The sequence below is a fragment of the Chrysemys picta genome, chromosome 1 (genome assembly GCF_011386835.1).
Source record: "Chrysemys picta bellii isolate R12L10 chromosome 1, ASM1138683v2, whole genome shotgun sequence".
Taxonomy (NCBI): Eukaryota; Metazoa; Chordata; order Testudines; family Emydidae; genus Chrysemys; species Chrysemys picta.
The window spans coordinates 113,805,943-114,356,068 of NC_088791.1; the positions used below are offsets into that span (position 1 = coordinate 113,805,943).

Below are 550,126 nucleotides of genomic sequence, written 5' to 3' on the forward strand. Positions count from 1 at the left end.
CCTGTTTGAATCCATTATTATCCTCTGCCCGTGGGGGAGAATTGAACCCACTGGACTAGCAATCATACAGTGGATAGCATCACCACTTTGTGTGGTGTTAGGCACCCACCTGATTCATTCTCACAAGAAGCAGTTTAACTGCCTAAGGTGCTGGACATCAAGAGAGCAGTTCCTATTTGTCAATCACTAGCAGAGACTGGTGCCTATTTCAGAGAGAGGGGCGGGGCTTAGCAGACATCTCTCAAACAACATCTCCCATTGGTTAGATTAAAGGGCTCCCCACCTAGCGGGATGGCTTTTGTGAATCGCATTCGTAGCTGTTCATTTCTCCCCATTCATTGCACAGGAGTCCAGGCACTTCACTCAGGCTTTGTGAATTGCAGTGTGCTCCTGTGATTTTCTAGGTGCCCAAAAGTTAAGTGTTGCAATACTGAAATACCTTTCTGAATACAGGTCAGTCTCAGCAAGCCACAACCTGGTCTCTCCTTCCAGCAGCAGAAATGGAAAGAGACCCAAATGGTAGTTTGCCCCATTGCCCCCACTCTGGAAGTTGCACTGGAAGGTGTGTGTGGGGAGGGGCGGGGGAGGAGAGAGAGAGAGAGAGAGATCTTGTAGCCCCTAATGCCCGCCCATGATTTGAGGACTTCAGTAACTCAGCGAGAGGTTAGGGGTCTATTACAGGAGTGAGTGGGTGAAGTTCTGTGGCCTGCAATGTGCAGGAGATCAGACTAGATGATCATGATGGTCCCTTCTAGGTCCTAGGTCCAGCTCTAGGTTCTACATCAGGGGTCGGCAACGTTCGGCACGCGGCTCGCCAGGGTAAGCACCCTGGCGGGCCGGGCCAGTTTTATTTACCTGCTGACGCGGCAGGTTCGGCCGATCGCGGCCCCCACTGGCTGCGGTTCGCCGTCCCGGCCCAATGGGGGCGGTGAGAAGCCGTGGCCAGCACATCGCTCGCCCGCGCCGCTTCCCGCCGCCCTCATTGGGCCAGGACAGCGAACCGCGGCCAGTGGGGGCCGCGATCAGCTGAATCTGCCGTGTCAGCAGATAAATAAAACTGGCCCGGCCCGCCAGGGTGCTTACCCTGGCGAGCCGCGTGCCGAACGTTGCCGACCCCGTTCTACATTATAAGCTCAGCATGCCAGGCAAAAACAATTGTCCCTTTCTCAATCATTGGAAGGACACAGTATTCCCACCTCCATTGCTGGTATGTTCACTAGAGAAGAGCCACTCCAAACAGGAGAGAATCCAAGATGTCTTTTATTCTTCCCTGTGCATGCCCTTTATACCCATCCCACATGAACATGTGAATTAGGAAACAACTCAAGGATGAAATGTACCATGTCTTGAATTGCTTTATCCCACAGAGTCAGAAAGGAGTGAGGTGTTTGATCTTCCTACAACACCCTGGGTTCACTGAATCGGCCCCATGACCTTGATCTTCCTGCCAGAGCCATACCTTACTGACGACAAAGAGGTCCTCTCGTTTCACAACCCCTTCTTTGATTTTCTGCTGGATCCCATCCCCTACTTCATTCTCATTCTGGTACACGTAGGCACAGTCAAAGTGGCGGTATCCAATGTCAATGGCAGCCTTCACTGCATCCTTTACTTTCCCTGGTGGAGACTAATCAAAATAATAAATTAAAAAAAACCACAGACACTCTAAAATATCCCTTTTCCCAGGTGGCTAGAGGCTCAGAAACCCCAATAAACTTTATTTCTTCTATGGTGTTCACCTTTCAGGCATCTGGGCACCTTGCAATCAAAACAAAAAATGTCTCTCTGTGGTTGTCTAGTAACTTATTATCTGACTTAATGACAGCATCCAATAATGCATCTAGCAATCCATCCTGCATCTTACATGGATCGTTTAGCAAAACAAAGCTGTCTCACACCATGACCCTACTCTGGATAGCTGTCAAGAAGCTATTTCTATGTGAGAGGGCTCTTTAACAACACCCCCTTCAAGTGGTGCTAAGAAAAAAAGCTATACTGGGAACTAGCTGTCAAGGCTTATTCCCCACTCTGGCACTTCAAGTGCAGAAGGTGGGGGGCTGCAAGGATTTAAAAATTAAAACTGACCACTCCAGGCTTGTATTAAACTCCCAGGGTTACAGCTTTTCTCTGACTTTGGATGGTTAGATGCTGCCACCACCCAAGTGCAAAAAACCCTTTTGGAACCCAGGAAGGCGAACTTGGGAATTCCTTCCTGTGGGGTACCCTCAAGTCCTTTCACCCCCCCACCCCCAGGGAAGAGCTTAGAAAGAAAACAAAAGGAAATCAGCTGTTGCCACCAGTTAATTAAACAACACACGCACAAACCTCTTAGGGATACAAAAATTCAATCCTGTTCTTAAAAAAGGTACATTTTATTAAAAACAAAAAGAAAATACATCTGGAACTTAGGCTTTTTGCTAGGTTTAAAAAAAAAAACAATTACAAGGATTAAGTATCAAGATAGCTTCTTGAGGTCCAGCTTAAAGGTTACAAGCAACACAAAAGCACCTGGGGTTAGCACAGAGGAGTCCACAAGCCATAAAGAAATAAAAGAGAGAAACCTAATCACGTCTTCCTAGACATTTCCTGATCTACTTACATATCTGGGGTTTCAAATGAGTAGTTTCTAGGTATGATCTGATGAGTTTACATACCTGGCCCAAAGCTTTTTACAGTATAGTTCCAGCCCTGTCTCCTCTCTCCGGAGAGCAGACAGACAAAGGGGAAGTTTTTTCCCCAATTTTAAAAAGTTCTAGCCTTCCCATTGGCTCTTTTGGCCACTCCCTTCCTTTTACCTATGGACTTTAACCCTTTACAGGTAAAGAAAGTAGAGGACAGCTACTAACTGGGATTTTATAGCTAACTGGCTGGCTGGGTGTCCATAAAAGGGAGCTCTCCCCCATCTTCACTTATCACACTAGCAGAAGAAGCATCCCATCTGAGCCTATGAGAGGCAGTGTGGTGCATTGGGAAAGGCAAGGGACAGAGTCAGATGACCTAAGTTCTGTGTGATGCTGGGCAGATGACTTGACCTCTCTGTCCCTCAGTTTCCTCATCTGTAAAGTGAGGATACTAATAACCACCTTCTTTGTAAAAGCTTTTCAGCTCAACGGACAAGAAGCGCTATAGAAGAGCTACGTATTAATGATCACAAAGGGAAGCATCCCACAAGAGAGGAGGCTGGGGAGATGCAGAAGTGTCCCGATCACTAAAAGAGTGCAATCACCACTCTGAAAAGAGAATAGGGAGCCAGAAGTAATATGGCAGATACACAGACTGCTGAGGGGAGGACGATTTCTAATGTTACGTAAAGCATGGTCAAAAAAAAAAAAAAAAAAAAAGAAAAAAAAAAAAAAAGAGGGCTTTTCCAGCAAGGATTCTTAGAGCTAGCCTCCGCACCTCAGAATGCGCTCATCTCACAGTACAGCAGGGGAGTCACTTAGGTACCAATGACCAGTCCTACTGTCTTGAACCCCGGCGCTTTGGGCATGCAGAGGAGATTGGTCTTCTCAGGGGAAGCATTAAGCATTTTCCTGCCAACCATGGGAAGTGATCTGAACTGTTGCAAACCAGGAACTTGCCACAGTACCAGAGCTGCTGCTCTGTCCCTCAGGGCACATGACTAGACAACAAGATGTAGACCAGTCTACTGACTGACATCTATGAACCAATATTAGATTTCGGAGTCTGCAGTGTGTATTAGACAAAAGAATTAGAAGGAGAACATTTTGCTCAAGCAAAAAAAAAAAAAAAAAAAATCAGCGCCTGCATTTTCAGGTATTGCATAAATCCCGCTGTTGCTGCTGCTTGCTATTTGATTTTGTTCCAATTCTGCTGGTCAAAAATTGCTTGAAATACCAAGTTTGCCTAAAACACTTGCTTGATGCTCTCAAACACTGGATTTCAGCTTATGCTATGGTATTTCCAGCACTTGGGGCCTGCATAAGGTAAGTTCTCTGTGCAGGAGCAGTATGTGATCCTCAGCCTGTAAAAGGCCAGTGGGAAAGACGTGGGGAGAAAGAGACATAAGGAAATTATTTATATGAACACACAGTGCATAGGTGCTGACTTCTGCTCCCCCCAGTGGGTGCTCGACCCCCCTTCTGCCCCTGCCCCAAAGTCCCCACCCCAACTGCGCCCCCTCCCTGCCCCTATTCCGACTCCTTCCCCAAATCCCTGCCCCAGCTCTGCCTCCTCCCCTGAGCACGCCATGTTCCCGCTCCTCCCCCTCCCTCCCAGCACAGGGCTGGAAGCGGGGAGGTAGGCGGAGAAGTGGGGACTCAGCGCGCTCAGGGGAGGAAGCGGTGGGGCGGGGGGAGGAGAGCTTGGCTGCCAGTGGGTGCAGAGCACCCACTAATTTTTCCCCGTGGGTGCTCCAGCCCTGGAGCACCTACGGAGTCGGCGCCTATGACAGAGTGGCCACTATGACATATTGTTCAGCAAGTCACCTATTCTATTCCACTATAGCATGCTGTTCGAAATAGCATTTTACAGGATCGTATGAGACACTGTCAGCTTTGTGGGACCACATAATGCAGAGCTCTGTCATAAGGCATACTTACAATGGCATACACTTTGAAGTTGCAAGTCAGGTTGGAGTTTGGGCTATGAACCCCCCTTCCTAGGCTTCAGAGCCCAGGCTCTAGCCAGTGCTTCTATATCGTGATGCCAACTTTTCCCAACCCAGCGCTAAACATTTCCCAAATCTGGTGAAAAATTCCCAGATAAAGTTTTTTTTACAGTGCTTCTATATCCTGGGAATTTTCCCCAAACCTGGGAATTTGTGCATAAAATGTTTTGAATGAACATTCCCAATTTGCCAAATTGAAACATTTTACGCACAAATTCCCAGGTTTGGGGAAATTTCCCAGGATATAGAAGTACTGCCTCTAGCCTGAGCTGCAACTTCAAAGCGTTAGCCCTGCTACCCCAAGTCAGTCAACCAACCCAGGCTGGCAGGCTCACTACCGCAGGGGATGTAGACACACCTTACTTTACAGATACCAAACAGATTAAAATTTTGGATCACCACCCTGCATTAACTTAGTATTGGGATCAGCATATCAAGCAATGGATAGCAAAACCATTGCACAAAGCTGACATAGAAAAGTGCTTTTAAAAAATGTAAAAATAGCTCTGTTTACCTATAAATCTGTTTGGAACATATACTGATTTCACAGACAGAAACCATGAGTAAGTTTAATGACATTTTAACAAGATCCACTGTCACAAATTTGCCCTATCTCGAATAATAACTGCAATACTGCTTTGCGCTTCAGTAGGACTTTCCAAGAGAGGATGGATGCTCTTTATGAGCATTAATCCTCTCAACACCCTTGTGAAAATAGGTCAGTAATATCCGTTTTACAGACAAAAAAGCAAGGCATGAACATTTTCCTCAAAGTCACACCCAAGTCTGAAGTCAGAATTAGGAACAGAACCCAGAAATCTAAACTCCTGGCTGTATTAACTAAAATTATAACTCTTTCAGTCCCATCCCCCCGCGACTGTATGTGTTACTATTATGAATCACCAGTCACATGCTGTACAAAATACAGACAGTCCCTGCCCTGAGTTTTCTAGAATCTACCCTTGTATGTTATTTCACTTTTAAAGTGATACGGCCAAACTTCATGAGACTTGAGGTGATATTCTTTCAAAAACCAAGTAATAAAAAAATCTAAGGCCAATAGAAAACTTTTGAAAGAAAAGGCTAATAAAAACAGCTGTTTTGAAACAAAAAGGATTCTCTTACAGTGTCTGAAACCCAAACATTGCAGAAGAGCCTAAAAGTGAAACTGACTTCTTTCGTTTTTAATCAGTTTTCATCCAACCAGAGAGAAGTGGTAAACGGAAACTTGGGCAGTGACAAGAAAACTGGGTTTTTAAAATGCAATTTTTTAAACAGGGGAAATTAACAGTAAGAGAGCCAAAGAAATTAGGCCAGAATACACTATTTTTAAATTGACAGTGCCTCTTTAAATAGGCCAATTTCCTAGTCAAATTTTGGAGTGCAAGAAGCCTTTACACTCCTTCCTCTCCCCCTGAAAAGATGCATGAATTACACAAGAGGCACCATGTGCCCAACAACTTTTAATAGCTACTCTCAGACGCAGCAAAGGCTGGGTATGGAAGCGTGACACACAGCGACACAGTATATGTGTTACATAACGGCCAACAGCTATTCAGGGGGTGAGTACACTGAGCGCATACAGACACCCCCCCCCCCTCCACAGCCGCATCCCAGGCCTTGCAGACGCATCAGGGGACAGGACGCTTTCCATGGCGGGGGCGGCGGCAAATCTTGCCAGCAAGAAAATCAAACCGTTTGCAAAGGAACTACCCAGTGCTCAGGAAGGGCCGGGGGCTGCCTGCCCTGTAACAAGAAGCCAAGCCGAGGCCGGCAGTTTGGGGCACACACTTTGCAAAGGGAGGACCAGATAGAAACAGATCAGCAGTTCTAGAGGCAGAGAGGAGGGACGGATGCAGTGCACCCGAGCGCAGGCGCTTGGTACCATGCCCTAAATCCCACTTTCTGCAATTACTGTACCTTCCAGGTGCCAAGCCCCAGGATGGGTATCTTTGCCTTAGTGTTCAGCTCCAGGTAGGTCCCCATGACTCCAGCTCTTCGGTCCTTCCTGGATCGCGGCCCTAGAGGGAGAAAAAAAAAAAGCAGCCACCCTCTTTATAGAGACTGGCCCCGCCCCAGCAGCTGGTCTCTGAGTAGCGGCTGCGGCGGGCGGGGAGAGCAGGGATTGGGAAGAGCTCCGGGAGGGGGAACGCGGTGCAGAGCAGCCGAGCCTACCGTCGTTGAACTGTGCACGGCTCAGTGCACGCTGGCCTGGGCAGGCTGGGGGCATGTCTCTCCTTGCAGCATTAGCTGCAGGTGCTGCACAGACCTTGCCTAAGTTGCCTGCAGCCTCCCCACTGTTGCATGGTCCAGCTCTCCTGTTGGAGTTTTCTGCAAAGAGCGACACAGAGTAGCTTGCAGATTCCTCCCTCCCCCAGTTCACTCAAACCTCAAGGGCAGGCAGTGCGGGATATTTTCTGCTGAGGACAGAGAGCTTTCAGGGACCTGCAAAGGCCAGACGGTGTGTGACTCCAGCTTTCCATTTTGGAAGGCACAGAGAGAAGTGTGTGTAGCCATCTACAAAAAAGTTGGGTGGGATCAGGACTGAGCATGCACCAATCCCGCGGCAACATTGAGGGCAGGCAGCATCAACACGGGGGGCGGGGGTCTAATCCCTTGAATCTCCGTCCCACTAGCCCTATACAGATAAAATAAAAATGAAGTGGAAACTGGAATGTGACCCATCATTCATGTTCTGCACTAGGGGAGGGAGTGAGGGAGGTCTGCTCATGGCTAGCTAAGGTCTCCTTATCTCCCATTCATTACTCCTCTGAGACCTACATTTTCAGAAGGGCCCTCTCATTTTAGGAAACTCAATTTTGGGGGACCCAGTTATAGGAATCTCAGATTTTCAAATTAAGGCCCCAAATTAGGGGCCACTTTTGAAAATTTGAGTCTGGCAGAGGCAGTGGCTAGCTTGCTGCTCCTTCACTCGCTATTTTTGTGCTGTCCGGTTGCAATGGCAATGAAATGTAGCTGGTGCTTCTGAAATTACCTTGCTCTGGATTGAATTTTATCTTTTTAAAATTTGTAACAAATCCATGGCCACCTAGAATTCCTTAGTTGTTACTGTGCTGAACAGCTTGGTCAGTCAGAACTTCAAGGCAACAGACTGCAAGAGGAGGTGATCAGGCCACTAATATTTTCTGGGCAGCGTGAAAGGTCATTGCCCAGGCTGATTGAACCCACCAGTCCAACTCGGGTGTCCAATGCTATAAACGTTTCAATGCAGCTCACAAACCTGTTCTGTACTGGAGGGATCCCACACCTGACCAGCAGCCTGACACAATCTGTCCCTTTCTTTTCATCTTGCCTCATTACCACAGCCCTAATGTGACTCTTTCATAGTAGCGAGTAGTATAGTTGACTAAGGAAAGTGTGCAGGGATGGCAGGTTTGCATAATTTTTGGTGGTGTCCAGAATGGGTCCAAGTCCCATCTCCCCCCCCACACACACACACTTGCCTAAGGCACTGGGAGGGAGTTTGATTGCGGGAGGGGTGCAGGCTCTGGGAGGGAGTTTGGGTGTGGGAGGGGTGTGGGCTCTTGGAGGAAGTTTGGTTCCTGGGAGCGGGCTCTGGGTTGGGGCAGGGGATTGGGGTGCAGGAGGGCATGTGGGATGCAGGCTCTGGGAGGGAGTTTGGGTGCAGGAGGGGGTTTGGGCTCTGGGAGGGAGTTTAGGTGCAGAAGGGGTGAGGGGTCGGGCTCTGGGAGGGAGTTTGGGTGTGGGGTGCGGGCTCTGGGCTGGGGCAGGGGTTTGGGTACAGGAGAAGGTGCGGGGTTCGGGCTCTGGGTGGGAGTTTGGGTTTGTGGTTGTGGGCTCTGGGATGGGGCAGGGGGTTTGGGTGCAGGAGAGGGTGAGGGGTGTGGCGCTTATCTTGGACGGCTCCCAAAAGTGACCCGCATACCCCTCTGGCAGTGGCTTCTAGGCGGGGAGGCTGGGGGATCTCCACATGCCACTGCCTGCAGGCACTGCCCCCACAGCTCCCATTGGCTGCAGTTCCCAGCCAATGGGAATGGTGGAATTGGCACTCAGGATGGGGGCAGCGTGCGGAGATCACCCTCCTTCCCGGGGCCACAGGGATGTGCTGGCCGCTTCTGGGAGTGGCGTGGAGCAAGGGCGGTCAGGAAGCCACCTTAGCCCCACTGCACTGCTGGTGGTGATGGCCCCCGGGCCCTTTTAAATCACTCGGGGGCGGCAGGCGGGACTCGGAGACACTCTGGGGGAGGCGCATGGGGGCAGTAGGCGGGGCCAGGGGAGAGACCCAGCCCCAACATTGGTGGAGCTGGGTCCCCATGGCCCTGAATATTCCTGGAGCATGGACACCAGGGTCCCATCTTACTCACCGCCCCTGAAAGTGTGGGATCTGGAGTGGGAGGTTGAGAGGGGAGATGTCCATGAAAATAATCTATAATTTAAAGCGAGGCCCACAATATGATTTTTTGAAATATGTGCACACAGTTCTGCAAGAGTCACTTTAAGAAAAAAATGTGAGATTCTTTAATAGCACTAAGCACTGGCCTTGCTCTGCTCCCAGTGAAGTGAATGTTGACATAGGAGCAGAGTTTGGTCTACTCTGAATGCCTTCCAAAATCCTACTCAAGGGCCTGCTTCACCACTGCATTATTCCCTGTTTTTGCTGTTGTGATGCCATTCATTTTAATGGAGTTACACTGGTATTAAACTGGAGTGATGCAATGGTGAATCCGGCCCTAAGACTGCTATAGCCTTCCACATCCATCCTCACATACACTTATTTTCTCACTCATTGAATGCCAAGTTAGTGCAAGTTACACTTCTCTACCACTTAGACCTTATTTTTGACCATTTTACACCTGGCACATTCAGTTTACATGACAGTTGAATTTGGCTCCTTTTTAATGTAGTCATAAACTGAAAGGCACAGCCCAGTTATGCAAACAAAGATAATAACTTTTGTTCCACTCTCAGACTCATGCAATTCTGTTTGTGCTTGAAATTAACCATTTAAAAATCAAGCAGGTAATCACCAATGTCAAGTTTCATTTGCAATGTTTTAATAACCTTCAGAAACTTTCCAGAGGATTTCATTTCTTATCAAAATGCTGACTCACTCTGTGTCATTTTTTTTCATGTTTGTACTGTGCTTTGACCATGTAAAGCAAAGTGCTAAGTATTATTTATATGTGGCTAAATGTTGAAAGATTTTGAGCACCTGCAATTCACTATCAGCATGTGTCAGGGCTGTATCTCCACTTTGAACTTTAGGGTACAAATGTAGGGGCCTGCATGAAAACTTCTAAGCTTAACTACCAGCTTAGCTCTGGTCCGCTGCCACCATCCCCAGAATTCCCATGCCTGGGAAGCCTTGAGAAACCTTCACCAACTCCCTGGTGAATACAGATCCAAACCCCTTGGATCTTAAAACAAGGAGAAATTAAACATCCCCCCTCCTTCCTCCCACCAACTCCTGGTGAATACAGATCCAACCCCCTTGGATCTAAAACAAGGAGAAATTAACCATTCCCCTCCTTCCTCCCACCAACTCCTGGTGAATCAAGATCCAAACCCCTTGGATCTTAAAACAAGGAAAAATCAATCAGGTTCTTAAAAAGAAGGCTTTTAATTAAAGAAAAAGGTAAAAATCATCTCTGTAAAATCAGTATGGAAATTAACCTTACAGGGTAATCAAACTTAAAGAGCTCAGAGGACTCCCCTCTAGTCTTAGGTTCAAAGTACAGCAAACAAAGATAAACAGTCTAGTAAAAGGTACATTTACAAGTTGAGAAAACAAAGGAAAACTAACATGCCTTGCCTGGCTATTTACTTACAAGTTTGAAATAGGAGAGACTTGTTTAGAAAGATGTGGAGAACCTGGATTGATGTCTGGTCCCTCTCAGTCCCGAGAGCGAACGCCCTCCCAAACAAAGAACACAAACAAAAGCCTTCCCCCCCCCCCCCCCCCCCCAAGATTTGAAAGTATCTTGTCCCCTTATTGGTCCTTTAGGTCAGATGCCAGCCAGGTTACCTGAGCTTCTTAACCCTTTACAGGGAAAAGGATTTTGGAGTCTCTGGCCAGGAGGGATTTTATAGTACTGTACACAGGACAGCTGTTACCCTTCCCTTTATAGTTATGACAGCATGTCTTGAAATTCAGCCCATATCTCATCACCCTTTCATCCAAAGGTCCCATAGTACTTCACAAATTAGGGACCCAACCTTGCACCTTTGAAGTCATTGGGAGCTATGCCATTGACTTCAAATACTTGAAATACTGTTATGGCAAGAGCCACTCTACGGCACACATTGTCTTCCAAGTTCATTTTCTTAATACATGAGTAAGTGTCCTTTTCTTAGTAAGTGTCCTTTTTCTTTTGAGAAGTGCTGTACTGCAGGATTGTCACAGTGTTTCTCTGTGTGGGAACTACTGTAGGCCACAGGAGAGCTTTTCTCTGCCTAAATCTCTCTAAGTAGAGTTCGTTCTTGAGGAAAAGTTGCTCCCCAGGAACGGGGCTTTGGTATTTGGGCTGCGATGCCTGAAAAAGGAGTTAGCTTGTGTGTCATTTGTGACCACTTTTGTTTAAGGACATATATAGAGAGTAAAATAAAAAAGTTGCACTAACACTACACCCAGACTCTATGTCCTCCAGTGGGAATCTGGTCTGCAAAGCCCAGACATCTGCTACTGCTTTGTAGAGGGGTGACAACATATGCAAAAAAAACACTATAGAATAGTTTAGGGCAGGAATTAAGAAGACTTCTGTACGTACTGAAACTTGGAGGCAGACTATGGTTATCCAAACTGGAATTTGCCCAAGTTGCTAGGATTAATCTCTCAGGCGAAATGTGCCATGGAAAAGTCAGTGCCTACACACGGGGCCTGTTCCAGCTCCCAGAAAAGTCAATAGGAGCAGGATCTGTCCCCTGGGGCTTAATCATGCACCACTGAATTCAATGGGAGTTTTGTCATTGACTTCAGTGGATGCCAACATCAGACCCAAGGTGAGGATCTTGGCTTTTCTGTATAAACTGAGAGACTAAGTCTGGCCTCTCCATAAGCAAAGTATCTCTTAACGCCATCCCCAGTGTTGGGAGCAAACCATATTTAGGCCTGACAGAAGCCTGCAGTGGATCTTAAAAGTCTGTTTTGATAATATTTAATAGCTTAAGCATAAATAGAATTGTGTATGTGTAAGAAATTGCAGATTAATCATGTTTGTGAGACCAAGAAAAGAGAAAGTAACTAAAAGGGTAGAAAAGACCCATCTGAACTAACACTAAACCTGTACCGACAGGGGAAGATAGTTAACATAGAAATGAGAGACTAATACATAGGTATAAGAAAAGGTAACAAAAAGCTATATATAAGTTTGTGTAACAAAGGGAGATGGAAGCTGTATTGTCTGGTGCTGGAGGTGACTGTGAGGAGATCATCCTAATGAGCTTCCCTCTTGTAAGTAATTGATTACTACTTGCTGAGTGTTTTGCCTTAATAATCATAGAATATCAGGGTTGGAAGGGACCTCAGGAGGTTATCTAGTCCAACCCCCTGCTCAAAGCAGAACCTAATCCCAATTAAATCATCCCAGCCAGGGTGTTGACATCACTAGGCCTCACCCTAGGTAACTTGGGAGGGTGGAAGGCCACTAAGTGTCAATGAAGCCTTCCTGCACTAGGCCTAAGTGAACCAAACTCTATCCTTCCATGTTTAAACTCTAATCAACCTCAAAAGCCAGGTGCAATTGGAATATGTAAGCAACCAGTTATCTGTGTGCAACCCCCTGCTCAAGCGGTAATAATGAGGCCTGCATGTTTCTGGCTGAAGGGAAAAAGGACAAGATAACGGTTTAAAGAAATTACTAACAAGCTAGGCTTATAGCTGCCAAGAATGATTTAACTGCTTAAATGTAATCGTTATTTGCTTAGTAACTATTACTAGGGATGGGAGGGGTAGAGGGAGGAATGGGGGGAGAAAGGGAGGGCTAGAGGGGAAAGGGGGGGGTGAGGCTTAACTGCCAAATGTTTAAAAGAAGAAAAACTGTTCCTGTTAGTGTGCTTGATTTGAGACTTGCCAGTCTCCTAGCACCGCTTTGGGATCCCAAATAAACTTTGTTTGCTTCTCCACCTGTTGGGATCCACTAGGCATAGCTACCAGGTAACTCGGGAGAGTGGAAAGCCAAGGTGTCGATGAAACTCTTTTGCTCTGGGCCTATCTGTGAACCACAGTGACTCCATCTTGGGAACTCTCACCTACTTCTATGCTAACTGCTTACATGCTCTGAAGTAGGCTGAAGCAGAAATGTATTGGTCAGCGTTTCTAGCAGATGGCTGCAGTTTCACTCACACTAGCAGAAATAATAGAGATAAGGAGGGAACAGAGAGAAATAGTTAGTTTGCAGCCGCTTTTCCATATATCCCCAAGGTATTTAGTGCAAAGGGTCAAGGGATGTACCTTGTTCTCCCTTCAAAATGATAAATGTATCCGCAACAGATGTCTCTTGTATCCCCTTCCCCAAAATAATATGTATTCTGTGTAACCTGTTATCTATAGGTCAGCATAATGACGTAAAAAGGATGAGAACTAAGTTGTTTGTTACTGGTTATAAAAAGGGCCTATGTTGCCCATGTAAGGTGTGTCTCTTCTGGCATAAGTCGAGGAGCATCCTCTCAGCTGACTGACAAATAAAGGACCTGGTACCCGTCTTCTTGTCTCTCCGTGCCTCCTTGGTGTAATTAGGTAAGCTCCGGGGGGAAACGGGCCCTATTTGGCCAACACACCTGGTGTGTTTATTGATGCGAAGCACACCGGGCAATGAACCCGCTGTTGCTTTGCCTCGGGCACTCTGTGCTGGCAACAAGGGCTTTGTCAAGCCTGACCTTAAAAACCTCTAAGGAAGGTTTCCCTTGGTAACCCACCTCCCTTGGTAACCCATTCCAGTGCTTCACCACCCTCCTAGTGAAAAAGTTTTTCCTAATATCCAATCTAAACCTCCCCCACTGCAACTTGAGACCATTACTCCTTGTTCTGTCATCTGCTACCACTGAGAACTGTCTAGATCCATCCTCTTTGGAACCCCCTTTCAGGTAGTTGAAAGCAGCTATCAAATCGCCCCTCATTCTTCTTTTCTGCAGACTAAACAATCCCAGTTTCCTCAGCCTTTCCCCATAACTCGTGCTCCAGCCCCCTAATCATTTTTGTTGCCCTCCGCTGGACTCTTTCCAATTTTTCCACATCCTTCTTGTAGTGTGGGGCCCAAAACTGGACACAGTACTCCAGGTGAGGCCTCACCAATGTCAAATAGAGGGGAACGATCACGTCCCTCAATCTGCTGGCAATGCCCCTACTTATACAGCCCAAAATGCCGTTAGCCTTCTTGGCAACAAGGGCACACTGTTGACTCATATCCAGCTTCTCATCCACGGTAACCCCTGGGTCCTTTTCTGCAGAACTGCTGCCTAGCCACTCAGTCCCTAGTCTGTAACAGTAAATGGGATTCTTCCGTCCTAAGTGCAGGACTCTGCACTTGTCCTTGTTGAACCTCATCAGGTTTCTTTTGGCCCAATCCTTTAATTTTTCTAGGTCCCTCTGTATCCTATCCCTACCCTCCAGCGTATCTACCACTCCTCCCAGTTTAGTGTCATCTGCAAACTAGCTGAGAGTGCAGTCCACACCATCCTCCAGATGATTAATGAAGATATGGAACAAAACCGGCCCCAGGACCGACCCTTGGGGCACTCCGCTTGAAACCGGCTGCCAACTAGACATGGAGCCGTTGATCACTACCCGTTGAGCCCGACGATCTAGCCAGCTTTCTATCCACCTTATAGTCCATTCATCAAGCCCATACTTCTTTAACTTGCTGGCAAGAATACTGTGGGAGACCGTATCAAAAGCTTTGCTAAAGTCAAGGAATAACACATCCACTGCTTTCCCATCATCCACAGACCCAGTTATCTCCTCATAGAAGGCAATTAGGTTAGTCAGGCATGACTTGCCCTTGATGAATCCATGCTGACTGTTCCTGATCACTTTCCTCTCCTCTAAGTGCTTCAGAATTGATTCCTTGAGGATCTGCTCCATGATTTTTCCAGGGACTGAGGTGAGGCTGACTGGTCTGTAGTTCCCTGGATCCTCCTTCTTCCCTTTTTTAAAGATGGGCACTACATTAGCCTTTTTCCAGTCGTCCGGGACCTCCCCCAATTGCCATGAGTTTTCAAAGATAATGGCCAATGGCTCTGCAATCACATCCGCCAACTTCTTTAGCACCCTCGGATGCAGCGCATCCAGCCCCATGGACTTGTGCTCGTCCAGTTTTTCTAAATAGTCCTGAACCACTTCTTTCTCCACAGAGGGCTAGTCACCTTCTCCCCATACTGTGCTGCCCAGTGCAGCAGTCTGGGAGCTGACCTTGTTCGTGAAGACAGAGGCAAAAAAATCATTGAGTACATTAGCTTTTTCCACATCCTCGGTCACTAGGTTGCCTCCCTCATTCAGTAAGGGGCCCACACTTTCCTTGACTTTCTTCTTGTTGCTAACATACCTGAAGAAACCCTTCTTGTTACTCTTAACATCTCTTGCTAGCTGCAACGCCAAGTGTGATTTGGCCTTCCTGATTTCACTCCTGCATGCCTGAACAATATTTTTATACTCCTCCCTGGTCATTTGTCCAATCTTCCACTTCTTGTAAGCTTCTTTTTTGCGTTTAAGATCAGCAAGGATTTCACTGTTAAGCCAAGCTGGTCGCCTGCCATATTTACTGTTCTTTCTACACATCGGGATGGTTTGTTCCTGCAACTTCAATAAGGATTCTTTAAAATACAGCCAGCTCTCCTGGACTCCTTTCCCCCTCATGTTATTCTCCCAGGGGATCCTGCCCATCAGTTCCCTGAGGGAGTCAAAGTCTGCTTTTCTGAAGTGCAGGGTCCATATTCTGCTGCTCTCCTTTCTTCCTTGTGTCAGGATCCTGAACTTGACCATCTCATGGTCACTGCCTCCCAGGTTCCCATCCACTTTTGCTTCCTCTACTAATTCTTCCCGGTTTGTGAGCAGCAGGTCTAGAAGAGCTCTGCCCCTAGTTGGTTCCTCCAGCACTTGCACCAGGAAATTGTCCCCTACACTTTCCAAAAACTTCCTGGATTGTCTGTGCACCGCTGTATTGCTCTCCCAGCAGATATCAGGGTGATTAAAGTTTCCCATGAGAACCAGGGCCTGCGATCTAATAACTTGTGCTAGTTGCTGGAAGAAAGCATCGTCCACTTCATCCCCCTGGTCTGGTGGTCTATAGCAGACTCCCACCATGACATCACCCTTGTTGCTCACAGTTCTAAACTTAATCCAGAGACTCTCAGGTTTTTCTGCAGGTTCATACCGGAGCTCTGAGCAGTCATACTCCTCTCTTACATACAATGCAACTCCCCCACCTTTTCTGCCCTGCCTGTCCTTCCTGAACAGTTTATATCCATCCATGACAGTACTCCAGTCATGTGAGTTATCCCACCAAGTCTCTGTTATTCCAATGACATCATAGTTCCTTGACTGTGCCAGGACTTCCAGTTCTCCCTGCTTGTTTCCCAGGCTTCTTGCATTTGTGTATAGGCACTTAAGATAACTTGCTGATCGTCCTGCTTTCTCAGTCTGAGACAGGAATCCTCCCCTCTTGCACTCTCCTGCTCGTGCTTCCTCCCGGTATCCCATTTCCCCACTTACCTCAGGGCTTTGGTCTCCTTCCCCCGGTGAACCTAGTTTAAAGCCTTCCTCACTAGGTTAGCCAGCCTGCTTGCGAAGATGTTCTTCCCTCTCTTCGTTAGGTGGAGCCCATCTCTGCCTAGCACTCCTCCTTCTTAGAACACCATCCCATGGTCGAAGAATCCAAAGCCTTCTCTCCGACACCACCTGCGTAGCCATTTGATGACTAATAAATATTTGTTAGATCCATCTTTTGGGTAAGTGAATCTCAATCCAATACCAGAGTATTTTTGAGTAGTAAAGAGAGAGGAATGGCACATATTGAAGCACTTCCTGCAGCACCTGTGTGTTAGTTACATGTATGCATGGCAAATTTTAATTAAATTTAGGTTACACCATTTTAAAATTAGAAGATCACAATTAAAAAAAATCTGTATGTTCTTCTGTGTTGTTTTAAATCCCAAACTGGACTTGCTTTTAGCCATCATTGAGGGCTGTTAACTTGGACCATCTTCAAACACCTGCCTCTTAAACTGACAATGAGATCCATCATTCAAAGTAAGGAATGAAACATGCATATTTTATTATTTACAGTGTGTTCAAATCATCTAAAGTACACCTATTTTCAACAAAAATATGACCATGGATACGATGTAATAAACACTGTAAAATGATTCCCTTTTCACACACCATTGTAAAAAACCAGAACGACCACAGAATCCACATTTCACTGAATTATTACGTTATGTAAACTTAGCCAGCAGCCGCTTAGAGAGGTTTTACTGCTTATTCATTCTCTCTGAATTCATTCATCTACAAATACTTAATTGTACATAAGATTATGCAGTCTTCTCTTAGTGTCTCTCCTCTGCCCAAATACCTGCCCTCTTTGCAGTTGCATATTCTGCCCCTGCTTGTCATGGAGATGCACTGGGAGCAAACAAGCTATTTACATTTTTGTTTTAGTTTTCATCCTCCCATTGTGTCATTGCCACCAGATATTTCCTCTACATCTCCCAATGGCAGCTTTCCATGGCATCCCTTAGACAGCTGTATAACTCTAGGGATTCACCTCCAGCCAGTCTTTCTCTCTTTCAGGGCTGATTCACTGCCCACTATAGTCAATGGAAGGAGTCCCATTGATTCAATGAGCACTGGATGTTGTGTTCACCCCCACACCAGGCAGAGCAGGTTAAATTAGGTTAATTAACCTCATAGGCTGCCCCTGGGGGAGAGCCAAGGCTTGAAAGGCTGATTGATGATGAAGTCCAGCTAAGAAGGAACAGGTGGGGCTGGAGGTGTATTTGAGGCTATGGTGTTAAGTAGTCTGCAGTTACTCTCTGGGAAGAGTGAGTTTGAGCTGGTACTCCCAGAGAGGGGTGCCAGAAGCTGTAGGAAGGAGTCCCAGGAAAGAGTAACAGAGTCTGAGGGAAAGCAGACCATAGTTGCTAGCCATATGGTTCCTGGACTGGAACCCAGAATAGAGGGCAGGCCTGGGTTCCCCTACCAGCCACTCGGGGAAGTGCTGTAGACTGGGCAGTGGAGCAGAAGACTGCCTGGGACAGTTGTCTGATAGGACCTTGATGCCTCAGAAGGGGAGGACTAGCCAGAGGGCCAATTCCTTAAGAGAGAGTATGTTGGGTCACAGAGAGAGAGGTGGCAGGGCGTGCGAATGAGTGACTGAACGGGGTGCCAGACCTGGAAGGAACTAATCCCAAGAGCTGCCAGGAAGACATGCCCTAGGGGGAGAGGAGCCTGTGACAGTTGGATTGGGCACTCAATCCACGCTACTAAACAAACTGTTAGAGATAAAGTTCGTAAACTGTCAGTGCAATGGGTCACAATACACATTCCTCCTTCCTAGTCCAAGCACCTTCTCAGTCCCTCCCACCTAAATCAAGAAACATCCACACTGGGCATTCCCCTGCCCAACATCCCCTTGCTCGTTCAGGCAGACACCCTCCCAATTCTTCCCCACACTGCAGGACGTCTGTCACCACAAGTGCTGGCCCTGGGTGCCAACAGGTATTCTTGGTGAATGGTTCTGGGTGCAGGCGAGCACTAGTGTTGAGGGTCATGGCTGTGGGTGTCTGTAAGTGCTCCTGGGTAGGAGGAGGTGGATGGTGGTTCTGGGACTCAGAAACTTTTGCAATTTCTTTCTGATCATTGCTTCAGGACCAGTGCTTGCAAAAGTCTGAAGACAAAGGCATTTGTACTAGTCCTGCCAAAGAGTTTCTCTGCCTTGGTAAGTCATCAAATATTGGACCTTCAAACATGAATTTCAACACACTTATTAGATCAGCATGTTTTAGTGTTTTGATTGTTGAATGTCAATTCTGGAAAGTGTACATATTTTTACAAAACTTACAGAAAAGTTAGAATTTGTCCCCTGCTTGAGATTCTCTTTCAGCAAAGTCTGAGAGCTCATTTGAGTTCTAAGTTGCTGCTGCTTCTGTCATAAACAGATCCTAGCTTCACTGGACCCTTACAGATTCATTAAAATGTGGAAATAAGTGGAACTCACTATCTTTTTTTCTTCCAAGTCCACTTCACTTCAATTCATTGGGCAGCTACACATTTTCTTAATTATGGACACAGGAACTGCTTTTAATGTCAACAGGACTCAATCTTAATACATTTAAGTGACACCTGCACTTTAATGTCAGGTCATCCTTATTATCATCTTGCTTTCCCCATGAACTGAAGTAAATAGTTTCATGATCTGCAAAAACCAAAGATGAATGCCATTAATGCCAATAATGCATTGATTCTAGGTCTAACCAGGTTTCCCCATTGAGTAACGGGGGACGTTAACTACCGACGCATCTGTTGGAAAAGTAATACAGCAAAACGGGCGTAGCCACAGGTGGGCCTGGGTGGGCCATGGCTCACCCACTTAGCATCCAGGCCCACCCAAATCTGAGCAGGGGACACCTGGCAGCCTGCATCCTTCCATCCCCGCCGATGACTTTCAATTCACCTGCAGGTGGGTGGGGTGGGAGCAGCATGGAGCCCTCCCAGCAGGCAGCGGCACAGTACAGCGGGAGGGGCCAAGTGTCCTGGCTGGAGGAGGAACCCGTCTGTCCCTCTCTCTCTCTCTCTCTTTCTCTCCCCCGCTCGCTGGTGCACTCCGCTCGCCTGGGCTGCTCCACAGCTCTCCCTGGGACTGCAGTCATTGTGTCACTGCCCCCCCTTACCGTAGGGGGAGCCACCAAGTAAGTGGCACCGAAAGTTCGATACTATCCACTCTCACCCTGCAAAACGGTCGGTGCTGCAATGTAATTTGAGATGTAGATTTCTCCTTGTAGGTTCCCAAAGTTTGCAAAATATCAATAAAAAGTGGCTGGTTTTTGTTTTGGGTGGTGGTGGGTTAATTTGCCTCCCCCCATACAGCAGCACATGGCAAAGGGAAGCCTTGGACACACACGTGCCTGGCCTATTCCTACCCGCCCCCTTCCCTGCTTCCATACTCACCTCTGCCTGGCTCCCTTCCCTTCCCCTGGCCGCTAGCCCCCTACCTACAGGCCAGTGCCATAGGTAGGAGTGGAAATTTGGATGGTAGGCACAGCCTGTCATTGCCCGCCCACCTGAAAGTCAGGGCTCACCCAAATTTCAAGTCCTAGTTATGCCACTGCAGCAAAACATAACATTTCTAATAAGTTCTTGGAGTGTATTAGGAATAGGGTGACCAGATAGCAAGTATGAAAAATCAGGACAGGGCATTGGGGGGTAATAGGAGCCTATATCAGAAAAAGACCCAAAAATCGGGACTGTCCCTATAAAATTGGGACATCTGGTCACCCTAATTAGGAATAACTTTTTGTTGCAGAAAGTGCAGGAAGTAATCAGAGGGACAGCCATTTTAGACTTGATTCTGTCCAACAGGGAGGAATTGCCAGTGAATCTAAAGGTGGAAAGCAACTTGGGTGAAAGTGACCATGAAATGACAAATTTCATTATTTCTAAGGAAAGGGAGGAGTGAGAGCAGTAGAATAAGGACAATACTGTGACAGTGTACCCCATAAGGCTTTATGGGGAGGGGGTGCTTATAAATGTATGTATGACATAACTGGAATATGTTTTGTGCTGCCTGTGCCATGTAACATATCTCCGTAAGGGTTGTGATCTACTATATCTATTCATCCTATTTGTACGTATATATCATTTTCTACTCGAGCTTAAGAATATGGGCTGTATGCTTGCCTGATTTCTAAGTAAGCTTTGTGAGGCATTTGGTCAGCTTCTTTAGGAAGGAATTTGCCAGGTTAAGTACCTGATCAGGAGACACTTAGGGAACAATGCATCTTGGAATGCTCCAATCCACATGAGAAGTCTTCCTGGAGACATGCAAGATGCCATGTGGACAATGCAAAGACTGAGTCATGCAGGGGCATGTGACTTGCCCAGGTGACTCCAAAACTCCATCTTGGAGCTGGGCTTTGGAGAGGAGGGAGGTCTCCACCCACAAGAGAGAGTCTACTTAAACCTGTGGGAGACCCCTCCATTTGGTCTTCAGCTGGCTAAAGAAGGAGCCTCTCCACCCCCCCCAGGATACTTGAAGGAGACTGAAACAAAGGACAGTAACTACAGGGGGTGTGAGTGATTGCTGGACCCAGGCTAAAAGGAGATTAGCCTGTAAAAGGGAGCATTCTGGAACTGGTGAGGAAATTATCTGTATTCAGTTTGTTTAGGCATAGATCTGCGCATTTTGTTTTATTTTGCTTGTGACTTACTTTGTTCTGTCTGTTACTACTTTGAACCACTTAAATCCTACTGTCTGTATTTAATAAAATCACTTTCTATTTAGTAATTTACTCAGAGTATGTATTAATACCTGGGGGAGCAAACAACTGTGCATATCTCTCTATCAGTGTTATAGAGGGCGAACAATTTATGAGTTTGCCCTGCATAAGCTTTATGCAGGGCAAAACGGATTTATTTGGGTTTAGACCCCATTGGGAGTTGGGCATCTGAGTGCTAAAGACAAGCGCACTACTGCGAGCTGTTTTCAGGTAAACTTGCAGCTTTGGGACAAGTGATTCAGACCCTGGGTCTGTGTCTGGAGCCAGACAGGAGTGTCTGGCTCAGCAAGACAGGGTGCTGGAGTCCTGAGCTGGCAGGGAAAACAGAAGCAGGGGTAGTCTTTGCACATCGGGTGGCAGCTCCCAAGGGGGTTTCTGTGATCCAACCCGTCACAGTGGCGTAGTCGGCAGGATCTGTGCACAGTTGATTGCTTTGAGATACTGGTAGTGATTTTAAGTGAGTTTTAAGTGTGGTGGCTGGAGAACAGACAAAGTGGTTACTGGTTTGTTATTTTCTGTTTGCTTATTTCGGGCAAGGGAAGTAGGGACAGAAAAGGAAGCTCTCTGTTAACTAAGAATCCCCTGAGCTGAGTGCATCTCAGTTTCAGTGAACTGCAGAGGGGTTGTGGCCCAGCACAAGAAAGCAGGACAATGAGTACTAGTGATCTCAGTTCCAGTGAACTGCAGAGTGGTTGTAGCCCAGCACGAGAAAGCAGGACAATGAGTACCAGTGACGCTGCTATTAAACTAAAGCTGGCCAGGTTGGAAGCAAAAGAGAGAGAAAGTGAACATAAGAGACGGCTGGAACTAAGACAATTAGAAATTAGTGCCATGGAGGCAGAACATGCAAGGGAAGAGGCTGCCCACAAGAGAGCTATGGAGGTCGAGGCAGCGAGGGCGGAGGCAGAGGCAGCGAGGGCGGCAGCAAGAGTGGAGGCAGAGGCAGCGAGGGCGGCAGCAAGAGTGGAGGCAGAGGCAGCGAGAGAGGCAGCGAGAGCGGAGGCAGAGGCAGCTGCCCACGAGAGGGCTATGGAGGCCCAGAGGGAGGCCCGGAAACATGAACTGGCTGTTATGGAGTCAAAGAGACGAAACCCTCCCCCTGCTGGCTCCACTTCCCCAAAAATCCACAAATGGGAGCGGCTATGTCCACAGTATGACGAGTCCAGCGATATCGCCGAATATTTCATCACCTTTGAGAGACTGTGCACCCTCCATGCCATCCCTGAAGATCAGAAGATGACCACATTGATAGCAAAATTGACTGGCAGAGCTCTGGACATATTCAATAAGATGCCTATTGATGATGCTTCAAACTATGGTAAATTTAAGGAACTGGTTTTGAAACAGTTTCAGGTTACACCTGAAACCTACAGGGTTAAATTCAGGAGCCTTAAGAGGGGATCTGGATTAAGTAATGTGGCTTATGCCAATGAAATGAGAGATTTGGTAGATAAATGGGTGCGGGGGAGAGGCATTACCAGCTTTGAAGGGATGTGTGATCTAGTTACTCAGGAACATTTCCTGAATATGTGCAGTGATGAGGTAAAACAGTATTTGTGGGACAAAAAGGTAAATGCAGTGGGTGAACTAGCTGAGTATGCTGACTCTTATGAACAAGCCCAAGCTGCAATCAAACACAAACCACTGGCAGAAGGGTATAAGGTTGGGGGAAAGCAGAATCACCGTTTTACCCCTGGGTCTGGGAAAAAAGAGGCTGGGCGGTCACCTCCCCATTCCCCTGGTACTCGACCCAAATTTCCTGTGCAAGCAGAGGAGCCCAAGAGGTGCTATCATTGTAAGTCCACTGAGCACCTGAGGAATAAGTGTCCCTTACTGAGTGAAGCTGCGGCTTCTCAGAGCCAGGCTGTGGCCTCTTTCCACACAGGGTTTGTAAAGCTTGCTTCCACGCAACCCAGCAATGAGCATATGCATGCTGTTAAATTGAATGGTCAGATGCTTCTTGGATTAAGGGACACGGGTGCTGAGATTTCTGTGGTCAGGAGGGACCTAATCCAGGAGAAGGATCTGTTGCCAGGTAAAATGGCAGAATTAGAGCTGGTAGGGGGTTACAAAGTCCTTGCACCTTTAGCTAAAGTACACATGCAAACTCGGGATTTGCAGGCTGAGCTGACTGTTGCAACGGTGGCAAACAATTTTGCACCGTTTCTACTGGGGAATGATTTCTTTAGTGTGGCAGAATCTGTCCCAGGGTTGGTTAGCAGTGAGAAGGAATCTTGTGCTAAAAGCCCCAGAGGGGGGGGTGAAGTCACACGGACTGCTGGGGGAATAGGAGAGTGTCTCTTAGGTTCCTCTGCAGCAGTAAAGGATGCAGCTTCGGGGGCAGGGCTGGTTGTGGCCAATTCCTGTAGCCCTGGGGCTCAAGGGAAGTTCCAGAGGGAGGAGCTGGATGAAGCCAGCTCCTGTCCCGTAATCATCTCCCCTGGGGAGGGGGATGTACCACCTTGTAGCAAGGAGGCCACCACAGCTGCTGACTGCCAGGAAGTTGCAGGTCAGCAGGGGGCTGGGCCTGCCCTGGGGTGCACAGAGGCGTGTGTCCCAAAGGTGGAAGTTGGGGTCCTGGGGACCGCTGTGGTGGGAACAGGCCCCAAGGACTCTATAGCTGAGTGCCAGCCCAACCCGAGTGGAAGGGGAGGGATTTTGCTGGCCAGCGAGAGGTCTGTCATAGCTGGTAGCTGTGAGTCCACAGCTGGGGCAGGATCACCTTCCCTTTCAGGGGACACAAGAGTGTCGGACCCAGAGGGGAGATCAAAGAGGGAAGCCCAGATGGAAGGTCAGGGGGGGCCAGAGAGTCCACTCACCTTTTGTGGGGAGGGGCTTTCCCAGGAGGAGGGTGAAAAGTCTGCATTCGAAATGCCAGCCCCCTCTCCTGTGGATCAGGTTTTAAGGGAAACCTGGGGGTCAGGTCTCCAGGATGAGGGGGTCTATCCAACTGACCCATTGGAAACAGAAAGTGGGGTGCCCAAAGGGGTCCAGAGCACTCCAGGGAAAGCTGCTGTTCTTGCTACACTTGCAAGAGATAAAACTCTCTCTCCAAGACAGGGGGGGGGAAATCTCTTCATGGGAGGAACTTCACAAGGGAGTGGGGCCCAGCCCAGAGAAACTCCAGAGGGAGGGGCCGAGGACAAGTATGGTTGTAGTACACCCTTTCCTGGCCAAAGACCCAAGCACATGCCCGAACTAGAAGTCTTCCCCAAAGAGGCAGAGGAATCTGCATCAGAGGGTCTACCAGAGGGCACAGAGAACTGGGAAAATGCAATGGGTGCTAAACAAGTCAAATTGAGTGAACGAAGCCTGTCCACTGTAGATTTGCTGTTAACCTTGTGTCTTTTGCTAATTCACCTATGGGATAAAACAAAAGAATTCACACTAGTGGTAAACCCTTTAAAGATGTGGAACATATTTGATTTGTGGAATAAGCTGTTATACATGCTGGGGATGGTGACAGGACAGCCCCACCAGCGTGTTACTTTACAGCCCATACCTGTAAAAAGCAGCAAAAGCATAACAGGCCTATGCTGCTGTGTAGAAGGGGAAACTGAGGCACACCGCCTCATGGCATTGGTGGCTAAATGCCAAGATACCTCCACGTTACTGAGTATTGCTGCCTGCATTCTGTTAGCAATACTACATCCCTACCTGTTTGCAAGCATCTGGGGACCAGGGACCCCAAAACGGGCTAGAACCTCCAGGAGTGACACCATATGGTTTCAAGGTACTGAAAGGAAGTGTGACCAGAAACAAACAGAAATTTTACAGGTACTGCCTCCGCCATGGACAGTGTCCAAGTCTCTGGCAGTAAGTTCAGGGGGAGGGTGTGACAGTGTACCCCATAAGGCTTTATGGGGAGGGGGTGCTTATAAATGTATGTATGACATAACTGGAATATGTTTTGTGCTGCCTGTGCCATGTAACATATCTCCGTAAGGGTTGTGATCTACTATATCTATTCATCCTATTTGTACGTATATATCATTTTCTACTCGAGCTTAAGAATATGGGCTGTATGCTTGCCTGATTTCTAAGTAAGCTTTGTGAGGCATTTGGTCAGCTTCTTTAGGAAGGAATTTGCCAGGTTAAGTACCTGATCAGGAGACACTTAGGGAACAATGCATCTTGGAATGCTCCAATCCACATGAGAAGTCTTCCTGGAGACATGCAAGATGCCATGTGGACAATGCAAAGACTGAGTCATGCAGGGGCATGTGACTTGCCCAGGTGACTCCAAAACTCCATCTTGGAGCTGGGCTTTGGAGAGGAGGGAGGTCTCCACCCACAAGAGAGAGTCTACTTAAACCTGTGGGAGACCCCTCCATTTGGTCTTCAGCTGGCTAAAGAAGGAGCCTCTCCACCCCCCCCAGGATACTTGAAGGAGACTGAAACAAAGGACAGTAACTACAGGGGGTGTGAGTGATTGCTGGACCCAGGCTAAAAGGAGATTAGCCTGTAAAAGGGAGCATTCTGGAACTGGTGAGGAAATTATCTGTATTCAGTTTGTTTAGGCATAGATCTGCGCATTTTGTTTTATTTTGCTTGTGACTTACTTTGTTCTGTCTGTTACTACTTTGAACCACTTAAATCCTACTGTCTGTATTTAATAAAATCACTTTCTATTTAGTAATTTACTCAGAGTATGTATTAATACCTGGGGGAGCAAACAACTGTGCATATCTCTCTATCAGTGTTATAGAGGGCGAACAATTTATGAGTTTGCCCTGCATAAGCTTTATGCAGGGCAAAACGGATTTATTTGGGTTTAGACCCCATTGGGAGTTGGGCATCTGAGTGCTAAAGACAAGCGCACTACTGCGAGCTGTTTTCAGGTAAACTTGCAGCTTTGGGACAAGTGATTCAGACCCTGGGTCTGTGTCTGGAGCCAGACAGGAGTGTCTGGCTCAGCAAGACAGGGTGCTGGAGTCCTGAGCTGGCAGGGAAAACAGAAGCAGGGGTAGTCTTTGCACATCGGGTGGCAGCTCCCAAGGGGGTTTCTGTGATCCAACCCGTCACAAATACAGTTTAAAAAAAAAACCACCCCAGACTTTATCAAGGTTATAGAACTGGTAGGCAAGGTCCCATGGGAACACAATCTAAGAGAAAGGAGTGCAGGAGAGCTGGCAGTTTCTCAAGGAGACAGTTTTAAGGGCACAACAGCAAACTATCCCAACACAAAGGAAAGATAGGAAGCATAATAAGAAGCCAATATGGCTCCATCAGGAGCTTTTTAATGATCTGGAGATCCAAAAAGAATCTTACAGAAAGTGGAAACATAGACAAATTGCTAAGGAGGAGTATAAAAGAATAGCACAAGCGTGTAGGAACAAAATCAGAAAGGCTAACTCACAAAATGAGTTACACGTAGCAAGAGGCATAAAAAGCAATAAGAAGAGATTCTTTAAATACATTAGAAGCAAGAGAAAGAAGAATGACAGTGTTCGTCCTCTGTTTAGTGGGGAAGGAGACCTAATGACTGTCTGATGGTATCAAGAAACTGAGATGTTTAATGCCTATTTTGCTTCAGTCTTCACTAAAAAGGTTAATGGTGACCAGATACTCAACACAGTTAATATTAACAACAAGTGGGAAGGAACACAAGCCAAAATAGGGAAAGAATAGGTGAAAGAATATTTAGATGTATTCAAATTGGCTGGGCCTGAGGAAATTAATCCTATGGTACTTAAGGAACTAGCTGAAGCAATCTCAAAACTGTTAGCAATTATCTTTGAGAGCTACCGAGGGATGGATGAAGTCCCAGAAGACTGGAAAAGGGCAATGTTTAAAAAGAGGAACAAAAAGGACCTGGGGAATTATAGACCAGTCAGTCTAACTTTGATACCTAGAAATATATTGGAACAAATTAAACAATCAGTTTGTTTGTATGCACTTGGAGGATAATTGGGTTATAAGGAATAGCCAGCATGGATTTGTCAAGAAGAAAAATCATGCCAAGCCAACCTAATTTCCTTCTTTGACAGGGTTACTGGCCTAGTGTGTAATTTTAGTCCCAGATGACATTCTCATAAGCAAGCTGGGGAAATGTGGTCTAGATGAAATTACTATGAGGTGGGTGCACAACTGGTTGAAAGACCGTATTCAAAGCATAAAGAAGAACAGGAGTACTTGTGGCACCTTAGAGACTAACAAATTTATTAGAGCATAAGCTTTCGTGGACTACAGCCCACTTCTTTGGATGCGTCCACGAAAGCTTATGCTCTAATAAATTTGTTAGTCTCTAAGGTGCCACAAGTACTCCTGTTCTTCTTTTTGCGGATACCGACTAACACGGCTGCTACTCTGAAACCATTCAAAGCATAGTTATTAATGGTTTGCTATTAAGCTGGGAGGGTTTATTTAGAGGGGCCCCACAGGAATCAGTCCTGAGCCCAGTACTATTCAATATTTTCATTAATTAGTTGGACAATGGACTGTAGAGTATGCCTATAAATTTTGCAGATGGCACCAAACTGGGAGCGGTTGCAAGCACTTTGGAGGACAGGATTATAATTCAAAATGGGGAACAACTGGCTAGGTAGTTGTACAGCTGAAAAGGATCTGGGGTTATAGTGGGTCACAAATTGAACGAGTGAACACCGTGATGCAGCTGTGAAAAAGGCTAATATCATTCTGGGGTGTATTAATAGGAGTGTTGTATGTAAGACATGGGAGGTAATTGGCACATTCTACTAGGCACTCGTGCAGCCTCACCTGGAGTACTGTGTCCAAGTCTAGGCTCCACACTGTAGGAAAGATGTGGACAAACTGGAGTGTCCAGAGGAGACAACTAAAATGATAAAAGGGTTAGAAAACCTGACCTATGACAAAAGATTAAAAAACTGGGCATTGTTAGTGTAGAGAAGAGAAGACCGAGGGGGAACTTGATAAGTCTTCAAATGTGTTAAAGGCTGTTATAAAGAGGATATTGACCAATTGTTCTCCATGGCCACTGAGGGTCGGAGAAGAAGTAATGGGCTTAATCTGCAGCAGGGGAGATTTAGGTTTGATATTAGGAAAATGTTTCTAACTATAAGGGTGGTTAAGCTCTGGAATAGGCTTCCAAGGGAGGTTGTGGAATTCCATCACTGGGAGTTTGTAAGAACAGGTTGGACAAACACCCGTCAGGGATGCTCTAGGGTTACTTGGTCCTGCCACAGCAAAAGGGCTGGACATGATGATCTCTCAATGGCCCTTCCAGCCTGACATTTCTGATTTTTGGAACAGCAACTGCTAAAGTCAAGTCAGATTTGCAGCAGAGTCTAAAAGGCAGGATTTGGACATCAGAATGATGTGACTTTAAGGTCCAATATCTTGCTAATCACTAGGGCTAGAAAGATGAGATTCCTTTGTTAGAGAAAAGTCATCCTTCCTCTTTCCTTTTCCTGTGTGGAGCCTCACATTGCTGTTGGTGATAGCCTCAAGCAGTCTTTGTGCTCCCTGAGCATAAGAACAGGGATAACATCTGCCTACAGAGCAGGGCTGTGTAGAGGCTGAAAGGCAGGCTGTCTCCTTACACCCTCACATGAGGATAAATGCAATCTGGCCCTTTTGTTTTGCTTCCAATTTTTCAATGTTTTCCTCTGCAGCCTGCTCATTCTCTCACATCACCATTCACAGAACAAAGTGACCTTTCCATTATGAGTTTTCTCTTAGGAAAGATATCTCCATCTTTTTAAAAGGGCTTCCTTTTCATGCAGAAAATCTGGGAGTTTGATTTCACACTTTCTAGAGTGAAAAATCCCCCTGCTCCCTGAGAACAAACTGTCTATCAGCCACTTGTCTGTCAGCAAGGACTAGCTGTGCTTGTTATTCAACTGGTCCTTGGACCAAGAAAAATTACTGTTTACGTAACTGGCTCAAATCCAGACAACTTGTGAGGAAAAGTTGGTAACATCATCAACCACTAACATACATAAATTGTGTCCTTCAGAAAAGCTCCAAGGTTCTTTTACGATGTAGTACAAGACGGATGAGGAGCAATGTTCATGTAGCTGTTGAATGTTAAAGTCACTTTGAAAGGTGACTGTAAAAGTGGTGTCATGGGGTTCCATGTTTGTCTCAGTGACTCCAGATTAAACAATTATAATACACACTGAAGTACTGGCAGTTTGGTCTCTGAGTATACCTGGATTTTAAAATGATCAAACTGGTAATACAGTAGGAAACTTCCCAGCTACTAAAATCTGCTAGGCCAGATGAAGTTATAGGGGAAAAAATACATAGATTAAAAGGCAACATGATCACAGTCTTATCACCTACAACAATGGGGAGAAGACATCTGATACTAGAAGACTCTTTAGTCTAGCAGACAAAGGCATAACAAGATCCAGGGGCTGGAAGTTGGAATCTGTAAAGTTCACACTGGAAATAAGTACATTTTTAACTGGAAGTGTAGGTAATCAAAACTTACCAAGGGATGTGGTGGATTCTCCATCACTTAAAGTCTTTAAATCAGAACTGGATGACTTTCAAAAAGAGATCTAGTAATTGAACTAGAGCCTGGTGGGCTAAGTTCAGCAATAGACAGCGTGAAATCTCTGGCCTGCAGTATGCAGGAGGACAGACTTAGAGACGTGTCTACACTAGGAGCACTTTTGGTATTAGAATACTGGTATACTACCAGCAAAGCACTCCTAGTGTGGATGCAGCTATAACAGCAAAGCGGTACTTCATATCAGGAGCGTAAAACCACCCTCCATGAGCAAAACAAGCTATACTGATAAAACCACAGCTTTCCTGGTATAATCTGCATCTCCACTAGAGATTTCTACTGGCATAGCTATGTCAGTCAGGAATCTCACCTCTTAACATCTCTGATTGACATAGCTATGCTGGCAGAAGTCTGTAGTGTAGACATAGTCTAGATCAGGGGTCGGCAACGTTCGGCACGCGGCTCGCCAGGGTAAACACCCTGGCGGGCCGGGCCAGTTTATTTACCTGCTGACGCGGCAGGTTCGGCCGATCGTGGCCCCCACTGGTCGCGGTTCGCCGTCCCGGGCCAATGGGGGCGGCGAGAAGCGCGGCCAGCACATCGCTCGCCCGCGCTGCTTCTCGCTGCCCCCATTGGCCCGGGACGGCAAACCACGGCCAGTGGGGGCCGCGATTGGCCGAACCTGCCGCGTCAGCAGGTAAATAAACTGGCCCGGCCCGCCAGGGTGCTTACCCTGGCGAGCCGCGTGCCGAACGTTGCTGACCCCTGGTCTAGATGATCACAATGGTTAGGTCTAAATATCAAGTCTATGATAACAGTAAACTGAATTTTAATCCATGATGCAGGCCTCCAGTTCCCTCTTCTTTAGAATCTGATGAACAAAGGACTGACTAGATATCCTATGCCAGATACAGAATCTAAAATTTTGCTCCTAACTCCATCAGAAAACGTTGGCATCTCTGCACAGAGGAAGGGTAATCTGGATAAACGCCAGTGTGAACAAACATCAGTGTCTCAGATCCGCTTTACTCCTGGGGGTATTCTGCTCCACTCCACAATGCAGAATTTTGCAGAAATTAACTTTGTGCGTGCAGAATTTCCTTTCCCCTACAGAAATGGGCTGCAGTGCTGCTGGCTGCCCCTAGGGGCTGCTGAATTCGGCAGAGCCCGGCTTGCACATAGAAGACACTGCCAGGGGGAGGGAGCTAGAGGGTTCCTGGCAGCTGCAGTTCCTGCACGCCTTGAGGGAAGGAGACAGCGGTGCGCAGGAAACTCCATGCAAACCTGGGACCAAGCATCAGGCTGTTTCTCCCTCTGGATCCCTGGGCTCTGGGGGGGAGGCGGACAGGTGTCTGGGCTCTGGGAGGAGAGGGGTGCAGGTATCTGGGGTAGGGGTCCCTGCGGCTAGGCTCTGGGGGGAAGGGAATGCGGGTATCTGGGCCAGCGGGGCCCTGCAACTGCTCTGGCGGGAGGGGGTTTGGGTGTATTGGCTGGGTGGGGCACTGTGGCTGGGCTCTGGGGGGAGGGATTGTGTGTGTCTGGCCCCTCGGCTGAGCTCTGGGTGGGGGTGGGAAGAGGGCAGAGAAACAGAAACTGGGTTGTCATAGGGGTTTCTTTAACTCTCTACTCCTGTGGGAATTTTTCTGTGTGTCTGTATTATTGCAGGTATACTTGCTGACAGGCATTTTGAAATATATTAGCAAAATAATTGAAACTGGTATGATTATGTAGTGTTATTTTGACAAATAAAATTTGCAGAATTTTGCAGAATTGTAAAATATTGTGTGCAGAATTTTTAATTTTTTGGCGCAGAATGGCCCCAGGAGTAGTGCTTGCAGCAGAGTTGTTTACTGCAAAGATTTCACAAGCTGTAAAGCCCATCTTGAGGAGGCTGGGGACCAGCAGGTATTGCTTGGCAGAGATTAATGTAAATTGGGAGCCTCTGATATGGTCCCCATTATTTCTTAGGCTAACACTTCTCAAAGACACAATTCTCCACTTCTAGCCATTTCACTCTCTGCCTCTTGCCACCATGAGGAAGAAGGTTCCGCTTTACAATCAGTGGCAAGATTTTGCAGAAAAACCTACATTTTTATGGACTAAGGGCCAGATTTACAAAGGTATTTAAGCATCTAAAGATGCAGCTAGGCACCTAGAGGTATTTCCAAAAGCAGCATAAGCACCTAACTCCTATGGAGGCTAGGCACTTAACTCATGTAGGCATATTTGTAAATCCCCCCAGATGTTTATCTGCAGCTTTAGGTGTCTAAATACTTTTGTAAATCTGGCCCTAAAATCCTGAATCAGCAAAGCACTTGATCAGATGCTTAACTTCGTTGTCCCATTGACTTCAAGTTAAGCACATGCTTAAATGCTTTGCTTCATCACGGCCTACAGGCCAACTATGGGTCTCATCAAAACTAATGAGAGTTTTGCCATTGACTTTAATGGGACTAGGCTTTGATCCTAAATCCAATACAAAAGCAAAACTGTTTATTTTAAAAACAAAGTGACGTCAGTGTAGTTAACTCTCGCTGGATGTACAGACGCAAAGCACGTAAATACAAAGAAATGCATTGTTAAGGACATCATAAGTCTTGCATTGCTCACACAACAAATAGTTCTCTTATGTATAAAGAAATGCATATGTGATCAAAGCACAACAAACCTAACTCTGACCATGGATTGTTGAGGGTTTTATGTATTGTTTTTGCTATCTTGATTTCAGTAGCTAAATATTTTCTTTTCAGTGATACTGTTAAAAGAGAACTGATGGCAGAAAAGTACTTATGAAAAGTACTTATACTTGCTGTTCTTTGAGGAGAGCACTCTATTTATTTTAATAGAAAGATTGTATAACATTATAGATTTTTCGGAAAACTTGTCCTTGGGGTGGTTATATTCCTGGCCAGCCCCCAGAGTGGAGGAAACAAAGGAAGCAAGATATAGGACTGATGCCCAGGGCCGGCTCTAGGCACCAGCAAAGCAAGCAGGTGCTTGGGGCGGCAAATTTGCAGGGGCGCAAGAATCCAGCTTATGAGAGCTGAGAACCAACAGGGAACCCTGGGAGCTGTAGTTCCTTGGTTAGCTCCCTGCCTATAGAGCCAGCCCTGGAGCAGGGAAAGAACTACATTTCCCAGCATTCCGTCAGCTGCAATTAACAGGAAAGGGAGGGGGAAGGAGTGTAGAACTGAAACTTTATGCTGCAGCTTGCTGTAAATGGTAGGGACAGAGCCAGCTCTAGGTTTTTTGCCGCCCCCCCACCCCAGCCCTGGGCTCCCCCTGCACCCCTATGTTGCCCCAGCCCTGGACTCTCACCCGCCCACACCCCCTGCTGCCCCAGCTCTGGCCCCCACCCGCACCCCCTGCCACCCCAGCCCTGGGCTCTCCTGCCACCCACACCTCCTGCCGCCCCAGCCCTGGGCTCTTCTCCCCCCCTGCACCCGCACTCCCTGTTGCCCCAGCTCTGGCCCCCACCTGCACCTCCTGCCACCCCAGCCCTGGGCTCTTCCCCTTCCCCCCCCCGCATCTCCTGCCACCCCAGCCCTGGGCTCTTCTCCCCCACCCGCATTTCCTGCCACCCCAGCCCTGGGCTCTTCTCCCCCACCTGCACCTCCTGCCACCCCAGCCTTGGGCTCTTCCCCCCCACCCGCATCTCCTGCCACCCCAGCCCTGGGCTCTCCCCCAAAGAAAGAATTGGGTGGACTAAATGGACATTGCACCTCTCTATCTGAAGCCTAGCAAGGCAGGTACGTGGATCCCACTAGAATTTAAAATGAAAAGTAAGGGAGGAGAGGCTCTACTAGACTGGTTTCAGAGTAGCAGCTGTGTTAGTCTGTATCCGCAAAAAGAAGCACAGGAGTACTTGTGGCACCTTAGAGACTAACAAATTTATTAGAGCATAAGCTTTCGTGGACTACAGCCCACTCCTTCGGATATGCACTTTAATAAATTTGTTAGTCTCTAAGGTGCCACAAGTACTCCTGTTCTTCTTTCTACTAGACTGGGCAGTTTTAGATACAGTACCAGGCACGTAGGAGGATTTACCCTTCTGAGCCATGGAAACAGAAATTGACTTTTCTTTTCCAGATTTAGCTAATATTCAGAAAGGGAATCTAGCACCTGCCTTCCAGATTTGAACACCCTCAAAATTCAGGAGTGCTCAAGCTCAATTCGGGCAGCTGTTACTTCATTGCTCCCAAATCAAATATACTGATCCACTGTAACTTGCTGTAGGAAAAAGTAGAATAAATTGAGCAAGAAATGCTTCCCAGTGGTTATTAGGACTGGAATTGCTATTTTCAACAGCCATTGCCTTTTTTATTATTATTATTATTATTATTTAAGTTTTAGTTTTATTTGTTTAAAAGGAAGACAGAGATATTGAATTGGCAAATTCCCCATAAAACAAAGAATGGAACAAAAGAATAATAAAGGCACTTCAACTTTTCCTCATTTATGTAGGACAGTCTTATAATATGCATCCAGATATTCTTCAATCACACAAGCTGAAAATTGTTCCACTTTACTGCAGTTCTGTACCTATATGGGAACCAATCCTGTCTGTGTTCTGTGCACATCCAAAATTCCTGCCGAATGACCCGCCCTGGGAGCGAGTTACCAGTGACCCAGGGCTGGGGCGGCAGGAGGGTGCAGTGGGGGGGGGAGGCAGCCAACATTTTTTTTGCTTAGGGCAGCAAAAAACCTAGAGCCGTCCCTGCTGATGCCAAAATGGAGGAGGTAAAACGAGTCTGAGTTAATGATCTTATGATAAAAGTTGACTTTTGAGCATTATCATTTTAAAATGCAACATTATCATATAATCAGGTTTGGGGGTCGATTCTCCATTACCCTGCCCCTTTGTCATTTTTCTCCAGTTCAAAGTTAGTTCATAATGGGTGTAAAATGCTGTCAGATATGAATGGCAGCATTTTACCCCAGCGTGTTGCTCACTGCATGCAATCCTCAGATCTGGCCCAGTTGGTGCAAATCCCAGGGAAGAGGGACAGAGATGGTTGAAGCAATCACCATTCTCCCCCCAATCCTGGGACCAGCTGAGCTGCTCTAATTTGGGCTGGGCTGCAATGACCCCAAGGGGCTAGTCCAGCAGCAGGGAATTGCCAGAGTGTAGTAGTGCTTTGGCTGTGCTCAACTACCCTGGCTGAAGTGGTGTTCTCTATCCTTGGTGCCATACTGGGGTGGTAGCAGAGAGCTGTTGTGCTGGCTGTACACTACCCAGGGATTCTGCCATACCAAAGGATAGGGTAGGGTGACCAGATGTCCCGATTTTATAGGGACAGTCCCGATTTTTGGGTCTTTTTCTTATATAGGCTCCTATTACCCCCCACCTCCTGTCCCGATTTTTCACACTTGCTGTCTGGTCACCCTATCCTATGCCTAGGCCTAGGATAGGGTGACCAGACAGCAAGTGTGAAAAATCAGGATGGGGGGGGGCGGGGGGTAATAGGTGCCTATATAAGACAAAGCCCCAAATATCTGGACCGTCCCTATAAAATCAGGACATCTGGTCACCCTACCAAAGGAATCCTCCAGTGGCAGGCTAAACCCACTGTGAGGCTATTCCGTCTGATGGACCAGTTCAACCCAGCTGCATGGGAGTGAGGAGCTGGCTCTCTTTTCACAGGTGAAAGTGACTTCGTGTAGTGAGAAGAATCCGTTCCATAATTCTGAGGCTCTTATAGACTATTTCCACTTTGTGCAGATAGCACCATCTTCCTGCTGATGGTACTGCCTGACCTCTAGTGGCAGTAGAGGCAAGTTACTGAATGATTTTGCTAACATGAAATAAATACAGTATGCCCCGTAAGCAATTATTAGGTGTGACCTGGAAATATGTTTTTTCAAAGAGGCTAATGTGTATTAGGTTTGAACAATGGAAATGAATACATTTTTGAAAGATCTGAAACAGAAGACAAAATAAAATGCAAGAAACCATTGTTAAATTCTGATGGATTATTTTTGTTTATTTCAGATAAATCTGAGTTTACAAAAGTATAAACCAAGTCTGTGTTTCAAACATCTACAACATTGTTTTCAGGGTACTGTGTGGTGTGTAATGTATTTTTTCATCAGATTTGGTTGCAAATATTGTATGATATTCTGATGGGCACTGCCCCCGTCCCTCTGGTGGAAAGACTAATGAGCATTCCTGCACTCAGTCAGCACCAATTAAGAGCACTTGCAGAAGATTCTCCACCTGGAGAAGGAGAACATAAAGGATGAGACTAGCCACAGAGCAGAAGGGTACAAGAGAATTTTTCTAGGAACAGGGGAGCTGATAGTGAGCTCCAGTAACAAGGGGAGCTCAGCCTGAGGCAGTTGCTAACCTTTTCCTTCAACTGCCCCCCCATCTGAGGCAGGCAGATGCTACTTTGCTTGGCATGAGCAAAAACCCTGGAGGGCTGCTTCCAGCCAGTGACCTATGGCGTTTCCTGAGAAGAACCATCAGGGGCTAGAGACTGTATACTGGGCTCTAAAAAGGCCCAGGACTGGGCAGAACAGTATAGTTGCACTGGGAACAGTGCAGTTGTCCAGGAGTGAGGCTCCTGTAGGGAACCTGGGGCAAGACACTCAAAGACACTATGGTTTGAGCCCAAGCTGAGATTTGGCTGACTACAGATATTAGCACATAAGAAGTGCAAGATGCATTTTAGATGTACTCGACATTTTAGTGGGTTAAACAATCTTTGCTTACTAAGTTTTCTCCCTAGAATTACCCTGGTTCACTGACTAACAATGAAGGTCTGTTGGTATCTGAATTCATCTCCCGTACACGGCTCCCATCACTGTTGTGTCTGGACTAAATCTGGCCAAAATTTTCCCATCAGAATTTTGTGTTTATTTTTAAATGGAAAATAGCTTTTCGATTAAACAGATAATTTTGAAAAATCTGCTTTCATCTACAATTTCTGGGTTTTTGATAAAAATTTGGAAACATTAAAATGAAATTTGATTCAAGTGAAATGTTAGTTTACATCGATTTTTCATGGAGAAAAAATAATTTCTCAACCAGATCTAATCTAGACACATCAAGTATTTAAAAAGATATAACTGTCTGTCCCAGCCCGTAGTGTGCTTTTCTGTGAGTTTGAAGCACTTATTGACAATAGTGATGCTGGAACAATTTGTATAGTTGGGGTGCTGAGAGCCATTGAACCAAAGTGAACACCCTGTATATGATTTAAAGGACTTCAAGCCAGAGGGTGCTGCCATACCCCCAGAATCCCTGCACCTGTGATTGAGAGGGCTAAGTTAAAAAATGGGGGGTTTATTTAGTTCTGAAAGTAGTTGGGCCCATGGTCATTATCTCCTCCAGGAATGAGTTCCACAGTTTAGGTCCATCTGCTGAGAAAGTTCTGTCTCCTATAGTCACAAAGCCTCCCCAGTTTCACTGTGCTAATGGAACATAGCTAGTATGGAAGCTCATGATAGATGGTCATCTCATGGGCTAATCCCATGGAAGGCTTTGAATAGTAAGACAGATCTTGTACTGTACTCTGCATTCAATGAGAGCAGAGCACTGTAATGATGTGTTCATGCTGATAGTGTTGCTAAACAGATGGGCTGATGTGTTTGGTATCAGAAGCCTTTTTTGGGAGTGTAGTTTCATTTCTAAATATAAATTGCAACAATCAACATTAGAGGTTGCTACATGTATCACTGTGGCCAGGAATGTATCCGATAAGATGAGGTATGATCTTCAGCCCGTTGCTGATGGAAGTGGGGCTTTTGTTTTGTTGCTGCTGTTTCTCCTTTTTGAGTATTCTGTAGCCTTGAAGTTCCGTAAGCCCCCAAAGGCTGCAGAGAGCAATTTCCTAGTTCAGGTAAGGCAGTGGAATACATTTCTAGAACCCCCTGTGCAGAGGCGCTGGAACAGTTTGTATAGTGGGGGTGCTCAGAGCCATTGAACCAAACTGTAAACCCTGTATATAATGGAAACCACTTCAAGTCAGAGGGGTGCGGCATGGAGCCTGAAACATGCCAAACAAACGATCATCAGATTCATCAGGATTCCATTGTGGTATACTATAGTAGTAGTGCTGTAATGTTAGACTATTTTTAAAGCACTTTCATGTTGTCATCCTCGTTGCTGTTATTTAGAAACAGACTTAGTTAAATTGGTGCAACTCTTTTGTGTAGACAATTGTTTCAGCTTGAGTGTTTTATACTGATTTAGCTTAAGTCTATTCCTTACATATTTATGCTAACGCTATATAAGGCACCCTTAAACCAAAACAGGAGTCCCACACAAAGGGGTTGCAACAATTTAATGACATCAGTTTCTAAACATATGTTGTCATATTAGTTCCACTTTCTTGTGCAGAGATGGCATGCGATTAGTTGCTGGAAGAGGGAAGCAAGGCAGGATCTATCAGGCCTTTGATCAGTCCAGAAACAAACATTCTGAACATAAACCAGAGAGCTGGGCAAATAGGGGAGTCTCATGATCACTTAACATCTTCATTTAATGTCTCCTGGCCAAGCACTGTGAGCAAAACAGGTCCTGCAGAACTGGCATGTGTGCATCAAATGCCTTATCCTGTTTCTTAATTGCTTCTGTGGAAGGGTAGGCTAGATACCAAGGTGATATGACAATGTAAATTGAAATGCAGCAATAACATCTGGCCAACCCTGCAAACTGCCTTGGACTGTAAATGGAAAGTGTGTTCATCCCAGATGTATATTCATGCACAGCGCAGGTCTAATGGTGTGCACACAACATAACAGAAATTTTCTGTTGCGTGTGCTCAGCTGCAGTTTTCCAAGGCTCATCACTCTATGAAAAACAAACTGACGTCTTTCACACCAAAGCAAAGACTCTTGTCCTCAGTGAAGAATATTTTCATGCCCAGATTCATTCTGTTCTTAGAAGCTTCTTTACAAAGGGGAAAAAAGATTTTCACTCTTATTGAACACAAAAATGTTAAATATTTTGCTCAATCTTAAAAAATAATCTGGGTCATAGGCTCACATGAAAAGTATCAGCCCAAAAGGTGAATGTTTGAGAAGTTATGCAAACAGATGGTTATAATGGAAGCTGTTTTTCAGCCTTAAGTATAATATACAGTAACCAAGGGTCTGCTGTAAAACTAGAGGGAACAGTTGGCACCGGCATGCATAGGAATCCGCATTTTAGTGTGTGGATATGTAACTATTTGCCACTTTGTGGTGATGCCTCTTGTTGTATCATCTTCAGTAGACTTTATATGGCCGAGGAAGAAGTCCCAGATTTCTGTGAATTGTCTAGCTTATCCTGTGGGGTGGCATTTAGATATTGGTGAGATTTCTCACTCATGTAGCCATTGTGCATGCAAGGGTGTGTCTTTCCCATGTCTGATTACAGGTTGGCATACAAGCATTGGCACCATCTCCCATTTCTCCAGAGGGTCTGAAACATAAGGATCCTCAGTGAGACAGGATAGGCTACATTTTATTGGTATCTCCCTAAGAAAACTTTTAGGTCCTCATTTACACTACAATACAGTAGCTCATCTCCCAGAAATGAATTGTTTAAAATCTGATTATGGGATTTCTGCAAATAGACTCATAGACTTTAAGGTCAGAAGGGACCATTATGATCATCTAGTCTGACCTCCCGCATGATGCAGGCCACAAAGCCGTCCCAACCCTTTCCCTTGACTCTGCTATTGAAGTCCCCAAATCCTGTGGTTTAGAGACTTCAATTAGCAGAGAATCCTCCAGCTAGCGATCCCTGCCCCATGCTGCGGAGGAAGGCGAAAAACCTCCAGGGCCTCTGCCAACCTACCCTGGAGGAAAATTCCTTCCCGACCCCAAATATGGCGATCAGTAGAACCCTGAGCATGTAGGCAAGATTCTCCAGCCAGACCCTCATTGGTCATTGATACTATTTACCAGCGATGGCACGCTGTTCATTTGACTAAAATCATGTCATCCCATTAAACCATTCCCTCCATAAACTTATCTAGCTTAATCTTAAAACCAGACAGGTCCTTCGCCCCCACCGTTTCCCTCGGAAGGCTGTTCCAATATTTCACCCCTCTGACGGTCAGAAACCTTCGTCTAATTTCAAGCCTAAACTTCCCCATGGCCAGTTTATATCCATTCGTTCTCGTGTCCACATTAGTACTGAGCTGAAATAATTCCTCTCCCTCCCTGGTATTTATTCCTCTGATATATTTAAAGAGAGCAATCATATCCCCCCTCAGCCTTTGTTTGGTTAGGCTAAACAACCCGAGCTCCTCAAGTCTCCTTTCATACGACAGGTTTTCCATTCCTCTGATCATCCTAGTGGCCCTTCTCTGAACCCGTTCCAGTTTGAGTTCATCTTTTTTAAACATGGGAGACCAGAACTGCACACACTACTCCAATTGAGGTCTCACCAGTGCCTTGTACTACGGAAGCAGCACCTCCTTATCCCTACTAGATATACCTCGCCTAATGCATCCCAAGACCGCATTGGCTTTTTTCACCGCCACGTAACATTGTCGACTCATAGTCATCCTGCGGTCTACCAGGACTCCGAGGTCTTTCTCCTCCTCTGTTACTTCTAACTGATGCGTCCCCAGCTTGTAACTAAAATTGTTGTTAGTCATCCCTAAATGCATCACCTTACACTTTTCACTATTAAATTTCATCCTATTTCTGTTACTCCAATTTACAAGGTCATTCAAGTCTCCCTGCAGAATATCCCGATCCTCCTCCGAATTAGCAATACCTCCCAACTTTGTGTCATCCGCAAACTTTATCAGCCCACTCCTACAATTGGTTCCAAGGTCAGTAATAAATAGATTAAATAAAATCGGTCCCAAAACCGAACCTTGAGGAACTCCACTGGTGACCTCCCTCCAACCTGACAGTTCACCTATCAATACGACCCGCTGCAGTCTCCCCATTAACCAGTTCCTTATCCACCTCTGGATTTTCATATCGATCCCCATCTTTTCTAATTTAACCAATAATTGCTCGTGCGGTACAGTATCAAACGCTTTACTGAAATCAAGGTATATTAGGTCCACCGCATTTCCCTTATCTAATAAGTCTGTTACTTTCTCAAAGAAGGAGATCAGATTGATTTGGCACGATCTGCCTTTGGTAAAACCATGTTGTAATTTGTCTTATTTTCTTATTAATGGCAAAGCCATACTGGACAGATTTTGCCATCAGACAGATCCATTGGGTTGATCTCAAGTCAACGTCTTATCTGGTGTATCCTGGGGTGAGTGACTTGTGACTGGGAATCTATAGGATTCTCTCACACTTGAGCTAAGTGTTAATAACCGTAATAGTTAGCGTTTATGACACTTATGAAGTTACAACAGTATAAAACTAGTGTGAGGAGGATCAGGCCTGCTGTGTTTAACATACCAGTTCTAACAGGTACAAAAGCATGGGCATATGCAATACACAGTAATCAGCCCCTTGATGTCTACTTGGGTTTCTCAAATCAGGCTGTCTCTACTACAGGGGTTGTGTCAGAGCACTGTCATAGAAAAACTCATTGACATGCAAGGTCAACTTCTGTGCTTTTGACCACATTCAGGGGAAAATATTGTAATAAATCCATGGACAGTACTATACGTACTTGCCAGAAAGTTCATATTTAACCCAGTTTCCACTTTTTGTCGTAATATTAAAGTAATCAAACTTTTAAATAACCCTCCCCATAATGGATCACTATTTTGTGGTGGAGAGAGATGAGTGCAGACAAGCCCCTATTTTGTCCTTTGTGGGTTCCCCATCTGCCACCCCCGTAATCAAATTTCACTGGAGTTCTCTTTTCTGTCTTTGTTTTTGTTTGCCCAGATTCTAGCATTAGAGCACAGCAAAAATATATCAGTACTATCCAGTCTGTTTTTTACAGACTTATCATGACTAGACTCAACACTATCCCCTCCCTTTCTTTGCTCAGAGAAGCCCTTTAAGCTTATCAAGCCTCTGACAGTCTTTTACTGACGTCTGGATGTTTTTCAGAGAAAAAAAGTTGTCAAAAACAACTGAAATAAATTCACTCTCAGTGTTGTGGCACTGGAAATATAGAAATGCAAAACAACAAATGTAAAAAAAAAAAAGTTAACACCTCTGACCCTTCAAAATGGTTCCATTTCTGGTTCAAAAAAATGGGCAACAATTTGGTCTTGGTGGTGAATGTTGGTTTTCCTGAATTAGTTCACTTTTCCATAGTGTTGGACTACAGTATCGCTTATTTTATATTGACTGTCTTGCAGTTGCTTTGGAATCTAATATCTAAGCATATGATTCAGGAAAGCATTTAAGCACATGCTTAAATCTCATTGAGGTCAACGCTTAAAATTCAGCTTGTGTCTAAATGCTTTCTGGAATGAGGGTCTTATTCCACACACACATCACCCTACTATCTGAATCCATGTTATCTGCATTATATAAAGGCATTTATTTGTCATGGCTCCAGTTCTGCATTCTTTCACCACACTGGCAACTTTGTGCACAAGGAATGTAAGTTTTGCCCCATGTGTCTATTTTTTGCCTGGGGTATGCAGAAATGTAATCCTTTTCAAGTTAAGGTTTCAGATGAATACTGTGATACAGCAGGGCCAGAGGGCAGCAGGAGAGTGATCTTATTGGGTGCTGGGAAGTGGGCGGGCACAAGCCCCAGGATCAGAGCCTTATTCCCTGTAGACTAAGGAGAGGTTACTACAGGTTAATTAGAACACCTGGAGCCAGTAAAGGCCCTGCCCAAGACCGAATGAAAACCCCTGCTTCAGTCAGACAGGAGGAGGGAAGGAGAACTGATCATGGTTTGGAGATGTACTGGTGTTGACCAGAGGATTAGAGTACCAAGGGAAGGGAAACCCTGTCCAAGGAGGACAGAGGAACTCCCCCAGCATAGAGGACTGAGAGAAACCCTGCTCAAGGGGAAAGAGGGTAAGAAGCCTGTGAAACTGAAAGTGCTGGGACCAGAGTAGGGGGCAATCCTGGGGCCCTTTGCCTCTCTCTCCCCCACCAGGGCACTTATGAAGCCCAAGAATAGGGGCAGGGCGGTGCCCTGACCCACCACACCAAGGAAAAGCATGGGACCTACCACAATAGCACTGGCCATTTACCACAATGTGTTGCGATGTCTTGGATATTTTCTGGGGGACTTTTTCACAGCAGAATGAAGTTTCCATGGTAACTTTAGAACTACCTCTCTCTCACCAATAGAAGTTGGCCCAATAAAAGATATTACCTTGCCCACCTTGTTTCTCTAATATCCTGGTACGGACACAGCATACTTGTCCAAGTTTTACAAATATATGCTCTGAAATCTGCCTTGGTAAATATTAAGGATGTTTTAAATAAATCAGAAAATCCCTAGTCTCATGTTTAAATGGTAATAACAATTTAGCTAGATTCCCATTTATTTGAAAATTTCTTTTGGAAGCTCTCAGACTTGAAATGTCTCAACTGCATTAACTATGGTTTTAAAAATGATCAGATTTTTTTTTAAATCAAAGTTTAACTTTAGTTAAACTGATGCCTTGTGCCAAAATGTCTTTATACTGCCTGAAAAAAAAAATACCAGTGGCATGCATAAAATAGGCTGAAGGATGACCTCCTTCCATGGATGCATGATGCAATGAATTTGTATTATATTTATAGGAATAATTGTGAAACTAGAACTAGATTTTAACGTTTGGATTCAGGAACATACCTGATGTAAGATATATGGGTGTTTCTGGGGCTTTGCTGTTATAATCAATAAGACCATTAGTCTCATATTGCACAGACAAATTCTGCTCTTAGTTAGGTTGATGTAAATCTGGAAATATTCCATTGAAATCAGTGGAATTCCCAATTGTTTACACCAGATTAATTGAAGGAAGAATTTAGCCAGCGGTGGGTAGAATCCTAGCGTTACTCAAATCAGTGGGAGTTTTGCCATTGACTTCAACAGGGACAGGGTTTCACCCTGTGTGTATTGTTTAGACATTAGCTCAAATGGCAGAATCAGCATCTGGATCAAGACTATTAATCCCCTGAAGTTCAGAGTTGCAAGAACCTGGGGTTTGAGGTAAGCCCCAGAGATGGGGGCTCACCTCTGAAATTCAATTCCAGATTTGGGTTCAGATTCTAACATGTACATGCAAATATCAATGGTGATTGGATGTGGCGTCTCACTGAACATATCTATTTATTGCTTAGTCTACTGTTTGGTAGAGGAGATGATGCAATGAAATTTATATTGTTGCCTACAAATATTAGAGCTGCAATCCTGCTAACAAATGCAGGGCTGGTTTGACAGTTTACTCATGCACTTTTTGTTTTGTTTCAACTGAGATTGACCTGATTTTAACCTCACACTTAGATGAATTTTTAAAAAGCAGTTGTCACAAGGTGCTGCACTCACTGCTGGTGCACCTCCTACTGGCTGCATGTAGGGATTAGCTCTGCCAGGCCACTGCCCCTTCCTGTGGTTGCACTCCATCACTCTGACTTTGAGTTTCAGGACTCAACTCTTCCTGCTTTGTGGCTTGGCCCTCTGGCCAGGTCACTGTACTTTTCCCCTTCCGGGGTGTGTGCGCATCTATGCCCTGGTCTACACTACAAGTTAAGATCGAATTTAGCAGCGTTAGATCGATTTAGCCCTGCAGCCGTCCACATGACGAAGCCATTTTTATCGACTTAAAAGGCTCTTAAAATTGATTTCTGTACTCCTCCCCGACGAGGGGATTAGCACTGAAATCGACCCTGCTGGGTCGAATTTGGGGTAGTGTGGACGCAATTCGACGGTATTGGCCTCTGGGAGCCATCCCAGAGTGCTCCCTTGTGACCGCTCTGGACAGCGCTCTCAACTCAGATGCACTGGCCAGGTAGACAGGAAAAGCCCCGTGAACTTTTGAATTTAATTTCCTGTTTGGCCACCGTGGCGAGCTGATCAGCACAGGTGACCATGGAGTTCCAGAATCGCAAAAGAGCTCCAGCATGGACCGAACGGGAGGTAATGGATCTGATCGCTGTACGGGGAGAGGAATCTGTGCTATCAGAACTCCGTTCTAAAAGGCTAAATGATTAAGCGCAGCCAGACACTAGGGTGGTTAGAAGAGTGCAGCAGGGCACGCTGCGCATCAGAGAAGCTTTGAAAACCAGTTTCATGACTGGCCAGGTTATGGTGTGACAGTTCTGTTTGTTTCTCCTTGATTGGAAAAAAAAAATGGAGATATCCCATCTCCTAGAACTGGAAGGGACCTTGAAAGGTCATCGAGTCCAGCCCCCTGCCTTCACTAGCAGGACCAAGTTCTAGCAACCCACCCCTTGGTTCACTCTACTTCCCTGTAAGCCAACCACCCTCTCCTTAAAGAAGGGAATGACCTGGAGTCACTCCCATTTATGTCCAGGCACCCCTGACTGATCTCACCGAGGCCAGCCAGGAGGAACCAGAAGACAGCAGCAGATGGTACAATACAGCTGCTAACCATCTTTGCTAACTTGCAAAGGCAAGGAGCTGCTGCTGTGTAGCACTGCAGTACCGTGTCTGCCAGCAGCACCTAGGAGACGTATGGTGACGGTGAGCTGAGCGGGCTCCATGCTTGCCGTGCTATGCCGTCTGCACGGGTAACCCAGGAAAAAAGGTGAGAAACGATTTTTTGCTGTTGCTTTCATGGGGGAGGAGGGCCTGATGACATGTACCCAGAACCACCCGGGACAATGTTTTTGCCCCATCAGGCATTGGGAGCTCAACCCAGAATTCCAATGGGTGGCGGAGATTGCGGGAACTGTGGGATAGCTACCCACAGTGCAACGCTCCGAAAGTCTACGCTAGCCTCGGTACTGTGGATGCACTCCACCGACTTAATGGTCTTAAGTGGGGAGACACACAATCGTCTGTATCAAATCGATTTCTAAAAAATCGACATATTAAATCGACCTAATTTCGTAGAGTAGACATACCCTCTGTCTCTCAGGACCCACGGTCCCAGGCAGCTATCCTCTCACTGTGCCTTAATGGTGCAGCTTCCCCAGTGGCTGCTAGGGGAACCCAGGTCTGTCCTCTACACTGGGTTCCAGCCCAGGGACCCTACAGGTAGCAGTCAAGGTTGTCATAGTCCTATCCCTTACTGCTGTATCCCTGGGCTGCTTCCTATTTTACCCTGCCAGTGACTGAGCCTGCCTCTCTCTGCAGCCTTCTTCTACTCTCAGCCAGTGGGCTTTATACTGGCCCCTATTCCTTTCCAGGTATGCTTCCTCTTTAATTAACCTTCATTACTCCCTGGCTCCTCCTCCAGGTGAAGCCAAGGTGGCTAATGGGTTCACCTAGCCACTTTAACCCCTTCAGGGCTTATGTGGGCTGAGCACCCCATCCCAATCTGGCATGTTTTATTACCTTCTGAATGGATTTATTGTATTGTTTTGTTTGAGGCATAAAGCAAGTCTGTTAAAGTTGTTGACACCACATTTGTTATCGTTCTTTTATTACACCAGCATGATCAGAGTCCCACTGTGCTAGGCACTCTGCAAACGCGGACTGAAATATGGTCCCTGTCCTGAAGAGCATACCCTCTAACTAATGCAAGACAATGGGAAAGCTGGTGGTGTGCGGAGACCACTGCCTAGCTTGCTGACCAGTATTGTCTGACTAGTAGCTGTGAGCCTGTGCTGTCACAATTTGTGCAATTTGTAAAGTGTTGTGTGAGTAGTTTCAAAGAACTGTGGCAGTTGAGCCTGTAATTCACCAGCTGTGCAGTCTCCCTCATACAGTGTCATTGGCTGTAGCATGCAAATGAGCTGTAGAGTGAGGGTGCAATTACTTGCATTACCTCTGATATCACAATGGTCTAGGACTCTTGGCTTGGCATAGGTACATGCCTTGCTGCTGCATTGGTGTCATTTGTAAAGTCAAAATGGCTGAGAACTTAAAAATTGGACAGTAATAGAGTGCAAGGCCCAGTGATGATTGAACCTGGTGATATTCTGAACAAAAAGAGCCTCAGCCATGCTTGTAGTTGCTCCCATCGTTTCATGCTGACTCAACAGATGTTCTAGGCTTCAGAGTGACACACAGAGTGACAAACCTGAAATCTTATAATATAAATTGTTTCCTTATACTCCTCCCTATCTGTCAGTATCCATCCATCCAATATTGAGATTATAAGCCCCCCAGGGCAGGGACTGTCTTTTTGTTCTGTTTGTACAGTGCCTATCACAATGGGGTCTTGGTCCATGACCAGGGTTCCTTAGTGCTATGGTAATAAAATAGTTAATAATTAATTAAATTTAATATTTGGATGTAACAAACAATCAGAAGAACTGAGGCAGATCCTGGTGCTATGACAATATACTCCAGCTGAGGATCTGTGCCCACAGAAAGGTCAGCTGTGTGCTCAGCTGGATGAGTGGGTCTGGAAGAAGACGGGGATGTTTTAGTCTAGTTTGGGAACAGCGTTCTGGAAGAAAATCATGAAGGTGCTTGTGAGAAAAATGAACAAATGGGTGATTTAGGCTGGTATCACTAGCGGGGCAGAGCGGTGATGTAATAAGATACAAGAGTGCATAAATAGGGAGGTGCAAAGGTGTGCAGGGACTTAAAGGTAAGGGCAAGAAACTTGTATTGGATGTGGGAGAGAAGGGGGAACCAGTGGAAGGGGATAAGATCAGAATGATGGGGCATGGAGATGATCTTAGCCACTAGTATTTTCAGTGGAGGTGAGGGAAGTGAAGGGGGTGTCAGGAAGTCTGGATAATAGGTGATTATAGTAACAAGGAGGAGATGACATTGGCTTGGTTGAGAGTTTTAGCAGTGTGGGCAGAGAGAAACGGCTGGGTCTTAAAGATGTTGAGGGAAAATTGCCAAATGTGGGACACTGTTTGGATGTGCAGTCCAGCAAGAGATGGAGTCAAAGGACTTGTCTACACAGTGAGTTGGGGCGCAGCAAGCTAGGGTGTGAATCTACAGTGCACCAGCTTGTCATGCAGCAATGTCCTGTGTGGACACTGCGACAGAGCAGTGAAAGTTCCAGAGTGCGGCTGGCTTACTACTACTTGAAAACTTTGAATGCCAAGCCATATTCCAGGACTTTCAGTGCACTGCACCAATGTCCACACAGGATGTTACTGCATGGAAAGTAACTGCAGATTCACACTCTGGCACGCAACACAGTACGGTGCTGTGTAGACAAGCCTGAAGAGAATGCCTTGGTCACAGGTCTGAGTGACAGGGAGGATGGGAGTGTTTAACTGTGCCTGAGGAAAGAGGGAGATGTGGAGGATTTGGGAGTGAAGACCAGGAGTTGGTGGCAAAAAAATCCAAGCGATGTCAGAATGAGATGCACCCAGAGGCAGGATTTGGGCAAAGAAAGCCCCTTTTAAAATTGGAAACTCTGTAATGATGACTGTTCATGTGTCAAAAATAGTTTGGTATCTAGGTACAGTGCGTTCCAAAAATAACTGAGAAAATATCAAGGGGGTAGAAATTAGTCAGCAGAGAATGATGAATATTTTGACAAATGTGAACAATATACAACTTATTCTACTATTTTCCTCCTAATTTTATTTCCTTCTATTTCTACTCTTCTTCATTCTTCTCTTACTACTCTTATTTATAATATGATTGCATCGGTATCTGCATGAAACATGATCTGATGAGAAAAGGACTTTCCTAAATCATTTGTACCCTAAAAATTCCAAGTGAGAGAAGCTGTTATGTCCTGGAAAGGTTCCAGTTTGAAGACCTGGGGGCGGAACAGTCTAGCTGTTCTGAGAGATAATGGCCACCAACTGAGTGAAACTGGGTGGAGCAAGAGTAACGAATGGCAATACGGGCCAGATCCTTGTGCAGGTAAAACTCAAATTGAAGTATATTGAAGTATTTTTATTATGTTAATGAAATTATCTGGTAAAAAGGCTGGTAATATGCAGTGATAACAGTTATATTTAATGGCTGTGTAGGTCCTGGCTAATGGCATGAGTTGATGTCTAATTAGTTTAGATTATGACTGTATATGGCATATAATGGTTGCTTTCAATTGTTTATGTAGTCAATGGTGGCAGTATATCCCATACAGTGTATAAACACAACCTCTTGTGTATATATCCAGCCTCTAGTGTATTTCTTCTTGCAAAGTGAACTGAGCAACTTGAAAGGTGCACTGCCATATTAAAAATCAAAGTGCTAATATGTATGTGCACCACTGTCCTCTCTGAGATGGATTCAGAACTGCTTGGCTTTTGTCATAGGCCCTATCCTTTGTCAGAGGCCCTATCCTTCTCCATGGTTAATGGAGATTCAAGTGGGGTAGCTGAAGAGGTGTATGGAGAATGCACATCTTACTACCTCCAGTTGCATGGAAATTAGTCAGAAAAGGTACAACAGCAGCAAGCTTTATTATGCTTTCCCAGCAGCTCCCACTCTTGGAACCAGCCAAACAAGGGGGTGTACTGGGTACGATGGCTTCATTGGGGCCAAGGGGGTAAGGGATTGCTGGAGGCCAGAGTTGGTGCTGAGGCACAGGGACTCCAGGCAGATGGCCCCCATCTCCCATGGATTTGTACAGATGCCCTGGCATTTGCCAGATTTGGGGATGGGGCCCCAATGTCTTTTCCAAGGAAAGGTTTGTATAAAACCCTACTTGTGATGTGAAAATATGGAGGTGATCTCAGTGAAGGATTCTAGTGGAGGTTTCCTCCCCCTGATTTGTGTCTTGTGCATTTTTGCACAGGATGGGATGATTGGGACCCAGGACCTGGATCTGTTCTCTTTCTATCACTTCTCTGCTCATACTCATAGATATTTCATTGGCATACATTCCTCGCTATCTTTAACTGGCAGTAGGACATGTGTTAACGCTTTGATACAGCAGAGGGATCTGTCTGAGCAAACTTGGGTTCCCCATAGAGCCCCACTGCCAGGCCCAAGGTTCAGCCCGTGTGGGACTGACTGAAATCGGGGCCTAGATATGTGCATAAATGGGTCTGCTCACCACGCCTACATTCTGTTGCTTTTATTTGGGAGGTGTAATATCATTTTTTTTTTAAACCTCCTTATTGCAGTTATGGGATGTAAATCATACTCATCAGCATCCAGATGCAAGGAGGGAAGAGGCTGGTGTTGATTTGCATTCATTGGGTTGTTTCCTGGAAGGGTTATGATTTGTTTTCTCCTTTCAGGTTGTTTGTTTGTTTATTGCAAGGTAAGGTTTGATTGTGCCATTTAGACATAACCCTGCATTAGGGGCTGTGCAAAGTAGCCCTGCCCCACTGGCAGTACTGGAAACATTCTCTCCAAGAGAGACAGAATGCCTCCCAGAGCTCCCCCGTGTACAGTGGGAATGAACACACTGCAGTGCCCCTTTAGGAGGTGTACGATGCTCCCCATCTCAAGGAGGCTGGCCAACTCCACTGGCTGGCATGAAAGAGGAGGGTGGGGTTATGGCGCTGCCTCTCTGGAATGCTGTGCACCCCCAGGGAGTAGTTAGGGGATGATTCATGTGTTTCCCTGAGACTGCATTTCTGCCCTGTCCTTAGGCAGACTACCCAAAATGGGGAGATGCTCTTTACTCCCCTCCCTCCCCCGGCTGCACAGACACAGACACAGTGGGGGATCTAGCCCTTAAAAATGTCAAAAATAAACCCATCTTTTCTTCTGAGCCCACATTAGTCCCCATACTCCCTTTATTTGGCTGGCCCCAGATCTTTTTCTGCAGCTTCTTGCCCTGCTTTGACCATTAGGAATCTGAATTTTGTCTTTTTCAGTTTCACATATTTTTATTTAGCCTGGGACAAATCCAGTGTCACTTTTATCTCTCTTGTGCCTCTATGTCCTTAGTTTACAACAGGCACAGCCAACCTACAGCTCTTGAGGCTTTAAAATGTGGCCATTGAAAGGCTTCTGTCTTAAGAAGAAAATGTGCATTTGATTCCAAATGGAAAATGTGTCCTGCGGGTTTTAATGGGCAGTGTTTGAATCAGGCCTACTATTGCTATGGAGACGAAGATGGTGCCTCCTTCCTCCTGACAGCCTCCCAGCGTCGCTGCTGTTCCTTCCTTGCTCCAGCTGCTCCATTTGTTTGTTTGTTTGATTCTGAATCAACAGAGCCTCATGGATACGAACGTAGCTAAGATGGTGTAACTGGTAACATTCCAAACCACTGTTGCCAATTCTGGAGATTTTGGTCTCTGTTGGAGCCAGTCTCCCATGACAAGAAGATCCGGCCCTCAAGCAAATGTGAGCTCTGCTTCGGGAAATCTCCCCCTATTCCGCTGCCTTCCCCAATTCCTAGCATGAGCTTCCTGGGCAAGAACAGCCAACTAGAGATGCTGCAGGAAGCCCTCAGATAGGGTTACCATACGTCCTCTTTTTCCCGTACATGTCCGGCTTTTCGGCAGTCAAACCCCCATCCGGAGGGAATTGCCAAAAAGCTGAACATGTCCGGGAAAATGGCGGCTCTGCTCCTCCCCTGACTCTTCGGCTCTGTTTAAGAGCCGGGCTGCCCGAGTGCTACCGGCTTCGGGCAGCCCCCGTGCCTCTGGACCCTGCGCCGCCGGAGCCTGGGAGGGGAAGTGCCCGGCTGGGGGCGCAGGGTCCGGAGGCATGGGGGCTGCCCGAAGCCCGAGCGCTACCGGCTTCACGGTTTGCCGGGCAGCCCCCAGACCCTGCGCCCCCGGCTGGGCGCTTCCCCTCCCGGGCTCCAGCTGCGCTGGGGAAGTGCCGGCCGGGGGCGCAGGGTCTGGGGGCTGCCCAGCAAACCGTGAAGCCGGTAGCGCTCGGGCAGCCCTTTCCGCGTGGCTGGGAGTGGGAGGGAGGAGGGGGCAGAGTTAGGGTGGGGAAGGGGTGGAGTTGGGGCGGGGCTAGGGGTGGGGAAATGGGCGGGGTCAGGGCCTGTGGAGGGTCCTCTTTTTTTTATTTATTAGATATGGTAACCCTACCCTCAGAGCTTTCACTCTGTCCTTGTTCCCCTGGGCAGGGGCCTGTGTGTTTGTGTGGAGAGAGTACCCAATACATTCTCACAGCAGGAGAGGAAGATTGCAAAAAAGATCCCAGCAGCTCAGGGTATTTGGCTCCATTTCCCCATCTCCTGTGAAAAATGGGTAGGTCTCCTCCCTCCCTCTAAAATCCATCCCTGCAACTCCAGCCCTGGGGTGGGTTGGGATAATCCCTGGAGCTGTAGGAGGGGCAGAGGTAGGGACAGATGTGGGGTGCACAATTAATTACTAGTCTGAGGGGCACAGAATGACTTTGAATTTTGGGGTTTGGGGGAAGCTGGAAGCTTAGGGTTACCATATTTTGTGCCTCCTAATGGAGGACACTCCCCGGGGCCCCGGCCCCGCCCACGCCCCCCGCCCCAACTCCGCCCCCTCCCAAAGTCTCCGCCCCCTCCCCTGCTTCCCGCGAACATTTAATTCGCGGGAAGCCTGAAGCAGGTAAGGGGGGTGTGTGGGGGGGAGGAGGCGCGGCCCAGGCTGGCCCCCCAGCGGCTCCAGCCTGGGTCGGCTCGGGCCCTGGGGTGCCGGCCCCAGCCGACCACCCCCGGCGGCCCGGCGCACCCCCCGGCTCCCCAACCCCGCGGGCCCGGCTCCCGGCTCCCCGACCCCGGCCCGGCTCCCCGACCCCGCGGGCCCGGCCCGGCTCCCCGACCCCGCGGGCCCGGCCCGGCTCCCCGACCCCGCGGGCCCGGCCCGGCCCCCCGACCCCGGGCCCGCGGGCCCGGCTCCCGGCTCCCCAACCCCGCGGGTCCAGCCCGGCTCCCCGACCCCGGCCCGGCTCCCCGACCCCGCGGGCCCGGCTCCCGGCCCCGCGGGCCCGGACCGGCTCCCCGACCCCGGCTCCCGGCCCCGCGGGCCCGGACCCTGGCCCCGGCCCCGCGCCCGGCCCGGACACCGGCACCGCGACCCTGGCCCGGACCCCGGCCCGGCACTATGCCCCCGGCCCCGCGACCCCGGCCCCAGACAAAGAGGCCCCGGCCGAGCCTCCCGATTTTCCCGGACATGCCCGGCTTTTGGGGATTTCCCCCCGGACGGGGATTTGAGCCCCCAAAAGCCGGACATGTCCGGGAAAATCTGGACGTATGGTAACCCTATGGAAGCTTGACATCATCAAACAGCATTTCATACAAACCCATTGTTTGTTGATTTTAGCTGGGGCTTCTGCAGCAGGGGCCATGTGAGAGAGATGTTAAAACTCTGACTGCCTCACACACATTAGGAGTGGGCTGCGGTGGGGGTTCAAAAACCAAAAGACAGACCAGAAAACACAATATCATTTTGGGGCCAATCTCATGCATTTGGGGGTGTCTGACTCATGGCTTTTGAACTCTTGGGATTGGCAATACTGAAGATTCAACTGGAAATGAACAAATTGGTGGGTGGGTGGAGGGATAAACAACTCCAAAAGTCATATTAAGAGGCTAATAAGGCAAGACAAGTTTTGTATTGGGGCTATAGGATAAATAGTTAAAATATTCAGTGTGGCCTCCTCGTCCTTTTGAAATAATATTTTGGCGCTCAGGCCAAAACCACTGGTCTACGTAATGTCTGTAATTTATTGATGCTATGCCCTTCTTTGCCCTCTGCTTTTGTGTGTCAGGCGCTTACTTCTAGGAGGATATTTTTTTGCTGCTGATCCTTCCTTTCTCTTTAGTAGGGGTGTCTGTGTGTTTTTAAACCTGTGACTTGTTGCCAATATTTTACCAAGGATTCCCCACAAAAATCCCCCCCCCCTTTTGCCTGTGATAAACCCCTTGTACTGGGTAAGTATGCTTGCAGGGAGGAGAGGGTAAGAAACTGGGAAATCTTACTTGAGCTTCCTCTGTAAGCAAAAGCTCTTTCTCCTAACCAAGGAAGGAGGCAACACAAAGAGATGTGATTTTTGCATTTGGTTCTTGAAAAATATGGGGAGCGTACTGTGCTGAATCTGTTTACTTTCACACGTTGCAGGTGGGTGTATAGACACCTTGGCAGGGGCCTTGGAGCGAGCGACCCTCATCTTGGAAAGAGTTTGGAAAGTTCCTGATTCCTGGTGCAATTTGGCATATTCCAAAAGCAAACAATGTGTTTTACAGAAATTGCTTTTGTGCCAGCCCGAGGGACAGGATGTGGCAGGCAGCTGGTGTACGCGCGTCCAGAGAGAGGGGGTGGCAATGGTTCCATCACAGAGTGGGCAATCACCCCAACTCCCCACGTCACACGAGAGCAGAGCTTTCACAATGGGATCCCAGAGCTCCCGCCAGCAGCACGTCCCAGAAAACAAAACCCTGCTTGATCCCATAGCAGCCAGTAAACCAAATCCGATTGGCTTTCGATTACGTTTATCTGGTCCACCAGCCAATCAAACTCTCTTTCTCCCACAGCATCACAGAAATTAGAGCCGGAAAAGACCGATTAGGTCACCTAGTCCAGCCCTAGGCCCGGCTCTGATAGGGAGCGGCCCGGCTATTTAATGAGTGACAGCTCAATACCCCGCTCACACGGGAGCTCTCTAGGAGCCGGTTTGAACCTGTTAGCGTGTGAGGCTGCCGGAAGGCGCTGCATTGATATTGCTGGGTGGTTTAACTCTTCGCTGTCTGCCAGGTAAAATTGTTTTGATTGGGGGAAGATTTAATTAACAGCTAGAGAGGGATTGCATTGGTGAACCCAGAGGGGTGAACTGCTCATGCAGAGGAGGGATCTGCTGGCACAGTCGAGGCTGGTGCAAATGCAACGTCCCCCCCCCCCCCCCCCAATCCAGCTCCGCCAATGCACCTCCGTATTCCTGGGCTCTTCGTGGTCCGAGCGGCTTGCCCCGAGCCGGCTCCCCATGCGGCATGCAGGCGAAGCGTGTGCTGGTGACGCCAGCCTGCGGGGAGGGAGGATGGCTTGTAGGTTCTCTCGACTTGTGATGTGAGTCAGGATTTGAGGCCGGCTATACGGTGGCTCACTGAACAGAAGTGGTAATTCTTAGCGCTACTGATCTCTCTCTCTCTAGCCGCATGAAAGCCACTTAGGACAACTTAATTTCCTTCAGGGCTGTTACTACCCTGTTTGTTTGTTTTTTACAAATCAGAAATGTGAGCTGTGTAATGCAAATGATGGGGCAGGGGGATTGGTGCTTGGAAAATAGCATTTTAAAAAAGTTACTAAATGAGCAATCTCTGAGGTGCTGTTCAGTAACGCCTTTATGAGTGGGGAGTGTTTTCACAAGAAACAGATCTGCCATTCAGAACTTGATTTTTTTCAGAGGTGCTCAGAGCCATAATGTCATCTGGTCAGAGTGGGAGCTGCAGGTGCTCAGCACCTCTGAAAATCGGGCCTCGAGACAGCATTGTGTTCAAGGCTGTGCCAGTCTAAGATGTTGCCATGTACAATAGTTACCTTTTGCTTCATTGTGAGGCACAGCCAAATATGCTGTTCTACAGTAGGCCTGATCCTGCTGTCCTTATGAAGGCTAAAATCCTTTGACTTCAGTGGGACTGGTGTGTGCGTCAGGTCTGCAGGTATGAGGCCAATGGGTGCAGTCTGGGGAATAAACAAAAGTTATCAGTACAAATATTGGGGGGAGGAATACGTGTAAGGGCTATCTGAGAATGAAACCTGAGCATTTTACAATGAGAACATTCTTAACTAATCAAAGTGATGTTGAAAATAGGCTGAAAAGGTGGAGTGGGATGTGAAACCATCTATGAATACTTGAAAGGTGCAATATCCAAAGAGGAAAGAATCTATTTGGTGTGGCACTATAGGGTATCAATAGCTGGACATTATGAAGGGGAGAATTTTGAGTAGACATCAGGAATAATTTTATCAGACTGAGATCCGTTATTGGGGAATATTCTCCTAGGGAAAGTGGTGGAAGCCCTATGACTTGTCACTTAAAATTTAACTGAACAAAGCACTGGCCCTGTGGGCAGGCAAAGGATAACATTTTCAAAAGTGTCAAAGTCCTAGTTTCAAAAGTGACTTAAGCACGTAGGCACCTTGTAAATCTCATTCTAAGGGGTTAGGTAGGTTTGGACACCTAACTCACTTACGCTGAAATTTTCAAAGGTGCATGAGTGAGTTGTATGCCCAAATCCACCTAACTCCTTTGATTTGGAATTTACAAGGTGCCTAACTGCCTAAATCACTTTTGAAAGTAGGATTTAAGCTCCCTTTGTTGCTTAGGTACATTTGTTAAATCATCCAAGGTAACATTTTTCAAGTCTTCCCTTCCTCCCCCTCCCCATCTCTGACTTTTGACTGTCAATCCTTAAGCTTTCAAATTCAGCTACTTTTAAAAAATATTTTAATTCTGATAAAAGATCATCCAGTTAACTGACTCTGAAAAGTGCATAACTTCACTTGTGACAAAATGGTAGTGTTGTGTATTTAGATACTAAATCTACCTATGTGCTTACAGAAATACAGAACCGATCTGAAAATATTGGAAAAGTCCACTGTGGCTTAATAGAGACTGCGTTATTTTGTGTTGGTATCTGTTCATAGGAAGTAATGCAGTGGCCTTTTAAAATAAGGGAGTAAGGAGAGAGCACAGTTTTGGAAAGCTTAAAAATGCAGTTTAATGTTATTTGTTTCAAATAGAGGGCCTGATTCACCTTGGTCCTTCACCTTGTGTGTCTAAAATGGTACCAAATCAGAATGGCAACCCTGATGAACCCATTTGACTCAAATGTGTTCAAATCTCTGCAGTGGGAGAACTGTGCAAAATGCATGTTTGCCTGTTATGTAGGCAAAATCCTGTATTTGTTCATGTAATCCAGATAACTGCAGGTGCAGAATACTTCCTGAGCAAGCACAATTACCTGACTTTATCTAACCAGTGCAGAGTTTTGTCTCCACCACTGATGAGTATGAGTACTCTGCAATGCACAAACGGTTAACTTTTAGTCTCTTTATAGCATCTGGGATATTTTGCATGTGAGTGGTTTCTAAATAAACAGCATGTAGCTGGGCACAGAGGCAGCTGATCTTTTCTCCACTTTGTCATTTCCCCAATCTCCTTCCCTACAGGTGACGTTGCCTACTTCACCCAGGGAGACAGGGTCAGTGTCTCCCAGAGAAGAAGCCAATCAGTAACTTCCATCTGTCTGAACCCACATGTAAGGATGTCGGGGATCTTGCTTTAGAGAGCTAGAGTCCTCAATTTCTTGCTCAGCCCCAGGAGGTGGGGTTCAGAGGCTTGGTTTTTGGTTCCTCTTTCTCCTTCACTTCCCATATAGGGGATTCTTCTAATTATGAATTGTTGTTTGTTCCTCTGTTATTGTGTCTCTACATTCTATCCCTTTCTATTCTTGCTGCTATAACTTTGCTTCATTCCATGGTCGCTTCTGCTCTCTAGTACTGTAACCTCCTGCTCCTGCTCTGCACCTCTTTCCTGCATCCCCCTCCAGGCTACAGCTACATGACTCCCAAGATCATATTTATTTTCACTGCTCCGGCCACATCACTTCTCTTCTCAGATCTTTCACTAGCTTCTGTTCTTCAGCACTAAGTTCAAGCTTCTCAGATCTGATTCCCCACTCTTGTCACAGCTGTTTTAGTCCAGTGTAACTCCCTTGGCTTCACTGTGTGTAGCCGAGTGGAACAACAAACCTCTCATCCGTAAGATACAGATCCATCCTTATGTCTACACCCTAATATAATTCTCCTCCTGACCCCAATTGCTGCTTAAACTCCTCCACATCTCCTAATGAGCCTCTTCTCCCCTTGCGCTGGGCTTTGTGCCGTCTACCATGCTGCCCTCTTCACTTGGGACAGGGCTCCACATGTATCCAACCCATTTCTTCAATGAAGTCTTTCTACATTGGCAATATCCCCTTTATTGTTATTGTTTCCTACCTGTATCCTATTCGTCTGTAAGCTCTTCAAGACAGAGACTGTGCTGCCTAAACAAGTCTCTGGAGAGGTGGGGTTAGTGGCTTCTTGGAATATCTGGGAGGCCAGCAGATTTCTCTCTTCTGAAGTGCTCGATCTGTGTCATGCTCAGCTGGGAGGTGATTCCCAACCCAGGCTGACAGATTCACACTAGCTCAGCTCAAGCAAGCATGCTAAAATAGGAGTGTGGATGTTGCGGCACTGGTGAAGGCTTGGGCTAATTACCAAAACTCAGATCCAGGAGATAGTGTGGGACTGAACTTAGGTAGCTAGCCTGACTGTAACATCCACAGTGCTATTCTCAGCACACTGTCTCAAGCGGAGCTAGTGTGAGTCTCTGCCTGGTCTGGGAGGCACGTGCCCAGCTGCCATGTAGACGTACCCAAAGAGGCAGGGTTGGTGGCTCACTTTGTTGACAGCATTGGCATGACTATCTGTCGGTGTAGTTCCTTCCTGTGGCAAGACTCTAACTGCCTTTTCTTTTCCTGCAGATAGCTTCATACTGAGGCCATGATGTTCTTTTGACAGCAGCTCAAGTCTCTGTGCCTGGGGGTTTGTGCCAGTGGAATGCATTTGCAATACTTCAGGTGAGGACAATTACTTCTATATGTCACTCTAGTTTTTTAGCTAATTATTTCAGTATTGTGCTGATATTTAAGGAAACCTATTTCTGCCCCTCCCCTCTAAATATAATTACGAGAATAGTGGTCCAAATCTTGTATATAATTGTACTGAAGTCCATAGTTATGCCCAAGACGAATTTATCTCTGGGTGGGTCCTTTTTTCCTCTATCCCTAGGTGACTTGTGTTGGGCTCCCGTGATGCCCAGCTCAGAACTTATGTGAGAGGGTGCAACTTTCTTGCCTTTCTGGTCACATCAGGTCTGAATTTGGACTTGTAAATCAGTTGATCAGTTCCTGTAGATGATACAATCCTTTGATCTCGACAATAAACGTTCAGTATCTAGACAATGAACCTTCTTTATAAACTGTGGGCCCTTTATGAGGTTATAGTGCTATAGGAACTTGCATGCTATTTTGTTGTGGGCAGCATATTTTTAAAGCCTCCGTGGGAGGAGACCACTGAAAGGGAAGCACTTTTTTTTTTTTTTTTTTTTCCTCTTTCCTCCAGAGGGAGAAATGCTTTGTGACATTTTTTTCTTAGAACCCTGGGCTCTCAAAGAGATGGCTTAATACTGTAAGCATCTTGCTTGCAATTTATGGAGTCACAAGCTTCAATCCCATCAGGGTTGACTTGAACTTCCTGTAGTACAAACCTGATTTCTATGAATTATGGGTGTGTGTGGAGTAGGACACGTGTTGATGAGATTCAGAACTAAGTAGTCTCCATGGAGAATCAGGAGAAAAGATCTGTGGCCCTTTTCTGTAAGAGCAGCTGTTTTACTCTGTGGCCTTCATCTTTGTTTTCCCCTCCCACTTGTCCACCTGGTTTCCATTCTTTGTTGAAGAGGTCTGCATTTTTTTTCCCCTGTAAAATGCTTTGGGACCCTGTGGCAGCCTGCCTGGAGCCGAATGGCCTATGCCATGAGCTTGGCATCAGATAGTGGGTTACTACTGAGGAGCACCTCTCCTGTGGCAGCCTCACCAGCACCCTCCCTGAGAGGGAGCAGGCAAGCCGCCTTCACTGGCTTGTTGGCTCTCAATTGGTCAGTGTCTCCTTCTGGCTCTTCTAGGCCCCCACAGCAACTAGTTTTGTTGGTAGCCCAGCCTGTGTGGGTTTTCCTTGAGCTGAGGTGTCTGGATCCTGATGTCTTCAGCCGGGTGCAGAGAGAGTCTGATAGACCCCATCGCAGATGCTTTGTAAACATAAGGTAAAATTGTAAGATCTTTAGGACAGGGACTTTCTTGTTCTGTTTGTACAGCACCTAGCACAGTGAGGTCCTGATCTATGACTGGGGCTTGTAGCTGCTATAGCAATACAAATAGTAACCAAACCGAAATGTATAGCTGGAAGAAGTGCTTCATGGTACCATTGTGTTATGTCTGTACACTTTGTTCCATGGTGATGGTTGAGAATTCTAGCACACCGTTCAGTGTTTTGATGCTGCGGACTACAACAGTGTGATCACACTGATTCCATTCGATAATTTAGCCCCTCTGAATAGCTGCTGAAGACCTAGTCTGCAAAGCTGATGTGTTTTGTGCTGTTCAGAAGGCAGTGGAATGCATGGTCCCTGGCCCACACCATTCATAATGTAAGACCAAAAATGGCTGGAGACTTTTGGGGTTCCCAGCTTGAGAGACTTAAGGGCTGAGCCCCCAAAATTCCAGTCAGTGTTCATGGAAGTTGCAGATGTTCAGCACCTCTGAAAATCAGGTCCCAGGTATCTCAAGCTGGGCACCCAGAAAATCTGTGGCCACTCTGGAAAATGTTAGCCTAACAGCCCAATCCATCTCCCACTGAAGATAATAGACTCCTGTTGATGAGGCAAACAGATAAACAAAAAGAAAATGTGCTGTGCTTTGATAGCTTTCCTCTGGATATTGTTGTTAAAAATCAATAACCCCAAATTTGCCCAGTGCTGTACAAGAAATGAAAGGGCTATGGTCCCTGCATGAACATCTTGCAGTCTAATCCATGGACACAAAGGAAATGAGATTCTCTTGGAAATCAAGAGGAAGGAATAACCAGTGTGTCTTCCGTGGGATCTATCTATCTATCTATCTATCTATCTATCTATCTATGCTCACTAGTTATGTGCATCCTAGAATGGCCTTAATAAGGCATTCAACTGCCGAGAATGTGGCTGGATGAGTGGGATGGGGAGGGTGTTTCATGTGTAAGGGGAGTTGTGGACAAAGTTACAGGAATGGGAAGAGAGTGAACATAGACAGGCATAATGGTCAGAATGAAGGTTGTCTGGGGAACTGTGACGAAACACGATTAGATCTGTAGACCAAGGTTGCACTATATAAGGACTTGAGGGAAGTCTGTATGTTAGATCTGACATGCAATCTCTGCTGCTTTAATTAATGTAACAGCATGACCTAAGTGGGCTAAAAATTACAAGTTGGGTGGAAGAAGTGAACTCTAAGGGAAGGTGGTGGTCACTTGTTATGTAGCGGGGAGGAAAGGAATGCAAAGGCTAGCAATCGGCACAGAGGACACCCAAGAACTTCCTTCAGTGGACACAACACTTAAAGTACATACAACTTAATTTTACTTTACTCTCTAGTGACATACTCATTTCATATCTCTTGTCTAGATGGATCAACATTAAATACTAGACTATAAGCTGAGTGAAGCCAGAATCAAAATGAATAAGTGCAAACTTGTTCTGTTAAGACACGGGGAAGGAGCCTGGAACAAAGAAAACCGCTTTTGCAGCTGGGTGGATCAGAAGCTGAGCAGCGATGGGATAAAGGAAGCTCGGAACTGTGGGAAACACCTCAAAGCACTAGGTTTTCAGTTTGACCATGTGTTTACATCCATCCTAAGCCGTTCTATTCAGACTGCTTGGCTGGTGTTAGAAGAGATGGGGCAAGAATGGGTTCCCACCCAAAGTTCGTGGCGTCTGAATGAACGCCACTACGGTGCACTGATAGGTCTCAACAGAGCCGAAATGGCACTGAACCATGGTGAAGAGCAAGTGAAAATATGGAGAAGAAGCTATGATGTTACTCCACCTCCCATAACTGAATCTCATCCTTACTACAAAGAGATCTATAATGATCGCAGATACAAATGCTGTGATGTGTCGCAGGACAAACTCCCAAAGGCTGAAAGCTTAAAAGAAGTTCTGGAGAGACTCCTTCCCTATTGGAATGAAAAGATAGCACCAGAACTGAAAAGCGGCAAAATGGTCCTCATATCTGCTCATGGAAACAGCACTAGGGCACTGCTCAAGCATCTGGAAGGTAAAGATCTTCACAATCTTTCTGCTTTAGTAGTAACAGTAACCAGGCTTCTGTTTGTTTAAAAAGTTGTCTTGTATGCTGATCCAACCCTTTTTTTGCATTTGATACATAGAGCCAGTTTTGCCACTCTTGCAGCAGTACACTGACTTAAATGGCAAGCAGCATTTGATCCCATAAGATCGTTCCATAAAACAATGTAAGAGCTTTAATATCTGGTGTCAAAGGACAAAATAATAGATTGGTCTCTTGAACAAAAATCAGATGGGAGGAAGGCAGTGTCACACAATTAGTCTGCTTTTTCTTCATCTTTTAAGAGATTAGATTTACACCAGTGTAAAAAAGAGGAGAGTAACCAATCCAGCTTTGGTAGAGTTAATAGACGCCAATGTGACCAAGATCAGAATCTGGCCCTGTTTCGTTTTGTTTTTCCACGCTGTCACCTATTTTACTGTGATGATTGATACAGATTTTATACTCTGTTTTTCCACTCACCATATCATTAAAGTGCCTGGCTATAAGTGTGTGAGGGGAATAATTATCTGTTACTGTAATGTAGATCTTCTTTTAAGAGTAATTGCATGCGAAACATCACTGATAAGTCACGGTTGTATTGACATACTGTGTCAGGTAGATGCTTGTTAAAACATTCATCTATACATATACTATCCTTTCACAGTGACTATACATCTACTATCCTTTATATTGACTGCTTTATCTTTTGAGACTACAGCTGAATATACCTTGATTTAAGCCAAGAGGCTTTGAACGGAAGTAAGTACTAACAGATTTTCCTTTCTCCGGTTAAGACAGGTAAAATAACACATAGTTGATCATTTCAGAGAAACTTTCAGCAAAAGACTTTCCTAAAGAGGTTTCACTGATTCCTTTAAAAAGATCTTTGAAACACAGCTGCTTCTAAATCCAGGCCAAGTAGTTCCTTGGACATGAACATTGCCCTCATTATGGTTAATTACAACAAAGCTTGAAAGGCTCAGGCTTGCTAACCACATTCCTCCCCCCCACCCCCCCCAAAAAAAAAAAAAAAACCCTGCTCTGGAGCCGCAGACTTTCCTGGCTGACAGGGCTTTGATTGTGTGTGTTCGGTGGTAGGAATGGATTTAAGCAGGATGTGTTGAAATGCCTGAAAGATCTGTCATGATTTCCATGGAAGATGGTTTTTAAAAAACAAAAACAACCAAGCAGTTCTGCTGAAAACAATATTTCCCACAGATTGGGGGACACACACACACACACACCCCTCTTCTCCCCCTTCCTCCATGCATTTGGAGGTGAAACAAACTCCTGCACAGAGCAATGATTAGTGTTTACGTGATGCATAGTTCCTCAGCACAGGAGTGAATTTCACCCAAACTAAACTGTTTAAAAGCTCGCATTCCTACAGCATCAACTCTTCAATAACTACTTCAGGCCCAATTTCATCCTCCGTGTAATTCTCCTGAAGTCAGTGACAGATAAATATGGTTCTGTGGTTTGTGTGATCCTGCCCATTAATGCAAAGTGGGATAGAAAATTGTCCTCCCTAGGAGCATGTGCTCTTTGTGCCCTGTTCAGATAATTTGTGATGGTGGTAGATGCCTTTAGAACTACTTAAGGGAAATTTCCCGATGCTCAGAGTGCAGCTAGGTGTCCAGCTCCCATTGAATGTCAATAAGTCTTGGGTGTCCAACTTCTATCTATGCTTTTGAAAATCTTCCCCTTAAGTTCTTCTTTCCCTCTCTGTTTTGTGTTTGCTGGTTGAAGCCTCTTGCAGCACCCTGGCTGCCTGTAACTGTATATCTACATTGTGGTTTTGAGAGAAGTGATCTGGTCATGCCGCATGTCCTTTTAATTAATTTCGATTTTTAAGGGCCAGATATGGTGAGTTAAGATTTAGTAGCACTACAGCAGTCTGACGTCAAAGGCTGGATTCCCTTCATTGCTTAAGTGTGAAGCTGGGGTGCACACAGACAATCCCCTTAAATACTTCCACAAAGGAACCTGCTGCATTTTTTTCTGGTAACTGGGTCTTCAGACTTTGAGGACCTTCTATAAGAGCCCCCACCATGGAAACGCTCCCAGGTGTAGTGCTTACTACTGTGAGTGGTCTTACAGTATAATTTCAAGGGGACAATTTGCAGAGGGATTTGTGGAAAAGAGACTGCAGCCCCAGGCTGTTAGCTTTGCCGTGCAAGCCTTACATAAGGAACCTTCTACATCCCTTCCCAGCCAACACTCTTTCCTCCCTGTGGGCCCACTAAGTGCTCCTTCTGGATACAGGTACTGCAGGAGCAACTGAGTTTCCCTTCCATGTGGATGAGAGGGGAGAGCTACATATGCTTCTGGGAGGCATTGTTCTCTGCTTTGCTCCCCCACTGAAATGCAGCCTCCTCTGGGGTAAAACCCAGTCGCTGTTTAACAGTACTGTGCAATCGTCAGGACAGGCAATGTAGAAAAAAATACTGTATCCTGTTGAAACTGCAGGCATACACAAAGCGAGCTGGGTTGCCCACTATCAGACTGGGCCAGGAAAATCAAGCTCTTGGGCTGGGCTGTCATCAGGAGAGGACAGTGACTTACCAGAGTCTGAAGTAGTGCTTCTCAATTGGCAGGCAGGGAGCGTAGCACCTCCCTTTGTTTTCTTCCATGCTCCGGCCATGATGCTGATGGGGCTGAAATGTACATGCAGGAAGGGCACATGTGCAGGGAATGATCTGTGTGTGAACCCTGGCGTGACAGAGTGCTGGAGACTAACAAGTGAGCCAGTCCTCTGATCACTTAAAGTACACAGCAAAGAAAAACCCAGGGCTGGCCCATGCCAGCCAACTCAGGCTTACAGGGACTGTTTCTTGCTGTGTAGACTTCCAGGCTCAGGCTTGAGCCTGGGCTCTAGGACTTAGAATAGAATATCAGGGTTGGAAGGGACCTCAGGAGGTCATCTAGTCCAACCCCCTGCTCAAAGGGGGACCAATCACCAGACAGACTTTTGCCCCAGATACCTAAGTGGCCCTTCTCAAGGATTGAACTCACAACCCTGAGTTTAGCAGGCCAATGCTCAAACCACTGAGCTATGTGACTTGGCAGAGTGGGAGGGTCCCAGAACTTGGGCTTTAGACTTCTGGGCTCAGGCTACACAGCAATGGCAATGGCCTCGCCGCGTGAGCACCAGGAGCCTGAATTTGCTGGCATGGGCTAGCGATGCGTTTTTCTTTGCTGTGTAGATGTACCCCTAGGCACCATACGTTTCTCTGGAGAAGGCTGATTGGGGAATGTGATTAATTAGCTGATCAGTCTGGGGACTGATGAACCAATTAACCTTCAGCTGAGTGGGAGGTAGAGGGAAATGACTGGGTTAGGAGAGCTCAGTATGCTCTGAGATCCCAAGGGAAGCGATCTGTTTCTCCACCTCTGTGGGAAAGGGTGAAAAACCACTGAAAATACTTTCCTGCACAAGATGTATTCAGGTTGGTGAGACAATAAATAATGTGAAGGTGCTATGCACTGGAGAGTCTGAGTGGCTTCTGGGCATCAGAGGGTGAGGACAGAGCATGCCCTCTTAAACCTGTTGGCAATAAGTCTCATGGATTTATTTTTCTGGGATCTCTTTTGTTCCTGAAATCCTGGGCTTGGCAATATTGCTAGATGCTAGCTGTAGATTGCTATGTTGGGCTGTGTCAATGCTCTGGGCCCCTCCCTAGCTAGCTTATAATTAATATCATTGTTGGTCAATGGCAGATTGAGACTGCTTAAAGTTTGGCCTGCAGGAGAAAATTTTAGAAGCAGAATATAGTTTCCTTAAACAGGATTTTGCCAGGACATCGGCTTAACACCCCACCATGTGCTGGTACTATGATGGGTTCTTTGACCACCATATGTGGTCAAGACATCAATGTCACAATCCATCTGAAAGGTAGCACTGCCATCCCAGCACACTGATGGGTCATGTCTTCCCTCAGAGCCTATACAAAAACAAATCTTATGGGTGACGGGAGTGAGACCTATTTCTAATACTCCTGGGGGGATTCTGCGCCACTGCACGTGCACAGAATTTATGTCTCCTGCATATTTCTTTGCTTCCCTGCAGAAAAATGACTTTCTGACAGGGAAGCCACAAGAGTGGTCATGCGACCCTCCCCAGCAGTATGTTTCAGGTACCCAGGGTAGCTGGCAGAGAGGTAAATCACTGTGGGGCAGGGGGCGGGACTGGGGAAGACCTGGCTGGTGGCTCCTACGCTGTGCTGGTCTCAGCTGCTAGTCCCAGCTGGGCTGGAGAGGGTGGGACTTCCTCTTCCCCTGCATGGCATGTGGGGCTGTGTCAGACCCATGCCCAGATTTCTCCCCCAGCTCTAGGAGGAGCAAACTCTCCTTCTTCCCTCCCAGCCCCCCCGCTTCCTGCCCCCCATTGCTCCTCAGCTGCAGGGGGAGGGATCCCTGTAGAGGGAGTTGCTCCCCCATCCGCCCAACTCACATGCATTCAGACCCCCTCATACCCAGACAATCCTGCCAAGCCTTACTCTCCTCACTGCACCCAGAGCCCCCCCGACAAGCCCCACTCTCCCAGCCCCCCCGCTTCCTGCCCCCCATTGCTCCTCAGCTGCAGGGGGAGGGATCCCTGTAGGGGGAGTTGCTCCCCCATCCGCCCAACCCACATGCATTCAGACCCCCTCATACCCAGACTATCCTGCCATGCCTTACTCTCCTCACTGCACCCAGAGCCCCCCCCCGACAAGCCCCACTCCCCCAGCATCTGGATCCCCCTGCAAAATCCCATTACAGTTGCACCCAGAACCCCCCAACAAGCCCCTCTGCACCCAGATCCCCCAGGGAGCCACCTGTACCCAGATTGCCCCACACAACCTTCTCACCCCACACCTGGATCCCTCCACACTTGTTTCCAGTCTTGCTGAGCCTGCCTGCTCATACCTGATGCACCTGGCACAGAGGGTCAGGACCATGGGGTGTTTCTGGGGCAGGCCCAGTCCTTGCGCTGGGTCAGGGTTGGGTGCAGCCTCACCGCTGAGTCTGTGTCCCAGGAGTGTGGGGAAAGCTGCACAGTGATCTCCCACCTCTGTGTGGCCAGTGGCCTTTGCTCCCCAATGCCGTGCTGGAGCCTCCACATTTTTTTGACAAATACAATTTGCAGAATGTTAAAATATTTTATGCAGAATTTTTAATTTTTTGGCACGGAATGCCCTCATGAGTGTTCTATGTAACTTGCGACATTAATGTAAATAGGTCCTTCATTTTGCCTCCTCGGTTTCACTAAAGCAATCTGAGTACCATAAAGATTAGTAGCCAGATTCTGCTATTATACCTATGTAAATCCAGACTTTTTAATGGAGTTCTCTGTGTAATTAGGATCCAAATCTGGCCCTCTACATACTGCCAACAGGAATAATACATTGGAGCCTCATTTAATAATCTAAACATCCTTGGCCAAATTCTGCACTAGCCATTAATGGGGTTGCAACTGTGTGCAAGCTGTCACGGAATTTGATTAGTACTGTGCAAAATTCTGTACAGTATGTCTGAAGAATCATGTCCTGAAGATGCAGTTTGGGTGCAAGCACTGCTTAATTGGGGCAGATATTTGGTGTGGTTTTTATGTTTTGTTTTGCGGTGACCATAGAGATGGAAGGAAAGGAAAAGCTTGTAAACAGTAAGACAATGACCTCATAGGGGTTCTGAAATACGTAGGTTGCTTATTAAAAGCAGATGAGACAAGCTGGACTGACTCTTGAAAATGAGTCACGTTAGAAAGCCAATGCAATCAGATGCCCATCTACAATGTTTTCCTAAGCAGAAATGTTTCAGAGCAGTAATTTGTATGGGTTACCCATTAAACAAAAGTTAGTGAAACTCCTGTTCCAATAGTGATTTCTGCTTATCCAGCAAGTGCTGTGTCCTTGTTCCCTTGCAGGGGGAATCCTCGGATGCCCCAATTAGGCAACCTTGTGTTGTCAGAGTGATGTAAAAGGTCTGGACCAGAGGCTGGAATCTGGCTCCACGTGTGTCCTTAAGCCTGAAGATGTCATGTACTGCAAGGGGGTAAAGATCTTTTATAGCAACAAACTTCAAACAAAGATTGTAGAAGGATAACAGCATAAGAAACCTTTGACACTTGTTCAGTCCGGTGGGTTTCAGTGGATCAAATTTGGCAGCATAAATAAATGTGCTTGGAAATTAGTTCTGATCCAACAGTAATAACTTATTAGACCTTCTCTTTACAAAGTAGGGATCACTTACTTCACCTGCTCCTGAAATGGGTGCTGAAATGGTGCCATCACTGAGGTGGAATGTGGTACCTGTTTAACAGCGTACAAAAACATCACACAACACTATGGGATAGGAAGTAGAGAACAGAATGGCCACTTGAAACTTCAGGAGGAATTTTAGGTAGACAGAATGCAATTATCTAGGTTGGACTCTCCCCAAGACACAAGTGCTGTGCTGTAGGATTGCAAGTAGGGATGTAAATACCATTTAAAAAGTTAACAGTTTAAGCAATAAAATATTTTTTAAATAGTTAACCGATTAAAGGGCCAGCTGGAGCTGCTCGGGCCAGCTGGCGTGGGGGTTAACTGGTAAGACTAATGCTTACTGGTTAACATTTTACATCCCTACTTTGCAAGTGACCATGAGTAGGCAAAATCTTACTCTTAAGACTCCTGAAAGACCACATCGCCAGTAACACTGTACCCACTAACACTGTGCTGGGACACTGGCTTGGTATTAACTCTGAGGAATGAGTCCTACCTACTGAATCATAAGTATTTCCTGCCGCACCTGGGTATTCTTGGAGGGTCAGTGTTCAACTACTGACCTTATCTTACCCTGCTTAGAGTGGGAGAGAGGATGGATCTCAACATGGACTGAATGGATGCAGAAGTGCAGTAAAAGGTCACTTGGCTTGTGTTACGGTGTGTGAAGTAACTGGATAGCAGCTTTAGCTGACACTTATGCTAGTCAGAGTGGCATGTTTCCAGTGTCTTGATTTCTGTTCAATGTCTTAGCCAGGCTGGCATCTGGAAGTGCTCTTGGATTTTTATCTGTGCAGTTTTCAGCATGCAACTGAAATGGGTGCCCAATGTGCTTAATAAATATCTTATTCTGAGTAAAAGGTTCCCATGTGCAAATACACTCATTGTGGTAAAAGTAACCAAGCAGGTGTGAAGCGCCTCTCTTGGACTTCTTCCTTCCCTCCTCAACCTTCACCTCTCATCTTTGGCTGTGATCTTGTCAGGTGGCAGCATAATCTAAACAGTCTGGGTTTTTCTTAGGCTGTGGAGTAGATGTAGCTTCTGTCGGCAAAACTTGTGTCCTTTCAGGGGCATGAATATTCCACCCACCTGAGCGTTGCAAGTTACACCCACATAAGCGCTTGTGTGCACAGGGAGAGCTGCTCCTGCTGACATAGCTTCTGCTGCTCGCTGGAGGTGGGCTTTTTATGTTGATGAGTGCTCCTATCAGCCTAGTGTGTCTTCACTAGATGCACTGTAGTTGTATCAGTACTGAATCATGGCTGAATTTTAGAGGGGGGGGGGGCACAGCAATTCCTCACTTGTATAAAGCCAAATTCGCCATGTCTGTAAGGAAGCCAGTTAATCTGTACATGTTTACATCGGGGTGAATTTGGTTTATAGATTATAAAGTTCTTAAGGATCTTTTAGGGTGAGTGCCATGTGAATTTTTGAAATCCATTAGCATTACAAACACAAAACCTTTGAATACAAGACACCATGTCCTACAGCCTTTATTTAAATGAAGAATACAGCAGCCCAGAGTTTCTGCATGGGAATTCTAAAAGTTTATTGATTTGAAGAGTATTCTCGCGGAATATGGTAGTCTCTTTGAGGTTCTTGGAGCTGTTGGTTAGAATTCTTCTGTTCTCAGCCAGTGTCTTACTGTCTTACAGACTGACTTTGATCAGTTATAGGATAGTGAGTAAAGCTGTCAGAAACTTTGGTGCTTGCATTTTGCAAGGGTTTATATGAACATCTCTCCAGCTGCATACGTCCTCCTGAATTTTGGGGTTGAAACCCAAATCTGTCATTTGCAACAATAGTCTTGCTTCAGTTCACACTGAAACCACAAACTTGGAGTATATCAGGGCAAAATTATAAAATGAATGAGATTTGCTCATGAGATCTGTGAACTTTACTTTTTGTTTAGCGATTTTTGTATTAAAGGAGCATACAGTTGTGGAGCGCTATAAGTATCCTGTTAGGATTAATCTGCCATCCTGTTCCCATGGGCAAAGGAATTTTATTGTTTAACTGCTCTGAAAGAAACAATGGAGAGCTTTAAATGAAGCTAAACCTTCCTTATTAAAGCAACTGATAGTTCAAGTTGTGATCAGTGTTTTTCCTGCATTCATGATAACAGTGCTCCTTTGAATGTCTTGACTGTTTTATATCAGGGGTAGGCAACCTATGGCATGCGTGCCAAAGGTGGTACGCGAGCTGATTTTCAGTGGCACTCACACTGCCCAGGTCCTGGCCACCAGTCCAGGGTGCTCTGCATTTTAATTTAATTTTAAATGAAGCTTCTTAAACATTTTAAAAACCATATTTACTTTACATACAACAATAGTTTAGTTATATATTAGAAACTTATAGAAAGAGACCTTCTAAAAACGTTCAAATGTATTACTGGCACGTGAAACCTTAAATTAGAGTGAATAAATGAAGACTCGGCACACCACTTTTGAAAGGTTGCCGACCCCTGGTTTATATGTTGGTGATTGCCTTCCACCTAATGTGAAAATCATTTGTCAATTTACCCCTTTGCTCTGTGAGAACGGTCTGTTTTCTTAGCTGCTCACCTGTACTTTGCCTCTTGTCCCTTTGTCCATTTGGCATGTTAGTCTGTTTAGAAAGTTGGTTGTGTTTATTTTCTGAACTTGTATTACTTCAGGCTACCTAGTTTTCCAATTACAATCTGCCTCCATAATCCTCTTTCCTAAAGGGGAACCAAGAGATTATCAACAACTTACTCTCGTGCACAGATTTTTGTTGGGAGAAAACGTATGTGTAGACATGGGGCAACATTTTCACAAGCACGTACATGATTACTTAATCATATAGGAACCAAAGTATATGTCTACACTTGGAGCTGGAAGTGCAAATTTCCAGCTCTAAAAATAGCGTAAAACAACTAGTCCCTCCAACTGCTCACCCAGCTGTGGCTGCACTCTGTCTTTCAATGCACTAGCTCGAGCAGAGCTAGCATGGGTATGTCTCCTGGAGCTGGAATTTACACCTTCCAGCCCAAGAGTGTAGACACCAAAATCACTCTGATGCTTTTGAAAATTTTACCCATTATGTAGAAACAACCTGCAATGACTCTCTGGCTACATTTAAATCCTGGTTTTCAGCTGTCTGTTTGGTGTGTGCGGGCCGGTGTGTGTTTTGGGAAGAAGGCCTGATTGAGGTTTTTTCTGGTGATTTATGTGACCAGTACAATACAGCTTTATTGTGTAGTCTGTCTCATAGAATCTCTATCCCCAAAATGCATTAGAATTAAAAACAGGTGGACTTCAATAAAAGTAGGAGAGAGAAATGGCCATCTTTTGTAGAGTCAACAAGGTGGAAAGAGGGAAAACTGCTCCCAGATGGCAGCAGCTGCAGAAAAGACTTGTTACAGGTTGTCTGTGGCAGTCAGCACAAACACATGGAGACCGAAATAAGGCTCCCTTTACTCTAGCAATTTTCTCACTGTTGATCTGGCAGCAGTGGGAGCAGTAATGTCGGGAGGGCACAAGTGTTCTTACTACCATGTTGTCTAGGTCTGCCACAAAAGTCTGCGCCTGGCCTACACTAAAATTTTAGGATGACCCAGCTACAGTGCTCAGGGTCTGAAATCCTCACTCCTGATGGATGTAGTTAAGCTGACCTAACCCCAGGTATAGACAACACTAGGTCGACAGAAGAATTCTTCCGTAGGCCTAGCTACTGCCTCTCAGGGAGGTGGATTACCTTTGCTGATGGGAGAACCCCTTCCCTTGGTGTCGGTAGTTTCTACACCAAAGCACTGCAGTGGCGCTGGTGCAGCTATGCTGCTGTAGCGTGTCAAGAGTAGATGAGCCTTGGTACTGGTAGCAGTGTGGTGGAGCTGTATCAGTGCTAGGCCAAGGGTATGTCTACAGCTGCATTGCTATCACACTTCACTGTAGATACAAGCAGTGCCTACTGGAGAGGTTCTCCCATCAGCGTAGATAATCTACCTCCCTGAGAGGCGGGAGCTGAGTCGATGGAAGAATTTTTCTGTCAGCCTAGTGCTGTCTGGGGTGGGGTGGGGGGGCGGGGTGGTTGGGTCGGCTTAATTCCGTCGCTCGGGGTGTGGATTTTTCACAGCCCTGGGAGATGTATCTATGCCAGTGTAAGTTCCCAGTGTAGATCCGCCCCTAATAGCAGGAGAATTAAGTCTGTCTTTCTAGACTCTAGCTGGAGCATTCAGGGTTTTAAAAACAAGGGTGGTGGTGGTGGTGGTGGGGTAATCTTGAATAGTCCCTTCAAAGGGACTGACAAATTGGTTGTGTATCAGAGGTTGTTTCATACTGCAGTCGTGCCTTTGGGCACCAATTAAGGATCAGCGCCCTGCCCTGCTATGCACTGTGCAGACATGCCGTGGAAGGCAGGGGAGAGGGACGTCCCTGCCCAAAAGAGCCACCTTCGAGAAAGATGTGTGTTCTGCAGGGAGATTTTTCTTCCCTGCCTCACTTACGTGGCCCAAAGGGAGAAGAAACTGATTTCATTTCCATTGCTGGGAATTCCCCCGTTGACATCCTGTTCAGGTCAGCCAAAACTGCGAACCACCATGTTACTGCTCTGCCTCAGTATGAGTGAGCTTAGCAGCAGGAAAGCTATGTATCAGCTCCCCGATGCACCAGCTTGTCTGCCTTGCCCAGCAAATTCTTCAGGATGCTGCCAGTCCATACCTTGCCTTGCCGGTAACAATCAGTGAACCCCAGCTCCCAAGTTCCCCAGAGATGTCTCTCTGCAGTGTCCAGTCCCTCTCCCTGTACACTCCCTGTATTTGCTGCCTCCAAAGAGGGCCCATCAGCCTGTCAGGTGAGCTGGAGACATACATTGAAGTGAAGTGCAACAGCACTGTGAGAGGGCTTTGTAAGAAAACAAGAATAAGTTTATTAACAAAGAATATAGGTTTCAGTGATTTCAAATAAGACTGAAAGAGAGGAAAGGTTACAAACAACAAAATATGATTTCTAGTGACTTAAAGCTTACTTCAGCAAGTTACAGTCTTTGTTTAAGTAGGTTTCTCACTATAGTCAGCCCCCTAGAGAGTTCAGTCCCTTTGAGTGAAGGTTCCACCTTTCTCACATTTCAAGAACTCTGGCTCCTTGTGTCTCTCAGGTGATGGATGCCAAAATGGCTTTCTGTTCCTGCTTATATTTCCCAACAGCCATTGTCTCTGTTTCAAGAGGCAGGCAGGCTTCCTGGAGGTACAGCATCCCCAGGGCTGGCACCAGGCAACCAAGCACATGCTTGGGGCGGCACCTGGTAAGGGGCGGCCAATCTTGGGTGGTGGGGGGCAGCGCGGTGCTCGGGGCGGGCGGGCGGGGTTCCGGCGGCGCGGCGCTTGGCGGGCCAGCGCGCTTTTTTTTTTTTTTTTTTGCTTGGGGCAGCAAAAAAGTTAGAGCCGGCCCTGAGCATCCCCTGTTGTGATCGTTAGTGGGAAATCTCTCCTGCAGTTGCTAGTTTTGATGGTTTTGTTTACCTTCTGTGTAAGTGTACTTCCATTGTTTCTGGCCTCACCTTGCTCCGTTTCCACTGGAGATGCAGGCAAAACATTTCTTTGCCTAGGACAGGCTGGACTTATGCACTGTGTGCTGAACACACTTTAGGAACATAGTTCCAGCACATCTCTATAATTCCTTATACACCACCTGCACATAAATCGCACAATAATATTCATGCCCAGCTTCTTACCAGTTTGCATATGACATCCTACACAATGTGTCCAGCCTGATGTGAGTTAGGGTATGGTGTGCGCTTTGTCAGTTGGCATTAAGGAGCTCTCTGGGTCCCAGAAGTGAAGTTCCCAGTGTGCATCTAGCTGGTTCCCATGCCACCCCTCCATGTCGTGTTCCAGCTCCATTGAGAGTCTCCTAGGGACAGTTGCCAGCTCTCATAGGTTAGCGCTAACCTGCACTGGGGCTAGGGTTGAGCCAGGCAGATAATCAAGAAGCCATAACGGTACCTGCACCTCAACTCCTTGCTTAGCTGAACAGATTGCTGCTGCAGCAGAGAATGTGGACCAACGTCTTTGGAGATACTTGGGGGCAATCTTAAAGCAGGAGATTGTCTTGTGCTGGGTTTAACTGTGTGGCATTTTTTGTTCTCTCTTTTTGCAGGCATCTCCGATGAGGATATAGTTAATGTTACCCTCCCTACTGGCGTGCCTGTGCTCCTTGAACTCGATGAGAATCTGCGCCCTCTTAGCCGTCACCAGTTTCTAGGTGATCAAGAGGCTATCCAAGCTGCCATCAGAAAAGTGGAAGATCAAGGGAAAGTCAAACCTGTTGAGAAGAAATAATGCTTCCGGATGCTGCCCCCACTCGTGTGTGTGTGTGTGTGTGGTAATAAGTAGTGCTTTGTGAGTGTTAAGTTGCACTTCGTAAGTTTATTAATTTTTAAATATTAGGAGTGCTAGTGATGCGTTAGGTTAGTACACCAGCCTTTCACCTTTGGAGACTAGAGTTCAAATCCCAGTGTGGGTTACAGGTGAAAAGGAGGTGGCTGATTTCATCTGAAGCAGTAGGAAGGACAACATAAAATTGCTATAGTCTGCCACAAATCTTTGCCCAACAAAGGCCCAAGCCAGCAGTATGGTAGGGTATATTACAGGTCAGGATTAAGAAGTATTGACAGAGCTCTGTGAAAAGCTTGCACTGCAGAACACTTGGCTCCCAATAACATTTGAAGTCCCTCACTTTCACAAGCACTAAACGCTCCCAGTTTGCAAAAAGTATTTGGTAGTAAAGTGCCAGTTAGATTGTTCTTTACTGGAAGACCTCTTAAGAAGCCTGCCCGTGGCACTAGCATATACATTACAGGCAGTTCTCTGGTCGTCTTATTGCAGTGACACTGCTGTGCTTGAGAATGCACTTTTGCTAGCAGCTCTTTTTTGAAGCACAAAAAAGTATCTTGTGGCTTGACTCTTCCAAGGCTAGTTCTTGCTCCAGAAAAAGTGCAATCCTACTATCCACACAATGGAGTGGGGTGTGCTTGGAAGAACACCCCACTCCATTGTTCCCCCTTTGCCTTACTTTCAAAAACAGTTTTTATGGGCTAAATTCTGCTAGGTTGCACCAGTGATAGGTGAAGGATGGCCCAGTGGTTGGGGCACTGGCCTGGGACGAGGGAAGCCCAGGTTCAACTCCCTCCTCTGCCACAGACTTTTTTTGTGTGTGACCTTGGACAAGTCACTTAGCCTCTCTGGGTACATTGACACAGCCCACAGCAGCGAGCTTCTGGGTCAACAGACAGCCTCATGGGGCTCATGCTAGTGCTCTAAAAATAGCTCTGTAGACAGCACTTGGACGGGGTGGCTTGGGCTCTGAAGCCTTGGGAGAGGGGTTAGAGTACTAGTGTGAGCCCCGCTAGATTGAGTCTGTCGACCCAGGCTGGGAAGCTTGCTTCTGCAGGCTGTGTAAACGTACCCATAGTGCCTCAGTTCCTATCTGTGAAATGGGGCTCCCAGAGGTGACGGGCACCCTGTGATAAAACCACCCATTGAAATGACACTCCTGCAGTCAGATTGTTCATGGGATATGTACACATGCATGCAAACCTAGTGGAATTTCACTGTTGTAACTTAGCAGACGTTAGCCCTCAAAACACAGAACACAAAGAGGTTAGTGCATGAATAGAACTTCAGACTTGTCATGGATTTAGCCCTTAATTAGAACAGTAACCTGGATAGGTTTCAAGCACTTAACAGAATCTACAGGCTTGATCCAACTCCCATTAAAGTCACTGATAACACTGACTTGACTTGAATAGGGCCTGATCCAAACCTTTGAAATTCCCCACTTCCACCACTCTGTGGTGCTCCAGATAAGGGCTAGAGAGTGGTCTCCACTGAACTCTACAAACATTTTTCAAGCGAGATTACCACGGTGTTTCCCAAATTAACTCCTTGCAAGAGCAATACTGAAGAGATTGTAATGGTGAGTAGTGTATGTATGTGCAGTGCCACTCCAGGACATAAATACAGCTGTTTCATCATGTGATGTAAACAGTAGAGAACATTAATATTTACTTCAGAGTTCGTTCCTGTGAACCTCTTATCACAACTACCTACTGCAGTCTGTGGTGTCTTAATTTCCTTTTTAAAAACAAAAACCAAAAAACCTCAACTTTGTGGTTGGTTTTTTTTGTTTTGTTTTTTTTCAGGTACTCTTGTCAGGAAATTCCACGATATGAGGCTTTACTCTTGTTTCTCTTGCACTGGTGTAAAACTGCTGTAGCTTAAATCTGAATCCATCCCAGTAACTGAACTCTTTCAATGGTCCCAATTTTGCCCTCTGATGCACAGAGCTCCCACTGACTTCAATGGAAATTGCATGTGCCTGTTTGAAGGCAGAATTTGGCCCTTTGTATATTCAGTGCAGCCAAGCTATGACTGCCAAGGGAACAACTGTGAATTCCCTGAGTGCAGTGCCTGTAAAAAATCTCACATGTAGCTGTTTGCAGTGAGTGGCTTGTTTAATTGGATTTTTATAGGTTCAAGAAAATGACCGCCTCCTGGCGAGTCAAGCAGCCTTGCACTTCTTTAGCGCTCTGACTTTCAGAGTGTAGTAGTAGCTTGTGTCACTAAAGCATGCTGATTGTAACAGACCTATTGCTGGGTATCTTTCCTTGACGTGAATGGCATTTGGACTCCTAGGTTTTTTTTATTTGTTTATATTGCACTAGCAAAAGGGGGCTGGTGGCAGTCTCTCCTGTTTTTAAGATAGTTTCTCTTTCTTAAATACAAAGTCACAGTTTACTTTAATCCTCAAATGTATTGTGCACTAGATGAGAATCTCTATGCAATCCCCTATACTTGTGACATTGATAAGCAACCTACAGCCTGGTGTATGGTGGTTTTTTTTTTTTTTTTTTTTTTTTTTGTATATATTATTCATCTGTATATGGTGTTTGAGTCAAATGATCTCCTCCTCCACAGTAGCATCAATACGGTGGCTGCCAATCAGTGAATGTTCACTTTCCAGAGCCATACTGAAGAGCCTCATCGTTAACGTGGATTACTCTTTGGTGTGACAACTGACACTAGCACTGGTAAAGACGTTCATGAAGCAGCACTACCACAGACTTCAGCAGGAGTGGAGTCCCTCCTCTGTATGGTTTGAGATGTACTTAAATGCCTGAACATGGTGTGGGGGGAGTGAAAAGAAATGTAGGTAATCTAGTATTTTTTTGTAGAGAATAATTAGTATAGTTTTGCAACTAAGGCTACCAGCACCACATGCTGCTCTCTGCTATATACATGCAACTCCCATTGACCACACTGGGATTCATGGACATGTAGCTGAGGCCAGAGCATGGCTCTCGGCTGTTTACCATATTGCAATGCCAAAGCAGTGCAACATAGGAATTTTTGGGAACTTGAGATGCTGCAGCTATAGTGTAACGCTCAGAATGCTGATAAATAAGCCAAACTGCACAGGTGTTTCACATAACACACACGCAGGGCTAGATATCAGTGTCTCATGCTCTCACGCAGAAGGGAAAGGAGCACTGATCTTAGGAACACCTGACCTTTAAGTAGACAGGTTGGAGGGAAAGTGCTGAGTAAATGTTCAGAAGCCCTAGGTTCAGCAACCAGCAGAGTGGGGCAGATCAAAAATGGTTTCAAATGGAACTGGTTTTTTGCAATGCTCTGGTAGTGCAGCAGGAAGTTGGACTGCAGTTGTTTGGGCTGAGACTCTATTCGATGACAAAGCAGCTCACCAAGGTTCAGTACTCATGCTCTTCTCCCTGCACTGGCAATGCTGCAACAGACCGAGACCTTGATCATCTCCTGGGGGCTATAAAATGCAGAATTGGAGGCCCAAGCCAGGAGTTTGAGCACTTACCAGCACTGGTCTCTTGGCATCACTTGTAACTATATTACTGACACACAATGAGGTGGGGAGGGGAGGTATACTTGAGGACAGAAGCCAGCATTCATGGGGAAGGGGGCCTGATCTACAGGCTCTGTTGCCTTACAGCAAAGGGATGGATGAGAAGCAGGCTGGTGACCCTTCTCAGTCCATGATTAGAAGATGCATTTGCCCTTGATCTTGAGTGAGCTTCAGAGCTCTGGAAATAATACAGCATTTCCACAGCTGGCGACATAGGCATGGTTGGTTTGCTTATGTGTTTGAAATGTGTGGTTTGTTGTGTGATCCTGTTGAGAACACTTAAATATTTACTTGTAGAGCTGGCAAGTTCTTTAAAATTCAATAAACCACCTGAAATGCAACTTTAAGATGGTTTGTCTTCATCTTTTTTCCTTATTTGTCTATTCTTCCCATAGATCTGAAAACTATGGGTTTTCGCAAGTTGACTTTGGCTATGTCTACACTAGCACTTTTGTCGGTGTAACTTGCGTCGCTCAGGGGTGTGAAAAAACCACCTTCCTGAGTGATGCAAGTTTCACCGACAGACACGCTGGTGTGGACAGTGCTATGCTGGTGGGAGATGCTCTCTCCCCAACATAGCTACTGCCGCTCGTTGGGGGTGGTTTAATTTTGATGGGAGAACTCTCCTGTTGGCATAGTGCGGCTACATTGGAAATCTTATGCCAGCATAGCTGCATTGGTACAGCTGTAGCACTGCAAGGCCTCTCGCATAGACCTGGCCTTCATCATCACCATAGCCTAGCACTTTCAGTTTAAGGATGCCAAAGTGCTTATCAAACTATCATTACATTTCAGTGATGTGTGATGAGCCACTTCTGGGGTAAAATATGGCTGGCGTTTAAACAGTGGAATGTCTCTTCTTAAATGAGAGGAAGTTGGGGTGAGGGAGGGGTGTGTATCCATTTCAAACTCTAGGGGAATTTAGATAACTAGAACTTGTGCCTAGTGTTGCCATTTTTTGTGATTTCTAGTCTCACAATACCTAAAGCTTTGGCTGCTGGAGACAACTTCCCCCAAATACTCTTTACCCCAAGCAGAGTGCCCCCTCCCTCCCCAAATTGGAGAAGTGTCCAACTCCATGGGGTCTGCTCGACACATGGCTGTTGCTATTGATTTTACGTGGATGGCACTCGCATACCATGGTGAAGGGTGGCTGCATAAAACTCTAAGGTAGAAAACCCAGAAGGCAAAGAAAAGCCTCAAAATGTGTGATCTTTAAACAAAACAGCACAAACCCTCATGATTTTTAAGCCAATCCTGTAATTTTGGGAGGCCTGACTGTGATGTTTTGAGGATCACCCAGACCACGGAGGCGTTCTGAAGCTGTCTGCCCATAACCTTGAGGGACTTTATGCTGTGCTGCTTTGGTTCCGTTCCCTGACACCAGTAGCCTGCCCACGAGCACAATGTCTCACTCAGGCTTCAACCACCACGGTTACGCCACAGGGTGACACCAACCACCCTTCCATTCCTAGGCTCCCTAAATCCATGCTCCTTGAGTTCTTAGGCTGAGCATCTGGTACTTCTCTCCCTTTTGTTTGTCAGCCCCAGAGGTGTGAAACCTGGCCCTCGCCCCCACTTACCAGTTCACTCTGGCACACCTACTCAACACAGTTTGCACAACAGACCTGCTTGGGATGAAAATAAATGTAATACAAAAATCAGATTCAAAGATGAAATAGTAAAGGAGAGCACACGTATACAAGTTACACAGCCAAATAAACAAAGGTGTGACCTCAGGCTTTACGCTTCCATAGTAGATGATGATCGATTTTTCCCCCCCCCCCCCCCAATTAACTAATGGTCCATCATAGTCTTTTCCTGGACTGCACAATCAATAGGTACTTGTTGCTTTTGTGTAAACTGGCTTGGGAGGGGTTCTTCCCTACTGTGATGTGTCGTTAAAATTGTACAGATTGAGCATAGTTTTTTTTTTTTTATATATATATATATATATACATAGAATCAGAGAACTGGAAAGGACCTCAAGAGGTCATCCAGTCCCCTGCCCTCATGGCAGGACTAAGTATTCTCTAGACTAGACATAGATTCATAACCACAGTCCATATACCTATTCATGATGACTTAAGAAGATTACAAGCTTTCATAAAAGAACTTGATATATAGGTTTATAGTACAGTAGGAATGTCTGTAAATGGTGGATTCTCTGTGACTTTGTCTTTAAACCATGATTTGAGGACTTCAGTAACTCAGCCAGAGGTTAGAGGTCTATTACAGGAGTGTGTGGGGTAGGGGTGGGTGGAGTGGGAGGTTCTGTGGCCTGCAACATGCAGGAGGTCAGACTAAATGATGGTCCCTTCTGACCTTAAAGTCTAGGAGTCTATAATCCAGTATGCAATCAGCTGGGTTAACTGCTCATTGTCTGTTCTCCCCTTGGGGGTATCTGGACCGATTGTCCTGCTGAGTCATGGATTTTTTTTGTCCAGTTAGGGTTGGCCATGCCACTAGCCAAGTGAAAAGTGCCCTGGGACTTCAGGAGTACAGGTGCTCAAAAACTCTATAGAACTCTGCCGAAAGCTGGCACCACCAGCAGTGATCCTTAGCCAATGCACAGCATGGCACTAATTCGGACTTAGAGGGAAGAGCACCTCCTGGGGCATCAACAACATCATTTCCTGTATTACTTAGAATGAAAGAACATCTGAGCGCTGGCTTGGCCTGACCCTGCCCAGTTTTAGATCTAAAAGGTTACAGAGCAAGGGCAACTGACTTCAGCCACTCTTAACAAGGGCTTGAAAAAATCAATTCAGTGGGGTGTCTAGGAGTGTCTTTAAATGAAAGCTAGCCCTCATAGCTGTGAAGGTAACTTCCAAATGCAAACGGAGTACAATCCAATTAGTGCTGCCTTCCTAAAGCGGCAGTCAGAATGCTGCAGTGCTGCTGCTGCTGCTCAAAGCTACCCTAAGATGCAGCAAAATGAAAACTGACCAGAGTCTTGACAGTCTTCGGTACTGGTTTCTTCCCCCATATCCATCCACACTCAGTTTCCTCTGACAGCAACAAGAACAGGAGTACTTGTGGCACCTTAGAGACTAACAAATTTATTAGAGCATAAGCTTTCGTGGACTACAGCCCACTTCTTCGGATGCATATAGAGTGGAATAAATATTGAGGAGATATATACACACACACATATATATATATCTCCTCAATATTTATTCCACTCTATATGCATCCGAAGAAGTGGGCTGTAGTCCACGAAAGCTTATGCTCTAATAAATTTGTTAGTCTCTAAGGTGCCACAAGTACTCCTGTTCTTTTTGCGGATACAGACTAACATGGCTGCTACTCTGAAATCTGACAGCCATGTAACTGACAAACATCAGGACATGCAGTGGTGGGGTAGCCATGTTGGGTGCAGGATATTAGAGACAAAGGCAGGTGAGATAATATCTTTTATTGGACCGATTTTTTGTTGGTGAGAGAGAGACAAGCTTTCCTACTTACACGGAGCTTTTTGGGTCTGGGAAACACTCAGGGTGTCACAGCTAAATACAAGGTGGGACAGATTGTTTAGCATAAGTAGTTAACACATTTCAAGAGACCATTCACGGTGAAGTGGCCAGTAAACACTTCTCCTATCATAGGGGGGAAAGGAGAGAGAGGGAGAGGAAAAAAAATCTGGGGAGGGGATTTAGTGGGTTATAGATTGTTGTAGTAAACCATAAATCTAGTGCCTCTCTTCAGTCCATGATTTTTAGTGTCAAGCAAAGTTATGAATTTAAGCTCCCAGGTTCATTGTTTGAAAGTGTGCAGGTGTCCTTTGAGGATGAGGACTGACAGGTCATATATAGAGTGTTTGCTTTGGGAAGTGTTCCTCCACAGGTGACAGGGTGTTTTTATCTTATATCATTTTTCTGTGATGGTTCATTTGTTCCATGGTTTCACACACACAGTTATTATTGGGTCATCTAGTGCCCTGGATGAGGTACACCACATATGTAGGACCCATGGAACTTGAAAGATGTGTTTGTGTGTGTGGTGTTGATCTTTGTAGCAGTGGAGACAGGTCTGCAGGTTTTGCATCTGTTGTTCTGGCAGGGTCTAGTGCCACTTTGAATTGGTGTGTCCTGCTCTGTGAGGAGCTGTCTGATGATGATGAGGTTGGGGGGTTGTTTGACTGCAGAGGTGTTAACTGTTCACTTCATCTTGCCTCTCTAAGCATCAGGCCAGTTTAGCTGTTGCTTGTGAAAGTTCTGAGCAACAGCAGAGAGAGGCACTGGGGAGGGGGATTCAAATGGAGGCTCCGGAAAGGCTGGGATAGTGGAAACTGCCCCCCTGAAACAGGCAGAAAGCTGAGGGATGAGAATGCAGGCTGCTCCCCAAATCATAGCTGCCAGGAGGCCCTGGGGTGGGAGAGGCAGAACAGAGACAGGGCTGCGTAGAGGGGCTTCAAATTTTCCCATCAGCTTCCAGCTATGTGTTGGATAAGATGGAGCCCTGAGCAGGGTCCACGGAGCCCTGTACCCTTCTCTATTCCTCTAAGATGTTCTAACTTACATATTGCTGGAAAAGCCCCTAGGGGCTATAGGCACCATCCAAGAAGAGCAGATGTCAGCAGTGGCCTGGCCATGCCCCCTTCTCCCTGGCCATGACCCCATGCTGGGGCTGTTGGGCGCTTTGTGATACAGCCATTATGCACCCATACACTGTCTAGGAATATTCCCTGGCTAACTTATTCTGCTAGAGAACTGTAGGGGGGCTATAGACTAATGGCATATAAAACCCCACAGGAACAGCCAGAGGGTATCTGTAACAGGATGGCTAATCCCATAAACTGGAAAGCCTGGGGCTAAGCCTGCCCTGATTATAGGATGAGCCACACCTGGGTTGAATCAGGTGCTCCCAGGATAAAAAGAGCAGGAAGGTGTGGTGATAGTGGTAAGCATAGGAAACTGTAGTTGCTGCAGGGGGGGGGGGGGGGTAAGAAGGTGTCTGCAGGGCCCTGAGTCAGCGGGGGGGAAAGCTGAAGAAGCATGAGAAAGCTCTGGCAGGGAAGCCTGGGAGAGGCCCTGTGAAAGCTGGGGAGAGACTAAAAGCCAGCTGGGATGAAGATTGTGTAAGTTGGTGGTGGTTTGGGTTACATCAGGAGAGAAATACTGAACTGCTTGTGTCCTAGAGGGCGAGTATGCATTGGAGGACTAAATAAGTGGGACCCTATATGGTGGCTGTCTGAACCACCTTTAACTGTGAGGCTTTTAAAGGGCTGAGGAGGGGGAAACAGGCAGCGTGCTACAGAGTGATCTCTGGCCCAAAGGTGTGCTTAGGAGGTAGCCACTATGTTCTAGTATCTCAAAGGAGAGTGCACTGCTCTGAGACAGCCTGCAGGTCACTGAGGGTATGTCTATTCTGCAATTGCAATGTTGAGTCTCAAAGCCTTGGCCAATTGACTTGGGCTTGTGGAGCTAAAAATAGCAGCATAGACATTCCCACTCAGCCTGGAGCCCAGGCTCTGAGAGTGGGAATGTCTATGCTGCTATTTTTAGCCCTTCAGCCCTGCAAGCCTGAGTCAGTTGCCCTGGGCTCTGAGACTCAGTGCTGTAGTTGTTTGTTGCAGTATAGACATTGCCACAGTGACCCATGCCTTACAGCATATTTACATGGGAATGGTGGAAGTCTCCTGGCCTGTCCCAGATGGAAATAGGCACTGGATGCTGCAGCTGCTCTATGAGAATAAAAAGAGCCACAGTAGATCCAAGCCACTCCCTGGCATGTGCTTTGTGATAACAAAGATGCTATTGCCCCCTCCCCACCACTCACCATACTCAATCACTCTCCCCAGAGCCATCCTGCCCATCACTTCAGCTGAGCTTGAGCCATTTATTTCCCCACCTCTCTGGCACCGGGAGAAAACAAACTGCTGTCCGGAGGATCAGATGCCACTTCTCGGGAAGCAGCATGAGCCCTAGTGAGTGCAAACCTCTAGGTTTAAATTGTTCTGTGGGGTACCAATCACACTGCCCAGCAGTGCTTTAGTGCTACCTCCAGTCACAGGAGCAAGCAGAACAGCAGGGAAATGACTTAATCGTGTTTGTTACGGTAGTGCCTAAAGACCAGCCAAGCATGGGGCTCCATTGTGCTAGGGGCTGTGCGGATACAGAGTAGCGCACACGCCCTGCCTGGAAAAGTTTACAATCTAAATAGACAATGCTAAGATTCCTACTCCTATTTGAGCTAAAATGGATGTGCTTTTGTGTTAATAAAATAAAGGCTATTAATTTAAAATGGTAGTTCTCAAACTGTGGGTTGGGACCCCAACTGAGTCACGAGCCCTTTTTAATAGGGTTGCAAGGGTTGGTGTTAGATTTGCTGAGGCCCAGGCCTGGGCCAAAACTGAAGCCTGAGGGCTTCAGCTCTGTGTGTGGGGCTCAGGTTACAGGCCCCCTACATGGGGCTGAAGCCTTTTGGCTTTGGTCCCTCCGCCCAGGGGACAGGGCTTGGGTTTTGGCTTTACCCCTACATGGCGGCAGGTCTCCGGCTTTGGTCCCCTCCTGGGGTCGTGTAGCAATTTTTGTTGTCAGAAGGGGGTTGTGGTGCAATGAAGTTTGAGAACCCCTGATTTCCATCCTCTGCCACTGCTGGATAACCTTATTGAACAGCCTTGTATTTATATGCATGAGATCACTATGTAAAATGGAAAGCAGTTAAAAAAGTATGCTTGCCTGACAGATGTTTGTCATGCTCCAACAGCTTTTATGGTGCCCCTTAAGCAGCACTGTAGTTAAGGTTCAGATGCCACTGCTATTCTAATTTGTGGTTCTCTCTGCCCCACTGCATGCTCTTCAGGTTGCAGCATCTGTGCTGGGGGGAGGAGTGGGTAAGCTATGTGGAAGATTTAGCACATAATCTCTAAAAATACTGTGACCACTGTTACCGGAACTGATACTGTGGTTCAGTATTTGGTTCTGGAACTTTACAACCACATTGCCTTGCAGAAATGCAACTGAACAACAGGTGGAGCAAAAGCATTACGATTAGTTCACTCAGCAAACTAAAGGCATAATTTTACACTCTTCTGTGTATGCTGGAAGAGGAAGTTACGTTCCAGTCCCCTCTGCCCCAAAGGAACTGTTTGTGTTCTGGTAGGTAACAGTGCTCTGTAATGTCACAAGTCACATGAAGGTGACTTAAATTCTGAGGTTGAATAAATGGATTTGTAAGAAAGACCTAAATAATTACCACACCGCATGTAGCCAAATGTACCACCAACTTCACAAGTCAAAACCAGATAAATATTACAGAAGCAATATCTTTGTACCATTTCCTGGAAGGCTGGATGGTTTGAAATTAAGTTTATCCATGGTCAACAGTCAAGGCAGGGTCCCATACCTGCTTTTATCTGAGTGTGAGTGGGTGGAATTATATAAAACTGCAGGTGTTGTGGGGCAGCCTTGGAGTGTGAGCCCAGCAGCAGATGATTCATTTGATCCTGTTGAAGGCAAACATAACTCGGCATTTTGCAGGAAGCATTCACAGGAGCAGGCTTTGATCTGCTACTATAGTTGTTACAGGCAGTGGTATAAGGGAGGGATTGAGGTCTAGTGGTTTGAGAGAAGACTGGGAGTCAGGAGAGCTGGCTGTATAATACTAACAGGATTTGGGGGCTGGGTCATGTACTCCTGTATCAGATACAGCTATTGAGCTTGCTTGTGTACACCAGATGTCATAAGATCCTTTAATTCTCTAGCTGCAGGTGTGGCTGACATTTGTTTAAATAAGATTTTTACACACATTGCCACCTAGTGGCTGATCAGTATATCACAGTTTAGCATTCCATTACCGGGGGTGGGAGGTGGGATTGTTTAAGCTAGAGCTGGGGAACAGGTGCTGAGAAGCATTCAGGTTAGAAGAAGACATATATCAATGATACCCAACTAACTCTGCTTTTTGTAGGAAAGGATGGGACAAAATACTTGTTGCACTGGAGGAGGGACTGCACAGATAGAGGGGTGTGTATAACTGATGTTTGGGTACCTATCCAGAGACATTTGGGGCCTAACTTTCAGAGACACTAAGCACCTACAGCTCCAACTGAAGTCAGTGGGAGCTGCAGGTACTCAGCACCTCTGAAAATTAGGTCCAATACATCTCAGGTTGGGCACTTCAAAAATGAGGCACCATCTAATGCGTGTGTGGTGGTTTTTGTATTTTGGCTTCTAGGGACTTGTCCAAGATGTGTGTGAGCCTCTAGCAGATGTTGGTGGAAACAGAACTAAGGAAATCTGATTCCCACTCCTCTGCTGTAAATGCAAAATAATATTGTCTCTGATTAAATATACCCATCTGAAATGTTCTGCTTATTAGTGTGGTGTGAATCTCATGAGTTTCAGTTCCTAGGGTTTTCAGTAAACTTCTTGATGAGTTTCAGTGCATGTGCATGAGAGGAACACTTTTCAGGTGTATGCAAGAAGAGAAATTCCAGCTGTAGTGAAATGTATTAGTCTGCTGTTTGTTAGAATAACCGTTAACACTGAACTTATGTCAGAAAACTACAAAGACACAAACTCTGTCTTATGGAGACTGTGACACTAGACCAAAGCCTTAGGAGAATCTTTCACATGGAGACTTGCCACTTCCTTCTGATCCTGGAAATTTCATATCCAGTGATTCCTATGTCACATGATTAGCTCTGGCTCAAATGATTTCACCACCTGGAAGCCAGGAATGTTCTCCATCTTCCATGAAGCTATAAATCCATCCCACAGGCAACTGGTACAGAGGCTGCTTAAGACCTAAGAGAGAGACAAAGTAAATATCAATGACAAACCAGGCACATACACAGATTTAGTAACAACAATATAATATAAGGTCACGGGTTTGCTGTTTTACCTTCTATGACCTCAGTGTGGCCTGCTCTTATCAAGGAAAGTGGATTTTGTGTTGCCAATCCCTCCCTGCATTTCATCTTGAGATTATCAAAATGGCCAATTGATATCAGATTTGGCCTAATATGGTGCTAATGACATCGGCTTGTACAGGGGATGAGTTATAGCTGTCTCTAATGCAGTATACAATGTCAAAATCTGAGGCATTTAAACACCAGAGTGAGTAGCATGATAAATACCAAAATGGATAGATAATATAGTCTATGACTTCATACTGGGTAAGATTCCAGCTTTCACTCTGATTTTCTTGTTTATGCCACTGAGTTTGATAGTATTGAATTTCTTATACCAAAGCTCTCTGCTTAAAGTGCAACTTAAGTTACAAGTGCAGCACTTCTGTTTTGTTGGTTTTTCTTAGCTTGTTGGAGTTCTGTGCTGATCAACTAAAATAATAAGGAACAGGTGCTGATGGCAAAGTTTGCATTTTTGGCTGAAAAGAACATACAAATTATACATACTTGCATTCTAAATGGGCATTGTTTCTGTTTAATATACTATACTATGTTCTGCGGAACTGAAATTTCATGCAAATCAGTCAGGCAAGTTTCTCTCTCCATAAACAATGTCAGAATCAATAATTCTGACGGGTTTGACCCTCAAATTACTAAGAAAGGAAATGCATTTTTTTTAATTAGGGATTTCCCACAATGAATTAGCTGGAATGTATGCTTTATTGAAATGCTCTCCTAGGACATAGTCTTCTGTGACTTCTTTATAGATCTTCCAAGCTGCTCTGTATACAGCAGCTCTTCTGGCATGAATGGCCAGATTTTTCAAAGAAACTTCTCACCAATGAGAGGAAGGATGCTGTAGTAGTTAGGATACTTGCTTGGGAGATGTGGGTTTAATTTCCTGCTCCATCACTCATGTCCTATGTGACCCTGGGCAAATGACAAAGGGGATTTAAGCAACCTGCCACCTACTGGAATTAACAATCTTGAGTTAGGTGCCCAGGCTCCCTATCCAATGGATGGGGAGAGTTAAATGCCTACAAAAGGATTTACAGACGCCAGTACATTGATGCTGGGAGCTATCTAAACTAGCCAATAGGAAATGTTGGAGAGGGGTGTGGCCAAAGCCCTGTCCCTCAAAAGGAGTTAGGCACTAGCTGGAGGAAAACAACTCTCCCACTCAGCAGTCACAGCTGTGAACCCTCTGCTGAAGTTAGGTGCTTAAGTGTGTCCATCCCATACAACCCTTAACCCAGAAGTTAGAGCACTCACCCAGGATGTGGGAGACCTGGGTTCAAATCCTCACACTGCCTGCTATAGAGCAGGGAGTAGAAGTTGGGTCTCTTCACCTCCCAGGAGAGTGCCCTACCCACTGTGATGGCATATTCTGGAGTAATGCTCAGGCAAATCTCTCATGTTGGAGCTGTTTCATTGTGTATAAATACTTAAATATTCATTGGGCCAGCCAGAGAGAGTTAGACTGACACGGTAGCCCTGTGGCTCGCATTTTATCACATCTCCCCCTCCTTAATTCCAGTCAAAGTAGAAACTGAAAACATTCAAGATCATTTAAATTGGGAGTTTGCATAAAAAAAATGTTTGTATCCAAACTTCCAAAAGCTTCAAGTACTCTCTGCCAGGTATCCCAAGTATGAAGAAATACTCAGCTACCGCTTTAACTTTCTATAACTGCACCTACTTCCCTTCAGGTTGTTCATGTGTCTCTATCTTTCCTCCCACCCCCATCTATTTTGAGAATATTTTTACGTGAATTTTTTTCCTTTTTGACGTCAGAGGTACTCTTGGAGGCATCTTATCTAGGTATGGTATATGAAAAGCAGTTTTTCAGACTGCGGAAAACAGAAATGTGTTATGGCTCTATTTAAATATACTGGGTATATATGTCACAAAATATAATAAAACAATATTTAGGTTTTATGCAACACTAAATAAACTGCAGCAATATTGTTCAAATCAACATTAATATATACTAGGGCTGTCAAGTGATAAAAAAAATTAATAGCTATTAAAGATTAATTGTGTGACTAACTGCGCTATTAAACAATAATATACCATTTAAATATTTTTGGATGTTTTCTACATTTTCAAATATATTGATTTCAGTTACAACACAGAATACAAAGTGTAGAGTGCTCACTTTATATTTTTGATTACAAATATTTGCACTGTAAAAAAACAAAAGAAATAGTATATTTCAAATCACCTAATACAAGTACTGTAGTGCAATCTCTATCATGAAAGTTGAACTTAAAAGTGTAGAATTATGTATATTAAAAAAAAAACCTGCCCTCAAAAACAAAACAATGTAAAACTTTGGAGCCTACAAGTCCACTCAGTCCTATGTCTTGTTCAGCCAATCGTTCAGACAAACACGTTTGTTTACATTTGCCGGAGATAATGCTGCCTGCTTCTTGTTTACAATGTCATCTGAAAGTGAGAACAGGTGTTCGCATGGCACTGTTGTAGCTGGTGTTGCAAGATATTTACATGTCAGATGCGCTAAAGATTCATATGTCCCTTGATGCTTCAACCATCATTCCAGAGGACATGCGTCCATGCTGATGATGGGTTTGGCTTGATAACGATCCAAAGCCGTGTGGACTGACACATGTTCATTTTCATCATCTGAGTCAGATGCCACCAGCAGAAGGTTGATTTTCTTTGTTGGTGGTTTGGGGTCTGTAGTTTCCACATCAGAGTGTTGCTCTTTTAAGACTTCTGAAAGCATGCTCCACATCTCATCCCTCTCAGATTTGTGAAGGCACTTCTTCAGATTCTCAAATCTTGGGTCGAGTGCTGTAGCTATCTTTCGAAATTTCACATTGGTATCTTGTTTGCATTTGTCAAATTTGCAGTGAAAATGTTCTTAAAATGAACAACATGTGCTAGGTCATCATCCGACTATGATGCTATAACATGAAATATATGGGAGAATGTGGGTAAAACAGCAGGAGACATACAATTCTCCCCCAAGGAGCTCAGTCACAAATTTAATTAACGCATTGTTTTTAACGAGAGTCATCAGCATGGAAGCATGTCCTCTGGAATTTTGGCTGAAGCATGAAGAGGCGTATGAATCTTTAGCACTTCTGGCATGCAAAAATCTTGCAACGCCAGCTACAACAGTGCCATGCGAACACCTGTTCTCACTTTCAGATGACATTGTAAACAAGAAGCAGGCAGCATTATCTCGGCAAATGTAAACAAACTTGTTTGTCTGAGCGATTGTCTGAACAAGACATAAGACTGAGTGGACTTGTAGGCTCCAAAGTTTTACATTGTTTTGTTTTTGAGGGCAGGTTTTTTTTTTTTAAATAAAAGTGTAGAATTATACATAAGTTCAACTTTCATGATAGAGATTGCACTACAGTACTTGTATTAGGTGATTTGAAATATACTATTTGTTTTTTACAGAGCAAATATTTGTAATCAGAAATAAAAAGTGAGCACGGTACACTTTGTATTCTGTTTGTAATTGAAATCTATATTTGAAAATGTAGAAAAAAATCTAAAAATATTTAATTTCAATGGATATTGTATTGTTTAACAGTGTGTTTAACACTATTAATTTTTTTGAGTTAATTGCGTGAGTTAATTGCAATTAATCAATAGCCCTAATATATACCCTTCTATTTTGGAGAAAAGTTTGTCGTGAGAATCAAAAATTGTAATGAAAACTTGTTTCAGATTAGTTTAAAACAACTCCAAAATAGATAGATTTGGCTCCAATTTCTAAATGGTATATTTCTGCAACAGGAAACAGAATAGGGACTCGTCTACAATTTCCCTTTTTTAAAATAAAAGGTAAATATTCAGAAAGTCATCTCCAATTTGTAAGAAGTGCACGCACACAATACACATGAAAAAGAGCTGTAATTTTTTTGGGGGGTCCCCCCTCCCAGGTGCGCTTTTTTTGAATATAGGAACAAGTAATGATGCTTTGAAAAGAGACTTGCCACAGTACAAACCCAAAGTAGTACAGCTGGACCATATTTGAGCAAATTATGCTCTCAGTACAACCGATCCTTTGCTCTTTTTTGCAACCCAAGTACAGAGTAAATAAGTATCAGTTGAAGGCACTATAAAGTAGTGAAGTCACATTTACATGCTGGACTGGTGCCATGCCTACAAGGGGCTAACACACGTTTTGTGATTGGTCAACTCAAAAACCATTTCCTTGTGTGCAGTGAGAAGGAGCTTTCTAATTATCTTCACCTCTGGGTTAGATTAAGAGGGCAGAAACTGCACCATATAAGGGTCTAAAAGATGACAACTCTTCTGGACTACAGCAGAAACAAGTTGTTTGCTAGTCCCCATTAAACAATGTGCTCATTTATCAAACAATGCTTGGCTTCAATTATTTTTAAATCAATAACTAACATGTTTATAATAAGAGATAAACATGTGATTTGTTAATTATTTCTAAAAATAAGCAATGAGATGTTGGCATTATGTACAAATTTACTTAGAAACATTTTATCTGTTTTTTCTATGAGAGAATTCACTTGCAGGGTAAGAAAATTTTAATATTATAATGATATCACAGACCCAAAAGGAGGAACATAAAGCAGCTGTAGAAACTCTCCACATGCAGTGGAAACTGAACAGTACAGCATGTGTACAGAAAAAGGTATAGAAGCTGCAGAATACAGTATAGGTTAACAAGGTTTAGGTGAGGAACACAGTTCTCAGAGCAGAACTTCAGAGGGAGAAAATACAAGTGTAAATCATAAGGGTCCATTATAAATGCAATTTTCTCTCTCTGAAATGTCCACATTTCAGAAGGCAATGAAGGCAAATTTTGGTCCATAAGACAATAGTCCTTATCAATCGCTTTGAAATATTCCAAGAGCTCATGGCAGCTTTGAAGTTTTAAGAGGTGAGAGACATGGAAAAATAGAGGCTACAAATGATCATTTTAATAAGCTGATTATGTAAAGAACAGTGAATGAGAGAATTACTGGCAACAAAGTATGACACAGGAAAAGTAGTAATTTCAACATTAACCTTAATTACATAATAGATAGGACAACCTGGAACCTATCTTTGGGGATAAATAAATGGTCCTCCTTTTATAAGGATGTAACACTAAAGAGTTTCAAAATGGTAAGATAAAAGGTTTGTTTAAATGTAATGAATTACCTCACCCACAATTTATACTATTAGTTAATTGTGATGGGTTGGATCACAGAAACCCCCTTGGGAACTGCCAACTGATGTGCCAAGACTACTTCTGCCCCTGCTTTCCCTACCAGCTTGGGACTCCAGCACCCTGTCTTGCTGAGCCAGACATGCCAGTCTGCTCCAGCACAGACCCACAGTCTGAACCATGTGCCCCAAAGCTGCAGACTTAACTGAAAACAACGTACAGAAGTGTTCCTGTCTTTAACACTCAGATGCCCAACTCCCAATGGGGTCTAAACTCCAAATAAATCCATTTTACCCTCTATAAAGCTTAGACAGGGTAAACTGATAAATTGTTCACCCTCTATAACACAGATATAGAGAGATGCACAGCTGTTTGTCTCCCCCCCCCCAAGGTATTAATACATACTTTGGGTTAATTAATAAGTAAAAAGTGATTTTATTAAATACAGAATGTAGGATTTAAGTGGTTCCAAGTAGTGACAGACAGAACAAAGTGAATTACCAAGCAAAATAAAATAGAACACGCAAGTCTATGTCTAAGAAAACTGAATACAGATAAAAACCTCACCCAGTAAGCTTCCTTTTACAGACTACTAATCTAGTCTGGGTCCAGCAATCACTCACACCCCCTGTAGTTACTGTCCTTTGTTCCAGTTTCTTTCAGGTATCCTTGAGGATGGAGAGGCTTTAGCCAGCTGAAGACCAAATGGAGGGATCTGCCAGGGGTTTAAGTAGACTTTCTCTTGTGGGGGGCAACCCCCTCCTCTCTCCTATGCAAAATCCAGCTCCAAGATGAAGTTTTGGAGTCACATGGGCAAGTCACACGTCCATGCATGACTGAGTTTTTTTACCAGCCAAGCCACATTTCTGGGAAAGCTCCGATGTGGATTGGTATCTTTGAGTTCATTATTGGCTTAAGTGGTTCTTGATAAGGCACTTAATTTGCACATTCCTTTTTCAAGAAACTGACCAAATGCTTTACTAAGGCTACTTAGAAATCAAGCAAGCTTACAGCCAATATTCTGAACTTCAAGTACAAAAATGATACATGCATACAAAGGGGAGGATATTACATAGATATGTTACATGGCATATGTAACATAAAACATATTCCAGTTATATCATATATACATTCATAAGCATATTCCTAAGATGCCTTATGAGGTATACCGTCACAGTAATATCTTTGAGAGACAAGCTTTCAAGCTACACAGAGTTTTTCTTCAGGTCTCCGTATAGCTTGGAAAATTTGTCTCTCTTACCAACAGAAGTTGGTCCAATCAAAGATATTACATGTACATGTCTCTCACCTCTTCAAACATGACTGGATTATTATAAAAATGTACATAAGAAATTATGGTGTGCACAGGAAAAATATGGTGTCACGAATTACTTTTTTTCAGTATGTTATTAAAAGGGAAACACACAACCTCCAATAATTCAATTTATTCAGAAACAAAATACGGTCTGAATAAAATCAGTGGTCTTGTTGTTTTACAAGTTATTTCAATTCTAACAGCAGCCTCTCTTAAAATTTTCTTGTAACCAATGTTGGCAGAGCGACAGTGTGAAGTTGACATCTATCTTTGGAATTTCTTCTGCCCTGTTAAATTTCATAATAAAAAGAATATCTTCCTTAAATCCCCAAACAGATTATAGTTTTTGATCTCTCTCCTGTTAAATTATTCATGGTTTAGAAGTCCTTAGATCACCACCTATTCAAAGGGCATCTATTTTCTCCCTTATGATTTCATGGCATCACAGTTACAAAACATGTCAGGCATCTTTTATATCTCCCTGTTGTTCAACCCCCGCCCCCCCCAGCATAAAAACATACAAACACCAAATACACACTAGAACTAATTCTTTACACATACTCATTAGGGGATGAAATTTGGCTACAGGTCTCAGCTCCTCAAAGGTATTTAGGCACTAGTTCTGTTCTATAAGATGTCCCTTATTTAAATAAAAAATTGCCTGTCCCTTATTACTGTAAATCTATATGGCTGTGTTTTATCTGGTATCCCCTCCTCTACCCACTCCTTCCCCTTTTGCAGGTACCTCTACACATCTTGAAGGATGAAGCAGCCGGACTTCATTTGCTGCTTCATTCCTTGAAGTTCTTAGTGGTCACCCTGTCCACCTAGGAGGCAGGGTTATAGGGGATGCAGCCAACCAGGAGGGCCCTTCCTACAGCTGATGGAGCCTGGGCTGAGTCAACCATGGGATTTGGCTGCGAAGGGCTGGAGCGCCTGCCCAGTAGGAAGGAGCAAAGGCCAGCTGGGCAGGTTTCTGGGTCCTGGTGTCAGATGGTGAATTTCACATACAGTGATGAACAATTTCCTAAGATCAACCAGAGTTAATAAGTTGTACATAAATTCCCCAAATTGTCACAGATTCCAAAAAAGGGATACCGTGGAGCCAAATCTATATTCTGACCAGTTTTGTGACGTATTTATTAGGGCTGTCAATTAATCGCAGTTAACTCACACCATTAACTCAAAAACGTTAATCGCACTTATTACAATAGAATACCAATTGAAACTCATTAAATATTTTTGGATGTTTTTCTACATTTTCAATATTGATTTCAATTACAACACAGAATACAAAGTGCACAGTGCTCACTTTATATTTTTTTATTACAAGTATGTGCACAGTAAAAATAAACAAAAGAACTAGTATTTTTCAATTCCTCATACAAGAACTGAAGTGCGAACTCTTTATTGTGAAAGTGTAACTTACAAATGCAGGGTTTTTTTTGGGGGGGGGTATAGCTGCACTCAAAAAAAATACTGTGTAAAACTTTAGAGCCTACAAGTCCACTCAGTCCTACTTATTCTGCCAATTGCTAAGACAAACAAGATTGTTTACATTGACAGGAGATACTGCTGCCTTCTTCTTCTTTACAACATCACCTGAAAGTGAGAACAGGCATTTGCATGGCACTTTTGTAGCCAGCATTGCAAGGTATTTACGTGCCAGATTTGCTGAATATTCGTATGCCCCTTCATGCTTTGGTCACATTTCAGAGGACATGCTTCCATGCTGATGATGCTTGTTAAAAAAATAATGCGTCAGTTAAATTTGACTGTACTCCTTTGGGGGGGGGTGGACGGGGGGAGAGAATTGTATGTCTACTGCTCTGTTTTACCTGCATTCTGCCATATATGCAATGTTATAGCAGATTCGGATAATGATGCATCACATGTTCATTTTAAGAACACTTTCACAGCAGATTTGACAAAACACAAAGACGGTACTGATGTGAAATTTCTAAAAATAGCTACGGCATTCGACCCAAGGTTTAAGAATGTGCAGTGCCTTCCAAAATCTGAGAGGGATGAGGTGCGGAGCATGTTTTCAGAAGTCTTAAAAGAGCAACACTCTTATGTGGAAACTACAGACCCGAACCACCAAAAAAGAAAATCAACATTCTGCTGGTGGCATCTGACTCAGATGATGAAAATGAACATGTGCCAGTCTGCATTGCTTTGGATCATTATCAAGCAGAACCCATGATCAGCATGGAAGCATGTCCTCTGGAATGGTGGTTGAAGCATGAAGGGACATATGAATTTTTAGCGCATCTGGCACATAAGTATCTTGCAATGCCAGCTACAACAGTGCCATGCAAATGCCTGTTCTCACTTTCAGGTGACGTTGTAAACAAGAGGCAGGCAGCATTATCTCCTGCAAATTGTAACCAACCTTGTTTGTTTGAGTGATTGGCTGACCAAGAAGTAGGACTGAGTGGACTTGTAGGCTCTAAAGTTTTACACTGTTTTGTTTTTGAATGCAGGTTTTTTTTGTACATAATTCTACATTTGTAAGTTCAACTTTCATGATAAAGAGATTGCACTACAGTAGTTATATGAGGTGAATTGAAAAATACATTTTTTGTTTTTTACAGTGCAAATATTTGTAATAAAAATAAATATAAAGCGAGCACTGTACACTTTGTGTTCTGTGTTGTAATTGAAATCAGTAATTTGAAAATGTAGAAAACATGCAAAAATATTTAAATAAATGGTATTCTATTGTTTAATAGGGATTAATTTTTTTTAATCGCTTGACAGCCCTAATATTTATGCTTAAAAATAGATGTCAATGGTATTAAAAAAAGTATAACAATGTAGAGTTCTTCAAAACTATAAACTCTATAGTATCAGAGGGGTAGCTGTGTTAGTCTGGATCTGTAAAAAGTGACAGAGAGTCCTGTGGCACCTTATAGACTAACAGAAGTATGGAGCATAAGCTTTCATGGGTGAATACCCGCTTTGTCTGACGCATGTGAAAACTCTATAGTTCAGGTTCTCGTTTTCAAAAGAATTAGAACATAATTTTTATTTTGTGAAACTGAAAACCCTGACTCATCCTTAACTGTGGTCTTGCTGCTGATCCAACATTCATAGCCAACCTCTAATCTAAAAATGTATGTGCCAAGTTCAGAGCCAGTATTAACAGGTGCTCCTTCCATGTAAGTCTCCAGGCCAAATTCAGCAGCCATATAAGTGGCAGTGTAAAATACACACCAAGTACAAGTAGACCAGTGAGCTGGTTTACATGGCAGAGTAGTGCAACTTGCACCAATCTGGCATGCAGGATGTGCTAACAAGTGTAACTTAGCGTGCACTAAGGGAGTTGAAGACAGAAAAACAGCTAACAGAAGCTTTTACAGATAAAGCAAACTCCCCTTACAGCACTTTATCTTCCACCCTCCTGTTTGCTTTTCCAGCTACTCCTACCTTCCCATCTGCACTCATAAAGCTCAAATCCAAGGGCCTGATTTTGACTTCACTGCAAATTTATTTAATCAGAAACAGGGCCGGTTCCAGCATTTCTGCCGCCCCAAGCGCGGGAAAAAAAAAAAAAAAGCCGCGATCGCAATTGCGATCGGTGGCGGCAATTGGAAAAAAAAAAAAGCCGTGATCGGTGGCGGCAGTTCAGCGGCAGATCCTTCACTCCTGGAGGGAGTGAAGGACCTGCCACCCCCGAATTGCCGCAGGTGACGCCCCTCTCCCTTGGCCGCCCCAAGCACCTGCTTGTTAAGCTGGTGCCTGGAGCCGGCCCTGGTCAGAAGTTACTTGGACTTGCTTTGTCATAAATGAGATCAAGTCTATCCTGAAGTGTTTTATGCACATGGGACAACTTTAGTCTGAACATGATATGCTAGATTTTACAAAGCATTTCTATTAAAAAGCTAATAATTCAGTAGAGCAGAAACTGAATCGAATAGGTAAGAAATTAAAAACATACCTGAGCCTTCCTGTTTGTTTTCCAGCAGAGAAGTATTATCTATAACCCCTTTACTGAATATTATGCTGTGAATATCAGATTCCTTGGGATTTTTTTAGAGCCTAGGTTCCCAGCTACAGCCCTTATTACTTTAGCTTATTCTTTCCACAGACACTTCCTGGAAAAAGCCTATCAGGCAAAACTTTGATACTGAGTAACCCCTCCTCCTTTTCCGTCTCAATTTTAATGTCTTCATTTTGTTTTTCTGGTACTCCTGTAAAATAATTTATCACAAATAGCAGTAAATGGGCACTTGGCACACGACACAGTTCCCATAGTTTAGGGTAGAAATACTTTAGCAGCAGAACCAATTGAATTGTAATGGGGAAATGCTACATGTTGCTGTCGCACATAGATTTGATCCATGCTGTGTAATGAATTATTTTCATAGCCCTGTCCTGCCAAGGTGCTCAGGTCTCTAATCATGGTGAGACTTGACGGTGCTTAGTTAATTGTGTCACACAAACTGCCATGCTTTGAGTAAATGTCATTTGATAATACTTTCAGGATCCAAGGAGAAGGTCTCAAGAACAAAGATGAGCCAATTTTGGTTAATCTAGAGAGAAAGTCATTTACAGAAATATTTTTGGAGGTGTATTAAATATGTCTCTGCTCTCTATGGGTTTTATATGGACATTCTATACTTCAGTTTTACGGAGCTTTGCAATTGGGGGTTTATGTTGGTATCCCAATGCCAAGATTTAAAAAAAACAGGTGCCTAAAACTAGGCTCAAATGGCCTGATTTTTCAAGGGTTGAGCACACTGACCTCTGTAGGAGCTGCTGGAAGCTCATGGGTTATAAAAATCAGGCCGCTTAATTAGGCATCCAAATGTGGATGCTGTGCTCCACAGAGACACTCAGAGGTGGAAGGAGTGGGGGCTGGTAAGAGGTTCCATTATTATGCAGCTCCTGTGGCCAACAGCCAAATCCTAATGGATATTACACTTCCACTGACGTCCAAACAGGTTCTGGATGAGTAAGAAATACAGGATTCAGCACTTGGATGCTGTGATGGGGTGTCCGTCCCACACAAGTCCAGAGTGAGTTAATATGCCAATTAACCTTATATGCTGCACTTGGAGAGAACTAGGGATTGATAGGGTCTAATGGCAGATAAAACCCCGAGAGGGGTGGAGAGGAGAAGCTGGGATAGAGCTAGGAAGCAAGACTGGTAGGGGGCCGTAGGGAGGAGGTCTGCAGTCACTTCCTAGTGCAGGGGTGGGCAAACTGTGGCCCAGGGGTCGTATCTGGCCCTTCAGACATTTTAATCCGTCCCTAAAGCTCCAGCCAGGGAGCAGGGTCTGGGGCTTGCCCCGCTCCGCGCATGCTGGGGCTCCGTGTGGCTCCCAGAAGCAGCGGCATGTGCCCCCTTTGCCTTCTATGCATAGGGGCAGCCAGGGGGCTCCGCACATTGCCCCTGTAGTTCCCATTGGCCAGCAACCGCAGCCAATGGGAGCTGCAGGGGCAGTGCCTGTGGACGGGGCAGTGTGCAGAGTTGCCTGGCCACGCCTCCGCATAGGAGCCAGTGGGAGGACATGCCACTGCTTCTGGGAGCTGCTTGAGGTAAGCGCTGCCTGGAGCCTACACCTCTGACCCCTTCCTATGCCCCCGCCCCAGCCCTGATCCCTCTCCTGCCCTCGGTCCCAGCCTGGGGCATCCTCTTGCACCCCCAGTCCCTTATCCCTAACCCCACCCCAGAATCCGCACCCCCAGCTGAAGCTCTCAACACCTCCTGCACCTCAACCCCCAATTTCGTGAGCGTTCATGGCCTGCCATACTATGTCCATACCCAGATGTGGCCCTCAAGCCAAAATGTTTGCCCACCCCTGCCCTAGAGGGAAAGGGAGTTGGCTAGGGACAAGAAGGAAGCCTAGAGGAAGAGGAGGGAATTTGATAAGAGGGGTGAAATATCCATGGAGAGTGGAGGAAGCTCTGTGGGCAAGCCCAGACGTAGGCAGGGAGATAGAGAGGTGGGGTAGGAAAGAGCCCAGGGAAACGGCACCAGGGTCTGAGACTGAGTAGACCTACATTGCTAGTTCTAGTGTCCCTGGGCTGGAACCTGGAGTGGCCAACTCATGTTCCCCTACCAGCCACAAGGAAAGTGGTGCTGGACCTAGATTTGGAACAAAAGACTGCCTGAGATGGTATATGATCAGCTTGTCTCATGTGATGGTTTTTTTTGGTTACCCTGAAAGGGGAAGACTATAGAGTGACCTAGCTGCAGGGCAACGTCACTAAGGGGGTGCATCCTGAGTCATCAGGGGGTAGGTGGGGCCTCAGCCTGAGCAACTGACACAAGGGGGTGCCAGATGGGATGAGATCTAATTCTTAGACCCAGCCACAAGGAGGCACGCCTGTGGTAAGGTGGGGCCCCTTCACATATACCCTCTTGTATTTTTTGTCTTGTCTGTATCAGGTTATCTGGGGGCCCAATTCTGCTGTGGCTGAAGTAAATGGCAGAATTGCCACTGAGGTCAGAGGAACAGGCTTGGGCCCTTCCTGTACATTTTACAGCCTGCACTAGTGAATTAGCACCTTCTAAAAATGTAACCTTCGCCCATTAACAAATTGTTTTACAAAGAGATGAGCAGTTAAAGGGAGGAGTTGTGGATGGACAAATGAATGAGAACTGGACACTATGGGGCATAAATGAAATAATTTAAAATTCTGTCCTGTAATCTGAGTCCAGTAATGGTGCAATGAGTAATAAACTGGAGGTTTCCAGTGTGCAGCACCTGTTTCTACCCTAATCCTTTCTCTGTTTCAACTAGTTTTGTACACTTATTTAATACTGACATTTTGAAGAAAATGAAGATTATTTCAATGTTAAAACAAGGTAATTCACTGCACAGAAATATCAGTTAAGATACCCACTGCAATGTTTTACACCTGTGTTATAGTGTTATCACATGCTGACAATCTGAAGCAATTGCATATGCAAAATGCTATGCACATATCATACAAATTAACTACTGTGCTTTACTATAGATGAACATATACTTTTGTATGGCTGCATAGCTGTTGTGTGATTGGTTATTGAGATGCTAGTGTGGTATATACAACAGAATGGGGTGGGGATCTTAACTCTGCTTTCCAGGTTATTCAAATCTCTGTCTTAATGGTGCAGTAATTTAGGCCCTGCTCTTGCAATGAGCTCCATTGAGACAGCCCTTCTGCAACTTTGTGTAATGCTCTGGCACCAAGTACTGTTTTTTTGTTTTGTTTTGCATTGCATGATTATTTGTAGCCAACAATCCTTTCCCTGATTGCTTAATCTGGGCTAGGATTTGGACGGACCCTTTGTGGTAACAATGCAACAAGCAGCGTTCCAAGTCTGTAAACCAGAGAGAGAAGGATCTACCCCAGCAGCCAGCCACCATAAAGAATTCCTCCCGTGTGTAGTGCACGGGTGTCCTGCCTTGCCTTGATCACAAGGCATATTACATAAGAAGCAAATCAATCAGTGGGATTAAGGCTCAGCAGACTTTACTGGTGATTTACATGGCATCTAGTAGAAACGCATTACAGGTGACCACAGACATTTCTTCAAGGTAACTGCTTAAGAATTCAGTTAAACAGAACTAGCAAGACCACTTGCACTAGCCCCATCTGATAACTTCCAGCACAGCTGTATGCCTCAGGATTATTTTAGCAAAAGTCTTCGTAACATTATCGGATTCGTGAGTCACCAGTTGATGCTGTTGCAGATAGTTGTACAAGTTTTGTTGAACTGGACATGTAGGTAGTTTAGATCTGGAGAAATGTTTTAATGGTGATGCAGTCTTTTCGCGTATTCCCAGTAATTTTTTTTTCTCTGAGTGAGACTCTCTGACTAAAAACTGTTACTTAGTTGCAGAGCTGCTGCCTACATGTAATATACATGCAAGCAAACAAAAAAAGATGGTGTCATCCACTGAGACTTACCTCTAACTTTAACTGCTGTAAAGTAGGAGAAATGCAAGTGAGAGGAGAGTCAGGTTCTTAGTTTTTTCTCATCAAAGTCATATGCTTTACCAAACATTTTCCCACCTAGAGAAATCTCAAGCAGATCCTCCTAGAGTTGGGATCAGTGAAAAGGTAATCTCTCTTGTTCTCTCTCCAAAGCGAGATATTTTCTAGAATGATTGGTACAAAAACTGAAATCCAAATGACTGAAAAAAACCCTCAGAATCCATGTAATTATCTTCCAGAAAATGCACACATGAATTTCTGATTAAAGGGCAACAAGCCCAAAGGAAATTCTCAGGACAGACACATTTTAGTTTGAATTTGAAAATGTAACAGGAAATTAAAATAAGATGAAAAGTTCTATGACCAATACCCATGAAGAATCATTTGACCAGTGTCTAGATCGCAGCTGTACAACAAAACTAAGCAAACCACCAAGAAATATCTATTTGTTATGCTTTTATGTGGGGGTGTCATATTTCCCAAGCTCAAACCACTTTAAGTAAATAAAGCTGACTACAGGAAATGAGTGCATTATGATTTTCATTGATGTACTTGTAACTGTAAAATATATGCACTTTGTCAGCATTTAAAACATTGCCTTTTCTTTGCAGTCAATCTAACAGGATACATCTGACAAAGGGTCCAATCCTGCTCCCAATGAAGCCAATAGCAAAACTCCTATTTTATATTAAGAGCAGGCTCTGTGGTTACTGGTGATTGAATAGCTCCAGATATATTTGAGTTGATGCAAGAGATTTTAATCACAAAGGTCAGTCTTGACAGCATCTTAATTCTGCTCCCTTATGTGTCTTCACTCTTTACCCCTTACTGACATTGGTGCCGTGGGACTACTTCTTGTGAGTAACTGCTGAATAAAAGGTTCACAATCCAGGCCTATAATAATTTTACTAGTTTTGATCCTGCTGACCCTCTGTGTGCTGAACTCTCCTTGAGAATGTACTATAATATATTCTCATCTGCACAGTAATACAAAATGGTGTACATGTGAGTCCATAACTATAGAAAAAAGTGCAACGCAAAGAAAAACCACTACTTACTTCAATGTATTTACAGATGCTTGTTGGAAGAGCTGTAGTGCAAATAATACAATTCCAGATTTACAATATTTAATGCTTTATTATCAGAATATTTCCAGTTACCCAGCTGCTGTGGAAAACCCTCATTCTGAATATATTGTTCTCAGGGCATTAATATTAGTCTTACTATTGCATTAGGACAAGTAGTTTTGCATAAAATTGAACATTCCCCTCTCTCCCCCCCTCAAAAAACAACCACCATCCAGTCCATCATTAGCTGAATCTCTAAAGGATATGTTTTCCCCCCGTAGGCTGAGAACAAGCATGAGAAATTTCAACACAATTGTAATGCTTGTTTTTGTTTTGGAAAGGCATCAATTATAGGACTTTAGTCTAGAAGTGCCATCTCAGCCATTACTGTAACAACCAACCATTTCCCCTCCCCTTGTGCCTTCCTGCCCCAGTTAGGGTCAGCGGAGAAGCTTTGCTGAAACCCTACCAATGTAAAAGAGGGAGGCAGCTGGCAAGGTCTCCACTTTGGAATTTGCTCCCCGTATGCCACCCCCCCCCTTGAACCTCAATTAGTCTATTTTATTGGCCTTCGGGGCAGGCTCAGAGGCCCATTTGTCTTCCCTAGCTGCAATGGAATGAGAGTGGAGCTCTTACAGGTCTATACATTTTGCTTTTTGCTGCTGGCTTATTATTGATGGTTGTGGATATGTTTGAAGGGGATTTAGAATCATAGAATATCAGGGTTGGAAGGGACCTCAAGAGGTCATCTAGTCCAACCCCCTGCTCAAAGCAGGACCAATTCCCAACTAAATCATCCCAGCCAGGGCTTTGTCAAGCCGGGCCTTAAAAACCTCCAAGGAAGGAGACTCCACCACCTCCCTAGGTAATGCATTCCCGTGTTTCACCACCCTCCTAGTGAAATAGTTTTTCCTAATATCCAACCTGGACCTCCCCCACTGCAACTTGAGACCATTGCTCCTTGTTCTGTCATCTGCCACCACTGAGAACAGCCGAGCTCCATCCTCTTTGGAACCCCCCTTCAGGTAGTTGAAGGCTGCTATCAAATCCCCCCTCATTCTTCTCTTCTGGAGACTAAACAATCCCAGTTCCCTCAGCCTCTCCTCATAAGTCATGTGCTCCAGACCCCTAATCATTTTTGTTGCCCTCCGTTGGACTCTTTCCAATTTTTCCACATCCTTCTTGTAGTGTGGGCCCCAAAACTGGACACAGTATTCCAGATGAGGCCTCACCAATGTCGAATAAAGGGGAATGATCACGTTCCTCGATCTGCTGGCAATGCCCCTACTTATACAGCCCAAAATGCCGTTAGCCTTCTTGGCAACAAGAGCACACTGTTGACTCATATCCAGCTTCTCGTCCACTGTGACCCCTAGGTCCTTTTCTGCAGAACTGCTACCTAGCCATTCGGTCCCTAGTCTGTAGCAGTGCATGGGATTCTTCCGTCCTAAGTGCAGGACTCTGCACTTGTCCTTGTTGAACCTCATCAGGTTTTTTTTTGGCCCAATCCTCTAATTTGTCTAGGTCCCTCTGTATCCGATCCCTACCCTCTAGAGTATCTACCACGCCTCCTAGTTTAGTGTCATCTGCAAACTTGCTGAGAGTGCAGTTCACACCATCCTCCAGATCATTAATAAAGATATTAAACAAAACCGGCCCCAGGACCGACCCTTGGGGCACTCCACTTGAAACCGGCTGCCAACTAGACATGGAGCCATTGATCACTACCCATTGAGCCCGACGATCTCGCCAGCTTTCTATCCACCTTACAGTCCATTCATCCAGCCCATACTTCTTTAACTGGCGGCAAGAATACTGTGGGAGACCGTATCAAAAGCTTTGCTAAAGTCAAGGAATAACACATCCACTGCTTTCCCCTCATCCACAGAGCCAGTTATCTCATCATAGAAGGCAATTAGGTTAGTCAGGCACGACTTCCCCTTCGTGAATCCATGCTGACTATTCCTGATCACTTTCCTCTCCCCTAAATGTTTCATAATTGATTCCTTGAGGACCTGCTCCATGATTTTTCCAGGGACTGAGGTGAGGCTGACTGGCCTGTAGTTCCCCGGATCCTCCTCCTTCCCTTTTTTAAAGATGAGCACTACATTAGCCTTTTTCCAGTCATCTGGGACCTCCCCCGATCGCCATGCGTTTTCAAAAATAATGGCTAATGGCTCTGCAATCTCACCTGCCAACTCCTTTAGCACCCTCGGCTGCAGCGCATCCGGCCCCATGGACTTGTGCACGTCCAGTTTTTCTAAATAGTCCCGAACCACTTCTTTCTCCACAGAGGGTTGGTCACCTTCTCCCCATGCTGTACTGCCCAGTGCAGCAATCTGGGAGCTGACCTTGTTCGTGAAGACAGAGGCAAAAAAATCATTGAGTACATTAGCTTTTTCCACATCCTCGGTCACTAGGTTGCCTCCCTCATTCAGTAAGGGGCCCACACTTTCCTTGATTTTCTTCTTGTTGCTAACATACCTGAAGAAACCCTTCTTGTTACTCTTAACATCTCTTGCTAACTGCAACTCCAAGTGTGATTTGGCCTTCCTGATTTCACTCCTGCATGCCTGAGCAATATTTTTATACTCCTCCCTGGTCATTTGTCCATTCTTCCACTTCTTGTAAGCTTCTTTTTTGCGTTTAAGATCAGCAAGGATTTCACTGTTTAGCCAAGCTGGTTGCCTGCCATATTTACTATTCTTTCTACACATCGGGATGGTTTGTTCCTGCAACCGCAATAAGGATTCTTTAAAATACAGCCAGCTCTCCTGGACCCCTTTGCCCTTCATGTTATACTCCCAGGGGATCCTGCTCATCTGTTCCCTGAGGGAGTCAAAGTCTGCTTTTCTGAAGTCCAGGGTCCGTATTCTGCTGCTCTCCTTTCTTCCTTGTGTCAGGATCCTGAACTCGACCATCTCATGGTCACTGCCTCCCAGGTTCCCATCCACTTTTGCTTCCTCTACTGATTCTTCCCTGTTTGTGAGCAGCAGGTCAAGAAAATCTCTGCCCCTAGTTGGTTCCTCCAGCACTTGCACCAGGAAATTGTCCCCTACACTTTCCAAAAACTTCCTGGATTGTCTGTGCACCGCTGTATTGCTCTCCCAGCAGATATCAGGGTGATTAAAGTCACCCATGAGAACCAGGGCCTGCGATCTAGCAACTTCGGCTAGTTGCCAGAAGAAAGCCTCGTCCACCTCATCCCCCTGGTCTGGAGGTCTATAGCAGACTCCAACCATGACATCACCCTTGCTACAGGGTTGTGTATATCTCAGGGTTATGTATTGAAGAATTGTCAAGGTGTGCCTAGAGTAAGACTTATGGGTTCCCCCCCGTACATCTAAATAAATACAAAAATAAACTGAACAAACCAGTTATTTCATAAGTGCATCCTGCCAGGATGCAATAAAATATTCTACAGCCTGATGTGGCCAACATGGTTTGGCATTCAAGGGTCTCCTGAAAAGCACTAAGGTTGGATCCTCAAAGGTATTGAGGCTCCTAACTGCCATTTAATGAGAGCTGGGACAAAGCACCCTCACATCCATCCACTGAGCACATCCTACAGCTGTGCCCTAAATAAAGTATTATCCTTATTTGTGAGGCTGGGATTTCAACAAAAAATTAATTGGAAATGTCTCTAGGTGCATGCTGTAGAGTTATCTACTGAGCTAGAAGAGAATCTAGTCATGGTCCTGTCTGTGGTCTCTGAACTGCAGGCGGCTGCAGGAAGAGCAAGCCTGTTCCCCAGCCTTCTTTGTATCTTGGAAATCTCCCATTTAAATACTCAACAAGCCCAGGTCTGCTTAGACCTATAAAAATCTGAGGACAGCAGGTATATTTCAAACAAATAGTGTATACAATCTATTGCCTGGGGCTGGTGAACTTCCCCTCCTCTCCAAAGCGTTTTAGCGGGAAACTGATTTTCATTGAAAGAATATTTTCAGAGGGGGAGGGAGGGAAATCAATCACTTTTCCATTGGCTTTCAATTTCTTTTCAAACTTTTTTTGGTAAAATTACTTATTTTCAAAAAATGAAAATCCATATTGAAAGTGGTTTTCAAAAACTGAATTTTTCAGTTTTGTCAAAAAAATTTTTTTTCCAGGAAATTTAGACAAAGGGGAAAACACATAAAAACAGCCATACTGAATCAGACCAAAGGTCCATCCAGCCCAGTATCCTGTCTTCCGACAGTGGCCAATGCCAGGTGTCCCAGAGGGAATGAACAGAGCAGGTAATCATCAAGTGATCCATCCCCTGTTGTCCATTCCCAGCTTCTGGCAAACAGAGGCTAGGGATACCATCCCTGCCCATCCTGGCTAATAGTCATTGATGGACCTATCCTCCATGAATTTATCTAGTTCTTTTTTGAACACTGTTATAGTCTTGGCCTTCACAAAATCCTCTGGCAAGGAGTTTCACAGGTTGACTGTGTGGAAAAAATACTTCCTTTTGTTTATTTTAAAGCTGCTGCCTATTAATTTCATTTGGTGGCCCCTAGTTCTTGTGTTGTGAGAAGGAGTAAATAACACTTCCTTATTTACTTTCTCCATACCAGTCATGATTTTATAGACTTCTATCTATCCCCCTCTTTGTTGTTTCTTTTCCAAGCTGAAAAGTCCCAAGCTTATTAATCTCTCCTCATACGGCAGCCATTCCATACCTCTAATTTTTGTTGCCCTTTTCTGAAACTTTTCCAAGTCCAATAGATCTTTTTTGAGACGGGGCAATGACATCTGCACACGGTATTCAAAATGTGGGCATACCAGGGATTTATATAGAGGCAATATGATATTTTCTGTTTTATTATCTATCTCTTTCTTAATGATTCCCAACACACTGTTCACTTTTTTGATTGCCGCTGCACATTGAGTGGATGTTTTCAGAGAACTATCCACAATGTCTCCAAGATCTTTCTTGAGTGGTAACAGCTAATTTAGACCCCATTATTTTATATGTATAGTTGGGATTAAGTTTTCCAATGTGCATTACTTTGCAACACTGAATTTCATCTGCCATTTTGTTGCCCAGTCACCCAGTTTTGAGTGATCCTTTTGTAGCTCTTCGCAGTCTGCTTGGGACTTAAATATCTTGAGTAGTTTTGTATCATCTGCAAATTTTGCCATCTCACTGTTTACCCCTTTTTCTAGATCATTTATGAATACATTGAATAGGACTGGTCCCAGTACAGACCCCTGGGGGACACCACTATTTACCTCTCTCCATTCTGAAAACTGACCATTTATTCCTAACCTTTGTTTCCTATCTTTTAACCAGTTACCAATCCATGAGGGGGACCTTCACTCTTATATCATGACTGCTTACTTTTGCAACTTTCCCTGGATCTTAATTTATTCATCCTAGGATGTACTTACACATCTGCTTCTCCATTATATAAATTTGTCAAGCTACTTTGGTAAATGTCATTCCTTAACTTTTCCATTTGTCATCTGCTAGGTAGAAAGTCGTCGTTGCAGGAAAATGTTGCTGAATATCATACATGGTGAATGCCAAAGTTAAAGTTTTTATGGCGCACATAAATGTCGTGTGAGACTCTCTTCCCACAAGGAATGTTTGCACTGAATTGTCTTTTCTTTCCTGAAAAGTACAGTGTATAAAGTGTTGTGATGGGATCCACAGGGTACAACCTGGAACTGGGGTACCGCTGTGCCCCTGAACTCTCCAGCCTGGGCTGCCTCACAATGCTTTGCTAGTGACAAGCAGCAAATCCTTCCAGGAGCCATTATCACTCAGCACAACAGCATGCAGAGCCCCACACCTAGCTAGATTGCATGAATGCTCCCTGAGCCACTCACGAATCACACAGGAAAAAGCACCAGCAAATCTCCCAAGCCTCCAGCCTTGCACCTCAGAACTGTACCTTCTTGCTCTGGTCAGAAGCCTGACCAGTATACGTTTATTACCCAGTCCACCCTTCCCTCGATGTGGAGAGGACACATGCTAGCTTTTGTAAACTGAGCTGAGATTTCCCAGGCACTTTAAGCAAAACATGCCATTTTAGGTAAAATATAGAACAGATTTATTAACTATAGAAAGATAGATTTCTTTGGTAACTACCATTTAAAAATAAAAAGGTAATTGCACAGTCTAAATCTTAAACCTTATTAGACTAGGCAGTATTTAGATCAAGCAGTTTTTCTCATCCCACTAGATGTTGCAGATAAGTTATAGTTCTTAATACACAGGCTTCCCCTTTAAGCCTGGGACCAATCTCATCAGTTCAAGTCTTTGTCTTCCCAGTGTTCTTGTTGCTTCCAGCATAGGTGGGGGAGGAGAAAGGGGACAGTGGCATCATGCTTTTGCCTATTTTATATCTTTAGTCCATGTGCTTGTCTCTGCTGCTGCCTGATTGGGTACTTCCGGTTCCAAATGAGGTGTGTGGTTGGCTGGTCAGTTTGTAACTCTGGTGTTCGTAACTCTGAGGTTCTACTGTAAAGCCCTCAAAGGTTAGGAAATATCATAAGTATGGTTGCCTTTGTAACTTTAATTGGGCCCCCTTGTGAATGTGTGTATGATAATATCTTTAATTACATATTATTTTCCCCCCACAAACACACAAACAACCCCTCCTCCCCCCCGCCTATTAGTAGTACAAGGAGAATGATATTGAAACTGGCAAATAATGTGGATGAACAAACGGCACTAAGTTACTCCTCCTTTGATGCTGCCAATGTGGGGACAGTAAAAATATATCTGAAAGTTCCAAAAACATGCTTGAAAGCTAGCAGGGTATAATTAATGCATATTCACCCTAATGTTGCTATGGACAGAAGAGGGTAAGTGACCCCCAACGCAATCTGAACAGCTGTTCTTGCTGCATTTAAGAATTTATATTAATCTTTTGGAGTGGGGAATGTTATAGTCACAGGGCCTACTTCTTTGTGCTCTGACTAGCAACAAACACATGAGAAATGTGGGCAAACAACAAAGCCAGGCACTGGTATTGACAACTGCAGCTGCCAGACAGCCCGCAGGGATGTTCACCTCCCAATCGGTAATCTGTATATTGAGGAATCCTTTGGGTTCTCAAATTCTTCCATGTAGTATCTTATGTGCATCACTGTCTCAAAAATCAATGTCTAAACGCTATCCCATTCTTCTCAGCACTTCTGGTGTCATCTCCAAAAGCAGTAACACAGCAGCCCAGACCCTTAAATGTTTACCTTATGACAGATACTGCATCTTGTAGACCAACAAATCTACAGAGTATTCCTTGAGCTGTAATCATGTCCTTCAAATATTGAGGGGAGGAGAGGTTTAAAACACTACAAGGCATTGCTGCTGTTTTGGGAGCTGACAGAGCAGCCAGAGTGATATATTTTGAAGAGGTATTTTTTCATTTTAACATAACAGAAAAAACAGTTGTAAACAGTTACTTTAGGACCCAGAGTTCAAACTCTGAAATGTTTATAAAATACTAGAGCATTTGGGGTTGAATGGAATCTTTCTTCATGTTACCTCACCCTGGGGGATGCTCAGGAACAAGTTATTCAATGACTGAAAAACAGTGTCTTCATACACATAATCCAAAGATGCCTACACATATTCCCTTCAAATGATCGACCAAAAAAAAAAAAAAAAAAAGCAACACCCACACATCTGGGCTACAACAGCATAACATGTTTCAGCCCCAAAAGAATGTTCTGAGAAAGGTGAGAATTATAGCAAGCGAATGGGGTAAAGAATGGATGTGCCATTTTAGTATTCACTACTGCTAAGCCCTGTGTTTGGGGGGACAAAAGCCAAGAGAAACATTGTTTCGAAGGGATGCTTTAAACTTTCAAGCAGTCACAGCATTCCTAAGACATGTGGACCTGCTAGGATTTCTTCTGAATTTTAAACTGTTTAAAAATACAAATATTGGCTGGAGAATACTCCCTAGTTTTGTTCTAATTTTCAAGTGTTGCTCAGGATACTAACTTGTTGCTTTGAAGCTACTGGAATGAGTCAGACACAAGAATGGGCACTGGCCATATTTTTCATAGGCCTGCAAATGAACTTTATTCCCAGTTCTGAGAATCATTTTACAGTCCTTTGGCACATTATCTGTAATCTGGATACCCTCACTCCACTGTAGTTAGTAAATTATTGCTCATCCTGACTTAGTCTTGGCTTTAGACCATTTCTGGAGAAAAGTCACACCATTTATTAATTTGACCTATGCAAACATGAGAATTAACCAGGAAGTATCTAAGTTTGATTTCGTTGGAAGAGTAAGAATGACAGAGATTTCAGTTTACAGCTGTTCATTGATATTTATTTTCAATTCTTTTTTAAAGACTACAGGGTTTTTCTAATGAACTTTCCCACAAAAATCTATTTTTGTTTCTGGTTGGGTGGATTTACTTGTTGTGCGAAGCAAAGCAGGGGGAGGGGAAAGTAATTTGGTTTGAATGCTTTAACTGTATCTGTTACAACCCATCTCTTCTGTTAGTTAAACAGCCAAAAATGTGTTCCTCCTTTATAAAAGAGGGAACAGAAGGGCACCAGATCACAGCTCTTTAATGCAATAAAACCTTCACAGAGGCCAGTATGAGGAACTCCATCCTGCTCTGCTGGAAGACTGAGCAGAGAGCCAGACTGCTAGCATTGATCACTCAGGGCCTGATTAAATACCCACTGAAATCCATGGGAGTCTGAGATTTTGACTTGCCCACAGTCTTACGTGGGAAATCTGTGGCCAGGATGAGAATAAATACAATTTACAGTTCCTGCTTCTCCATCCTGTCTCTTAAACCTCAGAGACAACCTCCCTCCCACTGCTAGCCTGCTCTTATATTTGACTTGCACCATATTTATTCTTTTTATTTTGTCTTTGCCTTTGCAAGACTTTCAGTAAAAACCATACCTGAAAATAAGAACAAAATACCATGACATCCTCACTGGGGCCACTTGTGCGAACAAAGGGAGACGGATTTGGTTTTATGGGCCTGATTCTATGTTCATGGAAGTCAATGGGACTCTTTCCAGTGATTTCAGTAGCCTGTGAAAAGTCAGATTCATAAAAGTTATTAGCCCCCGAACTCCCATTGACTTTAATGGGAGTTAGGACCTAAGTATCTTTGAGTCCCCCACCCTAGGTGTGTTTGGGCCTGATCCTACAACAATGGCAGGAGTAAAGATGACTTGAGTGTGTAAGAGTTTCACCCTTACCTGGCACTCATGGCAGCTGTGTAGTAGTATTGTGAGTGTCAGTGTTTATCATCCCTTCCCTCAGTTCTCCTGGAGGTTGCCCTACTCTTCTCTAGAAGTGATTTTTGTCTCTTCTATTGAAGCAGAAACAATCCCAACATCTCTGCTACCAGTGGACCTTCTTCCCCGTTGAATGTCCAAGAATCCCTGCTGGTCTCCCCTTTCTCCCTGGCACCAGTAGCCATATGTGAACAGTCTGGCTGCAGTGCAACATAGCACTGTTTGCTCTACGTATGAACGTGGTTTATTATGGAGTGGTGACAAGTTGGTGTGCATATTTAAGCCAGATGTGATGGCTATATAACATAACAGGGACACTTGACTGTAGCGTAAGTGAGTGCCATTTTCTTTGGGTAAAAATGTCCTAATTTTATTTGACACCTCCTGTTATTACTTCTGAGGTTGGCTAAGCTCGTGTCTGTGTGTTCTGAAAATGTATGCCGGCAAGACATGTGCCTTGTTGACCAATGGGATTGGATGGTTTTTAAATGAAAATATTTTTCTACTTACTTGATCAGTCAGAATTTATCTTGCAAAACTGTTAATTTTACTTGAATTTCGTGGGTTGGAAGCACTGGTGATGTAAAGCTGTTTCCATGGATGACTACACCCCTATCCGTGTATGTTTTTCTGCTGTCAGCAAAGATAAGCCGGGTTGGTGGGCATATTCCTTCTAATTTTTTACATCCATATGCAGAATGAATTTTATGTGCACCAATATGGAGGTGATGTGTGGTGGAGGTGCGGGGGAGCTGAGGGCTGGGGTGGGGCTGGGGATGAAGGGTTTAGGGTGCAGGCTGCCCAGGGGCTGTGGCAGGGAGAGAGGACTTCCCTCCCCACCTCCAGCCTTCTCTTGCTGCAGCAGCTCAGGCGGGACTGGGCCGGGCCAGGCCAAGGGAAGAGAAGCCTCTCCTGGGCCGCGGCAGTTCCACCGGGCCTGGGTTGGGCTGGGCTCCTCTCCCCGGCAGCTCTGGCGTGTCAGGCCTGGCCTTAGGGTTGCCAGCTTTCTACTCGCATAAAACTGAACACCTTTGCCCTGCCCCTTCTCTGAGGCCCCGCCCCCATTCATTCCATCCCCCCGTCCCTCTGTCACTTGCTTTCCCCACCCTCCCTCACTTGCTCATTTTCACTGGGCTGGCGCCGGGGGCTGAGGTGCGGAAGGCGGTGAGGGCTGGGGTTGTGGGGCCAGAAATGAGGAGTTCAGAGTGTGGCAGGGAGCTCTGGGCTGGGTCAAGGGGTTGGGGTGTGTGAGGGCTCTGGCTGGGAATGAAGACTCTGGGGTGGGGCTGGGAATGAGGGGTTTGGGGCTCAGGAGGGTGCTCTGGGCTGGGACTGAGGGGCTCAGAGGGCAGGAGGGGGTCAGGAGTGCAGGTTCCGGCTGGTGCTTACCTCAAGCAGTTCCCATAAGCAGCAATATGTTCCCCCTCTGGCTCCTACATGGACGCACAGCCAGAGGGCTCTGCGCACTGCCTCGTCCGCAGGCGCTGCCCCTGCAGTTCCCATTGGCTGCGGTTCCTGGCCAATGGGAGCTGTGTGGGTGGCGCTTGAGGTGATGGCAGCATGCGGCGCCCCCTGGCTGCTCCTACACATGTGAGCCAGAGGGGGGACATGCTGGCTGCTTTCCAGGAGCCATGCAGAGCGGAGGCTAGCAGGAAGCCTACCAGCCCAGCTGTGCTGCGCCGCCGCCAACCAGACAGTCAATGGACCAGTCGGCGGTGCTGACCGGAGCTGCCAGGATCCCTTTTTGACCGGGTGTTCTGGTAGAAAACCAGACACCTGGTAACCTTACCTGGGCTGGGCCGGCCCGGGGGAGGGGCTCCTCTCCCCAGCAGCTCCAGCGGGCTGGGCTTGGGCAGGGAATTTAGTTGGTGGGGAGCCCCCAGAAACTTTTCACTTGGTATTCTGCAGGCTTCCTGCCACCCCTCTCCTGGCCAGCTGCCCCATGCGGGCACTCACTGTAGCTCTTGGAACGGTCACTGAGCAAGTCCCAGGCAAAGCAGCGGGAACACGGGCTGCAGGGAGTAGGGTAAGGGTGGGAAGTAGGGTGAGGGTGGGAAGACCCGCAAGGGGCAAGAGCTTGCCCCATGAGTAGCAACACTGTCTGCCCCAGTGGCACTGTCCACTCAGGTTTGGCCCCGGCGGAGCATGATAGGGTCAAAATTGAGTTAGTGGTGGAGTGACTTGGTGCATGGGTGTCACAGAGCTGCTCAGGTTTGGATGAAGGAGCTGCAGGGCCCAACCTGAGTAAGCAGTGGCGTGGCCAGCGCTGCTTCTCCTCACCGCTGCCACTGGGAGGGCCCAACACTGATGACTTTGGTGCCCCTACCAATGGTATGCACCGTGCATAATGTGTGCGCGGCTGCAGGCACCACTGAGGGCTGCGTCAGTTCAGTGGGGGAGCTTGGGAACATTTTGAGTGCTCCAGGAAATATCATTCCAGTGTATGGGAGTCAGGACTGACCATGTACCAGGGGTGGTGAGGTGCTGCTTTTCAGGTAAGATGTAAAACAGAGGTCTTGACTGCGTCTGCTCAGCAAAGATTTGTAGTAGCAGGGATGTTCAGACCAGTGTCCTGGTCTGGTCAAATTCAGGTGGTTGGATTCTGCCTACACACATTCCCCTTGCAGTTTCAGACTGGATATACTATTCTTCTTGCTCTGTTCTAAATGAGCATGTATGCATGCTGGTACACTCCATCTTTGAGGTGGCTGTATTGCACTGGCGGGGAACACAATCCTTATGTACCTCACAGAGGAGTTGTGAAGATTATTCATTAATGTTTGTAAAGAGCTTTGAGATCCTCAGTTGAAAGTGTGATAGAAGTGAGAATTATTATTCTTTATTTGTTAGAAAGAAGCATCATTACTGCCTAATTCTGCCTCTTGTCTCAGCTGTGTACACCTGCAGGCTCCAGGAGGGAGTTTGGGTGCCGAAGGTGGTTTTGAGCTGGGGCAGGGGATTGGGGTGTGGGGTGCAGGCTCTGGGAGGGCGTTTGGGTGTGGGAGGGGTTTTTGAGCTGAGGTGGGGGTTGGGGTGCAGGAGGAGGCACGGGGTGCAGACTCCAGGAGAGAGTTTGGGTATGGGAGGGGGCTCAGGACTGGGGCAGAGGGTTGGGGTGTGGGAGAGGGTGCAGGAGGGGTTTCTGACCTGGAGCAGGGTGTGGGGGTGTGGGAAGGGGTTTGGGGTGCGGACTTCGGCCAGGCTGCGCTTACCTGAGATGGCTCCCGGAAGCAGCTGGCATGTCCGGCTCCTAGGGGCAGGAGGTGAATAGGTGGCTCTGTGTGCTCCCACACTTGCAGGTGCCACTCCCGTGGTTTCCATTGGCAAGGCAGGTGCTGACAGCTTGACTGCCTCAGGTGGCCTCTTGCCCATGTCCCTGGCTTACTCTAGAACTCAAGTAGTTACTTGTCCCGGTCTCAGTGTTTCTGCTTCCATTTCTATAAACTTCCATGATACTGTAATCCATATGCACCATCTTAAAATAAATAAATAAATAAAACAACCCCAAAAAAACCCCAATGACCTCTAAGTTTGCATCTATGACTCATTGTGGGCAAAATCAGTTGCAGGTGCAAATGATAGAATGTGGACATGAAGCTACCTGATACGTGTTAGTGGAGGCAAAATTAGAGATCACTTTGAAAATTGGGTCTGCCATTGAAGTCACTGAGAGTTCTGTATGCAAAATTTTAGAAGAAAGAATGTAGAAAACACAGGAGGGAAAGAGTAAGGGGTGAATTAGCACATCACTTTTCTATAGTTTCTAACTGTCATTTGGGGAAATGGTAATAAGGATTGGAAGGCAAAACAGAGGGGAGTTTACCACCCACTTTTTTTTTCCCAATGGAAATCTGGTAGCTGAATCAATTGAAGATAAGGGAATGGAATGAATAAATGGTTACAGTCTGAAAAATATGGAAGAAAATAATCCTATAAAATGTCCTGCCATGTGAGTCTGCCGTTCAGTCCAAGGAGTTGATGGGAACCCATGTGAATAATAGACTCATTATTTATGCTTGTTTTTCTGTGGCAAGAGCTTTAATCCTTGCCTTATAGCACAGACAGAAGTCACGGATGTCATGATTGTGTTAAATGAAATGGGTAAACAATAGATCTGGAGTGATAACTACTTTTGGTAGACTGAAAGCTGTCCTGAAAACTCTTGGCATTGAGTCCATCTGTTTGCCCGCTAGAGATAACCAGGCATTTCCTGAACAGAATGCAACCAAACCCTTTTAGCAATGCATGGGAAAGCCTGAGTGAACTGAAGAAATTCAAGTGGCTTATGGACACAAGTAATGAAAAAGACAAATTGCAAGGAAGGGGTAATGTGTTTTTGCAAAATTCCTTCTGTGGGGAAAAGCAAGATGTTGAAGTGTAGCGACAGCTACAGAACAACTTTACAGAAGTTAGGGGGCTTGTAAGAAGTGTACGGGAGAGCATGTAACTTTGCAAAAGAAAGAGTCTGTCAGGATATTTGAAAATGTGTGATCATTTTTGTGAGCTGAAATGGACTAGTGTCCCTCTCTGCCACTTACTTTAAAAAACTGACTCTTTGACGGTCTCAATGTGGGGGTTCGCCACGCCCCTTGAAATACTTAATTTCTAACCCTAACCAGAGGGGGCTGGGTTCTAAAATGGACGTTAGACCAGAACGTGTTCTCCTCACACCCACTCAGCTCTGTTGGCTCGTGTCTTGAGCATTTTTGACTGGGAATGGGAGTACAGAAATAACTTATGAGAAGCTGTCTGTGTGGGATTTTCAGCCCGAATGGAAGTTGAAAATATCAGAAGTCTTATTAGGGAGAACTAGGTAGTGAGATAGGTGCCAAATCCTGTCAAGATCTGCTGAGCATCTTCCAAGCCTACTGTAATCAAAGGGAGTCTCAGATGCTCAGCACCCTTCAGGATGTGGGGTGATTGCATTGAACAAATTGACATGTGGGTTAACATCCCTACTCTTTTTATATATACACCTCTACCCCGATATAACATGAATTCGGATATAACTCGGTAAAGCAGCGGGGAGCCCCGGCCCTTTAAAGCGCTGCCCAAGCCCCATTGCTTTACTGCGTTATATCTGAATTCGTGTGGAGTCCCGGGCCCTTTAAATCCCCGACTGAGCCCTGCTGCCGGAGCCCCGGTGGTTATTTAAAGGGCCCGGGGCTCCCCGCAGCAGCTGGAGCACTGAGCCCTTTAAAACTCCGGCAGCCGGGCTCGGGCGGTGATTTAAAGGGCCAGAGGCTCCGGCCACTGCGAGGAGCCCTGGGCCCTTTAAAGCACCGCCCGAGCACCGCTGCTGGAGCCCCGGCGGTGATTTAAAGGGCCCGGGGCTCCCCACACCAGCTGGAGCACCGGGCCCTTTAAATCACTGCCGGGGAAGCCGATCCAGTCCGGCAAGGCGTACCGGCTCTTGCCAGTACACTGTACCGTACCGTACCCGATATAACGCGATCTCACCTATAAGGCGGTGAGATTTTTTGGCTCCCGAGGACTGCATTATATCGGGGTAGAGGTGTATAAAAAAAAACGTTCAGTAGGATCTTTAAAAATCACAAGCTCTGTCTTACAGCTGTGCAAAAGACAGCAACACGGTGCCCTGTAGCATACTGTAATCCTTCTGACTCACAAGACAGGATGCTATCTGATGAATCACCAGCACTACATCTTCCAGCACCTGGGTTTCCCACCCCAGTACTGATCAATCCTCCCCATACTTAGCTTGTGAGCTTTGATGGGATCAGATGCAGCCAGCAGGGGAGTTTCCAAGGGAGTAGCAGTAGCTGGAGCTACAGACTCTGTGGTTGGTGGTGGGTGCATTTGGTCCATCTGTGGGTTGTTTGTTTGACTGCCTTGTATGCAGTCTCTGTAGCTGGGCTGTGGGCCCCTGAGTAAGCTTTGATCAGTGCCTTGCTAAAGGCTCCAAAGCTCTAGCCCTTGGAGTGTTGATCAGCCCAGCTGTTTGAAATCTTTCGTTAATTGCTCCCTGGTGGGGAGCGGAGGGGGGCAGAGCTGAGCTATGCAGAGAAGACTTGATATAAAAAGTCATGTGGTAGGTGAACTTGAGAGCCGCGAATAGAGCAGCTAACAGGTATTTTGGAGGCATGAGAGGCTTTTCTTTTAGGTTCAGCACTACGTGGGAGATCAAGATGGCTGGCGATTGTACAGTGGTGGTGACCTGCAATGGATGTGCCCCATTGTCTATCCTTCCTGAAGACACAGGGATTTCCTGTGCATAAAGTGCAAACTGGTGGTTGGAGGAAAAGATTCTTGGATTGGAGGGGCAAGTTGAAAGCAACCAAGAATCAGAGAAGCTGAGCTGTTCCTAGACAACCAGATTTGGGAAACACCAGTACCTCAGGTTCAAGGAAGAATGGAGCTGGCCACAAAGGAATCGGTAAGAGAGAAAGTTATAGAGGAGGACTGACCGTTTGTAACCACCAGAGAAAAGAGATCACAGTGGCATGCTACACCATTGGAGACAGATGAAGATAGACAAACTGTGTGTGGCTACCAGACAGAAGAGAAGCAGAAGGAACTCCACAGCTAAAAGTTTCAAACTGATACCAAGTCTTCACTATGAAAGATCCCTTGCACCCACTGACTCTTGAAAGGGAACGGAGAGATATACAGGACCATGTGTGGATGGCTTGTAGGAAAGTTGACCTTACCCACAAAGAGTTCTCCAATTGTCCAAGGAAGAAGGACTCTCCTTGTTGGAGATTCAATACTCAGAAGAATTGAAAGAGCCTGCTGCAGTGGACAGGCAGATAACAGGGCATTGTTCTGCCTTCCTGGAGCCAAACACAAGACGTCACACTGAGATTTGATAGGCTTCTGAAGTCTATGAGCAGGGATCTATTGGTGATGGTTCATATTGGCACTAATGATACTGTGTCGTGAAGTATCTTGCAGACAGTAGATGGCAGGGAACTTGGAAGTGTGCTTTAACATTCTTCTTCAGCAATCTTCTCTGAGGTCCTTCTTGTCCCACAAGCAAAGGAAGATAAATGGCAGAAGGTTCTGGAAGTGAATCACTGGTTAGTAAGGGCAGAAGGCTTCGGTTTTGTGGAACATTGGTCCACCTTCATTGGGGAAAGAGGGCTCTATAGTTTGGATGGCCTCCACCTCATTAGAAGGGGGACCAATCTCCTTGGGGACAGGCTGGCTGGAGTGTTCATGAGGGGGTTAAACTAATAGCAAAAGGGGATAGTAAAAAGAGGAAGATGTGAGCACTCAGCACAAAATCAAGATGTTGAGAAGAAAATTAATCAAGGAACTGCAAGACATGAAGAGAAAAAAATCCCCTAATGCTAGGAGCCTGGTAACAAACAAGAGGAATTGGAATTGCTCATTTATGAGCCTAAATTCAATCTAGTTTGTATTACTGAAACTTGGTAGGATCATTCACACAATTGGAATGTTAAAATCAATGGTTACAACCTATTTAGGAAAGATCAAGTAGGCAAAGGGGGGGAGGGGGTGGCACTCTGTCAAAAATGGCATTACCTGTTTGAGTCACTGATAATTTACAAGACAATAATCTTGAATGCTTATGGATCAATGTCCTAACAGGTGAAGTGCTACAGATCACCAAATCACACTAGGGGACAGGATGACTGCTTCCTTATACAGCAGTGTTTCTCAAACTGGGGTTGCCTCTTGTGTAGAGAAAGCCCCTGGCGGGCTGGGCCGGTTTGTTTACCTGCCCCGTCCGCAGGTCCGGCTGATCACAGCTCCCACTGGCTGCAGGCCAATGGGGCTGCTGGAAGCAGCGGCCAGTAAGTCCCTCGGCCCGCACCACTTCCAGCAGCTCCCATTGGCCTGGAGCGGCGAACTGCGGCCAGTGGGAGCTGTGATTGGCCGGACCTGCAGACGGGGCAGGTAAACAAACCAGCCCGGCCCACCAGGGGCTTTCCCTACTTGAGTGGCGACCCCAGTTTGAGAAACATTGTATACAGCTATCTACAATTTGTAGGGGGAAAAACTGTGACCAGTGGGGATTTCAATGACATATGCCAGAGATCTCATGCTGCCAATACTAAAACATCCTTGGACTTTCTAAACATTATAGATGACAATTTTCTAACTCAAAAAGTATTGCAGCCAACATAGGGGAATTAGACCTTGTCCAACAGATAAAGAGGAACTGATCACAGAATTGAAAGTTAATACTAGTTTAGTTACAAGTGATTATGACTTGATGACATTTATAATGTGCAAGCAAAATAAAGTCCAGACCAGTTTTTTATGTATAAAAAAATCACCTGTCTCACTTGGTGCCTTAATAGGGCCAGTTTCACAAAGCTGAAAATAATTGAGCCAAATCAACTGTGACAAAACTTAATTAGAAAAATGTGAACGATAATTGGAAATAATTTAAGAACACCTTACTAGATGCCCAAAAAGCCACAATTGAGGAAGAAGGCTGTGCTACTTAAAAAACCAACCTGGTTTAAAGTGGAAGTGAAAACAGCTGTAAAATAAATATATATTAAAAAATGGAAGAAAGAGGAAGCTGATAGTAATGAATATAAATCAGAAGTTAGGAATTGTAGAAAATTGATAAGAGAAGCCAAGGGATACAAGGAGAAATCTATGGCCAGCAGAGTTAAGGACAATAAGAAGGATCACAACCCAACATGATATAGCTGTAGGTAAATGATCTTCCACTGAAAACTAGTAGTAGGCACTGCCCAGTATATTAAAAAGTAACACAGGTATTTGGATTTTCACTTTATTATCTTAAAACAGGGGTTCTCAACCTTTTTTATTTTTGAGCCCCCCTGCCTGCCCATCTGCTATAAAGACTCCATGGCCTGCTTTTGCCACAACAACTGGTTTTCTGCATATCCAGTAGATTAAAACCCAGGGCCAGCATTAGGGGGTAGCAAGCATGGCAATTGCCTGGGGTGCCATGCCACAGAGGGCCCCGCAAACCTAAGTTGCTTGGGTATGGCTTCAGCCCCAGTCCCTAGTGCATCTAATGCCAGCCCTGCTCTCTGATTTATTTTGGCAGACCACAGGGAACCCCAGATCCCTGGTTGAGAACCACTGTCCTAAAACACCCACTATTTTATTGTAGTACAATGGGAGAAAAATAAATGACCTTGTCCAATGGGGACAACAACCAGTTTACATAGTTGAACTTCAGATGCCATAACATTTTCAAAAATACGCAGGTTTTTTTCCATATCTTATTTCTTAGTAGCATGAAACTTCAGTTAATTTTGTTTATTCTGTATACAGCTGGTAAGAGACTGAACTTCATTTCTTGGGTTCAGCCACATGACAAAGGGCCCAGGGTTACAAAAGATTTTACCAGTATTCTGTAGCAGAGGTTAGACTCTGGTGACTGCTGATATAGTGATGAGCACCACAGATATATGCATATCAAATAAAGAAATCAAGCTTAGCTGAAAGGCCAAGAAGAAGCAAAACTTAAAGGTGATAGACTGTTATAGATACACAAAAACACTTTATTTAAAGTGTAGTGTCCTTTTGCTTATTGAGGAAATCATGAGCTAATATGGGAGGCACTTGGCTATTTAGGCTCAGAACATACTAGAGACAATAATACTTCTGGCTTTTTGTGTGTTGATTCCAAAGTATCAAGCCTTATTATATATATTTTTTTAAATTGGAGTGTCTTCCATTTCAGTATCAGAGGGGTAGCCGTGTTAGTCTGGATCTGTAACAAGCGACAAAGAGTCCTGTGGCACCTTATAGACTAACAGATGTATTGGAGCATAAGCTTTCGTGGATACCCACTTCGTCAGACGCATGTTCGCTTCCATTTCAGTGCCATTCTGGTATTTGAGAACCATCTGAAAGTACAAATAGCAATGGTAAATAAGTCATTTTTTTCCCCTTCAGTTTTTAACCAGACTTGGATTAAGTTTTGAATTATTTGTTGTTCTTAACCACTAATATTTTCCAGATCCACTCTACTGGTGAGTGTGGTGGTAACTAAGTCTTAATTTTTATTGGAAGGAAGCTACAGTGCTCTCTTTCGGCTTTCTTTATTTGCTTGCTTTTACTCTTTTATTTTTAACCATATTTTGTATTGCATTTGTTGTTGTTTTTTAAATTGATAGTCTTCTCATATTTTGTGGCATTGATTCTTGGAAGTGGATTTAAAAGCTGGGATTGAGCAACCTATGAAATTTCTGCAGCAGCAGCACACTTTTTCTTGAAAGTCACTGTTATGCTCTCAGTCCTACATTTGTCAGACTTTTCTTTAACCGCTGTGAAGAATCCACACCCATATGTGTTCATTAGCTGTCTGAGAGAGAGAAAGGAAGATATTGTCAATTTCCATTGCAAGCTTCAGCCCTGATTTCCCCATGGAGCTCTGGTCCAGAATTTGTCCATTGAGATGACTTGAGATGCAAGTCACTCAAAGCATTGATTCCATCTTATTGAAGCCTCTCTCCTCTCAGTCATAATGAACTAACTATGTGAGGGGGAGAAAAATCTGTTTAATACATGCTTCCTTGGGCATGATTTCACTTTCAAGTCAAAGTGCAGAAGAAATGGTTCCTCCTTCTCTCCTCAAAAGTGGAATTTCCCCCTTGAGGCCCAGCATGGGCAAAATGCTGCTATGGATCAGTGACAACTTTTCTATGCATAAAAACTCAGGATGTTAAGTCCAATATCTTGCATCTCCTCAGGGTGCTAGAGACAGGGTCTGTATGCTATTTGGGAAGGGAGATTTCCAGCTTCCCAGTGGGACTCAGCACTCACTTCTGGAAGGTACAAAGAAAATGGATTTTAAAGCCATGATGATTATGTTTAGAAAATGTTATGGATCATTTTAGGGGATGGGCTTCCACAGCAGGGAGAGGGAGGGAGTCACAGGCCCCGGCCCGGCTCTCAGCCCTGGGCAGAGAGCGAGCAGCAGGAGTCTGTCCTTGTCAGACAGACACACAGACACCGCCAGTGAGCTGGGGGGTTATGGAGGCAGACAGACACAAGGACACAGCTGGGGGTTGTGGGGACAGACAGACACAGCCAGGGGTTATGGGGGCAGACAGACACAAGGACACAGCCGGGGGTTGTGGGGACAGACAGTCACACAGACGCAGCTGGGGAGGGCGGGGGTGGGGGGTTGTGGGGACAGACAGATGGAGCCGTGGGTGGGGGAAAGGAGCAGCGATGGGCACCCTGGGGCTGGCATAAAATACACAGGACAGAGGGGCCTTCCTGAGGGAACTATAGCAACAGCCCCCGCAGAACAGACCCGGGCTGCGGCTGGCTCCATCCATCACTCCCCCTGCCCCACAGAGACCCACACAACCCTCTGCGCTCCCCGAGTGACCCCCCAATGACCCTGTGCCCCTGTCACCCCTCTCCAGAGAGCCCCCCCTTTGTGCCAGACAACTCCCCTCCCTCACTGCCTCCCCTGCTCCAAAGTTCCCTACAATCTCCCCCTTTGCCTTCCGCTCCCCTCCCTCCAGCCCAACCCATTCCATTGGCCGGGAGGCTCCCAGTCTATTGGCCAGCATGGCCAATGGGAGCTGCACCTGAGGCAGGGTGCCTGCTCTCAGATGCAGACCTGCCTCGCTGTATGTCCACAGCATGGGGACGGGGAGCCACAGGTGAGCAAGCCCCTGTCATCATCATCACAGGCCCAGCAATTCTCTGGATATTTAATTTCACTGAGGCAAGTAATTCAGTCTACTCTTCCTTTCCAGAAAGTTTGTGGCTTTTCCTGTAAGAAAACTTACAATTTCTTTGCCAAGAAGTTCATTTATATTTTTTTCACTTGAGAAGTACAGTATATTTTCTGGTTGTTCATAAGCTCATTTATTTTGTTAACTCAGTTTCATAGACAATTTTAAAAGTCACTTGAATTGTACCTGTTTTTTTCCATTGGTCCAAAAACACATGGAAGATGTGCAGATTTTTATTTCTGTGGGCCAAACCACCCTGTATAGAAATGTAAATGTTGGAGCCAGAAAAGCTCTGCAAGGTTAAGGGTCCTTTCAGGAAATTGTCCTCAAGTCATTCATTCTTCTGGGCATTCCATTCTATTGTTCCTTCCTATAGTGATAGTGATCAGTGTTTCCACCCACAGGGGAGAGGCAGAAGACTGATCAACTCTACAGTGACTCTGCCTCTACCATTGTTCTCTGTCTGCTCCCTCGACCTGCCCCTTTGGTCATTACTCAAGGTACCAAATGTGTTTAAATGATATAAGTGCCTTGTAAAATCCCAAAGCAAGCCCATTTTCATTTCTCATATAATCTCATATACAGTATATACACATTTTTCATTCATTATATGAGTTGAATTTATTATTAGCTAGATTACTGTTTTTTGTTTTTCAGTGTGGCAAAATGTGTGCAATTTTATGGGTTAAATGATTGAATGACATAATATCCACCTGCCCCCATTGTCCGTCACTAAGTCCAGTAATTTTGTCAAGTGTTCGTCGCATAACATGGTGGTGCCTACCCCTACCTTGTGCTTCAGGGGATCACGGGGTCCAGGGCTGCCTGGGGAGTTAGCGGGGGGTCTGGCGCTGGCAGCAGCGAGTGACCTGGCCCCAGCCCACTCCGCTCCACCTCACCGGCTCCCGACATTGCTCAGGAACAGGGGCTTCAGGGAAGAAGTGGAGTGGGGGCGGGGTGGGAAGAGGCGGGGCGGAGCAGGGTTGCTCGCTGTTGTCGCGCCAGGCACCCCGCTAACCCCCCAGGCCACCCTGGACCCCACGTCCCCCTGAAGCGTGGGGCCCCCCCAAAGTGCAGGGCCTGGGGCAGTTGCTCCGGTCCATCCTATGGATGGGATGGATCCACTTGGGCACCACCAAAAATTATACAAACCTGCCGCCCATGCTACTGCATTTGTCTGTGGGTGTGTTTTCACCATAGGGAAGCAAAGAATACTTGATTTGTGGCTAAGAGAACTAGGAGCACTTTGACTGATGGACGTCACAGAAGCCTCCTGTTATTCATATGCTCAGGGCGTGCAGTGCCAGTGCAACCCATTAGGCGACCTAGGCAGTCGCCTAGGGCACTGCAATTTGGGGGGTGGCGACCGCGGCGGTATTTCCGTGGCGGGACCTTCCACCACCTCTGTGGGTGGGCGGCATTTCGGGGTGGGACCTTCTGCAGCCTAGGGCGGCGGAAAAGCTGGCGGCGCTCCTGAGGGCGTGTATGACACAAGTAACTTCATACAAAAGACAAATAAACAGGAGTCCTTCTCCTGCCTTATTTCCCTCCTCCCTCCCCAACTGGCCTTGTCTTCCTGCTTCCTCTCTCTCTCTCTCTGCAGTGGTGCCAGACTTCCTTCACTGACCCCACATGACTATTTCTTAAGTTCAAATGGCACAGACCTTTTTAGTCTTGGTTCTGGGAATACTGCAAATCCCAAATTAATTGTGTAGGGCAACCCTGGAAATGTTTTCAGCAAAGCACTGTAGAAACCTACACAAGTCATTTTAGTAGTCATAACATTGCAATTTCATAGTCCGACGCTGTGTCTTGTGACCTCTCAGGGTTAGAAACAAGGGCCCTATACCATTATGAAGAGGAGATTCACAACTTTCCAGTGGGGATGAAGATCTCATTCCTAGCTCTGATGGCTCTAAATATAAGAGCTGGTCAAAAAATCATAATGAAACTATTTTTCATTTTTTGTCAGTTTTTGAAACTTTCCTTTGTGCATGCACAGGTTCCTCCTCCCCTCCTGCCACAATATTTTTATGTGATAAATAGTGGGACTGTGCAATATATTGTATTCATCTTGCATCTTTGACTACCTTACCTGGGAACTAATCCATCTGAGCTGGGACTATTTCTAAAACTCCTAACCTACAAGCAGTTTAAAAAAACAGCAGCCACCATTTAAAAGGGACCCACTTCTTCCAATACACCCAGTCTGCCACAAATGTTTCTGATCTCATCTCTGCTGCAAAACTTATATATGAAATGTGTGTGGGTCCCCAGCAGGGGGAGTTAGTTTATCCCTTTTTTAAAAAATAAATTGGAGCTGTGTGCAATAAGCAAGCCATTCTCCAAAACTTCTGTCAATTTGTCATTTTCAAGTGAATTATACTTTGACTATTTTCATCTGCCTTCTGATTACACAGGGTCAATGTCAATCCCTGCTTGCCAGTGCCCTGGATAAAAACCGTTGGGTGAAGAGAAGAATTGTCCCATTTCCTTTCAAAATGTGAAGCGAGAACTTTTTCCAATATGTTGGGCCCTAGGAAGGGTGGCAGAGTACAACTGCCCAGAGAATACTGACACTACAGTTGCCTGGCATAAAGTAGGTGTCATATTCAGGGTATTTTTTGATTATTAAATGAATATACAAGGGAGTACAGCAGCAATTCTACTTCTTAACCACACTTAGAGGGGTTTAAGTTATTAATGCCAAATATAATAAAAATGTATTCTAATCTTGGTCATGTTTCTGGTTCTCATTTGCTGTCATCTCATATTTCTCTGCCTCTTTCTCTTTCCCATTCCTTTGTTTATATTATGATTCTTGTGTCTCTCTGTCTCCAGACTTCCTTAGGCCCCCTCCTTTCCTAAGTTTTCCTTTACTCTTTCTGTCCTCTAGTTTCATTTTATTTTTTCTCTTCTGTATTTCTTCAATTTCTGTCACTCTATCACTTCAGGGCTTTTTTTAGGGGGGGTAGGAGGGGTGGGGAACCTTTGCTGCTTTTAATCTGCTTCAGTTGCCTCTTTTCTCCTTCTCTTATCTCAAAGCCCTCTGAATTCAGAGGGTTTTTTGATGGACTTCAGTGTGTTTGGATCACTCCTATAGTTCCTACTATCTTGCCTCTGGCTTTCTGCATAACAACAGAAACACTTGTAACACATACTTCTTTGTGGTAAAGAGGAAGCTACACAACACCCTGTTGTCCCCAGATGCAGTCAAGCACAGGCACATGAGTATAGCATTTGCGCATCTCCTGAAAACCAGGTGCTCAAATAATCCATGCTAGTGCTGCATGCTCCTACTTCTACCATGTACTCTAAAGTATGCTGCAGAGCAGAAGTGATCTCCAGAGCATTTGGAGGGGGAAGATATGGGTATTAAAAAGAGAAATGTTGGTGAAAACAAATCTATGCACATTACAGCACAATAGAAGCCCAAATCCTTCCTTTTATTTCCAAAAAAAGATAATTTGATACATTTTTTTGAATTTTTTCATAAGTTGATTGTAAAGTGTGTGTGGGGAGGGGGAATGGAAAAAATCTAACAATTTGTAGGAAATATTGTTTATTTTGGCAGAACTTGGGAAATGTCTTCCCTTGTTTTTGTTGTGATCACGTTTTATCCATCTAATAGCAGCCTACGCTAGCATTGTACCATGTCCTTTCATCATGACAGATTCCCCAGGCATGTTTCAGACCATATATAGGGATCGTTTACCTACCTCTTGGGTGGAAGGCAGAGGCAGCATGCCATCTAACAGTGCCAACAAACACTTTAAGAGAGGATGTGAAGAATAACTTTTCCTGTTGAAACTACAATGGATATTTAAAGCCAGTTACAGGAACATAAATAAGTGTGTTGCACCTGTAAGAAAAAAGGTTGATGTATTTTTTTTGTACTTGGATTACTGCAAAATACTTTTCTGTTAAATCTAGTCATGTTTCTCTTTGAACAGTTACAGTCACCTGAAAAGAGATAACTGACCAGACCGAATACAGTGTGTCTGTTTCACATTCACTGGCATTTTCTGGCTGCTTGGCCCCACTCCTGTAAAGGAAACCAGCCACCACAGCATGCCAGTAAATCTGGCCCAATATGGTGGTTTTCCTGAAGTTACAGAAATAAACATAGGGGTGAATAGTTCTAAGTGTGGTACATATTTGCATCGTTTCATTAGCAATAAATGATGCAGCAAGCAGGCACAGTTCTAGGAGTCTTTACTGAGCATGCTGAGAGGCCTGAGTTTGCTATCAACATACGCTGCTGCATTTCATAGAAATGTAGGGCTGGAAGGGACTTTGAGAGGTCAGCCAGTCCAGCTCCCTATGCTGAGGCAGGACCTAGTATACCTAGACCTTCCCTGACAGGTGTTTGACTAACCTGTTCTTACAAACCTACAAGGATGGAGATTCCACAACCTCCCTTGGAAGCCTCTTCCACTGTTTAACTATCCTTACAGATAGTTTTTTCCTAATCTCTAACATAAATCTCCCTTGCTGCAGATTTAGATGACTACGTCTTATCCTATCTTTAGTGGATCAATTGTTTACCATCCTTTTTATAACAACCCTTAACATATTTAAAGACTGTTATCAGGTCACCCCACAGTCTTATTTTCTCAAGAAAAATCATGCCCAGCTTTTTTAACCTCCCCTCATAGGTCAGGATTTTTTTTTTAACCCCTTTTATTATTTTTGTTGCTCTCCTCTGGAGTCTCTACAGTTTGTGCACATTATTATTATTAAAGGGATGTCCAGAACAGAACACAGTATGCCAGTTGAGGTCTACCCAGTGTCGAGTAAAGCAGGACATTTACCTCCCGTGTCTTACATACAACACTCCCGTTAATACGCCTGTCATGGAGTTCAGGGTGCAATCCAGACCAGTGAGGGGTTGTCATCGCTTGTATTATAAACCTGAGTGGCTCCCTGCCTGGGGTGTGCATACAGCCTGCAGCTGCCATGCACTTTGTGTTGTGTATGCTGTCCTGCTCCGATTCAACCACTTTGAATCCAACAGCCTGCCAGCAGTTGGCACAGACACACACTTGCTTACTAGACGTGTCAGCAGGTAACCCCAACACACCTCCAGTCCTGAATTTTCCCAAACCCATGTGCTCTGCCATGTCCAGCTCTCCCCTGCTCTGGTCAGAGAAATAGGAAGATCCGTTTGCTCCTTTAAAGAGACAAAACGCACTAGCTTGCCACATTAGCTGGAGTTAACACTTTAATTCAAACATAGCACTGTTGGTTTAATTTAAAAGTAAAACAAGTTTATTAACAAACGAAGATAGGATTTTAAGGGAGAAAGTTAGAAATGGTTACAAGCAAATAAAATAAAAGTGTAAAACTTAATCTAGCAAGGATCAAGCTTTGTTCTCGATGGCTTTTCTCACCTACAGCCTTCCAGCAAGAGTGTGGCTGAATCCACCAGGTCAGGACCTCCTCCAGAAGCCTAAAAATGCTGATTTCTTTGTCGTCTTAGGTGAAAGAGAGATCTTGGAATTTTCTGCCCCCTTTCTTTTGAAATGGATTCTTCCAAAGGCTACCCCTAAAAGTCAAGTTCATTCAAGCTGGTGGTGAAGGAAGCTCCTTGCTTTTCCCCACTTCTGGTATTTGCTAAAATGCAAATTCTTCAGTTTTCTACAATCTCCTGTCCCTGCTGTCTTGATTACTGTTTATTGCTTATAATGTAAATTGAGGTAAATCCACATTCCTTTGTTTAGGACACACCTGTTTGCTAACTCCCCTGGACATGCCTGATTTAAACATGCTTTACTCATAATTTCATCATATATCCATAATTCTTAATACACATTGCATGCATACATCACGCAGGAATATTAATGATCAGTGATTTATTACTTTTCAAATGATACCTCACAAGTTGTATTCGGTACAAAAAATATTACAATAATATGTAGGGTATGAATACCTGGATGCTGTGGGTCACAATACCCCAGAATTATTTTAGCCTTTTTTCACAACTGCCTCCCATTGTTGACTCATATTCAAATTGTAATCCATTAACCCCCCCTCCCCCAAATTTTTTCAGCACTCTAGCAATGTATCCCCCATTTTGTAGTTGTGCATTTGATATTTTTTCTTCCTAAGTGTAGTACTTTAATGGAGGGTCTACCTCTACACAAGACAGAGTAGGTTAAATTAAGTCAATTTACCTTGTATGCTGAACCTGGAAGAGATCCAGGGCTTAATAAAACCTGGAGGAACTTCATCTTCCATTACAAAGGAGCAGGTTAGGCCTGTATGAAGGGATGAAGCCGAAAACAGAAGGGGGCTTCAGGAGAAGTAGTCTGCAGTCATTCTCTGGGAGAAAGGAGGTTTGTTTAGGGCTACAGAGTCTGGCAAGAAGTATATGGTCTGTATTACACACACTTTTTAATTCGGAAGATGCTGTGTGTTTTGTTTTATTTTTAGTCTAGTGCAGTAGTTCTCAACCTTTCCAGACTACTGTACCCCCTTCAGGAATCTGATTTGTCTTGGGTACCCCCAGATTTCACTATAGGTCCTGTAACTAAAGGTGCTGGGGGTGCTGCAGCACCCACTGGCTTGAAGTGGTTTCCATCATATACAGGGTTTATAGTTTGGTTCAATGGCTCCCAGCACCCCCACTATGCAAATTGTTTCCGCACTCCTGGATTTCACCTCACTTAAAAAAACTACTTGCTTACAAAATCAGACATCAAAATACAAGTGTCACAGCACACTATTACTGAAAAATTGCTTACTTTCTCATTTTTTACCATATAATTATAAATGAAGTACAATATTTATATTCCAACTGCTTTTCAGTGTATAGTATATAGAGCAGCATAACCAAGCCATTGTCTGTATGAAATGTCAGTTTGTACTGACTTTGCTAGTGCTCTTTATGTAGCCTATTGTAAAACTAGGCAAATATCTAGATGAGTTGCTGTACCCCGTGGAAGACCTCTGTGGACCCCCAGGGGTACCTGTATCCCTTTTTGAGAACCACTGGCCTAGTGGTGGCAGTGATCTGCAGTGATATGTGGAAGATGTGAACTTGACTGTAGCTGTTGTTACTTTACTACATATTGTTGTAAGCTCCTTGTGGTAGGTACTCTGTCTTTGATCTGTGTTTTGTACGGCACCTAGCACAATGGGGTCCTGGTCCAGGACTGGGGAACTTGGGTGCTACTGCAAGACAAACAAAATAATAATGATAACATTAAAAATCACTATCCTGTAACTAGAGGGTCACGAACTGCTGAAAGTTAACACATAATTAGCTTATCCTCCACACACATTAAATGAGAATTGAACCAGCACTACCTCACACAGAAATGTCAAATGTTTCCTAAGGAGCTCTCGCAGGATGGGATAAATACAGTATATTGAAAAATGCAAGAGAAACAAGATCTCTTCAGTATTTATATTGCTGCAGTTTAAAAGCAAAATCTGCCCCCTTCTGCATGATATGTTGCCATTTCAAAGCTGTGCATTAGTGTTTCCATTCAATGGATCGAAAATCTATTCAGCAGCATTACAGCATGGGGGCAAAAAAACCCCATTGTTCTCAGAATGAAATATATGTGTTTGCTCGTTGTATGTAGGAAACATAACATTTATGGCACATCAGATAGATGCATGTGTCAGCTTTGTCACGTAAGGATTTTTTTGTTCAGTTAGGGTTGCCTTTTAACTCCTAATATCTGAAGCCACCGCTCTTCTTAGCCCATTTGTTAGAAAGAAGAGCAACAAGCTTTGAACAAAACAAGAGAGAACATAGCAGAACTAAGAAAAATACTTTTGTCAGAACAGAGACATGTTTAAAAAAATGCTGACCATCCAAAACATATTGGAAAAACCTAATTAAAGAAAGAAAGTAACGGGTGTTCATGTCCAGTTCTGCTGCTTTAAAATGACACGGGGAATAGTAGCAGTAGCTCGGCAATAGTATTTTAGGTCAGGTCTTGTCATTAGGGAGCAGCTGAAACACAAGCTAAACTACACGATGGGACCAAAATGTAGTGTGGTGCACTGGAGCATAGGTAAAGCAAACTGTCATTAAGTCTCAGTGCAGCCGTTTGCTTTATGGGGTTGGCGGTGAATTTACCTTTTAAAAAGTACAAACTGTAGCATTCAGTGCTGCTGTGGGGGATTTTTCTTCTTGTCTTTGGCATCTGAGGCAGTAAAGAGCTTAAGGGTTAAACCCAGCTCATTAGTAGTCTGATCCAAAGTCACTGGGAGTCTTTTCATGCCCTACCTCCAGTGTGTACTTGCATGACACTGAGCAGGAAATGACTCTTCAGTTTTTCTGTGATGTGTGTATCTCTCGTTTTGTTGCGTGCTAGGTATGTACTGTGTACTCCTGCCTGCTAGGAGGCAGGGCTGTGAGAGGGATGCAAGGGGGTGGATTTTGCTTCCTCTCTCATGAAGAGTTTACATTTGTTCCATCTTTGTTTCCTTTAATCTAAATTATTTCCTCTACAATGAGATACATGTTTTTGCTTGTATGTAGGAAACATAACATTTATAGCCCATGGATAGATGCATGTGTCAACTTTGTCACGTAAGGATTTTTTTGTTCAGTTAGGGTTGCCTTTTAACTCCTAATATCTGAAGCCACCGCTCTTCTTAGCCCATTTGTTAGAAAAAAGAGCAACAAGCTTTGAATAAAACAAGCTGGCTTCCTTTTTTTGTCGGTAACCAGGAGATCTTGCCCTCTTTAGAGCTTCCAAAACAGCTAGTGGCTGAACATGCGACTGCATGGAAATATTACTACAAGTAGAAATCCTTTTTGACATATAAGAAAATGGTTTCCTCAGATTTGCTGATCTTCGCATTGGGAGGAGAACAGAAACCTCTGGGAGCATGTCAGCTGCAATTGCCCAACAAGACTTATGTGCCACGTGCTAAATTTACACACAGTAAGAGACAGTTGCTAAGCCAAGGAGCTTATAATCTAAATAGAAAACTCAGCAAAGGGAGGGAGAAAAGAAAGATGCACTTCCCCATTTTCCGGATGGGGAACTGAGGCAGAGAGCAGGTGTAAATGAATTCTGCAGGGGTGCACAGAAGTCTATGCTGTAGCAGAACTGGGAGTACAGCCCAGATCGCCAAAGGCCCATCACAGCGTGCTTAACTATAACACTGTCCTTCCTATTTTTGCTGTTAACCCAGGTTTAGTAATTTTTCAAGTAGCTTTCATACAGGAGGAGAGCTATTGAACTCTCAGTCCAGTCCCTATTAGCCAGTGCAAGCTGAGGAGCAGCCAGTGAAAATGTACATAGACAAATGCATGGCCTGGGTCCGGTTCTGATCTCAGTTATTTCTGGATTTACACCAGAGAGACCAGAATTTGGGCCCCTTCTGTATTGGGAATTATAAAATGGTTATTTTAATCACATGACTAGAGTTTTAGATAAACATTCAGGAAGTAACCAAGGCATGTCCCCCCAAGTAAAGTGAATCACACACACCATTTAAGGTAAATAAAAGGGGAACAGCTTTATTCCAGCTAGAGGCTCATCGAAAAAGTGTTCCAGCCTTTGGCTTGCAGGCACCAGGAGTGGGGAATTTAGGCTTGCAAGGCTCCTCCACACACACTAATTCCCTTGCAAAAAATTATGCAGCTTCAATCCTTTACCATAATCTGCCTGGCAATGTGCTACCCTGATGGATCCTTGCAGTGTGTATGTACATATGATTTTTAAGGTAGATCCTTCCTTTCCCCCCACCCCCTTACGCTCCAGCTCAGTAAAGCACTGAGACACATGCTTAGACTTAAGTGCATCCTTAATGTTATCCCTATTCAGCATAGTGCTTATGCATGTGTTTGTGTCCTGCTAAATCCGAGTTTTAATGAACATACCAGACTTTTCTTTATTATATGTACTATTGAATTAAAAATATTTTTTACAAAGTATGCCAGGTGATTTATCATGATACCCGAGCCATGGTGCTGATCCTGTCAACCCACTAGAGTTAGTGGAGGGAAACTTTGCTTTATCCTGCTAACTAATGTGCTTTCATCCCAGACCCCTGTCATTTCATTCCTTCCTCTTGTACTGCCTGATAAGCCCCTGCCATCTCTATTGTCCTAGCGCTGGCTCTTAACATTATGTTCTGGGGGAGAGGATGGGGACATCTCAAGCATGAGAGAGTTCTGGCAATCAGAAAATGGATTTTAAATCTTTTAGTGTCAAAGCTATTTCTGAACACATGCAAATCACTGGCTGTGGAACTCTTTGCCAGAAGATGTTGTGAAGGCCAAGACTATAACAGGGTTCAATAAAGAACTAGATAAGTTCATGGAGGATAGGTCCATCAATGGCTATTAGCCAGGAGGGGCAGGAATGGTGTCCCTAGCCTCTGTTTGCCAGAAGCTGGGAATGGGCGACAGGATTGGATCACTTGATGATTGCCTGTTCTGTACATTCCCTCTGGGGCACCTAGCATTGGCCACTATTGGAAGACAGGATACTGAGCTAGATGGACCTTTGGTCTCACCCAGTATGACCGTTCTTACGTTCTGATCTCACATGGTCTGTTCACACCAGGTCCCAGTTGTGCAAACAATTAAATTAATCATGCAACTAGCCACTCAACTTATGTACTTTTTTGCAGAGTCAGGGTGTGACTCTATAGCAGGGGTCAGCAAGTGGTGTGCCGAGTCTTCATTTATTCACTCTAATTTAAGGTTTCGCGTGCCAGTAATACATTTTAACGTTTTTAGAAGGTCTCTTTCTATAAGTCTGTAATATATAACTAAACTATTGTTGTATGTAAGTAAATAAGGTTTTTAAAATGTTTAAGAAGCTTCATTTAAAATTAAATTAAAATGCAGAGCCCCTCGGACCAGTGGCCAGGACCCGGGCAGTGTGAGTGCCACTGAAAATCAGCTCACGTACCACCTTTGGCACGCATGCCATAGGTTGCCTACCCCTGCTCTATAGGTTGGCACCAGAGCCTGTACTTCCAAGTGTATTCATACAAAGAGCCAAGCATAGTCTGCTGAAAGAAGCTGTAGAACTGTCAGAACTCTGAGTCCTGGTCTGAGCTGCCAACACTCCGTCCTCATTGCAGTCACAGGTTTGATATTCATGTGGCTCCAAATCCACAACGAAGATGAAGTATCTTTTTTTTTTTTTTTTAAGTTCTGTCTCTTTGTTATTTAGAGTGGCTCTGCTCTAGCTAAGGCTGGTTTCTGCTCTCTGTAAACCAGGAGTTACTTCACTGAATTCCAAAGAATTACACTGATGTAAAACTGGTGCAAATGAGAGCAGAACTGGTCCCATGAGAGCAGAGCTGAGGGTAGCTTGGTGGTGTCACTCTGTAGAGGTTTGAGTGAATATTTTCTTCAATGCTGATTCCCATGCGTTGTACTTCAACTCTCCAAATTCCCAGGGAAAGTCTGTTAAAAGTGCCAGGTCAAGTGTTCAAGCCAGGAGAAGCCATGGGTTTTTCAGGGGTTTAGGAGTGCGGTGTTAGATAGCTACCACACGGTCACCATGAGGTGATGGCATTTCAATGCCGGATGAACTGACTGCTTAGAGCTAGACTGGCAACTTGCACTGTGCCAGGAGAAAGAGAAAGTGCAGGGCCCGAATTGCAATAGATAGTGTCACAATTTGGGCCCGGTTTCCCATTCCTAATCCCTTCTGCTATGTTGTCCACCCCATCCCCACTCCTACCCACCTGCTTCCTGCCCGCCTACTCAGGAAGAAGAGTGGCGGCCCCCTGGCACCTGTTTTCCCCTGTGTTGGGGCTTGCAATAGGGGTGGCTAACATAAAGAGTTTCCTCATGCCCCTGTACTCTCCTGTGTTGTTGCATAGTCTGGTTCGTGATTGAACCTTTAGCAGTGTGCATCTTTGGTATCCTTTTGAGATAAAAGGTGCTGCATAAATGTTACACATCACTACTGTTGTTGTTACTGCACTTGAATTTGTTTCTAAGCAGCAGTATTTATATTGGAATTATTAAGGGACTGACTTGTCTAAGAGGGATTTTTCCTCTGAAAATACATACTGTATTGCTATCACTACCACATGTACAGCTACACTGCAGCTAGTGTAGTCTGTTTCTCACTAAGTGCATTGGTGAGCAGCGTTTAGACAAAGGGGGAAAAAAGTACTGGCAACAAAGACATGACTTATCATTTGCAACTCTAAAAAGAAGCCTGCAGCTATACGGATCTGGAAATAATATAAACTTAACCCACAGGACTGTTGCATTGGTTTTAGAGGAGCTTACTTTAAAGCTGGTATGCGGAGTCACTAAGAGACTGAGTGGTTGGCAAGGATGCTAACGATCTATGGAATGTGTCTTTGGAAAGGATTAAAGAAAAAACATGTTGCTTCTTACCAGCTCTGAGCTAGGAATATAGCTTTAAGGGTTGAGCGTTAAATTTTAAACATCCAGTGTGTAAAGTTTTTAAGGGAATAAACTTTCAATTTTTTCAGTCCTAGTGCTCAGGATCAAATTCACCCCAGACCGGATAGACTAATAATCATTCCCATCTGACGTCCAGGAATAGGTCAGAAGTTAAAGGAGAACTGGTAATTGTGAGCCAGTTCCCAGCTTGCGTAAGTACTGTTTGTGAGCCGCCCAAGATAACACAGTCAGCATTTTAGTTCTAAAATGTCCCGGGCCTTGTATAAAGGCGGGGGGAGGAGGGGGCGCGACACAGAAGCAGTTAAGTTCCTTTTTAAAAACTGCTTGCCTTGTCCCATTGAGACACGAATAAAAATTGAATATTGAGAATTTGGTTAAAAGTAAAACATGCTGACTTTGTAGGGAAGTCCTTAATTTCCTGCATTTATTGAACCTGTAACACAAATGTCTGTCTAGGTAGTCATGACCTGACACACTGAGATTTCAGTACCTCCCGAGTATTCTACCATAGAAACGCCAGAAACAATCTCTCCTTTCCCAGCTTGTAGTAGAAATGACATAATAGTTGCAGGATATTTTTAACTTTGTATGTGTGTGTGTGTGCGTGCACGCGCACGAGAGAAAGTAAAAGGGTTTATTGTCTGTATTTGTGTGTCTGGAGGATGCACTGTGGGAAAACTAGACTGAAGAACTGAGCTTGCTACTTACCGGTAATTTCTGAAATCCCAAGGCCTGTGATCACACATATCAGGTGCAGGAGTGTATTCCACAGTCTAATTTTGGTTCCTGTGGAAGTTCTGCCTCTTGTACCACCCACCCCACACTTCCCTGTTGGTTGATAGTTTCAATGTTCCCATGAAATGTGGCTGCTGTGGGAGAGGTGATCGCTCTGACAGCCAGGGCCAATCCCATGAAGACTTTCAATATCAGGACAGATGTTGAATTTGATTCTGTATTCAGTGGGCAGCCAGTGGAAAGAGCAAATCACCGGGTGATCTGTTCACAACAGCTTGTGTTGCTAAGCAAACAGGATCCTGCATTTTGTACCAAGTTCGTAAGCTGCTTTTGCTTTTTCCGAAGTATGAGTTATAGTAGTAGAGCCTGAAGATCACAACTGCATGAAGCCCAGTAGTCTGGTCTGTGTCTGATAGGATGGCCAGTCACCAGTGGAAATGGATATTTGTTGCTGACAAGGCTACTTGGGCACCCGGTAGCCTTGTGGAGTCCAAAAGGTACACATGGCTGCAAACTAGTTTAACGATCGGAGGGCAGATGCCCTTGGAAATGGGAGTATTGCAAAGGACACAAATTATGGGAAGTGCTTCCCTTTACCTTCCAGCGGCTTCGGTCTTGCCTGGGTTCAGCTATAGCCAGCTGCTCTCCCTCCTGCTGCTGATTTTGGCTGGGCACTGAGAGAGCTGGGCAATGCTGCTGTTACCTTTGGCATAAAGGTGATGCAGAGCTGTGTCTCGCATCTGTGTGCTGCTTGAGCTCCAGCCTGACTGGTGTGATTAGTCTCCAAATGACTTCATATAGAGGTCAGATAATATGCAAGAGAGGACTGAGCCTTCCGAGATTCCACAGCCAAAGACTGGTGTTTCTGTTCACCCAAGCAATTTCTTGGAGGACAGAGAGGAGTATTGGGGGCTTTGCTGTTATGCTACGGGGGGGCCCATCAGGATGAGCATGCACATATATTCCTTGTGTATGGCCAGGCGGGTGTCACCCACCAGACCATCAAGTTCTATCTCTGGATGGGGCCCTGCCCTGAAGTCTGCCAGAGCAGAATATGGGATGCTAGCACAGGAAGCTATTTTTTGCTAGCTTTTTGATTAGCTCACCTAGAGAAGAGATCCCCATTAGATTTCATGATTGTTTGCTCTGCCCTGTGGCTCTTTGGAACTTCAGGGCCATAGCCTTGGAACTTGGGTCCTCCTGTATTTCTTAAAAAAAGGCACAGGTCCCTACAACCTGAACTTAATAAGAATCTCCAATATAGCAGTCCAGCAGTACAGCGCCTATGAGACACTGCTTTCAGTTCTAATTCTGTCCATTAGGGGGCAGCAGTACACATACACAGCTAGTTTATTACAACAGGTGAATATTACTAGCAGTTAACATTCCCCCCCAATTATTTGGAGAACTGTCCCTGAAATTTTTATGCTGACTATTATGCATGGAGTCCAATACTAGTAGCTGGATCAACTTCTGCAGCAGGGAAAGCTGCTGGTGGCCTAAAGATCTCTTTGCCTTTAGAAATGTCAGTTACATTTGGGGATCCTCCAAAGGATCGTCTCTCTGGCTCTTCCCAGAGGCCGGTCCTATGCAAAGCATGAATGCACTGGCCGGGATGGGTTGAATGTAGGGGGGCCTGAATTAATTTTTTTTTTCAGATGATCACCCTGAAAGGATTGGGATGGCTTTGTCTAGGTCTAATTTTAAAAGCCTGGGTGCCCTATTATAAATGCCGGCTTTACAATTGTATAACACATGACACTTCTAATATGCTTCGCAGTTTTTAAAAAAGTAAATATGTTTTCATCCTTCAGAAAATATTCTGTTGAGCTTGCTGACAGTGAATGTGTATTTCAGTACAATAAGGCCAGAGCGTATATTTGTAAGGCTTCTAGAAGGGTACAGTTAGAGATGAGCAAACTAACTTTTGTTTTAAAACAACTGTCTTGAAACAAAATATTTTTAGGGTCTAAATAAGATAATGCAGGTACCCATGTCACACCACTGCAATCTGGGATTTTTCACCCTACCACTTGTGCTAATGATACCTAGAAAATTCTATGGGTGGGTTTTAGCAAATCTGGTACCCTTTGCTTATTTTCTACAAATCTTTGGTGCTTCCCTGAAGTCAGAGGTAGAGTGGCTGGGAACTTTTGACAAAACATTTTTGGCAGAAAATGCCGATTTGTCAAAACTGAAACCTTTTCCAGAAACATATCAGTTTTGAGGAAATGTTCATCAGGAAAGGTTTCTCAGGATCCAGGATGGAGTTTTTGGGCAAAAGGAATGAGACACATACCTCAGAGCAGCCAATAGCTTGGTGGTTAGGTCACTCACCTGGGATGTGGGAGACCCTGGTACAGGTCCCTGCTCTGAATGAGGTGTGTAAATCACTGGGTCTAGGATGTTAGACTTGATTGTGCTGGAAGAGGAAGAACTGGGGCTTTGGGTCAGATCAGGGAAACCGGTAAGGGAAGGAAAGTGGTTAAAGAAAGGAAAAGATCTGCTTGGGTGGAAGCAGGGAGGGTGAAAATCAAGGAAATGAAGAGGGCCTCAGAAGGTCTGAATTAGCTTCTGACGAAAGTAAGTCCTGAGGCTGGAAGCTCTAGAACAGGGATCTCAAACTCAAATGACCACGAGGGCCACATGAGGGCTAGTTCATTGGCTCGAGGGCCGCATCACTGATACACACCCCCTCGCTGCCCCCAGCCCTGCCCCCACTCCACCCCTTCCATGAGGCCCCGCCTCTTCCCACCCCTTCCCTGCCCCCATTCCAACCCCTTCCCTGAAGTCCCCCCTCCCTGCCCCCAGTTGGAGGGAGTTGGGGTTCAGCAGGGGATGCAGGCAGGGGGCTCAGGGCAGGGAATTGGGGTGTGGGGTGTAGGGTGCAGCAGGGGGCTCAGGGAAGGGGGTTTGGGTTCAGGCAGGGGGCTCAGGGCAGGGAGCTGGGGTGCAGGAGGGGGTTGGGGTGCAGGCAGGGGGCTCGGCAGGGAGTTGGGGTGCAGGAGGTATGTGGGATGCAGCAGGGGGCTCAGGGCAGGAGGTTGGGGTATGGGGTACAGCAGGGGGCTCAGGAAAGGGGGTTGGGGTGCAGGGAGTTGGGGTGCAGGAGGGGGTTGGGGTGCAGGCAGGGGGGTAAGGGCAGGGGATTGGGGTACAGAAAGGGTGTGGAATGCAGCAGGGGGCTCAGGGCACGGGGTTGGGGTTTGGGGAGCAGCAGAGGGCTCAGGGCAGGGAGTTGGGGAGAGGGGTGCAGGAGGGTTTCGGGCTCCGGGGTGGCAGCGGCGCACACCGGGGCCAGGGCAGGCTGCCAGCCCCGGCTCCGGCTCCGGCTCCGGCTCCGGCTCCGCTGCGGGAATTAGCTGGAACCAGGTGGGGAGGGGGATGCAGGGCTCCGCATGCTGCTTGCTGCTCCTCTTGATACCTCCCCCGAAGCTCCCACTGGCTGCGGTTCCCGGCCAATGGGAGCTGCGAGGTGTGTGTGTGTGTGTGCCTGGAAGCCAGGGCAACACATGGATGGAGCCCTCTGCTTCCCCCTTCTCCCGCCCCCCGGCCGCAGGGACGTGATGCCAGCCGGCGCGGGACTCGAGGGGGCAATCTCGCAAGTGTAGACTCACGGGTGTAGTTTGCCCACCCCTGGCCTGGAGGTAGGCCGGGGGGGGCGGGCGCTGGCTGCTCGGCGGGCCGCAGGAAATAGCGGCCTGCGTGTTTGAGACCCCTGCTTTATAGGATGTTCATATTGGGGGCGGGGGAATTAAGTTAAAGGATTACTGCCAAAGATACCATGGGTATGTGTATTTTAGTTAGCATGTGTGTATAGAAAACAGAACAACAACAAAACTATATAGAGGGAGAGTAGGTGGGTACAATTAGATGAGCAAACCAAGTTTAAAATAAATCCTCCAACAAAATATTTTTATGGCCTAAATAAGGTAATAAGTGTAGTGGTGTATCAGGCAGTTGCAGGTACAAACTAGGATTTTATTATAGCTTTACTGTGTTTTCCCCCAAGATGACTGTGTCCCTTCTTCTCCTCATAAAGCTTCATACACAGAAACTTAGTGTGTGTGTGTAAGTATTGTCTTTAAGGGTGCCCCAAAAAGTATTTCATTTACCTGGCTTCTGTGTGGGAGCGTGAGTCAATGATATTGGTTAGAATTTTAAAAGGAGCCCCTAGATATCTGAACCCAGCTCTTGTTTCTGCTGATAACACCTGGCAGAGGGTTATGCAAGAACTGAAACCCTGAAACTGATCTGCTCTCAAACAAATGTCCATAGCTTTACAGATGACCCATGGCTGGTGTGTGTATCTTAAACTAACAATGGCTAAAGTGGTGATGGGGTGAGTTTCAAAAACTTCTTGGGGTTCTGAAAGAATCAGACAAACCCCAATGTTTAGGATTTTTATTCTAACAATATTCATGCTTTCCCAAAAGTTCAATTTAAAATGTTTTACTCTTTGTCTGCCAATCATCTCCCTTCCTTCCACGCAGCTGTCTTTGCCTGAGTCAACAAGGCAATTTACCTACAGTAGGAGGGATTTATCTTCCGTCTTCCCTTACCAGGTGCTTCTACTCTCCATAGCTGCAATCCCCTTTCCTTAGAAACTACCCACAACCTGATGCCTCTGCCTGGTGCTAATCGACATCAGAAAGCCACCCTCACACTGTGTAATCCAGAATGTCTGGCCTGGTGTAACTATAGCTCAAGTTTGCGGTGTTTTACTAATTTGAAAGCATTTTCACTCATCTTAAAATTGTCACAGCTGGACAGGAGCAACGGCTGGGTTCAAAGGAGACGGTATGATTTAGGAGAAGAGGAGTTCTAAACAGGAAGGGAAGCTGGGCGGAAGGAAGAGAGAGAGAGAGAGAGAGACTGCAGAGGGTGGGGAGGTATCCTGAGGAAGTGGATCATAGCCACTGGTATGCACACAGGCTGTTGGGTGGGGAAGAGGCAAGGGATAGGCTGAAACTTTAGGGCATTTGGTAAATTCTGATCCTGGTGCTTGGTTTGCACTGATTGATCACCTGATTCAGCTGCAGGGATTTTCTTTATTTTTATTTTTAGTGAAGGGGTCAATTTAGAACATAAGAACAGCCATACTGGGTCAGGCCAATGGTCCATCTAGCCCATTATCCTGTCTTCCGACAGTGCCAGATGCTTCAGAGGGAATGAACAGAATAGGGCAATTATCGAGTGATCCATCCTCCTGTTGTCCAGTCCCAGCTTCTGGCATTCAGAGGTTTAGGAACACCCAGAGCAAGGGGTTTGCATCCGTGACCATCTTGGCTAATAGCCATTGATGGACCTATCCTCCATGAACTTGTCTAATTCTTTTTTGAACTCCATTATACTTTTGGCCTTCACAACATCCCATGGCAATGAGTTCCACAGGTAGACTGCATTGTGTGAAGAACTTCCTCTTGTTTGTTTTAAACCTGCTGCCTACAATTTCATCAGGTGACCCTTGGTTTTTGTGTTCTGTGAAGTGGAGAACAACATTTCCCTATTAACTTTTTCCTCACCATTCATGATTTTCTAGACCTCTTTCATATCCCCACTTAGTCATCTCTTTTCTAAGATGAAAAGTCTCCATCTTCCCTCGTATGGAAGCTGTTTCATACTCCTAATCATTTTTGTTGCCCTTCTCTGTACTTGTTCCAATTCTAATATATCTTGTTTTGCGATGTGACCAGAACTGCATGCAGTATTCAAGGGGTAGGCATACTTGGATTTATATACTGGCATTATGATATTATCTATCCCTTTCTTAATGATTCCTAACCTTCTGTTAGCTTTTTTTTTGACTGCCACTGTGCACATTGAGTAGATGTTTTCAGAGAACTATCCAGGATGACTCCAAGATCTCTTTCTTTAATTTAGACCCCATCATTTTGTATGTATAGTTAGGATTATGTTTTCCAATGTGCATTACTTTGCACTTATCAACAGTGAATTTAATCTGCCATTTTGTCACCGAGTATTGTGAGATCCTTTTGTAAACTCTTCATAGTCAGCTCTGGACATAATTAACTAGAGTAATTTTTATCTGCAAACTTTTGCCACCTCACTGTTTATGCCTTTTTCTGGATCACTTATGAATATGTTGAACAGCACTGGTCCCAATACAGATTCTTGGGGGACCCTGCAATTTACCTCTCCTCATTGTGAAAACTGACCATTTATTCCTATCCTTAATTTCCTGTCTTTTAGCCAGTTACTGATCCCTGAGAGGACCTTCCCTCTTATCCCATAACTGTTTACTTTGCTTAAGAACATAGGCACGGGAGCTAGGCGTGCTGCAGCACCTCTGGGCTCCAGGCTGCCAGTCCTGCGCCCAGGGTCTCGGTTGCTGGCCCCGTGCCTGGGGGCTCGGCTGCTGGCCCCTCACGCCCGGGGGCTCGGCTGCCAGCCTCAGCTCTGGGAGGGAGGAGGGGTAGATGGGTAAGGGGGCTGGATTTTAGCACCCCCACTATTTAAAATGTTCCAGCGCCACTGCTTAGGAGTCTTTGGTAAAGGACTTCGTCAGAGGCTTTCTGAAAGTCCAGGTACATTATATCCACTGGATCACCCGTGTGCACATGCATGCTGACATCCTCAAAGAATGCTCAGAGATTGGTCAGTCATAATTTCCTTTACAAAAGCCCTGTTGGCTCTTCCTCAACATATTGTGTTTATCAATGTGCTTGATCATTTTATTCTTTACTATAGCTTCAACCAATTTGCCTGGTACTGAAATTAGGCTTACTGGCCTGTAAGTGCCAGGATTTCTTCTGGAGCCTTTTTAGAAAAATCGGTGGTACATTAGCTATCTTCCAGTCATCTGGTACGGAGGCTGATTTAAAATAATAGGGGTGAGTTCAAATACAACTTGTGAAGGGAGAAGTGTGGAATGATCAAACGGCTTCAGCAATTTTTCCTCTGGACTGGTTTGCCCTACCCCCACTGCCACATTATGACTGCCAGTGAACCCTTGTCTGCAAAAGGACCTGAAGTTGACTTAAAGGGTCACTTCTGTGGCATTGGCTAAATAGGAAATAGATTCACTCCATGTTTTCATAAACAGAGGTCTGGTGGCATCCACACACTCCATACAAGAATGGCTGACTGCATTTGTATTAGAAGGCAAGAACGAAAATCTGCACTGGCTTCACAAGAAATGTTTTGTTTAAAACATACAGATAAGAATATCCCTACCTTAGTGTGATTCTGTTATGCTATCTAATCCCAACTGAGGGCTGGCAGTCTCAGTACTAGCCCCCAGTTACTAAATTGAGTAAAGACCTATAATATTTAATCCACTGATAGTCGTTGTCTTCTCCTCCCATAGCTGCATAATTAAAGATATGAAAGGTTGGGTAATATCATTACAGCAGGAAAGTAATACTTAGATTGTCTTGTGTAGTGTGATACGATGTGATTATAGGCACTGTGGTTTATCCTAGCAATCATCATTTGGGTTTGGAGCAGTCATGTTTTGTTTTAGTTGGAAATGATTGTGCCTATTAAACTATTTACAGCTGGTATTCTGCTATCTTGATCACTTTTATAAACCATTGGTGTGCACTTGGGTCACATTTTTGCTTTTGTCTGCAACTGTCAGAGCTAGGAACCTCCCCCTATGATAGCTGAGATTATCACGTAATCACTTGCCTCCAGGAGCTGGAGCTTTAAGAAAAACACTGTTAGTCTTTAAAATCTGCTAGTCTTTAAGATGCCACTGGACTCCTTGTTGTTTTTGTGGATACAAACTAACACAGCTACCTCTTGATAAGAAAAACACTAAATATTATAAGTTTCGTGATACAATTCCCAAGAGCTGGTGATGCCGCATACTTTATTGCAAAGTACTTTCACTGAAAAGAATAAAGTACAAATAAGACAGACCCCCTGTAATCAATTTTAAATATAAATTGATAAAGTTCTAGTTACTTGCTATTGCATTGCCATAACACCTAGAATTCACATTTGCCTTTAACCTCTTCTTTTTTGCAACTATTTTGGTTCTAATTAAAAAAAGATCCTTGGAAATTCAATACTCCATTTTCCTAAGTATTTAAATTAAGGCTGGCACTGTAGTTCAATAAATTTAATCAAAACGTTTCTTTACACACATGGTGTCCAGGTGGACAGTGAATAATAACTTATACAATAATTACTACATGTGCCTAATTCTAAGACTAAAGCACCTTATTATTATTATTATTATTATTATTATTATTTATTATCTTTTACTGTGAAGGTAGCAGTAATACTAGTATTTTCTGCAGGGAGATGCATGCAAGTGTGAATTGTTTTTATATATCTGAGTAGTAGAGGATGTTATACCAATAAAATAAAAACCAACAGGATCTTTTAAAAGGGGAGAAGGCAAAATGCCGTGTTTATTCTGAATACAAAAAGAAGCCCAGTAAACAAGTAATCATAAATATTCTATCCCGTGTACCCACACAAAATACCAAAAGAAGCAAAGCAAGTAGACAGTTATATTTACTATATTCCATTTACTCACGCACACATACAAGTTCTGCAAAGTTGTTATAGTTACCAGCCTAGAGGTTGCTCGTGCCAAGTTACTGGCCAGGTAACCTGGGCACGAGGGTGGAGCTCAGACTTTGTCAGATGCGCATCATATGCTCCTGGAGAGTGGTTGCAGAACCAGACTCAAAGTCCTCAGTCTTTAGGGTCCATTTTTATAGGAGTTTATTCCTATACCAGTCTATGGCGGTGGCTTCATCATGCTGTTGCTGAATCAATCAGCAGATGGCACATCCATGATGGCTCCGTGATGGCTGACAGATGTTATCTTGTTCTTTGGTTCTCCCATCCTTGGGGCTGTTGGGTGGATTCCAGTCTGCCTTCCGGGGGTCATCCGGTTATCTCCACTTAGCGCATTCTTCAGCCGATCGATACTGAAGTTGTAACTCTTAGGCTGGCACTCCTAACCATTCATGTCCTATTTACACACAACATCCATTCACATGCATTCCCTAGCTTTATTTCAACATATATACTTTAACCACTCTTAGGGTGTAACGAAACTGCTTAACCCCCTTACCCGTACAGCATACATAACAAGCAAGATAAAGAACGCGAGAAGGGTGGGAGTCTCTGTGGTGGCTTCATCATGCTGTTCCGAGGAACAGTTGTTTCTGCAAGGTCTTATCTTTTCTGAGAGCAGACTCTCTGTCCCAGGATGTGCTGACACAATTAGCAGTTTGGCTTTGTAAACTGCTCACAGGGAGAAGAAGAAAAAGGCCGCCTAATTAACTCTACTTTGGGATCTTTAAACTATGGGGGGAGGGGGGTACATTCAATCTATCTACCATACATTTCCTTATGGCATTAATACAGAAATCATACCGAATACAGAAATCCTTTGGTATAGTCCAACAAGGAGGGAATGAACTCCTCAGATTAACAAAGAAACTAACATGTAAAAAAGATGCAATAAGTTTTTGAAAGTACCACTGAAATAGTTGTTATAGATATTACTAGACCTGTAGTAGCGATTGTTGAAAGTTTCCTGTTTACTTCCTAGAGCCACAGTAAATCAAGGCTAATTGCAAAACACAGGAAAAAATGAGTTTCTAGTATATCGTGAAAACACTGAGACATAGCAACAAAAGCAAGGAAAATTTGTCTGGGCTGTCACTAAAACTCACCACCCTCGGACCACCTGCTTTGCAAACAAAAAGAGGGGCTACCTAAATTCTAGGTATCAAGGATCTTCCATCTAAACTGTAAAGGAACAAAATCACCTCTTTTTCTGAGCGTCCGTCTAATATGCCTCAGGTGGCACGTGACCAGGATTCATTGCCGAATTTGGTTCATTGGTTGGATCATTAGCTTCCCTGGCTTGGGCTGATACTGAGGGGGAGCACTTATTTAACCAAAGAAGTTGGCTTAAGTCTTGAGGGCGACTACTCATGTCTCTTTTAAGTACCTTTCAAGCCTGGGGTTGTTAACCTGACTGGTGAGTACACTTCTGTAATGGTTTTCAGTTTAACGCTCCTTATGAGATTTCCCCTCTCTCATCTCAGATATCACTTAGCAACAAGAGGACTGTTCTTATCTTTAGCTACAAGAGCTTGATCCGGAGCTTGCTAACTTTAATAGATTGTTTACTTTTATCCCTTTTCTAATGAATGTAGGGAGCAGCCTACCTTTGGTTTCTGTCACAGTTTTACTTTTGTTAGCAAGTACTATGGTCTTGAGATTGAGCCCACTGAAGTCAATGGAAAGACTCCCATTGACTTTAATGGGCTTTGGATCAGGCCCCATATGTTCTTACCAGTCTAGGAGAAATAAGTTACAAAATGGCTACAGTGTCAGCAATTGAGACATGGTGGGTGTTGGAGCGGTACAGTCAGGCCTAGTGGTCAGTGCAGTGCAGCTGGGCCAGGAATAGAAGCCAGAGTCAAGAGCGGGTTCAGAACAAAGCATGAGTGGGGCTGGGAGCCAGGGCTGGAGCAGGCTAAGGCCTATGGTGTCTCTCACCACCATCAGGCAGGGGAGAGTTCCAAGCCATTAGGTGACATTGGGCAGACTGAGCTGCTGTTTCTCCTGTAAGGCTTATATACCTTCTCTGAAAGTCACCAGACCAGCTCCAGCCTAGCGCAGGAATGGCTCATCACCAGATGTGGTTTAATCAAGCTTTAGTTGAGGAATGACTCATCACGTCAGATGGTAGGTTACAGTGCTGAATATCGTGGAAAATACAAAACATTCAGAAGTTCTGCTGGCTGAAATTGTGAGGTCAAAATTTATAATAATGAGTCATTGGGAAGTGTAAAATGGATGTGTAAGCACCTCTTTTGAAGTAGGGATATTTTTTCCATAGGCAAGTATGAATTGTCATAGTGGATCAAACAAGTGGTTTATCTAGTCTGGTAACTTCTCTGTGACAGTGGCCAGTACCAGACGCATCAGAGGAAGATGCAAGAAACCTTGAAGTTGGCAATTATGAAATAAATTGGACTAGGCCAATGGTTGTCATATGAAAACTTCCTCTCTCCCACCACTGATGTACAGCATCCTGTGTACTGCTGCTGTTTTATGTACTGCATGCTGGGTCATAACATGAGAGGATTCCATATTTCTAAAATAAACTGGCTGTTTGTTAAAGGAACTGGTTAGAGATTCTACAACCTCAGCGAGCTTTGTGCCTACAGACTAAGTTCCTGGTGCCTCCTCCCAACTCTTCTCTTCTACAGCCTATGCTCCTCCCTCCAAGTTTCATGCAAGTTGCTACAGCGGCTGTCTTCACCCACAGAGGACGCTTTAGTTCATGGTGGTTACATGTATGTTACTTACATTATAGCTTTCTCTGAGATGAAAGGTGCTATATAAATGTAAAATATAATTCAGTATATTCTACTTGGGGCATGATGAATTAGGATGGTTGCTTCACTGGGATGTCTCGGGGAACTGATTTAGCCTAAGGAGAATGAATAATAATGACTGCTTTATTTGACATAGTATTAGCACACAGTCTGCTCAGAGGGCATGAATTTTGCTGCATAGTACAATAATGACTAACCAGATGTCAGGTAAGTTTGAAATTCCAAACTCTAGCCTTTTAACACGCAATTTCAAAAATCAAAATGATCCCTGTCGCTGAGTGTTCTGGCAGCTTGGGTCGGTGATAGCTGGGTTCAGAATATACCTAAGCCAAATGGTTCTAGCTTATGCAACATACAGTAGATGGCTCCTTGATAATTTTTAGTGAGCTGGTGATGTTTGAAAGTCTTAGAATGGAGTGGTTTTGTTTTGTTCTTTCTTTCTTTCTTTTTTTTTTTTTTACTTAAAAAAAAAACCCTAAGAAATTAAATGCAAAACCCAGCAATACAACCTTAAGATAATACAATTATGCACTAATGTGCTTAATCCTGCCCCACAGAAGTCAATGGGAGTTTTACAAAGGGTGCAGGATCAAACCCTCCAGAAGCAGGAAATTCTAGTTAATATATGGAATGTGCAAGTTTAGCTCTGCCCTATTTAGATCCTCTTATGAGCCATGTAGACAGCGTGAATGCTTTTTTAATGGGAGTGCAAAACAATTCCCTAGTCCCTAACCCCTTCCCAATGAAACTGATGCCATTTCTCATCATTGCGCCACTGCAGTGGGCTATCCTAGGGATTTGGGATTTTAGAAAGATGGTTCATCCCAAATGTAAAGGACACTTAACACGAAGGTGTGTGTAACCATCGGGTTCTGCTTTATCCCCTCCACTCCAGCTGCAGAAGTGGAACCTGTCAGCCTTTTCTTTCATATCTAGTGATTGGTTTGCCACTTTGTTTTCAAGATTATCTTCGCAATGAAAAAAAGGCCAAAATAGTGTGTGCGTTCACATTTCAAGTGCCTCAAATCAAGGCCAACTCAGGAGTGGCAGAAGCTATGTGGTGCTTATGTCGGTGTAGTTTATGTCGCTCGGGGTGTGTGTGAAATATTCACACTCTTGGGCAACGTAAGTTATTCCAACATAAGCTGTCATGTAGACATAGCCTAACTCTTCAAAAGCATAATTTGAATGTGAGGAATTCAGGAAATAGCAAATGGAAATAAGATACGACCTTACATTTTTATAGCATCTTTCATTCTGAATGATCCTAAAGCGCTTTGTGGAGTGTACAGATAGGGGGTCCCTTTACCAGCCACTGAAATGCATCCACTTCTGGGTTGAAACAAGGTGAATCTCAGCTGGACTTGAGAATGAGGCCCACAATGTTTTTTATTCAGCCGTCCTCAATCTCAGTGAGAACAAGAGCAAAGTGAACTGCAATACGCCCAAACAGATCTGACTTGCATCTGGCAGCAGCTTTTTGTGAAACTGCTGTGAGGCAAGAATTTGTTCTGCTTTAACAGAAGTACACTATTAAAGATCAGGCTCAAGCATCTTTCGTGATTTCCCTATAGCAGTCATCTGACAACTTGCAATGTGTGCATATGCTTGGCCAGTCTGAGCTGCAAAATTTCTACAACCCCACCCCTGGCCCCAATCCTACAAGGGGGTCAAACTTCTCCCTCAAGGTGTATATTGCCCTTTACTCTTATTGAAGTCAATGGGCACTCTGCACCTTGGCAGGATTAGGCCCATGTATCTCCCAATGTAAATATGGTAATATGATGAACAAGGTGGGTGCAATTAGATAGATGGAGCAGATTAACAAAAGGCCTCATGAAAGACAATCTGTATTTTGTCCTAAGGATGTTGCCTCTTAGGAAATGAAATTGAATGCAGCACACTGTACAGAGTTTCATTTTAACTTATAAATTGTGTCCAATACCGAAGTCTCTGGCCACATCACTGTTTAGTTTATTTAATTACCCAGAGGTCCCATTTCTGAATACCCTTCACGAGTCATATAGATCAATGTCAAAATAGAGTCCTATAAAATAAACACTAGCCTCCTACCTCCAGGAGGTCATCTAGTCCAACCCCCTGTTCAAGGCAGGACCAATCCCCAGACAGATTTTTACCCCAGTTCCCTAAATGGCCCCCCTCAAGGATTGAACTCACAATGCTGGGTTTAGCAGGCCAATGCTCAAACCACTGAGCTATCCCTCCCCTGTCAAAATGCGATGGCTGAGAAAAGTGTAGACAACACACATCCAGCTACCCGCATTCACTATAGTCCTAATTCAAAGCCTCACTGAAGCCAATGTGAATCTCTTTCAATTGAGTTCAGTGGGCTTTGGATCAGGGCCTTTGGCATCAGTACCATCAGCCAAAATCCTGTGGAGTCTACCTGTATTAAACCAAGGAAAATAAGAATGTGTCAAGGAAACACTCGACTCATTTGTTTGCTCTTGTCATTGATTGAAAATTCCATCCTGATAATGGTACCACGCTCCCCTTACCCCACCACTGCAAGAAAGTGCTGGCAAAATAACTTGCTTTCTTTGGCTATTCAGTCTGAACAAGTGAGTTTTCTTAAGAGCAGATTTAGTTTGTATTCAGCAAGGGAACTATGTATAAATCATCTCACACATTATCTCCCAGTCCCACTATGAGAGCTGTCCCTCTTGATGCCTGGGTGGGGCCTTTAACGGCACTGCATAGAAGCTACTCTGTTTTTGATGTATTCAGATGGTTTTGTTTTAGGCTCTATTTTATTGAGTGGTTATAGATGATTATATAGAAACACCATAGCTCAGATTTATGCTAATGGCTGTTTATTTGCCCCGCTTTGCTCAGTGAAAAAGGTAGCGTTTGGATGTTGTCTGTCTGTCTTGTTTCTATCTCTGGGTAGCAACAGGACCAGAGTTCTTAGAAAGCTCTTTTAAGGCAATAAAAACCATGAAAGGCCATCTCACAAATCCACTATTATACCCTGAAAATGTGGTGATGGTCAGATCTGTGGGTTTCAAGACACACAAACCTCTAGGACAGAGATCACCAACCGGTCAATCGCAATCGAGTGGTCAATCCTGGAGCCTCTGCCGGTCGATCACGATCTCCGGCTGCTAAACATCTGGCGGCACAGTGGGGCTAAGGCAGGCTCCCTGTCTGCCCTGGCCACGCGCTGCTCCCAGAAGCAGCCAGCACGCCCCTGAGGCCCCAAGGGAGAGGGGGGAGCAGGGGTCTCCGCGCGCTGCTCCTGTATGCAGGCACCACCCCCGCAGTTCCAATTGGCTGGGAACATGGAACTGCAGCCAATGGGAACTGCGGGGGTGGTGCCTGCAGAGAGGGGCAGTGTGTGTAGCCACGTGCTGCCCCCGCCCCAGGGGCTGCAAGGGTGTGATGGCTGCTTCTGGGAGTGGCATGGGGCCGGAGCAGGCAGGGAGCCTACCTTAGCCCTGCTGTGCTACTGACTGGGAGCTGCCCGAGGTAAGTGCCACCCAGTGGGAGCCCGCACCCCTCCCGGAGCCAGCACCACAACCCCTCAGCCGTATCCCCTCCTGCACCCTGAACCCCCTCCTGCATTCCAACCACCTGCCCCAGCCCTGAGCCCCCTCCCAGAGCCAGCACCTCATGCCCCCTCCTGCACCCCAACACTCTGCCCTAGCCTGAAGCCCCCTCCTGCACCCAAACTCCCTCCCACATCTTGCATCCCTCACCCCCTCTTGCACTCCAACCTCTTGCCCCAGGCTCTGCCCAGAGCCTCCTCCCACACTCCAAACCCCTTGGCCCCAGCCCAGAGCCTGCACCCCAACCCCCTCCCCCAGCCAGTGAAAGTGAGTGAGGGTGGGGGAGAGTGAGCAAAGGAGGAAGTGGAGGGATGGAGTGAGCGGGATGGGGCCTCGGGGAAGGGGCAGGGCTTCAGAGAAAGGGCGGGGTAGATCCTGGGTTACATTTAAATTCAGAAAGTGATCTTGTGCGCAAAAAGGTTGGAGACTACTGCTCTAGGAGTTATACCAGTAGGGAAACTGGCTCTGAGTCTGATAGAACCTACATATGATATACATCTGGGTGTGAACTCAATTAACATATAGGAGCCAATCCTCCCTCTTATGCCCTCCCCCCATTACAGATGTAGAAAACCGTTGACGTTGGAGGCAATCTGACTTCTTTTGCACTATGTTTGGTGATAATCCCAACACTTCAGGCTCCATAGCCTGTTTACTTGGCCTGCGCACTGTATTAGGATTTGGTTCATACTTTGCATGTATACAGTTGATTTTCTGTTAGGCTCACAAAGCTTTTTAGAACCATTATCATTAATTCTCATGGCTCCCTTCTGAGGAAGGAAAAGTAATTTAATGATACCTATTGTATAGATAAACTGGGGCACAGTGGTAGTAGCAGAGCTCGGAATAGAATCCGGGATCTTGTGTATATAAGCCACACACCTCCTGGGTGTGGCACTCTCTCCCAGCTAGTGGCACCGAGACCTCTTAAAGAGAGATTAATGAGTCAGCTACAGCCTTCCACTGTCGACTTTCCCACTGCAAACTGGTTAGCGACCGATTGGTAGCTGTCTGGAGTTGCCAGCTTCCAGATTGTAATAGCCACCCGTTTCTCTACTGTCAGGGCAGCTCTCAATCTCGTGTCCTTGCACTGCAGGGTGGGGACGAGCTCCTCACACAGTCCCATTAAAGTAGCTTTTCTCATCCGAAAGTTCTGCAGCCACTGCTCGTCATCCCAGACTTGCATGAGGATGTGATCCCACCACTCGGTGCTTGTTTCCCGAGCCCAAAAGTGGTGGTCCATGGTGCTGAGCATGTCCGTGAATGCCACAAGCAAAGTCGTGTCATATGCGTTACTCGAGTTGATATCGTCGGAGCCCTCACTGTCACTTTGGATCCTAAGGAATAACTCGACTGCCAAATGTGACGTGCTGGTGAGACTCATCAGCATACTCCTCAGCAGTTCGGGCTCCATTCCCGCAGACCGAAAGGGAAGACCGAGTGCGCAGTACAAAAAACATTGAAAGATGACGCCAAATGTGGACGGAAGCACAGGGAATACTGGGATGCGAACTGATGCATCACGGGGCATTGGGACAAGACCCAGAATGCCCCGCCCCCTTCCCACAAGCCACAGCGCCAGAATGGGAAGAGGTGCTCTGTGGGATAGCTGCCCATAATGCACTGCTCTCAATGCCGCTGCAAGTGCTGCAAATGTGGCCACGCCGGTGCGCAAGCAGCTGTCAGTGTGGACAGACAGCAGCGCTTTCCCTACTGCGCTCTCCAAAGGCTGGTTTAACTCCCAGCGCTCTACATCTGCAAGTGTAGCCATGCCCTAAGAGCCATGTGACTTTTAGCTCATGCAGTAGAGGCTCATACACTAAGCTCCAGCAGTCCTAGGTTTGATCCCACCCGCCACAGACCGGGGTCTGTCGGCGTCAGATGCACACTAGCCTTTTTGGGCAAATCTCCCATCAGTGCAGTCATTCTTCCACATGATCACAACCAACTTCATTAGTAGCTCCCTGTGCATACCCAGAGTTCACTGACTCTAGTGACAAAGATAAGCTTTTACTACTTTTTATTCCTATTAGTTTGCAGAAGCCACCACAACTAGAAGGGATGGGCCTTTTTCATCTTGTTAATCATGACCAGTAGTGCATAGAGTACATCCAGCTAGCGTGGCTATAAATAACAGAGTACATGGTGAGGGAATACTGGGATGCGAACTGATGCATCATGGGGCATTGGAACAGGACCCAGAATGCACATGGTGTACATGGTGAGGCACTGCCTCAATGAGAAGAATACAATAAAGAGCCCTATACACTTGAACCCTGCAAGGCTGTCTACATGCCCAAGCAGTGCTTCCCACGTCTACACTGCTATTTTTAGCAGCGTTGTGTCCCTCTTCCTCCCTGCTGCCAGAGCGTTTCCTCACTGCCTCTCCCCTTTCAGACCCTTTCACTGCCATGTGTAGCTCCATGCAGCAGCTTGGATGCAGCATGCCTTGCACATACCCTCTATGCTTCTGCCAGCATTGGCAAGTGTAGACATGCTTATAGTTACACCTGTGCAACCCCAGTGAAAACACCCGGGTAGAGGGCCTCTAAGGTGGCCTGCAGAACCTGTGTTGCTGGGGATGACACGTGAGAGGGAAAGAACCCAGCTCAACTGTAGATCTCAAGCCAAGTTTTGCAGAGCTGGCTGGTGCGAGTGCAGGGTGGGGAAATCTTACTTGGGTAAACTGATTGCATTTGATCAGGAGTCAAAGTCCTGTGATGCTGTTTACACAGAATAGAACCACACGTCTTGTGTGGCCAAAACTATGGCTCTGTGGGGCTCTGGAGCAGGGTGGAGGGAATCTCTAGGTTGTTGGAGGAGGAGAGCATGTCTGTTGCTCCAGCAGTGGTTGAGGGAGGCCTTCAGGAGAGCCGCAATATCCTGCATTGATTCTCCAGTGCTCCTTTGCTGGTGCTGTTGGTGGCTACATTCATTTCCCTTGCTATGCCTAAGTACTCCTCCTTTGGGCTAGTAAGCATTGCTGGTGGTGCTAGCTAGCCCCCACCCTTAACGTAGCCAAGTACAGGCTTCCTGGTGTGCATGCAAGGGGGAGGAGCTCTTTCTGAGCTCTCCCACATCCCTATTACATCATCAGAGGATGAGCCATGATTTGGCCTTTGCTGTATTATTAATTAATCCTGCCTAGTAACACAGGGTATGATGCGTCTGCTAATGTCTCCTGTCTCCCTGCCCCCTAGGCTTAGACTCTCATCCTGCTATGAAAGTAACTTGCCAAGCCAATGGGGCATTGAATAAACTGTATGTAAAAACATCAGTCTCTTCCAAAGCTGACTCATTCTAGGGGAACCCAGCTCCCGGGAGTAACAAAAACTCCTTTATATGGAAGAAAGGCTTAAGCTTGGCATACATTAATTAGGAAACGTACGACACTAAACGAGCAAAGAATTAAACCACTTAATTTACAAGATTGGTAGACAATTTTGGCATTCTGTGTACTACTTCCTTCAAATACTTACAGTTGGTAAATTGCATTACAAAAGCATTCTCAGAGATCTATCCAAACAGTGTAACATTTCTGACTTTAACAGTTTGGCAAATTTTTTTTTAATCCGCCCACTCAGCACCTTTGCTCCTTGAAAGTTTTCAAGACCATCAGTGACAGAATGTATTGAACCACAAGGTTAGAAAAGATGCCGGAAATAGACATTTATATTGATATAGATCATTGAGAATGAAACTGAATAGGGTTTACGTCACAGCATGTTTTAAAGTCAGTCCAATAACTCACATTTCTGATTTTAATCATACTGAAAAGTTCTTTGGATCTCCAGTTAAACTGTTTAGTGCGTGGATTACCTCATGCTGTTTTCATGGCTAGTTTATCAGACCATGGCCTTGGCTACATTTGCGAGTTACAGCGCTGTAAAGCCGCCCCCAGCACTGTAACTCACTCCCCATCCACACTGGCAAGGCATTTGCAGTGCTGCATGTACTCCACCTCCCCGAGAGGAATAGCGTGTATTGCGCTGCCGCTGCAGCGCTGCGGCGCCAGTGTGGCCGCCCAATGCACTGTGAATGGCCTCCAGAATTATTCGGCAGTATCCCACAATGCCTGTTCTAGCCACTCTGGTCATCAGTTCAAACTCTACTGCCCTGGCCTCAGGTAACCAACCATGTGACCCACCCTTTACATTCCCCAGGAATTTTAAAAATCCCCTTCCTGTTTGCTCAGCCCGGCGTGGCGTGGAGTGCTATCAGCGAATCTTTCCAGGTGACCATGCCTCCATGCGCCAAGCGAGCCCCAGCATGGAGCAATGGCGAGTTGCTGGACCTCATCAGTGTTTGGGGGGAGGAAGCTGTACAGACCCAGCTGCGCTCCAGCCGTAGGAATTACGATACCTTTAGGAAGGTATCAAAGGACATGATGGAAAGGGGCCATGACCGGGCCGCCCTGCAGTGCAGGATTAAAGTGAAGGAGCTGCGGAGTGCTTACCGCAAAGCCCGCGACGCAAACGGCTGCTTGGGTGCCCCCCCCGCGACCTGCCGACTCTACAAAGAGCTGGATGCGATACTTGGGGTTAACCCCACCTCCACTCCAAGCACCACCATGGACACTTCAGAGCCGCTGGGGGGGGGAAGGAGGGGGGAGGAAGAGGAGGAAAACGGGAGTGATGGTGGTGGGCTGGATGGAGACACCCCGGAATCCCTGGAGCCATGCAGCCAGGAGCTCTTCTCGAGCCAGGAGGAAGGTAGCCAGTCGCAGCGGCCGGTACTTGGTGGAGGACAAACAGAAGAGCAGGTTCCTGGTAAGCGGTTTTTTTTTTTCGGAAGGAATTTTTTCGGTGCAGGCTCTTTGGGAGAGGAGGGTTAGGCATGCATGCCTAGATGCGGAATAGTGCATTGATGTGGTTTATCACATCGCGGTAATCGGCCTCAGTAATCTCCTCGAATGTCTCATCCAGAATGTGTGCAATGCGCTTGCGCAGGTTTATCGGGAGAGCCACCGTGGACCTTGTCCCAGCCAGGCTAATGTGTCCGTGCCACTGTGCCACAAGGGGCGGGGGGACCATTGCTGCACACAGGCAAGCTGCATATGGGCCAGGGCGGAAGCCGCATTGCAGTAGAAGGCCCTCCCTTGCTTCCCAGGTCACCCTCAGCAGCGAGATATCGTCCAGGACGAACTCCTGTGGAAAATGTTGGGACAGTGTTCAGTGTAGGTGCCCCCTGAAGCTGTTGGCTCTCCCCAACGCACAGAAACCCAGAGGACAGTGCAGCCCTGAAACAATCAGTCCCCCTTACTCACCATTTTGAGGCCCCTGTGGGATATGTGTGCTCTGTTTCGGACGGGAAAATTATGCTATTGTGTAGACCATGTGTGTTTTCTACTCCTTAAGTGTGGGGGGAATCATTACTCTGTCTGGTATAAACAATGCTGCCTCTGTTAAATGTTGCATTTTGCCTATACAGCTGCATCAACCTTGAGACCTCAGCCATCCCTCTTATCGCCTGCTCAGAGACTGCAAAGACTCAGGAAGAGACCGCGAAAAAGCAAAGAAGACATGCTGCAAGAAATATCGAATCAGGCATTTGTAATGTAGTCAGGCCATGATTGCTTAGCACAGACTGCATTCCTCAATCTACACGCCTCAACTAGTGTCTGAGTGCCCAGCATTTCCAGTAAACAATTCCTGGTCACACTTTATATTCAGATTCCATTTATAAGTTTTTATAAAGATTTAATAAATTATTCCTAGCTGTTATAAGCTTGTTTTAAGACACAAGTGATGTGTGTTCTATGTGGCTATAAGGATATCAGCAGAACGTGTTAGAGATAAACAATGGTTATTACCACCTTTTGACCTCTATAACAATTAATAAACCATTTCTTAAACATATATTAAGCATTTTAAACCCTTTACAAACTATTTATAAAGGGAACCCTTTATGTTTATTAAACCAGAGTCCCATCTCTTCTCCATCACAGGGGATGCTACATCTTTTTCTGTGGCAGATAAAGTAACTTTGTTCCATATAGCTTGCAGTGGGAGTGAGTCTTTCAGATGACACTTTAAAAACCCAAAGTCTTGTCTAGTCATCAGGGACATTAAAGTGACAAATTTGGCAGCTGTAGGAGATCACTGGCTTTTATAATGCCTCAAGAAGGCTTCCATAAAGTTAAAGTAGCACATGATCTGGCCTTTCTTGGACATTAGGAAAAAGTTCCTAACTGTCAGGGTGGTTAAACACTGGAATAAATTGCCTGGGGAGGTTGTGGAATCTCCATCTCTGGAGATATTTAAGAGTAGGTTAGATAAATGTCTATCAGGGATGGTCTAGACAGCATTTGGTCCTGCCATGTGGGCAGGGGACTGGACTCGATGACCTCTCGAGGTCCCTTCCAGTCCTAGAATCTATGAATCTTTCTAAGTGATGCATCAATGTATTAAAGAGAATGAGAAAGCACAGAACTGAAGGGAGAGAGAAAGCAGGATCCACCAGGAAAACGCAGCGCACCGGCGGCAAAGCAAGGAGCACCGGCAGCAAAGCACGGATCGGCTCATAAGCATCCTGGAGCGCCAAGCAGATGCTATCCAGGAGCTCGTAGCCATGCAGAAAGAGGAGCAGTACTGCAAACGCAAACGCCACCCCCCCGCAAGGCCCTTGTCCCAAAACTCTTTCCGTTGTGCCCCACTATCACCTCCAACCCACTTTCCCCAACTTCCGTGTTCTTCACGCCACCCGCTGCCTCCAACACCAGTATCTTCACCACCCAGCCCTGAAAACCACAACCCTTACCCTCTGCACTCAACCCCCATCACCATGCAGTATAGCTGTCCTGAAGTGCAGCACTCACTGCACAGCACACCAGACAGGACATACGCGAATCTGTGATTGTACCGTTCCCCACTCCACCCACTTGTTTCTTTTCAATAAATAATTTTTTTTTCTTTTCAATAAATGGATTTTTTGGCTTTTGAAAACATTCTTTATTATTGCATAAAGTAAAAGACTCCTTAGCCCAGGAAATAAACAGGCACTGCAAGTCTGCTTGTCTGCTTAGCAAACACTGATTCCTAAAGATTGGAACTACTGCACTTCACTCCCATGCAGGGCACCAGATATCACTGCTGGTTTTCAGCCTCAAATTGCTCCCTCAAGGCATCCCTAATCCTTGCAGCCCCGCGCTGGGCCCCTGTAATAGCCCTGCTCTCTGGCTGTGCAAATTCAGCCTCCAGGTGTTGAACCTCAGAGGTCCATGCCTGAGTGAAGCTTTCACCCTTCCCTTCACAAATATTATGGAGGGTACAGCACACGGATATAACCGTGGAGATGCTGTTTTCGGCCAAGTCCAGCTTCCCATACAGAGATCGCCAGCAGGCCTTTAAACGGCCAAAGGCACACTCCACAGTCATTCGGCACTGGCTCAGCCTGTAGTTGAACCGTTCCTTGCTGCTGTCAAGGCTCCCTGTGTAGGGTTTCATGAGCCACGGCATTAACGGGTAAGCGGGATCTCCAAGGATCACAATGGGCATTTCAACTTCCCCTACTGTGATCTTCCGCTCTGGGAAAAAAGTCCTGGCCTGCATCTTCCTGAACAGCCAAGTGTTCCAAAAGATGCGTGCGTCATGCACCTTTCCGGGCCAGCCTGTGTTAATGTCAATAAAATGCCCACGGTGATCCACAAGCGCCTGGAGAACCATAGAGAAATACCCCTTCCGATTAACGTACTCGGATCCTAGGTGGGGTGGTGCCAGAATATGAATGTGCGTCCCATCTATCGCCCCTCCACAGTTAGGGAACCCCATTTGTGCAAAGCCATCCACTATTTCCTGCACGTTACCCAGAGTCACGGTTCTTCTGAGTAGGATGCGATTAATGGCCTTGCAAACTTGCATCAACACGATTCCAACGGTCAACTTTCCCACTCCAAACTGGTTTGCGACCGACTGGTAGCTGTCTGGAGTTGCCAGCTTCCAGATTGCAATAGCCACCCGCTTCTCCACTGGCAGGGCAGCTCTCAATCTCGTGTCCTTGCGCCACAGGGTGGGGGCGAGCTCCTCACACAGTCCCATGAAAGTGGCTTTTCTCATCCGAAAGTTCTGCAGCCACTGCTCGTCATCCCAGACTTCCATGACGATGTGATCCCACCACTCGGTGCTTGTTTCCCGAGCCCAAAAGTGGCGTTCCACGGTGCTGAGCATGTCCGTGAATGCCACAAGCAATTTCGTGTCGTACGCGTTACGCGGCTCGATAGCATCATCGGACTCCTCACTCTCACTGTCACTTTGGATCTTAAGGAATAGTTTGACAGCCAAACGTGACGTGCTGGTGAGATAAGTCAGCATACGCCTCAGCAGTTCGGGCTCCATTTCCCGCAGACAGATCACGCTGCACAGAAACCGTTGAAAGATGGCCCCAAAGGTGGACAGAAACAAAGGGATTTCTGGGATGCAAAGCGATGCATCACAGGGCGTTGGGACAGGACCCAGAATGCCCCGCACCTACGCCCCCTTCCCACAATCCATGGCACCAGAATGAGAAGAGGTACTCTGTGGGATAGCTGCTGCAATTGCCGCAAATGTGGCCACGACAGTGCGCTGGGCAGCTGTCAGTGTGGACAGACTATTGCGCTTTCCCTACTTAGCTGCATGAAGTCAGGTTTAACTCACAGCGTTGTACATCTGCAAGTGTCGCCAAAGCCTATGACAAAGCCCACCAGTCACCTCTGCCCAAATTGACTGGAACACCTAGCCCTGGTCTAGTGTTTGTATGAATGTGCCCCACCCCCAACCATTTGCACATACCTTTTTGGGGGATGTAGAAGGCAAAAGATTCTCTGCTTAGTATTCTACAGGGGAAGAGTATAGGAGCTGGCTCGACCAGCGCCCTGCATTTTGTGTTGTTATTTAAACCAGTGCAAAGTGAGGACCTAACAGGCCCATTTGGTTTTGGTGGCATTTTGCACTCTTGTTGCACTGTTGTAAATGACTGCATGAGGTGAACGGCAATGGTGATTTGGGTACTTTTGAAAAGATCTTGGGAACTCCTTAAATCATTAAATGAATTATTTGTAATTCAATATTTTTTCAGTTCTATAATAGTTTTTGGGTTTTTTTTAAAACAATTTTCAAAAATTAACAAAAATATTGGAGAAGAAAAAGTGTTTGAGACCAGTAAAATGGATCATCTTTGTACAACATATCCAGAGGTGCTTGCATACTGCTTATAGTCCAGGGCCAGACAACTGTCCGGATTATCAACTTCAACATAAATACACTCAACTGACTCTTCTGTAACTGTCTCTCCACTTTGGACATATTGCACTTGTAGGACTTCTAATCCCCTTTCCTTTTTATAACATAACCTGTCCCCATCCCTTTGCCAGACTAATTCTGTTGGGCTGCCCCCCTCTCCATAGTGTTTTCAGGCTTTAGATTCAAAAGAAGAGCTGACTAAAAACTTTTATTTTTTTTCAATGGGAGTGTAGGAGGGAAGGAACATATCCTTCATGAAAATCTTTCCCATTTTTCAGAAAGCTCTGTTCAAAACTCAGAATCCCGTTTTCATGTTGAACTTCTGTATCTTTGTCACCTTTACCAACATACTTCAATCTCTCTCTCTTTTTGTTTTAAATGATGGCATTTAGAGCTAAGATACTACGGTGAAGAGTGTAGTAGAAATACTGAGTGATAGACAATAGATAGAAAAATCTATTGTCTTTATAATAGCAGTGTTCAAATTGAACCCATCATGGTATAGACTTGTTGCTGTACTTTGAATATAAATTGGCTGAAAGACATCTAAACTGGAACATAGACGCTCATGCTATATTATGATGGAATATTACATTTTGCCATCCTGAATAAGTTCTGCATGATCATTTGGATAAGTTGTTTTTTTCACTTTGTCCTAAACTGTTTGTAGGGTGTATCTGAATTGTTATAGAGCTGTCATTTCCCATCACTTGGGGGCAGGGGGATGATTCCTATTCAGAGAGAAAACATGATTTAAGTGACCTCTCTGGGTATGTCTACACAACAGTGTAAGCGCACCATCTGTGGGCCTTGAGTGTGCAGGGGCGGTATTTCTAAATGCCTGAGTGTACACACTGATTAGTGACCTGAGTTTACAATTCCTGGAACCAGATTTCTCACCTGTGCTCATGTGTCCATATTGCACTACGCAGATCCGAGTCAAACCAGCCTATCTCAAGCTTCCTAGCACCCTGCCCAGCTGTAGCTGCTCTAGCCCTTGGTTCTTGATGCACAGTGGGAAAACTTGACTGTGCTGACAGAGTTTGGTTGCTTAATGAGGGTGTCTTGCTAACAAAAATGGAGCATAAGTTTGCTCAGTGTATCTTGGGTATCTTTATGAGGGGAGGCTATTGAATAAGGCTTTCAGTGTATCTGGGGTGCTCTGAAGAAAGGAGACGACCTAATAGCAAAGGTAGCTTGTATGGCTTTCATTGCAGTACATAAAAGCGCTTTGGCATTCTTTGGATGAAAGGTTCTGTTAAAAAAACAAATTTTATGAGTTTGTTATCATTATCGCTACAGTACTGTACTATGTCACAGGAAACTAATTCTTGGAGTCTCAGCAATATGCCTCTTGATGGCTGTATCTTTCAGGGGAAAATGTGCCTTTGATCAATACTTTGCACATTGTGAGACAAATTCTTCTCTCGTTACACTGCAACCACTCCATTGCAGTCAGTTGGCTTGCACTTAGAATTTGGTATCTTTCTTCCAACTGCTTACACACTGAACTATATTTATTCAAGGCTGAAATTACACTTCTCTGAACCAACCTGATTTCCTGTACCCTATGGGGTTCACACTGAGGGAGGCTAGGTGGTATTGCCACGGTGTGGGTTCTGTTCCGGGCTCTACTAATAACTCACTGAGTGTCCCTCCTTCAGGAAGTCGCTTCATTCTCTCTATTGGTAAAACGGGGATAAGACGACCTGCCATGTAAAGGGCTGTGAGATTTATAGATGCAAAGTATTTATTATTGGCCAGATGTTCCAAATAAGGGTGCCTAAATTATGGACCTAAATCCAAAAACTTGGTCCAGTTGTCCCAGAGTCAACCAAAAGTATAATAATAGCCAATATTTTAAAAAAGTGAGTACATAAAGATACCCAAGATACAGCCTGATTTTCAGAGATGTTGAGCATCTGTGGGTAATCCCATTGCCAAATCAATGGGAGCTGTAGTGCTCTGTTCCTTTCAAAGCCACACCATTGAGGTGCCTAACTTTAGAGACATTTTTGAAAATATTGACTATTATAATTATTTTGGTGGAAATTAGGCTAACTGACTGGCTTCTTTCCTCCCCTCACTATTGTTTATAGAATAAGCAAGCGGATTTCCCCCTGCCCACTGCCGTGTTTTATAGAAAATTTTAGAATGATTGAAATATCATCGATACCTATTTGAGATACGTACATCACATTCTGATTCCTGGAAGGGAGTAAAATGCCAGCTGTTAGTCATTTGAGCTAGATTCTGATGTCCTTGCTCATGTGAAGTACTATCTTACTCCATACTCAGTGCCATTGAAGCGAATGAGATTATCTGTGGACTAACATGAGGAAGAGTATAAGAAATCTGTCCCTTTCTCTTTTTAGTGTAAATGGCAAAAGTAAACATGGTTGTTTTCTCATTAATACAATCATCATACAGCATTAAACAGGCTCCAATAAAGATTAATCAGCATTGTATATTATTCATTAGCTATGTGCATTCATTAGTTCTTTCTTCATAAAATAAACACAGAAATGCCCAGCATGAGGAGAAATTCTGAGAACAAGAACTCACATTATACAAAGATACAATGATAAATGTCTCCTGTGGCATAATTCTAACTCTTACCATCTGTGATTCCCCGTTGCCAAAGCAACTTAAAGTAAATATTAAAAATAGTCCAAAACCAGGAAAAGCACAGCAGGGAACGTCTGTCCTGAAAGAAAACAAGCCCTCAACGTGACCAACCATTGTTAGGAAAAAGGACTGATCAGTTCAGGAGCTTTAGTCTAAAGACAGATCAATATGAAGGGTGGGGTTGGGGGTGTGTGGAATCCCCAATGCAATGTTTATAACTGGTTATAGATGGGCTACCAAAACATTATCAGATGGTCTGCGCTGTACTTGTCATCTGTTTTCAACTTTGTGCTTGACAAGTAAATTTACTTATACAGATTAGCTTGTAGGATATATATTTTACATTTTCTACAAATCTGTTTTTGATTTTTGTAGGGCTGTGGAAGAATGACGCCATATTTTCAGTATCTGTGTTTGAGCAGAGTTATAGTGATATTCATATCCTAGAAGCCTGTTTAAAACAATGTTAAATGGAGTGTTTAGTTCAAAGGGAAAGTTAAAATGGGAGGTGTAGTTTCAAACTAGACCATCAGGGGAGTTATTTATTGTGGCTCCTGTCTTGGAAATATGAGAGTTGGGAGGGAGGCAGCAGGAAAAACTGTCCTGGGAGGAAAAAAAAAGAAGTGAGAGACAGGGTGTGAAGAGGGCATAAAGGTGGGTTAAGACTAATGAAGGTGTGGGGAGGTAGGAGGACATCTCCCTTTTAATTAGTAAATTTAGTTAGAGAATCCCAATCCAAAGGCGTTTCTGGGTAAATAAAGGCTTGGAAGAGCTCTGCATGGAGAGCCCTGCCCAGGGAAGTTAAGGACAATCCAGGAACTTTTACTCAAGGTTACTGCTTTAGTCCAATTGCAATAGAGTTCTGTTCAGCTTCCTGAGTGTTTCTGTTCCTATATAGTCCTCATAATTTTCCCATCCATTCATATGGCAACAATTGCAAGGTTAATTTATGATACCAGATTTAAAAACAAACATAGGTTTAGTCAGAACTTAGGTGTGTATTAGGCAAGGACTGGGGACCCTAGATTTAACCACTGCTACATAAAATTCCTCCAAATACTGCATGCAGCGCATGTTGCTGTCTAAAATATATGCCTTGTGGTTTGCTCCACAATGGTGACATACACAATACAAACCATAGAAGACAGCTAAATACAGGCACTTGACTTGTGGGGAAGTTCTGGCCAGCCAAAAATATAGCTCTTTGGGTGTTGAGTCATGGGAGCACTGCTGTTTTTTGAGGCTCAGCAGTAACCCAAAAGTCTCACCCTGATCTATGAAACAAAACTGCCTCTTCCTTATTTGTATGTTTTGACCTGCTGCGACTGAATGCACCCCTATATTCACACCCTACACGCTACTGTAGTAATCTTTGTACAAAATATGCCTTGTGAGGGATCATTTGAAAACTAATAACTTGCTGTTCAATAATATCATGGTGAAATGGGTGTAGCAACATTATATGTACAAAAAGAAGAACAGGAGTACTTGTGGCACTTAGTCTCTAAGGTGCCACAAGTACTCCTGTTCTTCTTTTTGCGGATACAGACTAACACGGCTGCTACTCTGAAACCTGTCATTATATGTACAGTTATACATCTAAGCTGAAATTAGGACTGAAATATGTTTACCAGACCAGTCTGGCTAAACCAGCTTCTCAAAGACAAAGGACAAGTTGATGCCTCTAGCCAGGTGTCATCAAAGCTAATGGTCCATTACCTACCAAATGGCCATTCTTTGGCAAGGAAGGGGAGCAGGAACACACAGATCTGCATCTTAGGCTAGCAAACAACAGCATGGAACCTCTTTCACTGCGAGACTCCTTGTCTCCATCTTCACAGTGGGATGAACTTTATCTAGAAAATGCATTTCAAAGTGGGGAGGAGAAAGTGAGGGGCAAAACACCCCAAAGTATCTCTCCCTATTAATCATTCTCTCTTTCACGTAAGAAGACAAAAGAAACAGCCATTGGACTTTGGGAGCAGATCCTGGATTGAGAATTTGACCAGCAGTGTTATTGGGAACATGTGATAAGAGACTTCACCTTGAAACACATCTAGTTTAAATTTTAGTACTAGGAAGCATTTTATCTTTCTCTTGTAACCATTTCTGACTTTAATGTCTTATATTTGTACTCACTTAAAATCTCTCTCTTTGTAGTTAAATAAACTTGTTTTATTCTTTGATCAAAACTAGCCCAGTGTTGTGGTTAAACTAGGCGGTGTGGTAACTCCATTTAAAGTAGCAAATTGTTGTATATTGTTCCTTTGCAGGGGCAATGGACCTAAAATATTTGAACTATCCAGGAAAGTGCTGGACTATGTAGAACACAAGTTTTTTGGGGGGGAAATCCGAGACTTCGGATTGTGTTGGGGTTACCTTGCAAGTGGTAACCAAGGCTGGTGGAAGCCAGAGTGTGATTGGAATGTTGCCAGCAAGCTGCAGCTATACACAGACACTCAGGGTGTGACCTGAATGCTGTTTGTGAGGGGCCCAGTTTGGGTGCTACAGCAGCAAAGCATTGTGAGACACCCCAGGTTGCAGGGCTGGTGATGACACAACCCCTCACTGGTCTGAATTGCACCCTGGAATGTCATACTTTCGCCTCACTGAGGTAGGTCCTTCTCTATTTGCTACCCCCGACCACCGGATCTAAGATGTATGCTGTAGAAATTGAAGAGCAAAAAGACCTCTAAAGTCTCAGCTAGTTCAGTCTACCCTTCCTGAAGGATGACTATTCTCTGAAATAACATATCTGATGGTTCACCCAGTCTACAAATATCAAGCAAAAGGGCTTCATCACACCCCTTGGGAGACTATTCTGCAGTCTAATAGTCTACACTGTACCCTGCATCTACATTTTCCTTTGCTTAGGATTATTTGGGAATCTGGGTTGATACTTGGAATTCTCCAGCATTACTACAGGAAGGAAGAAGGGGAGCTTTTCCAGAATGACTGGCAGCAAGCCAGATGCTTAAGAGTCCTTCAGGAATCTGTACTCTGAAATGACAGAGAAAAATTAACTTTGATCAGTAGAAATTTGATACTGCATATCTATCTCTCTAACCCTACCTCGCTAGATATGATAGATACATGCAAAGTGCAGTGACTGCACATTATGTAGCATAGATAGTGTGTTTGGTACTATACAAAACACTGAAGATAAGGCGTTCCCTGCCCTAATAAGTTTACAATCTAAATAGACAACTCAAATCAGATAGAAAATGCACTGGGGGCCTGACAGAAAAAAGTTCAGTCTAAGAGAGTGTTGTCTTTTTTTACATAATGGTGATGACCGAATTTTTACTTGCAGGAACTGAATTTACGCTGATGTGTTGTCAGTGTTTGTGTGAATCTGGTGTTTTGTGTGTGTTAGTACATAGTTTCCAATCAAAAAGACTGAAAGTTTGACTAGATAATAGTATTTGGAAAAACAAAAAATAATTTTACTGTGTTGCTGAATGAAAGCACGGACCTGACTGACAACATATAGCTGTGCAAAGACCCTCTAAATCCTGCAGAGAAGCAATCTGATACCTGTACAGAGCTAGTTGTGGTTTCCCACCCCCCACACCCTCCTCCATTTGAACCTAGAGGGAAACAAATGACAGCAGCAGCCAGTATAGGTATTGCTAGAATCACCTCTAATGTTCCATAGAGGGAGTGATCTTCGTGCCATTAGGAGTCTCCATCTGCACATAAAAAGGGAAAGGATCCCCTGTAGTGGTGTCGTGGCAAGTACGTAACTTTATGAGCCGGATATTGAAGTTTTGGGTCTATGATGAGAACTAAGTGACAACACATTAGGTTTAAGTCTTGTTATAAAGCCCTGCATGGAAAAAAAGCTTTGCAAAGATTTACAGACTTTTCAGGTGCAAGATCCTGAAGCAAAACTCTGCCTTTGAACATTGCTGGATACAGTGTGGTTCTAAAACTTATAGCTAGCTCCTAAACCCATCTATATAATAGACTAAGCCAAAACCACAGATCTGAATGTCCACTGCTCTCCAAATTTAAAGCCCATAAAGATCTGGATCAAGATTTTGAGGCTTGAACCAATTTCTGCTTTCAAGCAAACCTGAGCCCAGTTTTGTTCAAACATACATGCAGTTTTGAGCAAACTTAAACCAATATATAGTTTTGCATTCAGATCATATGGAATGTATTGTTTCATGTGTCATTGACATAAAACCATATCGAATTTAGCTGTATTGACTGAATTTTGGTTTGGGCACCCTCTTTTAGTTTTTGTCAATTTAGAGTATACATGACCCATTAAATTAAAGATGAAAGACACCGATGACCATTATCAAACTCCTAAGCCATCTTGCCTCAGATGACATCCTTCCCTGGCCACCCCACTCCCTTCTCCTCCCCCCAATCTGTCGTGTATAGCCTACACACAGTAGTTTCACACTTACTGTTCAAAATCCCATGAATCTTGAGAGTTTATGATTGAATATCCTTTAATCCAGTTGAGTACTTTAAAAGCTATAGTAAGATTGTGTGGTAACGTTAATAGTCTTCTGCTAATTCTCACTCTCGTAGTAAAATTACGTTTTTTGTCATGACTGGATATCCATAGGACCTTAGAAAACTAGGGATACTTTTACACTTGTTCTCTCATAATTTTTAATTTATTGGTGCTTACTAAAATGCAAAGATTTATCAGGGAGATAACCTTCTATTTGAAACCCAAGGTTCTTTAAAACAACTAAATACTGTGCTGAGTCTTTTCTGTGTTCAGAAGAAGAAAAAGGTTAAAAAGCTAAAGCAATGCATTCATGGGGGAAATGTTTTTTGCAAGAACATTTAAAACTATTTTCATTTCAAAGTGTACTAACTTTTCACTTTTTTCAATATTTTTCAGACATCAATCAGCGATGGACAAGCTTGGAAAGTTTCTGGTTTGGGTAAGCAATAACTCTCAGATATTTATCACTTAATAATTAGAGGCATTGGGTTTGATTCTACATCGCCTTGTGCCTTTCATCGTGTTTTTTGTGAAAAGAAGTGAGTGTAAAACACCTCTCAGCTAGATTGGTAGCATTTTGCATAGCTGTAAGGGCCCACTGAAGTCAATGGGAATCTTTCTGAAGGTTTTGGGTTCTGTCCCAATGGTGTGTCTATGCTACTATAGAGTCGTTAGGCTGATGGCTGACTGTATTAGACCTGAACTTCAGATACTCAGGACAAGTTTTATGCAGTTGTGGGCAGTGTCCTTGGCCTACAAATAAGGGCTCACTATACCAGCTAGAGTAGACTTTCCTTAGCTCATGTGGCAGATCTTGTGTTTCTAGATTTCTATTTCTGATGCTATGTGCGAGCAGTTTTGCTGATGGCTAATCTAACTATAAGTGTGCAGCATATGGATTCCTTACAGATTGATGCATGGTACGATTGCTCTCTCATGGCTGTCCCACAGACTCAGGTCCTACCATAACTAACAAGGAAGGTGAACTTCCTTTCAGTTAAGCAGTAGATGCCTGTGGTTTTGAAACCATAAATCCTGAGTTGTGTTGCTGATGAATGCCTGCATGGATCCACTAGTCTATCCCCGTGCACGTACTCCTGCATAGCAATTTAAGATTGTCATATTCTGTTAGATCAGACTGGAGGTCCATGTAGTCCAGTGTCTTTTGTCTGACTGTGGCAACTACCAGATGTGTCAGAGGAAGGTGGCTAGTGATTGGGTTATAATAGCAGTTGCAGAGGTACTCTGTCTCCTAATGTTCTGTACCGTTCCCCTCATCAGAGCTTGTGTGTTCAGGCTACCCACAGGAGGCTACCCACTCTTTGAGTGAGAGAGAAACTGTATTCATCGTAAAGGAATTAGACTTAACGTTCCCTCCCCACAAGACAGAGACAATGGATACACTGTGACGTGAGTGTAAGCTTTTGTATGTTAGCAACATACAATATTATATTTTAGATTAAACACTTTTGCAAAAAGTCACAACAGCTTTCCAGTATAAACTTTTGTATTAGCGTGGTTAATGTTAATGGTTCCAAAGAATTACACTCCAAAATAAATGTCCTAAATAAGCTAAACAAGTCTTAGACCATATTAAAAAAAAGTTACTGTAAATGTCCAACATTTATAGTGTCTGAACCTGATAAATTACATTTCTTATTGGTAGCGGGTCCAGACCTGAAGTAGAGTTCTGTGTAGCTCAAAAGCTTGTTCTCTTTCATCAACAAAAGTTGGTCCAATAAACTATATTACCTCACCCACCTTGTCTCTCTCCTATCCTGGGACCAACACGGCCACAACGTCTCTGGAAACTTGTAGAAAAATTATTCTCACTCATGGAAAACTTGACAACTTGGCAGGGATTACCAACACCATGAGGGCCAGGGGACATGACCTCCTAACCACAAAGTTGTTTAGGATCTGCAGGGAATCCCAATTTCAACCTCCTGGATCTCAGAGCATCTGACCAGAGTCTTCACATTTTCATACTGTCAGGGCTTTCCTCTCCCACCTGGCAATATAGCTGGCTCAGTAACCTTTTCCCATTGGTTTCTGGTCCATCCAATGTCCATCCACCTGTGATGGAGAAGAAGCATAGGAGTGGATATTAATATTGCAAAGGAGCAGCATTAATTCCTGCAGGGATGGCTGATGGAAATTGTTTTGGTTTCCTGGGAAAACAAGCTGCCCAGAGCAGCCCAAAATTATGTCTCCCTCTGCCATCTTTTTTGATCTGTATGAAAGGTAATCACCAAAGGACATGAAGGGCTGCTGACCAAAGAGCATTTTACTGGTGATATAATAATGTCACATGCAAGTACTATAGCAATTAAAATGGCAAAAGTCAAATACAGAACTGGATTTAAAGTTGTTAAAAGTTCTATAATTCTAACATAAGGGGTTTTATTTCAGCCAGGTTAGCTCCAAAATGCAGTTCAGCATGCAATCTTTCCCAAAATATAAGAATATTTGGATCAAGTGTTCTGGGGCAGGCCCATATATGATAGTAACCCATGCTTTTCACTTAAAGGAACCCTGTTTCCTAGTAGGAGGTCACAAATTTAGGTTTAACAAGAAGAAAATGGGGCCCTAAAAACTCTGATGGGCCAAATCCTGTACCAGATGTAACTTCATTGACTTTCATGGAATGTGGCTCAGTCTGTAGAAATATTTCTTGAATGCTTTTTATGGTTAATTTTTTTTTAATATTCATATACCTAAAGTGAAACTGACTTGGGAAAACACCAAACAGTCTATTTTAATTGTCCATATGATGTGCATAAGCTAAACAGCCTAAATAATGAGCTAAATTAGATTTGTTTTCAGTTTTAATTATCCTAAAATGACACTAATAATAGAGGTTGGGAAAATACATACTGGTCCACATACTACGTCTCAGTATGCCAGCAATGTACTGTATGCAAACTTGTTATTGATGATTTAGATCTAAAATACATCATTTAAATAAATGAATCTGGAATCCTGCAGTTGGTTGTGGGTGGGTCGGTGGGTGCAGAAATCCAGCCTCATAACTTCACTGAAGTCAATATGATTCCACGTAGGCTCAATGTTTGCCTGTGCATAATTAATAGCAGACTCAGGGCCTTTGGGCCTAATTCTAATGTACACTAATGCTCCTCTACCCCACTATGAAAGTAGCTAAAATGTCACGATTTTGTAGTGAAGTTCTTGTTTTGCAAAATGTCCCACAAATGGAAATTATGAGGGGTCCAAAAATAGGCAGGATGAAATTCTGGGAAACTTCCCAAAGTGTTATGAAAAGTATTCTGCAGTTTCACACATCCCTAGTCAAAATTAATCACTAGCTGCTAACCTAAATGATGCTGAACCCCTCTTACGGGGCTGAATTTGGCACCTTTATGGACAGTGGATTACTTCAGGTGTAGTTCCATGGGGTGAAATCCTGCCCCCGCTGACTTTAATGAGTTTTAAACAGTGCCAGGATATCATCCATTGAATGTAATGAGATTACTTTCAGAGTAACACACTACATCTCAAGAGTAAAGGGTTTCAAAATTAGGCCTTATCTGAAGAAGGTACCATTCTCTATGGACTCTGCTCACAATGGGTGTTGAAAGGCTATACTTTCTTGCTATGGAAGGTAGCAAGCTCCTAGGAATCTGTCTTTTAGAACTTCATTAATAGGCATTTGGATAGGTTTTTTTAGATCTGGTATGTTGGCCTTTGTAGCTAAAAATCAAACTTCCACATCTTAGGGTACGCGATATATTGATCCCCGAACGCACTCCCATTGACTCCGGAACTCCACCAGGGCGAGCGGCGGTAGTGGAGTCGACGGGGGGGGCCGCAGCTGTTGATCCCGCACTGTGAGGACGGGAGGTAAGTCGAAATAAGAGACGTCTACTTCAGCTACGCTATTCCCGGAGCTGAAGTTGCGTATCTTACATCGATACCCCCCACACACTTCCCCCCAGTGTAGACCAGGCCTTAGTAAGCAAGGACTAAAAACTTGATTCTCATCCTCATCCAGCTGTGAGATACATTTGCAGCTGAAGGTATAGAGTCAGCAGCTTCCCCTTGAACAGGACTGGTAGGCGTCTCAGATGCAGGAGCAGATAATTGAGAAAAATAAGAGGCTTGACTGAAGTACTGTAGTATTCCCTTTGGGCCTGCTCCTGAGAGGTAACAAGCACCTGAAACTCTGAGTGTTTAGTATCGTTGAGGTCATGCTGGGAATAGTTCCTGGACAAACACCAAAAATCCTGGTTGTTTAGTAAAGGAAAATCCCTGTTACCTTGCAAGTAATTTGCAGCAATAAATGTAAAATGCAGTCTGCATTAGATCATTGTAGCAACCTATTGCAGTGCAATGTGGTTACAAAGAAGAACATTTTATCCATTCCCTCACTGTTATATTCCTGGAAAAGTCTATTTTATTTATAGGCATTTCTATGGGGCTCATCACCATAGAATTGTTGCATTACACTTGTACTTTTAGTGGGAAAGGAGGGATGTTTTTCTGGTTATCTTGGAATTTTGCAAATGAAGACATGTTCATTAAAACTCTTGTCTAAATTTTAACTCTAATTAAATCCAGTTTTCAAGAATTCCTCTACTGGGCGATAACTTTCCTTCATTTCTGTTTTAGAAACTAGGCAAATATACATATGCGTCTTCATATTTTATTAATACACTGAATATTAAACATTAAACAAAAAACTTTACACTGAAATAGGGTTCTACTAAGCATTTTCTTGATTTGTAACAGCAGATGTTGATCTGAGTGCACATTTAATCTGGAGGAATGAGCACACGGTGAAGAGTAGGGCTGGTTGGGAAAAAAAATTTCTGCAAAAATTTTGATGCAAGTGAAGAGAAATTCTTTGTCAATTTTCCATAGTAAATTTTGACTTTTCAGCAACTCCCCTCCCCCTCGCCCACATTTTTTCTAAAGGAAAACCAAACTATTCTAACTAAACTATAAAAAATCCTAATTTGGAAATGCCACAGCAGCATCCAATGCCTCCATTCTTTTCTAGAGACTGGACTTCCGAGCCAGACTACATCCTACCATGATGCAGCACAGCCCACACGGTGTCTCCTCTTGTTGAGCCTACACAGCACATCATGGGAGTCCCTGGACATAGTGCATCATGTAAAATGTATTCCAGTGAAAATTTTCAATGGAAATCACAAGCTTTTCATGAAAAATCTTGTTTAACTGAAATCCCAATTTCCATTAAATAGTTCTGATAGAAATTTTTCAACTAGCCCTACCGGGGAGTCAGGAAGGTCAGAGTTCTAATTCTGCCTCTTCCATTGATTTTTGTCTGTGACGTAGCCCAGGTCTACACTACGAGGTTAGGTCGAATTTAGCCACATTAGGTCGATTTTCTAAGCAATATGTCTACACAACCAACCCCGTACCGTCAACCTAAAGGGCTCTTAAAATTGACTTCTGTACTCCTCCCCGGCGAGGGGAGTAGCGCTAAAATCGACCTTGCTGGATCGAATTTGGGGTAATGCAGACGCAATTGGACGGTATTGGCCTCTGGGAGCTATCCCAGAGTGCTCCAATGTGACCACTCTGGACAGCCCTTTCAACTCCGATACACTAACCAGGTACACAGGAAAAGCTCCGGGAAATTTTGAATTTCAAAATTCAACAGGAATTGAACAGGAACACTCCTACAACAGGAACACTCAGCAGTGCTGCATGAAGGTTAAGGAGCTCAGGCAAGCCTACCAAAAGACAAAGGAGGCAAATGGTCGCTCTGGGTCAGAGCCCCATACATGCCGCTGCTATGATTAGCTGCATGGCATTCTAGGGAGGGACCCTACCACTAACCCACCACTGTCCATGGACACCTGCAAGGGGGGAGTCTCATGCAACAGGGAGGAGGATTTTGTGGATGAGGAAGAAAAGGAGGAGGAGGATGCGTAGCAGGCAAGTGGTGAATCTGTTCTCCCTAGCAGCCAAGACCTTTTCCTCACCCTGGAGCCAATACCATCCCAAGGCAGGATCCTGGACCCTGAAGCCAGAGAAGGCACCTCTGGTGAGTGCACATTTGTAACTACAGTACAGGGTTTAAAAGTAATTGTGTTTAATGTTTGATTTGCCCTGAAGAATTGGGATGCATTCGCGGCCAGTACAGCTACTGGAAAAGTCTGTTAACATGTCTGGGGATGGAGTGGGAATCCTCCAGGACATCTCCATGAAGCTCTCCTGAAGGTACTCTGAAAGCCTTTGCAGAAGGTTTCTAGTGAGGGCTGCCTTATTTTGTCCTCCACGGTAGGACACTTTACCACACCAAGCCAGTAGCAAGTAGTCTGGAATCATTGCAGCACAAACCATGGCAGCAAATGGTCCTGGGTTTTGGCTGCATTCAAGCAACATTCGGTCAACTTTCTGTGTTAGCCTCAGGAGAGTGATATCATTCATGGTCACCTGGTTGAAATAGGGGAATTTTTGTAAGGGAACAGTAAAAGGACCCCATTCATGCTGGGCTGTTTGTGCTTGGCTAAACGGGATCATCCCTGAGAATATCCACACGGGGAAGGTGTGTGCTGCATCCACCCCAAAACCGCAGCCCCTCCTTTTAAATGGCAAACCCAACCGGCATTGCTTGCTATGGGAAAGGAGGGCGCTGCAGTTTGAAACCATTCCCACATGTTATGAAGGCGGAAGAAGCCAAACCCACATACCCTTTGGCTTACCATGGCTGCCTGGAAACCGAATTCTATTGCCCAGCCGTGTGTGATGTGTCACCATACCAGCAGGCACTCAATATAAAAGGCAAAATGTGAGCTTGTACCTGAAGCACATGTGCTGTCTGCCGTGAATTGCTTGATTCACTGTGAAAGAGTCTCCCTTTTGTTCTCAGAAACGTATTATCTTAAATTTTACTCTCCCTTTTTATCCCTCCGCAGGTGCAAATGTTTCTATACTCCCCTATCATCTCCATTCCTGAGGTTATCGCAGATTAGAAGGCGAAAAAATGCACTCTCGATGACATGTTTTCTGAGCTCATGTATCCTCCTGCACTGATAGGGCACAGCTGAATGCATGGAGGCATTCAATGGCAGAGGCCAGGAAAGCATTAAGTGAGCAATATGAGAAGAGGCAGGAGGCAATGCTGAGGCTAATGGGGGAGCAAACGGACATGATGGGGCTTCTGGTGGAGATGCAGGAAAGCCAACAAGAGCACAGACCACTGCTGCATCCACTGTATAACCGCCTGCCCCCCTCCAAGTTCCATATCCTCCTCACCCAGATGCCCAAGAATACAGGGGGGTGGGGGTGAGGAGCTCCGGGCACCCAGGCACTCCACTCCAGAGGATGGCCCAAGCAACTGAAGGCTGTCATTCAAACAGTTTTGATTTGTAGTGTGGCTACAATAAGCAATGTGGCCTTGTCCTTCCCTCCCCCCGCACCCCACCCAGGCTACCTTGTCAGTTCTCACTTTTTTTTAATTAATAAGAAAGAATGCATGGTTTCAAAACAATAGTGACTTTATTTCCTTTGCCAGCTGTGAGCGAAGGGGGGAGGGTGGTTGGCTTACAGGAAATTAAAATAAACAAAGGGGACGGGTTTGCATCAAGGAGAAACACACACAACTGTCACACAATAGCCTGGCCCATCATGAAACTGGTTTTCAAAGCCTCTCTGATGTGCAGCACATCTAACTGTGCTCTTCTAATCACCCTGGTGTCTGGCTGCTCAAAATCGGCTGCCAGGCGATTTGCCTCAACCTCCCACCCCGCCATAAACGTCTTCCCCCTTACTCTCACAGATATTATGGAGTATGCAGCAAGCAACAATAACAATGTGAATATTGGTTGTGCTGAGGTCTAATTTAGTCAGCAAACAGCGCCAGCGAGCTTTTAAATGTCTAAAGGCACATTCTACCACCATTCTGCTCTTGCTCAGCCTATAGTTGAACTGCTCCTTACTACTGTCCAGGCTGCTTGTGTACGGCTTCATGAGCCATGGCATTAAGGGGTAGGCTGGGTCCCCAAGGATAACTATCGGCATTTCAACATCCCCAGTGGTAATTTTCTGGTCAGGGAAGTAAGTTCCTTCCTACAGCTGTTCAAACAGACCAGAGTTCCTGAAGATGCAAGCGTCAAGCACCTTTCCCAGCCATCCCACGTTGATGTCGGTGAAACATCCCTTGTGATCCACCAGTGTTTGCAGCACCATTGAGAAGTACCCCTTGTGTTTTATGTACTCGTTGGCAAGGTGGTCCGCTGCCAAGATAGGGATATGCATTCCGTCTATTGCCTCCCCACAGTTAGAGAACCCCATTGCAGCAAAGCAATCCACTATGACCTGCACATTTCCCGGCGTCACTACCCTTGATAGCAGAAGGTTAGTGATTGCATTGGCTACTTGGATCACAGCAGCCCCCACAGTAGTTTTGCCCACTCCAAACTGATTCCAACTGACTGGTAGCAGTCAGGCATTGCAGGCTTCCACAGGGCTATCACCACTCGCTTCTCAAACCATCAGGGCAGCTCTCATCTTGGCTTCCTGCACTTCAGGGTGGGGGAAAGAAACTCACAGAATTCCAGGAAAGTGGCCTTATGCATGCAAAAGTTTCGCAGCCACTGGGAATCATCCCATACCTGCCACACTATGTGGTCCCACCAGTCTATGCTTGCTTGCCGGGACCAGAATCAACGTTCCACTGTATCAACCTGCCCCACTGCCACCATGATGTCCCAATTGCCACATCCTGTGCTTTCAGGAACATCTGTGTCCATGTCCTCGTGCTGGCAGCTCCTAAGCTAGGTTCTGCACATACTGCAGGATAATGCGCGAGGTGTTTACAATGCTCACAACAGCAGCAGTGAGCTGAGCGGGCTCCATACTTGCTATGGTATGGCATCTGCACAGGTAACCCAGGAAAAAGGCACAAAACAATTGTCTGCCGTTGCTTTCACAGAGGGAGGAAGGGGGGAGAGACTGATGACATGTACCCAAAACCACCCACGACAATGTTTTTGCCCCATCAGGCATTGGGAGCTTAACCCAGAATTCCAATGGGCAGCAGAGACTGTGGTAACTGTGGGATAGCGACTGTGACGAAGTTCCTCCTCTATCTTGGTGGGTCCTGCGCTTATTGGCGGATTTTCTTGCCTCAAAGATTCACCACGTGGGTTGGGGGAACAGCCCAGAGACCTTCCCCTCTGGAAGAACCCACAGTCCAGGTCAATTGGGAGGTTTGGGGGGAACCCGGGCCCACCCTCTACTCTGGGTTCCAGCCCAGGGCCCTGTGGACTGCAGCTGTCTCTAGGGCCTCCTGTAACAGCTGCATGACAGCTACAACTCCCTGGGCTACTTCCCCATGGCTTCCTCCAAACACCTTCCTTATTCTCACCACAGGACCTTCCTCCTGGTGTCTGATAATGCTTGTGCTCCTCAGTCCTCCAGCAGCACACCCTCTCACTCTCAGCTCCTTGCACTTGCACCACAAACTGAAGTGAGCTCCTTTTAAAACCCAGGTGCCCTGATTAGCCTGCCTTAATTGATTCTAGCAGCTTCTTCTTAATTGGCTCCAGGTGTCCTAATTAGCCTGCCTGCCTTAACTGGTTCTAGCAGGTTCCTGATTACTCTAGTGCAGCCCCTTTCTCTGGTCACTCAGGGAACAGAAAACTACTCATCCAGTGACCAGTATATTTGCCCTCTACCAGACTCCTGTACCCCACTGGTCTGGGTCTGTCACACTACCCACACTGCACCGCTCCGTGAGTCGATGCTAACCATGGTATTGAGCGCGCACTCCGCCAACTTAATGCGCTTAGTTGGGACATACACAATCGACTGTATAAAATCGCTTTCTAAAGATTGATTTCTATAAGATCGACCTAATTTTGTAGTGTAGACATACCCTTAGTCAATTCACTACTTTTTCTGCACCAGATTATCTATGTTAAAATGGGGCTAATATTACTGACTAGCTTTCCTCACAGAGATGCTGTGAGAATTTAAGTCTGCACAGAGCTTTGCATGTTTAAAGAGTTATTTAAATGCTAAATGTTATCTCGTTGTGTAAATTCAAAGGGATACATTCATAAATCTACTAACTCCAGTTGAGACACTAGGGATAAACTTGGACACTTATGCTTATACAGATATTTTGCTTCTAGTCTCAGGTTCGATAGCTTATTTTAGTGACCATAACTTTGTATAAGCCCTGGAGCCTGAAACATTTTATGGAAATACATAACAGACACAACACAGAGAGATGAAATCAAAGCTCACAGGACACTCCCCTATGTTTGTGGCATTACCCTGGCCTTCTACAGCAGTGGTTCTTAACCAGGTGTACATGTGCCCCTGGGGGTATGCAGAGATCTTCCAGGGGGTACACCAACTCATCTAGATATTTGCCTAGTTTTACAACAGGCTACATAAAAAGCACTAGCAAAGTCAGTACAAACTAAAATTTCATACAGACAGACTTGGTTGTACTGCTCTATATACTATACACTGAAATGTAAGTACAATATTTATATTCCAATTGATTTATTTTATAATTATAGGGTAAAAATGAGAAAGTCAGCCATTTTTCAGTAATACTGTGCTGTGACACTTCTGTGTTTTTATGTCTGATTTTGTAAGCAAGTAGTTTTTCAGTGTGGTGAAACTTGGGGTATGCAAGACAAATCAGACTCCTGAAAGGGGTACAGTAGTCTGGAAAGAGCCACTGTTCTACAGGACAGGCGGTTTGTGTCTGTGTGTGAAGGGGGGTCTGTTTGTTCTCTATCAAATTGCTCTATTCATGAGTTACATTTCACAAACAAAATCATTTTGTTGACAGTGTCACACAAAGCAGTGAGCATAAAATCAATTAAGGCATAAAGCATAAATTCCTTTTAAAACCTAGTACTATTGGTCAAATTTGGGTTCCTAAAGCTAAGCATCTAAATTCATATTTTGGTCTCTAAATAAGTGGCCTGACTTTCAAAAGTGCAGGGCACCAACTACTCCTGTTAACTTCAACAGGTGCTCAGCATCTCTGAAAATCAGGTCACTTACTTAGGCGCTTAACTTCAGGTATCCAACTGAGTTTGACAATTTGGGCCATTGATTTTTATCCTCAGTAGAGGAAGGTTTCTTAGGAAGAATGTATTAGTGTCCTAACAGTTACCTAATTTCTGGTATGCTTTATGCCCCTCCATCTGAAGCGGCCTGTGTTATCTCCATCAAGGAGTAGATGGGCCCAAGTGTGTTTATATCTGTAGTGCTGCTTCTTGGTCCTGAAGGCCCTCCCTATCTTCCAGCTGGTACTATGATTCTGTTGTGTCTCAAACTAAGCAGAATTGGGCTATAAGAACACTTGGATGGGAGACCTCAAAATTACAGGATGTTGAGTTGCTGACTCACCAGGGGACTTTCTCGTCTCCAACTTGGAACTGAGTGTGCTGTTAGGGAGTACAGTGCTGCTGGAGATGCTGAATTCTGGATGGGGTAGGAAACTGAACTCCTGACTGAAGAGTCTGTAGCACTTTTCTTTAGCACAGCAGTCAGAAATCATGTCCTAGGTAAACCTGAGCTCAGTGGCTAATTCTGCCTAACTAAAATTATCCCTGCAGCTTCAGTTTCATGTGGTTTGATTCAATTTGTTTTGTTCAGTGGTGCTGTGTCTTGTTAAACAGTTGGCATGGCTCTTTTTCAGAGATGGTGCCATTTCAGTGGTGGTTAATGGTTTTTTTCTGTATTCTGTATATTGTTTTTATGAAGCTTTCTCTTTGAGATCCTTTAGGATGAAAGGTTGTGTGCACATGTAAGCTGTGCATGTGCACTTTCAATTCAACATGTAATTTACCCTAACTATTATCTAGATGCACCCCAACCTGAATTTCTTTCTGGTCTTGTTTGAGTAACAGAACTTTTTCCTTATCCTCCAAATACACTCTCTGTTAACAGATGATGATTATGATACACCCTATTATTCATATTGTAGCTAAGTTTTCAAAATTATTTCACTTTGGACTCCTTGCAGAGACTTCAAACAAGTCAATTGTAATATGGATATATGTCTAGTAGGAATTTCACTGAGACCACCAATTCATTAAATAGCCTCAAAGCACTACTGCGTTAGACTGTATTTGAACCATCAACCTACAGTGGAAATATTTCATATCCCATTACTAATCCCCTGAGCCAACTGCCCTTCTCCCACCATGGTCATTAATTTAAGGAAAATCAATTAAGTACAGAAAATCAACTGTTCTTTCACTTAGTACCTTAGAATTCTGTGGTATATCAGGAAATCTTTATAAAGTCTGGCAAAAATATAAAATAATAGGAATACAGTGAAAGGGAAAAATTTGTTGCAGCTTACAAAAGGAAAGAAAATATATGCACACTAAAGTAGCAAAAGGTCTTGTAATAATTCCATTGCTCTTTACCAGAACGGTTGGACTATTGGTTTCAAAGCGTTTACATATACAAAAGAAGTATAGAATTGTGCTCTGCAACTGACTATTGTGTATAAAGCGACACGTTAACGCCCTTGAATTTCATAGGGAACACTTTCATCTGATGAGTCACAGTAGTACTAAAAGTCTGTCAAAGGATGTGGACGTTTAATCATTCAAGTGTAGACTTCAATAGGAGATTGACAACCGGAGTATTTTTTGATGAAAATTTAATTACAGAAGAATGATTTAATTATCAGAATAAGTCTCTTAGTGCTGACAAGCCTCTACTGTATTTAGCAGCCTTCGGTGTTGCCATAATTCTTCTTCAGTCCAGAATGTTACCATATACTTGCAGAAATTCCAGTGGTGGTGACTTCATTTTTGAGGATTAAGCATTTGCGCCAATCCCTGTCTCTGTTAAAGGAGATCTCTGACAAACACATTTGTGTGTAGCTTGATTGGGTCTGATTGTTGCTCCAGCTCTTTCCTCCCAACAAAGAACACTTTGAATAGAAGTTACCAGGGCCACCCGGGGGGAGGGGGAGGGGCAAGTGGGGCAATTTGCCCCAGGCCCCACAGGGGCCCCCACAAGAATATAGTATTTTATAGTATTGCAACTTTTTTTTTTATGGAAGGGGCCCCCGAAATTGCTTTGCCCCAGGCCCCCTGAATCCTCTGGGCGGCCCTGGAAGTTACCTCACTATTTCAGGAAGTTTATATCCTTACAGAGTATGGAGGTACAAGTGGAACTGTAGTAGCTTATAAAACAGTGTTATTGGGAACTTGACATACTGTCTGGAAAGCTGTGGGTTTCCCTTTTGCGCTGTACTCATATGCGTTTGAATGGATTTGCTTTATTGCAATTCCAATAAAAAATGTAAGCTGTTCACATTAGAAACTTGGGATCCCTAGATTTTCTTCCTATTAGGTGTCAATAGCAGTTTAGTTTTTATCTGACATTTGGTCATGGATATGACTAGCCTATAGTATGTCAGCTTTTATTGGATGAACATTTTACCAGTGATTGCTCTTCTAATCTCTTCTGCTTGGGGCCCCCAGGAAGGAGACATTAAGACCTGTGGAGGAGGAGGAACGGTGGACTTGTAGTTATGGCACAGGATTCCAAGTAGTAAATCAGTGTTTTTGTTCCCAGTTCTCCTACAGATTTCCCGTGTGCCCTTGCAGAAAATCACTTAAACTATATGGACCTCAGACTCCTCATCTGAAAAATGGGTTAATATCTTCACTTATCCACAGAGATGCTGTGAGGCTTAATTCAATAAAGATTGGCCTTGAGAGCCTTTGATGGAAGTGTTCTATCAGTGCAAAGTGTGAATTACTGTTAAAGGTATTTACTGCTGTATATGAAGCTGCCCGTGCTTTATATTGTATGCATGTGAGCTCTCTGCAAGATGATGAAGATAACTGCATCTCAAACACCACCCGGGAAAAGCGGTCAAAAAGCCATGTTTCTCCGCTATTGCCCATTTACAGCACTGCACAAATGACTGAGTTATCATTATTTATTCCCCGATCCATCAAAAGCATAAGATATTGGCTTCTGTCAGAAGCAGAATCCAGACTACATCAACCGACAGTCTGATTTGATATGAGAAATCCAATATTTTTATCCAAACCACTGATTCATCTTTCTCCCTGTCACTCTGACCCCCTGGCACCCAGCAATGTTTGCTTATAACTTGTTACATATATGTGGTCAGCTTCACCTCTGTAATGACTGTCATAGCTGTCCTCAGGAAATGTTGGGATATCTCGTTCTGGCCTTTTCTTTTTGGGGTAGAGGAGGAGGGCTTTGCTTGTTCTTTTTTGTGAGACAATATAGCACAGTCATGACAATAAAGTGTGCCAAAGATCTTTGTTGCTTTGTCTTTATCTGGAAAAATAGTTTAAAAAGTAAATTAAATTTGGAGTAGCTAACTAATGGTACAGTGGGAGGCACTTAAAGACTTGCCAATTTTATCATGAGACAAAGTTACCGAAGTGTGGTACAGTATACTCTAGTACTCTTATATGCTCCATATAAGCAATATCTTCAATACTGCAAATGCAGACGTATTTAACTCCAGATAGTTTGGCCCTGATCCTGCAATGAGCTCTGGGCAGGTGGATCTCTCCCTGATCCTACATAGACCCAGCTAGCGTTTGCCATAGTTAAGGCAATGGCAAGGTTTTAAAGGCCACCACAGTGCTCTCTGGGATTGAAAGCTTGTATGTTATTGTGACACATGGCTAGAAAGGGTTAAACATCCTGCAAAATAAATAACCCTCAAAAGAGGTGGGGGGATAATGTTTGTGTTTTGGTGTATTTACATATGTATGGTTTCAGAGTAGCAGCCATGTTAGTCTATATCCTCAAAAAGAACAGGAGTACTTGTGGCACCTTAGAGACTAACAAATTTATTAGAGCATAAGCTTTTGTGGGCTACAGCCCACTTCTTCGGATGCATAGCATATGTATGAGTATGACAGTGTAATCAACAGTCCCTGTCTATGCTGTATTCTGGTATCATTTAAATGAATTATAAACACAGGATATCTTGGTATTCATCTCTCTTTGAAATGTACTGTGAATGGTGGAGGAAAAAGCAAATGGCCGAATGTTAATTCGTATAGCTAAGTATTGGTAATGGACCTCCTTCAAAGTCATCCTAATTACCTTTTGTTCCTAGAGGAAATCCCAACTTGTCAAAGAGGACATGAAATTGTATAAAAGATCCTTGGGCCCTGATTCTATCATCTCAGATCTGCTTAGACTTCATCAGGGGAAGTTTGAGTCTCAAGACTGAGGTCCCAGTTATGCTGGTACACCCTGAATATGAGATTTGGACATTGGACAATAAATGAAATGAATTCTAAAGGAACTCTTAGCAGAGATGGTGAACTTTGTAGTTGAATCTGAATCTCAATGAATTGAACTCCTGTCTGTATGTATAATGATCTTTTACCCATACTCTCTCTTTTGTTTTTTAATAAATTTTAGGTTAGTTAATAAGAATTGTCTGTAGTGTGTATTTGCATAAGATCTGAAACATTCATTAACCAGGGAGGCAATGTGTCCGATCCTTTGGGATTGGTAGAACCTGTTCTTTTATGTGATGAAATAAGATTTACAGAAATTTTCATCATATTTGACTTGGGTACCTCAATGGAGGCCTGAGGCTGGATCACTTTAAGGGAACTATGTTGTTACCAGTAAGGTAATAAAGAAGTTGTTTTATGCTGTCTTGGTTAATCTAGGTATTGGAATATTCACCAGCTTTATGGAGATTGTCTGCCCCATACTTTGCAGTTCACCCTAATTGAGTGACCACAGCTGGCTTCCCATTGGGACCCCGGTCACAGTGGCATAGTTGTGCTTGAATACCCATTACTACAGGTTAATTGGGTTTTTGGATCAAAACCACATGCTTGTGGTTTTTGATATCGGATTTTTAAGGGTTAAAAATCAGTTATAGTGAGTGACCCATGATCAAGATCCTGACAGAAAAAGCCTGGAAGAATTGTGCTTACAGAGAGGGTTGTATTTTACGCAAAAGGCCCCAGAGCAGGAACTGAAAAATCTGTTAATTGCCAGTGATAAGGAAGCAGACCCAGCAAAAATGCTTGCAGTGAGAAACCAGCAGCTAGAACTTGAACAAAAGAAAAAAATTGCTGATATGGAAGGAGAAGTTGCTGAAAGAGAATGCCTGTGTTTTGAACATGAACAAAAAATGACATATATTGGATTGCAGGAACTAGAAGCTAAGGCAAAACTGGACAGACTTAAGCTCCAACTCAAGAGAATAAAGGAACAACAGGAACTGTATCATACTGAAAAACCAGTTCCTCTCAACAACAAAGATGGAGATAGAATCTATCCAGTTTGTAACAACGTTGATATGTTGTTTGACTCTAAGCAGTTGTCTGTGTGTAACCAAATTTACCCCAACACTGCCACCTTTTATGTAAATACTTTTACTGTGAGCTCGGGTGAAGGTAACCCCATAACTTGTGCAGAGAATGTAAAAGTCAACGATAAAAGCTGTTTAGGGCAAATTACAGCTTCTAACATCACTCTTGTTAAAGCAGATCTTGTCAAAGAGGAAGATTATTTACCAAATGAGAGTGTGAATATTATAATCCTCTGAGTTTACTGTAAGTGTGCCTTTAGCCAGAATCCATCTTGCATGGAATGGTGTTAAACATGAAGTTATAGCTGGTGTAAGAAAGTTATTGCCTAAGGATCTCTTGATTGGGGATTATATTAAAGCTTTGTTCAGTCAGGTTGACATAAACCAGTCACAGGAAAGAAATAATCCTGAACCTGTGTCTATTAGGGGCAAGGATTTGTCTATGGAGGGTTTCTTCAAATGTTTGTCTGAGGAAGATGGCAGTTTGTCTGTGCAAAGAAGCAGTGCCTATGTGGAAAAAATTTCTGAGTGTCTGTCTGGTATCTCAGAAGTGAATCTGGCATTAGATAAGGCTCAGGAAGATGTTTCTCCAGAGCAATTTAAAATTGGTGATCAGGTTAAAGCCCTAACTGAAGATGGAAGGGGGTACATTCTTGGTGAGTGATAAATTGTTGGCTAGTAAAGCTTGGGAAAGTAAACCTGACCCAGGTAAAAGTGATGTGCTTAAAGTAGCTTAGTGTAATAAGACACTAGTTGTGGGAAACAGTTCATCTGTTAAGGGAGGGGAAGGCAAAGAAAGTTTAGATGAGCCTAGGCAGCCTTCTGAGCTGATGGCTTTGTCTAATCAGCAGTTTGGGAAGGCAAGGTTAGTGGAACATGAGTATCCCTGTACCTTACCTGTTACCAGTGTGGAGAATTGTGACAGTGAAGGAAATGCTCCTGTGTCTGCTAGGGGTAATGACTTGAAAGTATGTGTGACTTGACGGTACAGATATTTCATTGAGATGAGAGAGAGAGAGAGAGAGAGAGAGAGAGAGAAAGGGAGCTACCCCAATCTCCAAGCAATTGTCTGTGAACAGCCATGTGTGCTGGGACAAGGAAAATTATATCCCAAGCTGTTTGTCTGTTAAAGGGGAATGTTTTTCCAGCTCTTTTCTGTCTGTAAAGCAGACAGAAGAAGCCTTTCAGCCTATGATGGTTGAAAATGTATCAGTTGATCCAGAGCTGATTCTGGATACAACTAAAGCCCAGGAAGGAAGTGGTCCTAAATTTGTGTCTGCTAGGGATGATGACATTGCAACTAGGTTGCATCCAGTTAATGTCATAAATAGCTCCCAGAGACCAAGTGATTCTGGTGCTTCTATTTTGCCTGTTGTTAGTGTGTTGCTGGGTAAAGGTATGACAACCTTGTCTGATCAGGATGATATCATAGCCGGGGCACAAGAAAAGCATGAAGGTAATTTGACTAGGTTACCCACTGACAGTGTGGAAACTTGTAACAAGGAAGAGAATACTTCTAATCTTGTGATCTATGAAGTCGAGCAGTTTACCTAAAAGGGGGTTGTGTGAAAATCCTCCTGATGGGCCAGAGGTGATTCTGGATGTATGTGAAACTCAGAAGGAGTTTGGTGATTTGTCTCTTGTGCCAAAGCTGGTTCTGGACATAAATATAGCTCAGAAAGAACCTGTTGCAGTGCATGATATTGCAGAAGGGAAAAGAATTTATTGGTGAAGTCTTTGAAGTCTGTGAAAAGGAATTGTTTCCATTGCCTCTTAATGGGCCATTGTTGATAGTAAACAGTCTCTCTTCTGAGGAAAGTGTGTTAGTGCCTAGTGGCCAAAGTCTTTTCAAATGAAAATGAATCCACTGAATTTGTTTTGAAAAAATCCATTGTGGATAGCTTTGAAAAGATTTCAGATGGAATAAAAATTGTCAGGGAATTTGAACAGCCCTATGACCAAGTGGATGTGCTTGACCAATTCGTTGGGAAGACTATGTTGTTGGGACAGGAATGTCTCCATATTGATTCTTTGAGTAAGCAGTCTGTGACTCAGGTACTGAGGAAAGACTGGGTTACTGGTTTTTCAGAGCAGAACAGCCTTATGACTGAACTCACAAGGATACAGGGGAGAGCAGGCAAACTCTCACCCTTAGGCACTTTGGATTTGTTTGGTATCTCTTTAAAACAGAGTCCAGTCTCTAAGTTGCTGGAGGTGGTAGATTCACAAGCAAGCATGCAGGAGAGCGTCTGTGTAGATGTTAGGGTGACCAGATGCGGGAAAGAAAATATTGGGACACGGGGGGGGAGTGCCCACCGGCGGAGCAAAAAAAAAGCCGAGTCAGTCCAAGCCCACGGAGCAAAAAAAAAACCCACAAAAAACAGGGCTGCCGGCGGATATCGGGACGCGGGACAAACCCCGAAATATTGGGACGGTCCCGATTTTATTGGGACGTCTGGTCACCCTAGTAGATGTTCATAGCACAGAGGGTCAGCAGTTGGTTAACACACCTAACCAGCAAAGGAATTCCTGTGAGCAGGAAGTTTCAATTTTCAACCTTCTAGGAAAAAGGTGTGTGTGTGTGGGGGGGGAGGGGGATGGGAAGAACCCAATCCTGCTGAAGGGAAGAATGAGTATCCAGCCTTGAAATTGGTAGCAGCTGAGAATTTGAAAGCTAGTGTTTGTGTTGATGCAAATTACCTGACTGACTGGGGGGGAGAAAGACTTGCCTGTAGCTGTTAGCAAAAAGGACACATCTAGCCAGCCAATGGATTCTGTTAAGCAAAAGAGTTCAGATTTTGACTGTACTGGACAGGGAGGAAGGAAAGGATTAAACCTTGCAAATAAAAGCCATAGGTTAACCCTAAAATACGAAAACCCCAAGGAAGTGGTTAAACTGAAAGCCTATGTTAAGGAAGACCCTGAGATCAAGAAAAAGCTACAAAGATTCAAAAGGGATATTGAAGAAGCTGACCTAAAGAATGGTTTGTCTAAACCAAAGGGTTGGCATGACAAAAATAATTATAAATGTACACATGTGATAGAACTGATGTTAATGTTATTGCTAATGATTGAAACTAACTTGTTGCTGATACCCAAAACTGTAAAAATGTACAATGTGCATGGTCTTTTGGAAAAGCCCTTGAACATGTTAAGGGTGGTACATAATAGAAACCCTTATGATTGTGCTGTTTGGTTCAACAAGAACATACTTTATGTTAAAAAGCCTAATAATGTTGAGGCTTCACAGCTAATGCATAGACACATTTCTAAAACTTTCCACAGCAGAAAAAACACTACAAGCTTGAACTGCTGTGCACAAAGGGAAACTGAGGTACAACACCTCCCAGCCTTCATGGCTGAATGCCAGAGTATGTGCTGTCTGAAGAACATTAATGGCTATGGTAACACATAGACCAAACCCTGGAATCACTAAACTGTTTCACAAAGCATGGACTAAGTTTTTGGCTGGGGCCAAAGAATGCATCAATAATTTGCCCTTACAAAGAATTCAATGTAAACACAGCTCATATCAATGTTGGAAGGTCCTTAAGGTGTATCCGGGAGCTCTAATTTTGCCCTTCCACACCAGTCTCACATTGGAAGTGTGATGCATGGCTAGAAAGGGTTAAACATCCTGCAAAATAAATAACCCTCAAAAGATATGTGGGGGGATAATGTTTGTGTTTTGGTGTATTTACATATGTATGAGTACAACAGTGTAATCAACAGTCCCTGTCTATGCTGTATTCTGATATCATTTAAATGAATTATAAACACAGGATATCTTGGTATTCATCTCTCTTTGAAATGTACTGTGAATGGTGGAGGAAAAAGCAAATGGCCGAATGTTAATTCATATAGCTAAGTACTGGTGATGGACCTCCTTCAAAATCATCCTAATTATCTTTTGTTCCTAGAGGAAATCCCAACTTGTCAAAGAGGACATGAAATTGTATAAAAGATCCTTGGGCCCTGATTCTGTCATCTCAGATCTGCTAAAACTTCATCGGGGGAAGTCTGAGTCGCAAGACTGAGGTCCCAGTTATGCTGGTACGCCCTGAATATGAGATTTGGACATTGGACTATAACCCATGAAATGAATTCTAAAGGAACTCTAAGCAGAGATGGTGAGCTTTGTAGTTGCAATGAATCTGAATCTCAATGAATTGAACTCCTGTCTGTATGTATAATGATCTTTTACCCATACTCTCTCTTTTGTTTTTTAATAAATTTTAGGTTAGTTAATAAGAATTGTCTGTAGTGTATATTTGGATAAGATCTGAAACATTCATTAACCTGGGAGGTAATGCGTCCGATCCTTTGGGATTGGTAGAACCTGTTCTTTTATGTGATGAAATAAGATTTACAGAAATTTTCATCATATTTGACATGGGTACCTCAATGGAGGCCTGAGGCTGGATCACTTTAAGGGAACTGTGTTGTTTGGACTTCTGAGTAACCAATAAGGTAATAAAAAAGCAGTTTTATGCTGGCTTCGTGAATCTAAGTATTGGAATATCCACCAGCTTTATGGGGATTGCCTGCCCCATACTTTGCAGTTCACCCTAATTGAGTGACCACAGCTGGCTCCCCATTGGGACCCCGGTCACAGTTATCACTTGTTTTTTTTACACTGAAAGTGGCTCACTGATCTGCTTTGTACATCCCAATAAATCTACAGCATACATACAGGGCCGGCTCCAGGGTTTTTGCCGCCCCAAGCAGCCAAAAAAAAAAAAAAAGCTGCGATTGCAATCTGAGGCAATTCGGCAGGAGGTCCTTCACTCCGAGCGGTCCTTCACTCCAAGCGGGAGTGAGGGACCCTCCGCCGAATTGCCGCCGAATAGCTGGACGTGCTGCCCCCCTCCGAAGTGGCCGCCCCAAGCACCTGCTTGCTAAGCTGGTGCCTGGAGCTGGCCCTGCATACATATATCCCTCTCTGTAGGAGATTACTCATCAAATGTTTATCACGTTGATTTTATTCAGTCCGATAATGTTGGAGATCTTCTGTTCTCTTTCAACCTGACCTAACCAGTAATCTAAAGTAGGATCTGTCCTGCCACTTGACCAACAATTTTTCAGTGAATACTAATGCTTCTACATTTTTGTCTTTCGTGCCTAAGCATGATCACATAAGGCCTGATCCAAAATCCAGTGAAGTTATTAGGAGGCAGGTCCTGACAGCCTACTCCTGGTGTTGTGCCAGTAATGGTAAAACTCCTATTTACACCCCTGAGAGCAGGTTTTCCCTAAGACGGTTCCTGTTCTTGAACTAAGTACTACAGTATGTGCTGAAAGAACAAAAAGCCAAACTATTTAAAGATATTTCTTTGTTCAGTGTAGTATGTGCATGTAGCAGCATAAGTCAATAGAATAAATTAGGTCTAAGATGAAGAGTTATGTTTCCAGGTAGAGTTTCTGTGGCCATCAGGCTTGGTTTGTCTGGTTTCAGCATAACAAAATGAGGTTACTGCACACCCTCCGTTTGCATGGAGTTTCAGATTTGTGCTTTACTTGGTTTGGGGTTATAATGACAAAGCTTTGCCTTGCACTGTTTCCAGGAGTCAATGGGAGTAGATCCAGACTTTAAGCAGACAGGCTGTATAGATATGTCTGCTAGCAACACCTTCCTTTCTCTGACGCCTTATCCCTTTCGGTCCTAGAAAGTCCTTTCCTGAATATACCATAGGGCCTGCTCCCTGTCAAGTAAATAAGAGGTTAGCCATAGACCTCAAAAGGAGTTGCTTTCTGCCCTCCATCCTATTGAAGCTGAGGATGAGAGCAGAGAGCCTCAGCTGGTGTAAATTTGTTGTTCTTCCACTGAAGTCAATGAAGCTCTGCCAATTATCTTTTCGCAGAGTATTGACATATCTTCCAGATGATATGTGCCGACTTGACTTATTCTTTTTGCTAATCTTCTTCCCTGTGTGAGAATTAGCCATTGAGGTAATTTCCCTCTCCTATTAATTTGTCTCAAAGTTTCAACAACCATATTGTATAGAATGTAGCATTTTTACCAGGCCTACAAAACTCTTTGACACCAATCTCCTCCCAGCCCCCCCCCCAAGTTGCTAACTCTTGTCCTACCCTCTCACCTCCCCCCAAGTCCTCTCCAAACTGACGTCTTTTCACACCCCACTTTGCATTAATTTGACTAGACAACATAATCTCATTCTTAAAAAATAAAATAGTTAGCCAAGTGTCTCTGGAAAGCAGCAACATTCTTTTCTGGGCTTGTCCCTGACAGTTTTACATAAAACAATAAAGCTAATTAAAATACAGAAACAAATTTTGTGCAAAATGGGATTTCACTTTATTGTTAACCATCTATAAGTAATTTAGGACCTAAGTAACTTCTGTAAATTTCACTCTTAACCCTTTCATATCTGGGTTGCCCCATTATATCAAATGGAGCTAATGATAGTCACCCACCTTGCAAAATACTTTAAGATATTATAATTAATAATACACTATTTTAATCAATGTTCTTCATTTGAGATTTTTTTTCATACAGAGTACCTCTTGCAGAGCAACTAAATGCTCTTAAATTGCTCCAATTAATTAAATTAAATTGGCTGGCTTGGAATGCACTGAGCAATACAACAAAAATTTTTACTGTCAGAGCATGGAATTCTGCATTTTAGCGAGGCTCTTTTCAGCCTCTTTCTAGAGACATCTGAATACTCAGATTCTCTTACCAGCGGGAAGACACTCTGAGAGGGAGGAGGGAGACATTGCTATACTGCAATGCTGCTACACACTGAGGGTCAAGGTCAAAGCCCTGGGCTCTTGCAGGACTGCTTTGTGAGACAGAAGCATTGCAGGCTCTCATGACCAATGGGTGTTACTGTGCTTGAATGGAGCATGGAGAGTGAATAATTGTAGGAAATTAGAAACAAAGAACATCTGAACTCCTGATAAGCAGCCCAGCTATGCTCCAAAACATAAACACTTGGCAAAACTGTCTGGCAAAAACTTCTCATATTTCAAAACTAGAGCTATAATTTTTAAAAACTTATGGGCTTTGATGGTCTCCAGTTCGTCGGAGAGCCTCAGTGACTCTGCGAAAAATGGATTCTGTCTTCTAAGAACTCACAAAATATTTTGCAGTTTTTATTTTGATCATTGTTTAAAGCAGTTTTTGTGTAAGGGGCTGAGATGTGTGAAAGAGATTATACAGCTAACATCCAGGTCAAAGCATTTCCAAAGTTGCAAGGTTTTTGGTTTGAGCCTCTTTCTTTCGTGAACTAAAGAGATTGGAGTATAAAAACGCAAAATGGACTGTACAGTTCATTTTTCCTTAGGCAAAAACTCTGCTTACAACTAATTTTTGCTGAGTAGGATATGCAGGTCCTTGGTTACTTGTAGATTAACAATATAATGGGAAGAGCTGGACAATTGTGGTTCCTCCCCTGGACTTCTGCATAAGCCTGGACTCCTGCATAAGCCCAAGGTCTACGCTGCCATTAAACAGCCCCTTAACCCAAGCCCTGGGTGTCTAACTGCAGTGTAGACATATCCTAAGACTGATGCTTTCCCAACTAAGCAATGCAATCCCTCAAAGCTAAATGGATTGTAAACACTGCTTGGATGTGTACAATGTTAGTCCATTATGCCTTTGACAATAATCTTTTTTTATTTTATTTTTTTTTTTTTTAGTTAAATGCAAATACCATGAAGCAATTTGCCTTCTCCCCAGACTGGAAGATGACTACATCAAAACAACACTTCAATAAATACCTCTCTTCCTCTGGGTCAGACCCTTACAGGAACTTGTTTTGCCTCCTTCTGTTTCTCCCCTGTGATGGAGATGGGCTTAGCCAAAGACATAATAGATATCTCTGTGTCTCTCCTCATCTATTTAACAATCTCATGTGAAAATGACTCTGCCATAACCCCTTAATCTTAGTGTTTCTCTCCCTGCTATTTATTTTAACTTTATAACTATTATTGCACCCCTGAAGGGTTTGGGGACATGGTTTGCATAGTACAGAAATATGACTGTATTCTATTTCTACAAGGTATAGATACGCCATACCATAAACATTCCTCTCTACCTGCCCTAAGTCAGCCCTTTTGGTTGCTGGTCTAGATTACAGATACTTTCCCTTTATTCTCCCTTTCATGATCCTTGCACATAGCTGGCCATCTCTGCTATATTTCTATTTATATAGCTAAGCCTTTTTTGGTAAGGTTGTCTGGGTCAAAATCTTCAATGGAACCTGCTGGTGCTGACTTTTCCCAACACCGAATGAAGTCTGAAATCGGTTTGACTCTGGGCCCAGGGTTCCCAATCCACTAGAATCCCCAAGGTGAATAGCGAGGGATTTCTACACTAGACCATGCTGCTATAGCAGGGTCGCCCGGGGGGGGGGGGGGGGGGGGGGAAAGTGGGGCAATTTGCCCCAAGCCCCGCAGGGGCCCCCACGGGAATATAGTATTCTATAATATTGCAACTTTTTTATGGAAGGGACCCCAAAATTGCTTTGCCCCAGGCCCCCTGAATCCTCTGGGTGGCCCTGTGCTATAAGGCTTCCTGGGAAGAGGCCCAGCTGAATTCAAAGCAAATCTGTCACCCTCAGCATGCCAGGGTGACAGACAGTAAAAACTCCTTTCTCCTCTGAGCTACCTGTCAACAATGGAGTAGACACCAATGTCAGGGCAGTCCTTACCCATACGCAAAGTACGCAGCTGCGTAGGGCACCAGGAAATTTTGGGGCACCAAATTTCCCGGTGCCCAGCCCCTGCTCCGCCTCTTCCCCATGGCCCCCACCCTGCCTTTTCCCTGCCTCTTCCCACCCCTGTTCTGCCCCAGCCCTGCCCCCACTCCACCCCTTCCCCAAAGCCCCTGCCCCTGTTCTGCCCCATCTCTTCCTACCCCCGCCCTGCCTTTTCCCCGCCCTCACTCCCCTAAGGAGTGCAGTGGGAAGTGCAGTGACCCGGCCCCAGCCATGCTGCCGGTGAGTGCTGGGGGGTGGTTCCCCCGTTGTCCCCCAAGCCAGCCCCGCCCCCCCGCAAGGAGGCCTGGGCTCCACACACACACACACCCCCCGCGGAGGGGGGGGGGGCTGAGTAAGGACCCAGAATAGCTAGGAACAGCCCTGACCAATGTATTACACTAAAGTGTAAACTAGCAGATATTGCACCTAGGACATGATTCTCCATCATCTGGCATTTTGTGTGGCCATTTACACCAGTACAGGGTGGGTATCAAATACTACATCAGAATGGTGGCATTTTACACTCCCTCTTGCACTAGTTGAAATGACTATTCAAGATGCAGGCTGCCATATAATGAAGGATCAGGCTGCCGTATACATTTCCTAGCTCTGCCACTGACTTGCTGTGTGCCACTGGGTGATTCATTTAATTTCTAGGAGGCTGTGTCCCCGTCTGTAAAATGAGAGTAATAATGCCATTAAGTGAGGTAGGTGTCCTGAAGAACTGGGCATCCAGCCTGACCACAATTTGAGTGATTGGTTTGAAATCACTCTGGATTGAAAGGAGAAGCAGCAAGCGTCTGGGGGAAAGAGGGATTTTAATGTGGCTGCAAATAGAAGCAAAGCAGGAGGCAAGGAACATATAACTAGACAAGACCACGTAAGTGCATGGGTAAAGTATCTGTAATCTGGCCCAGCAACCAATAGGGTTTCATCAGTGCAGATGGCGCTAGCTGGCTGGTGCGGTTAAAGCAAACTGAGAACTGGCCATGCATGATCAGCAGAGGCAGGGGGTAAGAACCACGAGGATCAGAGTCCACTGAGGTTCCAGCTGCTCAGGCAGGAGGCCTGGCTGCCTTTCTTCAGAGTCTGGATTAGACCAGACTCAGCAGGAGCGAGGAACCAGACTCTACTTTTCTCCCTATACTTCCAAGCCTGCCTGGACAGTGAGAATTTACAGTTCAAAGCATCTGTTAATCAGCATCTGTATAACCTAACTGGATTATGCTGCAGTTTCCTTCAGGTTAGGTAGGAGCTGTATTTTTGGTGGACTTATTATGAATATTATATATATTATGCAAAAAGAACAGGAGTACTTGTGGCGCCTTAGAGACTAACAAATTTATTTCAGCATAAGCTTTCGTGGGCTACAGCCCACTTCTTCAGATGCATAGAGTGAAACACACAGACAGAAGATATTTATACATACAGAGAACATGAAAAGGTGGAAGTACGCAGACCACCTACTTCCACCTTTTCATGTTCTCTGTATGTATAAATATCTTCTGTCTGTGTGTTTCACTCTATGCATCTGAAGAAGTGAGCTGTAGCCCACGAAAGCTTATGCTGAAATAAATTTGTTAGTCTCTAAGGTGCCACAAGTACTCCTGTTCTTTTTGCGGATACAGACTAACACGGCTGCTACTTTGAAATATATATTATGGTGGCACCTAAAGACCAAGGTCCCATTATGCTAAATACTAGTCACTGATATAGCAAGAAGAACTTAAAATGCCCAAATATGGGAGAGGGGTGTGTGGTTTGGGAACTTGGAAATTGAATTTAAGGTTTCTAGCTCTGCCACAGACTTCCTGTGTGACCATGGGCTGGTCACTTATTCTCTTGAATCCTTAGTTTGCCATCAGTAAAAATAATACTTACCTATCTCTCTGAAATAGAGAGAATACTTACCTATATCATGATTGTGAAATGCTCAGATGCTACAGTGGGGGTAATATAAGAACCTAGATAGACCCTTTCCATGGGGACCTCCAGAAGGGATGAATTGCCTGGAATTGAAAACTGGTTGAGAACCTGTAAAGACTCTATAGTAGGGTTACCATACGTCCGTATTTTCCCAGACATGTCTGGCTTTTTAGTTCTTAAATCGCCGTCCAGGAGGAGTTTTTAAATATCTAAAAACACCCAGGAAAATACGTACGTATGGTAACCCTAGATGGGAGCTGCCAGAGCCACTGAGTGGGGCTTGCAAGTGCTGGCAGCACGCAGAGAGCCCTCCGCCTCCCCCCCCCCCCGACCCGACCCTAAGAGCCAGAGGGACCTGCCGGGGGGCGAGGTGGGGAGTCCCGGGGGTGCTTACCTGGGGCGGCTCCCGGGAAGCATCCAGCAGGTCCCTCTGGCTCCCAGAGTCGGGTTGGGGGGAGGGAGGGGTGCGGAGGGCTCTCTGCCCACTGCCAGTGCCTGCAAGTCCCACCCCCGCAGCTCTGATTGGGCAGGAGGGAGCCGGTGCAGCACTTGGAGACCCCCCCCGTCTCTGTGCCTAAGGGCCGCCCACACTGCAGGCTCCTGCCAGCGGACGGGTGGGCGGCCCCTAGGCACAGAGACAGAGGGGGTCTCCGTGTGCAGCACTGGCTCTCTCCTGCCCAATCAGAGCTGCAGGGGCGGGGCTTGCAGGCTCTGGCAGCGGGCAGAGAGCCCTTTGCCCCCGCCCTGCTCCGATCCTAGGAGCCAGAGGGACCTGCCGGATGCTTCCTGGGAGCTGCCCCAGGTAAGCACCACCAGGACTCCCCACCTCGCCCCCCATCAGGTCTCTCTAGGTCAGGTGGGGTCGGGGGGGCGTGGAGGGCCTACTGTGCACTGCCGGCGTCTGCAAGCCCCGCTCCATGGCTCCGGCAGCTCCCATTGGCACTTTTCCTGGCCAGTGGGAGCCATGGAGCTCGCGCTTGTGGCGGGCACAGCACGTGGGGACCACTTGGCTGCCCCTGATCCTAGGAGCCGAGGGACCTGCGGCGGGGCGGGGTGTAGAAGCGAGCGGTGAGCCAGCAGCGGGTGAGGGGGTGAGTAGGCGAGCAGGAGTGGGGGTGAGGAAGAGGCGAGCGGTGAAGGAGCCAGTGGCTGGCGGGCGGACTGGTGAGGAAGCAAGTGGCGGGTGGGGAGGGTGAAGAGGCGAGCAGAGAGCCAGCGGCGGGCGGGGGGCGGTGAAGAGGTGAGCGGCGAGGGAGCCAGCAGTGGGTGGGAGGGTGAGGAGGCGGGCGGCGAGCCAGCGGCAGGCGGGGGTGTGTGTGAAAAGGCCAGCGGCGGGCAGCGGGGGTTGAAGAGGCCAGCAGCGAGGGAGCCAGCGGCAGGTGGGTGGGCGGGGCCAAGCAGGGAGGAGGCGGGACCTGGAGCAGAGTGAGGTCGGGGCGTGGCAGGAGCGGGGGTGGACTGTGGGTGGGGCCGACACCCCTTGTGGAGTGTCCTCTTTTTTGAATGTTCAAATATGGTAACCCTATTCTATAGTACCATGGGCAAGGAGAACCTGTCCCTTCATATCATTTCTAGGAACAGAGTCAAAAGCTTGATACAACTTATGTTTTTCTCAGTTAAAAAAGTGTTAATTGTGTTCCTGGAGCTAAGAATCACTGCCATGTGTAGAGGGGCAGTTTGGGACAGCAGCGCAGAATTCCCCTGTATATATTGTTTTATGTAAAGGGTTTATTTTTGCTTTTCTTGTGCTTTAGAATGTGCCCTTCCATTTGGAGTTAGCAAATCACATTGTACAAGCTGGTACAGTGGAAATCCCCTCTACAATCCTGCGTCAAACCGATTTTGCTGAGTGGACCTCACTGTGGAAGGAAATAATGGACTAATTCCAGAAAGATTAGGTTAGCATGTTGGTTTCCTTTGGCGTTTCAGATGTTGAATGTGAACTGAAGGAGTGCACAGTTCTCCTTTTAACTCTTTTTCAGACCACGTGCGCTCCAGTCTGCCTTCTGATCTGCATGCACTGAGTTCAACGGGAGTTGCACAGGTGTATCTGAGGTTAGAAATGAGCTCATATCTGTTTGTTTTAAAAACGGCAGCAGTTCTGGATCTAGAAACCTCTTCGGCAGCCAGACCTGCACTGCTCAGACACACATGCTTTGTGTTCAACCAGTAGCTAACCTCATACCTGGGGCTAGATTATGGCATGTGCTGTTGGTTCAAACTGCCTTTTTACTGCTGCCAAACACAGAACAGGCTCCTCACTTATTCTCTAGCCTGAGTATAAAAAGAGTATATTGCAAAAATCAACAGTGTTAAGATTGCACAGTTTAAATTTTAAAAAGGCAGTGAATACACATGGTGAGATTCCTGCTGCAGCAGTGTTGGCCAGGCTATGCTTATTTCCTATGTCTATTTCTGCTTTTCCAGTTAAATGTGCAATTTGGAACCTGCTCCTACTCCCATTGAAATTGATGGCAAAATTCTCATTCACTTTAATGGGAGCAGAGTGGAGCCATGAATGTGGTGCTAATAGGACTGTCTCTAAGGAAGTTCAAAACCATCTCAGAGTTCTAGGACTAATGAGGCTGCATGGGTGTTATCTGAGTGCATGGTTGGCTGAGGGTGAGGTTTCATAGGTATAACTGAGGGCACAATTTGAGCTGCAGGACATTATTACTGGCTCTCAGAGCTCAGGGTGAGATGCAGGCCTGGAAATGCAGAGTTACTTTTGTTTGTTTGTAAATGGAGATGTCTGATAGTCAGTGAGACACCATAAACAGGTCTATTGAGACACCAATAATGTCTGTTCCTTCCTCCCACCCCCCCACCTCCCAGAGTAGAGCTACAGTTTAAGACCACCCCAAGCCTCTTCCAGCCTAGTTACTGGCTGCCTCTGGCAGCAAGGTTGAATTTGGGACTCTCAGGACCCTTACCGTATTGAAGAGACACTGGCTGGCTGATCAGACGGTTGACCTCCAATGGTTACAATGGAGCTTTAGTTTAACAAGGGGTTCAGTTAACTGAGTTTCACTGTGTGCACCAAAATGGCTTGGGATACTGACAGACCTTTTAAACACTTCAGTTTTTGTCAGTTCTTCTTTGGCCTTCGCCGTCCATTAAGATGCCTCTCTGAGCCAAACTCCCTGTAAATTTGATTAGGAGTCTTGAGCCGTTAGACACATTGCAGACTTATTCATCTAAATTGCTATAAATATCACATTTTAACTAGGCCTGGCTTTGCAACCCTGTAGTTACAGCTGAAATGCTCTTGAAAGCTGGTTAAGAAGCATAAGAGCAAATAACTACATCCTGAAAACAGAGCCAAAGACTCCACTTCAGTTCTCTCATCTGCAGATTTTGTTCCAAGATCTCTGGGTTTGGTTGAAACTCATAATTTAAGATTCCAGATTAACAGTCCAAGAAATAAAGGGTTTTTTTTTCTTCTTTTTCTTATTTGGAACAGATCTCTGTCTCCTGGGGAGCAAACAAAAAAAAAAAAAAATCTGGAAAAGGACTGTTAAGCTTGTAGACAAGCTACTGAATAGTGGCTGATACTGCAAGGCAGCTGCATAGCCAATGGTCATGTAAATGCATGCTAGAGGCCAGCAAGCCTTCATACTAGCTACCAGAGCATGGCTGATACTGGAAAGGCTACTCCATGGCCGGTGGTGATGTAAATCCCTACTAAAGGCTAGCAGGCATGTATTCAGTGGGTACTTGCCCACAGGGCTGGCCTTACCATGAGGCAAACTGAGGCGGCTGCCTCAGGTGCCAGACTGGGGGCACTAGGACCCAGAGTGTAGAAAATTGTGTCTGTTGCTGGTGCATATGTATTCTCTCTGCTTTAGCTGCACAGAGATGGTGGAGTGCTGTGCTGGAGGAAGGCAGAACTGAGACCTTTCAAAGTTTTGGCCCAAGCAAGGGGGTATGGGGGCGTCATTTGAGCTCTCCGCCTCAGGTGCCAAAATGTTGTGGGCGGCCCTGTTTGCCCAGAACAATATAAAACAGAGAGAACAGTAAGGTAATTGGGGATGAGGAAATTGGCATCATTAACATTTAAAAAAAAATCTCCTCTGAAGAATAAGGTTGTCGTGAAATAAATGTTAATTGTGTGTGTGTGTGTGTGTGTGTGTGTGTGGCAGGAGGCGGGGTGCTAAATACTTTACTGCCCTGGCTTGAGCAGGTGTGCTATGGTGGGGAACATTAAATGTTTAAGCACACTCGCACAGAACAGGGACAGTTAGAGAACTAGAACGCTTATATGATTGCTCAGACGAGTCACCAGTTATTTGCTCTCATTCTTTCATTGGCTGAAGCCACTCCATGTGGTCAGGCAGCTTGGCAGAAGCCATTCTTGGCTCTCTTTCTTAGCAGGAGTGGCTATGGATGATACGCACTTCCTTCCTTTCTCTGAGCCAGTCAGGAAAAAATGCTCAGTGCAATTAGAATCTCTGGAGAATTTTCATGCCATCCTCTGCTGAATGTGTGCGGACTCCAACTTTTTTCAGAAGCTATTACTGGGTCGAAATTGGCTGAATTTTCAGGGGTTAACCAAAGACAGATTTCTGACCCCAGCCTGGCTTCTCTACCAAATTTCAAGCTCCTGCTCCAAAGCATGAAAGCACTACAACTTCTCAATGTAGCCGTTGTAAGAATGTTTTCCCCATGTTAAAAATGTATTTTTCCCTACCCTTGTTATTGGGAAACAACTGAACAATTTTTGCCGAAACTTAAAAAATAATAAGCCAGCTGGAGGCAGACACCTAGCATGGAACATTTCAGCCCAAACAGTTAGTTTGGCAAAGTTATAAGTGGGGTGTTGTGATGGAAAGTATTAGGCAACCTTGAGTAAAGATGTTGCTGTCAGTGCTATCTATAATTGCATATGTGACTGTCTACTTATTGCTCTATGCCAGCCTGTCATTTTTACCACCGTGGCATTTTTCCATGAAATGTTAATCTAGAAGTAGATTTCCAAGATGGCCTGCAAAAATAAATCCAAATTTTTTATTTAAAATTTATATTTTTGGACCCTCCTAATCTATTGCAAAAGAAAATACTCTCTTACTACTGAAGCCCCAAATGAGAATTGTTTAAAACCGGAAGTGCAAACTGTCACTGTTAGGGCTAAAGGATAAACTATGCCTTAGACCCCTTTAATTCCTCTTGAGTGCACCCCTGCTGTGACAAGCCTGGCTTCCTGCACCTCACTGTGGGTGGAACTCTGGGTCTCTGGACTATAGCCCCAAGTGCCAAACCGTGTTAATGACACAGGCCCAATTTGGTTTTGATCCCTGTAATAGTTTCACTTCAGAAGCCTGTGACCATATATGTTTTCAGAGACACAGAAATAGCATCTTCAAAGGTACACAGCATGTAGAGCAGGGGTAGGCAACCTATGGCACATGCGCCGAAGGTGGCACGCAAGCTGATTTTCAGTGGCACTCACACTGGCCAGTGGTCTGGGGGGCTCTGCATTTTAATTTAATTTTAAATGAAGCTTCTTAAACATTTTAAAAACCTTATTTACTTTACATACAACAATAGTTTAGTTATATATTATAGACTTAGAGAAAGAGACCTTCTAAAAATGTTAAACTGTATTACGAGCACGCGAAACCGTAAATCAGAGTGAATAAATGAAGACTCGGTACACCACTTCTGAAAGGCTGCCGAGCCCTGATGTAGAGCAAAGTGTAAAAACAATAAAAGGCGTACATGCATGTGCCCTACTTACACCTGTTTGACTTTCCTTTCTAGCTACTGTACAAGTTCCCCTCAGCCCAGCTAACTCCATCTCTGGCAGGGAGAAGCAGCCCATCATGCTGTAGCAGTCTCTCTGTCTCTGTGTTCCAGTGAGCTTTCACTGGCACTCCAAGTAGCTTCTGGACATTTGCTCCACTGGTCCTTCCTTTTCTAGCATCTTTGAGTTTTAGACTTTTCTTTGATCCTAGGCTCAGTAAACCACTCGAGCCTGGAGGGAGCCAGTCACAGAGCATTCCTCAATTGATGCCCTCTCTCTTGTTTCTTCCAGGAGCCTTATCTTTGCCATCACATTGTTTCCTGTGGGTTTCCTCGTTTACAACCTCCTTTTGATTTTCAACTCCCTGCATTCAGGCAAGTTAAAATCCTTATCAGATAACTGGTGATATTTATAATAAATATTACATTTATCTCCCTCATTCGCCACAGTGGACAAAATGAGTGAAGTCTATTTTGTGAATCTTATTCTAGTCACTTCCAATGGCTACTCTGATATTTGATTAGTCCTTTCTGCTTCCAGATAAAGGAGACCACCCTATGTTGCACACTATTTGGCTTGGCAATCTGCATCCGCATCTCACTCAGCTTCTATTAGGGTCTTTCTTTTTGGCAATAGAGAATGACACGATTTCCCTGCAAAGGGCCAGAGGGGCCATTTCCTCAGAACAGTTCCATCTGGGAATTTGTAGACTTCATTGGTAGTCTCATAAAGGTCTTGTGACTACTCTAATTAGGAAATAAGGAAAGGCCATTATAATGTAACCAGCATAGGACCTCACACTTTGAAGCAACTGTTTCCATGGGGCAAAACTGTCCACCAAAATTGTTAAATGAAAATGGAAGTGATGAGAATATGTCCCAACAATTGTTTTGACATGGAAAGGAAAAAAAGCCAACAAAATTTATGAGCTCCCCTTTTGTATTAGTTCTTCTTGGCAGAATGCAAAACCTCCCAAACATCTGGAAGAATGAGGTTAGCATAGAGTGAAAGGAAGAATTTAGAGATGTGTGAAGGGTTACTTCAACTAGTGGGAGATTATTCACAGAAACTGGACATGCAAAAATCCCCTGTGCATACGAACTGGGAAAGAGAGTAGTGAGAAAACAAAAGACACAAAGAACACAGGATTATAGGAGCTAGGGACACAAACATTGCTTAATACCAGAGTTTTCCCAACAATGATCAATTAATAGAATAAAAATATCTTTGGCACAGCTATGAGATTAGGAAATTGAAATGTTTGCATGATGAAATGGTGATCCTCTCTTGCTTAATACCTGGTCTATGCTGAAAAGTTATGTCGGCATAGCTACATTGGTCAGGGTGATGGGAGGGAAAAACCACACCCTTGAGTGTCACAGCTATGCCAACTTAACCCCCAGTGTAGATGCCACTATGTCCGTGGAAGAAGGCTTCTGTTGACATAAATAACTTTATTTAGGGAGATGGTGTCCCTATGCTGATAGAAAAAAAACCATCTGTCAGTTTAGGCTGCCTCTATACTGTAGGGCTATTTGGGCATAGTCTCTGTAGTGTTGACATATCCTTAGTGGTATAGAACAGTATATGAAGAGGTAAACATCTGCACAATCGACTTAACCTTAATTTCTTCAGGTACAGGTAGTGTGTTTCCTGAGTGAAGGCTGCTTCTCTCATCCCATCCTTGTCATTGCTAAAATTATAGTGTTAATCTAATATATTTTAAATATCTAATATTTACCCCCCTTTTGACCTTCAGAGGAGTTGACTTAATCAGTCATAATTAAATTATACAAGGCTTGTGCCTTGGGTGCTTCAGGAGTTGAGAGGGGAAGGAGACAAAGTTGCTGCTAGGGGTTGCATGCGGTGAAGGGGAAAGTAACGGTGCTCTACCTATCTTAGCTCACAAACCATGTTCCACCCACTTGAGACACCAGAATGAGAGATCACTCAGAGAAGAGGGTGCAGTTGTTCAGAACGTGTTCCTGCAGGCTTTGGTGGCTTCCTCAAGGTTGGCTCATCCTTGGTAAGGTGTCAGTGGAATTTGGCTTCCCCTTGGTGGGACTCAGATGCTTTCTTGGGTCCACTCCTTGCCTCTTGCTCATTAGCTCCACAGACTGGGGGGAAAATAAATGCTGGTGCTTTCCTAAGCATTACCTGTTCATGACACCAAAAAGAGACATAACCCCTGGTGGATTCTTCATTGTTCCTTTGTTTTCTTTCCTGCTTTGATCAACAGTGAAATAGTTAACATAAATGGCAACATTTTTATCACTGGCTATTTGAATCAATGTCCCATTGATATAAACAGAGTTAGTTTGCAAAACTCAAAGCTATTATTTCAGGCTCTCTGCAAACTCAGGCAGAAATTGCATTAATTTGGATTTAGTTCAAGCTTTGTAGCACTCCTTTGCAACCATAAAGGATAGAGGTTTTGTTGTTTTTCTTTTAATGAAAGCTGAGATTCTGAAGCACGGGCTTGCTTAGTCTCGAGTTGGCCAATTTTGCTCCTTGATCACTACTCTGAAGAGGTTAAAATCTAACAGTTTGGTTCTACGAACACCATAGTGTACACCCCCATCCACCTCAGTGGGACTATGCACAGAGGGCCTAAATTGAAAATAAGCTGGTGAGGTATGTGATAGAGCAGGAGCAAGCACAATGAGCAGATGAAGAATGGTGAATGGGATATAACAAAAGCAAATGGAGTTAGAGATTTAGAACCTCTATATGGATGTAGAGAACTAGAATGCAAAACTTGTTGGCACTAATGTACAGCATATGCTTATTGAAACAAAACCCTTCCTTGAAAAAGGGTAAAGGTTGAAAATGTTTGTGTGACTAACACTGAAAAATCCCACTTTTATACTTTATGAAAATTCGACACCTTTAAAATATCAAATATGAATGTCTTGCGATGAACAGGTGAAGGGTTCAGCCAGTTCCTCAGTGACATAAAATCCTTCTTCACTCATTACTGCCCACACTTGATTTATGCTATCCAATGAGAGCCAGCCACAATCTGGCCCAGTGATAACAAATTATATAACAATAAAAATCTCTTCCAAATATCATGAGACTTTTGTAGATTATGTGACCAGCATAAACCAGTCACATGGGACCAGATCATAAATAGGTGCTTGAGGCTAAGTAATAGGCATCTGGGAAGGAAAAAAGTAAAAATAATCATACACTACACTGCACAATTCAAATGCATAACAATTCTGAACTGAACCAGTGTACAAAAACTCTACAGCAGCTACTCGTGATCTGGCCTAACAAATACTATAGCTGGTTGGAACATTTTCATTTTGGCGACATAGGCTGCTTGAGAGAGACAGACCATCTGGGTGGTTAGAGTACTGCCTGATGTGACGGGTTCCCCCTGGGGTGCCACCTGGAATTGGGGTACCATTGAGCCTCCCGACACACCAGCCTGGGCTCCCTTTACACTGTACTGCTATGACCAGCCTTCCAAGCCCTCTCCCAGGCTCCAGCCTGCACTTTCCCAGCACACATACAGGTAGGGACACAGCCGGCTGCAGTTACATACAGATGCTATGATCAGCTCTGCATGGGGAGGCACAGCTAGGGCACCTCCCAGTTTCTAAGTCACACACCTCCTCTCTGGAGTGTAAACCCAAAATTATACCATCTTGCGCTGCACACTGTACATCATAAGGTCATGAAATTCACCCTCTCCCTCAATGTGGGGAGGAAATATACAACAGCTTTCTGCCCTGAGTTACAATTTCCACACACACACTGGTTTTAGACAAAGCAAAAACAAGTTTATTAACTATAAAAGATAGATTTTAAGTGATTATAAGGGGTAGCAAACAGATCAAAGCAGATTACCTAGCAAATAAACAAAACACACAAACTAAGCTTAATATACTACATAGATCTGATATGAATAGCAAAATCTCACCCTAAATGATGATGCAAACAGGCATCTTAAGGGGCAAGATGCACTAACTTACATCTTGGAATCCCCAGCTGTTTCATTCACAGGCTAAAAATCCCTCTAGCCTGGGTCCAGCACTTCCCTCCAGTTCAGTGTTTGTTCCTCAGGTGTTTCCAGGAGTCCCTTTGGATGAGGAGTCTGTGAAAAACCATGATGATGTCACTCCTCTGCCTTATATAGCTTTTGCATATGGCAGGAACCCTTTGTTTCAAAGTTTGGTTTTCACGCCAGTCAGTGGAAAAACACTAGTACAGGTAAAAAGGCAATGGGAACCTGCAATCTAACTTCCCAAGGTCCACAAAGCCTCTTCGAAGCGCCACCATTTGGCGAAGTCTGCATTATTGTTTCACCCTTCGGGGTCTTCCTGACAATTAAGGCAAGTAACACACAGGTTTTGCAAAGGCACTTCTAAACTACACACACAGACTTTATTTGTAGACACGGCACAAGAAATTTACAGATCTATGGAAAAATAATACCTGGATGCAAGACCTTGCCCCAGCTTCCTCACCCTACCTAAGTCCTTTGGATCTTAGCCCTGGTCTACACTACGAGTTTAGGTCGAATTTAGCAACGTTAGGTCGATTTAACCCTGCACCTGTCCACATGACCAAGCCTGTTTTGTCGACTTAAAGGGCTCTTAAAATCAATTTCTGTACTCCTCCCCGGTGAGGGGTTCAGCGCTAAAATCGACCTTGCTGGATCGAATTTGGGGTAGAGTGGATGCAATTGGACAGTATTGGCCTCCGGGAGCTATCCCAGAGTGCTCCATTGTGACTGCTCTGGACAGCACTCTCAACTCAGATGCACTGGCCAGGTAGACAGGAAAAGCCCTGGGAACTTTTGAATTTCATTTCCTGTTTGGCCAGCGTGGCGACCTGATCAGCACAGGTGACCATGGAGTCCCAGAATCGCAAAAGAGCTCCAGCATGGACTGAACAGGAGGTACTGGATCTGATCGCTGTATAGGGAGAATAATCCAGGCAGGCAGAACTCCGTTCCAAAAGATGAAATGCCAATATATTTGCCAAAATCTCCAAGGGCATGATGGACAGAGGCAACAACAGGGACACACAGCAGTGCTGCGTGAAAGTTAAGGAGCTGAGGCAAGCCTACCAAAAACCAAAGGATGCAAACGGTCGCTCTGGGTCAGAGCCCTATACATGCCGGTTCTATGATGAGCTGCATGCAATTCTGGGGGTGGCCCCTACCACTACCCTAACACTGTCCATGGACACCTGCAAGGGGGGAGTCTCATGCAACAGGGATGAGGAGTTTGAAGATGAGGAAGATGATGAGGAGGAGGAGGTTGAGGATCGTGCACAGCAGACAAGCAGAGAATCCCTTCTCCCTGGCAGCCAGGAACTGTTCATCACCCTGGAGCCAATACCCTCCCAACCCTCCTGAGGCGGGCTCCAGCTGGCCCTATAAAGGCTTGAGCCAGGAGCTCAAGCAGACAGTCTCTCTCTGCGTTCAGAGAGAGAAGGGCCTGGCTGCCGGGAGCTTAACCGGGTATCTGGAGTGGAGCAGGGCTGGGGAAAGGCCAAGGGAGCCGGGGAGCTCTGGCCTAGGAAAGCCCCAGGCTGCAGGCCTGGTAAGGCCTATTAGGTACTGGGTTGCACGGGGAAGCCCATGGGTAGCCAGAGGCAGCAGATCCAAACCCCTTTATCTGTGATGAGTGGCTTATACACTGCAGTCTGCCCCAGTGAATGGGGGCTAGATGAGGACTGGCAGTAGCCAAGACTGAGGCGAAGTGGGGATAGTGGGTGGGGGTTCCCTGGGGGGGGAGGACCCAGAGCTGTGAGGGATTACTTCCAGGGGGCAGCACCCATTTAAAGGGGCACCGGGGTCCTGGGAGGGACACGGGGGGGCCAGTGGTAAGGCAGATCACTGGCCTGCAGAGGGTGCTTCTGGCTGGAAAATGAGCTAATTCCCAAGGACGACCAACAGGAGGTGCTGCAGGGGTGAGTCCACACCCTTACACAGCCTGTGTATGGCTTCATGAGCCATGGCATTAAGGGGTAGGCTGGGTCCCCAAGGATAACTATGGGTATTTCAACATTCCCAACAGTAATTTTCTGGTCTGGGAAGTAAGTTCCTTCCTGCAGCTGTTCAAACAGACCAGAGTTCCTGAAGATGAGAGCATCATGCACCTTTCCCGGCCATCCCACGTTGATGGTGAAATGTCCCTTGTGATCCACCAGTGCTTGCAGCACCATTGAAAAATACCCTTGCGGTTTACCTACTGGCTGCCAAGGTGGTCCGGTCCCAAGATAGGGATATGCTACTTGGATCACAGCAGCTCTAATGGTAGATTTACCAACTCCAAATTGATTCCCAACTGACTGGTAGCTATCTGGCGTTGCAAGTGTCCAGAGGGCTATTGCCACTCGCTTCTCAACTGTGAGGGCTGCTCTCATCTTGGTATTCTTGTGCTTCAGGGCAGGGGAAAGCAAGTCACAATGTTCCATGAAAGTGCCCTTACGCATGCGAAAGTTTCGCAGCCACTGGGAATCATCCCAGATCTGCAACACTATGTGGTCCCACCAGTCTGTGCTTGTTTCCCGGGTCCAGAATCGGTGTTTCACGGCATGAACCTGCCCCATTACCACCATGATGTCCAAATTGCCAGGGCCCATGCTTTGAGAGAAGTCTGTGTCCATATCATCGTCACTATCGTGATCGTGCTGTCGTCGCCTCTTCGCCTGCTTTTGCAGGTTCTGCACATACTGCAGGATAATGTGTGAGGTGTTTACAATGCTCACAACAGCAGCGGTGAGCTCAGTGGGCTCTATGCTTGCCGTGGTATGACGTCTGCAGGAGAGCAGAGTTTCAGCGGAAGTGGTGAAGGACGATGGTTAGCACCGCGCACATTTCCTGAGGAGCCCATGACAGACAACATGGAGAAATTCGCTATCGAGGCAATAGCAGCAGAGCAGAGTTGCAGTGGAAGCAATGTATGATGATGGTTTGCAGACCTACTGCACCGTCTGCTGCCAGCAGCACCCAGGACAGAACAGTGGCAGTGTCGGTGAGCTGAGCTGAGCAGGCTGCACGCTTGCCGTGGTATGGCGTCTGCGCAGAAAAAAGGCGCGAAACGATTGTCTGCCATTACTTTCATGGAGGGAGGGGAGACTGACAACATGTACCCAAACCAGTGACAATGTTTTTACCCCATCAGGCACTGGGAGCTTAACCCAGAATTCCAATGGGCGGCAGAGACTGCGGAAAATGTGGGATAGCTACCCACAGTGCACCGCTCAGTAAGTCGATGCTAGCCACGGTAGTGAGGATGCACTCCGCCAACTTAATGCGCTTAGTGTGGACATACGCAATCAACTGTATAAAATCGATTTCTAAAAATCTACTTCTATTAAAATCGACCTAATTTCATAGTGTAGACATACCCATAGTGTTTTTTCCAGGGAGTCCAAGATTCTTCTGTACCCCCTCTTCTCCTGCCCAGTTTTATCTTCAGGTCTGCATTGTCTTGCTGTTGAGTCTCTTTTAACAGATTCTAACATCTTTTTTCTCTTCCTGTCCTTCCCTGGGGGGTTTTCCATTCTGTCACAATCAGTGTGCAATGGCCTTCCGTCTCCTCTAGGTTGTTACGGTGGATCTGAATCATTAGCATATCAAGAGACTTTTGGCCAGCAGTTTCCCCTTGGACTGGGACAAAATGACGACTGGTTTTGATAACCTATTTTTTGAGGGGGTAAGTATCAATGACTCACCTATCTACACCTAGTGTCTGCCTTCCTGCAGAGGAGTAACCTTTTTCCCTGCTCCCCTCCACTGAAGACAAAGTTAACTCTTTGTGCCCAGGCAGCATACATTATAATTGAAGGTACATATATGTTTCCTACAGAAAGGTTTTTAACCCCCTTGCTGCTGTTGTCTACTTCCACTGGAAGGTCCAGCCATCTTTGTGTGTGTATGTGTATGTTTTGTTGTTTTGTTTTTACCATATCTATAATGTATTCTGGGGGCTGCCAAGCCCTCTAAAATCCTGGATGGCCTGTGCATAGAACACTAAACAACCTATCTTCCATACTGTAATAGGAAGCAGTACCCCACAGATTTTTTTTTCCTGATTGGTTTAAACAGAGAGACTTTATAAACTGCCATTGCTGCCTTGGAGAAAACAAGTCAAAATGGCTTTTGCTAATCCTTTTGAGCACATGAGGTAGACTCAGTCACAATCATTCAGGAAACCAGAACTGATACCATGTGACTTTTGTGATCAATCACAACTAATCTAGAATAAAATTTGAGAAAGTAACATGAAAATTGGTTACTAAGGGCTGGTCTACACAGCCTGTAGTGCGGACTACAGCGGTGTTAATTGCAGTGTGCTTTAGAGCGTTGCGCTGTAACTGTCCCGTTTTTCAATTTTCTATGCAAAGCACTTTGTTTCAACTGTAATATCATGTCAGTGATGGGTTTATAAAATGTACTGGTAATATAAATTGAAGGGAAGTGCTTTGACGTTGTCAAAATGAAATTTTATAGAAATTTTATTTCATGGGAACTTTCAACTTTTTGTTCTGATTTAGGACAAAAATAAATTCCAAAGTGTCAGAACTTCCCATGGAATTGAAATTCTGAGTTTTGGCCAGCTCTACTTAGTATTTACTTAGCATGTCACACATTCAAAGGACTGTGCCCTTGGCTATCTAGGGGATTGCACTGTTTACAGCTGATGTGAAGAAATGTAGAGCAAGGTATCATCTGCATAGCGGTTGCATTTTAGTCAATGCGATTTCACAGTCCCCCCTACTGGCTTCAGGTAGATGTTGAATAGAATGGGGCAGAGGATGGATACCTGTGGGACTGTGGAAGGTTCTGAAAGCATTAGGACTCTCTGGGTATGGTCTGAGAGGAATGAATGGAGCCGTTGCAGCATGACCTCACTAGTCTCTGCCACATCTCTGAGGCAAGATGGCAGCTTTCTCAAATGCTGTGGAGAGCTCCAATAATATGAGCATGGATATGTGGCCCTGAGATCCTCCATCAGTGCAATCATCCCACATTTCTGTTCTATGTCCTGGTTTGAAGCCTGGCTGGGAAGGGTACAAGATGGCGGTAGTATCTAGGTAGAGACTGGTGAACTATTTGCTTGAGATGTTCAGGAATGGGAAATATTCCAGGTATGAGCAATCAGATGCTGCAGGGACTTAGTAATGTTTGTTGCTTTGACCTTGTAATTTCAGGGTTTCTGTAAGGCAACACCTAGAGACTGTGAGGAAGTGCTCACTCGCTCACAACTGCATGGAGGCCAAGTTAAACAGACTGTCAGTTTTTACAGCCAAGTGTGGAGTATCTGGGACTTACTCTGAATGATAAAAGATTGCAGCCAAACTGGAAAGTGTTTCTGAACTGTGTTAATTTTGAAGTCTGTTAAAATATTATGGCCACTTTTTATAAAACCTCCCAACTATGTTAAACCTTTGCTGGAGTGGCAGGCTCTGGAAATAGTCGAAGGAGTGTGCTATTTCTTCTAACAAATTAAAATTAGTCAGCAGTGCACACAAACACTATGACACTCACAAACCACTCCATCTAGCTTGCGATATTGAAATATAGCATTTGGTAGAAGATGGCAAAGAGAGACCAGTTCTAGAAGATGGCAAAGAGAGACCAGTTGCGTTCACCTCGAGAACTTTAGCCAGCAATAAAAAGAATTATGCTTGTATTTAAAGAGGATCTGTCCATAGCTTCTCGTTTGTGAACATTCCAAAAGTGTCTCTGTGGTTAAATTCATCTTAGGTACAAAAACGGTGACCATTTAAAGCTATTTATACCCATATTAAATAAATATTTTTTATTGCCCAGCATTGCAAGCTCTTTACTACTTATGGTATGGAATATCAGCAGAACGTGGTCATGCTGATGGTTTAATCAAAGTTACCATATGAAGATTAGGAGAGTTTCACAGAAGAAAGGTGCAGTGATAATAGCATATGTTTAATCATGTTAGATGTCTGGTATTTTTCTGCAATAAGTCATAGTACCCCATTAGATACCATTTCCTCAGGAAATCCATATAAGGATAGTAAACTCTATAATGCTACTGTGATTTTTGTCAAGTATTAGAGGGGTAGCCGTGTTAGTCTGAATCTGTAAAAAATGGCATCATTTCATTTGCGTCTGATGAAGTGGGCATTCACCCACGAAAGCTTATGCTCCAATACCTCTGTTAGTCTTAAAGGTGCCACAGGACCCTCTGTGATTTTTGTGACGGTTGTTGTGGACTGTCATGAGGTGCAGCTCTCACCGCCATACTGGTGCCTCCTCCTTGTGGCTCTGAGGATTAGCTTGAGGCCACTCCCTCGTCCGCGGTCTGCACACCGTCACACTCTCTCCGTTTCAGGAATGGCAGAAAACAAAGGAGTGAAACACAAGGACCTGCATGTCAAAACTCATGCTAAACTCCAGGAATTCAAAACCAGGAGTAGTCAAGTCATGCCGGTAGAAGAAGGGAAAATGGGAATTTGGAACCATTGTAGAGGTTGGATCCTTCAGCATACTTAGTTCAGATTGGTTCTAGAATATTCAGCATACATATTGATCACAATTGCAGGGGTAGGGTGTAGGGTCGGAGGCAATCTCTCAGGTAGGTATGATCTAGGCCATTTAGGGCTTTATAGGTCAAAACTAAAATCTTAAATTCCACCTGGAGACCAATGGGCAGATCCAGGAGAACCAGTGTTATATGCACGCAATAGCACAGGGTGCCGAATTCTGCACCAACCTCAGTTTCACGATCGATTGAAGATGTACCCCATGTACAGTACATGGCATCATTTAATTTCTTGGTGGCAAAGGCATGGATGACAGCAGGAAGATCTGCATCTGCAAGAAACAGTCACAACCTCTCAGGCATACCTAAATGAAAAACAAACAAGCTCTCTTGGCTGTTGCTGCTCCTTGATCTTCTAGGAACATCTGGAAATCTAACCAGACACCTAGACTGTAAACTCCAACAATAGACTGTAAACTCCAACAACAAAAGGCAGACAGACACCCGCAATCAAAGGAGCAGATATTATCCTCGCTGTATCTTCTCAGTCAACCGACCAACCTCAACCCGGTCCTGGTGTGACTGAGCTTCAGCCAGCTACCTCTCATAACTCTCAGCCACATCCTGAGTAGCACAATTAGCTGCTTTGACTAGGTTGGATATGATAATTATAGAGCTGGATGTCGTCATCACTACAGTGAATACATTGCAACATATGTCTCCTCACTAACACTTGCAATAGCCCTATATATCCTTAAACTCCAGGAAACCCTACATCAGCATGCCCTCAGAGAGGAGGAGCACTTGCCCAACATTCCACTAAATGCTCAGCAAGAAAAGAATGGATCCACCTGAGAGCAGCTCTGTTCATCTCCACTGTGGTCTGTGGGGAAGACAGACACACCTCCATATGAACCATATCACTGGCAGCTGATAGGTTTAATAATACACGCATGGCCTTCATCCATTGCCAGAAGAAGATTGTCAACTAATGCAACCAGGGCATCTCTGTGCTGTAGCTGGGTTGGTACCGAGACTGGTACAGATCAAGGAGATATGAGGCAATGAGATGCATAGAGTTGACTAAAATATACACCTCAAAAATGACATCTTCACTGTCAACATTAACTATTTCACTGCTAAAAGAAGAACAGGAGGACTTGTGGCACCTTAGAGACTAACAAATTTATTAGAGCATAAGCTTTCGTGGACTACAGCCCACTTCTTCGGATGCATATAGAATGGAACATATATTGAGGAGATATATATACATATATATCTATGTATATATATCTCCTCAATATATGTTCCATTCTATATGCATCCGAAGAAGTGGGCTGTAGTCCACGAAAGCTTATGCTCTAATAAATTTGTTAGTCTCTAAGGTGCCACAAGTCCTCCTGTTCTTCTTTTTGCGGATACAGACTAACACGGCTGCTACTCTGAAATATTTCACTGCTGACCATTTTGGCAGAAACATCAAGCTAATATGCTGTGTCACAGTCCCAAACTGTCTATCACTCCTTTGCATGTTTTCAAAGCCTCAGCAGACCCTGACTACTGCCCCAAAGTGCAACTCACCCCCCCCCCCCCCGACAAATTCTACAATGCATCTAAGAAATCAGTCAGATGTTGAAAATGTGGGTGGAAGCATAAAATAAACGTAGGACCTACTGTATGGATTGTATTTATCAAATCCTTATTTAATTCATTAAAAATCTACACTTAGCAACTTCATTAAAAAAATGTTATAGAAAATTGTCTACTGGAATATATGACCCAGAACTCTTAGCAGGAAATTGAGTGTGTCTCAGTTTGGGGGGGAGGGGGAACCCATGATGGAGTATTAGCAGCAAACCACAAGGTCTCTCTTTCCATAATAGGGCCGGGGAAGAAAAACTACATTCCAACATGTGTGTAATGTACCACACCCTCCATGGCAGCTGGTATTGAGGTTAATGCTCTCCTAGGGCTGCAATAACTCCTGCACTCCCTGAGAAGAGAGTGAGGAGGGAGTCAGATATCTGCAGAGTGCTTCTTGGATACGTGGGACCTCATTTATCTAAGGTTTCCCCTCTCCCAGGTATCCCCACAGTGTGAGAGCAGTGCCTAGTACAGGGGTGGACAAACTATGGCCCAGGGGCCACATCCAGCTCTTCAGATGTTTTAATCTGGCCCTCGAGCTCCCGCCAGGGAGCAAGGTCATGGGCTTGCCCTGCTCCGCGTGTGCTGTGGCTCCTGGAAGCAGCGTCATGTCCCCCCTCCAGCTCCTATGCGTAGGGGCTCCGCACACTGCCCCTGCCCCAAGCGCCACCCTCGCAGCTCCCGTTGGCTGGGAACCATGGCCAGGGAGCTGCAGGAATGGCACCTGCGGACAGGGCAGCGTGCAGAGCTGCCTGGCCGCGCCTCCATGTAGGAGCCGGAGGGGGGACACGACGCTGCTTCCAGGAGCTGCTTGTGGTAAGTGCTGCCCAGATCCTGCACCCCTGACTCCCTCCCGCGCCCCAATCCCCTGCCCCAGCCCTGATCCCCCACCCGCCCTCCGAACCACTCAGTCCCAGCCCAGAGCACTCTCCTGCACACCCAACCCTCATCCCCAGCCCCACCCCAGAGCCCGCACCCCTAGCCGAAGACCGCGCACCCCCCGCATCCCAACCCCCAATTTCGTGAGCATTCATGGCTCACCATACAATTTCCATACCCAGATGTGGCCCTCGGGCCAAAAAGTTTGCCCATCCCTGACTTAGTACAATGGGGCTGTGATGCCTGACTGAGGTTCTCAGGAGCTGGTGCTTCCACAATAGAAATAATAATCCTCTCCAGGACCCATTTCACACACTCAGACTAGTCTTGCTTGACCCAATATGTAGTCAATTTATTACTATATGTACTTAAGGGGTTTATGTACCTTTAAGTCTCTGAATAGTTATCCCCAAATTTGGTCCTTAATATTATGCACTCCTCTAATGTTTTTGCTTCTGCTTCTTCCCCACTCCAGTTTATAATTCTTCTTTTCTTTTGAAATAGATATTGCAGTTCTTCCTCGCTATTTTGGATTCAAATGAGGACAGCCAACATTTTTGGCTTAGCAAAGTGTCTGGGCTAGTTAAACAGTCTTGGAATGCTATTGCAATCTCTGTCCAATTTATTCCTCTTTCCTATATGCTGCAGGATCTTCCTTGGCACGGATTAGGTCACAGAGATGGCTTTTATGGATAAATGGCATAGATGTTGCCTATCCAGAGCCACTGGATGTCTGGAAGACTGAGGGAGGGAATACATCTTGAATGACAACGTAACCATCTTTCATAGGTCTGTGTTACTGTCAACCGGACACAGAATGGTCAGCTCTAGTTGGTTTCTAGCTTTTGCTGTATGATTGTGTTGTGTAAGCTCACACAGTGTGATGCAGCATCTTGGAGGATTTTTATTTTATTTTAAACTAGTGTTGATTTATTACAACAATAGTATTTCTCCTGAGCACTTACACAGCATTGTACATCTTCACAGCACCTTAAATAGCTAGTGCTTTCAATACTCAGGTCGAATATGGCTGGCACTGTGGGTAGGTAATGGATATGGGCAAAAAGTATATGAAAATAGGGCTTCTCCTGCCCTTGCAGTCTGTACCGTTCACTCTTCCCAGTCCCGTGTCCAGAGGCACACAACAGTTCCTTTACACAGTACTTCTCTTCTGTGCTGTATCCCACACGCACACTGGCCACTACACTTCCTTCTCCTGAGTGCCACACACTCTCTCTCTGAGCCCTGCCTCCAGCTCTCTAACTTCTCCCCACATTCCCTCTTTGCTCTACCTCTCTTGCCATGAATGCAATTACATGTACGCAGCCTTGTCTGAGCTGCCCACAGCCAGCAATTCAGAAAGCTGCCTCCTCCCGAGGGGGGGGGGGGGGGATACCCTTTGTTGATAGATAGTGGACTGAGACTCAGGAAATCTGGTCTCAATTCCTGTCTCTGCCATATTGCCCATGTGACTTCAGGCAAGTCACTTAATCTCTCTATGCCTTAGATCCCTGTCAGTAAAATGGGAATAATGCTACTTGCTTTCTATCACCTTTTGTCTATTTAGATTTTCAGTCCTTCAGGGCAAGGACTGTCTCTTCCTATGTGTGTACTGTGCCTACCACAGTGAAGCCCTGATCTGTTGGGGCCTCTCAGGGCAAGTGTAGTAATACGTATTCCTTATGTCACTACTAGCAGAAGAGAGGATAGTGACCGGCTTTGAAGCTCCTCCATTTAAGCGGGTGGGGTGTGTGTAGACTCACTATCTAGATTCCCTCCTGCTTTTCTACAGAGATGTCTCAGTTTACTGCTCCTGAACTCTGTTGCATGAGGGCTGCCTCCAGCTGTGCAGGAGTGCTTGCTAGAGCTGGTTGGGATTTTTTTGCTGAAGCCGTTTTTCAATTTCCATTGGAAAATGCCAACTTGTTGAAATGAAAATTTTTTGCTGAAATGCAGGTTTTGTCAAAAGTTTCTCAGATCTAGTCAGGGGGTGGTTGGGCGGGCGATTGACCAGAATAGCTGATAGCCCACAATTAAGACACTCACATAGGATGAGAGAGATTCAAGTTCATGTCCCTGCTCAGAATTAGGCAGACTAGGGACTTCAGCCTGGCTGTGTCATATCCTGTGCAAGTGCCCTGATGTGAGGCTATTGGCTGTTATGGGATGGGGTGCATGTGTGTCCCCCCGTTTTTCTCGATAAACTTTGAAAGGGGTAGTTGTTGTTCTGATGCAAAATGAAAGTAAATCTCAACCTCAGGTTTTTTCCACAAAACAGAATTTTTGTTTTCCGACCAGTCCTGCTCCTTGCTTTCATGCAGCGCTTCACCCTCAAGTAGCATCCATCCCTATTGCCATCGCAGTAGAGGAGCAGAGATGAGTTCTGTTTGTGGCAGTTAGATCCCCACAGAAGGCCCAAGCCGAGACCAAAGGCAATGTTTGCAAATGGCTGGTATCTGTGGAACCTAAATGCACAGGCCTGTTATCTGTAAAGTTAGGTTTTGTATTTGAGTCTGTTACAAATTAGCGACCCAGACCTAACCTTTGCTCATTGCTTGAGCCGTCCTGCCAAAGCTGAATGGTTTATTTAGGTACAAAGGATAAAGGGCCTGATTCTCCCCTCACCTACATCAATGTTATAGTGAGGTAAATTGCATTCGTTAGAATTACTCCTGACTTACACTGGTCTAAGCAAGAAGGGACTCAAGCCCAAGCACTCTACACCCTGCCCCTGAAATGCCTGCCCCAGCAGCTGCAAAACTTGTAATTACGCTGCAAAAGTATGTGACAGCAACACATTTTCCACAGTGAAAACAATGCTCAAAATGGGACCATTATAACTGAAAATGATCCAGTTTAACACAAATGGGACTCATTTCCATGTCTCAATGAACCGGGAATGTGTGCAAGTGCTGAACGCTTCAAATGTCATTGTAAACATTTTGCACTTCCCCATCCCTTATGCTGCCATCAGAAAAGTTTGGAAAGTGATGCACATCTGTTGTTCATATTTTGTGCGCTCTGTGAGAAAAGTGGGCATGGCCTTCAGGAAGGGAGTCATCCCAGAGGCCAAAGTTCTCCGGCCATATGTTAGTCTGCAGAAGCAGTATAAAAAGGTACGTTAGGAATGAAGTCACCTTTGCCTTGGGAGACATTGTGGTCTTGTAGGATGGCTTGGTTTCATATTGAAAATATTCAAGTATTTTGTTTTAATTAGGATGTGGGTCATTGTGCTGTTCAGTATGTTTTTAGTAAGTGTGAGGGCATTTTGCCGACGATAAATCCTTCTTCCTATAATAATTATTATTATGGGTAAAATGTCTCATACGAGTGTGCTTTCTGCTCCTTTTCTGTTTTATTTTTATTAAATGCCTTCCATTTACATAGCCAGCAATACCAAGAAAAATAAAATTCCACAGCTAACTGCAATGAAGTAGCTGTCTGCACCAAAATTAATATTTCTAAATGTGAATGATATATAATTCCACAGTAACACATTTTAAATCCTAGTGAGGGAATGATCTCATTGAAAACTTCAGACTGATCCCTACTGCTACGTTGTTCCTTCTCATCTGACACACGACTCCATTCCCAATATACAATATGCTTATGCACTCAAGATGTGCGTATATGTGCCAGAGCTGATGCTATCACCTGCCCTGGAGGCCTTCTTTGCCAGGCATGACTGGGACCTTTCATACCACAGCTGATTGCTATGGTTTATATGTGATGAGCTGCTATTATTTATTTGTTTCTGGTAGTGCCCAGAACCTGCTAGACCCATTTAAAGGCTTTAATGGTATTAAAGTGAACATTGTCTTTTCCCCCACTAATTGAAATCCTATTTTCTTCACATTGCAAACTCTCCTAAATTTGCAGGGATACTCATGTGCTTCTCCTGTAGTTCTGTTTTGTATTAATTTTTAGACCATCTTTGGGTATGTCACACTACGAGAGTAGTTCGATTTTACTTAAAGCGAATTTGTGGAACCGATATTACAAAGTCGAATGTGTGTATCCACACTAAGGACAGTAATTCGACTTTGTGAGTCCACACTAACGGGGCAAGCGTCGACATTGGAAGCGGTGCACTGTGGGCAGCTATCCCACAGTTCCCGCAGTCCCCGCTGCCCATTGGAATTCTGGGTCAAGCCCCCAATGCCTGCTGGGGCAAAAAATGTGTCGAGGGTGATTTTGGGTAACTGTTGTCATTCAACCCTCACTCCTGCCCTCCCTCCGTGAAAGCGCCGGCGGGCAATCAGTTTGTGCACTTTTCTGGTGATTGACAGCGTGGATGCCACAGCACCACAAGCATGGAGCCCGCTGCGATCATCGCTGCAGTTATGGCCGTTGTCAACAACCCGCGCCTTATCCTCCTTTTTCAGAGGCAGATGCTGAGAAATTGGGCGAGGAGGCTACGGCAGCGCGGTGAGGACATTAAGTCTGAGAGGGGCACAGAGCTCTTACAAAGCTTGGGACCCCGCGCCGTGGACATCATGGTAGCAATGGTCATGTTGATGCTGTGGAACGGCGATTCTGGGCCCGGGAAACAAGCACGGACTGGTGTGACCGCATAGTGCTGCAGGTCTGGGATGAATCACAGTGGCTGTGAAACTTTCGGATGCGTAAGGGAACTTTCCTGGAACTTTGTGAGTTGCTGTCCCCTGCCCTGAAGCTCAAGGACACCCGGATGCGAGCAGCCCTGACTGTCCAGAAGCGAGTGGCCATAGCCCTCTGGAAGCTTGCAACTCCAGACAGCTACCGGTCAGTCGTGAATCAATTTGGAGTGGGCAAATTTACCGTGGGTGTTGCTGTGATGCAAGTAGCCAACGCAATCGTTGAGCTACTGCTCTCAAAGTTAGTGACCCTGGGAAACATGCAGGTGATCATAGATGGCTTCGCTGCGATGGGATTCCCAAACTGCGGTGGGGCTATAGATGGAACTCACAGCCCTATCCTGGGACTGGACCACCAGGCCAGCCAGTACATTAACCGAAAGGGCTACTTTTCAATGGTGCTGCAAGCATAGGGGACGTTTTACCAACATCAACGTTGGATGGCCAGGCAAGGTTCATGACGCTCGCGTTTTCAGGAACTCTGGTCTGTTTAGACGGCTGCAGGAAGGCATTTACTTCCTGGACCACAAAATAACTGTTGGGGATGTGGAGATGCCTATAGTCATCCTTGGGGACCCAGCCTACTCGCTAATGCCCTGGCTCATGAAGCCCTATACAGGCGCCCTGGACAGTGAAAAAGAACTCTTCAACTACCGGCTGAGTAAGTGCACAATGGTGGTGGAGTGTGCTTTTGGACGTCTCAAGGGGAGATGGAGAAGCTTACTGACTCGCTCTGATCTCAGCGAAACCAATATCCCCATTGTTATTGCAGCTTGCTGTGTGCTCCACAATCTCTGTGAGAGCAAGGGGGAGACGTTTATGGCGGGGTGGGAGGTTGAGGCAAATCGTCTGGCTGCTGATTACGCCCAACCAGACACCCGGGCGATTAGAAGAGCCCAGCGGGATGTGCTGTGCATCCGGGAATCTTTGAAAGCTAGGTTCCAGAGTGAGCAGGGTAACCTGTGACTATTACGTTTTTTTAAACAGAAGCTGAACCTGCCCCCATTTCTTTACCCAGTTAATGTTGACTATCCTCTCCAGTTACCAACCCCCTTCTCCCCCTTCCAATACACCTTTAAAAATAAAATAAATGAAACTTTGTTCATTAACACAGTTTTCTTTATTAAGGATTTCGCGGTAAAGGTTTGAAACTGGAACGGAGACTGTGGTGGGGAGCGGGTGTAGTGATGGAAAGGATGCTTCTAAACTCGAGGAATGACAGGTTCCTGCTCCTAGAGCAGTCCACAGTGGTGGACTGGTTGTTTCAACGGAGCCTGCCACCCCTCCTTTTCGGGACTCTGTGTGTGGGGGCTATGTGACTTTGTGGCGGGGGAGGGTAGTTACAGATCCCCTGCTGCGTGGCTCTGTCACCCAGGCTAAGGACCGCTGCATAAGATCTGTAACTGCCGTCCCCCGCCACAAACTCACATAGCCCCCCCCACAGAACATGAAAACCACCTCCCAGACTGACCAGTGTGCCTAGTGACTGCAATGTGTGTGTGACCTTCTGCTGAACCTGCCCCCGTGTCTGTACCCTGGTAAAGGTGACTGTCCTCTCCAATTACCAACCCCCTTCCCCCCCTTCAAGCACACTGTCCTCTAAAAGAACCTGACGGAAACAGTAATTAACAGAAGCTTATTTTTTATTAAGAACTACACAGTTAGGGGATGAAACTGGGACGGGGGCTTGGTTGAGGTGCATTTGGAGGGAAGGAAAGGACGTATCAAATCTTTGGGAATGAGAGCCTTCTGCAATTTGAGCAGTCTGCAAGGGTGGAGTGACTGTTTTCACGGCCCCTGCCGCCCCTCCTTCTTGGGACTTTGGGTGAGGGGGGGATGGGACTTTGTGGTGGGGGAGGGCGGTTAGAGATAGAATGCAGCGGGGCTCTGTCCTCCTGCCTCCGGTCCTGCAGAACATCTACAAGGCACCGGAGCGTGTCTGTTTGCTCCCTCATTAGTCCAAGCAGCGTTTGAATCACCTGCTGGTCTTCCTGCCACCACTTGTCCTCCTGTTCGCTGTGTGATCGCTGGTATTGCGACAGGTTATCCCTCCACTGGGTCTGCTGTGCCGCCTTGGCTCGGGAACAGACCATAAGTTCTGAGAACATCTCGTCCCGTGACCTTTTCTTTCACCACCTGATCTGCGCCAGCCTCTGGGAGGGGGATGCCGGGGTAGCTCGGGAGACACTCGCAGCTGTGGGATGGGAAAAAGGGAGTGAATTCCTCAAAAAGATACATTTTTGCAAACAATTAATATAGTCTTTCTCTGTGAACAAGACCATGCACAGTACCTATCACATGTGCACTCAGTACAAGGTCGAATTTTCTGTCTTCACATTGAGTGTCTGGGGTCTTGCTGTACAGATCACACAAGCGAGGCCAGAGAACGGAATTCTGCTAGCAGGTGGCCATGGTGAGCTGTAGACTTTTGGCTGCTTAAAGCTTAATTTACAGCAGTGCCCTCCTTTCACGTTCCAAGCAATGCTCCTAGCGTTGGCCAGTTGCTGCTGCCGGCGATCCGGCCAGCATGAACTCTGCCCCTGTCCCACCCCCGTCGCAGCAGTCCCCGGGAAAGATCCCTGCATGCTGCCGGCGAACCACTCAGCAGGAACGGTTTGCTTCCCCACCCCCACCACGTGGCTGGGCTCGGGAAAGATCCCTGCATGCTGCCGGCAATCCGACCGGCATGAACTCTGCCCCTGTCCCACCCCCGTCACGGCTGTCCCCGGGAAAGATCCCTGCATGCTGCCGGCGAACCGCTCAGCAGGAACGGTTTGCCTCCCTGTCCCCACCGCGTGGCTGTAAACTGCCGGTTACAGTTATTTAAAGGAACAGGCAATCAGTCCCCATACTAAAATTCCCCTAATTCAAAGCAGGTCACCATGAGTGATATCACTCTGATGAGGATTACGGAGACAGAGAAAGACTGCATGCTGCGTGAATGCCAGCAAGCACCAGGGTTGTATGCTGCCATGCTTTGCCAGGCAATGATACCGGAGTACCTGCTGCTAGCCTGGCGCGGAAAAGTTTCCTACCATGGAGGAGGCAATAAGGCCGCTCTCCCCAGGAACCTGATGCAAAGGCTTTCACATTTCCTCCAGGAGAGCTTCGTGGAGATGTCCCAGGAGGATTTCTACTCTATCCCCAGACACGTTAACAGACTTTTCCAGTAGCTGCACTGGCAAGGACTAAAAAGTTAAGCGCCTAGGGCAAACTAATCATTAAAAACCCATTGCTAACATACCATGCCTCTTCTATTCAAAATAAATGTTTTAAACACTTACCTACTGATCCTTCCCCTGATTCACGGGCCGGGTTACCGCCTTGGGAGGGTTGGTAGGGGATCTCCGTGAGCGTGATGAAGAGATCCTGGCTGTCGGGAAAATCAGCGTTGAAAGCGCTGTCGACTGCCTCATCCTCCTCATCTCCTTCCTCATCTTTCCCATCCGGGAACAGCTCCGAGGAAGCGGCCGTCAACAATACCCCATCGTCAGAGTCCACGGACAGTGGTGGGGTAGTGGAGGCGGCCTCACCTAGAATGGAATGCAGTGCCTCGTAGAAACGGCATGTCTGGGGCTGGGATCCGGAGCGTCCGTTTGACTCTTTGGTCTTCTGGTACGCTTGTCTCAGCTCCTTGATTTTCACGCGGCACTGCATTGCATCCCAGCTGTATCCTCTCTCCGTCATGGCTTTTGAGATCTTCTCGTAGATCTTCGCATTCCGTCTTTTCGATCGCAGCTCCGAAAGCACGGACTCATCGCCCCACACAGCGATCAGATCCAAGACTTCCCGATCAGTCCATGCTGGGGCCCTCTTTCTATTCTGCGATTGCATGGTCACCTCTGCTGGAGAGCTCTGCATCGTTGCCAGAGCTGCTGAGCTCGCCACGATGTCCAAACAGGAAATGAGATTCAAACTGGCCAGACAGGAAAAGGAATTCAAATTTTCCCGGGGCTTTTCCTGTGTGGCTGGTCAGAGCATCCGAGCTCAGACTGCTGTCCAGAGCGTCAACAGAGTGGTGCACTGTGGGATAGCTCCCGGAGCTATTGGCCTTGAATTCCGTCCACACTAACCCTAATTCAACATGGCCATGTCGAATTTAGCGCTACTCCCCTCGTCAGGGAGGAGTACAGAAATCAATTTAAAGAGACCTCTATGTCGAAATAAATAGCTTTGTTGTGTGGACGGGTGCAGGGTTAATTCGAATTAACGCTGCTAAATTCGACATAACCTCCTTGTTTAGACCAGGCTTTTGAATGCACTGGCATAGTTTGTTAAGGAAAGACAATACAACCCTCAGAGTCCTACAGGTTGTGTTATTAAAGACTGAAGGGCCCTGCTCAATACAGAGTGTAAAAACACCTTTGTCTTCTAAAGATAAATATGGAAAATTTCCCAAAATGTTACATCTGCCTCTCTCTAACACAGGCAACGCTGTCTAGAGACAGGAGGTAATAGTAAGGATGACCAAATTTGCTCATGGTGGGTGGGCTTCTCTCTCTTATTTCCGAGTGATTTTTTTCCCCTTCCCAGACAGATCTGCCAGCTGGGTGGCTAAAATATAAGCTCACTCACCTTCATGTCAAATATGCACAGCTGTGCGTGCACCACCACTGTTGTTCCAACTGAGCTATATTCTCTGTATATACCATTAGCGTGACTTATGGTTATGCCATTTTCCATGGCTCGTCTTAGCATACTTCAGAACCTGTCTGTTAGGGAAAAAAATGTGCTGTGCTCTTTACATGGTAGGGACTCAAGGTAATTTCAGAGAATTTAGACTGTCTTTAGCCGCAGCCCTGAGCAAGGGATGGTATATAAGCTGTACCACTCAGGGACAGCCCTAGGAGGTACTGTGCCTCACCAATATCCTTCGGAGGCACACTTCCTTCCTGCTGCTCTCATGCAGCACTGGAAGAGAGAAGTATGTTACTGCAGCCCTTGAAAGAGTGCATCTTAGTGCCTCGCATCTGGGCAGTGAGCAAGAGGGGAGGGTGGAATCAAAGCTCCACCCAATTCCCTCTCCTGTCTGCCAACAGTGCCTACACACTTACTCACAATAGGGAGTAGGTAAGTGACGGGGATATGCTCCTCACCAGACTCAGACCCTGCAGCTGGGAAAGCCTTACTCAGGAAAGCAGGGGTGTGGAGGTCTACTTCCCCTGTGTCTTGAAATAAGGCTTAGGCATTATATAGCCCATAGTTCATAGTGGGAATTCTCACAAAACCTTGAGAGAGATGTCCGGTCTCACAGTATCTCACAATGGTTCCACTGTGGAAAACCATTATTTGTGACTGTCTGCTATTTGTATCCTTATTTAGTGCCTTTCCTTCTGGAGAGCCGCAACCCAAGAGCTGTGCAGAAATCTCAGCTGCATTAGGGGGGTGTGTGGAGATATCCTGTGTCAGGGACAGTTCCTACAGACAGTCTGCCTGTGAAGAGCTGAGGCATGCGAGACATCTTTGTTGGTGCTGATGGAAGTGTCCCCAATTTCTTTTTTGGAGTTGTGGTGTGCACTTCCTTCCAGATGCCACCAATTGGTGAGCAAGGGTAAGGCCATGACCCCAACGCCTTTAACAATGCAGAATGTGCCATTGTGGGGTATCTTGCACCACTGTATGTGTTAACTGTGCCCCATCCCCTTGCACTCCACAACAAAGAATTGTGGGTTAGAATTAAATGTTGCACTGTACTGTTCCTGCATGAGTGACACAGAGGGAATTCAAACATGAATGGATAAAAGTATTTTTCTGGTAGGATGCACAATATGTAGGCTTATCTGAGAATGTCTGTTGTTGGAAGACAGGAATGCTTGATTGTAACAGTAGACACTGGAACCAATGGATAATGACCCTTACTGTGACAAGGCTATAACCTTTTTAAACCATGACCCATGTCAGCACTCCTATGTGTCACACCTTTATTATTAGTAGCAGGAGTGGGGAAATTACCACTACTTTCTTGCCAGTGTCACATCTTTATTACGGATACAGAAAGAAAGTCTGCTTGTCTGCTTCTATATGGTATCCCAGAGCATATGTTCAGTTCCTCCTAACAGAGAGCTCTCTGTTTTCTGCTAAGGTCAGCTTTGGTCATTCTTTGCATAAATGCTGGCCATCCATTCTAGTTACAGCTATATCTGAGCAGCTAATGTGTTCAAAACCTGTGCTTATCATGCATTCATCAATCAGTTTTCTTTGTTCCTTTCTGTTAGTCTCCCCATGATTTTTCATTCACCTACTTTTTATTGGTGTACCTTAACAAAGGCAAAACATGTTGATACATTGCAATTCTTTACATCATGTAAGTGACACACAAGTCATAGAATAGCAATTCCCATGTAGATTCCTCACAAAAAAAACACACCAGTTTGACAGAGGGCGCAATTAATCTGTACTTTGGAATCACAGAATCATAGCACCTTAGAGTTAGAAAGCACCGCAAGGGTCATCTAGTCTAACTCCCTGCCAAGATGCAGGATGTGTTGTGTCTAAAGCCACATGCCACACAGTCATCATCTCTTAGAACAAGGAGAGCGTATGTGAACCATTACCCTCCGTCCCCATGTACTCCAGCAAAGCAATAAGATGTGGATATTACATCAAGCCCCCAGTTGATGAGTTACACCTGAGTGGATCTGTTGAACAGTAATCATTTCACCTAAAAATAAGTTAGGTCTCCCACAACGTGCGGTCCGTATCAGGATCAGTCTCTCTCTCTCAGGCACACAGTGCTCATGTGTCAAATCAGCAACATACGTGTTTCAGGCAAAACAGGGGTGGGTGACATCATAAAAAAAACTTTGCTGTTGGACTCAACGCTTCCCAGTGCACGCACAAGATTCCGAAGAGGCGAAAAGACTCGTCGCAAAGCCCTTGTGCCGCAAGAGCCTTGGTGCAACTTCGCTCCCGCAGCCACAGTCCTGCCATTAGTTCTGCCTGCCACCACATATTGCAATTAGTCAGCCTACCCACGAACAGCACCCAGCCTCTCCACCATTCTTTATTCCCGCAAAATGCTATGGTGATGGATGCATAATAGATCAGCTCCCTTGGTGCAAACTTGATGCCTGCTGATGCTTTCTGTACCGTTTCCCGACTGGATTGTGCTAGCCATGTTAGCAGACACGCTACGCAGTCCCATGGAGAGACAGGCAGAGGTGGCCCTCACCCCACCACCACCGGGCGGTGGAAGGGGGCTCCTACATGTCAGACACGCCAGTGTAGGTCTGTCTCCACCAGTGGAGTATCAGCAAATACCTTCCTCTTCTGCTCAGACAGTGTGTATCAGACTGTGGGAACATATAAGGGTATGGAAACAAACTTTCCCCCCACCGCACTACTCCTCCCCCTTCCAAGTCTCTGGAGCCCAGATCAGCAACTGTAGTGGCACTGACCCCAAGGATGGAGCTGCTCTGGGATTCTCAGTACTGCTCACTAGTGCAGAATCTAATTACAAAGTAAAAAATGATAAACTGCTAAAACCCAGTAATAAAAAAGACTGTTGGATTAATTTCCCCCCACCCAAAAAATAACAAACAACCCCAAAACACAGAGCGCCAGTCTCTCTATGCCTAGAACTGACCATGGAAGGGAAGGTACTGAGGGAACTGGAACTTCACATCTTTATAAAACTGCTGCTCTGAACGCCCAATGCTGTGAAAATATGCTCCTGTGGGCACCACTGTCTGCCGTGTTTGGATGTGCATCCCATGAGTGGATTGATACAGAAATATTACCTACCTCTCAAGAGATGATCAATAGTGCACTTTCTAAATCCCAACCATATCTTCTCTTTAGATTGTAAATTTTATAGGAAAACAGTGATAAACCTTTGAGAGCCATGGTCTCCACAGAGATTTCCCAGTACTTCTAAGGAAAACATTGAGAAGGTATGAGTGACTGCAATCACAGGAATTCCATGCTCGCAATACTCAAATGTAGTCCCTGTAGCTGCTATCACTTATAGCCAGGATATGTCTGCTTCCACCTCTATCCTATTCCCGGCATGTATAGGAGTAAGCAGTTTACGGGGCTGCTGCTTAATAGATTGGTGTTGAAGGGACACTGTAAGTTTTAGCTTCAATTCCTGCCCCATGCCATAAATGAAGGGATGGGGTGAGGGAGGGTCAGTCAACGGTTTCTGAATCCTGTGCCATGACAGGAAAGGGAAGCCGAAGGAGGCCTTCCCTCTCTGCCATGACATAAGAGGAGAGGGGGGTGGCAGAGTCAGAGCAGAGATGGCAGGAAGGCATGGTGAGAGGTGGGGCCCAACCTTGCTAGCAGCTGCAGGGTTTACTGTTATGGTAGCTCTGTACTAGCTAATTTATAGTATAGCGCTACTATTGATGTACCATATTATAATTACTTTATCAAAGGGTTTTGCATGATGCTTCTCACCACAGTGTGCAAAGATATTTCCACTGGAAATGAAATTTAAAACTTTATTAATCTATGTCTTTGATTATTTTTTCAGAAATGTTGATGAAAATTCACTAAAACGTGTGCACTTTCACTTTTTTTTTTCCTGCTTGAGTGTCCTATTTTGGAGCAAACCCCACAGTGTATTTTTGTAGTCTTGAATCTTGGAATTCAAAGTTTCTTGTGGCTGAACATCATGTCACATTGTTGAATTTTCCATCTTGTCAACTTGCATCATTTTTCTAATATTTCATCTCTTTCTAATGTGAAATAGCCACTTTGCAGAAATTTGCTGGAAAAATGATCGGACACGCAAATGGCCTGGAACACAAGAATACAGTTTGTGAAGAATCTCATTCAAAAAGCGCAATTGCTTTCAACCAGCCCTAGTTACAATATATACGTTGGCTTCCTCTTTCAGTGAACACTGAGCTCTTGCAGCAAGACAATGACTGTGTAGGAAATAGAACTCAGGAGTCTTTCTGACTCCCAGGCTTCAGCTGTAACCATTAGCTCTCTCTAATCCTGCTCCCACACTGGAGTGGACACTTCATATATTTAAAATCCTGGAATTAAAAATCTCTGTGGCAATTTAGGGCCACTCCCCATTTGCCATAGGCTCCTGACTAGTCTAATTGACTTCAGTTGATTTTGGCTCTTTACAGCCTGAGGTTTTTAAAGCTTTTAGTACAACAGACCTTAGACATTCTGTTCTCCCTTGTGTTAGTCAATTATAAATGTGACATCTGCTGTATCAACATACTGTGTGTGTTAGATTTTATGTTTCAAATCCTTGCCGAGACAAAGCCTCCTGCATTAGAAAAGGCATCTGAATGTTAAAATAAAAACGCGTATTTCCAAGAGCAAATACCATTTTTTTTTACTTAATAAAATGTAATTGTAATATTTAAAAAGGGAACTAAAGAACTGATATAAGCATACTTGCTGAGATTCGGAGTTTGTGTAAATCAGCATATCTTTGGAGCTATGCCACTTTGCATCAGTTGAGCATCTAGCTCTTTAGCTAGAAGTGCACAGTGTTACGTAAGATTAGTTTACTGTACATGGGCCAAATCCTGCTTGTTGTACTCATGTGAGTAGACCCAAACAGGCCTGTGATTGAAGGAAAAGATCCAGACTGGCATTAAAACAATAGACTTATGAACACATAAAATAGCCCACCCGGATGCAATGTCTTGTTATATGTATTTGCCCTTCTCACTGTGCTTTTGTATAAATTATTGTCAAATAATAAACCTGCAGAATATCTTGTGCTTGGGCAGTTTCTTCTACTTCTCTCCAGTTCAGTCAGCCTTTTTCTTTCAGTCTTTATTGGTGTGTGTATGTATATGTATGTGTCTATATACTGTGGTATATATTTACATATGTAAGAACAGTTATATTTCATCTCATTCTTTGCAAATACTTTACGTATCTCACTTTTTCCTATGCATGTGTTTTATATTTGTTCTTTCACTTCTTTAAAACCTCCAGTAAAATTTCTGTGAACAGTCTGCAATTTTCTGATGCTCTACAAAAGAGATTTCAAGGTAAAGATTAATCCAAACATACCTGATTAATGGAAAAAGAAAGTTTAGTGAAAAGTGCTGTTCAGAATATATATTTAGATGGACATCTATTAACTCAATGTTTACCTGAACTAGTCAACATTTTTTAGGATCAGTGATTAGCGTCAAATATTTTAATGGCATTTTAAACTATTTTTGAGAACACGGACATTCTATACGTAACTTCTACTACACTATTTGACAGGTAACCGCCTGTCTGCCAACTCCTCTTTCATGCTTCTCTCATACTATTGCTTTAAAATTTTTGTTTCTGCAGGAAAAGACAAACAGTTTTTACATTCTCTTTCTACATATGGTATTCGTTAAAACAGTACAATGAAGTTGGTTGTGGTGAATGTTCTTTTTAAATTTTCTTTAAAATTGAGGCAAAAAATAAACGTATTTACTGTGCCCCCTTTCCTTGCAGTATATTTCCTTTTTTAAAGCTCCATTTGTGTTCAACAAGACAGCCTCTTTTCTCCAAGATTAACATTTCTTATGATTGTTCCTGACAGAGGATTTACTTTCAGAGGCCCTGCTAAGGATAACCAAAAAAGGGCATGTAGCAAGACACTTTTGGCAGCTTGCATGAATTTTCGGAGCTTTTTAGGTCTTGGTTTTCTGATGAGTGGCTTCCTGAGCATGCCTAGGGAATGACAGGCATCTCTGCAGGCAGGCTGGACCCACCTTGGCTCAAGCCTAGTCATTGGCTGCTTATTAGAATAAATTGAGAACAATGCATACCACTGGCTGCCAATTGTAAACATAAGGGATATGTAGTCACTTAGCTTTGACTTTTGGGAGGGGCCAAGGAAAGTCTGTAAGTTGTATTGAATAGGGCTGTGTGTTAGGCTGCTGGTGTACCTTTCTTGCTGTGCTCCTGCCTAAACAGCCAGTTATTCGTTTCCTTCCTACTAGTTGAAAACTTTTCAGCTGCAGAGGTAAGGGATTAAGATACTCTTTCCCCCACCCCAATGATCTGATTTGACTGCATTTGCTGTTTAATGTCTATCCACAGTGCATGTTAAATGTAACAGAGCTGTGGAAATATACTAAAAGTGCCTGCAGCTTTTCCCCTTGGCAGATGTTCATTGTGAACCACTGTTAGTGAGAGAAGATTTCATATTTTGTTCTTCACAGAGATGCATGCTTTGCGTAGTGAGTGCAGAACAGAAAGACTTCTCATGTGCAGGATAGCCCATTGTTTGTTTGGAGGGAGGCAGAAACGCATTTGGGCCAGCATTAACGGTACCAGGCAGTGGTATTCTTGGGGACGCTAGCCCATGAAACAAAAGCCTATTCATGTTTTATTTTAAAGTGCATTTAAAGGAGTGATTGAAATAAGATTTTGCAGGTTAACAGACTCACTTGCTTTTCATTTTGCAACCTAAGAGCCAGGCTATTAAAGTAGCAAAAATCTGAAGGCAGAGCAGGCAGGGAAAACATTGTCACTGATTTGATATTTGCTAAAACAGATGTCTATTATGGCTGTCTTTCAGAAAAGTATTGTTGACAATAGACTGCATCCGTTTTTGTTTTCAGATTTAACATGCACAGCAGCATATTTCCAGAATGTTTCTTATGAAGCAGCCTTTCCTGTGAAAAGAAAGGGTGGTGGGGGGAGACCCAAACTGTTCATGGGTGGGACTGGAGCTGTGTGTGTGTGTGTGTGTGTGTGTGACTGCTATTCCAGAAAGAGAGGAAGCAGACTTTCATTTCAAGCTACTTTTGACATGCTCGTACAGTTGTGTTGTGCAAGCCTGATAGCTGATAGTAGTGACATTTTGTGTAGCATGGAATTCCTCATAGGAAGGAATGATGGGGGCACAAAGATAGAGAGGAGCAAGATTAGCAGTAGAATGATAGGGGGGCGGATGGGAGGAAGACCTGATAAATCCTGACCAAACCCACAGCTATGTCAAAGGTGATTATTCTCCCATGTCCTGTTTCATTTATTTGTGGCAAGGATGCACAACATAATTTTTTTAAATAACTTTTCTACAGCATGTGGCTTCTTCTGAGCACTTCATGTTTTCAGGAAGGTTTCTCTCTCCCCCCGCATTCTCCCCCCTTCCCCCCCCGCCACACGCACTAAAAGATTTGTTGGAGAATAGTCTATGAAAATGACATGTTTTTTCCCTTGGAAACATCTGGAAGAAACAAACTATGGGGGGAGAATTTCTTTTGTAGTATCTTTCATATACCATATTCGAAATGAATTTGCTAGTACAGCTAAGCATTAAATAAGTCTGAGATCAGCACCCTTTCTTTTTCTAATTATATTTACAGGTTGGGGGGTATGTGTATGTATGTGGGCCTGTACAATGTTTGTTTGTTGCAATATTTTGCATTTGGAATTGGGAGATATCAGGAGATCCTGAAATTGCTTTCTTCAAAACCAATGGTCATTCAAGGGACTGACAAAAAAATCATTTGTTAATGGAAGTGGCTTTCTGAAAAAGGGGGAGCAGAGTTGTTATCAGTATATTTGGGGAAGCTTATGGGTCTGTCTGTCTGTCTTCAGATGACTGTTTAAGAAGGATGATCATATTCAATAAAATCTATACATGTAACTGTAATGTTTGGTATTTGGTTGTCATGATGGTACTGGGAGAAATATTGGACAGGTTGTTTGAGAACAGAAGGCAAATTGAAGTCATTTGTATTTCCTGAAAACTTCTCATTGTTGCACCATGAAATGACAAGGGACCCAACCCAATCTTGCAGCCCATATTCACATGATTAGTCTTGGGTGAAATCAGTACATTCCTTAACACATACACGATCAGACTCAAGGAAAGTAGATGTAACGGCTTGCCACATCTAAATACACTTTGACAATGAGCAATGTAAAAGTATATTGAGAAGATAAAGCATTTCCTGCAGTTGCTACTTAATACTACTGCAGCACTATCTTTCAACACTGAATAGCATAAAGGAATGGAAAACTCAATATTTTGCACTCAGTATCATTATGAAATATTTTGAATTTTACGGTGCAGATGGGTCAGTTCCCTTCCATGAGAGGTGATGCAGAGGGGAAAAGATGCACTACAATGGGGGTCTCTGTGTTCCTCAATTCCTCATTCACTGGGTCATGTGTGGAGGCTGCAATAGGTGTGTTTGCCAGCCGTGTTTCATATCAGTACAAAGTGTGGAGGGCAGTATTGTGAATTCAATGAAGTTTACTGCTTTGGGGGTGGTTAAAGGGCATCTGTGTATAGAGATGACATGAGAGAGGACACAGTGGCAGTGATGGAATGAACTCTCCTTATTGAATAGCGATGGGACCAATGACTCTAAGAGCTAGGAGCAGGACACGATAGGGCAATAGCACTGGCATTCTTCTTTTTTGCGGACTGCTAGCAGGGACAATGGTCTTCGTGGCATCGAGACATGGGTGCCAGTTACATTGTCTGAACAGGTTGCTGTAGCATACTGGTTCCCAACCGGGGGGCTGTGGCCCCCTCCCCCCGCCTGGGAGGCTATGAGCAGGTTTCAGGGGTCTGCCAAAATAAACTGGGCTTCAGCCCCAAGCAGCGGGGCTCAGGGAGGGAGTGCCACCTCCATCCCCTGACTTACCTCAGCAGGCCACCAAGCTTGTCTGGGTTGGCCAGGATGTGGGGGATGGGGTAAACCAAAAATCGCAGCGTCACTGCAAAAGAGAGATCTCCCCCGCTACAAAAAGGGGTTGCCTCACAGCCATTGATTTAGTGAGCAGGCAGCAGCTAGCCAAGGATACATATCATTGCTCTGCTCTGCACTTCAGGGAGCAGGGCCAAGTGGAAGGCAGAAATCTGGGGGGCATGTGACCCCTCATGTCCCCTCATGCATCGCCTGTGGTTGGGGTTCTACAGGTTTGTCTATTTAAGTTTAGGGGTCCCTGGGTAAAAAAGGTTGAGAAACACTGCTGTAGCAGAAGCCCCTCTAGCATTGCCTCCACCTCTCCCCATACACAACTGGAGGTGCTGCATCCACTGTACTGTAATCAAACTCTGGTGCATGAGTAGGTATGGAGTGCATCCGTGCACAGCACTGCTTAACAGCCATGGCTAGCCTTACATGATACTGCTGTCCTGCATTTCCTCCTGACCGCTGGTGCAATGAGTAGACCAACAGGCATCAAAGTACACTGCAAAAGATCTAACTAACTGGATATGCTCTAAAACGTGCTCTTGTTATTTCTGGTAGTTTTTTTTTTTAAAGTGGATTGTATAGCTGGGAGAGAAACAAACATTTTTCTTTGCCAGCACTCCCCCCATCTGCTCACCTTTCTAACAATCTACAGGCTCTGTGCACATGAGCATTGTCAGAACAGGGCACTGGGCACACGAGGTGGCATAGTTTGTACTGTTTTGCATAGTGTGTGGCGTATTTTCTCCTCTTTTCTACTATAGCAAACTGTATAACAATAGGACCCTACTGTCCTAGGGCCTTAAAATTCCTCTTATCCTGCAGGAGATGGGTTGCACAACAGGGTAAATTCCATTGTATAACACTGAGTTCCTGCGGGATTTCTTTCCTATAGAACAAATGGAATTTCAGTATTCCAGGACTGTATAAACACTTCTTCTTTTTCTGTAGTTTACATTTGACATTTTTTGTGGTTACATGGGCCATAATTCATATTGAGTCAGGTCTTCACCTGGTGTAAATTGATGTAGGTCCATTAAAGTCAATGGAACTATGCTGATTTACATCACCTGAGGATTTGACCCACTGTATTTAGTTACTATGCAAGAACAAAGAGGTGAAAGAAAAGTGTGTGTATATAAGGGTATGTCTACACTAGAGATTGAGGTGTGACTTCCAGCTCAGGTAGACAAACCTGCACTAGCGGGTTACCAATAGAAGCATAGCTGTGGGGGCATGAGCAGCGGGACTGGCTAGCTGCCCCAAGTACATACTTAGGGTTTCAGATGAGATTGTAGCCCCGCTCACCACTTCTGCTGCTGTGGCCGTACTTCTGTTTTTAGCACACTGTCTTGATTAGAGCTAGCTAGGGTATGTCTACCTAACAAGGAAATTATCCCTTCAGCTCCAGTGTAGACAGATTCTAAGAAAGAGAGCAAGAGGCTGAGAATACAGTATTAGCTGTCAATCTTCAGTACCTACATCAAATCCCATGGGAACCAGAGAAAGGGTGTGTGTGTGTTTGTGTGTGGGGGAATACCCCCAAAGTTACGATTGTTTTCTGGGTCAAATCCTACAAATCTTCCATTGTCTACGAGGGGAATTTCATGTATCGAGGGATTGCAGAATTGGACCCCAGATGAGCAAAACCTGAGGCAGGCAGGATGGCTATTTTAAAGAATGTTAGTAGAATGTTAGCTAATGCCATGCTACTAGTCAAAGTAGGTTCCATCCTTTAAAAAAATGCCTATTCTTTATAATAACTTAATGGAAACTCTCATAACAAAATAGTTGTTTCCTTACTAAAATTCCCTTCATCAGATATACATACGGATTTGTGTGCGCACATACAGATAGGTTTGCTTAGATTGATACTGAGCTTTTGGCTATTTTAGAAGGAAATTTTCTTTCACAACTGACTGTGTGGTTATTGGGTATAGCTGCATTTTAGCATCTGTGGCTTGTACATATAATGTCATATACTGTGTGAGTGCATGTATGTAATTATAGCCATTGCTGGCCTCAAAGAAAATGGTCAGAGAAAGATTTAACTGAAGCTGAAATTTGACTCAAAGGCATTTGAAGATCAGATTAGATTTGACCTTTGTGGATGAAACATTGAGGTCACTGAGGTCACATGACTGTTGAACTATGTAATTCTTTATTTTCAGCTTTCTTCTGAAGCTTATGTATAAATTAGCTAATCAATATCAAGTGGAAGGGAAGATTTGAGATATTTTGTTTGGAAACATTTAGACTTAAAAAAAATTTGTATACCTCCTACTGGTCCCAAAATATGACTTGATAAATCCAGAAGACTAGGGTACATAACTTATTTAGATAGTAAACTGAATATATATGTATAACCGATATGATTATCATAATTTTGACCCTCACTAAAAAATTCTTTTGTCTTTTAACAAATGTTTTTTGGGAGTGAATCTGGTACTGGTGACTGTGGGTGGATTGACAGCCCTTGCAGCTAAAGTTTATCGGCAGGACTGGCAAAGCAGTAGCAACGCAGACCCAACAGCACTTCTCTTCCAAAGCATCTCAACCCATCCGTAAGGGAATGTGTGATGAGATCCATCTCCAGGCCCATTCAGTCTTTCATCTCTCAGCTTGTGTTGCCAATGAGCAGGGGTGAAAGTAACTTAAAGGACTTGTACTCAGGAGTCCTGAGCGGGGGCGTGGCCTCAATCAGAAGAGGCGGGGCCTTTCAAGATTTAAAGGCCTTGGGGCTCCGGCTGTGGCTGGGAGCCCCAGGGCCTTTATATCACCCTGGAGCTACCAGCTGCAGAGGCGGCTGGGAGCCCCAGGGCTCAGAGGCGAATTAAAGGGCCCAGGGCTTCGGCCACCGCAGAGCTCTGGGCCCTTTAAATCCTTCCCCGAGCCCGGCTGCCGGAGCCCCGGCGGCGATTTAAAGGGCCTGGGGCTCCCTGCAGTGGCTGGAGCCCTGGGCCCTTTAAATCACCACTGTGGAAGCCGGTCCAGTCTGGCACGGCATACTGGCTCTTGCCGGTATGACGTACCGGACCGGACCGGCTTACTTTTACCTCTGCCAATGAGAATGGTATATAAACAGTAGCAGTCGTGGTGGAGCACTAGGTAGAATTCTAATTTTTTCTCTACCATCTTTTCTCCCCAGTGTATTTGACTGGACAGAGTTAGGGAAACCGTTTTTAATTATTGAGTGGACTGGTAGTCATGTTCTTAAAATGTCAGAGTAACAATCAGGAGATCTGGGTTCTGTTCCAGGGTCTGCTATAGCCTTCTTGCAAATTAGTTCAGCTTTCTGCCTCAGTTTCCATATCTGTTAAAGAAATCCTTCCCCTATGAACTGGGTAAATTAAGCTTATTAAGGCTTAATTCATTCCTATTTTGTAACACGCTTTGAGGTCGTAGAATGGAAGTCCAAAGCGGTGCTGGTAATACCTATTTTTGAGAGAGTCTTTTAGACACTATATGCTATGCCAACAACAAGGAGTCCGGTGGCACCTTAAAGACTAACAGATTTATTTGGGCATAAGCTTTCGTGGGTAAAAGACCTCACTTCTTCAGATGCATGGGGTGAAAATTACAGATGCAGGCATTATATACTGACACATGAAGAGAAGGGAGTTACCTCACAAGTGGAGAATCAGTGTTGACTGGGCCAATTCGATCAGGGTGGATGTAGTCCACTCCCAATAATAGATGAGGAAGTGTCAATTCCAGGAGAGGCAAAGCTGCTTTTGTAATGAGCCAGCCACTCCCAGTTCCTATTCAAGCCCAAATTAATGGTGTTAAATCTGCAAATGAATTTTAGTTCTGCCGTTTCTCTATAAAGTCTGTTTCTGAAGTTTTTTTGTTCAAGAATAGTTACTTTTAAATCTGTTATAGAATGTCCAGGGAGATTGAAGTGTTCTCCTACTGGCTTTTGTATGCTATACACTCTGCTTAATGGAAAGTCCAGTGGACTCCATTAGATTAGAACTTCAGTTAGTCTGTTTGGGCTGCTTCTGGAGGAAGCAGTGGGCTAACAGAGTAATTTTGTTCCAAAACAAAGCAGAACCAATAATAACCAGTTGAAAATGGTTCGCTGGAACTTCAACTAGAGTCAGTGGCATAGGCTTTAGAATTACACAGGTACATGGAGTTTGCACAGTTACTGCATCTGCATGTGCAAGCATAAATGCTTATTTACAGTTGTCATGGTAAACGCATGTTCTGAAAATATGGGCTGAGAGAAAAGACCCTTTTTTAATATCATTGCAGAGATGGTCTAAATGCTTGGGAGACAAATAACTTCTGAACATGTATCTGTTTGTCATTGCACATATGATGGGAGCATTTGAGATCAGAACCACAGTAGCTAGGGCAGGCTACAATGGGTAAATACCCTACTTGGAAAAGATTTCACTGAGTGGAAACTTCGTTACATATTTCCACACCTTACGTCTACAGAATACAAATAGAGTTTTCCTCAAGACGTGTTGCAGAGGGTTTGAAGCAAAAAGGAACGCTCCCGTTCACACACCACCTTCTGGTTAATATCCTTAAATAGAAAAAAAAACCCCATATGGGAATTTAGCTCCTTTTTATAAATATATTTGTGGAGAATGTAATGTTTTACCCTAAATACTCTACTTGGATCTATTCCAGGGGATATTTTTACAGCCTAATAAATAAAAAATGTTGGGAATATTGTTAAATGTAGCAAGACAACTTGGTTTTAGACACACACACACACACACCCCCCGCTCCCCTAAACCCCCACTTCAAGAAACTGGATATTCAAAGGAAAGGAAAGCAGATTAAAGATGATGAAGCAAACGTTTTAATGTTAGATAATTTGGGCCAATGCTGTAAATTGGGAAAATTATAGGATTCACTATTTATATGATTCTCATGGGATTAATGAGGGATACTGGAAATATGACAGTTCTTTAACTAATGGGTCTAGGAGGAAACTTTCCCTGTGGGTCATTCTAGAACTACCTATCGCAGGGTTTCTTTGCACCTTCCTCTGAAGCAGCTGGTTGTAGCCACTGTCTGGACTAGATGGACCACTGGTCTGATCCTGAGTGGCAGTTGCTGTGTTCCTTTAAATTTCAAGGTTCAGTCCTGCAGCCCTTACACAGGCCAGACTCCCATTGCCTTCAAAGGGAATTTTTACCCAAGTAAGGACATTGTGATCTGTTTGTTTCTTATTTGCAGTGCTCTGATGTTGGCATTCTCCTTATGTAAATGCCGATGCTGTAGAGCACGTTACTACTCTTCCTATTTCTTTGCTTCAGATAGGGAATGGCTGAGTACCGTGGAACACTGCTACAGTGAAATGGTTCCCTCCCCAAAAAGTCACGGTGGTCAAAATATTCCTTTCTTTTCATCTCATAAGCAATGGCAGGACATCTCATTACGCCTTGAAGTTTCAGGGGATGCTAACAGCTGGTGGAGTTCCTTGGCAAGTCCATATATTCATTTCTATTAAGAGCAGCAGCAGCAGCAGCAGGAACAATTTCTTTTCAATCCCCTGGGATTAGCAAGAGCTAAGAGATTCCTCTTTACTCCCTTCCTCCCCACCCCTGCCCCAACTCCACAATGAGCTAGTGACACCCTCCCTTCCCCTCCTCTGCTCTGTTATGAAACCCCATTGATTTAAAAAGCAATTGTGCTCGTTTGCACTCAGGCTGAATTTGGCATCTTGTTCTAACCCAGTTACAACAGGCAGAGGTTTGGGAAAATGGTTTGTGGAACTTTTTTGCAAACCTTGAAAAGGGATCTGGTCGAGATAGTATTGAGATATGGGGGAAGATTCTGGTCAGCTGTTATTTTTTCTGAATAGCTTCTCCCATCCACTGCTGATATCACAAGATGTCTAATGGCACATGGCAAAATTCTTCTCTTGGATCCACACACAGCTTCAGCACCCTGATATTCTGCCTTCATATTGCCTGTGGGTAGAGAGAAAGGAGCTGCAGCTATGTGGGGATAGCAGAGTTTAGATTCTTTGTGCGCCTCTGAGAGCAGAATTTAACTCTAGATACATAGCTATACCCCTGCTATGAAAATGATGGGTTCCATTCAGATGTCTGATAAGCTACAGCTGTTGCTTTGCAACTTCAGCCTTTAAAATCCAGTTTTGTTTGAAGTATGTCATTTTAATTGCTATAAATATGAATGAGTGTTAGTGATCCAGTTGAAATATTGCCATGCATTTTTGTGGCTGATATACAGTACACAGATAAAAGAAGCCTAATTCAAATCCTTTTTTAAACTTAAAACATCAGTTATCCAAATTCTGCTGTTAATTACACTGGCGTAAATCTGATGTTTGGTTAAATGAGAACAAAATTTGGTCCAGGTTTTAACTTGGACATCTTTTGGCCAGATTCTGACCTTAACTTTCACCAATTTTACACTGGTGAAACGCCATTGCCAGTGAATGATCTGTATCCTGGGCCTGATTCTGATCTAAATGATCCTGGTGTAAATCTGGAGTAACTCTAACTTCAGTGCAATTTATGAAGGGATAATTGAGTTCAGAATCTGGCCCACTCTCTCTGTTTCATGTACATTATGGGGCTGCAAAAACTCAGGTCAAAATTATTCCCACATTCAATAACAACCATTCATCAGAAAACAATATTTCATATAAGATAGGGCATTGCAAAATCAAAAGCCAAGTAAAATTCCATTGCTCATTCGTTCCTCAGTGTTTAAAAGGTACTTCCATATATGGAAAGGTCTGAGCTTCATTCACTTTAACTGCAGTAGTAAATGGCTTGCTCACTGGACACCCTATACGAACAAGGGATAACCCATTGGGAGTTATGGCTTATCAGAGTAAAAAGGGAAAAGCAGCAGAATAGTAGTGTTTGCAACTTCCTCTACTAAAGGTGCATTAAAACTCGGTTACTGGTTTTGTTCTTGTATTTAGATCCCTGAGATATAAGTGGTTGTATATAGTGCAGGTTTAAAATACCATAGACCACATCTTTAGCTGGTCTGAATCAGCATAGATCCATTGAAGTCAGTGGAACTGTGTGGATTTGCAGTGGCTGAAGTTCTGGCACAATGGATGAAATCCGACTTTCATCCATGGATAGAGATGCAGTAAAATGCTAAATGCAGTTTACAGAGGGGGAGAGGCTGTGGAGAGTCTTGTGTGGGGAGAGAGGCAGGTCTCACCCCTTGTGTGTGTTGTCTCTGTAGAAACAGAGAGAGGGCTTTGGGGGCAGAAAAGGATCAAAACTCTCTGCCTAATGGTTTAATAGAGGCTGTGGAATAGTTCATTTGGTGCTCCAGAGCCTACAGGAAAATACCCTCACCCACCCCCAAATGCCCATAGTAAAATAATGCACAGATAGGTTAATACATTGAGTCATCTGAATAGATGTGCGTTTACTTTTTGCCCCTGTCATTTATTTTCTTTATGGGTGTGTGGGATTTTTTGGCCATCAAAGTCCTGAGACAGAAAATAACAAAACCGCTACACAATTGCATGTGTGTTTCACGGGGAGAAAGATAGGAAGGTTGCTGCAGCAATGAAATTTTATACAGGATCTGCTCCCTGTCAGAATTCTCAGGGTGTTTAAAATAAATTAGAAATAGAATTACCTGTGCCATGTTGATAGATTTGGAGACCCAGGACCAGTTTCTGATCTCGGTGACATTGATAGGAATCCAATGACTGATAAAGTTTAAGGCTGGAAGACCCAGTAGATCATCTGGTCTGACCTCCTGTATAACGGAGGCCACTGAATTTCATCTGGTTACTCCTGTATTGAGCCCAGTCACTCCTATGAGTTCTGAGAACTTAAAGTGGCATAGCTGAAATCAGAATCTGGCCTCCTATATTCTTTTTAGTCACAGAATAGGCACAGTACAGGTAACAATATTACATGTTTCCATCACTGCCCCTCCAAAGTGCTGTCAATCCTTCCATGAAGGGATCACAACTAAGTGAGAGAGAGTAGTTCAGTCTCCATGCTCAAACATCTCTGGGCCTCGCTATGAGTTCCACCAAGCATATCAGTTATGGCAATTGGCTTTTCAATATGGATATTTGTCTACTGGGAACTGGTTAGAGACTCAGTTCACATGGGCTGCCTGCCATCCAATGGTAACACCTTTGTCATTACCAATCTGGGTTGGATATGAACCAGCAACCTAGGCATAGTATGGTTTCTCAGAGCCAGAGAATTTCTCTCTGAGATACGGTGCCACTTCTGTTTACAGGTTATGGAAAATAACCATTGTTGTTCAGTAACCTATTCAGCTATTTATAAAGTTTCAAATAGCTAACCTGCGGTGGGAAGGTTTTTTGAAAGGAAGTTGACTTTCACAGCTCTTTCGAAAGTCTAGATTTGTTAAGTCAAGGGGATGGTGTGGAGGGGTTGCTTTTAGATTGTAAATTAAGTGTTTCTTGTAAATCAGTTTTTTCAGAACTACTGAGGAGGCATCATTTGATCATTCCTAGTGTGAAGCTGAAGCCATTCCTAGTATTGTCGACTGGGGTTCCATAAGAACATTAATAAAGTCAAAAATTGCCACTGTCAAGTATCAAATTAATAATAATACATATACTAATACCAAATTGTTTTTCAGGGTGTTTCAAATGCATCAGGGAGCCACTTATAAAACCAAAACAACAGAATATCTGGTCTTCTCATAGTGTTTTCTCCAAACAGGAACTGAATTACTGGGGGAAAATCTGACCTTATTATTATTAAGTGGCTCCCTGAGACACTGGAAAAGCCCTTCAATAACAAATATATCAGGGTACAGCAGGTATTAATGCTTGATTGCAAATGTTTATTTCATCCATATGCTTTTCAGTCTTTCAAGGCTCAAATGTAGGAGGTGAGACTATTAAAGGAAATGTATATGGTGCATGTTTTAGAGGGAGTTCATTTGAAAAAACCCAACAACTGGAATTTGTAGGTGAATGTAGTGCCCATGAAAGCTTGAACCTGGTACTCTGGTGCTTCTATTGCATACCTTGGCCACTGTGCCTAAGTCCTTAGCCTGGTGAGTCCCCTCCTGTTGATGTGTGGGTCTCTTAGTAGTGGTTGCCAACTACGTCACATTTTGCAGTGAGGTTGTTTTGATTTGCACAAACAGAAGTTTTAGGATCACACCAACTAGTGTATTTTTTTCACTTGTGACCTAACTCAAAATTTGTAATCGGGCCTCCTCCCAAAGAGGCTAAAGTTTAGTGCACTACCTACCAAACCAAAAATGTTGAGAGTGCCATTCCTTAAGTGTCTGTCCCAACAAATCCACAAATCCTCCATGACGAATAATGATTTTTTTTTTCATTCACTGCATCTTGGATGGATGTGAAGCCAGTTTTTAGAAGCAACATGTAGCTATCAAATAGTTAAAATGGGGGGAGGGGACAACTCCATATTTGTTTGTCTTCTATGTCAGCACATCAGATAAGTCGTCTGTCCATGTTTAGTAAAAAATGAGGGGAATGTATTAAATGTGTGGGAAATGTGCGTTCCTTGTACGGAACAGACTGAGCTTGGTGACATATTGTCTGTCTGATTTACGCCACGAAATACAGTTGTACGATATAGCCAAAAGTTTGGCAATCAGTGTGACCCTAAATAGGGACTTCGCTGACTTTCAGTGAGATGCTCCTATAATTGAGAGCAGAACTTAGCTCTGTGTGTTCAGTGCTTTTCCATGATTTAGACTTGAACACCAAAGGTTGAGGCCATAAAAAATAGACAAGGGAAAGACATTAGATCATCTCGTTCATTCTCCCCAGCCAGTGCCGGATGGTTACTATGGTATATTAACACGTGTTTTGTCCATAAACACTTCTGTTAACAAAATACAAAAGCTGTAGTTTTTTGGATGAGAATTGGGATAGCTTGCTGCATTCTCTAGTTTTCAGCAGGAGAAAATAGCTATCACTTTCAAATGTATTTCTTGGTCTGTGGATATTGCTTGTGCAAATTCAGTACAGAAATCCTAATGAATGGAAACTTGGAGATAAGCTAATAGTGGTCATTTCATTTAAGGGCACAGATCTGATGTGATCTCACACTGGTTTAATACTAGTGTTACCTCACTGACTTCAATGTCATTACTTTTGATTTACATGGATGAAAGTGAGATCAGAATCAGGCCCAGAGTCCCTGTGAGACTTCCTGGGAGAGTTAATTCAAGGACTTTTTTTTTAAACTCAGGCATGTCAATACATAGCAATAAATAAATGAGAGAACCTGAGAATAAGGGCCAAATTCTGCTTTCAGTTACACTTGTGTAAATCTGGAGTAGCTCCTTTAAGCCAGTGGAGACTTTCCCTGCAAGGTCCCAGGCAGAGTGCTATCTCTGATGCCAACATGGGTCTCCTCCATATTAGAATTGCAATTGTGTCACATTCAAACATCCAGAGAACTCTTTTTTGTGCTTTTCAGTTGTTGATTAACATTTATCCAAATCAGCCAAAAATACAGCATAAATCTCCTTATGTGCAGTCGTTTTACTTGGCAAAAATCAAAGCAAACATTTGACTAAATACTAGTTATTTTTCCAGTCAAATCGTTCTTTAGGATTGTGCAAGAATATGTAGCACATTGGGTACTTAAAGTGATGTAAAAACAGTTTTTACCCCCAAAAGGGAGAAATACCAGAGACTCCATGAAGTCCATGAGGTACTTCACTTTTGTGATTGATTTTTTTTTTTAACATGGAAGAAGCTTATATTACGGTGATTAGCATCAGTATAAAACTAAGGTAGGTAGGTAAACTAGATAGTTGGGTCATTATTACCACTTTTCTAGCTGTGTGTTTCCCCATATGTAAAGTGAATTGATCAAGACCAAAGAACACATCAGCAACAGACATGCTTTTAGAATTCCTGACACTCTGTTATGTGTGTGACGTTTCACTCCATATTCTTTATGAAAATATGCTTATGATATGGATATAACATAACTGAGATATACTTTATGCAAGATGGCTCATGTAAGATATAATTGGAAAAGTTATGACTTACTGAATGTGATTATCCAATTTGTATGCCGGTATCATTTCTGTATCTGAAGTTAGGAATATTGACTATGTATCTGTATTTCAAATGTGTTACTTTGGGTGTCACCCCCAACCAGCCCTTCAGGTACAACAGTGGAAAAGCCAGACAGGGCTAATGGCCCATTAGCAGAGACAATGGACTGTGAAAGAGCTTAGTCTTCCTGTGGACACTCCAGACAGCCTATGAGCAATAGCTGCCACAGCCCTGCAGAGACATGGGTCTGAGTCACCTGGTACTGGACCCACCCCTTGGAATACCAGTGTTCTTCCACTGGGAGACAAAGGGTTCCCGCCATACACAAGAGCTATATAAGGCAGGGGAGTGACATCATTGTGTCTCTCCTCTGCCTCCTCACCCAAAGAGACACTGAAAAACACCTGGAAGCAAGAACTGAACTGAGGGGAGAAGGGTTGAACCCAAGCTGGAAGGGCATCTAGCTTGTGAGTAATAATACACTGGTCTCCAGCTTGAGACCTCCGGTATCTGCCTTTCAATACTTTCTGTAAGCTGCCTGCAACAATATCTAGGGTGAGAAATTACTATTTGTTAACAATTTTTTTAGTGAAACAAGCGTAGTTTGCGTATTTTGTTTTATTTGTTCGGTAATCTGCTTTGTTCTGTCTGTTATCTCTTATATTCACTTAAAATACACCTTTTGTAGTTAATAAACTTATTTCTTGTTTATTATATAACCCCGTTTGTACAATTCATAATTGGGGCGGAGGGAAGAGCCTGTGCATACCTTCCTCCACATTGAGGGAGGAGGCGGATTTCATAATATACCTTTGGTCTGCACTCCAAGGGAGGTGGACACCTGAGTGCTGGGGCAAGTCCCTTAAGCTGAGTCTTCCCAGAACTGATCTCAGTGTCTGTATCATTCTGCAGTTGGGTGTGGCCCTGCCTGTGTGTGTGTGCTGGAGGAGGCTTAATAGCCTGGCTCAGCAAGACAGGTAAAAAGGGTGCCCAGGCTGGCATAACGGGCAGGCTCAGTGGTATCTCAGCACATCAGGTGGCATCCTAAGGGGGGCAACCCGTCACAATGTGCTCTGTCCACTATTATTAATGTTATTTATTATTTATATTTGGGTAGCGCTAGTCATAGACCCACACCCCCATTGTGCCAGGTGCTGTATAGACACAGAACCAAATTATATATCTTTCTTAGTGAAAATCTTTTGAAGTTTTCAATCAATCAAATACTTCAGCACTATCAATTTCTGAATTTACTACACTCAGGAATTGCAGTACTGGAACAGACCAATGGCTCATTGAGATATGTATCCTATTTCTAAAAAGCAACCTATTTCAGGTACTCCACAGTAAGGACTAAAATCTTCTTTATGCATCATTGGCCTGAGTAGGTGCATTGCCCTTTTTACTGATCGCAATATTAATTGCTATAGCTCCACTGATTTCAACAGGACTGCTCAAAGGTGTAAAGTTAAACACTTGGTTTCAGATACAGTACTTAATTTGTACAGAGCTTTGAAACTGAAGTTTACAGGTGCTTAGTATTCTTAATAATCATTATTTTGTTAGGTGATGTGCTACTCTTTTCTATTCTATATACACTAACAGTAGCAGAAAGAATCTGAGGCCTTGTCTACACTGCCTCTTTACAGCGCTGCAACTTCCTCGCTCAGGGGTGTGAAAAAAACACCCTCCTGAGCGCTGCAAGTTTCAGTGCTGTAAAGTGCCAGTGTAGCTGGCAGCTACTCCTGTTGTGAAGGTAGGTTTTTTTATAGCTACACAGCCATGTTAAAGCGTTGCCACAGCAGCGCTTTAACGTTGCTAGTGAAGACATGCCCTAAGAGACTGAGATTATGCAGTAGTCACCTTTGGCTTTTATTAGAGCACTCGGAAGGGAGCAAATAATAGTTAAGCATGATACAGAAACCAGAAATAAAGAGAAAGAGACGGCACAGAATGGAAACCCTCCCCAGTTGTACAAATAGGGGACAGCATGGGCTTGGTTTGAAATTCTCTCTTTACAGGATAGTACAAGTCCTATAAGTGTGCAAACCAAGAATTATCATATTTGATATACTGGTTTAAACAATCTCTTTGTATTTCTTGCAGCTATTAGAACTTCATCTAGAAAAATAGGGAAGAGAATATTCAACTTCTTTTTCGTTGTCTCTTGAAATTCTTTTTGCAGCACAAGTTTAACATTTTGTCCCTATCACCATGTGATATGCCTTTGATATACAGAATTTGATATCTGTCCTGTGGATTGATACAACACTATGTTGCTGGGGAGGGAACATCTGTTACTTTTTAAATCTCTAGACAGAAATTGCTACAGAAAGGTGGCACCTGTAGCTCTGTCATGTGAAATTTGCTAATTATCCATGGAAAAAATATGGTGAGAGCTAAATTCCCTGCCCTATACATTGTGCCAATTAATACTAGTTATGATGGTCCATTCTGAGATACAGACATTTGTCCACTCACAAATGGGACGGAGATCACCAATTCATTTCACATGGGGCATGAAAGAGTCATCAGGTGGCAATGATTTCTGTTCACTGCTGAACTCCACTAAATTCACCTAAAGGTGAAAGGCTTTGTGTCTTGTTACAAATCGTCTGAGACATTCAGTCCCGCTGGAGCTTCCTCTTGAGTGAATTAAGTGCTCAAGCAAGGGAAGGTGTAGTAGGTGAGCCTCAATTCAAGCACAGTGCATGATTATCTCAGGGCATTTAATCCTGATTTACCATATCCCTTCTATTTCAATGTTGTCTTCACCCTAGTAGAGAGCACCAATCTTGGAACACTTTAGAAATATTACTTGATACACCCATTACCTGTATAAAGTAGTTAAATATCATACACAATCCAGACACTGAGAGAGAGTTCGTGTCTCTGCTAAGGTCAAACACAGTCAATGAAAGACCCAGGAACAGAACCCATAAATCCTGATTTCTGGCCCTATGCAGGCAGCTCTAAATCATGTTTTCATCCCAACCCTCACATTCTCAGATTTGGTGTTTGTTTACTTTTTAAATCACCAGAATGCCTCCCATTAGTTTTAGTTTGGTAGAACTATCACATTGACCAAAGAGCATGTACTAGGTAAATGCTTCCATCAGTGAATGATGTCTAGAATTTAAGAGCTTTTAAAACATTTACAAACATTGAGAACCCATAATTATAAGGTGCAGAATAATCTGACTATGCTGGACATTTCTCATATGAGGATTTTCATATGCAAAAGACCCAAGAAGACCTTGTTAGCTGTCTGAACATTTTTGGACTCAGAGTAGGGTTACCAGACAGCAAGTGTGAAAAATTGGCACGGGGGTAGAGGGTAATAGGAGCTCATATTAAAAAAAGCCCCAAATACTGGGACTGTCCCTATAAAATTGGGACATCTGGTCACCCTAACTCAGAGCCATTAGCTTCTGAGTTACAAGCCCAGCTCTCAATGTTGTGGTTTTGGGTAACTCACCATCTCTATGGTGAAGAAACGTGAAGTTCTAGGTTGATGTGGAGTGTTACGATACTTTATCCAAACCAATTTATCCATCCTTAATTGTCTTTTGACTAATGGAAGTTCACATACCCACTCCCCTCCCCCCGATTGGGCCAGATCCTCAGCTAGTATAAATTGACAGAGCTTTCTTGACATCAGTGGAACTATATTGATCTACAGCAGCTGAAGATCAGGCCCATTATGAAAGACACTCAGGAAATTTTTGGCTTATCTTTTTGTGGCTTTATAAAGAAGCTGTTCATTTGCTGAGAAGAGAGTGAAACTGCAAAGTCAGCATCAGATAGAAAAGGTGGCAGTGTGCAAAGATCAGTTGCAATGGAAGAAAGAATGGTACTTGGGTGCAGAAATGAAGAGACTGGGTTAAATGAAGATCTGATGGAAGGGTTTGTAACTCTCTGACACTGGAGTTGCATCCATTAGTGCCATGTCTGAATCTGGCCCCTTAGCTGAAAGCTAATATACAAGAAGTGATTGAACTTTCAAACAGAAACATGGCAAAGTCAGAGGGAGGGAGACCGTGTGGAAATAGTTAATGTTCTTCATACAACTCTGGTCCAGCCTGTTCCATATGCGGCATAAAGGTATCTCTCTGGAGTACCAGAAAGAACAGATTTATGAACCAGATGTGACTTTGCATTTATACAGGTGTGACTGGCTTTGACTGAAAGGCCATTTTGAAAAGTGATGGAGTGTCTCATTATGTAATCAGTATAAATTACTACTTGACTTTTACATATGTGTTATTAAACAAACACACACCACTTGTGTTGTACTTCTTCTAGTGTGCATAAAAGGGGACCTGTCCCCCTCAGGCTTACAGAAAAAGCATATGGGTATAATGCACCTATTCAGTATTCATAAAAAAATATGGTAGTTACCCAGCTGATGATGAAGAGATGGTAATTTTAGAATTCCACTTAGTTGAAGTCACTGATGATTGCAAGTAGAAATTACCTTTATGAATTTTTCTTTAATTAAAAAAATGTAATTAGTGGCTCACAAATATCTATATAGATAGTACGAAGGGACTCTTGTTCCCAGCCATTGCATACATTGCATTTTGTGTGCCCTTTGCTCCCCCCCTCTACAAGACACATCATACAAAAATGTGACTATGTAAGTCTAATGCTAAACAGAAGCTCCTGATGCAACTATGAAGTTTTGCCAAACTGCCCTAAGCTCCTTAGATGGTAATAGAATAATTAAAAAAAAAAAAAAAACTGAACAGACATAAGGCTCAATTCTGCAGCCCTGACTCAGGCCCCAATCCTGCAACTTGCATTAACGTGGGTGCAGGGAACATTACTCAGGCAAAACTCTCCCAGTACTGACTGAGATAGGGCAACAGGCTTCACCTCTTACTTGTTAAAGAAGGATTCTCCATGCACGCCTAATCACCCAAGATGCTTCAGATCCCGGGTTTATTTAGAACCATTACAATTCTGCCACTGACTCACTGTGTGATTCAGAGCAAGTCACTTCTGTCTAGGTTTCCTTGTCTGCAAAATGGGGTAACATTGACATCTTGTTTGTAAAGAGATTTGAGAAAGGTATGCAAAGTTATTGTTATTACATAACAAAATCCTTATTTTACAAAGGATGATTCGTTGATACTCCCATACTCTTTACTCTTGACAAATCTGATCTTAGGTGTTGAGGAGTCCAGGAGAGTCCATTAAATTACATGTTATGGGAATTTTTTGTTGTTTCTGGAACCAAATTTTTGTACTGAAGTGATATTTAAAGACTATTTATCTGCCCTGTCTACTTGGTCAGTGATTTAATTGCCCAATGAGCTGACAGCTACTAATAATTTCTTGCATTTCTGAAGCCTCTTGAGTACTTGTACTGTGATACCGATCAGCAGGTTATTAGGAAAAATAAGTTATTCTTCTCTGAAAGTAAATAAGAAGTTCAAGAGTAGCAAAGACCTACAACCATAATCTGTATTGCACATGTGTGTGTGTGAGAGAGAGCTCTCAGACCTTTCTTTTATGCTTCCTTCATCCCCCTTTTAGGGCAAAATTCTCCTCTCTGATGAATTTTCTGCCCTACTCTTCTCAAAATCCACTTCTCTCAATCTCTCCAACAGTGACACACACTCTCACGCTTAACCCACTACCATCTACTTAACTCAGTAAATAACCATTAGGGAATCAACACAGTATGCCAAGTACAATATGAACACTCCACCCCAATTTTTTTCTGTAAACCTTATGCCTCAAATAGTACTTTCCTGTGCCATATCATATCTTGCTTAGGTTGCAAGCTTGTTGGGTCATGGTTGGTGATGGCCTGCTGGAGGCCTCAGGATCCTGCCACATCCCATCCTAGAGAGGAGCAGAAGAGAAGTCCTCCAAGTGTCCTAGAGTAGTTGCGGGGCTGCTGGAGCAGCCAATCAGGGCCCAGCAGGGCCATGTAAAAGGAGCCGCAGAACAGAGCAGCAGCAGTCAGTTGCTGCTTGGAGCTGGAAGGTAGAAGATTAGGTTACTGGCTGGCAGAAAAAGCATCAGAACCACCGACAGTTTAGTGTGATCAGGGACCAGTGGAGCTAACAAGGAGCTCCTGGCTGGCTGGTGGTAAGGACTGAACTCAGGAAGGGCTGCAAGAAGACAGTGTCTCTAGGGAGGAAGCCCTGGGGGTATGGTTGCATACCAGGGCCGGGACAAGTTACGGACTGTATACACCGGAAGGGGTCTGTTCTGATTTACACACAGTGTGTGTAACTCAGCCGGAGGGCTGACCCACTGAAAAACCACCTGGGAAACCCCTGACAGGGGTCACCATAAACTGAAAGATGTCAGACACACCCGACCAGAAGGGGATGCGTGTGAGAGATGGTGCCGCTCCATTACAGGGACCATGAGTCAAATTTGAAAAGCCAGACTATGCTAATTTAAATAGATACATCAAATCATTTCTACAAGGAGCACCTTTATAAGATCAGCAATGCAGTAGCCTCTAGAAATTTTCCCATGGAACCAATTGCTCCCATGTGCAAACCTCCTCCTGAAAATGGAGGAGCATCAAGTCAAAACAAGACCAAGTTGTTTTACCCTCTGTTGTTTTTTTTCCTCTTCACTCAGCTTTACTGATAAAACACCCACGTTTGGTTTAATAGTAGAGCTGGAATACAAAACCACTAAACAGTTAATTCAAGTGCCAGTTTGAAAAATACATTGTAATGTATTACTGCATGTTGTGTTTGAAACCATAGCAATTAAAGGCCAATTTCAGCCTTACTGAAATCAATGTAGTTGTATTCACATGTGGTGTGGGAAAACTTGGCCTTAATTGTCCGGAAGCAAGAAAGAAAGTAAAATAACTGATTTTTTCATAACAACTTAAACTGAACTGCATGTAGTAGACAGAAACTTCTCTGAGCTTCTACTGAACTTCAGATCTAAAATTCCTCAGCAGGTTATCCAGTGACAACATATGCAGCCAATGAAACAGCTAATGTGAAGCATTACACCAGCAGAATACATTCTCATTGGCTGATCATGCATATCTCGCAGTTTCAGAGAGCAGCCATCTCCCAATGTTGTTATCTCCCATGTAACGCACAGCAGTATATGAATTACCCAACAAAGAACACACTTAATGCACACTGAAGAAAAGTAGAAAGACTTTCATTGACTTCAGCAGGCTTTGGATCAGATGCTTAGCTATTATCTTTCCTAAAAGAACTGTTTGTACCAGACAGTTATATACAACAGTATTTATTCAGTTTTTTTGTTTTCCGCTTTTCTCCAATGAGCCCTATAGAAATAGGTTTCAGAGTAACAGCCGTGTTAGTCTGTATCCGCAAAAAGAAGAACAGGTGCCACAAGTATTCCTGTTCTTCTTTTTGCCCTATAGAACTACATCTTTTTGTCTCACCAAAGAAGCATCTGCCTGGTTTTGACTCTTAGGTCTGGTCTACACTAGAAAATTGTCATCTTAACTATGTCGCTCAGAGGTGCAAAAAATCCACACTTGTGAGCAGTGTAGTTAAGTTGACCCACACCCCAACGTAGACAGTGCTAGGTCTACAGAAGAAGTCTTCTGTTGGCTAGATATCACCTCTCAGGGAGATGTTACCTATGCTGATGGGAGAACCCCACCTGTTGGCATAGGTAGTGTCTATATTATAGCATTTCAAGTGTAGACAAGCCCTTACCCCTGCCTGCATTAATATTTGTCTGCAGTGCCCAATGTATAGTTTAGACGATCATTGGAGAAAAGTGGAAAACAAAGCTCAAATTTAATCAAACAATATTTTGCTGTTGGGCCAATACTCAAGACACTGCTGCACTGTTACCCGTGCCAGCTTCCTTGAGGAACCTTGGACACTGGCCCCAGTACTCAGCCCTTCGTTGTGGATAAAGATATGTGTATCTAAAAAGGCCCACTTAAAGGAACACAAGGCTTTAAATATTAAGCCAATTGCTATCTAATTATCTAAGCTTTGCTAATGTAATGAGAAATGAAAGAAAGAAAAATAGGGTACTTGAGCTGGAGAGTAAAAAAATATAGATCCTGTAGTGTATGATAAGTGGGCTTTGTTAGATTAAATACAGTATTACATTCTTTAAATGCGTGTATGTTTTTAGCAGCTTTAAGCACTGGATTCTGTCTTTGATTATAACAGTGCCGAGCTTTATCTGCAAAACTGAAACCTCTGACTCTCTAGTTCAGCAGTAAGTGAAACCTAAGCACATGTAATCTGTAAAAATAAATATAATTACTTTAGCAAATGCATTACAGCTGGCCAGGTTTAATGTTAATATACCTGTTTCTTATAGCTGATTAGTGGCAGAGGACAGAGGTGGTGGTTTGTGTTGTGCCATGCAAGCAGAATGGGGGAAAAATCATTGCCCTAAATTGTTCCATTTTGACATTTGATAATGAATTGAAATTGATTGGAAATGCTGGTCTTTGCAGTTTCTTCTCACTCCGCAATTCAGTTAAAAATACTTTGAGGTAAAAAGTTCAAAAGGTTCTGAGGTGCTTCATCTTCTTTCAAAATTTGAGGAATTTCTAAATTTGAAAATGCTCTGAAAATGTGAAGGAAACCTGAAAGCCTTTCTTCGATACATTCCAAGGAGGTAGTGCTGTCTACGATGTGAATCAGGAGACTGGGAATCAACATTAGTACAGGCCGTTTCCAGCTCTGCTGTTGATTCGCCGTGTGACTTAGACAAGTCATTTAATTTTTCTGTGCCTTATTTTATCCAGCTGTAAAATAGGTGTACTTTTTCGAGGGGTTTCGGGACTGTTTTCAGGAGAAATACATCAATGTAGTGACACCAATGTAAGTCTCTAATGGCAAAACTACATTGATGTAGACCTACATTGGGACTCACATACAGCTAAATTGACACAAACCAGAGCTTCCCCTTGTATGGCTTATTCCGGTAACTTGCAGTTACACTGGTGCAAATATTTGAAAAATGTTCCTAACGTAGATAGGCCCTTAGACACACAATGCAATTAAGGGGTGGTATGTGTCTTGACTTCCCCATACTGCTATGGAAATCTTAACCAGTATACCCATCTCCCTCATTGGAGTGTTGAGACGTAATTAATGTCTACAAAGTGCTTTGAGATCCTCAGATGAAAGGCACTCAAAGCATGAAGTGCATTGTGATATTGTTGATTGAAGTCATGCCTGTGAGTACTAGCAAATCAACATCACAGATAAGGCTATCATCAACTGCAAAGCTTTTTGAGTGCCTGCTCTTTAATCTAGCTAGTTTCTAATTCCTCCTCTTCGGTATTGTTTTGTTTCTCCTTTACAAAGAATGTGTTCGTGAAGCAACACCGTCCAGCTCACTTAGGGAGGTTACATCTAAACACTTGGTGTAAATTACTAGGTTTACAATTTCATTCTCAGTTAGTGTCAGGCATTTATAGATTTACTCTGTGAGACATAATAGAGTCTAGAAATTTACTATGTTGAGGAGCCACTGCAGGCTAAATAAAGAGACTCTTATTAAAATAACTAGTAAGCCCGCCAGTCAGCTATAGTGTTTCCCTCCCCTTAAAACAAACAAACAAACAAACAAACAAACAAAAAAGATGAACTTCAAACAGTAAAGTATTTCAGTGTTATAGCCAACCTGGTAGAGGTATAGCAGTTATACAAAGACAGGACTCAAGAAGTCTTCCTGTCCATTGCACACCCATGCACAGTCTGTCTCTGTACTCCTAGAGACAGATTTATTCTCACGTTGTGGCCCCTTGGCACTCGCTAGGCAGAGGTTCCTGGTGCCTGGTCTATGCTGGGGGCATTCTGGGGACATGGGCAGAAGGAGTTGTGACTGGGGTATTTTACACCCCAGCAATTCTGCATCCTGTTCAATGGCCCAAAGGAGTAATGGTAGCAGGGACGTAAGTTACAACAGTACTTAGGGACGCCCTAGCCTATGCTGGGAGGGGCGGGGGGAGGGCATTGGCCCTGTCAGTCTCTGATTAAGGGAAGTGCAAGCTGCTTTCCCTCTATCCTGGCTATAACCTCATCACAGACACAGGCATGAATCTGGCTCCTGGCCCATTCCTCTTCTGTGCTGGTCAGTGGAGAAGCAGCAGCACAGGGAGACAGCATGCTGGACCCTTTCAAAGGATGCCTTGGGTCTTGCTAGGATATGTAGTTGCCTTTTCAAGATATGTTTTGTCTGAGTCAGTCAGAATGTCTTCTGGAGTGCTGAGTGGAGGAGGGAGCACCACTGCAGCCTGCTCCTGCCCCTCACGCTAGCCCAAGGTCTGGCAATAAAAGCCACAGCAGAGCCCTCAAAACTTTATTTTTACATGCTGAATGAAGTTGCTTTGAGGTTACCAGGGGCTTAGTCCCACAGATCTTATTCAGACGAACCCCACCGATTTGAAAGGGGAGTTTTTCCATGTACGAACTCTAAACCCAGCCATCTTGTACACTAGATTTATTTTGTTTGCTTGCAAAAGAAAATTCATACACTCTGATGGTCAAAATACGGCACATAAGTAAAACTGCATAAACAACCTTGGATTTCTGTATTCTATCTGTCCATGGATAATATTTAGAAAACAAAGTCCTTCAAAAACATAAAGGAATTTTGGCTGCCTTTCAGAAATAGTAGAGTTAAATCAATAAAATGCTCAGTAGAGATTGTATGTCCACAAACATATTTTATCTTGACAGGTTATGCATTATTGAGACCCACAGGAGTCACTTGAAGGCAAGTTAGAAAAAGAGCACTTCTAGTACAGGACATTTTTGGATGGGGAATCTGAGGGGCTGCCTTGAGAATACCAAACCGTGGAATCATCATCTTTCTTGGCCAGATCCTAGGTGACATAACTTGGCGTAGCTTCACTAAAGGCAACATTGGTTGACATCAGCTGAGAATCTGGCCCTTTTGTGGTCTTTCTCAGACATGATAGCTCTAACATCACAAAGAAAAATATAGAAGATGTTGTTCAGTGTTGATTTTTTGTTGATTTCATCTCCCTGAATCTCCTCCCCTGCCCATTTTTATGAAGTTTTCAGTTCCCTTAGACCATTGTATGGCCATTGTCTGAATTCTCTAACCTATTTATTTATTCATTTATTTATTATTGTATTTATTTATTTATTATGTATTATTTCTTTACATTCTCAAGGGGGGCAGATTCTCTGTTGCAGCCAAGCTACACTTGGCACAGGAACAAAAAAGAGTGTGGGGGGAGGGCACTACAGATAATTTTGGTGTTGGGGAATGTGCCCGGCCCTAGCATAAGTTTGAGCAGCCTCGGTTGGTCGCAAAAGTCCTCAGGTGACTGTTCCTCAGTTGAGAATAGCATTGGCCATGTTCCCTCCCTCCCCAATGCGCCATGAGCCAGGGACTGTGTGGTACGCCAGCACAGACATGGTACACGAGAACTGCAGTGTGTGGGGAACCCCTTAATACCAGGAATATTCCATATGGGTCACTTCTGCTGATTTTAAGCCTCTTTATGCTGCTCTATAGTGAAAAGGGTCCACGGGGTAACCAAGAATCTGCCCTAATATGTCTCTACTGCACAATTATATAGGCTTCCCCTCATCTCCTTTAAGGGCATAATCCAGTCTTATTAATGTAAGCAGTCTCTTTGATGCCAGTGTGACTACTTAGATGAATATGGTTTGTAGGATGAAGTTGAATTGATAAAGAACAACAAAAACTACTTGAGTTTGGCTTGGACTGAGGACCAGGTTTACAGGCCAGTTCTTACCCAATTTGTACACTGCTAATTGCAATGTGCCTGCCCAGTTCTTTTTCTAATTTAGCTTCTTTCCTTTGTTTTGTTAATGCACAATGCTCTGTTGATGAAGCTTTATGTGGTATTCATCATGCTCATGAGGTGAACAAAGACTTAAGTGAGGAGGGTAAAAGCACTCCCACTGATGCCTGTAGTGAGGCTGAGTGGCCTCCCTCTGAGCAGGAGAGAAAGGGACCACTACACTCCTCTTGGTGGGTGGAGCCTAGCCTGCCCCGCCCACCTCGCCGGAAGTGCCGGGGCCGGAAGTATAAGAGGCAGGCCCTGCAGCCCAGTTGGGGCGGAAACCTCAGAGGAGAAGGACGCTGCTGCCGTACTGCCGTGCCCAGGAGGGGAACCTACATCCGGCTGTCCCATAGCCACAGAAGTGGGAGACCCCAACGAGGAGTGGCCCGGACTACCAGCGCAGTGTACCCTGAGGAGCCCTGGAAACAAGAGGTACCAAACCCTGGGAGGCAGGAAGTGGCCCAGGGGCAGCCACGGAGCAACCGACTGTGGAGCCAAGTGTGGCTCAGTTGGCGTGTTGCGGCTGGGTCCCCGCCAACGCAGGGGCAGCCAATCCTACCTCTGCCAGGGCCCTGGGCTGGGGTGTGGTGGAGTAGGATGGGCCCACGTCCCCCTGCCACGCCATGCCGGGGTGGCCATCTCCTTACACTGTGCAGGGAAGCTCCTGCTCTAAAGAAGGAGCCTCCCTTACCAGCTCACCTATAGACTGTTGCTTTGCTGGCTGCCTGAGCTCCACCAAGGCTAAAGTCAGCCTTAAGACTGTTTAATTGCTGGCAGCTTGAGCCTGGCTAAAGCCTGGCTGTGACTGTCTGGTTGCCAGCCTTATTGTGGGACTGGGAATGAGAGGACCTGGGGGGCCTTGCGCCACCTCAGGTGGAGACAAGGGCCCTAGACTATTCTGCAGCTTCGTGCCTTGGCCAGACAAGCCCAAAGGCAATTGAAACACGAGTGGCCTCCCTCCGAGCAGGAGAGCGAGGGACCACTACAATGCCTATATTCTCTCTCTATATCTATCCATTCTGTTACGTGTGATCATAACTTGGAAGTTTAGCCTCTCCACATTGGTATGAATAAAACCACTGAGTACTACAGGAAAGCAAACCATGACTAAAAGTAAATTTCCTTTGTATTGCCCTCTCAGCAAGAGATCCCATGTAAATGTGTAGTTTGAAGTGGGTCTTAAATTTATAGTGAGAAGGTAGTTTTTTTAATCCAAAATTTGTCACTTTATGGCTATCAGTCTAGTCTCTTTCATGTGCACTTAATTTGTTGTTGAAACATCTGAAGCATACATGTGCTGTGATTTGTGGTCCATAAAAGCATGTGATTATGTAATTACTGATTGTACTGTCAGAAGGCAAAGTTATGGTCTCGCAGCATACAGTTCATTTCTTAGTTCAAAAGAAAATGTCCTTGTTTTTCATAATCGTAGAGCACATACATTGAGAGAACACCTTCCATCTCAGGACTGAATTTTTATCCCCTATCCACAACTCTCGCATTTGGCAATATTTCAGGTGTTGCTGATGAAGTGTATGGTGCTTATGACTGAATCCTGACACCTTTATACTGCTCCTTAATCCTCGAGTAGCCTCACCAGTTAGGGTAGCAGCACCTGGCCCACAGAAAGTAGGATGAGATGGCAAAGTTTCCTTATCTGTAAGTTGCTCCTATTCCTCAACATCATGTACTGTGGTCATTTCAGTGGTATTTCTGGAAACGATTAGTCAACATCAGTGGATTGGCATTTCTTGGTTGGAATCAACATTTTTTTTTAACAATAGTCATGCCTCCTAGGAGGCGCACACATTCTTTTCTTACTCTCACTGGTATAAATCCAGAGTAACTTTATTGAATTCAGTTTAGTTATTCTGGATTTATACCAGTGTATCAGCCTACTGGCACAATAGGGCTGTTTTTAAGTCACCAACCCTGCCATAATGTCATTTTCCCCCTGCCTAGCTTGTTCTCTCCTTGAAACCCTGGTCAGTCAGGAAAGGGTCCAAGTGCTTGAATCTGAAAGATTTTATTAATACAACCCCATCAATACTATTTTGGATAACCGTTCCCCCTCGTGCTTTAATTTAACTCCCTCATGAGCCACTATCCTTACTTGAGATTTTTCATAGTTTGCACTGTGACTTTTGCCATCAGGAAGCAGGAGGGCACTAATAGAGGAAGGTGGTATCACCCAGTACCTGTCTATCTTTCTACACTATCTCATCCCTCACATGGCAGAGCAGATCAGTAGTAAGGAACCAGACTATCTTATAATGCCATTTATAGTGGGTTCCTTTGAAAACGTTATTGAATGTGAACTTGCTTGTGAAAGGTGCTGGAGTGACTGTCCTGGAACTTGAAATCCCCATTATTCATAGAACAGATACAGGATGGACAGCAGAAGTGCAGGCTTCCCTCACACGGCCCCAACCCTGCCCTGGAAGTGAGGCCCAGCTGCTGGAAAAAGAGGATTGTCCACTGTAGTTTTCATGCCCATAACATTTTTGGCCTTTTTGGGGAGCTTGTCAACCAGGCCACTTACTTGTGCCAGCTGTGGTTTTACTGATGTGAAAAAATTGTCCACTAGGCTCAGAACTGGGACCACCAAAATCATTTCACACAGGCTCTGAACAGTCAACAGATGGTACCAACTTTCAGTCACTATTGCTATGGGGTGGATTGAAGAAGGCTCCTAAATTCTTTTACAAATATCTGCAGCCATCTGTTTCTTGCTTGTTGTTGTAAAAAGGCTAAAACATTCAAAATATACATTCTATTAGGTTCTGTTTTCCAGATCTGAACAACAAATAACTCGTCTAAGTTTTCTTTAATGGAGAATGTTTCCAAAAGGGAGTAGAACACTTTTGGTTCTTTTCCAGCAGCTAAAAGATAGCATTAAAACAGGAAGTACATATAAATATCCTCTCAGCAAATATGCAACCTGTTTACATATTTAAGAGTCTAGAGGTTAAGAAGGTCCATTCAGCATTGAGAATGTTCCAGCATCCCTTGGTTTAGATTTTCAGTACTGTGTTTGAAACCTTACAGGGACGTATAAGAACTTATCAAATATTTGCATTTATCCACCCACTTGGATGGAGTAAAATAGTTTGCAAGAATGATGTTTTAAGATTTTCCTGGATTTTACTCAGTGGTTGCCAAAATTATGCAAGCTCCCATGTACCATAACTTACAAGTTTTAGTTTGCTTAGTTCGTTTTCTTAAGTTCCAAGAGAACATGTTAGATAACTAAAATAAATATGCAAACATACTGAAATGAAAGAAAAGACCAGCCTTCTCTACCCACACCTCCTTCCTTTCCCTTTCCCAAGAAGATTGGAAATTTGTTTCTGAAGTTAGTAAAATGTGGCTATGGAAGTTTTGCATACAAATAAATAGCAGGATCTAGTCCAATGTCAGTAAAATATAGTGTCTGCTTCTGTAACCCCTTACTTGCTATGAACAGTCTTTCCCCTTAAAATAGTACCCATAACTCCAGTGGGATTACTCAAGAGAACTAAGCTTGTAGGGCAAAACCCCACTTTACTGATGGTAGTCAGATTCCACAGTCTTAGGGTAGCTGTTCACACCAGAAACTAAAGGTGATATTTGGAAACATGTATGAGCCATAGTAGTTCTTCATGAGCAGATCTCAGATCATGCACTAGAGTTGAAAAGACTAGGAAATAAGAGACAAGAAACAGAAGTTTGAGATGGAAGAAACCTATTAGTTCATCTAGGACCTCTCCATCCTCTTTGCTTCAACCAAGCTTCCGAATTTACAGCCTTCTCTTGCTCTCATCTTTGTGCTTTCTCCATGAGCCCTTCCAATTCAAGAACTTCCCTTTCCTTTCCATGGTTAAGCCCTCTCCTCAGAACAGAATTCTTCCAAGAGGCCTATCAACTATAGTCCTCCCTGCAGGGAAAGATCAATAAGTCCCACTGTGAACAAAATATGGAATCCATGCAAGAAGAGCTAAATGTCACCAATCAGTCATGATGATTTTTATTGCACTGAAGCCTCAACCCTCTATTTGTGCCTTTTCTATTTAGTGTGTGAGCTCTTCTATGCCAGGACCTTTTATTCCTACATGTCTGCAAAGTGCCCACCATGCCAACACCACTTAAATTATTATTATTTAACATTTAAGGTCCAATTTTGCAACTCTTCCTCCAACTGAAGGCAATAGGATTATTTGTGTGTATATAGAAATACTTGCATGAATTAGGATATAGGATCTGATTCTATGTCCATCCCCTTCCCTGCAGCACAATCTCCAGTGTTTTCTCTTGTCTAGTTCTGAATGTCTGAAATGATGTACTACCCACTGATTTCCTCCAGACTACTGTAATGGATCACTCCTCACCATTACCAAGCATTTTCTGATATACAGATTATTATTTTTCCTTTTTAAAAATTTCATCCAATTAATCCTCATTACTCACATGCCAGAAGAATATGCCAGTCCATTAAGGGACATTGAAGGAAGCAATAATCAACGAAAGTGATCCAGTTTTCAAAGTAGCCTATCAAGTGTCTTAAAAAACAGAGTCACTAGTTTGTAGAGCCTTTTGCAGATAGCATGAAAGTAGTTTATTACTGCTGTTGTTGCCATTAAAAAGCTGACATTCATTTACAGTTACCACTCAGTGGTATGTGAGATACTCCAGTTATTTCCTATTCCTATTCTGCTAAAGTTTGCGATTGACACAAAGATTGGCAGAAAGGTAAATAATGATGGGGGCAGGAGTCACGGTGCAGTCAGACTGAGCAATCTGGATTGCTTGGTAAGCTGGGCCCATTCAAAGACAATGTGTTTTAATACAGCCAAATAGAAAAATTATACCTCCAGGAAAAAGGAAACATGTGTGGTGTTAGTTGTGAATATTCAGATTGGTCACTAGGGGACATAGAGCAAGGAGGAAAGAGTCTGTGTAAGTGGGAAATGAAGGCAGTCTTACATTCACCCCAACCATGGTGAGCTGGGTCTCTGTACAGCTCAGGTGTCCACATTTGAGAGGGTGCAAAAAAGAGCCACAAATATGATTCAAGGGCTGGAGAAAATGCATTACAGGGAAGGATATATAAGCTGCTAAACAGACTGACCTTTTTAAAAATAAAATAAAATGGACAGTTGGCTGGATTACACTAATTATGCTTCTGAGATATACAAACTCATTAACCATGTCATGTTCTTCACTATTGATCACATATGCACCTCCATCACTGACTCTTTCAACGATCATGATTTTCATTTGCTTTTGACTGATTCTTAATCCTACATTGACAGCCTCATATTTGACATTGGTAGTGATATTTCTCACAGCATCATCTGTGTCCAACAGAACAAAGGCATCTGCAAAGTCAAGATCTTGCAGTTTTCCTCTATTCCATATAATTCCTGTATCTTCCTGTGATGTTGCTTTGCACATCACATAATCGGTCACTTTGCAGAAGAGAAGAGATAATAAGATGCATCCTTGTCACACTCCAGAGACAGTATCAAACCAGCCACGCTCTACTTTTTGTCCTTAGGAAGCATTTTGAACCTTCATACAGCATTTTATCCAGTGACGCTATCTGTATTGTTGCAAGATTTTCTGTAGTGACTGAATGCAATCAAAAGCTGTGTTGAAATCAATAAAGTTCAAGACTAATCTTCTCTGGCAAGCAAGCCCTTTCTTAATCAATCATGTCAGGGTAAAGGTGTGATCTGTACACTATCTTTCTGGTACAAAACCTGCTTGCTCAGTATGCAGTTTTTCATCTATGACCAGTTTGATTCTGTTTAATAGTACAATACAGAACATTTTTCCAGGTACTGAAAGTAGTGTTATTCCTCACTAATTGTCACATGCCTTTCTTTGTTAATTTACAAATCACACCTTTCTTCCTCTCCTCTGGGCAGAATTCTTTCTCCCAAACCATATGACAGAGTTTATATATTTCATGTACTATCACCTCGTCCTCAGCTTTAAGTATTTCAGCAGTGATCTTATCTTGACCAGTGCTTTGCTATGTTTTTAACCTGCTTAGTTGCTTCTATTTGTGCTTTGGAAATTTCTAAGAGTGAGACTTAATTCTTCACCAACTTCTTCACATCCATTGACTGGAATTGTTGGTTCTGGTTGGTTGAATACTTCATTAAAATTCTCACCATCATTCCTTTGGTTCTGCTTCCATGGTTAATAATGTTCCATCTTTCGCTCTGATGATGCTACTGTGACACTAGGACCATGATAGTCCCTTACACACCTGGAACAGTTTCTTAGAGTTGCTTCTCACAAATTCTTTAGCGTGTCTCACTTTTTTTTGTCGTGACAGTCTCTTATCTTTTGGATAAAACATCTTTACTTTTTTTCTACAGGTTCCTATTGCAGTATGTGCTGGTGTTCTTATCATAGTTCAGTGGTTTGCGCATTGGCCTGTTAAACCCAGGGTTGTGACTTCAATCCTTAAGGGGGCCATTTAGGGATCTGGGGCAAAGATCTGGAGAATGGTCCTGCTTTGAGCAGGGGGTTGGACTAGATGACCTCCTGAGGTCCCTTCCATCCCTGATATTCTATGATTCTATGTCACCTGTGCTTGCCTGATTTTTTTCCATCTATTAATTACCATGTGTGTGGCTGAATCCATTAGTCTTTCCTTGATCCTTTTGGTCCAAGTGGAGTTCCTGGCAGCTTCCTGGAAGACGTCTCTGTAGTGGGCTCATTATTCCTCTATATCATCATTCATTAGCTACTGCTCTCGGAATCTATTTGAGAGCTGGATTGTAAAGTCCGTCCTGATTCCTGGGTCAGACAGTTTCATTGCATCAAATCCCATCTCTTTTTATTATTAACTTGTCTTTTTAGCTTTACTCTAACTGTAATGATGACAAGGTAGTGGTTGCTTCCTATTTAGCAGTTGTAAGAGATCGTGTATCCAGCAGTGATCTTCTCTGCAGTCAGTCTGCTAATGATAGTGTGATCCAGTTGTTTCTCAGTAATTCCATCATTTGACTTACACGTTAGTTTGTGTTTCCTGTGATGAGGGAAAAATGTCTCCTCCCGCACCCCCCATGCATAGGTTATACATACTACAGAAATCTTTCACCGTTGTCCGTCCACCCCTCAATTCCATGTTGACCCATGCAATGCTCATCTCCAAGGCTGCCATTGCCAACTTGGACATTCATGTCACCCAGAACTAGAACCACGTCATAAGCATATATCTGACATAATACATCTTGCAACTTACTGTAGAATGCATCTTGTACTTGTTTGTTAGCTGTGGGTAATGGTGACCTTTTAAAAGGCAACTGTTGTGAGTACACAAATAATAATGCACCTATGCTACTAACAGTAATGGGAACTCCTTGTAGATCCCCTTGGAACTCCCCCACCTCTGAGAAGCGCTTTCATACTGTTTGCTCAGCAGGTTTAATGGCCTTTCTGGTGGGTGCCACATTGCAACAAATTTCAGTTTTTTGCATGATCCACAAAATATGCTGTGCTTAAGAGAATATGCAAGCAAAATTTTCAAATAAGGATACTCACTGTCTAGAACTAGGAAGGCCATTAGACATATTGGAGCCTTTCTGATGCCATCTCAAGTGTGTGTGGTTGGGGTGGGGTGCAATAAAACCCAATAGAAATGTACTTAATTAAAATTCCTATAATAATCCTATCTAATGATGCTTAATTGCTTTGCTAAAGCTTCTGCCTGGAGGAGTTGCTATGGGAAAGTTGTTTGAAAACATCTGGAAGCTAGGCTACAAATAACTCAATGTGTGGAAGATAATACTGAGTTCGTATGGGAAAAATGCAAAGGCTGATATTACTCCAACATGACTTAAGGGTTCTGCGCATTAAAAAATGGGACAAGAAGTAAGCAGCAAGCTATGCAGTTAAAGGCCATTCTGAATGAGCTGTTCTTTTCTTGAAAGCTGTTAGGTCCAAGTTAATGTTGGCTGAATTATTTGTGGCAATATTTCACTGACAAATCAAAGCAAGATAAATCCATTTAACAGGAAAGTTCAGGTATAGTAGACCCAGCAGAGGAATTTGCTCCCCAAAATTGTTAGTTCCAAACTTTCTTAGACTATCATTTACTTGTCACACAACACCACTTCCCAATATTTTGGAATATAATAGGCACTTTAGTAATGTAATAGAAGATCTAGAATACTATTTGCTAAATATTTTAATCGATAGTTCATACAGGGGGGGAAAAGGTAAATCTTACTCCGAAGAGAGATTTGTGCAACCCATTTACAATTGTGTTTTTATTGCTGTGGGTATAAAGTATTGGAATGTTGTATCAAGGATTTATTTTTAGACCCAATTACTTGCTGTCCTGATTTCAACTGCATTCTAGCACAATGTGTATGCAATCAAAATGTTAAGAACTCTTCAAAAACTTTGGTATGTTTGTTGCTATAGCCTCATGCTGGAGCAAGGCGGGTACTATTGCTATATCTTTCTCATTATGCTTTCAAATAGTAAGTGTCAATATTTTAATGACATTTACTATCAAAGTAATTAGCATAACTAAAGCTACACAATTGTGACAGAAAAAGTACCTCAATGAAATTGAAAGTGGAGTTGGTTCTCTTGGAATTACTGTGTAGCACTTTTCCTGCAAAATAGTGGAGAGAAGAAATACACATTCTTAAAGTATGATACTGCTAAAATAATGCCTACAGAACAATTAAGAATTAAGAAGAGAAACTCAGGAAATGATTATTTGAATAATTCTGTGGATGAATGGTTAAATGATTCCCCAGGCTGCTCTAATCAACTTAGGTCTAGTATATGGCTCCAGGATCAGGAAGCCATAACCAGATACCTTTTTGCCTCTTCCTCTGAGCAGTGCCTGGTGGAAGCTCTACACCAGGGATTGGCAACCTTTGGCACGCGGCCCCCATTGGCCTGGAATGGCGAACTGTGGCCAGTAGGAGGTGTGATCGGCCGAACCTGCGGACGCTGCAGGTAAACAAACCATCCCGGCCTGCCAGAGGCTTTTCCTGATGGGCCACGTGCCAAAGGTTGCTGATCCCTGCTTACACAGTTGAGAATCTAGCCCTTAGTTATCTGTTCTTAACTGTCTAGCTCATGAGTTCTCAATCTCAGGGTCATGGACAGGTGACAAGGTGCTGCAGCCACTTTGCCTTTCTCATATAGGATAGGGATACCTGATAGATGAGAATGGATCCTGGGAGGATGTGGTGGTTTGGAACAGTGGTTCTCAACCAGGGGCCTGTGGCCCCCTGAAGGGCTGCAAACAGATTTCAGGGGGTCCACCAAAACAAACCAGAGAGCAGGGCCAGTGTTGGACTCGCTGGGGCCCAGTGGAGAAAGTGAAAGCCCAAGCTCCGCCGCGTGGTGCTGAAGTGGAAGCCAAAGCAACTTAGCTTTGTGTGTGTGCGTGTGTGTGTGTGTGTATAAGCTTGTAATTTTAAAAACCTCTTTTATTTGTTGATGAAGTCATGGAGGAAATATAAATGAAATATTAAATGATAAGAAAGAGGAAAGCAATCAACCATATTAATGCTGTTCCCCAGCCAACCCCAAATTCCACACACTGTGTTGGATGCACTGCATTCTGGGGCAGAATTTGAAATTTTGATGTTCTGGGGCCCAAGAGAAACTCCATTATGCATGCGCGACTCCTTGTAATGCTGCCTTAAAGGTAGTAAGGGGATTCATAGAGATATATCCTCAATGCCTAGACTCAGAGGTGAAAGTAAACTGGTACGCCCCGGTACGGCATACTGGCAAGAGCCGGTTTGCTGTACTGGGGTGGCCCGGCTTTCCCAGGGGGCAATTTAAAGGGCCTGGGGCTCCCAGCAGGGGCTGGAGCCCCAGGCCCTTTAAATAGCCCCCGGAGCCCTGGGCTGCTGCTACCCCGGTGGGTGGGGGCACTTACCTTACAGGGTGGGCTGGGTCTGGCTTTGACCCCCTTAGCCATGTCCCTTCCGCCCTAGGCCCCACTCTTCTGGGGGCCAGAGCTGGCCCCAGCGTACTGGTAAGTCTTACTTTCACCCCTGCCTAGACTCTAAGGTGAAGAGTATTCTAGAAACACCCAGCTAGTTTAGTTCTGAAGAGGAGGGATTGCTTGAAAGAGTGCAGTAAAGATCTTTGAAGTCATACTTAGGGTCTGACCCCTTTTGAGGTGTTGAACTACTGCAATTACATCTGAACTCAATGGGAGTTGAGGAATTGGTAGGCTTGAGCCCTCATTGAACAGATAAACTAGTAAGGGGAATTGCTCTTAGTGTGCATGTGATATACAGTGGGTAAGACACATTCCCCTCAGGAACTTCCAGGCTAAGATAGATGGTACAGTCACTCAGGGAAGGGAGGCTAGGAGAGATTATTGACAAGGTGAAGGGGAAGGATTTCTGAAGAAGTAGGCTTTTAAAGAGGAATTTAGAGGGGAAATAAGAAAGGAAGATGACTATTTCAAGCAGAGGATACCCAGATAGAAATCAGCAGTGTGAGAAAGAGATTAAGACAAGATGATTGGGAGTGAAAGGGATGAGGAAAAAGAGTTTAATTCTTCTCCAGTCAGAGATAGGAAGCTGATAAAGGGAGAGTATGATGTAATCTGAGTATCAGGAGAGGAAGATGACTTCAGCAGTGGCATTTTGGATAGAAAAGAGTTGGGAAAGCTGAGAGGAGGAGTGGCCAGAAAAAAGGATCATTAAAGAATAGCTTTATATCCCTTTTCTGAAGATGGCCACTAGAATAATAAATTAAGAAGTCTCACACTCAAATAGTAATATGAAGACAGGGTGGAGAATGCAAGAAAAGCAGGGGGACATAGAAAGAGACTGCAGTCAACTGGGGAGGAGCGAGAAGAACTGGAGATGACACTGAAGTTGCAATCTTTGGAGAAGGGAAGGGTAGCAGAGCTGTCAAGGGTAATAGAAAAGGGAGGCAGAAGAGAGGAAAGATAGGTTCGTTTTTGGAAAGACCGAGTGTGCGATGGTGCTAGGTCATCCAAGATGAAACATGAGAACAGCTGAATATGTGGAACTGGACAGAGGAGGAGCAGCTGGGTAGCATGATAGAAATGGGAATAAATCACACACAGGTGGTAGCTGAAACCACCACAAGCTGATGAGGTCACCAAGGAATCTTATTAAACACGACAGGATCAGAACACAGTGGTGTATGACAAGCAAGGAAGATGGTTCCAGGAGGAAAAAGGATGACTGAATCTCTCTCTTGTTATCCCTAACTCCTTGTAAAGAATTAGTTATGTTTAAATACAATAGTGTAATTATTTTTTGATTACAACCACACACAGGAACTTGTTTGTTCATCAAAAGTAATAAAAGAGAAAAGAATCAGCGTAACAATGAATTTTACGGTGGTGGCATTCAACTAAGATAGAAGTTATACGTGATACTGCCTGAAATTAATTTTAGGTGAAAGTTCAAACACTAGCCTAGTTCAACATGCTTTTTAATTTTTAGGCTTTGATGTTAGGTTGATAGCATGATAGCTGATTTTTGCAGAATGCTTTTTAGTTGAAATACTAAATGCATTTTGCAAAATTCATGTACCTCTGAAGTTTATTTTAAGAGATCCATATTTATTTGGTGTAGATTTAGTCCAATTATCTAATCAGAAGCAGACCCATAACTTTTTAGGCTGTCAAAGGTATTCAGGAATGTATGACAAGCTTCAAAGGAACGTATAAGCTCTTGCTACACATCTTACTGCAAGTTTGCATAGAAAGACTTAGTTAAATTTAGATTTGTTCTTTCTGAGCAGAAATTATTTTTAGTCTAAATTAAATATGTACAGTTGCGTGGCATGGTGAATTTCAGTATTTTCTACTCTAGCTCATTGGCTGACTAAATTGCCAAATACTTCTGTGTTAGAAGAGTAATATGTAAACTGATATCCTTGGGCCAATTATCGTTTGAAAACAATCTTGAGTGAACTGTGACATATCCATACTTTAAAGCAAATACTCAACCAAATAGATTAAGCTGCAAGATTTTGAATAATAGTGTTTGCTTATTTGTGATGGGGAAACTTCAGGAAGATTTGAGTACTGTTTCCTAGTGTGCATTTCTGTGACTATTTTAATAATGTTCACTCCTTGGGAGGTGGAGAAGAATCCTGTATGTTCAGATAACTAAGGATCTTTAGTTATGCTCTGCTTGAATGCAACTTGCAGGCCAGTATTTAGAGTTGTTAGTCTCATCTATTTAGGTAAGAGCCTCTACTTTCCCCAGGGCTGGCCTTACCATGAGGTGAACAGAGGCGGCCGCCTCAGGTGCCAGACTGGGGTGGGGGTGGGGAGGGGGAAAGGGGGCGCCACTAGGACCCAGAGTGTAGAAAATTGTGTCTGCTGCTAGTGCATATGTATTCTCTCTGCTTTAGATGCATAGAAATGGTGGAGTGCTGTGCTGGAGGAAGGAAGGCACAAGAGACATAACAGGCAGGCAGGAGAAAAGGTGAGAGGGAATAACAGAAAGCAGCAGGAGCTGCAGGGAGAGAGAGGAGGAGGAGCCTCTTATGTACCTTTCTAGCACCTCCAGGAGCCTGGACTGATTAACACCAGCTTCTCGGGGAGCTTCCTGTTCCTTGCTGCGTCTCTGAACCCACTTGAGGAGAACAAGCAGTCAACTGAAGTAGTAGGAGCCAGCTAGGCCCTTAAGACACTGATATCTTCCCTCACTCAGGCCCTGCTACCAGCCTGCTTATTTGTCCCCTTCAATTGAGGGTTGAGAGCCACTATAGCTGGCACAGAACAGCAGTCATGAGTGAAAGAAGAAAACGCCCCTCTGGGGCAGCATTCAGAAAAAGCAAGCAAGCAAAGGAAGCTTTTCTATCTAAGCAGGAAGGGGCTCTCCTGACCTGAGATACATAGCAACAAATGTTCACGGTGAGCCTTCCAGCCCCAGTGAGGATGTGAGTTTTGAGGAGATGCCTGATCTTCCAGTTAGTCAGAGTGCAGGTGACCTGGCACTACTGCAGCATCCATATCGCCATCTCAAATGGATGTAATCAGGCACATTCCTGAAGAAAAGTGTAGATCAGAATGTGGTGGAGGTGCAAGAAACAGCTGCTGCTGAATTTAGTTCCTTAAGTCTAGATGATCCAGGACTGTGGACCCACTTGAGCAGTAGCCTGGGGGACTTCCTTGTACTGCATGGGCCACGGCAAGTGAAAACCTTCATGTTCCCCAAAGACAATGAAAATAGAAGTTTCCATCCAACACATTACTGGCGCGAAGTCCACAATGGTGACAAAGTGGAGAGGCAATGGCTTATGTACTCAAAAACCCAGAATGCTGCATACTGTTTTTGTTGCGAATTCTTCCAGTCTAATGTTCCAGCCACATTGAGTTCTATAGGAACAAAGGACTGGAAATATCTGGCTAGAAATCTGGCATGCCATGAGAAGGCAGCAAATCACCAGAGAGCATTCTATAGGTGGAAAGAGCTTGAGATGAGATTAAGGTTAAAGGCCACCATAGATGATCAGCATCAAGAGAAGATTGCATCAGAGTCTCTTTACTGGAATAATGTTCTGAAAAGGGTCATTGCCATTGGGAGAATGCTTGCTACCCAAAACCTAGCACTGCGTGGCACTTCAGATCAGCTGTATGTGCCAAACAATGGAAACTTCCTTGAAATTGTGGAGCTGATGGCTGAGTTTGATGCTGTACTCCAGGAGCATCTAAGAAGGGTCATCACCCAAGAAATGTACACGCACCACTACCTTGGAAAAAGAATTCAAAATGAGATCATACAGTTACTGGCAACAAGAGTCAAACAGAAGATTGTGGCAGATCTGAAGTCAGCAAGATATTATTCTGTTATTCTGGACTGCACACCTGACATCAGCCATACGGAACAAATGACTTTAATGGTGCGTTTTGTAACAACAACAGAACCTAGTGAAAATGTCCCTGCAATAGTGACTGTCAGAGAGCATTTTCTAGAATTTATAATAAATGATACTACAGGAGCTGGTATGACAAATGTGCTTCTTAAAAAGCTGGAAGATATGGGAGTTGCGATAGCTGACAGGAGAGGTTAGGGCTACAATAATGGTGCCAACATGAGAGGAAAGAACAGAGGAGTGCAGACACAGATCCGAGAGTTAAACCCTAAGCTTTTTTTGTCCCATGCAGTTCTCATTCATTGAACTTGGTGGTCAGTGATGCAGCATCAGCTTCTAGTTAGGCTGCTGAATTTTTTAATTTAATTCACAGCATCTATGTATTTTTCTCTGCATCAACTCATCGATGGCAAATTTTGAAGCAACATCTAGGAACATCCTCTCTGACACTGAAACCACTGAGTGCCACACGATGGGAAAGTCGAGTGGAGGCGATATAGTCTATCAAACACCAAATTGGGAAGATAGATGATGCCATAGTTGCCATTATGGAGGATAATGCTATGATAGGAACTGTTTGTGGGAGAACAGTGGCAGAGAGAAATGGAATCACCAGAAACATACATAACTTCAAATTTCTGTGTGGCTTAGTGTTGTGGCATGACATACTGTTTGAAATAAATGTTGTAAGCAAGAGAAACTCCAAGGTGTTGACCTTGATATATCTGGAGCAATGGAACAACTGGACAAAGCAGAGTCATACCTACATTCTTACCGGTCAAATGAGGGATTTCAAAATGTTCTGAAGAGTGCACAGAAGTTGGCAGAGGAACTTCACACTGAAGCTATTTTCCCACCCATTCAAGAATACAAGAGTCACCGAAGAAGATGACATTTTGATTACAAGGCATGGGATAATCCCATAAGAGACTCCCAAACAACAATTCAAAGTTGAATTCTTTAACCAGTGCTAGATTGTGCAATACAGTCAGTTGAACGTTTCATGCAGCTCAAGGAACACAGCAGTATATTTGGGTTGTTGTATGATATTCCAGAACTCCTCACTATGCCTGAAGAAGACCTACACCAGCAATGCAGGGCACGAGAGACAGTTTTGACACATGATGACATGCATGATATTGATGCGAGTGATTTAGGTGATGAACTACAAGCCCTTTCAAGATGCATTTCAGCAGGGTCAACTCCAAAGGCTGTTCTGGAATATATGTGCACAGATAATATGACCACCCTTTTTCTAAATGCTTTTGTTGCTCTGCGCATACTTCTAACGCTTCCTGTAACAGTTGTCAGTGGAGAACGCAGCTTCTCCAAGCTGAAGTTAATAAAAACACATCTACGCTCCACATTGACACTGGAGAGGCTGGTCGGCCTTGCAACCATCTCAATAGAGCATGAGCTGGCCCAGACTGTGGACCTTCAGCAGGAAGCAGTTCAAATCTTTGCAACCAAGAAGGCACAGAAAGCACCACTTTGATTATTCAAACAGATAAAAATGCCAGTGTTTACTATGCAGACAAGAAAAGTTACATTTGCTGTTCAAGCGTTTGAAAGTTAAGTGTTACTTAAAATTTTTGAACAGGGCATTTTAAGTTGTTAGTTCTCCTTTATTGGGGTAAGTAGCAGAGCAGTACCATGAGAGGAGTAGAACAGGAAGAAGGCAGAATTGAGACCTTTCAAAGTTTTGGCCCGAGCGAGGGGGCATAGGGGCGTCATTTGAGCTCCTCGCCTCAGGTGCCAAAATGTTGTCGGACGGCCCTGACTTTCCTTTATACAGCTAGACTGGGTGACTTCATATTATACATGAAAAAGAGTAACCCTACCTGATAGTACAGCGAAGGGTGAATTAGAAATGCATAGCTAGATTACATGTGTTGCTATTAGTAAAAGACACAGATTTATAGATGACAATAACCTTGTTAGAGCTGAAGAAGCAGTTGTATCACTAAAGTTGCATAAAAAATTGGCTTCCCTGCAGATATGTCAGCACAAGAAACTAGGACCATAAACAGGAAGGATGGTCTAGCAGTTAGGATACTGCCCTTGGACTTGGGAGACGTGTGTCCACCACAGACTTCCTGGGAGACCACAGGCATGTCACTTAGGCTCTCTGTGCCTCAGTTCTCCATCTGTGGGGATAATACTTCCCTACCTTCCAGGGGTGCTGTGAGGCACTCAGTTACTACAGCGATGGGGGCCATATTAGTAATTAAAATAGATTTCTATTGCAGTGCTCTGGTTCTAGTGCAAATACTGCACCAAGGTAAATTCATTTCAGCAGCATTAGTGTGAAAAAAAGAGTGTGAAAAATACCAAAGGAGGTGGGTTAAATGTTCACAGAAAGCCTGAATCAAGCAAAACTCACCTAGTTTCAGACTGCACCTGCTGTTGTAATTTATTGTGCAGAGGCCTGTTTGGCCCCCAGCAGCTACAGGATCAGGGGAAGTGAACGGGGGCTTAGTCATTTTCTGCCTCACCCCTTTCCCACTTCATGTTTAGTCCAGTGGAGAATCTATCCCACTATTTATTTCTTATTCAGGCACAAATTCCAATTCTCTTTGGTGGGAATTCTACATGTATGGACCCAATCCTCAGTCCATAGAGTAACGTGTAATGATTCAACCTTGAGGAGGCCAATGTGCAAGATATACAAGATTGAGGGATTTGGTGACTCCCATTCAAATCTTGCTAGGGTCCTAAAATGTTATCTGTCCCACAGGGCACTTCTTGCTCTTCAAAGTGAATTCCTTTGAACAGTATTAAGTTCCTTCTTAAAAGACACTTCTTTCCTTCAGAGCAAGAGAAGTGTTAATGATTTGGGACTGTATTTCTTGCTTTTGGTGGAGCAGCTCAGAAGTCAGCAGGATAAGATCAGTGTTGTCAGAAAAGCAGAAGAATAAGAAAAGTTGTAATAGTGCGTTGGTTTATGGAAAATTCCATTAATATCTCTGCTTCCATGCAGATAAAAGGTTTCTGTTAGCCCGATCATGAGCATCAGTAGAGCAAGGAATAAATATCTATTGAAACAAAATTCCCTCTTTAAACACAGTAAATAAAAAGGAAATAGTAATATTCTGCAGTTTCCAGAGATGTAAGGCTGTTCCGTTTCAAAATCAGAGATCTGTCTTTTGATGGAGTAGTTGCTATACTAAGGATGCATTATATTTAAAAGTTAAGAAATACAGCAGTTGAATACCCATTTAAATATCATGAGCAGAAGTTATGGCTGGCTTCACCCCAGGAGTCAACTAGCGACTTTGTTTGAGGGAACAAATCAAATACTACTTAAAAAAAAGTGTTCTGATATTGGAATAGTGAAGTGAGAACTTTATTTTTGATGAAATATTTGTACATAAAAAGCACTTTTTGTCTAGATCAGCAGTTCTCAAACTGGGGGTTCGGACCCCAAAGTGGGTTGTGACCCCGTTTGAATGGGGTTGCCAGGGTTGATGTGAGACTTGCTGGGGTCTGGGGCTAAAGCTGAAGCCCAAGCCCCGCTGCCTGGGGCCAAAGCCGAAGACTGAGGGCTTCAGCTCTGGGTGGGGGGTTCAGGTTACAGGCCTCCTGCCTGGCGTCATGTAGTAATTTTTGCTGTCAGTTGGGGGTCGCGGTGCATTGAAATTTGAGAACCCCTGGTCTAGATCTCTTAAAGCACTTTACAAAGGTTAATTAATTATGCAATACCCTTTAAGATAGGTGTCCGCATCTTTAAAAAATGGGGAAACTGAGATACACAGAGGTTTACTGATTTGCCCAGAGTCCCACATGGAACTGGGAAGAGAACACTGGACACCTAACTCTCAATCTCTTACACTAATTGCAATCCACTTTCTTTTACTTGCTTTCAACTGTTCTCATAAAGAAAATGAATGGATCCATCTACTGCATGTATGTAGGGTAGTTAGAAGTTAATGCATATCAAAAAAGCTAATTTGGCTTACTTCTGATATATTTTCAGTTTTTACAAGGAAAATCTACCAAAACCACACCTCAATGGAGCATAACCCTTTATTGGCTAGAGGCTTATAAGTTTTTCATTTTTATTGTTCACACTACTCATTTTTAATCTTGTATTCTAAAGTGGAACAAAATGCATTTTTTTTATGATGTGAAAGTACATATTTTACTTTTATTTTCATAACGTCCCCTGAAAAGAATCCCTCCAAGGGGCTGCAGTTGGTTTAATAAAGCTGAAATCTTAGACTGTATAGAGAGGGGAAGGTCATGAACTCTGTTCTATAGAACGGGCAATGCTGGCTGCATTACAAAAACAAAGATATGAGGGCATAATTGACAACATTTGTTCTTAGGTGTCTGCAGGACTAAGGGCTTGATCCAAATTTCATTGAAGTCAATGGAAGTCTTTCCACTGACTTCAGTGGGCTTTGGCTCAAGCTCTAAAATAATTTAGGTTAAAGAGCATAAAATAATTTTGTTTGGTTAGGAAAAAAGAGCTTTACAAACTTTAATTTGACTAAAAATGTTTGATTATTTTTTAAAGAAAATCAACGAAAATAACTTTTTAAAGTAAACTTCCCCTGTAGTGTTTGCAAAACCCAAGTTAGACAGTGATGTTTGGGAACAGTGATAATCAGTGCATGAAAAATAGAGGGTGAAATCCAGGCCCCCACTGAACTAAGTGGCAACAGTTTCATTGTGTTTAACGGGGTCAGGACTTCAGTCAGAAATTGCAACCGATCAGTCTAATGTCACTGTACAAGATGAATGAAATGGAAAAATTAAATAGCATAAATAGTGAAAAGTACAGTAAGGCCCTGATTGTGCAAAGATGTATGCACATGCTTAACTTTAAGGTCAAACACAGTCCCATTGAATTAATATTTTACACTATTCTAGATAATAGTACGTAAAAATATATTCAGGATCATTGGATGGATGAATATTCTATGTGCTCTTTCACATCTGTCCTTCTAAAGGAAGAAAAGGACACATTTGTTATAAAAGGGGTTAAAACAAAGGCCAAGATTTTCAATTGTGACTAATGATTTTGGGGTGCCTTAATTCTTGGGTGCCCAACTTGACTCACCTTCAAGGCAAGTGCTTCATGCTCTCTGGAAATCAGTCCCCTTTAAGGTGTCACAGATTAGGCACTCAGAAATTGAGGCACCCAAAATTACTAGTAGTCGCTTTTGAAAATCTTGATCAAAATGTACTTGATCAAGCGTACAATAGGGCAATATACTGATTAAAAGCTTAACAGAATGATTGAAATGTACTTGTTCTTTTATAGTTCAATTTCTATCTCAAATTAAAAACGAAGGCAGGCAGTAGCCGAAGATGGGATTTCTGATACATGATGATGGGAGAGGGAGGAGGAGAAAGAAAGGAAAACCAAAACCCCCACCATTTCTCAGAAATCTAAGTCTACAGTAAAATTATTTTCTCTTTTATGTAACTATAATGTGTCCACAATGGACCAAATCCATTGATCCTTACAAAGAGCTAAGTTCAAAACAGATATTAAAGTCAATGTGAGTTTTTCGTTGTAAGAACTGCAGGCTTTGGCTCAGTAATTTATAAGCACTATAATTCTAGTCCTGTTTTTCCCTAGTGAGGAAGAATACTCATTTTATGAGTGGATGTACCTTTTATATAGTGAAAATCTAGATAGTGTTGTCAGGACTTCAACTGTAATTATAAACTGCCATGAGACCATACGCACCTGCTTAATGCTCTTGTTACATCATTATAACAATGATCATTGAATGATCATGAACAGCATCGTTGTATTCAAAGGATGAGACTTTTGAGAGCCTATTAATGTCATTTAACGCTAGACCTCAAAAAGCAACATGGGATTAATCATGATTTGCCATGTTTTCAAAAGCACTGCACCCTTCTGAGTGTAAGGCCAAGGATAGTCAGTGATCCCTAAACATATTATTCCAAAGACATTTTGTGGGCACTTTTGCAATATTATGCTTTCTTTTTTAAAACTTGGTATGAAAACATCTGAAAATCAGTGTGGGATAAATCTCCCCATTCAAAATTCTTTCTGGAGGAATTGAAGAGGCAAAATCTTATTCACAATTTAATAACAAGTGTCCCCTCAGTCCCAAAGCCAAATAGCAACCTCTTTGTTACAAGGGACATGATGTGTTCTAGTGATTAGAAAAATCAGAAAAAAGATTATTGGGAATCAGGATTCATGTATTCTAGTCCCAGCTCTGCTGCAAATTCACTGTATGACTTTTAGCTCAGGTTTAACCTCTGTCCCTCAGTTTGTCCACCTGTAAAAAGGGGGTAATGATTCTCATCACTCTGTGGTATTGAGGCTTAACTAACATTTGTAAAATCATTTTATAATCTTTGGTTGAAAAGGTGCTATATAATTGCAAATAGTACTAATACCTAGCTCTTATATAGCACTTTTCATCTATAGGTCTCAAAGTCCACCTGCAGGTCAGTGGCAGAGCCAGGAACAGCATCCAGGTCTTCTGAGTCACACCCCTGTGCTCTATCCACTAGGTCAGGCTGCAAATAGTGTTATAGCTAATCTGTGAATTCAGGCATTTTAAAAAAATGTATGAAACCTATCAAAATATTGGTTGGTAGGAAGAGGGAAGTGGGTGAGGATACAGAAAAACAATTGCCATGATTGTCCATTGTATCATAAATGTAGCTGTAGAAAGATAAATCCTTTGAAAAATCCTCAAAAAGCCCATTAAAATCAGAGGATTAAATTAACTTTTTTAAAGACTCTAGTAATAGCATAACTTGTGCTCAGCCACATGACATTTTAGCACATACATCAGTCCAGTCCAAGCCAGACAACTCTGTTGTTTTAACCCACTTTCAACATTCCTATCAGCAAATCTGCTCAAAAGAGCCCCCATATCTATATCTTATGCAGTTTTATCATCAAATCTTTTTTTTTTTTTTTTTTTTTTGCTACTGCCTGGAATTTCATTATGAATCATTAGTGATGTAATACTAAACATATGGAATCTTAAACATGTCTTAAACTCAGAGGGCATGGACAATACTGCATCTTTTTCAAATGATTCATTTCATATTTTCCTAAATGTTTTGGCTGAAACGTCTCAAAATAAACTAGCGTCAATGTTCCAGCTTTGTTGTCTGTTTTCTAATGAATGTTTCATTTTTTCAAAAAAGCTCCATTTTTGCCTACTTAGTAATGTGTATATATATGGGCCAAATCCTTAGCTAGTGTAAACTGGAGTAGTGCCCCTGACTTAATGGAGCTATGTCAATTTAAGCTAGTTGAGGATCTGGCCCATACATATTTTTTTTCAGTTGAAATCTCTAATTTCTTTATTGGGGCTATCTATCTGCACAACCTATCTCCCCACCAGCTCTATTAAGACTCCAAGATGACTTTATTCCCTGTCTAAAGCAAACATACTATACACCAGCTGATTATTCCTTATTGACCTATAGAGGGGGGAAAAAAAACAGTTAACAACTGAATAGTGATTTCAGTGCTAAATATGGAAAATTCCCCTGAACTGCTAAATTAGGTCCTGATCCTACAAACACTTATGCATGTGCTTAACTGCAAACTTGTGAGTCTTCCCATTGACTTCCATGTGGCTATGGATGTGAGCATAGTTAGTAACAATACCTAACTTTTTTCATCTGTAGATCTCAAGTTGCTGTGCAGAGGAGGAGAAGTGTTGTTATCCCCCTTGTGCATCTGGCAGAATGGAAACACAGAGAAGTGAAGTATCATGCCCAAGGTCACATAGCAAGCCAGTAGCAGAGCTGGTGGTAGAAACCAGGTCTCCTAACTCCCAGTCGGGTACCCTATTCAGAGGCCCACACTGCCTCAGAAGTGAGGTCTGAGACAGGGCCTGATAATTCACCCTTTGAAATCCATCAGAACCTTTCCAGTAACTTCAGTGGGAGTTAGTAAGATTTCAGTCCTGCAAGATGTTGGGCATTCTTGGCTACATAGGAGGCGAGGGCTCAGCACCTCACAGGATCAGATCCTTAATTTTACTGCTCTTTCTTGACAGTTCAATGGTTTTGTATTTTCATTACAAAGGGCCTTGATTCTTAGCCAGTAGTGCCCTGGTTCAGCAAAGCACTTGAGTGTCTGTCTAAATTTAAGCGTGTGAGTGATCCCATTGAAGTCAATAAGACTATTTGTGTGCTTTACTGGATCAGTCTAATCTAATGCAACCCCCACCATCCGTCACACTCTCTGTTTCTTGTATGGATGATGTTTGATTTGCTGCTGTTTGCTACAGGAGCGTCCCTTCGCTCCCACCCCTCCCTCTAGTTGTTGGCTTCCCCGATGGTCACTTTTTCAGTTTCCTCCTTTTTTGTCTTGCTACATAGACAGCAAAAAGAAGAACAGGAGTACTTGTGGCACCTTAGAGACTAACAAATTTATTAGAGCATAAGCTTTCGTGGACTACAGCCCATTGCATTCTATATTGCATATAGAATGCATCCGAAGAAGTGGGCTGTAGTCCACGAAAGCTTATGCTCTAATAAATTTGTTTGTCTCTAAGGTGCCACAAGTACTCCTGTTCTTCTTTTTGCGGATACAGACTAACACGGCTGCTACTCTGAAACCTGTCATTACATAGACAGGACTTTCTCTCCTCTCTTCAGTACTGTATAAGCAGATAGCATTCTTTTATCAAGGGAGAACACAGTTTGTGTACTTTTTTCCTCTCCAATGCCTGGAAATGGGTGTGCCATATAAACCCCGGGCATAATTTTTCCAGTGGTGTGCTCTGTTTTCAGAGATGCCCTGATGCTTGCATCTAGTGCACTTTAAGTAATGTGTTAATGAAACAAACATAAAGGACCAAGTTCCACCCTCAGAGATACTCCAGATTTATATCTGTGTGATCCCATTGACTTTAAGTGAGTGACTCAAGCATTCATCTTGTCACTCAGAAAAAGAGTTTGGCCTAAGATCTTTATAGTTCAGTTAAACTCCATTTATAGGGTTAGATCTTGAGGTCCTAGTCCTGGAAAACTATCTTCGTCTTCATTGAGAGCATGTTTAAGAACTGAGTAAAAGCTGCACAGAGACCTCAGGATTTGGCCCATTTACAATCACAATGGCATCAGAAATTAGGAAACATCATTCTTGTATATATTTTATTAGGTTTAATTACCCTGAACTCTGTCTTCCCTGGCATTCCGCAGGTAAAGTTTCTATTAACTTAGCTGCAGAGGAATGATCTGGACCCCTGTGAGGAAGTGTCTAGTTGACACATTGTATTATGCAAGTCCCCAAGAGGCACTTGGGTGAAAATTAGAGGTAGCTTGAAAAAGGAGTAAATCTTCCTAGGCCAAGTAAAGAAAAATACACTTTTTTTCTGATTTTATTCTATGTTAATGTAGTTGTGTTGGTTTCTGGAAGCATTACAGTGTGGCCCTTTTGGGAGCCTTGAGGTGTTTAGTACTGAACAAGTGCTACATGTGCATGCCAAGAAAGGAGGCAAACAGCAGAAATGCAGTATGGGTGTTAGCTTCCAAGATGCTTCCTTAGTAGTCACAGAGGAATTGCTCCTCCTTCACTTACTTATGTATGGGTGTAATGGAACATGGGCCACAGGGCCTGCAGACATGTTCTACATGCATATGTATATAAGGCTACTGTGGCCATCCAATGGAGCATATGTTTGGTGCCTAGTGCAAGCAATTTCTACTTTTAGCAAGAACAGACTACGCAAAAGGGAGCTAAGAACCAGGTTGGTCTCAGCCAGCGTATGCTACCTTTGTAGTGTATTGGTGACCACACCTGCTTATCCAACTACTGCTCTATATCTCCCTTCACATCTAACTCATTTGTCTAGAACTACCGCCTTGACTTGGCTCTCCTCCAACTCCATTCTTGAGTTCTCACCCTTCTGTCCATCTTCTGTTCTTGCCACTCCACAGAAACTGTTCTCATCAAAGTCTCTAATGACCTCCTTCTGGCTGAATCCGGGACCTCTATTCCATCGTCATCCTTCTTGACCTGTCAGCAGCTTTTGACATTGTTTACCCACTCCCCAATTCTTGAATTTTGTCCTTCATTGGCTTCCTTGGTTCCATCTCCAGATGGTTCTCCTTCTCCCATTCTGATGACTCCTTTGGCATCTCATTTATTAGATCCTTCTCTTCCCTTTTCCCCACTGCAGGGGCAATCCCTAAGTTTCTGTCATTGACCCCCTTCCTCTTTTCCCTCTTTACATTTTATTTCTAGGCGTTTATTGTCTGCAAACATGGCTTTGACTACATCTTTATGCCAATGACTTGCAAATCTTCCTCTCTACTGATGACCTATCTCTTTCAATCCAATCCCACACTCATTCAGTCATTCTAAATCTATGCATGGATGCCCATCTGTCATTTTAAACTCAACATGACCAAAATGAGCTCTTGATGTTTCTTCCTCCACCAAGCTCTCATACCGCCCCACTCATAAAACTATAAATCACTCTAGCTAGTTGTTAAATAGGCTCAGGTTTGCTTTAAAAAACGAGCCTTTTGATGAACCTGGGCTGATTTTTCAAGATTGTGATGAGACCTGAACCTACGAGAGTTTCCCCATGGCTTGAATTTTATTCTCAGCATCTGAATAGTTCTATGCTTGCAGCTGAATAGTTCTCCGAAGGGTAAAATGAAGACACAAAGAATTAAGGAAGAACTACATTTTCAGCTCTAATATAGAATGCTAATGGTAGGCTTAAATGTGGAGCCAGGACTCATTAGACTTATAATTATGCACGAAAGCAGGGATATTCATGCAGTGGCTGCTGGTTACATGGTGGGGGTCCACAGCTTGGTATTTGAATGAGTGCTATCTATGCTCCAGAGAAGAAGATGTTCTGAATAAAGTACCGCCTCTGTGAACATCATGACAGATTTGTCAAGAAAAGTCTTGCAGATTTTTTTTATGATTTTTTTTTCACCAGAGTTGTCATTTCTCTGAGCTATAAATTTACTGCTGATATTGGCTGGCTGCCCAATGCTGTTGTCCCACAAAAATGTACAGAATCTCTGCCTTTCAGTCCCCTGTGAAGAGAGGCATAGAACATAGACTTTAGGGAAACAACGTGTAAAATAACATACGGCCCCCCCTTTGGTGCGTGCGTGCATGAGGCTCAGTGGAGCCTCAAAGAAGCAGCTGTTTCCTAAATTACAAATGTTCCCATGTTAGGGTCTTGATACCATTATGGATAAAGGTTTCAAGATAGGCAGACGTGGAAAAGTTGGGGTTCTAACCAAAGTCTGGCGAGCACAAACTCTAAGACAAACTTCTTCCGGTGCATATACTGGAATCAACTGTCTAAGCGCTCTTATGGGCTGATGACCTTTGTGTTGCAATGCCATTGTGTAATACTATACAATGAAATGTCACACCAGCTGTATTTGCGACTTCACCAACTTATGTCTGCTTAGTCCAAACTCTCAAATTCAAGTTCTTATTGTGGGCGGGGAAGAGATGGTAAGGTGTACAGATAGGATTAGATTGTGATTAGCTCTGTATAGTTTCATAAAGATCAGGGAAGATATGGGACAATCATATTAACTGTTACTTACTTTCATTCGTTATATAGGGAAAGTTTTTCATGTCTCCTTGAAATAGAGTCAAGAAGGGACCAACATGATCACCAGCTATTTCTTGGTGAACATGACAAAAGATATACAAGACAAAATCATAATATACTCATATATAACTATATAAATATGAATGTGTGAAAAATGATATATAATATATTGGGGGAGATTTTCAAAAGCACTTATGGGATATAGGAGCACAAGTCCACCCCCATTGTCCTTTTTCCTCAATAAATGTTCTTCAGTGTGGCCACAGGCCAGATGCTTAGGTGTGGGGAGTTAGAGAATCTATGCCTAAGGCTCACTATCCTATGGAACAAACTCTACACGTGGCACAAGGGTATGCATATAGTTCTGCAGCTAGGGATGCTGAAGCACTGCTGCTAGTTGTGACTGGCAGTAGTTGCAGTGGTATCCCTTGGGACGACCGTAAACGGGAGGATTTCTGTTTTAAAATGTTCGCTATCCTGACAAGCAGCAATGCTTCCACCATACACCCCATTTAAAATGTCTGCAGCCAGTACCTCCTTGTGTTGTGATGCTATCAGATCTCATAAGGGCCAAGTCAGTCCTTGCACAGGTGACCACCAGGGAACATCCAGCGCAGGAATTACAGAAAATAGGGTTGGTGGCACACTTTACCTTAAGTCGGTATCCTTTCCTCCGAGCCAGTGCTGTAGCTTGGTGTTAGTGGGTTGCTTTGCTGCTAGAGGAACCACCTGTGTTAACGGGCTTAAAACTGAGATCCTGAACACTTAGTCATTACATCCTTTTTACAACAGTAATGGCGTTAGCCTCTGTGCATTGGCCAAATTGCAAATCTAATAGTTAAATCTTGCCTACTTAAATTCCTGTGGCAATTTCAATTGGAGATGGGCTAGCATTGGCGTTTGATTCCTGTCTTAAACTGTGGCTGTTGAAATGTGACACATATTAGCTTCAGAAGTAGCTGTAGATGAAATGATCTGATTCCACTGTAATGCTTATGGAGTATATCAGTATACAGTATGCTTGTAAGGTGCTTTGACATTCTTTGGGAGGAAATTGCAAGATATTTCAATCTCTTTAAAGCTCAGGTGCTCTGATCTAGTTCTTATATCAAGGATTGCTTTGGAGAGGGGTTAGGGCAAGGACCACGATGACAGTTCTCAGAGACATTCTGGCTGGCTCTGACAGCATGCCTCCAGGAGATTGGGGAATTAAGCAAGAGAGAGAGAGCAGCACATGCTCTCTGTTGACCTTCTCTGCTGGCTGTTATGGAAAGAGACAATGAAAATCTCTCTTTTGGGACATTTAGAACTACTGTCAGCATTAGAAATCCACAGTTATGTGCAGGGAGCAAAGAACAGATTTTAGCCCCCCCCAAACAGATGTGCAACAGGCAGAAGGAATCTGGTGACCTCCCCTTTGCATACCCACAGAGGGCTTACCATAATGTAGGCTTAAATCTAAATGCATTTACTATAGAATATAGATGAAGTATTTTTCTTTTCTTCTTCTCATACCTAATGCCGTGGGTTGGGCCGTGTGTGGGCCACAGACAGAGACAGGTTGCCCTGATTGTCTGTATTGTCCAGTAGACTGAAAACCCTTGAGAACATGACCTATGAAGGAAGGCTGAAAGAATTGGGTTTGTTTAGTTTGGAAAAGAGAAGACTGAGAGGGGACATGATAGCAGTTTACAGGTATCTAAAAGGGTGTCATAAGGAGGAGGGAGAGAACTTGTTCACCTTAGCCTCTAAGGATAGAACCAGAAACAATGGGTTTAAACTGCAGCAAGGGAGGTCTAGGTTGGACATTAGGAAAAAGTTCCTAACTGTCAGGGTGGTTAAACACTGGAACAAATTGCCTAGGGAGGTTGTGGAATCTCCGTCTCTGGAGATATTTAAGAGTAGGTTAGATAAATGTCTATCAGGGATGGTCTAGACAGTATTTGGTCCTGCCATGCGGGCAGGGGACTGGACTCGATGACCTCTTGAGGTCCCTTCCAGTCCTATAATCTCTGAATCTATGAATCTATGAAAAAAACCCATAATGAGAATAGCTATGGAGGCAAGAAGAGGCCACTTCTTACGGCCTTATCCTGATGAAATAGAAGTTAATGGACTCTATGGCTCACCTTCTCCAGAGCGTGGGCCTGATTCACCACAGCATTACTCCAATGTTACAACTAGCTGGGAACTCTTCTGAAATCATCTGAGTTACTCTTACATAAAACTGGAATAATGAAGCAGTGACTCAGACCCTGTGTTCACACAGATAAGTTATAAGACTCTAACCCATTAGCGAGAGAGTGGTGTGCAGCCTAAGTAGTGTTGGATAGACTCATAAGCACTCCAGATTTTCCGAACGAGCTCAGACCATCTATACTGTACTTAATTTTTTTAGCATGCCATGTATTTCTTTCTGAAGTAGTAGGAGAGATGCATTGTACTTGCGTGCCAAGCAACACAGCCAAAGAACCATGGTGCTGTACAATGTTTACACAAAGCAGGCTATCGCTTGCCAAAATAACCCACAGAACCCAGCTTGCATATCATAGCGGTCAAGTTAAATTAAAGGAAAGGAATTTCTCAAAAATGTTAGACTAATGCATTGTGATCTAAGCCTTAATGGCTTGATTATTTTCTGAAAATGATCACTTTCCACTTCCTATGGGGAACAGAATTTCAGCTTGGACCAGAGCAATGGAAAAACAAGATTGAGATTAGTTTGCACATAAAAAAAGAAAATGATTTGGTTCTGAGTTCAGAAGAAGTAACAGTCTAGCTGTAAAATTATATACTGGCAAATTTTAGAGAATGGGAAGGGTTATAGCTCAACAAATGACTATTTACTCTTGTTTGAACCCATACGTACTACTCCCTTGTCTGGTGGATACTTGTCCAGAATAGCTTACTAGGTACTTTAATGCTCTGGTGAGAGATGTTATAGGAATACCTTAGTTAGAGAGATGAACTCTGGCTATTTGGAGAACACCTGAAGTAGCCAAGTAAGTCAGATTAGTTCAGCTATTTCACTCTTGGGCCTCTATTTAATTATTTTATAGGCTGCATCATATCAAATAACATAAAAGTTAAAGTGCTCTATTCTGAAGTGGCTTTGGTCCAGATCTTGTCTAATCAATCTCATTCTCTCACTTCTAAAGGTTTATAGAAGGCTGTCTCAATATATTCTGCTTTTAGAGGGAACTTTTCATTGGATAGTAAGGGTACAATCTACATCTTTTACATGTCTAGGTGGCAAATATATTGTTACCTTCTAGAATGGAGAATCTGTAGCATAAATACATCCATTGATTTTTTTTATGGCAAAGGAGTCTTATTGGGGAATCCTTATAATATCTGACATGCATATCTTTTCTTACCTACTCTTTAGGCTACAGAATAAAACAAGCATGTAAGATAAAACCAAGCACTCTATCAATAGTTTGTATATTCACTTGGGCCTTGAATCAGCAAAGTACTTAAACATGAGCCTAACTTAAAGTATGTGAGTTGTCCCATTGGGCTGGTTAAAGACATGCTTAAATACCTTGCTGAATTTGGACCTCTAACAATAGCATGTGATACTGTAACATCGACACAGGGAAACAAACAAAAGAATGGTGACAAAGACTTACCTTGCATTGGCCAGGGTAAATTTAGTTTATTTGAGAAAAAAAGAGTAAGTAAAAAATTATAAACGTCTGGATATTGTAAGAAAGCATGTCTGTGCCTAATTTACTGGAAAATAATTCATCCTGTTGACCATATTAGCTGTGTAACACTGTCCAGATAATTGAGAAGTTTAGGCTGAGTGCCAGCCATGCAAGTTAAACATTCTTGGGCTCAAGCCTAACAAGAATTTAGCTTTGAAGCTGCTTTACAGATGAAATAGCAAGATCTCAGAAGTTCGGAAATTCCAAATGTTAAGGCTGCTTAACTCAGCCATGTTGCGCCTTTGATTTGTTTTGCATTCAGATTTTCTTTGTCACATGTGATACCGTTTCTTATTCACATATACCATTAAAATATATAGGCTGTGCATTGTGGCTGAGTTACTCTTGTGGGACAGAGTGAGCTATTCGAATTGTCTGATTTTTGGAATGCTTGATATTTGAACCTGAACACTGCACTAATGTTTGTGCTTTTGCATTTTATTGATACATGATGGGTTCAGTTCTACTATCAGATAGGAACACTGACTCCCATCAATTTTAATGGCAGACACATCGATGCAGAGAATGGACTAAACCAGGGGTCAGCAACATTCGGCAAGCGGCTCGCCAGGGTAAGCACCCTAGCGGGCCGGGCCAGTTTATTTACCTGCTGACGCGGCAGGTTCGGCCGATCGCGGCCCCCACTGGCCGCGGTTCGCTGTCACAGGCCAATGGGGGTGGCGGGAAGCCGTGGCCAGCACGTCCCTTGGCCCGCGCTGCTTCCCGCCGCCCCTGTTGGCCCGGGACGGCGAACCGCGGCGAGTGGAGGCCGCAGTTGGCCGAACCTGCCGCGTTAGCAGGTAAATAAACTGGCCTGGCCCGCCAGGGTGCTTGCCCTGGCGAGCCACATGCCGAACGTTGCAGACCCCTGGACTAAACTGAACCGGAGAATCAGACCTTAGGAATGTACAGTGTGAATCTGCACTCCTTTAGCTGAAGTTCCTGCAGACCTTGTGTTTCAGAAAGGTACACTGCCGCCTCGAGCTCTCCAGCACCCTTAAGAGGGTGTAGCATGCAAGCAGGGGTGGCTCTGTTTTTTGCCGCCCCAAGCACGGCAGTCAGGCAGCCTTCGGCGGCACGCCTGCGGGAGGTCCGCTGGTCATGCGGATTCGGCAGCGTTTCTGCGGGTGATCTGCTGGTCCCGCGCCTTCGGTGTACCCGCCGCCGAATTGCCACCAAAGCCACGGGACCGGTGGACCTCCCGCAGACATGCCGCCGAACGCTGCCTGACTGCAGCCCTCACGGCAACCGGCACGCCACCCCCCGCGGTTTGCCGCCCCAGGCATGCGCTTGCTGCGCTGGTGCCTGGAGCCGCCCCTGCATGCAAGCTCTTGCATGAACAGCCTCCTCTGTTGGCCACGACCCCATCGCTTCCTTTGGGCTGCCTTGTGGAATTATGAAGAGTAGTTCTTGTGCTTTGTGGAGTGCCAGGTTTGAGTTGTGCTTATCCACATTATAGGGAGGTATAGTAACAGTACAGGGCAGCTTCTCTGCACGCGTTCAGTACAGTGGCTGGGCATACTCTGGCCTTGAATGAATCAGGCACTACTCTCACACTCACACACACACACACACACACACACACACACACACACACACACACACACACACACTCCATCCTCCTAAGCATTCCTTTGCCTGGCACGGCCGGGCCGTCTGGAAAATACCAATGTATTAAGAGTTAAAAAGAAACATAGGAAAAATATAAAACATAATTTGTGAAAGCATGGATTTTTCTCTGAAGTCTGGAGAGTTTTGTGAAGTCTCCTGCTCAAACCAGATAATTACATAGACGTTTTTAAATACAACCACTGATCGTATGTAGGAGACAAGAGGAAAAGTAAGTTGCATGTTTATCTAATTAAATAGCAGTTTACAAGAACACTCCCCTGGCCCCACCAAAATCCATGCAAATGATCTCTAGCAATTATGCAGAATAAGTCTAACATTTCAGACTAATTTTTGCTTCTTACCAGCAACTGGGCAAGCAGCCATCAGTCAAGAGACCATGCTGGGCCACAGCCAAAACAAATAAAGAATACCCTCAGATAATTTTGTGAAGTGAATCATGGGGGCATAATTGGATTTGCAGTTTCATATTGATCATTCCAATTTGATTATCAGATTGTGGGTCTTGATCTTTTTAAACATCTCTGATCCTATAGCTGATGGGTTCTGAGGTCTTCCGCAGCTACAGCTTAGAACATCCTAAGGACTGTTCTAAGTTGTGCCATTTAGTACTGGTCATTATTAGAATTGGACAAAATATTTTGCCAAACTTTTTTTTGTCAAAAATTGTAGATTTTGGTCAACTGAAACATTTCATGAATCTGTGCTGAATTTGCCGAATTGTATTAGTTGAAAAACCCTTTTCGTTTTGACAGTTTTTTGATTTGAAGTGGTTTTGTTTTGAAATTTACTTAACTTTTATTTTTTTTTAATTTAAAAGCCATTTACAAGATTTTATAAAGCTCAAACGAAACATTGGTAGACCCAAAACTAAACCTCTCTCTCTCTCTCTCTCTCTCTCTCAAAATAACATTTGGTATGGCCCATGAAACAAAAAGTCGGCTCTAGTTGTTATGGCTGCCAGGCTTCAGATGGACAGAACAGCTCCCTGGCTATCCCTCCTTTCACTTAGCCATGGTGCAAGAGCTGGGAGCCAGGATGCGTGGCATACAATCTGCTGTGTCTGTCTTTTGCCACTTAGGAATTTCCCCCTCCAGTGAGGAATCATTAAATAGCTGGTTAAACTGATTTCTGCAGTTGCTTTATGCTGCCAGAGCAGTGCAAAGTAGCTTCAACAGGGTTTATGATCTGGTTTTTGTTTGAAACACTCCCCACCATAAAGCTATTGCAATAGGAATGCTACGTTAAGTCCCACCCATGAACATTTCTATCTTCTTAAGATCTTTTAGGTATGCTTAAAATATTTGGTTACCAGTTAAGTGCCTGGGAATTGAAGATTCTCTGCATCTCTTGGGTTTAGGTCTATAGTGAGGATGGAGTATATTGTTAAAACTTGTATTTGTTTTCTGCTAGCGAGTATTTTCTATCAGTTCTGATGGCTACCACCATCTGGTTTGGGGTTGAGCCTACTTTGATCAAAGTTCAGGGTGAGAAATGTGAAGAGAGGAGAAGAGAAAGATGAGACAGCCAAAAGGAAGCTTTCTGATCTCCAGCAAGCACTTTATATCACTCATAAAAAAGCACTCAGCATTATCTATCAGATGTCAGGTCACCTCACCAGATCCTCTTCAATGCCTCTTTTCTTCCTGATATACCACAGGGTACAGAGAGGGACCTCTAAAATCAAACCCAATTAAGAAACCCCACTAGTTTAATGCACAACACAATTAGATTATTCACCCATGTGATTACTGTATCATTAAACAAGTGACGGCATGCACCTCATTTTCCATTAATGATGAGAAATATATTCATTGTATTTCACTCACTAGAATTTCCAACTCACGTTTTTCACAAAAACAATGCAGCCAGAATCTCTCACCTCTGACACATCTTCTCTCTTACCTCCAGCATGGTCCCTGTCCCAGGAATTGTAAGAGGGCCTGTGCAGGCAGCCTATGGCTGTCTCAGGCAGTATCTATGCTGAGGGAATTCGCTCCACATTTGGCCAACCGACTTTTTCGGCCTCTGTATATTGCCATAATGGGAGGGAGGATCTCTCCTTCTGTCCCTACGTGTATGAGGATCTAATTCTTATTATTTCTTGTCCCTAAATTTGTATGTCCTCTTGCAGGAACATGTATATGCATGTGAGCACTCACACACTGAGGTAATTATTTCAGTTCAACTGTCACAGTTGTCTCCTCCATGAAAGGCTATAATTATGGTGACTGTTATACAGCATTACAGTAATGATATTGTTGGGCATAAAGCAAAGCCAGTGATTCTAAGTTTTCTAGGCCTTGAAGTAAGTCCCAATTTGGCAGAGGGGGAGGTGGAATGAATCCTTTCCAAAGCAACTCTGGCTGCCAGGTGGGAAAGAGTTTGCCTCATCAGTACTGACTTCCAGGGGGTTGATGTGTCAGCACTTGAAACAACTCTCTGAGCGAAAAACAAAAACAAAAAACTGTGTGTATGGGATATGCACAAACTACTTGATGTGAGGGAACCCCATCATTACAAGTACCCGCTTGAGAGATCATGGCATCAGGCATAACATTTGTATTACCACATTGATTAAAAAAATGATGGGGCATTATATAAATAACAAGAATATCCAGAGTTACAATAGTAAAGGCTAAAAGGGGGTATAAAGCTTCAGGCTTAAGGGCATAAGCCAGTCTCTGACTCTTGGTGGTTAGGGAGAAACTTCCTGTGGGGATTTGTTATCCGACTACTGCTTACTTGCAGGTGTTCTTTCTTTCTCTTTCTTTCTGCATCATCTTCTGTAGCAGCTGGTATTTACTACTGTCAGTGATAAGCTACTGGACTAGATGAACCACTGATCCTTTATAACAATTTGACCAGAGTTCGTGCTTGTTTCCATGGAACCAAGACTGTGCCAAGGGTGTTGTGGACTTGGTTCGAAGACTCAAATCCAGGTCCCACTTCTCTCCGCACCACAGATAAAGCAATGCTGATAAGGTCAATCAAGGTCAAGTAAAGAGACCAGTTACAGAGAAAGCTAGGACCTGCAAAAGAAGAAGAGAGCAAAAAGAGTTAAATAAATAACATGGGCATAGGTGCTGGAACTAGGCGTGCTGCGGGAGGGGGGGCTGCTGCATCCCCCTGGCTCAAAGTGGTTTCCATCATAGGGTTTACAGTGTGGTTCATCAGCTCTCAGCACCCTCACTCTACAAATTGTTCCAGCACCCCTGAATTTGTGGCTCTTTACAGGACCTGATAGGCCTGGCCCTAGTTCCACTGGAACCATTTGAAACATCCCTTTGCACAGCCCTGCTTCGATCTCACACAAGTGTACATGGCAGAGCTGAGGACTGAAAGCCCATTCAGGCTCCCACAGCATGGACAGCAGGCAGAAGTTCACACCCAGTTCTGACATGGCTGTGTTATAACCCAGGCTTGTTTTCTAGTCAGTAAAACCAATGTTTGTTTCTTTTGCTGTGACCAGAGCACCCAAAAACTTCAAGAGCTATATCATTGGCCATCATAAGTGTCTTTTGTGCTGCTGCTTAAGGAAGCAGATGGCAATTCCCTGAGCATTTAGGGTTCCTATAGCCAGTCCTATGACAGCTGCTCCTGTCCCCACAGCACATGGGGCTTTCTGGGCCATACTGAACGTGGGCCAGTGCTTGTATCATGCATGTGTCAAGAGAAGATGGAGTCTGAGTTTGGTGAAGGTGGGAATGCAGGGTTATAGTGAAAAGACAGGAATAATATAAAGCTAAAAAGGCTAGTTTTGTTTGGCCAGGTCGGCTTCTTTAACACATCTTACATTCAACTGTATATTGGTAAGTATAAGACTCAGATTTCTGTGTCTGTACTGTGTGTGTCTCTTTAGGATAATACAGCAAAAGGTGCAATTACTGGGCACAAGTTCACCCCCACCACAGGTAAGAGCAGAACTATTTTTGAGGGTTGTTGAATATTCTGAAGTTGCACCCTGGACTGCCAGAGAGCTATTTTGGTAAGGATAATACTTTAGGAAAATGCCAAGCCTTCAGATGCCTTCAGACATACTTGTCTATATTTGTGGTGTATGAGGTCTAAGTGTTTCTCCTCTGGGCTGTATATTTTGAGAGAATGTTAGCAGAAGGAAGCATTGTCACAGCATAATGGTCTTTTGTTGCCAGAGAAGTGCCAAAGCATCTCCAAAGTATTTAACAAACAAATGTTAAGGCCAAAGGTTTTACTGTCTGAGCAGGAGACACTAATCCTGAAACATTTATTCTATTCTAATTAGTGATGAGCAAACCTCAAAAGATGTGGATTCCTATCAGAGACCTTGTCAGAATTATCTTCCAAACTGGGCTGAAGAAGAGACTCTCTTTAATTTTGGATCTTGTCTGGCACTAAGCACAATGTTGTTACTAAATGAAAATAATAATAATAATTAATAATTAACAGATTAATTAACAATAATTAATAATAAATCTCGGGAGAATAGCTTTCTTGTGAGGTTTCCAGATTTTCTAGTTCTGACCGACTCCCAGTGCAAAAATGTGTCTTTCTGAAAACAGACAATGGTTTGAGGCTAGAGGAATCTCACATTAAATAAATTGCATCCCAGTTTCTAGTTACAGTGGTCCAGATTATACCCTCATTACACCTATGCAACCTCATTAAGTTCACCTGCATTGCAGGGAGGCAGCATGACTTGGTAATAGAGAACTAGACTGGGACCTGGGTTCTCTTCCTGGCTCTGGCACTGTTCTGCTGGGTGAACTTGGGCAACTCACATACCTCTGTGCCTCAGTTTCTCCAATGAGGAGAAAAAGATGCTTTCCTTACTTTGAGGTCTATTGTTGAAAAATGCTATATCATAGCTATGTATTATCAGCTAAGGGAAGAATTTGGTAATGTTAATGATAGTGAATAGCTGAGTGCTGAATAGTTTAGAGAACAGAGCAGTTAGCTTCACTCATTCAGAATGAAATTCAACTCTTCCACAGAGCCAGCATGTAGCTTATACGTCACTTAAGCCCTCAAAATAGGCCTATGTGGAAAATAAGTGGTGCATAAATCTTGTACTGGCTTTCTGCACAGGACTGAATTTCACTCTCCAAGAATGGTTCATCCCTAAGGTCCTGACCATGCAACTGCATCTCCACAAAGCCTCATCTTCAGTGGTCCAAGGCAGACCAACCCCTGCAGGCCGCCGACAGCAATTCCGGGCCCCAGGGCAGAACAGTCAATGGGCCCCTGTTGGTGCCCAGCAAGCTGCCGGCTGCGCTGCTGGGTGCATTCTTCCGGCACGGCCAGGGCTTCCACATGCCCGCCTGGCTGCCTTCGCCACTGCTGGTACCACCCCGCGCGTGCCTAGGAGCATAGGCACCGACTTCAAGATTTCCTGGGGGGTGCTTGACCCCCCCCGCGCCGTCCTAGGTCCCTTCCCCCAATGCCCCACCCCGGGCCAACCTCTTCCCACCCCTGTTCCGCCCCCTCCCTTGAGGATGCCCCATATACAACTGGTGCCTTCCCATAGTGTGTGTGGGGGGGCATGATCTAAAGGGCAGGCCATGTGTCGTCTGCCTCCCGCCCACCCCAGGGCTACCGCGCTCTCCGCCCCATGTTATGGCATGTTCTGCCGCTCTCCCTGGCGGGCAGGAGCCCAGGCGGGGAGCAGGAGGGAGCCATTTTTAACACCGACCCCTCCCAGTCACTGCTCTGCAGCCCTGCCTGGCAGCTGCCTGAGAGAGCCTGGCTGGGGAGGAGGCAGCTTCCGCTCCCCGCCCAGCTTGGCTGCCGGGGACCCTGAGCCTGGGCAGGGAGCGGAAGTCTTCTCCCCAGCCAGGCTCTCTCAGGCAGCTGCTGCTCAGGGCTGCAGAGCAGCGTCTCAGTGACTGGTCCCGCCCCTTCCACTCCCGGCATCTGGGCCATGCATCGCCCAGGCCCGCCCCGGTCCTGCTTCTCCCCCTCCCCCCAGCACCTCCAGCATGCCACCAAACAGCTGATGGTGGCGGGCGAGAGGCATTGAGGGAAGACGGGGACGAGCTGGTGGGAGGTGCTGGAAGGAGGAGAGGGGGCCGCCAGTGGGTGCTCAGCACCCACTTGGTGCCTATGCCTAGGAGCCCTGCGGCCCGCCTGCACCATTTAAAAGGACCCAGGGCTTCTGGCTGCCGCCACTGCCTCTACTGTGGGCGGGCCTGAACCTCAGTGTCTGTGCAGAGCCTTTGAAGTCAGTGGGGTTCTACACAGGGGTCCATCCATGCACATGAATTTGCAGGATAGAGCCAGAATGTACAATTAAAAATAACTAAATAAAAATGTGGCTGTAAGTCTTATATGAATAGTATGGCTGGCATGGCTGCTAATTGGCTGTATCAAACTGTAATGGGAAAGAAAAGTCAGGAATCCAGCAACTGGACTGACTGGGAAAAAAAACATTTGATGATGTAGTCAGAAAAGTTCAAGATAGCTTTTAAATGGTACCAGTATCATTCTAGAATGCTGCATTTGCAACATACTTTTCCCCTCTGCTAGTTATATTTTTTATCTTTTTTGCAAGATGATAGGCAAATTATATAGAATGCTTGGCAGTTTAAAAAAGAAACTAATGGAGTTCCATTGGCCCAATAGCTTAAATTCCAAACGTCTACTCATTTGAGGAACTGGACCCATTGCTAGAGCTGGTTGAATAATTTGACAAATGTCACCTTTTTTTTCCAAATAAATTATTCAATGAATAGCTTAAAATATTTGCTGAGAAATAGCCATCACCCATAAATATTCAATAAATAAATTCCCTAACCACACTGAATAACTTAAAAAATAAAGAAAAATATGTCAGGAGATTAAATACATAAGGGATTTGATAATATCATGCAGGCTAAGATCATTTGAAGTAAGGGCACGGGAGAATAATGGAACTGACGTACAATAGCTTCCAAAGAACAGCATGCACCTTGTTAACGTAATCCCTGAAAGGCTTCCAAACTTCCTGAAATCTGGCCCTTCTGTTCCCGAATGTGAATATGATCTCATAGGAAATGATCTGGGAGAGGCAGACTAACCCCTCTGCACAGTCAAGGTGGCATTGTTATTTTAATACCCTAGGATGACTTGCTTCCCTGCCATGCGTTCAATTATCAACTTTGCCTTTGCAGCCAAGTCTCCATTATCAGAAATTGCAGTGATTTCAGTGGGGTTTCACTAATGTGTAACTGAGATTAGAACTGGTCCTAATAAATTGGTGTGGCTTAAATACTGGCCTTGATATAGTTTATTATCCATCTCCCAGCTTTCTACCAAAACTCCTTTAAAATGTAACATCCTGAAACATATGCCACCAATCATTCTTTAAAATGGAGAGAAAAATTAAGAGTACAGATGAGGGGACAAAGATATTTCTTGCAATCGTTCCAGATATATTGAAGGAGGTAAGCAGGATTAAAGCATAGGTTGAAGTCCAGGTGCTACTGAGTTGGTGTGATAAGGAGGGCTGTAAGAAAAGATACCCATCTCACACCAGGTCCTGTTCCTGCAAGCCGTGCTATGTGGAAATTGGTAAGAAGTTTAGAACATATATACCTGTATTGGGCCCCTTGTAAAACACCTCTTTCTCCAGATGTTTACCTCACTCAGAGTGCTTTAAAGGTTCTATAATAATTTGGGGTATGCCCAGGACTTCCTTACTTTATATAGCCCAAGATGGGAAGCACACTAAGTAGCCTCTATCGCTGAAAGCCTTGTACGGCAGCTAGTGTTTATTAATCTTCACTGGCAGTGGAGAAAGAACAAAGATATCTGTTTTTTGTTTAGTTAATGTGAATGGATAGTAATTGTGCTGAATTGCAATTGCTCTGAGCCTAAGCAGAGAGTTCTGTGGCACACTGCAAAGTTGTTAAGTTTGGCACTCGGCACTGGTTTCCAGTCAAACATTTTCTTAACCATATTAGGTTATATGGAAATCAGCCAACAAGCAATAGGCTTTTGATGTACTTATTGTTTGTGCACACATTTTATGTACCAGACAGCCACTGTTTTACATAATAACATGTAGCAGGTTTAATAAAATGGGACAAATGTAACTAAATTTACTATTATAATTTTATAATTAAAAAGAGAGCCTAGGGAAAAGGAACAAGAGTTTTCTATAATTAAACACAAAGTATTATTACATGTAGCACTTTTTATGCAAGGATCTCAAAGTGTTTATAAATATTAATTGAACACTCCAACAAAAATGTGGTAGGTAAATATTATGCTGTTTCCCAGGTGAGAAATGGAGGCACAGAGAGATGATGTGACTTGACCAAGGCCACCCTGTAAGTTAGTGCCACAGCTGCTCTAAACCAGTTCCCTGCTCTAATCACTAGACAGGTCAGCTCCCACTAACGAGGATCAATGAAGTTCAGATAAAATAACACTCCTGATGAACCTTTCAGCAAGGCTAGAACTTTCAACAAGATCCGCACACCTCTATGTACTATTTCCTGGTTTCAGTCAGGAACTGAAGAGAAGGACTACTAAAACCTCTCCAGCGCATTATCCGCAATCTACAACCTATCCTGGAAATTGATCCCTCACTCTCACAGATGTTGGAAGGCAGGCCAGTCCTCGCTTACAGACAACCCCCCAACCTGAAGCAAATACTGACCAGCAACTACACACCACACCACAGAAACACCAACCCAGGAACCAATCCCTGTAGCAAACCTCGTTGCCTACTCTGTCCCCATATCTACTCCAGCAACACCATCAGAGGACCCAACCACATCAGCCACACCATCAAGGGCTCATTCACCTGCACATCTACTAATGTTATATATGCCATCATGTGCCAGCAATGCCCCTCTGCCATGTACATTTGCCAAACTGGACAGTCCCTCCGCAAAAGAATAAATGGACACAATTGGACATCAGGAATGGTAACATACAAAAGCCAGTAAGTGAACACTTCAATCTCCCTGGTCATTCTATTACAGATTTAAAAGTCAGTATTATTGAACAAAACAACTTCAGAAACAGACTTCAAAGAGAAACAGCAGAACTAAAATTCATTTGCAAATTTAACACCATTAATCTGGGTTTGAATAGGGACTGGGAGTGGCTGGCTCATTACAGAAGCAGCTTTTCCTCTCCTGGAATTGACACCTCCTCATCTATTATTGGGAGTGGACTACATCCACCCTGATTGAATTGGCCCTGTCAACACTGGTTCTCCACTTGCGAAGTAACTCCCTGCTCTCCATGTGTCAGTATATAATGCCTGCATCTGTAACTTTCACTCTATGCATCTGAAGAAGTGAGGTTTTTACCCACGAAAGCTTATGCCCAAATAAATCTGTTAGTCTTTCAGGTGCCACCAGACTCCTTGTTGTTTTTGAAGATACAGACTAACACGGCTACCCCCGATACATGAGCAATGCTGTTCCTCTATTCTTGTAATATTGGCAGGCTACTCCAAACTAGAAAATATTGGGAATCCAAGAAAAGAGCCTAGCGTCACAAGAGTGCCTCAGAATCATAGCTATTAGAGAGGGAAAGGACTTATTCAGCACGTCTGTTCCAACTCCCTGACAATGAGATGTTCCCTATTGAACATCTACTCGTTTTTTTTTTTTTTTAAACTCATGAATGATGGTGTTTCCATGTTTCTTGGTCAACTACTCTACAGTAGGACTAGTCAAATTTTATTGTCAAAACTGGTTTTTGACGGAAAATTGAATGTTCAACTAAATGACATTTTTCTTGAAATTCTTGGCTTTTTGAACAAAAAACAAAACACCAAAAACTTCAATTCCGAAATTCACTGTATCTCATGGGATCTGTGATTTGGGCTCTTCATGCCCCATTCTCCTCTGTGGGCTGGATTTCCTGGCCAGACTACACGTACCATCTAGCATGACCACGGGAAACCCATGATGCCCCGAGGTGGCTCAGCAAGAGGGGAGACTATTGTGCATCATGGAAGAGGTAACCCAGCTCATAGAGAAGAATGGGGCATGAAGCACTGTAGCAGCCCAGGTAGTCAGTTTTATATAGAACTGAGCTGAAACAACACTTTCAATTTGGTTTCACACATTGAAATGAAAACTTTCATTTTGGGAATTCTATTTTTAAAACACTTCATTTCAATAAAAAAATGTCATCTTGAAAGTGTTCAGTTTTTGGCTGACAGTTCCATGGAAAATCTTATCTTTTCATCAAAGACGTTGTCCAACCAGATCTCTTTCAGAGCCTAATAGCTGTCACTATTAGAAATATTTTCCTGATATTTTCCATTCTTAGTTCGGTCATATTATTCATAGCTATAAAACCTTTTCTCATTCAAAATAATTCCTTGCCCTCCTTGCTAATGCTTTCCAATACTTGTAGACAGTTGTCACATCTGGTTCCTTAGTATTTAGTCAATATATGCATATTTAGCTCTTTTAATCTTTCTGTGCAAGTCAGTTTCTCCTGTTTCCTGATAACTTTTATGCTCTTCTGGAGGAAGATCACAGGTCGTTATATCACTCAGGAAATGAGTTGCCTGGAACTGAATGCAGTATTCCAGGTGTGATCACACCAGAGCGGTATATTACCTCTCTGCTGCATGACAATGATGCCTTTTGAATACAGCCCAAAAGCACTTGGGCTTTTGATGTTGCCATGTCCTAGTCCAGCCTCCAAAGAAATTGGGATAAACATCCAAATCTTTAAACCTTTTGAGCTTCACGGTAGCTAATTTTGATATTGTTCAAAGATACAATGGTGACTGAAATGCCCATCCTTAATTTGTAGCTAAAGAGAGTCATCTCTCGAAGCTGGAACTCAAGCCTGGGAACCAGAACTTGTATGTTCTAACGCTGGTTCTGCTGCTGACTTGCTATGTGACCTTAGACAAGTTACTTAAGTTCTCTGCTTCAGTTTCCCTCTCTGTGAAAGGAGGGTGATACCCCAGTAACCGCACTTAATGGGGTTGTTGTGAGGTTTAGCTAATATTTGTATTGTGCTTTGATAACGCTTTCCACTTTTAGTACATTACATTATTTGGGCAAGTAATGGTGACAAAGCACGTTCCAAATTACCTGTGAATTTACATTATAGGGTCCCATCGATACTGAAAACTACAGTCACCAGAAATTCCGCTTCAGCACAGTCAGTCATCATTCTGTTTGCAAAAAGAGGAGGAGAACTAAATAAAGCAAAATGGATCAATTTCATCTTAGGTGTAACGCTGGCAAGTTCACCAGGGGTTCATTTGGGCCAATGTGCCTAAGGAATTTGGACACTTGTTGATTTTGAAAAAGACCTCTACAATTAAATATGTAATCAGCTAAAGATCTTGAAGTGATTGTTCGATGTTGTATGAGGAAGAAAGAGGAAACAACAAGGTCCTGATTCTCTGTTGCCCTGCAACTGTAAAGACATTTACACCAGAGTGAAATGAATGCAAAGTGGCTGTAAAATGCTACAAAATCAGAATGATAAAGGGCACAGTGAGTGTAAAATACTATTATACATCCACAGTGCATTGGTGTGAATGATGATACAAGCAGAGCAATGGACAATCAGGACCCCACAGCTTAATCCTGCAAACCCTGACTCTCACAATTAATCTTTAATTGGGCCCATCCTTGCTTATATTGGTTAAGGTTTGCAGGATTGGGCCCAGAGACGATATAAACTTATAAATGTGTCTGATTTATATCATTATTAAACTAGATCCACTTTTTTGGAGTGAACAATTTGAGGTTGCTGAAAATAAACCTGATCGGAGAAAGGAATTCTCTCAGAGATAGTTCACATGTTTACTCAGTTGCTGATATAATCTTAGCTGTAAGAGATTACAAAACCACTGGAATGAGTAGCTTCCTTATCTGAGTGTAATGCCCAAGATTAAGGCTTTTGCTATGTATTTCATAGAGATCAGGGCTGGGATAAGGCATGATGGGAAGGTAGTGATGAGTGATCTGAAGTATGCAGAGAAGAAGCTCAGGATTGCACCACTCTTGAGGGATTAGAAATTATTTATGTTCATCCACATGTGTCAGAAGCCATTGCTCTATAAATAAAATCAAGTTAATTTAACATAAAACAGTTGGAGACAGTAACCGCAACATTGAATTCAGACAAATAGGAGAGGGAGTGGGTGGAGACTCAAATACCCATACTAGAAGGACCCTAACTTCTGATTCTAGTTGAATTCTCCCAAGAACTATTTGTGTGAAATTTTGGCCCAAGATAACAGCTATTCTTGAGAGAATCTGATCTCGCCATTTTCCAGCCATTTCAAGCTAAAATCTCATGGGAACAGTTTCCAAGATTTTGGCACCATCTGATCTGAACCCTGAACCAAACTTAAATTCCGCAGCATAACCTGATCTGGACCCAAACGGTATCTCCTCCAGTGTTCATCTGCCTGTAGACGGTGGAATCTAGTGGTATTTTTTTTTAAATCTCAATTATATATATGATTTTGAAAGTAAAAAGAAATCATCCAGAGTTTCCCGCTAACCAGATTAAGATTTTATGTTTCCACTCCGTTACAGATGATTATCAGCAGAGACTAATGAAACCTAAAATAGGTAGGCAAAAATGTGGTTCCAACTCTACAACTATTTACCCTTATTATTCTTCATGTATGTATGTTATGGTGATACCTAGCGGGCTCAGCTGGGATTGGGGCTGCATTGCACTAGAACTGCACAGACATCTAGGGAGTGTAAATCCCTGCCTCTAAAAATTTACAATCTAAACAAGGCAAAGTGAATCTATTCGCACAAGGTCATAAGCGGAGCTGGGACTAGAACCCTTATCTCATGAATATCAGGGTTGGAAGGGACCTCAGGAGGTCATCTAGTCCAAACCCCAGACAGATTTTTGCCCCAGATCCCTAAATGCCCCCCTCAAGGATTGAGCTCACAACCCTGGGTTTAGCAGACCAATGCTCAAACCACTGAGCTAGCCCTCCCTACTCTACTCCTACTCTAGTGCCCTATCCACTAGAACACTGTCCCTTTTATATAGAAAGCAGTTTTCTTGGCATCCCTGCTCACAGGTACAGAGGGTATTGGAGCCTTGAACCCACCTCCTTCCCCTAAACCTGCTAGGGCACTAGCCCCATGAAATCCTTGTGCTCATGGCAGCAGAAGCATCTGTTGCAGCTGTGCACTGTACATGATGTGAGTTCCCTCCATGGCGGCCCCTTCCACAACCATACCCGGGCTGACCACAATCTGAGTCTAAGCTTCAGAGTTTTTCTAGAGATGGATCCAAGCTAGGAAGCTGGATGTGATCTGGATCCAAATGTACTTATGTATGTTTATCTTATGTGTGTGTATTCTGATTCAGTGTTTCATTTTGCCCCATCTCTAATTTTTCATGGGCAGAATTACAATGCTTTTTTTGCATCTGCCTGCAGAGTACCTCATTGTGTCATGTAAACTAGGGAGGGATCCAGAAATACTACCACATTTACCCATAATTCACAGAGAAATTTCTTTTTTACTATTCCAAAATTTTAGCTAATCAAAATCTTGGAAAAATGATTAAATAGCTTGGCCATAATATGTTATTTTATGACTATTAATAAAATGTCTAGTTATTCATGTTCAGATAAGGGCAATCAAATTTTTTGCTTGAGGTCATAAGCTGATTACTATGGGGTTCAGAAAGGAATTCACGTATCTCCTGTGTACAGTATTATACAACTAGCTAGGTGCATGATGGGTATTTTTTACCTTCATCTGAAGCCACAGGCCTTGCTACTGCTGGAGGTGGGACACCAAACTTAGAACAGAAAACCCTTAGATTCCTATGATCTAAGCAGATGACACAGAAATATATGTATAAAAAGAAGAAAATATAGAATCATAGAAAAGTAGGGCTGGAAGGGATCTTGAGAGATCATCGAGTCCAGTCCCCTGCGCTGAGCAGGACCTAGTAAACCTAAACCAACCCTGACAAGTATTTGGCCAACCTGGTCTTAAAAATCTCCGATGATGGGCATATCACAAACAAATTAAATGAGTGGAGAGTTAAAATGAAGCCAATGGTGTGTATGGGGGAGAGTTTCTAATGCACTCCCTTTTAAAAGTCAGGGGAAGTTGGTTCTTCTGAAAAATAAGGCCCACAACTACCACAGATTGGGTACCTAAACTTGAAGCATCCAGAATCAGGGGTTACTTCTGAAAAGCATTAGCCTTAATGTACAGCTCCTAAAGGTAAAAAAAAAAGAAGCAAAAATGGTTTAAAAAATATGGCTCTTTTCTCCTATCCATTTGAGTGGAAACAAAATAAACTTAAGTGTGATATTTGGATTTTAAAAGCAATTCTGTCCTTTCCCTTAAAACGACAGCAAAAGTTGATTGTTCTGCTGAATGTTCTTCACTTCGTGTCTTTGAAGAACTTCCTCTTAGTTTTCTGATTACAATTTTAAATTGTAACTTTATTCAGAGGAAAAGGGATTGAGTTAACATGAAGATTAAAATGTTATGTTTTGCAAAATTCCTGCTACATCTTGATCTCATCGCTGTTTAAAGCTATCCCAGAATGTTTTTCGTATATTGATTGGCTTATTGAGCATAGACAACATTCATAGTTGTATTTAAAGTGTGCAGGTGATTTTGGTAAATTTGTTGTAAATCTTTGATACCCTTGGCCATGTGGTTTTATGGATCTCCAGTTGAATCCTGTGGTGTTTTTCTCTGCAAGAGTTCCTTAAAGGGCTGGTAAAAAAGATGAATACTATTTCTTCTCTCTCTGGTCTTCTGGGGATTCCATTCTGGCAGCCCCTCTTTTTTAAGATGTTCATGTAGCTTATAGAGGAGATAGTGAAGTTTTGCTGCAGTGTCAGGGGTCTCCCAAATGCAGAAATTGAAGCACAAAAAGGATAGGTGACTTGGTGAAGGTCACACACATGACACTGATCTTGGATTGGAATTCAAGTGTTCCTGGCTTTGTTCACAAGGCTCACCAGACCATTTTACCAAAATCCCTTTTATTATGGACTAAACCTACATGCATTCTGTATATGGAACTCCCCTTGAAGACAATGGAAGTTGAAGTGTAATTTTAGGTAAGTTCTATGGCCTGTATGCATGTTGAATCTGACTCCAAGCCAACTGAAGTGAAAGTCAGTCTTTCCATGGTCTTCAATAGGCTTTGGATCAGACATGTCACCATTTCCCTGAGGCCTTGACCATAGGCACCGACTCTGTGGATGCTCCGGGGCAGGAGCACCTATGGAAAAAAAAATAGTGGGTGCTCAGCACCCCCCCAGCCACTGCTGATTGGGAACACTGCCAAACAGCTGTTTGGTGGCTTGGGGAGGGGCTTTGGAGAGGGCAGAAAACAGTGATCAGCAGGTGGGCGGGGGCCTCGGAGTGGGGGGCAGGAAGGGGCGAAGCAAGGGCGGGGCCTCAGGGAAGAGGACGGGATGGGGCCTCGGGGTGGAGTGGGGGTGGAGCACTCCCGGGGAAAAGAAAAAGTCGACACCTATGGCCTTGACACAGCAGTTCTGTCCTATTTATTTTCTTTGAGCTATCTTAAGAGTTTTATTAACTGTGTGTTACAATGTCTACAATGAACATCTGGCTGATATTTAAATAAGGCCATGACTCTCCAGGTGTCATTCTTCTAGGTCAGATAGTTGCAGCTAAGCATAACTAGTCAGCCCTGCACCTAATCATCAACTCTCAACATTTCTTTGCAATTGGTAAGGCACCTTCTAATGAGAAAATATAAATGACAGACATTACAAAGATACAAAATTGTGTTTCTAATTATCCACTTTTAGTTTTAAGAACCCCAATACACCTCTGTGCCTTTAGCTCCATAAATGTTTATTAAAAACATTGCTATGTAATATCAATACTAAATACAAGGGATATGGCATGAACAATTAAAATACAATCACAGAAAAGATGAATACAATTAATTACCAGTTTATATTCGTATAACACTGAGGATCTTAAAGTGGATTTCAAACATTAATGAATGGAATGTTACATGTCCCCATTATTTATTTATTTTTACTGTGTTAGCACCTCTGTAACTAGTCACAGACCACAACCACATTGTGCTAGGTCAGTGGTGGGCAACGTGTGGCTGTGGCCCGCAGGCTGCAGGTTGCCCACCACTGTGCTAGGTACTGTACAAACACAGAACAAAAAGACCATCCCTGCTCACATCTCTGGGAGGTACGAAAGTGTTATCTTTACTTTGCATATGATTAAAATGAGGCAAAGAAAGGCAAAGTGACTTGCTTAAGGATGTCTAGGTAGAGCTGGCTTCAGATCCAGATCTCTTGGCTCCTAGATATGTGCCTTAACCATAAGACTGCCATGCTTCCTGTTTATTAAAAATGCAAATAAAGTGTAAATTACTAAAATATAAAATAAATCATAAAAAGCTGAAAATATTCAAATGGAGTATGACCTACTGGATAGTGCACTGGACTGGGACTCAGGAGACTGGGTTCTGCCACTGGCCTACTGGGTGACTTTGGACAAATCACTTCACCTTTGTGCCTCAATTTCTCTTTCTTTAAAATGGGAATAATGATACTGACCTCCTTTGTAAATCACTTTGAGATCTACAGATGAAAAGTACTATATAGGTAATTAGGTACAAGGAACTAGATAATTTTATTTTTAGAAGTCAGGGTGGGATGGACTGAAATAATATACTAGAGGAATCTTTAAAGGATAGGTGACATTAAAGCTTAGCTACTGCCCATGATGGAGCTCTCTCATTAGGTCTTGAATATATCATAATGTTAATTCCTTAGGGCCCAATCCTTCAAGGTTCTTAGTATTGTATTGCTGCGAACTGGAGCACACCCCCAACTCCCACTGAAGTCAGTGGAAGTTGACTGTTCAGTAGCTCATGAGAGTCTCTCAACACCAACCCCTTGGTTTCTACATAAAACTTTCCAGACAGGGTGGACTGTACAGAGAAGGCCTGATTCATTCTGTAGCTATGTCCCAGTGTCCCAGTGGTTAGTTATTTTGGACTCTGCATATTCCATGACTGATGGAGCCACGTTCATAGAGCTTTCCATAAACCACATAGTTCTTAAAAGAAATTTATGGATTCAAGTTGGTAACTAGTTACATAGGACAAATAGCAACATATCTGATTACCATACAAAGGAAAATGTGGGTTTACCACTAATTGCAGATAAAAATTAATACTTGCAAAAGAGACACGTATGATCTATTTGTATGTGTCTTATGTTTCCATAATGAAACATTAAAACTTCCTTAAGTTTTAAATAGTCTTCTGAAAAAAAAAAGTGGTGGTGTGGGTCATTAGTCTCTGGTGGTTGTCACAAATAATTAATAGTTTGCTCCTCTGACAAAAGTAGGCTCTGGTTCAGCAAAGCACTTAAGCATGTACATAACTTTAAGCACGTGCTTAAGTGCTTTGCTGAAATTGGGTCCTAGCCCGCCAAATTTCTTTCAAAGTGAGACTAGACTGAAATAATAATAAATAAATCTGTTAAGGTGCTACCTACCTTCTTTCTGGCTATGCCAAATTATTGGGCAAGCTAACGTCTTAGCAAAAAAAGGCACAAGTCCATTTTTTTTTCTTAAAATGAGTAATTCATGTCCTGTCTCAACTGGAAGTTTCTCTGCTAATTGTAGAACTAATGAAATGGTGACAACCCAAAAGCCAAGAAAACAAAAGCTGAACTATTGAGATGGAATTGGTTTTAGTCACTGTTTGATTTTTGTATGTCTTTGTTAACACCTAGTTAACTTCTGTGAGTAGCATTTTAAATAAAGGAAACATTAGTTAAAGATTCAACACCCTCTTCCCTTCCTTTTAGGTGTTTAAGAGCTAACAATAAACATCCCTATTCCCCTCAGTGGTTCTCCAACAAAACCCAGGAAGACTAGCATTATGAATGAAATCCTGGCCCTACTAAAACCAATGACAGGACTCCCATTGACTTCAATAGGACCAGGATTTCACCCTGCTTTCCTGATATTTCTAAGGTAAAAACAAGCAGGGAGGAAAATCACTTTTGTTTAAATATCCGAAAACACAGAGCAAAACAAATGCAAGCCCATTTTAAAAAAAATCCACTGAAGGTGTTCTTTAAAGGTATTTCCATTTAGATAATTTCAATGACTAAAATTAAATGAAATATTACCCTTGCTCTCAAATGGTAATATTTTTATATGCACAGGAAATATCATCTCGCTTTTGTACAGTGTCTTTCGCTTTCCCCAAACCAATATCCAGCCTCCGATATTGTAGGGCACATCCGTTTTATACAATGCACACTAATATTAGACAAGTGAAAGGTAGAAGACAAGTGAAAGGTAGAAAGTGAAGAAGAGAAAGTGAAGAAATACAGTGAGTATGGGGATAGGTGGAACTATCCACGTTAAGATTTGCCAAAGCGCTGCTATTCCTGTGAGACGCTCTGAGATTTTTAATGACCACAAGAGGAGAAGACCTAAGGTTAGGTTCTCAGCCCAAGTTTGATCCTCTTCGTGCCATCTGAGTGGTGCAAAAGGGATGTAATCTGGCCCCAGCTAGCCAGTTGGGAGTTCTCTGGGCAGAGGTGTTGCCAGCTTGATTTCTATGTAAACCTCCTCAGTACCACTCAGCATAGGCAGTGTAATGGGGCAGGGAGCTTCAGTTTGCTTCCTTATAACAATTCTCCACTGGTGTATGGTCCATTAGGGACCATAGACAGCAGTCATAAGTTAGAGCAGCCTCTAGGCTTATTTGAATTATACCAGGCAGGGTCTGGGACAGCTTGATAATCAGGGAGCCATAATGAGCTTCCTGACAACCATCCCCCCGCCTTCCCCACATCAAGATATGCAGCACGTAGGAGAGAATGTGTTTTTTTTCATTTTCTCTCATAAGAAAGATAGAACCTCCAACAGTGCAGGCCACCCACTATGCAAAGGCATTGATTCCATTGCTGACTCTGAGGAAAGCGCGCCACTTACCATCAGAACTTGCTACTAGAAATGGATTTTCTGTGGAGGTCGACTAGCCAAACACTTCACCAGGCTCAGACTGAGGTCGTACGAAGGGAGGAAAACAACTGCATTTATTCATATCTCCATTTTCTTTCCTTTTTTATATTTGACAGCAACAAATATATTTGATTGAGTGTTGTATAAACCCTTGCCGGGCGTATCATTGATATAGCTACATACATGAAAATGAAAACATCAGAAGGCTCAGTTCTGCATGTCTGAGGCAAAGCTGCCGTCGCCCTTAATAGGAGCTTTTCTTGAACAAGGGGTGCACAGTCAATATTACAGTGAGGAAAATTTGGCACACAAGGGCAAAATCTATAGGAATGACTTGAACATTTTATCAGAATTTGCCTATATCTTTATAATCTGAAAAGGAAATTCAAACATTCTCTATTTTTATGTTCTACTAGTATTTATAGGCCCTAACTGAGCTGAGGGCCTCACTGTGCTAAGCACTGCACAAACACTCAGTGAGAGACAGTCTCTGCCCTAAACGCTAACAATCTAAGACTTTGTCTACACGGCACTTTCGTTGGTAAAACTTTTGTCATTTGGGGGTGTGAAAAAAACACACACCCCGAATGACAAAAGTTTTACCAATGACAAGTGCCAGTGTGGGCAGTGCTTTCATTGGAGGTGGATTTATTTTGTCAGCGGGAGACCTCTCTCCTGCCGACAAAGAGCGGCTACACCACGCACCTTTTAACGGCACGGCTGTAGCGGCACAGCTGTGTTGCTAAAAGGTGCATTGTGTAGACATAACCTAAGTAGACGAGAGACAGAAGTTGGGAGGGGAAACAGGCACACAAAAGAGAAGTGACTTCCACAAAAATCACGCACCAGGTCAGTCTGAGCATGGGGAATACAATCCATGAGTCTTGAGTTCTAGGTGAGTGCTCTGTTTGCTAGAACACGTTGCCTCTTTTCTAAATGGCTAACCCAGTTCATTTGAATTCTCAGGTTCTCTTTATTTTACACTGTTTGAATGTTCAATGTGGGAATAGGCATCATGTCCGCAGACCTCCCCATTGAGACACTTGCGCCTGGAACGCCTCCTCCTGTGGTACAGTCTAGCAAGGATGGGGATCCAAGGCTGTCTCCTCTGATTGTGGATTGCTTTGCCACTTAATGTGAACCACAGTAGATGAGTTACTTCTAGCTGGGAAAGGCTGGAGACTTTTTTGGTTCTTTTTTACTTTTGTTTGTGTGAAATGCATTCGTCGTTTTTGGCACCTTGGTGGATGGATTATTGGGGAATTTGCTACGTGGCTTGAGTTCTGTTTAGTTATTTGGCCATACTGCTTGTTTGAAATTCCTAAAGTATTTTTTTAATGTGTGATAGTGATTTAGAGAGCTTTAGGTTTGATCACTCTAGAGAAAAGGAAGCTTATGGGGGCGACTATTTTTAATAAACCTGTCTACTTAGTTGTTGTCAGGACAATTATGATCCTGAAATATGCTGAGCACCCGTGACTGCCACTAATAGGAATTGAGGGTTCTTAGCACCTCAGGGGAGGTGCTCCTTAGCTTCCAGGATCAGGCTCCAAATGATGAAATAAAATGCCTCCAGCTGATTTCTGATCACAGCCATTAAGTTTTACCACACAGACACAAAAGGGAAAGGGGGGGGGGTGAGGAAATAGGAAGAGAGAATTGGTGGACTATATGTGATTAATGCATACTTACTCTGTTGCCTGCAAAAAGGAGTTGTACAATGATGAAGGGGATGCATGCTTTGATTTATTTGCTTCTAGTTTAAAGTTGTGGAGCCCTAAAAATGACTAATGAATCTCCTTTCAAGGTTCAGATCTATGACCTAATTCAGATGTGCAGGAATCTAGTCTTCCCTAACTGCAGCAGAAAGTTTAGGTTTGCTCATCCAAGGAGAGAGTTACAGTCAAAGGCAGAGACACTGGACAAGATCCAGCACAAATAACTCAGTTCCAGTGAAAACAGGAATCAGATGTACCGTGCATATGATAGACTAATAGGCCAATGCTATTTACCATATGTTAATTGCAGTTCCATTATACCAAATGTTTCTTATGTGAAATTGCTATAATTATTACCATATAATCATCATAAGATGTCAGGCAGGAATACTATGTCGTTAACAATGATTGCTGTGATAGAACCCCCTTTTTTTTTTTGTCTGTGTATCTTTTAAATTCATTCTTTAAAGCTAAGCCATGTATGCATATGTTGGGTCAGATCTTCTGCTGGTATGAGTAATTTTAGCTCCACTTAAGTCATTGGAGCTATGCCGGCTAAGGATTTCCCCCATTGTGTTTTACCGTCTGGGCCTCAGAAGATGTTTCGTTATATTATTCTATATATTTCAAATATTTATAATTAGATCTGGTCATGAATTTTTGACTAAATATTTTTTATTTTAGAATGCTGATTTGTCAAAATCAACACTGTGTTCATAGGAAAAAAATGGTTTCTATGAATTACCCAGTTCAAAAACACTTTGGGGGGAAAAAAAGTTTTGAAATTTGTTTGTTTTTTGAAATTAACTTACTTTTAAACTCTAAAGACAAAAATTAAAACAATGTTTTTTGAAATTATCAAAATGTTTTGATTGGATTTTGGGTTTGTGAAAATTTTTGAGATTTTGACTTTTTTGTTCTGAGTCAAGATAAGAATTGTTTTTTTTTTTTAATCTCAAATTTTCATGGGACAAGAAAACCTTTTGCTGCCAGCTTTACTTGGAAATTATTTTTATGCAATATACATTGTTAGAGTATAACATTATAATTAGCCAATTTTACTCTCAGGAATATGGAAGTAAATCTGGATTGATCTGATCCGGGTCAGCAGAATAACTTCAAGTACTATCTGGTGTGCTAACAATGTTGCAATTCAAGTCATTCAGAATGACTTGGGCCAGGGAAAGAAAGCAAGTATGATTCTACCACTTTGTGGGTAGGGCACTCAGAGCATGTGGAAGATTGAAGTTCAAGTCCCTGTGCCAATGATTATTTATTTAAAAGTGGAATAGCTTCAGCAGGAGAGATTGAGAGACTCTCCCCTACCATCAGAATATCCCACAGCCTGGTGATTAGAAGTACTCTCCTGCAATGTAGAAGACCCATGTTCAAATTGCTTTTCCTCAGGCCAATCCTGGGGATCTTGTGGCATATGTATAATTGGAGGGCCAGGACCCTTGCTGTTTTTGAAAGGCCAACTCCCCCACATGCTTAAAGATGATGGGATCCTGGAACTCCATAGGGAATATAGACATACCAATATCTAGTCATAGGCCAAATCCTGCTCCCATTGAATTCCACAGGAGTTTTTCCATTGACTTCAGATGAGGTAGTAGAATCAGGTCCTACGTATGTTAACTTTAATTTATAAAGATCTATCTTTGAAGCTGTGAAACAGTTTGTTTAAATAGCTTAAATCTGTGGAGCTATATAGGTGTAAAACCAGACTAACTGAGGACAGAATCAGACTCTCAGAAGATACCAGTTTGCATGATGCAGCACCTACAACATTGTTCCAATGTCACTGAGAACAGAATTAATTTTTTTACGTCTTGGTGCCTATCTCCAGGTCTGGCCAAGATAGGATCTGAGAGTGGTAAGGAGCAAAGGTCACCTTTGCGCTCCCCCAGTTGTGTGGCCTGTTTGGTTCCCTGTACAACTTAGAGTGGCTATGGGGCTACTCTAAGTAACAGCCAGCTGTAGTCATGGTTCTTGCAGCAGCTGGGGTGACCGGAGCTCAGGTATGCTCTGGCCACACCCCATTCCCTTTGCCATGTCTCTGACTTGCCCTCTATGCTGGGAACTGTGAGGGGCAAATTCAGAGGTGATATATAAAGGTACATGTTGGCAAGTGAATGTGAGTCTTAAGGATTTATATTTTAAGTTGCTCTAATGTATGTGTTTGGTGGCGGGGGGAGGGGAGAATAGAGATGGGTGTAAATTAGGCCAATTTAGACTCCCAGTGGAGTCACTTCTCAATTTGACCCTTTAAATTTTACAAAATTAAAGAACAGCATTCTTTCTTTATCCTACAGATATTTTGCTGGAAAATGTACTTAAATACTCAGGCCTGGGTGTACAGTACTTGTAGTGTGTTACCACATTCCAGCTACACCAAAATGTTGTGGTTTCTCTTTGTATTTAGTTTGGAAAGAAGCTAACTTTATCCCTGAGTTCTGCAGAAAAATAATCATCCAGTACTATGTCATTATTACAGAGTTCCAAGTTGTACCAGCAGAAACAATAAAAAAAAATGGGGGAGTGGGGGTGACCGAGGCTGTTATTTCACAGAAACCACAGAAGAACTTGGGCGGGGGTGAGGGGAGAAGCATTCAGCGCTTACACATAAGGTAATAGAAATTAAACTCCCTTCCACTAACTTAGGGTACATCTATACTGCAGTCGGATGTGTGATTGCAGCTTGGGTAGTTCTAATCTAGCCAGCACGGTTTAAAAATAGCAGTGAAGACAGGGTGGTGTGGACTTCAGTTGTATTAGCTTCCCTGGACTTAGGGGCACATACTCACATTCCTAGTCCATGCTGGAGTCTGTGCCACTGTTATTTTAGTCACACTAGCTAGATTTAAGATAGAGTGGGTATACCTACCTGAGCTGCAGTCACACCATTAATTGTAGCGTAGACATACCATAGACTCCCTTAGACTGAATTCAATTGACTTACATCCCTTCTGTCAAAGTGTAAAGGACTCCAAGTTGGTGTAATTGCCATCCTGAGGAGCTGTGAAGAGTTGTAGTTAAGGCCTGGGCTACACTAGCGTGGGGGTTCAAACTAAGATACGCAATTTCAGCTACGCTATTCGCGTAGCTGAAGTCGAAGTATCTTAGTTCGACTTACCTGGCCGTCCTCACGACGGCGAGTCGACCGCTGCGGCTCCCCCATCGACTCCGCTTACTCCTCCTGCCAAGGTACAGTACAGGCATCGATTCAGGGATCGATTTATCGCGTCTAGATGAGATGTGATAAATCGATCCCTGATACATCGAAGACTACCCGCTGATCTGGCGGGTAGTATAGACGTACCCTGAGGGTACAATGTGGTAGAGGCTACTTTAACTTACACCTTCCAACTCCTGTGAATTCCAGTTACTCCCTTCGACATCCTTGCCTGTTAGCGGAGTGGCTGTAATTAGGTGTAAGAACATCTGAGTCTGCATCAAGGGAAATTTGTGTACAGACCTCTAACTTGAACCACATTTCATGTTACCTCTAGATTTCCTCTGTAAAAAAGGAAAATTCCAGTCCTAGTGCCCTGTTTATGTCCTAATTAGACAAGAACTTTTTGATTATCGGACAGCTTTAATAAAAGCTGATTAAACACAAATTTTCAGCTTTTATATAGATGCCTGACTGAGCCTCTATTAAATCTGTCCCAAACTGAAACTATTGGCCAATTTAGGAGGCTGATAGATCATGTTTTCTATGGCTAACTAAAGAGAGGTTTGACTGTTGTCATTACACATGTTGAGTCAAATTCTGCTGTCTTCTGAACACATGAAACCCCATTTGAATAAGATTATTCAAATCCCATTAAGATTATTGTTACTGTATATTACTCCTCGGAATTCTGCTCCAAAAACAATACAATTCTGTGCCAAAAAATTAAAATTCTGTGCACAATATTTTAAAATTCTGCATATTTTATTTGTCAAAACACAATATAATTATGCCAGTTTCAATTATTTTGGTAATTTATTTTAAAATACATGTCAGCAAGTATGTCTAACTATACAGACAACAAAAAAGATTCAGGAAATATATTTTGACAAATAGATTCCTTACTAGCCATATTAATACAGAACTTTGAGTAATAATTCATTTAAACTACAAAACAGAAATGTATTTCCCTCAGAAGCAGTGCAAAGGCTTGGGGGAGTCAGGGTAACAGAGGAGCTGAGGGCAATGGAAGTAATCGCTTGAAAGGAGCCTGGGAGTGAACCTGGAAGGCTACTGGCTGTGGGTAGGAGAAGTATGGAACAGGTTTTTCGGGGAGAGAAGGGTGGTTAGGGAGTTAGGGAGCCTCCCCCATGCAAACCCTGAGCCTCTCCCATTCAGCCAGGCATATCTGCACATATCCCCATGTGTCCATGCATCCCCAATCCCCATGCAGCCAGGCATAGCTGCCCCTGTCCCCAGGTGTCCCTGCATCCCCACTCAGCCACTCCCACTCTTCATGGCCCTATATGGCCCCATTCATCCCCTGGCTCAATGTTGTTACCCCACTAGCTCCTGTGCCCCCGCCTCAATCTGTCCCCCCTCAACCCTTCTAAACCCCAGTCTGTGTGACCGCCCAGCAGCTCCATGTGCCTGCCCTGTTCTGTCTCCCCCATATCCTATGCCCTCTCACCTGGCCCCGCAGGCCCCCCACCACTCCAAAGCTGGCTTCTTTGTTCATGAACCAGCTGCTTTCTCTTCTGGCACCACATCAAGCCTGTCAAAATCAAGTATTTTGTTGGGGTGGGGAAAGAGAATCTGGTGGACATTCATTCTGTGCTTGTGCAGTGATGCAGAATTCCCTCAGGAGTATATATTAGAGATAGGGCAACATTGGGACCCATCTTTTTTTATTGTTTTATTTTCCTCCTGTACCCTCAGTTTTAATTGTTTGGATGCAGACTTTGGTTGGCCAAACAGGTGCCTGGAGTTATGTGCTGGCAGGAAAAAAACCCTATGGTGACTATACTTCAGTTCTGGTTCAGATGGAGAACTCAGTATCATACAAACGGCTGTTTCTGGTGAAGAGGCCATTTTGTTATCCAACAAAATCTCTTGACCCCATTTGCTGACTGCCCCCTGTCTTTGCATGGTGTCCAGTCTCCTTCCCCCCTCAAAAAAAAAAAAAAAAAAGAATTTAAATCAATCAATCTTGAAAAGGAGATATTTGCATCCTTCAGTTAAAGACTTTTTTTTCCAAACACACAACTAAACAAAGATACTAAATGAGAGAGAGGATGGTTTAAGGGTTAGAGCACTCACTTAGGGCTTAGGAAAGTTAGGGTTAGGTTCCTCCTCCCCAATGGACTTTGCATGTGACCTTGGGCAAGTCATTTAGTCTCCCTTTGCCTGAGTTTCCCGTCCGCAAAATGGGGATAAAAGTACTTTCCTACCTAACAGGGGTGTTGTGAGGATAAGTACATTAAATAGATTGTGAGATGCTCAGATACCATGGTAATAGAGGTCTGTAACGGGGTTGGGACTCACCACCTGGCGCCGCCTACTGGTTGTCTCTGGGAATTAACTCTGTCCAGTGGAGTGTCCCCTCCCGGTGGTGTCCCGTCCATCGTTTCACCCTCAGTAACAGGGTAGTGTGGCCCAATGGCCAGAGTCCATATACCTCCCCTCAATAGCAGGGTAGCATGGCTCAACGGCCAGAGTCCATATAACTCCCCTCAGTAGCAGGGTAGTGTGGCCCAATGGCCAGAGTCCATATACCTCCCCTCCGCAGCAGGGTAGTGTGGCCCAATGGCCAGAGGCATAGGGGGACCCAGGCCCTCCCTCTCCACTGGGTCCCAACCCAGGGCTCTCCTAATGGTGGGGATCCCCTTGCCGTTGGCGGGGAGCTGGCCGCCATACGCTGATTGTCAGTGTTGCTCTAACGCGGCTGGTCCCTAAAGTTCCCCTGGGTCACTTCCTACCCTCAATGTCACAGTCTCCTCCGGAGACATGGGTTCCAGTCCATTCCCCTCCAGTGGGTCCTCCGTCTGGGATGCAGGGTGCGTGCAGGCCGGCTAGGCCGGAGCGTGGGCTGTCCCTCCTTGGGAGCTGGCAGTGTGCGTCCTTCTCCTCCAGTGGTCAGCCCCAACTGAGCAGCTTTGCAGGCTTTTATACCTAGCCTCAAATTGGAGCATGCCCAGCAGGGCTTCCGGGGTGGGGCTTCCTCTGCCAGGAAGGAAGGGTTAACTCCTGCTGCGCCAGTGCGGGGCCGGTCTGCCCTGTCACAAGGTCATATATGTACATTACATAGAAATGATTTTTTTATGATTTTTACTTAATGATGATTACAGATAAGGCTGCACTTACAAATGACAAGAGATTATAAAACCTTAATTTAGAAAAGAGCAGTTATTATGTGAAGGTCCATACTACATGGCATTCTTCCACACTTGTGCGTGTTGAGTAATGCTTTACTTATCAATAGGCCCCATTGATTTCAGCATGAATACAATGGCAGAATTGGATGCTAATCACTGGTCTCAATCCAATCACTAGAGGGCTCAATCACAGTTTGCTAAGGGCACCACCCTGATTTTTGGCACCCATGTTGAAAAGCTCAGAGAGGCCAAGTGTTAAATGGGAATCAAGACTGACTTTATGCTATCCCTCCAAGTTGGTGGGGAAGCTTTCATGTCTGATAACAGTGCCATAGGCACCAACTCCGTGCCCCGGAGCACCCATGGGGAAAAATTGGTGGGTGCTTAGCACCCACTGGCAGCTCCCCGCCCCCCTGCCCAGCTTGTCTCCGCCTCCTCCCCGGAGCGCGCCGCGTGCCCGCTTCCTCCCCCAGCTCCCAGCTCTTGCGCTGCGAAACAGTTGTTTCGCGCGGCTGGGAGGGAGGAGGGGGAACGCGGCACGCTTGGGGAAGAGGCGGTGCCGGGGGGGATTTGGGGAAGGGGTCCAATAGGGGCAGGGAGGGGGCGGAGTTGGGGTGGGGACTTTGGGGAAGGGGTTGGAATGGGGGCAGGGCCGGGGACAGCGGGGCGCGAGCACCCACCATCGCCGGGGAAAGTTGGTGCCTATGAACAGTGCTGTACCTGATCAAAGCATAGGCGCTGACTCTATGGGTGCTCTGAGGCTGGAGCACCCATGGGGAAAAATTGGTGGGTGCTCTGCACCCACGGGCAGCCAAACTCCCCGCCCCGCCTCCGCCTCCACCTCCACCTCCTCCTCCTCTCCTGAGCACGCCACATTCCTGCTTCTCCTCCCAGCGCTTGCTGCCGCAAAACAGCTGTTTCGCGGTGTAACAAGCTCTGGGAAGGAGTGGGGAGGAGCGGGAACGCGACACGCTCAGGGGAGGAGGTGGGGAAGAGGCGGGGCCGGGGCGGGGATTTGGGGTAGGGGTTGGAATAGGGGCAGGGAGGGGGCGGAGTTGGGTTGGGGACTTTGGGGAAGAGGTTTGAATGGGGGTGGGGCAGGGGTGGAGTCGGGGTGGGGCTGGTGGCAGAAGGGGGTCGAGCACCCACTGGTGCCAGCAGAAGTGGAGGACTTCATTCTCTAAGGTTGACAATCAAACACCAGCACCAACTTCACATAGAAAACATTGGTAATTACTTGGTTTCCCATTTTAAAAAATATAAAATGGAAACCAGTTATCACTCAAAAATAAATATATGAAAGGAACACTGTTGTTATTTTTCACAGTCTCGCTGCTAAGTGAGTAGATTTGAGACATTGTCACATAAAGGGATTGTTTCTGCAGATCAGAGTAAGCATTCCAGGCATTTCAAGGCAGTTTTAAAGTCTATGGGAAAAAGTCAAAGGGGGAGTATCTGGAAGAATTGTTGGCCTTTCCAAATTCCAGCTAAGCAATCCCAAGATGATCATTATTCAGGAAGTTTCGGCACTCCAGCGCTTAAAAGTTAAAAATAGAAAAATATCTGGGAGATGATGAATGGGTTTGAGAAGAACAATGTAATTGTTGGGTAAATGTAGGTTTGTGGATTAAACTCAAAAATATACTGCCACAGATATCTAATCTCTCTAAACTGGCTTTCTCTTTCTCTACTTCTCTCTAATAATCTCTTGCTCCTAAACTGTCTAAAATGAGCCTTAGATAAAAGACCTTCGTTTTACCCAGAAAGCACTAAAATTGAATTTAGCAACCTCTTACAATTATTGTATACAGCAGTAAATTGATGTTAATTCCCTCCCTCTTATACCCCTTAACATACCATCTCTGTATTTTGGCACAGTAGTTATAAACACATGTATAATCTATATTCATGGGACTTATAACTATAACAAATTTGGCTCTCTAGCGTTTATTATTGTTTTTTCTTAAATTAATAAATGTAATAACATTCCCTTCAGTTGTAAGCAGAGACAGGATCCAGGATGAGCTTAAAACATTATTGCATTAGCTGACAGCGGTAGTAGATTCTTATCCATTACATGGATCAGCCAAGAAGGACATGGTCAGTTTAGCCATCATGTTACATAAACAGGTGAACTTCTTTATAGCCAGGTTTCCTGTTGCAACATAAAGTCTGAGTGTATTAGACAGACATGTTGTTTACATTGTATGGCTTCATGTATTGTGTACTGGGAAAAAGTAGGTATATTGGCATGGGGGTGGGGGCTGTTTATTTTTGTATGCTTATATATTTTAACTAAATATCAAGGACAACCCATTAATGGAAATAAATAACAAAAATGTTAACTACTCAATAGCAAAGTCAGTTTCCATGGATTAAAGTTGCTGAATTGGAATGGATGTCCACATGCCACTTTGAGGGGCACACTAGAAAGGCATAGATTAATAAATAAATAGCACAGAGGAGCTGATTTGGACAAATGGTACTAGGGCACAAGGTTAATAAACTAGCCCAGAGTGTTGTCAACTATTAGAGCTGTCAACATCAACTAGTTTCCCATAAGAAAAAGAGAAGTATCAAAAGGTTGTAAACAGCTTTTCCTTTCTTATGTGTGGCAGACAAATATGGAACATGTGGATAGTTTTAAAACTTAGAATGTTACACTCGGGTAGGCACCTAATTGTGTTTTCACTAGCTGGACTGCACTTCATTATGTCCTGTGATATAAAAGACAAAAGTGCTATCGTCGTTCATTGCAGAACAAGTGGAGACTCCCAGCAAGTCAAAACACAGGGATGCCACCAGAATATTCCTCAGCGATGTGACTGCTCTGCTGAATGAAAGACTTATGGCACTTCTTGATGGTAACCTTGTCATAGCTCCTTCCTCCCAACCAGGGTTCTTCTTATCCCCCATTTCCATTTTAAACCTCAGCTGAGTTTCCTTCGCCTCCCTTATAACTGTATTTAACCCCACCTATTGTACACAGAAAGTGTACCTCCTTTGTGACAGGCAAACAATGCAATATGCCTCCAGAAGCTGTTACCACCTTTATATCAAGCCACACTCACTGAAAGCAAAAAGTGCTATTTAAACTATAGTGGAATCTTGATTGGGAGATTAAATTGGGCAGTTCCCATTTTGATGTCTATAGCCAGATGATCACTGCATGAGGAGTAAGTATTTGGTGCTTATTGTCTCCAGTCAGATCATTCCTTTTCCATACAGGCTTTAGTTTAAAACAGTTATTTGCTTTCCTTCTAACCATGATTTGACCATCTAACTATGATTTGAACTCTCTTTCACTCATTGAGGTAACAATTTTTATAAATCACTGTCCTGGAGTCAAAACAAATCTATTGCTTTGTCTGCTGTGGGTGGTTTTTTTTGTCAAAAATGCAAAGTATGAGAAAATTTCTTTTGCAACCCCATCAGTGCTCTCTTTCCTTCATTGTTACATTGCCGCCAACACCACCACAATGAAATACAATGTAGGGACCTGATTATGCATTCTCACTGGAATCAATAGGAAATATAAGTGGTGGAGGACTCTGGGACTGGATCACTATTTTCTATATTGACTTTTATACAAACTGCATCCCAAAACATTTTACTGAGTTAAACCATACAGTTACCAAGTTAAATCATAAAGCAGATGAAAAGAGAAATTAACAGTTATATGCAAGGGAGAGAAGTCTTGATCTCAGATAAGATTTGAAATGAGATGATGAGAGTCAATGAGGTGAAGAGTTAAAGTAAGGTTGTTCCAATGGGAAATTCATAGGAGAAGGTTCTCACCCCAAGATTCTATGAAAGCACAGAAGACAAGGGCTACAAGCATGGAGGACAGAAGAGGGAAAAGGTTGATGAGGTTGACTTGAATATCTCCATTGGAGGGTATGAAAAACTTGTACCAAATCTTGAGGTCCTCTTTACTCAAGCAAATGCCCATCGACTTCAGTTAACGTTTACTTAATAAGGACTGAATAGAAACTGAATAAAGACCTATACTTCCCAATTTGCCTGCTTTAGGCAAATTGGGAAGTAAAGGTCCTGGTTCAGTTTCTACTCTGTCCTTATTAAGTAAACATTAACTGAAGTTGATGGGCATTTGCAGTAAAGTCTACTCTCTACAGTGGACATTATTCATATCCAGTGGTGAAAGAATCTTGCCCCAAGATTTGCCCAAAAGGAGCAATGTTGGCCTGAGAGGATTAACATCCTGCCAGATGAAACCTAAGGGCTTCTTTACACAGAGCAGCAATGTGTCCTACCGAGGTGAGATTTTTTTTTAAAGTGCACTAATGTGCTGCACATTAATTGGTCCCAGTAGATCCTGCTGATGTGCATTAAAAGTTCTGTAATGCACTTTTACATAGTTCTATTTCAAACAATGTTAAAGTGCGCCAGGGAACTTCTAATACACTCCAGAAAGGTTTACATGGACCCATTAATGTGCAGCATATTAGTGCACATTTTTAAAAATCACACCTCCGTTGTGCCCATTGCTGCTCTGTGTAGACAAGCCCGTAGTTAACATGGTGAGAGGGCCCTGATCAAACCATCAGCTGTACACATGCAATTCCCTTTGAAGTTACCAGGGGTCCCACGTACATCGCTGACAAGATGGTTAGATCCCAGCCAATGAAGAAATAATTAACAAAGAATTAAAAATAATAGACTATTAGAATGCTGTGTTGAATCAAAATATTATCATCATCCATGGGAGGGAATTAAAACAACTATAATTTTTGTATTAGAAATGTCATACATAAAATTAGATGGCTGTACAACACCGTGTACTAACACAATTTTATGACCATGGGATGTCTGCAAAATCTGTAAATACTTGATAAGAATAAAGTAAAACAAAAACAAAACAAAAAAAATCAATGGAATGCTAACCAATCCCTTGGCAACAAAGTCAGTGTTTATTTTTAATTAAAAATAACATAGCTGGGTTGACTTCAGTTTTCCCAGCTGCTATTCTTCCATCATAACAGCTCTCTGGCCTGTTTTCCCTTGCCGATTTCTTTCATCATTTGCACTTAGCTTGTATGTGTTACATAGATTTTATGTAATATTTCATACCATTCGGTCACAGAGCTAACAGTCCAGATGAGTAGCTTGGGCTCAATCATCTCCAAATAGATCACTGCTGCTTCTCGTCAGACACACACCGACAGTACATCAGCCTGTCCCTGCCATTTGAAAAGCGGTAGAGACGACATATAATTTTTCATATGAAGAATGTGCCCATTGTGTATCATTCAATTTTATTCACATGGCCCATGAGTAACAAAGTATTGAAACTGTACATTGAGGTTTTCAAATGTGGCGTACTCCAGAAGGCTGGACTGACCTGATTTGGAAAAGTTCAGATAGCTCTGAACACCCAGGACATTTTTTGAGACTGCTGGGAAGTCTGGGTATTTAATTTACACAATCTACCATACTTGCAAACTATAAACTAGATTTTTTTTTCTTCCCCCTGCTGGCACCTGTTAGGTCACAAGCCATCTCAAAGTGATTGGGATAGAGTGGGAAGAAGGCAGGACCTTGCCCCTTCTTATCAGCATTGGCTAATGGAGCTGGCCATCGTTATAGCGGAGAACACACTGCCCCTCCCTAAAGTTCAGGCTTGTTTCTGGTATGGACTGAGTTAAAGATTTAAGTGTTGATATTTAAGATCCTAAGTATCTTATTCAGATTCTGGTGGTCTACATACATTCTCTGAAGCTAAAGAAAATTGTGGTTTTAGTGCTGGAAGCTTGTAGGGTTAGGGTTGGCAATGTCCATGTAACAAGCCATTACCACATTCATATAGACTGAATGAATGGCAGTGGAGATGGAACCCAGGACCTAGCATCAAAATGACAAGTCTCTACTATTTGAGCTAAAAGAGAGCTCCATTAGCTGGAAGGAAGTAGCAAGTTGTTTTAGTCACTGGAACCAGTTGCTAGCGGGAGACATTTTGCTGTCTCTGCAACCTTCAAACATTAGATATACTAGAGACTTAGCCACTTTAAAAACAGGCCATTAGGATGCTTCTTTCCAAATGAGTGATGGCATCTGGGTATGTTGTACTGCTTTTAATTATTTTGTGGAATTTTAGCTGCACTGTGACAACAGTCATCTTTGTAATACCATGGCACTTCTTCCTAGTTCCAACAGATGTAGAAAGGGCAAAGGCACATGACCCCATTATTCAAGCGAGTAAGAGCCATTCACTGCTGATGGCTCCTTGATTGCCTTGCTTCAGTTTCCCGGGCATAGCCTGTTTTCTGCTACAAAATGGAAGCTATAATCTACATTGGAAGTTACAATCATGGAAGGGTTGATAAAATGAAATGGAATTCATAAATGGCCACATCTTTGCCCTATCTGAAGATGAACAGAGAAAGGGAAACTCCTCCAGTACCCCAGGGAAGTTATAACACTGACTCATGAGAGACAGCAGCTCTATTTCTCTTTATTGATTTAAACATCATATATTATATACTAAACATACACCTTGCCAAACTGACATACAGTATTCATATCTTTCCCATTTAGATCACACTGGATGGGTACGCATGGGGACTTTTCCTCTGCCTCTGCATGCTCTGTCACCCTAAAACCTCTGGGTTTGAAATTATGACCTGAGCCAGCCACTCCTGCCTTTCTTTCATCTGCTAGGGAAAGAGGAGGGCAGTCATACTACATCCCTTTACATGCCAGCTATCCAGGCTGTGCATTAGGACCTCCCTCCCTCTACCATTAGATGGTATAAAGAGCACCCCGTTGATCAGATTGGGTGGTCAGAATAGACTTGGTTCCCTTCAAGTTTGATCTTTACCTTGCAGTTTCTCCTGGAGTCCAGTTACCTACCATCAGGTGGGGAAGGGATTTGCCCACTCCTTTCCCCCCGGCTTTGGCATGCCTTCCTAGGGTATTAGACCCCACCTATGGGATGTGTGTACCTGAGAAGGGCATTTCTCTTCCCAGGAGGGAGTCTTTAATTACTCCCCCAAGTTAAGCCAAATTCCTCTTTCTGACCCCCTTCCTGGTGTGTGTGTGTAGGGGTCCCTAGTGGAAAATTTCAACTTTTCCTCAAAAACATGAGCACCCCCAAACTGAAAACGTATTGGTTTTTAAAACGAAAACTGCTGGGAAAAAAATTGCCTGAAAACCAAAATATTTAAGTTTTCTGACGAAAGAATGAATTTTTTGAGGAAAGCAGACACTTTGTGTATCTATTTTCGTTTTCTCACAAACCAAATTTTTCACTGAAAAAAGGTTTAGATGAAAAATTTTCAACCAGACCATTTGAGCTTTGCTTTTTTTTTTTTAAAGGCTTCATGATTTTTAAACCAATCTCAGATTTTTTGGGGGGGGGGTGGGTCAACTCATAATATTTGAACACTTGGATTTGCAAGTGTGTTTTGGAGAGCACTTACTGATGCATAAATGAGGAATGCACAGTCCTGCCCTCTATTAACTGAGCTGTGCAAAAAGTTCATAATGAAATTTAAAACCACATAAAACTTAGCTCTGACAGGGATCATTAGAAAATTGAAACAGACCTTAATTTTTACTCACCCTGAGTTCCCCGTTACTGAGTCTTAATTCACTATGAGTTCAAAGGTTTAGTCTGAGCTGGAATTTTAGGATTTGATACCTTTCAAGTAAATCTGGATCAGTTTAAAGTTTTGCACCAGAACCATGGAAATGAATGTGAAGAGTTGAAATCTGGTGATTTTGGTCATGTCTCACTAAGAAAGTATGATTTAGTTTGAATTGGAAGCTAAAATAAAACCTCATTGGGTGCAAACCTGAAATTGCCCTGAGTCTCAGAATGTAGAAATAGAACCAGATCTACAACTCTGCAGAGTTTGAGAGCATTCATAGAATCATAGAATATCAGGTTTGGAAGGGACCTCAGGAGGTCATCTAGTCCAGCCCCCTACTCAAAGCAGGACCAATCCCCAACTAAATCATCGCAGCCAGGGCTCTGTCAAGCCTGACCTTAAAAACCTCCAAGGAAGGAGATTCCACCACCTCCCTAGGTAACCCATTCCAGTGCTTCACCATCCTCCTAGTGAAAAAGTCTTTCTTAATATCCAACCTAGACCTCCCCCACTGCAACTTGAGACCATTACTCCTTGTTCTGTCATCTGGTACCACTGAGAACTGTCTAGATCCATCCTCTTTGGAACCCCCTTTTAGGTAGTTTTAAGCAGCTATCAGATCCCCCCTCATTCTTCTCTTCTGCAGACTAAATAATCCCAGTTCCCTCAGCTTCTCCTCATAAATCATGTGTTCCAGCCCCCTAATCATTTTTGTTGCCCTCCGCTCAACTCTTTCCAATTTTTTTTTTCCAAATTTTTTTCTAATTCAGACCTGAGATTTCACTCTCACTCATTATGGTGATAACATAGGGGACTAACAGTGAAGATCCAGAACCTAACTTCCCTGAAGTTTGAGGCTGTTCTTGTCTGGGGGTTTCCTTCAGGCCCTTGTTTAGTGAAAAACCCATGTGAAATGAAACCATAGGAAAGGTTCACAAAAAAACCCTGCTGGGTGAAATCCTTCATTTTCACATGGCTCTCTATGCTAGCCCCTTTTTATTTTCATTGAAGCTGTGAACAGCAGGATCTACAAATAGTAACTTTTAATGGTGGCACTACAATTGTCAGTTACACAGTTCTTCTTGGAAGCATGTTCATTTAATTATTCCTTAAAAGGATATGACTTGCCAAACATTAATTCATGTTTGTTGCAGCTTCCACCCCCACCCGCTTGAATGTCGGCTGTTATCATGTCTAATGACCAAGTTTAAAACAGAAGAAAAATCACAGCCTCACACGAGACATTGCTAATGTTTTTACTGCTACTGACTCATCTTCTTTCAGTTGCATCTGTTTGCCCATTTTGAGTAAATTCTATTATCTGCTAATGCAGATGATTTTAACTGCTGCCAAATAATTCTTTGAATCAGTTTCCATTTGCCTCCTGTTCAAATGACCGTGTCTTGCCTCATTATGCACTAATTCTTTACGGGTATTAATATTTGGATCACAGCTACGAGCATTCCTTAATCTTTTCCAAAAGGGACAATGAACTCCACATCCTGCTATCATTAATGCAGTCGGCAGCCGATAGTTTGGAAGGTTTGCAGTTAGCCAGCAGATTAAATATCTGGGAGATGCAGTTTTGCAAGTAATTTGGGATTTTTTTTATTAGCCATAAAAGGGTTTGCTCCAATAGGGTATTTAATTGGAGACAAGTCTTTATCTACTGCCAAAGTTGTACAAGAGCTTATGTTCAATTTACAGCTCTGCAGAGAGAAACATGGCATGTTTTGACTTTTAATTTAAAAATGTTTATCCTTTCAGGTCCCAATCAGAGAGGGAAATTCCTTCTCTTGTTGGCTCCTCCTTGCAGCACATGTTGCTGCTTTGCTAAGAAGATATCATTTCACAGGAACACACGGCTGTTCTGGAATATGCTTGGCCTGACCTTGCTCCCACTGAAGTCAAAGGGAGCTTGAACATTGACTTCTGTCAGAGCATCAGCCCTGCAGTGACCCTGCTCAGGGGCAGGTGTGGAGCATTGCACGTAGAAATTAGCCTGGGGTAGAAAGTGAGCAAGATGGAAGGAGCAGGAGATGATGAACTTGTATTAATGTGAGTGTTGTTGTGTGATTACAAAATGGCTCCTGCTAAGTAGCAGGAATAAGGTCAAAGAAGGAAACAAATGGCTAATTTGCATGCTGAGGATTCCAGCCCATGTCTGCTCAGGCAGCCCCAGGCATCATCCTTTTGTGTGCCTGCTCTCAGGAGTGCAGGGTAAGGAAGGACTTGTAACTTACTTCTGCTCAGTGTGGTGGACTATACCTAGCGCTTAATCTTACAAGAGTGGCTGTGCTTCTTACTGTGTGGACACAGCCGGCTTGTCCTCCCTGCACCATGCAAGGACTTGTAGGCTCAAGTGTAATCATCACATCAATGATGCTCATTTCTACTGGGGAAATCCTGCCTCCGCAGCCCCCGTCAGTGTGGAGGGTCCTATCTGCAAAGGAATTGGGGTCAGTCAGTTGCAGAGATCAGGAGGCTATTGGAGAATCTGTGTGGGGAGTGCAGACTCTTTTACACTGTGGAGCCATGCTAGTTCCAGAGGATCATTACGCATGCTGCCATGCCCAGGGAATTGAGAGTAGGGCAGAAGTAGGTACACCACTGGGTGGGTGAGCGTACAAGCAATTAAGCAGCTACTCCAGCCTCGAGGCTCCAAGGAGAAGCTGTTGGGGAAGGATTTCTTTCCTCTTTACTTGTGAAGAGATCCCCAGCGCACATAGCAGATGCTCAGGCAAAGGCTTTGGGCACTGAGAATACTGTACTTTCCCCCTCCTCTCTCTCTCCACTTCCAACTCCTGAATACAGCTGGAGCATCATGAGGATGATCAATGAGTTCCATTTGGCAGTCTGTGTGGCCTCACAAGGTGTAGTTCATACACGAAATACCACTGGGTGGAATGGTTCCTTCCTATACCCCAAATTCCCACAAGGCATGAATAAGTGTTGATATTTTTCTGCATCATTAAATTCCTCTTCAGACCAACTCTCCCAGAAAGATGAAGCTCTGTTGAATGGGCTGAGCACTCCATAACCCTGGTAAACTAACAGTGCTAAATAAACACATACATTTTTGAGGGGGGCGGGGAGAGTATTTCACTGAAGTCCTGTGGGCTGTGTCCTAATAATTACAGGACCACAGTAAAAGACCTGTACTTCACCTGTGGTTGAGATGGCACTTTGACTCTAGCCCCTTGCTTCCCTCATTTGGGAAGTTCTCAGAAACTGAGCTTTTGCTCTGAAAGTTTTCGTGTTTTGTCTCACACATTTTCTACTGAGATTGTAAGTTCTTTGGGGCTGGGGACTGCCTTTTGGTTCTATGTTTGTAGAGCCCCTGGTCCAGGATTGGGGCTGCTAAGTGCTACTGCAATACAATAATACAGAAATTTAGATAATTAAAATGGCTGAAGTAATTTCATCTGAATGCAGGCAAAAAGCTTTAAGAAATATGAGCCTGCTTCAGAAAAGCACTTGAGCATGTTCTTAAGTTTTTCCCTATTCAGCAAACCACTCAAGCACGTGCCTAAGTTGAAGTCAATGAGACATAAGCGTGTGCTTAAAATTAAGCATGTTCTTAGTTCAAAAGATGTTATTTAATTTTAACCTTTGCATCTTAATAAACTGTTTGTAAGTGGTAAGATGAACAGTTAAAGCGAGTTGCTTTAAACAAAACCTAGATTGCATGAAAAACAAACCATACAGACACCTGTTTGGGTAACACTGGATGAGGACTGTGCTGCCCATATCCCCCTTTTCTATCAGCAACTCTTATTTGCCAGACATTATAATTAAAGGCTTCCTTTGTTGAAAATGATTGAACGTGTGAGGAAATCTTGGAATGCTTTATTTAAACCCTCCCTCAGTAATGTCTTCCTATATAAATAAACTACATGGCAATCCAGCCATAAAAACTGAAGGAAAAAAGAAATCTGGAAGAACTGAATAAACAAAGAAATACTTTACCTAGACTGGTTATTTAAAGATGGTTTCCTGCTCCCAGTCTCACAACTCAGTGAAAAAAAATGAATTTGCAAGAAAGCCAACACTGGCAGCACTACTGTAGAAGATTAAAAATTTACAGGCAAAGATGTCCAGCCTTAACTGGAATGAGATCCCAACTCAACAACCACTCTCCAGTTTTTGTTTTTTTTGTTTGTTTTTTTGTGACCCAAAGTAACAGTCTCCCATTCAGATCTCACTGGCATAAAACTGTTGAAGTCAATGGAGTTTCACCATCCTAAAAACAGAGTAACTGAGAGCAGAATCTAACACTCAGGGCCCAATTCTCAGCTGCTTTAAATTGGCATAGCTCTGTTGGGCTGGCAATTAGATTACTGGAATGGGACTCGGGAGACCTTCCCAGCTCTGCCATTGGCCTGCTGGGTGACCCTGGGCAAGGCACGTCACCTCTTTGTGCCTCAGTTTCCCCATCTGTAAAATGAGGATAATGATACTGGCCTCCTTGGTAAGACACTTTGAGAGCTGCTGATGAAAAGTGCTGTAGTACAGCTATTAATTTTTAAGTCAATGAAGCTACTCTGTGTTACATCAGCTGAGAACCTGGCCCACTGTGAGCCTGATTGTGATCTCAGTTACTTTGGTTTAGCAATGCTGTAACTCCCTTGCATAAATGAGATCAGAATATGAGTCTGATACTTTGGATCAGCGAATCAAAGGGTATGTCTACACTACGAGAGTAGTTCGATTGTACTTAAATCGAATATGTGGAATCGATATTACAAAGTCGAACATGTGTATCCACACTAAGGACAGTAATTCGACTTTGTGAGTCCACACTAATGGGGCAAGCGTCGACATTGGAAGCGGTGCACTGTGAGCAGCTATCCCACAGTTCCCGCAGTCCCCGCTGCCCATTGGAATTCTGGGTCGAGCCCCCAATGCCTGCTGGGGAAAAAAATGTGTCGAGGGTGGTTTTGGGTAACTGTCATCATCCAACCGTCACTCCCGCCCTCCCTCCCTGAAAGCGCCGGCGGGCAATCAGTTCGCGCACATTTCTGGTGAGTGACAGCGCAGACGCCACAGCACTGCTAGCATGGAGCCCGCTGTGACCATTGCTGCAGTTATGGCCGTTGTCAACACCTCGCACCTTATCATCCACCTTTTCCAGAGGCAGATGCTGAGAAATCGGGCGAGGAGGCTACGGCAGCACGGTGAGGACATGAAGTCTGAGAGGGGCACAGACCTCTCACAAAGCACGGGACCCCGCGCCGTGAACATCATGGTGGCAATGGTCATGTTAATGCTGTGGAACGGCGATTCTGGGCCCGGGAAACAAGCACGGACTGGTGGGACCACATAGTGCTGCAGGTCTGGGATGAATCCCAGTGGCTGCGAAACTTTCGTATGCGTAAGGGAACTTTCCTGGAACTTTGTGAGTTGCTGTCCCCTGCCCTGAAGCGCAAGGACACCCGGATGCGAGCAGCCCTGACTGTCCAGAAGCGAGTGGCCATAGCCCTCTGGAAGCTTGCAACGCCAGACAGCTACCGGTCAGTCATGAATCACTTTGGCGTCGGCAAATCTACCGTGGGGGTTGCTGTGATGCAAGTAGCCAACGCAACCTTGAGCTACTGCTGTCAAAGGTAGTGACCCTTGGAAACGTCCAAGTCATCATAGATGGCTTCGCCGCGATGGGATTCCCAAACTGCGGTGGGGCTATAGATGGAACTCACATCCCTATCCTGGGACCCGACCACCAGGCCAGCCAGTGCATTAACCGAAAGGGCTACTTTTCAGTGGTGCTGCAAGCACTGGTGGACCACAGGGGACGTTTTACAAACATCAACATAGGATGGCCGGGCAAGGTTCATGACACTCGTGTTTTCAGGAACTCTGGTCTGTTTAGACGGCTGCAGGAAGGTATTTACTTCCCGGACCAGAAAATAACGGTTGGGGATGTGGAGATGCCTATAGTGATCCTCGGGGACCCAGCCTACCGGCTAATGCCCTGGCTCATGAAGCCCTATACAGGCTCCCTGGACACTGAAAAAGAACTCTTCAACTACCGTCTGAGCAAGCGCAGAATGGTGGTGGAGTGTGCTTTTGGACATCTCAAGGGGAGATGGAGAAGCTTACTGACTCGCTCTGATCTCAGCGAAACCAATATCCCCATTGTTATTGCAGCTTGCTGTGTGCTCCACAATCTCTGTGAGAGCAAGGGGGAGACCTTTATGGCGGGGTGGGAGGTTGAGGCGAATAGCCTGGCTGCTGATTACGCCCAGCCAGACAGCCGTGCGATTAGAAGAGCCCAGCGGGATGCGGTGTGCACCCGGGAGGCTTTGAAAGCTAGGTTCCTCAGTGAGCAGGGTAACCTCTGACTATTAAGTTTGTTTAAAGAGAAGCTGAACCTGTCCCCGTTTCTTTACCCACTTACTGTTGACTATCCTCTCCAGCTACATACCCCGTTCACCCCATCCCCCCCTTCTAACACACGTTTAAAAATAAAGTAAATGGAACTTTGTTAATGAACACCATTTTCTTTATTACGGATTTCGCGGTAAAGTGTTGAAACTGGGACGCAGACTGTGGTGGGGAGTGGGCGTAGTGATGGGAAGAACGCTTCTAAACTCAAGGAATGACAGGCTCCTGCTCCTAGAGTGGTCCGCAGTGGTGGACTGGTTGTTTCAACGGAGCCTGCCACCCCTCCTTTTCGGGACTCTATGTGTGGGGGCTATGTGACTTTGTGGCGGGGGAGGACGGTTACAGATCCCCTTCTGCATGACTCTGTGATCCAGGATAAGGACCGCTGCATAAGATCTATATCCGCCCTCCCCCGCCACAAAGTCATATGCCCCCCCCCCCTCCACAGAACATGAAAACCACCTCCCAGACTGACCAGGGTGCCTAGTGACTGCAATGTGTCTAGTGACTTCTGCTGAACCTGCCCCCGTGTCTGTACCCTGGGAAAGGTGACTGTCCTCTCCAATTACCAACCTCCTTTCCCCCCCTTCAAACACACTCTCCCCTAAAAGAACATGATGGAAACAGTAATTAACAGAAACATATCTTTTATTAGCAACTACACAGTTAGGGGATGAAACTGGGACGGGGGCTTGGGTGAGGCGGGAAGGAAAGGACTTATCAAATCTTTGGGAATGAGAGCCTTCTGGTACTTGAGCAATCTGCAGGGGTGGAGTGACAGTTTTCACGGCCCCTGCCGCCCCTCCTTCTTGGGACTTTGGGTGAGGGGGGTATGGGAGTTTGTGGCGGGGGAGGGCGGTTAGAGATAGACTGCAGCGGGGCTCTGTCCTCCTGCCTCCGGTCCTGCAGAACATCCACAAGGCGCCGGAGCGTGTCCGTTTGCTCCCTCATTAGTCCAAGCAGCGTTTGAGTCGCCTGCTTGTCTTCCTGCCGCCACCTCTCCTTCCGTTCTCTGTGTGCTCACTGGTATTGCGACATGTTCTCCCTCCACTGGGTCTGCTGGGCCGCATCGGCTCGGGAGCAGCCCATAAGTTCTGAGAACATGTCATCCCGTGTCCTTTTCTTTCTCCGCCTAATCTGCGCCAGCCTCTGCGAGGGGGATGCCAGGGTAGGTCGGGAGACATTCGCAGCTGTGGGATGGGAAAAAGGGAGTGAATTCCTCATAAAGATACATTTTTGCAAACAATGAATATAGTCTTTCTCTGTGAACAAGACCATGCACAGCATCTATCACATGCGCACTCAGGACAAGGTTGAATTTTCGGCCTTCGCATTCAGTGCCTGGGGTCTTGCAGTGGAGATCAGACAAGCGGGGCAGGACAGCAGAATTCGGGTAGCAGGCTGACATGGTAAGCCGTAGACTTTTGGCTGCTTAAAACTTAAATTAAAGCAGTGCCCTCCTTTCATGTTCAAAGCAATGCTCCTATCGTTGTCCAGTTCCTGCTGCCGGCAATCCGGCAAGCATGAACTCTGCCCCTTTCCCACCCCCTCGTGGCTGTCCCCAGGAAAGATCCCTGTATGCTGTCCCTCTCCCGCCTCCACCGCGTGGCTGTAAACCGCCAGTGACAGTTCTGTAAAGGAACAGGCAAGCAGTCCCAATAGTAACATTCCCCTAATTCTAAGTAGATCACCATGAGCGACATCACTCTGCTGAGAATTTCTGAGACCGAGAAAGAACACATGCTGCGTGAAAGCCAGCAAAAACCAGGGCCGTATGCCGCCATGCTCTGGAAGGCAATGATCCCAGAGTACTTGATGATAGCCTGGCGAGGAAAAGTTTCCTACCACGGAGGACACAATAAGGCCACTCTCCCCAGGAATCTCATGCAAAGGCTTTCCAATTACCTCCAGGAGAGCTTCGTGGAGATGTCCCATGAGGATTTCAGCTCTATCCCCGGATATATAGACCTTCTTTTCCAGTAGCTGCACTGGCAAGGACTAAAAAGTAGAGCGCCTAGGGCAAACTAATCATGATAAACTGGACATTGTTAGATTCTTTTGCAGTAGTTGCACTGCCAAGGACTAAAACGTTAAGCACCTAGGGCAAACAAATCATGAAAAACCCATTGTTAATATTCCTGTTCTGTTCAAAATAAATGTTTACATGTTTAAAACACTTACCGACTGATCCTTCCCCTGATTCAGGGTCTGGGTTAATGCCTGGGGACGGTTGGTAGGGGATCTCTGTGAGGGTGATGAAGAGATCCTGGCTGTCTGGGAAATCAGCGTTGTAAGTGCTGTCAACTGCCTCGTCCTCCTCCTCACCTTCCTCATCTTCCCCGTCCGCTAACATCTCCGAGGAAGCGGCCGTCGACAATATCCCATCCTCAGAGTCCACGATCAATGGTGGGGTAGTGGTGGCGGTCGCACCTAGAATGGAATGCAGTGAAATGTAGAAACGGCATGTCTGGGGCTGGGATCCGGAGCGTCCGTTTGACTCTTTGGCCTTCTGGTACGCTTGTCTCAGCTCCTTGATTTTCACGCGGCACTGCATTGCATCCCGGCTGTATCCTCTCTCTGTCATGGCTTTTGAGATCTTCTCGTAGATCTTTGCATTCCGTCTTTTCGATCGCAGCTCCGAAAGCACGGACTCATTGCCCCACACAGCGATCAGATCCAAGACTTCCCGATCAGTCCATGCTGGGGCCCTCTTTCTATTCTGAGATTGCATGGTCACCTCTGCTGGAGAACTCTGCATCGTTGCCAGTGCTGCTGAACTCACCACGATGTCCAAACAGGAAATGAGATTCAAACTGCCCAGACAGGAAAAGGAATTCAAATTTTCCCGGGGCTTTTCCTGTGTGGCTGGTCAGAGCATCCGAGCTCGGATTGCTGTCCAGAGCGTCAACAGAGTGGTGCACTGTGGGATAGCTCCCGGAGCTATTAGCGTCCATTTCCATCCACACCTACCCTAATTCAACATGGCCATGTCGAATTTAGCGCTACTCCCCTCGTTGGGGAGGAGTACAGAAATTGAATTTAAGAGACCTCTATGTCAAACTAAATAGCTTCGTTGGGTGGACGGGTGCAGGGTTAATTCGATTTAACTCTGCTAAATTCGACATAAGCTCCTAGTGTAGACCAGGCCAAAGGAACTGGAGGATGGCACCAATTTAGCTCAGATTATGACAGTGTGGCCAAAACATAGCAATATTTAGTAGAGAAAGGTCTAAGCCATGAAGTTTGGATTCCAACCCAGTTCTGAACTTTCCTCGGATTCAGGGTGTTTGGATGGGAGAAGATTTTTATAACATCAATAAAATGTCTGTTGACATTCAGTTGAACTTAATTCAGCCAAAGTCATTTTCAGGATGGAGTGAACACCACGCAGGCTGACAAGGCCAGGTACTGTGACTCGAATATTGCTAACAGTGTGGGAAGGAGGAGGGAACTATTTCATGGCATTGTCCCCATATTTAAAAATCTTGAGAAGGAGTTTGGAAGGAGAATAGGTATGGTTGGAAGCAGAAAGTTCCCTATAGATCCAGAAACCTTTGTACTCCATGATCTGAATTTTTTCAAGGCTCCAAGGAATCGTTGTAAGCAGTTCCTAGTGAGGGTTTCTGCAGTGGCCAAGTTGTGCATACTGTGAAATTGGAAATAGGCAAATAAATTCAACATTTCAGAGTGTGAGTGAGCTCACTAGCTTGGAAAGGATTACCTTGTGTACATGAGGCAGGGTTCTGCCAAGAGAGATGGGCCTGATGCACTTCTCACTCCAGGGTGAGTCTGCAGTAATTACACTGAAGCAAACCAGTGTGAGAAAAATTAGAATGAAGTCCCAGGACCCTCTCCTTATATCTTGATTGAGGTGATTAAGAGTGTCCTTACTCAGGTACTGTTTGATGCCCTGTATATCTAGTAATCTTTATTATGCTGCAAGTAGAGATGAGCCTGAACTAAAAGCCTGAAACGGGATGCCCCTTACTTTGTGGAAATTCAGTTCTCAGTTTTGCATCTGACCTGTCTCTATAATGGTTGAATCAAAACTCAGTATCTGACCATCCCCATGCTTCAGGCAACATGAATATAAACATGAGTCTTTAAAGTCTAAGGACCAAATTCTGAAACTTTTACTCAACTTGGTGAGCAGTAATTCACATGAAGAGCCCCATGAAGTTATTTTCTGTGAGTAACTGCCTACTGGCATAAGTAAAGTTTCCATAGTCTAGCACTAAAAGAGTAACAAAGATTAGTAAACGGTGGTAACTCTAAATAATACATTTATTTAGTGCACTGCATGGGTCTTGGGATGTTGTTCTGTATACGGAGGTGCATGATTCTTAAGAGAACAGTCCAGGCTCTCTGAAGGTGCACAGTATCATATAACACGGCAATTTTCTATGATGCCACAGTAGTGGCAGGATGCATAGTAGACTTATTAGTACTGCTTTCCTTGATGCGTATGTCCACAGCATTCAAGGAGGGAATTCAGATGGAAGTCAGTGTATAGAAGACTTACATCCATGGTGAATTTAGTAGTCTTACACATTGATAGAAATGCAAGATGGAAAATTATTCTTGTGGGAGGAGATTTTCAAAGGCAGAAAGGGGAGTTAGGTGCCCAAATGCCATTGACTTTCAATAGGCGTTGGGTGCTCATCTCTCCTTTGTGCCTTTCAGCATCTTCCCTAGGTCATTTTCTCTATCTCCCTTTGTCAGTATAGGATTGTTCCCTACTGTAGGTTCTCCAGCTTTGCTCCATTCAGTTTTAAATGATTCAAATGAAGGGCTTCTGCCACCACCCTGGAAGACTAATGTACTGTTTTAATAGAGATCATTGGTATTGCATGTTCCTGCTATCCATTGTAAGTTCCCCTTGGCTCCTTTACTTGTAGTTACATCCTCTGGGATTACCCTAAATAGTTGTCCTCTTTATATTAAGAGTTCATCTCAATTGTTCTGCTGTCAGTGGCATTCATGTTGTTAGAGTCTAGCTGAATGTTGATAATAGGTGCTTTTTTGTCTGTTGTTTTTGGGATGTTTTGCTGTATTTTCTATATTTTTAAAATCTCCATAGTGCTTTTACTAAGAATAGTTCTCTGAACAGAAAAAGTATTCCTTGAAAAAGCATTTTGTGTGCATTATCATAAAATCATCATCACTAAACATTTCTCTGCAACTCTTGTTTCTTTACAGTGATCACCCACAGTGCTCCAGGGACATCATTCCAAATTCATTCCTTAGCGCTCAGTGGCTGGTGTGTGGTTGACAGGCCCAGAAGCGTGCATCTGATTGCTTTCATGTGAATATGATTAAAGTGACTACCTTTGAATTCCTTGCCAATGGCAGCTGCACTGTTTTCGGCGTGCTGCCTTAGAGACTGATCCAAAGCCCAGTGGAGTCAGTAGATAACTCCCTTTGACCTCAACGGGCATTGGATCAGGCCTTGAATTTGTATACTGTTGGAGACACTATAATAGACTACTTTCTGCATTGTGGTTTATTGGTGATGTAGTAGAGATGTAAAGGATTGTCTGAACTACTTGAATTTTGCAATAATTACTTCTTGGGGATGTGGAAAATGTTCTCACAGCTGTACGTATTTCTTCATTTGATCTTAGTAGCGTTTTCTTGTGTCTTTTTGGCGTTCTAAAATTTCTGCTTCCTGAGACTGCTATTAATACTAAATCATATTAAGTTATGTGAATAAGATTTTGTGGTTGTGATGTTAGACTCCTGTTTCTTTTGCTCTTTACTCAACAAATGAACTATGAAGGAACCACACAGGCAGTGGGGTTCAAATAACCGTGTCTACTAAATAAACACAAAATGCAAAGCTGAGCTACATATACACACTGCTGTCCTGGCTGGCTTCTGGAACCCAGAACCCAGTGAACACTGCTAGAGGGGTCACAAACTTTTTGAAAATACAGTTTCCAATTTCTGTGCTCTGAAATATTTTCATACAGCAATTCAGGCTGGATATATACTGCAGACTGGTATTGTACTATACTTGACATTAATGCAGTGAGAACTTCTGTTAAACAAGTTCCTTTATTCTTAAATTTGCATCCATGTAACAACTCCAACCCAGAGCCTGCTTTAAGTGCTGCAGGCAGCTTTCTGTCCCGATCAGTTTTCAGAGCCTTCATTGTTATGTGAAGTGCTTAGCTGCATTTTAGGTGCCTAAATCCCTTTAACAATCTGACCCAAGGAGATTAAGGCCCAGATTTTCAAATGCTCAGTACCCACAGGTAAGGCAAGATTGTCAGTGTCCTGAGCTCTTTTGAAAAAACAAAATCCTAAAAACAAACAAGCAAGAATTACAGTAACACAAAAACAAACAAAAGGCAGTTTTCATGTTCAGTTTTGTTTGTAGAAAACCGGAATATTTTGACATAAATAGACATATGTCTTGAGAATTGTATTTGGTTGAAAAAGCCATTTTACATTGGAAAAAAACATTTCCATGCAAAATTGGTGACTAGCTCTTCCATTGACTCTTTGAAATTGAAGACTATGCCATATACATTTCGGAGGATATGGATAATTTTCTTTAGATTTGCAATAAGGTAATATGACCCCAATGTCATATGATTCCAATTGGATAGATCCTGTATATGCAATGTCATTAACAACAATTGACATTTACCACTCACTAAACAGTGTTATCCACAACTATTTCTTTACTTAGAATAGACAATAATTGCAGTATCTGATACCAGTTAGTAGTAACTTCTGATAAACATAAATGTGTTAAAGGTGACCACCACTGTAAAAGCAAACAAGTGTATTTTTTAGATCTGCTAGACTGAGTTTATCCTTGCAAGAAAACAACAATTTAGAGGTGCTGTTGGGCCACTTTCATCGCTGGTGTAACTGCAATGACTTCAGGGAAGTTTCACCAGGGATGATGATGTCTCCTTACAGGCTTAATCCAAAGTCTGTTGAAGTCAATGCGAGCAAAGCTGATGGTCAATCAGGGGCAGGAGGATCATGCTTGCACTGCTCTGTGTTATGGGAATTCTGGGCTGCATAGCAGCGATAGGCAGCCCAGCGAAGGCTGCTGTAAGTTGGAGCATTCTCTGAGTCTATCTGCTACAGAGGAGGTCACTGAGGCCCCCAAAGCATTCCACAATCTGGGTAGTACACAATCTGGCCAGAGTCACCTTTGCCTCCCTCTCCTGGGCTGACCTGGTGTGCTGCATTTGATAGGAGATACAGCGCCAAATCTATCTCCATTTCTTCAAAACAGAATGAGGTGGAAATTGTGGCTCACCCCCATAAACTGGTTCTTCAGCAGAATGGGCTTCTCTGTAGAATCTGGGACTTTGTGTGAGCGCTAGCCTGCACCAGCGCCATATAAAAGTTCTTTGTTACAGTCTAGCCCCTGGTGGTGGTTTGTGTTGCGTGACATTTTTGGAGAGGTGCGAGTGTACGTGCGGTTGGAGTTTAGTTTAGTTCAATACCAGACAGGCTAGTTCAGGAAGTGATATCATTCATCCTGATTCAGTTCCTAGTCCCATGAAAATGTGATGACTGCCTTTCACTGGTCACTCAGCCTGATTAGTGGTGTAACTCTGCTGCTAGGAAAGGTTTTATTCACTGCATTAATGAACCACTGAGCTAACCGACAGCTGAAACAAAGAAAACCAATACATTAGTTGCAGAAAGTAATGCAGCACTTAAGGATGACCCTAAACAATCAAACCTGCTGTGACTCACCCAAAATTTGAGGTGAGAAACATTCTTTATTTTTTAAATTCAGGAATTACACCACCTAGGAATTGTGAAATTGACACTAATTGCCAAGAAATCTGCTTCTGATAAAAGTGTTTGGCAAGACAAAGTTTAAAAACAAAACTCTCTGAATGAGCGCAGTGATCAGGTATAGGAGCAGGTTCACTGCAATGCTCTGTCTTTGTGCTGCTCATGTGATGCAAAAAGACTGGAAACTACTCAGACCTTCCCAGTGGGTGCAGAGCAGATGTAGCTGGTAGGCGAGGACGTGGCAGCTATCCTCAGCTGACAAACAGTCCCTTAGCTGTGTCAAACGGCTCTCGGCCACAGCAGAAAATGTATTCTGTAGTCTTTTAGGTGATATTAACCTTCTAAGGCAGGAAGGTCCAGGGATCCTCAAAGATACCCTTGAGGATCTGGGCAAAGTGTCATGTAAAAGTTAGACCCATGAATTGGGAGTTGGGATCCTTGGATTTCATCCCCCAGGTCTACTACTAACTCCTGATTTCTATTCCCTAGTTCTGTCATTATAACCTGTGACTTTAACATTGAAATAACAATACTTACCATTTGAACCTCACAGGGATGTTGTAATGCTTAAGCACTTAATGTTTCTGAAGCATTTTGAGATCCTTGGACAATGCTATATAAGTATATATCCATCATCATCATCTGTAAAACTGCATTGGTAATATTAATCTAATGCACAGGATGTTTTGAGACTTTATAGGTGTTTTAAAAATATTTTAAGATCCCTGGCTGAAAGATGCTCTGTGACTGTTCTGTAATTCTAGATCAGCTGGAAGCAGGAAGCACCAGAAACCTCAAAAGAAAACCTCTTCTCAGGACACTTCCAACCCAGTTTTGTAGACCTAAGTGGTTTAGATTAGAAGATAGTACCCTTCAATGTGCATGAGAACCTTTGGGTGTTTATCCAGTCTTAGCATGATCTCTATATCTCTTGAAGTTCTCTATTTAACTGGCTTCCATTCATGGCCTGATTTTGCATCTTTTTCTCATATGAGTGAGAGCTGCCAGATCCAACATGTTAAAGTATTTGGGTCTGATTCCCTTGTACATTAAGGTCCCTTTATATACTTCAGGCAGTGTAAAGAGGCCATAAAGTGAAAGTAAATTACATTTAGGTGTAGAAATGAAACACAGAGTGAAATTAGGCTTCCCTGAGTTACTTAAGCTCTGACCCTGAAAAACCTTTCAGAGTCTCTGCAGGCAGTTCTTTGTTTTAGAAGAGCAGATCTCCCAAATTGCAAGATATTACCTGAGGCAACTGATATTTGAGAGAAGATTCTTTTCCATCACATTTGGGATCTCTATATCTTTATTACAAGCTCCATTTACTTGTCAGACACCTTCAACATTGCTAGTTTGATTTGACTGAAGGGGAAGGGTGAGAACTTTAATTGCAACTTCTACATTGAAAAATATAACGACAAATATTTATTATATGAAACATATAAAAGCATCACACTTGTTGATTTTGTGGGGTTTTGAAAATATTTCACGGTAGGAAAAGCTGTTATCCATCATTCAGCCTAATTTTGAAAGTTTGATACAAATTGAGACTGACTCTTATTGCAGACCTGATACAAATTTGCTGTGACTTGGATACCAGCTGTTTCTCCGACAGGGTACAAGGGCACATAACTAGAATAGCATCTTTTGTGGAAAGTAGTGTTTCCCATTGTTAAATGTGTGAACTGGAGGCAGAAAATTGCAGTCCTTAGTTATGTGGCATGTGCAGTCTAAAACATGTCTGTGGGGCTTTGGTGGTCTTTTTGCTGTTTGTTTTTTCTCAAGGGTTATCCTACCTATTCTGAAACCTACTTGTCTTTTTGGTAGTTTCGTCAGTGAAAGACAAATCTAAGTATCTTTTCTTTTTGCCTTGCTTTAAAGCTGAAGATAACCTACTGATTATTTGTCTTTAGAAATATTTGTGTGAATATTTGCTTTGGTTTCAATCCACTTAGGTTCAATCTTGAAATCTCAAAATAAAACTCAGTTTCCCCTGTTATTTTTATTTGCTAAATTCCACCAGTCATTTTTGATTTCTTATTATATTGTTTCCATTTTAAATCTTCAGGCAAATGTGTATACTTAGTAAAATAACCAAACTAAGTATAAATGTAACTGAATGAGAATTTGAAGTGACCTCATCTCTGTAGCTTGCCTAAGAGATGATAAATGATAAAAAACTATGATGATAATAGTCACATGATAATAGTCTATGAAATTTGCAGGGTGTAAATGTTAAGGATGGAGATAAATTATTTAAGTTCTACATTGGGGTCTAACTGGGAGTAATAAGAAAAGTAAAATTTAGGCTGAATATCAGGAACATTCTTCCAGTGAAATCTTTTTGGACCAGTGATACTTAAACTGGGGACCAGCTGTCTGGTCACATGTTGCTGGCTCTTCCTCCTTTATTTCCAGATGCTAAACTGCATTAAAATATATCTAAACAAGAGATACTTTATAAAGGTTGATTTTTATAGGTGCTGCACATGTACACTGCCTCTTGGTATGAAGTGAAGGATATTGGTTCTTTCCTGTTGGTCAGTCATGCCTGTCAAGAAGAAAGTCTAGGCTGACAGCTCCAAAGTGGAGGTGGAGTATCTTTGGTGCTGGATGTGTCCTTTATTTCAGCCAGATTTGCGATGTGAAGATTTGAAATATGATATATTGAGGTAAGATAACTGGCAGAGGTGTCACAAAGATACTGCCAGTCCCTCTACATGGAGCATGGAAGTCTCTGGAGAAGCATCTGCCTAGGATGGTATATTGGGGAAATCAAGCTTATATTGAAGTGTTGAATATGTAGAAGAGAGATGATGTATGGATATAAGAGGGTATCAGGAATAGAGGCTGACATTGATGATGGTGAGAGAAGGGCAGAGTTAAGGTTGTGTGTAGAATTTTAACTTCTTCCTTTGAACTTCTTGAAGTATCACATTTTTAAAAAATCAGATGCCAATAAGATTTCACAGTGTAAAAATTATCTTTTTTTATTCACTGCCAACATTATAATGAAGCACAGAACAGAAGATTCCAATCACTCCTCGTGAGTAGGCCTCAGCCTTTTCTTTTGTAAACATTCAAAAACAGATGTTACATAGTAAAACTGTAATGCTGTGAAGATTTTATTTAAATCTGTTTTACCACAAGTCTAAGTGGCTGAAGAACATCTTGTTTTCATGAATGTGCAGAGGGGGGTATATCAACAAACAAAGGTCCGTACACAAAATTCAAAGAACAAAAGGTGACCAGAAGACGTTCCTCATTCTTTGGCTAGAAGTTTCTCTCTCTTTGGCTAGCTTTCTGCTCTCACTTACATCACTACAAACCTGGAACAACTCCCAGAAGAGCAGAATTTGGCCCTTCCCTTTGTGCAGTTGGGCTGGATATGCAAACTTGGTGATAGCAAGTGTTAGTTGTAGACACGATCAAAATAAAGATGTGCATGTGGTGCTGCAGTATATATTAGTTGATCTAATAAAGCAGATAGCTGTAGAAAAAAAGTCACATCTCCATGTAGAGGCGGTGACAACTTCTAGAGAATTTTTAAGCAATAGGATTATTGTACACAAATGATCTGACAACTGTGCAGTGATAGGCTGTGTTAGCGATGCTTACAAAAAGCAGTGTGATTTCACAATCAGGAATTACATTGTAGTGCTCTGAGATGTGGTATCTAGGAGATCTCATAGAGCCTTTCACAAGAGAAGAAATGGTAGCCCTCATATTCTAACCACATTTAGTTATTTTTTTATCATTCTGTCTACATAAACTCCCTCTAAATTTCCAAATGTATAAGGCATTTCCCTTCATTTACTGTTTTTAAACTGTTGCATAGTCTTGCTCTCTGCTGTAAAACAGCTGCCATTTCCACCCCAGACGTAGCTGTATTTCAATGGTAAAATGATTCTGTCTCGCTTTCCCCCCTCCATATAGGAGGTAGTAGGAGGTATATATGCTGTATTCACCTTCACTGGTTCACTTGTCACCTGGATTATTTGGGGGCATTTTACAGAAAGGCTGAAGTCTATTGAAACGGGAAGGGGCACACTCACCCCACCAGCCAAAGAGGAGGGGAACTGTTGGATGGCACATTTCACCCAGGCGAGAAAGAGGACGGGGAACTCTCTGCTTTTAACAAAGGAGGGGAAGCTGTCCCCTTAGGTTCTTGTACTTTAACTTCTAGGTTTACATCCAGGAGAGGGCAGGCGATGTCACCACTACACTGAGCCGTAGTGAGTAGTGGGGAAAGTGGGTGTGATGAGGAGGCGACAGCTATGGCCAGGTTTTGGTACTTCAGTGCAATCTAATGAATCATAGACTCATAGGACTGGAAGGGACCTCGAGAGGTCATCTAGTCCAGTCCCCTGCACTCAAGGCAGGACTAAATATTATCCAGACTATCCCTGACAGGTGTTTGTCTAACCTGCTTTTAAAAATCTCCAGTGACGGAGATTCCACAACCTCCCTAGGCAATTTATTCCAGTGCTTAACTGCCCTGACAGTTAGGAAGTTTTTCTAATGTCCAACCTAAACCGCCTTGCTGCAATTTAAGCCCATTGCTTCTTGTCCTATCCTCAGAGGTTACCAAGAACAATTTTTCTCACTCCTCCTTGGAACAACCTTTTATGTTCTTGAAAACTGTTATCATGTCCCCCCTCAATCTTCTCTTCTCCAGACTAAACAAACCCAATTTTTTCTGTCTTCCCTCATAGGTCATATTTTCTAGATCTTTAATAATTTTTGTTGCTCTTCTCTGGACTTTCTCCAATTTAGCCACATCTTTCCTGAAATGTGGCACCCAGAACTCGACATAATACTCCAGTTGAGGCCTAATGAGCATGGAGTAGAGCGGAAGAATTACTTCTTGTGTCTTGCTTACAACATTCCTGCTAATACATCCCAGAATTATGTTAGCTTTTTTTGTAACAGTGTTACACTGTTGACTCATATTTAGCTTGTGATCCACTATGACCCCCAGATCCCTTTTCTCAGTACTCCTTTCTAGTCAGTCATTTCCCATTTTGTATGTGTGCAACTGATTGTTCCTTCCTAAGTGGCAGGACCAGCCCACAACATTTTGGCACCTGAGGCGGTGAGCTCAAATGACACTCCCATGCCCACTCGCTTGGGCCAAAACTTTGAAAGGTCTCAATTCTGCCTTCTTCCTGTTCTACTCTCATGGTACTGCTCTGCTACCTACCCCAATAAAGGAGAACTAACAACTTAAAATGCCTTGTTCAAAAGTTTTAAGTAACACTTAACTTTCAAACGCCTGAACAGCAAATGTAACTTTTCTTGTCTGCATAGTAAACACTGGCATTTTTATCTGTTTGAATAATCAAAGTGGTGCTTTCCGTACCTTCTCGGTTGTAAAGATGTGAACTGCTTCCTGAAGGTCCACAGTGTGGGCCAGCTCATGCTCTATTGAGATGGTTGCGAGGCTGACCAGCCTCTCCTGTGTCATTGTGGAGCGTAAATGTGTTTTTATTAACTTCAGCTTAGAGAAGCTGCATTCTCCACTGGCAACTGTTACAGGAAGTGTTAGAAGTATCTGCAGAGCAACAAAAGCATTTGGAAAGAGGGTGGTCATCTTATTTGTGCACATATATTCCAGAACAGCCTTTGGAGTTGACCCTGCTGAAATGTATCTTGAAAGGGCTTTCAGTTCATCACCTAAATCACTCACATCAATATCATGCATGTCATCATGTGTCAACACTGTCTCTAGTGCCCTGCATTGCTGGTGTAGGTCTTCTTCAGGTATAGTGAGGAGTTTTGGAATATCATACAACATCCCAAATATATTGCTGTGTTCCTTGAGCTGCATGAAACGTTCTTCAACTGACTGTATTGCACAATCTAGCACCTGGTTAAAGAATTCAATTTTGAATAGTTGTTTGGGGGTCTCTTATGGGATTATCCTGTGCCTCGTAATCAAAATGTCTTCTTCTTCAGTGACTCTTGTATTATTGAATGGGTGGGAAAATGGCTTCAGTGTGAAGTTCTCTGCCAATTCTGTGCACTCTTCAGAACGTTTTGAAATCCCTCATTTGACCGGTAAGACTGTAGGTATGACTTTGCTTTGTCCAGTTGTTCCATTACTCCAGATATATCGAGGTCAACACCTTGGAGTCTCTCGCTTACAACATTTATTTCAAACAGTATGTCATGCTGCCTTCTCATGGCATGCCAGATTTCTAGCCAGATATTTCCAGTCCTTTGTTCCTGTAGAACCCAATGTGGCTGAAACATTAGACTGGAAGAGTTTGCAACAAAAACAGTATGCAGCATTCTGGGTTTTTGAGCACATAGGCTATGGGCTCTCCACTTTGTCACCATTGGGGATTTCACGCCAGTAATGTGTTTAATGGAAACTTCTATTTTCATTGTCTTTGGGGAACATGAAGTTTTTCACTTGCTGTGGCCCATGCAGTACAAGGAAGTCCCCCAGACTACTGCTCAAGTGGGTCCACAGTCCTGGATCATCTAAGGAACTAAATTCAGCAGCAGCTGTTTCTTGCACCTCCACCACATTCTGATCTATACTTTTCTTCAGGAATGTGCATGGTTACCATTTGAGATGGAGATATGGATGCTGCAGTAGCTGCCAGGTCACCTGCACTCTGACTAACTGGAAGGTCAGGCATCTCCTCAAAACTCACATCCTCACTGGGGCTGGAAGGCTCACCGTGAACATTTGTTGCTATGTATCTCAGGTCAGGAGAGCTCCTTCCTGCTTAGATAGAAAAGCTTCCTTTGCTTGCTTGCTTTTTCTGAATGCTGCCCCAGAGGGGCGTTTTCTTCTTTCACTCATGACTGCTGTTCTGTGCCAGCTATAGTGGCTCTCAACCCTCAGTTGAAGGGGACAAATAAGCAGGCTGGTAGCAGGGTCTGAGTGAGGGAAGATATCTGCGTCTTAAGGGCCTAATTGGCTCCTACTACTTCCATTGACTGCCTGTTCTCCTCAAGTGGGTTCAGAGAAGCAGCAAGGAACAGGAAGCTCCCTGAGAAGCTGGTGTTAATCAGTCCAGGCTCCTGGAGGTGCTAGAGAGGTACATAAAAGGCTCCTCCTCCTCTCTCTCCCTGAAGCTCCTGCTGCTTTCTGTTATTCCCTCTCACCTTTTCTCCTGCCTGCCTGTTATGTCTCTTGTGCCCTCCTTCCTCCAGCACAGCACTCCACCATCTCTGTGCATCTAGAGCAGAGAGAATACATATGCACCAGCAGCAGACACAATTTTCTACACTCTGGGTCCTAGTGGCATCCCCCCACAGTCTGACACCTGAGGCGGCCGCCTTAGTTCGCCTCATGGTAAGGCCAGCCGTGCTAAGTGGAGTACTTTGCATTTGTCCTTATTGAATGTAATCCTATTTACTTCAGATCATTTGTCCAATTTGTCCAGATTATTTTTAATTTTAATACTATCCTCCAAAGCACTTGCAACCGTTTGGTATTGTCTGCAAACTTAAGTGTATTCTCTATGCCATTATCTAAATCATTGATGAGGATAATGCACAGAGCCGGACCCAGAACTGATTCCAGCTTGACTGTGAACCACTGATAACTACTCTCTGGAAACGGTTTTCCAACCTATTATGCATCCACCTTGTAGCAACTCCATCTAGGTTGCATTTCCCTAGTTTATTTATGAGAAGGTCATGCAAGACAGTATCAAAAGCCTTACTAAAGTCAAGATATACCACATCTACCACTTCTCCCTTAGCCACATGGCTTGTTACCCTGTCAAAGAAAGCCATTAGATTGGTTTGACATGATTTGTTCTGGACAAATCCATACCAACTGTTACTTATCACTTTATTATCTTCTAGGTCAGGGGTAGGCAACCTATGGCACGTGTGCCGAAGGCGGCACGTGAGCTGATTTTCAGTGTCTCATACCGCCTAGGTCCTGGCCACCAGTCCGGGGGGCTCTGCATTTTAATTTAATTTTAAATGAAGCTTCTTAAACATTTTAAAAACCTTATTTACTTTACAAACAACAATAGTTTAGTTATATATTATAGACTTATAGAAAAAGATCTTCTAAAAGTGTTAAAATGTATTACTGGCACACAAAACCTTATATTAGAGTGAATAAATGAAGACTCAGCACACCACTTCTGAAAGGTTGCCGACCCCTGTTTTAGGCATTTGCAAATTGATTGCTTAATTATTGCTCCATTATCTTTCTGGGTGCTGAAGTTAAGCAGATAGGTCTGTAATTCCCTGGATTGTCTTTATTCCCCTCTTTATAGTTTTATATATATTTGCCCTTTTCCAGTCCTCTGGAATCTCTCCTGTCTTCTATGACTTTTCAAAGATAATTGCTAATGGCTCTGATATCTCATCTGTCAGCTCCTTCAGTATTCTAGGATGTATTTCATCAGGCCCAGGTGACTAGAAGACATCTAAGGGTACGTCTATACTTACCTCCGGGTCCGGCGGTAAGCAATCAGTCTTCTGGGATCGATTTATCGCGTCTTGTCTAGACGTGATAAATCGATCCCAGATCGATCCCGGAAGTGCTCACCGTCGACGCCGGTACTCCTGCTCTGCGAGAGGAGTACACGGAGTTGACGGGGGAGCCTGCCTGCCGTGTGTGGACCACGTGTAAGTTCGAACTAAGATAGTTCGACTTCAGCTACGTGAATAATGTAGCTGAAGTTGCGTCTTAGTTCGAAGTGGGGGGTTAGTGTGGACCAGGCTTAACTTGTCTAAGTAATTTTTAACTTGTTCGTTCCTTGTTTTAGCCTCTGATACTATCTCTTTTTCATTGGCATTTACTATGTTAGATGTCCAATCTCTGCTAAATTTTTTGGTGAAAAGTGAAACAAAAATGTCATTTAGCCTTTCTGCCATTTCCACATTTTTCTTTGTTTTTCTCTCTCTGGGGGAATATCCTCTGGGAGTAGTGGCTCATTCAAGTATGATTGAGAATTGCTCTTAGAACAGGGGTCGGCAACCTTTCAGAAGTGGTGTGCTGAGTCTTCATTTATTCACTCTGATTTAAGGGTTTGCGTGCCAGTCATACATTTTAACATTTTTAGAAGGTCTCTTTCGATAAGTCTATAATATATAACTAAACTATTGTCGTAGTAATGTAAATAAGGTTTTTAAAATTAAATTAAAATGCAGAGTCCCCCGGACCAGTGGCCAGGACCTGGGCAGTGTGAGTGCCACTGAAAATCAGCTTGCGTGCTGCCTTCAGCACGCGTGCCATAGGTTGCCTACCCCTGTCTTAGAAGATAGTGAGAGCATGGGACATCCACAAATTCCAATCAGAGACAGAGTGATGTGTCTAAGGGGTATAATAAAACAGTATCCCTCATGTCCAGCCACTCAGTGACACATGCCATATGCTAGTGCAGTACTCTTGCTGGCCCACTATCTTGCAGTGCCTGTTGCTTTAAGATTATATCAGTTTAGTGGATGCTAACCATTCAGAAACGTTCACTATGCCCAGCAGCCCTCCTGGTGACTCCCAGCTGCTTTCTCACAAACCCCCTTCACACCTCTGCAAGCTCAAGTCCTAAGGACCAGATTTTGCATCACTTCTTTAGGTTGGTAGAACCACCTTGTGTGAGTCATCCCAATCGTTTGAGAGACAACTCGGGGCGTAAGCCATTATTCAGCATGAGTAAAGATGGCAGAATATGGCCCAAAGTGACTGAATACCAAGGGCTAGGTTCAAACAAATTTCATTGCACTGAGTAATAACCTACCCCTCAAACAGTCCCATTGATAGCAAGGGTGAGGTACTATTCAGTGTGAGGAACGCTACTGGAATCTGGCATAAAGAGAAGGCTCATCTGCCCCTCTCCCCCTCCCAAGAACACATTCCAGTAAGAGAGTGAAGCTGAGATCTGTGCATCAAAGTAGGGCTACCTAGTAAGATAAAGCAGACTCCGCTTTTCTATCAGTGTTAGTCCTATCTGAGGCCTGTAAGCAACAGTCTGGTTTATAAGAGATAAGCATGCTCAAGTGCCAACCAGACCTAACCTTGCTTAACTTTTAAAGCCTTGCTTGAGGGGGCCAAAATCCCTCTACTTAAAAGACTTAATTTCCAAGCAGTATGAATTATACAGCAACCACACGAGCCATGGCTGTACTACAGTGTACATGTGTTTGTTCTTTAGTCTGTAAGAAGAGAATACAGAACAGGAGGTCGTTTGACTTACAACCAGTAATTTTGTTTTTTGTAACGTTTCTTTTAACAAATGCAGTTTAAATGGATTTGTTTATATGACTTGGGATTGGAAAGGCCCAAACTAACCAGATTTTACACAATGTGGCTTTCTTCCAAATTAATCTAAAATATTTTAATCCCTCTGGAGTTTCTTTATCCTCGGCATCTGTGTTATAGTGGAGACACATTTTTAACATTTCTCTGAGAAAATTACCTTTCTTTCCTTCCAACTGTACTTGGTGAGGTCAATGGAGCACTGTTATACTCTATTTAAACATCTGAGATTCATCACATATCTGCAGACCAGAGAGAATCATCATAAAAAAAATCTAATGAAATGCAACTGTTAGCCAAACAACTGAGTCCCCTAACAGACATCGGGCATTAGAAATTAAAACAAAGAACTCCTGCAAAATACAGTTTTGACACTTCAACTTTGTACAGTGAAGAATTAGACTCTGCTAAAAGATGGTTAAAGGAGGGTGTAAGGCAGGGCCGTCCTTACAGGGGCGGCTCTATGTTTTTTGCCGCCCCAAGCACGGTAGTCAGGTGGCCTTTGGCAGCATGCCTGCGGGAGGTCCGCTGGTCACGCAGATTCGGCGGCGTTTCTGCGGGTGAACTACCGGTCCCACGCCTTCGGTGTACCTGCCGCCAAAGCCGCGGGACCGGCGGACCTCCTGCAGGCACGCCGCCGAAGGCAGCCTGACTGCCGCCCCCATAGCGACCCCAAGCATGTGCTTGCTGCGCTGGTGCCTTGAGCCGCCCCTGCATCCTTAGGATTTATGTGGCCCTATGCAGTATAATTAAACTGATGCGCCTATGCCCAACGGCAGCCCGGGCTCGCATGTGTATTTTAGATAAGGGTGGTCTTTTGAAGGATTTATTTAAAAAACTGTATGGCTGAAGATCCAAGAATTTAAGGCTAAAGATGAATACTCAGATTGTGCATCTAAAAATCTATGCAAGGATTTTTTAGAGATGTGATTTTATAATCTTCAGCAACACTAATGAAATATTTTTAAAGCAAATTTTTAACTAAGGTCCTGTAGACTAACATGTTCTGAGTAAATATTACAGTAATGCACAACTGTTTTGGTCAGTAAATTCAGAAACTGACAGTATTAGGGTGACCAGACAGCAAGTGTAAAAAATTGGGACGGGGGTGGGAGGTAATAGGTGCCTATAAGAAAAAGCCCCCAAAATCCGGACTGTCCCTATTAAATTGGGACATCTGGTCACCCTAGACAGTATATACCTGGGGGTTGGAAGATGCCTGTTAAAGGCTTCATTACCACTTGAATGGCTCTTTAACAGTTTCAATCTTGTGTTAATAGGTCTGGCAGGCTGGAGGCTTTTTCACTTTTAAGTACTAGCTCACCTCAGGAGGAAGATCACCAGTCTGCAGCAGCCAGCTGTGGTGGGAGCCTGCAGGAAGGGTCAGAACAGGGATAGGAAGAGGAGGAAGGTGGACACTAAGACCCAGGGGTGCCCCAAATTTTCAGGTGCCCAACCAGGGCCGGCTCCAGCTTTTTGTCGCCCCAAGTGGCGAAGGAGAAAAAAAAAAAAAGATAAAGCCGCGATTGGCGGCACTTCAGCAGCGGCTCTACCACCCCGTTTCTTCAGTGGCAATTCAGCGTCCGGCCCTTCCCTCTGAGAGGGACTGAGAGACCCGCTGCCGAATTGCCGCTGAAGACCCGGACGTGCCACTCCTTTCCGTTGGCCACCCCAAGCACCTGCTTCCTGCGCTGGTGCCTGGAGCCGGCCCTGTGCCCTACGCAGCCCCGTATGCTGCGTATGCCTAAGGACGGCCCTGGTGTAAGGAGGCTTTGTGATCATGAAAACAACCTGACAAATTAATTATCCTCTTTTGGCCAAACCATAAAGGCCTTACTCATGGCAAGATTGTCACTTGCCCCGTGTGACTGCTATAAAGGGGAGTTAGAAGCCCACTTACCCCTGTAGGCCAGGCTGAGCCCAAGGAGGAGTCTAAGGAGGGGTTCTTACTTCCCTGTGAGGGTATGTAGTCTAAGTCACAAGATAGCTCGAAACCTGAATAGCTCAGTATTTGGCTATGTGCTTGTATTTAGGGCTTTTTTCTTTCTTTCTTTTTTTTTTTTACTCTAGTGAGCAATTTATGGGACAAGAATTATTCCACTGCCCAGAAACTGAAATACCATGGAAAGATTCATAGATTCTAGGACTGGAAGGGACCTCGAGAGGTCATTGAGTCCAGTCCCCTGCCCACATGGCAGGACCAAATACTGTCTAGACCATCCCTGATAGACATTTATCTAACCTACTCTTAAATATCTCCAGAGATGGAGATTCCACAACCTCCCCAGGCAATTTATTCCAGTGTTTAACCACCCTGACAGTTAGGAACTTTTTCCTAATGTCCAAGAAAGGCCAGATTATGTGCTACTTTAACTTTATGGAAGCCTTCTTGAGGCATTATAAAAGCCAGTGATCTCCTACAGCTGCCAAATTTGTCACTTTAATGTCCCTGATGACTAGACAAGACTTTGGGTTTTTAAAGTGTCATCTGAAAGACTCACTCCCACTGCAAGCTATATGGAACAAAGTTACTTTATCTGCCACAGAAAAAGATGTAGCATCCCCTGTGATGGAGAAGAGATGGGACTCTGGTTTAATAAACATAAAGGGTTCCCTTTATAAATAGTTTGTAAAGGGTTTAAAATGCTTAATATATGTTTAAGAAATGGTTTATTAATTGTTATAGAGGTCAAAAGGTGGTAATAACCATTGTTTATCTCTAACACGTTCTGCTGATATCCTTATAGCCACATAGAACACACACATCACTTGTGTCTTAAAACAAGCTTATAACAGCTAGGAATAATTTATTAAACCTTTATAAAAACTTATAAATGGAATCTGAATATAAAGTGTGACCAGGAATTGTTTACTGGAAATGCTGGGCACTCAGACACTAGTTGAGGCGTGTAGATTGAGGAATGCAGTCTGTGCTAAGCAATCATGGCCTGACTACATTACAAATGCCTGATTCGATAGTGATAAAATTCAGACCTCTGAATGTAGCTCAACCCTGATATTTAGATGGATCCCTCAGGCCCCCTCTTCCAGCTTCATTTAGTGGTCACATACTGTGGACCAGATTCTGCTCACAGCTGCATTGGTGTAAACTGAGAATAACTTTCATAACATTAGTAAGCCCGAAACTGCCCATTCCTTCATCAGTAGGGAGTTTTCCCAGGAAGGGGAACTTGTGCAATTATGCTGTGCAAAGGGATGCAAGAGTTAAGAGCTTTGGGGGTAGAGGGGAGTATGGATCATAGAGTTCTCCACATAGAGATCTGCTCTTGGGAGTTTTGGCGCAGGTGGGACATAAGCAGGCCAGGGGAAGGGCAGGGATGGAAAGTTTTCCTCTTTGCAGATCCTCCCATCCTCATTCCATTGTGTTTGTGTGGGTACGGAGGTGGGGGTGATGGGGTGAGAAGGCCATGTAAAGGGCTTCAGAGACTGCTTCTGTAATCTCTGTGAGGGGAATACCTTCAATGAGGGAATACCTTCTTCCGTGAACCCGCCCTGTGTGTGGCTCGGGTACTCAGGCTAGGCACGGGGCACTGGATTTAGGATTTGCCCGTAGTCTCTAAATAAAGAAAACTTCATAATGTAGCACAGCTGCCACTCAAGTTCATCTGTCGGTTTTGAAGCTGCTTTTTCAGGAGATGACATGCATTATATGACATGATATATGAGTCAAAAATTCTATTCACGTCTGTATATTGTATGTTTATTGCATAGGACCGGCCGTTGAAAAAAATCATTGGCATTTCTACTATAGCATTAGCTTCATCTCATGCAACTTCTCATCAGTGGCACACCTATCAACCTGCCAAGGCCCAAATTTGGGACTCAATACGTGACAGAGATGCCAAATGAGGAATATTTAAACATTATTCATGCAGGAAATCTAAAATGCTGAGGGGTTCTTTCCTTTTTTTGTAAATAACCCTGTTATCTCAGTTTCAGGGGTGTGCACAGGAATTTAAATTTGGCTGCTTTTGAAGAGACACAGAGCTCCCCTGGTCCCAGGGCTGCACTGGGGAGAGAGAGAGAGCTCCTTTGGACCTGGGGCCGGAGGAGTTCTGTGCCCCTGCTGCAGTCCTGGGCCGGAGGAGCTCTCTTTCTCTCCCCTGGCTGCAGCCCTGGGCCGGAGGAGCTCACTCTCCCTGCCATGGCCCCAAGGACGGAGGAGTTCTGTGCCTCTGCCAATTATTTGGGGGGAGGGCTATGCCCCTGCTTGCCCCCCCTTGTCCACACCCCTGCTCAGTTTCATGATTATTTTTTCTAATGTAAATAGTTTTCAGTACTAAAAGTGAGGAGGCATGAAATAAGTCCAGGTTTCAACAATGATTGGAAGCAGAAGAGTCATTTCTTACCTCCCTTTGTAAAGTGCTTTGAGATCTACTAATGAAAAGCCCTATATAAAACCTAAGTAGTAGTAGTATTTTTTTTAACAAGGCTTCTTCTAACACTAAGTAGTAGTAGTATTTCTTCTAACAATGGGGGAGGGATAGCTCAGTGGTTTGGGCATTGGCCTGCTAAACCCAGCAGTGTGAGTTCAATCCTTGAACTTAGGGATCTGGGGCAAAATCAATACTCAGTCCTGCTAGTGAAGGCAGGGGGCTGGACTCAATGACCTTTCAAGGTCCCTTCCAGTTCTAGGAGATAGGATATCTCCATTTTTTTTTTCAGTCTCTCTCCTACAAATTTTTCTAGCCCACTTGGATGCAGGCAGTCCTGAAACTCTCATGAGAAAGTCTGAACTACTAACGTTTCCAACCCAAAGGTTTGATTTGCTTTCATTGCAGTCAACAAGGATGGGCTGCAATGTTGCTGGGTCATGAAGTTCAGATAGTTTTGATAAAGTTTAGATAAGCATTTCAGCTTCTGGGCAGAAGGATGGTGTTGTGCTTAAAGGCAGTGAGATCACTGCTATGCCTTTTATTCCTGGTTCTGCCACAGACTTCTTGTGAGTCCTAAGGCAGCTTTCTTAATCTTTCTGTGCTCAGTTTGCCCATTTGTAAAATGCAGATAATAATACTGACCTATCACATGAGGGGCTGTGGAGATTGTCATTAATGTTTGTGCTTTGAGATTCTTGGCTGGAACGTGCTATTGATCATTTTCTGAACCAAGTCACTGATCACACATCAGTAACGTGAAGACTCTGAGTAAATCCTCATATGGCTTTCTGAATTAAGAATTACACCTAAGCCAAATGCCCTCTTCCTATATGCCTATATATTTGAAGGCATCTTAGCACCATTACAATCCAAATAGTAGTGGAACAAATTCCAAGAACAGCAGGCGACCACTATGGGGAAAAACTCATTAACTGCCAAGGGTAATTCTTTTGCCTTTCATTAAATGGGACTGGAAAATATTCCCAAAATAATACATCTGTATGCAGAGGAATAAAGGTGGAAAAGAGGAAAAACTATCTTTTAAATTCAGCAGGAGTCTATTTTAATAGATTGTTTAACTTGCCAGCTGGCACTGTGTTGACTACTCGCTACATAAACTTTAAGGAGACCTATGTAGTGCTTGGAACAAAGTTTATATTAAGTCAGAGAAATTTAAATATTAATACATTGGCAGGACTAGTTTTTGGTACTGAGTAGAAACCAAGAAACTGCTTAGTCATGTCCATAGATATTTGTGTCTATATAAATGTTTTATGTACAATGCAAGAACCATATGTGCTCACAGCAATGAGATAGAGGATATAAATTCAGATCTGTACAGAACAGTGTTTGATAGATGTGCAGTCTTTATAATTGGTGGAACCCAGATCATATTGTTTTCTAACTTGGTGTTCCCCATAAAATGGAAGAGCCCAAATGACACCTTTTGGCCTGTTGGGACTGAGCAGAAGAGAGTTGTTACTACTTTGTGTCATTGAATCCTCTCCATGACTGTACCTAGCAGCCTCTGCCTGGATTGAAGCTGGTGCAGCCCCTGAGCTGAGTTTAGCCTAGAGTGTCTTGCTGTGCGGTGTCATTTACTGCATGCTTTAGGGTATGCGTGTGTGTGTTTGTATTTTATTGTGGATATGTTTCCAAAGTGTTCATGTGTTGTTGTTTATGTGGCTTTGTGTGGAGGTATATGTGTGAGATTTAATAAGAACTTAAAGTGCCACTTTAATTATGTAATTAGCATTCGTAACAACATGTTGTTTGGTCCTGAAAATGCAAGGAAACCTCAAGAAATGTTTCTTATGTTTCCAGTTACTGCAGCATGACTGGGAAGCAAAGGACAAAGATTTTACTGCAGACAACCCTCTTCTTCTGCTTATGGAATCATTTAAATTAACAATATCTGACCTGACAACTGTCAGCATTTCCTAATAGCAAAGAGCCAACCTCAAATGGGTTGAAGGTTTGATTTGGTTCAGTTAAGCCCATGAAAATGTAGATGCTTCACTGAAATTTATCCAAACCTTTTGACTAAAAAGGGGATGAAGCCATGGAAAATTGGGTCTGGATTTTGAGCACCCCAAAATTCAGGAGTGTTTGGATGTGGGGGTTTGGTTTTGGGCCATGTGACAGCGTGCAACTCACAACTCTGGCGCCTCCTGCTGGCTGTCATGGGAATTAGTTCTTCTTGCCAGTACGCCCTCTTCTGGTAGTGCCTTGCCGCTGTCACTTCTGCTCTAGGGCGCACGTCACTCCCAGGACCACGGCGTCCTCTTCAGTGACTCAGGCCTCTGGCTGTGCCGCTATGTGTTCCCCCCTTCCAGGGGAACATTGCAGTCCCTTAGTCTAGCCACTTCCGCAGTGGCAAGTGGGGGGAGGAACCCAGGCCTGTCCACTACTCTGGGTCCCAACCCAGGGACCCTGTATATGGCTGCTGCTTGCGTCGCCTCCTCTAATCCTCTGTAGATCTCCCTGGGCCACTTCCCCACGGCCCCAGCACCCTCTTTGCCCTTGCCTCAGGGCCTCAGCCTGCAGATCTCGGCAGCCTGCCAGGAGTTGCCTTTAGCTCCTCAGGTCTCTGCCTGCAGCACTGCTCTGTTCAGGGTGCTTGCTGCCTTCAGCTTGCAAGGCAGCCAGTTCTCCTCCAGGTCCAGGGAGTGACTGAAGCTGCTCTGTACTGCAGCTTTTCTTATATGGGCCTGCCCAGCCCTGATTGGCTGCTCCTATAAGCCCTTCTGTGATTGGCTGTCTCCTGTGCAGCCTCCCTAGGGCTCTATTAACCCCTGAGAGCCCAGTGTGGGGCAGGCGCCCCATTACAGGCCATCATAAAGATAAATGCCATTTGCAAAATTCAGATCTATGTTTGGATTTCAAACAACCTCAATATTCACAGATGTTAGAATCTGGGATTTTGGTTTGACACCCTCCCCCTGTTCTTGCACCTTCCTTCTCCACTTCCCATCTTCCTTCCTCAAGCCTCTCCCAGTCAGATTTTCCCCAATTCAATCCTTCTGTTCCCATGAGCTGCTGACACCATCCCCCCAACACGTCACAGGATTTAAAGGATATCGGCTGAAGGGGGTATCTCTCAAACTGGACATTAACTCTGTTGGGCCAGCTGCTTTATTAAAATCTTGAGAGCTCTGGAGTTCCCATGGGCCAGAAGACCCCAGAGCACACATCCACTCCCACTCCAACATGCCACCCTTACTCTGGGTACCCTAAAATGCGTGAGATTTGAAGGCAGAATTCAGCAGCGATTGACAGATACGCTCTAATGAAAAGATGAGTGACTAATTTTCAAGAAATAAAGTACCTGACAAATTTAAACTTTTTTTTCGATTCATAGCTGCAAAGAGATTGAAATTTCCTCGAATTTGCTATGTATTTGGCACATGTATACATAAACTTGACAGACTGATTGCAAACAGTTTGCTGCCTGTGTTCAATACTCAGTATTCTGAATCTGAGCTGTGTTGTTCAATTGGTCACATAAGTCACATGCTTCTGTTTCTTATTCTTAATTGGGTAAACCTAACACTTGTAATCATGAGGAAGTGCTTGAAGACTCTCTCAGGGAGAATTACAGTTTAGTGAAAGGTAGCAGATAATGAAAGATATGGAAATGTTTTGGAAATGTTAAACTTTTCCTTTCTGGACCACACAGGCCTTGTCCAAGACACAATTCCTAGAACACTTAAGCAGCTGTAAGATTTATTGGCTTGATGCATACTTTAATTTTTATTTTCCCATGTAACATTCACACAAAGTAACTGCACATGTCTGTGCACTCTCAGTGATAGCTGTGCAGGGGATGGTCAGAGCCTCACCTGTCTAGTTTAACTGAATCTTGGCCAGAACTCTGGTGAGAGGTTTTGGGAACACTGCTCCCCCTGCTGCTTTAAGCATTGTGCAATGCTGTACAAAATACACCAGGAGCATTCTATTTACTGAATTGTAATGTTCTGACCATTGCCACAACGTGTTTGCCTGTGCATGTGTCATTCTGTTTGGAAATGGTACAGTCAGATCCTTGTCACGCTTTGTTAATTGCATCTCTGCAGGAGCTCTCTTGAGGAGTTTTGGAAACACTGTCATCCTGCTGCTTCAAGCAATGTGCCATGCTTTATATAACATGACAAGTATACAGTAGTGCACTTCTGGGCTGTTATTTTCTGCCATCAACATAGCCTACTTTACATGCTTCCTCACCACTCCTGGGTTCTCTGGTGACTCTGTTACCGCAATAGCTGTCATTCTTTGCCTTCACATTACATACTGGGACATACATAGATCATGACACACATTATTAAAAGTGACTAATGATTTTGAGTGCCTCGGTTTCTGGGAAAGAGGCCTGATTTTCATAGGGAGAGTAGGCATCACTTTCTGAAATTCAGATGCCTTTAAGGTATCTTAAGTAGGGCACCGAAAATAGACACACCAAAATCACATTTGAAAATTTAGGTCCACGTACCACAGTTCGAGGCAGGTTCATTCACGTGTGCCTGCAATATGCTCTACTTTCCTGCCTAATTATATCCCCATATTCTGAGTGCGTGATTGTCCTTCAGGATCCAGCTACAAATCAAAAAGGAAGGGGAGGCTCCCTGGAGACTATTATCTTTGCTTGGCAAGAAAAAAATGGGGTTTATTTACTATAGTTAGGAGCATTTGAAAATTGTGAACTGAGCATGCACAGTGGAAAATGTCATTAAGTCTACATGGGAAGACTCATACTTTGTGGGCTTCCATAGACTTCTATGAAGTTCCATCATGGCTTAATTTGACTCCAGGTGCACACTTTATATGATATGCACTGCGCATGTGTTCATCTAGTGTACAGCTGGCTGAAATGCATGCTGGTTTGTTCAAGGAATGTACAAGTGCAGTATGCAAAGCCATCAGCAATTGGTAGTTCTGTCAGCTGAATTTTTGGGGTGCAAATTGGTTAAAAACTCTTTGGGCGGAGCTGGTGGTGAAATTAACAAAATATACATTGAAGAAAGTGTATTAATTCATCTTTGTGGGTTAAATTGTGCAAGGTAGTAAAAACCCTCAACTCTCAATGGACTTTAGGGGCTTCTACAGAATGGAGAATTGGGCTCGACAGTTGTTGCATATCTTAACAGAGAAAAAGGATGAAATGCAAAAATTAAGCCATAGTAAGCTGTCTGCATAGGACCTATGTATTATTTTCTTTCTTTCTTTTTTTTTTACAGTTACACGTGTAGCTTAATAAATCACTGTTTGTGCTGTAAAATGGATTCCAGAAATCATGCAGAGTTTGCACTATGGCTGAGTTAATGTTGCTGTTGGAACTTCACCTTTTGCATTTCCTGACTTTTTGTTATTTTTAACTGTCACCTTAAAGTTGTATTAACGCAGGATTGGAGAGATGAAGAGAAGGAACATGAACTGAGTGAAAAAAAGGTACATAAAACCCACTCACTCACAACTAATTTAGTAGTTTAGATATATTGTTAAAACATGGCAAGCAAATGTAGTATGTGTGTCAGTGAAAGACCAATAGCACTTCCACGAATTGGGTTCTGTGTGGTCAATTGCTCCGCACATTTCCATCCTGAGTTGCAGTGCCCTCTACTAACTGCAGTTCTGGGCCCTCACTGAGCTCTGCTGATGCACATCTGTCCATCAGTTCCTCCTGCTGGTCAGTCATAAAATCATGGAAATGTAGTGCCGGAAGGGACCTCGAGAGGTCGTCTAGTTCATTCCCCTCCACTGAAGCAGGACTAAGTAAACCTAGACCTTCCCTGTGTTTGAACCTACGCCTCCAGACGTAGGCGTTGACTCCGTGGGTGCTCCGGGGCTGAAGCACCCATGGAAAAAAAATAGTGGGTGCTTAGCACCCACCAGCAGCCCCGGGGATCAGTGCCTCCAACCCACTGGCAGCCCCACCGATCAGCTCCTTCTGGACCCCTCCAGCACCTCCCATCTGCTGGCAGCCCCGCTGACCCACTGCAGATCAGGTGTTCAGCGGCGTTGGGGGCTGGGGGAGGAGCGAGAGTGGGGCACACTAGGGGGAGGGGGTAGAATGGGGTGGGATGAGGTGGGAAGAGGTGAGGGCTTGAGGAAAGAGGTAGAGTGGGGGTGGGGCCTAGGGCAAAGCAGGGGTCGAGCACTCCCCAGCAAATTAGAAAGATGGCGCCTCTGCCTTCAGAAGATGTGAAGTCAAAGTAGTTAATATTTCATATTTTGACATTCAAGCTGTAAGTAAACTTAGCTTTTTTTCACCCTCTCCATTGACTTCAAAGACCCTTCTTTGGAGTTGAATAGGGGTAAATGTGGGCAGAATTTAGTAGACTCTTGAGGATGGCAAAGTAAGATTGCGCTGCATACATGCAGCTATTCCTAACCTTAACTAGCCATGCTGTTTATTTGTAAATCCATCCTTCATTGCTCTCTCTTACGTCTTGATTCTGCTCCAATTAAAACCAATGGCAAAACTGCCATCGACTTCAGCGGTGCAGAATTGGCTCTTACCTAGAGAAAATGCATTCTCGATCCTCATGTAGGGGCTGATTCTGTGAGCTGCTGGTAGTTTTCTGTGGTTTCCTTGGGAGTTGAAGCTGGTCAACACTTTCCCAGAGGCAGCCCCAGTGACTTGTAGGATCAGACTGTGAATTTGCAGCATACCTCCGGTAAGGTAGAGTTTGTGTTGGCGTTCTTTAGTGCAGTGCATGGTACCGGTATTTCAGTGATTGGGCTAACATAATATAGATGTATGGCTTTGTGGGTAAAATATGGGCAATTTTTTTTGTTTACATTAAGCCAAAAGTTACTAGCGAAAGGGGAGCAATGAAGCTAGCTTGTTGACAGACAGGATTCCCTTCCCATCCCTTGAAAGTCTGGAGACAATAAATATAAAGAGGAGCTCATTTGGGGCTGAGTGTGCACAATGCTGAGCACTTCCTATAAACTGTTGTGTATCTTTAAATCCCTTTGATTTCAGGGCACTTTGCAGCTAGCAGGCTCAGTCATATATTCAACAGCTGAAATAGCCTTTACTTATGATTAAATGGGAACTAAGGGGATTCCAATTTCCAGTGCTTTCTTCTTTCAGCACTGAAGGCCAAATATTCCCTCAAAACCAACAATAATGACAATGGGAGGAAACTTAACTGACATGGTATTTCTGGTTCAAACAACGTGTATCAAAAGAGTGGGAGAGATTCTGCCTTTAGAAGTGTATGTGCAACTCTCAGTGGCTTTGCAAGTGTGTATTTGAGGTAAAATAGTGTGTAGCGAGACCAACTTCTTAAACCTTGTGCAAGTGCAGTGACATCTTGTGGTAGATGCTACGGCAGAATTTGGCCTTTTGGGTGAAATCCAGACTGTGTTGAAGTACATGGGAGGTTTGCCAGCGACTTCAATGGGACCAGGATTTCACCCCTGGTCTTTATGTTAAGGACTATTTCAGTTTTGTCTGATCTTTGGGGACAACATATTTGGAATATTTCTGAGGACACTCAAAGAGGAGGGTCATAGGTCACTCCTTCTGACATGAGAACTGGTGTCTCTGCCAGCAGCCTCCAGCTATGTTTCTTCCTCTGTCTGCTAACGGGAAACCATCGTTAAATGTCACCACAAGCACATTTGGGTCCGGAACATGCAAATCCAAATGTTAAAAGAAAATTCTGATTTTCCTTGGACGGAGTTCCCCGAAGCCAGTGGTTCACCAGGCTGACACGGTTAAGGCATGTCAGTTTCAGAGCCATAGGTACACAAGGGTGTGATGTGGCCAGCATCACATCTGACCGCCTTCGACTGTCCTAACCCGATGGAGCAGGTAGCTATTTTACAGCTGAGTGAACGGGAGGCAGCCTTTCAGCATGAGATTGATCGAGATGCAAACCCACGACTTTCGGAATTGTAGTTGAGTGTTTTACTCACTCAGTTACCACAACGTTAACACCTAGTTATGCACCTTTGTCTGCCTAGGACAGATAGATAAATATTTATCTAATAGGCAGAGTCTGCCTGGCCCTGATGTGGAGGGATGTGAAGAAGGGATGAAGTAAGGAACCTCCCGCTCCTTGCGTGGATCACCAAAGGGCAAGGCAAAATTGTCATCCATGTGCACAACACTCCCTAGAGAATGGAGAGGGATGGAGAGTGTGTGGATCAGTGGTTTCAGCTGGGCTTGTACTCAGCACTGTTAAGTTGTGCCTCTGTTGCCGCTACCCATTCAACCACGGCTGCACTGCTGTTTGTGCTCATGGTAACTCAGTGAGAGCAAGTACATGGATGTGTACACAAGCCGGGGAATCACACCCATTGTTCACAGTGTAGATGTAACCACAGAGTGCAGATGGAAGTAAAACCAATGTAGCGCAGAAGGCAATCTCCTTAATTTGATTTTATGAAGCTAAATATTGACTGTTGTTATTTAGGTAGTTTGCTTCTGATGAATGTGTTTTAAGAAGCACAGTCAGATGAAACAAGGGATGGGCTAAATTAAAACAAAACTGTATGTTCACATGACCTAATGTGTTTATTTTGCCTTGAGTCCCAAATGAGCTATTCTGTTTGGGAAGGAGCAAAGCTGCTTGGTTTTTTTTTTTGTTTTTTTTTAAGGTACAAAAGTTCAGTATCTGCAGTCAACATGAACAGTTGGCCAAGTTTTACTGTAACGCCTGCAGATGTGGTCACATGAAAGTAACTTTGGAGATGAATTCTTAGACCCTGTTTAAATGTCAGTTTTCGTCTTGGTAATGTAATATTTCTAGGTGCTCCTAGTGTCTCAAAGTACAGTAGACGCTTAAATGGGATGTGACATTTGGGCAAATTCAGCTCTGGAGTAACACCTTTTTACTTCCCACTTATAACCGATCCGAATTGGGTCCAATGGCTCTAGCGTATAGTTAATAAGAAAACACAATATTTCCAAACATTTTCTGACAGATTTTCATAGAAAACAGATTTTATTTGTTTTTATTGAAGATCGACTAAGGAACTCTAATTCGCCCAGATATTACTCTAGCATACTTGTCATAGCTGCATTTCATGGGTGCCAGTTTAAACAAGATGCAGTTGAACAAAGAGAATTGCTCGTTCTTCCACTTTTCAGCTGAAGAAGGAGGCTTGGAAGGGCTCTGCTCTCCACCCTGGGTGGTGCTTGTGGTCCAGTAGATGCCAGACCACGTGCACAAGTAAAGCAAGGCACTCTCTACTTGCAGAGGGCAGGATGTACTGTACTGTACTGTACTGGAAAGAACCCCCTGCATTCTTAGGGTTGTCAACTCTGACTGAAGCTATTCTGAGAGTTTTTTTCCCCCCAACATGACATAAAGTCATTTTCTTAAAATATCCTATTACAATCTCGATTGCTTTCAATAGTCACCAGGAGATCAATGCTGATTCCGGGAGACTCCAGGGCAATCCTGGAGGGTTGGCAACCCAATGCATTCTAGGCCAGGGCTATGGAAAACTGAAGGAGAGGCAGATGGGACACGATGTTTTATTTAGTTCTGTGTAGACATTTGGCCTGGTAGGATGGAATCTACAAAACTGCTAATAATTTTGATGAATGTTGAGTCTTGTGGATAAATTCTGGTGCCCTCTGCCGTGGAGCCAGAGGGCACAGGGGAGCCTTGTGCATTCTCACAGGATGTCAGCATGGGTATGGTGTTACCGCCTCAGTATGCGTGAAAAGTCAGCGTACTGGCTAGTGTACTAGTGATGCTCTGTGGGCTCAAGTTGTTATCATGCTGGTGAAGGGCACACTTCCCCTTACAGACCTCAAGGATAGGACAGACATAATGGCTCAGGCCATGTTTGCTCAGCCATTTGAGCTCTGATCCATAAATCTCCAGTGCCAGAATTTCTTCCTTTTATTGTTTATATTATGGTAACACTTAGAGGCCACAATTGAGATCAGGGTCCCATTGTTCTAGACCCTGTACAAACATATAGTGAGAAACAGTCCCTGCCCTGAAAGGTTTCAATCTAAACAGACAAGAGGTGTGAAGGGAAACACGCAAAAAGAGTGAAAGGGAGTTGCTCAAGGTCATACAGTATCAGTATCAGAGCCAGGAACAGAACTCAGGTTTCCTCTGTGCAAGTCCACTGGACCATACTAACACTCAAATCAGTGTCCTTAAGAACATAAGAATGGCCATACTGGGTCAGACCAATGGTCCATCTATCTCAGTATCCTGTCATAGAATCATAGAATATCAGGGTTGGAAAGGACCTCAGGAGGTCATCTAGTCCAATCCCCTGCTCAAAGTAGGACCAATCCCCAACTAAATCATCCCAGCCAGGGCTTTATCAAGCCTGACCTTAAAAACCTCTAAGGAAGGAGATTCCACCACCTCCCTAGGTAACCCATTCCAGTGCTTCACCACCCTCCTAGTGAAAAAGTTTTTCCTAATATCCAACCTAAATATCCCCCACTGCAACTTGAGACCATTACTCCTTGTTCTGTCATCTGATACCACTGAGAACTGTCTAGATCCATCCTCTTTGGAACCCCCTTTCAGGTAGTTGAAAGCAGCTATCAAATCCCCCCTCATTCTTCTCTTCTGCAGACTAAATCTCAGTTCCCTCAGCTTCTCCTCATAAGTCATGTGCTCCAGCCCCCTAATCATTTTTGTTGCCCTCTGCTGGACTCTTTCCAATTTTTCCACATCCTTCTTGTAGTGTGGGGCCCAAAACTGTACACAGTACTCCAGATGAGGCCTCACCAATTTCGAATAGAGGGGAATGATCACGTCCCTCGATCTGCTGGCAATTCCCCTACTTATACAGCCCAAAATGCCGTTAGCCTTCTTGGCAACAAGGGCACACTATTGACTCATCCAGCTTCTCGTCCACTGTAACCCCTAGGTCCTTCTCTGCATAACTGCTGCCTAGCCATTCGGTCCCTAGTCTGTAGCAGTGCATGGGATTCTTCCGTCCTAAGTCCAGGACTCTTCCGACAGTGGCCAGTGCTAGGTGCCCCAGAGGGAATGAACAGAACAGGTAATCATCACGTGATCCATCCTTGCTGCCCATTCCCAGCTTCTGTCAAACAGAGGCTAGGGACACTTCCTTTATTTATGTTATGTTATTTCAGTGCTCCTGGAAACATCAGCCCCAACAGTGAGACCTCACTCTTCACAGCATTCCTGTCCCTCAATAATCAGGGTGCAGGAGATTGAGGCCAGAAATTGGGTTTCTCATTTCTTTTATAATCTCCTTTCTGCTCTGGTCCCTTTATGCTGTTTTATCGGTATAAAGGGGCCACAAAAGTGGACCCTAGGAAATAACCCTGCATAAATGGGATCCCCGGGCAGTGCAGAATAAGGAGAATGACATTCTGCTGCATCCCCATTGCTGCCCCTGTCATTGCGGGAATGCTGGGCAGAAGGAAGGGCACGTGGCTGGAGTGTACTGCATTCTGATTCCCTAGGCTAGCTGAGCAAGTGGGTAAACTTTGCTTAAAAACAGATTGGTGTAGCAATACCTTGGAACTGGACACCCTTCCTCTTTTTTAAGTCCAGGAAGCCTCCTCCACTGATCTCCTCACAAACAATGGGCCAAATTCACTGCTAGGAGTGAACCAGCAAAAGAGCTTTGGCTTCAGTGGAGTTGTGGTCATTTTGCACCAGTGGTAATCACACCTTGCCACCTGCCCAGCCATTATCAGACTGAAGATTCCTGTATGCATTACAGAGTCACAGAGTCTAAGGACAGAAAGGATCACCAGATCGTCTAGTACACAAGAGAGAGTGATCTAGCACTAAGTAAGTTGCTGGAAATTCACCAGTGGGTACAAGCTTTCAGGCTGTCTGCCTTGAAGGTCGCTGAAAGGAAATTTGCAATTATTTCATTGTACCGAGAGAAAGCGGAATGGCATGTCTTGGCACTGTGCCGTCACCAGTGGTGGCAGCCTGAGAGTACTTTGCAAGAAGTAGTAATTCTATATTAGGGAACACGCTCTGGCTCTGTGTTTCTTGGCTCCAATAGGTTGAAAATGATGCATAAGCACACCATCACTGTCGCTTTCTGAGAGCTAATTCAGTACAATGGAAAGGTGATTGACGGCATAGAGACTGAAGGAGTTTATTCATTCACATCAAGGCAAGTTTCCACCTCCTTGCTGCCCCGATATTAAAGCCCTGATCCAGCAAAGTACTTAAGTATGTGCTTAACTTCAAGCACATGAGTAGTCGCTGTGAAGTCAATGCTGAATTGAAATAGACTGAAGCACGTGCTTAAAGCCAAGCACATGCTTAAAGCCAAGCATGTACTTAAGTGTTTTGCTGAATTGGGGCCATGGTAGAGGTGAGAGAAAGTAAGAAATATTTTTTTCATATCGTCCCCAGGCATTTGCCAGAAAGAAATTTTGTTTTTTCATGAAATTTGCAATAAATGGGTGGTTTCACATAAAAAAGTATATGATCTTCAAAAGCGTTTGGTCAGGTATCTTCACTGGATCCAGTCCCCTTTTGGGGTTCTCTACTGGAAGTCTCATCAGAACTTGCTAAAAATGCTTTCAGGAAAGCTATATTTCTATTGTAAAGGTCAAAACTGTGCCAAGAATCCTATTCTGTGGTGAGCGCCCTTTCAAAAAACAACCCCCCCACCAAAAAAAACCACCCCTACCCCAAGCAGAGATTTTACCCCCAAAAGGGAGATGTGCTAGTGATTCCCTGAGGTCCACTAAAGACTTCACTATTGTTGTTGATTTGATATGGAAGATGCTCAGATACTGCAGAGGTAAAGCTTTAAGGCAGATAAACAGATTAAAAAAAATAACTTCAAATAATTAATGAATGCAGCTTCTCTTTGTCTCTTTTAAATTGTAAACAGTTAGTTAATAGCTACCCTTCAAACTGAGACTATCTGAACTCTTTCTTTTCGCAGTGTAAGAGGCTGTTCTTGTACTAAAGAGCTGGAAAATGTTTTTAAGGGAGAAAAAAAAAAAAAACCCTCCTCTGAGTGCAGAGTCTAGGCTAGGATTCCAGAGGAAGTTGAGGCCTCCAGCTCTACACAGGAAGCAATCTTAGAGCAGGCCTTAAATGCCAGATTCCAGGCAGAGTTTAACTAACCACTGACAGCTCTGTAAACAAAGCAGGGACAAAAAGAGAACAGCTTTCCCTTTTCTGGTAGTCATTTTTGGTTTGGGGGCTGCAGGGGAATTCTGTAATACTCGGCTTGATGGGATATAAACGAAGGCTGAAAAGGCTTTGTATATGAAGAACTATAAAGGGGAAATATTTCATGGACTAAATTATCAAGAAGAAGGTAGGGCATTGTTAAAATGCATGGATTAAACTATTAAAAAGTTGCTTTTGGTTCTTTAAGAAGGATTTATACACAACTTGTCTCCTTCTGGGTGGTATTTAAAAGCTCTGCCTTCTATTTTTTCTCTCTCTCCCTTTTTTTGGGGTGGGGGTGGGGAAGGGGGGGAGTGTTAGCCTTTCCAGAATTCTTGTTATCTGTGCAGCTAGAAAGAAACGAGAAATCTGTTGTGTAGCATTTTATTGCTTCCAATAAAATTTGAAGTTAAAAACAATTACAGTCCTGCTGAATTCTTTCTATTGTTTCTAGGAAAGGACCTGTGGCATTACAAATAGCTAGTCTGTGGCTAGCAGATATATACAGTACTTAGGTTACTGTATGTTGATTTAATTTTAACTTGGAAACTAAACTCAGGAATGGGCTGTGTTTATCCTACTAGGCATTTCATTAATCCTGTTTATCTCAGCAATACTGAGGAAATTTATTGCTAGAGAAAGAAAATCATACCAGTGGAGTTTAAAAAGCAAAAAACCACCCCTGAAATATCTCCGTTGGTTAAATGCATCCAATTGTATTCCATGTCCCTTCTAACTCACCTACCTTTCTCGGTTTAGATTCTGATCTGTTTGGAGTTTTGAAAGCTTGAACACGCACCATGGATGACTTTGAACGCCGCAGAGAACTCAGGAGGCAAAAGCGTGAGGAAATGCGCCTTGAAGCGGAGAGGTGAGGCGTTACATTGGAAAACAGAGTCCGTGGTTTGATTTGTGTTAGTACCGGCTTTGAGGCTTTCTGTGTCTCAATATCCAAAGTGTGGTACAGTTTTACTGAACAACTTTGCTACCAATATGTTTAAAAAAATGGGAATGGGTAATGTTTCTAGGGAGAGGCCGAAAGTCAATGAGAGTTGGGTGCCTAACTTCCTTAGGCTTTTTTTGAAAATCCCAGCCTGGTGTGTTGAGGAAGAATGTAAGTACTGAAGGTGGAGTAGGGCAATGTGAAATCATTTACAGGTATAATAGAAAGGAACTTGTCAAGCTGACAATGGTCAAATGTCACGCGTCTGACTGCTAGTCATAGAAATCAGATTGTGGTGGTGGTTCCAGAGATAGAGCTCAAATTATAGAGTGTTGAAGGAAAGCAGAGTGGAAATAAAACCCTTAGGCCTTGGCTACACTTGGCAATTCGCAGCGCTGCCGCGGCAGCGCTGTGAAGCGCAAGTGTAGTCGCGCTGCAAGAGCTCTCTTGCAGCGCTGTAAGTACTCCACCTCTCCGAGGGGAATAGCTTGCAGTGCTGCGAGCGAGCGTGCAGCGCTGCAGGCACTGATTACACTGGCGCTGTATAGCGCTGCACTCGCTGCGCTCGGGGGAGGGGGTTTCACATCCCTGAGCGCAGCAAGTTGCAGCGCTGTACAGCGCCAGTGTAGCCAAGGCCTTAGAGTACTTAATATGTGAATACTTACCCTTAGACTATTTAATACTCAATATGAGAACTGCCTGCTAAAATATCTACACTACTAGCACATTACATTTATGATTTGTTTGCAACTGTTTGATATAGATTATAGAGGCAAAATTCTGCTCCTAGTTACTCCAGATTGACATTGGTGTACATAAGAGTAGAATTTGACCCTAAATGTTACTGTTAGGTCAAATGCAGTGACAAGACTTTATTAAATGAACAGCTTGAAAATTTTGGGACTGATTCTCCTCTAATTCACACCCATTTTATACTAGTGCAACTCCATTGATGTTAGTGGAGTTACTCCTGTTTTACACCAGCATAAGAGGGGAAGGAATCAGGCCCCTAATATTTAAAAGAAAAAACAAATTTCCTTATTTATGTTACAATGATTACATTATTAGTTTATTAAAACTGCAAGAATTTAAAAAAATATAATTTACCCATTGCTCTTTCTTTCTTTCTTTCTTTCTTTCTTTCTATTTGGATACTGAAAACGATATAGTCAGTTTCACTTTTGTTTCTAGTCTTTTTCATGTTCAGGTTCTCATGTACTAGCATAATGCTGCAGTATTTGAGTTTCAAATGCTGCGGAGGTATATTTCTTTCTTTTTACGAAGCAGTTTTAGATGGAAACAAAAAAAAGTCAGTGGGGTATAATATAAAATACATATTTTTTGTATCTGCCTTGAACATTTTTAATATGGTCTTGCCTATTCAGGCAAGACTTTTCAAATGGATAGTGGAAGGGACATCAAATGGATGGACATAGATGCCTTTTAATTACTATTTATTTTAGAAGGAAAGCACTATCCTATAGAACTGTGTATGTGATGGTTCAGATCAGGGTGGAAAACTGATTCTTCGGTGTTGAGAAACAGTAAAGTCATTTGCAGATAAATAAACCCAAATGAAAGCATGGTGGCCAATGTGAAATGAGATGGTAGCTTCCACATTTCAAAAGCCACCATTACAACTGTCAAGTTGGCTAGCAATCTTAACAAAGAGGCTGCAAAATGGGTCATGGAGAATGAGCTACCTTCGAGTGTTCCCTCCAGATCTGTATTGATGCATTTGGTTAGACAGTTTGAGAGAAACTTGCATGGCCAGTTCCAGTGCTGGACCATTCCTCTGGGTAAACAGGCACTTCTGTCTCCAGAGCTGTTGGGCTCTCACCACAAAGTAAATCTGCAAAGCAATACATTAATTGAATAAAATGCTTGTCATAGTTACTGACAGGGATATGTCCTGGTTAACATTGTTTTGTTGTTACGTTGCTGATCAATTAGGGAACATGCTTGTTTAAAGTTGTGCAATGCTCCCTTCTAACGTCGTTTGGCAGCTGCCTGCTTTGCCCACTGCTTGCAGAAAGAGCAGCCCGTTGGAGCTAGCTGGTGGGGGCTTGGAACCAGGGTGGACCGGCAGCCCCCCTAGCAGCTCTCCGTTCCCCTAAGTTCCCTGCGTGGCAGCTGCCTGGCAGGCTATCAATTGCCAGCTGTCCCTCCCCCCCAGTGCCATGTGCTGCTCCTGCCCTCTGCCTTGGAGCTGCTCCCCGGCAGGGCCGGCGCTTCAACTAGGCGACCCAAGGCAGTCGCCTAGAGCGGCAGGATTTGGGGGGTGGCATTTTGCTGCCCTTGGAGGAAATTTGGCGGCGGAGGGGTCCTTCCGCTCTGGATCTTCGGTGGAAATTCGGTGGCGGGTCCTTCACTCGCTCCGGGACCCGCCGCTGAAGTGCCCCGAAGATGCGGCGCAGAAAGACCCCCCGCCGCCGAAGCCCCCAAGACCCCTGAATGCTCAGAGGAGGAGCACTCAAAAACCCTGGCGCCACTCCTGCTCCCCGGAGCCTCCTGCTTGCTGTGCAAGGGTGGGGGGGGGGGAAGAGGAGGGCTAATGTCAGGGTGTCCCCCTCCCCCCTGCTCCGGCACCCCGCTTACCCCATTTCCATAGAGCAGGGGGAGGACACGACAGGGCTCAGGACAGAGGGAGCTTCCTGGCAGCAGCTGCTGTCTCAACTTGCTGATCTACTTAAAAAGGCAATAAGAAGAACAGGAGGACTTGTGGCACCTTAGAGACTAACAAATTTATTAGAGCATAAGCTTTCGTGGACTATAGCCCACTTCTTCGGATGCATATAGAATGGAACATATATTGAGGAGATATATATACACACATACAGAGAGCATAAACAGGTGGGAGTTGTCTTACCACCTCTGAGAGGCCAATTAATTAAGAGAAAAAAACTTTTGAAGTGATAATCAAGCTAGCCCAGCACAGACAGACAGTTAGATAACAAGTGTGAGAATACTTACAAGGGGAGATAAGTATCCTTGTAAGTATTCTCACACTTGTTATCTAACTGTCTGTCTGTGCTGGGCTAGCTTGATTATCACTTCAAAAGTTTTTTTCTCTTAATTAATTGGCCTCTCAGAGGTGGTAAGACAACTCCCACCTGTTTATGCTCTCTGTATGTGTGTATATATATCTCCTCAATATATGTTCCATTCTATATGCATCCGAAGAAGTGGGCTATAGTCCACGAAAGCTTATGCTCTAATAAATTTGTTAGTCTCTAAGGTGCCACAAGTCCTCCTGTTCTTCTTTTTGCGGATACAGACTAACACGGCTGCTACTCTGAAACCTTTAAAAAGGCAATGTACTTAGAGTGGGGTCAGCATACTTGAAGGGGCCTTGTGCATCTCTGTCTCTCACACACACAGAGTGTGTGTCTCTGTCTGCTATGCTGTCTCCCCTCCCTCCATTGGTGCTGCCTTACAGAGTGTGAGGCTACGTTAACAACAATGGGTTAACCCTTGAGCATTTAGCAGTAAGGCATTTCCTGGGAAATATCCCTCCCTCTTCCACCCTCTGACTTCACCACCTCAACCAAGCTTCACAATCATCATTGCTGTGTACCAGTATTAAATTGTTCGTTTAAAACTTATACTCTCTCTGTGTGTGTGTGTGTGTGTGTGTGTGTGTGTGTGTGTGTGTGTGTGTGTATATATTTGGTATAGTCTTTTGTCTGGTGAAAAAATGTCTCTGAAACCTAGCCGCCTCATTTACATTAATTCTTATGGGGAAATTGGATTTGCTTAACACCGTTTTGCTTAAAGTCGCATTTTTCAGGAACATAACTACAACAATAAGCGAGGAGTTACTGTAGGTGCCAGTCACATTCACTGATTGGCAGAGGCCTGCTGTTTACGTGAGGACACAGTAATATTTAGATTTATCCCATGCTGGAGGTCTGAACCAATGCTCATTTGCAGTGAATATACATTTACTTCATGTAGATCCAGTTTATCAGATTATAACAGCTTGGTTTTTGCTTCTTTTTTATTTGAAAGGAAAGACAGAGACCCTTGAGGGTGGCTGTTAGCAATCCGCTCTCCCCACCCATAACCCCAACTTCCTGTAAAGAATTTTGGATAGTGTAGGCGAGGAGGCATATCCTGTCTGACGGAGAATTGTGATTAGAATTTCCCCTGGAGCGCGTTCAAAACACTGTGGGACAAATCACATCCCTACTGAGTTCCCCAGTGGAGTTGACTGGACTACAGTGACCCAGCGTGACTTTGTGGATGCAGAGTGCAGTTAGAATCCTGCTCGGGGGCTTCCTCCATCAGAGGCTGCCTGGTAGCCACTGTCTGGAACCCACACAAACATTGGCAGCGGGGAGGTGGGGTGTCACTGCAGAGTGTGGGCCTTTGCAGATGAGGCCAGGGAGCCCCTGATCGTGCGCAGAGACTCATGAACTCCATGGAGACAAAGGCAGGTCTGTGCAATGACCTACCAATATGCTTCAAAGCTCTATAAACCTCATAAAGCCTCACTGGATGGTAGGTCGGCCACCCAGGGTGAATATGTCTTCTTGGGCAATCAAGAGTTTAGAGGAATGAGGGGAATACCCTTAAAAATCACAAGACAGCTTTACAAACCATGAGATCTATGATTTGCTTTCTATTTTTGGAGCCTTTAGGGCTCACGACTTCAAATATTTTCTCTGCAACCACAAGGGCTAGAAATGTACTTTATGAAAATGAAAATTGAGATTCTCAAGTCATTACCTGACTCCAGGAGCTGAGGATTCATGCAAACTCCCAAATATTGCAAGACTCAGGATAAAATTGTGAGAATTGGCAACTCTGTTACTCAGCCCCATTGAACTCCTGACTTAAGGACTGCAGGACTAGGGCAATTATTAGCGACTAGTCACATTTCATATTAAACCTTTCTGTGAATTATATTTTAATTTTTGTGATTTTGTTTTATTTATTTTAAAAGCATTACTGTAACATCTCTATCTATCCATCTCTCTCTCCTCTATGTTAGGGAGAAATTAGACCTCAAAGGCCCATGTAAACATTAAGAGACAGCAATATTTCTGGGTTATTCCCTTATTTGAAAGGAGATCTTTTTTTCCATGAAGTGAATTTAGTACTCCTGAAAAGTGCTAAACTGATAGCACCAGGGACTAAAATGTTCTGTTTATTCTGAGAACTGGCACCTGATGGGCCGTGCTTTCACATTTCTCCACACTAGTCTGTCATTGTGATTTAGATGCAAGCTGAGGAAACTGTCTGTAGGTCACTGGCTCTCAAACTTTCTAGACTGAAGTACCCCTTTCAGGAGTCTGATTTGACTTGTGTACCCCCACGTGGGGGCCACGGCTCCAGGAGCAGGAGACATGGACAGGGGTAAGGAGGTCTAGGCTGGGGCCTAGGGTTTCCAGGCATCCGTTTTTTGACCGGAATGCCCGGTTGAAAAGGGACCCTGGAGGCTCTGGTCATTAAAAGTCCATTAAAAGGAACCGTTAAAAGTCCGGTCAGTGGTGCAGCAGGGCTAAGTCAGGCTCTGTACCTGCCCTGGCTTCGCGTGGCTCCCCAGGAGCAGCCAGCATGACCCTGCAGCCTGTAAATGCAGAGGCGGCCATGGGACTCCGTGAGCTGCCCCCACCCCGAGCGCTGGCTCCACAGCTCCCATTGGCCAGGAATCACAGCCAATGGAACCTGCAGGGGCGGTGCCTGCAAATAGGGGCAGTGTGCAGAGACCTCTGGCTGCCCCGTGCCTAGGGGCTGCAGAGACATGTTGCCACTTCCCGGGAGTCACCTGAGGTCAGTGCTGCCCAGAGCCTGTACCCCTCACCCCCTCCTGCACCCCAACCCCTTGCCCCAGCCCGGAGCTCCCTCCTGCAATCTGAACCCCTCGACCCTACCCCCCAGCCCGGAGCCCCCTCCTGCATCCCAAACCCCTCATCCCTGGCCCCACCCCAGAACCCACACCCCCAGCTGGAGTCCTCACCCCCTCCCACACCCCAACCCTCTGCCCCAGAATGGTGAAAATGAGGAGTGAGCAAGGGTGGGGGAGAGCGAGTGACAGAGGGAGGGGGGGATGGAGGCAGGGGGCGGGGCCTCAGGGAAGGGGCAGGGCAAGAGTGTTCGGTTTTCTGAAATCAGAAAGTTGGCAGCCCTACCGGGGCCACAACTGGGGACAGGTGCAGGGCCGGCAGCTGGGTCCCTGGACATAGGGGCGCCGACAGCCAGGACCCAGGGCGTGGGGGGGTGAGGAGCAAAGCCCCGGGTGTGGGGCCGGCAGCTGGGACCCCGCATGTGGGACCAGGAGTGGAGCCCCGGATGCGGGCAAGGGGTGCTGCACCCCACACACACCTAGTTCCTGCGCCTATGCCTTCCTTTGAAGCATCTGGTACTGACGTCCGTCCCAGATGGGATGCAGGAAGAGATGCATCACTAGTCTAGAAGTTCCTGTGAATATTTGGCTTATATATTGGGCATGTTTGTTAACTGAGCCTAATTGTAAGCAAATTCATTGTGATATGCACAGCTATTCCCAAGGACACTGTGAACGGGACTGAGACCACCACGTTGTTTCATACAGGCCACCAAAGGGCTGTGATGACATTCAGACAATACCCAAGCCTGCTTGATTCAAACAAGTGACCCGGAGGTGAAAGTATCCATAGCCCAGCACAGAACTTGTGAATCAACCTGTTTCTGTGCCTCTTTTGTTGTCTGTAAAACAGTATGGAAGTGGCAGGTTGTCCGTGTGTTTGCAGCTTGACTACCTAATTAGTTTGAAGCACTTTTCATGGGGCAAATCCTGCTCCAGCTGCTTTTTTGGGATGAAGAAGACATGGGGAGCTTCTTTCCCTCAGCATGGTCCTGGTGCTCAAGAGCGTGCAAGGGCTGGGGCATGGCCTGCTTGCAATGTCTGCTAAGGCCCAACAGGGGCCATGTCCCTGACCTCTAATGTGTCTGTTTTGATATGCAGCATGGACTAGGTGGAGGGGGTCACACAGCTTCATTTCTAAGGTGCGGCCAGCCACATACTGTGTACCCCAGACTTCTATCCGTCTGAGCTATCTTGGTCTGTGTTGGCAAACTGGCTCCAGTGAGAACCTCACATCTGACTTTCTGTCTTCAACCCCAACTAGAGCCGGTCCAGTAGTAGGGGCAGACTTAGGCCTATGGTTTCTTAGAAATGTGCTAAAAAAAAAAATTGTAACTGGCTCAGTTACAGCATCTAGCTCTGACATTCGGGATACACATGCTTAGAGTTGACCCTAGGAAACCTGCCTTCCCTTTTAAAGACCAACAGCCTGATACTCCATTGGCCTGCACCTTGTGTGCAAAGGGAGGGGGAAGTGGGTATAAAACGCTGAATTGATGCAGCCTTTTCATGCCATTTTTGGCACATAGATGGAAACTGATCTCTTCCATCCTTTTCTGTCATTAGCTGCTGCTTCCATCTGCACGATGGTGCTGAGATCGACTGTTCTGCCTGCCCTGCTATGGGTTCTTCTTAAGGTTTCTCTTGGGCACCCTCGTTTCCTCATCCCAGTTGGTTTCCACTTGACAGCTTCAGGTGGGAGTCCATGTGTTGGCATCCGGAGTACATGCCCCAGAGATGTCCAGCACTTCCGTCTGATTCTGGTGGAGAGGAGCTGCTGGTTGGCGACTTCTTGGATCTCTTCTTTGGTGATAAAATCTCTCCATCCAATGTCCAGAATCTTTCGTAGATATTTTTTTCAATCACTCCCAAATCCGAATGCTAGTATTTTACATTCACTTTACACTCTATCGTTGTGATCTGGTTTGATCTTGCCCTTGTGTAAATGACTGCACAGGTGCAGGGCCACAGAGACGCAGACCCCATGTGTGTGGTAGATGTGATGTGCTATATCTCTGTATCCAGCAATGCTTTGTGAAGCAGAGTGGAGGCTGTATCCTGCCCCTAAATGTTCATGGGAGTTCAGTGCATGGATTGATGGTAGGATAAGGCCCCGGGGGCTTGATCCAAAGCCTGTCAAAGTCAGTGGGAATCTCTCCATTGACTTCACTGGGCTTTGGATTAAGACCTGAATGAGTTACCTGAACTAGACGAATTATGTAACGGTATTAATGGCAGCCTTGGAAGAGCAGGAAGGACACTCTTCCTTCCTACCCACAGGGTACATTCTGTCCTGCAATAGTAGGGATCGCCACAAAAATAGGTTACAGGAGTACACGATAGAAAAATCACGTAAGTTTAATATCTGAAACACAGAGAGTCCTGTGGCACCTTTAAGACTAACAGATGTATTGGAGCATAAGCTTTCGTGGGTGAATACCCACTTCGTCAGACTCATGGTGGGGTCTGACGAAGTGGGTATTCACCCACGAAAGCTTATGCTCCAATACATCTGTTAGTCTTTAAGGTGCCACAGGACTCTCTGTTGCTTTTTACAGATCCAGACTAACACGGCTACCCCTCTGATATCTGAAACACAGTAGATCGAATTCCTCCCACAGGCTGGAGCCTGGGGCTATCCTATCAATAAACTACTACTAATAAATAATGGGCCAGATCCACAGCTCAAATCATCATAATTCCATTAACCTTGATGGATTTATGCAGATTTACACCACCTAAAGTTTGATCCAATAAGTGGCCCCAAACTATGATGACTCATCAATAAAGGCCATCTTAAAAATGCAGACTACTGCTTAGGGTATTATGTGCTTACTGTTGGAATGCAAGAGACATTCTCTCTCAGCAATTTTTTTTGATTTTGGCGTAGGTGAAAATGACAGTCTAATAACTCATGCTAGAGCCAGACAGGGCTTGGGGTGTTTGCGTATGTGCTGTGTAAGCTTGCTGTCAAATGCACCCAGGTCCTGGCTTGTAACTGTAAAACCTTTGTTGAGTAAAGTATACTAAGCCCAAATTCTTCTCTGTGACAGTGAGGCAACTCCACTGATGCTAGTGTAAATGAGAGGAGAATTTGGCCCCTTGAACTCTCTTAGGCAGTGGGTTTCAGTCTTAGGACTTATTCTGCATAGCACTTTGCATCCCTGGATCTCAAAGCACTTTATAACAGCACTTTCCTAGCAATGCTCACTGGAGCCATTTTACAAAACAGAAGTAATTTGTCCTACGTTACATAAGAAGCCACTGAAAGGATCAGGTCTCCTTACTCCAACTGGACTATGTAGGGCTCTATCCACCAGATCGTATTCCTTTCCTAACTAGCTTTGTCATGTGGATGATGGTCCCTTTAAGGACTAGGAAGAGAATACCAAATAAACCTGGAAGGCACAGCATCAAGTATTTTTGGATGCAGATTTTACATTTTTTAAAAGGAAAGACATTTCCTGTCCACTATTCATGTCTTGTTCCTTTTTGCATTTCACTTATTTTAGACCAGTGATACTCAGACTAAGGCTTGGGAACCACAAGTGGCTCTTTAATGTGGTTCCTGTGTGATTTAATTATTAACCAATCTAAGGTATTAACCAGTCAGGATACTTTTACTATGTCATTAACCATGATTTTGGAGTGGGGAAGGCTGATTTTTCAAGGAGTGGGACTGGCAGTGTTGCTAGCCTAAACACTGGCCTAAAGCAAGAATAATGTACAAAGGTAGCAATGCAGAACACAGTGCTGATACAGGAATGGGTAACTTTCCCCATGAGTAGCCCCAGTGACTTGAAGGACACTGCTTGCTACTTCTGTGTATCTAGATAACTGTGCTCTCTCTCTCAAAAGAGAAGGAGATGAAATTCTTATACTAGAATTATCCCCTTCTCAACTGAGCACACCTGGAGACTAGGACTTCTTTAATGTTTCAGCCCCTGAGTGTGAGATTTTTTGCTTTGTTTTGTTTTTGTAGTTGACAGGTAGAGATGGATGAAATTTCCCCTTCAACTCACTGTTGTGCAATCTATTAGTCACTAGCTGCCATCCTACACCCCAGAAGTGGTTACATTTTGTGTATGGAGAGTACTTTTTAAACCTCTTTGGGATCTTTGAGCATTCTTTATGTGCTGATGAAAGTTTAAAGCTCAATTATGACTCGTATGATCCTGAACTGTGCTGGGAAGGAGAAGGCAAATTGGCGAAGTGTAGTGGCTTAGAAGTATTATGTCTTTTAAATGTTGTCACCATAGTGCAAAAGTGCTATGGAATGTGATAACAAATGTCTACTGTTATACCTGTTCAGTAGGTGTAGCCAACGCTCCTTCAGTGAAACCTGCCCAGACCCCCCCCCATTGAACCATCTAGTTCTGCCCTCTTACTCTCTAGAGCCCCTGCATGGCTGTTCTGGGGTGGCACACACTGTCCCCCATGATGCATCTATGCTATAGTGGCAATGATTTGGTCCAGCGTATCTTTCTTGAAGTACATGCATTTAAGCCTAACAGAATTTTCAATTGCACATGCCAGGCACACAATTTTCCAACACTCATAACTTAGTTAACTCAAACCTAAGAAAGCACACCCTCTTCGTTGAGGACTATGTCCATGCCAGATATCAAAATCAGCCATTTTTACTGTAGTGCCATTTTTTTTTAAAAGAGTGATTAGAATTCTTTATCATAAAAAGTTGTGTTGTTTTTGGTTTGCTTTTTCCCTAATATTCCTTAAATTCAAAATGCGTGTAAGGCTCATCTTTCCATAAAAAATATTCATCTTCTGGAAGTATCAAGGCATGGAAAATTCTGCTTATTTTTTTTCTTTAATTTACAAGCATCACATGAAATTGAGGGCAAGATTCACTGGTATGCTCCAGCTTTACAGCTGCTTTGCATCCTGGCACTAAATAATTGGAGCTCACGGGTGAATCTGGCTCTCGGTGTCATAACGAACAGTATTTTGCAGAGTCTACTTCAGAGTTCCCAGAACTCATGGTAAAGCTCGGCTGACAGGCGTGATTTGTAGTCTCATTATAATATGTCCTTTTAGCACCATTTTGTGGGTGCATAAACAAACAAACAAAAATTTGTAATCACAAAATTTCAAAGACACCAAAGTTTCCTTTGGAGCAAAATGAACACTGGTAAAAAGGCATATGCAGTTTATTTTTTAAAGTATCAGTCAGCTTCACTGATATTTTTTAAATTGTCCTGACTGAGAAGTTTGTATAAATGGAGCTTTGTTCCCCTAAGTAGCTAGCCGTGCAGAATTATAAACCTCACCAAACTGCAGTGCCTATGCTAAGTACCCAGAGCAGACAACAAAACAGACTCTTTATTATTTCAGATATTAATCCCATCTGCATGTTAGGATCATTCTATAATCTCAGTACTGCATCTACCAAAGCAATCAAGCTTTCAGTAGGAGGGAGAGCCTAAATCCAGCACTGAGACACTGCCAGATTTTCACCTCTTTTGATATAGGGGCAGGTTCTTCTTGGAGGTGCTAAGGGCTGCTAGAAAGCCTGGGAAACAAAAACAAACAACAAAGAGCATTTTACAATTGGTTGTGGAAGGGTATAGTTGTTAGCTTTAATCAGAGAAACAAAATGTGGGTAAGTGTCATCTGGACATTGGGCCAGGTTCTGAACTTATTTAGAACACTGTAAATCTAGAGTAAGAATAGAGTTATTTCAGAGTAGCCGGGACTGGGCGGTGGCCTGTTAGCATTAGTTGCACATTCATTATACCCATCTTTAACCTTTGATCCAGGGTTTGACAGAAGACATGCACTGAAAATGTCCTTGGATTTAGGGAGCTGTGGACATAAAATAAACTGAGTGAAACTTACCATCTTTCATAAAATCTTCCCGTTCTCTAGAATGTCTTGATGATTAGAAATTTAGAACTAAATGATCAGTTCAGAAGAAAAACAATCTTTGAAGTCTTTGAAGAGAACACCTTCTGGACGTATAAACCACAGAGCTGTACAACTAAAATTAGCATAGCAAAATATTAGTTATGCTTCTGTTAGAGTTGAAAAGGCACTTGCATTATAAGATATTGTTTTCAGACATTTCACTTTTTGAAAAGTTTACCTGTTAGGCTGAAAATTTAGGCTTGCTGTCTGGGGGACTAGGGGAGAAGGGGAGGTGCAACAGGGTGAGAGAAAGCGAGAGAGCGCATGAGAGTGTCTGTGGGTGTAAAGTTCCTATGCACCTGTTGATCTGCTCAGGTAACTCAAGTGCCATAGAGTTTACATGTAATGAGGGGAAAGTGTATTTGGTATATTTGAAGGACTTTGATTAAGCAGGAACAACTTTATGCCCCAGTTCTGCATTTGGAGGGTTCTGATCTCTGAAATCCCGTTGACTTCAATGGGCAAGTCACTTCACTTCTCTGTCCCTGGATTTTCTCATCTGTAAAAAGGGGATAATGAGACTGACCTCATCTGTAAAGCACTTTGAGATTTACTCATGAAAAGTGCTATATAAGAGCGAGGTATTATTATTATGAATCATTATTATTCATTGTTACTCCTCTACAGGGGCCCCAGAAACTATAACAGCAGATTCCAATGTACGTGGTACAGGATTGCCAAAATGTGTAAAAAAAAAAAAAAAAAAGGGTGCCTTATGATGTTTTTAAATGTGCCTAAGGGAGGTAGACACCAAATTTATTTAGAATTCCAAAGAACTTGAGCACCTTAATCTCTTTTGAAAACCACTACGTGACCTAACTTTCAACAACGCTGAGCACTCACCATCTCTTATTGAAGTCATTATTAAATTGGAAACAATTTAGGTGCATAATAAATATGGACGTTGGATTATAACTTTAGGCACCCGTTATTTAAAATCTTGGCTTATGTGTTTAAAAATTACGTATTATGAATAGTAGTAATATAATGCTATTTTTAAAGATGTTGTTTAAAAAAAAAAAATCTAGGTAGGGACTCCACACACAAGCACACATGTATCTGGAACACTGCATTTATGGAAATGATTACACATTTAAGTTTACGTGCATGATCACATATTTTTATTGTGCCTTGCATGCAAATCTACAGTAATTGAAACAAGGTACATTGGAATCTCATATAGCACATTCAGCATTAAACAGAATGTGCAATCAGATTTCTCTTATGCAAATAACTTTCTTAATTCAACATTAAGATGAAGTTTAGAAGGCACAGAGGTTGGTAAATTCAATTTTAAGGTTCCCAAACCAACCATAACTGGGTCATTGTGCGTGAATATCTCTGTATATATTTAGGTATAGATTAATATAATTAGTAGAGCTGGTTGAAAACTTTCCATCAAAACTTTTTTCCAGTTAAAATGGCCTTTTTTCCTAAATAAAAAAAATTATGGCAAATTTTTGTTTCATTAATCATTTTCCATACTTTTGACCACAGAAAGAAAAAGAAAAAAAGTCAGTTTTCAAAATGCCATAAAGGTGTAAATTGGCCCTAGTTCTGTTGTCTTCAGCAGAGCTATGACCATTTGCACCAGCTGAGGATCTGCCCCTAAACTTTAAATGTCCTCACATTGATGCATGTAATATCTCAGCTATAACGTTGCAAAGTTTTAGTTTTGGCATGTAAGAAGTTTAGCACCTTTGTAGGCCAGACTGTGATTCCTTCACTCCCTTTGAATTGTACTGTACTTCACATGTAATCACGCTGAGTTTAACAGGGCTAATAATGTTGTAATTTATATTCGGTGACAGTATGAATCATTATTGAGGTACAGTACCTTAATCGGGCCTAATTACAATCTGCCCCTTTAACATAGTTTTGAATAATCTGGGCCAGCTCCTCAACTGGACCTGTGCTGATTTACATCCGTTGAGAACCTGTCCCTCTGTATTTTGGGCTGTCCATAGTGTGGTCACATGGGGTCAATGAGGAGACTATGTAAGCTACATTTAAAAAAAAAGTATGATTTGAAATCACTAGCCAAATGTAAATACACCTCTACCTCAATATAACTCTGTCCTCAGGAGCCAAATAATCTTACCGCGTTATAGGTGAAACCACGTTATATCGAACATGCTTTGATCCACTGGAGTGCGCCACCCCCGGAGCACTGCTTTACTGCGTTATATCCGAATTCGTGTTATATCGGGTTGCATTATATCGGGGTAGAGTGTATAAAAATTTAGCTGAACTTGGTATTAAATTATTTCCCCAGCTTTCATGAAGCCATACAAGAAGATAAAAGTTATTAGGTTCTGTAGAAATTCTGATTATTTTCCAAATACGAAAAACTCGAATAAATATGAAAATTAGTCAGACCACTGGGCATTTAGGTATATCTGCTTCTTGTCAATGCAAGTTTTAATTTTATTCACATTTTCATGCAATGCTTATGATCAAATATCAGAAATTAACCCTGATATACAGAAGATTAGATTTTCCTATAAAAAGGATAGTGGATTAAAAATTAAGTCAAATGCTAGCCAGTTTTACACATGAATAAGCATAGTATGTAAACACTATCAAATTGCTGGTGTCATGGGCAAAGTTACCCTTTAGAACTCAGTTCAACGAACCACAGAGGAAGAATGTTGTGATTTTCAATTGAAACTCCAAACCTTAGGTGGTGGAACTACGGGTGTGGAGGGTGCTGCTGCACCTCCTGACTTGAAGTGGTTTCCATCATATACAGGGTTTACAGTTTGGTTCAATGGCTCTCAGCACCCCCGCTATAAACATTGCTCCAGCACTCCTGCTCCAACCTGATTCGAACTTGCCGAAGCATCTCATTTAATCAATTAGCTTTCATGCATTTTTGGCTGTGTTCTTTTTAAACAAGACATAGTTACTGAAGATAAATGTTTATAGGCATCTTTATTCTCTCATCACAACCCATGTAGTTTTAGGCTTTGTCTACATTACCCACCTTTTAGCGACACAGCTATGCTGCTATAGCCGTGCCGCCAAAAGGCACGCAGTGTAGCTGCTGTTTGTCAGCAGGAGAGAGCTCTCCTGCCAAGAAAAAACGTCCACCCCCAACGAATGGCTGCAGCTTTGTCCGCAGGAGAGCGCTCCTGCCGACAAAGCGCAGTTCACACCGGCACTTTTCGTCGGTAAAATTTTGTTGTTCGAGGGGTGTGTGTGTGTGTGTGTGTGTTTTTTAACACCGATGAATGACAAAAGTTTTGCCGACAAAGTTCCAGGGTAGACAAAGCCTTAGTAACTCATACTAATGAAAAAAATCCCCCTGTTCAGTGGACTGTCCTTTTGATATCATGGTCTTTTGTAGAACAGATTGAGATGTCATAAATATGTCCTTCCTTGGGACTTTAATTCACCAGTACATGGCTCAAGCAACCCCCGCCCAAAAATAATGTCAACAGACAATTGCTCCTTAGCAGTGTGGCCACCTAACAAAGCGATCACTGGCAGGCAGTGACCAATGGGTGGAGTCTAACGAAAGAGATGCAGCTACTGATTAGAAAGAACAATAGCTTCATTAGCTTGGCAGCCTCATTAGCTTGGCAGCTGCTCTTCCAGGAGAAGGAGAGTTATCGTGAAGGGAAGTTAGCATCCTGCATAGCTACTTTCCCAACACAACATTTCTTTTGCTTGATTAGAAAATGCACACCAGTGTACAGTGCATTTGATAAATAAATGTCAATTTCATTTTGTTGACAGTTAAAAAGCTAATAAATAGTTTATGCCGCTTTGCTCTGTTTTGCCTATATGTGTTCGTTTAATTAGACAAACTTGTGTATTAAATATGGTCCTAGCTAGACAGAAGTGATAGGGCTCATGTCCAACAAATTTCTGTGTTGATGATGGCATATCAAGGCAGGCACTCAGTAACATCTCCTTCTGCCTCTTTTTGTTAAGACTTTTCCTATACAAGGCCCATTTCTTAGTTTATAGTGTGCTTCATTCCATTTAATAATTTTGCTACCATTCGCTAAAAGCATGTTCTGGTTTGTAAGCCACCAGTCAAAAATTAAATCAATGCCTTAGCCTCCCCTACCAAGCCTTGCCCCTTAAGGCAAACACCATCCTTCTTATGATGGAACTAGACAGAGTGGTGTATTGACCATGGGTTCCCAGAAATGGAGGGGTGGCAGTGGCTCTGCTGGGTAGCACTTCCCTAGAGGTAGCTCCCCTCTCCACCCCTACATAGGAGGAGCGTTTTAGGACTGATCTACACATATAATTGTACCAATGTAACTAATAATGTGGAAATTGATTTATTTAAACTAGAGCAGGCCTCCACCTAGACACTCTTCATTTGTTTGGGAAATTTACCGGTGCAAGCGAAACCGATATAAACCAGATATAAACCCATTTAACTTAAACCTGTGCAACTTCTGTGTGTAGACAAAAGGTTTTGAGACTAGGGGAGTGAATGAGGGTGTTGAAAACTGGGATGGCAAGCTTTAAAACCAAGCAGGTGGTAACCTCACTGACCTTTGAGTGCTAGTCCATGCAAATCCTTCCCCCTCTTGTATCCAGGTGCAAAGCACACCAACAGTGACGCCAGTGAGGTTCCCCCTCATGGAGTTTAGGGGGACAGAAACATTGCCCATTGCAAATCAGGAGGCTATAAGTTCTTAGACTGTTACAGAATTAGGGCTGGCATTGGAGCCATGGAGCAGCTCCACAGATGTTTCTTTGAGTGGAAGAAGGATTCCTTGTACCCTGAGCACTCCAGGGCTCTGGGATTTTCAGCCTGGCTGCCATGCAGCACGTGGCTCTTTGCAAAGAGTACCCTGCACAAGTAACTTGCTAGATGGCTACACTGGAAACAAAAATCTGAGCAACACCCTTTTCTCTAGGTAAGAGGAGCATTGCAGAGGAGGGAAGGGAAGGCAGAGAGTGGAAAACAGAAAACCTGATCTGCATTCACTCAGGCTGGTGGAAGGCTCACAGTCAGAATCCAGTGCCACTGCTTACGCTATGAATCATGGAAACGCCATTTGTTTCTCTCACTATCTCCATTGATTTCAACAGATTTGCACAAGGTGTTAGAGCAGACCGTACTCCTTTGAACTCAAACAGAAATTGCAAATGCAGTCCGAAAAAATGCTGCTTAATTCAGCTTATTCAAACCAACTCTTTTTCTAAGAGAGAGACTATTTATACACAATCTGTCACAACACTCACTGTCAGGAATGAAAAACACACTGGGCAAAATTCTGCTCTTGGTTACGTGCATGCAACCCCAGTGAAGTCAATGAGGCTGCATGCATGAAACTAAGAATGAAATTTAGCGTGCTGTTCTGTAAGGTTAAATACTGTGCATTTCTGTGGCATTTTAATCTTAACACAAAGGGCTGTTTTCAAACAGAGATGAAATGACTGCACCAACAGAAATGTGTGCCTAACCTTACTGTATCTGCAAAAATCAGCATCTTTGTAAGCAAATGAGCACTTACATGAGCAAACTAATTTCTTGTATACAATTTCCAGCTGCGTGGGGGTGGAGGAAAGTAGCTAGACTGGACAATATGATGGACTTTGTGAAATACACATGATGATGATTTGTGCAAGACGCTCATATAACATCAAGATGAATGTGGCAAAGAGTGAAATTCACCCGTAGGTAGAGGACAGCACAATCTTATTCAATAGAGCTGGTTAAAAAATGTCTATCAGAATGGTTCTTCAATGGCAAGTGGTGTTTCAATGAAATGAAAATTTTTGCAAAAAACTAAATGAAATTTTGTTTCAGCAAAACTCCCTCAAAATTTCAAAGAATATTTCCAACCAAAACTAGCACAATTTTATCTGCACTGAAATTTTTCATGGAAAAAATAATTTCCCTGTCAACTCTACTTCCCAAATCCGGTGTAGAACATAAGAGCGAATAGAGGGGTGCATAGACCTTGTGCTGGTCCTCTGTGCATACCTGACTTTCATCCTTGTATTTCCCATCACCATATTATGTGAGCCCAAATCATCACATGCATTGTACGAAGTCCCTCTTGTGGTCCAGTCTAGTTTCTTCTTTTCTCCCCAGATGGATACTGTACACTTGATTACCTACTTGTGCATTTTATTGGTGCAACAGGTACACAGCCATTTTCACAAGTGCATGCATTGTCCCTTGCTTTGAAAATATTCTGATCACGTAAGAAATGGTGTAATTGTATTTCCCAAAGCTGGTTTCTCGTTAATAATACATGCCAAGCAAACTGAACTGCACGTTTGTATTTTAAAGTTCATCGGCAGCCTATGTGATATGACAGCTTCTTCTGGGCCCTGTTACTTAGAACATTCCAAAGATTCTCCAACAGACTATTATTTCAATGTCTTAATAAGGCAGCACTAGAGCCTTCAAAGACAAGAAGGTTGCCTTTTCTAAACACTTGGTACTCATGGATTCCTTTTATGGTTAGGCTTGTAAAGGTGGTATTCCATTGAAGGTCAGCAACACAGATAACAGAGTGTTTCTCGCGCAACATGCAGTCAATTTTGAGTGTAGGCGTCATGCATTTGATGCCACACATAGAAGTTGCTCCAAGAAGGTTGAGGAGAGGAAAATAAAATATTTGGGTAGCAAAATATAAAAAGAGGGAAAAATCAGAGCAATGTTACAATAGTGAGCTACTGAGCACTTTGTATGCCCGCCAGTGCTACTGTTCTATTGTTGGAAAGCTTGCCGTAGATAGTGAATACAGCTTTATGTGCCAGGTATAGAACACGTGTGTGTTGGGCTGGTAGATTGTAGATGGATGCCCCTAGGAAGCTGGGTCACTGGGGTTTCACAATTCAAGTCACCCCTTAACAATGTCAAGGGCGAATTTTAAAGTCACATCCATGAATGTCTTTTCATCTTTGAGAAATGAACGGGGTAGAGTGCTGTTGACTTTTTCAAACCAGTGAGTTATGATGCTTGAAGCAGTGTCTCTATTGGAATGCTGTGAGACAAATTTGTTTAAGCAAAGATATTTTTTCCTCTGTATGATCTAATAGGTCTTTTCCATCATTAACCTCTGTACTTATCCTTGCACTAGAGGATTGCAGAAGTTCCTTCAGTGCTCTTGTCTTGTTTCTCAACAAAATATTAGGGGATCAGTGAATCATTTTCAGCATTCCAGTGAGATGGAGAATGTTGTTGGATGAATTAATATGGGAAAGATCCCTGCTAAGTACTGAAAATCTGTTTGTGTTTTGTCAGGCTTGTGGGTTATAGAATATACTTAAATTAAACAAAGAAAAGAAATCTTCAAGGCAAAACAGAAGTCTTTAGCATAAACAGTAGGCTTATAATTTAATTTTTCTTCCACTGATGACTGTCAGATGGACTAATGTGAAACCTTAATAAACCATCAAGACAATAAAAAGCTTAAATGGTCTCTTTATTCTATGACACCATTTGAGGAAAGGAACACTTGAAGGTGTTGTTTTGGTGGCTCACTTCTTATGAGTTTAGCTCTCTTCATCTGTTTCCCTGATGCCATAACTTGTTATACCCTGGTCTCATCTAATGCACATACATTACATTCACAATGAGATCTTGATGTACAGACCATGCTTGGTATATTTGTCTTAAATGTCTGTGGCTTTGTTGGCTTTTTAGGCTCCAGAGGAGAAAGAAATCTTCCAGTTAGTTGCCTGGGTAGTTTTGCCTGGCTTTTCATTCAGAGCAGGATGATAGGTGCTTTCAAGCCTGCTCTGAGAAGACAGAAAATCTGAGGAGTGAATAGCAGTAAAGCTTGCAAAGCATCCAGATTGGTTGACATTTTAAACTTTGTGAATACCTGCCTGTGTCAACGAAGAGATTCTAAGGCAAAATAAATCAATTGTACATATGGTTTACATTGAAAAAGGCCCTACGGACCAGATCCTCAGCTAGTGTAGATTTGCATAGCTCTGAGGATATAGCTATATATGTTTGAGAGACTGTCAAGAAGTTTAGAACCTTTGCTGAGGTTGCTTACTGCACAACAAATTCCATTCCCAGTTATGTCAGTGTAGATTCTGCCTTCAGCAAAGTTACTCCGGATTTAACCGATTGGTATAACTGAGAGCAGAGACTGGCCTTCTTATCCTCATTATTGTGCAGGAAGAAAATATTGGTAAGATCTCTTGGAAACTAGGGATTACTTTTTCCAGAGCCAACTTATCTTCCTTTATTTATTGGTCATTCTTCCCCCCTTTGGACTGTATTCTTTCATCAAATTTTAAACCAGATTCCCTATGGGAATCAATGGGGAGTCTGGCTTAAAAGCTGATTGGCCCCTTAGTCCTATCTGCTGGGAAGAGACACACATTTTACTAATTAGTAAAACACTGAATTTACAGAATGTGTTCATGTTGTGTTAGCATCCAGAAGTTTCATCATTGGGCAATTAGTCTCCAGACCAACTGTTTTAGTTAAAAATATTCTGAAAATTGTCTTCAGTTTAATTGTATATTGTAAACTCCAAGGTCCTAACTGTCCTGCTGCAAAGATCCTGTGGCACTTTTAGTATGAAAAATCTAGTGTTCTTGTGTAAAATTTCTCCTTTTCCCACTGTTGTGCGGTATTCAGTGAAATAATTGGCTGCTGCCCTTCACCCAGGAAGCAGCTGCATTTTTGTAGGGACATATGTGTATAGTTTGTAAAGCACCTTAGGATGCTTCAGGATGAAAGGTGTTAACGTAAATGTAAACTATTAGATGTGAACTGTGAAATGTAAGTTCCAGTCTATGTCTACAGGAGAATGGTTACAGCAGTGTCTATACTAAGAGTTACACTTATGTAAATTAAGTTGTTACTTTTCAGTGCATCATGACCTGGGTTTGGAAATTAATTTAAAATGGTGATTTTTTTAATAGGATAAACTTCTCCCACATGGTGTGCTAATTAGAGTTAGAGCTGGAGCTTTTCTGCACATAAACAATTCCTTGCCACACTGGCAAGCTGTTGGGGCTAATTGTAGAGGAGCTAGAAGTGATTCCTTTCATCTGATTAATGGCATTTTCTTTTTGTACATGTGTGTGTATATTTCATTTCTTTGTATTTCATTGTATCATTTATGCACCACACAATCTTTTTGAATGTATTTATCCTCCAAATACCCCTGTTCAGTAGGGGGCTGCTCCTATCCCTGTTGTATAAATGGGTTGTCCAGATGGAGAACTGAGGCACAGCGAGATGAAGTAACTTGTCTAAAGTACACAGGAAATCTATGGCAGAGCAGGGAATTGAACCTGAGTTTCAAGCTTGCCATCTTTGCTTAGTCACTTGCTCAGATTATTCTTCAGGGATGGGGCAGAGCTGCAAAATTTTGATGATGATTTTGAACATAACAAAGGTCAGGAGCGTTTAGATCCAGGGTTTTGCTTCAAGAACATTGTAGAGACGGAAGATTTTGGTTTAGATCTAACAATCCAGGCCCAAACGTCCAGGGATGTTTAAGATTTTGGTTTTGGCTCATTTTTATTGTATGTATTTAATAATAACCCTACATATATTTTGCACCAGGGGAAACTCAATGTAGAACCTTTATATACCACCACTACTCATTGATTCTTGTCAAACTAGTTACTAAACTGACACAGAGACTGCTCTGGTTGCATTGCTGATGATCTCCTTCTGTCAATGGGTGAAGGTCAGGTATCCATGCTAGTATTATTAGACCTGTCAGTTGACTTCTGCTGACCATAAGGAGATGGCATTGACTTAAGCCCTAGTGGATGCAGATCGGGTTACTCTTGAGTAGCTCTATTCTTACCTTGCTGAGGACTTTCAGCAGCTGGTGTTGGGTAATTACTACTCCTGTCTGAGGGCTTGTCTACACTGGCAATTTACAGCGCTGCAACTTTCTCGCTCAGGGGTGTGAAAAAACACACCCCCTGAGCGCAGCAAGTTTTAGCGCTGTAAAGCGCCAGTGTAGACAGTGCACCAGTGCTGGGAGCTACGCCTCTCGTAGAGGTGCTCTCTCCCAGCGCTCTGCCGCAACCACACAAGCCCCGTTAAAGCGCTGCCGATTGGGTTCTGCAGCATTTCATCATCAAGCTTGATGTGCCCATGAGGCCACTGGGAGGAGGCATGGCTAGTGAGAAGTGTCTTCAGTATGCTAATGCCACGCAGCTTTAAATCTCCATCTTAACTGTGTTGAGAGTGTGGTCAGTTGCATTACTTAATGTCTGTGTGAGTTTGGGGCACGGATGAGAGCAAGCTGGAGACTCAATCTAGACAAGACTAGTGACCACGATGCCGACTGGTTGGGGGAAGCAGCCAGAGGATATGGCAGGTATAATACTGACCCTTTTGATTGAAGGTGTATGTTTGCTATTTGTGAATTGGGATCACAGTCTCTGTCTGGTTAGCCTCTCAGCTGTTATTAGAAGAGCAGGTAGCAGCTACAGGCAAGTCAGGTTTTTTTCCCCTTCTCCACACAGCCAGAGGGTAGATTCAGTTTCTTTTGGACATGGACCTTGAAACGGTCGTGCATACTTTCGTCACGTTGGGAGTAGATTATTGTAATATACTCTACCTTGGGCTACATTGTAAATCAATCAGTGGCAGACATAGGAATAGAACCCAGGTCCCATCCGTTAGACCATACTGTCTCTACTAAAGATGAATGTGATCGTGGGCTTTGTTGTAGAACTCCCCGGCTTGTATATTGCCTGCAAGCCATGTTTTGGCCTCCCTTGAACTAGAAGTGAATTCTATTTTAACCTGTAACACAAAGCAATCTCAGTCCCAGCTGACGACAAAAATTGCTTGCAATCAAGTGTAGACCCTAGGAAGGGCATGTGGCATGGCAGCCTGTGTGTGCTAGTGATCTTTGTGAACAGACAATACATTCAAACTCTTACGGGGGGGGGGGGAAAGCCTGGCTCATGTAACATAACTCCATTTTTAGATTTACCCCTCTGGTTATTTATCAATTAAGTATGCTGAGGGTAGTAAGCAGATGACCACAGAATTGGGGAGGGGGTGGAACTAATAGTTATTATACTGTTCCAAAAACCATAATACTAGATACCAGAGGGAATGAGAGTCAGATGTATGTGATGTTGTTGAACCACCATTGGTAGAACAGAATGTACTGTGTTATCCAACTACAGCCTTCTCTTTGTCTAAAACCAAATACTATGACTGAAATGTGGATGTTACTCTGTAGCACTTGTGCGGTTTGTAGAATCCTCATTACTGCTCTGTACTGTGTGGAATTTATTAAACTGCAAATTAAAGTTCAATGTCTTAAATCAGTTTATTCTGCTACGTTAACTTTTTTCCCCCTTTCCAGAGCGAGTTATATACAAGTGAAGAAAGTCTGAGCACAACCAATCCTTATTAGTCCTTACTAAGGCAAATCTCTCATTGGCTTCAGTGGGAGGTTTGCCTGAGTAAAGAGCATCGAGTAGAGGTGGTGGAAGAATTTTTGTGAAAACATTTTTTGGCAATGAGAAATGGACTAACATTTTTCCATTTTTAAATGAGCAACCAACTGAAAACAATTGATAGATATTGTATTGAAAACCAAATTTTTTTACCCAAAATAGTTTTTTGAAAACTGTAAATTTGGGAATTTTGACATTCCATGTGAAAAATGGCGTTTTTAGCCAGCTCTAGCACTGAGCTGAATAGGAGCCAGGTGGAGGAAGAACTGTCATGAGGGTAAAGATGGATATAAAAGAAAATTGTCATAAAGTTCTAAGGATGTAAATCATGTAAGATGGACCTATTGCTTGTGCACTGATGTTGCATTCTAAGCAGAATTTAGAATTCTATGATTCTATGATTAAGTAAAAGACAGAATGTGCTCCACTTTCTTTCTGTGAAAGAAATTGGTTCTACTAGGAAAAGTGCTCTCCTGTAGTTTGTCACTTGGTTGTCTGTGTTATCCTCTTCCCTCTAACTGGAGCATCCTCCATTGCATCTCTTTTTATATATGTTTCTCAGGATCTTAATAATTTTATCATAATTTATTATTTGCATAGTGCTAGCCCAAATCAGGGGTCAGGGCCCCAATGTTAGGTCCTGTGCACACTTAGAATGAAAAGATTGGCCCTGTCCCAAGAAACTTGTAATTTAAGTATAAGACAAGAGACAACAGGTGAATACAACAGCCAGGAAGTTAGGGAGTGAGCAAGCATAAGATAACAGTCAGACAATTATGATTAGCATAATAAGCAGTGGTCACAGCTCAGCTCACCAACTGCCAAGCCATTTTCAAGTATTGTCCAGGCATCACAGTGGAAAAGAGTCTTATGGAGTGATTTGAAGGAGGACAATGTAGTCCCCGCCCCCCAATACCCCACAATATGAAAAAAGCCCTCCTACATCCTCCACTCTCTTCCTCCCCTGTTAAAACAAAGAGTCTGATCCTGCATTCCATCCTCAGGAAAGTCTCCCATTAACTTCAGTGGGAGTTTGGACTGACTAAAGAATTCAGCAGATAGCCCAAAGGAAATCTCTCTTTTTAAACTGAAGACCAACAACAGCTCAGAAGTTAAAATGTTGGCAACCGTTGGGAATGATCAGTGCCTTGTTCCTTCAAGTGTTGTTAGTGACACCTGTGCATCCTCTCTCCTTTGTCCCCCCTCCCACCTGTGAGTTATTAAATGCCTCAGGAGTGGTGCCACTACTTCCCTTAAACATGCAGGCCCATGGCTGCTTATCATCGCTGTTGCTTCTTGCTCAGTAAAGATGTCACACACCTTTGCTCTCCAGCTCCTTCGAAGTTAAACACACCCACCATTAAAAAAGAAAGTGATGTTATGGCTGGGCTTCAAACCCAATGGATTACATAGTTAAAAAACAAATTAAAAGTTGTAATTCTTCTGCCGGGTGGAGTTGACAGCAACAGGGACCACGTTCAATGGCTGGGGTTTTTCTTAACAACAGAAAATAGAACTGTCTTAAGCCCCCACCCAATAATCTGGGAAAACGAAACATCTCCCCTGGGTGCCTCTAAAAGGCAATGCTTTCTTCCTTGCAATCACTGAACCTGTGTATAACAAAATAAAACTTTTATTAACAGGGAAAAGGAGACCCAACATTAATCAGGGAAAACGCCATCCCCATAATTCAAAAGCATGTGACCACAGGCAAACACCCACCCCACGGTGTGTTGAGCAGTGTCCTTTGCCTCAGTTTCTCAACTTGTGGTGTGAAAGTCCAACAAATAAATGTCCCTTAACACAACACTCCTCTTTCCCTCCGTGGCAGCCCACTCACAGTTGGCAGTTCTTGGTTAGCAAAGATTCAGAGTTCAGAGGTGCATTCACAGGGCGTGGGGGCCTTGAACAACACTTCTGCTGCGGCCACCATTGCAACCGGCTCACAGCTGCCACTGTCTCTCTGCTGCCATCCCTCTGCTGCCACTGTCTACTGCTGTCCGCCATCTCTGTGCTGCTGCCACTAGCAAGCTGCTGGGACATCATGTTCTGAGGGTCCACCATTTAACCCAGCTTTCCCTGATTTCAGCTCTCAGTGAGTTCAGCAGATGGCGGGGAACCTCACTGCCAATACAGTTTCCATGTTGCCTTTCACTGTTCCCACACACAGTCTAAAACTTAGCCCCCAGACTTTCCTAGCAGTGAGGACACCATCCAGGAGTCACTATCTGGAAACAAGGACTTTTAATTGACTCTAATCAGTTCTGCCATTAAACACTGGAGAGGGGCAGGCTAAATAGCATCTAGGACTCTTTAGGCACAGTCCACACCACCAGGTATAAACACCTGTCCATACCCACTCATAAGTTTACTGAGATTTGGCATCCCTATCCCCTGCTTAGCAAGTGAGGTTCAGTTTACGGTGACCCCCCCCCCAATCATGGCAGGCTAAGCACAGTTCTGCAGCCCTTTACTCATACAATAAGGATAACATTCTTTCATTATCCCTGCATTCGAATACTAGAGGGATTTGTAACCCCAAACCAGCCAAAATTAATCATTTTGGCAAAGCTGCACCATCTGCTACACACCTAGGCAGAGTAGGCATGTCTATGCAAACACAGTGTTCCTGAAGTCTTTTCCCTCAGTGCATCATTAGATGTCAGGGGAGAGCTCAGTTAGACCCGGCTTACAAAATAAACAAAACACCCTTTTTTCCCCATTTTGGCACATGTTTATTGGCCAGCCATTTAGGGACTTCTCATGCCAGTGAAAGTGAGGTAAGATCAGAATCTAAAATAGGGAACGAACAAGTCAAAAATTACTTAGGCAAGTTAGATGTCTTCAGATCACCAGGGCCTGATGAAATGCATCCTAGAATACTCAAGTTGCTGACTGAGGAGATATTTGAGCCATTAGTAATTATCTTTGAAAAGTCATGGAAGATGGGAGACATTCCAGAATACTGGAAAAGGGCAAATATAGTGCCCATCTATAAAAAGGGAAATAAGGACAACCCAGGGAATTACAGACCAGTCAGCTTAACTTCTGTACCCGGAAAGATAATGGAGCAAATAATTAAGCAATCAGTTTGCAAACACCTAGAAGATAATAAGGTGATAAATAACAGTCAGCGTGGATTTGTCAAGAACAAATCATGGCAAACCAACCTGATAGCTTTCTTTGACAGGGTAACAAGCCTTGTGGATGGGGGGAAGCAGTAGATGTGGTATATCTTGACTTTAGTAAGGCTTTTGATACTGTCTCACATGACCTTCTCATAAACAAACTGGGGAAATACAACCTAGATGGAGCTACTATAAGGTGGGTGCATAACTGGTTGGAAAACCATTTCCAGAGAGTAGTTATCAATGGTTTAGATAATGGCATAGAGAGTACACTTATAAAGTTTGCAGCTGGGAGGGGTTGCAAGTGCTTTGGAGGTTAGGATTAAAATTCAAAATTATCTGGACAAACTGGAGAAATGGTCTGAAGTAAATAGGATGGAATTCAATAAGGACAAATGTAAAGTACTCCACTTAGGCAGGAACAATCAGTTGCACACATATAAAATGGGAAATGACTGCCTAGGAAGGAGTACTGCAGAAAGGGATCTGGGGGTCATAGTGGATCACGAGCTAAATATGAGTCAGCAGTGTAACACTGTTGCAAAAAAAGCAAATGTCATTCTGGGATGTATTAGCACGAGTATTGTAAGCAAGACATGAGAAGTAATTCTTCTGCTCTACTCCGCGCTGATTAGGCCTCAACTGGAGTATTGTGTCCAGTTCTGGGTGCCACATTTCAGGAAAGATGTGGCTAAATTGGAGAAAGTCCAGAGAAGAGCAACAAAAATTATTAATGGTCTAGAAAACATGGCCTATGAGGGAAGAGTGAAAAAATTGGGTTTGTTTAGTCTGGAGAAGAGAAGACTGAGAGGGAACAAGATAACAATTTTCAAGTACATAAAAGGTTGTTCCAAGGAGGAGGGAGAAAAATTGTTCTTCTTAACCTCTGAGGATAGGACAAGAAGCAATGGACTTAAATTGCAGCAAGGGCGGTTTAGGTTGGACTTTACAAAAAACTTCCTAACTGTCAGAGTGGTTAAGCACTGGAATAAATTGCCTAGGGAGGTTGTGGAATCTCCATCATTGGGGATTTTTAAGAGCAGGTTGGACAAACACCTGACAGGGACGGTCTAGATAAAACTTAGTCCTGCCTTGAGTGCAGGGGACTGGACTAGATGACCTCTCGAGGTCTCTTCCAGTTCTATGATTCTATGATTATGTTCTGGATTCATCCCCCAGTGAAGTCAATGGCAAACCCTTCATTGATGTTAATGGTGCAGGATCAAGCACAAAGTTTCATGACTTGCAGGGTTCTTGGGCTCCAGTTTGACAAAACTGTTAAGTCTGTTCTAAAGCTCATCCGCACTTTAACACATGCTTGTGTGCTTTGCTGAATTGGGATGTGACAGCCTCCCTGGAGACTCTGAGCACTGTGAATTCCCATTGATTTCAGCTCAGCACCTCTCACAGGAAACTGCAAAGATGATTTTGCCTTAGCTTAGCCCATATGATGACATTGCATTCGGCTTGCAATAAACATAAACACCTTTCCCCTTTCCCGTTCATTGCTAGAGATTGTCAGCAGCCAGGAAAGTGGTGTTTAGACTGCTTTCCAAACAGGTACCAATATGGCTAGCTCACACAGAGGTAGTTTATTTTCCATTTTAATAGCTCTTTAAACAGGTCCTGCATTTATATACAGCTCCTTTGTTGGAATAAAAATCTTTGTCATAGGCTACCAGACAGCTATAAATAGCCATAGTAAGCATTTATGCTCAGGATAATCTCAGGAGAAGGTATTTTTAACTATGCACATTGTTTAGAATAGGAAATTCTTCTAATGCCCACATTTTCCATTCTTGGTGCCATTAACTTTCCCCTACCGCCTGTCCCTCTCTCTCTCTTTTCCTTTAAGGTTAAGGTTATAGCCAATCTGCTCCAGAGACAGACTCAAGTTTATTTCTTTTTTTAAAAAAATGCTAACTTTGGCCTTTTGCGACTCTATGGGAATTCAGTATATTTCATGGGGCTATCAGAATGTAAACGAGATATCTCGCTAGGCTGTCACCACAAATTGGGTAATGAATGAGCACTTTATTCTGTAGCACATGGAACTAATGTGCCTGTTAGAATAACAGTGGTCAATCTATTTTATACTCCCACAGAAAGTATTTGACTTTTTTTGGCAAGTTTGTGTGAGCTGCTACTTGTACTAATATTTGAAGGCAAAAGAAACATCACGATGCAATGTATTTGTAACTTAAAGTAAGGCCCAGCATTCAAGTACAAATACATTAATAATCATGTTTTATATTTATATAGCACCATTCATTTCAAGGCAGCACAGCGTGCTTTATAAACTGGGCCAAATTCACAGCTGGTGTAAGCTGGTGCAGTGTAATGCACTGGCTCTGAGTGTGAGGGTTTCTGCCCTCTAGGGGATGGCGCACAGAAGAGATAAGGGGTAAAAATTTTAAAAAGCACCTAAGTGACTTAGAAGCTTAAGCCCGATATTCAGCAATGACTTAAGCACTTAGGAACCTAAGTCAATAAACCATTTGAAGGCATGCTCTTTCTTTAGGCTGTTGTTTTATCTTTCCCGGGTTCCTTAACAGCGCCCCATTTACAGCCTCCTTTGATTTAACTCTGTGCATTCAGGCAGGTGACAATACCAAACTGAACAGGAAAGTGAGTCATATGTTATGTTCACAAAAAGATATACTGGCTTTTTTCCAGTTGGTCACAACTTCTGTTTCAGGAGGGTAGGGAAAGGGCCAGAAAGGGACTGAGCTCAGCTAATTGAAAGCTGCTGGCCTGTTTGACCTTGGAGGGAGGCAGAACTTGCAGGCAGCGAGCCCTATCAGTACATGACACGCACATCACGTGATGCTATGGCAGGCTCTTCAATCTGCGAGTGGCAAGAGCCAAGGGGCCAGAGTGAGGAGCTGGGCCCAGCCCTAGGGGACAGGAGTGGCCACTGTAAGGTGAGTGAAGGGTGGGCTTGCTCTGCAACTGCCTCCCTTTTGCACTGGGCCAGGATAGAGACATCACCCCCCATCCCCGCATCTAGAGCTACTAAGTTTTGCTCAGCCTCCCCCTCTGAAATATTTTCACCAGCCACCTATGGCTGGAGGACAACTCTGTAGTCTCCTCTAACCACTAATCAACACAGTTGAAATATCCTGAGTGCAAGCTTCACCCAAACCCTCCTATTATGCCTCAATCTTGACCTGGAGGCCTCCCTCCTCTGAGGTTGCCAGCAAGGGTGCCAGCTGTGGTGTGTCCACTAGGAACTGGCTGGAGACCACCAAGTTATCTCATATTCTTGGTTTGTGGGATTGAGTTAAATGATTTCTTCTGCAGTTTTCCTTGCGTCTCCTATCTGATGAAGCCATAGTTTTATTCAATTTAGCATTTTTCTCCTTTTGCTGTTGCCTAGAATGTGACTAGATCAAATTTCCCCCTTCTGTCATGAGCATTAGCAACTTTTTATTTTTTATATAAAATTCTTTTCTATAATAAAATCTGTCCCAGACTCCAGTTATATAATATTCAAGGTCACAGTGATCATAATGGAATCCATTTTGCTCTAGGATTGTGCTTATGGAGGTGAAAATGGCACACTGGGAGTTTTCATAGTTTTTTGCCACTGGACACATATTTTTGGGAGACTTTGATTCCACACAAAATTGATTTAACTGTGAGGCCTGCAGTAATACATGTCTTCCTATTTGCATCCTTCATTTCATTTGTGGGGTACAAACAAAAGACATTATGGGCCATTTCAACCTCTGCACTGGCTACTCTCACACAAAGAATGGGATACACTGACTTTGCAGCTGTGGAATTTCTCTGATAGTCTTTGTTTGCACATACAAACTAAGGAAATGATCAAGACTAGCAGATCCTCCAAGATCCACAGAGACATGGGGCCTTCCATATAGGTGTCCTGTGTTTTCTTCCATCTCCCCATCTGTCTCTTAGCAGCATGGAATCCGTCACCAGATGCTTCATTTGGAATCATCCTCATGGAATTTCCACATCATGGAGGGGATATTCCTATACCATGGAGGTATTCAAATACCTGCCAGAAGCCTGTGACATTGATATGAGGGATGATGCTCTGAAGAGTGGCCATCATCCTGACTTTCTGTGTCTCCAGCTGTAGATCCCATTCCCTAATGAGCATCTACATAAGGGCCTCTGTGGGAATGGGTGAAGGAACGTACAATGGAGGTAGCACTCCCCACTTTCTTGACACTTCCCCATCTGGATCTGCCAGGCTTTTGTCCTTTCTGTTGCGGACACAGGAGGAATACTAGGGCCTACCTCAGTTGCCAAATCTCTTTGAAAATTACAGTGGTGTAAATTACCATTTTCAGATATTTTGGGGTTATTAAGCCTAGTGGCTTATTCCCTGGAAAGGGGAAGTTTAAAAAGGGTCAGAAGAAACTGGAGAAGAAGGAAGCAGCTCAATGTAATATCTTACATGTCCACAGTAGTGTCTTCTCAGGATGGCAGGGCTGGGCATGTGCTTGTGTCTGGAGTTTGGCAAGCCTTACTGATAATCTCCATGAGCCAAACTGTATTAGTTAGAATCAGATTCACTCCAAGAAAGTTAGAGGTGGGCGCGGGGAAGAGGTAGAGGTGAGAAAGAAGATGGCAGAGCTGATAGAGGCACTTCCCACTCAGGTGAGCAGGAAAATGCTGCTGAGTCTTAAATATTGTTAAATGTTACAGAAGCAAAGGGCCAAATTCATTCCTTCATCAAGCAAGAGCTTGCCCTCATCGAAGTCAATGGGAATTTTTCCATTGATTTCTGTGGGAGTGTGATTGGGCCCATTGATTTCAGTCAACTTACATATAGGATAAATTTGGTCCATTGTTTACCAGGGACCAGCTTACACAACTAGTGAATATAAGTAACTTCATCAAACCCAAATGAAGATGACAGGAACAGTTAATATGTAGTGGCTGCTTAATCAGAACCCTGGTGTATAGTCCTATGGGCAACAGAGGCTGGTAGGAATTAGTGTAACTCACATGGGTGGGTGGGTGGGTGGGTGGATGGATAGGAGGTACGGGTTTGCCTCTGTGTCCAGCATGCAGCAGATATGAGTCTGTTACAGCCCCAGATGGAGGATATTGACTCTATATCTCACGCTGTCACAGCTTATGCTTTTAATTTGAGAGGTCCCCGGTTCAATTGCCAGTGTGTTGGCTAAGACAATGGTTGTCATGTTAGCACAATTTAGAGCCATGTTTTACTGTCATGCACTAGTATAAATCTGGAGTTAACCTGGATTTACATCATTCTCACTGAGAGCACAATTTGTCTTTGTGTGTGAAGCCAGTAAAAAAATGTCATCAACAACAACAAATGTATGTAAAGCAGTTGCATGTCTTTGGATTGCAGCATGTTGTATAAATGGCCTGTTGTCAATGCAACATTTCCCTAGTACCTCTACACTGACTTCAAGCACTACCTTGCTCCAGCCTCCAAACTTAAGGCCCTGACTCAGCAAAGCACTTAAGCATGTGCTTAACGCTAACTTCAGTGGGACTTAAACACATGCTGAAGAGCTTTGCTGAATCGGGGCCTAAGACATTAACCTAAACGTTTTTCAAATGACACCCCTGCATTTGCTCAGGATCTAAAAGGAGCAATTAGTATATTCTTTGGGACATATTTTCAGCAAAACAGAAATAATACAAATTAGGAGGGGTGATTTTTCAGTAAGAAAGGCCTCAGGAAGAGTCAGATTATGACTGGCAGCGGGCGGGTACGCTATAGGAGGTGGAAGGCACAGGGATTCTCTTTCCCAGAATGCAGCTGCACAAGGGACAGCCATAATATGAATGCTGTTGGAGGGGAATGTGTAGAGGAGCTGGGCTAGAGAGTTCTGCAGGCACAATAGGTGCTCTGGAGGGGGATTGTCAGGACAGGGTTTGTCTCCGCCTTGCTGCTAGCAGAACTGCACTGAGGAGATAACTGGCTGCACTTTTGATTGCATAGGTTTTACCACGAATTTTCAGAGCCCTTTGGCAAGTTCTGAAAACAAGATCTTTGTGACTATATTTAATTTTTTCAATTTTATAACACTCAAAAAAAATCCATCCAGAGTCCTGAGTGCTTTAGCAATAATTAAAATGCACATACATTAAAATGTTGATAATATTATTAATAACATTAATTAAAATACTCATCTCTCTTTGAGATTAGCTCCCCTTAACATTCACTTTAGAACTAACTGCAGAATCCTGGAAATATGAACAAAGATAAATGCACAGTGAAGTCCCGTAATAACAGCCTTAAGGCTGTGCCAACAGTGGTTAATTTCTAAGGAAATATTAATTTCCTCTTCCTGTTTTTCAAGAATTTTGTGTGTAGGAGAAATGTTTCTGTTGCATAAACATTTTAAAATAATGGCTTTAAAGAGTACAATTGAAAGCCTGAATCCAAATGTTTTGCTAATACTTAAAGAATCTTTGTTCAACTTTTGCTTCCTTTTTTTTTTTTTTTTTTTTTTTTTTTTTTTTTAATTCTTGAATAGGAGTCTGCAGTTTGGCTGAGCTCAAGATCAGTATAGTGCAGAAATGGTCAGAAAAACAACTTTGGAATAATATCATCTTCTTATCCAACACAATCTGCTCCATGTGTATCTGCTCACATTGCTAATAGCAAGTAGGATTTCTTTTATGCTTTTAGCCATGCAGAGCTAAAATGGGAGCGTGAGCTGGATTCTATTCTGCCTCACACATAAACAGCAAAATAGCTAACTTCTGAGTGCAGAATCTTTCTTACAGATGCTGATGCAAGTGGCAGAAAGAGCACAGCTGGAGTTTTCAGATCCCAGCCTGAGCTTGCAGGGTTGACAGTTAGAAAATATTTTTCTGAACTCCTAAAAATGAGTATGTATGGCATGGGACCTCTGGAGGGAGACTAAATATGGAACCACATGATGTGCTGTTTAGAGTATAACCACACTTTAAGATAACAGGGCAGCTAGATGTACTGGGATGCATGCACCATGTTCAAATACAATGGTGACGGAGGGGCATCACGTACCTGGATAGACAGACAGATATTGTTAGACTACATAGGAATCAACATGAGTCTAGACATAGCAAGTGCACCTGTCCTTGAAACCAGAGCTCTGTCTGCTTACACCAGGGTTGATCTTAGTCCAAGTGGTAAGAAACGATTAAAATCAATAACAATGGTATAAAAGACACCTGTCTAAAACTGGTTTGGTAGGAGACTAAGTCTCACTGCTTCCAGTGCTTGAGCTGAAGTGTGTATGTGTGTGCAGGTGGGAACGCCATACCCCCACTCCTTGCTGTTGCAGCTTGAAAAGGGGACTAAAAGGTGAGGAAAAAATAGGAACAGCTTGCAGATGGCATACATTTACTTTGGGGGGTGGGGTGGGGATGCCACCCAAAGGAATGCCATGCTGCCAAAAAAGGCTACTATATGAAAAGGGGCACATACTATCTGGGGGGGGGTGGAGGAGAGGGGGGTGCATAGCAGTATGTTTGGAGGCTGCTATCACTTTTGGAGGTGCCATCATACAAGCACCCTTTCTGGGAGGGCACATACCATTTGGGAGGGATTAACTGGTAACTTTGCCAAAACGGACTTTCTCTTTTATAAATTTGCTTTCGTTGGCAAACCCTGTTTTCAAAGTAAAGGCAGACCACTCCAGTGCTAAAAGTGCTGATGAGAGGGTTTTAAGTGCACACTGTGTTACATCATTTAAAGCTTGCTTGGCACATTCGGTTTTATAATGAGTAATGTGCCGCAATTTAAATAATGGAATATATCTGATGTACAGGACACGGCTGGGTTTCTTGGGAAGGCAGATGGAGGGGTCATCGATTTGTGGTGGGTAGATTGCCTGTCTGATTATGTTAACAGCTTAGAGCCTGGTCTTGTTGTCCTTAATCTCATCAGTAATCCTCAATCATACGACTTGCATCATTGATTTCAATGGTACTACTCACATGATTGAGGATTACTCATCTAAGTAAGGTTTGAATGACTATCCTCTTAAATGACAGGCAGCTCCCTCTACAATCCCCAATCTGGCCACAGGCAGGGGGTTTAAAAGATGTCAAGAGTCATTGGATGATAGATGCATTAAAGGGATAGGGCCAAATTATACTCTTTTATGAAAAGACCCCCTGCAGAGGCAAAATAAAGTGGAGAACCCCATTCGTTTTCAGGCCGGAAGTTTCTGACAGATCATCCTGCTGAGGGATGTGTTAGGGTTTCCATGTCTGTTTCCAGGGCTTCTGTGGAGGCTGTAAAGGGCCAGGGTTCATGGATTTCTACTCCCAGAGATGTCCTGAGATCTCTGGGGAAAAGCTTTGGCTCTTGGGCCATCTGTGTGAACAGACTGCCCCATATGCCATTGCCACAGTACTGCAGCAGCTGCAATAAATAAGTCTGCAGCTGTGACTTTCACTCACTACGTGGGATTCCTACCCATCCCTTCTTGCTGCTTGCATATGTATGGTGTGACCATGTAACAAAGTGCTCTGATGTCATGTACAGGTACAAGGGAACAGAGTTAAGGATGGTATGGGAACCTGACTTCTGTGTAATTAAAATCTCACCTTAGCATAACATTTCAATGATGTAGATTTTCCCCCTTACTGAACAGAATATACCGGGATTCTGATTTTCATAGACGGATGTGTACAATTGCACCTGCGAGATTTGCACACAGTAGTACCATGACTATATGTGCAAATACTAAGATTTCAGGCAATCTCTGATTTGCATACACCCTCCTGATATCTGCATGTACAAGTTATACACACAATTCTGAGAGTGGCCCATTTTTGAAAAAACTGTTCCTGTTCCTAATCATTCATTTTGTTAGCAGGCTAGCAAATGCCAATGTCCTGTTTTTTATGGCAGAGACTGAAGATTTTTCACAGCTTAAAATTGTTTATTGAAGTTTTCAAAAGCACCTAACTCCCATTTAAGAAAACAACAACAACAACTTAGGCTTCTACGGGTAGGGCACTGGACTGGGACTCGGGACACCTGGGTTCAATTCCTGGCAGTGCCACTATTTTGGTGCATGACTTTGGGCAACTCACTTCCCATTCTGTGCATCAGTTTCTCCATGTGTAAAATGGGGATAATAATACTGGCCTCATTTGTAAAGCACGTTGAGATCTATGGAAGGCAAGTGTTATAAAAAAGATAGATATCTTAGGCACATTTGAAAGTTTACTCTGTCACGATTTTCCAAAGCATAATTTGAAAGAGGGAGGAGGAAAGAAGGAAGAGGGGCATGCACATGTGTGTTGTGGGTTGGAGAGGAAACATAATGCTCTAGAGACATACAGCTATCTTTTATTTATTTTATTCTATTCAATAATTTATACTATTCCTGTCACCACCACATCTGGGCACATCACAGCTAGAAACAACAGCAATTATCATTCAGGCCTTGACTGTGCCATTTAGGCTCAATCCATATTAAAGGGAGGCGTGGAGCCACACAACTTTAGGAAGAGTTTAAGGAGGCCTCCCACAGTCCCTAGGGACAGAGAAGCTAAAAACTCACTGCTGCATCCTTTGGTGGGGTCTATTTTACAGTCCTGCTCCTGCCAGAAAGCTCCTCTGGCTTCTGCATGGGCGCTGAGATGGAAGGGATGTACCTGTGGCCCTGTCTTCCTTCCCCATCCTCTTCAGGACACCATGGATCCCTGAGGGAGTAGGAATAGATCAGCCCCAGCGCTATGCGGTGTGTGGAGCTGAGATTCTGCCTGATCTTTACATAGACCATGGAAGGTTGGGGAAAGTTCCTTGCACCCTCCCCTGCAACTGCCTGTTAGCAGAAAGCTTAACAAAGTTAGAATTCAGGAAATGCCTTCATGTGTAACGTTTGCCAGCTGTGGTTTCTGGTATTTTGATGGGTGGGTTCCTTACGTGGCCATCTTGATAAGAAAATGGCCTGAGTCAGACCCATTTCATCCAAGGATCATTGCTTTAATCTCTCATTTGGATTAAATGGAGAGGCTTTTATATATATATATAAAGCACTGTACTTATTACATTTTCGCAAATCTGAGATTCATTTAACCTCTTAGACCTTGCAATATGGAGCTGAGTCACCACTTGACATTTAAGGATGAAGCTATCTTCCCAATCTAAGTCTGATTTTCAATCTTCCCAAGCTTTCCCCCCTAAGAAATTAGCCCCCCTGAAATTACACCCACCACATCTCATCATTGGTTAAAATGTTCTGGGAAGTTTTTGGAGAATAAAAATGATAATAGTAGTGTTAAGCTTATGCCGTTCCAAAAGTGTTTCCCATTTTGATTTTTTTTCAATGATAAAAAAAATGTAATTATAAAAAAACAATCCCCAGGCCCTGGGACTGACATGACATTTTTTTTCCTTGCAAGCAAGAATGGAGAAAGAAACACACAGAACAATATTACTGGGTTACTTGGGAACTACAATTCCTCAGGGCTTTTTTCAGGAACAGTTTTTATAGTGAGGGTGCTGAAAACCATTGAACAAAGCTGTGAACTTTGTATGTGATGGAAACCATGTATTTCGCTGTTATTACTACTTCAAGCCAGGGGGCGCTGTTACATTCCCAGCACCCTTAATTCCAGCACTCCTGGGTTCTTTTTAAAAAATGTATGTTTTAAAAGGAGTGAATTAGAGGACTGAGGCCAAAGGTGGGTTTTGAAGAAGGATTTCCCTTATGGCTAATGTCTTATGGAAATTAATATGATGACATGGCTAAAGTTCTATAGGCATTTTTCTTAAACCCTGTAGAACTGAATAGAGAAAGTGATCCTTCTTATGGGTTTTTACGAGCGGCGCGGGGATCTGCAGTGTTGGTATGGGACTGGGCAGGGAAAGTTGCTCACTTAGCACCTGATGCAAAACTCCCAGTGACTTTAATGGTGCAGACTCAGATTTCTAAGCAGCTGGAAATGCTGCATCCTCAGGTATGTAAGGGCAGTTGCTCTTCCTATGAGCAGGGGTAACTCATTTTTTGCCCCACTGATGCTCTGCGGTACCCAGGATCAGGAGCCTGTCCAGTCCATCCCACTCTCCATCCACACACTGCCTCTTATTTCTCCTTGGGTGTGAGGTCCACTGGGGGCAGGGAGTGAGGGAGCATGTTATGCATTGACTTCCCCAGGTGCAGTGCCTCTGGGCACACCAACTAAGCTCCATATAGCCTCTCTGCACCTGTCTGTGCTGTGCAAGGCAATGCAGGGTTGAAAGGAGAGCCCAATATACTTGTGTGAATCACGTCCATTCAAAATGCTAGACACAGGACTGCTAAACCCCCACCGAAAATCTATTTGTGTTTCATTACGTCGCTTTAACCTCATGTACATTGAATGAGTATTGGTATCTTGGAGGTTTTAATTAACATATCAGAACTATGTATCTTGGCTTCCTTTCCCCCTTTTTAATACATTGAGGAATCCCAAAGATTCTTGATCAGTTTCATAGTTCTTAAAAGCTTTAGAGGCCTTCATTTAGATAGCTCTTAGCATATAGGGTTTTTTAAAAAGGTTCAATATGAAAAAAGAAACTAAATTTTATCACAGAACATCACATCAAAATGTTGATTGGGTAACATGTTGGCAAGCTATAACAGATCCATTGTAATAGTTCTCCATGTTTCCATTCTGTTTTTAGACGTTAGCTTGCCATAAGAAGATTATTGAGTTTTCCACTATTAACCATATAGGGTTATAAGGTCCTTGCTCAGTTTTCAACTCAAGTTTTGGTCATTGCTGCAATAAAGATGAATTAATTTTAAAGCTGGTTGAAAAATGCAAACATATTTTTTGTGAAAAAATTTGAAATTTCAAAGTTGTTTTTGATTAGAAGTGTTTGAAAGGCCATTTTTCAGAGCATGTTTGTGATTTTGTTCCCAAAAATGCAATTAAAATGGTTTTGGAAATTTCCAAAATCTAGGTTATCAAAATGGTTATTGAAATTTGATTTTTACTAAATGAAAAATTCCAATAACCATTTCAATCACATTTTGGATAATATTTTCTCTAAAGGTTTTAAAAAGTATCAATAAAGCATGGTGTTTTTTCAAAAGCTGAAAAATTTAGACTATGTTGACAATTTTTGTGAACGTTTGCACATTAAAAACACACCTTAGTGATGAAAAAAGCTATTTATTTGGAAGAATTTCCACCACTTGTAATTAATTTGAACTCCAAGTTTCAAAGTTTAGCCAGCAACAAATGGTTCTGTGGCACCTTATAGACTAACAGATGTATTGGAGCATAAGCTTCTGTGGATGAATGCGCACTTCGTCAGACGCAAAGCTTAGCAGACATCTACACAATACTAAAACTGACTCCTTAACACAGGCAGCTATTGATTGGCTGGATCAAACTAAGTGGCTTTCAATTGCTGTAAGACTACTAGCAGAAAGAAAAAAAAGGACCTTATGTGGAGGTATAACAGTCCCCAAAGGGAGCTTCATTTACGGATGAACTTCTTCATTTGTGCCTTACCGTTTAAGACACTTAAAAATGAAGGCAAAATAGGCCTCATAAAACAACAACACGATCATGTACAGTAATACAGATTGCCACCCGTTCTTCCAACTACCTTCCCTCTTCTTGCCCAGGATCCTGCCCACTGACACGTATGAATTTGAACTCCCTTGCAGTGGGAGAGCAAGAATCAATTCCTATATCCAGCATGCCTCAAATGATAAACCCCAAGGACTTCTTCCCGCCCAGTTGTTACTGAATCAAAGTGGAATTCAGATACTACAGTGATGAAATCCGTACAAGTAACTGGATAGAGAAACCTAAACAAACAACAGAAGAGAGGCAGAAATACCTACAATTACAAATTTTCTCTTTATAAATGGGCTAAAGTAACCTCCCAGATCACTATATCTGTGCATCATCTGAATGTCCATTATCATTTTAATTTTCCTCTTTGGTGACCCTGTGTGTGCATGACCTTAGGAAAAATGACTGCTTGTGAGGATGTTTCAGTGTAGATCACACTGTTTAAATGCTACAGGGTATCAGCTGATTGCCTGTAGGGATCAGGAAGGATTTTTTCCTCTTGTATAGAGTTTTGCACAATTAGCCAGCTGCATTATGGTTTGGTTATTTTTTTTTCTTTCTTTCTGTGAAACATCAGGCATAAGCCACTGCTGGAGGCAGGAACCCAGACTTGATGGAGTGCTGATCTGATCTGGTATGACAAATCCTGTGGAAGTGTTCAGCTATTACTTTAACCCTTTGTTGCCCATAATTAGGAAATCCCATTGGATAACAGCACTGTATTGGTGAGACTGGAAGCTTCTGTGCTGAGGCCTATTGAGAGAACTCCAGAGAGAGCAAACAAGAGAGAAACTTTAAAAAATAAGAACTTTATTTATCTCCTCTTTTGAAGATCCCTGAAAGTTTAATTCCTTTAGTGCTGTTTAATTTTCCGTGGATTCCACCTGGAACCTGGAAGCATTTGGTGGGCTGGGAGGGTGAGGTTTAGGGGTTACTTGGAAACTTTGTGAGGTTCGAATGGGCTGGGCTGGGAGGGATGGAGGGCTTGTTAGACAGATCCAGGGATTGGTAAGTGAGTTCAAGAGTTAGGACAGAGATCAGGATGCTGGGGGAATTGCTGAGAGAAGCGAGGTGGTGGGGGGCAATGGGGACAGGTATATCCTCTCATATACAATGATCTACAATGGATTTGAGTGGAACTGAATGTAAAACTAACCCCTAATTTGCAAGGTATTTTTGCCTGGGTTTAGCAATCCAACTTCTGTCAAACTCAGTAAATGTCATATTGATTCAACACCAGGCCCTAGTTAGAAAACCTGGGATGGGGGAGGTAAATGTTGAACAGAACAGCTCCTCTTCGTTATCATACGTTACTACAGGAAACGGACATACAACAAAAAACCTAAACTAAGCAAACAACTCCTCACCTCCCCCCAACAGCAAACAAATAAGCAAAAGCCCCTCATGTATTGATCATTCTAACCAAAATCATCCCAGGCTGCTCTCTTGTGGAATGTTTTCCATTGGCTGCAGGCTTTTGAAGGAAAGAAAAGCGAAGAATCCTCTCCTGTCTTCAATTAAGGTTGTTAATGATTAACAGAGTGCTCCAGTATGTGTGGTGTGTTTTAATTAAATCAGAGGAGACATGATTTGGACAAGATTTTTGTTTCATTTTGAAAGTTATTAAATAAACTGACAGTGTTTGCTCATTGCAAGTTCCTGGGAGCATCCGGTTAGATAGTAATCATGTGCAGCTAGTGAAATAATGCTCATTCCAAAATACCTAAGGATAATAACGGAATATTAAAAAAAGATCACTCCAGTCACTTTGGGACTGAGCCAATCATTAAGTGACACAGGATCGTGCCTGGAGGCTCCAAATTTGACATATATTTAAGCTGAATGCAATAATATTATAAAGAACAGTCCAATCTGCATGTCTGCTCTAGATCTGGATTTTGAATATCCAAAGTTGTTCAGATCGGGTCTTTTTTGGGGGGAGAGGGATGGCTCATTATAAAGATTGGGGGCAAATCCTCAGAGTTGTCAGAAATCCATTGACTTCACCAGAGCTATCATAGTTTGTCGATGTCTGACAGTTTACGCCAGCTGAGGATTTTGGCCCCTGGGTCATTTGCAAAATATGGATCTGTGTCTAGGTTTGGATTTTGTCCACCCCAAAAAATTCAGGTTTATTAGGATTGGGGGTTTTGGTTCAAAATCATCTCTAAAATATATCATAGTATGAATTGTGCTTCTCATTCCAAATTTGGGTCTCTCTCTCTCTCTCTCTGTGTCACTGTTTAAATCTGTTGTTCCAGCTGTGAATCATTGTTTTAAAAAAAAAGCAAACACAGCACTCAGAGTAAAACTTCAAACATAATGCTATCATGGTCATTTGTTCCCCTTCCCCCTCCATTAGGCTTTCCCCCCTTGTTCCAAAGGGGGAGAAAAAGGACATCAAGAGGGGGAAAAGCCCCCTCCCCCCCAAAACAAGAACAACAACCCAAGAAACAAACATTTTTTGGTTTTTGGATCATAGCATTTTTTTAAATAAAAGAAAATGGAAAATTCCATGAAAAATTTCAAATTAAATAATTTTTTTCTCTTTGGAAATTTTTCATGGAAAATATATCGCATTTTTAGCCTCTCTAATTTTAGCTATTTTGTTCAGAACAGAAAACATTTGAGAGTTCACACACTCAGCTGGCTCCTGCAGCCAGGAAAACTGTCACCTACGTGATATATGTGCAAACCTAATATATTTTGCTTTGTGGGAACTCCACTAGAAAATAGACAGTTTTTCTACAAAAACAAACTCTTTTATTTACGCTGGAGCTGTCCCCATAGGCCTGTTTAATGTGTACTTAGACTGGAAAAACGATGAACATCCCAGTTATTGATGCCTACTATAGTATATCAAGACTGCAATTTTTCTTGTCTCTTGTAAAATTTCTTCCATACTCTTTGTAAGGGGGATGAAGGTGGATTCTTTCAGGTGGAGGAGCCATGGAGGGGGGCCCAATCAGCAATTCAACATGCTGTATGATTACTAACACACAATGGCAAAACACCTGGGATACTCATGCCAATGTTAATTTTGAACTCTTTGAAATGCATATTACTTTGGTCTTCATTCTGATTACATATAATTATTTGCACCGTTCCCAGGAAGCCTCATCCATATGCATAAGGGCTAGGAACAATCTGGCCTCTTTAGTTTTGCTTGAGTTCAAACTCAGTAAGCACTTTAGGACTTGGGCCACTGACTCCAATGAGGATTTTACCTGAAAACACTGTGTAAAACTGATGAAGGGCTTCCTGGTTTTTATTTTGACAGTATCACTTTATTGGTGTGTAAATCAAACTCCTAGAGTTCACTAAGCTACAATGGTAACTCTCCGAGGGGAGAGAAGGGGGGAAAGACACACTTTATTTTCCATTTCAGATCAAATTACCAGAAGATAGCACCAGCCCAGATGTTACATGGATACCATTGCTGTAGTCCTAGTATTTTGTTTTTTTTTTATTTTGAAAAAAAAATGAAAAGATGAGATAAAAGACAAGAAAAGATTTAGTGGAAATAGTCTTATGAAATATTATGTTCTTTTATTTCTGGATTATGCATTGCTTCACAAGTAATGGATAGAGAACTCAAACATTGGCAAATATGTTTTTCTCATCAAACTTAGACTTACAGTGGAAGTTCTTGTCCATGCAAGAGACAGACTAGTATTAACTTCTCAGAAACTGAGGACAGATACCTAAGGTGAAATTCATCTTTGTTCAGAAAAAGACCCACTTATAGACAGTTCATGACTCCAATCCCACATGAGCCCTGAAAATAGACCGTAAATGGTGAGTAGGCCTTGTATGGGACCTCATCACCTGGGTGAATTTTATCCCAAGGGGCTCCATTTTCAAAGGGGCCCATCCTAAACTCTAAATTTTCATGTTTGGTTTTGGGCAGGTGGTTCCATTTGTCCATTAAGTAATTAAACGTCTAGCTACATGATATGTGTGTGCAAATTCTGTTTGGATGCACAAATTCTATTACTTGCACATGCAAATGTCTATGAATGCAAAACTGTGTGAGCAAAACCGAGGCCATATTCTAATATTTGGCCCGAGTCCATGGAATTCCATTTGCATGACTGTGTGGTTTTTTTATTGATTCATGTCACTGCACACATTAAAAATGCATATGTGGAGCACTGATGTTTACAATACTCCAAGGGGGTAAGGCTAAGAGTAACGGTAAGAAAAGGAAAATATGAGCTTGCTGTCAGAAGACGTTTCCCATCACTAAGGTCTATTAGATGGCAGAATAATTATCATGAGGAAGTTGTGGAAGCTCCATCACTTGAGATATTTTAAAAACTGGACTGAAATCACTGGAGACTATATATTTGGTAGGGGATCATTCTGCACAAGGTGAAGATGGACTAAATCAGTGGTTCTCAAAGCCGGCCCGCCGCTTGTTCAGGGAAAGCCCCTGGCGGGCCGGGCCAGTTTATTTACCTGCTGCATCCGCAGGTTCGGCTGATCACGGCTCCCACTGGCTGCGGTTCGCCGCTCCAGGCCAATGGGGGCTGCGGGAAGTGGTGGCCAGCACATCCCTCAGCCCGCGCCGCTTCCCGCAGCCCCCATTGGCCTGGAGCGGCGAACTGTGGCTAGTGGGAGCCGCCATTGGCCGAACCTGCGGATGCAGCAGGTAAAGAAACCGGCCCGGTTCGCCAGGGGCTTTCCCTGAACAAGCGGCAGACCGGCTTTAGGAGCCACTGGACTAAATGACCTAATATCCTTTCTGAGCTTAGTATCTGTGAATTAGTCAGTCAGAGACATTACATGTGGGTTACACAGGGGTGGCATAATATTCCAGGAATTGCTCACTGACACCCCAGGCTCCATAGGACCTTCCAGGAGGGTTGAGTGAGACCTTTTTCCTTCTGAGGTAGATAAATTGAATTCCATGCAGTTAACTGTGTTGGGGTCTTTCGGCTGAGACCTTTAAAACCAAGCTCTTGCCGCTCTGTGAAGTCATGAAAGACATTATGGCATCTTTCATTTTCCTGGGGAGTGAATAGTTTAAAAATATTCTTCAAACAAGAAGCAGCTGTTAATGTCATTCCAGTGGATTTTAACAACAAACACATTTTTTTTCCTGCAAAATGCCAGTAGCTTTTAAAGGGTTTTTACAAATCCACTCTTTTCTGAGCAGTGGCACACAGGAAGGAAGAAGGCGTAATTAGGTATTCAGTATCTCTGAAGCAAGTCGGCTGCATTTCTAAAAGCTATTCCCATTCCCATCTCAAAGTTGCCTAATACTGGGAAAGGAATAAATATCAAGCTACTGAAACATTTAAAAAAAAAATCTAAAATGTCCGATGGCCAAGTAACAGAGCGAGGCTAACGGGCAGCTCGATGGCAGATGTAATCCAGTGTGGACACATTGAACTCCTCATACTCATTTACTGGGTTCTGAATTAACTGTAATCTCTCTGGGAAAAGACCTGGGTGACAGTCTGATCAGCTCATTGCAAACCTCTGCTTAACACGCAGGAAAGGTAAGAAACCAACCAAACAAAAATGTTAGGTTCTTCAAGTGGCCGCTGTCTTTTCCCACTCTTGGGATGCACCAACAGTGCAACTTAGCTCGGTGGAACCTTCTACTACCAGTGCCCTTTGGGGTGCTCCTGGGCCCCCTCCTACCTCTCTCCTCACAGTTTCGAACGTTCAGAGGGTGGGACTGTGGCAGGGAGGGAGGGATGGTGCCTCAGTTTCTTCCAACCAGCCAGGAATCTCATTGGGTCATTTAACGGGGATCCTTTGGAACAGAGCATTCCTAGTAGCCTTCTTAGTTTAGTTAAGTTTGAGTTCATTCTTTTTCTTTGCCTTGTTTCTTGACTAAGGATCTTTGTGCTCTGGTCATTGGTTCAGATATGTCAGAACTGAAGACAAGGAAACCAGATGTGAAGAGGTGCACTTTTTGCCCTGCCATTTTCCCTGTTTCGGACGCACATACGTGTTGTTTGAGGGAAGGTCCTTTTCCTTCTCATTGCTTCATATACAGCACCTTCATCCTACAGCCAGAAAGGGGCACTGGAATCACCTCAAAGCTATGCTACTGAAGGAAGCATTAGTGGTGAAACTTTCCAGCTCTGAAATGAAGGGCCCTGTAAATACTGGCAGAACAGCGCTGCAACCTGACCCACCTCTCCCAAAAAAGGGCTACATACCTTGCACTCTGAGAGAGCATTAGCCATCCGTTAGACTGTTTGTCTCTTACCGAAAAAGAGTAAAGGCCAGGCAATAACATCCTAATGCCTTCCTCTGTAGGTTAATCTCTGTATTGATACCTCTTCTGTTCCTCTTCCAGAAAAGCTTAGCGATCACTTAACTAGAGCGAAGGCTGTTTCCATGGCCTGTCTCAGACATATTCTCATATTAGAAATCTGTAGAGCTGCTACTCGGAGCTCGATGCATACTTTCACAAAATATTATTATTCCTTAGATCTGGCATCTGATCACATGCATAATTTGGTATAGCAATATTATAATATTTATTTAACTAGGCCTTCTCATCCCAGTGACTGAAGGGAGGAGCACCACTTGCCAAACTCCCAAGTGTGGGAATGTGTGGAGGCTGCTCAAAGATGAAATGAAGATTACTCACCTGTTACTAAAGTTCTTTGAGATGGACTCTGCACATTCACACTCACTGCCCATGATCCCCTCTTCCTTGGAGGCATTGGAAGGAATGGGGGTGGTTCGGATGCCATGTGCTCTTTTTTAGAGCCCCTCCGCCTCCCCACTGTAGAAATGGAATTCAATGGTTTCACCAGCCCTAATAATAAGTTATATAGAACTTTTCAGCATGAGGGAATACACACTGTGGCCCAAAATTTCAAGTGTCTGTATACTTTGCACACATGCAGTGCCCAGTGGAAGGATAAATGAATCAGAGTTTTGTGCACATAGACGTCAGCTTGTGCATGTGCATTGGGAACTGAGGGCCAGAACTTCAACTGGTGAAAACAGCTGTAGCTCCACTGAAGATGTCAGCTCCCTCAGTTTATACCAGCTGAGGATGTGGCCTTGAGTCTGCAAAAAAATCAACCCTGTTGGTTATATTATAAGACTCACCCAACCATCTTTAAATCAGAATGCAACAGCTGTTCCGCACAGATAATACTACACAATTAAAACTGCAGAGGGAATTTTATGGAGGCAGAATATAATTACCTGGTTTGAAATTTGATCAGCATGCAAATTAGTACCACTACACTCGTGAAAAATGGGGTGGTATATTTTAATAACTGCAAGTAGTTAGAATGTCGATTTTGTGTCCCGTTTGAAAGACAGCACTTCCACTAGCATTATGCAGGGAGGAATGGTTCAGTGTATACTCAAAGGTCAGAGTGCCACCTACTGAATCAACCTCACTAATTCTTGAAGCACTATTGATTCTCCCGGGAGGCAACCCATCCAAGTATTAACCAGCACCAGCCCTATAGTTTATGAGATTTGACAAGATCACAGCCTGGGGTAGAATGGCTGCAGGATCACACAGTAAGTTGTTTCAACATGTTCACAGGCTGTGTACTGTGTTAGCTTAGAAGGTTATGAGAACCGAGCATGTGAAATTATGGTAAATGATGGTGTCTCAATTTATGACTTTGTTTGCATGTATATTCCCTGTGTCATTCACTGGATAAAAGGGCAGAATGCTGAGGAGAGTCTGTTAGGTTAGATCCCACTGCAGTCACATGTTTACCTTGGTCATCACCAACTGAGAATGTGGTGGTCAAATCCTGACATCAGCAGGAACTGTGGCTACTCCACACCTCTCAATGTTTGTCCCAGAGAATATAGAACTGCTTGGAAACGACCCTCTGGCCTTTTCAACTGTCCGATCCCCATTGATCCTTTAGCGTTTAGACTGGACATGAATGTTTACACTTATGTATTTATACAATGATTTGTGATTAGCGGGGAGGCTAACATGGACCCTGGTTTTATAGTTAGTTACATGTATTCTCCTCTACACAAGCTCAGTCAGCTGGAATCAGGTGTTTGTTAATAAACACCTTTGCGCTGTATATCTAATTTCAACTCCTCAGTTATCAGCAAACCTGCGGAAACACTAGCATTCCTTGTGAAAACCCTAGGGAAGACTAGCATTTGTTTACCAGTTACCTTATTACACAGCAGCTGAGAAACCTGTAGGAATTTGTCACTGTAAGTATTAGCCCCAGACATCACAAAGGGGCTCTATTAGAGAGAATAAGGTAAAAAAAAATCTGAGCTCATATGATGATAGTGCAGAGGGACCCAGAGGATATAGGATAGATAACGAGCCTGGTAGTGGGCAAATTCAGACTGTTGTCATAGTGCAAAGGGGCTGACCAAATGGTTAGCCTGTTGGCTGGAAAGAGCATCCAACAAGCCTCACGTTCCTGAAAGGATAATGACATTTTTACTATCTCATTCCACACCCTGATCATCCGTCCATTAGTTCACTGAAGCTGGCAGCTGCTTGCACTGACTCATCCATTACAGACATGATCAGCAGATCATACTGCAGGCAGAACTTGTCAAGTCTCTCCAAGTGAGTAACCAATTTATTGTGATATTTGTGTGACTTTTAGCTCCTCGGTTTTATTTAGGAAATGTTTTGTGATTGCGATGGGAGAGGGAGAGCTAGAGACAGAATAGGTTGCAGCGTGTTCAGGAGTTGGTTGAGTTTAGAGTAAACATTGGATGTGTACAAAGTTTTATCTGTTCTTTCTGCTGGACAACACTTTGTTGTAAAAATATCCAGTTGGGCCCTTTCCTCGCCTTAATTGCATCTATACCTGTCTTTGATCTCAAATGTAGAACTTAAATCGCTTTGCTTGGAGGCAGTAGACAACAGAATATTTCTCCAGACAGGTTATTGATTAAAGTTCTGTGGCTAATGAGAAGTTTGCAGAAGTCACAGTTTATGTGAAAGCTGATCATTGCCTAATTCTCTGAGTAAATAACAGAGCCTTATGGCACAATCTGTCCCGAAGGTGGGAGGTGTGGGAGGGGAGAGAGTGAAGAAAATCAATTAGATGATATGCTAGTGCCAAAGAAATTGTCCAAATAACATTTCCCAAGATTTTGTTTGTCCTGTATTTTGCCTTCTCTTAGTTAAATCATAAGGGGCCAGTAATGGGTCTCTACTTACGTTTGGGAAGTGCTGTGAATTAGTGCTATATAATGCTTTGTTTGTAACAATATGAGCCAAGGTTTTCAAAAGTGAACAGTGGCTTTGGAGGCCTCATTTTTTGAAATGCCCAACACCATAATTGTCGGAGGGTGGTTGGTTGGTACCTTTTGGAAATCAAGCCCTTTTAAGATGCATCAAATCAGGCATGCATTTGATACATTTGTTCCAGCATAGCAATAAGCCAGATCCTGTGGGTTGAACGTGGCCTCTTTGTGCTGCCGCCTCGATAGAATCTTTCCACAGAACCAGCCTGCCCTGCTGTGTAAGGATCACCCCCATCAATGGCATAGAGCCAGTATAGAAGCCTCCCTCCTGACAGTGTAAGAGAAGTGGGTGGGCTGCACGTATGCTGCATTTTTGGCACCATTAGGAGCCCATGTAAATTTGAGCAAACCCGGGGTATTGTTATGTACTGTGGGGAACTGGCCATGCATACAGGGACCCTGCATTGGAGAATGCAGAGGTGAGCTTTGCACTACCTTTGCACCCCTCCCCTGACCTACAGAGTGTGCGGTTCAGATAGACACCAGTATATAGATTTTCCTGCCCCTGGGGAAAAAATCAGCAACATTATGCCTTATGCGTCACTGGCCATGGTAAGGCCCGTTTAAACTGCCAGAGCATTATAATGGGAGGTTAGTACCAACGAGTATTGGCCCATAGAGATTAACACTGATCATGAGAATGGGGAGACTGCAAGTGAATGTTGTGAATTGCCTGTGTGTTTGATTCTTCTCTCACCCACTCTGGTGTAAATCTGAAATAACTCCATTTATGTCTGTAACCCCTCTGCCCGTCAGAGTTGGCAGCAACAAGGGCCGGGGTCAGTATCTAGGGGTTCCGTTTCAATAACACAATGCAAAACCGGCTTGAGCCCCCACCCAGTGACCTGGGACAATTACATACCGTCCCCCTGGGCACCTCTAAGAGGCAATACTTCCCCTCTCACAAGCACGGAGTCTGAGTGTAGCAAAAGCCTTTTAATAAAGGAGGGAAGCAATGCAGCATTATGTTGGGGAAACACCACAAACAGGATTCGTAACACCAACCATGAGCAAAAGACCCACACCCAAGTAAGTTTGGCAGTGTCCTTTTCCCCTCAGGGTCTTAAGTCCAGCAACCCAATAGTCACCCCACCCACAGTTTCTGTCCTTGGTCAGTGCAGCCCCCTCAGAGTCCAGAAGTTCATCTCCAGAGTTTACCTCCCAGCCTGGGTGGAAGTGGAGGAGGGTATGGGGGGCATCTTACATGCTCCGCTGCTCGGGTCGACAGCCGAGTGCCACTCCTCTCCATGGGGTTCTGCTGCAATCTTCACCGCCAGCTGCGTCTCGCCGCCAGCCGCCCTGCTATCCGCTCCACTCACCACGCCTCTCTGCTAGCCGCCCTGCTATCCGCTCCGATCTCCATCAGCCGCCCTGCTATCTGCTCCACTCCCCGCTAGCCATCCTGCTGTCCACTCACCAACTTGTCTTCAGCTCCCCCCCCACACTTAACACAGCTCTCAGTGATTTTAGCTGGTAGTAGGGGGAGCCTCAGTGCTGGTGCACCACTAGCCCAAAGTATGTCTAATGGTTAGACCTAGGTATCAGTAATTTCAGCTCTGCAGCATGTATCAAGACTTCTAATAGAGCCAAAATTAGCTCTGTTATTACACACTGGAGAGAGGAGGGGGTCAAAGTAGTGTTTGGGGCCCACACTACCAGGTACATATACCCATCCCTCCGTTTCTCAATTCACTGGGCTTTGGAACCCATGTCCCTTGCCTAGCGAGTGCTGCTTAGTTGAGGGGAGTCCCTCCATCATAAAATGCCAAGTATAGTTCTATGGTCCTTGATTCACATAACCAGGATAACAACCCTTTATTACTTCTGCCCCAATAACAAAAAGACTGGGGATCCCACAGCAGCCAAAGTGACCATTTGGGCAGGCAGTCCCACATGCTAGGCAGGGTGGGTGTGTCCATGCAAACGAAATCAGCCCCTAAAGTCCTTTTCCACAGCTCACCACCAGATGTCAGGGTAGAGCTCATTCTGACTCTGATTACATGTCAATGGAATTATGCCTATATGAAATCGGTGTGTAAGGACAATCAATCCCTCTGTGTTTAGTGTATAGTTTATTGTGTTATTGGTTGCCCACACTTTGAGATTGAGGTATTCTTTTCCAAGTTTCTATATCAGTACAGATATAGATTGACAACCAGAAGCAGTTTTCCTCACAAGCAGTGGCATTTTGTTTTAGTGAACTAAAAATTGTGGCCATCATTTTATGGTGATTGTTTTGTCCACAAAGCATCTTCATGACCTCAAGCTAACAGTGAGGAAGACATTTTTACCCTTACCCACAAAGTATCAGTCTACTCCAAAGCACTGTTTTGTGTCTTCATTTTGAAATTCCGCCCCTTCTAAGGCAGAGAGTCAATATAGTCACTCCAGGTTCTCATACTTTGCCAATACATCTCAGTATACTTGGGGAAAAAAGGAATATGAAATTTTTTATAACTTTGCCCAGTAAGGCTCTTCAAGGGGGGAAAGGGAAGCTTGGCCTTCTCTGTTTTGAATCAGATACAGTATGATCTTTTGCTTCTTGCAAATTCACTCTGATGGTGTCTTTACATATCAGTTTCACTACCTCCTTTAAGATGTCACCAACCTGCACAGCACACTTGTAATACTCAGAAAAATAGATATGCTAAAATATATTCTTGATATCGTATTTATTTTGTTGTTTCTAAGTAAACTGGATATAATCCTTTTAGCATTCAGCACGCTGAAAATATAAAGTAGAATCTTTCATCAGAGCCAATGATGACTTGAAAATATGGAAACCTGGGTAGAAACTTCTTAGTAGGTTCTTAGGGTTGAATCCAACTCCACTGAAGTCAATGATAATCCTTCCACTGATATCACTGAAGGTTGGACCGGGCCTTTAGATTATTAATTCCTCTGCATAGGACCTATGCTGTCTGCCAACAGGTCACGGATTTAGCAAATTTGATTTTTGCATTTGATACATGTTCACCAGATGATTTCTAAGAACAAATTTCAGCCCAGGGATTGTTCATGAGCATTTGTTATTTGGAATTCACTCTTCAACATTTGGAATCAATCATTTAAATGATGAGATATCATTTCTGTTCCATACTGAATGATCATGCGAAGAGTAAGAGCAGTGCTAGTAGAATAAGAGAGTCTTCAGGGAGCAGTTGAGATGCTGGAGATTGCCATAATGCTGTCTTTACTGCTTCACCCAGGCAATGGTGACAGCAGTAACACGGTCTACATCACCTGATAAGTAGCATAATCTGAAATCCTGGGTGTAGGATCACTGCTGCTGCTCATACTGATCAGTTTTATTAATTCATTCATTTTAAATCACTCACTTCTTGCTCTCCCTACTTCCCCTCATTCTCACTACCATGCCCACAAAGACAATGGCCTGAATTCTCATTGGACTTGAGGCCCCTCTACATCACTTTGGCAGTGTAAAGTGGGCTTACTGTAACTGAGACTACATCTACGCTGCAAGCTAGGGATGAGAATCCCCTGCTTGGGTACACATACCTGCCCTAGCTGTCGTTGAGCTAACGCTAGTAGAAGTAGCAGCATAGCCACGATAAAACTGGTAGCAGCTGCAGAGGCACAGCTGAGGCGTGTGGAGAACATTACGCACCGGAAGCTCGATGAGTGTTAGCGCAAGTATGGGTACATGAGCAGGGAAATCACCCCCAACTTGTAGTGTAGATGCAGCCTGAGAATCAAGCCCAATATATAAGATGGCCAGATGAGCACTGTTGACACAAATATGCTTGTTTGCACATGGCCAGTGTTTATTTTTACTTCCACATGTTGCAGAAACCACAATAGCAATTCAGGTTCCCACAAATCATGAGGAGTCTAGGGCCTTAGGGTTTTAGCTCAACAGGTCAACAAGGACAGTGACTAAGGACTTGCCCCAGCCAAGATTTTGTAGCTGGGTTTAGAAACTTTCGAATTTAATGGGGTCAGAGAGATTTACTGGAAGATCTGAAGTATTTTTTGGGTCAGATCACCAACTCCTATGGGAAGACTTGAGAGAGGAGGACAAAGAGGAAAATTCTGCAAGGTTCAGCTCCCAAAGGTTTCCCTGGCTTATTCCATCAGAGGAGGTCTGCTCCACCACACAATAATCAGGGGGTTGAGTGGCCAGAAGATGTAACTTCCCTGAAATCTGTATGGATCTGGGGGATCTGCTAGAGACTGGAACTTGTATACAGAGGTCCTGTGCTTCTACATTCGCTCCAGATCTTCATGGTTGTCCTTCATGGGAGGTGGATTGCCAGGATTACAGCCTCTGTCTGTATTAATTGTCTAGAATACAGCCTATGTTTGTATTAACTTTTGAGGTGATTTTTCACTGGTTGCATTAGGAATGATGTTCATTGTGAACCTGCCTGCCATATTTCAGTTCCCATCCTTTCTCAACACACAGGTATAGATTGAAACTCTTTTTTGACAAAAAATTTGGGTTTCAAAAAAACAAAATTTTTCATCAAAAGTGTCTGTTTTCCTTGGAAAACGTCAACTTTTAATTAAAAATCAAACACCCAAAAACGGAAACATTTTTATTTGGCAATGCTGCCTTGGTGCCTCATGGGAAATGTAGTTCAGGTGCACATGCCTGCCTTCCCCTCTATGAGACAGGTTTAGATTTTTTACCAATCTAAATAGTCCACGGACACCCGCTTCCCCCCTGCCCTGTTGTGACTAGCTCTACACAGATCCAGTCCATGGCGCCTGTGGCAGTATAGGTGATAGTGCCATGAAGACAGCTGAGCCACCTTTCCCCCCTCTCTTCCATATGGACAGGGGCAGATCAGGGCTTGAATCATGTGTGGGATGGTGTGGCCTTGTTGCAGCAAGGATTCATGTTCCCTCATTTCTATGTTATCAAGCAGCAGCCTACAGGGTATCGGCTTCACTTATCTTGGGATCAATAATGACCTTTATATGTACGTTTGCCAATATAATGCCCATATACATGCAAATAGTAAGAAGGCCAAACATTGCTGTGTCAGTAAATAAGCATCCACTCCCTCTACTATGCGTTACTAATGGTGGTATCATGCTTCGGGGTGCCCACAGAGTAGCAAAGGGTTTCAGCTAAAATGATCAACAGAGAAAGAATTCAGTAGGATTCAGAATTCAGACCCCATTGAGAGGAACGGGGCGGTTTCCCTTCCTCACAAATGTGCAAAAATAGTTTGGTTTTATTCCATGGGCTACATTCTCCATCCTGTAGTGAAGAGAGGGGATACGGAGAGGTAGCTGAGGCTCCATGATCCTGGTCAGAACTTCCAAGGAGCCCCTCTAACTTACACTGGTGGCACAAGGTCCTTCAAGTGACCTTGCACTGGTGGAGGATTGGGCATAGCAAAACGCTGTTCTGCCATGACCTTCCCTACCCCCTGCTTATCCCTGCCCAGACTGGCAAGCTTCCAACTCCCCCTACCCCTATGCACAAGAGGCAGCTGTGCCTGGTCCACCAGTAGAAGCTCCCCTATTCAAGGAGACTTCTCTGCTGACCATTTCTGGCCAGTTTACCTCTCCTTCGTTCCATTTGAATGGCACTTAATGGACTAGAGAATCCAAATCTATATGTTTAAAAAACAAACAAAAATAACTCTCCTCCCCAGGGCTAATAACAGCAGCTTTTGAATATTAAAACTTCAGTTTAAATACCTGTTACTTTTCATTCCTTTTTACGTTTAATTTCCTTTGCACCGTGAATTGGTTTTCCTTGCTTTTCTGCTTTGTTTTACTATCTGGTTCTCTTTTGCACTAACATTTCTGTATCTGTTTTCTTTGGGATTCCAACACAGGAGCCTCTTGAAAGAGAACATTGATATTTCTTTTTCATGTATATGATTTTATTTTTTAATGGCTCTGACCCTGAAAACTCTAATGCTCGTGACTAATCCTATTTACTTAATTAAGGTTACTTGTGGTTATAAGCGTTTGCAGGATCAGGGCCATATATAAAAGATTTAATAAATTCTTCATTCATCCAACCCATTGTTTTCATTTTACAAAAGCTATGATAAAATGTGGAGCCCAAACTAAGTTGATGCTGTCCCTTTAATTTAAGACTCAACCTTTTTTTCTCCGCCGTTGTTTAATTTTTTTTAGTTGCTTTTTTTTTGTGTGCTGATGTGCAGTACATATTGCTAAAGCAACTATTAGGGCCAGAGCTTTACTGCGTGGATAGTGTCCTAATAAGGGAAGAAAAACAGCCCTTATTGATGAGGTAAGAGAAATCAGGCAGTGGATAATTTTTTTGCTGATTGAGAAGGATAAGGTGTGGTTTGGCAGGTACTACATTGGTTTGGCTAGTTGCTGACACAGTTTGTCTCTTTTACAGTTCAAATCCCTTGCAAAGCAGACAGTCAGGAAGAACTTTTTTCTTCTTTTTCTTCTTCTTCTCAAAAACCCTTAGCACGGCCATAAAATCTCAATGTGGCACAGCCTGAATGTGGTAATGAGAGTTTAGTACAAATCTAACAGTGGTGTATTGTAGTCACTTCTGAAGAAAATCTGGGTCTAGCTCAACGGACATGTTTAAACATAATTTTCCATGTGTCTCATTACATAATCTAATGCATCTAAAGTAATTTTCCAAGCTGTCAAATATCAGAATATTCATGCTCTAGTCAGAGAAATTACAGCCCAATTTTCTCCATTCCCAAATCTCTCTCATCTGATGGGAAGTCCATACTTCAGACTGCAGCCACTCTAGTCAGTACTCCAGATTGTGCAGCTGTTGTTTTGGGATTTTTTCCCCCCAAATGCTTTGAAATGTCACATTAATTAAGTTCAGCATTTTCAATAACAAGTTAAGTATTTAGGTCCAGATTCTGTACTCGTCCCAGTATAAATCTGAAGTAAGTGGCGTTACTCTTGTTTAAATCAAAACTGAAGGCAGAATCTGGTTTCTACTGTCTTTTCTTTTTCTGTCTCCATTTGTTGCTTGCTGACTGAAATACTGAGCCAAGTCTTTGGCCCCTCTTAAGTCCATTTTGTATTGCTCCAGCAGCACAAAGGGAGCTTAAAGTTGTTTTAAGGCAGCTGTTGAAGATTTCTCTTGTGAAGTAAATCCTGATTTGGCTTAGTCCTGTTGGGTTCTGGGAAGAGGGCGGGCACAAGCCCACCCACAGGAAAGGCTCCTGTCCCAGCCTAAGGGGATGAGCCACTGAGCCCAGGACTCAAATAAGTACAGGGGACAACAATAGAGAAAACAAGGACAGGTGTGAAGGTCAAAGCATCAAAAGTAGAGAACCAGAAGGGGCAGGGACGGCTCTATGTTTTTTTGCCGCCCCAAGCACGGCAGTCAGGCGGCCTTCGGTGGCATGCCTGCAGGCGGTCCGCGGTCACGCGGATTCAGCAGCATTTCTGCGGGTGATCTGCTGGTCCCACGGCTTTGGCGTACCCGCCGCCAAATTGCCGCCGAAACCGCAGGACCGGCAGACCTCCCGCAGGCACGCCGCCGAAGGCCACCTGACTGCCACCCTCACAGCGACCGGCAGGCCGCCCCCTGCATGCGCTTGCTGCGCTGGTGCCTGGAGCTGCCCCTGAGAAGGGAACACTGAGCAGAGAAGCCTGGAAAGTACCCACTGCTCCTCAATTGTGTCAAGGGAGCCAGTGGACTGATTTGGCTTAGTGACAGAGAGGTCATTCTGAGGTGGACTGAGAGTGAGGAGGGGGTATGTTAGGGCAGGTGTGATATTCTCACCAATGTAGTGTCCCCTTGACTGTTACATGCCAAATTAGTGCAACTCTAACTTGCTCCGGGGGCCTATTTATCTGCTGGATATGGGGCTGGACATAGAAATGGCATAACACAACCTATTTGCTCCCTCCGCCTCAGTACACCAAGCTTTGTTCTGGCACACTTGGAGACCTAGCCTTTTGCATTCAGGAAGAATAATGATTCAAGTAGTAAATGTCTAACTTTCACTGACATTTAACTTTTTGTTTTGTTTGAGAAAAAAGCTTGATTGAGTCTTTCAATCCCTCACAATGTGTTTTTTCTTTTGAATTTAATAAATCTACAGGACATATCCTGTTATGGTGAGATTAGTTTATTATAGGCGTAGGATGTGAAAGATAAATTGAGATGATAATAGAGCAGAAAAGAAAAATACACAGTCGCTATAGCAGGGAGTGGTGAACCGATTTAGATAAAGTGAGAGACACACAGAGTTAGGAGTGAGTTACTCTCCTAACACTTTGCTGGGAGCTGTATTAATGGCTATAGAATTTAAAACTGAATTGCAGTCCCTTATGGTTGCCGAGTAAACCTTTTGAATGTGAACCGAAGCACTACTGTCATCCTGAGTATCCTGAGAGCTCTCAATGGGGTGTTGATTCTCTAGCCTTATGATGGACTCATTAAGTATCATTAACTATTTTAATATTGCATCTTTTTAGCAGGAACATCCAGCTTTTCTGGGATTGTGACCCTCTTTTCTTTTATAGTCTGACAATAACAACACACTCCTTCACCAAAACCCAAACCTTTCTTGAGGTTCAAGAGTTTGGCTATCATCTTTCTTCTCTTTATTTTTTATTTGGGTCCACCTACTTTTTTCATATTTCTGTCTTAACCAGAGCAAGAAATATTTGAACTCTCATGACAAAGCCAACTCCAACAGAATGTGGAGCACCAGTCGGTACAGTTAAACTTCTGACCCTGAACTGTGAAACATTTTGAGATTATTATTATTATTTATTATTCATTTGTATTGTGATAGCACCTTAGAAGCCCCTACTTGTCAACCAGGACCCCATTGTGCTAGGAGCTGTACAAACATGGAACAAAAAGATGGTTCCTTCCACAAAGAGCTTACAGACTAAATAAAAGGTTAACTCCTTGCTGATCAATAGAGCACTTTGAAAAGTTATATACACTTAAACAACAACAAAAACAAAAAGATTTGGGGACAGTTCTTTAGCCCATGCTGTGGTAAGCTGTGGGTACTTGTTTTGTCCTGAGTTTCTATGGAAAGTGAAGGTGTGTCTTAGAGATGTGAGATAAACACATTTATGAATACAGGATGCAAGATCATGGCTTCTGCTTGGCTCACTGTAGCCAAATTGCCTGTAGGTTTTTAGCCATAAAAGTATATTACGTGTTTCTGAACAGGAGGTTTTGGCTTGCCAATTCCGTATGCTTTATGTTCAACCCTGGAGTCATTTGGGTACAATTAGAGCAGTACCTTACTGGCGCCATTTTCATTATCAACTCCATTTTCTGAGGGATTCGCCTTTATAACTCAGCAGTGGGAGCTTGGGATGAGCAAGATTCAAAAAGCTCAGTGCAGTTGAGATAAGTGTTCAAAAATTGTACAGATCGCTCACATGTCAAAACTAATCTCTGTAACAGCCTCAGTTGAACCATTAACATATATTTATAAAGTAGGGGCCCAGTAAAGATTTGGAGGTTCGGTTTGACATCGCTTTGGCAGTCCCCATTCCCTCTCCATGACAATCCAATTCTTTTCCATGTACAATGGCCTCTCCCCCATAAGAGGCCCCTTCCTTGGCTTTTTCTCTGCCACGCTTCTGCCTTTCTCCCCTTTTGACTCCCTCCCTTCTACTCTTCTCCTGCCCCCTCCCCCAGGATATTCTGAAAAGCCCTAATGGGTGGCATCTCTTTTCCCACATTCTGATTCTCTTGAAAACCTCTCACCAGTTTAACTTAGCGTTAGATATTAGCTACACTTGATAAACAAGCTGAAATATTTATCATATTTTTGCCCCTCTGCTGAGCTATAGCAGATGCCCAGGGCCTTGCAGATTAGTTTCCCATTGGATGAGAAATCACTTACCCAGACTCTGGGTATATTCTTAGTGCAACTTGTTTTCTTTACACGTATGCACCAGTCCTGGAATAGAAGTGGTCACAACCACCATGCAGGCAATCATGTCTCTCAGGAATCTCAGCAGAAACATTGATGCCCAATTCTCAGGGCATAATTCTGCCTCAAAAATTGACTCTAGTTAAAGAGATTAAGGCAGAGAACAAACTCTCTTGCTGCTTGTCACAATTCACCCCTAAGAATCTACATAACAAAACCTACAACACAGAATTTTCTTTCTAAGACTAAAAATGTGTTCACACACTATACAACCTTGCAAAACTTCAGGTAACAGTGCTATCTCTTGACTGCTGCCATCTCTCTCTCTCCCTCTCTCTGTCTGACAGTTCTCCAGCTTTATGATGCTCATTGGGACTGTTTGTGACCTGAATAGTCACTTAGGGCCAAATTTTCCTCTCCAGTACAATTCCTTGTAGTTCAACTGAGTGCAGTTATATTTGAGAGCAGAATTTGGCCCCGTGTCTTGGACAGCCCTCGCTTAACCCTCTTCTGTTTGATGATCCAGTTCCAGGATCGCTGTTACAGGGAATCCCTTTGTCTGGTGGTGGTACAGTGGGAGGAGGAGGCTGTCTAGGTGGCTCGGCAGCATCCAGTACTGTTGGCAGCATCCATATTGGGCCCCACTGCCACTGAGTTAGAACTAGGATTGCTCAGGAAGTTCAACAATACTTAGCACGTATATTGCGCTTTTCATCATTGAAGTTCTGTACAAGTGTTATTTAATTATTTACGGTGAGGCATATTCTGCCCTAATTTACATCTGTGCAATCTCACTTCTGCCAGTGGGATTGCATGAGGTGTATATGAAAACAGGGTTTGACCGTTGCGTCCCAGAATTTGGCCCCTCTGAGCGTGAAGGATTTTAATTCGGTGATAACCTGGGCCATTAAAAGGCTGATACTGTTGCTGGGCTTCAAAGGTAACGGGTGTCCATCGGGAAGGGAGTTTATTAAAGGATCATAAGGGTGGATAAAGAAGCTAGAGATGCCTATTGAAGTGCCACGGGAAAAGGAATAGCAGAGACTACTTGTGTTTTGCAAGAAGAGAGAACCAATGAAGAAGGAGGCAGTAGCCATTTTGGGATCAGTTCTCTTTAGGTACAGGAAGGGAGATACTGGAGCCTTGGCTGAATTGTCCTGAACCTTTAAAAACAATTGTGTGAATGTGCTGATGGAGTTTTGGGCAAAGGTTCAGAAAGGGATTTTATTTTATCCGAAGTGCCCAGCCCTAATGCATTCACTTAGCTCTGTGTATTAGCAATAAAGCATTTTATGTGGTATAGAGCGGTAAGGTGGTAGAACCTATAAGTACATTCCAGCAGATGAGCTTGCATGAGGAAGATATTTTTCACAGTCTTTTACTTCAAGTAGAGCTGGACTGGAATTGGATTTTCTGTGTTGGGGGAAATTCTGTGATTCCAAAAAACTTTTCTGTTTCAAAATGGAACGCAAACAAACATTTCAAAATTTTCCATGAAAAAAAATTGAAAAACAAAACAAAATTGTTTTGGGCTTGATCAAAATGTGTAGTTTCTATAAAAGCTAAATGTTTCATTCTGATTTTGAAGTTTTATTTTTTTTAATTACAATATAAAATGAATATCTAAAAGAGAAGTCATTTTGAAATGAAAAATCTAAATATTTTGTCCTGAAAATGTTGAAATGTTCCATTTCAACAGATTGAAAGGATTCATGTTGGGGTGTTTTATCTAATGACATTTTGTCAAAATTGACGTGTTTCTTCAAAATCTTTTGCTTTCAATGAATAGACATTTTCCTAAGGAAAAACATTTTGCCAGAAAATATCCAACCAACACTTTCTTCAAGCTTTATGACAATAAAAGTGTTTTCAAATTAAATTATTTTACTCAAATCTTTCTATGCAGATACTGGTGTGGCCCCCACCAAAACATTCTTGGGAGGTAGAATTATTCCCATTTTCAGATGGGGAATTGAGGCACAGGGAAATTAAATAATGTATCCAGAGTCACACAGGAAATTTATGGAAGAGATGGGACTAAGTCTAGATCTCCTGAGTCCCAGTGCAGCACCTTAACCACAAGAAAAGGGTCCAGTTGAGCTAAAACAAAGCCTATCTTATTGCTATGGTTTGGAGGATTGCCTTTCCCAAAACTCTTTGCTTAGGTAGAGCACTGCTAACCTCAGTATTTCTCTCTGTGAATAACATTCTCCTAAAATCCCATCTATTGTGTGAAAATCTTCCTTGGTCATCCCCTGGATGTGGGTAACACCCTTCACTTTTGCAGTGTTGGTGAGACAGAACTATGTTTTTGCCATTTACCTCAATTGTGCTACAGCCTTGTGAAATCCAAGATTGCAGCACACTATGAGAACTTGGCTAAAATACGGTTTGGTCCCATCTACCTTGCAAGACTGGCATGTGTTAAAGGAGAACGATGTTGTGACTGGGTCTTCCAGAGTGATAGTTTCCACAGTGTAGGTGGGACTGAAAGAATTAGAGTTTTGGCTACTAATTTCTCCTTGAGCCATTATTTAGAAGCTGTACTTCAAGAACCCAACCTTTTTCATCAGTTCAAGTGTGGGAAGCAGCAGAGTTTGGCAGCAAGTTAACTTCCTGTCAGTTGATGGTAGGGCAGGGTCTCTCCACCCTATCACACTAGCTTTTTTCACACACTCAGGCAGTACCATCTCAATCTATGTCACAGTGCTTCGAGGAGGCGTCAGATTGTGCTGAGGCACGCTGAGCCTCTGGCAGCCTGAAGCATCTTTGAGGAATCATGGCTTGGAGATGCCTAACAGCAAAGGAAAAGGTACAACCAGCTCCTTTCCCACTCCCCAGCTCCCACAAAGTGTTTTAAACATTGAAACTTCTGATTAAAAATACCTGACAACAGAAGATATTAAGTAAAAAAGTGCCATTATGACATGGCCTTAGGCTATTGCTTGCACAGAGAAAAGCAAGAAAACTTTGCCTCTTTGTTCAGGACTCTGCCAGTAGAGAAATCTGAGAACAATCTGCTATCCCAGTGGATATCATATGTGCTACAATACCCAGGCTCAGTGATGGCAGTCAGTGCAGGATAGTGGTTAGAGCAGAGGACTCGGAGGAGGCATTCATCCAATAGCTTCTACGATTCCCATTTGAAGTCAATGGAAAGACTCACATTGATTTCAGTGAGCTTTGGATCACATCCCTAAGTTCTGGCCTCAGCTATACCACTTATCTGCTATGTGGTCTTGGGTAAATCCTTTATTCCCCAGTTTCCCTTTCTGTAAATTGGGATAACAGTACCCATCTTGCGGAGTACACAAGGCTGTTATGATGGTTAGTTCATTAGTGTTTGTAAAGCACTTTGAGATTCTTTCATGAAAGGAGCTTTGTAAGTGCCAAGTATTAATGTAACAATGATTGGGAAATAGCCATCACTCTGAATGTTCATCCTGGGAATTTAATGGATTACACCAGGAGCCTTGGCACTTAAATATATTTTGTATTTAACAATGAATTTTCAGTTACTGTTTCTTTAAAATGTGAATTCTGTCCTGGTGAAAGGGCTCGGGTTGCAATGCCTGTTTTTCTACAGAACATGTACCTGCAGCATGAGCAGTGGTACCACAAGCTTCTGCTACACTAGTCTAACTAGCTCATGTGCTCCAATCACTATTCTGGAGTGATCATTTGTAGGGTTTAGAAAGTAGCTCATTCTCCAGCCATATTCAGTCCTCTGTCTCTCTGCTGATATTGCCAGCTGGGTAAAAGTGAAAAATGCAGTATCTGGGTAACTTGCCTATCTACTGGGCTGGATCCAGACAAGTACCATAAGATTCCTAGGTAAGGGTTAGGTTTCAGGACAGGAACAACAGAGAAGGCTGGGAGCAAGCTGAGCACAGCAGCTCTGAGCTGCCAGTCAGGCAAGAGAGTAAATGGATGTGGGGAATAGAAAAGTATGCTGCTGAATTATGAACAGGGCTTCGTGAATAATTTGTAATGAAGACGTACTCAGTGAATATTGCACCCTTTTCTGCTCAGAAAGAGCAAATTTTTCAAAATAGCCTGAGTGACTTAGGGCTTGTCTACATGGTGAAATTGACCAGCTATTGTAGACTAAACTATTCTGCAATAGGTATTCCAGAATAAACACCCCACATGGACACTATTCCAGAATAAAAGTGATTTTTTTCCAGGATAATTACTCTCTTTTAGAAGTGCACTAATTTTTCCAGAATAAAGTGTCCACACGGGTAGCTAGTCCAGTCAATTTTTCCATGTAGACAAACCTCTAGGAAGCTACATCTCATTGAAAGACAATGGAACCTAGGGACCTAAATCACACAGGCATTTCTGAAAAGTGTATCCATATTTTCTTGCAAGCAGATTGTCATTTTCTCTGATTTATTAGTTTTTCAAAATTAATGTTTGGATATTTTCTGTCAATAATTCTTGGTTCGGAGGTAATTTGGTAACAAATATTTGATACTTGAAATTGAATGTATTTTGACTGGACATTCAAGTTCTGTAGCATGTTTATCTTCCCTGACTGGAGAAGAGTGACTCTCAGCTTCAGATTTCCAATATGAATATTCATTTATTGTGAATTCCAAATTCATTTTCCATAAATATTTTACAGTATTCACTTAAAACACACTATTTTGGCAAACTTTCCTGCCAGTAACCTAATTTGTTAGCATATTAATGGAAAGTACAGTAACTCCTCACTTAAAGTCATCCCGTTTCATGTTTTGTTGTTATGTTGCTGATCAATTAGGGAACGTGCTCGTTTAAAGTTGTGTAATGCTCCCTTATAACGTCGTTTGGCAGCTGCCTGCTTTGTCTACTGCTTGCAGGAAGAACAGCCCCTTGCAGCTAGCTGGTGGGGGCTTGGCAGCCCCCTATCAGCTCCCCGCTCCCCTAAATTCCCTGTGCAGCAGCTGCCTGCTGTGTCCGTCCCCCCACTGCCACGTGCTGCTCCTGCCCTCTGCCTTGGAGCTGCTCCCAGAGACTCCTGCTTGCTGTGCTGGGGGGGGGGGGAGGGAAGGAAGAGGGGGGCTAATGTCAGGGTGTCCCCCTCCACCCTGCTCCTGCACCTTGCTTACCCCATCTTCCATAGAGCAGGGCTGCGGTCTCAGCAAGCTGATCTAATTAACAAGGCAGTGTACTTAAGGGAAATGCGCATATCTCCCTCCATTCCTGCTGCCTTGCAGAGTGAGAGAGTTAACCCTTGAGGACTCAGCCAATTGCTGGTTCATCATTTAGCAGTAAGGGAAATATCCCACCCTCTGACTCCTCCACCTCAACCAAGCTTCATAATCATCATCACTGTGTACCAGTAGTAAATTGTTTGTTTAAAACTTATACTGTGTGTGTGTGTGTGTGTGTGTGTGTGTGTGTGTGTGTGTATATATATATAATATAGTCTTTTGTCTGGTGAAATTTTTTTCCCTGGAACCTAACACCCTCATTTACAAGAATTCTTATGGGGAAATTGGATTAGCTTAACATTGTTTCGCTTAAAGTCGCATTTTTCAGGAACATAACTACAACGTTAAGTGAGGAGTTACTGTACCCAATAAAGGGACATGAACAAACTTGAAGTAGATGTATTTAAAAATTCAAATGAATATAGGCAAAATATATTTTGCATTATTTGTCCAGCTCTAGTTATGAATCATTGTATTGCAAGTTTGCGGCTTTTTAAATGGCCCTTTCTGTAAATTGTTGCACAAACCGGCCAAATAATGGTAGCAATAGTGTGCTGTTAATAAAACTGTACATGATCTTGCATATCTTTATTGGGCAATTCATTTCTGGGAAGAATTTTTGCCTTTCATGAAGGTGGAAGACATACCAGGATTAACTTTCAGAGTCATGCATGGAATGAACCTACCTCTAATCCTGTTAGCAAACAACAGGATCAGTGCTCGTGATTCCTGTACTGTCTCAGTGAAACTGTCTCCTAATCACCTGCACTGTCGCCAAGAAGTTTCTTAAGTGCATGAAAGAGAGACAGAGGCTTGTTTTTGAAGTTCTTTTTAAAAACAGACATAAGTTTCACTTAAAACAAATTCTCCACACACAGTATCCCTCTAGTGTTTGTACAAAGAATCAGCACAGGCAAAACTTTGTGACATCTGATTCTTGTTAGTTCTTTTCCACACACCATATGTTGTAGCTCTGAACATATTTGTAATACCATTTTTTCCCTAATGTGGTTTATTTCAATTAACATAAGACTTCACAGTCCACTGTGTTTCAATGCGTGTCGTTTTCTTAGAGCAGTTGCTTTCCCGTTGTCTACAACTTTTATTTCAATATTTAGTCTGCTGCAATATGAGAGGGGTTGTCACCTTTTTGCAATTTTTTTTTTAGAGATTATTTTCATTTGATGTTCTTGGTGGTGAAGTGATGTCTGACAAAGTTAATTTCTTCAGACTCCTTTTGTAAAAAAACAACAACCGTGCAGCATGCATTGTTCATGCAGCACAGACTTTCCTGTATTTCTGGAAACTGTGGTGGGTGTCTTCAGAGACACCTCTGGCACTGAGCAATAATAAATTACTTCAGGAGACAGCACCACCCCTATATTCTCAGGGGGATCATTCAGAACCTTAGGCCCTTCTATTCATGGGTCCTAGAATAGTATTAACTCCCATCTTTGAGATTACACAAAAAATAGGCCCTGACTACTTGTAGTCATTAAAGATCATGTGGCACTTTTGGCAGAAGTGGGGGAGTTAGCCCTGCCATCTTGAACAAAACACAGTTTGAGTACATATATTCTACACAATTCCCTGCTTTTTTGATCAGTTATGGTGGCATTCTTCACTTCAAGTTTTAGGTGCTCAAAGCCAATCAAAACATGGGGAAATTTTTTTTTTAATTAAAATTCACAACTTTTGCAACCTCACAGCTTTCTAAGGCGATGTTTGGCTGAAATGTCACATCCGCCATGGCTGTCTGCGTGCATGATGGATGGCTATATGTTGTAAGTTTGCTGTGCAGCTGAGGAGTCTATGAGGGCATTTGGGTGTTGTGATGTGTGGGTGGTGAACACGTGATTGAGGTTGGTCTGGATGTTAACATTGTCTTAATTGGGTGATATCCTTGTTTTTAGTGCATGTGTTGATAGGAAATTCACTTGAGCAACCTTAACTCAAAATTGACAAAGCTTTTTGTGTGTGTGATCTATATTGAACATGCTGCACTTGCATATTACATCCATTCTATTAATTTTTCACAAGGGAAATGAAATGCAAGTATTGGTGTGTTAAGAAAGCTCTCTATTTCCTAGTGCAGCACTGTCAGACTTACATGTGCACAGAAAAGTCTTCCAAATAGGCAACCAGGATGAAAAGTGGTGGAAGAGATGAAGTTGAAAGGCCAGGGACTTGGTTTCCAGGTCACAGAGACACATTTAAATTTATAAGCACTCAGCTTTTGCATTTCCTGGATCCTAGCTTCTTTCCTGTATGCTAATTTGGATGGGTGCATCCGATTTTTTTTTATTAATTATTATTATTATTAACACTAGAAATAAAAATAAAATTAGATCACATTATCTGTAAAAAAAATGACTGCAATTACAGGCCCAAATTCAGATATGAGGCATAAAGTGGTTTAAGCTCATTCCCGTTACAGTCCCACGCTACCACCTAGGCCGAGCCTACGCGGTTGAAGCTTTGCTTACATTTCTCATTGCTGCTGCCACCAAGGTAGCTCCCACATGTGCTAGAGGAAACTTGTGCTTTGTGCACCACAACTGTAAGTGTTGCTCTGGGCAGAGTTACAAGCCTTGGTGCTTAACATTCCAAGGGTCACCTGGAACCCTATGTGCATTACAGCTGCTACCATGGCTACAGTCAGCAGAGTTGAGCCAGAGGTAGGTACAGTGACATAGTTTTTTTGTAAAAGGCCTAGTAAAGACACCTCTGTACAATCCCTCAGGCCTGTTTACATGCTACTACCAGGTGTAAAAAAGTCTAAGATATGACTGTAGTAGGATGGATGCTGTTTATATCTTATATAACTTATATCTTCTTCTGACATCTTGGTGGGTAAGTTACAGGAAAAAAACTCCACCTACTGAATTACCAGGAAAGTTGTCTGTGCAGCACTTCTTCTCAAATACAGCACTGAGCAGGCCTAATCCTGTTTAGTATGTGAGCTCTGATAGGAAATTTCCAGAATAAATGTTGACTGAGGGTGAAAAATGGGCATGTGCCCTCTAATTTGTTACTATCCCATTGAGTTTCCTCTCAGTAAGGCTGCAGAACTCATCATGTGCTTTCACTCCAATCCCCTCACCAGTTTTTCTTATGTGATTGTACCTCTGCTGAACTCAGCATTGTGGTTGACTGGAGGGTTCTGAAAATAGGCTTGTAACAACAACAACTTTTTTTCAGCCTTAAATATTTCTGCCTTAAATATAGCAACAGTGGCAAGGTAAATTAGTAAAAATAAAACCACATTCAAAGTAACTGGGCTTATGGTTTAAGTATATTACACATGGCATTTATATCAGTGTAAAAGTCTCTCTAAGGAAATGCAAGTTTCACACTCCCAATCTACTATTTCATAAAAAAATAAAACTCAAGAAATCTTTTCTTAAATTACAAAAATACAGGTGGAATCCTGAAATCTTTGCTTGCTTTTTCATTCAGTCTTCCTTACTTAAGCAAACCTCCCGGTGACTTCACTTGGAATTTAGGCCGAGTAAGAAATCAGTAAAAAGTGAGTTACAACTTCATTTATTATTTATTTGTGGTACAGTCAGGCCTAGAGACTGCAGCCTGATTCAGTGCCCCATTGCACATACTCGCAGTGAGAGGAAAGTTCATGATTTGGCTTGTAGCAATTGTGGGTAATATTCTGAAGCAAATCCTGATGTCATGTCTTACTCAGGCTAAAAGCCCTGGTCATGTTGCCTGAAAAGGACTGAGTAAGGATTTGGCCTATGGTGGTTTGGAATATGACATTTGTAATAAATCACTAAAAAGTAGAGGTGGTCGCATAGAATAGAAAGCAATTTGCTACAGTAGCAACAAATACAGCAATGATCACAATGGCACGTGCAGATGCAGAAATTAACTTTTACTGTCTTCCTTTTGAGATTTTATCTTGTTTTGGGGGAGGGATAGCTCAGTGGTTTGAGCATTGGCCTGCTAAACCCAGGGTTGTGAGTTCAATCCTTGAGGGGACCACTGGGGGATCTGGGGCAAAATCAGTACTTGGTCCTGCTAGTGAAGGCAGGGGGCTGGACTCGATGACCTTTCAAGGTCCCTTCCAGTTCTAGGAGATAGGATATCTCCATAGATTATATTATTATTATTATTATTATGTGCACTTCTTTGAATGGCCCATATGTAGGATTTCTGGGTGAATTCCACTAAGCTTTAAGGAAAGCAGTCATAGACTAACATTCAGTGGTTCAAAGCCCATAAGAAACTTTGCTAATTATTGTTTTCTTCTCGGTTACTGTTGTTTCTTTGTCTTAAAGCCTCTGAATTAAAACAGGTTTAATAGAGTACACTGCTCATCTATTGTGGATGAAGTGAAACTGCAAACCATTATAGACTCCACATGTTGAGAGAATTTCAAACTTTACTGGGACCCTTCCAACAAACCCTTTTATCTGCATATAATATATGTTGGATGCAAATTTGACATTATTTCAGTAGCTGAAGGTTTTTACCCTTCATGTTTACAGCCCTGCATGCGATTTGTGCTGAGGTACTCAGAGGCAGTTTCCAGAGCTATTTGGATGTGGTCAGAGAATCTGCTTGCATTTCACATTATGAAACAGATCATCAGTTTTCTGCCATGAAAAAATAACAGGGGCACGCATGAGTCATTTTGCCTTTGTACACAATAAGGCAGTGATATGATATGCTGGCTTCAACTGCAAGGTCTGGGTTTTAGGACCTGGATCTAAAAACAAAACAATAGTGTCATCATGAACCAGGGAACTGTGGGGGGTGAATTTGGCTGGATATGCCAAATTATTGGGAAAAACTGAGGTCCACATTTCAATGGAGGCCTCTGATTTTGGAAGGCAGGATCTATCCCAGGGGCTTAAGCACAGTTCTGAATATACAATGCTTACCTACAAACATGTTCCTCCTTTTGCCTTTCTCCTGCTACTAGGCAGGAATGACTAGGTATCCACAAAGTAACATTCTCTTTAATATGGAATCACTTTCCCCTGTGATCATTGGTCTGCTCATCACTTTTTTATACCTTGTGCCAGGGCCGGCTCCAGCATTTCTGCCGCCCCAAGCAAAAAAAAAACCAAAAAACTTCGCTCCTAGAGGAAGTGAGGGACCTACTGCCCCCGAATTGCCGCAGGTGCCGCCCCTCTCCCTTGGCCGCCCCAAGCACCTGCTGGAGCCAGCCCTGCCTTGTGCCAAAATGTGAAACATTCTGCTTTCACTCTTTGCAGATTCCCTAAAACGGATGAATGAATCTGTTCTTTCCTTAGTTAAGAGCAAGGGTTTAATGCTCCACCACATCAAAGGGGAACAAACCTCAAAGAATGAAAGATACAAGCTGATCTGTCAGATGGAAATTTTCTTTCCTATACTTATCTTTTCTCTCACAGAAAAATGCAAGGGGCCAGATCCTCAACTGATATAAAGAGTGGAGCATCTGGCTTAGTACAAGCTTTCATTTATTGCAGTTGTATACCCTATTTAACATTGCCATGTTTCATATTGATGCCTAAAATCGGCAAAAATAGGAATCATGACGAAAAGCAGGATATTCAGGATGCAAAGACTGAAAGAAAAATACTTAGGGCCAGATTCTGATTCCCTTACTCATATTGAATAAATATCTCTCCTTAGTGAAAATCATGCCTTTAAAATCAATGAGGGTACACAAAGTGAATAAGAACATCAGAAATAAGAAAAGCTGCAGTTGTGCAGAAGACACAGGTGAGACCACCGTATGTAAAGGTCTGCCATGCTTTTCATTGCCCCTGGAGAGCTGCACTGATGGAATACGTATGCAGTTAGCCCACCTAGAATATGTACTCTAGGAAGATCTTTGAAATAGCTAAGAAACTGTTGACAAGAAGACCAAAAATACATGAGAAACGGGGGTCTTGAAGAAACAAAAAGGCAAAGTCAGGTCAATGGCAGGAGATTCATAGTTTTTAAGTCCAGAAGGTAGTTCATCTAGTTTGACCTCCTGTATATTGCAGGGCATAATATGAGCCCAAATATTCAGGAAAGGCATCCAGTCTTGATATGAAGACAGCAAAGGATGGAGAATCCACCACTTTCCTTGGTAGTTTGTTCCACGTTCACTGTTAACAATTTGTGCCTTATTTCTCATTTTAATTTGTCTGACTTTAACGGCCCACCAATGGTTCTTTTTATTATTTTCTCTGCGAAATCAGATGTGAGAAACAAAATCCTGTGAGTCAAATTCAAAAGCATGAGACAGAAAGATCTTATTATTAAGTATTAAAATGAATGCACATACAGATAATTGTGATGGCTAAGTCAGGATCACTATAATCATGATTCTGAGTTTCCACTATAACCTCCTGCTTTCACTGATGCATGTCTCTTTGAAACATTAACATTTCTATGCTAGGTCCATATACAAAGGTGAATCTTTTTTTTAATAAGTTTGAGCAGAATCCCTACAACTTTTTGAGTACAATGGAGTAAGAGGAAAAAATAGAATTTTTCCAGTAATAAAAAAAAATGTAACCACACGTTTTAAGTCAGGCGTGAGCAAAACAGCTGAAGTTTGAAACATGAAACTTGACATAAATGTAACTCTCACTGGCAACTTGTGCCTTGGCTAGATTTGGAAAAAAATTGATTGCATTTGTTTATATTCATAGTTTTGAAGTGTGTCTGTTACAATACAAAGTATATGCACAATAAAACATTAGAAGCATATGCAGTAGTAACTATAAATTGACAGAATATCAACAATAACTAGGGTTGCCAACGTTGTAGTTAAAAAATAAAGGACTTTTTTCTTAACATTCCCTCCCCACCCCTTCTCCAGATATTATTAATTATTCTTCTTATTAAGAATAATTAATAAGCAGCACTCAACTACATTCGCCAGGCATATTTCTTGCTACTTTTTGCAGCATTCAGCAACTCCTGATCTTGTTGTACAGAGATGATAAAACAAGGGATGTCCCCTCTAATAAGGGACTGTTCGCAACTGTAACAATAACACAAAGGGAACTCCCCAACCTGTATAATAACAGAGTCCATCCTCACTCCACCCATCCCCTCAGGAAGAGCCTGAGTAAATAGACAGGCCTTTCAATGAGCACTAAAGGCTAACTAACCCAGCTCTGATGGAGCAAGTTTGTGAGCGAAGGCTGGTGTCAAGGGTCTTCTACTGAAGTCCCTCCTCTGGCACCAGCCTCCAGCCATACAGATCTACTGATCCACTGTCTTGGTGTTTAGATACTAATGTTCTACATGCCTTAGAAATAAGCTATGCAGATAGGACACATACCAGTACAGTACTTGGATGTATACACGGTCTGATCTCATTTCCCCTGCTGGAACACACAGAGAGTAAGCAGTCTCCAAGATGTGCAGGACCCAAACTATAAAACGCTTCAAGATAACAAAATGTTAGCCATTTGAAAATAGCTTACTGGATATGTGCAATAGAAAATTTTATTAAGCCTACAGTCGTGCATGTTTGTGCAGCTGGTTCAGTGTGCATTGGTTGGTAGAATGAGCATGCTATTTCCACCTGTGGCGGTATTTTCAAGGAGAAGAGAAAAAGGCTTAATAGTATATGGGGGACATGCTGTGGGGAAGGAAGCTGGACCATTTACAAAAATTCAGAAACCTTGGGGAGGTGAGATTTGTTTTGAAATTGTTTGCACCCCTCTGACTTCCTGCAGCCAGAATCTCTGCTCAGACGCACAGGTATCTCTTTCATTCTCAGTTTCCCCTCTCTAGTGGAGTGGTGAGACCAGCTTAAGTTAGTCACTTCCCTGTCACATCTGGATTCCTTAGCAATCTCCACAGTTAAGACACCTATTTTCCAGCTTTTGCCAACCACTGGATGAGGTTCATGACAAGTTGGGTTAGGCGATTGCTGATATTTATTAATATAGTTTAAATTATAACCCTGTAAGGATTTAGAACCATCAGGTTCAGCTTATAACTAATCAATGGAACTACGTATTTTCATTGCAACCTTCTTCTGCCTCCCCTTCCATTCCCTGATGAATTCCCCACATTCCCTCCTATTCTGTATTTGCACCTTGTATTAAATAAGACCGTAAGTTCTTTTTAGGGCAGTGACCATGTGTTCCTGTGTGTTTGTACAATGCCTGCTACAGTGGGCTTCCCATTTTGATTGGGACATTTCAGTGCTACCATAATATAGATATATTACTATTATTACTTTTATTTAACATGAGAGCTGGGCAACATTTTTTAAAGAAACTCTAAACCAGAAAGCCTGGGATGAGTTTGAGGTTTGAGCTGATTTGTGGAAACCAAGTGGAAACCAACTGAAGCTTGATGGTATTGAATGGTTATGGCACAAAAGCGTTCTAACCTTGGCTGAGATTCCCATTCAGTATTTTAGCTTTATTCAAATCCCAAACTCAAAATAAAACGCAGAGGATGCAAAATCTTTATGAACCAAAACCTGAGAAAGTTTGTGTGAGCCTGTATAAACCAAAACCACGAGTTTCACACACAGCTCTAGTCACAGATCTGTCACAGAAAGCCCTATGGTGACATCTTGGCTCTTTTGAAGTCAAAGGGAGTTTTGCCATTGACTTCAGTGGGGCCAAGATTTCACCCCCGGAGGTTTAAAAATTATTCCACCTGTTCTGCAGGGACAAATGTCTATTTTTGCAGGAACTCAGTGTTAATTTATAAAATCCACATTGCAGAGTAGGAAATGTCCTGTGGGGCAAATGGAATTTTTGGTTTCCAGTATTTCACATGCACTGTAATAAGGTATTATAATAGTAATAAGGTCTTATTACTAATGATTAACAAGAGAGCTATGTTAACACGCTTCAGGACTTTGACACAGTTGAATGATCATAGATTACAATTTATTTTCCATGTCATAAGCATAGAGAGTTTAATCAAAGAAGCAGCCAACTCTCTGCTCTTTTCCTATCATCACTTGGATAAAGAGCGCGTCATCTTTGGTAGAGAGGCAGGAGGCAGTTTCCAGCCATCTTCCTTTCATCTGAATGTTTAATAAGATGTATCAGGTGTCAGAAAGTGTGGAGGACCTGTTGAGTGCAAGCTGTTTTCTCACTGCTTAATATAGCAGAGTAGCTAACGGAATACAGAAACTTACCTGGAAAGAAACACATCTGCAGAACGTGACAAATGGATGTAAGGTTGGTTAAGCGCGGTTTGCGTGGATTCAGCATATCAAAACAGCTCTTCAAGGGTGGATTATAGAGAAGTAACAAAGGTCATTATGGTTATCAAATAACCCTCTCTCAGATATGTAGCACTGAGGTCTGGGCTTCTTTATTTTGTTATTTACTATTTGCATTAAAAGTGTGCTAGATGATGGACAGCATAAATGCAAAAACAGGGTTTTTGCCCTAAAGAGCTTCTAGTCTAATTTTAGATGTGATGCAACTAGTGAGAGGACCAAACAGTGGGGGAGAAAATGTGATGAAGGACATGGGTTACTGCAGTCACATCACATCAGTGAGCACATAGTTACTCATGTATAGTGGGTGCATGTATTGGTGGTTCCGCTGGAGAGGTTTATGTACTTTTAATGTTAAACTAAGGATATGTCTACACTGCAGCGTAAGCCCAGGCTAGAGGCCAGGCTCAAGCTAACCTCCCTTGCATCTACACTGCAATTGCGCTAACCCAGGGCTCACACCCAGGGTCCCACAACTCTGGAGGGCTGGAGGGGCCAAACTTGAGTTAAGCCGGGACCCAGGGTCCAAGCCCTATTGCTTTGCAGTCCAGACGTAGGCTCACTTGACTTGGAATCAGCCAGAAGTATCCCACAATTCCATGGGACAACTTCTTTAGTCCTCTCTATCCCAACAATCTGCAATCCACTCTATTGAGAACAGAAGCCACAAACACACACCCCTTTGCCAACTGCAGCAGCTCAGGTCAGCGTTGTCCCATTCTCTTCTGATCACCGATCTGCAAGCACACTATCAGAGAGCCTCTTGAGTTTGCAATGGAGAACGAACCAATCAAACCTTTTGTAAAGTGAGCTGCTTCCTGGTAATGTGCAAGGTGGGCAGTAAAGTTTTCCCACAGTGCACCACGATCCTAGGGCTAAAACGGCCACATTTCAGGGAGGGGGCATTAGGGACTCTGGGATATGGTTATTTTGACTTGGGTCTGTGCATTGTAGTGTGGACACCAGAGCCCTAGGTTCAAGCACAGGTTAGAAAAGTCTTAGCATAGAGTTAAAATACAGTGTAGATACACAAACCAGGGTTCCCTATCATGAGTCAGCTGATAGAAGTCCCACTAACCCTGGGCTTACATTGCAGTGTAGACATACCCTTAGTTGCTTCTTCATGCATCAGGGAGGAAGAGAGATTTTAGGAGAGATTTGAGACAAGGTTGGTAGTATTTGCGAATTGAATACAGGGGCGCTGGAACAATTTGTATAGTGGGGCTGCTGAGAGCCATTGAGCCAAACTGTAAACCCTGTATATGATGGAAACCACTTCAAGCTGGGGGGTGCAACAGCATCACTACTTCCAGCACCTATGGCTGAATATGGACGGCATTTCATGAATACAGGATAGTGTGGAAAAAGACATGAGAGGCAGGCGTGGGAGAAGGAGCTTTGTAGTCAGAGGAATAGATTGTCAAGTGCACAAATGGCACTTAGATGCCTTACTCCCATTGATTTTCCTATTGTCTAACTCTCTTTGAAGGCCAATGGGAGTTGAGCATCCAAATTGAAAATCTATCCCATAAAGGATTCCAGAGCAATTTTCTTAACACCAAGGTTGCTAATTATATTATGCCTAGCTATTCCCTCCTGCATTTTCAACTGGAGGAATTTTTCCTCCTATTTTAACTGTTGCACAGTGTGACTGGTTTGTAAAGGCTGCCATGTTTTATTCCAGAAATAGTTGCATTTCTGAGATGAGTGAAGCAGCCCATAGAGAGACAGCCTAGAAAGTAATTTGGGACATTTCTGGATAAAATATGCTACAGAAAACTAAGATACTATTAGTAATTATTGCTATTGCATCTACTAATCAAACATTGAGGAAAAGTAATGAATTCACACACATACCAACATAAAAGTTAATCTTTGCGTGTAGCGTCTGATAGTTGCATTGTTTTTGTGCATGTACCTATATACTGTAGGCAAGCTATTCGGTATAACATATACAATAGGTGCACTTAAAAGTTACTACCACTTTGAGGGATATTACTAGTTTTGGGGTTTTTTTTACTTATTATTTGTATTATAGGGGCCCAAGAACAGGAAACATAAGTTTTGCCCTCATCTGACATATGTAGCAGGTTAAGGATATTTTGGTTTCCTTTTTAACTTTCGGGTGGATTGGTGATTTTCAAAAAGGGCATACGGGGGTTTCTTCACTTTGCTGTGTATGAGCCTTCTATTTGTGCATAGAGGGAGGAGTAAACAACTTCATCATCTTTTAGGGTCATGGTTTAGACATCACACTAACCATGTCTGGTGGAAACTGACTCACCCATCCTCATTGCCCAGCTGCCAGAGGCTAAACACAGCACTCCTTTGTCAAAGTATTGTCAGAGCCACAATAGAGGGCTCTCACAGCTGGAGTTCTGACAGGACTAAAAACATGTAAGGCTCCATGCAGCCAGAGTCTTTCATTGTTAAGTGGTCCTTTTGCAATCAGTTTATTCAGTGCATTTGTATCGCAGGGAGAGTCTGCCTCCAGGAACATAGTTAAGACCCCATTAGTTTGTTATTGCTTTCACTTGCTTTCCATTTTAGAACTAAATGAATAGTTGGTATCCCTTTAAATTAATGGCAAATGACAATGGCTTTTTTTCTGTCTTCCCTGCCCCTTCTCTTCTGCTTTGACCTCTCCTCCCAACTTTGCCATGATTTGTGGCCACTCTACTTCACCCACCCTTCACTTTCTGTGATGAGGACTTTTAATGAAAAGGAGAAGTTAAAAGCTCTTGTGGGGAGGAGGGCATGAATCATAGAATCATAGAAATGTAGGGCTGGAAGGGACCTGACGAGGTCATCTAGTCAGGCCTCTGTGCTGAGGTAGGACCAAATATACCTAGACCATCCTTGACAGGTATTTTGTCTAACCTGTTCTTAAAATCCTCCAGTGACAGGGATTCTACAACCTCCTTTGGGAGCCTATTCCAGTGCTTAACCACTCTTATAGTTAGAAAGGGTTTCCTAATAGCTATCTTAAATCTCCCTTGCTGTAAACGTAGCAATTTATTTCTTGTCCTACCCTCAGTGGACATGGAGAACAATTGATCATCATCCTCTTTATAACAGCCCTTCACATATTTGAAGACTTATCATTACTCTCCTCAGTCTTCTATTCTCTAGACTAAACAAGCAAAGTGTTTCACATAGGAAAAAAAATCAAATCCACAACTGGGAAATAACTGGCTAGGTGGCCATACTGCTGAAAAGAATCTGGGGGTTATAGTAGATGACAAATTGAACGTGAGTCTACAATGTGATGCAGTTGCAAAAAAGGCTAATATCATGCCGGTGTGTAACAACAGGAGTGTCGTATGGGAGACCCAGGAAGTAACTGTCTCACTCTGCTTGGCACTGATGAGGCCTCAGCTGCAGTTTTGTGTCCAATTCTGCGTGCCACACTTTAGGAAGGATGTGGACAAATTACAGAGCGTCCAGAGGAGAACAACAAGCCTTTGCTGAGGCACAGTGTTGGTGAGAGGGACATGGGGAGAAGTTTGCACTGCTGCTATGCTTTCACAAAGAGTAAGACTGATAGGAAGCTAACATATGCCAAACCAGATTAGACCACTGGTTTAATCAAGGAAGGTATTCTGCTTCCAACAGTGCCTAATACATAATGTTTCTGAAGAAGTCATCCCTTCCTCCACCCACTCATTTTCACAGCCTGTTGTGCAGTGATGGACGTAGGAGAAAAGATCCTTCCAGATCCTTGCAGGCAGTCAAATTACTTCACTTACTTTAGCATTCTAAATGAGAGGCTTATATCTTGCTTCCCTTTCAGTCAGGATGAATTCCATTGTAGTAATCTTCTAGGGGAGATGATCACGCTGGGCTTTCAGCCTTGTGTCTACACCATGGTGGTCTGATCTGGAGCTGTGATGTCAAAGAGAGCACTAATTGAAAAAGCAAAGTAAAATTTTTGCATAAACTTCTGTATTTGACAATGTCCCTTTAAATCACATAGCCAGCACCACTGAAGGCATATTTTGGATTGCACAAATCATTCATAAAACATATGAATATATATGGTCTTATCTTTATTAACCCCTTTCAAATGATGCATTGCAGACTAGCCTATCAAAGAAATGATGATGATGAGGAAGAAGCCGCCAGAGAACGCCGTCGACGGGCTCGACAGGAGAGGCTGCGGCAAAAGGAAGATGATGATCTAACAGGACAAGTGACAGAGAAATCAGAAGTTAATGCCCAGAACAGGTAAGCTTCTACTCCGTGGGTTGTGTATAGATGAATTGGCAGAGTTTTCAGTCCAGGGAATGGATATATTTAGAGCATATACTTCAAGTTTTAGAAATTAAGATCCAGATTCTGCCAATCTTACTTTGAATAAGACCTTACTCTGTGAGAAGTCCCACTGGTATCAAAGGAACTGCTTGGAGATGAAGGTACTACTCATGGTGAGCAAAGGCGGAAGAATTGGGCCTTAAGTATTTCTATCATTAGAATATATCTTTGTAAATAAATAAAATCAGAGCAAACCTACAATTATAATAAGATGTTTGTTCATAACCTTTTCAGGGATCAGTAATATTTGTTATTGCATCAAGTGATAGGTCAGATCTAGACCTCAAGCTGAAATTCACCTCCACTAGTTCCCATGTCTGGTAGATAGAACCCTCCTTGCTGAGCAGGGGAAAGTTCGGAAAAAAGAGATGTTCTTTGTTCATGGATGCTCACCATTTTCCTGTGCAAAGAAAAAACATCTGGAAAGGGAAAAAATGAATATAGAAGAAGAACAATACCACAGAAGTTTGAAGGAGCCTAGATCCCTCGGGAGACTGGCAATGGAATCCAGTACTGGTACCGATGGCTAGACAATGGCATGTATGAAACTAGGTTGGTGGACCAGTGTCCATATCACAATTGCATTTTTCACTAATTGCGCCCTCACTTGCAGGCAGTCTCAGCACAGGCCATTTGTACAGAACTGGGGCATAGGTGGGCATGCCTAGCTGGCATAGCTGGGCTCGTGGCCACCAGCCAAGGATGGCCACGAGGTGGAGTCAGTGAGCAGGGATCAGAGTAATCGCTAGAGCTGGGATTGGTAAACAAGGGTCAGAGTCAGGCTGGGGTCGGAGACCAGAAGTAGTACCAGGATGGAATCAGGAGGCAGAGTTAAGGTCAGGCTCAGGCTGGGGTCAGAGACTGGAGATCAGGAAGCAAGGTGCTGTCCTAAGTCACAGCTGACCAAAAGTCCATGCTGTTGCCCAGATAATTTCCTGGGCCACCCTCCAGGGTTAAATAGTGTGCTTGGCCAATCAGAGTGCTACAATGTGATGTCACTCTAGACAGTGCTTCTTGGATAGGGTGCTGTATGCTTCCGAGTGGGAATGTGGCAATGTCAGCTGTCCCAGGCTCTGGGGACTTGCGTTCTAATCCCATGGATCGTTATACCATCACTGGAAAGAAACAGCCACCTTCCCATTAGTAGAGATGTTCCCATTGAAATACCTGTGTGTTTTGCTTGAGTAAGGACCTCAGACTTTGGTCCTATATTAAGAACTTTTAATTAATGAGACTTCATGTTAAGGGAAAGAGCTAGCAGCTTTATTGAACACATCAAGCCAAGATGAAGGTCTCCACAGAACAAAACCCAAATATTCCTCAGGGCTGTCTCTAGTTCAGTTGTTGCAAGGCTCCAGGGACCAATCTAATGCCTACTGAAGTTAATGGAAGTCTCCCATTGACTTCAATAGGTGTGGGATCAAGTCCCTACTCAGGAGCATGGAGGAAAAGCTTTCTCAGTCATCATTATTATGAAACACAAATTCGTTATAGACGGAAATTCCATAATTATCCCTGGCATTGTTTTGATAAATCTTTAAAGTATCTGACCTATCCCATTCTAGAGCCATGTGATAATGTTAATGTATTCTATTTCTGGAAAATAACTAAGCAAATGCTTTGTTATGGTGCTTGATTAATGCAAAGTTGTCACTTCTGTACAGTGTGGCAGAAGAGGAGACCAAACGTTCTACAACAACACTAACAAACACTCAAGGGGAAGGGGAAGATGATGCTGCATTCTTGGAGAGATTGGCAAAAAGGGAGGAAAGACGCCAAAAGCGTCTCCAGGAAACCCTGGACCGTCAAAAGGAGTTTGACCCAACAGTCACAGACGAGGGCTTGTCACTACCAAGTGGGAGAGAGATAAACAATGTGGAAGAAAATGAGACCATGGGGAAAGAGGAAAAGATTGAAACCCGCCGAGGACGTTACGAGATAGATGAAGTCGAAACTGTCACTACATCGTACCAGAGGAACAACTGGAGGCAAGATGAAGAAGAAGAAGAAAAGAAAGAAGAAAAAGATAAGGAGGAGGTGCAGGAGGAAAAGCCAGAGCAGAGAACCATAGAGGAAAATCAGGTAGAAGTAACAATAGAAAAGAAAACAATAGACAAAGAAGAGGGACCGGTGGTATTAGAAGTAAAAACCCTAGATGTCAATGTAGAGGAACACAAAGCAGAGAATGATATGGGTGTCCTACGGGTAGGGGAGCCCAGGGCAGGAGTGGAGGCCATAAATCTAACTTTAGTTCTAGATCATGAGAAGCTTAGGAATGAAGAAGAGGAAAAGGCTGAGGAAGAAAAGAAGAGAACAGAGGAAAGGGAAAGGCTTGAGGCAGAAGAGAGGGAGAGGGTTAAGGCAGAGGAACAAAAAAAAGCTGAAGAAGAAAGAGCGAGAATTGAGGCAGAAGAGAAAAGAGCAGCCCAGGAAAAAGAAAGAATTGAGGCAGAAGAGAGGGAGAGGATTCAGGCAGAGGAGGAGAAGAGAGCAGCTGAAGAAAGGGAGAGGGCAAAGGCAGAGGAGGAGAAGAGAGCAGCTGAAGAAAGGGAGAGGGCAAAGGCAGAAGAGGAGAAGAAGAAAGCAGAAGAAAGGGAGAGGGCTAAGGCAGAGGAGAAGAAGAAAGCAGAAGAAAGGGAGAGGGCTAAGGCAGAGGAGAAGAAGAAAGCAGAAGAAAGGGAGAGGGCAAAGGCAGAGGAGAAGAAGAGAGCAGCTGAAGAAAAAGCTAAGCTAGAAGAGGAGAAATTAAAGGCAAAACAAAAGGTAGAAGAGAAAAAAATGGAAGACAAAAAAGTAGAAGATAAACAGGTAAAAGAGAAGAAAATAGAAGAAAAACAGGTAAAAGAGAAGAAAATAGAAGAAAAACAGGTAAAAGAGAAGAAGGTGCAAGAGGAAAAACCTCAAACAGTCTCCCTAAGAAAACAGGTACAGTAAACATTTTGCACCAAACTGATGATGCCTGTGATTTGTGAGAAATGTAATGCAAAAAAAAAAAAAAATTGGACTGGAATTTACTCACAATTCTGTTCCTGTGTTTAAACTACTAACTCTGTTTCATCAATATTTGATTTCCTTTTTACTAAAGCTTCTTGCTCCTACTTATCAATAATGCAATGCATGGCACACTTATGCTTCCCCACCCTGGCTCTGAGATCCTGCAAAGGAAAACCTTGCATGTCAAGATCTCTGCACAATTTACCGCTGCCTTTTCCTGTTGCTTTAAGCCAGCCCAGTGCAATAATGCCCGAGGGATGGAAAAGCACAATTGGACACAGGAGATATGTGGGCACCTGGGAAACGCTGTGTGAAGAATGCTGACTAGAAATGTATGTTGTTTGAAGCAAGCACAGCTGGGGGCGCTCTCTGCTGGGATATGTGTACAGTGGCACGCGAGGGAGAAGGAAGCGCAAAAGTCCAGAGGGGGTATGGGAGCACAGTCCCTTGCGAGGGGAAGAACAAGCACAGCTGCACATGGAGATGTGGGCACAGCAGCACAAGACGGGTATGTGAGCACAGCTTTGGCAAATGGGAATGGACAGGGCTTGTTGTAGAATGACATTTTCATCTTAAAAATAAAAAGGGGGAAGAAAAAGAGGTTAAAGTGGAAGCTAAAAAAGAAAAGTTACCAGACGAGAAACTTCAACCCACCTTCAAAAAACAGCAGGTAATTATGATCTACAAAAATTGATGCTATAAGGAAATGTTCACGAATTTAAACAAATTCAGCATGAGCCCTTAGCGTAAAGGCCCGAATCAGCAAAACACTTAAGCACATGCTTCACGCTAAGCAGGTGGATAGTCTCATTCATGTCAGTAGGGATGGGACTATTCATATGCTCAATGTTAAGCATCTGGTTAAGTATTTTGCTAACTGGGGCCTTAGGACCAAATCCTGTTTGCCTTACTTAACACGAGTACCCCAGTGACTTCAATGGGACTCACTCAAGTAAGTGATGCAAGCAAGATTTGGGCCCTGGAGATGAATTTCTCAGGATTGTACCAACTAATCATCCTTCCCTGGTTTCCTCTACTTTACTACAAACTTTACTCTTGTGACTGAGACCTACTTTCATAATAATCATGGATGCTTCCAGGTCCCTTTGGCCACTTAACTGATCTAACTAATGATTTTTCTTCCCCCAAATAATCCAGTGCCTAATTATATAAACCTTGCAGACCCAAGATTCTTTTTTTGTTTTAAAGAGAAATTCTACAAAATTTACTGCATTGCATTTCTACTGTAAACACAGGAGCTGGTGCCATGGTGTTTTACTGTATGGTAAGTAAATAAGATTGGGAACCATTTACTCCTGAGATTTGTAATTGGCAAACAGGGAGAGGTGCTTAGTCTTTGTGCAATGGACCCGCTTTTGGCACAATCCTGCGAAGTGCTGAGTGCCTCAACTTCCATTGACTTTAACAGAAAGTTGAGGGTGCTCAGGGCCTTGCAGGATTGTGCCCCTTTGGGCTCAAGCACATCCATGTGGTATAAAGTAAGCCATAGCCCCCCGGATGGATATTTAGTAAAGGTGGGGTGACCTGCCTGTGTATCTGCTTGGAGAACCTGAAGGCCAGATCTGCTGCTGCTGTAAATCAGTGCCGCTCCATTGAAGTTGCCGATTTGCACCTGCTGAGGTTTTGGCCCAATATCTTGGGTGTAGAAAAGCAGCTAGTGGAACTCAGCCTATTATAGGTGATTATCCCACCCTGAGGATCAGGCCTGATAGCAAATGATGCTACAGACTTTTCTGGAGTGCAGTGCCCAGTTTCAGACACCTCAATTGAAGATGGACATAGGTGAGATTGAAAAGATCCAAAGAGGGCAATGAAGAGGGTAGAAAAGTGTTTGTAATTCATATGAGGAGAGATTGGTAAAACTAGGATAATTTAGCCTGCAAAGGAGAATAGTTAAAGGACTCTTCATGTTGATTCTTACGACAGTGAAGGTTAAATTAAAAACTGAACAGTCACTCTGATTGCCTCACAAAACCGAGCAAAGAGTTATTCAATGAAATGAGGGCAAGATTGGGAGTGACCAAAAGATGTTACAAACTGATGACAGTTCATTAGAGTGAGTGAACAGAAATGATTGTCTCTGACTAGTTCCTAGAAGTTAGGAGTCCACGTCTTCAAATCCACTACTGTTGCTACTAGCAATAATAGGCTTGGCTACTGGTAGTCACAGCGTCAAAGCTAAAGAATGCATGTAAAGCAAATACAAGGAAAATATTCCTTCGCAACAAGGAGTCAACCTGTGGAATTTACCACCACACAAAAACAGATCATACTGGAGATTCTTTTAAAAAGGAGCTGGATAAATATATGACCAATCATGTCAATTTCACTTGGCCTCGCTAGATTTTCATCCTGCAGAGTGCTGAGTGCCCTTAATTCCCATTGAAGTTAATTGGAGCTGAAGATGCTCTGCATCTCACAGGACCCCCATGAGTATAGGCTGCAAGAGCGAACCCTTAAAGATAATGGCCAACTTTCTCAGAAGGGATTAGAGATTTTGCATTCCTCCGTTTTTGGGTGCTCAACTTGAAACACCTTTAAAAGTCCCCATTTTTGGAACGTGCTAAGCACCCACCTCCCAAAAGGTATCTCAAGTTGAACACCAAACCAAAATCATTAGTCCCTTTTGAAAATCTTGGCCATCTCTTTTTGGTTTAAAACAAGAATGGTATTCTCACAACTGCAAAAAAGCCTTTCCGTACACGCCTTCCATGACAGTGATACACAAAATTCAACACAAAAACACAAAGCCTGTGTTTTGACAAGTTACGTAGTTATTAATAGAGTTGAGAGACTGCAAGCCTGACTAGATCTGGGGGCATTCTTCTCCTCACTTTGTTACCTCAGATTTATGCCTACGTACCTGTGTTATACCAGTGCACATCCACTGTAAGTGAGATCAGAATCTGGCCCTCACAGTGTAGGTTTCACTCAGATTAGCAATCAAAAGTCTGACCGCTTCTTTGAACTGTCCCAACTGGTCTGGAAAGTTCATCAGAACAAGTTTTCTCATGACATGAGACTCCTGGTATTTCCTGCTTCTGGTTTGGCTAGACGTGCTGCAAAAGTAGCCTTTTCTCATGGTATATAGGTATCTCTACTTTGATAGAGATGGGCCCCAAAGCTAAACCTTAGGGTACCTCTACACTGCAGCGGGGCGTGCACTTTCCAGCTTGGGTAGACAGATAGACGGTAGCTCTTCTTGAGCTAGTGCACTAAAAATAGTAACGTAGCCAATGGTAGCACAGGCAGCAGCTTGGGCACATACCCAAGGGGTCTGTGCAGGTTTCTACTCAAGTGGCTAGCCTGAGCTGTCACCCGTGCTACCCTTCTAATTTTAGCACACTAGTGTGTCTTTGTCTGCCTGAGCTGGGAATCATGCTCCCAGCTACCGCCTAGAGATAGCCATAGATGCCCACAGTTTTTTGGGGCCTTCCAAAATTGAACCCAAATCAGGAACCAAAGTTTGCAATCTTTATAATTGGCAGAACCAAAACTTTGAGGTGTTCAAACTCTAGGTGGAAATGTTGCATCTCAAGTTCTAATTTACATTTCTAGCAGGAACCTGGAATGGAGAGATGTGCGAAAATAAAAATAGCCGAACAATTTACAAACCTCCAAAAAAATTTCAGTCATGTTCAACTTGATTTTGGGGTCAAGATCTGTGGGGGGAGATGGGTGATATTTTTTGAAGATACTATCACAGATCTGATCTAATTCCACTAGAGTCAATAGGAGCCTTTCCATTCATTTCAGTGTGAGATGGATTGATCCCTAATTCACTGAAATGTGTAAGCATGCAAAAATGTTTACATCTGTCACTTTTAGGGTGCACTGCTAGGAAAGGGGCTGTTCCTGCTTCTTTTGAAGTCAATGGCTATTTTGCCATTAAAATTAATAAGAGCAAGATTGGGCCCTAAACCCTTGAAGTGTTTCTCTGATAACCTATTTTATCTTCCTTTTTATTTTTTGAGTCAAAAAGCCCAGTTGTGTTTATTATTCGTGTGTGTGTCCTTGCCCCTCCCCCCCACACACACACTTGGTAAAAAACCATAATCCTTTAAATCAAATCCTATTAGCCCATGAAAAGGTATTCCCTAGCCTGTTAATTCTAAAAGTGTATTTTTTTAATATTAGTTTTCTTAGCAATTTCAATTAAGATATAAAATACACTACCTGCCCCTGCTGGGACTGCAGCTCAGGCGGCTGACATCCTGGTTTTTTAATGAGACTTAGAAGGGACTTGATGAAAATCTCATAAAAGGAAATTCTGCCCTTTCAAAATCCCAACACAGAAGTCCTGGCGTTTGAAATCCTGAAACAATCAACACCCCAGGTCTCTAAATCACTCAGAAAGGGATTGAGTAGTGCAGGGGATTGCTAATGAGAGCCAGAGCTTTTCACTGTTATTACATCACTGGTTCAAATCTTGCCCGGATTGGGAGTGACCAAAAGACATTACAAGCTGATGACTGTTCATTAGAGTGAGTGAACAGAAATGATTGTCTCTGACTAGTTCCCAGAAGTTAGGAGTTCACATCTTCAAAGCCACTACTGTTGCCACTAGCAATAATAGGCTTGGCTGCTGCTAGTCACAGCATCAAGGGCAAAGAATGCATGATCATGGAAACTGAATTCCCCTCTTACCTATTAAAGTGATTCCACTTAGACGTAACTGAGGGTATGTCTATACTGCACAAAAAGGTGTGTTTTGAACTTGGCTTACCGAACTGGAGTTCAAATAGCAGTGAAGTCCCCATCAACTCAGGTTAGCAGCTCAGGTTTAACCCCAGTCTCCACTATAGGCTTCAATTCGAGCTGCTAAACCAAGTTAACAATGAAGACACGGCAACTCAACTTTTAACTTGGGTTAGCAGCTGAAGTCAAAACCTATAGGGGAGCCTGGGGTTGAAGTTGAGCTGCTATCACAGGCTAAAAGATGAGTTGCTGTGTCTACCCCCCCCAAACACACACACACACACACACACTTGCAGTCCATACCGCATGATAGCTGTCACTTGTGGTACTGGCATTGTATGAACAATACTTAATGCCAGCTAGAGGCAGAACAGGTCTTAAGGGTTCAAACAGGGCTGGCCCACAACAGTTTGGCACCTGAGGCGGGGAGCTCAAATGACGCTCCCCATTCCTCCTCACTTGGGCCAAAACTTTGAAAGGTCTCAATTCTGCCTTCCTCCAGCACAGCACTCCACCATCTCTGTGCATCTAGAGCAGAGAGGATACTTATGCACCAGCAACAGACACAATTTTCTACACTCTGGGTCCTAGTGCGGCCCCCCCGCCCCAGTCTGGCACCTGAGGCGGCTGCCTCAGTTCGCCTCATGGTAAGGCCACTCCTGGGTTCAAGCTGCGCAGTCATGTCAGATGCTTTATAAGCCCTCTCCCTCCCCCAAGGCTCCTGCTTTTGAAAAGTGGGAGGGGATGCCTTGGAGGTGGGGCTATTGAAAGGTGCATTGAGCAGACGAAGGATAGAAATAGTGTAGAGGTTTGGGCTTTTTCACTAGACGCAGCTTGGAGTACGTTTTTAAAAAAAGTGTGTCCTAGAATAGGACTGTGTACGATTTATTTTTCTCTTCAGTGATCAGATGGAAGGGCAGTAGGATGCAGAGGAATATAGGTACAGTTTGCTAAAGGTTTACAGACAATTCTCCAAATAAATGATATTTAGGCTGCCCACCAGAGCGTTTCCCAAATATGGCAAAGCTAAAAGTGAAAAAGGAGATCTTCCTTGGGTTAACATTGGTATTTTCCTCCACTGCTATTCAAAGCTTGTTTTGGCTGCTGGTCTAGCTAATTTCCTTAGTGGGAATAATTCTGTCCACAGAACAGAAGAACTGAAATCAATTGCCATATCCTGCACTTTCCATTAGCATCCAACCATGACTCAGCATGCTGGGGTCAGGCCATCAGTGGCGATAATAAATAATTTTCAGCCCAGAATTTTCTGGGTGGGGATTAGAGAGCGAAACTAGTGCATAATGATTCTGGATCTTAGTCAGACTTATGTTGGACAAAGGCTTGTAGGGGAAGGGGGAATCTTGCCTTAATGTTTTCAGAGAAAACATCTGCTTCTTCATAGGAGTAAGAGCTTCACATCCGATAGTATCCTCCTCCACTAGTCACTGTTTAGACTGGGGTACAGGTGATAACCCCAGTTACATATTTATCAAAGAAAATATTGCTAAGAAACATAATTTGTAACTACTTGACTATTGCAAACTGTACTTGTAATAGCTAGGTAGTATGCACCTGCTGTGACACTGAAAGTCCTAGGTACATCCGTATAGCACATAACTCCTGTGCTGTTGAATGTATTGGCTACATCCACATAGCATGCACTTGCTTTGTGCAAATCAGTTTAAGATTGTATTATTTCTATTGTGGTAGCGCCTAGGGCCCCAACCAGGGATTAGGGCCCCATTGAACTAGACACTATGCAAACAAAAACAATCCCTGCCCCACAGAGCTCAGTCTACAATTTAGACAATACACAACAGGTGAATCAACAGACATATGATCAGGAAGGGGATGATGGGCAAAGTAGTGGTAGAGACTGCATAAGAAGGTAAGGATGCTTGAGATTTCCAAGGCCACAGCAGATTTGCACACAATATAGATGAATTAAGCTGCCTGCATATTTAACATAGATCAGAAATCGAGGATGGTTGCAGGCCACATTTTAGAACTTGACAGGCTATTCCTGCCATAGAACATTTGAAGACAGTTACTCATTGATGGTGGGAAACTTGTTTTCCTTTTCAGTCATTTACAATGTCTAATTATGATTTTTTTGTTTTGTTTTTGGTTGTATGCTTTCTAATATCTCCTGAGCAGATCAAAGACGACAAGGCTAATAAGGACAAAGCACCCAAGGAGGAGGTGAAGCCTATCTGGGATCGTAAGAAGGGATTTCCTGAACCAAAGCCACAGAACGGAGAGCGTTTCCAGGAACTTACTACTCACAAACTTAAACATACCGAGAATATTTTTAGGTAAGATACACATTAACACTAGATTTGTTTATATCAGAGTAGAGCTGTGGGGCTTGTTGCCTTTTATGGGTCTCTGTTACTGTACTTTTAGCTGTGTAGTACAAGACTTAAATTTCCAACATCATTGAAGGTTGTAATATTCAGTGGCTCCTTAGAAATAAATTCAGGATCTCGAGCTATTTTGTAGTGGACTTCCACCCACCTCACTGTAGTGGGGAAATGAGAAACTCATAGCAGAGTAGTAAACAATAAGCAAACAACTCACCCCCTCTGTGGGGATCAGTAATTTGTTTTTACCATACTCCTATCATCTACTAAACATTTCTTAATGAACTTCATCTTTTCATAGTCTACATTATGAGCCAAGAGCTGTGTTTTTATACCCTAGTGGCACAGGTGCCTGACTCTGAGTGAGATAACCCATTGCCAATTACACACCTGCTTTTAATTACACCCTATATAACCAGCTAGAAGCAGCCTTGTCTCCCTAGGATAACTCTTTTAAGAGTTGATCTTTTGGTTGTTTGCTCTAGTAAGCCTTGAAGTTAATGATTTCTGCACAAAAGAGTGATTATTTGGCAGCATGAAAACTACATCCAGCCAAAGCGTTCTGCCTTTTTAAGAAAAATCTTGTGGTTTAGCTAGACAAGAACATAAAACTGTCTCTGACGCTTCTGCTACAGTTGGAAATCTAAAGGTAACTGGTTGATGGGGAGAGAGTTGGAAAGGCTCCACTCTGCTAGAAAGTGGGGAAGCAAGGGGGAAGAAAAGCAAAGAAGTGGAATGGACAAATAAGTTAGTAGTCATCATTTAGTTCATTTTTGTGCATCCTAGCATTTCCCTAAGGGTTCCTATGGGGAAACAAACTTTTTCAAAGGTGAAATATTCAAAAACCCTGTAACTAGGTTGTCATATAACATAGTGATGGAATAGCAGGATTTGAGTCCTGTTAGTAATTATTCTGTATACTTGGGTCAAATCACCACTAACATGAGTTCTGTTTCTAAAATATGTATATAACTTTTTTCACATGCTTTATTTCTTATTAGAGCAAGGACTTCTTTGAAAAACTTCAAAGGGGGTTTTTGCACTTTTTTTCTTTCTTTTCTTCTCCCCACCCCTGGGGGAGAAAAAGTTTGGTGTTTAGTCATAGGACTTTAGTTTGGGATTACCTGTACTCTCATTGTCTATAAACAAGATGGTGGCAAGAGACTGAGAGACTCATAAGATAAGTCTAAATGGCAATGATGGGAAATAAAACTCCTTAAGACTGACTGAGACATCTGAGGCCAAAGAGAAATAGTGTCTGTCCCATCTTTGTCGCTGTTGCTGACAGAATAGTTAGAAAACTTTATCTTTGTGGTTTCCCTTTTGCACCTGCCCTTCCTCCCCACTCTCATATGGGAGTGCAAAAATCCTAAGCATGATGTAATGCATTTTTCACATTGTTCTGTCATTTCTGTCTCTCTCAACATCCTATTTCTCCTTCTGTGTGAAGACTGGCAGTTGGCTTCTTTTTCTTAGCACCAAATAGGCACTTCTGAAAGCTCTTCCTTGGTCTAGAATCTCAATACTGATTTCTTGATGTTGGCAGCAGGGGCCTGAGATTCCCAGAATGTGCTGAAAGCAAAAAGGCTCAGGAAAAAAAAATATGAAGAGGATGACTGCCAATTATTGTTCCCTACTAGAGAATATGCAGAAACAGCAGAGGAAATCCTCCGTAGTGTATATTAATAAAAGAAGATAGAAATAGCCTGTGGATGTACATGATTAGGAGATAAACAGTTCTTTTTCAGTAAGAAAGACAAATGTCATTGTTTGGACGAAATATTCACCCACACCTTCCAAACAGTGAAGAAAAAAATTGCTTAAGGCTAAATTCTACTCTCAACTATATCAGTACAAACCTGGAATAAGTCTATTGACTTCAGTGACGTTGCTCTGTATTTGCCCAGAGGTAATTGGAGACAGAAACTGATCCATATTGCTGAGGGAAAGCTTAACTCTTGCACTGTTGGCTCTTGTGGCATTTAATTGTGCAACACTGTGGCTTCATTGCTGTAGTGTTTAGGATCTCCTTTTTCTTGGGTATAGAACAGGGAAGAAAATAAAAACAATATAAATGCCTACTTGCCCTTTCTCTTGTAAGTATCATGCTGATACCTCAAGTGTTGACCCCCTTGTCTGGTGTATTAATAAATACATTTCAAGGAGCAAGCACTTAAACCCTGATGTGGTAATTACATATATCGGTGGTGCTATTTGACACTCTGACAAAAATATGAAGAAGTGAGGTTCTTACCCACGAAAGCTTATGCTCCCAATACTTCTGTTAGTCTTAAAGGTGCCACAGGACCCTCTGTTGCTTTTGACAAAAATATGTACTTCTCGTGGGCAGTATGGATGAACTATTTTTTTTAATGTCTTGGATTATAAGAGCTGGTTGGAAAATATCTGGTTTGGTTTTGGGTTTTCTTCCCCCTGTGGAAAAAGTCAATGAAAAATCTAGTTTTAGGTTTATGAAAAATCAAAAACTCACACAGAAAACTTCAACCAAGTTTTTGACCAGACCTGATTTATATATATAGATATAGATAGATATATGCAAGTTAGCAAGAGTCCAAGATAACAATTGGTATTATATTATTGAAGCATCTTGTGTTGAAAATACTGATGGAATGATAAGAATATTCCTTCTCCCCCAGTAAACTGAAGACTAATGCCCTAGCAACATGCTTTAGCTCTCTTTAAAGAGATTTATCAAACACTTTATATAATCCCTTAGAGAAGACATTTGTCTGAGAAATCAAAGGATTATTTGTCTTTTATTACACAAAATATAGTGTTTGTTTTGGATATGTATGTGTTTCACTTTTCTCAGCCTTAAATATTTATTTATTGCTTTTCAATTGATCCCTGAATTGTTTTATGCATAGATTAGTCAAGTATTATGCTTTTAGAAGCTGGAACATATCTCTGTAGGTAATATCCTTACATATTTGTACCATATAATTGAGAATAAGTGTGTATATACTATGGAGGTGGGATTAAAATAAAATGGATCTTAGGTTCTGAGGCAATATGATACAAAAACTACCCTTCTAAGCATGTGGGACCCTTTGGTTCCCCACTGTCAGGGGAAGGCAGAGATGTGCCTCTGGGCTCCCCAGCCTACTTCAGCCCCTGATGAAACCTGCTGAGGGTAGTACATGCTCTGTGAGGAACAAAAGATGTTTGTGTGTGTCAGGTTCCTATGTTGCTGCCTAGTTGAGTGGTAACAGGTGATCCAAACTGGCAAAGGAAAACCTGTGGCATATTAACCTGCTTCTCAATTCTTTCTCAGCCGCTCCGGCATGAAAGCAACTACAAATGCTGAGGATGGTAAGCCGGTGTCCCAGGCTGAAGCCGGCAAACGACTAGAGGAGCTGCGCCGTCGCCGAGGTGAAAATGAGAGCGAGGAGTTTGAGAAGTTGAAGGAGAAGCAACAGGAGGCAGCTGTGGAGCTGGAGGAACTGAAGAAAAAGCGTGAGGAGCGTCGGAAGATCCTTGAGGAAGAGGAACAGAGGAGGAAGCAGGAGGAGGCTGAGAGAAAAGCCAAAGAGGAGGTAATAGTGTAGTAATAAAACCGTGAGATCCAGAGTTAGACTCTGTTCTGCTTCACTTGCTCGTATTGGTCTTTCATTACATGATCACACAACGCTGTGCAGCGAGGCATACTCTTGGGCAAATAATCAAGGGGACTGCACAAGGAGAAAGGCTTTGCTTGACCTATTTATGGGTGGCATTTTAGGCCCTGGGATAGTAGCTCGGCTCAGGCCCAGATTCTCAAAGGTATTTAGTCTCCTATCTTTCTTTGAAAACCATGGGAGTTAGGAGCCGAAATACCTTTGAGGATCTGGGTTTCAATATCTAAGGCAATGTTGTGTGAAAGGCTTTGTTTTGGTTTTACTTTTCCCAATGTCAGCCAACTTGGAAGGCCCAAAACTAGACTATTTTATTCCTGGATCTGCTACTGTTAACAGACTGTTACCTTGGGCATGTGGCTTTGCTCTTGCTTCCTCTCTCTCCCTTTGCCTGTCTCATCTATTTAGACTGTAACCTCATCAGGACAGGGGTTGGCTCTTGCTATGTGACTGTACCTAGCACAGTGTGGCCCCAGTTTACGTTGGGAACTCTAGGTGCTACAATACAAATACTTAACAGCTCTTTCAGTTTTCTCAATCATATTCCTCCTTTTGGGGGCCCTACCACCATTCCACTATGTTTTTCTTTTCTACTACGCACTAAGGTTGACAGAGGCTACAAAATTGGGTGTTTCATGACCCATTTGTACAATGCTGTGCAATGGCACATGCTAATGGACAGTAAAGCTGCACTGTTTCTGTCACCTTCAATCTCAGCTGCAAGTACACAATATTTGGTATTACATGATCATATACACAGATGTGCTAGTAAGATCCTGATCTAATCCTGGCGCAAAAGGACATAGCACCAACGGGTGACATTCTAGTCCCATGCAAGCCAGTGGCAAAACTCTCATCTCACAGGTGGGACCAGAATTTCATCTGTGGTTGTCTTGAGAATCTTAACTCTGATTTTCTTATTTCCTGTGCATACAAAATATCAGGTGCAATGTTGCAGCAACATAGGCTTTTGTTTATTGTGGGTATCTTTTTTTTTTGGCACATATCTTAAATTACAGAAATCTTGTTTCTATCTGGGGAGGGAGAGATGAGACTAACACAGATGTTTACTGCAAATGGGATTAAATGCTGGTTTTATGATGGACTGAATCTCATTAGAAATCTTTGCCTCATTTAAAATGTAATACCAAAAAATATATCTGTTTGCCTATGTTTCTTCTGCCAAGTGAATCTCTTTAAACTGGACGTTCAGGTCTCCGGCACAGAAATTAGGGATCTAAATTATACAAAAAATGAACTTGGATATTGGGGACTAATAATAATAGTACTTAGCACTTACAGGGAGGGGCCCAATCCTGGAACATGCTGAGCCCCCTGCTTTCCCATAGAAGAACTCTGTGGGAGCGAAGGTCACGCAACATCTTGCAGTATCAGAACAGGCCGTGGTTAATAGGGTTAAGAGTGACTGCCCTCTAGTTCAACTGATGTCTTACAAAATAAAAACCCGCATTATCTCTGCAGAGTAATATCCCTTCTTAGGCTGTATATGGTGCTTTACATCTTCAGCACATTGGGCATATATTAATCTCCACCATCTACATGAGGTAGCTAAGTATTCATCTCTGTGCCACAGTTCCCCATTTATAAAGAGGAGGAGAAGTGACTTGCATGATGCTAAAGAAGGATTCAGTCTTGGAGGTGGGATGGGACCTTAGGAGTTCTTGGGTCTGTTCTCTGGCAACTAGGAAGTTCCTCTCTGTTTTCAAGGGAATAAATTCCATTCTACCATGAATATCCTGACTTAGAGATGTGTTAAGTGTGTCCTTCAATAACATTTTTTTAAATCAAGTGTAACAGTCTTAAAAGTTAACATTCAACATCTAAAGTCCCAGTCCTTTAATGGAAAAACAGCATTTTTCATAATGTACTGCTGTCTCTCAATACACACTGGGCCATGACGGTACACTTTAAGGAGGAAATGTATTTGGGGGCAGGAGGGAATTAAGATCGTATAGATTAACACACACACTTGATACTATGGTTGCCTAGTGCACCACAAATACATTATAAATAGCTAGAACTAAAATAGGTCACTGAAATTTCTGGCTGGTGTAAGGATTTGTGTTCTCCATGAATCCTGTAAATTTCTCAAGGAGTTTAAGGGATCTGAGGTTGATGTGGTCTCTTGAAGGAAACAAATGACTAGCTATGTGCTCATACTGTCTTAGGAGGAGAAGAGGAGGCTGAAAGAAGACATTGAGAGGAGAAGGGCTGAAGCTGCTGAAAAACGTCAGAAGATGCCAGAAGATGGTTTGTCAGATGACAAGAAGCCGTTTAAGTGTTTCACTCCCAAGGGTTCATCTCTCAAGGTAACTTCTGCACTAAGTCTATAAATGAAAATAGAACAGGGACTCAAGCTAAAATCCCGAATACAAACACTCCAAAACTTTGGGAACACTTTAAATCTGAACAAGGATCCCAATCTGAATTTTGCAAATGGAATTTAGTCAAAACCGTGGATCCAAAGACCTTCAAACCTTGTAATGTTTGAAATCCAGGTCAAAACTTTGCAGTATGAGCCCCTCTCTAGAAAGCTAGTGAATCTGTAAGTATATTGCCTAGAATGCAGGGTAGCCATTGTTCTTGATAGTCAGGATGTCTAAAGAGAGGCCTTTCTGATGTTCTCAGGAGGACATCACTTTGGAAAATGTTAGTGTTCTCAGTGTCAAACTAACTTCAGTGATGTGTGGTTAGAGAAACTGGAGAGGAATCAGAAATGGACTCTTCCTTTCTACCTCCTCAGTTCTCTTCCTCCCTAACATTTATGAAGAACATATGGCCACAGAGGACTTATCTTGTCTACATGCTTATACTGTGTATTAAATCTATTTACCAGTGGGTGAAACTCTCCCTGGAACAGAGGGCTATCATAAATCCAATCCACCACATAAGCCCAAACTACAAATTGCTGGGCTCAATAATGTAGGTTTTGGAGCAGGGAAGAATAACTACTTCTGCAGCAGCAATTACAGGATGGCTCTCTCTGTGGCTTGTGTTATGCAGGAGGTCAAACTAGATGACCATAGTGTTCCTTCAGGCCTTAAAATATATGGGGGAATCCTGACCGCCCACTGAAATCAATGGGAATGTTGCCCTTAACTTCAGTGGAGGCAGGTATTCATCCTATGAACTTGTACTGCCCTTTGCATAAGGAAGGGGTGAACTCAAAGGTTTATGACCTGCCTCAGCTCCTCGGCAGCATTTCCATTGAGAGCAATAGTGTCAGCGGGGCCCCTGCAGCTCTCAGCTGTGGTGGGTGCTTCCCCTCCAGCAGGGCTTGGGCTCTAATGCCCCCTCTTGGGCTTCTGTCAGCTCCCCTCCCCCCCGCCCATTATTTTTAGTAAAAGTCAGGTCACAGGCTTCCATGAATTATTGTTTATTGCCTGCAACCTGTCGGTGATCTTTACTAAAAATAACGGACACAATTTTAAACTCTTTAGTAACTTATAACTAAGGTTATCAGTAGTTATGGCACTAGGAGCTTCTTTCTAAGCATCCAGCTGCTAGAAATCAAGATCATTGTGCATGTTCCTCCTGACTGAACTTTTTCTTTTTCCTGTGCGCACTAAGATGTCTGGTGGACTTCTATGAAATGCATTTTAGGTTTCTAGCTGACAAATGACATGATAGATTTTTTTTTTTCCTCTCGGTTTGAGAGAGAGTTGAAAGTGTTTAGTGGAGAAATTTTTAATAGTTAGATGCAGCTTCTAGTCTTCACAAAGCTTTTCTGGTAAAGCTACATTGGGGGGGGGGGGGAAATCTTTGGTAGACAGCTTAAACTTTCCAAACTTTGTTAAATTTCAAAGACTATATTTAGGGGGAGATAATAGCTGTGGTCTTGGTGGTGGGAGAGGATTGATTGCTCACAAGAGCAACTGTGCTAACTTTGCAGGAATTGTTCTTATTTAAAATATATATCAGTGACACTCCCTGAACATACCAATCCTGGCTTCCATGGGCAGCCATATATCTGCTGAATACAGCTGAAATTAGCCTCCTAAACTGTTGGCCTACATCACCTTATTGGCTTCCTGGGCTCCACAATTGAGGTTTGGGTAGGTTTATGTGCATGTTCTGTAGGGTTCACTAGATCACTTTTTGACCAGGATTTTCTTTCACCCTTGTTGCTCTTGCTTTTATTCTGAGCTAAATAATTTCATTTTTTCCACAAAGGAGTGATTTGATTGAGGAGGGGGAGAAGACTTGTTGAACCGGGACCCGATGCACATCGATATGTAAGAAAGAGGCAGGGAAATAGTGTGAAAGGGGTGTGGCATGGTGCCATTTTATGGATGCTGCATTTATCTATCAGGCAAATGGCTGACTAGAGAGACATAAAGACCAACAGCGTTTAGAGAATCTGAGTAAGACATGCAGTCCAATATCATTTGTTACTTTTTTGTGTAGATTCATATCTATAAAGACTACTCTGATCTAGCGCATACCATGGACGGTCACCCAGTAATACCTGTTTATGATAAACAGTTAAACCAAAGTATATCAGTGAAACCTGGGGTCCCCTGCCTCAAGAACACAACAGGGGGCATCAAGGTTGCCATTACTGGCAAATGAAGGGAGCTAGGGGACACCTGAGGAACAGGAACCTGATGTGTAGGTAGGAGCAGAGTTGTGCATGGCCTTTTAGGCAGGAAAACCTAGTTTGAAGTTAATATGGAGGGTGAGGGGAGTCAAGAAAGGGAATTAAAGAGCAGTGTGTTCAGGAGTTCTTAGCAGCTGTGTTTTTAGGAAAATGACCATGACCCTGGGGAAACTGAGATGGTGTAGAATGGAGTCCCTCAGATGAGAACACATGGGTTGGGTTCTTGTCTGTAAGACAGTGAGGTGGAAAAATGCAAAGAGAATGCAGGTAGATTCCTCCTGGGCTCAGAGACAGTGGAGAGGCTGCTTGCTCTTCCTTCTGTTAGGGGTTGCTGTGACTACTTCAGGCCCTGGTGGGCCATCTTCCTCTTCCCCTTGGGGCTTCCTGTGAGGGCACAGGGGTGCACAAAACAAGCTCTGCTGCTCCTGTACAGAACCTTCTGCACTGGGGTCCTTCCCAGTTTAGCTGGCACAAATGGGCTGCAGCATAGGGGTGAACTGTCCTGCATGACGCTTCTTTGTTGTTTTTTTCTTCCCTTCAAGCCCATTCCTGAGGGGTATTGGGAAGAGCTGTAGAACTGTCCTGCCCCTTCCTAAAGCAAATGAAGGAGGACAGAAGACTTGGAAAACAAAGTCTCCTCCGGGCAGTGAACCCCACCCCCGCAGTCTGAATCTTCAGTTGGGCAGGAAAACAAAACCAGTTTGGAGCTGAAATGGGAGGAACTCCAGCTCGCAGCCTGGGTGTGGGTGGGAGCAATGACAGAACTGTGGAGTCTTGGAAGTTCTCCAGCTTCTAGCTGAAGATCTCATGTGGGGGATAAGAGGGTTCTGTGGCAGCCAGCTTTCTCTGAAAAGCCACTTTGACTTCAGAGCCAGGATGTGTGACCTTGCAGGACCTGAGACTTTTTTTTTTTAAAGACATATCTTTGCCTACCACACTATTGCTTATTTAGGCAATATCTAAGCAACAGAGCACTGACTAGGAGGAGTTAGATCCCACACAGCTCCTGACTTTGAGATGGCCTGCCCATAGATTTATTGGTATTGTAAGATTCAAGTTTAAAGAAAAAATACTTTTAAAGAACCTCTCCTCTAAGTTTAGTCCTCCGCCCCCATTATTTCCCTCTTGAATATGAGAGGGAGAGCCTGTGGCTTAAACTCATCACTCAAGTAAGTCACCTGAGTTACCCCAAGGGTGCACAGGTGACTTCAGTAGAAAGCAAGGTGGGTGCCTACTGGGGCCATGGTGTATGCTAGTGCTCAGAGTCTAAGGGCAGACTCTTTTCTCCAGGGAGCCAGAACCAAAAGTGGAACTGAGTGGCTAGATTCCTGCAGCTGGGTACTGTACATTAGCTAATGCTATATGGGACACAATTTTTCTGACCCTCCGCCCCCTGAACTGTTACACTTTTTAAAGTAACATTTCTATTGTCATATCACCTGAGGTGGCTTGATAACATTTATTACACAGTTTAAGAGTCTACTAAATGGTTATTAAGATAATTAAATGCACATAAAACAGACAACCCATTCTTGGGACTATTTAGTTGGCGATCTGTTCCTAAATGTTATGTAAATGCATGGGGTCAAATCCAGTATTAACCTATACCTCATACCATCCTATTCATGTCCTGGGGCTGAATGGATGGCAGTGACGGCAGAATTTGTTTCATAGGTCTTAGGTTGCATCTCTAGCCTCATTTAATACATTTAGCAACTTCTTTGCACAACTGATAGAAAAACCCCATAGCCTCCAAGCCTGCTCATACAGGACAGCTTCAAGGTCACATCCTGGAAAAATCCTCATCCAACTCAGTTGAATCATGTATTGCCCTTCATCTGCCTGCACAGCTCCCATTAACTAAGGTCCTGATCCTGCAAAACGCTGCTTTAATTATGTGAGTATCCCATGATGAGTCACATCAGTCAAATTAAGTGGGTGCAAAAGTATCAGATCGGGGTCCCCAGTTGCTATATTGTTGGTCCGTTACTAAGGCTGTAGGCCTCTAATACTGACACATGAAGATTATTCTTAAATTTGACTTGCAGGGACTGGCTTCTTTGAGACACGAGGCTGGGTTCTTCCCCATCTGGTAGTTTAGCTGGAGATTAGCGTCTTTGATTTCTTGAAGCCCCTAGTTGCTTTTGTGATATGTTCTGGGTGGTGTTCCTCTTAAGAAAACCAGGGTCAAAGCCATTTAGAAATCCCATACAGGCTTTTGTTTAGTGTTTGATCTCAGATACAGGAAACGTTAGGAGAGTTTCTGCCATTCAGTTAACAATCTTGCTTTTTCCTATTTATTTTACAGATCTATTTTGTAATTTTGTTTAGTGTACGTGCCTAATATTCCTCCTCGTATGCATGTAGCTTGCTTAGTGTGCAGTGGGTTGAGTGGCCTAGTCCTCTGCATGTTGCCATGTTGAGTTTGATCTAAGTACATTGAAAGGTGTTTTTTTTTCCTGCATGCAACAATAATAAAAACTGGGCTCTTGCTGAGCAGTGCTCCAAGACAGATCCTCATGCAGGAGTGAGGAAACCTCATTAACGACCATTTTATTCTTCAGGCTGGAAAGGCCTAGTCTGTCCTGGGGGATCTCTGCTCCTGTCTCCCTGGCCCTCTGCAGGAGCCTTGCTTGCCTCCCTCTCTTGAGCTGCACTCCCCGGTATCCTATCAAGTGCAGACAGAGCCCCCATGTGTACTGAGTGTACAGTCACTTCCCACCTCTTTGCTACTCCCCTGTTGTTCCACCCCTTTCCCCTCTTTGCCAAATTCTTCACTCAGGCTGGTCAAGATGGGGCACAGTTACAGCTGGGAAGCAGGACACACCAAGATTGGAGAACTAGGTAACTGCTTGAAGAGGTGTTTGGGGCTGTGGTGGATAGAATCCACCTTCTCCCCTTAATGAGCACAGGGAAACTCTAGAAAACAGCCAATCTAGCTGGGAAAACGCCATTAAAATTGGTCCCTTTCCTGAGGGGTATCTCAGGTAGGGATCCAATGTCATCAGGTTTCTAAGCTAGAAGAGTCTATAAACCACACATTAGCTAGCTACTTTGGACCCTGCTCCTGCAAGCTGTTCTGCTTGTGGTTGCCTGCATACAGGGGACCCACTGATGTTGCTGTGGGAGGGGGCTGTTGTGCAGAGCTTATGAGAAAATAGAGGCCTCAGTCTGCATAGTGTGTGGGTGTGGGTATATATAACCATGTCCTTTAGAAGTGCTATTCAGAGACACTTATCTAGAGCTGAATGCAATGAGAAAATACAGACCTCTTTCAGTAACAGAATAGAACCATGTTCAAGATCTGTTCAGACCATATTTCCTTTATAGGAACTAAAAAGAAAGCCCACATGACCTTAGTATTTATAAACATTTATCCTTTCGGCAGTTTCCCATAACCAGAAATGACTCCAAAATGGTATTCATTGCTGATGGGCAACACTTTAACCTTTTTTCTGTGTGTTGTATAATGGTTGGAAAGAGCTGATATGTTTAAGTTAATATCACAGATCTATCTATTCCATTTTAACCACATTCTTTCCATGGCCATGTCAATTGCCTTAGTCAATACTCCTTTCCAAAGACAGCAGAGGAAAAATCTGAGGAACATGGACAGGCTTCTCCTGTCTGGTGTGTTGCTGCCACTGTGTGGCTGGATAACGAATCATCCATACAGTATGTCTAATGGCAGAATAAAGCAGATATCTCTCTTCAGGAATTTATTTGCATCTGAGACATGGGCAAGCAATACTTGTCCATCTTTTGAGATCAATTACTGGGAATTGTGGAATTTCCAACTGTTTGAACTTAAGGCATGCTATGGGGTTAGATATTTTTATACTGCTATGAGGAGGGAGGATGCAGGGGAGAACCTAGAACCATTTAAGCGAACGGTCTTAAGTTTGTTGTCATTTCTTTTACTTTGAAGATGCAAGCGCTGCAGTAGTTGCCACTAATGACTTGGAAACAGTACATAGTGATATTGTGGGTTTACCAGTAACCCAAATTCTGGGATAACTGACGGTCAGCTATATCTTCTGTTTATGCAGTTGCTCCTGTATGGAGCTGCAGAGCTGACTACAGGGTAGGGCACAGTCCAGTTGAGTACTGACGGAGAAGTAAAAGGAGGTGAAATTGTTGGAGCTGACTCCATTAACTACATCATCTCTGCCAGACCTCCTGCAGCCCAGACTTCAGAGCAGACCTTGTCTCATGTGACTTCATTAAGCTTTTTGTAGGGGTGCAATCCCGCTGTCCTGAAATTATCCGGAGTTTAGGATGTCTCCCCCAAGACCTCCATGGTTCACCTGTATCAGAGAGAATGTTTGTACTTCATGGTCCAAGAGAGACAGACAAGGCTTTCGTCTCGGGGCCAAAAGACCAAACACATCAAGACCCTTGATCATAGCCTTTAACTTACACTTTATCTTAGCGCTGAGGAGCTGAGAAGCAATACTACACTATTTCCCTGTACAGAGAATAGAAAAGAACTGTAGGATGAAAGACAACATTGCAGTTGGTAAATGTTGACTCAGTGGTGACCGTACTGTCAGAAGCAAAGTATGCTTTGATCAATAATTTGAGTCCAAAAATCAATGTCCTTGTCCTCATTAAAATGTATGGGATAGAGTTACACCGCTCAGCTCCAAATCTGGCCACCTCTGATGTGTCTACTCTTGAAAACTTATTTAATTTGCCTCTTTCCCTGCTGCTTTTTGAGGGGTGGGTGAATTTGGCATATAATGTGACTAATCTCCCAACCCCCTTACTGACCTGTACATCCTCCCTTCCCTTCACCCCTGCTGCATTGGGGACTTACTCTTGTAAATGTATCAACTTGGGAAGCCCTGAAGAACATGAAGGAGGTAAATGTATTATCCTGCATAATTCCCCCACACCTGCAAGTTTGTTTCATAATAGGGTTCTAAATGGTAAACTTCTCTGTATGTCGCTGCAGTGATTTGGATTTGAAGCTGATTGTCTTCTGTTTGGAGCTGTGTCTCGCTACAGGCCTTTGAACTTGTATTGGGCTGCAGGCTTTGCAGATAAATAGTTACACCACTTCTATCTTTCTATTTCTAGATAGAAGAACGAGCAGAGTTTTTGAACAAATCCGCTCAGAAGAGGTAAAGCAATAAACTGTGTAATGGACTAAATCAAAGCAGCAAAGTGTTGGGATTGTAGTAATCACTTCTGTTTTCTCTCCTTCAAACAGTGGTGCTAAACCCACTCACTCTGCAGCAATTGTCTCCAAGATTGACAGCAGACTTGAGCAATACACTAGTGCAATTGAGGTAAGTTATTACCCAAATTATATTAACCCAATTGATGATGGTGGTTGGGGGGCGGGCCTTAATCAGTCCAGGTTTTACACATTCAGAGGTTTATCTGACTCAAATCTCAGAATTGTGACTTCAGTTGCTACTAAATATTCCGTCTTCTCTCTCTCTCTCACCTTAGTGGCTGTTAACTTGTAGTACTTTCCAGATGAGTCTCAAACGGTGCTACTAACCTTTAATGAATTGAGCCTCAGCACCCCTGTGTGTTTGGGTACCTATCTGTTTTCCTCATCTAACAGATGGGTTGGTGAGGCAGAGAGGAATGACTTGTCCAAGGTGTCACAGCAGCTCTCTGGTAGAGTCAGGAACAGAACCCACATCTCTGAACTTCCAGCTGTGTAATCTAACCATAAGACTGCTTCCCTCTTCATTGCTTGTAGCACGTCCTATTCATTAGGCCGGATTGTGGGCAGCACTACATAGGATGTAGTGAGCCTTGTCACGTGATAATGTTAAATCAGTCTTGCTTCTAACGCTGATCTTAACGAGGATAAACAAAACAGTAGTTCCTAACTTACTCTCCCTTCTGAGTTTCCACCTAGAACTATATACCCAGTCCTTAGTTTCCTTGTCCACTTGGCTGCTGTTAGTTTTAAAGAATCAGTACATATGTCTTACAACTCCACTCTGACCCTTTTGTCCTTATGTAAGACACAATCTCTGAGCTCCTAGCATGCAGACTTTGATTCAGTGCCAGAACTAGAGGTTCGACTCCTCAAAGTGTGAATGCGTGAGGGTGGGGCTTTGGCCCCATCCATCTGTAGCAGCTAGCGGAGCTTATCCCATGCAGCAAGGAGATCAGGCTGTGCCATTTCAAAGGGTGTAGCAGTGGCTGTGATCCCACACTGGTCCTGCTTGTCAACTAGTGTAAATGATGTTGCTCCACTGATTTCAGTAGAGCTGTGTTGGTCGAGACAATCTGAGGATCTGGTCCTTTGTGCTTAGCTTGGACATAAAGCCATTGCTCTACAAGGGAAGGGAAGAATTGCACAGCTCTCCACCAATGTTACCTGTGCTTTCCTGCCACAGTCTGGCCCTTAACTTCTGGTGCTGGACTTCCCTTACAATTAGAGACACAAGGCAACTACTTCAACCTTTACCTGTCTCAACCCTCCACTCCCCCACATCCCTATTCTACAGTACTTGTGACTGTTGCCAACAAAGAGGGAATTTTGACTTCTATTTTGGTAACCCTGCAGAAGTCACACCTTGCAGAAATGCTCGACTGTTGGGCCTTTGTGATAAACCTCAGTTATAGGGTTAACCTGCCAGTACAAGACAGCAGTTTGGACACACTGGACAGTATCAGTCCTTTACAGCTGCCTTCCTCGTTTATTTATGCTGCAGCCAGAGGCAAATCTGCAGAAGGAAGGGGACAAACCATTTCAAAGGGTTACAAGCCAAATAAAACTATGGGTCAGCTGTAAGCACTACTTTCTAAACCGCTATACCATCGGCCACAGTTTACCACAAACCTTGTAAATCCATTTGTGCAAAATCTGCATGAATGATAGGCCAGATCATGAGGAGTGCTCTGACTTGCACAACTGCACTTCAAACAAGTGAGGTTCTTTGCTAAGAGTCTATCTTTAATTTGCATAATCATCAATGGAACTTCATTCAGTTTTAAAAATACATGTATCCAGTATTCTCCACTGATGCCCCAGAACTCTAAAACACATTCAGCACCGGGGTCTTAGTTTTGAGCACTAACTAGCGTCTGTCTATTGCAGGGCACAAAAACTGCAAAACCTGCTAAACCAGCACCCTCTGACCTTCCAGTCCCAGCTGAGGGTGTCCGTAATATCAAAAGCATGTGGGAGAAAGGGAATGTTTTCTCATCACCATCTGGGCCAGGGACACCAAATAAGGTACATATTCCTATTTTGCAGGTTTATAGAGAAGTACACCAAGGATCTTTCCTTAAATCTTTACTTATATGAGTAATCCTTACTCCTGTGAGCAGTCTTGCTGAAGTCAGACAGATGGTGCTCAGCATCTTGAACGGGATCCTCAAAGACCCAGCTACCCGTATAGCCTACAGCAGTGGTCACCAATCGGTAAATCGTGATCGACTGGTCCGTCATGGAGCCTCTGACAGTGGATCTCAGTCTGTCACTGAAACTGAGATCCACTGTCAGAGGTGCCACGATCGACCAGTTGATCATGACAGGGTTGTCAACCCTCCTGCAGCCAAACCAGGATACCGACCTACTGCCCTGTTCCCACGCTGCTCCCAGAAGTGACTGGCATGTCTGGCAGCAGCTCCAATTGGCCGGGAATGGGTGACTGTGGGGAATGGGAGCTGTGGTGGCAGGGCCTGCAAGTGAGGACAGCGCGCAGAACCACCTGTCCCTTCTCCCCCGCTCCCATCTCCAGGAGCCGCTGCCGGATATGCCGGCCGCTTCTGGGAGCAGCACGGGGATAGGGCAGGCAGGGAACCTGCATTAGCCCCGCTGTTCTCCTGCCCGGGAGCCACCCGAGTTAAGTGGTGCCTGGCCGGAGCCCAAACCCCTCCTGTACCCTGGTCCCAGTCCGAGCCCCATCCCGTACCTCCTCCTAGAGCCTGAACCCCAGCCCTGAGCCCCCTCCCGCACCCTGACCCCAACCCCCAGTCCCCTCCCAGAGTTCGCACCCTGCAGCCCCTTCTGCACCACAACTCCTGGCCCCAGCCCAGAGCCCCCTCCCAGAGTCTGCACCCTGCACCTCAACCCACTGCCCAAGCCCTGATCCCCCTTCTGGAGCCAGCACTCCATACCCCTCCTGCACCCTAACTGCCTGCCCCAGCCCTGAGCCCCGTCCTGCACCCAAACTCCCTCCCAGAGCCTCCATCCTGAGTCCCTTCCTGCACCCTTGCCCCAGGCTCAGCCCAGAGCCCTTCCCACACTCCAAACCCCTCAGCCCCAGCCCGGAGCCCGCAACCCCTCCTTAACCCAAACCCCCTGTCCCAGCCCAGTGAAAGTGAGTGAGTGTGAGGGAGAGCAAGTGACAGAGAGAGGGGGGATGGAGTGAGCGGGGCAGGGTCTCGGAAGGGGTGTGGTCTCGGGGAAGGGGTAGGGCAAGAGGCAGGGCAAGGATGTTTGGGTTTGTGTAATTACTGTTTCTACATTTTCTTTGAAGTAGCTCCTGGGTTGCACTTAAATTTAAAAAGTGATCTGGTGCTTATAAAGGTTGGAGACCACTGGCCTACAGAGTAACAGTAAGACTATTATAGTAGGACTAAGGGAAACTTATTGCAATAATAGGGTTAGTTAAGAGAGACTAACTGAAACATCATACTTCTGACCTCTTACACAGCTGTAACTGGTGGGCTTAAGCCATGTACAAGAAAGTTTGGAGTTGTGATGTTTTTATTGGGTCAAATTCTACTAGTAAAGTTACTCAGCTTTTTTTACAAGCATCACTGGAATATTTAAGGTTCATATCTTGTCTATAAGTTTATAGGCCAACATTTCCTTCTTACAAGTCAATGTGAGTCGAAAGCACTTCTGAAAATCAGGCTGTGTGTGTCTAAATATGAATTTAAGCACTTAACTATATGTGCCCACGTTTGAAAACTTTTGGCCATATCTTTTAAGAAATTCTATTAACTGTGGGTGATTTAGGGGTGACTTTTATTGTATTGTATTTCAAAATTCCAGTTTAAAAAAAAAAACGGACGAAATAAGTTCCTAATCATTCTTCTCTTTCAGCTAAAGAACTTATTTTTAGAATTTGGAGTGGGGGCAGAAGCAGCACTGGATGCTCAGGGATTGATGAAAGTTTTATGAATGCTATCCGGGGGCAGGAGCGGCACCATGGTTTTTGCCGCCCTAGGCGGCAGCGCTCCTCCTCAGAGCATTCGGCGGCAGGGGTCCTTCCGCTCCGTGTCTTGGGGGTGCTTCGGTGGCGGGTCCCGGAGCGAGTGAAGGACCCACTGCCAAAGCGCCCCGAAGACGCGGAGCAGAAGGACCCCTGCCGCCGAATTGCCACTGAGGACGGCAAAATGCCGCCCCCCAAATCCTGCTGCCCTAGGCGACCACTTAGGGTCGCCTAGTGGAAGCGCCGGCCCTGCCAGGAGGTCAGTCACATGATTACTCTGTTTGCCAGCTGAAGGCTGTATCTCAACCAGACATGGGTTTTGCTTTTTTTTTAAGCCCCAAATCATAGAGCCCTTAGGCACAAGTACTCTAAAAAAGCTGATTTGAAAATGACTGCTTTGCAGGAAACAGCTGGATTGAAGGTTGGTGTGTCCAGTCGTATCAACGAATGGTTAACTAAGACCCCAGACACCAACAAATCACCTGCTCCAAAACCTTCCGTAAGTAAAACCGCAGTAACTGGCTTCTGAATGATGAGTTTGCATTTATGTCAGTGGGAGAGAGATAGGAAGTAAATATGGTAGGCCAGGAAGTAGATGGCTCCTTGGAAGTGATGGTGGTGCTTTCTCTTTCCTCGGAGGCTTGACCTGATAGAAGCACTAAAGTTAAGAATTTATGGATGACGATGGTATCAGAACAGCTCTCACCATCAAGCTGGTGCGTCCTTGGAAACTGCATGGATGGACGCTCTAGAAAAATTGTGAGGGGGTCATATTACAGAGGAGAATGTTAACTTGGCGCTTCAGGTGTTGCACCATGAATCTGTAAATAAACAGTCGTGATCTGTTGATGAAATATTTGATGGTTTGCCTCCAAGAGGAACTGGCAAACTATTGAAATGGCCAAACTGTCAGTGTCCTAAAGATGCCTTGCTGTAAATGAGACTCAGATCCTAAAGTGGTAAATATACAAGTAGCACATCAGGCTGTTATGTTTAAGCTGCACCCGTGTTGTTTGACTATATGCTGCCAGACCATATAGCTTTCAGCTAATCTAGAGGAGAGGAGCAGCAGAGCTGTCCCTGCATCTGCCCCCTTGCCCCCCGCACCCCAAATCAATGAAAGCTGCAAGTGTCTCCTTCTTGTTGCCATAGTAATCCCTAATGTAGCAACTCCAGGAGCAGCTACTACATGGCTACAGACCACTATCCCAAGTGTCTTTATTGCTCACCTCTCCTGTAAGGAGCACCTGGTCCAGACCACTGATGGCTGCCTTCACTCTAAGCTTCACGTAACTTTCTACTCACTTGGGAACAAGGGCACCAAGCTACAAATGAAGGAAGAAGAAAAAACAAGTCAGTCAGCCACAGCCAAGTGGGGCAGGGGAAACAAGATGAGAGGGGTTTCTGGGAGGAAAGAACAGAAATAGATAATTCCTGTCCCTTTTCCTTCCCTGCATTGGGAGATGACACCATGTATTGTAAGGCATGGCAGGGCTAAGGTCTCCATTGGATCATATTCAATGATTCATCTTATTTTGGCACTTTATAAAAGAGTCTATGCACATTGTGTAGTATGGTCAGTACAAATCCAGTTGCTTTTCACATCACTGCTAGCATAGCATGTGCTTCTGATTTACACCCCTGTTGCCTTCAATAGGGTTGCTTGGAGTTGAGTGGTTGCCCTTAAAAACTCAGTATTTGCTAATGGTTACATAGTAACTGAGTTTAGCAGTGTCTGAATAGAAAATAATGGTGGTAGCTATTTAAGGTGACCATGATAAATTGGCATAGAATCTGGTTCTTGTTTTTTGGGTTTTGTTTCTTTTCTCTAAGCTGGGCATTAATGAACAATGCAGAACTAACCACTCCTTTCCTCAACGATATCTTTCTCTCTCAGCGGATTGCTCTTTCCTTTCAATATCTCTGTTTGCATGGACTTCTCTAGATGCCTTCCTTCTATCCTTTTCGGATTGGGGGGTCTCTTTGCTAAACTGGTCAGGTAAATCATTTCAAAATTCACTTTAAGGTATGATATGAATGTAAACCTAAATCTCTTAATGCTATTAGGATAAGCCAAGGCAAAATCAAGACTGTCTCAATTCCCAAACTATCCTTTTCTCTCCCTCTTGCACACCAGGATCTGGCTGTCTTTATTTCACTTCCTTAAATTCCCTCCAAAACGAAGTTGAGGACTAGGCATGTGGTCAGTCCTCTGGAAACGTGTGCCATCAGTATTTTTGCACCAGTCTTTTGGAGACTGAAATATGCTCAGCTGTGATCATAGCCACTTGCTATGTTCTTGCTTGGGCACAAGTTTTAATGCATCCAACACTGTGCCAAACCACACCCCAGAGAAGTCAGACTATAAACCACTTGCTGCTGTTTAGTACCTGGGAGCTCTTCCTTCCTATTGCAGAAATCCTTGTGCACAGCAAGCATGTCTGCATTGGGGATGGCAAGAAGGATGCTGGGAACAACTTAGAACTTACACCTTTCATGAGGTGCTGAAGGTTTATTTTTCCCCGGTGGGTGTTTCTCTGACTTCCTGTTATCCTGGCACTTCAACTCCATGCTATGGATTTAAAGGTTGTAGTTAGAATTCAAATGGACCTAAAGAATGGTTTATGGCTATGTCTTGGATCGCAAAATATTTACTTGAGAATGCAAAGGAGGAGCTGCTCTTCTGTTTGTGCACAGTGTCCTCTCCATTACTGGGTGAGACTACATAGTTTGTTTACATTTTAAAAAACACCTCATTTGTCTATACAGAATTATCCATACATTGGCTAGACTACATGTCCCATGATGCACTACATCTTGGGAGATGTGGGTCAGCCAAGGAGCTCATACCATGGAGGGCATGAAACATCCAAATTACAACTCCCATGAAGTACTGAGGCATCTTGGGCAGATTTATTGTAATGTTGAGCTTCTTCTAAATGGTAAAATGTTTTGGTTCTGTGCAATCAACTGCAATATTTCAATTCAGCTCAAACCTACCTGAGACTTAATATTCCCCCCCCCCCCCAACAGAAAACTGAAACTTTTCACCAAAATTGAAATTTTCCAAGGGAAAAAATTTCACATACCAACCTTTACTCTGTCCCTTTGTGTGAATATATTAAATGAGATCCATCTTAGGAGAACTGTAGATTGACTTATGTAGAATTTTGTATTACAGGGATACGTATATTGGATGATCATGTAAAGTGTCGTGTATCTTGTTACTTGATGAAAAATGCTGTGTACTCAAGCTACTTCCCCTGTACTTGCTGTGTAAAAAGAGAAAATTACATATATTGGGCTGGGCAGTGACCTCTGTTTAAGGTGTCACAGGAGATCAACTACTAGCTTATCACTGCTGGGTAACCCGTCCTCTGATTTGGAAGTGAAAAATACGTATTTGCTTTTTCCACTTTCCATTTTCTTCTACCTTGTATAGTATTTAACATAGAAGTAAAAGCATATAAATAACTTTGAGTAAAGATACTACAGGTCAAGTTCTGCTTTCGGTTATTGTACATCTGTGAAAACACATTATGAATGGGGCTTGCACAGGCATAATGTGTGGGTATTTCTGTGGGAAGTTACAATACAGCCTTTACTCCACTTAAATAAAACAAATCTGAACTAGGTTTTTATTTTTCTATTCTTTGAAAACTCAAAAAATAGGATTTAAGACCAGGAGATGTATCCAACAAACGTAATCTCTGGGAGAAGCAGTCAAATGAAAAGGCAACCTCTCCTTCTAAGGTAATACTTCTATCCATTGTAGAGAGAACAAAGACACTGAGTGAGACTTTCAGAAGGCAAAGTGTCTAACTCTGACTAACATTTAGTAGGAGTTGGGCATCTAATTGCCCTTTGTGCCTTTTGAAAGTCTCCCCCTTTTGTCTATAGTATTAGAGAAAATTCATCCATTAATGTTCAGTGGGCTGAAAAAGGCCTATGTACCACATAGTTCTTCAAAATAGGAACTAAGTATGTGGTGCATAGACCTTGTATTGGCCCTTTCCACAGAGATGAATTTCTTTCCACTCTAGTGTGGTTTTCCTACATACACCTTTCTTTAATGATAAATTTATTATGGATATCTTTTTTTTTTGTACTGCAGGTAACAGCTATGGGGAAAAAGTCAGAGACTAATGGTAAGTGTGAGTAATTTGTACAGTACATTAAATGGAAGCTTTTGCACATTTCATACAGATGCACCCAGCTTTTAAAATTATGCCATTAATGGCGGCACACAAGAAATTGCCGCAGATCATAATTTGACAAATATTTTTGGGTAATGAGCACAAATCTTCCTTTTGGGATGGCTGTTCTCTAGCCCTATTTGCAAAGCATTGTGTGAATAACACATCTAATGTGTTTGCTATAGCTGCAGAGATCATTTGAACTGTTTGAGGCCCAAAGACAGACTGTCATTTTACTAACACTCCCAGGTGTTAAACATCTGGGAATAGTCCTTTCAAGGTCTACAAATGGTTTTAATCAAAACTTGTTTAAAAAAAAAAAAACACTGAGTGAGGCTAGTGTTGCAATGTTATTCCACTGGGAATGGAAACCCTGAGGACAGATGAAAACAAATCCATAGGATGACTCTGAACAGTACCATCAGCCACGGGGAAGTCTCATGACAAATGAACATGCAGTCACTTGTTGACTCTTAAATCTTGATCTCATGAGTTGCTGAGTGCCCTCCATGCCCCAGACCTGAATTGGAGTGGAGTTCAAATGCTCTCAGCTCTTGCTGCAGTAGTGCCTGCCTATCTTATCACAGCATAAACTATGTTTAGTATTTCCATTTTGACCCTATTTGTGTCACAAGTTTGAAATACATTGTCTGAGAGCTATGCTGTGGCTGTGCTGAAGGGAACTAGCAAAACCTCTGCTAGCTCTTCTGTACAGGCGATACTTGTATTCCAAAGCTCTCCAAGGAAAACCAGGTGGAGGAAATGAGCCTGTGTGGAAGAGGAGTGGGGGAAGAAGAGCTCTAATCAATAATTAAAATTGATCAGAAGCCCATTCAATAGGAGTCCCTTAAATCTGTGATCCGTATTGGGAACAAAACAGTCGGTCTGTGAAAACAGACTTAAATAGGAGGAGGGAAACAGTGTCCAATATTAGAAATCCGTCTTAGAATAACACCTGCAATGTTTGCAAAGCTCTGGAAGATGAAATGCATGATATACAAACTAACCTTCATATCACTCATATTAGGTGGGTCTTATTCTTATTTCACAACTGCTTAGTGTTGGCCTCTCTCTACTCCCATGGAAATCAATGGCAATTTTACCATTGACTTCCCTGGTTGCAGAGCTAGGCCAGTACTGAGCAGCTTGGGCAATACCAACCTAAATGGCTTACCTAAAGCCATGTGTGGAGAGATGGTCAATATAAAGAACAGGGATGGAACTCCTGAGTGCCAATCTCCCCGTCCTCTGATTTTAGTAGGCCAGGCTTTCATCACTTGTAGAATTATTTCCTTGTTCCTGGGGATTGGAATACAGTGGTTGAACAGAAGTGCTGAGGCAATCTGTCTAGGAACAGGAGCCACAGACAAATGATTCAGGAAATGTTGTATGAGGAACATGATGTATAATACTCCTTGGAAGGGTCAATATGCTCCCTGCACCCGCTTTAGAGGCGAGCAAGTATCTGAATGAGATCCTACCCATCCACCCTTGGGGCCATGGAGCACCTCTGTGGGCTCTAGCTGGCCACGCAGTCTAGTAGTAAGTGTGTGTTGTCTTGCTCCTTATCAGGTGCTCTGAGGTGAAGGGGTTTGAGGCAATTCAGAACAGCCTCCTCTATATTGCTAGAGATGCATCAGATTTCAAGCAATCTTTAATCATTCTCTCTTTCAGCAGGTTTGAGACAATTTGAGAAAGAACCATAGGAGGCTACTAAAGATGCTGGACCAACTCATTTTGAAAAAGTGCTAAATTGTCCTTTTTATATTTATGTTTATTTACCAAAATGTCTTTTTGCATTATCCCAGTTAAAACCATGTATATTAGCACTGTATTTAATAATCAGTCTAGATATTCATCATAATAGTACTGCCTTTGCACAAGAGCCTTTATTCCTAAAGAAACCCATGCTGTGAAATACTCTCCTACTGATAGTCATGACTATGTGTCTGAACAGTGATTTCAACTGGCATAAGAGGTCAACCCCCAAATGCATGCAAAGTTGAATTACTTAAAAGTGTGCAGTAAACCCATAAAAACAGTGGTTACTTTTGGAATACAGAAGTCTTTTTCTGCACTTTAGACTAAGGCATGGAAAAAATCTTTAGTTGACAATGTAATATTTTCTGTAAGTTGCCCATGTCATAAATACTGCATCAATAACTTGTTTAAATTTATTGTTTTATACTTTTAAGTATCAATTTTTTCATTCTAGTTTAAGTTAATACCTTAATTTGGATGATTGTTAGCTGACAGCGGTACTGATACTCTATTTTTGTTAGTGATTAGTAATTGATTGCAATATATACACATAGCTTTACAAAGTTTAGCTTTAAGGCACTACTAATGGTAGAATGCTTTAATACATCGTAGAGTATTATATTTAGTAATGAATGCACATAATTAGCCGGTATCACAGCTTTTTAAAAAGTCACACACTTTTCTATAGTAAGATTTCATAATTTTGCCATTAGAGGTATGGCAAGATGAGTATTAAATTTTTTAAAATGTAAGATGCCCAGTCATGGGTAATTAAAAAGAAAACTATAGTTTTAAAGAGGGGGAAATAAGGGTATAGAGGATCAAAAGTAGGTCACTTGTATAAAACATCGTAGTTTAATTTATGTAAAACTACCATCATTAAAAATTTAACACAGTTGGAGCTTAAATGACTGTACACTAAATCTTGCCATTCATCAGTGCCGTATATTAAGTCCACCTAACACTCAAAGTGAAGTAAGCCTCTAATTTTGGTGTTTTACAGATGTGGTGTTTGATTTGTATATAGTAAACACAATGCTATAAGTCAGCTTGGTTTGAATTTACATGCCATAAGGTTTAGCATTTACATCCTACAGTATATGGGTGGAATAAACTAGTTAACTGAAGTAGCCCTAAAATGCTTAACAGCTTTCTGCATTGGAACTACAGAGAACTCCTCCTTCATCACTACTTTTATTTGTAGCATGTTTTTTGTAGCAGCTGACTTTTTTTTTAATTAGAGGGGAGAACATAATATTTCAATCCAAAGATGATCTCCCCTGCTTAGCTGAAACATCTTGTTTACATATTGAGATGCACTTGGCTATCTGTAGGGGGCGAAACTGTGCAAACAATGGCTGGCATTGTTTCTGAATTGTCATGTTTTTTGTCTTGGGTTTTTGTAAACACTTTTCTCTGAATCTTTCAAATACATTTGATAGCTGCAATAAAAATGACTTGTTCAAACAATATACTCTGAAACTGCACCAATAATAAATGGAATATTTCCATCAACAGTCCCTGTTTGTGTAATAATTTAGAATACATCATTTGTAAGTGGGACAGTGGTGTTTTGGCATAACGCTAATGCATTGCAAAAATGCAGCAAGGTGAAGCTCACAAATGTATCGGCTGTGTACATATTTAGTAGACTGACAATCTTCTAAACGTGTGATGTAAAAGGTCAGTGGTTTCAGTTTGGATATTGTTAAATGAATCTCTTAGCAAAAACATCTGAAATGAAAAACTTACGATAGAAACTAGCTGTGTTCTACTCCACTTCATAGAGTCTAGGACTGGAAGGGACCTCGAGAGGTCATCAAGTCCAGTCCCCTGCTCTCATGGCAGGGCCAAATATTGTCTAGACCATCCCTGATAGACATTTATCTAACCTACTCTTAAATATCTCCAGAGATGGAGATTCCACAACCTCCCTAGGCAATTTATTCCAGTGCTTAACCACCCTGACAGTTAAGAACTTTTTCCTAATGTCCTTAGTGGCTAAGGTGAACAAATTTTCTCCCTCCTCCTTATAACACCCTTTTAGATAGCAGTTTTCAGGTATCATGTCCCCTCTGTCTTCTCTTTTCCAACCTAAACAAACCCAATTCTTTCAGCCTTCCTTCATAGGTCAGGTTGCTCTTATCTGGACCCTTTCCAATTTCTCCACATCTTTCTTGAAATGTGGTGCCCAGAACTGGACACAATACTCCAGCTGAGGCCTAACCAGCACAGAGTAGAGCAGAAGAATGACTTCTTGTGTCTTGTTCACAACACACCTGTTAATACATCCCAGAATCATGTTTGCTTTTTTCCCCCCCAATAAGTATTGATTTAGTTGTGCAGTCCCTTTCTATCTTGCTTTAAAAAGCATTTTGTATATGAAATGAGTTGTTCCTGCTTCAAAAATTGGGATCATATCTGTATGTGTAGATGATCCTTCTGAAGCCCAGTGGGGCCCTGCATACAGTAGATGAAGAACCAGTAAGCTACAGAATTTTTTCCTCTGACCTCAAGGTGCTCTTACAGCTAATTTGATAAGCTCATAGCACAAACTCCAAATTCTAAGCAGGATCAAAAGAATGAGGACCCCCACTCTAGGGGGGAATTTAGAGCAGGCACTCTCTTGAGAGTCACTGGAAAAAAAATGCCCTAACACAGTAACCAGAAGACCTCAGCTGTAAAGTAATTGTTCCTTCTTCATGGTCATTCAAAAAGTGTATGCTTTTATGGAGGAGGAGTGTGCTAGTCAGATTAACCCCACCCATAGGTTAATTGGGTAATTAATCTTATGTGGGGAAGTCATTTACCTCTATTCTTCCAAAAAGAAGCTAAAGGTGCAGTTTGTGTATGTGAGATGACTATCAATGGCTGAATGTAGGGGAGGAGGTAAGTGAGCCCAGACAGACTGAAAAGCACTCTCCAATCTTTCAGGATGAAAATGATACTGCCATTTTAACTGGTGGTGCTGCTTACTCTGAGATCTTTGAATAGGAGGCTGGTGTCCTGTATAGAAAAATTTTCCATGTGGAGTGCAGTGAGAGCTTGGGACAGATTTTGATCCCAGTTATGGTAGTGCAAGGAGAGCTTGTAGTAGCACAACCAGTCTCTCACAATATGGGGTACTAGGTAACAAGTGACCCATAGTTGGAAAGGCCCTAGAACAGGGGCAGGCAAATTTTGGCCTGAGGGCTGCATAGGGTTTTGGAAATTGTATGGAGGGCTGGTTAGGGGAGGCTGTGCCTCCCCAAACAGCCAGGCAGGGCCTGGCCCCTACCCCTGTCCTGCCTTGCTTCTCACCCCTTGAAAGCCCCCCTAGGACTCTTGCCCCATCCAACCCCCCCTGTTCCCTGATGGTCCCCCTGCCCTATCTACCCCCCCCCACTCCCTGTCCCCTGACTGCCCCCTGCCACCCAATCCATCCCCCCCCTTCCTGACTCCCCATTCCCCACCCTGCCCACCACCCCAAACTCTCCTGCCTTCTATCCAGCCCCCCTGGAGCACTGGTGGAGGGGGGATGTATGTTTGCCCTACACCCATAACATTCTCCACACTCAGGATAGCTTTGTACTTATTCATATTGAAGGTGCAAGGTTCAAAACATGACTTGGTGAGGATAAGGAGGGAGAAGGGGCTTTTTTCCTCTACAATTGTAACAAAAATAATCTAGGCAATTTCTCAACTACCTTTAGGATTGTAAAGACAAGTACTTAAGTTAACTATATCACCTACTCTTCCACAGTACCTATTGCCTCACAGCATACATGGGGGGGGGGCAGAATTAAGGTTGCACAAGCAAGCGCTAACAGTTTTACTTTACTTGTGTAATATTACTTAGAAGAAATGATTTAACACTAACAGACCCCAGTCATGGGGGGAGGGGGCAGGATCAAACCTCAGGAGCTTAGTACATGAGCCTCTACTGCAAGAGCTAAAGGCCAACTGACTGTTAGCTAAGGCTGTAGAGCAAACTCATTAATCTCTAAGTGGTTTTAGTGCCACCAGATGGGACAGGCCACCACACCCAGGTGGTGTGTAGGTTACAATGGCTCTTGCTAAGCCTCATTTACAGCAGCTAGCACCTCCTAGTGGAATAGCTAGCTAAAACCAATGGGCTCAGTCAACAATGATTATTGCTTCAACAGCACCCAAACATCTCCATAGGGTTTTTTTTTTAAATCCTAATCTGTAGATGTGTCTGAGAAAACAGGTGTTGTCTAGCTCCTACCAATGCCAGACAAAGCATTGCAGCCATTCTTCTGTTAGTCCTCAAATTATTTTCTACTTTATGGACTTTACTTGCTTTAGGTCACCTGTGATCTAGTTAATGCATTAAGTATTTTGAAAAAAATGGCAAGTTTAGGGGGCTCCATTCTACTCCAATGTTTTAAAACATGCTTTATCCATATTTACCTAAAGGTTTATATTTTAGAGATCCAGGGCTTATCTAAAAAGTACTTCTGTGATTAATGAGCATTATGACAATCTAGCTTTGTGTCCAAGACTTCCAGCACTACCAGACACACTCCCATGTGCACCCCACTGAGCCCAAAGCTCCTACAATTCCACTCACACCAAAGATAGATTTCTTCCTCTCCCTTTATGCTAAGGGATACATGGATCAGGTTTGTCATAGAACCACTTCCACTGCTGAGCTAGTGTGTCAGGCCCTCAAAGTGGGTCACAACCCCCTTTGAATGGGGCTGCCAGGGCTGGCTTAGATTTGCTGGGGCCTGGCCTGGAACTACCCAGGGCTGAAGCCAAAGCCTGAGGACTGAGCTTGCAGGCCCCCTGCCTAGGGCTGAAGCCCTTAAGCTTCAGCTTTGGGCCCTAGCCCAGAGCAGTGGGGCTTGGGTAGGCTCAGCTTTGGTTCCCCCCTCCTAAGGTTGTGAAGTAATTTTTGTTGTCAGAAGGGCATCGCGCTGCAATGAAGGTTGAGAACCACTGCACTAGCCTACTGGTGCACCATTTAGTAAAGTGAACTCTACACATTCAAATAATTGTACTCAGAATTGTTTAATGTCTTAGATACAGTAGGCACAGGATAGTTATTATCCAGCTGGAACAATAAGACAACAGGCATACAAGTAACTGTATAAAGAGTTACATAGTTAATACAGCATCCCTTAATACACTGACTTTTGTGCTAACCTACCTTAAACTCCTCCTCAAGTGACTAGATGGGAAATGGAGTTTAATATACCAGTAAACAAGAGAGGAATGAAAGTTAACTTTTTTGGGGGGGTAGTCTTGCAAAAAGCAGTATCTCCAACCCTTTGACAAAAAGGTAACCATCCAAATGTGTTAAATATTTTTTGTTTAGCTTTTATATTCATTCCTTCCTCCTTCAACCCCTGTGTAGGATGGTAAAAGAAGGGCAGACAATAGCTGAAGGACACAATCAGTATAGAAGAACAAATCAGAGCAGAAGAGGCTCCAACTCTAATAGCCAGCGATGCCAAGGAAACACCAGCTTTAATAATCTTCTTCAAATGGATATTCCTTGTGATTGACAGCACTAAAAAAAAAAAGTGGGTGTTACGGATATTCAAACTTCTCTCAGGAAGACAGGTGGGTTTGATAGTGCATAGGTAGATGTTCACCAAGCAGGTCCCTACTGTAGGTATTAAAAGCATTCTAAACCTCCCAGCCATTCCTTTCATAGCACTTCTACCTTAGTCAGAGGAACATTGCTTGCTGGAGCAGTCATTAAATTTAGGTATTGGGAACATATTGACAAGACAGAGGGGATAGTACCTGCTAAAGAAATGATTATGTAGGGATTATCTTCCTCTTGACATCAGTCATTCCAAGGCCTGGTCTACATTACTGGGTTAGGTCAATGTAAGATGCCTTGTCTCAACCTAGTTGTGGAAGTGCCTTCACTTATGTCAGTGGGAGCCAAATTTAAGTGCCTCTCTCTGCCGATTTAACACCACCACCTCCCCAAGCAGTGTACATGGACGATCAATGTAATTACATCAATACAGTGTCAGTGTAGACATACTGCATTGCCTTTGACTGTTACTGGCTTTCAAGAGCCATGTCCCACACTGACAATACAAGCGCTGCTAGGGAGGATGTGAAGTGCTGATAGAGTCAAGTATGCACACACACAAGCAATTTAATAGCCACTGCAGTGGCCGTATGCTGACATGACCTATATTGACATAATTTTGTAGTGTAGACAGAGTCTAAGGTTTGTCTAATTACCCAAAGCTCACGATTTAAAATCTAGGGTCCTGCCTGCTTTCCCTTTCTCAAGGAGAGCGAGAGCGAGACCCTGCCTTGCCTTTAAAAGCAATAGTAAGCAATGAGTGGGATTTTGGGCATTCTGTAGGATTCAGAAGAAAAGCAACCTACTTGAGCATTTCAACAATCCTCCAATTCCTGTTAAAGCTGAGGATGGTTTCCATCTCCTCATTAGTCAATTCAAAGTCAAACACCTGAAAGGAAAGTGTTTTCAGTTAGGTCTGTAAGCAGCTGGAAATTAAGTGCACCTAAAGTAAAGATAAGGCAGCTATGACTTAGAGCTGTAGTGAATTGTACCATATTGGGTGACCAAAAATTCCACTGAAGCATAATTACACCAGCTACCCTCACTTCAGATAGAGTGGAATACTTAGCACTAGGACAGGACATGGACCCGGACACCTTTCATCTGTAACTGCTCATATGACAGGCTTCCAGACAGGGCCGGCTCCAGGCACCAGGCAACCAAGCACGTGCTTGGGGCAGCACCTGGTAAGGGGCAGCCAATCTTGGGGTGGCAGGGGGAAACGGCGGGGGGGGGGGGTCCGCCAGCGCAGCACTCGGCGGGGGGTGTTTGGCGGTGCTCCGCGCAGGGGGGGCTTCAGGAGTGCAGCGCTGCGCGGGGGGTGGAGGTGTTCGGCAGCGCTCCGCGCGGAGGGTTTCAGCAGCGCGGCGCGGGGGCTGTTGGGAAGTGTGGCAGGGGGGGCGGGGGCTGTTCGGCGGTGCGGCGCTTGGCAGGGGGGGTTCGGCAGCACAGCAGGGGTGGGGGTGGTGTTCGGCAGCACGGCGGGGGGGGCGGCGGTTGTTCGGCGGCACTCGTGGCGGGGGGGTGTTATGGCGGGGCGGCGCTTTTTTTTTTTGCTGCTTGGGGCGGCAAAAAAAGTTAGAGCCGGCCCTGCTTCCAGAAGTTCTACCCAGAACAACTAAAAGGAAGTCCAATGACTTCGGCAACATGCAATGGAAAGAGACCTTAGATTCTAAGGCCAGAGTACCTCTTTACTCCCATGAGTATTTCCACTGAAGTCAGTGGGCTGCTAGGTAAGCAGGTCTAGTCCAAGAAGGATGACTTGTGTGGCACCTACTCACTTATTGTCCCACTGACTTCCAGGGCAGTCCTCAGGCGAGTAACTTGTCTCCACTGGGAGAAAGAGGCTTGCAGGCAGACTGTGGCCCCTTAGCAAAGTTATGCAGTTTTCCTCTCAGAGTTTACATGATCAGACCCATTGCCTGCTAAGTTTTGCTGGGATTTCCCCTCCCTTTTTATAAATATAAACATTGAAATCAGGATAGCAGTCCCCCAACAGTGATCAGTGCTAGATGCTTCAGAAGAAGGTGCAAGGAAGCCAATGGTGGAAAATTAGGGAATAACCTTCCCCTAGAAGACTTCTTTTCAATGCCCATCAATTATTGGTAGTATTATACCCCAAAGCATAAGTGATTATGGTGCTAATGCATTTTTAGCCTGTCCTGTACAGCTGATGTTTTAGGCAGCCAGAATGCTTGAGCCTACTAAGGTTTTGGTGTCAAGGATGTGTTGTGGCACTGCATTCCACTGTTAATTTATGCATGGTAGAAGTTATGCCTGTCGTGTTCTTGTATTAGATGCTCGTGTCAACTGATCTTTATTATATCAACCATTGTAGTGCCATAATAGCCCTTTTTAAGTCCTCGCCTCTCAACTAAATAGGCCTAATCATTTTACACATTTGTCCATGTGTGTTTTTAAGTCTACTCATATTAAATTACTTAAAGTTAATGCATCCCAGTGGGTAGAGCACGGATCTATTCCCAGCTCTGCCACTGGCCTGCTGGGTGACCTGGGGCAAGTCACTTCATCACCCTCAGTTTCCCCATCTATAAACAGGTGGATAATGAGTCTGACCACTCTTGCAAAGCATTTTGAGATCCACTGCTGAAAAGCACAATATAAGAAGTAGGTATTAAATAAGGTTTAACTCTAGCTACATAAGAGTAGAATTAAAGCTTAAAATTAAGAGACTTGGAAACGTGGTATGACAAATAAGATGTGAGAGTTTAATTCACTTCGCTCCTGGTTTTAAATTGAACAAAAATGCAAGTCCACTTTAATTTTCACTCACAGCATGAACACATAACTAAAAATGGAGTACTGAATATTGAAATATTGAAGGATCTTTCCACCTCTGCCCCTTCTCTTGCTCCCATCAAATGTAATATGGGTTAATGAGAAAATATGAAGATGTAATGGATAGGTGTAGCAATAGTCTTATTTGAAACCTTACCTTAAAGTTCTCCTCAATATGGTGTGGTTTGTCAGACTTGGGAATGACTGCCACATTCCTCTGGATATGAAACCGGATCAGAACCTGAGAGTAAAGAACAGGAATTCTGATGACACTGAAGCTACCAGTCACTAGTAGAGCTGGTCAAGGGCTTTTTGGAGGGTTTTTTTTTGGGGGGGGGGGGGGTGTATTGTTCTAAATAAGTTTTCTAGAAATGTAGCACTTTTTTTTTCCTGGGGTTACAAACCAATTCCAATTTCTGCAAATGTATTCATTGTTGAGAAGTATTCCTCAGGTGGTTTGTGCAAAGAAATTGCATCCTGTAGTGTGTTTGCAAGCTGCTCAAGTCAACTATGAATTGTTTGCAATCTCATTGTTTCTGCTCCCTGCTCGGGTAAGTAGTTTTTGGAAAAGAGGATGTCCTCAGTGACTCCCATGGCCTGTGTTATACAGGGGTTCAGATGATCATAGAGGCCCCTTCTGGTCTTCAGAACTGAACGAGGAACAGCTAAGACTCCCAACTTTGACATCTTCAACAGAAAAAAGGGATGAATTTTTCAGGAAGCATTTTTGGGGAAAAAAAAATCACCCTGTTTTTCAAGCTACTTTATGATTGGTGCCTGACAACTACTGACTGCGTGTGAGTGTGAGGATCTGTCTGAAGAGTCACTCTCTCAAAACATTCTTACGAGCAAAAAAACAAAACAAAAAAAAACAAACACACATTTGTAAGAGTGTTTATGAACAGAAAATACTAAGAAGTACAAACATTGTCAAACTGAGCAGCCATGAGAAATTTTCCTCAACTGTTCACAAACATTGAATTCTGGAAAACAAACACCTGCTAGTTTTAGTCAATAGCGAAACACCGAGGCGTTCACGAAAAATAATTTAGCCGGATCAAAGATTCATAGGGTGATTTGGCTGAAGCACATTTGATTTTTTCCACAGCCCCTTTCATCATTAAGTTCATATGATGAACATGGCACTTTCTGGAGGGCACCCAAAGGCCCATCTCTAAGGCTGGTCAGCAATAGTCTGTGCTAATGACAGGCACTCCCTGTTCCCTGCCAAGTCCTTCCTGTTCCCAGACTGAACTGTTTGTTCTGATAATCCCTCTCCTTCAAAACTGAGGTACGTTTAAAATAAGACATTCTAAAGAGTCACTGTGTAAAGATGGCAGAGTATCTGTGGAAGAGTGCAATGTTGGTGCAAGGCAATTTATTATAAAAGGAGGCAACAAACACGGTGCTGTGACTCCAATGTACCTGAGCAGAGGTTTTGCGGTGTTTAATGGCAATCTCTTTAATCTTAGGGTCCTCTAGAAGAGTAGGGTCCCCTGGCTTGGCCCTATAAAAAGAAAAAAAAAAAAAAAGGGGGGGGGGGGGGAAGGATAAGAACTGTCAGTAGGTTAATGGTAGACTACCATCCCTTGCAGATACAGGATATATTTCACAGGAGGATTTGCAATATAGCAACAGAAATACGTATCAATTGTAACTGCATTGGTCATTCAACTTTCTTCAATGATATGAGAGAGACATACATACTCTAAAATGCTTCCAAGAAGAGAGACTGCCAAACATTCTTACCAGGGCCTGTCAGGAGAGCCAAGGGGACTGTATGCGGTCACAGAGATCCCTTTGGATTGGCAATAATTAATCAGCTTCTCCTGGGTGAGGTATGGGTGGCACTCAATCTGCAGGCACAAGGACACACAGGTTCACCCAGTGGCAGACTGTACTGCTAGCGCTCCAGAGAATACAGACCCTATGACTACCTTTGGAGCCATTTGTATGCCTATGGTATAAAGAAGTCTTGCAGAACATCTCACACACTAAAAATCTACGTGCCTTGCTGTTGATTATTATTTGCACTACAGTAGCATCTAGAGCAGCAGTTCTCAAACTGTGGATTGGGACCCTAAAGTGTGTCGCAACCCCTTTTTAATGGTGTTGCCAGGGCTGGCATTAGACTTGCTGGGGCCTGATGCCAAAGCCCAAGCCCCTCCGCCTAGGGCCGAAGGCAAAGCCCAAGGGCTTCAGCCCTGGGTGGCAGGTCTCAGGTTATAGGCCCCCCAACTGGGGCTGAAGCCCTTGGGCTTCGGCTTTGGCCGCCCCATGCCTGGGCAGCAGGGCTCAGGCTTAATCTCAGGCCCTCCCACCTGGGCCTGCGGGACTCGAGCGGGCTCAGGCTTCGGTCCCCACTCCTGGGATCATGTAATAATTTTTGTTGTCAGAAGGGGGTCACAGTGCAATGAAGTTTGAGAACCCCGGACTAGAGGCCTGAACCTATATCAGAGCCACATGGTGCTAGGCTCTGTACAACATAGGGACAGTATCTGCCCTGAAGCGCTTCCAGTCCAAATAGACAAGATATACAAAGTACTATTATCCCCTCTGTAAAATGGGGAAACAAGGGTAACTGACTTGCCCAAGGTCATGAAGGAAGTCTGTAGCAGACCAGGGTCTACAAAGTCACTGTTCAGTGAATTAACCACAAAATTGTTCTTCCTTCTTTTATCATGATGATGATGAAGAAAACCTGATAATAGTCTACTTGCCCATCACACAAAAGTTACTCTCCCATGGTGAGTAGAATTTTGCTAGGGCAGGTATACATCTAATGCTTTAATGCTTTGTATATGGGCAACGTGGCAGAGTAATTGTCGTCATAGAAACCGGACCTTGGAGATTTCCCAACTTGTTGTTTTAACGCCTTAAATTTACATTAATATAGTTCTCAATCTCCTTTCATATACTGATTGCACATTCAAATAATGCAGCCTGTAAAGCATGCATATACTTCTACAAGAGCAGTGCATCATTTTAAAGTATTTCTTAGATTGTAAATACTTCAGGGCAGAATCCGTGTCTTTTTAGGGTATATGTAATGCACCAACCACAGTGGGAACCTAATCCTGATTGGGACGTTTGGGTACTCCAGCTCCATAATATTAAACAACATTATTAAAAAACTTTTTTAAAGCAATTTGTTTTAAGTTAATGTTTAAAAAAGGTGTTGGGCAAAGTGAAACGGCTTATTATGCTCCATAAATAAAAAGCCAAATGGAGTAGTTATCAAATCCTTTATCCTGCCTTCTGAAGTCACAGGAAACTGGCTGAGCAAGACCCCACCATACGTTCAAAGGTAAAAAGGAAAAGTCTTTGGCCTGATCATGCCAGGTCTTACCTCGTGCAGGTAGTCCCATTGATGTCAATGGCACTGTTCACGTGAGTATGGATTCCCATGTTTATTCATGCTTATAGATTATGCTGCAGGAGCTGGTGTTAACTTGGCACGTTCAACTGGCAATCTCAACGGTCATACAACTTTATGGTTACAATGCTGTGTCTACAAATACAGCCCCTCCCCCCCCTATGCTTAGACCACGCTAAAGTTACACATTCAGCCAAAGGAGTCATTTAATAAAGCTGTAAACACTTGGGGGGATGGGGGGAAATTATATGGGAACCCTTCCCAATCATACTGCAGAACCATGACATGACACAAGGATAACAATAAAATTAGAGGTATAGCTTTAAGACTCTGAAACGCTCATGAATGCTATTGCCCAGTGTACTGCATTAAGCAGAGGAACTTTCATCAGCCATAGTTTAAAGCCAGAAATCTGTTTTGGGGTTTGTTTGTTTTTTGGCACCTTGGAAAAAACTGCACAAGTCAGGGAAAAATATAAATCAACTTTAGTGGGCTTAAATCTGTGGGTATATTTTGTAGGCTCAAATGTATCATAGTGTTCTAGAACTCCTTGATGTTTAAGACATCTGTCATGGACTGGCTGGCCCTTTAAAGGGGAGTTGGGTTCTGCCTTGTCTGTGAGGTAGCAGTTAACTCCCTGATTATCTTGATCTGGTGACTTAATTACAACTATTGATCCCAGCTGTGAGTGAAAGGGTCTGAGAACTACAGAGGCCAGAGGAGAACTCAGTTAAAGGGAGCTTCTGTTGGTAGGCAGAGCTGCCCAGAGGATTCAGGGGGCCTGGGGCAAAGCAATTTCAGGGACCCCTTCCATAAAAAAAAGTTGCAATACTATAGAATTTTTCACTTGACCAGAGCTCAAAGAGCTGGGTTCTTGTGGAGGCCCCTGTAGGGCCTGGGGCAAACTGCCCCATTTGCCCCCCCCCCTCTGGGCAGCCCTGTTGGTAGGAAGGGCTGGATGAAGGCAGGTTGAAGTAGGAAGGTCCCTGGGAGAAGAGGCAATGAGGAAACCTGCTGCAAAGAAGAGCCTTCCGGGGAAAAGTCCTGGGTAGCAGTGCTCAGCTTACAAAACATAGAACACCACAGAGTCTGAAAGTAGGGCAAAGGGAGGGAACTGCAGCATCACCCAAAAGGGGCAGAACTACCATTTATTTAGATGTTTTTTGGATTTTCACTTTGTCCTTTCATTACCTGGAAAGGGACAACACTTAAGAGGTAACTGGGCTGGGCCACAGAAGATGCAGACAGAAACAGATCAGGCCATTGCAGGGCTAAAGTGACCACCAGAGGGTGCTAGAGATGAAGACCCCTGCAATGTCAGGCTCGGATACCTGGCTGTGTGATGATGAGGAGTGAAACCGCTTACAGCATTTCATGGGGTTGTGAAAGGTTCTATATTCTGCACATGCTGCTACGAGGTGTATCAGGTGAGTCTAGATACCACATGACTACTGGGATGCAAGTTAGGATTGTCATTCAACAGTAATACTCACTCACTGAACTGCAACGTCGACAGACGTTCCTGAGTTTTCAGTATTTTGATGAATTCCAAATACCTTAAGTTCAGTGCAAGCATATGTAACCCAGCCTTTACACTACGTTCAGCAGAAACCAGCAGGAATAGATACCTTACCTGGTTGTTGGCAGGCTTGAATTTTAAACCAGGTTTAGTTAAGATTCTCTCAATCTGTTTGTGGTTAAAGTTGGAGATTCCAATGGCTTTCACCAGACCTGCATCCACCAGCTCTTCCATAGCCTAAGGGGACAAAGTAATCCAGTCATGTTCAGGAGCTAGTACTATTGCCAGCTTAGCCTTTTTCCTTTACCACATTAACGGATAAACCAATAAGGAGGTCAGACTAGAGCAGGGGTGGGCAAACTTTTTGGCCTGAGGGCCACATCTGGGTATGGAAATTGTATGGCGGGACATGAATGCTCACAAAATTGGGGGTTGGGGTGAGGGCTCCGGCTGGGGCCAGAAATGAGGAGTTCAGGGTGCGGAAGGGTGTTCTGGGCTGGGATCAGGGCTGGGGCAAGGGGTGCGGCGCAGGAGGGGGTCGGGTGCAGGCTCCGGATGGCGCTTACCTCAAGCAGCTCCCAGAAGCAGCGGCATGTCCCCATTCGTCTCCTACACAGAGGCGCAGACAGGCGGCTCTGCACACTGCCCTGTCCACAGATGCCGCCCCTGCTGTGGGGGTAGCGCTTGGGTGGGGGCAGTGTGAGGAGCCCCCTCGCTGCCCCTACACGTAGGAGCCAGAGGGGGGACATGCTGGCTGCTTCCGGGAACCATGCAGAGTGGGGCAAGTCCCTGACCACACTCCCCGGCTGGAGTGCTGGAGCTGGGCAAGCCCCGGACCCCACTTCCCAACGGGAGTTTGAGGGCCAGATTAAAACGTCTGGAGGGCCGGATGCAGCCCCCGGTCCGTAGTTTGCCCACCCCTGGACTAGATGATCTAGTGGTCATGTCTGGCCTTAAAATCTTTGCATCTATGAATTAACTGTTCACATTAAGCATGTCTCTTCCCCAGAGTCCATCCCACCATCACATCCAGCCCAGCCCACCCTTTCCTCATGAGAGCCAAACCTCATCCTTTTAGGACACTGTCTTTTTATGCCATCTTATAGGAGCACAGAGGTTAATAAATCACTCCATTTTTGACCTGACAAGAAAGACATGAAGAGTACAGAGCTGAGCCTCAAGCTACACAGATAGGCGATCACGTTGTTCTTTTCCACCATGCTCAGCCTACCATTTTGGGGAAAATGGCATTCTCAGAGCCACTACACCTCCTAGACTGTGGGTAACAGCAACAGACATAGAATCATGCCACCCAAATGGAATAAGGGGTAGATAGCTCTGAATAAAGAACATTTGGAAACCTTGAATTCCTAGTAATGCAAAGACCCTGTGAGCATCCCAGAGCAGAATACATCTCTCCAAACCATAATATGAACAACACTGCAGCCCCCACCATTACAGGCATGCAGCCTTCTGCTCAACTTCTGGTGTGTAAGCACAAAGAGGGAATTTTTACCTCCCACGTGTCCAGAATATCAGTGTTACTGGGGACAATCATACCGTTGTCATCTACAGGATGCGTCTCCTCACCAGCCTGTCATATCAAGACAAAGTTTAAAGAGATTTGTTTTCAGAGCTGGAATACCCAAATTCTACCAGCAAGACAAAATGGATACATAGGCCCCAATTCAACAAGGAACTTAAGCACATGCAAAACTTTAAATCAATGCGCTTAAAATTATGCACATATTTAAGTACCTTGCTGAATCAGGGCCATACTGCATATGGTGACTTGAATTGGGGCTAATAAAGGGGAAATAGTAACCTTTGTTCAAATAATTAGTTTAATAAGTCTAAAGAGAGGAGAGGGAAGTCCCTCATTCTTTATGTAACAAGTTTCATTCCAGCCCTGGTATTCATTCCAAAAAACTATGGTTAATTCTGTGACTTGCTTCATCTTCCAATGATAATCACTCTAAATAGACAAATAATTAAGAACATAAGAATGGCCATACTGGGTCAGACCAAAGGTCCATCTAGCCCAGCATCTTGTCTTCCGACAGTGGCCAATGCCAAATGCCCCAGAGGGAATGAACAATAGGTAATCACCAAGTGATCCATGCCCTGTCGCCCATTCCAGGCTTCTGGCAAACAGAGGCTAGGGACACCATCCCTGCCCATCCTGGCTAATAGCCATTGACAGACCTATCCTCCATGAACTTATCTTGTTCTTTCTCCCAAACTGGAATTCACACAACACTGCCCCTGCAGCTGAAGAAGCCTGGATGTGAAATGCCCTACTCCAAACCCATGCATTCTATGTTGTAAAGTCACAGTTCTGCTATTCCTTAGAGAGAGAAAAGTATAGTATGCAGCAACCAGAACTCCTAAAGAGCTAATTGACAGCTAAATACCCATATGCACAGGAGTATAGCCTTGCTTTTGCCATGTAGGTGACTTGCATTGGTAGCAACCAACAAGTGCTCCTAAGTCTCGGGAGGCTTGGATGCTGTGGAAGCAACATCTATAGATGCTTCCTCCTCATCTTCACCCTTCTTCTGCCAGAGAAGTGGCCTCACGTTTCTCTATATAGTGTAACATTTAGATGAATAAAGCATGGCAAAGAGGCATTCCAGAAGGAGGCTAGTCCTCCTTGGCTGACTAGATGGTGGCCATGGCCTAGCATCTGAGCACTCAAGGATTCTCTCAGGATGATGTGGAGAAAAGAACTAGAGGAGGCTCACTACCTTGAATCCCATAGGAAAATGAATAAGGTAGAGGTCCAGGTAGTCCAGTTTCAGTGCAGCAAGACTTTTCTGGCATGCCCCCTTCACAAGGGATCGCTCATGAAACGTGCACCACAACTGGAAGGAGAAAACGGTGCACGACAGTTACTCTGAAACCTTACAGAATCCTCCTGACCAGAGAGAGGCTATCTTATATCTACTAGAAACATTTCTGAGAGCATCACCCCTTCTGCTTCCATGGTTTATGCCAAAGACAGATCGATGTGTCTTGCTGCTAAAATTGTAAGTTGCAGATTAAAATAGAGCCCAAACTCAAAATACAGTATTAGCACAAAGCAACTAGAATTTGTATTTATAAAAAGGGATTGACAAAATCAAGTTTCCGGCCATGTGACCCCCAGATGGGAAAAACTGCATGTATTTTGGCAATTCCACATTTCCAAGGTGATTAAAGTTGTCAGTATGGCCTATTGATTTTTATAACCTAATTCCAAAGCTCAGATACAAGAAGAGAATTGTCATATGGTATTTGGAAACTTCAATAAGCCACACATCACTGTCCTGAACCCAAAGTAGAGCTGGTTGTAACTTGTCTTTTATTTAAATATTTTGATGGAAAAACTGGCTTTTGACCAAAATTAAAAGTTGAGAAAAATGTTATTTTGGTCAAAATTTCCATTTTTTTTTAAATTGAAAAAACTAGAAACAAAAAATTCCTGTAACAATTTCCATCTTCTAGTAAGAGGTTTTTGGTTTTTTACCACCCTCTAACCTTCCCCACCTCAAAAGACCCCAAAACAAAACAAAAATAACCAACATTTTATTTGTTTTGTTGACAAATTGAACTTTCTCCAGAAAATTAAAATACAAATACCCACAAATTTCCTGCTCTACTAAAAACTGATTTTAGGCAGAGGAACAAATTCAGAGAGGAGCGCAGAGGTGATCTAAGTTGGTTTAGCTCATATGTCAGTGGGCCAGAAGAGGAAAAGTAGAGCAATTAAGGCAATTAACTAGAAAAGTAGAAGTTATAATAGGCCCCCCAACTTTAATTTACACCTTATTCCAGGTTTTCATTGCATTGCATTTCATTTCATTCGTTCCAATAATTTAGGCTTCCTTACACATCAGTAAGTAGGTCTTAAAAAAAAAAAGTTAACTTAAGCATTGCCTCTGAATTTGACCTAGAGACTTTAATTTCTTGTTTTTCCTACCATGCTTCTTGGGGGAAAAGCCTTAAAATAGCAAAGACTCAAAATTTGCAGATCAGGAGAAATTAATATGATCATGGTGTACACGCTACCCTTCTCCGAGTTGTCAATATGTTCCCAGGACAGTTCTTCTCCCATTGCAAATAATGGATGAATTTTATGGAAGATCCTGTTCCAGACAACAGAATTACAGGAATCCCATTTTCCTTGCTTTTACCCCTCTCCCTGCCTTGCTAGAAAGACAGAAGCATAAAACTGACAGCAGGGGTGAAGAGGATTATTCCCTCGGTCATTTTACCCCTAGAGCATAGGCTGTCTGTTGAGCTCCATCTCTCTCCATGTAACTAACTGATTTGCCCCATCACCCCATGATACAATTCCTGTAGCCAGGGTTGTACCTTACTGACAACAAAAAGATCTTCCCGCTTCACAACCCCTTCCTTGATTTTCTGCTGGATCCCATCCCCTATTTCACTCTCATTCTTGTACAAATAGGCACAGTCGAAGTGGCGGTATCCAACATCGATGGCAAACTTCACTGCTTCTTCCACCTTCCCTGGAGGAGCCTGAAAACAAAATGAACACCTGTAAAACACCAACGTTTCCAGATAGGAGAGTGGCTCAAACTGACCATAGAGGGGGTGTGCTAATCCAATGGCATGCAAACTAGATCAGACTAATCACCATTTTGAATGTGCTTCTGTACCTGGGAATTTTTCCTGTGATCTGTATTTATACTGAGCATAAAACTACTCAGGATTTTGTTGTATGGGACGGAATCCAGAGGAAAGCGTGAAACACAAAGCAAGAGTGATTCAGAGAACCCCAGTTGGAAGGGTCAGTTTCTAGTTTGAAAACTGTGTTGGATTCCTGGCTCTGTAACTACATCCAGCATTATATGTAGGCTACACAACCACCATCAGATCTATGTATGGGGGTAGCTCTTGCCTACCTGCCCCTCCCTCTACCTTCTCCCACCTCCCCCCTACACACACACACCAACCAGGATAGCTTTGTGGGGATACCCCTTTGCTACTACAAACCTAGCCCAGATCAGCCACCCTCCCTATCAGTTGGGACAAATTTTGGGGGGGGAGGTTGCTCCTTTAAGTACCCCCACAACCCTGTCCCCACATGCACTACCAGGTAGCAGAAGCCTAAGATGGTACTGTGTCTAGCATTAGTCCTGCTTGCAAAATGTAATCTTGCAAAATTATTATTCCAAATTTCCCACAGTTCATGCACACGTTCCTGGAGTCATGGGAGTGACAGGTGGTTGGGGGAGGACTTGCCTAACAGCTCTCTCTTCTGGATGCACAACGTTGATATTTTTATTAGTTGCATTGGAGTTAATGGGCGCTGTGTGGCTGAATTCCCTAGATGGCTTTGAAAGCCTCAAATCCAAATGCTGCTGGGCCTCTTTGGTTATTTGCTCCCCAATTGTGTAACTTTGTTTAATATATGCTCAGGGCTAGATAAGTGATACATATGATAAGACTATTCAATGCTGTACTTTTTTTACGGAAAGTGCATAAAGACTGCCCTTGGAATGGATGAGAAGGTAGAAAGATTTTTTTTCTCTGTCCTCACTTCAAATTTTGTCTAGTCAAATTTGAAATCAACAGAAGTGGCAAGTGCTCTACACATTTCAGGATCAAACGCAGAAGAAACAGGTTCTCCTTTAGCTCAGTCAATAACTCTGCCTCTTTGACCTGCAGAGATGCATTCAGTTTCTTGCTGGAATGGATTCCTTACAAATAAAACACTGTTATTTGATTAAATTAACCAGATGGTATAGGTTATCTATTCTGTATTCTTCACAGAAAGAGTGGCAGTTAGTTATTGTTACCACAACATACCTATGTCATAGCTCTTTTTATAATCTCAAAGACATGTATTTTCAAGCTTCTTCATAGCACAGACCACAGTTTAATACAGAGATTCTCTTGGGGACACTCCCCTTGCCTCACAAGCTTTGCAATCATATGGATCAATCTCCCTTCCCACTGGCTACTTCATAATCACCCTGTGGTAAACAGCACTTGCTTAAGTAGAAGGTGAACACTAGGAAAGTCTGTAATATTTTAAACTTCTTTTAGCATGATCCAGCAGGTGGAACAAGGACTATGTGTGCCCACTGCCCATGCAGTTATCCACAGCGCACAGCTTGAGAACCTCTGCTCTACATGTTGATAAGTTATGTAGCTAAAAGTAACAAATGCTGGGCAGAGATGATAGAATTCAACAACTCTGAATGTTCCTACAGCAATGTTAACTTTGTCTCTGCATTAGTGTACATCTGAAGAGGGTCTTTCGTCACATGAACACACAATACTGAGTAGTGCAGAATACTGGCCATCAATACAATATAATAAGTAGAAACTGCAACTATTTTCCTATAACTATGAGCTCTTTTTTACTGTGCATAAAACTGTTCTAAAACAATGTACACACGGGGTGATCTTTGCTTGTTCTCTGTGTAATTACATTGCCAGCTTTAACATTGTTTTAATAGATTTTTGTACATAAACACACTCCCCTGGTAAGAGCGATTCTTTTAATTGCAGTCCCAATTTGTCACCATGAAAGAAAGTGACATCAAAAACCCTGGACTGAAGGGAAAAAAAGGAATTAAAAAGAAGGAAGGGCTCCATTTATACAGAAAGGATGGGTTTCTTTTCTCAATTACATCACTGTAAATTCAGAAGAACTCCATCAATGCCAACAGAGCTATTATGGATTTAAACTGGTGTGACTGAACTCAGAAGTTGACCTACATTTTGCACTTGAGATCTAAAGATCAAGAAAGAAATACCAAGAATGCCAGTTGTCATGCCTTCATAGAATCTAAGGCCAGAAAGGACCATTATAATCAACTTTGTTTGTATTTAAGTAAAATACATCCCAAAATTTGCTACCAGGGGCCAGGGACCCTTTGAAAACCCGAATTTTTAAAGAGTCTTTCAAGTAGATGTGTTGTCTCACCGCTGGCTACATTTTAGTCTTAAACCAACATTTTATGCTCACAAGTAGCTGCAGAATCTAAGCATCTAGAACAAAGCCCAATTCCTACAACTGCTGCTCATTAGCCTTTTATTGACATTGTTAGAAGAGCAGCTGAAACGCTGCTGGGCTCCTAAATCCATATAAGGGCCAGGCATTGAGCGCGAGAAAACCAAACGCCTACCAGGAAATTGGACTTCACAATGACATCCAGATCTTGCTAGCAACATAAACAAAAATAGCTTGCAAAAGGGTAACTAACTGGCCTCTGGCATTGCAGGAAGCCCCGAGGGAAAGAAACGCCTGCCTTTTGCACAGACGCAGCTGGAAACTTTGGCCGCATTTGTAAAAGGAGAAACAAACGCTGCCTGAGGCAGAGAGCAGCTGCAATGTACCCGACGTGCCAGAGCCTTTGCCATTACCTGCCAGGTACCCAGCCCCAGGATGGGCATTTTGGCCTTAGTGCTCAGTTGCACGTAGGTCACCATAATCCCCGCTCTCCGGTGCTCTGCGAAACACGCCCCCGGGCCCTGCTCCAGCGGAGCCGCTTTAATAGGTCTGGCCACGCCTCAACCGCCGGGAGTGAGTGGCATTAGCTGCGTTGTGCCGACCCCGTCAGGCGAGCGGGCGAGCAGCGCCTTGTATCGCTGTGTCAGCGTGGAAGGGCTGAGGCAGCTGTCCCCTCTCTCCACGTGGTATGTTACACGAGCTCATTGTTCTGTCCTGCTCAGGGTTTGTCTTTATTCCAGGAATAGGGTAACCAAGGTCTTTAAAAACAATGGTCTCCTCCTAAATCCGTATTTCGGCAAATGAACGCGTAGCCTAAAGCTCTGAGCATGCAGCAGTTCCCAAGGGTGAGTTGTGGGCCCTGAACATCTCTGAAAATCAGGCTCCACGTGTCTCAGACTAGGTCCCTGAAATAGGCAAGCAAGGTGCCAAGTCTAAAAATATTCATCTTAGATGCTCTGTGCCTCATTTTCCCATCTGTAAAATAGGGAAGAGCCTTACCTGCCTGAATAGGCTATTGTGAGGCTCAGTTAATTAATCAGAGGGGTAGCTGTGTTAGTCTGAATCTGTAAAAACCAAGAGGGTCCTGTGGCACCTTTAAGACTAACAAAAGTATTGGGAGCATAAGCTTTTGTGGGTAAGAACCTCACTTCTTCAGATGCAAGGATGCGTGGGTAAGAACCTTCACTTCTTGCATCTGAAGAAGTGAGGTTCTTACCCAGGAAAGCTTATGCTCCCAATATTTCTGTTAGTCTTAAAGGTGCCACAGGACCCTCTATTGCTCAGTTAATTAATGTTTCTGAAGTGCTCTGACATCGTAGGATGGAAGCAGCAATAGAAATGTTATTGAACTGCACGTTCAGATCACACTGCTAGGGTGACCAGATGTCCTGTTTTTATAGGGACAGGTCCTGATATTTGGGGCTTTGTCTTATATAGGTGCCAATTACCCCCCACCCCCTGTCCCGATTTTTCACCCTTGCTATCTGGTCACCCTACACTGCGTGTTCTAGGGCTTTGTGTTCCAGGACTCCATCCCTGTTCGTGAAAGATCTTTGGGTAAAAAGTCATATCTAACACTGACCTATTATATGGGGGGTAGCCAAACTTACTGACCCTCTGAGCCCCATATGACGCTTCAGAAGTTTGAGAGCTGGGAGGCACCTGTCGGGGCTTGGGGCCTCAGCCCTATGGAGAGGGGGTTTCAGGGACTCAATCCCAGGCCCTAGCAGGTGTACCCTGTGGGGCTGAAGCCCGGAGATCCCCTTCCTCCAGAGGTGACATGCAGGCAGGCATATGGGGTCACATCCCCCCTAATTTTTGCTGTCCACTCTTGGTCACATGGTGTAGCCGGGCCCCCTCCCTGCACGGCAACTGCTGGAGCTGGCAAACTGGGAGCTGTGGATATTGGGAGAGGTAGGGACAAACAGCTGGGAGCTGCAGGACCAGCAGCTTTTGCTGCTCTCTCTGGAGGAAGCTAAAGCAGAGGTCCCTCCCTGCAGCTCCCAGCAGTTTGCTGCTGCCTCTCCATGTGGAACTAACACCTTGGTGCTGCAGGGAGGGGCCGCTGAGGGTAAGAGATATGCTTGCGGGGGGCATGACTCAAGCTGTTGGGGGAGGTGAACCTTTAAATTGTTTCCGCAGTCTCTGGCAGAAGCCCCTATCCCCACCACCTTGCTGCAGGGCAGAAGCCCCAATCTCCCCCACCCCCAGTCTAGTTCACGATAAAAGCATGATAATTCTCAAAGTATTTTTGTGGACCAATGAAATTTCTTTCATACTGAGACAGAACTGTTATTTTGTACTGAACACACTTTAGGCAAACACACTCAAGTCACTGTTTCCATTGATCTTTAGCACACACTCTAGATCTGAAGAGCCAGGCGCCCAAACAATATCAGCAGAAGAATTTTAGATACAGGTAAATGTGTGTGTGTGTTTCCAGGCCTTTGAAGAAATTTGTTCAGTTAGAATCAAACAACTGATAAAAGGGCTGAAATATTTCTTTTATCCTAGTAAATGTCAAGTCTGCCTGTTGCTCACAAAGATATTCATTAAAAGGGTCTCATTTGTACATATTGATCATACTGAGTCCACCTAAGGTCAGGCTTTTCAATAAAACCTACCATGTGTTCCTTGCTTCCACAGGATTTTTGCCAAGCAGCCTGAAGACACTGGTTTGGCACATGGAACTAAAGTATCAACCGCTGTCCACAAGGTGTGCCAAAAGATCTAGAAAGGGTTTAAATCACATTTTGCCTACAGGTTTTAAAGTCACATTTTGCTTTTGCCAAAAGACAGAGGCCTCCTTTGCATCTGGGGTCATATCATCTGTCCTTCAGACCTTTGACACTTGGGGTATGTCTACACTGCAGCTAGGACGAGTCTCCCAGCCTGGGTAGACAGACTTTTGAGCAGGGGTAAAAGTAATTTAAATGACTTACCAGTATGCAGGGCGGCCAGGGTCCTGGGCAAGGTGGGGGTCGGGTCGGGGGGAGGGGGCGGCTCTGGGCTCCTGGAAGGGGCGGGGCCTCGGATGGAAGAGGAGGGGCTGGGGCCAAAATCCCTCAGGCAGCCCTTCAGTGCTGCCCAGGGCATCGGTGGCGATTTAAAGGGCCTTTAAATCACTGCCGGAGCCCCCAGGTAGCAGCGGCGTCGGCTGGGAGCCACGGGGCTCCGGTGGCGATTTAAAGGGCCCAGGGCTCCAGCTGCTGGTGCGGCAGCAGCAGCCGGGAGCCCCGGGCCCTTTAAATCGCTGCCGGAGCCCCAGAGTCCTTTTAAATCACCAGGCCCCGGGGCAGCTGCCCCTTTTGCCCTCCTCCCCCCTGCTCCCCTCATCCATCAGTGACCCTGGCGATATGGTAGGCACTTTCTTGCTGGTGTGCCTTACCGGACCGACTTACTTTCACCTCTGCTTTTGAGCTAAGTTGGCTTGAGGTAGGATGGTAAAAATAGCAGAGGGAACATTGCAGCTCGGGCTGTCAAGCCCACCTGATCCTCTGGGTCTGAGCACAAGTGGCTAGTCTGAGTCTCTGCCAGAGCCACAACGTCCACACTTCTGGTTTTAGCACGTTAGCTCGATTCCTGCTAATGTGAGCTGTCTTCCTGGGCTGGCAAGCTCGCTCCTAGCTGTGTAGCCCTACCCTTAAGGGACAGGAAAGCTGGATATATGTTGAATGCCCAAAAGACCAAGAGGCAGAGAGGTCTCTTATTGGCATTCAGATATATAACTGAGTGTAAGCTTAAGCCAAACTTTTCAAACATGGGTATCTAAAGAAAGGTACTTAAGGTGAAATCCTGCTCCATTGAAGTCAATGGGAGTCTTGCTATTAACTTAAATGGGACCAGGAATTCCCCCCAACCCTCCTTAGGCATATAGCTATCTCTGGTTTTCAATATCATGCCCATCACCATGGTTTTTGAGCACTTTACAAGGGTGGCGATGAGTGCTCAGCTCCTCTGAAAATGAAATACTTGATTTGGGTACCTAAATATGGATCTAAAAGCTTAACTTTGGGCACTGAAGTTGGAGAAATGTGGCTCAAGTTATATATGTGAACGCCTTTGAGCGGTGTCTCTGCCTCTTGCTCTTTTGGGGCTTTCAGCACATAACTTAGCTGTGACTTTATCTCATTTTTCAACACAGACTTTCAAGTCTCCTTTAAAATTGTATGCATTTTTGCTGTGCCTTGTGTATACTAAACTGTTCTAGTCATAATCCTACATGACGGATTGAATTCCTCCAACTTTTCCACGTACTTGTATTCAGTATGGATTGGCACAGCCTCATTTAAGTGATTTCAATTGTTGTTTAATTCTCCCAGCTCAAGAGAGGACAAGAGCGGAGATGGACATAGATACTGAGGAAACTTTTATCTACGACAGGAACAACGTAACCTTAGGGGCCAATATGGCCAGAAAAGCCACTCTAGAAAAATGGCCCCTTCTTAATCAACTGATCTATGCCAAAAACTAACTCTGTTACGCACAGGTGCAAGGAGGAGCATTAGCCATTTATATGCATGTATGGAGACCCCACACTGGGATGGTCAAGCTGATCTGAAAGGAGGCACGGATTAGCTTCACAATTGCTGTACAGGCAGGACACACAGAGCTGCTAAAGAAGGCAGAGTATTAAGCTGACATTTGAGAACTGAAGATGGCAGGAACTGCAGAGGAGAAGGCCTTTTCATTAATGACCATAAGATTATGTAAAAAAGCAGAGCAGAAGTTGGTGCTAGATGGATGAAGAGAATAGAAAGAAAGAGAGGCAAGGTCTAGGAGCTAAAACAGGAACAAGTCCATGGAGGTTCTAAAAACTATTGTACATAGATTTTTAAGGGAAAATGGACAGTTGTGATCATCTACTCTGGCTGTCTGTATAGCACAGATGATGGAATTTCACTCATTAAGTCCTGCATCAAGCCTGTGACAGATATTAGTCATGTACTACAGTACTGCTGGCAGGCACTCAAATGCTAGAGTGATGAGAACAGTATAAGAACATGTTTACACTAGACTAGACTATTTTGAGATTGAACTAGAGCAAATATTTTAGAAAGATATCAAATCTTCCTCTCAAAGTATGAACCATCATCAGTGTTTTCTCCAGGTATCTAACCTATTTTTCTCTGTTTTTTCAGTTTTTTTCTTTAAACAACAACATCTGCCTAGCCTATAGATACTGACCAAACCCAGGAGGAGTGGCAGAAGAGGGGGGAGGGGCGTGTAAATTCATAGAATCATAGACTATCAGGGTTGGAAGGGACCTCAGGAGGTCATCTAGTCCAACCCCCTGCTCAAAGCAGGACCAATTCCCAACTAAATCATCCCAGCCAGGGCTTTGTCAAGCCGGGCCTTAAAAACCTCCAAGGAAGGAGATCTCACCACCTCCCTAGGTAACGCATTCCAGTGCTTCACCACCCTCCTAGTGAAATAATGTTTCCTAATATCCAACCTAGACCTCCCCCACTGCAACTTGAGACCATTGCTCCTTGTTCTGTCATCTGCCACCACTGAGAACAGCCGAGCTCCATCCTCTTTGGAACCCCCCTTCAGGTAGTTGAAAGCAGCTATCAAATCCCCCCTCATCCTTCTCTTCTGGAGACTAAACAATCCCAGTTCCCTCAGCCTCTCCTCATAAGTCATGTGCTCCAGACCCCCTAATCATTTTTGTTGCCCTCCGCTGGACTCTTTCCAATATTTCCATATCCTTCTTGTAGTGTGGGGCCCAAAACTGGACACAGTACTCCAGATGAGGCCTCACCAATGTCGAATAGAGGGGAATGATCACGTCCCTCGATCTGCTGGCAATGCCCCTACTCATACAGCCCAAAATGCCATTAGCCTTCTTGGCAACAAGATCACACTGTTGACTCATATCCAGCTTCTCGTCCACTGTGACCCCTAGGTCCTTTTCTGCAGAACTGCTACCTAGCCATTCGGTTCCTAGTCTATAGCAGTGCATGGGATTCTTCTGTCCTAAGTGCAGGACTCTGCACTTGTCCTTGTTGAACCTCATCAGGTTTCTTTTGGCCCAATCCTCTAATTTGTCTAGGTCCCTCTGTATCTGATCCCTACCCTCCAGCGTATCTACCACACCTCCCAGTTTAGTGTATCTGCAAACTTGCTGAGGGTGCAGTCCACACCATCCTCCAGATCTTTAATAAAGATATTAAACAAAACTGGCCCCAGGACCGACCCTTGGGGCACTCTGCTTGAAACCGGCTGCCAACTAGACATGGAGCCGTTGATCACTACCCGTTGAGCCCGACGATCTAGCCAGCTTTCTATCCACCTTACAGTCCATTCATCCAGCCCATACTTCTTTAACTTGGCGGCAAGAATACTGTGGGAGATCCTATCAAAAGTTTTGCTAAAGTTAAGGAATAACACATCCACTGCTTTCCCCTCATCCACATACCCAGTTATCGCCTCATAGAAGGCAATTAGGTTAGTCAGGCACGACTTCCCCTTGGTGAATCCATGCTGACTGTTCCTGATCACTTTCCTCTCCTCTAAGTGTTTCATAATTGATTCCTTGAGGAATTCAGGACTGTTTGTTCTTTTCAAAACATCCGTAGCTCTTCAGTGCTGTTTAAGAGTAAAGTGCCTGTGCTAAGCCTGTTTTTCTTTTTGTCTGCCCTGTTGTTCCTGAAGGGGTTAATCAGGAAACGCAGAGGAGGAAGCTCAGAGTTGGAATTCTGAGGAAACATCTAAACAACTGGGGGCTCATGATGGCTGTGGCACTGGTTCTTGTGTCTAAGATGCATGGTCTGTGAGGTCTTACTGCCCAAGAAGGGTATCAGACACCTGAGAGTGTGGTTAAGAGACCTAGAGCTAGGAGCAGTGATCAGTCTGTCCCCAGACCCAGAGGGCTTAGAAACACTAGGATCCAGTAGTTGGGTCCACTCACAACAGACTGGTGTCTGTCCAGAGAGGGGGGCTGTGCCAGTGTGATAGGGTGTGCACCCCTCACTGGCAGTGAAAAGGGTTTACTGGAGCCAGAGAGCAATTAGTGCATTTTGTTGCATTTGGAGGATGAGTGCCAGCTGAGAGGAGCTGGGTGACTAATAAAGGAAGGCTGGCAGGACAGTAGAAGAGAGGCAGGAAGCAGGCTCTGGGATCCTCTTCTAAGATGGGTGCTGTTGGAAGGCTCCAGGAGAGACAATGGACATTACAGGGGTGGAGCAAGCTGCTGTAGTGAGCCTGGACAAAAGAGCAAGGCTCCAGAGAGCCAGTTCAGGGGTTGAGTTTCTGGAGGAAAGGGACATGGACACATGCAGCACTAGGGAGGAAAGCCTGGGAGGTGCTGCTTGGTTCAAGAAGAACTCTGTGGAGCCTAGGAAGGGGCTGGGGGAAAGGGCCTAGAGATATGCTGAGGTGGTAGAAGGCAGCCAGGGGTCTGAGGAGTAGACGTTACTTGCTAGCTGCAGGGTCCCTGGACAGGAACCCAAAGTAGGGGGCTGGGTTTCCTTACTGGCCACCGAGGAAGGTGGCATAAAAGACCCGTGATATAAGAGGTGTAAGGACCACTGAGCCTGGAGTTGGACTGTAGTTCTGGTGCAGTGTTGTTATGCTATTGAGACTCTTACCCCAGCAGGGGTAGAACTGAACATGGCCTGACCAGAGGGCTGAGTCACGAGAAGGCGCCTACTTGGCATCTACCCTGCTTCTAAAAATTCCCCTAGGCAGGGGGCCTTTTAGAGCATTCAGCCATTTGGTACTGAGTGGGACAGTGGCCAAGTACCTTAAAAATCTGGCCCTAAGTGACTTTCCCAAGATCTCAGGGAACTGGACCTGAGTTTCCTGACTTTGTTGACCCTAATAACTGGACTATCCTTCCTCGGCCTTCTGCTTTGCTGGCCGGTGTGAGGCAGAGCCAGAGCTCCTCTTTTTGAAAAGTTGGTGGCAGCCTTAACGCTCCCCTGAGCATCGAAGTGGCTATTCTAACTGACCCTTACGCAGGCTGTGAGGTGGGCTGGTCTTGTTACAGATAACACCTAAGGGTTACTCTAATCAATAGAAATTACGGGGGAAGGGAAACATTTCTCTCTGTATTTTGTGCCTTGGTAGCACTTTGATTTTAAAATCCCATCCCTTCTGTTGACTCAGGTGAAGACAATGGGAGTTTTCCCTCTGACTATATTGGAAATGGGGAAGTCTAATGACGAATGTTCTTAAAAATCTCATTCTATGTGCAAAGTTAGCAATCACGATTACCATTGTATAATAAAATAGACCCTCATTTTGCCATGAACTCTGCATTGGCATATCAGGAGCACTTCCACTGCAGTTCAGCTCACTGAAAGATCAGGACCTTAGTTCCTTCTGTCTTGTGTGCCTTTCACACAGTAACAGGAGAGAAATACTTTTTTGAGCTAGATTGTGTTATCCTTACTCACGTTGGTGTGCACAGGCTAATTTCAATGGGTCTACGCATGGAAGTAAATACACACCAGTGTGAGCAGGGGTTGCACAATTTAGCTTACACAAACAAGGATACTGTAGTGATCCACAAAATTGTACAGAGGGACCCAAAGCAAGATGCTCTGAAATTGAACGTAGTTTTAAAATTGAGTTAAAATTAAAGCTGCCTGTGTCCTCTTTACTAGAACTAAGTGCTTGTTAAGAAAAAAATCAAGTATGCACATTTAAGTCAGCGGTGAGGCAGATGGCCAGGAGGTAGACTGGGAATAAAAATCCAGACTAGGGGAAGGACTCCAGAGAGGAAACCTTGATGGTCAGTGGCTCAGGTAGGAGCCGGGCTTCCAGCGAGAAAGTCCAGAGGGTCGACAGTCTGAGTGAGTGGGATGAAAGTGTAGCCCAGGAGGGACGGAAGATCCTTTTGTTTTATGTTCTTTGGACTAAAGACTGCTACTTGACAGGGCCTCCCAGAGGGTGGGGAGGTAGGTCTGTTGCAGGACTACTATTGGGACTAAGGGCATATCTACACAGACACTTACTGTGCAGTAAGCTGGGCTGTAAGTCTACAGCACTGCATTATGCCATGCGTGAACTATCTGTCTTGACCCTGCTTTTGTACAGTAAAAAATCCCTAGTGGGTTTTGCTGTACTGCTGTTGTCACGGCACACTAGAGAACTTTTAGTGTACCTCAACATGGTCCACACAGTCAGTCAGTGTGTGGCATGCTGGAGCACTGTAGACGTTCACCCCAGGTTGCCACACAGTACAGTAACTCCTCGCTTAAAGTTGTAGTTATGTTCCTGAAAAATGCGACTTTAAGCGAAACAATGTTAAGCGAATCCAATTTCCCCATAAGAATTAATGTAAATGGGGGGGTTAGGTTCCAGGGAAATTTTTTTTCACCAGACAAAAGACTAATTATACCTATAATATACAGTATAAGTTTTAAACAACAATTTAATACTGTACACAGCAATGAATGATTGTGAAGCTTGGTTGAGGTGGTGAAGTCAGAGGGTGGGATATTTCCCAGGGAATGCCTTGCTACTAAATGATGAACTAGCACTCAGCTGAGCCCTCAAGGGTTAACACATTGTTATTAATTTAGCCTCACACTCTACAAGGCAGCACAAATGGAGGGAGGGGAGACAGCATGGCAGAAGAGACTCTCACCTGTGTGTGTGAGAGAGAGACAGAGATGCGCATTGCCCCTTTAAGTACACTGACCCCACTTTAAGTACATTGCCTTTTTCAATAGATCAGTAAGTTGAGACCCTGCTGCCAGCAAGCTCCCTCCGTCCTGAGCCCTGTCATGTCTCTCCTCTGCTCTATGGAGATGGGGTAAGTGGGGGGCAGGAGCAGGGGGGAGGAGGGCACCCTGAGATTAGCCCCCTTCTTCCTCCCCTCCACCCTGCACAGCAAGCAGGAGGCTCCCGGGAGCAGCTCCAAGGCAGAGGGCAGGACCAGCACATGGCAGTGGGGGGAGGGACAGCTGACCTGCCGGCAATTGATAGCCTACTGAGTGGCTGCCGCACAGGGAATTTAAGGGAGCTGATAGGGGGACTGCTGGTCCACCCTGGTTCCAAGCCCCCACCAGCTAGCTCCAACGGGCTGCTCTTTCTGCAAGCAGTGAACAAAGCAGGCAGCTGCCAAACAATGTTATAAGGGAGAATTGCGCAACTTTAAACGAGCATGTTCTCTAATTGATCAGCAACGTAACAATGTTAACAGGGACGACTTTAAGTGAGGAGTTACTGTAAGCGTTTCTGTAGACATGCCCTTAGACTGGGAAACAAAGGTGGTGCCACTGCTGAACTGCACCACAAGGGGGCGAAGGGAGGGAATTCTGTCAGAGTGATGTTAACTTCTCATTGACATCAGTGGGAAAGCCTGTTGATTGAGGGTAGTGTGCTGTCCTAAACTTATACCTGAGCCCATGAACCCTAACTGGAAATGGAATACATCCCTTTCCATGGAATATGTTTGACACTCCTGCCCTAAGACATGTGGGCTGAGGATAATGGGCACAGACATGTAACCAGGTCACCCAAATAAAATAAGGGTTAGCTGCAAATGGAGAACAATTAGAGGCCCTGAACTCCTGATACCGGAAAGTCTGTATGCAGCTCTAACCACTAAAGCTCTGCACCTTCTTCATCACAGAAGAAGTGAATTTTAAACTGAAGTTAAACTTACTTCCCATTTGTCCACAACATCTATGTCATGGGGCATGATTGCACCTTCCTCTTCTGTAGGAAACAGCTCCTTTCCAGCCAGTCAGTACAAGGAAGGAAGTTTAAAGCCATTTCTGTGTTGAGTAACCCAATTGAGAGCAGAGTCCTTCCCCTTTCCTTTTGATGGTTCAAACTGCCTGAGGGGAAGGTGTGTTGGACGCTTCTGGTGGCTAACAGTGGATGTTGAGCTGGACTATGACTTGCCAAAAGACCCCTGAAGGAAGAGAGGCTGGCGCCTTGTTTGGGATTTGCTGATTGTTTATTTTCTTTCCCTTTGCTTGTTTTGTCCTTTGAGTTTACCCCTTCCAGGAACAACCAGAGGGCCTGGATTCCATCCCTGGGCCTGTGCTACTGACTGCCCCAATCTGGATGGCTGGAACCTGAGTGGGAATATAATTCTGTCACACCCCAAAGGGATGTTGCAGAGGGGCTAACGCTGTGATGCTGTCATGTGGGTGACATGAATTGCATTCTTCATTTTGTGATACTTGAGTCAGTCCTGGGCTTGGAAAGCTGAGGAAACTGCATGGTAGGCTTCCCCACGGTGAGAAAGAAAACAGAAGTCGTTTCACACGGTAAACAATGTTGATGAATAAAACATGGCCAAAATACATAGGAAGGCTAGTACTTCTTGACACATCAAGATGGGGGTGGATGGGTGGGAGGGAAGAATCCCCCAGGACTTTCCCAGAATGAAAGGTCACCTGGGAGGAGTAAAAACAGAGCTAGAGTCACACTATCTTGAATTCCACAGGAAAGTGAGTAGTGCAGAGATCCAATTTAATCCAGATTCAGCACAGCAAGGGTTTGCTGGCATGCACCCTTCACTAGAGATTTCTCTTAGAATTATGCAGCACAGTTACAAGAGTCAAAACAGCCAATGTAGTTACCCCCAAGGCTAAAAACGTTATAGAACAACTCTCCTGGTAGGAGGACATGTATCTCACTTACAAGAGGAGGGTCCGAGAGTAGTAGCCATTTACAGGGCTTTCTCTAGGAGTCGGGCAAATCAGACTTCTTAGTACTAATGTTTAGTGGCAGCTCCCTGGACCAAAATTAGGTTATGCCAGGTTGGAATAAGAACAGGAGTACTTGTGGCACCTTAGAGACTAACAAATTTATTAGAGCATAAGCTTTCGTGGACTACAGCCCACTTCTTCGGATGCATAGTGGGCTGTAGTCCACGAAAGCTTATGCTCTAATAAATTTGTTAGTCTCTAAGGTGCCACAAGTACTCCTGTTCTTTTTGCAGATACAGACTAACACGGCTGCTACTCTGAAACAGGTTAGAATAGTTTAGCACAAATCTGAGATGCAGTTTAGGTGGAAAGCACCATGATACTAGAATTATACAGGAAATCTACAGAATGGGGGATCTACATGTGCCTGGAGGCTGAGAGATGGGGTGTGGTGCTGGGGAAATCCTGCATGCATTTTGGTAACTAAGGGTATGTCTACACTACAGGATTACTCCAAATTTACAGAATTCGATTTTGGGCAACCGATTGTATAAAGTCGAGTGCATGCGTCCACACTAAGCACATTAATTCGGCGGTGTGCGTCCATGTACCGAGGCTAGCGTCAACTTCTGGAGCGTTGCACTGTGGGTAGCTATCCCATAGCTATCCCATAGTTCCCGCAGTCTCCCCCACCCATTGGAATTCTGGGTTGAGATCCCAATGCCTGATGGGGCAGAAAACATTGTTGTGGGTGGTTCTGGGTACAACTTCCCCCTCCCTCCGTGAAAGCAACGGCAGACAACCATTTTGCGCCTTTTTTCCTGGGTGAACTGTGCAGACGCCATACCACGGTAAGCATGGAGCCAGCTCATCTCAAGACAGCAGTCATGAACATTGTAAACACCTCGCGCATTATCGTGCAGTTTATGCTGAACCAGGACCTGAAAAGCCAGGCGAGGAGGCGGGGGCTACGGCAGCACGGCAATGAGAGTGATGAGGACATGGATGGACACAGAATTCTCTCAAACCGCGGGCCCTGGCGCTTTGGAGATCATGTTGTTAATGGGGCAGGTTCTAGCCCTGGAACGCCAATTCTGGGCCTGGGAAACAAGCACAGACTGGTGGGACTGAATAGTGTTGCAGGTGTGGGACGATTCCCAGTGGCTGCGAAACTTTCACATGTGTAAGGGCACTTTCATGGAACTTTGTGACTTGCTTTCCCCTGCCCTGAAGCACCAGAACACGAGGATGAGAGCAGCCCTCACAGTTGAGAAGCAAGTGGCGATAGCCCTGTGGAAGCTTGCAACGCCAGACAGCTACCGGTCAGTTGGGAATCCATTTGGAGTGGGCAAATCTACTGTGGGGGCTGCTGTGATGCAAGTAGCCAAAGCAATCGCTGAGTTGCTGCTACCAAAGGTAGTGACTCTGGGAAATGTGCAGGTCATAATAGATGGCTTTGCTGCAATGGGATTCCCTAACTGTGGCGGGGCTATAGATGGAACCCATATCCCTATCTTGGCACGGGAGCACCAGGGCAGCCAGTACATAAACCGCAAGGGGTACTTTTCAATGGTGCTGCAAGCACTGGTGGATCACAAGGGACATTTCACCAACATCAACGTAGGATGGCCGGAAAGGGTTCATGACGCTCGCGTCTTCAGGAACACTAATCTGTTTAAACGTCTGCAGCAAGGGATTTACTTCCCAGACCAGAAAATAACCGTTGGGGATGTTGAGATGCCTATAGTTATCCTTGGGGATCTAGCCTACCCCTTAATGCTATGGCTCATGAAGCCATACACAGGCAGCCTGGCCAGTAGTCAGGAGCTGTTCAACTACAGGCTGAGCAAGTGCAGAATGGTGGTAGAACGTGCCTTTGGACATTTAAAGCATTGCTGGCGCACGTTACTGACTCGCTCAGACCTCAGCCAAACCAATATTCCCATTGTTATGGCTGCTTGCTGTGTGCTCCACAATCTCTGTGAGAGTAAGGGGGAGACCTTTATGGTGGGGTGGGAGGTTGAGGCAAATTGCCTGGCCTCTGATTACGTGCAGCCAGACACCAGGGCGATTAGAAGAGCACACCAGGAAGCGCTGCGCATTGGAGAAGCTTTGAAAACCAGTTTCAGGCTACGGTGTGAAAATTCTGTTTGTTTCCCCTTGATGAAAACCCGCCCTCTTGATTGACTCATTCCCTGTAAGTAACCCACCCTCCCCCCTTAGATCACAGCTTGCTTTCAAAGGAAATAAAGTCACTATCATTTAAAAATCATGTATTCTTTATTAATTGATTATAAACATAGGGAGAGAACTGACAAGGTATCCCGGGTGTGGTTTGGGAGGAGGATAGGAGGGAAGGAAAAGGCCACTAAAAAAGTTCAAAATAATGACGGGTTCAAAATAATGACTTCTGCTTGGGCTGTCCACTGGGGTGGAGTGGCAGGGTGCACGGAGCCTCCCCCCCCCCCCCCGCGTTCTTACACGTCTGGGTGAGGAGGCTATGGAACTTGGGGAGGGCGGTTATACAGGGGCTGCAGTGGCACTCTGTGATCCTGCTGCCGTTCCTGAAGTTCTGCCAGATGCCGGAGCATGTCCGTTTGCTCACGCAGCAGCCCCAGCATTGCATCCCACCACCTCTCATCTCGAGTGTCCTACCTGTTCTCACGTTGGTCCCTCCTGTCCTCACGTTCACTAGCATCTTTCCTGTACTTTGATACCGTGTCCTTCCACTCATTCAGATGAGCTCTTTCATTGTGGGTCGATTCCGTGATTTCCGAGAACATTTAGTCTCACGTGCGGTTTTTTTGCCGCCTTATCTGAGATAGCCTTGAGGAGGGAGGCTTGAAAAATTTGCAGCTGTGGGAGGGAGGGGAAAAAAGGGAGAGAAGTATTTAAAAAGATACATTTTACAGAACAATACTTATACTCTTTCACGGTGAACAACGCTATTCACATTACATTGCACATGTGATTTCGGTACAAGGTTGCATTTTGCATCTTAATATTGAGCGCCTGCGGCTTTGGTGTTAGAGATCACAGACGCAGGTCCGGGCAACAGAATTCGGCTTGCATGCGGCCATGGTAAGCCATTGTCTTTTGGCTTCTGCAGCCTTCATAAAAGCAGCGCCCTCCTTTCCCACATACCAGGCAAAGCCCGTTGAGTGCTGCAGTTTTCCTGTTAACGTGCAGCAGCAGAAACCAAACTAACCGCCCCCCTCATCCAATTCTCTGGGATGATCGCTTTATCCCTCCCCCCCACCGCGTGGCTGGTATCAGGGAAGATCCCTGCTAGCCAAACGTGAAAAGCTCAGCGCCAATACCCCCCCCCACACCACCGCTTGGCTAACTGGAGGGAAGGATTTCTTTTCAGCCACAGGCAACAGCCCAGTAGGAACGGCCACCTCTGTTCCCTTAATTAAATTCCCGTATTTCAACCAGGTTACCACGAACGATATCGCTCTCCTGAGGATAACACAGCGAGATAAAGAACGGATGTTGCTTGAATGCCAGCAAACACCGGGACCATACGCTGCCAGGCTTTGTCATGCAATGATACCAGATTACTTGCTACTAGCATGGCGTGGTCAAGTGTCCTACCATGGAGGACGGAATAAGGCTGCACTGCCCAGAAACCTTCTGCAAAGGCTTTTGGAGTACCTCCAAGAGAGCTTCATGGATATGTCCCTGGAGGATTTCCGCTCCATCCCCAGACACGTTAACAGACTTTTCCAGTAGCTGTACTGGCCGCGAATGCATCCCAAGTCCGCAGGGCAAATTAATCATTAAAAAACGCTTGCTTTTAAACTATGTTTTATATTTACAAAGGTATACTCACCAGAGTTCCCTTCCATGGCTTCATGGTCTGGGATACCGCCTTGGGAGGTTTGGGAGGGTACTTCAGTCAGGCTGAGAAAAAGATCCTGGCTGTTGGGAACAGCGGAGTGCTGTGTGCTCTCTGCAAGCTCGTCCTCATCCTCATCTCCTCATCATCTTCCCCGTCCACAGAATCCTCAGGCATGGCTGAGATACCCCCCCCCCTCGGAATCCACGGTCAGGGGTGGGGTAGTGGTGGCGGCCCCCCTAGAATTGCATGCAGCTCAGCATAGAAGCGGCATGTCTGCGGCTCTGCACCGGACCTTCCGTTTGCTTCTTTGGTTTTCTGGTAGGCTTGTCTGAGCTCCTTAACTTTCACGCGGCACTGTAGTGAGTCCCTATTGTGGCCTCTCTCCATCATGCCCTTGGAGATTTTTTCAAATGTTTTGTCATTTTGTCTTTTGGAACATAGTTCTGCTAGCACTGAATCCTCTCCCCATATAGCGATCAGATCCAGTACCTCCCGTACGGTCCATGCTGGTGCTCTTTTTCAGTTCTCAGACTGCATGGTTACCTGTGCTGATTAGCTATGTTTGGTCACCTGTGCGCTCCACGCTGGGCAAACAGGAAATGAAATTCAAAAGTTCACGGGGCTTTTCCTGTCTACCTGGCCAGTGCATCTGCGTTCAGATTGCTGTCCAGAGCGGTCACAATGGTGCATTGTGGGATAGCTCCCGGAGGCCAATACCATCAAATTTTGTCCACACTAACCCTAATTCAAACCAGCAGTGTCGATTTCAGCGCTACTCCCCTCGTCGGAGAGGAGTACAGAAATCGATTTTAAGAGCCCTTTATGTCGAATTAAATGGTTTCGTTGTGTGGATGGGTGCAGGGTTAATTCGATTTAACGCTGCTAAATTCGATCTAAACTCATAGTGTAGACCAGGCCTAAGTAGTTGCAATATGAACAAATGAGTCAGTATGGCTGCAGTGAGTGGTGATTGATTTTTATAGCCTTATTTCAAGACCTTAGTGCTCTCTTGAAAGTCTTACAAAAAAAAGAAAAGTCCAGTAGAATCCAGTTAACCGAGACCGTGTCACCTGCACTGAAAACTGATTTGACTATCTGAGGTGCAAGGAAATGGAGACCTAGATTCTATAACCCTATTAATGTCTACTGTACAAATCCATGATGAAGGTAAGAGAAATTCTTCATGCAAATGGGAACCCAATCACATGAAATCCCCTTCTTTTAGTCAGATGAAATTAAACAGATAATATACTGCAGTGACCATTCCTATTAAAGAAGACACGCTAATCCAATAGGTCTTTTCCATCACTATTTTTTTATCATTAACTTTTTTATTCCATTTCCTAAAATATAATATGATGTGCCAGAAGTATCTGGCCTAGCTCAGATGGGGTATGTTGTAATATATGGCCGATTTTTATCAAAACATCTGAATCTCACTTTCAGTATGAATACACTGCTCTTTCTTTTGCTGATCTGGAGATTTTCTTCGATCCTTTACAATGTTCTTTTGCTGGAAACAAATATGCAGTCTTTTTTTAAAGATAACCTTCAAAGGCTATTACACTGATTGACTATATCTCACAGCTCCTGTGGCTCCAAGGCCATAGTACCTGAGAGTGCTTCACAAACAATGGGTGAGATTCTTGCAGCCTATGGGGAAGGGAGGCTATGGTGGCTTTAACCACCATTGCATCCTCCTCAGCCTGGACTCATTTGAGAGGCCCCTGATGTAATTTAGGGATTGTCTGTAGTCCATGTTATGGTCTCATGGAGAGGATATGAGTTGCAGTGCACACTAAAGTGTTGCACTGTAGTTGCTCTGTTTAAGACTCCACTAGTGTGAACTATATGGTACTTAATTCCTGTTCACGTAGTCTTATTTGAAACAGGCCTATGCTAACAAAAACTAGGTACCTTTTAGTTCTCTCTAGCAGGGTCTATCCATGGCAGTTACAGTGCCACACTTTAGTTTGCACTGCATTTCACATCTCCATAGCCCACACTGCTATGGAGCCCTTAGACCAGGGGTGTCCAACCTGTGGCTCTAAAGCCACATGCGGCTCTTCAGAAGTTAATATGTGGCTCCTTGTATAGGCACCGACTCCGGGCCTGGAGCTACAGGCGCCAACTTTCCAATGTGCTGGGGGGTACTCACTGCTCAACCCCTGGCTCTGACATAGGCCCTGCCCCCACTCCACCCCCTGAGCCTGCTGTGCCCTCATTTCTCCTCCTCATTCCCCCCCCCCGAGCCTCCTGAACACCATGAAACAGCTGATCGGGAGGTGCGGGGATGGATGGGGAGGCACTGATTGGCAGGGCTGCTGGTGGCCGGGAGGCACTGGGAGCAGGGAGGTGGGAGCTGATGCGGGGCTGCTGACGTATTACTGTGGCTCTTTGACAATGTACATAGATAAATTCTGGCTCCTTCTCAGGCTCAGGTTGGCCACCCCTGCTTTAGACAGCCCTGAGGCATGTTCAAATTTCCAACTGTCCTGCCCCTGCCACACTTGTCCTGTCCCTAGCCCTACTCCTGGCATGCCCTGCATTTCTGGGCTTATGAGGCTGTCCTTGGAGGACAGTATTTAGCTGTCTTCCTCAGTTCTTGCACTGGGGGAATTCTCCCCCAGCTGGAATCAGGGATTTTACAGCCCCTTCGTCTCACGTAAAGTGGCAGGAGCAGGTCTGAGAACCCCGCTGCATGAATTTACTCTTAAACAAAACCCCTGTGAAGTATGATCCATATTTTATAGATGAGGAACTGAGGCACAGAGCAAAGTGACTCTTCCCAAGATCACACGATAAGTCTATGTTAGAGCCAGGAACTCTCATCCTAAGTTTCAGTCCAATACCTTATCCACAGGACCATCTTTCCTAGTAGCAATACATATAAGCCATATAAATGCTTTTCTGAATTGGGCCTAAAGTCCTTCCCTTGCCAAGACAACTCTTAAGCATATTCTTAACTTTAACATAACATTGACTTCAATGGAATTTGGGAAGCTTTCCCAAATTGGGCCATAGGTGCAAGATCATATTGCTTGTGTGTGTGTCCCTGTCCCTTACTGGAGTGTACATACATGGCCTATACAATCTGGGGCAATGAAGCAAATACCCGTGCAAGGATCCTACATGTAGAAGGGCTGCTCAGTTAAATTAACAGTTGTGCATGGCCCATGGAATCAGTGCTGCTGGAACAATTTGTATAATGGGGGTGCTGAGCGCCATTGAACCAAACTGGAAACCCTGTGTATAATGAAAAACACTTCAAGCCGGGGCTGCGGCAGAACCCCTAGTTCCAGCACCTATGTGTGGAATTGAGAGGAAGATAAATTTGTTTCACTCTTGATTTTTTTCCCCTTCTTTTTCTGAATGGGATATTGTCGTAGCTGTACCTATAACAGACCGTGCCCTCCTCATTCTCTGTTTTATATGATTATTTTCCTCTCTTGTGTGCTGATTTAGAAAAAATCCTATTCATGTGCTTCAGCCCCATTGAAGTCAATGGGATTTAACTAGGTGCTTATAGTCCTGAGTCAGCAGGGACTTAAGCATGTGCCTAACTTTAGTAGCCAGAACCTTTTACATGATTAAAGTTAGGCATATGCCTAAGTACCTTGCCGGGGCCTGGGTGCTTTTCTAAAAAGGGATGCTCTTATGCACATGCTTAAGTGCTTTGCTGAATCAGGACCAAAGTCTTTTATTATTCTGATGCTATCTTCTTTGTTTTCTTGTCTCGTTCCCTGTGAGATCTTCCTGGTTTTCTTTCCTTTTTTCTTTCTTAAGTGCTCTTTTGCTTGCTACCTGACAATTTGAATGTTTGTGCCAGCTCTGGACTACAGCATTCACAGCACAAACAGAATCAAGGTAAAGCTCCTCGTTGCCTGACCTTGACATTGCATTATATTTTCTTCCGTTCTCAGCAACACACAGAATAGTTGAGTAAAATCCTTAAGCTCTGACTCCATCAATTTGCAGAAGGCATCGAATGGCTGGAAGAGGATGATGTGGTACACAAAAGGGAGAGTCACTCCCACCATCAGCCTTTTCATGGTGCGAAAGGGGAATAGCTTGAGTCAGCACCTTTGGTGGCAGAATCACATGGCACCTGCCGTTCCCCTGCTTTGTGAGGAGAGGATAGATTTTGTTTAAAAAACCCCAAACCCTCTTTTTACACTGTAAGCCATGTATAGCTCTCTGAGTACCCAAGGATTTAAGCATGCACTGAAGTCTCATTGAAGTCAGTTTAGCAAAGCGCTTAAGTGCTTTGCTAAAGTGGGATGAACATAAGCACATGCTCACACCAAAGCATGTGCTTCAGTGTTTGGCTGAAATGGCATGAAAGATGAACGGTGTGAGGGGGTGGACTGCCCTTTGATGGAGCTGGGCCCCAGCCAGCCATCTTTGCTAATCAGCTGCCGCTGAGAAGGTGACAGGTGTTTCCACTAAAGAACTGTAGGAAAGGTGGGGTCTGAAGGAAGGGAGAGTCTCCTGCAGTAGTCTCGGGAGAAGGAAGACCCTTGGTGGCTGGGTAGATAGCCCAAGCTAGACATTGTGTTTTCCATTTGTGTGTTTATTGGTGGTTTGGACAATAAAAGGAGGCAAGGAATATAGACTGATTTGGGGGGGTGGGGGGAATGATACTTGCACCACTATGACTACACAAGTGTGGCCTGAAGATCTTACAGTTTAATAAGGCAAGTGACATGTGAAGGGTGCGGGCGGGGGATGCAATCAAATTTTTTCCCGTTTTTAAAAGCATATGTACACTTACTCTTTTAGATGGTTGATAAAGTGTCAACTCTTTCCATGTGCTGCTCAAACCAGCCATCATTCATTGGCTAATGTCTTATAGGCATTGTAACAGAGGAGGATCTTTGGATGGGATGGATGGATCAGTCCAGAGAGGGCACTGGTACAGTGTAGAATCCTAATGGCTGGAATAATCAAAATCTGGACTGGATAAAACTCTAGAACATTACTTTGTAGGTAAGAACCCTGCCTTGGTGAAGGGAATGATTTTATGTAGGATTATTCCCTACAGTATATTTTCTAATGATTTATCCAGTGCTGACTGAAATGAGTCAAGCCATTGGGATTCCACCTCTTCCCTTGGGAGACTTTTCCCATAGTCTAATAGATCTCACTGTTTCCTAATATTAGCATACATTTTTCTTATTAGTCATAAAACTATCTAGCTTTTAAAGAATACAGCTACAGTATTCACTCTGTTCTACCATATGTCCTGAGTCATGAACATTCATGGAGATTATTGCCAGGAAAAAAGGCACAGTAGTTTCTGTGATCTTGAGTCCTTTCCACTGATGTTTGTTTCTTTCATTACTGTGTAAAAACATATCTTTGTATTAAGCAAACTGGTGGAGCTTCATATAAGCTTGGCGGCCTGACATCTATCAGAAGTGGTATTAATAACAGTACATGAGAACATTAAAACAAAAACAGAGGTACGAAGGATTGCATAGAAAAGAAAGGCCTCTTTAATTTGCAATCCAATCCAAGCGTGCTGCCTCCAAGTGACTTAATTATGTTAACCACAAAGCTCTTACAAGCAGTGATTTATAAAAGCTGTAAGATTTTTGGCAATTCAAGATGTGTTCCTGCATTGAATTTACTATAAAAAAAACCCTGGTTTGAAATTAGTTGTACTTCTGTGGAAGGATGAAAGGAGAATACAAAAATGCACTGCAAAGATGACTTTATGATCAAGTGTGACAGTGAAGAATTTCAGTTCATTAGAGACATCTGCTTTGTAAAGGGAGGAAAAAAACAAAAACACCACCCCATCATCAAGGTGGTTTCAATGACACTCCAGATATTGCTAATGTAGAGATAGTATTTTCAGACATGTCTTGTCTTCTGCCTAGTTAAAGTTAAAATCTTCACACTATGGACCATATACTACCCCCAAGTCTGCACATGGAACTCCCAGTGCTATTAAGGCCAGCTGCAAGCCCAGAATATTACATAGTTCTAAATGATTCCAAAAATTCCATTGATTCCAGTGGCAGTGAGTTATAACCCTTCTCACACAGTTTGATAGATTTATTATCTTTATAGGTTATAAAATAGCAGAGAAGGGCCCAAGCCAAACAGTTCAGAACTGCCTTTGGACCAAAACTTTCTCAAAGTTCATGGAGAGGGGTTTAATCAGGGGCGGATTAACAAATTTGCTGCCCCTAGGCCGTCAAAAAAATTACCGCCCCCCCGCCCCCGCCAGCTCACCTCCGCTCCCCCGCAGCAAGCCGAGGAGGGAGGGGGGAGAAGGGGAGTTGTGGCGCGCTCAGGGGATGGCGGCAGTGGAGCAGGGGTTAGCTGGGGCAGGGAGTGTTTCCCTGCCCCCCCCCAAGAGTTAGTCCCCGTGCCCGCCGGCCGCAGCTCACCTCCGCTATCCCCCGAACGCGCTGCTACTCACTTCTCCTCCCTCCCTCCCAGCGCTTTCACGCGGCAAGCCTGGGAGGGAGGGGGGAGAAGGGGAGTTGCGGCGTGCTCGGGGGATGGCGGCGGCGGTGGTGGAGCAGAGGTGAGCTGGAGTGGGCCGGGGAGCGGTTCCCGGCCCCCCATTACTCCCCGTGGGCCCTAGCTCACCTCTGCTCCGCCTCCTCCAAGCGCGCTGCAACTCACTTCTCCCCCCCAGCGCGGCAAGCCTTCACTAGTATCCTAACACTTGGAAGCAAACATTCTGCTCTTGTATCTCCCAAGTGATCATTACTTTCAGGCCAGCTGCTCTCTGTTGTAGCCCTTTTATATCTGTTTGTATAGAAGATAGCTTTTTAATTTGAATGTTTTTCAAAGGGGGCCTGTGCAGTGCCTGATGCGTTCCATAGAGTTATTGGCGCACACAATATTTACGCCATTGAGAGCAGAACACAGCAGTGATAAGGAGCTACTTATTCATTTATTTCCAGGCTTTGAAGCACACACTAATTTTCTGAAAGTGCTATTAGTAAGCAGACAGACACGAGGTTTTTGTTCATCTTAGTCCGAAGGCTCGGGCACAAATGGGCATAGAAATGGAACTGTCTTCTCACTGACAGCCTGATTCAAAGCCCATTAGAAGTCAGTTGAAAGGCTCTTATTGACTTCAGTGGGCTTTGTATCAGGTCCCAAGTCCCTGCAACGCAGGACAGAGAGACACTGTTAGGGTGGTGATGACAGCCAAAACTTTAACATGGAGCTCCCTTAAAGGAATGTCTCCTTCAGTCAGCAATACGTTATTTATTATTCCTGAATATTTATATTGCAGTGGCACCTAAAGGCCTTAACCATGTTGGTCCATTGTACTAAGTGCTGTACAAACACATAATAAATGACGGTCCCTCCCCCTAAGTGCTTACAATGCATGTGATTTTCCGTGGGGACAATACTCCTCCCAATTTCTTATTTTAAAATTCAGTGTTCTTCCCACCAAAAAGCAGTCCATTAATTCCATGTTCTTTCTTCTCCTTTGCCACAAAAGAACAAATGCATCAGTAACCTATTCTGTCATCTATTCATCTACCATCGTCATCTATTCATTCCATACTGTTTCTGCCCTCCACCATTCATCAGTCTTTCCACCTCCATCCTTATCTCATTACTCCTTGACCTACCATGCTTTCCCTTCCCCAACACTTCATGGAAGCAGGTGTGATGGGTTTGGTCACACAGACTCCTTTGGACTGTCACCTGATGTGCCGAAACTACCTCTGAGCCCGTTTTCTTTGCCAACTTGAAACTCCAGAACCCTGTCTCGTTGAGCCAGACACACAAGCCTGCTGCAGCACAGATCCAGGGTCTGAACCAGGCCCCCAAAGCTGCAGACTTACCTGAAAACAGCTCAGCAAGTACTCCTGTCTCCAGCACCCAGATACCCAGCTCCCAATGGGATCCAAACCCCAAATAAATCCGTTTTACTCTGTATAAAGCTTATACAGGGTAAACTCATAAATTGTCTGCCCTCTATAACACTGATAGAGAGAGATGCACAGCTGTTTGCTTCCCCAGGTAGTAATCACTTACTCTGAGTTAATTAATAAACAAAAGTGATTTTATTAAGTATAACAAGTAGGATTTAAGTGGTTCCAAGTAGTAACAGACAAAACAAAGTAAGTTACCAAGTTTATATCTTATTCTCCTAACTCCAGACATAGAAATAATGTGCGCAAACAAATGGGATGAACGCACTCAGTAGATCATAAGCTTTGTAATGATACCTTACAAGAGACCTTTTGCATAAATCATATTCCAGGTACATCATATTCACACTTATAAACATATGTTAATAAAGCATAAGGAGTGCAACGTCACAGCAGGTTCTTAAATATCATGGGGATGAGGACCATACAAATACCTATAGAGAATAGGAGGCTTCTCTAGCTGTTGCATCTATCTGGCCGCTGTTCCTTATGGCAGCAATGGTGGACCAAGTGGTGAATGGGGAAAGGCGATGGGTTGGGTGTTGGAGGGTTCTTGAGGCACTTGGGTCTCCCCTAGTTGGTGTGGGGATCATGTAGGGAAGTGGGTTTGAATTGGGCCGTGGTAGGGTAGAAGGAAATGGGACTCCAGGTTCCCTCCCACTACTGGGTCTTTAAGCTCTGGGTTGAGACTGAACAGCCAGGCACTAGAAGGGAAAGGGTTGAATGGCAGCAGTTGCAGGGCTGTTACTCCTGTGCTGCGTGGCCATGCCAGGTGACGTTGGTTCCTAATGGTGTATATTGCTTGTGCTCTGGTGGGGACTGCAGTATAATTTGTCATGACTGCACCATAGTGGGCACAACCTGTGGCTCTGCAGCTGCCTGAGTGAGCAATAGCTGGCTCAGTCCCACTCACAAAGTGGACTGAAAACGTTAACAAGTAGACTCGACTATACTGCTGCTGCCTGTGTTCTGCTTGTTATTTGATATATATAATATAATATAAGATTTCAGTCTCAAGGGCTGTTCCACTCCAGGTACCTTTCCCCAATATGAAACTCTCTGTGTAAAAATGCTTATTTTAATTTTATAATTAAGAGTCTGTATATGTGAACACGTTCGGGTTTGGGGCCTGTATTATCATAAGTAAGAACATATGGACAGACATTTTATTCTACACAGATAAGTTCACAAGAGAATACAAGATCTGGAACCTAATAATCCTGAAATAACATAATCAAATCTCATTATCTTTCCTTACTTCATGAGCTGCATCCTTCAGGCAAACCTCTTTGTCATCAATGAATAAGAAAAGGATTTTATTTTTGCTATTTATTGTGAATTTAGTCCCTTCTGTGGTTAGATCATTATTCAACACAAAATAACTGGTGCCTTCTGCAAACATAGTGGTTGTTTGTAAAGATTTGATAAATAGTTTCAATGCACATTTTTCAACCTATTGGTTGTATGTAAAATGTGTGCTTTGAATATTCATTAGATATATTGGTAATTAGTTGCCTAAGTCACATGATATAGTTTCTGCTTCCTGGTTGGACTGAAAAAAATGATCTCTTAGATGGCCACATCTCTACCTGTTTTAAAGGTTAATAAATTGTAGAAGTTGAGTTACTTACCCAAGGGCACATGATAAGCTATTGAGATGGATAAGAATAGAATACAGAAGTCTTGATTTCAGTCCTCTTCCTTTAACCATTATTATGAACCTTCTGCAAGTTTATTATGCAGATTTACTAATGCTGCCTACAGCACATTTATTTATTTTATGATAGAGTTTGTATTTATGTATTTGTGCTCAGCAGTATAATACAATTTATGCCATTTATCTTCCATTTCAGAATTCAGAATCAAATTTGAGTCATTTCCTCTTTACTGCAGATGATCAAACATGCAACTCATCAAGGTGTCCTACTGGTGCTTTCTGCCTTTCGTTAATTAATTCATTAACTCTGATAGCAGTTTGGGTTTTTTTGGTACTTTTTCAGATGCTAGGGAGTCAACTTGAAGCAGAATCTACCTCTCTCTAAACTCAGCTTTTTGTTTTGCTTCCTCGTATTGAATGATGTCATGGTATATATTATTGGTTTACTAAGATCATTCTGTTTCCTTATCTCAACTAGATGGATATTTTACTATTTTTCTCTATACTACTACTACTACTAGTGCTACTCTTCTTTGGGTTTCTTTTCTGAAAATTTGTCCTTTCATGCTTTTGTACACAAAATAGATTCCAATTCCATGTCTTTTCTTGTTACAGTCCTCACCCATCCTTTCCTTCTCTCGGCTATTTTAATCATTTCCTGTGTTTGTCCAGTTTACACTGTAAGCTCTTTAGAATAGGGACAGTGACTTTTGCTGGTAATCACCATGACAACATAGGATGCTAATAAATGTTTAATGATATTAATATTCATCTATCTAATATTCATAACAGAGCTGGCCAAAAACCTCAAACACTTTCAACAAAATTGGTGATCACTGAACATAGAATTTTTGACAAAAAATATTTCATCGGAAATTTTGAAAAATGTTGACCAGCATGCTTGTATTTGCATTTCTATGGTGTGATTCTATTCTGAAATGTGGCTATATGAAAATGACATCTCTGTCAGCAAATCTGCCCCCCTGTGTGTTCAGTGACAGCTACTGCACTTAGTAATTAAAATGTGTTGTTTCCCCCCCTGTTTTCTTGCTTGTGGTGTTAGTTATGTGGGAACAAACACTGGTGGGAGAAAGATTTCAAAATCTATTCTATGTCCTGTGTGCCCTTAAGATAATTTCTTGCTGTATTTCAGTCATTTACACCTTCTTGAGGACAATGGACTGTCTCTGGTGCCATTTAGGGTTTAGTTTTCATTACTAGTAATTATGTATGAAATGGTAAAATAACTCATCTTAACTTGAGTCCAGGATGAGTTTACAATGCTGAGTATTTGGGAGCAGGGACGAAGTCCTCTTTTTACTGGTAAACTGAGCAAACCAAGTACAGAAATTGTTGAGCAATTGTTGGGATCCCATGAGGCCACTTTTGCACAGTCACTTTCTCAGAGTAAAACTGCATGTCCTGTTCTTGTACAACTAAAGTAACCCTCCTATTCTGTAGTTTACCATCTACATGAGAATTTTAAAGTGTCATGACTAAATTAATAAGAACTGGAAACTACTAGAATTGTGGTCAGACTATATTGTAGTGCAAAACACAGGAAAGTAATTACATGGATAAACCTCAGATGATTATCCTTATTAGTGAGAAATACATTCCAGCAGAAATTGGGTTGGTGGTCTTGCAAGTAGTGGGGCTTTCATACTATCAGAAATTCTACTTTTTCTGACTGTAGGGGTCCAATGAAATCCATATTCAAGTATCCAACTGTGAAGGGGTGTATAAACCCTTCACTGGACAGGAGGGGGTCAAACAACAACTATGGGTTAAGGGGGCTCTGCCCCTATGCCCTTGCTAAGCATGTTTGGGTTGGAGGCAGGGTTTAAAAGCCCGCCAGGTAGCTCAGTCTGGAGCTGGCAAGCCAGGGAGAAAGATGTGCCCTGGGAGCTCTAGGGGAAGACAAGAGCTGAGCCCACATCAAGCTGGCAAGCAGGAGAGCTACAACATCCAGCAACTGGGATGAGGGCTGGAAGCTCAGAAGGTGACATCCCCCAGAGACGGGCACGACTGGATGGGGTATGGACAGAAGTAGGAAGAGACCCAGGGAAACTGACTGAGGGCTGATGCCATACAGAGATGGGTGAGCAACTGAACAGGTCTAACAGGGCCCTGGGTTGGAACCTGATGGAATGGGAGGGACTGGGTTTCCCTACCCTGCCTGAATGTTAGCCACCTAGACAGGACTGCCGCTGCTTAAAGTGAGGCCATGAGACAGGAGCCCCCTATATCACCACCCTGATCACACCAACCATTATCCATGCAATTGCAAACTACTGCGTTTCCCATCATTCATTAATCCCAAGATGCATTTATAATGGGATGTGTGTCATCAATTAAGTGTGTATCTGTTTATATCAGCACACTGCAGCAGGGCACCAGCTGTATAAGAAGGATTTTACTCACTGATTTTACTCAATGCCCAAGATCTCTAGAAGGTGTATAACTTTGCTGTATAATTCTTATTGTCAGTATTTTCCCTTCTCCACACTCTCCTATAGATATGTGAATATGTGTATTTACTAATGACTGAAAGTCATAGCTTTCTGATAGTGCTTAGTGACCTATCTAAAGTGACTTGAAGGTCTTAGTCCAGCCCACCACAACATAGGTATTCACATCACAAAAGATACCATCACAAATTGAAAACTAGTTGCTTCTTTCTTCAGAGAGGATTGGAATTGACTAGACAGGAGGACCGAACTACTGTTTCACCTCTAGAGGCAGTCTCACAAGAACAGTTGTGCAGCTCAGTGCTAGGACATTTTAAAGAAGGGAAAGACATTGGTTTCCGGGACTATCATACTGCTTCTGGAGACTTTTTAATTTTTTTAAAAGCAAAAAAAACCCCCCAAAACCCTCACAGTTTCTCTTTAGGTCTGTCTCACCCACAACAAGCCAGTGAATTTTAATAACTGTGGTAAGACGCACAAATCTTCACCAAATAAAAAAGGACTTAAGTGGAGTTTCTCATCCGATCTATAATAATATTTTTCAAACACTTTTTGTTTTTGTGTAACTTCAGAATTCCAGATGTTCACTGAAATACTTAGTAAACAACATATGTGCGGGTGTTTGAAGTTGACACACAACAGCTCCCAAACACCTGTGTAGTATTTATCATAAGTCTTATCTGAAGTTGAATTACAGTTCTCTTAAGGCCTGATCCAAGGCTCATTGAATTCAATGGAAAGATTCCCACTGACTTCAGTGGGCTTTGCATCAGGCTCATAAAACTGACATACTGGTAGAATGTAGAGAAAAAAGATACAAATCTTACGGCTTAAAGCAGACCAGTATTGTTCTGATTAAATCTCTAAATATTATTTGTCCAGCTGCATTAAGTTTAACATTCTGTAATACTGCAAAAGCGTGTAGCTGCCGAGTTCCATGTACTGCAGCTCATAACATGGCATTGCTCCTAGGTGTGACTGAGCGTTTTCTAGCTGGGCTCTCTGTAGAAAGACTATGGGTTCATTTCCAGCTCCTTTAATTCTCCTGATTTTGATATCACTTCTCTCCTTCTTCACCCAAATACATGAAAAATGATTGCACGCTCCCATTTAGTGTACCTAGTTGACATGTTAGTTCTCTTTCCCCAAAGGAACACGGGGGCCAAAGGGAGGAGGTATATGGAGGAGGAATTAGTCCCTTTCCCCCGACCCATGTCCTAAAAGGATCGGGTTCCAGAAGGGGAAGTGACCTCTATCTCCAGTCAAATGTTGGGAAAAGTGCAAACATTTGGGCTGCTGGAGAGCTGGAAACAACCAAATAACCATTAAAGCATAGATTCCAAAGCCTGAATCGAGCAAACTTTCTATAAGATGATGATTCTAAAAGGACCATAATTCTTGTATTTTATAGTTTCCTTTTTTTCCCTGTCCGCCTCCCTTTGTTCTCTATAAGTAATTTATTTACAGTACTTTGATTTCTAATCAGGCACCTATCCCATGCTTTTAGCACTTTTAAAGGTTTAAAATATAGAAAAATAACATTGACATCCTAGTACAATATAATGAATCTTGAGGCATCTTTTTTTCACGCTTGAAATGTCAGTTTCCTCCTAAAACTAATTTTCTATCATTTTTCACCTTTTTAAAATATGCTACTTTCCCCCCCCCCTCTAACTCATTTTATCTTCAGAACTTTTTTTTTCTTTCTAGTGCAGTTGATCTTCCTGTACTTGGACTCAATCCTGCAAAGTGCTGCAGGTTCAGTTCCTACATACCGTGTTGGCAGATGGTTAGCCTTAACCATGTGAGTCATACCATTGAAATCAATGTTTTTGGGAATAGTTTCTATAACCAATTCCAAAAAAACCCTTACATTTCTCAATCTACTGGCTATTGTGTTCCATCTAAAGCCATGGTTTACGGCAGGATTTAGAAATTAGACTTCTTTTCCTGAGAGTGTTGGGAAATGTGACAAATAAGGTTATGGAACTATTCTGTATAGTGGAACTAGAATTAAAGTGAATTTGTCAATTTGTGAGGGCCAGACTGGAAGACTCACAGGGGATTGGTATAGATCATAGGGCTCTTCACCTCTGAGTCAGTTGTTCGAAGTCCAGTCCAAAGAAGAAGTAATCCCAAATTATTACCAAGGTGAGATGAATTAGTGAGTCTCAGTCCAGTTCCTGCTGACCATGATACAAAAACACTATCATGGTCTGGTAGACTGATCAAAGATGACAAGGACTGAATGAGGATAGATACAGGTCTTGTCTACATGGTGAGTTAGTGTATGGCAAGCCAGGCTATTTGCAAGATACGCTAAGCCATGCTCTGGGACTTTTACTGTAGCAGTCTCCCCATTGCAAGTTAGTGCCTAGCAAGCTGGTTGGGCTGTAGATTCATATTCTGGCTCACCGTGCACCAACTCACTGTTTAGACATGCCCTCCCTCTCTCACCTTTAGGCCTTATCTTCACCAGGAGTAAAGGCATGTACTTAACTTGTGTTAACTGACAAGATAACTGAGAGGTAAAATCCTAATGGAGGCAAGGCAGTTTGTAGATTAATATGCATTTGCAGGTTGAGGTAAACCTGTGGTGCTCTCATAGTCTTTAATTAGGCCTGCTAAATCATGTGAAAACTACAAACAGCCTTCTTCATTGGGATTTTACCCTGAGTTTCTTAACTCAAGTTAAGAACGTATTTTTTTCTCCTAGTGAAGACACCCTTTTTAGAAGTGGTACTCTCAACTTGGGCACGTTTGTAGGTTTACGATTGTATTGTATTGACATCTTTTCCATCAGAACACCCTACCGATATCAAAGGGGAGTTCTGCTTAAACATCAGTGGGATAATGTGGACCTTCCTGTGAGGGAAGCTTACCTATACCTTACCTTGGCCAATACCTATGCTGCACCTATTCTGTGATGAGCAGAGAATTTCAGCCTGCAGGGCTGTTTGTCATTCTCCTAAGACATGTAAGACTTTCTCTTCATTTTCATGTATTTATTTTCTAAAGGAGAGGAGCTCCTTCTCTCTTGTCACTTCAGGAATCCCAGAAGAAAAGGTTTTGTATGAGACATGACAGTACAAAAGGCAAATTTGCACCCACCCACATGCCAGAAAATCATAATGCTATTACACATGATTAAATTTAGACTTGTTTTCAGTTTTTAAGAAGTCTTTAGTTTTATGTAATAGTCTAAATTGGAACTAAAGTTACAACAGGTAAAAGGAAAGACATGCTTTATAGAAGATAACTTGAGACTGAAAAGCAAACCAAGTTTGTTCCCCCCCCCCACTTTTTCTTATTAATGTACAGTTTGACAATGTTTGAGTGATGCCTCCATTCTCTCTTATGAGATGGGGTTCCTTGGCCAAAGTATATCTCCCATGATGCACCACAGTCTTCCTTCTGACAGGGCCACAGATGTGCATCATGAAAGTCTGATGATTGTGGCATATCATGGGAAATATACTCTGGCCAGAGACCTTGGCCCATATGGTACTTTGGCTGTCTCATGCCCTCATTCTACAACTCCTGTGAGGCACTGTGGCAGCTCAGGCAGATGCAAATTAATGTCGAACTGCACTGAAAGAAAACATTTCAACATTCATGAATTGAAACTTTAGAAATTTTCATTCCATAACAAATGTTGAGGTGTTGCCTTTTCGCCCCCAATTCAAGATGAAAACAAATATAGAGATATTGGGATTCCCCGTGGGATGGAAATTCTGATTTTTCGCATAGCTCTATTCATGGTTTTTCCTACAGCCTCAAATATCATGTAACTTTTTGTACAATTTTTTGCCATGCTTTTCTACTCATTATCCCAATGGTCTAGCATATTTGTATTGACAGTTTTATATGATGTTTTTCTCTAATGCATTTCAATAATTTTGTCAGAAACTTTGTACTACCGTACAGCACATTTTAACAGGATTTTTTCCTCTTCATTGCAGCATGCTCTGTGGTCTACACTCTGAGGCAATGCAGAATTGCCTGTTGTCCGTGCCTGGTATTACTTAGCAGAAGGCGGTGGGAATTGTGGGCTCTATGGAAATCGCTGCAAGAGAATTCTACCAAGCCCGATGATACAAAGTATGATTCTAACTTGTTAGCTGTATGATTCAATGTTTCTCTCTCATTGTCTGCTTTGCGTGTCTAAAATATTTACACTATCGAGATTGACGAAACTAAGAATAATGAAATCCAGCTGTAACAGCTTCTATCCTATTTTACAGCATTGATGAACTAGCCTCACAGCTGTGTGTAACTCTGTGCCATTTCTTTTAGTCCTTATGTGCCCCAGGCCCTCCAGGCTGGGGAGGATTCTTCCCCAGAGTTGCCAGCACCAGCTACAAGTGAGGGCCTTTCAGACAGAGGGATCTGCCTGGGTCCCTGCAGCTAACAGACTATCCACCCACAGGGAAAAGTAATCATACCAGCCCGGAGGAGCCTCCACCAAAGGGAGGCCACTCTTTTGGTTTAAAGCTGGACAGTGCTCGTTTTATGGAGCATTTTCCCTTTCCAGTGGGGACCTAGCACCGGATGTGGCTTTGTCTGGTGAAAATGAGAGGAGAAAGGAGGAGACTGTGGATGCAGGAGGATTCGGTGGGAGTGAGGGCAGCACCTCCGTACAGAGTGACACAGGCTGGAGGGGATCCATGATGGTGGGCATAGCCTGTATTCTGGGGATGCTCTAGTTGCCACTTTATTTCACAGCCTCCTGAGCTAATCTGTCTCTTGCTTCTGAGACTTGGACTTTGATTTTGTTTTCTCCTTCAGTTGCTGTATTGCCATTAGTTCTTGGTCCTCTTCCTGGCCCTGCTCCTGTTACTGCAGTTCTAAAGGAACCTCTCTCTACCCACCCATTTATGCTTCCCACCCCCACTCTCCTTATCTGTCCACCTGAACCCTCCTCAACTTCCCTCTTCTGTTATCCACTGAACTCTTTTACTTCCAGAATTCCTCCTCTCCCCAACTTCAACCTCCAGTGCCATCCCCCAAACCCCACCCCCTTATAAATTAAACATATGTTTAAAAAAAAAAAGGCCATAGAGCTAATGGATGAGTACTTGCCCACCGATCACCCTGAGCCAGTCTGCCACCGTTATTCCTAGTGAGTAGTACCCTACTCCATGAGCTTTCCTATTGATTTAGCTTTCTCACAGGACAAGCACTGCTTAAGGCGAGTAAGGAGACTCCGAACTGGGTCTTCTTGTTTTATGTTGTATCCCTTAGCCTGTTTTGTATCGTCATTGATTGTAAGCTCTCTGGGGCAGAGGCTGAGTGTTTGCTATATGTTTGCCTACTATGATGGGTACTAACATAAAACAGGTAGTTAATAGGTAGGCCAAGCTGAAGCCCTGTCCCTGAAGGAGGAGGGAATGTTTGTGTCAGAAGAGTCAAGCCAAGTGGAGACTTGCCCCTACCTCAAGTTCCTCTTCCCTGGAACAATTCCTTCCCCATCCCAGGTCCTGGTTCCTCCACACCAGTGCTACAAAATGACTTGAAATTAGTCACTTCCCACGTGCAATATATCTGATAGTTTTCTAAGACTGCACTGCTGATCTGGGTCTCTAGTGGGCAGCATTTTCCTTTCATTGGACTTCTGTTGCTGCTAAGCTCCTAATTGTCTGAACAGATGCGTCATATACAGCCCCCAGCTGATGTGAGTCACCAGCGCTGGAAGTGATTTCTCATCTATCGGCTAATTTTTTAAAAAAAATTGTAACACATTTTAAAAATTGGGCTGATTGAAAAAGGTATTTGTAGAATGATACATACTTGAGTAAAATCCTACATTTCAAGAGCACGTACAACCGTCTGCTGTGCAGCAGAGTGGATTTTAAAACATGAACATGCCAGAAGAGATACTATTTTTCTCTTCACGTTTATCTTGGTACAAGAGGAAAAACTAGAGCTGCTCTAAGTCTTTAGTTATGTAACTTCTGATTTGTCTCACATAGTTTCCAATATAGCTGCACATTTTCAAGGCAGTGTACTGAATTATTGTGACTGGGGTCCCAGAGAGCCACACTGAGGTTACTCAATTAGAGCAAACTGCAAAGAATGGGGCAGACAATCCCAAAGCTGGTGGCTATTCCAATACTTAGATTTACCAAGCCAGCACAAATCAGCTTCTACGATACCTTACTGGTTACCCAGAAGCCCAAACACACTTCCCTTATAGCAACCTAGCCTTGCACTTCCACCCAGACACCCAAGACAAATATGATGGGGATTACTGAAAATCTTATTCATCATATAAGAAAGTTGTACCAATCCCAAAAGATCAGTCACATTACCTCCTAAGTTAATGAATATTTCAGATCTTACCCAAATACACACTTACAGCCAATTCTTATTAACTAAACAAAAATTTATTTAAAAACAACAGAGAGAGAGTATTGGTTAAAAGCTCATTATACCTACAGACATGAGTGCAGTTCTGAGATCAGATTCGTAGTAGAGATGGTGAGCTTTGTAGTTGCAAAGAGTTCATCCAGAATTAGTCCATAGGTTATAGTCCAATGTTCATAATCAGGGTGATCCAGATGGGACTGGAGATCTGTCTTATGACTCAAGCTTCCCCTGCATAAAGCATCAAGCAGATCTGAGATAAAAGGATCAGGTCCCAAGAGTCTTTTACAGTAACTCCTCACTTCACATCCTCCCGGTTAACGTTGTTTCGTTATTAGGTCACTTACCTAATAGAAAACATACTCCTTTAAAGTCCTGCAATGTTCCCTTATAACGTTGTTTGGTTCCCCCCTGCTCCACCCGCCCAGTGCTCCTGCCGGGGACTAGGTCGGGGCGCGGGGGCTGTCCCGCTCCACCTGCCAGGCATTCCAGCCGGGCAGCGGGGTGAGGGTATGGGAGGCTTGCCCCATTCCACCCATTCTGCGCTCCTGCCAGGGAGTGGGCAAGCCCCCACACCCTGACCCCACTCCCCAGCAGGAACGCTGGGCGGGTGGAACGGGGAAAGCCCCCGCGCCCCGACCCTATTCCCCGGCAGGAGCCCCAGGTGGGCGGAATGGGGCAAGCCCCTGCGCCCCGACTGGAACGTCCGGCGGGCGGAGCACAGCAAGCCCCTGTGCCCCAACCCCGCTATGCCCCACCTCAACCAAGCTTCACAATCATCATTGGTAAGTACAGTATTAAATTGTTTTTTCAATTATCTAAAACTTGTACTGTATATGTATATAATGTCTTTTGTCTGGGAAAAAAATTCCCTGGAACCTAACCCCACCCTATTTACATTAATTCTTTATGGGGAAATTGGATTAGCTTAACATCGTTTCACTTAAAGTTGCATTTTTTAATAGCATAACTAGGACGTTAAGTGAGGAGTTACTGTATACAGTTTTCTAGCAGCCTCTTGACATGCAGTCCTGGGTGAACAATAGGCTTTGAAGTAACCTTCTATTTCCTAAACATCACTAGTCAGTTCACCACAAACTTTAAAAGAGACATAGACAATGTTAATATTCCTTTTTGATCTCTGAATCAATAGCTATAGTAATAGACAGGAGCTGTTTGTTTACATGGCTAACATCTAACAAGATATAAGTAAACACATACAATTAGTATCACCTCTAATTTTCCAACAATACTGATTTGCATTTCAAAGTTCTAGCCCAGGGGTAGGCAACCAATGGCACGCATGCCAAGGGCAGCACGCGAGCTGATTTTCAGTGGCACTCACACTGCCCGGGTCTTGGCCACTGGTCTGGGGGCTCTGCATTTTAATTTAATTTTAAATGAAGCTTCTTAAACATTTTAAAAACCTTATTTATTTTACATACAACAATAGTTTAGTTATATATTACAGACTTATAGAAAGAGACCTTCTAAAAACGTTAAAATGTATTACTGGCATGTGAAACCTTAAATTACAGTAAATAAATGAAGACTCGGCACACCACTTCTGAAAGGTTGCCGACCCCTGTTCTAGCCAATCTAACATGGAACGGCCCTAATTACCATTTACATACTTTTCTAACATGTCTCTAAAGGTCAAATCTGGGTCAATTAGCCTGAGAGCTGCTTGACCCTTTCTGGCCATGTGCCACAATTATTGCAAAGACGTGGTCCTCCAAAATTCCCTCTAGCCCACCAGGAGTGTGTGTAATTAATCTGGCCCTGCTAGGTGCTGAGCACTCACAGCTCTGATTGATTTTAGTTGGTAAATAAACAATGCTTACATCAGAAGCTAGGAAGAGCCCAAACAAAAACCTCAGATCCAAATAGCTCAGAACATTGGAGTATTTGAAATCCACCTCCAGATTTTGCAGTTTATGCCCGTTCCTGATTGGAAGATGATAACACACAGTTCTCAAAGCATTTTTCAAAGAAGGTCAGTATCATTATCACTATTTTATGGATGAGGAAACTGAGGCACAGGTAGGTAAAGTGACTTGACCAAGGTCAACCAGCAGGCTAGTGGTAGAGCTGGGCATACAGTCCTGATCTCCTGAGTACTCTATCCACCACACCACATTAATCCACAAATAGAGTTCCCCCTAAGAGGTGCTCAGCACCTGTAATTTCCATTGAAGTCTGAAATATATAACTGAAATCCATGGGAGTTTTGGTTATGCAAAAGATGCAGGATCAGACCCTGTGACAGAGTGCTGGGAACCAACACCTGAGCCAGCACACTGGTCATTTAAACACCCATTAATTCCCCCCACAATGGACCTGATGGGCCTAATTAGTGGATTAGAATGGGCTGGGGGAGGACTAACAAACAAATTGGCCCATTAACATAGGAGGCATAAGAAGGTACAGGAAAGAAGTGTGGGGGTAGAGAGGCAGGCAAGGAGAGCCAGAATGATCTCTGGGTAGAGAGCTCTTTTCTCTCTCCTCGTCAGAGAGCTGAGGAGAAACTAAAACTGTAAATAACATGGTGTGTGGATCAGTAAGGTGGTGAGAAGAGCAAATGTAAACAAACTGCACTGCAGTGTTTAATGACTGAAGGCCTCAATCTGTGTAGACAGAGCAGAATGCCACTTTGGGTACGTCTACACTTACCTCCGGGTCCAGCGGCAGGCAATCGATGTTCTGGGATCGATCCCAGAAGTGCTCGCCGTCGACGCCGGTACTCCAGCTCGGCGAGAGGAGTACGCGGCATCGACGGGGGAGCCTCCCTGCCGCGTCTGGACCCGCGGTAAGTTCAGACTAAGGTACTTCGAAGCTGAATTTGCGTACCTTAGTCCGAAGTGGGGGGTTAGTGTGGACCAGGCCCCTGTCACAGGCCCCTTAATTGGAGCTTTAAATGGCTGCAATGATCAGCTAACCTCCCTGTTCCTAGCAAAGTTATTGCTGCTCTTCCTCTTTCTAATATAGGTAAATTTAATTACTCCCAGTATGTTGGGTGAGGGTCTTTCAGATTAGGCCTTTGAAAGTCATGGTTCTGTCTAGTCTACCTGGGCATAAATGGATCTGGATCTGACTCCCATTGTAGTCAATACCAAAGTGATCATTCACATAATGAAAATGGAATCAGATCCTCAAAATCCCTGGCAATTATCCATAAGAGGCATGAGCCGGTGAAAGCAAGATATTACTATCATAATCTCAGGCTGTGAAACCCTGAAAGTAAGATTTACCCAGGTTTGCCTTGGAATAACCAACTGGCATTTCTCATCAGACTTGCTCCACTAAAACCAGGCCAAGTGCATCAACAAAATGGCAGCTCAGCTGTTCTGGAAATCTGGCCCCAAGTGTGGGTGTGGACAGAGCCCTTCTGAAAATTCTGGACTTAATGTTTCACCTTTTAACTTTTCTGTATGTAGTTTTCTGCGCTATACCTTAAAATAGATACATGTTTTGTTTGATTTAATCAGTGTAGAATCAAGACGTTTCATTGGAGGAAATACTGTCTGTTAGTCTGAAGAGGGCATCCTTGTCTTCCATTTCAAAGAACATAATAGAAAAACGTATTTCCGTATTAAACAAAGCAGGGACTTTAGGTTGGAGAGGGGCAGGCCCACAAAAACGGGGTTCCAGATGTTTGGTTTGGTTAGTATAATTCCTCACTTTGCCATAATACTTGGAGGGAAGGGTGTAGTGGCAGTATATTTAAGGTGTCTGTCTCTTTTAGAAACAGACTGCTCTGTGGCTTTTCCATGTGCCTCTCTCTCGCTCTGCAATTTTGCACGCAGTGCCTTCTAGCAGTCATGACCTAGGCAGGGAGTCTTCTCCTCCTCCTCCTCCTCTGTGTTATATCTGAATAAACATATACCTGGTTTTACCTAAATCAGGATCTGTGGTATGTCCGTTTCCTGGATGATCCAACACAGAACAGTCCAGGAACACCAAAAAAAACCCTCAGACCCAAAGGCAAAAACAACTTAACTGCTGACAGATGGGGGAGTGGAGGAATCCAAAGTAAATATTTGCTAGTGCCCTTTCCTTTCACTTATCTATCAGGTAGAAAGGAGCTACATATTTGGACATAACATATATAGTGTACATGGTGTATGAAGGAGGTTCTTTTTTTCCTTTTGAGAATGGAGGTTGTATCCTATCCCCCACGCTACTTGTGACTCCTACATGAAGGCCTTGTTAATTAAACTTAAATTTGCTGGCAGAAGCCCTAGTGTAGTAGAGACCTAAACAGTGTTTTTAACACCTTGTTGTCCAGACCCAGCTTAGTCCTGTTGATGTTTGCCATTAAACCATTTTCAGTATGGTTCAGCGTCACAAGTTGTCAACTCGGATTGTCAATAACAGGTGCAGACCCAGCCCAAGAGAACAAGAGAGAACAGTGCAGTAGTAAAAGCATCTAGCTGGAGATTCTAAGAAAAGAGTAAGATACAGCAGGTTCCCCCCTTTCCTAAATTATCTTCTTGCATCCTCCTGTCAGTTGCTTTTCTTTTTACACAATCCCATCTCATCCTTTTAAATTATGCCTCTATATGTCACTTATGCCAATATTTACGTCACTTCTGAATTTGGTCCTAAATCTTAATTCATCCTTCTCCTGATAGTGGTCTCCATCTGATTGTCACCGGTGCAGTAGCTGGTTCTGATTTAGTCAGTAACAGATTGCATCCCACTGCATCTTGACTAAAATAGAAAAATACCTCCCAAATCATATGCAATTAAGTCTGAAGCACTGAACTCCACAAACTTGGAACCACCTACAGGTTCTATTACAAATATTCAGGTGGGGAAAGCTACTTCAGAGGTTGGGGGGAGGGGTAAGGAGAAGGGTTAGAAGCAGATGCCATAGTTTAAAATGGAGAGAGAATGTTTTACTGTATTCTGTTGCTGTTCTTGGAATGTTACATTACAGCAATCTGCCACCACAGGAGTAACGGAGCGTTTGCAATGCTAATAGGCACGGTATTTCCTTAGTACGTTATAAATCAAGTCTGTCTCGGCACATCATTGTGTGATGACAGTACAAATTAGATATTTAAAATATAGAATCGTCTGGTGTTCTACTCAGAGCACTTTGAGCAGATAGGCATGGAAGTGACAGTCAGGATGCCAGGATCTGTTCCCAGCTTTGCCACTTGCTTGTTGTGTGCTCCTAGGCAAGTTACATAGGCTGGGATTTTAAAAAACCACATTTGTGTTCGGACAGGTAATATCAACACAAAACAAATGTTCAAATGAGTGAAATCCTGGCTCCACTGAAATTAATGAGTGTTTTGCTATTTGCTCCAATGGGGACAGGATTTCACCCTGTGCCTTTTTCTTCCTTCACTTGTTTCAGTAAGGCACTAAAAGCGGTAGGTAATTCATGACAACAGCTGTAAAAGAAACAGATTTTTTCTGTCCGAGGATATATAAAATTTCTGTTGGAAAACTACAGCCATTTTTCTGATACCCTCCCTAGCCTCTGAGCTTGGCTCTATTCTGTAATAGGATTCAGTGGAAGTTGTGACTGCTCTGTATGGTGTGTATTGGGATGTCATAGTGGATCAGGCACCAGCAAGTGCTAACACTAGGGGAAGGACTTTAGAAAGGGAAATTTAGATTGGAATCTAAATTGCTGACTGCCTCAAATAGTAAGGACATGAGGGATGCTGGGTACAAAACCCTACAATGCACTCTCTTAAAGTTGATCTGCAAATGTTGTTTAAGGTAATGATTAGTGAACAGCAAAAGGTTCAGACCTCAGGCTGAGTTTGGATAAGCACACAGAAATATGAGTACTTGTCTGCGTGACCATCTTGGTGCGGTTAAAAAAAAAAAAAAAGGCCGGGGGGGGGGGGGATTGGAAATCTCATGAAAACTTCCTTTCTTGAACAAGTATTATGAGATTTCTGCTTCCATTAAGGAAGCACATAGTCAGTACTAAATGTGCTGGGTTTTTGTTAATTTGTTTAAAAATATATATGAACCTCAAAAGAGACTGGAATTCAGTTCATATTTGGGGTTGAAATTTGAGTGAAGGGCATTTGTTCGTTTGGGCCTGAACTTGCAAACCCTTATTCAGTTGTTGGGTTTAGTATGCAAGTGTTTGGGTGGCACTGGTGGTCTGTGATATAGAGGACACCAGACATGGTGATTTGGGTGGTCCCTTCTGGCCTTAAACGATATGCCTGTTATTCTAAGTAAGTTGTCCCCTTGATGTCAAAGTTGAGTAAAGGTTTGAGGGATCAGGCCTGTTATTTGAACTGGTTCATTCAGCCCTAGAAAAAAAACTAAACTGAAGATGAACCAAAGTTGCATGCTCTTTAGTGTTTGGTGTAATTGCTGAATTGGAGATGTATCAGCATAAAGGTAAATAACCCAGTATGAACTGCATGCAAGAAAATTGATATTGGTGGTATAAGTACTAGCCAGTGGATGACTGTGGAAATTGTAGCTTTTTTCCATTCTGAATTCCATTACCTTTAATGATAGATGATGTAAATAGACTAAGGGTATGTCTACACAGCAACTAGACACCCGCAGCTAGCTCATGCCAGCCAACTGGGCTCACAGAGCTTGGGCTGCGTGGCTGTTTCACTGCTGTGTAGACTTATGGGCTTGGGTGGAGCCTGGGTTCTGGGACCCTGCAAGGTGGGAAGTTCCCAGAGCTTGGGGTCCAGCCTGATTCTGGAAGTCTACATAGCAATGAAAGAACCACACTGCCTGAGCCCCATGATCCCGAATTGGTTGGTGCGCACCAACCGTGGGTGTCTAGTTGCTGTGTAGACATATACCAAATGGCTCAGATGACTGGTATGAGATAGAGAGTTTTTCACCACTACAATAGCTCATTGATTCAAATGCATTTGCAGATAATTAGTGAACAAAAGTCATTACTGTCTGAAGTCACTCTGGCCTATGTGAAGTAAGTTAGTAGTCTTAGTCAAGTTTCCATATTACAAAACCACTGGCACTACACTAACAGAAATTCCAATAAGACTCCATTAGAATGTTTTAGCTTGCTTGAGTAGCCTCAAGAAAAAATAGCCCAGTAGAGCTATTGCTCGGTCCCTCACTGGAAACAGTAGGGCCCAGATGAAAAATTTCCCCCAGAGTAACTACCATCTTAATTGGCAAAAGGTATTTTGCCCTGGAATGTAACAAAGAAAAACATTCCTGTGAACGATGGGCAAGGAGAGGCAAAATATTACACATCTGAGCCAGATTTTCACCTGCTGTAAATCATTTGCAGCAGGCTGGGGATCTGGCCCAAACATCTCTTGCTAACTTACATAAGGTATCATGACAGGTAATGATTACTGAAGAATCAAAGCTTCCAGATATCCTTGGGAAGTACCAGGGGAACTGGTGGATTACAGATATCCTGCTGCCTCTTAGCAACACAGAACACTATAGAACTGACACTTGTTTAAAAAAATCCCAAAGCTCTAATGGATCTTATTAGGTGTATACTTCCTCATGTTTTTTTTGATGTACAGAAAGAACAGAGAGCATTCAGTCTCTCACACTTTGAAAATTTATGTACTAGGATTGGATTTAGAACAAATATTGATTGAGCTGACAGGACAACAGGCAAGAGAGTCAGATTTTTTTTTATATATATATATAGTTTAAATTCTTAGTGGATTTTTAAAGAAATCTGCAGGAATGGAGCTGAGGGTCTCACCCTAGATCTCTTGAATTTCAATCTAGAGACTTCTCTTTTAGATCATGCAACCTTCTAGAATCTGAATCTTGCACTTGGCACTTTATCTTATTCCATTATTTTTTGGAAAATATATAATGGAACAAGAGAAAGTATCAAGTGCAAGATTCAGATTCTAGAAGGTTGCATGATCTAAAAGAGAAGTCTCTAGACTGAAATTCAAGAGATCTAGGGTGAGACCCTCAGCTCCATTCCTGCAGCTTTATGCCAATTAGAGGGCTAATGGATTGCAAAGAGGCCTCAAAAGCCCTATATCACTAATCCTGTAGATTATTCTGGTTCAGGGAAAAATTATTCTGGTGGATGACAGCCATAAGGCCTCCCTCTGAGGAGTCCCTCACAAGTCCTGCTGTGGAGAGCAGTTCAAGGTGGGGTTAAGGGTGGGAGGGGCACTTTGGGGTGGAGCCCAAATATGCATCATTGCTGAGTTTACAGGAAGTGCTGAGGCCCATGGTATCCATAGGACAGCCCTGGGTGACACCCCCCTCCCCAACAGGGATGTGTAAGTTATACCTGGGGCCTGCAGACCACAAAGTAGCCTAGGTTTGGGTGGGCGCAATGGTGGTTTAACTCCCCTCCCCAGCCATCTTCCCCTGGACTGAGAGTTCTGTGCTGCGCAGTATCTCACCCCTTGATTCCATTCCTGGTTCCAACACTGACTTGCTGTGTGACCTTGGGCAAGTCACTTCACCTGTCATGCTTCTGTTCCGCTTCCATCCCTTCTCTGTCTAGTAGAGCGGGTCAAGAAATTTCAGATAAAAATAGCTTTCCAGGTTTTGTTCATGTGTTCAACAGTTTATACTGACTATTGAGGGTGCACATACTTTTCCCCCCACCCTCCCACATTGAAACTGCAGGGGGGGGGATTTCATTAGGCAGAATATCTACGTTGGAATTTAGTTAGAACAGCATGACAAACCTCTCTACCGTTGCAAAAAGTACATGGGATATTTAAATATCAGAAGGGATCAGGTGTTTTATTCTGAGTCTCATGCATAAATTGAAACATGAAGAAATGTGAAAAGTGTTTGAGAGCTCATCAAAACATTTTATTGGACCTTCAAGAGTTGTACACAGCAATGAAGTTATTTGGGAACTCTATTGAATACCTGTTTGACTATCGGCATAGGATAACTCCTCTTCTTTATGATGTGAGACAAGACCTTTTTCTCTTAGATGTATGCTGTTGTATATTCTGTACATACCAAAAGCTAGATAGAGTAGTTCCATGCAAAAGGATGGTGTAGGGGAGCGGACTCACCCCTGCAGCGCCTCCTACTGGTGACTCCAGGAATTAGCTCTTCCAGCATCCTGGAGCACCCTCTGTAGGCCAGTGGTCCGCCTGTCCTCTGGTCCCCGTGTCCCTCCCGGATCGGTGCCCTTGTATCTGAGGTGCTGCCCCCTGGCAGTACACCCCTCAGTACTAGGGTCTCCCCTCCCTGGAGAACCCCCGCCCACTATCCCTACCTCGCCTCAGAATAAGGCCACTGCCAGTCACCAACTAGCCCCCGCTCCCTAGTGCAGACTGCAGTATAGGCCACTCATCACAGGCAAGGTTGGGTTTGGACCTGCTGCCTTGGCCTACCCATGGGTTGCCCTCTGCAACCCCCCGTACTCCTTGGATTCCTACTAGGCCACAGCCTGGGGCTATCCAGGCTGGAGCTCCCCAGCCCTGCTCTACTCAGGTACCCTGTCTCCCTGCAGCCAGGCCCTTCTCTCTCTGAAGGCAGAGAGAGACTGTTTGGGCTCCTGGCTCATACCCTTTTTATACAGGCCAGCTGGGCCTGATTGGGGCGTGGCCCAGTTGCGGCTGCTTCCCCAATCATCCCAGCCTTTGGGGCTGGAGCCCTCTGCAGGGCTGCTTTTAACCCTTGCTATTTTAGGAGCGGGGTAGCCACCCCGCTACAGATGGTAAAAGCACTACTACAGGATGTCAAATATTCCTTTCACTAAATTCGAGTTAATATTTTTTCAAGTATCAGAGGGGTAGCCATGTTAGTCTGTATCCACAAAAACAATGAGGAGTCCGGTGGCACCTTAAAGTCTTTTGTGGGCCATGCATCTGAAGAAGTGGCTTTTTACCCACGAAAGCTTATGCCCAAATAAATCTGTTAGTCTTTAAGGTGCCACTGGACTCCTCGTTGTTAATATTTGTTCAGAATTCTTATGTACTAGCATGGTGCTATTGCAGTTTGATCCTCAAATCTCCAGGAGGATTGTTTACATTTCCTTCCCTTCCTCATTCCCCCTCTCTCCCCCCACACCTTTAAAAACCTCAGTCCCTTTTAAAATTTAAATACATTTCTGTTCACACTAGATTTTTTCCTTCTGAATATGCAATTAAAATATAACTCTTCTGCTATAAACTACGTCAGTATCACTTAACCACACAAGACAAGTTGGAGGTAAAGTTTAAATATTTTCATTCCTCTATGCCTGATGGAAATGATGAAATAATTGGATAGATACAAAAGTATTTCCATCACCCTTGTTAAAATGTCAGCTTGATTTTTTTTTTTAACATAAGGTTTATATGGCTAGTCACATTTCATCTAGACCATAAATTCTCTTTATAAGGAATTATCATTTGGATAGATTTCTGAACCTCAAGATTCTGGCTGTGAATAGACAATAGCAATTCAGGTCTGGCGCTCAGAGATATGGCTGCTGCCACCCCTTCATTTTATTGGACCTTCAGATTTAAAATCCTATCTGTATTAACAGTTTCCTCTGTACCATAGCACAGTGAAGTATACACGTTGATTCCTTCCAAAGAAATCACATTCCCCGTCATTTATTTTAGTTAAAGCTCTATGAAATCTATTGCCTTTTTAAGGCAAAAAATCATCGAGTGCTAGATGGGTTGGTGTCAACCTACTTTACCTTTTGAAAGCTAAAATACACAGCACTCAATTTTAAGCAGCCCTTTTAAATGCTGAGGGAAAAGGAGGCTTAAAGAACATATTCTAGTCTCCCTGTGGATAGGAAATTCAGTTGGGAAATTTACACACAGGGGTTCCAACCAAAATAATTTGTGATCCTCCGTTGACCCCAAGAGTGGACCCAGCATTTGTACCAGTTTCAGGATGAGTGTATTGTCATTGAAAGGTTCCCAACCACTTAGGACAGATTTGATTCTGTTATTGATGAAGATCACTATTGTCTTCCTTTGAGACGGCAGGATGCCAGCTTTCTTATATAAGTTATAGTTTCATACCTCTCTGAAGAAACCATTCCCTGATTAAACAAACTTATCAGAATTACCATCTGTTTTTATTTAACATTATATTGCGGTGGCACCTAGGGGCTGACCAGGTTGAGGCCCCATTGTGCTAGGCACAGTACAAACATTCACAACATTGTACAGCACTAGGCACTGTACAAAGAGATACCCCTGCCCCAAAATTCTTACAATCAATGATCTAGCCCCCATGAGGAGTGGGGGAGGGTAAAAGTTGAAGATGTGGTATTGGAGCAACTACAGTTCATCTAGATTCCATAGATTTCCTTGCTTCCTATCAAACTGTTTTCAGTTTAGACCTGGGATCAAGTTCACTGCTGGTGTAATTGAGCACAACTCCATTGCAGACAATGGTCTTGTGTCTGTTTAGGCTAATGCTGAATTTTGCCCTTGCTGTATAATTTATGATGTAAAAGAAACCTGCAAAAAGGAAAGGATTGTACCCACACACCCCAAGCACGGATGCCAGTCAGAACCTGTAATATTATCTTCCTGTAATATTATCTGTTTATGACAAATTTTCAATAAACAAAATACATACAGAAGAGAAAATAGATTGTTGGATACCACAGTACATAGATATGACTCATTTGTGCCCCTAGTACAAGCAGCCAATGATAAGGGTAATGTTCAACTTTTTGTCTGAACTGTCATTCGCTGTAGGCTTGTACAGCATTCAGCACAGTGAAACCCCAATCGTGGTTGTAACCTCTGGGCACTGCGGAAATAACCACAACTCTTACTATTCTTCACTATTCAGATTGAAGCTTATGTTGGTGACTTTGGAGTAGATAGCAAAACCTTCCTTACCCCCGGATAGAATTACACACAAACTCAACAGAAAAAATTGTTTTTCAGTTTTCTGGCAGATTTAATCATTTGCATGACCCAAAATAAACGTCATGGCCCACGATGACATATAGAAGGAAAGAAAAGTGAGATATGCATCACAAAAGTGATAAAGAAGAACAGTTAATGAAAAAGGAATTTAATTTCTGAAATACTTTGAGTTAAATAGAATAGAACAAGACATTCCTACCTTTGTATTTGCAAGTATACATACCCATACATATATCAAGAATATAGACACTTGTTCTGAGGACCACAGGGAGGTGAAAGATAGATCAATTGCAAGTCTCCAGGCGCAGATAAAAGGGATAAAAATAGGGGTGTTATCATGATAGGGTTCTATAATAGAGCAGCAAATGAAGAAGAGGAAGTGGATGAGGCATTTCTGGAACAAATAACAGAACTATCTAAAACACAAGACCAGATAGTAATGGGTAGTAACTATCCAGATATCTGTTGGAAAAATAATAAGGCAAAACAAAAAATGCCCAATAAATTCTTGGAATGTGCTGGGAGCAACTTTTTGTTTCAGAAAGTGGAGGAAGTAACCAGGAGGACAGCCATTTTGCACTTGATTCTGACTCACAGGGAGAAATTGGTAGTGAATATGAAGGCGAAAGAAAATTCGGATGGAAATGATCATGAAATGACAGATGACATGATTCTGAGGAAAGGAAGGACTAAGAGCAGCAAAGGACAATGGACTTCAGAAACGCAGACTTCAATAAACTTGGAGAACTAGTAGGTGAGGTACTGTGGGAACAAAATCTAAGGGAAAAAGGAGTTGAGAAGAGCTGGCAGTTTCTTAAGGAGACAGTATTGAAGGCACAACAGCAAACTCTCCCAATGCAAAGGGAAGATAGGTCAATATGGCTCCACCAGGAGCTCTTTAATTACATTAAAATCAAAAGGGAATTCAAGTGAAAACATGGATGAATTGCTAAGGAGGAGTGCAAAAGAATAGCATCAGCATGTAGGGACAAAATCAGAAAAGCTAAGGCACAAAATGAGTTACACCTATCAAGGGACATAAAATGTAATAAGACGAAGTACTTTAAATACATCAGCACTTGGAGGACAGGTTTAGAATTCAAAATGACCTTGAAAAATTGGAGAATTGGTCTGAAATCCTCAAGATTAAATTCAATAAAGATAAGTGCAAAGTACTTCACTTAGGAAGCAAAAATCAAACGCACAACTACAAATTGGGGAATAACAGGGTAGGTGGTAGTACTGCTGAAAAGGATCTGGGGGTTATAGTGGATCATAAACTGAATATGAGTCATCAATGTGATGCAGTTGCAAAAAATGCTAATATCATTCTGGGGTGTGTGAACAGTAGTGTTGTATGTAAGATATAGAAGGTAATTCTCCTGCTCTACTTGGCACTGGTGAGGCCTCAATTGGAATACAGTGTCTAGTTCTGGGTACCATGCTTCAGGAAAGATGTGGACAAATTGGAAAAAGTGCAAAGAAGAGCAACAAAAATGATAAAAGAATTAGAAAACCTGACCTATGAGGAAAGGTTAAAAAACCTGGACATGTTTAGTCTTGAGAAAAGAAGTTAGGGGAACCTTAAGGGAACCATAAAGAAAATGGTGATCAGTTGTTCTCCATGTCCACTGAAGATAGGGCAAGAAGAATTGGGCTTAATCTGCAGCAAGAAAGATTTAGGTTAGCTATTAGGAAAAACTTTATAACTTTAAGGGTCAGAAATTTTTCACAGCCCTGAGCGATGTAGCTAGGTCAACCCAAGTTTTAGCTGAAGACCAGGCTTCAGGCAGGAAGACCCGCTTATTGTTTTACAGAGCCTGAAAGCACTGCTCTGGTAATTCAATCGTATTACACTATAGTTGTGTCACTAGCACTGTTGCACTGCAGCTAAGGATCTGTTTGCATCTTCATTAGGAAAGCCCATTTTCAGATATTTTACAACTGTCCGTGGTTGAAACTGGTCATTGTGTCCTTTAAGAATCACAACATCTGGAGTCTTTAAGAGATGCTTAAAAACACGATAATGACTATTTGTCATGACTATTAATCACAAAAGAGCAACACAATAATGAATAGTGGATTAAAGACTTAACCAGCATCTTTCACAATGTGCTGAGGAGCCCATGAAGTTCTTCCTCCATCTATTAGAGTGGTTTTTATTTTTCTTCCCCTTATGTCAGTTATATGAAATTTCTGCCAACTGGCTCTTTCCCAGCTATGCTGTATGGGAATTCAAAGTCCCAGCCCTATCCCGCAGCATGCATACAATTCCTTATTCATGGTCCATTAGTTTGTCTTCCAGCTATAGTCATGAGTGAGCAACCAATAGGGAAATTTTCTATGCACATAATTACCACTAGAGGCCATCACAAACCTCACTAAATAACGAGGCAGGGATATGTGTAGTAATGCAATATATTAATTTACAAAGAGAAACCAGAAGTAAGACTGCAACCTGTGTCTGATATGAGCATACCGTTGATGCCTGTTGTAATGAAAGAAAATTTTCTTGAGTCTACATCAAATTCATGTCTCCAATAGCCTTTTAACTTTTTTTAAAAAAAGAAATATGCACTGGTATTTTTAAAAGTCTATTAAAATATGAAATCAAATATAATACATGGATGAGGATTAAGAAGTGGCATGAAATGTCCCTGCTTTTGGCTATTTAGGTTAGCGTAATAATATTTTACAAAAGCATTTTACATTTAATTACAAAATTGTGCTAATTGGCAAAGTTTGGACCCAGAATCGCATCGGCACTTTCCCTAAGTTGGAAAGATGGAAAGTGGGGGAAATGTTTTGGTTCACATCCATCTGTAATAATTACACGTTGAAGAAAATGATGTATGGGTTACAGTGAAGTTGGTGTTGGTGAAAGGTGCCAGACTGATAGCCTAGAGACTGAACTCCAGGTAGACCCTTAGGCTATGTCTACACTACCAAATTAGGTCAAATTTATAGAAATCTTTTTTTAGAAATCATTTTTATACAGTCGATTGTGTCCCCCCCCACACAAAATGCTCTAAGTGCATTAAGTCGGCAGACTGCGTCCACAGTACCAAGGCTAGCATCGACTTACGGAGCGTTGCACTGTGGGTAGCTATCCCACAGTTCCCGCAGTCTCCGCCGCCCATTGGAATTGTGGGTTGAGATCCCAATGCCTGATGGGGCAAAAACAGTGTCGCGGGTGGTTCTGGGTACATGTCGTCAGGCCCCCCCCTCCCCACGCCTCCGTGAAAGCAACGTGCCTTTTTTCTTGGGTTACCTGTGCAGACAATCATTTTGTGCCTTTTTTCCTGGGTTACCTGTGCAGACGCCATACCACGGCAAGAATGGAGCCCGCTTAGCTCACCATCACCGTATGTCTCCTGGGTGCTGGCAGACGTGATACTGCATTGCTACACAGCAGCAGCTCATTGCCTTTTGGCAGCAGACAGTGCATTACGATTGGTAGCCGTCGTCGTCATACTCCTGGGTGCTCTTTTAGCCGACCTCGGTGAGGTCGGTCAGGGGCGCTTGGGCAGACATGGGAGTGACTCAGCCAGGTCATTCTCTTTTCAAGTTTCCTCTCCTGAAGACTCAGTCCTGCTGGCAGTCGTACTGCACCGTCTTCTGGTGAGCAGCCAGGAGATGACGATGGCTAGCAGTTGTAATGCAGCATCTTCTGCCAAGCACCCAGGAGATGACAATGGCTAGCAGTCGTACTGCACCGTCTGCTGCCAGCCTAAGATGTATAAGATAGATGGAGTGGATCAAAACAAGAAATAGACCAGATTTGTTTTGTATTCATTTGTATTCATTTGCTCCCCCCCTCCGTGAAATCGGCCTGTTCAACCCCGGATTTTGAGTTCAATCCTTGAGGGGGCTATTGTGTGTGACAGTTGTTTCTGTTTTTCCTTGATGCAAAGCCACTCCCTTTGTTGATTTTAATTCCCTGTAAGCCAACCCTGTAAGCCATGTCATCAGTCGCCCCTCCCTCCGTCAGAGCAATGGCAGACAATCGTCTCGCGCCTTTTTTCAGCGCAGACGCCATAGCACTGGGAACATGGAGCCCGCTCAGATCACCGCAGCAATTATGAGCACTGTAAACACCACGCGCATTATCCAGCAGGATATGCAGAACCAGAACCTGCAAAAGCGAAACCAGGTGAGGAGGCGACGGCAGCGCAGTGACAAGAGTGATGAGGACATGGACATAGACTTCTCACAAAGTACGGTCCCTGGCAATGTGCATATCATGGTGTTAATTGGGCAGGTTCATGGCGTGGAACACCAATTCTGGGCCCGGGAAACAAGCACAGACTGGCGGGACCGCATAGTGTTGCAGGTCTGGGACGATTCCCAGTGGTTGCGAAACTTTCACATGCGTAAGGGCACTTTCATGGAACTTTTTGACTTGCTTTCCCCTGCCTTGAAGTGCAAGAATACCAAGATGAGAGCAGCCCTCACAGTTGAGAAGCAAGTGGTGACAGCCCTGTGGAAGCTTGCAACGCCAGAAAGCTACCGGTTAGTCGGGAATCAATTTGGAGTGGACAAATCTACTGTGGGGGCTGCTGTGATCCAAGTAGCCAACGCAATCAAAGAGCTGCTGATATCAAGGGTAGTGACTCTGGGAAACGTGCAGGCCATAGTGGATGGCTTTGCTGCAATGGGATTCCCTAACTGTGGTGGGGCGATAGACGGAACCCATATCCCTATCTTGGCACTGGAGCACCAAGCCAGCAAGTACATAAACCGAAAGGGATACTTTTCAATGGTGCTGCAAGTACTGGTGGATCAGAAGGGACGTTTCACCAACATCAATGTGGGATGGCCGGGAAAGGTATATGACGCCCACATCTTCAGGAACTCTGGTCTGTTTCAAAAGCTACAGGAAGGGACTTTCTTCCCAGACCAGAAAATAACCTTTGGGGATATTGAAATGCCTATAGTTATCCTTGGGGACCCAGCCTACCCCTTAATGCCATGGCTCATGAAGCCATACCCAGGCACCCTGGACAGTAGTCAGGAGCTGTTCAACTACAGGCTGAGCAAGTGCAGAATGGTGGTGGAATGTGCATTTGGACATTTAAAAGCGCACTGGCGCAGTTTTCTGACTCGGATAGACCTCAGCGAAACCAATATTCCCATTGTTATTACTGCTTGCTGTGCGCTCCTCAGTATCTGTGCGAGTAAGGGGGAGACGTTTATGGCGGGGTGGGAGGTTCAGGCAAATCGCCTGGCCACTGATTACGCGCAGCCAGACACCAGGGCGGATATAAGGGTACAGGAGGGCCCGCTGCGCATTAGAGAAGCTTTGAAAACCAGTTTCATGACTGGCCAGGCTACAGTGTGAAAGTTCTGTTTGTTTCTCCTTGATGAACCCCCCCGCCCCCGCTTGGTTCACTCTACTTCCCTGTAATCTAACCACCCTCCCCTCTCCCTTCAATCACTGCTTGCAGAGGCAATAAAGTCATTGTTCCTTCACATTCATGCATTCTTTATTAATTCATCACACAAATAGGGAGATAACTGCCAAGGTAGCCCGGGAGGGGTGGAGGAGGAGGGAAGCACCGGATGGGGTGGGGGAGGAGGGAAGGACAAGGCCACACTGCACTATAAAACTTAAAAACTTTAAAACTTACTGAAGACCAGCCTTCTGTTGCTTGGGCAATCCTCTGGGGGGGAGTGGCTGGGTGGCCAGAGTCCCCCCCACTGCATTCTTGGGCGTCTGGGTGAGGAGGCTATAGAACTTGGGGGGGAGGGCGGTTGGTTACACAGGGGCTGTAGCGGCAGTCTGTGCTCCTGCTGCCTTTCCTGCAGCTCAACCATATGCTGGAGCATATGAGTTTGATCCTCCAGCAGCCTGAGCATTGACTCCTGCCTTCTGTCAGCAAGCTGACGCCACTTACTCTCCTCAGCCCACCACCTACTCTCTTCAGCCCACCACCTCTCCTCTCATTCATATTGTGCTTTCCTGCACTCTGACATTGTCTGCCTCCACGCATTCTGCTGTGCTCTGTCAGTGTGGGAGGACAGTATGAGCTCAGAGAACATTTCATCCTGAGTGCGTTTTTTTCACCTTCTAATCTTCGCTAGCCTCTGCAAAGGAGAAACATATGCAGCTGGTGGAGGAAAAACAAGGGAGAGTGGTAGTTAAAAAGACACATTTTATAGAACAATGGGTACACTCTTTCACGGTAAACCTTGCTGTTAACATTACATAGCACATGTGCTTTCGTTACAAGGTCGCATTTTGCCTCTTATTGAGGGTATGCTGGTTTGGTGTGAGAGATCACTCACGCAGGGCCGGGCAACAGAATTCGGCTTGCAGGCAGCCATAGTAAGCCACAGTCTTTTGGCTTCTTTAACCTTCATAACATGTGGGAATGATTTCAAACAGCAGCGCCCTCATTTCCCATACCAAGCAGCCATTGGGTTGGCCATTTAAAATGGGTTGGCAATTTAAAAGGAGGAGCTGCGGTTTCCGGGTTAACGTGCAGCACAAACCCAACTAACCCCTCCCACAAACACCCAATTCTCTGGGATGATGGCTTCACCTCTCCCCCCACCGCGTGGCTAACAGCAGGGAACATTTCTGTTCAGCCACAGGCAAACAGCCCATCAGGAACGGGCACCTCTGAATGTCCGCTTAATAAAACCACCGTATTTCAACCAGGTGACCATGAATGATATAACTCTCCTGAAGATAACACAGAGAGATAAAGAACAGATGTTGTTTGAATGCCAGCAAACACCGGGATCATACACTGCAATGCTTTGTTCTGCAATGATTCCCGACTACGTGCTACTGGTCTGGCATGGTAAAGAGTCCTACCATGGAGGACGGAATAAGGCTGCCCTCCCGAGAAACCTTTTGCAAAGGCTTTGGAATTACATCCAGGAGAGCTTTATGGAGATGCCCCTGGAGGATTTCCGCTCCATCCCCAGACACATTAACAGACTTTTCCAGTAGCTGTACTGGCCGCGAATGCCAAGGCAAATTAACCATTAAACACGCTTGCTTTTAAACCATGTATAATATTTACAAAGGTACACTCACCAGAGGTCCCTTCTCCGCCTTCAGGGTCCGGGAGCCCGCCTTGGGTGGGTTCGGGGGGTATTGACTCCAGGTCCAGGGTGAGAAACAGATCCTGGCTGTTGGGGAAACCGGTTTCTCCGCTTCCTTGCTGTGAGCTATCTTCAACCTCCTCCTCATCATCTTCCTCGTCCCCAAAACCCGCTTCCGTATTGTGTTCTACTCCATTGACAGAGTCAAAGCACAGGGTTGGGGTAGTGGTTGCTGCATCCCCTAGAATGGCATGCAGCTCATCATAGAAGCAGCATGTTTGGGGCTGTGACCCGGAGCGGCCGTTTGCCTCTCTGGTTTTTTGGTAGGCTTGCCTTAGCTCCTTAATTTTCACGCGGCACTGCTGCGAGTACCTGTTATAGCCTCTGTCCTTCATGCCCTTGGAGATTTTTTCAAATGTTTTGGCATTCCGTTTACTGGAACGGAGTTCAGCTAGCACGGATTCGTCTCCCCATACAGCGATCAGATCCCGTACCTCCTGTTCGGTCCATGTTGGAGCTCTTTTGCGATTCTGGGACTCCATGGTCACCTCTGCTGATGAGCTCTGCATGGTCACCTGTGCTGATCAGCTCGCCACGCTGGCCAAACAGGAAATTAAATTAAAAAGTTCGCGGGACTTTTCCTGTCTACCTGGCCAGGGCATCTGAGTTGAGAGTGCTGTCCAGAGCAGTCACAATGGAGCAATCTGGGATAGCTCCCAGAGGCTAATACCGTCGAATTGCATCAACACTACCCCAAATTCGACCCGGCAAGGCCGATTTCAGCGCTAATCCCCTCTTTGGGGGTGGAGTAAAGAAATCGATGTTAAGAGCCCTTTAAGTAAAAAAAGGGCTTCGTCGTGTGGACGCGTGCAGGGTTAAATTGAAGTAACGCTGCTAAATTCGACCTAAAATCGTAGTGTAGACCAGGCCTTAGACATGAGTAGCAGAAGTGAATATGGAATACTTCCCCCACCCCGCACTGTCTCAAACTTATATGGAGCTAGGATTTTTGAGAGACATTCATTATTCTAGGGCAGGAGCAGGCAATCTTTTTCGCCCAAGGGCCGCATCGCATTTCGGAAATTGTATGGAGGGCTGATTAGGGGATGGGGGCATGGCCCGGCCCCCACCTCCTATCTGCTCCCCTGGGACTCCTGCCCCATCCAACCCTCCCATTCCCTGATGGCCCCTCTGGGACCCCTGCCCCATCCAACCACCCCTTCTCCCTGTCCCCTGACTACCTCCAGACCCCCACTGCCCCATCTAACCCCTTCTCTCATTCCTGACGGGCCCCCTGGGGCCCCTGCCCCATCCACACCCCCCTGCTCCCTGTCTCCTGACTGCCCCTAGATCCCCTGCCCCTGACTGCCCCCTGCCGCCCCATCCAACCCCCCCTCCTTCCTGATTGCCCCCCAGGACCCCTGCCCCCATTCAACCCCCTGTTCACCCTGACCACCCTGACCCCTATCCACACCCCCACACCCTGACCACCACTCCAAACTCCCCTGCCCTCTATCCAACCCCCATGCTCCCTGCCTCCTTACTGTGCTGCCTGGCGCATTGCGCCGGCAGCGGAGCGAGTGAGCTGAGGCTGCGGGGGAGGAGGGACAGTGGGAGAGGGGCTGGGGGCTAGCCTCCCGGGCTGGGAACTCAGGGGCCGTGCAGGACCGTCCCACGGGCTGGATGTGCTGTGCTGGTCTCCCCTAGTATTGGCTTCTGGCAACACACCCTTAAAAACACTTCTGCTTTCACTTTCACATTCCCCCTGAGTCTCCCCGAAACTACAACCACCCACAATCCAGTTAGTTCAGGAGCAGAAACCATTATTACAGTATCATCACTATTATTTGCTATCCCTCCTGAACACAGGAGTTAGGCTCAGCCAATATCAGGAGCCTGAAGAAACACTGTGTGAACTCGAACGGTAGCATGTGAAGAAACCCCACCCACCCCACCTCATGCAATGTGTCCAAGTGCACCACAGGCAGTTGCATTGAAATTTCCACTGATAATCCAGATATTGAAAAATCTGAGCATCTTCCACTGATGTGAAAAAATTCACAGAGAACACTAAACATCATGGCAGAACTGCAAGCCGGACAAGGGGAAATGGAGGGGTTTTAACCTCTGTGATGCATTATTTCACCGAGCTAATGTTTGCTGTAAGAAGCAAATTGGCAAAACCAACCAAGCCACCACTTTTCAGTCGCTTTCTGGTGGGTCTGGGCCAGATTTGCTTTCCCAAGCTTCTGCTGCTCCACTGATCCCCCAATGGCACTTTACAATGCATTCTGGGGCACAATCTCCACTGGCGTTCCTGAATGAAGCCACATATGAGAAGAAGACACAAGACCAGATTCACATTAGGGACCAGAAATTTGCTGGGTGGCCCACAGTTCTTTCATCAAAAGTAGGGTGACCATATTTCCCAAAGGAAAAACAGGACACTGTATGGGGCTGGCCTGAGTCACTTACCCAAGCCCTGCCTCCCGCATGCGCAGGGCTATTGTCCAAACCCAGCCTGCTCCCTGCGCAGGGCTGGCATTGCTGCTTGCCTAAGCCCTGCCTGCCCGCCGTGTACCTGGTGTTGCTGCTCACCCAAAGTCTGCCTCCACCCCATGCAAGGCTGGTGTTGCTGCTTGCCCCCACCCCTGCACATTCTTCTGTGCCCTGCTAGGGGTGTGCGCCCCACTTTCTTGGCAAAAGTACAGACTTGTTGTGTCTGCTCTTGCCAACTGATGATCAATTGGCAAGAGCAAATGGGACAAATGTCCACTTTTGCCAAAAAAAAAAAAAAAAAAGTCAGGACGGCCAGGACAGGTCTTAAAAAAGGGACTATCCCCGTCAAAACGGGACGTATGGTCACCCTAAATGAGTCATAGACTTGATCTGATTAGGGAGGGTCATAAATATGCTGGCATGTGCAGCCTGAATGTATTGCTGCTGTTTGGTAGCTCCTTGTATGACATTTCTCATGGACGAGAACAAATCACTGATTGTATACCTCCTCTCCAGAACACTGGGAGCAGCTATAGTCATGACGGGGAGATGCAAATCTTTCAGAGCAGTAGGAGCAAGTGTGGCTAGGGGTAGGAAGCAATCGGGTTCTTTTGGTTAACTGCACTCTGCGGAAGAGTGGCTCGGTAGGATGCCTGGAGCCAGGGCCGTAGCAACAAAGAACGTGGCCCCCTCCAAACGGTGGCTCCCTCCAAACATATGTCCGGGCAGGGCCCCTTACAATGCAGAAACTGGAATGCGGTATTTATTTTGCCATTTTTAGGGGCCCCCTTCCTTGCGGGGTCCCCTCTGGTCGGAGGGTACGGAGGGCGCTCGCTACACCTCTGTCCCCAGCAATATCCACAATCTCATGAGTCACTTATTGAAGCACCGCGGCCATATATACTGGGGCTCCAGCTCCAATACGGTCTGCAAATTGTCCTTTGCGGAGCAATCTGTCTACGCGACTGACAGAGAACTGCAGCCCGGCCCGGGAAGAACGGGTGATTTTGGCCTTAGGGTCTTTTGCGGTTGAGGTCTCACCAGAGTGCTCAGACTCAGACTCAGACTCAGACTCAGTCTCAGACATGTTGCAGACTTCTAGTGTTCCAGCAACACTTGGCTTGACTTTCTTGGCTTTCTTTTCTTTCTGATTGGTTGTCTGAGAACCAATGGGCAGCTACTTCATTTCTTACCCAAGCCAGAGGGGATATGTCATTCTTTTATGACATGATTCCCATTGATTCACCGTTTGTGTTGGATTTTTAGTCAGCGATATCTGCTATTAGCAAAACTCATCCAGTAACGGCATGAAATAGGCTTTGGTTACATTTTGAAAATTAGATGCCTTAAATTAGGCACCTAAATAACTTATAAGTGGCCTGATTTGAAGAGGAGCTGAGCACCCACAGCTCCTGTTGATTTCACTAGGAGTTTTGAATGCTTAGCACCTCTGGAAATCAGGTCACTTTTAGTTAGTTGCTTAAAAGTGGGTTTAGGGGCTGAAATTCAGGCATCCTAAAGTTTGAAAATATTGGCCAGTTTCTCTGGAGCCCTTAACTTGGTGATGCTTCCCGTCTCTTAGAGAACCCTCATGGCACCCAAGCCCATGGTAAGGGTTCTTTGCCATTCCAGAAACCCAAGTGTTGACCATTTGTCACTCTCAGCTTTGATTAGCCGCTTCTCTTGTTCGTGAGCTATTTTCTGAGACCGGTTGAAAAACAGCATCTGGAGAGAACCCCTCACAGCAGGCCAAATCCATTGTGTGATGTTACACTCTATACGATTTTATGAAAATATGCTAATGAGTTAAATATAATGTAACTGGAATATGCTTCATGCAAAAGGTCTCTTGTAAGGTATCATTACAAAGCTTATAATCTACTGAGTGTGGTCATCCTATTTGTATAAATGTACCACTCATGTATCTGAAACTAGAAATATGAAATATAACTCTGAGGGCCTATTGTAATTATGAAAAGTGTGGGACATTAATGGTGGTTTGGAATCTTGATGACTCCCATTAACCAGGACCATCGTCTGCAGATGGCTCGCTTTTACTTGTAAGTCTCCCTGTATACCTGTGTGCTGGCAAGTGGGTAATGTTTTCCCTTTAAAAAGGTGATCAAAGTTTATGGGAACCCCTCCAGGTATTTCATAATTTCAGAAAGCCTGATTCTAGTATCACTTATACTGTATAAATCTGATATTACTCTAAACGAGTCAATGGTTTTATAATGGGGTAACTAAAAAATAACAAAACCAACCAAAAAGAACAAAACAAAAAGAAACACCAGGCCCATAGGCTTTATCCTTCATGTGTAATGGATTAAATTTTTCTGTCATGAGTTTGTTCTTTTTTCTGTTTTCACAAAACATGCAATACACATCAACTTCACTATGGGAAAAATGGTCCTAATCTTCAATCAATGGGGGAAATGCCTGAAAAAAACACAGAAATCACCTCCCAGAATCTACACGATTTAGACATTTATGCTCCAATACGTCTGTTGGTCTATAAGGTGCCACAGGACTCTTTGTCGCTTTTTACAGATCCAGACTAACACGGCTACCCCTCTGATACTTGACACCATTTAGACAATTTCTGATGTAAATTTCTTAATGAAATGATTGAGTTCTATCTTTCTAGG

General features: G+C 43.8%; 5 protein-coding genes and 2 long non-coding RNA genes across 47 annotated transcripts in view; 3 read left to right on the forward strand and 4 right to left on the reverse strand.

Moving 5' to 3' along the window:
- LOC101941450 (aldo-keto reductase family 1 member B1-like) overlaps nt 1–10,555 on the reverse strand; it is a 26,463-nt gene extending 15,908 nt beyond the window's left edge. Inside the window, exons 1-3 of one of the 2 annotated variants that reach the window (XM_065567073.1) lie at nt 10,441–10,555; nt 6,551–6,961; nt 1,460–1,627 (exon numbers count right to left, since the gene is read on the reverse strand). In XM_065567073.1, coding sequence (XP_065423145.1) covers nt 1,460–1,627; nt 6,551–6,616 — 234 coding nt within the window. In that variant the 5' untranslated portion in view covers nt 6,617–6,961; nt 10,441–10,555. Of the gene's footprint in view, nt 1–1,459; nt 1,628–6,550; nt 6,962–10,440 lie in introns of those variants that run through there. The other variant, XM_005288040.4, reaches the window with a different exon arrangement.
- A 31,741-nt stretch (nt 10,556–42,296) lies between these two features.
- Nucleotides 42,297–77,707, forward strand: BPGM (bisphosphoglycerate mutase). Of its 14 annotated transcripts, XM_042849185.2 has the most exons (6): nt 53,898–54,056; nt 56,472–56,560; nt 57,827–57,922; nt 59,029–59,166; nt 60,562–61,213; nt 73,587–77,707. In XM_042849185.2, exons 5-6 carry the CDS (start codon nt 60,613–60,615, stop codon nt 73,766–73,768), a joined length of 783 nt encoding a protein of 260 aa, XP_042705119.1. In that variant the 5' UTR covers nt 53,898–54,056; nt 56,472–56,560; nt 57,827–57,922; nt 59,029–59,166; nt 60,562–60,612; the 3' UTR covers nt 73,769–77,707. The 14 variants fall into 14 exon arrangements, 12 of the variants coding, with proteins under 12 accessions (XP_065423217.1, XP_065423213.1, XP_065423194.1 ...); XM_065567145.1 differs by lacking the exons at nt 53,898–54,056; nt 56,472–56,560 and adding an exon at nt 42,297–42,440; XM_065567122.1 differs by lacking the exons at nt 53,898–54,056; nt 59,029–59,166 and adding an exon at nt 42,310–42,440.
- A 7,579-nt stretch (nt 77,708–85,286) lies between these two features.
- Nucleotides 85,287–96,783, reverse strand: LOC135975615 (uncharacterized). Its single transcript, XR_010592577.1, has 2 exons — nt 96,649–96,783; nt 85,287–86,116 (listed from the first exon to the last, which is right to left on the reverse strand). It is a non-coding gene; the product is annotated as an uncharacterized LOC135975615 (long non-coding RNA).
- Nucleotides 96,784–167,338: 70,555 nt separating this feature from the next.
- LOC135975618 (uncharacterized) lies at nt 167,339–196,101 on the forward strand. The gene is made up of 5 exons (XR_010592581.1): nt 167,339–167,383; nt 170,682–172,981; nt 173,856–187,398; nt 190,931–191,025; nt 195,672–196,101. It is a non-coding gene; the product is annotated as an uncharacterized LOC135975618 (long non-coding RNA).
- A 31,803-nt stretch (nt 196,102–227,904) lies between these two features.
- On the forward strand, nt 227,905–473,528 carry CALD1 (caldesmon 1). Of its 25 annotated transcripts, none has more exons than XR_010592602.1 (17): nt 227,912–228,219; nt 314,222–314,326; nt 330,656–330,761; nt 438,349–438,495; nt 440,247–441,507; nt 442,163–442,246; nt 448,453–448,610; nt 451,954–452,215; nt 454,483–454,623; nt 461,997–462,040; nt 462,130–462,208; nt 463,987–464,124; nt 466,458–466,553; nt 467,952–468,053; nt 469,727–469,807; nt 470,169–470,202; nt 471,925–473,528. XR_010592602.1 is itself a non-coding variant. In XM_065567194.1 (17 exons), exons 2-17 carry the CDS (start codon nt 314,311–314,313, stop codon nt 471,954–471,956), a joined length of 2,649 nt encoding a protein of 882 aa, XP_065423266.1. In that variant the 5' UTR covers nt 227,912–228,219; nt 314,222–314,310; the 3' UTR covers nt 471,957–473,528. The 25 variants fall into 25 exon arrangements, 23 of the variants coding, with proteins under 23 accessions (XP_005288104.2, XP_005288108.2, XP_065423266.1 ...); XR_010592601.1 differs by having other exon boundaries at nt 471,928–473,528; XM_065567194.1 differs by lacking the exon at nt 467,952–468,053 and having other exon boundaries at nt 440,247–441,390; nt 441,421–441,507.
- Nucleotides 326,351–328,350, reverse strand: LOC135975639 (myb/SANT-like DNA-binding domain-containing protein 2). Its single transcript, XM_065567290.1, has 2 exons — nt 327,638–328,350; nt 326,351–326,646 (listed from the first exon to the last, which is right to left on the reverse strand). Exons 1-2 carry the CDS (start codon nt 328,212–328,214, stop codon nt 326,477–326,479), a joined length of 747 nt encoding a protein of 248 aa, XP_065423362.1. The 5' UTR covers nt 328,215–328,350; the 3' UTR covers nt 326,351–326,476.
- Nucleotides 473,529–477,006: 3,478 nt separating the features above from the next.
- LOC101945074 (aldo-keto reductase family 1 member B1-like) lies at nt 477,007–493,121 on the reverse strand. Of its 3 annotated transcripts, none has more exons than XR_010592612.1 (10): nt 492,646–492,825; nt 489,619–489,786; nt 488,010–488,126; nt 486,779–486,856; nt 485,377–485,499; nt 482,117–482,223; nt 481,793–481,874; nt 480,525–481,054; nt 478,375–478,457; nt 477,007–477,529 (listed from the first exon to the last, which is right to left on the reverse strand). XR_010592612.1 is itself a non-coding variant. In XM_005288057.4 (10 exons), the coding sequence occupies exons 1-10, from the start codon at nt 492,709–492,711 to the stop codon at nt 477,487–477,489; spliced, it is 951 nt and encodes a 316-aa protein (XP_005288114.2). In that variant the 5' UTR covers nt 492,712–493,121; the 3' UTR covers nt 477,007–477,486. The 3 variants fall into 3 exon arrangements, 2 of the variants coding, with proteins under 2 accessions (XP_005288114.2, XP_005288115.2); XM_005288057.4 differs by having other exon boundaries at nt 480,525–480,608; nt 492,646–493,121; XM_005288058.4 differs by lacking the exon at nt 488,010–488,126 and having other exon boundaries at nt 480,525–480,608; nt 492,646–492,824.
- Between the last annotated feature and the right edge of the window lie 57,005 nt (nt 493,122–550,126).

Coding starts and splice junctions, on each gene's coding strand:
- BPGM (XM_065567145.1), top strand. CDS start 60,613: ATGAATAAGTGCAAACTTGTTCTGTTAAGACACGGGGAAGGAGCCTGG. Junction 61,214..73,586: donor ACTGCTCAAGCATCTGGAAG/GTAAAGATCTTC, acceptor CTCTTTTTGCAG/GCATCTCCGATGAGGATATA.
- CALD1 (XM_065567187.1), top strand. Junction 442,247..448,452: donor CCACCTTCAAAAAACAGCAG/GTAATTATGATC, acceptor TCTCCTGAGCAG/ATCAAAGACGACAAGGCTAA. Junction 462,041..462,129: donor AACAAATCCGCTCAGAAGAG/GTAAAGCAATAA, acceptor TCCTTCAAACAG/TGGTGCTAAACCCACTCACT.
- LOC135975639 (XM_065567290.1), bottom strand. CDS start 328,214: ATGCAGAGTTCTCCAGCAGAGGTGACCATGCAATCTCAGAATAGAAAG. Junction 326,647..327,637: donor ATCAGGGGAAGGATCAGTCG/GTAAGTGTTTTA, acceptor CCCATCCCACAG/CTGCGAATGTCTCCCGACCT.
- LOC101945074 (XM_005288057.4), bottom strand. CDS start 492,711: ATGGTGACCTACGTGCAACTGAGCACTAAGGCCAAAATGCCCATCCTG. Junction 489,787..492,645: donor TGGGGCTGGGTACCTGGCAG/GTAATGGCAAAG, acceptor TTTTGTTTTCAG/GCTCCTCCAGGGAAGGTGGA. Junction 481,875..482,116: donor GGCTCTCCTGACAGGCCCTG/GTAAGAATGTTT, acceptor TTCTTTTTATAG/GGCCAAGCCAGGGGACCCTA.